The 576,716-nt window shown below is 42.0% G+C and overlaps 4 protein-coding genes, 3 non-coding genes and 2 pseudogenes across 14 annotated transcripts; 2 read left to right on the top strand and 7 right to left on the bottom strand.

Annotated features, from left to right (window-relative positions):
* Positions 1-48,599: 48,599 nt before the first annotated feature.
* On the bottom strand, positions 48,600-174,427 carry FOXO3 (forkhead box O3). Of its 2 annotated transcripts, XM_001093593.5 has the most exons (4): positions 174,174-174,427; positions 172,366-173,102; positions 68,229-69,663; positions 48,600-53,543 (listed from the first exon to the last, which is right to left on the bottom strand). In XM_001093593.5, the coding sequence occupies exons 2-3, from the start codon at positions 172,981-172,983 to the stop codon at positions 68,263-68,265; spliced, it is 2,019 nt and encodes a 672-aa protein (XP_001093593.2). In that variant the 5' UTR covers positions 172,984-173,102; positions 174,174-174,427; the 3' UTR covers positions 48,600-53,543; positions 68,229-68,262. The 2 variants fall into 2 exon arrangements, with proteins under 2 accessions (XP_001093593.2, XP_077855359.1); XM_077999233.1 differs by lacking the exons at positions 172,366-173,102; positions 174,174-174,427 and adding an exon at positions 75,931-161,322.
* Positions 75,679-116,670, top strand: LOC100429335 (uncharacterized; annotated as a pseudogene). Its single transcript, XR_013417093.1, has 5 exons — positions 75,679-75,733; positions 76,631-76,687; positions 86,174-86,308; positions 115,213-115,353; positions 116,083-116,670. The product of XR_013417093.1 is annotated as an uncharacterized LOC100429335 (transcript).
* An 8,578-nt stretch (positions 174,428-183,005) lies between the features above and the next one.
* AFG1L (AFG1 like ATPase) lies at positions 183,006-436,085 on the bottom strand. Of its 6 annotated transcripts, XR_013416155.1 has the most exons (18): positions 435,933-436,085; positions 407,022-407,195; positions 402,454-402,677; positions 381,297-381,348; positions 372,564-372,665; positions 371,501-371,631; positions 355,450-355,549; positions 323,193-323,251; positions 282,145-282,227; positions 252,607-252,677; positions 252,250-252,350; positions 219,300-219,440; positions 215,445-215,558; positions 212,434-212,558; positions 211,281-211,545; positions 202,664-208,983; positions 192,135-192,254; positions 183,006-183,307 (listed from the first exon to the last, which is right to left on the bottom strand). XR_013416155.1 is itself a non-coding variant. In XM_077999234.1 (14 exons), exons 1-14 carry the CDS (start codon positions 436,069-436,071, stop codon positions 212,430-212,432), a joined length of 1,524 nt encoding a protein of 507 aa, XP_077855360.1. In that variant the 5' UTR covers positions 436,072-436,085; the 3' UTR covers positions 211,964-212,429. The 6 variants fall into 6 exon arrangements, 4 of the variants coding, with proteins under 4 accessions (XP_077855360.1, XP_014993106.3, XP_077855362.1 ...); XR_001444556.3 differs by lacking the exon at positions 407,022-407,195; XM_077999234.1 differs by lacking the exons at positions 183,006-183,307; positions 192,135-192,254; positions 202,664-208,983; positions 211,281-211,545; positions 407,022-407,195 and adding an exon at positions 336,930-337,007 and having other exon boundaries at positions 211,964-212,558.
* Positions 272,845-272,968, bottom strand: LOC114677942 (U2 spliceosomal RNA; annotated as a pseudogene).
* On the bottom strand, positions 332,277-332,381 carry LOC114677786 (U6 spliceosomal RNA). Its single transcript, XR_003729232.1, has one exon. It is a non-coding gene; the product is annotated as a U6 spliceosomal RNA (small nuclear RNA).
* Positions 436,086-438,172: 2,087 nt separating the features above from the next.
* On the bottom strand, positions 438,173-438,279 carry LOC114677780 (U6 spliceosomal RNA). The gene has a single exon (XR_003729226.1). It is a non-coding gene; the product is annotated as a U6 spliceosomal RNA (small nuclear RNA).
* Positions 438,280-464,780: 26,501 nt separating this feature from the next.
* On the top strand, positions 464,781-514,056 carry SNX3 (sorting nexin 3). Its single transcript, NM_001257953.1, is given in 4 exon segments — positions 464,781-465,249; positions 502,881-502,976; positions 511,008-511,132; positions 513,315-514,056. Coding segments are annotated over 4 exon segments (489 nt in total). The 5' UTR covers positions 464,781-465,087; the 3' UTR covers positions 513,421-514,056.
* LOC114677900 (small nucleolar RNA U13) lies at positions 482,990-483,093 on the bottom strand. Its single transcript, XR_003729326.1, has one exon. It is a non-coding gene; the product is annotated as a small nucleolar RNA U13 (small nucleolar RNA).
* Positions 514,057-538,868: 24,812 nt separating the features above from the next.
* Positions 538,869-561,052, bottom strand: NR2E1 (nuclear receptor subfamily 2 group E member 1). Its single transcript, NM_001265967.2, has 9 exons — positions 560,964-561,052; positions 556,110-556,255; positions 552,770-552,857; positions 550,966-551,201; positions 549,464-549,610; positions 547,288-547,384; positions 546,751-546,900; positions 546,054-546,159; positions 538,869-540,094 (listed from the first exon to the last, which is right to left on the bottom strand). The coding sequence occupies exons 1-9, from the start codon at positions 560,986-560,988 to the stop codon at positions 539,932-539,934; spliced, it is 1,158 nt and encodes a 385-aa protein (NP_001252896.1). The 5' UTR covers positions 560,989-561,052; the 3' UTR covers positions 538,869-539,931.
* Between the last annotated feature and the right edge of the window lie 15,664 nt (positions 561,053-576,716).

Here is a 576,716-nt window from a genome sequence, read left to right as displayed (position 1 = left end):
GAGTAGAAAATTCCTTTTTGATACAGCACTTGTCACTGGAGAGCCACGTACTCTGCGATGCCCTCTCAGGACACTTTCCACCCTGGGACTCCTCTGCTGAAGCAGGGCTGGGAGTTTCCAGTTGATGAAAGTGTAAGTAGCCAACGGCAGCACACACTCTCACGACAAATGCCAACCCCATCTTAGATAACATTCACCAGAGGGTTGCACTGGTTTAGGAAGGTGATAGCATGGTGGTCCCTCTGTGCTTTCAGGACTCTGGGCTTGTGGGGTACAATCTAGGGTAGCTTTTTTGTTTTCTCCTGAGATGGAGTCTCGCTCTGTCACCAGGCTGGAGTGCAGTGGCGCAATATCAGCTCACTGCAACTTCCACCTCCCGGGTTCAAGCGATTCTCCTGCCTGAGCCTCCCGAGTAGCTGGGACTACAGACGCCCGCCACCACACCCAGATAATTTTTGTATTTTCAGTAGAGACGGGGTTTCACCATGTTGGCCAGGATGGTCTCGATCTCTTGACCTCGTGATTAGGGCGGCTTTTTAAAAAAGTAACTCTGACATACCAGATGCCTTCCAGAAAACAGAACAGCATGGTAAAGCCTCTGGGCGCTGTGTCAGCTGAAAAGAATGGGGATGTGCAGCCCAGGGAAGAGAGGAATTCTCTGGGAGGGGGGCAAGGATGTGGCCCCTGGGGGAAGAGCTATGACCCCGGTGGCATCTCCAATGGGAGATGGTTCAATTCCCAGCTCCTACATAGGGTTTTCCTATGTCCTAGTCAGTAATTTAAACACAATCCCTACTATAAACTCACTGAATGCTCACAACCACCTTATGAGGCTACTGTGGTTATCATCTTCATTTTATAGATGTAGAAACCAGCACAGAGAAGTTAAATACCTTCCCAAAGTCACACTGCTATTAATGAGAGAGTTGGAATTTGGACCCAGCTTTCTTTTTTTTTTTTTTTTTTTTTTTTTTTTTTTTTTTTTTTTTTTTTTTTTTGAGACGGAGTCTCGCTCTGTCGCCCAGGCTGGAGTGCAGTGGCCGCATCTCAGCTCACTGCAAGCTCCGCCTCCCGGGTTCACGCCATTCTCCTGCCTCAGCCTCCCGAGTAGCTGGGACTACAGGTGCCCGCCATCTCACCCGGCTAGTTTTTTGTATTTTTTAGTAGAGACGGGGTTTCACCGTATTAGCCAGGCTGGTCTCGATCTCCTGACCTTGTGATCCGCCCGTCTCGGCCTCCCAAAGTGCTGGGATTACAGGCTTGAGCCACCGCGCCCGGCCCTGGACCCAGCTTTCTTACTAGCCCGGAATTTCTCAGCCTCAGTACTATTGACATTGGAGGCTGGAGAATTCTTTGTTAGGGGGACCCTGTCCTCCCTCTCCTTGCATTATAGGATGTTCAGCAGCATCCCTGGCCTCCACCCACCAGATGCCCGTAGCACTCCCCCGTTGTAACAATCAGATGTCTCCAGACGTTGCCAATGCTCCCCGGAGGGCAGAATTGCCTTTAGTTGAGAAGCACTAAGTGTTCGAGAGCCTCCTGAGATGGGCCAGCCTGTCTCTTGTAGTAGCAGGAACATCTGCTGCTGCCTTCCTAGTGCCGGGGCCACCGAGGCCCTCCCCCGCCACACTCTCAACGCTTTCTGACATGTCTCCTAACTTAATGGGGGAGGGAGGATTTTACTGGACCCTAGAGATTGTTTGATTTTTAACATTTCCGACATTTCCTAATGTTTTTATCATTTGCCTCTGTGCCCCCAAATTAAAGGCCAAAGAATCATTCTGATTTTGTGGGGCAAAACCTGAGGGGAAAGCCTAAAGTTTCCCTAGCACTTTACATATTTATTCAGTTTAATCCTCACAGTCATCTTACTGAGGGAGATATCCCCATTGTAAAGATGAGAAAACTGAGGCTCAGAAAGCGCAGTAACTTGCCAAGGTCATAGCTATAAGTAATGGAGCCAAGGTTTGCAGCCGGATCTGTCCACACCGAAATCGATATGCTTTTATGAGGGGCGAGGTTTGGGGCAGACACTCAGAGATGAGCTCAGAAACAATGCTCGCAGTGACACACCAAGACAAGAAGAGCCTGAGCTGGAGGAGCAGGGATAGGGGACAAGAGGTGCGAGACAGCTTAGGGTCGCAGCGCGTGACAAGGGAGGCCAGGGTTGAGGAGTGCATTTGGGAGTCGTGTACGCAGGCCACTCCCTTGTGCCCCTCAGGCCCTGCCTTCCCTCCCCTGGGCTGCCATCCCCCTCTGCCTCCAAGTCCCCCTCCAGCTCCCAGAGCAATCCAATAAAACCACAAATCCGACCACAACCCCCGCTGCTCTAAATTCTCCATCGCTGCCCTTCTCAGACCAAACGCCCAAATCGCACAAGGCCAGACTCACCCAGCCCTCTGGGCTCCCTGGCCGTGTGCTCTCCTGTCCCTGGACACACTCCTCCTCCTTTCGGTCCTTGGAACCCTACCCTCCTTCTCTAAGCACAGCTCTGTGTGTCAAATCAAGACTTTGAACGGGATATTTGTGAGTACGTAAGTCTTAGAGCCTTTCTTTATTGTTTAAGCTCCAGGTGGCCAAGTCATCTCCTCCCATCATCTATCCCCTGTGGGGCCGACATAGTGCCTGTCACATTGTAGGACTCAATCGATATTTGCTGAATGTGTATTTAACAAGCATGTAATTTATGTTGTCATCTAAGTCACAGTTGAAAATGCCAACCAGAAGTAGGCCAAAGTGGAAGGGTGGTTGCCAGCAGATAACATCTTCTGGGTGATGTCAGGCCCCTCATCTGTACCACCCGGGTCATTTAACCCCCAGCACCATCCTCCTGTATCTTCACGTGGCCCATGCCCCTTGGCACCTCCAAGTCTTGTTCACCAGGGCACCACGTGAGTGCTCCAAATGCCTGCTAACCTCCCTTCAGCATATGTCTACACACCCCTTGGTTCTCCCAAGCCAAGAAGCTTTAGGAGAGAATGCACCTAGTCTTGATGGCCCCTCTTGGCTTTTAGTAGTTTCTCCTCCTTAGGTTCTCAAAAGCCTCTCATGATTTTACTGCTTGATGATTTGGCTCTTAGGAAACCAGGAGCAGGCTCTGAACAAATGGGCCCAGGACAGGTGGAGTTTTTTTCAATGTTATTAAGGCATGATTGACATTCAACAAGCTGCAAAAACTAAAATTGTACAATTTGATGAATTTTAGCAAATCACCATGATCAATATAGTGAACACTTCCATCACCTCCAAAAGTTTCCTTGTGCCCTGTGTAATCTATCCCTGTCTGCACCCCATCCTCATCTGCTTTCTATCACTACACATTAGTGTACATTTTTAAAAATTGTAAATAAATGGAAACATACTGTGTATGTACTTGGGGGGAGTGTCTGACATCTTTGACTCAACGTGATGCTTTTAGGATTGATCCACGCTGCAGCATGCAGCGATAGTTTGGTCCTTTTTATCACTAGTCGCATTCAGTTATAGGTTATATTGATACACAGCTGTCCTCTCTTATCCACGGTCTCACCTTCCCTGGTTTCAGTTACCAGCAGTACGATACTATAAGCTACTTTGAGAGAGAGAGAGAAAGAGGCCACATTCATATAATTTTATTTATTTATTTATTTATTTATTTATTTATTTATTTAAGACAGAGTTTCGCTCCTGTTGCCCAGGCTGGACTGCAATGGTGGGATCTTGGCTCACTGCAACCTCTGCCTCCCTGGTTCAAGCGATTCTCCTGCCTGAGCCTCCCAAGTAGCTGGGATTACAGGTACCCATCACCATGCCTAGCTATTTTTTTTTTTATTTTTTATTTTTTTTTATTTTTAGTAGAGATGGGGTTTCCCCACGCTGGCCAGGCTGGTCTCACATTCCTGACCTCAGGCGATCTGCCTACCTTGGCCTCCCAAAGTGCTGGGATTACAGGCGTGAGCCACTGTGCCCAGTCCATATAACTTTTATTATGGTATATTGTTATCATTGTTCTATTTTATCAGTAGTTATTGTTGTTCATCTCTTACTGTGCCTAATTGATAAATTAAACTTTATCATAGGTGTGCGTGTATAGGAAAAAACACAGTAGTACACAGCGTTCAGTACTATCTGTGGTTTCAGGCATCCACTGGGGGTCTTGGAATGTAGTTCCCAAGAGAGCGACTGTGGCACAGTTTGCATCCATTCACCTACTGATGGGCATTTGGGTTGTTTCCCATTTGGGACTATTTCTTTTTTTTTTTTTTTTTTTTTTGTTTGTTTTTTGTTTTTTTTGTTTGTTTGTTTTTGAGACGGAGTCTCGCTATGTCGCCCAGGGTGGAGTGCAGTGGCCGGATCTCAGCTCACTGCAAGCTCCGCCTCCCGGGTTTTTACGCCATTCTCCTGCCTCAGCCTCCCGAGTAGCCGGGACTACAGGCGCCCGCCACCTCGCCTGGCTAGTTTTTTGTATTTTTTAGTAGAGACGGGGTTTCACCGTGTTAGCCAGGATGGTCTCGAACTCCTGACCTCGTGATCCGCCCGTCTTGTCCTCCCAAAGTGCTGGGATTACAGGCTTGAGCCACCGCGCCCGGCGGGACTATTTCAAATAAGGCTGCTATGAGCATTTATGAACAGTTCTTCCGTGGACATGTTTTCATTTTTCTTGGGTAAATATCCATCTACCAAGTGACCCAGTAGAATGGCCGGTCACTTGGTAGATGGATATTTAACTTTTTAAGAAACTACCAAACTGTTTTTCAAAGTAGTTGCACCATTTGGTTTTCCCAACAAGGTACAATAACTCCATTTGCCTCATGTTCTTACCAATACTTAGCAAGACATGCTTTAATTTTAGCCATTCCAATAGGGGAATAGTGGTTTCTCACTGTGGTTTTTATTTGCATTTCTGTGATGACTAATGATGTTCAACATCTTTTCATGTGTTTATTGGCTATTTTTATGTCTTCATGAAGAGTCTGTTCAAATATTTCGACAAGTTTTCATTGTTTTTTTATTTCGTTGTAAGCATTCTTTATATAGTAGAGAAATTCTTTATCTGACGTATGTGTAATAAATAGTTTTCTTTCCAGTTTGTGGTTTGCTTTTGCATTTTCTTATCAGTGTCTTTTGAAGATAAAAGTTTTAAATGTTAACCTGGGCAACATAGAGAGACCCCATCTCTACAAAAAATACAAAACTTAACTGAGTGTGGTGGCATGCACCTGTGGTCCCAGCTACTCAGGAGACTGGAGAAGAAGAATCACTTGAGTCTAGGAGGTCAAGGCTGCAGTGAGCTGTGACCACACCACTGCACTCCAGCCTGGGTGACAGGGCAAGACCCTGTCTCAAAAAAAATTTTTTTTAATTTTGATGAAGCCACTTTATTTTGTCATTTATGTGACATATATAAAAAATCTTTGGCTACTCCAAGGTTACAAATATTTTCTTCCACATATATTATTCAGCTTTAGGTGTTACTAAAACTAGGAAGGTCTATAGCCCATTTGAAGTTAATTTTTGTATGTGGTGGGAAGTAAGAATTGATGTTTGTTATTCTTCTGTATAGTATTCAGTTATTTTATACCTCCCAAGTTTTGTTGAAAACTTTCTTTCTCTGATGAATTGCTTTGGCACCTTTATCAAACACCTCCTATCACTATATGTGTGGGTAGATCTCCAGACTTCATTTTGTTCCATTGATCTGTATGTTAAACTTTTTGCCGATACTAAAACTGTCTTGATTACTCTAACTTTTCAATAAAAGTACTGAAGTCAGGTAGGAAAAGTTCTCCTACTTCGTTCTCTTTAAAGTTAACTTTGGTTAGCCTGTGTCTTTTCCATGGCCATACATTTTAGAATCAGCTTCTCACTTTCTACAAAAGATCTTCTTGAGATTTTGATTGAGAATATGTTGAACTTACAGGCCAATTTGGGAAGAACTGTCATTTTAACAATATTGAGTCAATGAACACAGTATAGCTTTCCGGTTACGCATGTCTTTTACTTTTTTATCCACAATAATGTATAGTTCTCAGTGTAGAAGCTTTGGACATCTTTTATTAGATCTATTTTTAACTATTTTGTGTTTTGTGGTACTATTATAAATGGAATTGCTTTTTTAAAACTTCATTTTTGACCAGGCACAGTGGCTCACACTTGCAGTCCCAGCAATTTGGGAGACTGAGGCAAGCAGATCACTTGAGGTCAGGAGTTCAAGACCAGCCTGGCCAACATGGTGAAACCCCGACTCTACTAAAAAAAAAAAAAAAAAAAAAAAAAAGGTACAAAAATAAGCCAGGTATGGTGACTGGTGCCTGTAGTCCCAGCTACTCAAGAGGCTGAAGCAGGAGAATTGCTTGAACCTGGGAGGTGGAGATTGCAGTGAGCTGAGATCGTGCCACTGCACTCCAGCCTGGGTGACAGAGTGAGACTCTGTCTCAAAACAAAGCAAAACAAAACACCAAAAGACAACTTTATTTTCTAATCATTGCTGCTAGCATATAAGAATACAATTGATTTTCTTAAAATAACCTTGTATCCTGTAGCAACCTTACTAAATTCATTTATTACTTTTATTATTTATTTTGTAGATTCTCTGGGATTTTATATATAAACAATTATAATATCTGCAGACAGGAACAGTTTTATTTGCTCCTTCTTGATCTTTAAGCCTTTCATTTCTTTTTCTTGCCTATGGCAATGGCCAGGCCCTCCAGTACAATGTTGAATAGAAGTGAAAGCAGGCATCTTTGCTTTGTTCCTGATTTTAGGGAGAAGGCTTTCTTTCACCATTAAGTATGATGTTAGATGTTGGTTTTTTAAAGATGTCTTTAAAGATGTCCTTTATCAACTAAGGAAGTTTTTAGTTGCTGAGAGTTTTCATCATGTGGGTATTGAATTTTGTCAATGCTTTTTCTGCATTGATTGAAATGATCAGATGGTCTTCCTCCTTTACTAAAACAGGTGTAATTTTACAAAGATAAGAGAAGGTGTGGAATATGAGATCCTGCCAGGATTGGAAGCCCCAACATCTTGGGGAATAGGAGTGAAGGTGATGTGAAAATTAGAAAGAGCACCAGCTTTGCAGTCAGTCGACCTTGCCTTGGAGTCCTAGTTCTACATTTTATTGTGAGCAAGTTAACTTAACCACTGTGAGCCTCTATCTTCTCTGTAAGATGAAGGAAATAATAGCTAACATAAAAAGTTGTGGCAAGGATTAAACTAGAAAAATACATACACAGTGCATAGCACATACATACATAGCACATGTAAATAACAGATACCATTGCATCTGGCGCTGAATGTGAAACTCTGGAGGCACTGGTCCTTGAGGATGAAGATAAAGTGTTAGGTACAACTGTGATGGCAAAGACTAACATCCCAACCCACTGTCAGCAGAAAGTGGTGAAAGCTACTTACGGGAATATGTGGATAAAACCTTTTTTCCACTTCTTGCCTTATGTCTTGATGATCCTAAATACCAGACAGATACTAGGTAAAAAGCCTTATACATCCAAAAATAATTTTTTTTTTGTAAAACAAAATGCTCAAATGATGAATCCAGAAGATCTAAAACTCATCTTTTGCAAGAAGAGTTTAGGCCATGAATCTAAAAACTATTCAATCATAGGTTAAAAAAGACTTCCCGATGACTAAATGCAGTCATGGAACACCCCCATTTTGGATTTCTAATTCAATTTTAAAACAATCTTTAAAATTATCACAGCAAGTGGGTCATCCAATCCTTGGAATAGCCTACACTGAGAGTAGGGTAGTTTAGCATAACTCAAAGTGTGTTACATCAAATCAGGGATATTAACAGTGTGACATGAATAAAAGTTTTCCAAGGTCAAACAAATGTGCAAACACTGGTTTAGTTATACTTAAACTTTTTTTAAAGTCACAGGACTTGAAGATACTAATGTGCAATGTGAATCTACAAGGAGAATATATGTATAATTATATATATATTATCATCTTAAAACTCAGGAGGGCTAGGGCTAGTGAAGAATATTCATGTGAACAGCTGATGAAGGATTTCTGCCTATTCCTTCCTAAATACACTAGTCATATGTGAGCAGTAAGGTGAACAAGGGCTGGGTAAAAAGCTTCACAAATATGAAAGCTGTCAGGTTTGTGATCCAAGAATTTCAGTTCTGAGGACTGGGTTAAAAAAAAAAGATATATATAGACACATACATATATATTATATATATATGTGTATATATAATATATACAGAGAGAGAGAGCAGAATTTCCCAAACATCTCTGATTTCAGAATTATTTCATAATTCACTGTCTCTTGGTTCCAAAAGGACACATTCTAGGAAAGCCTGATGTAGTTCTTACTCCTGTTTCGGAGACATCATCTTTCAGAAGTTTTAACCTCCAAATCAGACATTTTTAGAAGAATTCAAGTATATTCAATCCTTGTAGCCTTCCACAGAGCCCTTAGTAGGCTATGGATAAGTAGGATTATATTATTGTCAGGTATTATTATCCCCATTCTACAGATGAGGAAGAAACCTAACATGGAACACTAACCACTTTATGTATTTCATCTAAATTTAATCTGCCCTTTTTTTTTTTTTTTTTTTGAGATGGAGTCTTGCTCTCTCGCCCAGGCTTGAGTGCAGTGGCAGGATCCCGGTTCACTGCAAGCTCCACCTCCTGGGTTCACGCCATTCTTCTGCCTCAGCCTCCTGAGTAGCTGGGTCTACAGGCGCCCACCACCACACCCAGCTAATTTTTTTGTATTTTTAGTAGAGACGGGGTTTCACCGTGTTAGCCAGGATGGTCTCGATCTCCTGACCTCATGATCCACCTGCCTTGGCCTCCCAAAGTGCTGGGACCACAGGCGTGAGCCACCACGCCCAGCCCTAAATTAATCTTCTTACCATGCCTGATATGTAGGCATCATTATCTCCATTTGATGGCAGTAGAAGGAAATTAAGTAACTTGTTCAGAGTCACACAGCTTGTGGAGGAATAAGAAGTGTCCCGTCATCGGGCACCAGGGCAGGAGTTCATCATAGTTGCCTCCATCCACCTGAGGTGAGCTGGTCACTGGGGCAAAAATGGACAGAGATGCAGGTGCAAGTTCCTCCAGGAGGACACCGGCGTGCAGGTGCAGATGGCTCACCCCCACCTAACCTTCCTCGCAGGTGGGGTTTCGGAAGAGGGAATGAATGTGTGGGTGTTTAGAAACTTTGAGCTCCCTGAACAAAAGGGCTTTGTTTTCTGGAGACACCAGATATTTTCCAGAGCTAATCATCACTCAGAACTGAAATTCTGGGCTCACAAACATGACGGCTTTCGTATTTGTGAGGCTTTTTACCCAGCCCTTGTTGACCTTATTGCTCATTTAGGAAGAAGTAGGCAGAAGTCCATCGGATATTCATGTGCATATATTCTTCACTAGCCCTAGCCTTGCAGAGTTTTAAGATGATTGAGAGGGAGGAGGGAGGGAAAGCTCAAGCCTTGAAAATTCAGGAAATCGTGGGTAGAGGAGAGTGAGGTAAAATGTTAACCTGACATTCAAAGTTAAAAGCTGTTCAAAGTGGTTACTTGATTGTATTAATTGGCAAGTAATTGGCAGGGTGTGGAGAGGAAAAGACCTCATCGGAGGAAGCTAGGTGTAATTCCAATCCTACTGAGACATGAAACAGACACTGTCCTCAGATGTTTGGAAATCTGACTTTGAAGGGAGAACTCGGGTTTGCCTTTGTTTTGAAGTCACTGAACCTTGCCACGCTATTCCCAGGTTTAGACTGGAATGTTTTAACATTGGGCAGGGGAGGGGGATGGGGAGGAATGAGCAGTGAGGTGTTAGATTTCCAAATAAATGATGCTGTCTCTTTCTTACTGCAAAAACAGTTTGATAAATCATCCGGCAGTTTTCTTGGGTCCAGTGGTCCATATAGTAATACAAAGACTACCTACAGTAGGAAGGGGATAAAAAGAGAAATCAGCCAGGCTCAGTGCCTCACACCTGTAATCCCAGCACTTTGGGAGGCCAAGATGGGTGGATCACCTGAGGTCAGGAGTTTGAGACCAGCCTGGTCAACATGGTGAAAACCCATCTCTACTAAAAATACAAAAATTAGCCTGGTGGCCTGGCGTGGTGGTGCACACCTGTAATCCCCGTTACTTGGGAGGCTGAGGCACGAAAATCACTTGAACCCAGGAGGCAGAGGTTGCAGTGAGAGATTGCCCCACTGCACTCCAGCCTGGGCAACAGAGTGAAACTCTGTCTCAGAAAAAAAAAAAAAAAAGAGAGAAATCAAACTGAAAATTAACCAGATTGTAGAAATAAACCAGTAAAATAAATGGCACCAATAATCCAAGTCAGTAGTTTTTCTTCTGTAGAGTCGTAGGTTCACCTGGGAATCTTATGAAAATGGATAAAAACGCACATAACTTTATCCACACCTAAGGTGCTCACTGTCCCTCTGTCGCCACACCTTGGACTTTCTGGGTATGCAGAGCCTAAATTAAGAAGCTCTACTCTTGGCAGCAACCAGATTTAAACTGGCAAGTGGTATTGCAATTCTCCTCTTTAGTTCTGAGATAATTAGCTGAGACAACTTTTAGAGCCATCTCTGGGACTGCTCCAAGAAATCATTTCACTTAATCATCTGAGGTAGTCTATTAAATATTGGCTGTTCTGAAAAATTGACCTGCAAGCTGCCAATTCTTGTGACTTATTAGAATTTCTAAAAGACCCTCCCCTCCAGGATGAATCTGGATCCCATTAACTCCCCGCTGGCTGTGGTGCAAATATTGAACAAAATGACCTGGTTTAACGAGATGGGGTTTGGGATGAGATCTTCAAACACCACCAACTATTGATTCCTGGAAAATTGTTTTAGTCCTTGGCAAAACACACAGAGACAGGCTGGGTCTTTGCTATGCTCTATTTGACAAGCCTTCTTCTCCAGCAAACAGTTGGGGATTGGGGAGGGGAGGGAGGAAGCGAGGTCCTGGGGGCTGGAGGACTGAGGACCTCGGGCTCCAGGGGAAATGTTTAGGAAGTGTCCACCCTGAACTGGAGCTGCTGTTCTCCCTGCACTCCCAGGCTGGGAAGGTCAAACTGATGGCTTTAACAATCCACCTGTAGGTCTTGGCTGCCTTTGTTCAAGTTCAAGGAGTGATGGTCACCGAGTCTCTTTCTCCCCCAACCAGAGCAGAGAAGGCACCTTCTAAACCTTCTAGATGCTGCCGGGTCACTCCAGAACAACACCATCTGAGCTGTGTGTAGCTCATCCTAACTACAGGGAGTTCCTCTGACTGAAACAACAGTAACCATGTAACCATGTAACATGTAACCATGTTTTCTCAACCAAAATGAGGCTGGGGCACTTGTGGTCTGGAGTGCCGTTGTGTATGTGGAGGGTAAGAAGAGCTGGGGCTGGGTGAATTCAGGAAGCTGAGGGCTAACATCACCACTCCTAGAACGGATTCTGGGATGGGATCCACACAGCATGCCCAGGAAGGCGTCCTGTCATACAGAGGCGGCAGTTCCCAAGTTTGTTTTCAGGGCAGAGCCACTGGAGTCCTGCCACTCTGTGCCACACCTTCAGTTATTCATAAGAAAACTTACGATAAGTCAGATGCATCTCATACTACAGATGCTAGTCCATGCAAGTGTTTCAGGTGATATTTAAGAAAAACAAAACACAAAAATTTTAAATTAAGGAAAATTATACCATTAACTTAATTTCCTTCCCTCTTCTTCCTCTCTTACTTCCCCCTCAACACCCCTTCCTAGCCCCTACCATGAACTGGGACAAGACCAAGTTCTTTGCCTTGGGAACAACTCACTCCAAACTAGGATGTGATGCAGGGGTATTCACTAGGAGCCACTGGTTTAAGGTTTTAAAAGAGAAATGAAAGAAATATGTGCGCACACACACACACACGCACACACATACACACGAGAGGGAGAGAAAGAGAGAGAGAGAAAAGGGAAGAATTGTTTGCATTGGTATTTACTGGATTAAATCTTAATTTTCTCTAATTATAGCAGGCATTTCCTTTCAGCCTGACTTCTCGTTTCTCAAAAAAATCATAGTATCTTACCCAGCTTTCCATTAAGCCTAACAATTTTAATCTATTTCCAGCAGTCTAAATAACAGTCTACTGTGGACACAGTGAGATTTCTTTCTATTCAGATTTTCTGAAAATACTTAAAATGAGAGTTTAAAAATGATATTTATTCCTGGCTTCCTAGCAATGAGCGTGCTGGGGTGATTTTAGAAGGCCATAGCCATCCTCAGCCCATCAGCTCTCCTTCCTCTGGCTTCTCACACTGCCTCACATATTCCCCAATACAGTTGATCAAGATGTATTCCCAGAGGCAGTAAGGCCTATTGGAAAGAGAATAGGCTAGGAAGTGAAGCAAACTAGATTCAAATCCTGTTTGCTCTATCATTTATTAGCTGGTAACCTTGGAAAATTATTTAGCGTCTCTAAAACCCAATTTCTTCACTATGTAAATAAGTGTAACACTATGTATTGGTTTTGATCTAAATCCTAAAATTGCCCATAAGTGTAACAGAGGATATAAAACTGGAGGAATTTAATGTGGGGAATTGATTACACAGGTGATTAAAAAAACAAAAAACAAGGCCGGGCGCGGTGGCTCAAGCCTGTAATCCCAGCACTTTGGGAGGCCGAGACGGGCGGATCACGAGGTCAGGAGATCGAGACCATCCTGGCTAACACGGTGAAACCCCGTCTCTACTAAAAATACAAAAAATTAGCCGGGCGAGGTGGCGGGCGCCTGTAGTCCCAACTACTAGGGAGGCTGAGGCAGGAGAATGGCGTGAACCCGGGAGGCGGAGCTTGCAGTGAGCTGAGATCCGGCCATTGCACTCCAGCCTGGGCGGCAGAGCGAGACTCCGTCTCAAAAAAAAACAAAAACAAAAACAAACAAACAAACAAAAAAACAAAAAAGGTCAGGAAGTCAACCAGAGGTCAGTAAGGCAACCCCGGGACCAGCAACAGCAGGAAGCCACCACTGCCTGAGGCTGAGGGACAAGGGAGGAGGCCGCTGATCAAGGCCACGCACCAAGGTCACGGCAAGGAAACTGCAGCCACAGTGGGAGCGGGGTCATGAGAGAAACGCAGCTGCTGCTAGAGAAGGCACCCAAGGCGGAGAAGGAGCGGGAAGAAGTGCCTCCTCCTACCCCACCCAGCCTCCAAAGTCTGATCAAAGCCTCTGTCCATGGTCCACACCCAGCCGGCAGCCCGCTGGCCCGGCATCCTGGGAGGCGCATTCTTAAGGGCCTGCTCCCTGCCATGCAGAGCAGAGGGGCGGCTAGGAACGGATCTGAGGCGGGTCCTGCGTCCGCACCGAAGACCCGAAGTCCTGCAGCTGCCCCGGCCTCCGCACACCGAAGCCTCGGGAACCCTCTTCGGGTCAGGGCAGCCTTCTCCCTGCTGCCTGCAGGCCTCAGACACCGCCCCTGTTCTGCTTCTCTTGACCCTGTCACCACCGTCGGTCTCTCCATCAACCGGCCCTGGGGTAAACAGACCTGCCACTCTCTTCCTATGCAGTCTTCCTCGAGGGTGAACACACGGCCCCCACTCCAGGAACATGCGTCAGGCCGGGTGGCCCAGGCCACAGGCAGAGCAGAGGCCTGGAGGCTTTTCGAGGGTTACCAGGAATGGAATTGCCCGTGGGCCCGGGCGGAGGAGCCCCCGCTCTGAGCTCCACCTTTAAGCGGCCAGGATTCCAAGAACCAAGGAGGACTGGCCGCTACCCCTTGCTCTGAGTGTCCCTGCCCAGACTGCCCTGAGCCTGTTCACAGCTCCGGTTGGCCTTTTCCCCGCTTGCGGGTCCCCGCATCCACTCACTCCTACGGAGCGCGCTCCACTCCACACTGAGGACTGGCCTCTGCCGGGAGTGCGGAGGGAAGAGAAGGTTATGGTTGCAAATTTAGCTCACTCAGCACACAGGCTGGGGTGTGCGCGTACCTGCATGTGAACCCCCTCATGGCAAGGGATGTCTCTAGGGGTGTAAAAAAAGAAGAGGGCAGTTCTCCCCGTGCTAGGACATTACGGAGTAACTGTCGACATGTTCTATTTACCGGTTGTTAACTTGATTTGTTTTCCAGCCCCGGCCCCCACAACTCTGCCTGGGTCACAGTGGGCTGGTTCGTTTAAAAGCAGAGGTTGGAAAATATATATTTCAAAATTGCTAAAAGAATAGATTTTAAACATTCTCGCCACACACAGAAGACTAAGTTGGTAAAGCGATGGATACCTTAATTAGCTTGATTTAATCTTTCTACGATGTATACATATATCAAAACATCGCATTGTACTTGTAAATATATACAATTATTATTTGTAAAATTAAAAATAAATAAAAGTTTTATAAAGTAGAGTTGGGCCCTGAGAGGATGAGGCTCAGGCAGAGAGGGAAGACAGATGGCTGAGAACCACAGATGCTCAGGGATCAGGGATGTGTGGGAATCTGGAAAAGCACCGAGAAGCTGAGTCCTGGGTGTCTGCAGCCTCTGAAGGGAACTCCTCTAGGCTTTGAGGTATGACACACTCTCTGATTTTTTTTAAGCTAATATTTATTGAATATGGCCAACTTTGTTCTAAACATATTTCATGTATTATCACATTTGATCTTTTTATGAAGTGGGTAGTGCATGTATCTCAATTTCACAGATAAAGGAACAGTCAAGGAGGTTACAAAACATGCCCAAGGCCACTCAGCTAGTACGCAGCTCAGCCGGAGTCAGATGCATGCCCGAATCTCAAGCCAGGCTCTTACTCACCACTTAATCCTGCCTCCCACTCTGTGACAATCGTGCGTGTGTGTAGTTGTGTGTCCAGGGCTCCATCCTGTTCTTGAAGAAGTCCCTGAGCCTTAGACAGTGAGGGGACACAGGACATTCTCCCAGACGTTTGTAGACAGCTCTCGTATCCTCACCTAAGCCTTCTTTTTTCCTGTTCCTCTTGTGATAGAGCGCCTAAATCCTTTAGCACCCAGCTTGCCCTGGCGTGGGATCACTCTGCCCTGCATCATGTGAAGTATAAGACCCAGAACTAAAACCCACATTCAAGTTGTCTGACCTGCCCCATGCGAGCAGAATTAGGAAATCATTTCTGCCCATTGTTCCAATGTGAACACAGCAAAAGATAGAATCAGCGTTGGGGCAGCAAAACCCATTCCACAGACATGTGTTGAACTTCCATCGTGAATGAGACAGTCCCTGTTCTCAAGCAGCACACAGCCCTGTGGAGGAGGGGGATTGGTCATTTTAACAAAATGTGGTGAGTGCCACAAGGGAGCACAGACGAGTGTTCCCTGGCATCTCCAGAAGCTCAGGGGTGCTGCAGAGCTGGATTGTAAAAAGTGAATAGGAATCCTGAGGCAGGCAGACTGCTTGAGCCCAGGAGTTCAAGACCAGCCTGGACAACATGGCAAAATCCTGTCTCTTCAAAAAATAAAAAAATTAGCTGGGTGTGGCGGCACAAGCCTCTGGTTTCAACTACTCTGGAGGCTGAGGTGGTGAGAGGATCACTTGAGCCTGGAAGTTTGAGGCTACAGTGAACCATGATCACGGCATTGCACCCCAGCCTGGGGGACAGAGACTGACTCAGAAAGAAAGAAAGTGTGAATAGGAATCAGCTGGCGAGCTATAGGACAAAGAGGTGGGGCCATGTGCAGAGGTGTGAAGGTGTTCAAGGACATGGCAAGTCCGCAACCTGACACAGGATTGGTAGCCAGCTTGCATCTGGAGGACCCCTCGCTGGATGCTAAGGAGGGATCTGGCATCCTGAAGGCAGAGGAGAACCATGAGCTGCTTAACGTGGCTTGATTCCTATGAACTCATATTGAGCATTTAGTCAGCTAAAATCCTTAAGCTGTGTCACGGGTTCATTAAACCAAAGTCCAGAACTTTCCATTTATTCCACTTAAATTTCTGGATGCTATTTCTGGCATCAAAGCTATTAATTATCCCCCTCCCCCACCCCCGCAATGCTGTGTCATCTGCGCTTTAAGTTATTGATTAAAAATGTCCAAAACACAGGGCTCAGAACTGAGCTTTGTTACCACTAGAGACTTCCTCTGAGTTACTCCCTATCTGCATGTCTCAGGTTTATGCATTCAATGGGTTGTGAGTTCTACTTAAAAGCACCTCTAGCTCACAATTTTCCAATTTTGTCTATAAGGAAGTCACAAGAGACATTATCAACTGTCTTGCTGAAATCCAGATGTACCACATCCTCGATGTCTCCCTGATCTACCAGCCCTGCCATGCCATTAGAAGAAGAAATGAGGTGACACTGGCATGACTTGTTTCCAGCAGCCCCCTGAAGCTCTTCAAAGATCTGTGCTCCTATTTGTAAGAGGCATAAACCGTTTAATAGCATATACTACAGTTTTGTCGGGGCTCCCCTTCCCACTTACTGGCTTGTAGTTTGCAGTATCTAAAGTGTTCTCCCTTTTAAAAACTGGGACTTTTGCCCACCCCATCCTTGGGGACTGTCTCACATTTGCTATGGTTTGTGAAACATTAACAACAGCTGTTGAGCAATCTCTACATGCCCCAACTGAGGCTGGGCAGTCACTGGTCAGGGTGAGGAGACCTGGACTCCCGTCAAACCCTGTCATGCTTCTTGGGTGCTTTCTCACCAATCTTGGACCCCAATTCCAACTCAGTAGGGTTATTTTTCCCTTCCCAGACTGGACGTCATTCTTGAAAGAGAAAAGGGAAGCATGAGTTTGGCATTTGGTCATAGTCTCTTTAGTGTTTTGTCTTATATGCCAAAGAGTTTGAACTTGATCTAGTGAGTAGAGAATCAATGAAGAGTTTTTGAAAAAGGACGTGATGTGATCGTATTTTAGGTGGAGAGGATTAAGGTTTTGACTGGTTCACATCATTACTACATTGCTGTTTATCAACATCTAACACGCGCAATTACCTATAAGCAGGAGAAGCAGTGCAAGATAGCCTAGCTCAGGTTGATCATTTAATCAACCTGAAAGGGGAAGCAGCTATGTGTAGGATTTGGAGTCTGAGAGACCTAGTTTGAGATGCCAGTTCAATTGCTCAAAGGCAGGGGAGCTTAAACAAGCACCTTACCACCTCTGAGCCTCAGTTTCCACGTCAAAAAAATGGGAATAATAATTGTATAACATGGTGGTTTTGAGACTGGAAACAATGAATATAAAGGGCCTAGTACCACAGACAAAGTGCTCAATAAATGCTCCTTTGTCCAAACCCTTCATCTTTAGGTGTTACGATTACACAGCAATCACCGTGCAGGATTCCCCAGCACCCCTAGACTGGGGACTTATTCCTGAAGCAGCCCGAAGAGAGTGGGGCCCTGATTAGCTAGATGTGAGCTCTCAGCTGTCTGCAGCAGGCCCACCAAAGCCCCACCCCTGAGTGACTGCAGGGGAGGCTGGCACTGAATTCCTAGAGTCCCGATCTCTCATCCCACGCTAATTAGCTCCACCTGGGTGTGTGTTCTCTCAGGAGTTGCAGGGTTAATAGCTGGAAGAACCAGTTTTAAAATGCACCCTCAGGAGTTGGTCTGGAGCCTGGATGGGAGGCACCAGCCCCAGAAATGGAATGTGTCCCAGGGCCCCAGCCCAGGGCACCTGTAACTTCCTGCAGATGTGGCTGGTCACCTCCTACACACCTGAGCGCCTCCTCCCATCCAGCTGGGGGCGTGCAGAGAGGGAAAATGCAGCATGCTTAGGGGAGCGTGGTTAGGGAGGCACTGGCCATCCCACCATCCTACTGTCACCCCACCTGCTCTTAGATTGGCCTTCCATGGCTGAGCAAAATGTCCTCTGGCCAGAGAAAGGCCAGTTCAGGCTGTCAGCTTCTCCTGGCCAGAAGAAGCCATGTTGTCACTGAACACATTGCCACCGAGATGGCCTTTTTTTTTTTTTTTTTTTAATTGAGACAGGGTCTTGCTCTGTTGTCCAGGCTAGAGTGCAGTGGTGCAACCATGGCTGACTACAGCCCCCATCTCCTGAACTCAAGTGATCCTCTCACCTCAGCTCAAGTAGCTAGGACTACAGATGTGCAGCACCACACCCAGCTAATATTTTGATTCTCATTTCTTCTCCTTCTCCTCCTCCTCCTCCTCCTTCTTTTCCCCCTTCCCCTCCCCCTCCCCCTCCTTCTCTTTCTCCTCCTCCTCCTCCTTCTTCTTCCTCCTCCTCCTCCTCCTCCTCTTCCTCCTTTTCCTCTTCTTCTTCTTTTTTTTTTTTTTCAGATGGAGTCTCACTTTGTCGCCCAGGCTGGAGCACAGTGGTGTGATCTTGGCTCACTGCAACCTCCGCCTCCCAGGTTCAAGTGATTCTCCTGCTGCAGCCTCCTGAGTAACTGGGATTACAGGCACGCCCTACCACACCCAGCTACTTTTTATATTTTTAGTAGAGACGGAGTTTCACCATATTGGCCAGGCTGGTCTCAAACTCCTGACCTCAGGTGATCTGCCTGCCTCGGCCTCCCAAAGTGCTGGGATTACAGGTGTGAGCCACCGTGCCTGGCCTGATTCCCACTTCTTAAACTGTGACATGAATTCTCCCACACATACATGCTTCAATCCTATCAAGAATCTCTGAACTCCCTAAACATAAACATAGCATGGGGCAAAATGCTAAGGGCTTTCATAGGATGGCTCTGTGCCTATGATGTGAGTACTATTACTACCCCCATTTTACAGATGAGGAAGCTGAGGCACTTGAGAAATCAGGTACCTCGCCGGAGATCACATAGCTAAGTCAGTGGCACAGACGGGATTTGAACTCTTGGAAGCTTGCTCTGCACTAGGTTCTATTTCCTCTCTTGCAATAGAAAGTCAGGGGCTTGGATTCCTGGCAGAGACAACTACCAACCTCTGAGCCTCAACTGACTTTCTCTAGAGGCCCAGTGGCAGGACTTGTTATTCTCCAAGAAAAAATAACCGCAAACTCTCTAGTGACTGTTTAATCTGGGCTTCTAGGACCTCTGAAATGGAGGGGAGGCAGAGCAGAGCTTCCCCCACCCTCACCCTGCCCCATACACGCACAGACACCCAGACACACACACCTCCCATTCCTCCCTTTGGGTCTGGGCAGCAGCCACAGCCTTAACTATGCATCCTTAACTATGTTTTTTTGTTTTGTTTTGTTTTTTTTCCCCAGTTTTTTTATTGTGGTAAAAAATGTGAGTAGCATAAAATTTATAATCTTAACCATTTTAAAGTGTACAGTTCCATAGGGTTTATTGTGCATCCAATATCTAGAACTTTCTCATCTTGCAAGACTGAAACTCAACACCCACTGAACAACTCCCCATTCTCCCTCCCCACTGCCCTTGGCAAACACTATTTTACTTTCTGTGGCTTAAATTTGATTTGAACCTGGGTTTAAGGGTTTCATTCAGAGAAACGCTTTCTGGGTGAGCCGTGTTTTCAGTGGGTGGTGAGTGGAGACGTTAGTGATGGCAGAATGTAAGCGTCCTGTGGGCAGAGACTTTTAAAGTCTTGGTCACCTTTTCCTCAACATTTGGCACACAGTAAATGCTCAATAAAAATGTGTTGCCTCATCAAATGAAGGATTGAACGGCTTGCTAAGCCCGTGGAAAGCAGCCCCTCATATAAGTGAAATGATGCTGTATTTGTCCTTTTGTGACTGACGTACTTTACCTAGCATAATGTCCTCAAGGTTCATTCATGTTGCAGCATGTGACAGGATTTCCTTCCTTTTTTAAGAGGGGATAATATTCCATTGTTCATCTATTCATCGATCCATAGACATTTGGGTTGCTTCTAGCTCTTGGTTATTTTAAACAATTCTGTTATGAGCATAAATGTGCAAATATCTCTTCAAGACACTGCTTTCAATTCTTTTAGATATATCCTCAGAAGTGCTGGGCCCTATGGTAGGTCTACTTCTAATGTTTTGAGGAACCTCTCTACTGCTTTCCATAGCAGTTGCACCCTTTTACACTCCCACTAAGAGTACACAAGGGTTTCAATTTGGCCACATCCTCACCAACACCTGTTATTTTCTGTTTTTCTTGATGGTGCCCATCCTAATGGACATGCATGGTGGAGCCTTAACCCTTGAGCATGGCACTGACTGACTGGAGCTTCAGGCCTCCCAGTGCCAGCACTGAAGCCCGCACGTGCCAACAAGAGGTCCTGGTAGGTTTCCCACGGCCAGAGAAGCCAAGTGATTCCTACTGATGTGCTGAAAACGCACGGGCATGTTAGAGATGAGTCTTAGAGAATCCCCGAGGAACTTCGATGCATTCAGAGAAACCCTTCCTGGGTGAGCTGTTTTTAGTGTGGTGAGTGGAGACGTTAGTGATGGCAGAATGTAAGCGTCCCGTGGGCAGACACTTTTGTCTTGGTCACCTTTTCCCGAACACTTGGCACACAGGAAGTGCTCAATAAAAATGTGTTGCAATAACAAATAAAGAACTAAACAGCTTGCTAAGCCCGTGGAAAGCAGCGCCTCCAGGTAAACTGATCTGTAACTGTAGCCATTTGCAGACTTCAGGGTCCTAGATTTGGTGGTGAGCAGGCTTTTCCACAAGAGCCCCAGACATCCCTCCCTCCCTGCTAACGCTCTCAGCCGCCCCTCCATTCCTGTCACCCCTCTCTCTTGAGAATGACTCTGGATTTTGTCGTTCTGACTGGGCTGACAGGGAGAGTGCTTTAAAAGTTTGAGAAGTGATGCCTTAGAGGAAGGTTTTGGCAGGTGGTGATAAATTGTCGACCTTGCTTCCAGGAAAAAGATAAAAAAGAAAAAAGAAAAAAAAAAATCTCACGAGGGAGATTTTTAAGAATATCAGCACTTTTTTGTGTGTGCAAACAGTGAGATCCAGCAGTCTGCAAACCACACCTCCAGGTAAAAAGCCCTTCGAGGTAGGAATGAGAATGAGGAGATCTCACACAAATACAGATACAACAAAGCTCATTTCTTCCAGTGTTGAATGAGCAGAAGGAAGCAATTTTGAGGAGAGAGCGTGTTAGCCCAATGCCACACTTAGATGTCCAGTCAATAAAGACTCAGGGAGGCAGCTTAGATGCCGCCCGAGTGCTGTGCTGTGTGCCCAAGCTCTGAGTGTTTTGTACATACTAACTCAGTTCATCCTCCCCTCAGTCTCGAGGGAGGTAGCGTCACACCCATTGTACGGAGGGGAAAACCAAGCTACTGAGAGGTTAAGTCACCCGCTTGTGGTCACATGTCTAACTGGGATTTGAATCCAAGTGTCTGGTTCCAGAGGCTGGGCTCTTAATAGCAAATGATGCTGACTGTCTTTACTCATTTACCAAATCATTTATTAATTGGTAACAACCACACACAGCGAGGCCACCGCGTGGCAGGCCCCACTGCCAGCAGTGAACAAAACACAGTCCTCACCCGCACAGAACTTGCAGTCTCGGATGTTAATTCCACGAGGGGACGCATCTTGTCTGTGAGGGCAGCCCAGGGAAAGGGGGAGCCTAGACCCACAAATTGCCAAGCCTAATTCGACTTCACCTCATGATGAAGATAGTCCTGACAAACCACTTCTCGGAGCCCAGATGTAATCTTCTTATTTGAGAAAAACAGCTCTAAGTGAAGGTGTGTTTTAATGGTGGCTCTGGCCTCGGGAGAAGGTTTGGAACACCAGCCTGCTGTGCGGCTGTTGACTCTGTATACAGTATACAGTGCGCTTCCTGGCACTGGCCCCACCTGCCAGCCCGGGAACCAAGTAAAGCCAAGATTTCCTCATGAAAATGTCAAATGAAACCATCGTAATATCGAATATTAATATCAGCTGGATTCCTGGATTGGAGGAGGATCAAAGGAGCTTTGGGTCTTGCCCCTGGCCTCTGAGGAGCCTAGCCAAGTAGCAGTTTCTCGTCAGCTTAAATACACCGTGGGCTCTGTGCGTGCAAGCTTAAAAATCCGAATGGTAGATGCCCTGCCTGCCACAGACATCCCACTTCCTCAGCTGGGAAAAGAGATGGGCCGCTTCTGTCTCCCCACTGGAGGTGCGGCGGGCAGCTGAGAGCACAGGCCTTCATTTCATCCTGGCTCTGCCCCTCACACGGGTGGATCACTTTCTATCCTTCAGTTTCTACATTTGTGAAATGGGACGATGGACTAATAGTCGTACCTTCTGCATAAGGTAGTTGTAAGGAGGAAAGGAGAGAACCATGTACGGTACTTCGTAGAGGTCACGGCCAGAGGGATGCACGGGGTATGTTAGCTATTGTCATGGGCAGTGGTGTTATACTATTATACAACACATTATTTGCAAATAACTTCATTGGTTTTAAAATTCATCACATTTAAATACATGTGCGAGAAGCACTTTGGGACAGTATTTCTCCTACATTGTCAGAGTTTAAAGCATTATCCTTATCAGACACCTGGGAAGGCAGAGGCCCATTTTTTTGGTTCTCAGTGAGGTAGAAATAGGAGCAGGACCCTGGGTTTCCAGTTCAAGGTCTAGTCAGTAGCTCTGACTTCCTCCCTTCAACCCTGGCCCCTGCCAATGTCTTATGTTCAAAGCTGGAGTGCTTGGCTCGCCCCGTTCCTCATGGCTTCCAGCTCTGTCTTAGGTCGACTTCTCCAGAAAGCAGACTTTGGGTACAAGTAACTGATTAAGGAAGAGATCCCAGGGGCAACCAGTAAGGGAGTGGGGGAAGCAGCACAGGGAAGGGGACAAAACCAAGCAAGGGCAAAGTCACAGCAGAGGCTCCGAGTGTAGCTTTAGGCTGATCCTGCAAAGGACCCCGAGTGGACACATCTGAGTCGCCCCCACAAGAGAGGGAGGAAGCAATGGGATGAAGCCCTGCTCCCCAGCATTCCCAGGGACCTACTTGGAGGAAGTTGTGCTTCCTGCTGCCACAACTTTAGGTTCTGTGGGTCTAGAAGTCCTAATTCCCAGAAGGGAAGGGAGACAGTTCTACCAGGGACAGAGTCCCACGAAACCAAAATCGATGGCAACCACCATGTCATTTGAGGATGGTCCCCTCATCTTGGCAGACCATCAGGCAAAGAAAGGAGTTGCCATACTGGCAGGGACGACTAGCCCCAGTCAGTAAGAGGAGGTTCTGTCCCTGTTTCAGTGGAGCTGGGGGAAGGATGTGTGGAATGCAGGGCACCTCTAGGTCACTCCCCTGCCCAGTGTTAACTGTGACCGGGTCATTAGCGCAACCACAGCCATGGTGGCCAGGAGCTTAGACTCCTCAAGGATGAAGGGCTGAGTCACCCCATTAGGAAACAACCAGCAGAAGTGCCAACCAGCTGAGGATGGGGGGGGGGGTCCAGGAGGGTTGTGATGAGTATCCGTTTTGCCTCCAGACAAGCTATAAAAGGTGAGAATGGTGGATCATCCAACTAACTCTCCTTTTGTAAGTTTCCCCCATAAATTGTGGCCCATCACCAAGATGAAGGCCCCGTGATAGGAAGGTGTGAACTTGAATGTGAGATGTAAGTGGACAGTGTCCGTGCTCTGCCCAGGCGCTCTTGGACCCCTTCTTGTGGTTCTTGTTCGCCCTGGCTTCAGTGTGCTTTCGCTTCCCAGCCCCACTCCTGATGTCTAGTGTCTCAGGCTGGGATCCCGCTAAACAGGCCCCTAGCTGAGGCTTTGTGTGGACGTGATATAAGGACACTAGTAGAGGAGTGGAGGGGGCAGAGCAGAGCAGGACCTCAGGCCAGCATTCTCAGAGCCTAATCCAGGGAACTGGGGGTAAGTCAGGTTCCAGGCGCTTCATCCATGCACACAAAGTGGCTCCAGAGCCCCTGAGGGCTGCCTGCCAAAAAAGCCACAGTGCTGGCTTTGGAAGACAATGCACACCAAATCCCAGGACACACAGAAAATGGTAAACTGGGGGAAATATGGGGTGGGCCACTAACATTTTCTGCTGCAAGCTCTACTGCAAAAATGGCTTTGGCATTGCATTGCTCCAAGTGAGAATGAATTCAGGTAAAAAACATGGAACCAAGAAGGCACAGGGAGTCTGTTTCAGCAGAACCAAAAGACCGCATGTACCCAAGCTTGGGCATCGAAAGCCCAGCCTTCCCTCTGAGGACTGGCGGGGTAAGGGGAGAGGGTGCAGAAAAGGAGGGACACACAACCCTGCCCTCCCTTTCCATCCAGCCTAGCTGGAGAGAGGAGAAGCCACCTGCAGACTTTTTAAACCATAGCCCAGTGAGCCCCAGGCAGCCTATTATTACAGGGCAGAAGGAAATATGTGCCCCAGGAGACTAAGGCCTGGCAAGGTCACTCTGAACCCAAGGGGTGAAAAAACAAATCAAAATACACAGATAATTGGCATTGACAAGTTCAAGACACAAATTATTTCTTCAAATTACACTTCCTTAAGTTTTGCTTGGGCTTGGAGTTGTTTTCAAGCCAGGCAGATTTCCAAGGGTCAAATGGTGTTTCAAGAGCAAGCACATTCATTGGTCCATTCATTGCTTCTTCCTTGCAGTACACATGGACGGAGCGCCTGCTGAGTAAACAGGTGCTGTGCTGCACGCAGGATTGGTGAAAAAACAGACACCAGCCCTACCCTTATATAGTTCATGGTTTAGCAGGGAGATAGTCATTAAGCAAATAAGTACACACATAAATACAGAAATACAAATTGCAGTGGATGTCTAGAAGGACAAGCATGGAATGAGAGACAATAGCAGGGTAACCTAAAGTTGATTTGTCAGAAGATTCCTTTGCAGAAGTGGCACCTAAGCTGAGGCCTGAAGGAGGAGTAGGATTAAACCAAGGAGGGGAAGGAGGTGGGATGTGGAGTAGCCTTCCTGGGCAGAGAGAACAGCCTGTCCTAAGCCCTAGAATTGTGAAAGGTAGGGGCTGACTTGGAACCCAAATGAAACCAGAACAAGCAAAAGCAAACTAAGGCACCCATTTCGTCCCAGGGATCCAAGCAAAAGCATCAGCATGTTTCTGTATGTGGGCAGGGGGCTTGGGGTTTCAGCAGGGGAACAGAGATCTGGAATAGTGGTACGAATTAGCCTCCAAAACTGCTCTGGGTCAGATACTTAAATCAGACAGAAATTGCCCTTTTGATGAAAGATAAGGCAGAGTGGCCTCAGGCTGTAGCTTCGCACAGTGCAGGGGTGCCATGCACACTGTTATGGATGTGGATGGAGCCCTGCAGCAGGCATTGGGCAGCCTGGGTGGCAGCCGGAATGTGAACTTGAAACAGACGAGCAGGAAAGAGGATCTTTGGAGAAGTCAGTAAGATGGCTTAATCTTTGGAGAGAAAAGAGGAGCTTAGCCTAACAGTTGAGTTTTTGTTTTCTGAAAAAGCTGGAGACCAGAGAGGCAAGAGAGCAGAAGTAGAGAGGTGGAATGTGCGGTGAAGAAGAGGAGATTTTTTTTCTACAGCAAAAATTATTTGTGGGGCTTTCTGATAGCAAATATTGAATTAAATAGGCAAGGTCCTCCCCTGATGAGGTGCATTACAATCTAGTCTGGGAGAAAAGACATTAATTCGAATAATACAAAAGCAAATGTGGCCCGTTGCAGTGGCTCAGGCCTGTAATCCCAGCACTTTGGGAGGCCAAGGGAGGCAGATCACATGAGGTCAGGAGTTCGAGACCAGCCTGGCCAACATGGTGAAACCCCGTCTCTACTAAAAACATAAAAGTTTTTTTTTTTTTTTTTTTTTTTTTTTTTTTTTTTTTTTTTTTTTTTTTTGAGACGGAGTCTCGCGCTGTCACCCAGGCTGGAGTGCAGTGGCCGGATCTCAGCTCACTGCAAGCTCCGCCTCCTGGGTTCACGCCATTCTCCTGCCTCCGCCTCCCGAGTAGCTGGGACTACAGGCGTCCGCCACCTCGGCCGGCTAGTTTTTTGTATTTTTTAGTAGAGACGGGGTTTCACCGTGTTAACCAGGATGGTCTCGATCTCCTGACCTCGTGATCCGCCCGTCTCGGCCTCCCAAAGTGCTGGGATTACAGGCTTGAGCCACCGCGCCCGGCCCAAAACATAAAAGTTTATTAATGCCCAGCATGGTGGTGGGCACCTCAGGAGCTCGAGACCAGCCTGGCCACCATGGTAAAACCCTGTCACTACTAAAAACACAAAATTTTACTAATGCCTGGTGTGGTGGTGAACACCTGTAATCCCAGCTACTTGGGAGGCTGAGGCAGGAGAATTGCTTGAACCCGGGAGGCAGAAGTTGCAATGTGCAGAGATTGCACCACTGCACTCCAGCCTAAGTAACAGAGTGAGCATTCTGTCTCAAAAAAAAAAAAGCAAATGCGCAGTTGTAAGTTGAGAGGCAACTTACAGATGAAGCAGAGGCCCATGGTGGGGTGGGGGACGAGGGTCCTGACTAAGTCTGGGGAGCAGCTTCCCTGAGGAAGTTGTATTTGGGTTGACAGCTACAGGAGGGAGCAAGTTAATTAGGAAAGGGACTGGGCTGGGGCACTGAGAGTGTCCTAGCATCAGGAAGGGCATAAGCAAAGGCCCTGTCTTGGAGACATCTGAAGAAATAGAAAAACCCTAGTGATTGGGACGCAGAGAACCTAAGAGCAAGAAGAAACTGTTAGAAGGTTTAAGACGGATTAGACAGGGGTTTTGAAGCCTTATCCTACTCCTCCATGGAAGATAGTTTAGGGGGATGAGATAGTAGGGAGACTACTTGGAAAGCTCTGGTCCTGGTCCTGGGGACAGCTCTGGGTAGACTGGACCACGCTGGTGGCAATGGGTCTGGAGAGAACAGGATAGGTAGGAAACATGTGTAGAACATAAGTTGGGAAGGAAATTGTGATAGAATAGATGTGTGGGATGTGAGGGATGAGGGGAAGCGATGTGGCAAGGTTTTGGGCTTTGTGGAGTTGGAAGGGTGCTGGGGCCATTCATTACGCTGGGGAATCTTGGAAAAGATCCAGGTTTGGGATGGAGGGTACTGATTTTAATTTTAGACATTTTGGATAGATTGAATTTGAGTTGTCCTGAGACAGCCAAGTGGAAGCAATTGGGTGTACTGGCCTGAACTTCACAGCAGCAGTCCAGACTAGAAATATCAGCTGGGCAGATACACTCATGCCGGTGTATGAGTGTGGGTATGGATGAAGCCACAGAGGGAGAGGATGAAAGTATGAATGTATATAGAGATGTAGTGAGATGTTATACAAAGAAGCTTCATTGGTCAAATTATGTTGGAAAACACCGGAGAAAACATACTTCAACTGATTTCTTTGCTGCAGGACTTCTCAGGGCCTTTCAAAGGCTAATGAATGTTCGTATTTCTGGAGGAGAAAAAGGGGTTGTGAGCGCTGGGGATCTCCGAAGGCAGAAAGGCATTTGGGGATTCCTAGGCTTCTTTGACCATGAAATCCTTCTATCACAGGGCATCTTACTGCACTAAACAAATATTTCTGACCATAAAATATGGTAACCAGAGCACTATTTTTTTTTCCTTTGAGGGTAAAATAGCAATACCACACATTCGAACAGTACATCATTATTTAACCAGGTGCTTTCATGCCACTTCTCATTCAACTCCCAAAACAACCTTGCAGAAGTAGACTTTGCATCCCTATTCACGAATGAGACCCAGATACACTGAGTGGCATGCCTAATGCCCAGTGTCTCCCGGCTGATTAGGCACAGACCTTGAGCTAAAGCCAGGGACAATCCGGTCACCAACTCCAAAATCATATTAATTTGTATGATCTTGACTGCTTCCATATGCAAACACACAGTTGTTAATGTTATTATTATTATTATTATTATTATTAGAGACAGGGTCTCTCTCTGTCACCCAGGCTAGAGCACAGTGGCACAACGATGGCTCACTGCAGCCTTGACCTCCTGAGCTCCACTGATCCTCACACCTCAGCTTCCCAAGTAGCTGGGAATACAGGCGTGTGCCACCAAACTTGGCTAATTTTTGTATTTTTTGTAGAGATGGGGTTTTGCCACGTTCCTAGGTTGGTCTCAAAATCCTGGGCTCAAGTGATTCTCCCACCTCAGCCTCCCAAAATGCTGGGATTATAGGCATGAGCCACATTCAATATTAAGAGTTTACTAGTAGTGAGGTCAATGCTTGGATCCTCAGAGTCTTCATCCTGGTAGCTAAAACGCCTATGTTTCTGAACCAAGCTGCTGGCCTGCTTATTCTTCTTTTCTTTTTTTTCTTTTGGAGACAGAGTCTCGCTGTGTCACCCAGGCTGGAGTGCAGTGGCGTGAACTCAGCTCACTGGAACCTCTGGCCCCCCGGGTTCAAGCGATTCTCCTGCCTCAGGCTTCTGAGTAGCTGGGACTACAAGCACGCACCACCACGCCCAGCTAATTTTTTTATTTTAGTAGAGATGGGTTTTCACTGTGTTAGCCAGGATAGTCTTGATCTCCTGACCTTGTGATCCACCCACCTTGGCCTCCCACAGTGCTGGGATTACAGGTGTGAGCCACTGCACCTGGCCCTGGCCTGCTTATTCTTAATAAGATGCCTGCACTGGGTCAAACCCAAAGTCCATCCACAGTAGAAGCACATGGTTTTCCTCAGGGAAGACAACTTTAAAGGTTGGAGCTATACCCAAGCAGCATCCAGTTTCTCTTTCAGAGTCAATTTTGGATCTCACATCCAGGAATTTATCCAAAACTTAAAAAAAAAAGCTCTATTTATTATTTTAATCTTGTATCATTACTTGGGATAATGAGATTATGGGTTAATTCTTTCTGCTACAAAATCTTTCATTAATCTTTCTTTTAACATTGACAATTAGGCTGTTGAAGGAAATAAATTTCTCAGAGGAAGGTAGGCAAATCAAAACTACCTTCTAACATGAGCACAATACTTCTCTTTCTGTGGAATTAATTATATGCTTCTAGACTTAAAGATGACAATATGCATCCTTGACTTATTAAAGTTCAATATAAATTAGTATTTTTTTCAATTCCTGGACTATGTTAAGGACATTGGAATGTGTCAACTCCATTTTCCTTGTTCTTATTTTTTGTGCATGGTTATTTTAATTCTACATATATTCTAACTCTCTCAAGATATTATTTTATACAGTCAGTATTAATTTTTATTTTCCCATATGTTTACTCTTTACAATGCTCTTCATTCCTTTCTGCAACTCCTTGCTTCCATCTGAAATTCTTTTCCTTTTACCTGAAAAACTATTTAGTTTTTCCTTTAGTGTCTGTCAGCCACTTATAAACCATCTCAGTTTTTGTCTGTCTGGAAATCTCTTTATTTCACTTTCATTTTTGAGTGATGCTTTTTCTAGGTATAGAATTTTAGGTTAGCTGTCTTTTTGTTTGGGTTTTTGTTTCCTTTTTGCCCTTTAAAGACATAATGTCATTGTTCTTTGGCTTCCATTGTTTTTGTTGAAAAAACAGCTGCATATTGTGTCTGCGTATAATGTATTTTTTGTTTTATTTTCTTTTACACTAGCTACTTTTGCACATTTTTTCTTTGTTTTTAGGCTGTCTTACTATGATGTGTATTGTAGTTTTGTTTGTTTCTTGGGTTATTTCCCTGCTTGGAGTTTATAGCACTTCTTGAATCTGTGGCTTTATGTTTTTGTCAGTTTTTAAATCCTCGGTCATTTTCTTTTCAAATATTGTTTATGCTACATTGTTTCTGTCCTTCCAAATCTCTAATTACACAAATGTTTACATTGAATCCTGTATATCTCTTAGACTCTTTTCTGTATTTCATAAATTTTTTATCTTGTTATAATTATAGTCATCTGAATAAATATTTTCTTCTGACCTATATTCAAGTTCATGAATATTCTCTTCACTTGTGTCTAATCTGCTTTTAAGCCCTTCTACCAAGTTCTTAATTTCAGTCCTACAGTTTTCCTAGAATGTGGTTCTTCTTAAGGCAGATTCTACATATCTTTTAAAATCATAACTTTTTTTTTCTCTTGATATTCAGTCATTTGGTCCTATCTCCTGGTATGCCTGGTAGTTTTTGAAAAGTTCATGCCAGAAACTATGCATGAAAAACTGTAGTGATAATTTAAGGTTTTAGCTGATATCTTCCTCTAGAGTAAATTTACTTTTGTTTCTAGCAGGCAGTTTGCTAGGAGAATATCTCTTTAATCTGAAATCAAAATGATTCAGATCTGGGTTTCAGTCTTTGTTAGTGCTAGTCTATCACCAGACTAGCTTTATTACCAGTGTATAGCCTTTCAAGGCTCCCACCTGAAAGACTGGGATGTTTATTAGGACCCCTTCCCCTCGACAATTCTTGAATTCTAACTTTTGTCCCCTCAGGCCTGTAAGGCTGGCAAGAGTTCTGCTCAGCTACTCAGCAACTCTTAGTGCTTCAAAATCAGAAAATGCCTCATGGGATAGTAGTTGCAGTTGTCAAACCATTCACCTCTCTGTTTCCCTTTTCTCTAGCTCCTTAGACATTATCTGGGATCTCAGATTACAGGGAATGCAGAGGCAAAAAATCTCCAAGCCTCAAACTACTTCCCCACTAGTCTTTTTCCAGTGACACTACTAGCAAAATTAGTTAGTTGCCAGCATAAGGCTAACAATAAACATGGTTTCCTTCCACTGTGTGCTTCCTAGTGGTGGTGATGAAATGTCTAAAGTAAATAACAGAGAAATAACAGGAGGGTGAAGAGGAGGAGGATTTGAAATCAACACCACCACCAACAACAAAGAGCTTGTGTCAACTGTTCCTGGGGGTCAAGAATCAGCCTTATTTGCATTCAGTAGACATCAAATAATTGCAGGTTTAAGCCACTGAAATGAGCTAAGTGACAGATTTGAGACAAGAATGGAATGGGGGTGATATGGCATGTTTGGCCTAAGACCCTATCCAAGAGAAGTAAAGAGGAGATTTAGGCTATTTGCCCAGAAAAGCAGAAATATATGCCAAACACCAGCCATGGAACATGGAAATCCCACCCCAACTTCAGCTCTCAGCCAAACACTCTCCAAGGCCTGACACTCTTCACACTGACTCCTCTAGCCCAGACAATAAACAGTGTGTTCCTCATTCTTGCTACTGGACAAAATTCTATAGTTCCCTCTATACTCTCCAAAACTTCATTTCTGCCAGTGGAAGCAGTATGAGGTATGTGAAGCATAGTCTCTAGAATAAGTCTACTTTGGTTCAAATCTTGGCCCTGATACCTGGGTGACCTTAGGCAAATCATTTAACCTTTCTGAGCTTCAGTCTCCTCATTGTGAAATGGGGATGATGATAATAATAGTTTTCAAGATGACATGAGATAATGCTAGTAAAGTGCTTAAAAAATATAAAAGCAAAATAAACACAGGCTATGGCTACTATTTAACTTAATTCAGGGTTCAGGAGTATATGTGAAGATCTTACATGGTTCTCACCTATTGGTTCCCACATTTGAGAGGCAGCCTCAGGAGTGTTATTGGAGGGAAAAGGAGGGATAAAAAACAGGAGAGGTTCCTTGGCTTATAGATGCATGGATAGGCATAAGTTTAATCCAACAATAAGGAGGCTCCCCTAAGGCTGGTATCTAGACCTTTCTGGAGAAATGCTATAAATCGATGAATATGAGATGTCATTAGTCAGGTGTCCTGCTTTCACTGTTCCCTGGGAGGGAGCAGGTTCTGTTTCAGGTACATCACAGGTCTCAACCTCCCCCACCTGCCCCCTCCAGAAACCCCGAGGCCAGATGGCCTTAGGTTGATTATGAAGTCAATGATGCCTCACCACCCTTATGGTCAGAAGGGTTCCTCCACGGAGCACAGGGGCCTTCTGCTCATCAAGATCTCTACTCAGTAACAGTGCTAAATATCAGTTATTTAGCTCTTAGTGCGAATTGACTGTATGTCATTTTACTTACATACATCTGCATTTTATATCTTACCTTCATTCTGGAACGAAAAGTTTGTGCCCCCAAGAAAGTCAAAAGACAGCAACAAGAAGGGGAGAGACCTAGTGCAGAGCCATCGTGTCCTAGGTCAAAAATCTCATCCCCACTTCCAGTTCTTATAAGGTATGTGGCTTTGGGTAATTTATTTTCCCTCTCTTGTCCTCAAAACCCTAATTACAGGGTCTCTGAAGTCCCTTCCAGCCCGAAAAACTGTTCCACTGATAGTGGTTTTAGTTGGAAGATCTGAAGGGGGCCCAGAAATAACACGAGGGCAGATACAGTCAGCCCATACCCCACCTGACCCAGACAACTTTGAACACCCACCCAATGTGCCTCACCCCCAGCCTCAGGTGAGGCCCCCCTTCACCCCACCTTCAGGGCAGGGCCTCACCTGAGCCAGGCTGCAAGGATGGTGGTATCCCAGGCCCCAGTCCAGCCTCACTGTACAGCTCCCTCCTCTACCCTCCCAATCCCATTTCCTGTCTAGCAGATTTACGGTGCAGTTCAAAGAAGGAAGGGCGACATAACAGCTTTCCTGCTCCCTCCCTCTCCCAACTGACTTGGTGTAACTGGCTCAGTGCCAAGCATTTTGCTCTCCACAGCCTCCAATGTGTAAAAATACTCCAGGCCCCAGCCCTCCTGCCTGGAACATGGCGTCAGCTTCCAAACCCACTGGTCAGGCCTTCACTGGTGGGCGGAAAGGAGGCTGCCCTGTGAGGCGCTGGAGTCTAATTAAGTGCTGAGGAAGCAAACCATGGGCTTTAATTTTAGCTCTGAAAATAGCAAGGGCCTAGGATTCCTCTCTCTGGTCTGAGCTGTAACGAGAGTTGTCTCCCTCTGCCTGCTCGGTGGGGGGGAGAAGAAGGGATTCAGAGTGACGACAGCGGGAGGCCAAGGAGCCAGGAAGCAAGTGGGAGGAACACGCTTCAGGGAGAAGGGGACACAAGGCCAAGCCTGGGTCGATGGGACATGCCACACCCGCCACGTCTACTTTATCCCTACTTTGCATCCTAGCCCGACTCCAGAGTGCATGGACACTCAGGAGTTCCGAGTTTCGCCAAAAATACCTCCAGAGCCCTGTGTGGCTAAGAATGCTAAGCTCTGGCCAATGCTGAGGTAATTTCCTGGGAAGATAATAGAATACGCATCACAGTTCCATGCACCAGCAACCTCTGGGGCAAGGATGATGAGGAAAAGCATTGACAAATGGACAGGGGATCATCAAAACTGCTGCGAACCCACCGAATGGCTCACTGGCTCAGCTGGATGTCACATGGGCTCCTGGGCATCCTCCTGCCCACCTCCCTGTGCGGAAGGAGAGAAGTCAGCCTGCTGAAGGTGACAGGCAAGGACACAACAAATCAAGTGGCAAGACGGGGAGAGGGTGCGCATGCCCAGGGGGTGGAACGTGGAGGGGGCCATCGGCTTTGCCCGTTGGGTCACTTGTCAGTCACTAACCCTGCCCTAGCTCTTCTCACACTATTGTCATGACCGTCCCCCTCCCACATTAGACCAGGGGGCGTAAGCTGTATCCTTGGGACAGGGGCTCTATGTTTTCCCCTCCCTTCCCCACTCCCCAGCATATCCTGGGCATGCATTTGGCTGAAATGCTTTTGTTTCTTTGCAGCCTCCCCTTTGTAACAGCCGGCACCGAATTTGCTTTATACCTGCAGCATCGAATGGGAGGGCGTGAAGCCGCGATAAAGAACAAGCAAAGTGAGCTCCGTGAACGGGCTTCCCCAGGCTGCCTTCTGCACACATGAGCCTACTCCTCTGTGTCCAGAGGGGACACGGAACAGGGATGAGGCCCCTCGCATCTGTGGGGGCAATGAAGACAAATGTTATGTGTACCTAAAACTAAACCAGCACTCACTGCTTCTGTGAAGAGTTGGAATACAAAGGAAGGAGAAACTCACTGGAAATGCAACTCAAAGGCCAGGAGTGAGGGCGGTTACCGGCCACACCCCTGGAAGAGCCTATCCTTCATGGCAAAGCTGGAGAGTGGGCAGATCCTTTCCGAAAGCCCCTCCAAGTCGTCTTGGAGATACCACCAGACTTCCCTCTTTTCTTCAGATTTCTTCAACCACTCCATTGACATATTTAAAGCACCTGCCACAGCTGTCTGGTAGGCACGATGTGGGCACAGCCAACCACATTGAAGGGGAGACCACCCAGGGCTGAGGGGGACAGGGCTGCCTGAGGGTCACGGAAGGCTCTGCCTCTAGAGGGGGCAGAGGTTACTGGGGCCTGCTCCAGGTGGAGCTGCCTCTCCCTCTCCCTATTCTCAGTCTGGCATCTCTACCCGCTGGGTGCTGTCAGAGAACACCTCTCACTCTCCAGGGCGCCCTTGGCACCCTGGTCTCCTGGCTTTTTGGCTCTCAGGAGCCTGCTCAGGGCCCAGCTGGTCCTAACACAGCCTGTTTCTCTCAGCAGAGTCTGAAGCCAGCATACAGGCGACACGTAAGAATAATGCCAAGGACGGGAGAGGATGGGGCGGCTGAGGAGAAGCACCACGTTACCCTCAAGCCCTACCCTGTGGGCAGCTGTCCCCACCCCGGCTGTGCTTGTGGAGACATCTCCGTGTGGCCAAACCACAAGGCCCCCATTTGGAGGATCCCATTTTCTAACCACCTTGGCCCAACATCAATAACAACACTGCCCCACAAGAAGCCGCGAGGCATTTCCTCAAGGAACCACCAGCGCCAGGGCTCAAAGACCAAGTTCAGACACTAGGAACTCCCCTCAGGAGTGTAAAACTGAGTTCAGAAATAAGAAAAACAAAGTTTCCAGCCCAAGTCTCCTCCACGGGAGACACCCTCAGCACCCCTCCTCACAGCTGCTAGGCCTCCTTCCCCGGGCTGGCCCCTCATTAGGAACTAACAGTCCCAGCCATGCCAGCCTCCAGGCCTCCTTGTTAACTCCTTGGTTTCCCTTACTGCTGCCAAAAAAAATTTGGCCTCAGAAATCCTGAGCAGTGCTGAGAGGCAGAGAGCACCTACCACAGATAGTTAATGGTGTGTATATGCTATGGTTTCTCTTAATAAACCAAATTAATAATAATTGCTGCCATTTATGGAGTGCCTCTTATGCTTTACCCACTTGCATTATGAACTCTTCTGCAGCCTCTCAAGTTTGCAACAACACTAGAAGGTAGGAATTCCTTCGCTCATCCTATAAATGAGAGCATGGAGGCTGTGTCGCCGGCAAGCAGATGTGTGGTTTAAACTCAGCTCTGTTCTCTTTTTCGCCCACCTTATTACTTACTTTGAGCAAAACTGGATTCTAAAATGTGCAGGTTAAAGAGCTGACCACTACCTTGCATCGTCCATCTGCAGCAGTTTTACATCTTTTTCTTTCTTTTTTTTTTTTTTTTGAGGCAGAGTCTTGCTCTGTCTTCCAAGCTAGAGTGCAGAGGCATGATCTCAGCTCACTGCAACCTCCGCCTCCTCGGTTCAAGTGATTCTCCTGCTTCAGCCTCCCGAGTAGCTAGGATTACAGGTGCCTGCCACCATGTCCAGTTGATTTTTGTATTTTTAGTAGAGATGGGGTTTCACCATGTTGGCCAGGTTGGTCTCAAACTCTTGACCTCAGGTGATCCACCCACCTCGGCCTCGCAAAGTGCTGGGATTACAGGCATGAGCCACTGTGCCCGGCCAGAGGTTTTATATCTTTAAAACCAGAAAACACTGGGTTGAGAATGGGAAGAGTCAGGGGGTCTTCCCAGCCAAAGAGGCTTGTTGACTTTGAATAAGTACCAGCTGCCTTGAGCTTTTGAGCTTTGGCAACCTGATTTCAAAATGGTGCAAGTAAAAATAAAAATATCTGCCTTTCTTCCTTCTTGGGCTTGTTGGAAGATCAAATAGATTGAGTCGGGCAAAAACATTGTAAGCTGAAGAGAGCTGTGAAGAAGGATGATGCCACTGGATGACTCCCCTTTGGGGGACGTCACAATGGAAGGCATGGGGGACACCACAATGGAAGACTGAGGTGCTCACTCAGATGGCTTCCCAGTGAGTTTGGGGCCTGATGTTCCAAGAGCCCTTTGTTTTATTTGTAAAAGACAGGCGCTGAAGCATTGTGAAGACCTGGTTGTTTTTATGATTTTTGGAAGACCAGCAAGTTTGTCATAATGACAAATATGGGTCCTCCATGGCTGACCACGGACTGTTAAACAGGTGGCCCATGGCAGGAACCATGTGTGGGCCATTTTCTTTGACACGCCACCTACTCCTTTTATCACAAGGCCAATATATGAGATTCTTCCTCTGCCATAGAAAGGAATCAATTCATTACATTTGGATCATTGAGTTTATCACCGAAACCCAGAAACAACACAAATGTCTCTCGGTTGGGGAATGGATAAACCACCAAGGTACATTTATACAATAGAATATCAACTATAAAAAGGAATTAAATACTCCTACTTGCAGTAACATGGATGAATCTCGAATGCCTCATGCTAAGTGAAAGGAGTCAGATTCAAAAGGCTATGAACTGTGTGATTCCATTTATACGACATTCTGGAAGCCTCAGAACTCCAGGGATGGAGAACAGATCAGTGGTTACCAGCGGTAAGTGTGCAGGAAGGGAGTGACCAGAACAGGGGAGCACAAAGGAATCTGGAAGATGGGATGGAACTGTTCTGTATCTTGGCTGTGGTGGCAGTTACACAACTCTGTGCATTTGTTAAAACTCATGGAACTGGATACCAAAAGGAGTGAAGTTTACTGTATGTAAATTAAAACACTTTATAAAAAATTTTAAAATAAACTACTTTTAGAAAAATTTAAAAAATGAATCAATGAGAAAGTAGATCAGTTGAGCAGGAAGTCCAGTGGCATCGCGTGGTGTGGTAGAGGACTGCGTGACACGTGGAGCGGTGAGTCCAGTGGCATCGCGTGGTGTGATAGAGGACAGCATGACACTGTGGAGCGGTGAGTCCAGTGGCATCGCGTGGTGTGGTAGAGGACAGCATGACACTGTGGAGCGGTGAGTCCAGTGGCAGCGTGTGGTGTGGTAGAGGACTGCGTGACACGTGGAGCGGTGAGTCCAGTGGCATCGCGTGGTGTGGTAGAGGACAGCGTGACACTGTGGAGCGGTGAGTCCAGTGGCATCGCGTGGTGTGGTAGAGGACAGCGTGACACTGTGGAGCGGTGAGTCCAGTGGCATCGCGTGGTGTGGTAGAGGACAGCATGACACTGTGGAGCGGTGAGTCCAGTGGCAGCGCGTGGTGTGGTAGAGGACGGCGTGACACGTGGAGCGGTGAGTCCAGTGGCATTGTGTGGTGTGGTAGAGGACCGCGTGACACTGTGGAGCGGTGAGCCCAGTGGCATCGCGTGGTGTGGTAGAGGACAGCATGACACGTGGAGCGGTGAGTCCAGTGGCAGCACGTGGTGTGGTAGAGGACAGCATGACACGTGGAGCGGTGAGTCCAGTGGCATTGTGTGGTGTGGTAGAGGACCGCGTGACACTGTGGAGCGGTGAGCCCAGTGGCATCGCGTGGTGTGGTAGAGGACAGCATGACACGTGGAGCGGTGAGCCCAGTGGCAGCGTGTGGTGTGGTAGAGGACAGCATGACACTGTGGAGCGGTGAGCCCAGTGGCATCGCGTGGTGTGGTAGAGGACAGCATGACACGTGGAGCGGTGAGTCCAGTGGCAGCGTGTGGTGTGGTAGAGGACAGCATGACACTGTGGAGCGGTGAGTCCAGTGGCAGCGCGTGGTGTGGTAGAGGACAGCATGACACCATGGAGCAGTGAGTTGTGGTGTCATGTACGGTGTTACGTGCAGTGTAGTATATACAGTAATGCAGTGTGTAGTACAGTGCACAGTCGTGTCGTGTTGTGTCATGTGTATTAGTATAGGAATTTGGCTACTAGTCCTCTACCTAGAGTTGGCAACCATTACCTGGGGAAGGTGTTAAGAGTTCAGGGCCCCATGCCCCAGTGATCTGGTTCACTGGATCTGAGGTAAATCCAGGAGTCTGCATTTTAAACAAGTTCTCCAGGTTATTTTGATGCAGGTGGTTAATGGCCCACATTTTGAGGCCCACCATGAGGCCTTTCTTCATCATTTTGGGATTTATGCTTCATGAGCAGGCTTCTTTTATTCCTTGGTGTTTCTCCATGGGCCCCTTAGACTCTCACGCTTCATAGTGATCCCAGGTGGGAGACATTCAGGTACATGCTGGGGGCTCTGAGGGGTTGCCTGCATTCTAGCAGCAATAGGCTTAGCAGCTTTAACCATCTGCTCCTCTGGGCCTGCACCCCGAACATCTTTCTCCACAAACCTGTAATCTTGGAATTTACCCAGCTTCTTGGGAAGTGGTAGCTTTGGCCACAGGGGATATTGCTGAAAGGAAATTTTGTTTCTCTGAAATGCTTTCAGTTTTCTCAAACAACAACAACAACAAAATCCCAAGCTAGAAGCAATGCCACTCTGGGACACCCCTAATTCTGAGCTCTAGGACCCACTTTAGAGAAGGCAGGATACCAAGCTGGGTTCAAATCTCAGTTCCATCACTTACCACTTGTGTGATGCTGGGCGAGTAATGTCATTTCTTAGAATCTCAAATATTTACCCTCAAATTCTTACATTCAAATTTTTTTTTTTTTTTTTTGAGAGAGAGTCTCGCTCTGTCGCCCAGGCTGGAGTGCAGTGGCCAGATCTCAGCTCACTGCAAGCTCTGCCTCCCGGGTTCACGCCATTCTCCTACCTCAGCCTCCCAAGTAGCTGGGACTACAGGCGCCCGCCACCTCGCCCGGCTAGTTTTTTGTATTTTTTTAGTAGAGACGGGGTTTCACCATGTTAGCCAGGATGGTCTCGATCTCCTGACCTCGTGATCCACCCGTCTCGGCCTCCCAAAGTGCTGGGATTACAGGCTTGAGCCACCGTGCCCGGCCACATTCAAATTTTTAACGTGTAAAATTGGACTAATATCTATACTTATTTTGCAGGGATCCCATGGGGCTTGAGAGATGCATGCTGAGGTCTTGGGAGGGGACTTGTTACAATGGCTGAACTTTCTAAAGATTCAGCAAAACAAAAACATATGTACATATACATATATACATCAATCTATAAAGTAAATATGGTAACATGTTAAGAGCTGTTGAATCTGGCCAGGTGCGGTGGCTCATGCCTGTAATCCCAGCACTTTGGGAGGCTGACGCAGGTGGATCACAAGGTCAGGAGTTCAAGATCAGCCTGGCCAAGATGGTGAAACCCCGTCTCTACTAAAAATACAAAAATTAGCCAGGCGCGGTGGCAGGTGCCTGTAATCCCAGCTACTTGGGAGGCTGAGGCAGGAGAATCACTTGAGCCCGGGGGGCAGAGGTTGCAGTGAGCTAAGATCACAACACTGCACTCCAGCCTAAGCACACAGAGGAAGACTCTGTCTCAAAAAAAAAAAAAAAAAAAAAAAAAAGAGTTGTTGAATCTAGGTGATGGGTGTATGACTAGTCATTCTTTCAACTTTCCTATATGTTTGAAATCTTTCATAATAAAATCAGAATAAAGAGATGATGAATATAAGGCCATCAGCCCAGTGCCTGTCACTTGACAGGTCTCAGTTGGCTGGGGACTGGGGGAGGTGAGGATGGCAGGGCAGGGAGTGGAAGGGGGCAGAGAGGAGAGGAGGAGGAGGAAGGGCTGCAGGCTGGCCCAGAGCTGGAGGAGCACTGAGGAGACAAGGAAGGAAGGGGCCCAGGAGCCCCAGCAATGCCCACCCTTGGGAGAGTGTGGGTGTGAGAGCTGCCCTTCCTGTTCCCATCTCAAGGGAATCCAGGGGTGAGGGAGGGAGAGCCCCACTCCGGTTAGGAGGCTTTTGGTATGGTTCTTTCCTTTTCCTCAGGATTCTGGGAAGAGCAATCAGGCCATCTTCAGGTGTTCCAGGCCCTCTTGGTTGAGGTGAGACCATGATAGAGATGACAGAGATCCTTTGGGCCTGAGACTGTTTACAATTTACAGACACTCTGAGCCCCCTGACACATGAGTTTTGCTCAACAGCTGTCTAAGCACCGGAGTGTAAATGAACAAGGAACAAATGGCAGAGGGGGGTCAGCAAAGCTGTGAGGACTACCCATGAGCTGTGCACCTGCCCCAACCCTCCCCCAATTCTGAGAGTGCCCCTCAGCCAAGGCTCCCACCCAAGCCCAGGCCTGGATCTCACGGTGTCTTCCACATCCAGTGCATGAATCCAACCTGGTTTGAAAGGACAGAGTAGGCCGGGCACAGTGGCTCACACCTGTAATCCCAGCACTTTGGGAGGCCAAGGCGGGCAGATCACCTGAGGTCAGGAGTTCGAGACCAGCCTGGCCAACATGGTGAAACCCCGTCTCTCCTAAAAATACAAAAATTAGGCAGGCGTGGTGGCAGGCACCTATAGTCCCAGCTACTCGGGAGACTGAGGCAGGAGAATCGCTTGAAGCTGGGAGGTGGAGGTTGCAGTGAGCCGAGATTGCGCCATTGCACTCCAGCCTGGGGGGCAAGAGCGAGACTCCGTCTCAAACAAAAAAAAAAAAAAAAGAAAAGAAAAGCTGTAACACATCACCACAAGCTTAGAGGCTTAAAACCAGCACACATTTATAATCTTAAAACTCTAGAGGTCAGAAGCCCAGAATGGGTCTTGCTGGGCTAAAATCAGGTATCTGATGTTGGTGGGCTGTGTTCCTTCTGGAGGCTCACCTAGAGGATCACACGGGAGCATGCCCTGGAAGTATCTACTAGTGTCTGTGCCACAGATACTCCCGAGGCATGCTCCGTGTGATCCTCTAGGTGAGCGGCCGTTTCCTTGCACTTTCCCTCTTCTAGAGGCTGCCCTCCTTCCGTGACTTGTGGCACTCCCTCCATCTTCAAGGCTGGCAGTGGCTGTTTGAGCTTCTGTGACCATGCCATCTCTCTGGTTCTGACTCTTCTGCCTCCCTCTTCCCCATTTAAGGACCTTTGTGATTACACTGGACTCACCTAGATAATCTCCTTATTTTTAACAAGCGTCTGTTGATTAGCAATTTTAACTCCTTGCTATGCAACCCAACACATTCACGGGCTCTGGGGTTAGGATATGGCCATCCTTGCAGGGTGAGGGCATTATTCTGCCTACACAGGGGATCTTCTCAAATGGATGGGCATTTTTACCTTTGACTCTCAGGGATTCCAGAACTTGAGTGTACTTCAGAATCATGGGAGACAGTGTTTGAAAAGGCAGAATTTTAGGCCTCATCAGATTCTGATTCAGTACTTCTAGGATGGGCCCAAAGAATCTGAATTTTTTTTTTTTTTTTTAAGAATCTGAATTTTTAACAAGCTCCCTCAGGCTTTCCTGATACACATGATCTAAAGACCACATTTAGAAAAATCTGCTTTCCTTTGGCTTCGGATAGGGCATAGTGGCTACATTTTGGAAACCTAATTACAAAATCTATGGTCTATAATTTATTGAGCAATTTCAGTGTACTAATAAATACAGCTAAGTTTATCAAGCACTTGCTGTGTGCCAGATTCTGCTTCAAGGGCTGTCCATGCATCATCTCACTTAATCCTCAAAATAACACAACAAGGTAGGGTTATTATTATTCCTCTTTTGCAGATAAGAAAACAAAAACTCAAGGGGTTAGGTAACTTACCTGTGGCTGCACAGGCAAAGCCAGAAAGAAGCCTATCCACCTTCCTTGTCTTTTTCTAAAGCTTGAGTTTAACCATTAACTCTAGCACAGTGCTGGCACATAGTAGACCCTCAATAAATACATGTTGAATTACAGGGTGAATAAACAGATAGGGGTTTCGCATGCGTTAACGCTAATCCTCAAGGGAGATATTATCATTATCCTCTATGAAACATCAAGGACCCTGAAACTCAGGGAGCTAAAACCCTGTAACTATGTCTTAGTGTATGTCTAAAGTCCATATGCTTCTTACCAGATCAGGGAGGCTACAAGCCACAATCCACATGCCTTCTCAAAAGATTGTTTTTTCACTGTGCATTTATACTATACAAAAAACTTCAATTGCTTTGAGTTCTGCAGTTAACAACTGGCTTCTATCCAAAAGAACCTCATTGTACTAAATCAGGCCAAGTGGTGGCTCCACCACTCAGCGATGTTTTTACTCCTCCAGAGGTGGAGCAAGCCCTGGGCATGGCCAAGCTGAGGAGGGGTGGCCTGAACCTTTACACTCAGGGAGGCACAAGCATAGCAATTAAAGCTTCAGACCACCCTGGTAGGTTCTTTTTAATTAAACGCTTCTCCAAACACCTGGGAGGGCCACAACAGGGCGCTGGGCAGGAGGGGTTTGCTGTGGAAATGCCATCTGCACTGACGAAGAGATGGCAACATCAGAGGCCTCCTCTTCACACACACACACACACACACACACACACACACACGCACACACACCCCGGGACAGTTTCCCTGCATCACACAGGTGGATTCCGGGCTGTCACCACTTTCTGCCCCCTTCGAACTAGCAGCAAATCACCCTGGCCGCCTGTCTTCATCAGAAAGACCTTCCGGCTGGGCCACCACGGGCCCCTGGATCATTTCACTTCTTTAGGACAGAAACTGGAGAGACTCAGTGTGACACCAGCAGGTTCTAGTGCGAACATCTGTGTAGGGTGCACCACCTCCCCTGAAATGCTGTTCTCTCTCTACTCCCCTGCCACACCCGTCCTCCCTACTCCTCCTCCATCTTCCCCTTCCTCTCTTCCATCCTTTCCCCTTTCTCCATTTCTTTCCCTAGCCTATCAGATGCGTCCTCTACCCTAACTCTCCCACCAGGGTTCCGTGGCCATTTAAGTGTCAGCTTTGGAGGCCTGGGGCAGGCAGAACAGCAGGTTGCAGCAAGTAACAATGAACCTTTGAGTCCACTTTGGATCTGAGTTTCCCTGCTGGAAAATGAGTATATTCACATTTGCCAACTTACTGTCTCAAAACAGTGTCTGTGGTTCTGTTTCTTGCTGTGTAGTTCATAAAGCGTGTGCTCCCTTTCTGGGCTCACGCATCACGACCCCTTAAAAAGTATGGAATCTTTGTGAAGTGAACCAGGGAGAGGGAAACGACTCACTCAAGGACACACAGCTTTCAGTGGCAGAGTCAGGACCAGAAGCAAGTCTTCCCACCCTCTCTTGCCATCTGAGTTCTTGGCGTTCACGACAGTGATTCTACGGGACATAGCATGGAAGAAGCTGACCATGAGCACGGCTGCTCTCAACAGGTCCTGAAGAACATCAAGGAAAATAAGAACAGAAAAACCTTACAAGTTGGTTACCTTTCGTTTTTTAATTACTTTGCAATCTAATTATACTGATGAGGTTCATTAATGTCAGATTAATTTTGCATGTTTTGCAAGATTTTATAAGATTAAAAAAAAACAATAACCCATGGAGTGTGGGCCCATGAGATGTGTTTAAAGAGAAGAGGACGTGGATGAGCGGCTTGCTCCTGACCTGCTTGACGTGTGCTATAGATACTTCCGGGGCATGCTCTCATGGGAGCCACCCAACCCTGCAAGACAGGCAGAGCCCTGTTTCCATTTCATAAACGAGAAGACAGAGGCCCAGAGAAGGTAACTGACTCACATGTCACCATTCGACTAATGCACTGCAGGGCTGGGTTCAAATTGAGGTCTGTCCTATTCCCAAGTTGTTTCCTTTCCCCACTCCATGGCACTGCTCCCCATAGGGACGTAAAGAGTGTCTGCTGTGACTCAGCTTCCTCTTCTGCAGGAGCCTGCCTCCTGGCTTCTGTGTGCACTAATGAGAGCGAGCCCTCCGCCCAGGTGCCAACCTGCACAGTGGGGCAGTGGGCGGGTGGCGTGAGAGCTTCTTCTTTGGAGGAGCAAGTTCTCCCACTTGGGAGGAGGAGCCAATCAGACCCTTGAGTCCCCCTGCTATGGGGACAGCTCTGCTCTGAAACCTGGCATAGGCTCACCCAGGGGCACCCGAGGGCCAGGGCCTGGCACAGGAGTAGGGCTGCTCTCCCATGCCCGGCTGGGCTGTCCTCCAGCAGGTTGTGCAATCTCGCTATGAATAGGTCTGGGTGTGTGGTTTGGGGCCAAGAAGACCAGACTTGTTTCCTTCGGAGTGACAGCTCCCCTCTGGAATTGTGGGAGGTGAGGGAGCGCAGCTGTGAGGTCAGGCTTCTGACCCTGAGAACGGGCGGTCCAAGCTGGTGGTGTGAGGGGTGGAGTCTGTGGCCAGACTGGATGGACAAGTTGTTGGCATGACTCTTCTGTGTGTGGAAATCACCTGAGGCCTTCTGCCTCCCCAAACCTCCTGAGCCTCCCTCCCAACCTTCACGCCTCCTTCTCAGCAGTCCAAGCCCTCCTTACCTTAGGAACAGGCTTAAAACAAAAAAGTTTGGAGGGGGAGGGGAAAAACAGATTTGCAATTTTATTTCATTTTGCAAGGAAAAAGCCTGGGCTATCTGATTCCTAAGCCTGGGCTCTTTATAAAAAAAAAAATTTTTCTTAGACACAGGGTCTTGCTCTGTTGTCCAGGCTGGAGTGCAGTGGCGTGATCATAGCTCACTGTAAGTCCTGGCCTCAAGCTATCCTCCCACCTGAGCCTCCCAAAGAGCTGGGATTACAAAGGGGAGCCACTGCGCCACAACTGCATTTTAAAAATGTCAAAAATATGAGATTCTCCTACATGATTGGTGTAAGTGGTGTGAACTGGCACACTGGAGGACAATTTGGTCAACCTTGATCAAATGTATACACCCTTTGTGACGGATGCACCAAAATCTCAGAAATCACCACTAAAGAACTTCATGTAACCAAAAACCACCTGTTCCCCAAAAATGACTGAAATAAAAGTTTTAAAAATGTATTACCCTTTGACCCAGCAATTCCATGTTTGGGCACTAATTCTACAAAGATTCTTGCACATGTATGAAATAACAGATGTGTAAGGTTACTAGTTGTAGTGTGGCTGGTAATAACAAACATCCACGAATAATCCAATGTCCAGTATCTATCAACAGGGGACTACTGGTTAAATCAATGACGACACATTAATACAATGGAATACTATGTAACTATAAAAAGAATGAGGAAGGTTTCTATGTATTAAAATCTCCTCCATCTTGGGGAAAATAATTTAAAAAGCTAGATGCCCATGTATATACAGCGTGTATGATGTACATTTTGTGTAATAAGGGGAAAGTAAGAATCTGTGTTTTTATTACTTGTAGGTACATAAGACATTCTGGAAGGAAATGTAAGGAATTCTGGGGTGGGAGGAACTAAGCAGACAGAGGACAAAGATGGGAGGAAAACATTCCCAGTGTGTGTCTTTTCATGCTTTCTGGCTTTTGAATCATGTGAATGCACCACCTTTCAAGATATTAATTTTAAAAGAAAGTACAACGAAATGAAGATAATTCTGCGAAGAAATGCCATGACTCAATTGTCCTCCTACAGTGGACATGTGTCATTTTGAGGGCATGTCCCAGCATGAGAACTGCCTTCCTACTTGGAGTTACCCACTAGGTGCGCCTTAGTGGGAGGAAGAGTCCCTCCCCGACCCTTACAGAGGGGGCCATGCCTTCCTGATCCCTACTCCTGCCTGCTGGGGCTCAGGTGCAGCTCACACGCTATCCACCTCTGGTGGCAATACCAAGGGCCTGAGTCCGGGACACAAGAATTATTTTTACATTTTATCTTTTAGCGCTTCTCCCAGCCAATTTTACACTACTAGGTATTATTCGTATTCTGCTTTTTTTCTTGTATCAACATATAAGGTTACAATATAAGAGCAATAATTACCCTTCTAAGCATGTATCCAAAATGAGTGCTTTTTACATAGATGCATAGTTTTCATAATTATTGTTTTGATAGATACATAATACTCCTTTCTTCTGATTAGGTACTTCCTATACTATGATATCCAAGATGTTAATAGGAGGAAGTTAAGAAAACCCAAGGTGATGAAGACACAAATTTGTAACAATACTATTCATTTGTCAGTGAGATTCCTTCAATAGTATAGTCACCTCATCACCTACTTCTACTCCCCAGTATCCTTCCCTCATCTTACTCCTTACTCCCTCCAGTCTCAGTCAAAGCCAGCCTCTCCCAATTGGTTTTTAGAAGCTATATTTATGTAAGTATAATACACTCCACTTTGATAAAATGGTACACCAGGTGAAGAGTTGAAATCCAAACCCCGTTGCCTCCCTCCTCTAGACTTAACCCATTACCAAATTTCTCGTGATTTCTTCCAGATCAGAGCTTCCCAACTTGGTTGCAGGGGTGTGAGCTATGGCTCCCGTAGCCCATAGGGCGATCTCCAGGGCCTGTGGCTGGGAGAGCTGAGTTGGTCACCTGAAACCCGAAGCAGTTTTCTCCGCCTTTCCAGTGGGGCGCATAAACATCACTCTCTGTGGGTGCCAGGTTGTGAGAACAGTTCTAGAATTACCATGCTTTCTCATTTCCTCATCTTCCTTCTAGAATCCATCCCTAGTGTGCCCTGGGGCCCTTCCCAAAGGCCAGCTCTGACTAGGCCACCACCCTGCTGGTTTCCCATGCTCGATCACACACTCCAAGCTCCTTGGTCTCGAGTTTCCTGGCAGCCTTCTTTTCTTGCCTGACTTCTCACCTTCTTTGAACTCTTTAAATCCCAAACAAGCTCACCTCTCAGTTTCCTGAGCATGTTCCAATCCTTCCTGTCTTTGGAATTCTCACTTCAGCCAGAAAGCCTGATTCGTTTCTGCTTTTCAGCTCAAATGTTAACTTCCTCTGTCCCTCCATCCTATCCTTAGCAGCATTCATGGGACTCAGGTGCTCAAGTACACGCCAGCAGTCCTACACACTCCAGCTCAGCCCCTTCAACTCATCTCACCAACACAAGCACAGCGCCTGGCACACGCGGGTGCTGGTGGAGGAAGGATCATAGGATGCCGAGGAGATCCTGTGCCAATATTAGCAGGGCACTGGGATTTCTCCTCCCAAAGTGTGAGTGGAGATGTTTGTCGTGTGTTTCTAGCAAGTCCTCAGAGAAGGTAGGCAAACCCCAACCGTTCTGAGCCATTACTGTGTGATGGTTGGCAGGCAGAACTACACGCACACACGCGCGTGCACACACATAATCTAATTTTCTTCCAGTCTTAAATATTGCTGACGGTCTTCCTCTTTCAGCTTTTAAACGAGGAAAATCCGGGGGAAAGGACTCTTCCTCCTGCTCCGAATGTGTCTGTTCCTCTGGGCCCAGCACCATTGCTTTTCTTCGATGGAGAGGAAAGCAGAGCTGGAGTGGGCCCCTTTTCTGAGTGCTTATCTCTCACTTCCACCCCTCAAATACTCTCCCCTGCTGGCTCCCACCACAGGGCTGCAAGCAGCTCAGGGCACCGCAGACTGCACCCCACCACCAACCCACAGCTGTCCCTCTACTTCCCATGTCTCAGGGTTGGGGATGTGGGTGACTGTGGGTGTGTCGGGGGATGACTGTATGTATGTGTGTGTGTGCCTGTGTCTGGCAGATGGTGGCTATGAATTCTCTGCCTGGGACCCCTGTATCCTAGCTGTTGTGTGGGTGACTTGGCTGATACACATCAAAGTAATGTCTGCTGGCCTAAAGCTTTGCCCTCATTATTGAATAAACTGCAAAATCAAATCCTGAATGTGTCTGAGATTAACTAGTCCAAACTCTTCCTCCTTTAAACAGGAAGCCGAAGCAGGAGAGTAAGCAGCTGGCCCTTTATCCCTCCAGGTGGAGCAGACAGATCCCTCCTAGACCACACACTCTTGCAGGGCAGGCGCAGATCCTCGTTCTCCTGGTGCCCATCACAAAGGCTGGCCCACTGCCACACTGGAGATGGGCTTCGTAACTGTTGGTCGTTAAATTAACTTACTGGTTTTTGGTTGCATTGTTACCTGGTTTTGGAGAACTCTCTACTAAGAATCTTGTCATAACTGGCATTAGAGTTCCATCTTTAATCCTCTGGAAGACAGAATAAAAATTGGAAAGTAATCTCTAGTGAACTACCCATCCCTAGTAGGCTTTGGCATTAGGAGATGGTGAAGTTTTACCTTTGTAAGTAATTAAAACAATGGTGAGGAAAAATTTATGAAAGCATGAGTCTCCACCAATACAGAATTTATCCCAATTCCCAACTTTAAAATCTTTCACCTCCTTGATCTGAAGTAAGAACCTATTATGTGGGACCTTAAAGTAGACCCTGCTTATTCTATATCATCTGAATAACTTTTATATGGCTATTAAAATGAAACACACAATCCAGACTACTAAGAATAGTTTTACAATAGGTGGAGTTCCCTCTCACTTAACTCAAGAGGCCCTAAAGGTACACACAGAGGAAATGTTTACTGTTGCCACCAGAAACCTGAAGTGTCGTGTCTCACTTTCAGTATGCAGGCCGGGCAGGAGGGCACTGTGGCCGACCAACGTTCCTGTGTTGGACTCACGTGAGGAGGACCTCATCCAGGTCAAGCAACTGACAAGTTAAAACCTCAGATGCTCAGTGAGGACCGTCTCTAAGTCCCAACTCCCTACTTATTCCAAGCTTCCTGGGCAACACGACTCAGAGCACGCCAAAAGTGGCTACCAGCCACCATGAACTACACCATAAATCTGCCTTTATTAAGTTGTCTGTGGAGGTCAGAAGTGGGCCCGAGAAAAAGTGTAGTAGGTTCATTTAAAGATTTCGCGATAGTCTCTCAGCTCTGTGCCTCTCCCAGCCTGTGGGGGAATTCCACAGGGAGACCTGGAGATCAACTGCCATTTTATTCCTAGGGTTCAAGAAAGGGGGAGGGAGAACAAAAGACTTCTCGGAGTAAGACAGAGTGTCACTGATGCTTTATTTACATGCGTCACCATCTCTTTTACAAACTAGATTACGGTTTTAAGTGGAATACACAAGGCAATATCTACAAACACCAAGGAAAGTAAGTACTGCATCTCTATTTCATTTGGAAAGGGGAAGATTCCCAAATCAAACTGGTTTTGATCCTTAAGAAAGGCGGCAGAGTTAATTCATGGCAACATATGGTTAGACAAAATCCTCAGTAAGAATGCCATATGATAGTGTTCGCATTGAAAGAAGGATGAGGTGCTTCAAATCAAAGTCTGAACTGCTTGACTCTCAGGTGTTTAAATATGGCCACGCACCATATTTAGTTCTAGATTACATGGGGTATGAGCAAGGAATTGAAACAGGTAAGACAGTTTTTACAGATACTGTATACAGATTTTTTTTCCATTCATGCAACTTTTTTCTTAAAAAAAGTTAAACATGTGAAGCCAAAATGCACAATACATTTTTTTAAATATTAACTAATTTTTCTGGTCCTCCTTCACATTTGTTTACATTTCCCATGTACATAATGTGCTAGGACAAGTATACAAGAGAAGACTGATTGCCAGGCAATGAGATAATTTTAGCGAAATAAGTGACCAGACACATAATTCTTCAAAGCAGCCGCACACGTATTTCTGGAGTGTGGCAAGAGGCCTCATGACCAATCATTCATCAAAGAAAAATATAAACAGATACAACTAAACAAGAGGAAAATATTCCATTCATTTCAATTGCATAAAATGTTACCCACTTAAGATTTAGATAAAATATAATATACTCTCTTATTTGGGCATCTGCTTTAAGATCTCATTTGACAGGCATGATTCCATCAGAACTTCGCCTACCGTAGTAGTCCTCTGCCTCTCCAGTCTCCAAGAGGGGCTGGCTTTTTCGCACCTCTTTACTGGTGATTGCATTTCTACCCAAAAAAAACATTATGCCTAATCATACAATGTTCACCCAAATACAGCAAGAAAAATAAAACTAGAGTTCAGAGCTTTCAGGGTTTCCTTTTTGCTTTGAGAGAGGATGAGTAACATTTTTTTTTTTTTTTTTTTTGACGTGGAGTTTCACTCTTGTTCCCCAGGTTGGAGTGCAGTGGTGTGATCTTGGCTCACTGCAACCTCCGCCTCCTGGGTTCAAGCGATTCTCCTGCCTCAGCCTCCAGAGTAGCTGGGATTACAGGCATGCGCCACTATGCCAGGCTAGTTTTGTATTTTTAATAGAGATAGGGTTTCTCCCATGTTGGTCAGGCTGGGTAACATTTTTATTTCCCCTCGCAAGCACTTCGCACCAACATGGAGGACTTCTTTTTGACTGCTTTATTCTTCATGGTCTTTTCCAAGAGATTCAAATGCTCCTTATTCTTTAAATGGGGTTCACTAGGCAGAGGCAAAATCTGTCTCCACCATCTTTAAACTGTGTACAAGTTTGGAAGTCACCTGAAATCACACCCTGAGCAGGGCATACTTGTCCTGAGTAGTAAGCCATGGTGTCCTCTCCTCAGGGTGGGGAAGCAACACACACAATGCTAAAAATCAACACCAAAAACAAACACAAAGTCTGCCTTGTACTACACATGTGTGAATGATCCTCCCATTAACAGGAGTGACAAACTTCTGAATTTTTAAAATGTGTTTCAGCAATCATTATATCACAGAGGATGCAATCAAGGAAACCAAGCTCAGATTCATTCACAGTTAATGGGGTACACTGAGCCTGGCAGCCAGTTCTCATGCCAGGACAGTGAAGGCTTGTGATAAAGCTCTTTCCTAGCTTTGGTAACAGGTATCAGGTTCTGGAGCCGTGAAGAGAACAGCAGATCCCAAGAGCGCATGTCATGTTTTCAACATTAGGTACTCTTCTAATTTCTCATCAAAAAGTAGGCGGCTCCCTAGAGCAGCTTATTTAGAGGCTGAGGGTGGCCTCCGATAGTTCTCATCATAAATCAAACATTACAGCTGCCAGCCCCTTGAGGCTAAGCGTTCTGCTGATATGCTCCAGATCAGAAAATTCTTGTTAGGGACCTGTGACACTCACTCAGGATGTGACATGGTGGCCAACAGTTGGCCTGTCCTGAAAGCAGGGTCTCAATATAAGGGGCAGAGGGCTCAGGCAGCACCCCTGCCCAGCCTGACCACTTTAGAACCGGGCTAGTCTCTGGGGGCCTGGCCTTTCTGCAGGTGGCTGAGGGTGAGGGTGCCGGGACCCTAGACAGGCTTCACTACCAGATCCTCGGCTGACCCTCTCCAGGGGCTGGCAGGTCTCACGGTACTTATGCTGCACTTGACTGTGCCCTGGTCTCAGCTCTCCACAACACTCTACATGTAGATGCTGTTTCAGTTACTTGAAGAAGAAAAAAAACAAAACAAAAAACCAAAGCATTCCCTCTTCATTTTCCTGATCTGTTTTGTGCTGCCTTGCCCTTGTATCTCCTCTGTCCCTTCCTCAGCTGTTTCAGATTAAATGATAATCTGGTTCTAGGACATTCTGTAAGACATTCTGCCTGAAATCCAACAAACACTAGAAAAGGAGAATAAATGCGATACCACATGTCTGAAAAGAATTCAACATTTTAAAGTTGAAACACATTGGAGGGTTGCCTTTCTCACTCCCAAAGTGGCTCCCAGGGTCTGTAAAACTGCAAAGGCAAGTAGCTATTTTGTTAGTTACCTTGCATGTTTCTCTGAACTCAGGACAGAAGTTCACAGGACCCTCATGCTGGAAGTACTCTGGAATTCTCCTATCCCCCCACCCTTTTCCATCTCACTCCCTACTGCAGCCCCCATGCTACTACTGCCTCTGCAATGCATCCCCACCCAGGGCAGCATCCCTTAGGAAGCTTGGAGAGGCAACCCTCCTTCACTGCTACTGGAAAGTTCCTGCATACAGCATACTACTAAAGAATCCAGGAAGTGGCTAGCATTATTATAAAGGAATATAGTAAGCAAGTCTGGCTCACTGACAAGCAGAACATATGAATAGAATACATACTTTAAAAAATTATACATACTTTAAAAATGAAGATTATAAACGTGTAGCAGTTTAGAAAAGGCAATGTGCTACAGGTCTACTATAACCACAATTGCACAACAATTTACAGATTCAGTAAAAGGCAGGGTGAAATCAACAGGGCCATCGCTCAAACATGGCAACCCAAGCGAGGCAGGAGACGTGTGACAATACCAAATGGAACTCTCATTATGCTAGGAGCTGTGATCACCACCAATATCACCCCCAGAGGAGTTATAAAGCCAAGGCGCACAAGGGGGCCCCTGGTGGCCGGTGGTGTGTGCAGGGGGTTGGGTGGCACGTCTGTGTTGGTGCCCACTGTCACGGTGCAAGCATCAGCAAGAACTCAAGCAGGGAAGTCTGTGCTGAAATACTAGCCTGTATTCCTAAGGCCCATGCATAAGGTTCCATTTTTGTACTGTACATGATAAAATATATTTATACATTTATATGCCTAATGCTTCTTATGCAAAGAAAAGTCTTCATATATCACTTTGGAGAAGTATGCATATGCTGTGCTAATCAGAGCATCATTACACCAATTTCATATGTACCAAAGGTGGTCCCAACTATTCCGTCTACCGAAGAAGGTAACGAATATAATCACACTTTCCAGGTTAAACAGAAAGCACCTATACAGCACCATAACTTTTTGAAAACACAACAAAATGAAATCCATAAAGCAGAAAAAAAAGTTAAAACTGCCCTATTTTGTACTTCCATTGTGTCACTTGTACAATTACAACCTAAGCTTATATTTAAAAAATCAGTTTGTATGCTACTGCCTCTCACTCATACACTTCTAGCAGATCAGATTATACACAGCAAGGCTGAAAATAATTAAGGATGTGTATTAGGAAAACAGTGAAGTTAGAACTGCCTCAGCATTGACTTGGGTTTTTACTCTTCACACATTTCTCACTGCAAGCTTAATGCTCACCTGTAAGTTCATTTGTTCTGCAAAACAAAACAGGACTACTTTTTTTTTTTTCCTTTTCTTTCTCCTTAAAACTAAACCCTTTAGTGGCATTTGGCAATGAGTGGAGAGCTGAGCTGATTTCTTTCCTGAAAATATCAATATCCTAGTTTCTAACCAGCAGACCAACACTGTTCACATTAGCTGAAGACACTGACAGGAGATCACAGGCCCTACTGATCTGGCACCTGTAGACCTGGTGCTGGGGTCCCGTCCACAGATCACCCTGACTCAGAACTGGAAACACACTGGGCCGGATGCTGTGCTCCACTCGTTTTGCCTATGCATGGTTCAGTCCTGGACGGGTGCGCATAGCAAACAATTGTGCCATTGTTCAGTTTTTAGAAAAGGATAATTTTCTACCAAATGAAAGAAGAAAGAAAATCCCCCTTTAGTTTATGTAATTTGTTAGTTTATGGAGTTCCATGGGCTCAAAAGCTTGTGATGCTCGAACCCGGAATGGTAACTGGTACAACATTTTCCTTCTGTTTTTAAATTTGCTAGGGGATGGACGGTTAACATTTTAACAGAAAAATACCGCAAGTTAATGCATGTGAAAAACTCAGAAAGTCAAAGGAAAACAAACACAAGAACAACACTTAAAACATCCCATAAACCATCGCAATATTAAAACACCACAGAATGGCCGACGGGGGCTCACGGTGTGCTCTGAACGAGGGTGGGTGGTGCTGAGGGGTGCTGTCCTCCACTGGCAGGCGGCTCACCACCCCGTACAAGGAAGATTTTGCATACTTTTTAGAGTTCTGTTCCAAGGGTAAGTGCTTCACCCAGGGTAAGGGGCCATTAACAGTCTCTGCTGGGTTAGGAAAATGGCGTGGGATTCACAAAGGTGTTAAGCTGTAAACGGTATCACTGTCCACTTGCTGAGAGCAGATTTGGCAAAGGGTTTTCTCTGTAGGTCTTGTGTCAGTTTGAGGGTCTAAAGGAGGAGAAAAGAAAACCAGAGATTAAGGGCATTGCAACAGCAACAGTGGACACCTGAGGGCCACCTGTCAAGGCCTCCCATCTCCCTCACCCACCTCAGAGCCCAGGGCTGGCACAGCAAAGCTGCTCTGCCACGCCAGTTTCAAAGGTCTGAAATCCTAAGGACACAGCATAAAGACTACTTACCTTATTTCTTATGTTGTTCTTATTACAAAATGCTCTGAAGTTGAAAAGCCCAAAGGGAATGGGATCATTCACTTTGGGAGATTAACAAAGAAAGCCATATTAGGGGTGTTTTGGGGGTTCTTTTTAGACATTCAAGGTGCAGATAAGATTCTGTTCTAGACTTCTGGACTGAGGGATTTCCTAGGACATGGGACTTTCCATGCTAAAATAAGGAGAGCCGGTCACCCTAAGTAGATGAGTTATACGTTTCTGGTTCTTCCCTATTGGCTATGTGGACTAACTGAATTGCTTACCACCCCTTTCCCTGAATACCCCAACACCAGGGGAGATGAAATGGCCACTTTCTATAAAGGCCTTAATAAGCCTGCACTGCTGTGTGTGGGTAATCCTGACTCCCCTACCCCCCACCATAAAAAGAGTAAGTAATTACTAAGTGGGCCATCTTAAGAATTTAAGAAATGGGGTCTTGCTGCGTTGCCCAGGTTGGACTTGAACTCCTGGGCTCAAGAGAGCCTCCCGTCTCAGCCTCCCGAGTAGGTGGGACTACAGGCATGCCAATGCACTGGGTTTAGGAATTTGATTTTTGTATTACAAATCTGCACAGAAAAAAATTATGTAACACATATATGGCCAACAAATCCCCCACAAAACATCCCATTAATAATCAACAACATTATTATTATTCTGCCTCCAATTATTATTTTTGTCTTCAATGGAAAGGCACAAAAGAGGTGCTCGTAGAGCATCTGAATTTATACAAGTCTTATCAGATGTCATGTGACCACTGGGCCCAGAAAAGTTAAAGGATGAAAAAAAAAAAAGTATATTCATAAACATGTCTTAATAGCAAAAGGACATGACATGACAGACCTCCAGACATAAGATTCTTTGTTTACAGAGACAGTGTTGGCAGTTATGGTAGTAAAGAAATGGCTCTAGGCCAAGAAATGGATAGAAAAGTGGTAGTGAAACAACATGAACTCGTGCTTTTCTCACTAGACAAGGTAAATAAGTAATGAAAAAAGCATCAATAAACTCACACACAAAATCACATTATATGCATCTGCTTCTCCCACCTTTACAGGCTGTGCCGCAGGGTCATCAGGAATTCTCATGCATGTACTGTAGCTTCAATCTCTTCTGTGACTCTGCACTTGCTGGCAATCTTACCTTTCACTCTCAGTATTTGCAAACACAGCAGGACTTAGTATTTATGATATTTACCTATCCTTGTTAAAGCTCCAAATTGAAGAATTAAGGTTGTTTTACTGGAGGCAGGGACAATAAGGCAGAAAAAGCAGCCCCTTTCTTCTTCCTGCCTATTCCTAGGATTTAGTTTCCCTGGCTGATGGTGTTTTGGGGGCATTCTTTGCTTTGTAAAGCTACTAGATAATATTATCTTGGACTATAAAATAATGGCTTGTTGGTTCTAGAGGGAGTAAAAGCTAAAGTAAATACTAGATCTCATCATCTGTGAAGACCGTAGCTTGCTGAAGTCAGTGCTATTCTAACTCCTTTACCTCGTCCCGTAAAGTATGAATGATTAGATAGTGTTTCACAGACACAGTCCTCTGGACTCTTCCAGAGGTTTTTCCTGCACAAGAACAATTAATAAACCACCATCCAACATCACTATGCGATCAGTCATCGGGGACTCCCATCCCCAAGTCCCTATCCTGACTTACTGTAAGCGCCGAGGGAGAAGCTGTAAAGTACTATCTAATTCAGACCCCTCTCCAGTTCCCTTGGGTATTAATTATGCAGCCACAGAAGCCAGTGCATAATGGGAAGGTGACACACTTCATTCCCCAAGTACAGACACAGGGGGTGTGGCTTGCTTCAATGTGGGCAGGGCCAACACAGGAAGGAAGAGGACAGAGGACACCCATGAGCCCCTAACAGAGCACAGTTTTGAGCAGAATAGGTCATCACCCCAAAGCCAGGGGTAGGAGGCCCATGTGGGACAGTCTAAAGCACCAACCAACCACAGTCCCCAGGCTTAATATCCATTCCTTCATCAAAAGGCCCCAAATCTTCAGAGAACTCCATTATTAAAAAGGAAATGTGCGAACCACCACTTTTCCTTTCTGTAGAATGGGGTTGGGGTCGCCTGTGAACCTATGTTCTACAGCTTCCTCTGCGGTCTCCCAGGCAATGCCCTCCCAGGGAGGCCTGCTCAGGAAATCGCCTTGGTGCTTACAGGCTGAACTGGTAGAGGATTTGGCCCAGGTATCGAGGCAACTCTTGCAGAGGGCAAATTTAATACAGAAACTCCCACTCCAGAGAACAGAAAGGCCGCTGGTTTCCTCTGTGACAGAAGGAAAACAGATTGTAAAACACTGAAAATATAGAAGATAAATGTTGAACAGAAATACAATTATCCTTCTCAGAGGAACACCAGAATCACCATTCACAATGAAAACTGGGGTAATAAAAATAATCAAAAGGAAAGCAGCAGCTCATCTGTCTTAGATTTTTAATGGCTCTTCTGTGGCTCAATGTTTGTACATGCTTATCTGATTCAGTCAAGGACAGAAGAGTGGAGGGAGCGTATTTTAAGTGATGAAACCCAGCTACTGAGCTGGGAAAGTCAATGATACTTAGCTTGGGTGCAAGTTTCATGGGTTTTAAGAAAGCTCATGTCATTCTTAAATTGTTGAAAGTATGACATTTTAGTTATAAGGTTATTTAGTTAACTGTGAGATTTATGTGTATGTGTTGATGCTCTTCTAGTTTAAAAACACATCGGATTAAGGGGCCGGGCACGGTGGCTAACGCCTGTAAGTCCCAGCACTTTGGGAGGCTGAAGTGAGTTCCCTGAGCCCAGCAGGTGGAGACCACCCTGGGCAACACGGCAAAACCCCGCCCCTACCAAAAATACAAAAATTAGTCTCATAACCTGGTCTCAAAATAAATAAATAAAATTTTAAAATGCTGTAAGAAAACACATCAGATTAAGTAAAACTTTTGAAAAGAACATAAAGCATACAGCTGATGGAATTATAGTTCACTTTGCAACTACTGGGCAATATGCCAATTAACAATAAATACAAAAATGTCCCATCAGTGGCTTTCATTAATAGGGGAAGACGTCCTCCCTCCCCTCCCTGCCCAATAAACAAGTTTGAAATCAATTGTTGATACAAAGAAAATGAAATGCGGAGACCAAATAAATGATGAGGTCCATTCTAAAAATATCTCTGGATGCTGTCATCTGGTCTCTGGTGAGAGCAAGTCCCTCTATAATCTTGGCATCTGTAGGGAAGACAAGTTTCTGCCTAATTATCACCATAAATCACATGATACTCTAAGAAAGGAAAATGCCTCCAAAAACTACACACAGCATAACAACATACATGTTCCTACTGTTGTCCTCCCACAACTTAATCCACTGTGAAAATTTTTTCAGTAGTGTTTTTATCTTCTTGGCAGAGAAGAACAGAACAGGAACCCAATACTAAATAGGACATGGAAGAAAAAAGAGATCATAAGTTGGAACCTTCACATCCACAAATCCATGAAGGTTATCAACTGTTTTCCTAGCTAGACAGAACTAGATGATTTGAGGTAAGTTTGCCCCACAAGTAAAAATAAAGTGAAACACCACTTTCCTCGTTCTTTAAAAAGAAAGATAATTTTAGCCAAACTTTCAACCCCTGGAGCAAGCCGGGGACTAAATATGGAACACTTAGGATAGAAAAGGAATTGATATTCACGCAATCTGACAAGGAAGTCTCACATGGACTCCCGACGACAGGGGTGGGTTTCAGAGTTTGAATATTTCTATTCAAACACTCCAAGAAATGTCTGCCGGATGCCATCTCTGCTTCATTCCCAGAGGAACTTCAGGGACACTCAATCCACTGAGCCACAGTCATCTGCCAGCATCCACTAAGGCTTGGGTAGCTGGTGTCACCCCAGGAAAACAACGCTTTTGCAGGTCTTGGGTTAGGCAGCCACATCTAATTTTGGAGCACCAAAATGGCACAAGTCCCTTGGAGTTCATCTTCCAGGCAAAACTTATGCAGCTCAGGAAAACACGCTAATGCATACCACGCTTTGGCTTAATTTGGTCATTTTTCAATATCTTCTAGATTGAAATGGGTGATGAAAGAGTTAGAGAGGTTCATGGGAACCAGCCTGATGGTCGCTGACGGCAGGGGCCTGGTCGATGAGAATCCAGTCCTCTGCCTGCGACGCACACCAAACAGGGACATCCTCCGTGCCTGCCGGACAGGAACATTTAGGAGGTGTAGCTCTGTTAAAATCCCTTTTGGCAAAGGCTGTCAAGTTGCCATTTCAGGCACTGAACAGTTTATGAGGCAAACAACAGGTACAGAAGTTTAAGCCAGGATGGCGGCCAGGTTTGTATTCCGCTGAGGAGCCTCCCTAAAGGAAAGTCAAATTTCCAGGAAACCTACCTCATTGACTCTGGTAATTTCTAACAGGCAAGTAAAGCACCTGTGGAGAAAGTGAGGATGTTACAGGGAAGCTTAGAATGAGCTTTCCATGGCAAAGAAGACAGGATGATACTAGAAAGGTACACAACTATACACATTATTAACAAAACCCCTTCATTTGTGTAAAACACAAGCTTGACTTGTGTAAAGGCTGCCTTGTACTGCCTCCCAGTAACTCCTGGGCTTGGTCAAGGCAGCAGGTGAACCAGTCTAGGAAGGCTGGTGACAGGGCCCTCCAGAGCCTTCGCCTCCAGGACACCTCAGAGCCTAGACCGGGAGTAGACTGCCCTTCCAGCCAGCCTTTGTGCTGTGCTGATAAAACCCAAGGGAGACACACGGGGAGAGCGGCAGTCATCCTCATACTTCACAGCTGAGGGACAAAGAGCTGGGGGTCACCTGCTGGGAGGCACCAGCTTTTCTGTTGCTTAAATTTAGCGATTATCGATGGCTAGAGTAAGTTTAAGAATACCCTATCTCTGACTTGATGTTGGGGCAGGGATTATGTTAACTAATATTCTTCACATATCCAGAGTCAACTATGAATACTAACATGGCAGAAATATGATAGGTATTGATTTACCGTCAACAGCAAAGTTGCAGAGATTTAGTATTTTCTTAAGATTCTTAGATTGGCAAACCACATATAATAGTATGTAAAGTTTTAGATTATGTTCTTTTTAAAGGCCCAGTTTTTAGGCAAAAAGCCTTTAAAGGGTGTCTCGATCCTCTCTGAATTTATGGTTATTTAACTTTATTATAATATCCAAAACACTTAGCTGGTAAAGGCCTGTGGGATCAAGTTCCACTGTCCTCATCCATGCTTTAAGGCCCACTACTGCTTCTGGGAACAAACCTTCTGCTTGTCTGATGGGTCAGGTTCAAAGACACTTTACCTGGACGGCTCTTCTTACCACGCATGCGAATCACCTACACATTCAGAAGGCTCCTCCAGCCCCACCTTCCCTATGCTATCCTTGACTCAATTCTTATGCCACTCACCTAGTACCTAATCATAATGTGCCGGAAATGGCAACTTTTTCAGGGGCTCCCAACATGTTGAACTTCTTGAAAGCTGAGCAAAGTCTTCAAATTAAATCAAAATTGTGTTTCTTCAAATATTCCAGTGGAAGAAACACAATTTTCTTGATGTCCCAAGTAACCTGGTAAGTTGAAAGTACTAAACGGATGCACAATAAATGTTGGCTGAATCAATGACAGAACCATCCTCCTGGAAGAACCCTCTTCCTCTTTGACAACTCCAACACTCAGCATCCTTTCATTGCAACTGCTTCCATGACCTACTCATATTTGCCAAGAGTTAGTTTGAGTCCAGGCAGAACCTACTGCCTGGTGGGATATGACCTAGGATTTGTGGCACTTTTTGTGAAAAGGATGGTTTCCAATAATTAAATTTCTAAAACTCCTATTTCTTACAGATGAAATCAATACAAGGCACAATTTTAACATTCAACTCATCCTCAAGTATTTAATAAAAAGTTTATCTTCTCCCATCCTTTCTGTATATCCCACTATATATATCCTTATCACCAGCCCCCAAATTAAGAGACTTGCTACTCTAAGTCTCAAGTTGCTGTCAATAAAGTGATTCACCGTTTAAAAATAACAGGGAACTGTAGTACAGGAGGAAATGTTCAGAGTCATCAACCATGACCTGCATATCACGATGTTTATGTTCGCTGGGTGTGACCCTATCCTGTATGACTCTTCACTGCATTTACTGGGGTGTGTGTGTGGGGGGGGCGGGGCCGGGATGAATGACAGGAGTGTGCAGGCTGGGATGCCCTGGATCCCTGGAGGGTGGGCGGAAGTGCAGGTGTAATTGCCAGCCCATCTCAGGGTTGAGCTACCAGACAGTGAAGGGAGCGTCTCTAAAGTCCTCTTTTCCTGCTTTAGATACACAGGATTTTGAGAGACAATGTAATTTTTCCAAGTGATTCTGAAACTGAAAACACAGAACCAGCTAGTTAAGTTCTACAAATAGTCCAAACCACCTGTAAGGTATGACCAGGACAGACAGGTGACACAGATGGTGGTCATGTAACAACCATCACACCAGTGCAACAGAGGAACTGAGAGGGACTCCAGGTGGCTCCAGGACTGAGAGAGACAAAGGAGCACCCTGAGGCCAGCAGTCTGGCCAGGCATACATATTCCAGTAGTGAAGGGAATCTGCATGTGTGGCCCCGGTGCCCCTCTTCTTACAGCTTGGCCTGCACTTGCACCACGGTGTAAGCGCCGGCCGGGGCTGCCTCCCACGGGGCACCCCACCCCAGCCAGCAGGACAGTCTGAGTAGAACGTGACGGGCAGGGCAGGCAGTGCTTTGGTTTGTGTCACTCGGTGGGCAGGCAGCATTTTCAGGTAAACAAACATTAGGGCCACCTTCTAACAGGTCTATCAGACGACACTTTCTGATTACTTATAACTAGGTTGGGCGGTCTTGCTGTCTGATCTTTTTTGAACATACAAATGACCAATGAAAGCTCCAAGTAATTACAGTGGCGAATACAGAAATGAAGGCCTAGTGGAAATTAACTGAAAATTTCGACCTCAGAACTGTTGGACTCCTACCTCTGGTCTTCTCTTCTTAGTCACTGATTTCCCCTAAGGATTCAAGTCAAATACTCCACACAAACATAAACACATTAAAAGAAATAATAAAACAAAACTCCCCACAACCTTATGGCTCAGACTTCTTTCATCAGAGTCAAAGCAGGAAAAGAAGAGGGAAGGGAGACGGAGAGAAAGAAGAAAGAGGATGAGAGAGGAAGAGACAGGGAGAAGGAGAGGGAGGGAGAGAGAGGAGACATACTGACATCCAAACCTTCAATCAAACCAAGACTGTCAATTACAGTTTCAGCCTTCAGAAACACTGGAATTACCCTCTGAGACTTCGTGACTAAGTGATCCTGTTCTTTAATAAATGAATACCATGGATTTTAGCAAAAAATAGGCTATTAAAAACAAAGTCGACCTAAAATTAAAAACTAAGGTGCACATCTATTATTGAGCAGGAAAGACACAAAAGACCTGCATCCCAGTGTCCAGTGGCTCTACAGGGTAGTATATTTTAGTCCCAGGCCTGGCTGCTGCTTATTTAGAAGCGCCTAGAGAAGAACAGCCTATTTTTTTTTCTGGGTTTTCACTCAATTTAGAATTGGAAGAGATGTTAAGGGTGCAGTGACTGTCTTTTCTGAACCCCAAGTTGTATCACAGTTAACAAATAAGAGAAAAACCACCAGCTTTGGGGAGACCCAAGGCCAGACTACTGCCAAAACCATGCTATTATGTGGTTGTCCTTCTGCTCCAAGACAGCCCTAGGAGGGACTGCAATGGCTCTTGGTCTCTCTGAGTGGCTTGGGATGACTGGCATTGGGAAGACAAAGATGGCATTGCCAGATTCCTCCCAACAGCAGGAGAGGTTCAGGCTTGAGGCTCTGAGGCAGCTGAAAAGAGCAGGGTGGGGCGTCTCCTTCAGCGAGGCTTGCTGCTAGCCTCTGTGGACACCGATGAGTACCCATGCTAAGCAGAGCTGAAGCCAGACAGCTGGGACTTCCCAGGCGATCCTTTAAAGATGCTAATGGAGCACTTCGGATACCACATACAGCTCTCCTCACAACATCTGTAGCATTAGTTCTGAACCCCAAGTTGTATCACAGTTAACAAATAAGAGATAAACAAACCACCAGCTTTGGGGAGACCGTTTAACAGCCCCTCTAATGAGTACCCCCAAACTGGTAGGCAGAACTTCTAAGGGACGTCGACTCTGGAAATAAAAGTTTGCACACCAACAGGTAATTGTAGATCCCTTTTTAATGAAAAACCCAGTTGAGTCTAGTTCACTGAGGAAAACAGTCACTCTTTCTGCCCATAGTTTAAGACTGGCGTGGCTGCTTCCTGCTTCCACTATTAACCTCTGGAGCTGTTTTAAATCACAATAAACATTAAATAACGTTTTTAAAAAGGTGCCAAAAGACATTAGCCCATATCAGAGGTAGCCCTTCTAGGAGCTCTGTGAGGCCAGTTTTAATTTTAACCTCGTTTTATAGATAAGCAAACTGAAACTGAGAGATGAGCGACTTGACTCCAGGACACACAGCCATGAAAAAGGCAGCCGTCTGCTGCAAGTCCCACAGCTCCTCTGCCATCCCACAGGATCTCACTCAACTTGGAGTGGGCTGCAGGGGAGGCTTTTTTAATCCACAGCTCCCTCAGAGCAGAGCCCCAGGGACAGTGTGCTGTAGTGGGCGGCTCATGTCCAACCGTGATGAACTCACCAGCTCTGGAAATCAAACATAAAGTGCTCTGCAGAGCTTTGAAAAGAAACCAGCATCTGGACTCAGCCTGAACTCTGACCTGTTAGTATGCAACTCCTCAAGTCTTAGGGTCTGTGTTTTTGTGGGACAGACCGTGTGATCATGGAACAGAAGCCCTGAATGCAGGGCTGTCCCAGAAAACCGGGCACATCAGTCCGCCACACCACATGCGCCTCTGCTCCAACCTTGTAAGGCAGACTTTGGCTCTACGACAAACTGTCATCACCACTGCCACCACTTTGCCCACTAGGCCACGCATTCTTTAAGGGAGGGACCCTTTTTATCCACTTCTGCCCCCTGTGCCCAGCAGGTACTCAACAGATGAACTGTGCTTAACGATTTCAGGCATTTCTTGAGCACTTCTATCAACACGGGTCTACCACTTTGCCGGGCAGCTAGCCCATGCATGGATATGGCTGAGAAACACGAGATATATGACAAGGTCATACAAAAAACTCAGCAAGAAAGGGAGGAAAAGGACAAAGAAGCCCTAGTCTCCAAAGGGGTGCTGACTCCTTTCAGCAAAACTCTAGGACAGGATTTCTTAAGGGGGTTCCTTAGAACACTGGTGCTATGGTTTCTTGAAGAAAAAGGATTTGATTCAAGATATCAAACACTTTAGGAAACACTGCATAACATATCCATCCCTAGAAGGTTCATAATGTGTATTAACCTTTAACGCTCTGAGAAGTTCTCTTGGAAATAATCCAATTTCTCTTTAACATGGTATTTCTTAAACTTATTTGACCACAAAATCCATTTTCTATTTCACACCTATGACTATCTTGAGGATCTAGTATTCCAAGAAACATTTTGAGAAACATTGACTTATAGGACCTCTAAATACTAATTTGCAAAACACATTTTAAATTCAATTTAGTTTCTGAAACTTTAAAATTCAAAACAATTTGGAGGACTGGGGAAAGCAATACTTTGAAATTCAATGAACACATCAGCAAAACCAGGGTGAAGCAGGTGGTGTCTCTTGCAAGGTGGAGAATCTCCATCTTAGGATGCAAGTCCAGTAAATATGTGTCTCCAAGTCAGGGAAGAGAAAGCAGTCTGCAAACATTCTCCCACTGGGCCCAAGGTCAAGGAGGACCTCCAGGAGGCAATCTCTCCAGCAACGGCAAAGAAGCGGGTCCCAGAAAGCCCCCTTCTCCCATCTCCAAATAGCAAGCTAAGCCTGTGAGAAGCACAGGTGGCCCCTGGGGGAAGACTACTGATAGAAAATGTTGTTTACAAGACGCTGCTAAGCATTATGAACACTCTAAGTTGTGAGAGTAATTCTGGTGATTTTCACCCTGTTTATTTATGTTCTACATGAGCTCTCTGGACAGAAGAAATTCCAGAAAGCTGTTTATAAACGCAACTGCTTGAAGGAGGAGCCACTCAGCCTCTGTCTCCATGCTGAGCAGACTGGCCAGAGGTGAAAACAGGTGCATTTTATAAAACCGACAAGCCCAGGAAGAGCAGCCTTCATGCTAAACGTCACTGCTTTCCAGGAAAAAATAGTGTATATAGCGAGTATACCAGCCTCTGCAAAGAAAACCCCTTTTTATGGCCATATCAATTTTCTCTTGCACTCACTGACACTAAAAAGATCCCCAAATTCTCTCCCTGAATGATAGTTCAGACTTTTGGCTTTTTTTAAAAGGTAAGAATAAAGATCCCTGAAGACACAGAATTCTTCATGCTAGCATACTATAACCAGACTACAGTCACAAGTACAAATAACAAGAGTATATTCTCCATGTAATTCATAACAGATTCATATTTATCAGATGTTACATTCCCTAAAACAGAAATATCTACATCAATCAAAAACACGATATAGCTAGTCTATATCACCTGTATTTGGTTAGAATTAGTCCTATCCCCAACATAAATTTTAAAGACATACTAGAATCACAGCATTCAAACATCAGTCAAACAAGCATCAAGTATTTACTCCTTTTGGGCAGTAGCCTACATGTAAATTCTAAACGGCTTCCAATACTGCAGCCTGCTGATGCCACACGAGTACATCACTATTTCTTTCCAGCTCCATATCATAACATAGACCTCACCAGGTCCATTCCACAGACAAAATGTTAGGGTTCAAGTTTAAAATTATACATACCATGCACCTTTAAAACTCGATGAGGCTGTCTTCTTTTGACAAATGAGAAACCTAATGTTCTACGAGATTGAGTGATGTGGCAGAGACAAGAAGAGAACCACCCGTCCCCTCTCCCTCTGGGCTTTTGCTGGTGGATGTTTCCCAGTCTTTATCATAAAGCACTTTAAATATTGGGCTGCTCCCTAATGGTGTCTCCAAATGTCCAAAGATGAAGATGAATGAAAGTCCGTGAATGCAGGCATCTTTGATATCAAATTAAGGTGAGATTGAAGCTGCTTTCCCTCAGAGAGGACACATGTCGAACTCAAGAGGGCTGACCGGAAACTTGAGCTTACAGCACCACACCAGCTCATGACCATCTCTGCCACCAACTGTAAACACGGGCACCAAGCTTTATGAACACCTGAGAGAACACAGTGCCCTTCACGACCCAGCAGCCAGCCCTCCAAAAAAAGCATGGCTATTTTTTCTTTTCCAGATAGACCTAAGGGTCAAAGGATTCTACACGTGGTCTAAAATGAATGACCTGTGTGAAACACCCAGCCCTCCAGAGAAGCATCTTGCCACAGCTCCTCAGCAAGACTGCCTGTCAACTGAGCAGACCGCTCCATCAACACAAGAAGGCTCAGACGCAGCATCACGTGACCTTCTGCGAGCAAGCCAGAAAGTCAGTCTGGAGAAACACTAAGAAAAAGTTCAACCAAGAAAGTTATTAGAGAGCAACTCTTGGGAAGCTGGGACAGTTAATTTGAGAAAAGTGGGGTATCAGAGTCTGACCTCAGCCCCATTCTGTGAATTGAGGAGAGTCTTCAATGAAGTGATAGTCACAGTTAAGTTTTAAAGTAAAAAATACACTTCAGGTTGCATGTGCTCCTGGCTGCTGAAATGAACAATGGATTCCAAGGCAAAAATGGAAATTCTAAACCAGAAACTAGATCCCCTCACAGCCCCCACTGCCCTTTGGACGGTTCTTTAAATGCTCTGTGGTCATGCTGAGCTAGTCTACTTTCAGGAAAATCTGGTGACTTTTCATTTTTAGCTGAAGAAGTATCTTCTCAAAACAACCTCCCCCAAAATATTCTGAGGCAAAGATGACACTAAGGCTCCATTAGGATATAATAATGAAATGCATTATCCTCAATGCAATAATTTATTATTATCATCAAAATCATAGTTCACCAGATAACCTTAAAAAATCTAAGTATTTAAATCTCCCTTAATTTTTTGTACAATCCTTTAGAATTACACACATACGAGAAAGATCTGCTGTTCAACCAACAGGGAAACCAACACTTGAAAAATTAGACAAAAACTGATGCCTTTTCTTCTGAACACATTTTTCCAATGAACTAGAAAGTGGTCTCCTTACAATCACACTCAAATTAAAATGTATTCGTGTCTTTAAAAGCCTATTTTTAAAGGAAGACAAACCATTTATTCTTTTAAAAGCCAAATATCTACATTTCTAAAGACAAATCTTCCATATTCTTCTCCTTAAAGGAAGACAAACTAGTCTTCTAAAGGCCAGATATCTACATTTCTAAAGTCAAATCTCCACCAGCCCAAGTTCTGGTATGGTACTGAACTGGCCGGCATGGAAGTACTGTCACCCTACTTAGCTTCCATTACAGTCTCTTCACCATCTCAAGGGGTATTAAATGACTGAAATCAGATATCTGAGTTCCATTAGGGGTCTCTTATGCCTGAGAAAGTTGAGAGGCTTTAGCATCACAACACTCTTAACATTCCCCATTCTGCAACTACCCATGAGCTGGAGTGAGCTCACCACAGGAGACCCTTGTAAGTCCTTCATCACAGTGGCGGAGGGTTAAACGAGGCTCAAGTTTTTACGGCTTTGAATTCCCTTGCTTTTTACACCACTTAAAGAAGGCTGTAAGTAGCTTGCTGAGACTGAAACAAAACAAAGCAAAAGGGCTGGGGCACAGAACAGAACCCGTTCACATCCGGGTGGCCAGTGGTGCAAACCTGTTGTAGAAGATCCCAGTGTTCATCTTACTTCTTGAAGAGGAGAGTTTTTAGGGAAAGCTTGTCTATTATCTGCTACTTTGACTCCAGTTCAGAGCACTCCCCGTCCCCCATTTTTTTTAACCAGTTGGACAGAATAAGGAAGAACTACTATGGGGGTTCAAGTCATTTAAGAAATGAATCTAGCTCTGTAACCTTGGGCAAACTATTTAACCTCTCTGGGCTACCTGCTTGCCCATTTGTCAGTATACCTAGTTGCATGGTACATATTTCACCCCACTGCAGTTTTCAAAGCACTTTCACATGCTTTAGTGCATTTGATTCTTGTAATAACCCTGTGAAGTAATGGGGGCTATTATCCTCATTTTATAAAACTGGAATTTGAGACTCAAGAGGCCTAAGACACACCCACAGTGGTAGCAAGAAAGTGGTAGAAGTGGGCCTGAACCTCAATTCCTGATTTCAATCAAATGCTTTTCTTACCACATCACACTGCCTGATCTTTGTGGTTCCAAGAACATTAAAATGCCACAATTGAAAAATATCTCCATCGCCATTCACAACCTGTGTCACTCTATGTTTGGAAACTGCTGACATCATTTATAGTTTGGGGAACAAGCAAAAGAACACGAGTAAGTACTCCCTCACACAAACACTTGTGCTTTCAACTTAATTTCTTGGCTTTTTTCCAAGAGATAGGTTCTTGTTCTTACCGCCCAGGATGGAGTGCAGTGGCACGATCATGGCTCACTGCAGCCTCAAACTCCTGGGCTCAAGGGATTCTCCTGAGAAGCAGGGGCTACAAGTGTGTGCCACCATGCCCAGCTAATTTTTTAAGTTTTCTGTAGACATGGAGTCTTGTTATGTTGCCCATGTTGGTCTCTATGACTCCTGGCCTCAAGCAATTCCTGCTTCAGTCTCCCATAGTTTTGGGATTATAGGCATGAGATACTGTGCCTGGCCTCTTACTTTTTTAAAGGCTTAGCTCTTGAGTGCTAGCTAATAAAGATGCTTAGTACTTAGATAAAGATTAACAGATTTTGCTTGTTAGAAATATTCATATATGAAAGAGTCCAGAATACATATTCTGCAGGTAAATTAGAAGCACCTGCCCATCATTACAAGCAACCAAAGATGAAGAACCTGTAACACTGAAGATTGACAAAAGCAGTGATGGACCAGAGAGTCCTTCTAGGAAAGCCCTTTGGCTGGGGTCCTTGACCCTGAAGTATGACCATCCCTCTCCTTCTCTTCTATTCTCATCCGTCCATCAAGTAGGGCAACCTGTGTCACAGGCCAGTGAGGACAACTGGATGCAAAAAAGAATGTGATCTCTGAATGTGTATGTGTTCTCTTCACTAGCAGTAAATTTCTGAACTATCAGCAAACTGTGGGGAAGGGCACCTGACAGCCCTATCTGGTTTGCAGGTAAAACCCTGAGATGGAACTGGCTGGGAGCCATATTATGTGCACCACTGCTCCACGGTTCTCAATGTGGAATGAAGTTCAAAGTAAAGAGAAGACAGGCTCCCCCAGAGATCCCCCCTGATCCCCATATTGTTATTTTTACGCCATAGCATTGGGCACTGACCTGCTTTGCCCACTTCCCCTTCCTCAGTGATCCTTCAGCCTGGCACCCAGCTCTGAGATGAGGCCTGCTTAGCACCAGTGAAGTTCCCCACGTTCAAACCAACAACATTCTGTGTGGAGATGAGGGAATCAAAGTTAAAATCCAACCCATCAGCATCCATGAGTTCGCTACGGATAATGGACTCCATGTCACATTCCAAGCTCCCATTGAACATGTCCAGGTCCAAGTCGCTGGGGAACTTCTCATGGCCCATGACGGGCAGGTTTGCACTAGTTGAGTACAAGGAGGAGCCTGAGAGAGAGTCCGAGAGGGTTTGCATAGACTGGCTGACAGGAGACTGCTGCTGGTGTTTGGCTGACCCAAGGCTGCTGGACTCACTCAAGCCCATGTTGCTGACAGAATTCGACAAGGCACGGCTGCCACCAAGAGCGCCCTGGGTTTGGTGCTGGTGGTGGAGCAAGTTCTGATTGACCAAACTTCCCTGGTTAGGCTGGGCAGCAAAGGACATCATTGGGTCATTGCGAAGCATCACGTTCCGGCGGGAATTCTGGGCAGACACAGCGGTGCTGGCCTGAGACATCAAGGGGTCCGACTGTGTCATCATGACATCGCTGTGGCTAAGTGAGTCCGAAGTGAGCAGGTCCTGGAGTGTCTGGTTACCATAGTGTGACATGGAAGAGAAGGTAGCTGGCTTGTTCTCTTGGATGGTCTGCATGGGAGACTGGCGTAGGGAGTTCAGAGATGAAGGTCCAAACACCGTGCTGTTGAAGGAGCTGGTTGGGGAGCCCAGGCCAGAGCCCTTGGTGGTGTATGGGAAGCTAGAGCTCCGCTGCATAAGTCCCCCAGTGGGTGATGGCTGGGATGGCGGGAGCGTGATGTTATCCAGCAGGTCGTCCATGAGGTTCTCAGTCAGCCCATCATTCAGATTCATGGTGCCTGCCATATCAGTCAGCCGTGGCAGTTCCACCGTGCATGGCTTGTTCACTGAAGGTGACAGGCTGGCTGAGCTGCTGTAGAGCATGGGCGAGAGAGGTGCATCGTCGTCCTGGACTTCATCCAACTCTGTGCTTGCCATGATGGGCGACAGGCGGCCACTGACTGTGCTGGCGTTAGAATTGGTGCGTGAACGGAAGTCCGTCCACGCATCCAGCTCATCACTGCTGCGTGACGTGGGGCTGCCAGGCCACTTGGAGAGCTGGGAGGGACTGTCGTCAGCTGATTCAGGGGCTGTCTGCAGGGCTGCCTTCTTCTTGGCTGCGCGGCCACGGCTCTTGGTATACTTGTTGCTGTTGTCCATGGAGACAGCCCGCCGCCGGGGGGCTTTTCCGCTCTTCCCCCCATCCGGGTTGATGATCCACCAAGAGCTCTTGCCAGTTCCCTCATTCTGGACCCGCATGAATCGACTATGCAGCGACAGGTTGTGCCGGATGGAGTTCTGCAGGGAGAAGAGAAAACAGAGTATGAACCAGAATGGTCCAAAACAGAGCACCCAGATGATATAGTAACCCAACTCCTCGTTTACTTTTTATTTTATTTTTTTGAGACAAGGTCTCACTCTGCTGCCCATGCTGGAATGCAGCGGTGCAGCCTCAACCTCCTGGGCTGAAGCGATCCCGAAGCACCTGTAACGAGGACGATAGGCGCACGCCACCACGCCTGGTTAATTTTTATATTTTTTGTTCAGATGGGGTTTTCCGTGTTACCCAGGCTGGTCTCAAACTCCTGGACGCAAGAGACCCTCCCACTTCGGCCTCCCAAAGTGCTAGGATTATAGGCATGAACCACCGTGCTGGCCAACTCCTCATTTTTTAAAGCTGCCTCAATTTCAAAGGTTAAAAAAAATCCAACCTAATTCAAAAAGACAAGTATCTGCACGACCCTCTTTGGGAATAAAATGACATGTTAAATGGCAGTTTTCACATCTAGGGGGCAGGGAGATGATTTCACGTCCAAGAGATGCTGGGAATAGATAAGCTCACTGATAGTAGTTTTCCCCAAATTCCTAGGTTTACTGGCCTTTCTGTAATTATACTGCCCATACTGAAGTTCACACTTGGAATTTACTACCACACTCCTCTGTCCCCTGCACTTTCCAACAAACTTCCCCTCCTCTCTAAGTGTAATTAATCACTTGGTTGGAGGGCTGCTTTATCTTCTCATGGTCCCCTCCTCCACTAGTATAGAGGCACAACATCTACCTTTTCTTAATTTCTCTGAATTAAGAACTGATGAGAATTTTTACCAGACCTTTCTATGACTCCATCTCATCCTGCCAGATTTCACACCTTAGCATGTAACTCTTGCAGACACAAGAAGTGTAGAGCAGGATTTGCCAGGTTGATTAGAGAAGTAGGCAAGTCTCCCATTCAGAAGAATTCAAATACTATATAGATACTTGCCTGTCAAGTTAGTGTGGGCTGAGCATAGTAACTTCCTTAGAAAGAGTACAGTATGAAAAGGAGGGAAAAGAACAACTTTAGAGTGGAGAAACTGACACACACTATTTCAGTCAGGTGATCAGGGTCAATATCTACAAGGAAAAGATGAGCTGATAATGTGTACCCTTGATATGACATGATGAGAATGGCACCTTCTGTGGTCTGCCTTCCAAAGCCCATAACCTCAGTCTAAGCATGAGAAAGACATCAGACAAATTTCAATTAAGGGACATTTACAAAATACCTATTCAGTACTTCTCAAAATGGTCACAGCCAAGAAGAGCCTAAGGAGCCTAAGGAGATATGATGGCTAAAGGTAATATGGTATGCTGGATGGAATCCTGGAACAAAAAAAAGAACATTAGGTAAAAATGAAAGAAATCTGAAGAAAGTATGAACTTAATAATAATATATCCATATTGATTCATCAGTTGTGACAAATGTCACACACTATAAGATGTTAACCACAGAGGTAACTTGATATTGGGTGTATGGAAACTACTATCTGTGCAACTTTTCTATAAATTTAAAAGTATCCTAAAATAAAATATTTAATTAAAGAGTACTGCAAAATATCCTCAAAACTCTAGTGACTGCACCCATCTTGCAAGAATTCTCCTCCTGGCTTGGCAGATACACCCAGTTGACAGTGATGACCCAGATTCAGTCCTATCTTTGCCACTGACCAACCATGTGACCCTGAACAAATCTAATCTGTCTGCAACATTCAGTTCCCCACCTTCATTATGGCTATAATCATATCCAAACCATCTCTGACAGGAATGACGTAAGGATGATACATGATAATATACTTCAGAAGCCAGTCATGCTGTGAAGTCAGGGTGTTCTTACTGCTATTATAAAACACAGAGTCCATGGTGGAGGGAGTTCATGGCCTGCAGCAGGCTCATTCTAATCTGTAAAATGCCTCATGTGCAGTAAAAGGGAGGAGCTGATGAATCTGTATGTGCCACATCCAGAACAGTATCTGCAGGCCAGATGAGTTTTTATTTGCAAGTTAAAGGTAAAATATATTGCCTGATGCAACTGTCCATATATTAAATATGGACAATCCTAAAAGTTATATATACATATTTGTTTAAATTGGCAATCACCAACTATATTTATGTAGAAGATACAAATACATGGTTCTGCCAGAATGTTCCTCCCTCAACCCACCCGAGACAGAGTCTTGCTCTGTCGCCCGGGCTGGAGTGCAATGGCTTGATCTCGGCCCACTGCAACCTCCGTCTCTGGGGTTCAAGCAATTCTCCCGCCTCAGCCTCCCAAGTAGCTGGGATTACAGGTGCGTGCCACCACACCCGGCTAATATTTGTATTTTTGTATTTTTTTTTTTTTGAGATGGAGTCTCGAGGTTGCCCAGGCAACTTCTTTAAAAAGTAAAACAATTTCTCTGTGCAATAGGTATGAAGCATGCTCTCAACATGCACTCTGCAGGGTTCAGAACGCAGGCAAGTACAGGCGGATCTACAATTCAGGTGACTAGATACATTAAATAAAAACAAACTCAAGCTTCGAAGTGAAAAAAACAGTGAGGTCCCGAGGCTATATGGAAATGTGGACACCTACCCTAAGTACTCCCACTCTGTCCAGCCCCCTCTGCGTTAGATTCTGGAAGGAGATCACACCAAATACACAGTATTAATTAGAATGACCAATCAAGTATTCAGCTATCCCCCCTTTAAAAAGCATTTAGGGAACAACATTTTAAAATGTACTTTAGCTTCACGAATTCCAACCCAACTGAGAAAAAGTATGAAACATTTTACAGAACTGCAAAATGCCCCACATTTATTTTCTGATGGCCACCGATCACTACAATTCTAACCTCCAACAATGTATGCGTATAGTTTTATAAAATTAAAAGCTACACAGGGTTAAAATCTGGACACAGATATTAAGCTTCTATAAGGGCATGTGGTAAAAAGGGACTGGAACACCCACATCCAGGGCCATAACCACAGGGTGTTGGGGTGGGCAAGGACCATGGAGACTGCCCACCCACCCAAGTCCCTAATTGCAAGGATGAAGAAATGAGAGCCTGCCAGATTACAGCACTGTCAGTTACTGAGCCAGAGTGTTTTAGATTCATTGTCTCTAATTCTCATAATAAACCTGCAAGAATTAGTACATCAGCGCCCTAATTTTAAATACGAAGACTCAGGCTGAGAGATATTAAATAACTTAATGCAAGGTCCCACAGCTAGTGTTCACGAGAGGCAAAACTGACACTGGGTTTCCTAAACTCCAATCCACTGCTTTTTCTACAACCCTTCATAGAGGCCTCTTACCAAATTATGCAGAAGTCACCATTTAATCTATTTGGGCTAACAGTTAAAGAGATTATCTAAAGAATCATTTAACATTTAAGAAAGAGGAGGAATATAAAGCACAATCTTATTATTTTGTTTATGAAATAGTTATAGGTATTTATTTGGTGGGTCCTTCCTTAAAAAAAAAATTTTTTTAAAGATTTTTAAAAACAAAGTCTGAGCCAGGCACAGTGCCTGATGCCTGTAATTCCAGCACCTTGGGACACTGAGGCAGACAGCTCGCTTGAGCTCAGGAGTTCAAGATCAGCCTGGGCAACATGGCAAAACCCTGTCTCTACAAAAGATACAAAAATTAGCTAGGTGTGGTGGCATGTACCTGTAGTCACAGCTACTGGTGAGGCTGAGGTGGGAGGATCACTTGTGCCTGGCAGCCTGAGGCTGCAGTGAGCTGTGAATGCACCACTGCACTCCAGCCTGGGCCACAGAGCAAGCCCCTTCAAAAAAAAAAAAAAAAAAAACCCCAAAAAACAAACAAGAAAAGTCTTTCAGAAGAGGAAACCTCAAACTATGAGCTTACTCTATAGGACTTACTTGTCTTTCTTTAGTAAAGTGGCCATGATAGCATTCATTCTAAAGAAGACAGTGGTTACCATAGAAACCAATGTTGGCCAGGCGTGGTGGCTCACACCTGTAATCCTAGCACTTCGAGAGGCCAAGTGGGGGTGGATCACCTGAGGGCAGGAGTTTGAGACCAGACTGGCCAACGTGGCTAAACCCTATCTCTACTAAAAATACAAAAATTAGCCAGGCGTGGTGGTGCGTGGCTGTAATTCCAGCTACCTGGGAGACTGAAGCAGGGGAACTGCTTGAACCTGGGAGGCGGAGGTTGGAGAGAGCTGAGATCGCACCACTGCACTCCAGCCTGGGTGACAGAGTGAGACTCTGTCTCAAAAAACACACACAAAAAAACACAACCCAACCCCCCGCCAATACCAATATTAACTACTCTTAGATTCTGAAACAAAGCCCAACTTATTAAATAGATGATTAGCTTCAATGGCCAATCTTTGCTTGACTCTCAGTTTAGAGGTTTCTTAGTTGCAGAATGCATTCCCTGGAGCCTATTACCTACAGAAAGTTCAGACAGGTTTTTCCAGTTACATTACTAAGTCAACACAAACAAAAACTGTGCCACCATCAGTCTCATAGTCCCCAATCTCAGCAGCCTTCGATTCATACAGGGTGGCCAGTCTTCCATCGACAAAATCCACAATCTGAAAGTACGGCGTTGACAAAGGCCAACAAATATGGCTCATCTGTCCATTTCTAGTTCAAATGCCCAGTCACCCCTCAAAGTCAGATGTCAGAAATGCATTCTACTGTTTTCCTCACAGGTCATGATTCCAATTATAGTTATCCTTTGTTATACACAGGGGACTGGTTCCAGGACCATCTGCATATAACTAAACCTGTGCATACTCTATAGTCAGCCCCGCAGAAGAGACTCACTTATAAGACACAACTCCCCCAGGTCCTCATATGGGTTTCACATGCCGGGAATGCTGTGTTTGGTTGAAAAAGAGCTCTGTGTAAGTGGACCTGTGCAATTCGAACCTGCATTGTTCAAGGCTCAACTGTACTAACTTCTCTATTTAAATGTTGGTAAAGCAGGAAAGGTAAATAGATGCCAGATAAAATACCAGAACTCCAATGTTTCCCCACTTCTTCCCTGAAATCAAAAATTAATGGTGATGCGATTTCTGTAAGATTTCAAATGTCCCTCCTGCCACCTCAATCCCAGGAAAACTATCATTACAAATGTTCTATGGTTTTTCACTAATTCATATTATCACCTTACCAAATACTAAATTTCTACGATTTTACATTACTTTTGGGATTGGGAGCCGAAGATAAAAAAGGAGTGGTCTGACAGAACGAGAATGATTTTTCTAATCACTTCTAAATACACATTTTGCTATACCCTTTGAGGCAGGCCAATGGTAACTTGCTGAAGAACTAGGGATGTGCCTTCCTTAAGGCTAAGATAGTAAGGTACATAATAACCAAGACACCTACTGCTAGAGCTCAGGCCACTGTCACAGTTACTCACTAAAGAGGCTAAGAAGCTACTGTGACCCCAGAACCCAAAATCATGTGATTTAAATCCAGTACTTTGAGATCAAGATTTTGATAAAATTACAAGAAAGAAACATCTCTAGGAAAAGACTTCAGCTTCAGGGACAAAAGTACCAGCTTGCCCCCAACGTGGGCCTAAAGGTTTAAAGAGCCCTTGAAACAACTCTATCACAACATGTCTAAAGAGAGTGCAGTGGTAAGAATACTCTTCATTTCATTTGTATGTCCATCTTCTCTTTTACTAAACGATTTACACTGAGGGAAGCCCTGCACTGGGGCAGAAACCCATTAGGTGTAATCAGTTACAGAACTGGCAGTCAGTGGCATAACCCTTCCAGGAGGCAGGTGCGGTAGGTGTGTGAAGGAGGCAGCATGATGGAATTCACATTTCAGTCCTGCTGCCTAGAGATTCCTTTGTTTGGTCCACCTTGAAGAAATCAGCATAAAGATGACTGCGCCTAGCAGAATCTGGCAATTATTTTTCTTGTTATAATGAAGACCATTTTCTAACGCAAGATACAATTACTGCTAATACTGAAGTATCCATGATCTCTAATACATGCGAACTGGTGGCGAAGACACATGGACCCCGAACAGATTAGATTAGGTGTCAGAGAGAAGCTTCCTGAAATGAAAAGTATTCCACCAATAATTTATAAAGGGGATAATTCCCACAGGCAGGATAAAAACATTCTTTGACTATCTCTTGGATCTTTGGGAAGATTAAATAAAGCTCTGCATGCAAACTACTCAGCGAAGTGCCAAGTACAAAAGCAGCTCCCAACAACTGTTAGATCCCACACGGAAGCAGTGACATCATAAATGTTAACTTACTGTTTTCCGAGCATCATATACTTTAAGCCAAAAGGTTCCAGGGCAGCCCCTTCCAGGAAAGGATTTCGAACTTTTAAAAAGTATTTCAGAGGTGCCGTGCCAGTCAGAAGTAACTGGTAATTTCTTAAATGTTGTACCCTACGTCCGCTTCAGCCCTTCCAAACCATGTTTACCTTGTGGAGACTGTCCCCTCACCCATACACCAGCTGCATGTGCTTCCCCTGGAACACAGGGACGTTTTTGTCTGGAAGCAACATGTGGTATCAATTTATCTTTCTCAGCAATGGCAACAAGAAATCTGCTCACTTTAAAAATAAAAAGTGAGTTGTGTAATTTAACTCTTAAAAGCCCCCCCTTTTTTTTTTTTTTTTTTTTTTAAGACAGCCCCCTCTCCTCTCTCCTTTTTTTGAGGTGAGGTGGGGTGGGAGGAGGACTGTCCAGAGCAGCAAAATGAGTTATGGTCATCTCCAAAGCCAGGCCCACTACTTCCCCCCAGGCCGACTGCAGGCGTCTCCTGGTCCTTACAAGGAATTTCAGGGGAAAGCACTGGAAAGGACTGTCTTTCAATTCAGTGCTCACCCACTTTGTGTACAGGACCAGCATTTCAAATGGGTCTCACTGCTTGACTTGTGGGCACTGACAATTCAGAATGAGGCTGCCAAATGCCTGAATTCTAACACATGCATCTGCTGAACCACAGATGACAAAGGCTTTGTGAACAGCCCAATGGAACGACGAGTCACAGGAAGACCCATAGGTCTGTGTGCCACAGGAGAGCACTACAAACAGAGAGCTTCAAGAGCAGGCCCGGGTGGGCGCCTTCAGTGTATAACGACAGGCTCTTTCAAGGAAGAGACCCTCAACTTCCCTTCAGTAGCACTTCTTCACCCTGCCTATTAGAATCACCTGGGGAGACTTTAAACACATCCCAGTCTCAGAGGTTTTGATTCAATAGATGGGGTAAGGTCTGGATATAGGTACATTTTTAAAGCTCCCTAGATTATTCTAATGTGCAATTAGGGCCAAGAACCATTGGCCTTTCCCCCTTATATTTCCATTGACTGAGGATCTGATTCCAATCTAATGATTCCCAGTCTCCTTAGATCTGGTAACACAGCACAGTAATGTCCGTTAAGTTCAAGTTTCCACCATTGAGAAGATAAGGATGAGAGCTGGGATGAGAGATTAAAGCTGTGATTTTATGTGCAGAATAAGAGCTACAGCAATTTTATTTTATTTTATTTTAGGTAACTGAGGTCCAGATCTGCTTTTCTTTTGAAAATCATGAGGTGAGGGGAAAGGTCCTTGACCTTACCCTGCTTTGGGGACAGCCATCTCATTCTGCTCTGTGATGCTTCTCCACTCAGCATGCATAGGCATGGAGAGAAAGAAGGCATGTGGACTTTCACAAAACTAGGAATTGATGTAGCTGAAGAAGGAAGGAATGGAACACTAACTGATCCTTGTAATTTTCTTAGATATTGCTAGAATCTAGTTTTAAGCTGCCTACTCCCTTCTGCTAGATTTTTATCTACTTTGGGACTAAGATGTTGTTCAAAAGCAGGTACAGAAGGTATGACAGCATAAAAATGTATCTGAAATCAAATAGAGTTATTTATAATACCAGCTATAATGGCCAAAACCAAATCTTTCAGACTGAGAAGAAAACATAAACTTTCATATAAAAGATTCCACAAACAACCTGATATGTATATCTAGCTCCACTCTACTCTTGCCTAAAAGTTAAAAGTTTAAACCATTAAGGAACTTTAAAAAAAAAAAAAAAGATGATGCTCTAAAGTAAACATTGTTGGGAACTTGGCTGAATAATTAAATTTCCAGTTAGAAACAAGATTTCCCGTTAAACTGCTGACGATAGCCCTCTACCCACAGAGATGGCCTTTGGAAACTAACATTTAAGTTTTCAAGTAGCAAGCAAGTGACAGGTTCTGGTCCCTCATAAGAAAGAATAAAATAATCAACTGGTGATCAGAATAATGAATCAATTTTCTATCCAAACAAATGAGACATACGAGGCTTTCCCAGGGGGAGGAAGGGCTGGGTACACAATTTATCCTGCCCCCAACTGAAAAAGAAATCCTAGATAGGAAGAAAGTTCTCTTAAATAGCATGAAAGATGACTACCACTATACCCCGCACACAGTTCTGCTGGGTTTTCTAGGGTGGATTTTATTTTCATATTAATTATTTATTTTTTTTTTCTTTTTAGTAATCTTCTTTTCAAGCTCTTCCACAGCTGTTTCTGCTCTTGGAGGGCAAGAGGGAACATTCCATTCCTCACAGCCAAACCTGCACTTCCGGCACACAGAGAACCCTGGCAGTCTTGCAACCTCTGCCCACACCCACTCCCTGCAGCATCCTGCCCCTCCCCACAAACTCTCCTATTTCCAGCCCCAGGTCCCTCTCCCCATAGACTGAGAAGCAGCACCTAAAGGCGTGCAGTCAGCGAGATGACAGTCCCAGAAAGTAGGTTAAAGCTGCAGCATTTGGATGCCCCTGTTCTCTTTCTCCAAGCTTTTCCTGTGATGTTATTGAATCTGTTTCCCCTTCCCACAAGGTGCTCAGCAAACACATGCTACTGTAATTCTCTTTGAAAACCATGCTCAAATTAGCCACACAAAATGGTTGCCCCAAAGAGTTAACAGCCATGAAGTTACAAAAGCCATGAAGTGGAGCAGAAATACTTTGATTATTAATGTTCACTTAGCTTAAACAAAATAAGGCCGCACCTTTTTCCAGTTTGTAAACTTACTGTGTGTGGACATTGAATAAAAAGGGCATAGGAAACATGCATCCAGAACTCAGGAGCACATCCAGGAGTTTAGCATCACTTTCATGACATATGACAAGCAATCAGGGCAGGAAGCTCTGTAAAAATGCAATACTTGGGGAACATGGAGAGGGCCAGGAAACCCTCCTTCTATGAAACAGGCAGCCCCAACTTCACAGTCGCAGACCCTGAGGACCAAAGAGGCACAGGGCTACACCTGAATCCAATCAGCTCCTAAGTGTCAACAGAGCAGAGACAGACTCACATCACCTGGCCTTGAGGTGTAAACCACCACCCAGAAAGAGAACGTTAGTACCAATGTCTAGATCAGCACACTAACAGCAAAGATAAAATGCAGGGTGCGGTCTGGCTCTTTAAACCAGAGACCATGTCTTATTATAGCTTTAGCACCCAGCAGAGGGCCTGGTACATAGCAGGGGCTCAAAAAATAGTATTTGTTTAACCACTGAATTAATGGGAAGGGGGCAGGAGCCACAAAATAGACCTGAATTCTACTTTAACATGAGATGTGATAAAACATGAGACCAAAGAATGTCCTACACGAGTGAAGATGGAAGTAAGCTTCCATTGTAAATAAAGTGTGAAGTAGCATCTAGGTTGTTCTCAGGTTGAAAAGTCTCATCATAGGTATTAACTTCAATTATACAGCCCAATTTCCAAAAACCTGAAAATATATACCAACAAGTAGGCTTTAAGGTCTCTAGAATAAGAGATGGAAAGAAGGGCAAACTGATAGGGTGTGTGCTGCTCGGTGGAGCAAGGCCTTAGCAGGCATTTCAGGTCCATCCACGGTGAAGAGCCGGCTCTCCACCTGTCATGGGATGCCATGGAGCCCCCATTACTTGGTAATTCAGTTGGCTCAGAGTCCCAGGCCACTCAAAACCACAGATAACACATTCTGGTTCTAAAGTCTCCTCTACACAAGCACCTAGGTAACAAGAGAAACCCCAAATCAAGTCTACTTCACCTACAGTCTGAAGGAAATTCATGTATGTGGTGCCTACTAGGGCCAATGCTCTGTGCTTGACAAATCTGATCTTATTTTCACAACAAGCCTGTCAGGTATAAACTGAGGTGCAGAAAGGTTAAGCAATTTGTCTAGTGGTTGGTGGTGCTAGAAATCAAGCCGGAGGCTAACTTCAAAAGTGAAGCGCTCACCACTGCACTGTGTATTTCCTTCTGAAGTCACCAAACTGACCAAGGAGGGAGGCACCATTAACAAGTGACCAAGGAATAAGAAGTTTTAAAGACTGCAAAATCTGTGTGATTCAATTAAATGTTCAGCATGTGGTCCCTAGGTTTATGAAAGGGATGGAAAATGTGGAAAAATGATAAGACGTGAAGCAAGCCTTGCTGGAGCCAGATCTGCCCATCTGCTAAAACTAATTTTTTAGAAATGACACTTTTTCTCAGACAGACCTCCAAGGAACATTACTATCATGTCCTAACCTAAACTGGGATCACTATTTTGGGGAACGCCCAAATATTACTACAGTCATAAACTGGACTTCTACATATTCAGGCTTTCCTCGGTGGCACATCTGGAAGCTTCTGTGTTCTGGGAGAATTAGCCTGTGACTACGTCAAGCCAGTATTACCTGGCTGTCCCTGGCAGGCCTATTCAGGCCCTAAAACAGCTGGCACCATGTTATGGATCCTCAAGCCAGAAACATCAAGCAAATGTCTGCTAGTGCCCGACCCTTGCTATTATGAGGCTTAATCTGAAACAGGGACTCAGCTCTATACTATTTAAAACATGTAATTAGTTTATTATTGAGCCAGAAAAGATGAGCTTGCTCTAAAACTATGTGAATCTTAAAATATGATGCCTTTTGCCTGCCAACTGACAACATGATTAGGATACTTCTGTTTAACCTCAATCAAAAACTCTGGTAGAAAACTGCTTTAAGGTTACATATGCCTACTATTCTATTATTTGTCTTCTGGCATCAAAACCTGCAGAAACAAATCACTGACAATGCAAGCACATTACAGGGATGGATGTGGAGGTGCTGAGTGGGTGAGTTAAACAGCTTGAGAGTTTGACATCTGAAATCCAGGAAAACTGCTTTTCTGTTCTTCGTTTACAATCCCTTCCTTCACATGAAATTTACTGGCTTTAGCGTCACACATACAAACACAACTGTTTCTAGCTCTTCAGATGTTATGGCTCAGAAAAACCGTTCCTTTTTGTCTTGTTATTTCAAGAGCAACTGATTTCTTTTTGGTAGCTCTGAAATATATGCCAGTGTGTGGGCACAGTCACACAGCTACGCACAGGCCCACACCCTGGAAAGATTGGAAGGAGTGGAGACACATTTTTCAGCTAGGAAAGGAAAAAGTTTCGGCTAGTATTTATAAAACAGACAAGTGTGCATGCATTTGGAAGCAGGCTATCTTCCAAGTGTCAATGTTAATTATCCTAATAGTCACTGTAAATCAAGGTGTTACCAGTGAGAGAAGCAGAGAAAGTAAGTAAATGCTACACAACAATTGTTTTGTTTGGCTACTGCAAACAAAACAATTGATGTATTTTTTCTGTATGGAAATAAAGAGCACAACACAGTCAATTCTATAAAATGACTTGGGCTAATAGTACCTATTAGCCCTCCACACCTCACTGAAGTTCAGCTCTAAGGAGCCTCCTGAGGAACTGCCTTCTCTAACCTATAACCTCATTTGCATATGCAGTATTTCACCGTACTGGTTTTGCAAGATTTTTTTTCTTGTTCAAAACCACAGGATGCAAAAGTGGCTGATGACCAATATAATGATATTGTGAAATGCTGACCAAGTCAACCATTTATTCCACGACACTCCTGGGTGCTAATTACACACACAGATGAGCATCAGAAAGCTCAAAAGTTCAAAAAAAAAAGATCAAAGAAAGAAAGGACATTTCCAGTAACTAAAGAACCAGGCACTGATTGTATTTTTCTGAAAAAGCATCCACTGAGCCACTCAGATACACATGTATTCCAACTTTAAATCTGGGGTGTTTCCAAGTGTGTAAGTTAATTATTAGTACTACCCTCAAACTATGATGAATGAAGCAGATTGAATGCACATGAGATAAAATCGTAGTTTTTCTAAAGGCCGTAACAGAAATGCAGTATTTTATGTACCAGGCTCTAATCTACTTCATGTACATGCGAGGTAAACTTGAAAGCACTTAAGAAACCGGAAATACAAGCATCAGTAGTGTAATATCTATCACCCAAACGGCAGGAGAAATAGTATTAACTGGCAAGGATAGTCATACATGAGACTATAAAAGCTGAACACATAGTAGAAATAGAAAATTCCTATAACTGGGTGGTGCCTCAGGTGCTAAAAGAATGTAGGAAACAGTTCTTTTAGACCCTGCTTGTGGCAGAGGTGGCTGGAGGAGACAGAAGAGCCTAAGAGGGAGGGGTCAGAATATGATGGCGAGTTGGAGGGTGAGCCCACTCCTCAACCAGCACGTGTCCCTGTGCTCCAGGGCTCACTGGTCCTCCCCATACTAGCCGTCAGTGACTCTAATGGCATTCCTGAGGATGCAGGACCCCTGACCTTATAACTACCTCCTTGGTTAAGACTGAGTTGGCAGGGTCAGCCCTTGGATTATCTCCCCGAACATTGTGGAACCCTTTAACTTGGTCCTCCTGAAATTTCCAGCCCTTTCCCTTTAGTAAGGTTTTTCACTTGCTAATGGGAACGGTGTGTGGGCTCATAATAGGAACAGGTACTAGGTCTTTCCCTAAGGATTAACAAATCATTAAATATACAGGGGCCATTGAGAGTAATCCCTTCACATCAAGACAAGGGAGGAAAAATATGAATAAATAGATGTTTCTTGAGTCATTTTCAGGTTCAAAGTAACACACAACGAACGTCAAGTAACACACAACTCTCTGAGGCATTATGTGGAATGACAGTACCCTATATTAGCTGTTTCTCTAGACACAAGTTCATTGGATCCTTTCAAACAGCTACAACCTAAGGAGTTTTCTGAAGAAAGGCAGCTGAGTCCTGGTATTAATTTGTGGATGGAAAGGGAAGTAGGGGCCGAGCACAGTGGCTCACACCTGTAATCCCAGCACTTTAGGAGGCAGAGGCAGGCAAATGACTTGAGCCTGGGAAGTGGAGGTTATCATGAGCCAAGATCACGTCACTGCATTCCAGCTTGGGCAACACAGTGAGACCCCCATCTCAAAAAAAAAAAAAAAAAAAAGCTGAGGGTGATGGTGAAGTAGGGGTATCAGCTACTTGTAAGGTTAACAAATCCGTATTTGGAGAACAAATTGCCAGGGGTTTCTTGTGTTACTGAATGTCTTTGCTTTGTCAAGCAAAGTACTAATGGGTCTTTGTTCCAGACTATCTTTCAAGGTAGGGCTATCTTTCATCTGCACAGTGAGCAGCCTTGAAAGGTAGTCATAGTGTCTCCCTCCAGAGCAAAGGGCAGACATACTTCTTGCCTATTACAAATGATTTAGGATCACTAAACTCAAGGTTCCTGCACAACCCTACACGTGCAGCCATCAACCTGGGCCTATCTATGTCAACCCTGTGGGATTTGGGGGCAAGGAAGAACCAATGCAAAATAATCTATTGCTCACGCTGGCTGCTCTGCCATGAGAGAATAACGATCCCTTTGCCTCTGACCCAAGAGTCTGGCGTCTCATAGGGGCAAATCTGAGACACTTGTAGTCCTTTTTTTTTTTAAGGGATAGACAGGTTCCCACTCTATCACCCAGGCTGGAATGCACTGGAGTGCAGTGGTATAACCATAGTTCATTGCAGCCTTGAGCTTCTGGGCTCAAGTGATCCTCCTACCTCAAGCTTCCTGAGAAGCTGGAACCAGAGGTGTGCACCACCACACTTGACTAATTTTTTATTTTTTTGTAGAGATGGGGTCTCACTATGTTGTCCAAGCTAGTCTCAAACTCCTAGCCTCAAGCAAACCTCCCACCTAAGCCTTGCAAAATGCTGGGACTACAGATGTGAGCCACTGTGCCTGGCCACTTTGCCATTCTTCACAGTCCACTGCTTTAGCTTGTGAACTGATTATTTCCTTAACCACGAAAGATAAAATTGGGCAATGATCATCTCTAGCCATCTTTCTTCTCTTCTCCTATATAAAATAAGAAGGAATATAAGATAATAGGATGAGAAAGGAAAACCAAGAGAGGCAGACACACATGGCTCCAGCACTTTGAATGCTCTGACCTGACTCTGCCAACGACCCTTAGGGCTTTATGACAATAAACCATTAATCAAAGGGAATAGGGGTGAGAAGATCCCCAGAGAGTCACTTTCAGTGTTTCATTTGCATCAGTCACCATCTTTTTCAGCTGTTACTCAACGTTGCGGTTTGCTTCTGGGGAATAGAGCTAAGTGCGCAGCAGGTTTAGGTTTATTTCTTTTCACCTTCCTCTTCCACCAATACAAGAACAGACACCTTATGTCCATTCCTATCCCCATCTCCCTGACAACTGGGCTGCCTCATCTCAAGGCAATTCTAACAGTACTGAGTTTCTGCGGGGTCCTGACAGAGTCTATTATGGAGCCCTGGGCCGGGAAGCATTTCTCCTCAGTTCCTTGTCTATGGACGGCCCTCAATTTAACCTTGGCAGAGGTGCTTCCAGGTCTCCCCCTGGCCACAGTGACTTTGCTGTTGTAAAGTGTCATGCATGTAGATACCTAGGATTCCCTCCTCTTTCCACTTAGCTCTCCCACATAAATTTTCTTCTTTCTTCTGACAGTATTTAGCAGCTTTACATCTCTATGAAGGAAAATGGACTAGGCATTGCCTGTGAACCAACAGCAAACATACACAATAGACATTTATAGACTCTCTCCAAGTTTCCCAAAAAAAGAGTTAATTTTCTAACTTATTAATGATGAGCCAGGAGGCTTTATCATGAAATACAGAAACTTTATGACATTTCATTTGCCATAGTTTTGTACACAAGAAATTGGTATTTTCTTTCCCCTCCCCTTTCCTCTTGGATAACCGATTTCAATTTCGGCAAAAGGAGGGATATATTTACTATGGTGTTCACGTGCATCTACATGTCTAGTACCTCTGAAATGATACTGGATTGTTGCCACATGGCCAAATAATGTGCTCTTTGATAATTATCAATTAGGATGCTATAAAATGGGCCAGTAGTTCCACTCTGCTCACACTGTGTGGTGTTTTGGCCACCAAACACAAGCCTTCTTTGGTTTCTCCCTACATCAATCAGAAAATTCTGTTAATTTGCTGTGATGCTATTTGTGGACATGCATGAAAAAGAATGCAGGCATCCCGGAGTAAATTAGGGTCAACTCACTCCACTCAGGCAGCAGGACACCAGCACAGCCCTCCAGCTACAACAAACATTATACAGGGACCCCAGTTTGTGCTGAGTGGAAAGGCCTGCAGAAATAAGGAACTATTAGCAACAACTTGCAAGTAATCAATTTTTAACGCTTCCAGTCTAGGGTAGCTGCCAAAGAATTTGGCCAAAGCCATCATTTTAAAAACACCAATTTAAGCTACAATGAGGTATTCTTGCTATAGTAAACAGGTTTTAGTTTGTCGAAATCCATATATTTTAGGTTTAAAAATCCATATATTTTAAAAAATCCGTATAGTTGAGGTTTAGAAACAGAAAAGAGTAAGGTTTCAAATTTAGATGCTACTTGGACATTTTATAGCTCCTGCGGTTTTTCTGTCCTTTTACCTGATAGGTCTCTTTTGTGCAGTGCTACGCTTAGTGATGATGATTAAAATTTTTATTGGGGGGAAGGTGCATAAGACATGGAGAAATCACATCAGATCATAAAAAGGAAAGTGGGAAGAGTTAGATAGCAACAGAGATATATCTCTTTCTTTTATGTTGGAGATGCCTGGCATGTGGAAGACTCAACATATTTTCTCAAAAGCATAAATGAATTCTCCCTTTATTTTATCTTTTGAACTAAACCATGCTGAGTAAGGTTAGCATCTGCAATGAAAGGCAGGAGAAAAGAAGCAGACGTTCTTCCACCACTAAAGAAGTACACATTCTCTTTCCCAGGTTTCCCATCTCCAAGAAAACCTACCTTTAGCATTGGAAGTCACACGTAATAAACTATCAGACTTAAATAAATTAGGTTATCTGCCTTAAACTTCAGAAGCATTTATAAGTTTAAAATCTGAATAGAAAATTAAGTTCTATTAGAAGTTATACTCATGTTTCAAGAAGACTACACAACTCAAATACAGCAACAGAAGATATTTTGTTTTTAATTAAGATTTGGGAAAACAACACTTGTATTGGTTGGTGAAAGTGTTAAAGTGGGTGCAAAGTTTTTGAAGGAGTGTTTATCACTATCTATTGATACCGCACACAACCTTGGACTTAGTAGAACAGACTACTCCATTCTTCTCTTATTCATTATTCACACAATGCCAATTTTTAGCTGAGCCCAGACAAAAAGACTACATTCCTCAGTCATCTTCGAAGTTAGATGTGGCCACGTCACTTAGCTTTGAAAATCGAATGGCACGGAAGTGGAAGAGTTCCATGGAAGACTATTTAAAGGCAGCTGACTCAGGTGAGAGATGAGTCTCTTCACTTGTGCTGTTCTTCCTCCTTTTGGCCTCCATTTGGATGGACCATGAGGAGACCCTGAGGATGAAAGCCACTTGCTGAGATGAAAGGGCAGAGAATAAGAGGAGACTGAGTATCAATCACTTCTTACAGTGGCCACACAAGCCCTAGACTTCTTTTACATGAGAATAATTCACTATTAAATTTGTTTTCCATTAGCCAAATCTAATCCTACCTGATACGCCCAACGGTTCTATTTTTAGGAATTAATTTTACTGATATGCCCTCCTGCATGTTATCTCTGTGTGTATATACACACACTCTCAACTTTTGCACATATTAGATTTTTTTAAAATTATAAAATTCCAAGCATTAATAATGGTAATTAGAGGTTTCTGTTCATATTAAGATAAAACACCTAACAAGAAAGACCTTTATGTGCCTATATTCTATACCTAACCTGATGTATGTGTCATCAGGCACTTTCAAAGTGCTTTTCAGTAAATGACTGTGTGTGTGCTGGGTTCTGTCATGGTCTAATGTTGCAGACTGGCAGGGTCAAGTTCTCATGTGGAGGCCATTAAGGATAGGGACTAAATACATTTGTAAGCTAAGAGGCTGTATTATGATGAGGCTATTGACACTTGTTTTGGGTCAACCTGGATTTCAAGAAAAGAAAAAAAAGCAATTTTGGGGATTCAAGATAAAAAAATGAATTATGGGAAAGAAGGCTTGAAGAGACATATGGTCTTACCATTTACTGGGAATTAATTTAATGGTAATAGAATATATAGGGTTATTTCTACCAATCATGGGAATTTTGTCTGGGCCAATGCCTTAGTAACAATTTTCACATAACTATCAGAAAATAACATCAACAGCCAGTGAGCACGGATTATCAACAACATACCAGGATACTGTAATTTGGTTAAGTTTATGCTTTTCTAACTTTGGAGTAACATGAAATGAACAGAAAGTAAGGCAGTCTCCACTCAAGCCCAGAGCATCAAATCTAAAAAATAAAAATGTTAGTTTCATTAACATTTAATATCATATAACATCAGGGCTGGAATGGTGGTAGAAGAACTGGAGGGGCCACAGGTTCAGTCATTCAAATCGGTATTTGCTGAGGTCCCTCCATGCACCAGGCATACAAATGTGAGTGAACAGACAGACATGGTCCCTGGTCTCATTCATAGATTTTATAATTTCGTGGAGTGAGAGGGAGGTAAGGGACAGACATTAATTAAAGCAAACAAATACACACATAATTACAAATTGTGAAAAGTGCTCTGAAGGAAAACAACAGGGTACCATAAGAGAAAATAACAAGGTCAGCTGGGTGTACCTAAGACAGACTGGAAAGTCGGGAAAGACTTAAGACCTGGAGGAGGAGCAACTAAGTAATAAAAGTCACTGGGATGGGTTTACCTAGAGAGGATGGAGCGGATGGGTGTACCTAGAGGGGACGTGGAGAAGAGAAAACCTGAGAGTTTCTCGTGGGAGTCATGCAACATGAGGGCGGGTAGAGAACAGGGATCAGACAAAAGAAAGAACAGAAGCCACCAGACAGGAGGGGAGTGTGGCGATTGTGCCCAGGAGAGCTTAGTCCTTCAAGGAGAAAGGAATCACCACTGAAAGATCCAGAAAGAGAGTGTCCATGAGCTTTGGCAACAAAGAGGTTATCACTAGTTGCCTTGGCAACAGCAGTATCAAAGGAGTGGTAGGGACAGAAGCCAGGAAATATGCCAGCAAGGGGTCAGTACTAATAATAAAAAAGCTAACATTTATTAAGTGCATATGATGTACTAAACACTCTTCTAACTTACAGAGTTTAATACTATCTCTGTAAGTCCTCACAACAATGGGGGCAATAATGGTCCCCATTTTACAGATGAGAAAACTGAAGCTTGCAAAACCTGCCCAAGACCACATGGATGAGAACTCAAAGGTCTGCACCAGGGCCTAAGCATGATGCAGTGAAGGCCTCAGAGAGGGAGAGGGAACAGGATCTAGAGCCTATAGCCGGGAACTGGCATTGTCCTGACCCTCAAGCCACACGATGGCCTTTCCCAGTGAGGGACATAAAATGGGATAAAACAATCCTGCAGGCTCTAGGAGTACACTGGGTAACAACGGCCACAGGAACAGTCCTTCCATCTTGCAAAAAACTTACTATCTTGGGGATGGTACATTCTAGAACATAGATTTGATAAGTTCCCGCTTGTTTCTCCACTATTCATTAATGACCCATGAAAATCATTCCATCCTAAAGATGACCTGAGGGGCAAACACAGCTGAACTCTGCACTGAAGGTCAGATCTTCACTCCTCTTGAACTTTCTGCCATTCAGCTCTGGATGATACCACTGTTAATTAGTGGGCACCACTGCCACAGCTGGGGCGAGGGCAGGGTGAAGCAAAACACACGGAATCATTCTTGCTATCTGTCCTCTCCTCTTAGTCTGGTCAAAAAGGAAAAGCTGACCAAAGAGAAGAAATTGTTGGGTTGCAGCTGAACAGCCCTCTCATTCCATAACCAGGAGTACAAACAAACAAACAAAAATCAAAAACAAAATAGAAGAGCAGTTGTTGATTTCTGAGTTTTGCTCATCTTGTTTTCAAAACCTAGCAATCTCATTAACTTCACATCCACTTTGGAACACTTTTTAGGCACTTGAAGGAGTGAGCACTCCTCTCTGACGTGACCTCAAGGTTGAAAACAAGCAACATAAGTAACCTAAGGTACTTGGACTAGTCCCCTCATCCTCATTCCCCAGGTCCCTTCCTGTCCCTTCTACCTCCAGCCAGTTTTAATTTGCACTGAAGTCTGAAAAGGTCAAGCTGGGCATGGGCAAAGAACTGACTGTTTACACAGTTAAAATACAAGAATGAACTAAAAATGAAGTCACCCTCTGTAGAACAGCACTATTCAAAAACGGGGGTGAAATAAAATTCCTACTACAGTAAAGCCTTCCATATAGATTACCAAAAGGTGGGGAAATGAGACTTTAGAAGTCTATTTACATTTTATGATTTAGTCTCTTTGGATTTGGAAGTAAAGAGTAGCCCATAGAAATTCTTTAGCTAAGAAGCTTAAATGTACTGATCTGATCATGTGAAATACACATTATGTTCTGGATTCTTGCAAATGTGCTCAATCTGTATGCAAACACCAGAAACAAACAAGCTGCAACAACAAAAGCTGAAGTTACATTAAATGACAACGAATTAGCTTTACGGAACCACTCATTGGACTTTATGGAACTACTAACTGGACAGGGATCAGACTGTCCTACCTGTGACTCTCCCAGCAACTGTCCCAAACACTGCAAGTGAAGAGTTAAAATGACCGTCTCAGTGATAGTATTAAAGTAATTTAGAGGGCACCTACTGCCATACACACATCATTCTAATTTTTCGAAACCTCCTGTTGTTTGCTGGCCTTAAATTGGATGAGAGCTGCTGAACTTTTTTTATTTTCAGTCTTTACCTCTTCCTTGAGTATCAAAGTATTACATGCTTATTCTAAAAATCTGGCAAGATAAGTGTGGAGAAGTAGAAAAAAACATTACGTAATTGACCCTCCAATCTACAACCTTTGTAGATTTTGCTACTTATTTTCTGTAGTTTCTTGTTTATGTGGATGAGAACATCCTGCATATTATCCTGATCCACGCCACTCTCCCAAATTAATGTTATACTATCAGCAGTTCCCCTTGCCAAAAACCCTCTTAAGTATATTTCTTATAACTTCAGGACGGGCATGGTGGCTTACACCTGTAACACCAGCACTCTGGGAGGCCGAGGCTGGAGGATCACTTGAGCCCAGGAGTTTGATATCAGCCTTGGCAATATAGTAAGATCTCATCTCTACAAAATATTTTAAAAATTAGCCAAGCATGGTAATGCGTGCCTATACTCCCGGCTATTTGGAGGGCTGAGGTGGGAGGATTGCTTGAGCCTGGGAGCTGGAGGATTGCAATGAGTTGAGATCATGCCACTGTACTCTAGCCTGGGCCACACAGTGAAACCCTGTCTCCAAAAAAAAAAAAATAAATAAAGAAAACAAAAACAAAAACAAAAAACTTCAATGACCTGTACTATTCACTGTTTACCTGGGTACTGCTCTCAAAATCTGAATTAAAGCTTTGTGCTTCAAGTCTCATGCATTCATGCATTCTTCTAAATTCCACGCACAACACAGAATATGCAGAATGCTCTTCCAGTTAACCCATTCATATGGACAGGTCTTAATACAACGAGTGGCATTTGTATTCAAAGTACAAAGTCTATTTTAGCTAAAATGTTCTCCTTTACAAGCAAAATACAAGAGATTTTTACTGTACAATGTACTTTTTCTGTATGTTTTTTGGTGGCAATTCTAGCCCTCCACATACACCACAGGCTTGAGGACGTCTCTCAAAAACTCATATTTTAAGGGGTGTTTACGTATTCTGCAGTCCCCACGTACTATCCTGCTTGCTATGGGGGCAACCAAACCACCAGGGGAACGCAAAGACACATTAAAAATGGAGTAAGGTGAATTATACTCTAAATATGTATCAAGTAGTCATCACGACTCTGTCTGGATAAGTTGCCTTATTATTCCCTAAGTTAAATATGCAAAAGAAAAATGGCACAGAGAAGTTGAGACAAAGCGTTAGAATGGGAAGAGGCTTTAGAGCTTATCTGACTCAGTGGTTTTCAAACTGTTTATGGAGCCCTAGAGGTTCTTTAAGGCTCTGAGAGGGGGAAGCAGACCAACTTGTCAAAATTCAATGTGCCAAATTTACTAAATTGATTTCTTTCAAAAGCACTAGTAAGAATGTTTGGGTTCTGTACTGATGATGAAATATTTTAAATAAAATTAGTAACTTAAGTTTAAAGGCATAGTAAGAAAGAAAATCAAAATTAGTTACAACAATCCCTTAATATTGAAATAACTGAGTTTCCGGCCAAAGTGCCTAATGCTTATAATCCCAGCACCTTGGGAGGCCAAGGTGGGCAGATCACTTGAGGTCAGGAGTTTGAGACCAGCCTGGCCAACATGGTGAAACCCCATCTCTACTAAAAATATAAAAATTAGCCGGGCGTAGTGGTGTGCACCTGTAACCCCAGCTATTCAGGAGGCTGAGGCATGAGACTCAAACCTAGGAGGCACAGGATGCAGTGAGCCAAGACTGCACCATTGCACTCTAGCCTGGGCGACAGAGTGGGACTCTGCCTCAAAAAGACAAAAAAGAAAGAAATACTGAGTTTCCAAATCAGTAACTGGGAGCTCAATTCCTAGAACTGTGCCCAGCACATAGTAGGGCAAAATATGTATTTGTTGAATGAACTATGAATGAATAGGATCCATTAACTTTTTAAGAAAACCCAACATAAAAGGGCAAGATCAAAGCAGTACAAAGTCAAGACACCCAGAAGGCATTACTATAATAAGCTGTATAATTAATGACCCAAATTTTCTATCTACTAATTGTACATAGGAAATTGTGAAGTATCAAAAACCTCAAACTGACTAAATGTCCTAAACAAGCTATATAACAAATGCTAAAATGTTCACACAAATGAAAACGTTTCATTAAAAAACACTTTAAACATCAAGATAATGCACATGTATTTACATGAAATGCTCACATTTTTGTTAATGATGACGTAGATCTTTGTGAATTTATCTAATACTTAGTAAAAGTTTAGTTCATCAACTCTGATCCAAACTGTATACTGCTGTTCAAGCATTCAGGGACCTGACGTTAGTAAACCACATGGGGGATCACATGGCTAACAAGTGGGTGTGGGATCCCCATTTCAATTCAGCCTATATGTACTATTGCCTCAATTATGACAATTGAAAAATTCCACTGTCCAAGACTGTCTCTAAGGCTTACTGTGCCACAGTCCTCTTATTATCACACAATATCATCCCTACATTTCTTCTCCAATGAAAGCAGTTTCTCTGGGAGCACTGCCCCTCCTTCCTCCTCCTCACACCCATCACTTCCTCCAAATTCTGACTTGAAACTCACTACCTGCAGCAAGACTGGCCGCACCCTGTTTGGATGACTGCTGTGGTCCTCTGCATCTGGGAGCAGGTGCTCCATATTTAAAAACAGAGCTGTCTTTTATGCGATGTTTTACTGTCTTGAACTAGTCTCTGTCTCACAGGTGTATGGTTTTCTGTTAGATTCTACCCCTCCAAGGAGACTGTAAAATCAAAGACCAAGGAGTGAGTTCTATGCTCTTTCTGACCCTCGCCGTAATTGATTCAGTTTGATGCACAGAGTATGGTGTTCGATAAATATTTAGAAAGTAAAATCTACAATGTTATGCTATAGGACCAGTCATTTCATTCAAGTTTTGTCTTCTTAATTGATATGTACTTTTAGGGAGAATTAGTCCACAATTTACTGAAATTAAATAGAAAAGGAAGATGAGTAAGTAGTTGCAGTATCTGGATTTTATTTATTTATTTTTGGCAGGGGGAGGTTTGGGCTAAGCTCAACCAGGAGCAAACCAAACCTGTTTGAGGCAGGGTCCACCTCCACTTGCTCCTTTCTGAAGCGCCACTGTCATTGCTGTCACCTTGGGTCACTGTACCCAGGCTTAAGCAGGGTTTTTCATCCCAGGGAATACGTTCTGAGGGCAAAGTACAGAAAGAAGATGGTCTCATTGGCTTTCTCTCATTTCTGTCCAAAGTATTTGTGACCAACAAACTGAGCTTCTGACTTTATTTACAATGCCACACACTTTAGGTACCTGGAAATAAAAGCTTTCCCCAAAAGTCAAAAAAGCTAAATGCTTGGACAGTGTGGCAGCTAGTGGAGCTCTTGTTTCAGCGCCCAAAGAGGTCCAGGAAAGAGATTATGCTTTGCATATGAAAGGAAGCAGGATTTAGCCTCACCCACCCAGTGCCCTTCTCTCACCCAGTGGGAGGCAGGGCCAGAAACGAGAATGCTCTATTTTCAGGTCAGAGAAGCAAACTGGTGCCAGGTCTCCAGGCGTCTCCAGTGAAAAAGGACAGATCCTGAGGTTATCTTTCCTCTGGGTCCATTAACCTGAAAAGTCTCCTGTTATAGGCCTGTTTGTCCAGAGGGAGCCCAGCCTCCCAAGGAAGGCCATCTAGATAGACAGTGCTGACACCTCAGCAGAAAAGGACTCTGGATGGCCTGTGGAATGAACACCCCAAACACCATTAGGCAGGACATGGTGCCACTTTTCTGACTGTAGATTTTATTAACGAAACTTCAGGAATAACTTTAGGATAAGAGAAATCACCATTCACTTTTCCAAAGAATCTGGACCTCTAACCTAAAAACAGTAAATCGTCTTAAAACAGCTCTACACCTTGTTGTGTTAGGTCCTATTGCTCTGTGTCCTATCTACACGATACGAACAGAAAACAAACTGCAAGGTAAAAAAGCAAAACTTCCACAATGCGATGCTTGCCCAAGTCGTCTGTTGTCCTCCAGGTGCCTTGAAAACCACTGGGGCAGTGGGAGAAGGCTGGGAATCACAAACCTCTTTTCCTGGAGTTACTTATTTTTTGACACCACTTGAATGGAATCCTAAAATGTCAAAGCTGTAGGGGACCTTCAGCTTATCCACTAGCTCAAGCCCATAATTTTAGAAATGAAAACACTGGTGTCCAGAGAGCTAAAGTGCCTTGGACATAGAGACACACTGCTAGTTAAAGGCTGGGTCAGGACCCACACCTCCTACCTCTGATCCCAATGTGTTCTCTTTTCTCTGTACGGTTTTCAAACCTTGTATTTAGTAGCAGAATCCTTTTCCCAAAAGAAATCTTGGACAAACCTTATAGGCACAGCAAATGAAAAGTGGAAATGCTCTGGCTAAAGGGTGACTCAAGGTCCAGGGCCCTGAGGCACCCCCTACCAAGAGTCGGTGGGGTTTCTTAGAACTGCATCTGAAAATGACTCCTCCACACGCACTTCTTCTTTATACTCTCCTGTCCCATTCATCTCAAAATGCCATAGGGATATATGCAGTAGAAGCACGCAAGCATATAATGACAATACTGAAAATGAGAAAAACAGGGTAAAAAGTTACTCATATTCTAATTACCCTAACTTAACCATTTTTGACATTTTTATATTTTGTTTTCATTTTTTTTAAGTATATTTATTTCACAAATTTGGAAACACAATTTTCTTTCCTGTTCTACTGAGCTAACATTGAATATTTGTATTTTTAACACATTAAACTTTTTTAATACTCCTGAGGATTTCAAGATGTTCTTTTTGATAAATGGCTACCTTCTAAAATATGTCACAACATTTCAACATTTTATCAACTGAATGGAAAAAATTTTTTAAATGAGGATAGTATTAACTACAGGGAAAGAAAACCAAAAAGCTACTAGAGAGGAGACAGAATGGGGGAAGAGGCAAAGCCAGGTCATGACGAGAGGACGCGCTGCTGACTCAGAGGCAGGGAGAAAACACCAGGGGAAAAGAAAGACACTAAGGAAATCCTTGGTGGAAATAAAGTCTTCCAGAATCATGACTCTAGAAAGTGAACTCTTTCTATCATTATCAGGAGTCTGATGTGTATAATAAACCTGTATAGGCTTAACTCATCTAATATTGCTTTTATATACACACCCATAAAACACACTCAGAGGCTAACCATACCTTTCTATTATTGAATCAGTTTTGCCCCCCGGTATTCCTGGGGAGAACCACAGGCTGAATTTTGACACTTAGCTGTAATAAGGTTAAGCAGGACTCTGGGACAAAGCCCTCTGTCTGGTTTCTAGGCTAGTTTCTGGCTTTGTGTTCTGTATTGTGTCACTGAACCCAGCAGCACCTCGAGAAACTACCGATTCACATGTTCACAAAGAGCTCATCAAACTTAAACGTAATGCAATTTTTTTCAAGTGGTGCTAAACTAGACAATTAAGGAAGACAAAAACAGGTAACAGAAAAATAGCCTCTCCATTTTCTATGTATTCTCTCAATACCTTAATCTATTTTATTTCTTTCACAGCTTTGAGGAAAACGTCATTAAGGGAAGATATAAAGTTGTAAACTAAAATAAAGGACGGGGCAACGTGGCTGCCCAATGCTCAGAAACTCCCTCCCTCTGCAGAAGTCTGCATCTCTCCCAGTCCATTCCTACATGTCAAAAAGAGCTGCAGGTCCATTTCCACAGCCTCCTTATTCAGAACAAGGGGATTTCAACACAGGTGCTTCAGTGGGACCGCCTGGGAGGATGCTGCAGAGCTGCCCAGGTGCCAGGGTCCTGTAACCTCAAATTCTTCCAGGGAATGCAAATCAGGCTGGATGGACACATAACATGAAGTGAGTCCTGCTCCAGAACACAGCTCTTGTGGGTGGCTGCCAGGCTGGGGGGTCTTTGCTTCCTGTGGTTTCTCATCTGGCATATGTCAAAGGAAGATCCCTTATTCTCCAATCCTCATCCTCACAAACTTCCAGACCCCCCCTGGACACCTCCATCCCTATATAAAGGAGGAGGCCACTTCCCAGGATGCACAGTGGTGAAGTGGTGAAGGGCTGGTCTGGTCTAGTCACTGCCTTCCTGAGAATCTAGGATGCTAGCACATGAGTGCTGAAAAAACAGTCTCTGAGATGCTGATCTCTTGCCTCATGCACTCCCCACCCCTACCCGGTTCCACTGGGCTCAGCACAGGGTTTGTTCTATTCCAGAACGTTTAACCTGTAAGGATGCTAGGTTTAACCTTCCCCTCAGCTAAATGAGCTCTCTAGAGCATACAAAACAGTGATCTCCTGTTTAGAGATCTAGTGAATAAATACCAAAGAAGTGGACATCTGACATCTGTATTCTCTGAGAGATCAAACTAACACTTGATGTGTGCATACCGCACAAGCTCACTACCCCCAACATCTATGAACAACATCTATACACTAGGTAACACACAGACTGGGACCTGAGTACAAGGATCACTTCAATCTCCAGGGCTTCCTCCCCAGAAGCCGCGGGAGGCACAGAGGTGCTAGTCACATTTCAGAAGCAGCCCATGAACCCAGCCCTCAGAACAATCTGTCTTCTCACTCCCCAGATGGAGGGCTTGCTTCCCTAGCTGGGGAGTGACAAGCTTAATCCCGCTTTGTGCGGGAAGACTGACAAGATTACCACACAGACAACGAATCCAGAGTAGAAACAGCTTTCTTTTTTTCTGAGAAGTCTTATCAAGGAAACCAGTTCTTATACACAAAAGCTTTGCTTTCTAAAAATCTTCCTCCAGTCATTGTAACCAACTCATCATCCATGACCCAGCCCAATCCCTCTGACAGAGGCAGTAGGTCAGCATGGTCCAGAAAACATGAATTCTGCTGTATCTAACTGCTTGTAATTCACACAGCCTTACTTACCACCATCCACCTCTACTAACCACAAGGGCTTCCCCCATTATGCAACTGTACGAGTGGCCAATAGTTTCGCCACCCCCGTGCAGTGCTATGACAGGATGTGCCTCTCTAGCAGAAAGGCAAGGCACCTCCCAGCACCTCCTGCAGCTCAGCTCCTGACATGTCTAAAGACACTTCTAGTTATAGAATCATGACATGTTATTCTTTTTATTGTGATACATTTTAAACGAACAAAATTACACAGAATATAACAAATACCTGTGTACCCACTGCTCAACTTTAGCAAATCTTAGTATTGTACCATATTTGCTTCAAAAAATTTTTTTGTAAAGAAACAAAATATTCCACATACAGGTGAAATACCTTCATATTCCCCCTCCTCATTCCATCTTTTTTCTACCTTTCTCAGAGGCAACCACTACCACTATCCTAAAGCTAGTACTTATTATTATTATTATTATTATTTTTTGAGATAGAGTCCTGCTCTGTTGCCCAGACCAGAGTACAGTGGCGTGATCTCGGCTCACCGCAACCTCCCGGGTTCAAGAAATTCTCATGCCTCAGCTTCCCAAGTACCTGGGATTACAGGCACCTGCCACCACACCTGTATAATTTTTGTATTTTCAGTAGAGATGAGGTTGTGCCATGTTGGCCAGACTGGTCTTGAACTCCTGGCCTCAAGTGATCTGCCTGCCTCAGCTTCCCAAAGTGCTGGGGCAGTTGTGAGCTACCATGCCTGCCATATTTATTATTTTATAACATTTTAAATTCTTATATGAATATATATACACACACACACACAATGTATATGTCAATACATTATATATAAAATACATACACAATGTATATCAATACATTATATATAAAATACATAATACTGCTTGCATATTTTAAAATTGTATATAAAAGGTATACCATCCGTATTGTTATGTACTTGCATTTTTTGCTTAATTTAAAAAAACACTTATTAAGTTTCAAATATATGCAGAAGTAGAAAGATTGTTATAATAAACCCACCCCCATGTACTCATCATCCAGCCTCATGACCCATCTTATCTGTATTTAGATTCATATCTATCCCCTACCCACTCATCCCCCTCCTGACCCTCCAATCACTCTGAAACAAATCCCATACATGCAAAAAGTTTAAAGGTCTCATGCCTGTTGAGAGTTGGCTTTCTAAAAAGAAGCCAAGGCAGAAGGGGGAAGGAAGGACCCAAGTGCACAACCTCAAGCACCCTAGACATTATGGCTCAAATCATTAACAGATGGACCAAACAGGCAACGAGGAATGCCAGCTGTAGTCTGGCCCAGTAGTCTGAGTGTGAGCTGCTCCTTTCCCAGTGAATCTGCAGCTGGGAAGGAGGTCATCGTCCCTGACCCTTTCCATCGCCCACTACCTTCAACCCCAGGTCAGATTTTTATCTCTGAATCCTTGCACCACCCAAGATAATATCCTCATCACACAGAAACCCCATCTTTACCCTCCTTTATATACTCAATACCTGAACTGCATCTCTTGATAAATTCACACACACAGGTCAGCAGTTGCTAATGTTTACCAAGTGCTTTCTTTATGCCAAGCATTTTTTTTTCATGCCTCCTGTTGCAAATTAACTTATTTTACAGATGAGGAAACTGTGGCACAGTAGAGTTAAATAATTCCTCCAAGGCCAATAGCCAATAAATGAAACCACATATTAGACCCAGATGAACTGGCTCCAAGGCCCATATAATAACTCACAAGGCCTCCTTAACAAAAGGACCAGTTCCATGGAATATAAAGAAGCCACACACTCATTTGAGGTTTGGAGGCAATCAAAATTCTGCCAGCAAGTACGTGATATAAATCTGGGTAACTGAGCCAGACTGAAGGTTGTCTGTGGATTGTTCTGGGCAATTGGTTCTCAGCTTTTTACCTTTTTTTTTTTTTTTTTTTTAATTGACTTCTTTGCAAGAAAAGTAAAAAATAGTACAAAGGTAGACAAAAGCCATTCATTAGTCCAGTTTCTCCCCTCAACTTTACCCTCAACAGCCACTTATAACAGGGAACCAAAAAAGAATAGATCATGCTCTTAATGCCTGAAAACACGTGACCTTCATCTTGAGAATGTGGTAGCGCCATGTCAAAGAGCTTCATTGTACTGCATGTACAAAAGGGAGCAGAATTATAATGACCTAAGTATTTGACCTTCATGTAGCGAATGCATCAAAGCTTGGCTCCCTAACAATTTTTTGTCATTTATAATAGAAACTGTTTTTTATGCAGGAAATGCCATTTTTCTTTCAAGGACAAAACCCAGAATTTTACTCAGCGGTTTTTTAAGTTGCATATATCTTAAGTGCTATGTTCTTGATAATAAACATAAAATCTTTTTTTTTAATCAGCAGATAAGACAAATCCTTCTCTTCTATTTGCCAATGTCACAAACACACAACACACACACACACACACACACACACAGACACACTCATACCCACATTCCCTCTCTCTCTAGTGCACGAGTGAAATTTCTTATCCAAAGCAAGCTGAGGATTTTTCACTGTGATCACACTGTTTACCTGTAATTTATAAATGAGAATAAACACTACTGCCTCAACGCCTCATTTTATTTATCCAATCAGTATTTATGGGGCACTGAGCATCCAGCACTATGCTCAATGCTAAAATATACCAGTCGACAAGATGCTTCTCAGTTTTGTGTATTTTGAATATTGAGAAGAATTTCCTCTTTTGCTTAAATTCCTGGCTTTTGAACCCTCAATTAAGAAGATATCTTCCAGCTGAACTTTTACTTGCTCATGGAAAAAAAAAATTTACAAGTGGTGGCAACTGGGTAGACAAGACACAAGTAAAAACTGTAATATACTAACATACGATTTCGCAAGATTTTAAAAAGTTTTACAGAGCACACATAAACCATTTAAAGGTCCAGCTTCATTCTTGGTAAAGTGGAAATCTCTCCACATACCCTTCCAAAAGAAGGGGAAAAAATACTTAGGTGTCCACCGGGAAGTTGACACTGTACTTGGCCTCTCTCCATTTATAAGGGTCAGGCAGGATGACCTGAAAAAACACCACCGGTTGACACCGGCAGATCACTAGTTCAAACGGAGTGCCAGCCTTCTCTATTACCAGGTGCTTCACTTGTCTTTGGTATGTCTCACTGTCTAAATATGGGAAGGGGGAGGGATTTCCGCAGGTCCCATCCTGACCCAGGTGCACGAAAAGGCATCTGTAGCCATATTATAGTGCCTCAAATAATGCAATGCACAGTGGGTTAGGGGAGAGAGAGAAATTACTCAAGAATTATGTGAGATAAAACTAGTTTTAGAAAAGAGCATAGTTGCTATTATATGGTAAAAGTATTACATTTTTGTATTAATTTTTTCAGACTGCTAAAATGCTACAGGCTTCATGGGCAGTCTCTCAGATATGGAGAAACTGGCTGTTGACCTCTCCTGTTCCCCAGATACACCTTAGTTATCCTCTGTCATGCTGTTGGTCATGGTCTGCTTCCAAAAACAAATTTAAGGCAGCTGGGACTACACTTTGCTAATCTCTGTAGTCCCCATAGCACCTAGCACCGTATCTAAAACAAACTCAGTGCTCACTAATATTTTTTATTTTTACTTATATTAAGGGGGCTTTCCCTGGTGTGATACAATGTGAAGCACACAGCACTACCCAACTAAGAAGGCTGAACCTGAGTCTAATCAAGCCTCTAGAGTTAATTTCCAGTTTCAGGAAATTCAGGCGATAGAGGAACCAGATAATGACACCACAAGAAAAGAGATATATCCAGAATGTGGGACATTCTGCAGGACAACTGACCCAGTTTCTGCAACAAGTCAATGGCATGGGAAAAAGGGGGGGCAGGGATAGAGCAGAGAACGGCCCTTGATTAAGAGACATAATATCCAAATGCCACATGTGAATCCTGATTCTAACAAAACCATAAAGAACATTTATTTTGTACAAGGGAGAAATTTTTAAAATTATACAGTGGGCATTAGGTGATACAACAAAATATGGTACCTACAGTTAGGTGTGATAATGACCCTGGTCAGGTAAGCTCATGTCTGTGTTCTTCTGTACACACTGAAGTATTCAGAGGTGAAATATCTGAAGCCTAGGAATTGCTTTGAAGTCCTCAGAGAGGAAAGGGGGAAAAAATGTCAAGAGAAAAAAAACAAAACAAAACAATGTGTTTTCAAAGATTACAGGATAATTGAGAAAGCAGAAAAAACCCGGACCAACACTAGCTTGTCTTCACGCAAATCCTCACCTCTTTTCCTCCCTCCGTCTCCTAGAAAATAAAACCCAGAATTGCATATGGATTGCGGAGTAGGCAATTGTAGACCAGAGGTGGAAATGACCAAGTGCCTAAGTCAGGGCCCTAAACAGCAATACTCCATTTATCTGGAGATGGCTTGGTAACCTAAATCATCCAGAACACAGACTAGCACCTTCCACACTGTGCTGGCCCAGATCACCACCATTTGGACTTTACAGACTAAATTCCAACATGCAGAGACAGTGTCTGTCTTGCTTGCCCCTATTTCCCCAGGTGCCCATCACATAAAACACACTCAAATGAATGTGAGTAAATGTACCCACAACCCTAACTACCGCAGTCTTCTGAAAACCAGTTGATTTGGAAAATATTGATGGTTCATGATGATAAAGTAAGTTCCAGACTTAGTTTAAGAAAGCAGTATAATTTAATACATTTTAGAAAAACTACTATAAAATGTCTAAAATAAATAGGCTTAGACATTTATACATGTTAAACAAAAAGAAAAAATTCTCTATGGAATGAAAAGCAATAAAGGAACCGAAAGCCCAAGATTATTTTTTGCATTCTAATCAATTAACTAACAACCTTTTGGTAATGACTGGTTGAGAAGGAGTACAATGACCCTTGGTGGCAAAGAGAGAGAAAACAGGAAGAAAGGGCAGCAGAGTTTGAGAAGGTCTAATATAGTTTTTCCTTTTTCCCTTAAAAAGCTTTAAAAAAAAAAATACTTAAAGCGAAACATGTTGCAAAGAGTTAGTAATAGAGAGAAGTGGTAAGACTTATGCATGAGTTGAGACAACTTAGAGAAAGGAGGTAGACTGGTAGAACTAAACGATCCAACAAGGACAGGCCTCCGCACAAGATCACAAGACAATTAACATAAAAGGATAGGCAAAGCTTCCTTCTACTACTTCCTCCCACTCCAAAGCACAAAAGTTCAGGTGATCTCACTACATACAAACACCCAACAGCTCCCTCGAGCAGCCAGGTCTGCAATACTACCCTAGCCACCTCAAATGTTCAAATTCTCTTGAAAGTCTCACAGCCACAAATATATACCTCAGGCACTGCCTCCTCACTCACCAGTCTAATGCAGTCTCTTTACCCACTTATCCCACTCTACTCCGACCCAACACCCTCTCTGTCCTCTCAAGATTGTTCCTTATTCCCCATTTTCACCATTCTGCCTTCTTCCCTTCTTTCGATTCCAGCCTGCTCTTCCCTGTTTCTGCCTTCCTCCTACCCTCCTCTTCACACCTTTCTCACTCTTTTTTCCACAGTTGTCCCCAGTATTACTTGTGTCCTCTAAAACCTTCCTTATCCACCAGACCTTCCCCTTTCCATGCTATACCTAGAAGCCTGTTTCTCTGAAACCACTTGTGGTCCAGACAAAACCAGAGGAAACTATCTTCTCTCAGGAAAGGGCAACATAGAGTTTAGACCAATACAGTAGAAAAGAACTGGTCATGTTTAAAAACATTTTAAGACCTTCGAGGATGACCTGGAAGTAGTAAGAAGGTCCCCAAAGCTTCAAGTGGGTTTTTTCTATTTCAGGGCCAAAAGTATAGAATTTATATAACCAAGCAAATGTAGCTGAATCAATTTCAGAGTCAGTATTTCTAATCTTTTCATCACAGGTTCACCATTACGGACACAGGAATTTATAGAGGAAAAAGATCTTTCACTGGCTTATTATCTAAATTCCTATCAGAGGTACTTAAAGACAAGTAATACTTTATTCATAAAAAACCAGAACAACACATAAAAAGTAGATACCTTTCTTATTTAATATCTCCTGTCAGAAGAAAAAAAAAAGGTGTTAAAAAAAGATTATAAAATAATTCTGCTGGAGAGGTTTTACTATAAAGCAAAAATATTAGCTAACTGAAGTTTTTACCTGCTCCTAATCCTTTCTGAAAAGAGAATATTTGCTTACAATATTATCATCCTTTGACTTCACAATTCCAACAAAGTTCAACATAGTGTCTAAGACAGAAAAAGAAAAAAAAAAAAGGCAAACAAAAAACCTCCCCCTAAACTGACACCCCGAACTACCAGACCTCTCCCTACTGGTAGTGTTCCCTTCCCTTACTTGAATCTACTGTGGCTCAGATCTTAAGAGCCCCAGAGGAAGAAGGCACCTGAAAATTACACAACCCTCATTCTCAATCTTACCTGCCTTTCCTACAGAACTGAACTGGGAGATGGTCTCAGACGGGTCCTCTATAATCCAGAGGGCAATTTCCATCTCTCTTAAGAATGCCGTCTTCTGCTTCCTCCTCAGTCCACCACCCGCTGATTGTTGCAGGTGATCACCACACTACCGCCACCACCAACAGTAAGAGATCATTTAAAATTTACTTTTTGCTAGGAACTATGCTAAGCACTTAATATACATAGCCTCAGTTTAATCCTCGACTAGGATTTACCTGTGAAAAATGGGGACAGAGAGGGTTACAGAACTTGCTCGGTTTCAGCCAGTAAGCTCCTAAGGAGGTTTCACTAGAGCCCAGGTCTGTCAGATTCTAAAGCCCAAACTCTGCTGCTACATGACGCTTTGCAAAAAAAAAAAACAAAAACAAAACTGTCCATGCCTTCATCTTAACTCTGGAAGTTCAAAGGTCCCTAGAGGTCAGGAGACCACCAAGAACCCGATGTGTAAAGCATTTTCACCCACCCAAGGTTCTTCCCATTTTTTGTCTTGGGCTGTCAGTGCCCAACGGGAAAGGATGTCCTCTCCACACTATCCCAGGGTAGAGTACTGTCTAGCGACAGCCTGGCTGCAGAGTGAGTTTGAATTCTTTCAGCACTGCTGAACTTGCTTAGAACTCTGACAGCACCTCCTACCCACTCCCTGTCTCCACTCCACGTCCTGGATTCAGCAACTGGACCCGGAAAAGAGGCATCCACCAAGCAAAAAACTCAATGGTGAGACACCTCTACCTTCCGCAAAACCCCGAGCGACACTTCTTTCAAATAACCACCAAAATGTCCTTTCCCTACCAGTTCTTTTTCTTATGTGGGAGAAAAAGATTTTTTAAATGGGTTACTGTGGATTAGCCATTAGAAAGCCCCTGCTGAGCTCGTGCTTTATCTCAGTTAATACTTAAATATGTGCAGCCAGAGACACGCTCATACAGGGCTTTTGGGTGAGGAGAGAAGAGTACACGGAGGTAATTTTGTCATTTTTCTTGGCGAAGGAGCAGCCTGTTAACAAACACATTTTGTTTTGAAAACCAGATTCTGAAAACAAAAGCAAAAATCGATTATAAAATACATTATATCTTCCTCTATCTCTGTGGAGGGAGAACCAAGTAAACTCACACCAATGGGCAAGTACTGAATGATAAGAATGATAACGACTGCTGGTTATTGAGCACTTGGTTTCTGCCAGGCTTTTTTCCAGATGCTTTTACCAACATTACTTCACTAAACCTGCACAATGCTATGAAGTTCCTATTTCAAAGACAAAACAGGCTTAGGGACTCTATCTCCAAAATAATAATTATATATAATTATCTGGCACTTACTATGTGCCAAACTCTGTTCTAAGTACCTTAAATATGCATATACTGACTCATTTAATCCTCACAACAGCCCTATAAAGTATGTGATGCTCTAACAGACCAGCAAACCAATGGAAGAAGTCACTAAGTCACTTGCCCAGGCTCACACAGCTGTTAAGCAGAGGATTTAAACCAGGCTTGTCCAACCTGCAGCCCAGGATGGCTTTGAATGTGGCCCAACACAAATTTGTAAAGTTTCTTAAAGCATTATGAGATTTTTTTACGATTTCTTTCTTTTCAGTTCATCAGCTATTGTTAGTGTTAGTGTATTTTATGTGTGCCCCGAGACCATTCTTCCAGCGTGGCCCAGGGAAGCCAAAACACTGAACACCTCTGCAAGGGACTCTGCCCTTAGTCACTGAGCTGTACTGCAAAATGACTACCTGGGCTTTTGTTTCTTTCATTTTACCTTTTTTTCTGCGTTATTTCTCCAACAAGACTGGAAAATTTACGACCTGGGCTTTTGTTTCTTTTATTTTACCCTTTTTTGTTTGTTTGTTTTTGCATTATTTCTCCAATAAGACTGGATGCTCTTGAGGACAGAGACCACTTTTCATACCCTCATTCAGCCATCAGTATGATGAGCCAACTAGGCAGTCATCAATAAATAACTGAGTCTCGTGTGATACACAAGATCTTGATCCAAGTGCGGGGGGCTTCTCACTCCCAGTTCCACTACCCTACCCAGGTTTCCAGCCTCTCCCACCTCAGTGCCCCAAGACAGCCCTGACCAGCTTGTACGTGTCCATTCCAGGGATATGTGAGGGCAGACTAGGACAGTCTGAAAATGGTCTCACAGAAGATCAGATTCCTTTACTTCCCATTTCCAAGCCACTGGAGAGCAAACGCACAGCAGCTGGACTGCCAAATCTTGCTCCATTCTCCTACCTGCCTGCCTGCTGTCTGTGACAGGAGGCCTCCCTCCTACTAGACTCAGGAGAGACCTTAAAAGCCACCATCAATCAGTATGTCAGCATGCAAGAAGGCGCCTACAACCACCCCTGCCCTACAGGATAAAAAACAAGCCCTTTAGCTAGCTCATGCATCCTTTTCGTCTAAAAAAACTTGGTGTCACTCTTCAAAGCTCAGCTCACGTACCACTTCCAATGTGAAATCTTAGGAAATAACCCTGGTTTTAAGTATCTGGTTAATGGTAAGTTATATCCAAGTTTACAGTGGATGCAAAAATGACCTAAAACCCTAACCAAAATACTGGCATGGCCAACTAGGGAACATATAATTTCAGATTAGTGATTTAATAAGATTGTCCTGAAAGGACATTTCACTCTGAAATATGCAGAATGGGTATGGGTTTAAACTAAAAAAAAAACTATATAATCAATGATTCTTGGAAACAAAATAATCTGAGAAGGCAGAGCACTCTGTACCACTGTAACTTATAAGCCAATTTTCTCTTTCTCTCCCTGGCCAGATAGTTGTTCTTCATCTCAAAAATCAACAACCTGCCTGCCGATCTCTGATACATGGCTCAAGACATTAGCCTAAGAATAAGGATTAAAATAACGAGGCTTGCCTTAAGGTAGTGACAGATATTCCAGAAAACAGTGGCCACTTGCTAGGACAGGTGCCGTAGGTATCTGGGCTGACAACACAACTTGCATCCTCTGAGATCAGACCCTCAACTCTGAGTCTGGCAGTCAGTCACTGAGGACCAATGAGTCTGGGCCAACTGATATGCCTTACCTGTCTTGTTACCACAGAAAAATAAAAGGATTACTTGTAAGTGAAATTTTCAACTAACACATTTCCCAGTACCAAAACATTAAAATGGTAGCTGTTTGAAAAGTATATACTGGACATAAACTAGCCTTTTCTAGATTACACTGAAGTGTGCTCCTACAGTAAATAGCCTCAGACTATTTCCTCTGCATGAAGCTCCCTTCCCCCACCCTCACCTCTACCTAGGAAGAACTGAGAGGAAAAGCAGATAACCGAACTTACGCAACACACTAGCTGAATTCAGACACAATTCTAAGTCAAAGTGCTCTGGCTTTCCTTGCAAGGAGGCAGCAGGCAGGGAAAGAAACCTCAACGTACAGAGGACCTTTGGTGGGGGGCACCCTACTAACACTATATAATCTCACTTAAATGGCCCAGGACATGGTAATGCTCTTTTATTTTAAAGACAAGGCAAATGACTCCTGGCAGAGTTGTTGTTTCACTCAAGGCCACACAGCTGGCAGGTGGCAGGGAGGGTAGGGCTGGGTCCTGGCCTCCTGACTCCACATCGCAGCATCCTTCTAAGAGAGGCCTTTCCAGAGAACACTGACACAGGCAGCAGAGCTTAGAACTCTTCTCAACACAGCTTCCCAGAGCAAGAATTTCTTGAGTTTTAGAGAAATAATTCCTTCTATCACCTTTTTAACCATAAAATCTTTTAAAAGTTAAAATTTATTGATTATTGCAAATGATTAATACAGTGAAAATAGGTATTTTATATGAGATATGTGAATGCACCTTTAACTGTGGTCCTGTGATCAACCTAGAATTTGCACTAGTTTTCAATCTTAAAGACTGAAATTAAATTTGACTATACAAAAGGGGAGATCACCAATCTAATGACCTAACAAAACTATTATTTCAATCACTCTTTTAAGGTTAAATAAAGCAAACACAAAAAACCATGGAAATGTTAAGTAATTGAACTTTTCATAGAAACTACATAACAATTTTTAAGATAAAAACATAATGGCAAGTATGCGCTAATTCATTTTACACAGTTTTATCAACACTCCTGTTTAAATTGTAACAAACATCAGACACATTTAACCCTGTGCACATAGTACTCATTCAATAAATAAACTTTTTAGTGTGAGTCTATAAAAATGTCAAGCAGCCAGGGGCATTGGCTTGCACCTATAATTCCAGCAGCTTGGGAGGCTGAGACAAGAAGATCATTTGAGCCCACGAGTTCGAGATGAGCCTGGGCAACAAAGCAATATCCCATCTCTTTAAAAAAAGAAAAGAACTGAGAATGGTGCCTTGTATCTCTAATCCCAGCTACTCCAGAGGCTCAGGTGGAAAAGCTACTCCAGAGGCTCAGGTAGAGTTCACAGTTGCAGTGAGCTATGCTTGTGCCACTACACTCCAATCTGGGCAACAGAGCAAGACTCTTTAAAAAAAAAAAAAAAAAAAAAAAGGTAAGTAACTGCAAAATTTATATGTATATATGAAACACCAGCACCCATTTCCACTCAGTTAAGAATGCACTTGTAATTCATTTGACCTCCACTTTTATGCATAGAAAAAAAGCTTATTTTAGGAAATATAAAATACATCTAAAGCGTTACCAAAGTGCAATACTAACTTTAACTTTTTACATTTGGATTATTTCCTGCAAAAGTGAGGTGGCGATTTAATTTCTTATTTCAAAGTCCACATGCAAGGATGTGCCCAACAACTATAAATAATCTTTTCTAAAAATTGCACCCATTCCAGCTGGGCCCATAGCTTTCTTCTTGCCTCTATTTATTAAGCAAAAAACCTACTGGCCTGATAAAACGGATTTCTCCCTTCACATATTAAAATATAATTCTAAAACCTGATCCTCATTTGGACTTCCTTAGATTTATACCAAAAATGCTGTATCTTTCTAGAGTAAACCGAGAGGTTTTTCTTTTTTTAAACCATTATTCTATCTTAAGAAATGTCTCATCTGAAGAAGCAAAGAGATATACCCTAAAATTCCAGCAATTACAGCCTTCAAAAGTCTTTGGCTCAGATGCAGGATAAATCTTTGGAGCCAAGGGTACAATGTGACCCGGGTGTACAAACTTAGACCTTGCTCACTAAGCAGGTCAAAGAATTTTTCTCTCAGGACATCCCAAAAATATCAAACAGATTCATGAGAAGAATGGAATTTCCTTCTCCCTGCAGCCTCAACATGATTTTATATTCCTGACACAGTTTAAATATACAATTCAGATGCCAAAATCTTGGTGACAACAAGGACTGCTCCCTGTCCATTAACTTGATACCTACTTTCACTGAGGAATACAAATTTCTCAATCATTTCAAAGTCCATTTAACAAACAACTAAGAAAACTTGCAGATTGTTATGTATTTCTTAGATGAAAGGGGAAAACTCTTATGTCAACTGTTCATTAAGAAGGAAATATTACGACCAATTAGCATCATATATCATAAGAGGAGGCTCTTCTTAAGTCCAGTTTATGAATCCATAGCTAAAGACCTGAATTCCCTTCCCTTCCCCTTTATTTTACTAGCTGAGATGAATTACTTCTTGACAGACAGCACAAACTGGTATATACTTCATTGGTTACGACTGTCATTTATACAAAGGGGTGTATTCCTTTGCCTTCCCATGTGGCTTTGTATAGTACAGATATCAAAATGTCAAACACAAAAAAGGAGCAAAACGTCTGACAAGGCCTGCCCAAGGAGAAAACAAGCCTTCCGAAAGCTGAAGCCTGGCCTGGGGGCCCTCAGTGGGGCTAAGCTAGTGTCTGTTAGTCCTGAGCCTACCACAATGCTTACAGATGAACCTGGGGGTGGCAAGCTTCTCCACCCAGACTGAGAAGGTGACACATTAAAAAGGACAGATTTACATGTGCAGGTGGGTTTACTAAAACCTATCTGCCACAGTATCCCCTACTCACCCACAAAGGATCCTATAACTCCTATCCACTCACCAATGACCCAGAAATCATGAAAAGAGGCCAACTTATATGCTAATCAGAGTAGGGTCCTGCTGTCTCGGCCCACCCCTTCCCGATGGCTAACCCTAGCGCATCACCACAGTCCTCCCCAAACTCAGATGCTGGAAACCATCACCACGTTCCGGCAGGTTTCTGAGGCATGCTGTAGCCCCATGATATGTCCAAGATGAGATGGAAAATAGTGCCACAGACTGGAGGTGGACACAGAGGGTCCATTCTGGCTTTCCTACTGTCCTGGAGGTGGCCCAACCTCCTGCTGCTTCCACTGAAGCTCAGGAAGGGAAACCCTTCCAACTTTTTTTTTTTTTTCTAAAAGGCAATCTTATGCACAATTCCAGAGGAATCAAGTTTCTGAAGCAATGCCTGAACAAGAGCCACAGCACACGGGAGGCCCGGCTCTCTCACAGACATCATGCAAAATGAGCCACTGCATCTACATCTTCTGCTATTGCTGCTGCCACCCTTGCTCAGAGTAAATGAGGAAGACAACTGATTCACAAGGGATCCGTGGAAACTGATGTGTAAGATCAGCACAGCAACAGGGAAGGGGGCATCCAGTAAGAGTTCCTCACATGGGCCCCTTCCCTAGAGGGGCAGAAAGCCTCCCATCAGGGTTTGTGTGGTAGTCAGAGTGGGAGGATGACAGGAGCAACAATAGAAAGGGGAAAGAAACAGAGATGTTAGAACAAAACAAAACAAAAAACACCAAAAAACAATATTGGTGGGGGAAACAAATTCTCATCTCAACCAGATCCTTGTAGTAATTCTCCAAGGGGCAAGGACTCCTTCCTCTCATTTGACCCCAAAGGGAAACATCTGAACAGATCCCCTGTCCCTCCCTGCCCACCCTGATTCGAGTAGACTCTCAGGGACAAAGCAAGATAGAAAGCTTCGCTCTCCTGACTCTCCAGCTCTCCAAGAGGAAATTAAGTCTCAGATACCCCTGCTTTTTTTTTTTTTTTCTTTTTGAGAGAGTCTTGCTCTGTCGCCCAGGATGGAGTGCAGTGGCATGATCCGGGCTCACTACAAGCTCTGCTTCCTGAGTTCAAGCGGCTCTCCTCCCTCAGCCTCGCGAGTGGCTGGGATGACAGGTGTGCGCCACCACACCCAGCTAATTTTTTTGTATTGTTAGTAGAGACAGGGTTTCATCACGTTGACCATGCTAGGATGGTCTCAAACGCCTGATCCCAAGTGATCCACCCGCCTTGGCCTCCCAAAGTACTGGGATTCCTGGCGTGAGCCACCACGCCGGGCTTCCTCTGCTTCTATCTTCCCAACTCTCCATACGAAACTTGCCAGTTTACTCCTTAGCTGCCTCAGGCCCACAGCCTTCCCTACTGTCACATGAACATGACTGCACAAGACCCAAGGCCAAGCTCAAAAGGAATTCTTTCTAGTACATCCCTGTCACTAGACACTACCTACCTGGCAAAGTACTTATGTGGCCTGACTTCAGGAGAGCCACAGACCTCTCACCTTCAATTTTCTCCCCCACATACTTCTGAAATGGACCATGCCCCTGTGAGGCTTCAGCTAGGTTTCTGAGCCTTGGCACTACTGGCATTTTGAGCTGGACAAATGTGTTGTGGGCCTCTCCTGTGCACTGCAGGATATTTAGCAGCACAAAGGCCTCTAACCACTAGACTCTAGCAGCACCACCCTTCCCCCACCACAACTGTGACAATCAAAGTGTCTAAATATTCCCTAGGGGCAAAACTACATGCTTTCCTCCTCCCCAAACCCCTTGAGAATCATCAGCTTAAGATACCACCTTTGCATATTCTCTTTGTAAATTCCCATATTCTATGAGGGAGAAGTAAGACCTGGAGCCCTTTGGGGCAAGGCTGAGGGGGCAGATGAGAATGGAGAATGCTGCAATAGGAAACAGAATGCAAGATAAGACAGCTGACCTTCATTCACAGCACAGGACCTGAAGCTGCTTCTCCCCCTACTTACAAAGGAACAGAAGCAATCAAGTCTTTGTCTTATCCACAGGATATGGACTTGACATTATAAGAAGCTAACAGAACTTTAGAGAGAATAACCACATCATTCACAACCAAAGGGTCAAACTAGACCTGCCCAATGAAATGAAGCCCAAAATTCCAGCAATTTGACTGAGGAAATTCTCTAGGAGTATCTGGCCAAGTGCCCTGGCGTCCCATGTAGAAAAACTGAAGTAGGTGAGACACAAACCTATGATGTCTCTGAGAGGGTTAATGCAAGTGGAATGATGCTATTGGTGGCCTCAAAGAAACTTGGAACCACATTTAAAGACGAACCAACAACCATTATTCTAGGAGATCTGGATATTACACAAAAAAGGTAAAACATTCCTGCCTTCAAGTTGCTGACAATCAAGTTGGGCAGAGAAAAGATTAAGTACATATCCATTAACATCTTCATCACCACTTAATAGCAGCAGCTAAGGTTTATTGGAAACTTATAATTTGCCAAGCTCTAACCTGTGCACTTTATATCCATTATCTATTTTAATCTGTACAACCCTACAATATAGGGAGGATTAATATCCCCATTCTATAACTGAAAAAAAAAATCGAGGTTCAAAGAGACTAAGTGATCTATCTGAGGACATACAGCTGATAAGTGGGGGTGCTGGGATTCAAATATAGATTCCTTTCATTCCAAACGCATGTTTCTAACCACCGTCCAATACTGCACTGAAGACCACAACACTATAAGAGTGTAGAAGGGCAGGGTGCTGAGGCTGGTCACCACAGGGATTGCAAAGGAAAACCAAAGACCAGGCATGGCAAAGGAGGAAAAAAAGTGCTTCCACGGCAAAAAGTCCTTTAAAAACTAGTTCCATGTCTCATAGCAACTTAACCAGCTATCGGAAATGCTATTGCCCACAAGATAAATCAAAGATTTTCCTTGAAAGGATTGTGGGGTTGGAGTGAATGCGGTGCTGGGGTGCTACAGGCAGGTACAGATGAAGGCCAATAAATGCTCTTTCTTCTTCCAGGGATAAGTGTCTTCCTTTCTGGCGGGCTTAAAACTTCACATTCACAACCATACCCATCTTTTAAGTCAGTGGGTCATCATTCTTTTGGAGTCATGGACCCCTCTGAGGATCTAGTGAATGCTACACACCCAAATCCGAGAAAAAACATTCATACACACAATCTACTGCATACCATCTTCAAAACACTGAAACAGCTTTTACATTTCACAAGGTCAGAAAGATGCAGAACTCTTAATTTGACCCTAGGTTTGAATTTCACTTTTTCAGGCTTTTTTAAATTCTAATGATCCATTTGCTCCTTCTAAACTCTTATATTGGGCTGAAAAATTAACATGGTGAGGCCGGGCGCGGTGGCTCATGCCTGTAGTCCCAGCGCTTTGGGAGGCCGAGGCAGGTGGATCACAAGGTCAGGAGATCGAGACCATTCTGGCTAACAGGGTGAAACTCTGTCTCTACTAAAAATACAAAAAATTAGCCAGGCATGGTGGTGGGCGCCTGTAGTCCTAGCTACTCGGGAGGCTGAAGCAGGAGAATGGCGTGAACCCAGGACGCGGAGCTTGCAGTCAGCGAAGATTGCCACACTGCATTCCAGCCTGGGCGACAGAGCGAGACTCTGTCTTAAAAAAAAAAAAAAAAAAACAGAAAAAAAACCTAACATGGCGAAAGATTCATTCCAATAATTTTTCACTACAGTAGCTGAGGTACGTCATGCACTATACACATACTTGATTCTTTCTTCTGGACGTTGCCTTGTGAATTGCATTTTGAAGAGTGACCAAGAAGTCCCTATGACTTGATGACATCTGATGCCTTTGGGTCTCACACAGCAGGCAGCTGGCAGGGCAGCAGGGCTTACTTACACAGGCAGGGGTTCCACGAGTCACCCCAATGACTACAGCCTGAATGAATTGCTGCTCCTCGTGGGCACTCCTAGCTCTGCAGGCAGAACAAGGACATACAAGCACAGCTTTTAAAGTGCTTAATGGTGATTACGCTGGTTTGGTGATTCACTAAGCAGTACAGAATGTGCCCAATTATACACTCTATTTTTTCCAATCTTATTTCATAAACCCCAATTTCACAGGAACATAGATTTTCCATCCAAACAAAATTATCTAATTTTAACAATTAAAATACTAATTATCCTCAAAATCCTCCTTTGAAATGGGGCTTTAAATAAGACATGACTTTAATAGGCATTTTAATATTTTTGGTTGTATCATTCATTGAAACATCTAAGGAGTGCCTTCATTTTGGATACCGTGGGAGGCTACAGGCAAAGAGAGTATTGAATGTCAGTAATAAAACACTATTCAATAAAAACACCAGTACAGGCTCTGTATCAAATAAAACTTTTATCAAGTAAAAACATTTACAATATTAATTTTGTTCTCCCCTACTCCCACCCCAGGTTAAAAACTACAACTTGAAATCTTTTCATAATAAGCTGCCAACAGCAGCTGCTATTGACTAAGAGAAAGGAAAATAAAAGAAAATTGTTATTACTATAAACAAATTATTCGTGCTTTCCAAGATAAATAATGACTTGATGTTCTCATTCTCACAATCAGAAGCGTGGCTTCATAATAGTAATTATCTCAGCTCCACCAGAAAACCATCAAGCATTCAAACCCATTTGCTGTGTACAGCCCTACCATCTACCATCTATAAAGTACTATAGGAGAAACACAGGGGTCCTATCTGCAAAAAGCAGCTCACTTCAGTTTTTGGGAGAAACTTCTGCAACCCACCTGGAATAAAAAGATGCCACTTACCACCAGATACTTTCCTACTAAGAAAATTTTCTCCCTCCTATTTAAGGAAAAGGATAGACGAAAATAATATGTTAAAGTGTTAAGGAAAAATGTTCCACATGTAAAAACAAATCAAAAGGCACATGAAACCATGTTAAGACCTCAAAGATATGAATTAGTCAATTATACTGTATATTTCTGGGCTCCTGAGTACAAGCATGGTCTGTTTTTCTGATCCAAAAATCTAATAAAAGAATTTATTAATTTAAAGATCTAACAGAGGACACTGTTAGAAATTGGTTTGGGGAAGGCACCATGCTCTCGGCCAAGGAGTTATTTAACTCTTCTGCACTAAGAATAGATCTGTGACGATTCACTATGACTACAGCAAATCAAGCTTGGCCCTATCCTTTGAATTTACCCAGTAAGGACAGACAGGTTTAGGACATGAAACCTCAAGAAGGTGGTGCCACGTCTTAGCTTGCCATGTACAGAAGACTGATTTGCCAGGCTTTGCAACCAAGCTTAAGTGAGATTTAGGAGTAAGACATGCCAAATTAAAACTCTTAAGGATCATTAATCGCATCCTCATGACTTCAGATATACCAATACAACATATGCTTATGTGGGTCTGGTCTTTATTCTTAATCGGGGGTATTAGCTTCCTACTGCAACAGTCTATAGAAGGAATTGTTTCAAAAGTGGGGCAAGCATGGTTCAGCCCATTCATTATTTTTAGTAATTAAAAAATACAGATATGACTATGAAAGTTTTGTTATTCTTAGACGCAAATAAACAGATGGCCAGTGAGGAAATGAGATCAACTTTACATCTGAGAATACACTATATTCCACTTTCAGTTTCTGAATGTCAAAGCTTGGGAGATAAATCCAAGAATCCAACCTGTAACTAGAATAGGAAAACTATTTTTATTTCATTTGTTTGGCATATTCCAACTGTTAAGAAGTAGAATAAAGAGAAGTAATGCCTAGCAGGGCACAAAGCACTTAGTTGGTATTTAATAAATATTATTTGGATGCTAAAGAATGAGAAGAGCCAATTATTCCAACGAAGACTAGCATGTTGAAAATTCAGGTGTCTCTTCTTCAAATCACAAACATCCTAAGTTAGAAAGTAAAGAATGCCATGTTTGTGTTACATAGGCAGAATGCTTCCTGCCTTGCCCCCAAGGTTACAGTGACTTCTTTTTTCCTCTTCCTATACAGGCTCTGCTTTAAAGAGTAATATAGCAGCAGATTTTGGCATTGGCATCATATTTATCATGGATTCCATCTATGACAGAGCAACAACTAGAAAACCAGACAAAACACAGGAGACAACTGTTTTCAGACACTGGACAACAGGCAGTAGAGGACTTAATTTCTGAGAATAGTGAAACAAATGAGGCAAGCCTTGAACTGATTTGCCTGAACTTATTGCCAGGAGGTAGTGTCCAAGCCATAGCAAAGAGAAGGGGGAACACAGAACATGTCAGTCTCACTGAGTAGAGGTAACACAGATTAGTAATCAGGGAAGCCGCATTCAAGGAGGCCAAAATGGCTAGAATCGGAAGGGCAGAACACCCAGGAGAAGAGAGCAGCCCCAAAGGGTCGGTTCCTAGAGTCTTAGACTGATCTGCACATCTGTCAAAGGAAACTACTTAAAGTTAGGGATAGAAGCACCAGAAAGCAGTTGGCCTAAGAACTCCTAGAGTTCACACAAAGCTAGCAATGGTTCATGTTTCCACCAGCAACAAAAACAAGAGTAATTCACAAGACACCCAACGTCAGGTAAAGTCCTCAGAAGAATACTGCCTTACGGTGGATAAGTATTGCGGCTACATCATCCCTAATGGGTGCTCTGGAGCCACCCCAACAAAGTTTACATGCTAGCTTCAAAACGATACGACTGATTCCAAGTAACTTAACTGCATGCCAGAACAAAGTCTAGCGCTTTTGAAAAGAATACAACAAAATCTAGCACTCAATGAAGTAAAATTCCCTCCCCTTCGTCTGCCGCTGCTGCCTCCCTCTTCTGTGGCTCCTGGTGCTGCTCGTGTGCTCATTCAGTGTGGACCTGATACCTCTCTTGTGAAGCGGCAGCTGAGGAGACTCTGGCGCCCATCACGGCTGACAAAAAGCCCCAGGAAGGAGTCAAGACTGAGAACAACGATAGTATTAATTTGAAGGTGGTGGGGCAGGGTGGTTCTGTGGTGTAGTTTAATATTTATAGGCATACACACTTAGTAAACTAATGAAAGCCTATTGTGAACGACGAGGATTGTCAATGAGGCAGATCAGACTCCGATTTGACCGGCAACCAATGAAAAAGACACACCTGCACAGTTGGAAATGGAGGATGAAGATACAATTGGTGTGTTCCAACAGCAGATGGGAAGTGTCTACTAAGAAGGGAACCTGCTTCTTCATTCTAGAACTCTGTTCTTGCAGACCAAGATTACATTCTCAGGTAGAAAACTGCAATTTGGTTCCAACACATCCCTGACTACTATGGTATAGTTTTCTCTGTTTGTTCATTTCCTCCTCCTCCATTCCTTTACTGTATATAAAAGTAACTGGTATACGTGCACAAGTATATTGCATTTTTTTTTTTAACAGCCAACAGTATGTTTTGACTGACAGCAAGTGGAGACAGGATGGAGAAAAATACTGATTCTGTGAAAATACCCCCACTCTCCATTAGTGGCATGCTCATTCTGCTCTTCAAGTTCCAGTAAGTTATTTTGTTCTCACTGTTTTAACAACAACAAACAAACAAAAAAACAAACAAGAAAACCCATAAAAATCCTTGCATACCTTGTTCAACTGGAGAATTTTAATGTTTTTCATTGATCATTGTAAAACCAAGGACAATTTTACAACTTTTTCGTATGTAGATGTGACATGCAGGGCAGTCTGTCTTTAACTAAGGATAAATCACTCTAAAAAAAAAAAAGAATCCTATATAGTTTTCCCTTTAAGTCAAGTGTCTTGCTGTTTAAATAAACTTCTTGTTTAATATGAAAAAAAAATATGTAAAATTCACAATGCCTGGCATCCAAGTAAAAATTACCAGGCATAGCAAAGGAACAGGAAAATATGACCCATGAAAATGAAAATAATCAATCAATTAATAGACCCAGAAATGAGACAAGATGATGGGACTAGCAGACAAGGGCACTGAACTAGCTATTATAACAGTGTAGCTTCTTTAAAAAACAACTTGGCAGTTCCTCAGAAGGTTAAAGAGAGGTACCACATGACCCAGCAATTCCCTCCTAGGCATATACCCAAAGACATGAAAATAGTATGTCCACATAAAAACTGGTAACAAATGTTCACAGCAGCATTATTCATAATAGCTAAAACTGGAAACAATTCAAATGCCCAGCAACTGATGAATAAAATGTAGTATATCCATATAATGGATTATTATTTAGCAATAAAAAGAAACTAAGTACTGATAAATGGATGAACCTGGAAAACATCATACTAAGTGAAAGAAGGCACTCACAAAGTACTACCTATTATACGATTCCATTGACATGAAATGTCCAGAATAGTCCCTATAGACTGACATTTCCTATCAATATAGGCTGAAAAGGAGTGGGGTACATGGTAAATGACTGCTAATAGATACAAGGTTTCTTTGTGGGGTGACAAAAGTATTGTAAAATTAGACTGTGGTTGCACAACAGATAGTTGCACAACTCGGTGAATATACTAAAAACCATTAATTTGCACACTTTAAATTGGTAAATTATATGGCAATGTGAATTAGGTCTCAACAAAGCTGTTAAAAAGTTATAAATATGACCAGGCGCAGTGGCTCACACCTGTAATCCCAGAACTTTGGGAAGCAGAGTCAGGAGGACTGCTTGAGTCAAGGAGGTGAGACCAGCCTGGCCAACTTGGTGAAACCTCATTTCTACTAAAAAATACAAACATTGGCCGGGCGCTGTGGCTCACGCCTGTAATCTCAGCACTTTTGGGAGGCTGAGGCGCGCGGATCACAAGGTTAGGATATTGAGACCATCATGGCTAACACGGGGAAACCTCGTTTCTATCAAAAATACAAAAAAATTAGCCAGGCGTGGTGGCAGGCGCCTGTAGTCCCAGCTACTCGGGAGGCTGAGGCAGGAGAATGGTGTGAACCCGGGAGGTCGAGCTTGCAGTGAGCCAAGATTGTGCCACTGCACTCAAGCCTGGGCGACAGAGCGAGACTCCGTCTCAAAAAAACAAAAAAAAAATTAGCTGGGCATGATGGCACATACCTGTAGTCCCAGGTACTCGAGAGGCTGAGGTGGGAGAATCGCTTGAACCTGGGAGACAGAGGTTGCAGGGAGCCAAGATTGAGCCATTGCACTCCAGCCTGGGTGACAGAGTGAGACTCCTTCTCAAAAAAAAAGTTATAAATATACTCTATGTAGTAAGAAGGTAGAAGGAAAAAAGGGCAGGAAAATGGAAGATACAAAAGAAATAAACCCAGTAGAGAAAAATAAATTTAAAAATAAACTGGATGGGATTAACAGCAAATTAAACATTGCAGAAAGATCAGTAAATTGTAAGACACAACAATAGCAACTAACTAACCCAAATGAAGCACAGGGAAAGACTGAAAATGAAACTGAGAGTATCTAGTGATCTATGGGGACAATATTAAATTGTCTAACATATGTGTAATTGAGATCATAAAAGAAGAGGAAAGAGGGAGAAGAGGAAAGAGGGAGAAGATGGAAAAAAAATCTGAAGAAATAGCTGAATTTAAATTTTTTTTTATAAAAAACTATAAACACTCAGATCCAAGAAAAACTCAACAAACTCCAAAAAGAACAGATGTAATAAATAGGGCACATCATAATAATCAAAACCAGTGATACAAAAAAAAAAAAAAAAACTTAAAAGTGGCAGAAGAAAAAAGACAGAGAAACAAAGATAGAATGAGCAAATCACTTTCCAGAGACTATGTGAGACAATGGAGGAACATCCTTACTAAGAGAAGTAAAAAGCTACCAATCTAGAAAGTTATACCTAATAAAAATGTCTTTCAAAAACAAAGGTAAAATAAAGACTTTTTCAGACAAACAAAAATGAAAATCAATGCCAACAGTGGTACACTCAAAGAGATGTTTTAAAAAGTCGTTTCATCAAGCAGAGAGAAAATGATACCAAATGGGCATCTGAACTTAAAGGAATGAAGAGCGGGAAATGATCAATATGAGTAAATACAGATAATATTTTCTTGTCCTCAATCTTTTTAAAAGATAATGACTATTTAAGGCAAAAATAACAATATATTCTGGGGCTTATAACATACATGTAGAAGTAAAATAGCGTTAAGAATAGTAAGGAAGAAGTGGCCGTATATTGTTTCAAGGATTTTACACTCCATGTAAAGTGGCAGAAGATTGACTATGATCAGCTAAAGATGTGTAAATCCTAGAGCAACCATTAAAAAATAAAGGGATGTACCTAATAAGCCAAGAGTAGAGATAACATGGATTCATTAAAACCAAACAAAACCACCTAACTCAAGAGAAGGCAAGAAAAGGGGGAATAGGACACAAAGAACAAATGGGACAAATAGAAAACTAACAGCAAGATAACAGATTTAAACCCAAATATAATTATATTATACAAAGTGGTCTTTGAAGAAATGAAAAAATAACAACAACAACAACAAAAAACCCAAAACAACAACAAAAAACCCTCCAAATAAAAGCCAGAGATTGTCAGACTGGATTAAAAAACACCCAACAATTTGCTATCTGCACGGAATGCACTTTAAATATGAAGATACAGATAGATTAAAAGTACAAGGAAAAAAGATCGGTCATACAAACAGTAATCAAAAGAAAGCTGGAGTAACTATATTATTAACAGCTATTAATGAACAGATTTCAACAACAAATACTGCCAAGGATGAAGAGAGACAATTCATAATAGAAGAGTCAATGTATCAAGAGAATATAACAACCTTAAATGTTTATCTGCCTAATAACAGATTTTCAAAATACATAAAGCAGTATACAATTATTATTTTTCAATTAAAGTTTGTTAAAAACATGAAGCAAAAACTAATAGAATTGAAGTAAACAAATCCACAATTACAGGTGGATATTTCAACATTCCTTTCACAGTAATTGATAGAACATGTAGTGAGAAAATAAACTTGACTAACTTGACCTAATTGACATTTATAGAACAAATCACCCAAAACAGCAGAAAACACATTATTTTTAAGTACACAGAAAACATTCAATAAAATAGACAATATTCTTGGCCCATAAAACAAGTCTCAATAAATTTAAAAGAACACAAAATAGATTCTCCAACCACAAAAGAATTTAGTTAGAAAACAATAATAGAAAAATATTCAGAAATTTCTCCAAATACTTGGAAATTTAAAAATTCACTTCTAAACAAACCACAGACCAAAGTAATTACAGGTAAAATAGAAACAATTTTTAACTGAATGCAAAAACAAGCAAACTTCATTGGATGCAGTTATAGCAGTTGTAGCAAGCAATGTATAGCTTTTAGCATTTATATTAGGAAGGAAGGTCTCAAGTAAATGATCTAAGGTTTCACCTTAACATGCCAGAAAAAGAGCAAATTAAACCCACAACATGCAGAAGGAAAGAAATAAAAGACTAAAGGAGAAAAAAAAAATTAATGGAAGTAAAAACATAAAAGTAATAAAGGGGGGAAAAATCAGTGGAACCAAATGTTAATTCTTTTAAAAGATCAATAAAATTGCAAGGCACTAAACAGATAAGGAATGAGGGAGAAAGGGAGTTAAGACAAATTATCAACATCAGGAATGAAAATGAAATCACTACAGATGATATATCTATTAAAAGGATAAAAAGAGAACATTATAAAAGACTTTATGCCTATAAATTAGATAACTTAAATAAAATGGGCAAATTCCTTAAAAGACACAAACTACCAAAACTCATTTAAGAAGAAACAGACAAGCCAACAGCATGGTATCTATGAAATAAACTGAATTAGCGGTTAAACATTTTCTCACACAGAAAAAACCTCCAGGCTCTGATGGCATAACTGCTGTTGAATTCTACCAAACATTTAAGGAAGAGACAGTACAGTGCTACAGTGCTACCAAAGAGCAGAACAGAGAATACTTTCCAACTCATGTTATGAGACCACCGTTATCCTGGTACCCAAATCAGGCAAAGATATAAGAAATGTATAGATCAATATTCCTCATGAAGACAGACACAAACATCCTTAACAAAATTTTAGCTATTTGAATGTCATGCTAACATATCATGACCAAGTGGGATTTATCCCAGGAATGTAAGGTTGGTTGAACACTGCAAATCGGTCAATGTATTTCATCATATTAAAAGACTGAAAAAGAAAAACCATCTGATCTTCTCAACAGGTAAGGAAAAAGCATCTGACAAAATTCAATACCCACTCATAATTTAAAAAACAAAAACTACTCAACACATAGGAAGAGAGAAACCTACCTCAGCCTGATAAAGGAAACATGTGACAAACTTACACCTAACATGATACTTAACAGTGAAAGATAGAATGCTTTCCCCTTAAGATGAGAAAAATGGCAAGGACCTCTGCTTTCACCCCTGCTATTCAACAATGTACTGGAGGTCCTGGCCAGTGAAATAAGGCAAGAAAAAGAAATAAAGGGTATACAGTATACATTAGAAAGGAAGAAAACTGACTTTTTTTTTTTTTTTTTTTTTGAGACAGTTTTGCTGTTGTCACCCAGGCTGGAATGCAATGGCACAATCTCGGCTCACTGCAACCTCCACCTCCCGGGTTCAAGCAATACTTCTGCCTCAGCCTCCCGAGTAGCCGGGATTACAGGTGCCCACCACCATGCCTGGCTAATGTTTGTATTTCTAGTAGAGACGGGGTTTCACCATCTTGGCCAGCTGGTCTCGAACTCCTGACCTCAAGTGATCCGCCCACCTTGACCTCCCAAAGTCCTGGGATTACAGGCGTAAGCCACCACGCATGGCCAGAAAACTCCATTTAAAGACATAATCATCAATGCAAAAAAATCCTAAGAAATCTACAAAAAGGATATTACAACTAATACATGAGTTTAGCAAAGTTACAAGATTAAGGTCAATACACAAAACTCAATTAATTATATTTCTACATACTAAACAAACAGAAACTAATTTTTAAAATATCATTTACAATAGCATCAAAAGATGAAGCTCTTGAGGATAAATTTCACAAAAGGTATGTAAGAATTGTATTTTAAAACATATAAAACATTGCTGAGAGAAATTAAAGATGACTAGATCTAGAACAGTCCAAATGATTTTGAAAAATAACTAAATTGGAAGAGTTATACTACCTGATAAAATAAAGCTACAGTAATAAAGACCAATGTGGTATTAGTATAAGAAAAAAACATGCAATCAATAGGACAGAGGGTCTACAAATATATGAAGGTGTCACGGAATTCAATGGATAAATGAATCTAATCTTATACAAAATATTAAAATTATCTCCAAATGGATGAAAGTCTTAAATTTAAGAGCTAAAACTTACCTCTTCAGTTGTTAGGACACTGTTAACAAAATGAATAAGCAACCCACAAACAGGAAAAAATACTTGCAATACTTACTTCTGATAAAAGACATGTATTCAGAATACATAAGGAATTCCTAACTAAATGGTGTGAATACAATCCTATTTTTTTTTAAAACAGGCAAAAGATTTCAATAGACATGTCACCAAAGACGATATACAATTTACAAATAAGCACATGAAAAGATGTATAACATTATTAATCATTAAGCAAATGCAAATTAAAATTAAAATGAGATATCTACCACTACACACTCACTACATTATACAACGGAGAAAAGTAAAAATACTGGCAAGTACATGTGTTGGAGAGGATGTGAAACAACTGGAACCCTCATACATTGCTGGCAGAAATGCAAGACAGTACATCTACTCTGGAAAACAGTTTGGCAGTTTCTTATAAATTTAAACATACTCTGTACTTATCACACGGCAGTCCTACTCCTAGGCATTTACCACAAATAAATGAATAAATATATCCCCCAAAGTCTTGAACATAGATATTAACAGAAGTTTTATTCATAACTGTAAAAAACTGGAAACAACCCAAATGTCTATCCCCTGGTGAACAGATAAAATATTCTGGTATATTTCTATAACAGAATATCCATACAATAATGGCATACTTCTCAGCAATTAAAAGAATGAGCCACTGATAAAAGGCATTGGATGAATCTCAAATGCACTCTACTAAGTGAAAGATGCTAACACAAAGGGCTACATACAGTATGACTCTCCATTTATATGAAATTCTAGAAAAGGCAAAAGCAGCTCAGCAGTTGTGGGTGGGTAGGGGGAGGGAGAGGGACTGATGAAAATAAGCCATGAGGGAATTTTTTGTGGTGATGAAATGTTTGAAATGTTTTATTGTAATTGTGGTGTTAGTTATAAAACTGTACACATTCACTAAAACTTAAATTTTATACTTAAATTGGTAAATTTCAGTGTTTTCAAATTACGACTCAATAACTATGATTGTTTTTCACAGGTAAATTTCAAAATAAATCACCAGAGTTTCAAAACAGGGAGGCAATTTTATGTCACTGTAAAATTATCCAAATGCCACAAAAACAGCAGGATTATAGGAAAAGAGTTTTTATCCTTTCTGGGTTACAAGATGTGCAGGGAGGAACAGGAACAAAAGGTGTGGGTAATAGGAAAACGGGGAGGGATGCTCTCTGCATTGTTTTACGCTGTATTTACACGCCTCAGACTTCACCAAGTCCCTGTCCTATCACTTCTATCTACTTGCAAAGACAACAGAGTGTGAATGCGTTCTCTCTCTTAAAACCAAAACACAGGGTCACACACACAACACAGAAAGCTCCACTGTTTTTTTCTCTTAGAGCACAAAGGTGAAGAGGCTCAGCCCATGAAGCTGAGAGGTTCAGTCCCACGACTTTCACTTGTACTAAGAACACTGAATCCTCTCCTTTTAATTCTATTGAGTTTCTTGTGAGGCAAATTTTCCTGTGGCCAGTTTAGGAGTTCCTGATCAGGAGTCCAGTTATTAACAGAATCTAAGCACTTTATAGGACTCTTAGATTCAGTCCTTTTATTTTAGAATTACAAAAACAGTAATATTAAAGAATATTAAAATAAAGAGGAAAAAAATCAAGGGCTCTCCAATGGGGAAATAATTAAATAAATTATAAATCCATTCAACCCTTGTCCTATGAAAGCAATGATTTTCCATAGCCATTGTAAAGCCTGTATATGGGGAGGGGAAGGGGAAACAAAGCAAAGTGCAAAAAAAATCTTTTAGTGCAGCGAAGCAAACAATGCATGCATATATGGCCAAAACTGCAAGGAATTCACCTAAGAGGAGTGGTGACAGGTTTCCAACTGTTTTCTTTTCAAAAATGCACATATGTGTGCATGTACGTGTACATTTAAACAAAAATTCAACAGGCACGTTTCCTGAGTTTAATGAAAGAACTCTAGGCAAGAAGGAGCCCTGTTGTCAACAGTTAAGTCTTCCAAGCGTGTTAGCAGCATATTCGTATGTGTAATGTAAAGTCCTAACTGCAACTCAGAGACCTGTAATGATACGTCCTGAAGAAATGGGTGAGAACACCAAACTGCTTTCCAGTTAAAGAGAGATCACTTTGTTGGCACAAGTGGCTAACCCAGAAACACAAATACCTCAGCCTTAAAAGCGATCCACAGTGTTATATATAGAGATGCAGTGAGAAACAAACTCACAGGCCTATCTGATGCTCAGTCCTCCTGCTTCCCTTCTTAACAAATACCACCTGCAACCCCAATAGTGTGTTTTCATCACCACCTTGAAAGGTAATAGGCCAAATTGTATTTTGGCCGATTTTAAAGCTAGAGAGATCAAGAGCAGAGCTTTACAACTTTGCTCTAGGTGACTCAGATACTAAGCATCTAAACCTGGCCTAGAACCCAGGCCCATCAGCAACCAGGTGTGTAACATCTTGGTGCCTCTCCCACAATAGCAGACAATGCCCTCAGTCTCCACAACCATGACTGCTCCAGGAACAAAGTGACATCTGTCTAGTCTCTAAACACTCACTGAAATAAAACCTTTTGGAAGTGACGTGACAATTCACCATTTATTTGGGGGGTAAGGTTAAAAATAGTAAGGCTTAGAGATAATCCATTTACTCAGCTTACCAGTTATAAACCATAGCTTTACTGAATGTGAATTACAATAGGCTGATCTTAAAGACCTTTAAGAACTAACCTCCAATAACCTCTTCTACATCATGTCCTCTGGTAACTTTGGTTCATTTGGATTAAGGCAAAACCAACCAAAGACATTCTTAATAGCTTGGGGTCCACTTCACAAACCTCCACAGCTGGCCAAGTACCGTAGCAACCTCAGCGTTAACAAAAGGAAACATGTTCTATACTGCTGAGCATTAACTGCTTAAGCAATTGTCCTGAGGTTGAAACAAATCTGTCCCGGGAATTTAGTGCCCGTTTTCTGGACTTTGGGAGGGGAGGGATAGAGAAAAATTAACAGTTAAGCTTACCCTCACCCCCTCTCTGAGAATAGGATATTTCTTCAGACTTGCTGAAGAGTTTGCTATTAGAAATGTGAAACCCTATAAAAGTACCAAGGCCAAAGAAGAGCTTTTAAATTGTTTTCCACTTGTAACCACAATGGAGTAGTTTTCAAATAAACCCGAAGACAGCTAAACGGGATCCTAAATGGTACACTCTGTTCAGAAACCAGAGTTGGCTAGCAGGTAGGATATTTGGTTTCCTGGTTTCTGTCAGAGTATTTTTGTTTCTGGATTTTGTTTTTGATAGAGAAACTGCAGTAGCACCAGAAAACAGCAGTTGGTTTTTTTAACCCAAAAAGTTCTGCAAAGTTCTCTGAGTATCCCTGTCTTTAGTATCGTGCCGTCAATCTAGTTCATGTTCCATTTCCCTCTGGGGACAAAAGGTACTTCCCAGTTAGAAATTAGCCTCTTTGGCAGAACTACTTGTAAGACCAGAAAATAGGCCAGTGATAGCCAATTCTCAATCATCTTTAAATAAAGTGAGCGTGTCAATTTATCCAAGCGTCAGTTTTCCAAAGGGCTGAACTCGAGATCTCACTCAAGTGTTCTAAAGATGATTCTGAGTATAAAACAGACACTTCAGTTTGAAATAGAGAAACTTAAGGTGATCTTAAGGCCCACTGGAAGTATGCATATGAATTTGTACTTACTTCTGGTGAATAAAATGAGGGAACTGGACTAGAATTTCCACGTATCTTTTAACTCTACCATTATATGATCCTGAGGTCCTTGGAAATGGCAGTAAATAGGGGCAGGAGTGAAGGTTACACCTGCCACCAACTTTCCAAATGCCACTGCTCTGAAGTAAGAAATTGGTAATGATAAAGATTAGTTCTTCCAGGATAATAATCTACTGTTAAAGAACATACATTTCTATTAGGATGGGATCTCCTGTAGGCAGGGGGATTTTATCTTTTGTTCACTGATGTATTTATTCCCCAACCCTTTAACAGGAGCTGGCACATAGTAAGCATCAATAAATATCTATTGAGTAAATGAATAAATTTTGTCCTTAGCATTTGAAGTAAGCCATCCAAAGAATATAATCTGCAAGTCCCTAAAGGCAGACGGAGGTTTAGAGTCTACTACATGTCAGCTGGCAGAAAAATTAGGATCCAGGGACTCCCTCAGACTTTAGAGACTGAAAAGAATGTATCCATAATCATCTAGACATCTAAACAAAGCAAGAAAAACAGGGTTAGAAACAAACACATTTTACAATCCCATTTTCAAAACATGTAACCTTTCCAGGATCAGAAAAGAAAATATCAGTGAAGAATTTCTGAAGGGAGTACAGAAACTTTTTCTCTTCTTCTTTTTTTTTTTTTTTTTTTTTGAGACAGTCTCGCTCTGTTGCCCAGGCTAGAGTGCAGCGGCGGGATCTCGGCTCACTGCAAGCTCCGCTTCCTGGGTTCAAGCAATTCTCCTGCCTCAGCCTCCCAAGCAGCTGGGACCAAGGGTGCACGCCACCACGCCCAGCTAATTTTTGTTTTCGTAGAGATGGGGTTTTGCCATGTTGCCCAGGCTGGTCTTGAACTCCTGGGCTCAAGTGATCTGCCCACCGTGGCCTTCCAAAGTTGCTGGGATTACAGGCTTGAGCCACTGCGCCCAGCTGAAATACTATTCTTCTAAGGCATTTCAATTTGGGATAAAAATTCTTTCATCTCCTAAGTATGACCTTTCAGGTATGAAAGACAAAACATACAAGTTAATAATTAAAAAGTCTATGAGTTCTAAATTCCCCAAGTCTGAGAAACAGTGACAACACCTTGCTCCGAAATATCCTAACATCCCAAGGGTTCATCTGTCTTTTTACACACAACAAAACAAAAACAAAAACAACAGACATCTGGTGGCAGAACAAGCACTGTCTTCTTCAACTTACTCTGCATCTTTATGGGACCCCCATCCTCACTCCCTCCTGTCACATCTGGCAACAAAAATGACAATCACACACAACGGCGGTCAAACAGCTAGATTACATCAGGCTTTAAAAAGAGCTGTGCAAAGTAGCATGTGCTAAAGGTGATCAAAATATACATTTTAACTATTGAAAACAGAGTCCTGTCACTACACTCTTGGTAAAAGCAGAACAGGCTGGCAAAAGGACTAGAAAAGTTTGTCAGTTCTGAACCTGCTTGTTCACAAGGCTGCTTGCTTCCTGGGAAGAGGAGAAGAAAGTTTTTCATGGAGTCTCCTGTAGATAAGCCTTAATCACAGCCTGGCAAGACTGTGCAGACACTTGGAACTCGAGAAGACATTTTCTCTTTTTCTCCTTCTGACTTTTTGTTATACCAGTGGCATTGCCATGTGTGTCGAGAACCCAAAGAGTTTAGGGGGAAGGGGAGGAATATCACAATTGCAGAGGCCTGATTACTATGCAGAAAACACCGCCCTACCAGACAGACTTGCCAGCGAACCGCGCTTGGGAAGGGTCCAGTCTATGGGGTGAACAAAGGGGCTGACATACTGTGGAGCTGGATTCAGAGAGACCTCCTCCTCTCCAGAGCTTCTGGATTTCTAGGCAAGAGCAGCAATTAGGCATTAACTGACACTAACATTATTTACAACAGGAAGAGGCTCTGATGAGTCTCCCCGCATACTGTACAGAACTCCAGTCTTCAAACCTTCAATACCAAATTAGTTGTTTTCTCATCCTGTCCCACCTCTTTTAAATTATAATTGTTCTGTTTTGCACCAAAGTTTCTTTGTGGCACAATTTTAATTTACTTGTAACCCTTACATAAAAACCTCCAAAGCATTTTACCAATGACAATTTGCAAAGCAATTAACTATCCAGGATCACATGCTCACATGACAAAATAAAACTTTTTTTGGTCTTTTGAGTGATCTGAAAGCACCATATTGAACAAAATAATTGGATCTTGTGACTTCTCCCTTCAACCTAATTTTCATCTAATTTGCTGTCCTACATGCGAATTTGCCTCATGCTGCATTTCCATGCCTCCCTCTCAGAACCATTCAGCCCCCTGGCCTGGTCCCTTACTTTTTCTAAGCAGGTAATCAAAACAAGAAACATCCTGATATTCCCTGTGCTAACACAAAACAAAAACAAATCTTTCCCTTCGGATAATTCTAATCATCCCTGAACCATTTATGAAATCAGACCTGTAATCCCACTCTTATTTACCAGAAGCGTCATTTTAGGCAAGCTTCTAATTGATCCAAGCCTGTTTCTTTTTCTGAGAAATGAGCAACTTGCAAGGTATAGATTAGAAATACTATATGTAAAAGACACAGTACAGTGTCAGACACATACTGAATGCTCAAAAATTAATAGTTTTCAAAATCACAAAAATAAAATGAAAAAAAATTAGTAGGACTCGGCATGGTGGCTCACACATGTAATCTCACCACTTTGGGAAGCCAAGGTGGGCAGATCACAAGGTCAGGAGTTCGAGACCAGCCTGACCAACATGGTGAAACCCTGTCTCTACTAAAAATACAAAAATTATCCAGGCATGGTGGTGGGCGCCTGTAGTTCCAGCTACTCGGGAGGCTGAGGCAAGAGAACTGCTTGAACCTGGGAGGCAGAGGTTACAGTGAGCCGAGATCGTGCCACTGCACTCCAGCCTGGGTGACAGAATGAGACCCCATCTCAGGGAAAAAAAAAAAAAAAAAGTTAGTATTAGATATAAGGATACTAAGTATCCTAAGTATACTAAGTATCCTAAGTATACTAAGTATTAGATATAAGGATAAAGAGTGTGACTATGAACTTCATTTATCTCAGCTAAAAAGTTTATTTTGGCCTAAGCAACATCTTAAGGTTAAAAATAAAAATTAACAAAGCCAAGAGGCCGTGTCCTGTGGTGGAACAGTATAAAGTAAATTTGCAAAACAGAAACATTTGACTTCAAAATACCTTTTTCTCTCTTCTTATAGGGCTTTTACACTCCATAAGTGAGCCAAGTCACAAAATGGGAAGGCTTACAATCACCACACTCAGGACATTCAGATGCCCCATGTGAGGGTATCTCCATAAGGATAAACTTGAGCTTAGACAATCCTTCAGATACTTAAAAAAGGGTCCAAACCAAACAAAGTGAAAAGCAAAAAAGCAACAAAGGAAAAAAAAACCCAACCCTCAAAAAGTTGAGGGGGCCTGAAACATCCAAACTGGCTGTTTTCTTTGGCTGCATTCACTGGTTGTTGTTCAAGTTCAGTTCTAGTAGAGACTCTAACACTATAACACTTATTTCTTGTTAAAACATAATAATGAACAAGAAAGCAAACTGATTATTCCTCGCTCATAAATGTCAGTGTCAGAAGTAATATTACATACTAATAAGTCATATGACATTTCTACTCATTTCAGGCAAAGGTACATCGCTGTTAAATGTTACCTTTAAATTCGAAAAGAACAAAAAATATATCAGGAAGTTCTTCCACACAATCATCCATAGGTGTAATAATCCATAAAAACTTAACCTGCCACTGAAGAGGGCAAAGGAACGCAATGACTTTCACCTCATTTACTCACCAAGAAATGTATTAACAGTGGGTACTGTTGTTCTCCAGTTTTTCTTTATTACTTATTTCCTTCACCATAATTCCAAATTTTAATGAGCAAATCTTTCCTAAAATATTTACGTAATAATCTTGATTAAGAGTAAAACGTTGGTTTCTCCTCTAGCGACTTCTGACCTCTTCAATAAATTTTGCCTGATGCTGCCTCCTTTCCTTCCAACCACTCATGTTAGAATCCTTTTAGTCAAAGTAGGCTGAGGCTGCAGTGTTTTGCAGGATGTAATCATCCTCAACACCGTATTATTTCAGAGTAGTTTAAGTCACCATTCCTAGGCAATTTCATAGTAAAAAAAATTATTCTAGGAATTCCTGGACCTATAGATATTTCCATGATCACTACAAAAATACTTCTTTTTAAATAAAAATAAAATTGTCTATAATGTACCATACTGGGAAATTTTTATTTCAAAAATAGAACTAAACTCTGAGCTTCCGTAATGCTGTCAGATAGATTCCCAGGGCCTTCTACTGCCCTCAAGGAATGATGGCATACGCTCAGTTAGTTCAAAGAAGATGTTCTACCCCAAACCTCACCAGTGATTCTCTCCTCTCCCCCATTAGCAGAGTCCCATCCTCTTTGTATCAAGTTCCTCTGGAAATCAGGTTATATTTAATACCTGGAGATCCTCAACTTGTTATTCAATACTGTACTTTCTTTCCTAGGCCAAAATGTGTGTAAATTTTCTAGACACTTGAGATCACCAATACCATAAGAATCATAATAAACTGGAAAAGATGACAAGGAAAAAAAGGAGGGTTCTTTATCATCCCTGAGAAAGTGAAAAGCTTTCATGGCTGAGGCTTTACTTGATCCACTTGTTTAATTACACTCATTAGACTTTAGCTGCAAACATGTAGAAGGTACTTAAATGACTGAATGAATAATTTATTACAAACTTTTAAGAAGAGAAATACCAGATTCTGCTAGTATCCTTTATTCATTTATTTGTAAGAATGGGATCTTTCTTTGTCACAGGACACTAATTTAGCACCAGAGAAGTTACTGAGCACAATGTCATCCTACCTTCTACTGAAGTGATAAATACAACAATTTTTTGCTGAAACTGGCCTGATTCACCTTAAAAATGGTACCACAGGTAAAGAAGAAGAAAAAAAAACTACAGATCAAAACACAAAAAGTGAGGGAAAAAAAAGTCTTACATTGAATGAAGGTCAGTTTGCCATATTCCACCAGAAAGTAATTTTCAATACAAAGATTTTTATCTCAGAAAATACAGTATATTTTCCAAGTTTTGGTAGATATATGTTATTAATCCTATCTTATTCCTTTAAAGTTACTGCCTAGTCAGACAGAAACACGAAAACACTTTAGCATAAAGAGGGAAGAAGAGTATCTCCTACTCTACCTTCTCTTAGCAGTTCCATTAAAAGACCACTTAACATTCAGCTCTAAGAGCTTCAAATAGGTTCCTATAATACACAACAAACAGAAAGACACACATACACAATCATCTATATTGTTTATATTAATCAGCCTTTATAAAAAGTTATTCACATCTATTATCAAAAATAACATTTGTTAATTATAATAAAAGGTTATTATTATTTTTGGTTTGGTTTTAATGCTATTGCTTATAACAGCACACTTGCCTCCTTCTGGATAAATATGAGGGACAAATAGACAGCAGCAACACACAAAAACAGGCAGACTCAGTGATTTCCTGTAATTCTTCACACCATTCTAGACCAAATCCTCTGAGATTCTATGAAACTGTAGAGTCCCAAACTTCACGCAAAAAACAAGATCTTGGTGGTATTTCTGTTATTCTCAAAGATCTTCTTAGGCCAAGCGGGATTGGAAAACTCACAGTGGAGCTTTAGGTTATGCTGCTACAGCGGCATGACAGAAATTTACAAAGAATTTTTAAAGTAGTAATGCTCTGTGTTGGCAAGGGTATGAGAAATGGGCACTTTCATACACCGATGGTAGGAGTTTAGGTAGATTTTAGGAAAGAAAAACAAGAGTGACTAGAAAAAGCAAAGCTTTAAAATTTTGTATGCTCTCAGACATCAATTCCACTTCTAGAAATGAAAGTAGATATACATTAAGATTTACTCAAAATATTTTGATCAGTGATATTTATAACAGCAGAAAAACTAGGGGGAAAAACCCTTAACAACATTTAGAAGTAATCAGCTAAATTAATGAAATATTTATTTCATACAATGAAATATTTTGCCATCATTAAAATGAAGTCATTGGGCATTTATCCCAGAAAAATGAAAATTTACGTTCACACAAAAACCTGTACATGAATATTCATAGCACAAGGCTTTATTCAAAATAGCCCAAAACTGAAAACAACCCAAATGTCCACTGAGTGATGAGTGAATAAATAAAATGTAACCTAGCCATACAGTGGAACACTATCGAGTAACAAACAGGAACACACTACTGATATGTGTAACAACTTGGATAAATCTCCAGGAAATTAGGCTTAAGGGAAAAAGTCAATCTCCAAAGTCCATATACTGTATAACATTATCACTTATGTAACATTCTTGAAATGACAAAATTATAAAAATGAAGAGCAGATTAATGGTTGTCAGGGGTCAAGTTAGGCAGGGGAAAGGAGGCAGCTGTTGCTAGAAGACAGCAATAGAAGGGGGGCTGGGTGCAGTGGCTCACGTCTGTAATCTCAGCCCTTTGGGAGGCCAAGGCAGGTGGATCATCTGAGATCGGGAGTTTAAGACCAGCCTGGCCAACATGGTGAAACCCCGTCTCTACTAAAAATACAAAAATTAGCCGGGCAAGGTGGCGGGTGCCTGTAATCCCAGCTACTCGGGAGGGTGAGGCAGGAGAATCACTTGAAACCAGGAGGCAAAGGCTGCAGTGGGCCGAGATTGTGCCATTGCACTCCAGCCTAGGCAACAGAGCAAGACTCTGTCTCGAAAATAAAATAATAAAAATAACATTTTTAGAAAAGCAATAGGACACTTTGGGAGGCCGAGGTGGGCGGATCATAAGGTCAGGAGATCGAGACCATCCTGGCTAACACGGTGAAATCCCGTCTCTACTAAAAATAAAAAAAAAAAAATTAGCTGGGTGTGGTGGTGGGCGCCTGTAGTAAGACCAGCTACTCGGGCTGAGGCAGGAGAATGGCGTGAACCCAGGAGGCAGAGCTTGCAGTGAGCCAAGATCCCGCCACTGCACTCCAGCCTGGGCAACAGAGCGAGACTCCGTCTCAAAAAAAAGGCAATAGGAAGGATCCTTGCGGTAATAAGAAATGTTCTGTATCTTGACAGTATCAATGTCAGTATATCTTGGTTGTGTGAACTACAGTTTTGCAATATATTACCCACGACGGGAACTAGATAATGGTACGTGGGATATCTCTGCATTATTTCCCACAAGTGCATGTGAATCTACAATTATTTAAAAATGAGATGTTTAATGTCACTGATGATTACTTAATGACATAAAAGTATTCATAATCCTTCTTCCCTTATAAAAATTAGCCAGGACAGTCAACCACAAAGTACCTGAGGCTTAAGTGAAAACCAGATTTTAAAATCTTACCTATCATCCCAATCAACCAACCAGGAAATATGCACAAAAAAATTAACAATAATTGACTGCAGAATTATAGGTTGTTTTCATTTTGCAATCTCTGGCTTCTAAATTTTCTACAATGAACACACATACTTTTTTTTTTTTTTTTTTTTTGAGATAGAGACTTGCTCTGTCACCTAGACTGGAATGCAGTGGCACGATCTTGGCTCACTGCACCCTCGCCTCCCCAGTCCAAGCGCCTCTCCTGCCTCAGTCTCTGGAGCAGCTGGGATTACAGGAGTGCATCACCACGCCGGCTAATTTTTTGTATTTTTAGTAGAGACAGGGTTTCACCATGTTGGCCAGGCTGGTCTCGTAATTCCTGACCTCGGGTGATCTGCCCACTTCGGCCTCCCAAAGTGCTGGGATTACAGGTGTGAGTCACCATACCCAGCCCACACATAGTTTTATAATGGGAGGAAATAAAATTGTAAAGGCTTGTATCTGTGGAACATCAATTTGTGTGAAGTTAGTCCTCACAGGTAATACAAACCAGGTTATGTCAGTAGTCACTAAAGTAGTCTTTTTCCTCGCAGTCAGCCACAGAAGCTTTCCCAAGTTCAGTGTTCAACTTCTAACTGCAGGCCAATGGATCTAGTTTTCTAAAATTCTCCTCCCACCTTCCTTATACATACAAAAAAAAAAAAATCTTAGTCCATAAAACCTGCTTACCCTTCAGATCTTCTCACACAGAGGACCAACACAGATGCAGGTGGGTCTTGAAGAAAAGAACCAGCCACCCAATATTTTGCTGAAATGTGGTTCTATTCTGTAAGGAAATCTGAGATGGGACAATCCACCTTCAAAGTCAAAAGTGAGTGAGACGGGAGGAAGACGACAGAATTTGTCTGAAGAAATGGGATGGCCCTTAACAGAAACAATGATATATGATGGATGTGGGGTGGGCTTGCTTCTCAGATACTTACTCTGAGGCATTTCTAAGTGTGTGAGGCAGATTTTTAACAACTAAGATTTTTTTCTTAAAGGAGAACGGGAGAAAGACTTTAGAAAATGAGACCATGTGCAGTCCGAAGTTGGCACGCTGAACCGGGGAAAGCCTCTGTGGCTGACCATGAGGGAAAAGACCATGAAGAAGCATGTTTGTGGAAACACGACACTCGGACTGAGCCCAGGGCAAGGCACATACTGAGCGAGGCGTCATTACGAGAAGCATTACGAAAAGCCAATCATCTTCAACTATGCTGCTTCCTAAATACAATGTTGAGCACCATTCAAATAAGAAATAAAGTATTCAAAACCTAAATCCACAAACTACACACATATACAACATTCTAGACATTAGCTGAGATGTATAAAAATTAATATTATTTCTTGGTCCTAGATGAGCAACAAAGTTAATACCTAGCAAGATTTTTTAATTTTAATAAATTAGCCCATCTTAAAGAAAATCCCAATAAAAAGGTTATGTTTTTAAAGAGCAGTCCCAACCCTGTTTCAATTCAGAAGGGTCATTTACTTATTAACAGCAATAAAAACCGAGTGAAAGGAAGGTGGAGGACAGGGAATAAAAAAACAGCTTGCTCTCACAAAGTTACTCTGATCTAGGAAAAAAAAAAAACAGCTCTCATCCCATTTTCTAGAACTCTGTATACATCTCAAGTTTCCTATGTAACAACTGTTAGCAATCTTTTTATTAGTTGCATTAAAAAAGAAAAGGGAAAGAGAAAGAATATGCCCAGACAAGAACTAGAGAAACTCCTTGCTGGCCATCATGCTAAGTCAACATGAAGGAGGTAGAGGGGTATATAGAGGTCTCTGCCCTGGGTGGGCAGTCTCCAATAACCACCAGGTCAAGGGGTTATCAACCATCCACATCTTGCCATAAAAAGCAATGCCCTGGGTAGGCATTCCTGGAAGCCATTTGTCTGCCAAGCCAGTGTCATGAAGGAGAGGTTTCCCAGAATACATTCAGAATTCTTCCCTAAATTTCTGTTTCCATGATGGTGAATTTCCAGTAAGTCAATCATCATAAAATGTGTAACACTCCCCACCCCCCAACAAAATCTGTACGGCCCCAAACCTTTAAAAAGTATGTTTCTGACTCATGTTGTGTGTAACTTTGTTCAAGAGAAAGCTCTAGATTTTTTTTCCCCCCATTTCCCACCAGGGCCCAGCACAGACAGCTGGTTCAGAGCAATGGGTCAGTGCGTGCCAGTGGTTCTTTTTTATGTATCCTGCTTGTGGTTGCCTCAGTTCAGTTTATCACTCAGCAACTGCTTGGTAATCCCCTGTCATCCCCACCCTACAAATGTCCCTATCAGCAGAGCTGGGTAGCAACAAGTCAGCGAATTCAGCTAATCCATTCCTCCTCTAGGTCTGAGGTGACTCAAGTTGATGAAGAAACTACCAAGGGACAAATTCTAGAAAGAGCAGAAAGATGCACAGGGATTTTCCCCTCCCCAAATTGAGGGAGATGGAAGAGGGGACAGCAGGGAGGAAGGAGGCAAAGATTAATAAAGCAGAGAGAACCCACAGTGTTGTACATTATTAACTGCATGGGAACTATATCCTTAATGGAAAACACATGCCCCACTAAATCACTGGGAACCTCAAACTCCATGAAAGGAATTTTGTTTTTATTAAGTTTTTTCTTGCTTGCTTTAATCTGAATGTTCGTCAATTCTAGCCCAGAATTTATGGGTTTAAAAGACACTATTTAACAAATATACATAGCTTCAACAGAGGGAGCAGAATCGCTAATTTTAAAACACCACAAGCATGAATTTTAGTACCTTTTAGTACTACAATAGGTGGCATGTGATGAACTCTGTGATACATCTCAAGAGTCAGGCAGACCTAAGTGCTTATTACAAATTAGAGGAAACATGAAATAGCTCTGTTTGTTCCTGAAATAGCTCTCTGGCTACCTCACATGCTGCAGCTGGACACAGCCACATACAGGTCTACAGTATGAGCTACCAAAGCCTGCAGAGGTCGGTATAAAAAAGTTATTGAAACATATTAAAACATGGAGTACCTAACCATAATTTCACAGTTATTATCCATTTGTTAGGTATAAATACCACAAGGCAGCATGGGGATGTTCTGATCCAATTTAAAAAAAGCACAATCATTCTGTTTAATAAGAAAACAATTTCTCTTAAATGAGCATCCTCACAGCTGAAAAGAAAAATGCCTTCCACATTCAGAATCATAAGCAATTTCTTTTTGCTTAAGCCTATTACCCATTCTCAGCCTGGTGTGCTTCTGGATTTAATGGGGACAGAGAAGTTGAAAAGAGTAAATCTCTGGTGACACTGTTTCTGATGGCTCAAGGGGACACTCTTAGGTCTGGCTCTCTTTCTTATCTAGCCATGGAAACAAGTTATACAACCTCTGAGTTGATGTGTCTCTAACATAGCCCAATGGCATCACCCGCATTCTGGCACTTCCCTTTTGGGACAAGTTAAGACACGACTGCATGGCCAAGTTCTGTTATCACTTAGCTGCTGCCATCTCCAGAGTAAATTTTCTCTCCAGTCCTTTGGGATCTTCTCTGCTTATTGTGATTCAGGATATCATCCACACTTCAGACTCTAAAGAGTTAGAAAAGACCCTGTTTTATTTAGTCCAACAGTTTATTTCCCAAAGTATGTTCTGCTGATAACTGTTTTCTGTTAAAAAAACAAAAAAACAAAAAGCATCCCTTTGAGCTGCAACTGTTTGGGATATGCTGCATTAAACAATATAAAACAGGTTTCTTTACTGTAGGATTTCTCATGGGCTTCAATCTGCTAGTACGCATCCTGAAGTTCCTAACGGGTGACAGTGTATATTAAGTATTTTCCAGATTCTTTTCTTAAACCACAGATCACTTTTTAAACAAAGTGTGTAATTAGGCTAGTGTTCTGGATTCTCCCAAATTGCCTGTAACTTTGTCTATGGACAGGTACACATTTATTTACCTTCCGCTTTCCTCTAAAGATTGCTTCTTAGTGACCCATCTCCGATTTCCATTTCCTGCTTAAACTTTCTCATTCTTTTTTTTTTTTTTTTGAGACGGAGTCTCGCTCTGTCGCCCAGGCTGGAGTGCTGTGGCCGGATCTCAGCTCACTGCAAGCTCCGCCTCCTGGGTTTACGCCATTCTCCTGCCTCAGCCTCCCGAGTAGCTGGGACTACAGGCGCCCGCCACCTCGCCCGGCTAGTTTTTTGTATTTTTTAGTAGAGACGGGGTTTCACCGTGTTAGCCAGGATGGTCTCGATCTCCTGACCTTGTGATCCGCCCGTCTCGGCCTCCCAAAGTGCTGGGATTACAGGCTTCAGCCACCGCTCCCGGCTAACTTTCTCATTCTCTTGGCAAACAAGTGTTTTCCTTCCCTACTTAAAAAAACATATTGAGGAAATGTTCATTCACCAACCCATAACTTTTCAAGTAATCTGGACATTTTCCCCTCTATACCTCTAAGTCCACATTCTTACTTCTACTTTGATTTTTTTTTTTTTTTCGTTTAGGGCATTAACCAGGAGTCCATGGATGGCACTTAGTGGGTTCATAAGCCCCTGAAATCATATGCAAATCACATGCAAAATGTCCTAGGTAACCACATTTTTCTAGAAAACAGGTAACACACATTTCCTCAAAGAGGTCCATTATTTCTCAAAAACCACTGGGAAACAATAATAAAAATAGTAGTATAAAAATGTTTTCATTGCTAAGGGGTAATAGGATGGGGAAGAGAAAGGTAGAAAATAAAGCATTTGATCTACATGGTAAAATAATGCACACTGACAGGTTATAAGATTTGGGGGCATTCTTTAAAGTAAAGAAACATTTTAGGAAGAAAAAAGTAAGAATGGAAAGTTTAAACAAAACAGACAAGAGGGAAGCAGTGTTTGGGCAGTCTGACAAAATGAAGGGGACCAGGGCTGCCACCATTAAAATATTTCTTACTGAATCTCAAAATGTCCTATACTTGGCCCATTAATGTAAAAATCCATTTCTGGCAGAATTATCAAACTCATCACTAACAAGGTAAAATGGCAGCTTGGCATTTGAATACCATCGGGCCCCTCATAACCATGTGCCAACAGAGAGGTCACTAATTTCATGTTGTGTGCAAAAAAAAAACAAACCCCTTAGACAGTAGTGACTTAAAATGGGAGAGGAGACTTTATCCTAAAGTCTTAGGAATGGGAAATGTAGGAAGGCAGATTTTATATGGTTTTTGCTTTCTTTGATCCTTTCTTTTCAAGAGTAAAAATCTATCTTTAGGATTTGTATTAACAAATCACCTTCCTTCCAGAAACATACACTTCTATGAGAGAGAACATAAAATAATAAAAGTTACAGAAACTACAAAAACTTATGTAAATGGTCTCAATTAAAGGGCAAAGGGGTCCGTCCCCTGTACCCAGTACCTTTGCTGAGTTATTAAAAAACGAAAACTTTGTTGTATTTCTTACAAAACAATGAGTATGCTTGGGAAATGAATTCAATATAATAAGCCCCAAACTTTTTCTATGTATCATTAAATTTAGCTTAAGCTGAAGAATGCAGAGGTCACAGTTACAATAAAAAGTTTTTTCTTTCTACCTCCCCCTTCAGAAGTACTTCCCAGTATTTCCAAAAATTCAATTTGCATTACACATCACTACCTAAAAACACAATTATGCTCATACCTCTCAAAAGCTCAACAGAAATAAGAACGTTTTAGGCCTCAACAACCTGTGGCTTGATGAGGTTTTGCAAAATCCAGCTGCTTGGTGGAGGGGGAGCAGAAAGAGCAGAAGTCACACCTGGGAGGGAAAAATCTATCCCTGAATACAACATCAATATTAGGAGGATAAACTGAAATCTGAGCCTAGTGTTGTTTGGGGAACCACCATTATAATACTTCGGATTATAAGCATCTCCACCAAAATCACACATTGTCCCTGACACGTAGGTACCAACGTGCTGAAAAGGTTGCATAAGCACCTAAAGGAAGGGAGAGCTGCCTACAAAACTTTGCTTAGATGTAGCCCATTCTTATCTCACAGCATAGGGACTGGCAAGAGTCATGTTTGGAAAGAGCTGGAGCTCTGCCACATTCAACAAGGCCTGATTTGGGGATGAGTGGACATGCCAGTGCCTGGCCATCCTCCCCTACACCTACTGGGTCACTTAAGACACACCAGACCCACAGGGCCATGGGGCACCAGGGGTCCGGAAAGACCAGGGCCACTGCCTGCAAGGCAGACCTTGGATTTGCCACCTATATTTTTAGAGTTCAAAAAGCGGCAAAACAAAACAACATGCCCCAAGCAAGCCCAAAAGAAGCATCAGCAGGAGGCCAAAAGCGGGAGGGAGAGGTGGCTGAGGCAGGAAGGAGGGAAGAAAAGGCTGTACACCTCTGACCTTAGAAAAACCCTGGGGACTCCCCTCCTGCTGCCTTGGTCCATGGGGCTACATCATACCTTTATTTTACTAATAAGAAACCAAAACTACTATGGTAACTTCACAGTTTCGTTTTCTTTATTAGACTTCCAAACCTTAGGAGTATGAAATAAGCCTTTTATTCTATAACTCTCCCTAGAAGAGGAAGGAGAAGAACAGGGGCTCTCCTTTTTTTTCTCTAAAGTTATTCACCCATTTTCCTCTTTTTGCAAACAAACTTCAGTTAAAACTTAAGTCAAATTTAAACATCTCGAGCTGCCCTTTTCCTTCTATTTAAAATTAATTCCACAACTTTTAGGGCAGGGAAAAACAAGAAACAGGGAAAAAGATTATCAGCACACAGCTGTTTGCCATCTTCTCCTCACTGCTTTGGTAGTTTTAAGAAACCTCAAAGTTTACACAAACACAAAGCCAAAAGATGCCCAAAAGAAATACACAGCAAAGGCTGATCATGGTGGCTCACACCTGTAATTCCAGGACTTTGAGAGGCCGAGGCAGGTGGATCACCTGAGGTCAGGCGTTCAAGACCAACCCAGCCAAGATGGTGAAACCCCGTCTCTACCAAAAAAAGTACAAAAATTAGCTGGGTGTGGTGGCACATGCCCGTAATCCCAGCTACTTGAGAGGCTGAGGCAGGAGAATCACTTGAACCCAGGAGATGGAGGTTGCAGTGAGCCAAGATTGCACCACTACACTCCAGACTGGGTGACAGGGTGAGACTCCGTCTCAAAAAAAAAAAAAAAAAAGAACTGAAAAAGAAAAAGAGAAAAGAAAAATACACAGCAAAGGGGCCAGGTGTGGTGGCTTACACCTGTAATCCCAGCACTTTGGGAGGCTGAGGCAGGAGGATCATTTGAGGCCAGGAGTTAGAGACCAGCCTGGCCAACATGGTGAAACCCCATCTCTACTACAAATATAAAAATGAGCTGGGTGTGGTGGCAGGTGCCTGTAATCCCAGCTACTCGGGAGGCTGAAGCAGGAGAATCACTTGACCCAGGAGGCAGAGGTTACAGTGAGCTTAGGTCGTGCCACTCCACTCCAGCCTGGGAGAAAGAGCGAGACTCCATCTCAAAAAAAAAAAAAAAAAAGAAAAAAGAAAAAGAAAAGAAAAAGAAATACACAGCAAAGGAAAAAATTAGTATTTACTTTTCTTTCTCCCACTAATTATTTAGCTTTACTAAAGCCCAATTAACCTGATACAACCTTTCCTCACTCTTTCAAGCTCATCTATTTAAAAAACAGTATGACCTAAAATATCTGCACACCCTATTTCACAATCTTTTGATAAACTAGGAAATAAAAGAACATCTTGTTACTATAACGTGTAATCCTCCCTTCTAAGAAAAAACACTTGTACCAAGTCCAGCTAACATGATCCATTAAGAACAACTAGTTCTTTCTTACAGGCTAACACTGACTAGACGTGGAGGACTTGAACTTTCAAAATAAACACTCAACAATATTCCCAACATCTAGATGTTCAGACTGCTCACTAAATTATGCATTCCTAAGCATGCATCCATCTCTCTGTGGACACACTGGGAAAATGCCTCTCTAAATTATAACGGGATTGAGATAAAGACTGGAGAGCAATGAGTGCACTAAGAATCATCCTCCTCGCCTTAAGCACTCAATGACTACCCGCACCAACCATTCTCAGCGCCCTCCCAACCAATGGCTTCTCCGAGACTCTGAAACCTGCAACCCGAAGCCACAGCTGTGGCCGACAAATGCCAGAAGCAAAATTCATGACACTTTATTTCAGTATTTGCACAGAAGCTTGGACAGGTGTGAGGAAGCATGGTACAATGATCTGAGGAACACCCAGACTCTTCCCACACACATACACTCAAGCTTCCACCATACCTCCATTACAGAAAACCACCGGAACCCCTACTTAGAAAATAATTTCAAGTGAATGTAAAATGCATTCTTGCTTATGACTAACAAGGACTGTGAGGCTCCTGAAAGCCAAGAACTTCTATTGCTCAAACCATGGGGCTACGAGGAAGGCAGACGAGATGGAAAGGCTCCTAAGTGATGACGAATAAAGGAGTAACTGAAGAATTGTGAACACAAAGGGCATAGCTTACAATACTGTAAAAACTGGCGTAAATGGACTATCTGGCCTTAAGTGACACAAAAAATCTCAATCACAGCCTTTTCTAACCCCTTTTTTTCAGTTCAAATCAACTTTATGAGGTGTAACTTACATACCAAAAACTGCACTCATTTTAAGCATATGCTTACATGAATTTGGGCAAATATATTTATACCAGTGTAAGCACCACCACAATTAAGATATAAAACATTTCATATTTCCCCGAAAAGTTCCCTTCTGCCATTTTGCAGTCAACCTCCTCCAATCCCCATCACCCCCGGCAATCGCTGATCTGCTTCCTGTTGCCATAAGTTAGTTTTGCCTTTTCTAGAATTCCACAGAAATGGAATCAAACAATAGGTACTCTTCTGTTCAGGCATTTTTCTCTCAGAATGTTTCTGACATTCATCCATGCTATGTATCTGTGGTGTGTTCCTGCTTACCGTAGAGCAGTATTCCCTTTGTGTTGACATATCACTATTTTTTCACTAAAAAGAGGGTAGTGCTTAGCTTTAAAACACATACATAAAACTTTCTAAGGATACCGTAGTATTTTTCTCTCAAAGTAGTCAGAACTTACAAGTAACTGTGCATAAAGTACAATCCCAAAATCTCCGCTTCAGAAACACCAAGTTTTGTTTTGTGTCACCTCCCTATACAATAACTGGTTCAATCAAACGGAAAGAAAAACGGTAACTTGAGATATTTTGTTTACAGCCAGCTCAAGATGTTATTTCAAGCTGCTGAAGAACTACGAGGAAACTGTATCCAAGCAAATTTTCACATGCTGCTTCCCAAATGCCTGACCGAAAAGTGAACTTGATTTAGGACTTCAGTTTAATTTGGGTACTGACCATTCTGCTTTTTTCTGATTATTTAGAATTTTAGAATTCATGCTGACTCCCAGTTACCCCACCATCAGAAGTATGTGATGGGATTTCCCTTGAGGTGGGGCTGCCCTGAGAAGTTCTGTCTGGAAAAGAAAATACATAGACCATTTAAATTTTGTGTAACCTAGCTGCCCAAATGATGCATGACTACTCGTGTTTCCAAGGGAATACAACTTGGGAAACTCTGTTCTAGCAGATAAGAAGTATAAACCTAGTAGTTTCAGGATGGCTGCCTGTCTACAACAGGCCTGGTTATTCTCATTGTCAATGGACCATGCTTATCCCAATGTGGGTTACAAAAATGAAAACAGTTTCTAAAAGGTCACCCAATGAGTCCCAGCTACACCTGGGATGTGAAATGAGAGGCCGTAACACTCCTGAGCCCCCATCTCCCTACCCATGCTTCAAACAGATCTTTACAAGTCACAAGGGCAGGCAGCAACATCTTCTAAAGGATGAGGCCTACCTACATGAGAAGGATGTTGCCTGTCTACTCTGCCTCATCAACTAGTTTGGCACTCTGAGCCCACCACCAAGTGCTGGGCCTTAGTTTCGTCTGCTGTCAAGGGAGGCAGCTGAGCTAGGATGAGCTCTAAGGTTATCTCCAATCTGAAAGCTGTCATATGAGGCTCAAAAAAGAGCCACAATCCCAATACTAAAATGAGAAAAGTTGCATATTTTTAAAACCATATTTGCAAGCAAGGCATCCAAAATTCCGACAAGAACATCAGTCTCAATTCTTCATTCCTAATTCTTGGCCATTGTAAATTCTAAATAAGTACTTTTCTTTTGTCTATCCATTACTTCTTTTTTTTTTTCCTCTAATTTGAGTACAGGTTGAGTACCCCTCATCCAATTTACTTGGAAGTGTTTCAGATTTCAGACTTCTTCAGATTTTGGAATATTTGCATACACATAATAAAATATCTTACGGATAGGACCCAAGTTTAAACAGGAAATTCACTTATGTTTCATATGCACCTCATACACATAGCCTGAAGATAATTTTATTTAGTATTTTAAATAATTTTGTGCACAGAACAAAGTATTGACTGCAACCCCTCCCGTAAGACTGGATGTGAAATTTCCCACTTGTGGTGTCATGTCAACGCTCAAAAAGTGTCAGATTTTGGAGCATTCTGGATTTCAAATTTTCAAATTAGGGATGCTCGATCTGTATTATTTCCCAAAAAAAGGTGGGTGCTAGGTGTGGTGGCTCACGCTTGTAGTCCCAACTACTCAGGAGGCTGAGGTGGGAGGATCCTTTGAGCCCAGGAGTTCCAGGCTGCAGTGAGCATGCCACTCACTCCAGTCTGCATGACAGAGTAAACCTGTCTCAAAAAAAAAAGATTTAAATTAAATCCTGTTAATCAGTTCCAGTTTTCACATTTAACTTTATACAGCTATATGCCTGTGTTTGTCTGCATACTTATGTTTAAGGTTTTTTATTAAGACATTGCACTGAACATGATATCCTTTAAGAATAACTCTCTTAATACCCATAACATGACAGAGGCTCAAAAAGTTTCTGGAAAAAAATAGTACCTGCTCTTGCAACAGTTCATCCCGGCAGCATGCTTTCGTTTTGATTATTCATGAAATTGCAGATTCACTGTTAAGCTTGACTAACATTCAGTAGGAAACAGTTGTGTGTGTTTTTTTTTTTCTTGAGACGGAGTCTCGCTCTGTCACCCAGGCTGGAGTGCAGTGGCACGATCCAGGCTCACTGCAAGCTCCGCCTCCTGGGTTTACTTACACCATTCTCCTGCCTCAGCCTCCCGAGTAGCTGGGACCACAGCTGCCTGCCACCACAACTAATTTTTTTTGTATTTTTAGTAGAGACAGGGTTTCACCGTGTTAGCGAGGATGGTCCCAATCTCCTGAGTTTGTGATCCACCCACCTCGGCCTCCCAAAGTGGTGGGATTACAGGTGTGAGCCACCGCGCCCGGCAACAGTTGTGTGTTTTTAACGTACTTGCAATTGGAAGGCTCTATCTTAGAATGAGCAAAAGGCAACACGGTATAATCCAAAAGTCCCCTAAATTTCCCATAAGGATCTGAAGAAGGCACTGCTTTCTTCAGAGACATCAGTCACAAACTCACATAAACAGCCAGTCAGCCCTGCCTAACTCCTCCTCCTGCTCTTAACGGCAACTATAGCTAAGGTTCCACCCCTGGGCTAGGCTGCAGGGGAGTGGGCCTGCAAGTCTGCACTGGAAACCTGGAAAAGGCTGCCTGGCGGGGAATAATGCATGCACTCTAAGAACAAAAGCCTGCCTTAAATGAAGAACTTTCCAAGACAGGAATGGCAGGGCTGAGAGAATGCTGGCAGGAGTGTTTGTGCAAGCACACGGTCCTTCTTAGTACTGAATGTCCCCAGCACTTGGAGAGGAAGTAAACAAAGATCTGGGTTGTGCTTGTGTCTGTGTAGCCCACGGCAGCCAAGGCCTGGCCCGGTCAAGACTCCCAGCTCCGGGGCAGGGGGTGCTTATGTCACAGAGCTCCAAAATGTGGGCTGCGTGTGCCCAGGAAAAAGTATAAAGGCCAGTTTAAATACAGCCTATATTTCTCTTTACCACTTAGATTTTTTCTTTATTTTCAAAAACAATAATTTTCTGAAGTTAAGTAAAACTGGAACATGGAAAACAACTACTTGCGAAACAGTCCACAGGACTCCATGGCAGCCTCCATTCTCCTCCTTAAAACGGATTTGGATCAAACTTCTCCATCACACTGGACCAAACACACTCTATTTTGTCTTAGGAAACCCTGAGGTACATGAATTTTTAAATGCTATACTGCAGAACCCATGTGTACCTAATAAATACTGAAGAACTAAGGTAATTACCTTCCATCAAAAAGTGTAAGTATTCCTTCAAGCCTTTCCATATTCCAGTTGCCCCAGAACAAACCACGTGGAGTTTTGTGGGTTTTTGTCTAGTTGCAGAAAATAATCCCAGCACAGCAGAAAGCATGCTACAGCTCTAGCATCCTGCTGAGGCTTGGAGTGAGAGGGCAAGGCCCAGTCAAGCTGTATTTTCTGTTTCTCCAGCCTACTATATTCTAGGAGGCCCAGCCCACTGTTTCCCAGCCAGCAAGCGCTGCAGCTTGACTCATCACAAAAACAATTTAGTGTGTCTTGATATTTTAACTTTCTTCTTAGCCTCTGCCTTTTGGGGAGTGAGAAGGAATCTAGGGGATATAAAGTAGAAGCAGTAGACCAGAGGAAGAAGGGAAGACCATGGTCTGTGTCTCTGCACACGTATCTCACTTTAAATAACAAATGCATTCTTTATAATTTTATAACTATACTTGAATTTCTGAAATAGTATAACATTAAGTTTTAAAATGTAAAAGCTCATTAAACAAATGTAATTGTACAACTGCCTCCATTTACCTTTTTTATAAGTCTTGATTTTTCATATAGTTTAACTTAAAAAAAAACAAAACACAACATCCAGAGTCAATGGTCCATGCAAATCAATCAGAAAACTAGCAAAAGGAACAAGCCCAAATGCAGAGAAAAACACAAATTGAATTTTTCAATATAATGAATAGTTCAAAATAATCTAATTAAAAAACAACACATACTTTACATACCTTTCTTGAACTTATAAAGATGATAAAACACATTCGTAAATGAGATCATAAGCAATGCAACTGTTAGCGGATTATCACAGAACTTAGAGCTTTTAACTTAAAAGTTGCCTTTTAAATTATGTTCATTTTTAGATGGAAGCTTACACTTCGGAAGCATGTTCCTTTTGCCTGACTGCAAACAGTGGGTATTAGGAAGGACAGCTACACAGACAAGAAGCTAGAGGAGGAGGGAGGATGGGGGAGCCCTTCTCTAGTGCATGTCCCAGTTTGGAAACATGGGTCTGAGTCATCTCAAAGCGAAAGAATCCTTAAGCTTTCTATAAAAATATTTATGTGTGTCCTATGGCTGACTTAACACAACACAGGTGGGCAAAGGAAAAGTTCCAGGTTCCAGAACCAAATGTACCATCAGGGAAGTCAACTAAGTACAGATAACCTCTGTGAGAAAAATTAAACATTTCGTCAAGGGTTTCTGATGACAATGCAAAAGCAGGAGAGTACACTGTACTTTAAACAATGCCTTGTCTGTTTGCAGGAACACAGACTGGTCTAAAACGGAGGGGAGAAAAAACAAGGCCAACACTGAGCCAGGGCTCTCACTTCAAAAGCAAGCTGTAGAACAAGTGCGTGTATGGGGGGGAGGGATGTGTGTGTGCACACACACATATATATACTTTTGTATGAATTTGCATATGTGCCACAGGTGGGCACACAAAACTTCCACTGGCTGCCTGACACCTATTCCCATCAATCCCCCTATCTCATTCATGCTTCTCAACAAAACCTTCTTACTCCCTTTAGCAATCTGGGACCAGTTCTTCCCCAGAGAGCAGCAGGATCCCTTCATCTGTCTGTCACCTAGAGGCTTGCCCCAGCCCTGAGCTCTTGTTGTGAGCAACAGAGACCCTGGTAGAGGTGAGAAAACTAGGAAATGGAGTGAGCAGACCTGGTTTATACTCACTCTGCCACTCAGAAGCTGGGTGAGCTTGGTCAACTTGGTCCACCAAATACCTACTGAACCAGCCATGGGCCAGACCCAGCTGTTAGCCCCAGTTTCTTCAGAAATTAAAAACAAATAGGCTGGGCACGGTGGCTCACACCTCTAATCCCAGCACTTTGGGAGGCCAAGGTGAGAGGACTGCTTGAGCCCAGGAGTTCAAGACCAGCCTAGGCAACACAGCAAGACCTGATCTCTACTTAAAAAAAAAAAAAATTTTTCCTTCAGGTTTATTGTGAGAATGGTGCTCAATAAATGTTAATGTAATTTCCTCACCGACTCCCATCCCCTGATGCCCTGCTTCATGAAAACCAGAGTCTTGTCTCATGCCCAGAATCACACTAGAGGGTCGAGTACACCAATGCACTGCTGTTGGGGACCAACTACATACCAGCCCCCTGGTATTCCCTCAACCATTCCCTTCTGCTACGTCCCTGCCACTTCTCAGTATTGACAATTTCTTATGCCAGGATTTTTGTCTTCTGCCTGCCTCTTCTGCTTCCTCAGTTTTCCTACCTGTCCAGGGTTTCCTCCCATGGGCTCCTCCAAGAACCTTCCCAAAGAAACTGATCCATACGGCTTCAACTGTAAGTTCTAGTCACTCCTAAGTCTGAAGCCATTCATACTCAGTTTAGCTCATGTTACGTCAAAAAAATATTCACAAGGTCAGGTAGCTGGGCACAGATACACCACTGAGGAACGAACACTGAAACTAATGGACTGGCTCATTACCTCAGAGAACCAAATTTCAAGCAGGAGAATGTCGTTTATTAGATCAGTGTTCTCTTTATGATGTCCCGAGAGAAAAAGTTTCTGAATAACAGAAAAAGCCACGCTGCTTCTGTTTTTATTTAAAGGCAGTTATAAGTTTGGAAGCTAATCTTATGTCTCTTTTTGCTCCAGCTGCTATGAAACTCAAGAGTGAAATGTGTGACCTAATTCTAGTACCTGTCAAGTACTATATTGTCCTTCACCCTCAGGCTTTCTCTCTTAATACTGCGCATATTTTTGTAAGCTGTCATTCTAAGGAGGAACATAAACAAGTTTGGAATTAACATCTTTGGGGAAAAGTGATCTTTGCTTTTCCAGAGGCTTGAGGCCTTCCAGGAATGGCAGGTCTGTGTCTATTTCAGAGGCAGTGAAAAAGTAGGAAGCCTGCTGAGAAAGTGGGATAGGAATGTGGTGGAAGCTGACCTTAGGCATGTGTCCCTCATCTCTCTTCCATGTACTCTTGAAGGAGACATAAGGGCAGGAGCCAGAGTGACAGCCACTGGGGCAGCACGCCCACCACTCTACAGACGCCTATAAGCACAGAGAGATTTTGGATGCTACTGAGCCCAGTGTGTTTTAAGTGGTTTAGAGTTTCATTTAGCTAAAATCTAGAGGGTTACAGACTAATGGAATAATAATAACGATACCTTTTCCTAAGGCACCCTAAGTAGCCTCTGAAGCACTCTAATGGAAGGTAAAAGGCATCTCTACGTCGAAGGAAAGCATGGGGCACACCTTGCAGACTCCCAACTGTCTCAGGATCAAGAGCCCAGCCTTGTTATGCTGAAGTGCTGAGGAAGAGGGCAGAGAGCCTTCCAGGATAGTGAAGGAGCCATGGCCTCCCTGCCAACTTGGGCTCCAATCTCAAGAGTGCACAGCTGGTCCCCATGCCCTGATCCACTTAGAGATCTTTGAGGCCTGGATTTTGGTGCTTTCAGCAAAATCTAAGCTCCAAGTGGGAAACCTCTGCTCCCCAGGAGCTGGGAAAATAAGATGGCAAAGATTCTTCATGGCTGGAAGATTTTGAAGATAGCAATTCTTGGTGGCAAAGCAAGTGCCAAAGCCATAGATCAGGAACTCAACTTCTCATTTCAAAAGGGGCCAGCTCTACCACCTTGCAGGCTACCATGTTTCAACCGCATCACTATGAAATAAGATAAGATTCTCGTCTTTTACCCTCTCATTACAGTACTCCTGAGGCTGCTCAGAGCTCCTTAGGAAAGGCTATCATTATTGTTATTCTATTAGTCTACAACCACCTAGATTTTAGCCAAAATGAAAAATCTAAACCATTTTAAATACACATTGGACTCAGTATCATCCAAAATTGGCTCTACATCCTAGTAAATGCAAGTTTCCAGATGGCAAGATTCTAGGTGAAATCATCAAAATACTACATAAGTGCCACACATTATTACGTGCCTTCCACTCGTTAATTCACCCAACACTTTGCATGTTAGGGATGAGCCAAAGTTATCTCCTTTACAAAAAGCAGATTCAGTATCCTTTCATGGTTACACAAACAAAAGCAAAGCCAACGCGAAAAGATGGACAACTCCCACCTCCCTGAACCCTGCAATCTATCATGCAGGGTCTGTTTTTTATCACTTTTCCTTGAGGGTTGCAAAACTTCTGCAAGGAATTCTTTGATTACAGTAATACTTTTATCAACAAAAGAAAATGAACTCCAACGATACCCTGTCTTGTCAGAAATTTCATTATCAAAGGTGAAAATAATGAATGATGGCAGAGATACATGCCAGGATGCACAGTTCAGCAATACTTCCCTTCTTTCTAGGCAAGGTGGATTAGTACCATCTCCCAAGAAATAGCGCAACTTTCTGTTTGCATATCCCTACCACCACTATACTGCAGACTCATCAGAAGCAATACTCACTTGTATGTCCATCTTTATTCCATGCATTACTGTGCCGGTGGAATGAAAGTAAACGGATGAATAACCATGGCTGTGACCTATGAAGTACGCCCCCATATGATCAAGTCACACGAGCCCTGGACATGTATACTTTTCCCAGTTTAGGCCTGGACCAGCACAGGCTGCAGAAGCCAGCACCACTGCCACCAACCCACACTGCTGAAGGACCAGAACTTCTAACCATCTGGGTGACCAACAAAACTCTGCCTACAAGAATTATACTCAGAAAACATGCTGTATTTTTATTTACCTTTAAAGCACACACAGATTGCTTCACCACAGCACTGAAACCTTATTTGCCACAAACTTTTCAATAATCGGCACTGAGACTGAAATCTCCGTAATATTAAAAGTGACTAGAAGTGGCATTTTGGCTATCAGTGCCAAAGCCAAACAAATTCCTTATTCCAGAGACTGCCAAACTTCTCCAGTGCCTGAAGAAGAGCTTAGCATTATCCATCGGACTTTAACAGTTACAGAAAGCTGCTCTGGGGGCTTAATTCCCAATAAGAGATATCCAAGTGCACCAAATATTATTTAATGTATGGGTTGCCCAGCATTAAGACTGGTGAAACTGCAAATTTCTCTTGCAGCCAACTGCTGCCCAGTAAAGCCACCGATCCAGCTTATGTGCCCAACTCCTCTGGCACAGAGTAAACTAATTCTTGGAAACATTACATGCAATATACTTCTTTCGCAAAGTCACAACCATCGAAGTAACAACCACTCAGAAAACTCAGGCCCCATCACTCTGGATAATAGGGCTACCACCAGGCAGTCCTTCTTCAAGGTCCAGAGGTTTATCAGGTAGCACTTTGGCTGCCTGAAGTCTCCCATAGCTACCTTTTCACCGAATGCCCCCACACCAGCCACAGTGAAATAAAAAGCCTAGTTCCTCCATAGAAAATAAAGTAGTGAGGTCTGAAGCGAGGACTGTCCAGGCACATCACAGATGCTCATGAGACAGCTGTGGATCTTCCTCAGTAAGAATGGTGGTGACCACAGAGTCAGTTCATAGGTTAGAGTGCCCTCACTGGGTGGTTTCAAGTCACCTCCTTTACATCTTTGACCCTTAATATCCTCATCCAGAAAATAAGGGGTAGGTCAGATGACATCCAAGGCACTGAGTTTCAGGACTCAGGAGTTCCATCATCAATCTGGCATTAATTTGCATCTCAGGTGAGTCCTTCCCCTAGAAAATCCCTCAGGAAGCAGTCCAGGTGCGATGAATGGGGGAACATTAGGGACACAAAGCAGGGCTGCTGAGAAGGGGGTCTAGGTACTGAGAATCACATGGAAGGCAGTTATACCCAACAAGAATCTGAATAACAGACTCGGCAGGTGGACTGGTGTACCATCCTATTTTTCCTGGGTCAGAGTAGGCTTTCCTATCTTAATATACAGCTACATACTCAAAAACAAGAGAAAAAATACTTGAAGTCTGCCCTAAAAACTGTCTCCTTGGGGAAAAAAAAAATAACCCCACTGTTTAACATCCTTCAAAGCTGTCACCTACTATCTCCATGACAAAAACCTAACAAAGGGATTAAGGTAACCAGAATAAATGCATTATCTGACAAATGGTTCACTTATTTTATTTTAGGAATATCTGTTTACCTGCCAGGAAACACAATTTTTTTTTTTTTTTAAAGTCCAGCAACTGTTTAAAATGTTATTGGTCTGGACTGAGAAAAGGGATGTTACCGTGTTCTTACAACTGGATATAAAGATTCCCAGGTGACTCCACAGATGAAAATCTGCCTCTGGGTACAACACAGGGCTGGGAACCTTGGGCTTCTTAGTACACGCTAGACTCTTACTTCTATTCAGCCCTAGCCCGCTGGGCCTGCTTCCCACATCTAGCACACAACATGTTTAGGATGATCCCTAGATGTCACCTAAAAGCAGCTGGCAGGCACTTACTTAGATGGCTAGTAAATAAATGGCCTACACCAAGCCGGTGAAGAAAGAGCCAATGTCCTTTTTTCCTATGAGGGTTAGGAGTGCAGGAAAAATACGTTGTCCCTACATGACAGTTAAAACCTGTTTATATAATATTCCAAAAATAGCTGACATTGTTTGTAGGGCTTTTTTTCTTGGAGAGTATGCAGCCTATATTTTTAAACATTAAGAAAGCTTTATCTTTACCATTTATCTCAGAAAAAAAATGGAGACACTTTTTATTTTTCATGCAGATGAGAAATACCAGACAACCAAGTTTTTTTAAACAAAGTCTTGGCAGCGAGCCACAGATCATTTTTCATGAAAGGGCGATAATGGGGGAAAGATGGCATGGCAGTTTCCTATTTCTTTCTTCTCTTTCCTTTGCCCATCAAACACTGACGACTTCGGGAGATTTAGTTCACAGACAGAATGCCTCTCTCACCTTGACAAAGAAGAAATGATTCATAATGCTGAACTCTTTAGAAGGCACTATCAAAACACAAACTTTTTTTTTTTTTTTAACTATTCCAAAACCACAAAATAACTTTGCTTTCCTCTTTTTCCTTCCAGTATAGGAAGAACTGCAGTGGTTCACTTGCCTCCCTAAAGTGTCTCAGTGGTCCCATGACACTGAAAGCAAATCTGCTTGCATTTTAAATTATAAAGCATGCTCATTAATGATACTGCTTAATCAGCAGTACATATGTGTTGCTTGATAATGTTCTTTGAAGAAATTTCATAATGGCTTAACACTGCTAAACCCAGCCATCACCCGTAATATTTCATCACAATCACACAACTACAACCCTCCAGCCTCTGCCAAGGTATTTTGACTGGGCCACCTTCCATGCTCCTCAATCCCCATTTGCCAATCCAGTTACCACCCCCGTCCTCTACAATTTGGCCTCCTCCTACTGCTTCCATCTTTCAACATCTGCCTGCTGCAGTCACCTTCTTAAACCACCATATACAATGTCCTGGGCCTAATTTAAACTGTGAAGCAGATCCAAAGAAAAGAATGAAAACTAGACCCAAATGACCTACTGGCTTCCATGCATGATGTGGCTGTTCAACAGAAGATGATATACAATTAGTCTGCTTCAACTTCCACAGAAAGGGTAGGGGGAGGGAGAGAAAGCAATGACTACAGGAAAGTTTAAATGCAGTTTAGAGTAAATTCATCTGTGTGTGTCATTTCTGAATCTGCAGAAGATGAGCTGGGTCACCCTTCCTGGAATATCACTTACATCTGCTCTAGAGCCTGGAGAAAAAACACAGTTTGAAGTGTCCCATCCCTAAGGATAATCACACTTCACAAAAGTACAAGTCTGAAAAGCCTTTTGTGTTCAATGTGAATGCTTGTCTACAACCTAACACTCAAGTTTGTTCTTTCTATGGGTTCTGAAACAATGACAGCTAGGTAGAACACATCTGTGTCAATTCTAATGGATCACCTAAACTCCCTTCCTTTCTCTTCTTTTAAACCAAAATGGGAAATATGATAGAAAAGAACAACCCAGTGAGGTCTCAGGCAGTATTATAAAATCAAGATCTCTAAAGCCTTGATAAATGGACTTTGGCGTTTCCTTGGTCAAAGTAGAGACATATTGATACAGGAGACCCGTTTCTATCACTTACCAACTATGTGGCCTCAGCCAAGTCACTTAGCCATTTTGCACCTCAGTTTCCTCATGAGTAAAGAGGAAAAACTAAGGCTGGGCGCGGTGGCTCACGCCTGTAATCCCAGCACTTTGGGAGGCCGAGGCGGGTGGGTCATGAGGTCAGGAGTTTGAAATGTGTAAACAGAAGCCTGGTCAACATACTGAAACCCCGTCTCTACTAATTAGCCAAGCATGGTGGTGGGCGTCTGTAATCCCAACTACTAGGGAGCCTGAGGCAGGTGAATTGCTTGAACCCCGGAGGCAGAGGTTGTGGTAAGCCAAGATTGCCCCACTGCACTCCAGTCTGGGCAACAGAGCAAGACTCCATCTCAGAAAAAAAAAAAAAAAAAAAAAGAAGAGCTAATATGCATAAAGCTCATCAGTGTCTGGCACACTGCTAATAAATGTTCAATTAACAGTAGCTTTTAGTTATAGCCATGAAAATAATAGATAAATCTAAGGTTATGACTGTACACATCATACCCATTCACACCAACACAGAAGGAAGATTTAGTCCTTTTTGCCCCTTTTGGGCAGGGAGGAATTAAAAGTTTTCCAACTTCAACTACCACTCCGCAATTCAGCAGCACATAGAAGTCAGGACACCGACCGTCTCTAAACCAAAGGCCTCCTCTATAGCCTCAAGGAAATGTTCAAAGAGGGGTCAAGCAGGTGATGTCCCTCATTATCGCCATGTCTGAGACACAGAAGCCAAGGACTGGGGATTCCTTTGGGTTGAGAGACAAGCCTTCTGGACTGCTACCGGGCAGGCTTTACTCCTGGACTGCTACCGGATGTTTTACTCCTCTATAGAAGTGATCCTGATGCCAGATCCTTTCAAGATACCCTCTCTCCTTGCCCCCAGAACATGCAAGCAGAGGCCCATGCTTTGGGGAAACCAAAATGGATGAGCAACTGCCGTGTGTTGACACATTTCACTTGTTTGAGTGGTGACGGCTCAGGAAGAGTTCCTACTGTCCCCAGCACTTCCAGCGCCCACCAGCTGTATCTGACTTCCAACGCATACAAGTCCCTGGCACTCTCCTGGAGTCCAATTTGGAATGCTGCTCACAGTTAACAGCACAGTATTTTGGACTTTCCTCCAAACTCTGACCCCAGACAGAAGTCCCTCAATGCAACTTTCCCTTCCAAGTGGACCTTCTGATGTTGTTCCAACACCGAACCTGTCTTCTTGACCCTTCCCAGGAATCTTGGTGAATCTGAGGAAAGTGACTGGCCTGCCCTACCCACTCCCCCAAGAAGAAAACCCAGATGACTGCACGTCGGAGGCTTAGCACTCAAGCCATATCATCTTGGATATGGCTTCATGTAGGAAAAGGAATGCCACTAACAGCAGAATGAATAGTAATCCAAAGTCATCCCAGTGGAGTTTGTTTTGTTTTAGTGTTTACGAATCTCAGGCAACATTCTGAAGCAGCTGGTAAAAGGTCCTGACATGAACATCCAGAACTGGCCAACCCACTGTGTTTTGCACTGTTTACATTCCTAAAGCCACCAGCTAGGTTTGATATAGCTAGCTGATCATGAGGCCCTGCTTAACGCACTACAGAGTCCAGTGACACTGACAAGCAGCAATACTTGTTTGCATCTGTACCTCGCTCCACCTGTGGTGGGAGAGGTCCCGTGCCTTTTAGGATCCTGAGCCAAGGTGAATGTCCCGCCTTACCTCTGACTTTGTCACGAGAGCCGTGTCACTCTCCCCTTCACTGCACTGAGCCTCTCACACTGATAACACCCAGCACATTTTTATCTTATCTTTCTCTCACATGTCCCATGTCTGTCTGGGGATGAGTCAGTACAACTACTCCGCTGTCTGATGGTGGTTTTAAAACTAGGAATGTCCTCAAAAGACCAAAACAAACAAGAGAAAAAGATCACACACACACAAAAAAAACCATGAATCCAACCTAAACACAAGTTCCGTGAACACAATATATGCCCTAAGGTGAACATGTGGTTCCCTGAATGGATCCTTTATTGTTGTGATCCTGAAAGGTGAGTATTCTTGCCTTGTACAAAAGGCTACAGAGCAACACAGATCTGTGGGAAGTCCAGCATACTCAAGGGGCTAGAGCTTTGTTATAGTTCAACAGATACCACCATATTTTCCCCCTTCTTGCCATGATTCTGAAGCCAAGATGCCTTAGATGTTAGATTTTTTATTCCCGTCACTAGAATAATTCCAGAGACTTAGCAAATGACTTAAAAAGAGTGGTTCTGAAACCTCAGCTTGCAGTAGAATCGCCTGGAGGGCTTGTTAAAGAGTTTCTGATTTAGTCTGTGTGGGGTAAGCCTGAGAATCTGCATTCCCAGAAAGTTCCTATGTGATATTGACACTGCTGGGCTAGGGACCACTTGGAGAACCATTACCTTCAAACATCAGGATATGGTGGAACCTTCTGGTATATTAGATTAGGTTGCACAAAAGAGGAATAGTAAGTTGATATGTCTCAGTTTTCAAGTCTTATGCAATGACTTAAAACAGCACCATCTCTTCTTAAAAATTCCTGAAAACTTCAAAATAAGTTAACTAGGGTCCAGTAGAGACTAGAAAAATGAGTAGGAGTTGGAAACGAAAGACATCACATGCACTTATATTAAAGAAGAGGAGACCCCAGTTAAACACAGTTTGTTAAGTGATAATAATGCTCTTGCCCTTAGAAGCCAACCTTACTCTTTAATCGCAACTTTATAGCACTCCTTGTCATGTGGAGCTTCCTATGGAGAAGAGGGCTGAAATGTGTCTAAAAGTCAATACTAAAATAGCTGATAACTTCCACAGCCAAAATCTAATTTCTCTAAGATAGAAGCATTCAATCCTGGCTATACATTATCACCACGTGAGAAGCTTGAAAAACACAGATGCCCAGGTCCTATACCTAGAGATTCAGACCTAACTGCCTTACGATGGTACCTAGGCACTGGTGGTTTTGAAAGCTCTTCAGGTGATTCTAAAATGCAGCCAGGGTGAAAAACCACTGATGTAGGAGTAAGGTGACCGGTGGATGGGAAAAAGAAGGGGAATAAGCCCTCTTTAGACAATGTGTAGTAGATATAAAAGGAAAAGACAAGAATGGGACAGCAGCCAGGAGTGACCCGGATAAGTGAAACCGAGGTTACTCTGTTAGATTCTGCGAGGCTAATCTAGAGATCAACCCAATGTTGGCTGTCTCAGGTTCAAAAATCAGAAATGGCTAGATGATCAAGGAAGTACCTTCGTGTGCCAAAGACTTGATACCAGTCCAAAGAACATGCCAGGAAACCCTCTTAACAAGGTATACTATTATTACTATTTTTTTTTAAGAAGAGATACTAAGAACTTGGGGCAAAGAACTTTTAATTTTTCAGAAATCATTTAAAGGTTCAACTTTGAAATCATATATCAAAAAAACAATAAAATTTCTCCCTCAGCAAAATTAACTGTTCTTTAAACAGGGAAGGAAGAGGGAAGAGATTAAAGAAGTAACTCTCAGAGCACTCAATAGCTGAAATCATCCTCCCAGTAACCACACTGACAAATGGGTTTTCAAAGCTGTAAAATCATGTGATGCAAATGATAAAACTAAGTTATTTTCTTCTCTTCCTCCTTGACCAGCACAGACACATGAGGTAACAGCTGAAAGAAATTTTTTAGAAAGCTTTATGATCCTGTTTAAGGCAGAACAATGAACACAAAAGAAACTAGCTAGAAGAACTCAGTCAATGGAAAGAGCAGGGACTCTCCGGGCAGGCAACAAAGATGTCAGCTGAAAATCATCTCTGCTCACATCAACAGGGCAAACACTGGGCGCCCAGAGATAAAAATCCAGATGTATTTCCACTGCATTAGAAGCTAAACAGACTCATTCTTTTAAATTTTTTTTTTGGCTGATGAGAAAACTTAGATGTGCATAAAGCTGCATCTTAAAAACAAGAATTGTAGTTTCTGATTGAAACATTCATCTGGTACACAATTTATTTTAAAGCTGACTTAGAAGACACAGTTTTCACTAGCAGCGCCAGTTGCCTTTCCTAATTTAACACATGGCACCTTGCTTATTGAGCACCAGTTGCTGATAAATTAACTGAAAGCATTCACTGATTTTATGAGATTATTGGAATAAACTTCTCAATAAGCCTCTTCCCAAGGAACACCTACTAAATGATGTCCACAGTTAAATGCTGAACTTGACCTTAACAAATGACATGAAGGATAAGTATGATAAAACCTAAAATATGGCCCAAATCTCTTAGTGTTTCAGTCTAAAATAAGGATCTTTCTTGGAAGGGGAGAAGACTAAATAGGACTGATTTAGATAATTCAGTTCAGCAGAGGACATGCGTGTATTTAAAAAGAAGGCCGTAAACTTATCCTTATTGGACAGGCTTGGAGAGAGAAGGGCTGATCGAGGCCACTAATTTGAAGAAACGCTATACTAGTTCACCTAGGAAATTATCTATCATGAGCTTAAGACTCCATGTGTTCTGAAGCAAACATGCTCACAACAGTATCAGCTCGAAGATTACTTTAAAATAATCAGGTCTATGACATTTTCATAAGTCAATTCCAGGCTTCTCAGGGTTACATAAATGATGCACCTCATCTAAGTGATATTATTTTAAAGAAATTTGAAAGAATGTTTGGGTTCAGAGCTTCAATTTTTACTTAAAATTATCTTGCCCAAAATGTTATTAGTCTGCAGGCCTCAATCTGCATGACAGGTATATTCATACACGACACATTAATACTGTTAATGGAACTATACTGAAAGTGAATAAAGATTTGTTCCTTTTCATCCTACCAACTGAAGTTTTCTACTGCAAAAACAAAGACAACAAAAACCCGTACCCAATTCGGACTCAGACGCAAAAGTATGAAGGAAGAGATTAACAAGTCCTTGGTTTGGAAATAAACGTCGGCGGGAAGCCCTAGAACAGCTATGTGTAAGGTAAAAACTCTGGAAGACCCATCGCAACGCTTTTAAATTAGTTTTTTGTTTTTTTTCCCAGTGATTTATCAACAGGAAAAGTTCGAATGAAGAGATCTAGGGAAAGTGTTTTACTCTATGAAACCATCACAAAGAAAATTAATCTACATCGAGGTTTTTTTTTTTTTTTTTTTTTAAGGTATTAAGTAAAATAAAATAGGAAGAAAATGGAGGAAGGTGAGCAGGAGGATTTAAACATCACTCAGCCCAAGCTTAATATGAAATATGGAACCAAAGCAATTATGCAGATAATTTATGATGAAAGAAATATCATTTTTAAAAATCAATGATTAGGACACTTCAGGAAAAGAGTAGTTTTGTGGTTGGAATTACCTGAATTAATGACTTAACTATCCACTTGATCTTTTTAACGTAGCAAAAAGAAAGAACCAGTTTTCAAGGAGACAAGCTCAATTGTATATAATTTTATGCCCTCCTTACACTTCAGGCTTGTACCCAGAGTTGCCCCTTTAAAAGTCCACAGTGGCACTGCCACCTTCTATTGCAGCTGCCTCTAGCCGCACACTCCCCTGCATGCTGTTATACTCGGTTATCAGGTAGCACCACCATTCCGCCTGCTCGCGTTTATCACAGAGTTTCAGTCTATCCTCTGGACATTATCCAGACACCACTACTTACCTCTCTTTACTATGAAACTGAGAGTTCTGTAATTTTTTTCCAACATACACAAAATAATATGGGATAATCAGCATTCTGTTAGCTACATTTTATCTTACAGCACTGCCTTCCTGTAGCCAATTAAAACCACCATTTTAGGTCTTCTTCATACATATTCTTACCTTGAAGACAACAGCAGTAGGTTCTTCAGTAGAGATAAACACTAACCTGGCCAGCAACTCGCATTATGCAACATTTTACGTTTCTGTCTTGGCAGCCTGCCTTTAAACCTGTCAGTAACTGCACTGCAAAGAGATGACCACCTCACAAAATATTTTTAATATCTTTCATTATGATTTCTGATTTGGCACCAAAACTGCCAATAACTCCTTGTAAATGTGTTTTTTTCCTGAGATCTGCTTTTCTTGATGTTGCTGCCTGCATTCATCCACCTGTTTGAAGCCTATAAAAGCACAGATATCCTACTGTACCAACACAGAAATTTCTGCGATAAGGTCCCATCCCAAAAGATTTCTACTGACCATGCATCACTCTACTGTTCTAAATAATACACTGTGCATCTGACCCATAGTAAACCATGGTCACACCTGGCAGTGACCAAAGAGAAATGGAGAATCACCAAACCAACAGGTTTCTAACAGAATTCTCAAGCCATTCCTACTCTCCCATTAAAGACTCAGTCAGGTACGTGCTAATTCTTAAAAGTTACTTAGCTCATGCAAAAATCAATGGAAGGAGCCTAAATCACAGAGCTTAGTCCACTTCCCACCAGCACACAGAGAGGTGTTGTTACTCAGAGTGAGTACGACTCTGAAGATGAGCATTCAACACGGACTCAGAAGGATTAAGGTGAGGATTCCTGGGGATAGAGGTAAAGAATGTGGCATAGAGTAGAAACTTTTAAAATGGCACCTCTTTATTTATTTTTTATTTTATTTATTTATGAGATGGAGTCTTGTTCTGTCACCCAGACTAGAGTGCAGTGGCACAATCTCAGCTCACTGCAAGCTCCGCCTCTTGGGTTCACGCCATTCTCCTGCCTCAGCCTCCTGAGTAGCTGGGACTACAGGCACCCACCACCACACCATGCCCGGCTAATTTTTTTTGTATTTTTAGTAGAGATGGGGTTTCACTGTGTTAGCCAGGATGGTCTCGATCTCCTGATCTCATGATCTGCCCGCCTTGGCCTCCCAAAGTGCTGGGATTACAGGCATGAGCCACCACGCGTGGCCAACAGCTCTTTAATTTCTTGCTGGACCCCACCCAAAGTCCCACCCACACTCCAGGAGACAGGAAAGTATACTAGAAAAGGCAAATGCTCCCAAGTCAGAGAGCCCTGGGTTTGGATCCCAAGTAAGTTACTTTCACCTCTCTGAACCATTTCCTTGTCTTTAAACTGGGGTTTACATTTAAATGCCTATCTTATAGGATCAATATTAAATGTAAAAAACTTAGTTGAGTAACGGGCACATAATAAGGGCTCAATAAATCACAGCTACTATTACTGTCATTGTTATTATAAATAGGCCAGAAATGTCTTGTGTAGACTCCTCTTTTTATTGCAAAAACCAAACTGTATCTCTAATATAACCCTGACACCCCTCCCCAAAAATACTATTTTAAAACATGAGAATAATCTGATACAATTCTGATTCTTAAATGTCTGAACATTTCAAGCCAAACCCTACTGGGTACCTACAAGATATCTACTGCTACTGCTGCTGCTTCTATGAGGACAACCACTCAACGTTCTATGCTTTAATAGAAGAGCTGGTTTTTCAGATGTAAATATAAACACAGGGGACACGAGCCTGAAGGACCAAGTGTGTGAGACGTTGCAAGGCTTGAACCAAGCATAGGACACACTGAGGGAACTCCAGAGAGATCTGGATTCGCCTTACCACCATCACTGATAGCAGTGAACGTGGTATGCCTCCAACTTCTCAAGCCCTGACAGGGCCAAAAGGAGGCTGCTTCTTCCACACTTGTCTTCCACTGAGGAGCCCTGGCTTTTCCCTCCCCTCCCCTCAAAGACTGACTCTTCTAGACCAAAGCCCTCAGCCAGACTTCATGGACTTACTGTAAACCTCAAGCCCACAATCAACAAGCACAGCCATACTGTCAGTTCACAAAACAGGCAGAGAAAAAGAAATTCAGTAAGGAAGGGGAATAGGGGGAAGGACACACCTTATTCAAAATTCGAAAGAGGGCCATGTTCTAGTAGCTCTAACTGGGAAATCAAGGAAAATTCATGCCTCCCTCTGTCCTACTGCAGGATAAAAAAAAAAGAAGAAATGTAGATGACAAGAAAGTCGCCTATGAATGATTATTAACACTTTAATTTGAATCTAAATAAAGTCTTTTTATTCTTCTCCATCTGCAACTCTGCCATTCTCACTCTTCTATCCCTAGGCTCCTAGGTTACTTTCTTTTTTTTTTTTTTTTTTTTTGAGGCGGAGTCTTGCTCTGTCGCCCAGGCTGGAGTGCAGTGGCCGGATCTCAGCTCACTGCAAGCTCCGCCTCCCGGGTTCCCGCCATTCTCCTGCCTCAGCCTCCCGTGTAGCTGGGACTACAGGCGCCGCCACCACGCCCGGCTAATTTTTTGTATTTTTAGTAGAGACGGGGTTTCACTGTGTTAGCCAGGATGGTCTCGATCTCCTGACCTCGTGATCCGCCCGTCTCGGCCTCCCAAAGTGCTGGGATTACAGGCTTGAGCCACCGCGCCCGGCCTACTTTCTTAGGACTGCCATAAAAAAAATTACCACGAATTTCAGGGCTTAAAACAACAAAAACTCACTCCCTCTCAGTTCTGGAGGCTAGAAGTCCAAAATCAAGGTGTTGGCAAAGCCATGCTCCCTGGGAAGGCACTAGGGGAGGATCTTTTCGTGCCCCTTCCAGCTTCTGGCGGCTCCTGGCAATCCTTGGTGTTCTTTGGCTTATAATTGCATCACTCTAATATTTGTCTCCAACTTTCCACGGCCTTATTTGGGTTTCTACGTATTTTCTCCTCTTCTTATACACACCAGTCACTGGATTTAGGACCCACCCTAAGCTGATATGACTTTGCTTTAATTTAACTAATTCAGGAAAGATCCTATTTCCCAATAAGGTCACCATTCTGAAGTTCCAGGAAGACATGAATTTTAGAGGAACTCTATTCAACCCACTCCAACTGCCATGTCAAAAATAAACCCCTACCACCAAAATATGGGGCATAGTGGTGGGAGGTGACAAATTATAGCATTATAGAATTACAAAAAGTTCAAAGTTCTAGTAGTCTGTAGCTCCATGACTATTCACTTTTGAACTGGAAATAATGTTGTTCTTACTTTTTACCTTACTTTTCTCTCTTACCTGAGAGAAATGTAAACACATACATTTCTCTCACCCATGAACAACTGTGAAGCCTTGGAAAATGTCAAAAGTCCCAATCAAAATAGCACTAAAACACAGAACATCCCACCGATCCAGACACTTGACTACTCTGTAAAAATCTGGTCTTAGGTATAAACGAATATGTAGTATCAGGAATTGAGTAGCAAAAAGAGGAAAGGCAGGGGAGGATATTTTTTCCAGTTAAAAGTACTCTCATTTAATGATCTAGGAGTGGGAAGTAAATCATAGGTCTTAGAAGACCAAGGTTTCCTTTAAAACACTTGCTTTAAGTTTTTAATCTCCACACTCCGTCTCCTAAATGTTCCTTTTCTAATGATGACAATAAACTTACATGGAATCACTGTATATCAGAGTTCTTTAAAAAATAATCAAGGTATTATTTTAGCTGTGTGGAGAAAAAAATAATTGAGATCAGCTTAAAGACTTGTGTACTCCCTCTGCTGGCTCTGAATTTAAAGTAAATCCTCAATACCTTCAAGGGCTAACTTAATTAACTTCACTAAACATCTAAAATACAAGGAAGGCTGGTTGCAGGGGCTCGCGTTTATAATCCCAGCACTTTGGGAGGCCAACGTAAGAGGACCGCTTGAGCCCAGGAGTTTGAGACCAACCTGGCAACAAAGTGAGACTTCATATCTCTATAAAAAAAGCATAAAATTAGCTGGGTGTCGTGGCAGTCATTAGTAGTCCCAGCTACTAGAGCAGCTGAGGCAGGAGGATCATAGCTCTCCACAGAGAGACAGGAGTTTGAAGCTGTGGAGAGCTATGATTGTGCCACCGCACTCCAGCCTAGGTGACAGAGCAAGGCCTTGTCTCAAATAAAAAATTAAAAATAAAAATACACAAGGGAGCCAGGCGCGGTGGCTCATGCCTGTAATCCCAGCACTTTGGGAGGCCGAGAGGTCGGATCATGAGGTCAGGAGATTGAGACCATCCTGGCTAACATGGTGAAACCCTGTCTCTACTAAAAATACAAAAAATTAGCTGGGTGTGTGGTGGGCACCTGTAGTCCCAGCTACTCGGGAGGCTGAGGCAGGAGAATGGCATGAACCCGGGAGGCGGAGCTTGCAGTGAGCCGAGATGGCACCACTGCACTCCAGCCTGGGCGACAGAGCCAGACTCCATCTCAAAAAAAAAAAAAAAAAAAAACCACACACACACACACACAAACAAGGGAAAATATGATGTGGATTCTTCCACCCCACCCCACCCCACCCCCCAGTGGTTTTCAAATTCTCAAACACGTACTGAAAACTACCAAACACATCTCTGTTGGGTTTACTACAGGTTCACTCCAGAAGGAAGCTGATGTATGCTGTCTGTTTGTTTGTTTGTGGGAGAGTTTACTTTCTGCTGCAGCCTTGCCCCCTACACATGTGCCACATGCTTTCCTTACTCTGTGCTCACCTCTCCACTGCAGTCCTAGGACACATCTGGACACCAAGGTGTGGTGAGCCTCCAGAAGAGAACCTGGCCTCCTCACCCTAGGCAATGACACAGTAGTAGCAGAATTACTAGAAGAACCACAGCCCAGTAGAGAAGTTATCCTCTTCGCTTATGATGTTATTCCATAGTAGTAACTGAGGCACTGCAGAGAAAAAGTTTCAAGATTAAAACCTCAAAAAATCAGGAGTGAAAAGCGGAACAAGCGAACTATAGAAAAGCCTGGCTTGAAACACACTCCAATCATATATTTCCGTTTTACCAAGAGTGATACATGACAGTACTCTATGGATGCCAGCTACGTAGTTCTTTTTCCTTTAGGGGAGACTAAGATACTGGGAAATGAACGTTGTTTGGTCAAGAATAAAATGGTGAAAGATACTGGGTCTGTCCGGGCAATGATGCAGTCAGAACTGGGGTGTTCTATCATCATCACTAGCCTAACCACATATTCAGAACTCTAACTCGGAAGAACTGCAGACTGGTCCTTGAAATAGTTCATCTCAAAGACTGCCTGCTATCTCCTCTCCTTTCATACATGACTTCTATATCCCAATCCATGGATAGAAAACTTGAAGTACATTTGGGACTTCTGCCCCAAAATGCAGAACATTACAAACAACTAAGGTTTTACATAACAGCTTTGTTCCTAAAAGTGGGTAAAATAAACTTGAGGAAAAACAATTCTATGGTGACTTTCTGGACCGTGCATGTTAATAATGCAAATAGCAAGGTTACATACAGAAGGCAAACTTCATTTCCTTTTTCTCTTAATGCAAGGTCATCCCAAGATCACTCTTCCTTCAGTTTCTGTGGTAGGTACCGATGGACAGTTACAGAGTTTTCAGGGACTTAGGCATTGGGTAACAAGGCGCTGCAAGAAACCCCAGATAGCACAGCATCATCTCACATTTACACCACATCACATCAACATCGATGCTAGGAGGTCTAAGGCTGATGCCACCTTCAGAGCTGCAAGTATCCAAAAGACTCCACTCATGACACCAGCTCACTCGTGAGTCAAATCAGCCCCTCTCAAAGTCACAGCCCCAGAACTAAGGCTATTCATATGGGTTGATTATACGATCCAAAAAGCAGCTCCAGATATTAGAAACACTTATTTATCTGGCAGATACATTCCCTAATTTCAAGACCCTTACAACGTGCTTAAAAATATTCAAGAGTCACAGGAAAATGACAAAATAAACAGGTAGCAGCCATGAGGTGGGCAGGGTGAGGTGGCGTTGAGAGAAAAGGCATTTAACATAGTAAGCTGAGAGTGCTGATGGTGAACACAAAAAGAGAAACACAGTGACTCCAGTGCGAGCCAGCCTAGAAGAGGGGAGAAGCAGCAGAAGACAGCAAGTGAAGTATCAGCTTGCAGAACTTGAGGCAAACAGCACTAAGATGAACAGCTGTGAAACCACAATGGTAGGCAGCAGACACTACAGTACAGTGGTACAAACACACACTTTAAAAAAAAAGAGAGAGAGGGTCTCACTCTGTCACCCACGCTGGAGTGGAGTGGTACAGCCATGCTCACCGCAATCTCAAGCTCCTGGGATTAAGGGATCCTCCTGCCTCAGCCTCTCAAGTAGCTGGGACTACAGGCATGCACCACCACAACAGACCTAACTTTTTTTTTTTTTGGAGACGGACGTTCGCTCTTGTTGCCCAGGCTGGAGTACAACAGCACAATCTTGGCTCACTGCAACCTCCACCTCCTGGGTTCAAGCAATTCTCCTGCCTCAGCCTCCCGAGTAGCTGAGATTACAGGCATGCACTACCATGCCCAGCTAATTTTTTGTATTTTTAGTAGAAACAGGGTTTCACCATGTTGGTAAGGCTGCTCTCAAACTCCTGACCTCAGGTGATCCACCCGCCTGGGCCTCCCAAAGTGCTGGGTTTATAGGTGTGAGCCACCGCACCTGGCCTATTTTTTTTTTTTCTTCCCTGGTAGAGACAAGGTCTAACTTTGTTGTCCAGGCTGGTCTCAAACTCCTGGCCTCAGGCAATCCTCCTGCCTTGGCCTCCCAAAGTGTTAAAATTATAGGCATGAACCACTGCACCGACTGGACACACCGTTACTCCACCCCTACTAGCTGTGGAACCCTGAACCCAGTCACTCACATATTCCTAGCATGTTTCTCACCTGCAAAATCAGGTAGTTAGATGATCTTTAAGATCTCTTTTAATTCTGAGTTTTAGGCAACAAGTAATACAGATGAGTCAGTGGCATCAAGGCTCCACATCCACTCCAGAGGAAGGCCAAATCTACATCAGGCCCTGGGAGACAGAACTGAGGATCCCAGATCAGTCCAGGGCCAAAACATGCTCTATCTAATCCAGGTGGAGCTTGGAAAACCAAAGCTTCTCCCAAACAGACCCAATCCACAGGAACCATGGTACGGTGGCTGTGCATCTCCAAAGCAAGCTCAAAATGATCTGCAGAGAGTTAAAGGCCAGCTCCAAGCCATGTTGGACATCAAATTTGCCATTTGCCAGCAACTTCTTAGCAGAGTTGGAGTACTAGAGAAAGCAGAAATACAGATGTAAAAAAAAAAAAAGGCAACAGGAATAGGCAGCAATGACAAGCTCACAAAGCACAGATATGCTATAGCTTATTTTCTGTCTCCTCCATCAGAATATGAACTCCTGTGAGCGAACTGGAACTTTATCTGCCTTGTGCTACCACTACATCCCTAGGTCCTGGCAGAATGCTCTGCAGGCAGCATGCCTTTGATAAACATTTGTTGAATACATGAAATGAGATGTGATGCAAATGAGTAAAAAGGGTTTTCTCTTTCCAATCTTTCATTCACTTACTGTATACCAGCTGTAACATCCACTGATATCAACTCATCTTTGCATTTATGATCCACAGCTCCTTTCATAGCACCAAAAAGGTAAAGTGGCTTTTCAGGACCCCTCAACTTGTGATGCAGGAAAAGAAGAAAAATGAGGAGTTGAGAACAGGGTCAAGTCTGTCCCCACAGGCAAAGTAAGTGGGTATACAAACAAAATAAATTCCATATTTTCTCCAGCCCTGGGAATCTGGAATCTGGAATCTGGAATCTGATGCACCAGCTCTGGGTAAGTGGGGCAACCTGCCAGAACGCACAGGCCTAAACAGTCTTTAAAAAAAAAAAAAAATTAAGACAGGGTTTTGCTATGTGCCCAGGCTGGTCTTGAACTCCTGGGCTCAAGCCTAAACAGCCTTATCTTTGCATTTTCACGAAGATCTCTGAATGGATGGTAAACTTTTGCCAGACCAAATTAAATGACTTATTAGTGAGACAAGGCCTCTTCGTTAATTTTCCAAATAAAAATATCTTGCAGTTTTTAAGTAAGATTCACAAGCAGAGTACTAAAAAGTTTAACTACAAGATGTTCTTGTATGGTGTCATTTTCTTAAAATAGAACCCTCCTAAAATCTCCCAAAAATAAGTCTGCTGTAGTTTCATTTCATTTTCTAAGAAGGAGATAAACACATCAAAACACACACTTAGCTTCTTTTTTAAAGAGTCTCTGTTATATGGGACTCACAGATCAAAGTCTAAAAGGGCCAATTTCTTCACTTCAGAGGTCAATGACACAGCTTTGAAAAAGAGGAAAAACAGTCCCTCTAGTGTACTGGGGCTGTAGAAAGAGGAAGTATATTAGTTGAGAATCACTGACGAAGACACTATTGCCAAAGGAAATTACAAAACAACATATTGGCAACACGGGCCAAGCAGACAGATTCTTCACACACCATCATAACTGGCCTTTTGGTGAGTTACTCCAAAAGGTGACTGAGGTCAAAATTATGAGCCAATGTGGAATTGTTATGACTTAGTCATTTTCAAATTAAAAAAAAATTTTCAACAGAGTTGCAGTTAAAATAACATTTTTCCTAATACAGTGTGTTGAAAAGGAACTGGATGTATTAATCTAAAGAACAGAAACAGTGAGGACATAAATAAGCATTATGTGACAGGACAGCCCTCATCTTTTTATCTTGGCAAGAAGCCTTAACAATACACATTCTTACATGAAAGAAGACTCGGACTCTTGAAGAACTATCCTCTGCAGCAGGAGCAGCAGAAATGTTAACACAGTATTCCCCACATTGGTGAAATTATGGGAACCACTACAGAAACTCAAGTCTGCCTAATTTGATTACATCCTGACCCATGGGAAAAGCAGATGTGTGGTGTGTATAACGAAATAAGTGATAGATGGGCCTTACCAGGTAAGCCCTGGAGTCCTTAGAGATCTCCCCAAGACAAGAGGAACTGAGAGAATTCACTTGTTCAATTATGGGTGCAGTGCAAGCTTAATCTGAATTAAAGGAAATGTAACCTTTTCCCCTCTTAACCACATCTGATTATTCATTTCTACTTTAATGCCCAAGGTAAGGGAACCTGTGAGATAGCCATCATCCTTCTCCCTGACACAGTATCTGACAAATGTAAGTAAACCAAGGGCTTCCTCTTTTTGTTAAAATGCTATCCTTCTCACCTCTTTTATCACTTCATAGTTCCTAAGTACCCCTACTGACAGGCACTGGACAGTTACGCAAACATGATACACTCACTCAGCCTCAATCTACATTTGCGCATCCTTTTGATGCTGAAATAATAAGCAAGATGTTTTTAGATTGAGAGGCAAATATGCCTTTCAGGAAAGCAACCTCTACTTATGTAAGACTATCCATTACCTAGTAAATGACCTTTAAAAAAAGATCAATTTAAAGAAGAAAATGGAGAACAAAAACCTCTAGAACTGTGGCTACTAATTACCTCTCTACTAACTAGCTGTGTGATCTTAAGAAAGTCATTAGCTTTTCCAAAAATCAGGTTCTTCACCAGTAAAATAAGAGGGTTGAACTAGATCAGGAAACTTCATCCTAACTCTACGTTAGAATCACCTAAGAAACTTAAAAAAAAAAAAAACCCACAAAACACAAAACCTTCAATGCTAAGCCACACACAACCCAAATTAAATCAAATTCTCTAGGTATTTGTATTTTTCAGAAAAGTTCCCAGGTAATTCAAACATGCAACCAGGGCTGAGAACCACTGGTTTAGATTCTGATCTCCAAGCCCTCTTTTTCTAATTCTTTCATGTTATGATGTTAGGGTGACAATTTTGGTTACAAGGTCTCATAATGCAATGGCCCAAATAGCCTCAAAAGAAGTAAAGACCTGCGTGCCCTTTATGCACATATGACTAGGAGATATTAATCTGAATTCTACACATTTTTGGAAGTTAAAAATCCTCTTACATTACTCAGAATGAAAATAGTGTGGTTTAAATGCACATGCATGCTTCCAAAATGACTAATCACGACAACAATCAACTCCTAAACTTGGACACATGGAAATGGGTCACAATTAGCTCCTGGCCTCTCTCCCTTTTCCCTCTTCTTCCACTAAACCACAAGTACAAAAGAAAAGGTTGCCTATTAGTCATAATCAGAACATGAAACCAGCCCCAGTTTCAAACGGCCTTCTCCATCATCAAAGATTTGAAAGTTCCTGCATGGCTGCATCTTTTGAAGATCTTATAAAAACTCTAACAAAATTATATCCCTTTAGCCGTCAAGGATCAGTTGCCATGTGACACTCAGAAATGTATTGGTAAAAAATTTTAAGGTAAAAAGAATCATAAAATGTGTGCCCTGTATTAAGCATATTAAGCCTTGAAAATTTCAATTTACAGTATTTTTAAGATTTTAGTTGAAGAAAAATGAGACAGCAGAGAAGGGAAAAAGAAACCATGAGGCAAAAAAATGGTTATGACATAAAATCATAAAGTTTATGACTAGGCCCAAAATCTGTATTGCAAGTCCTACAAACTATATGAAAATGTAACTAGCCCAATCTCAATTCATGCCTACTTTTGGTAATACCATTTTCTCATGTAAATCTTCCCCCCCAAAATAAAATTCATTAAACTTATTATCTTTAACTATAAACACAATAACAAGAAATATTATTTATGAAATTATATTTTTGTAACCTTAAAAATCACAGGAAAGGTGAAAACCTCTTCCTACATTAACTTTTTAACTAAGTTAAAAGTTAACTAACTTTTCACTAACATATTCTCCTCACCAAATTCAAACATGCAAGACTAAATTTCAAGTGAGAGAAATCTGAAAAGTATTTCGAACCCCCAAATCCATGTTCTCAGATCCTGTCTGCTAACCCCTTCCTGATACTATACAGTGAGATTAACCATTCCCATCCACTTGGAAACCCAGTTTTAAAAGATGTCACACTAGTGCTCTTTTCAAATGGAATTGTCTTTCATCCTTTCTGTAAAGAACTCTCATATCATACAACTGGCATTCTTTTATAAAGCAATTAAATTAGACCAAATATAAGACTCATAATGTTAGCATTTGTTAAAAGAAATGAGACAGATTTGTGGATTAATATCAAAGCACATGTGTTTTACTTTTGAAGTATCTAATACAAAGCCTCTCTGATACAAGCCGTATTTAACTTTGGACGAGTTTTCTAGAGGCAAAATAAAACATTCTCTACATTAGGTTCTTTAGCTTTTTCATATACAGGCTCGTCTCCAGTGCTTCCATTGAATTCTCCACTAAGATTAAACTGTTCTTATTTTTATATCTCCTGAAACCCAGGAAAACAAGAAGAAAGGGAATGAGGAAGCAACTACTTTCACATTAAAAAAAAAAAAAAAAATCTAAGCTAAATTGCAAATACGAGCAGCTGATAAGAGATGTGTATCTCCAATTGCACAGGACTCTTTGGCCTGGTACTGACACATTACTGTCTTGGGGAAAGGGGCCAGGGAGGTGCCTAGGAAGAGCAAAGCAACTGGATATCAGCAGCCCAACAGGGGCAGAGGAGTTAATCTCTTTGGATACCCAACAGCAGGAAGTCATTACATCATAGGCCTTTCCACATCTCTCTCCCTACCACGTGTCCCGTGCCCCAAGAGGATGATAAGGAACGGTAGAGAGTCTCTCTTCGGGTTCATTTACAGGTAGAAGCCATTACGGCCCGGCCAAGCCCCCAAACCTCCTCCCAATCGCCAGAGTGAATGAAGCGCAGGTCCCCACACCAGAGCCCTTCCCTCAAACGGTGCCAGAGTCCAGGCCTCGGCGGGAGCAGATGGTGCAGCCAGTCTGGATTGAGGTGGCCAGATCGGCCGGTTCGAGGCCCCAGAACATTTCAGAAGCAGCTAGTAAGAAGCAGATTTACTGGAGCGACATCTCTGAGAAGGAAAGGTATCAATACAGGCAAGGAAAGGAAGCCGTCCAGGAAGAGGTTTGCAACCACTACTTTTTCTAATGGGATTGATGTGCCTGTAGGAGTTAACACCCACAAGCTGAAACTTGGACCCGAAGATTCAGCTAGTGACGACACAACATGCTCCTGCGACAGACTGGAAACCACACATCCAACCCCTCCTCTGGACACTGCGTCCCAAACACCCCCCCACACACACCTCTCACTCCACCTACAGCGCCCGCATCAGACCCCCACTACGGTAAACTCTACTCCAAAGTTGGCTGCAGACCTACCTTCTCGGCGCTGTCCTGAGAATCCAGCAAATGTACTCCAGTCCGTTCGCCCTTCCCTCGCCGGCGTCCCCTGCCCCCTCTCCTCACCTGGCCATGCCCTAGGCCTCTGGGAGCCTCCTTCCCCCCTCCGGGCCGTCCCCAGGTGCCCCTGCTACAGGAGTCAAAGAGAACACCCAAAGCCTCACAGTGAAGGCTCCCCCTGCCAACCCCTTGCCCTGGAGCCCGCAGGCGCGCTCCGACGAATCCGAGGGCGCGTCTCGCGCTGCGCAGGAGGCCCGGCGGGTCCTGCCGCCAGCCCGGGGTGGGTACGCACCTTCCAGCCGGCAGAGCTGTTGCTGTCGCCCTTATCCTTGAAGTAGGGCACGCAACGCACCATCCACTCGTAGATCTGGGACAGAGTGAGCCGTTTGTCCGGGGAGCTTTCGATGGCGCGGGTGATCAGGTCCGCGTAGGACAGGTTTCCCCAGGCGTTCCGCCGCGACGAGCATTTCCTCGGCTGCCCGGAGCCCCCAGCCGCCCCCGGCTGCGGCGGTGGCAGCGGCTGCTGAGGCTGCAGCAGCGCCTGTGTACCCCCGCTCAGAGCGCCCGCCGCGGTGGCTGGCCCAGACCCGGGGTCTTGCCCTCCGGGTGCCAGCACCCGGGCCGAGTCCTCAAGGAGCAGCCCGGAGCCCAGCGTGCCGCTCCCGCCGCCGCCGATCGCCATGGCCGAGCCGGCCCGTCCCCCGCCGTCCTCGTCGTCTTCATCGTCGTCCTCCTCGGGGATCATGGAGTCGGCGGCCGTCTCCCCCGAGGGCTTAGCAGGGCTCGCTTGGAGCTCCGGCCTTTGCAGGGGCCACGTACAGGAGCGCGGACGGCTCTGGGGCTCGAACTCCGGGTCCAGCTCCACTTCCAGCGGAGAGAGCGGGGCCGGGGAGGCCGGTGCCTCTGCCATCTTCGCCGCCCGCCCGCGGCTGGGGCTCTCGCGCTCTCCTCTCGCGCCGGGGCGGGGTGCGGCGGGGGAGGGACGTGGGCGCCGCGAAGGCTCCGGCTCCCGGGCGCCGCCGCCGCCGCCTGGGGAAGCACCAGAGGAGAGAGAAGGAGAGTTGGTTATCCCGGGCCGGAGCGCAGTCCTCGGCGAGTCCTCGCCCGCCGCCACTACCTCCCAGCCTTGCCGCGCCCGCCTCCCAGGAACAGGCGGACCTGGAGACGTGCGGCCAGCGAACCTGGCGCAGCAGACACCGCCCCCTGGCCAGGCCGCGGGGGAGCCGCGAGCGAATCGACGGCCTCGCGCGGGGCAGCCCCCTCCCCCCGCGGCCCGCCGCAGGTCCCTCCCGGGCTAGGCGGCGGGGCGGGGAGAAGGGGGAGGGGCGCCCGGGGGAGGGGCGGCCGCGCCTTTAAAGCGGGCAGCGGCCGGAGCTGGCGCAGCCGAGCGGCGGTCAGAGCCCGAGCTCGGGCGTGCGTGCGTTTGTTTATGTTTCGCTCGGGCCCGCTCTAGTGCCTTCCGCGGCGCCGCCGCTCAAGTCTGTGCTGTCTTCGGCTCTTCTCCCCTTTCCCGGCCCAGCTGCCTCCGCGACCCCCCGTCACCCCTAACCCGGTCGAATGGCCCGAGCCCGGGGACTGCGCGGGCAGCTCCCTCTCCTCTCTTCGTCCGCGGGGCGGAGGGCGAACGGGGGTCTGGGCGCAGATGGGCCCTTGTCACTTCCAAAAAATAAAGGAAACACGGAAAGAAGGGGAAGGAGCAGCCCGGCGGGCGTTCGCAGAGGGTCGAGCCCGGCAGGGACGGCCACTTCGGGATTTTGTGTGGTTTGCATTCTCGCGGACGTCGTCCCCTCCGCCCCCTTCCCAGTCGGGATCCGGGGGAGGGAGCGAGTCGGAACATAAATCTTCCAACAGGTCGGGAAGCGCCAAGTCTCCCGGGCTGCTAGAAAACCCGGACCAGCATGTTCATCACCTCCTTGCTCCCGCTGCTGCCATCTTGACAGTTTCCCCCTTCCCTTGAGTCCTTTAAAAACACTAGCGGGCGAGAAGGGGGGCGCGCACACCGCGGCTCGGGGAGGGGAAAGGGAAGCGCCCGGCCCAGCTCGGAAGCAGATCCGGAGTCACCGGGAAGGCGGCCGCCCGCTGCACGGCTCCGGCGCCTACCTCGCTTCCTTCCCTTCAGGGACGCGGCGGGACGACGCACGATCCCGCGCGGGCCCGGGGCACGGCGAGGAGGGGGCGCGCAACCTCGGCGAAGGAGGAGCGCTCGGGCCGTCGCCGCAGCCCGCCCGAGGAACCGCCTGTCAGCTCGCGCGCCGCCGCCTTCCACATTCCTCCTCCTCCCTTCCACGAGCAGGGCGGCCGCAGCAGCAGCACAAAGTTATAGACACACGCAGGGCGCCTCAACCTAAGCTGACGGCGGGCGGGCGGGCGGGTCCCCGCCCAGGGGGAGGGCTGGGCGGCGGGCTGGGCGCGCGGCGGGCGTGTGTGTGTGAGTGCGCGTGTGTGAGCTCGCGCGCGCCTGCGCGGGCCAGCTCCGCGGGGCTGCGGGCGTGGGTGTCCGGGAGCGCGCCGTGAGCCGGGATTCGGCGGGCTCCCGCTGCTGTCCCCGCTGGGCTCCTCCTCCCTCCCGAGAGCCCCAACGACAACAAAGCGCGGCGTTGGCCCGGGAGAGGAGGGAGAGGAAAGAGAAGCGGGAGCTGCAGGAGCGACAGCCTCCGACGCTCCAAGGAGCGCAGCGGCGTGGCCTCCCCGACTCCGGGCAGGGCGCCTGGTACCAGGGTCCCCGACCTGCGCGTCCGCCCGCCGGGCTCTGGGCCAGCCCAGGTGTCCGGTTCCCTGTTAGAACCCGACACTAGGTAACACCCGAGGTGAGATGCTGGGCGTGGATGGCAAGGTTTACCGCGGCGTGGAAATACTGAATGGCGAAGATGTTGGCGCCTGCACAACTTCGATAAGCTGATGCTCACAGATTCGATCAGGCACCAAAAGGTTTGCACTGAATCTCTCGCCTCGGACGGTGGACCACAGTCGTGTTTCACTTTTCATGTGTTTCATGGCAAACGGGGGAGAGGTGTAACTAACTCCGAAGAAATGCAAATTTACCCCTGTCCTACATTCAAGAGCAGATTCCGAACAATTGAGAAGGAGAAATAATTTTAATCTAATTTGTAAATGACGACAAAACCGCTACGTGTGCATTTTTGACTTTAAAAAAAAATACGTATCCTTTAGGTTAAACAAAAAACATCTGCACAAGTCCTTTTTCTACGATCCGTGCCCCAAATCGTTTATTTGTACTCTACGAATGCACTACACGCGACATGCACACCAAAAGTCTAGACACTAGTTCATAAATATCTTTTTTTAAAAAATCCTTGTAAGTCACCAGAGATAGCTCAGAGTCTAGAAGCGGGCTCCTCAACGACCCCATATACAAAAAGGTCCAGCCCAGCGTACACAGGAGCCAGCCCGCCCCGCCGCCTCCGGGCTCCGGGCTTTGCGCAGCTCCCGTCACTCAAGTGACGCGCGGCCCCGCCCCTGCACCAAGCTAGTTCGACGCGTACAAACAGATGATGTCATCGTCTCCACACGCGCGTGACCCCGGAGCTCTCCGCCGCGTCGCCATTCGCTGCGCGGCTTACTCGTCAAGGCACGCCGCGTGCTTACTGGCCGCGGCTACCAGTCTCCAGGCCCCAGACGCCCCTCTCCGCCCCCCGCCCCCGCCCCCCAGCAAATAATAAACAATCGAGTAAAATTCTAAGGAAGGAGAGAGAGGAGAGGGAAAAAGGGAAAGGGCGCACTAGAAACCAATCCTTCGCCCGCTGGCGGTGGGAGGGCTCAAGGGGGGACGCGAGAAGACAGCGGACGGGAGGAAGGGAGCCGACCTGGGACCCTGCGGCCGCCGGCGACAAGGAGGCGTCGGGGGCGGAAAGTTGCAGCGCACTCGACTGGGTGCGCCTGGCGGGGTAGGGGGCACTAGGGCCTGGAGCGGCTGGGCTGGGGGCTCGTGGGCGGGACGCGACCAGCCGAGGGGGCGGGGACTGAGCGGCGCCGGCCGACACGTGCGGGAGGAGGGCGGGCGCGCGCGCTGCACACGCTGGGCTCGAGCGCGCGGCCTCGGTAGCCGCGCGCGCTTGTTTACCAGCGCACGTGGGTGTTATTTTTAAATGGAATGTGGCGCTGGCTGCGCTGCCGAGTGGCGGGCGCGTGGGGCCGCCCGCGCTGGCTGGGGGACGCGGCGGGGCCCGCGGCGCGGCCTCTCCGGGCGCTGCTCGCGAGACAGCCAGGCTGTCCTCGCTGCGCGCCGCTGGCGTAGCCGGCGGCCCGGGCCGGGGAATCTGAGAGTTTCGCGCGCTGCCCGAGCCGCGGCGGAGACGACGGTTTGCCGCCGCGGAACGCCGCCGTCTTTGCGCCCAGCTCGGCTCTCGCATTCACATTCAGGGAACAAAGCCTCCTGCTTGTGCTTCGCCCAGGAGGCCGCGCCAGTCCGCGGCCACGGTTTCTGGAGCAGATCTCACACGCGCACACACTCACTGGCACACATATTTTGGCCGCGAGAGGGACCCTCAGCACCCTACGTGCTCTGTGTCCTCGCTTCCTTGTACCGAATTCCCCCGGTCAACATGTGCCTGTCTCGTGGGCATGCGGCTGTGCCCACTAGAAATGCGCTTCTGCTATTTCGGGTTGCCCTTGGAAGGGGAAGTCTGGGGAAGGGGTCTCTGACTGCTTACTGGGATTGCTCCTCACGAGGCACCTCTCCTCTCCTTGTAGGCCTGTCCCACTGAGAAGCCCCGCGTTTGCATTTGGTTTACAGCCTGGGAGTGTGGAGTGTGATGTACGACCACAACTCGGCTTCAAGTGCCAGTGCTTGGGGTACAGGTTGGGTATGGTGGTATGGTGGTGGTTAAAAGCTGGTATTGAGCTTTGCACGAAGAACTGGGAGGCTAGATCACCCAGGGCCGCGCATCGTGATGCAGCATAAAATTCCAAGAATTTTCCGTTGCTGGTTTAAATACTTGTAACACTGTAGAAGAAATCCACGCGTTTTCTTCTCTAAATTTAAGCAATCTTTTGTCATTAGAGTGCAGACCTGCAAAAGTAGAAATAATGTGTTTACAGTGGCTGGGCTCTCAGCCATTAGATTTTCAGTATAAACATGTTGAGTGTCCATTTACAGAATGCATATCCCAGGGGCATTCCAAAAGAGTGGAAGAGTCAAAGATTCAGTAGATTAACACAGCATTGTGAGCTTCACAGTGAGGAATGGGGGACGGGGGGCAGGCACATGATAAAGCCATTTCCCTTGAAGAGCTTACTTGAGGGTATAAGACACGTTAAAAAGAAATATTGCAAGTTTAAAAATAGTAGAAGGCGGGGTGCAGTGGCTCACACCTGCAATCCCAGCACTTTGGGAGGCTGAGGCGGGAGGATGCCTTGAGCCCAGGAGTTCGAGACCAGCCTAGACAACGTGACGAAAACCGGGTGTCTACAAAAAATACAAGAAGTCCCAGCTATGGGAGGCCGAGGTGTAAGGATGGATCGCTTGATTCCAGGAGGTCCAGGCTGCAATGAGCCATGATTGTACCACTGCATTGCAGCGTGGGTGACAGAGTGAGGCCTTGTCCTCCCTTCCCCACCACAAAGGAAAACAAAACAGCAACAACAAAAAAACAGTAGAAGACAAATTCAAGAGGTCATATGTAGAGTGTTGAGTAAGTTTCAAGTGAATTGAAGATCCAAAGCTTCATTTGGAAGTGACTGTAAACTTGCAACTTTGTAAATGTGCACCTTATACCCTTGTAATTCGTGCATATGGGCAAACCTTTGAAAACTCAGAGGTTGAATCTCAGAGATTGTTCTCTTTTAGCCACAAATTGCCTTGACCTTTGCCTTCCTCTAGTAGGCCTCCTTGTTCCTTCTCCATTTCTTCCTACCAGAAGTTATGGTTGTTAATTGAGAGGAAATGCCAGCATTCCCTTCAAGGCAGAATTTTTGGTCAAAACTTTTCCCACCTCTTATTGAACAATTTTATGCCCTATTTATTTCTATTAATAATTTAAGGTGGTGCTTGTTCACTCTATTTTGCAAATCCAGTCACTGGAGGGACAAAATTTAAGATGTTTACCTAAGTAAGCTGGGTAAAATCACCATTTCAAACACCTAGTTGTGAGGGGATTCGTGGTAGAGGCCAGGGCTCTCCCTCTGAGGGGGCACCACTCACTCAGCACCTGTATCCTAGCCTAGTTCTCCTTGCACCTAGGCCAGCTGGAGCCTCCATCTGACCCCAGAGCCCACATTCTAGGAACTGAGCCTACTGCTCTTCAGCAAGTGCACATTTTCCTCTTGGGTTGACTTCTGTGTCCATCTCAGTGAAGACAGGAAACCAGTAGGACGAGGTTCCTAACGAATATGTGACCCATCTGGTATAACTGCTCCCCAGTCTATGTCTGACACCCTCATTAGTCCCTTTCTCTGCTTACCCTCTCCTCAGCAAATTACTTTCATGCAGTGTGTCTTTATTCAATACTGTGTACCAAAGAGCTATGAGCTGAGGCTCGCCCCTCGGGGCATCATTCCAGACAGGTTTCATCACCATGCTCTCCACAAGTATCTGCAGCTCCTGTCCCCTCTCTTCCCCTTTCTTCCCTGGACATGACAAACCCTGGCAAAGCGTCCCCTAGGTTGTTACAATGACTGTCTGTGGTGCATTTGGAGGGTAAGTATGTATGCTTTCATCGTTAAAAAAAAGCCGGAGTTCCACAAAAGAGTGAATATTTACCTGAAATGGAATTGGATAGAAGAGAAATTGGGAAGAATTCTCTGTTTTGGTAATAGGAGGTAATGATACTTGTCATTACCCAACCTTGAATTGTCAATAAGTTGCAGGTCCTGAACTAAGCACTTTATTTGCAGTGCTTAGACCTCACAAAGACCATGTGAGGTACATAAAATAGTGCTAAGTGGCATGGGGGGTTAAGAATTTCAGGCTCTGAATTAAGTCTGATTCCTCATTTGCCAGCCATGTGACCTTCAGATGTTACTTAACCATGGAGCCTCAGGTCCTCATCCTTAAAATGAGAATACTTTCTAAGATTGTTGGAAGGATTGGGATAATTGAAATTATGAATCGAAAGCACTTAGTATTAGAGTACTAGGGAGTGCTTTAAAAATAGTCATGCCCAGGCTCCACCTTGGACCAACAGAATTAGAATTTGTGAGGGTAGGGTCGGCATTGATTGATTGATTGATTGTTGTTATTGTTGTTTTTAAATATTTGCCAGGTGAGTCTAAGGCAGTGAAGGTTAAGAACCCTGAGATAGAGGTCTTTCTACTGCACACGCCAGTGTTTGCCTTCAGCTCTGACCCTCTGGTTCCTGCTTAGAATGAGGACAGAGCCATTAACTGCCTACACACAGGGGGCAACTTCCATACACAAAACATCTTGGTTTATTTCTAGAACAACCTACCCCAGCAGGGACCATCCTTCTCTTTTTACCAGGATTTGCCTCAGGTCACACAGTGAGTGGCAGGCCTAGGATTCGAACTGATGATTCTGAATCCATGGCACATTCTCCTGCTCCTCAACACTGCACTGCCTCTCCAAAACGGGCCTGAAGAAAGGGGGCTTTATTTGAGCCTTTTGGCCTAGAGAAAAGGGCCTGGAACCAGATAAGCAAACATAACCTGAGACACTTCCCCGACCTGTCTAAAGCTAGTGGTTATCTCGCCAAATCTGCCCCAATAGGGTTAGTTTTTGGTTCTCTCCAGTATTTTTCAAATTTTTCCTCTCTTGAGGTCAGGAATTCAAGACAAGCCTGAGCAAGATAGCAAGACCCCCATCTCTAAAATCTTTTAAAAGTAGCTAGGTGTGGTGGCATGCACCTGTAGTCCCCCAGGTGCTTGGGAGGCCGAGGTGGGAGGATCACTTGAGCCCAGGAACTCAAGGCTGCAGTGAAATATGATTGTGCCACACTGCACTACAGCTTGGATGACAGAGAAAGACTCCATCTCTTAAAAAAAAAAAAATTTTATTAGTCTGTTGCCAACGTTTAAAAGGAAGAGATTTCACCTAAAATTTGGATTTCTAGTTCTTCTTGAGAAGAAGATATGGTAACACTGGCCCTATACCCACAGGGCAACAGTTAGCTGGTATGTGCTCTAGTTAGTTCACCTTTTCATCATCAGCCTCTGTCCACTGATCTCTGGGTGACTTAGCTACCCTGATTTGTATCTTCTACCTCCACAGTGGCATTGACCCACTCCAGTTCATGAGAGACGACTGTGCACATCCCTTGGTAGTTTGAAATGGACTATTATGGGAGTATTTACACAACAGAAATTGGCAAATACTAACCATCAAGGCTTGCTTGCTTTTTTTTTTCTTTCCTTTTCTTCTTTCGGAGGGCCAGTCTGCCAGCACACCACTGCCCCATCTCCACTCAGCCACTGTCTTGCCTTCTGAGGAAGAAGATTTGTTCTGAATAGAAAGTAAAGGAAACAGAAGCACTGGAGAAACTGTACCTCGATTCTGCTTAGCAACTGATTATACATTATCTAACCTTGTTTTTAAAGTACTTCAATTTAACACAATGGAGCAAATAACCAGAACAAACTTCCTGATGAAAACTAAAGCTGGATAAGATTTACAAATTTTTTTTTAATGTATTTTATTGAGCTGGCAAAAAAGCAAGAAACCCAGAGAGACCAAAAACAAAGTTAAGGTGGGAAGTGAGCACACTCCTAGAAAATCTGACAAACAACATTTGAACTTCTACTTTGACAGGTGTGCAGAGTCTGGGACACAGAAGATAAATCCTCAGTCTTGTCCAAGATCAGGAGAATAAGAAGACTCTACCCTCTAAAACCAGGAGTCCAAAGGGCCAAAGGAACGGTGAATGTGAAATTAACCTGCTGTGCAGAAGAGGATCCCAGGAAAAATCGTCTGTCTTGATCAAAGTCCTGAATAAAGGAGTATAAAAAATTGTCTTCCTTGAGAATTCATAACTATGGTGTGGTCCATATGTAATATTATGTCCCACATTCATGATACCATGGAATTATTTTAAAAACTTCATGAGCCCCAGTTTGTGGTGCTTTTAACAACTGGCAGAAGGAAAGACACGTCCTCTTGGAGGGCTATCTTGAACCTAGGCCCCAAAGAATTTCCATAATCATAATCAGAAAACACAAAACATAATAAGCAAGGCTCCATGTAAGAGCAGACAGAAACAAAATATAAGGTCAGATACACAAAGGCTTGGGTATGAGAATAAGCTGACACAGAAAATAAGTGTATCTAATAGGTTTAAACAAATAAAAAGGAAGTTTGAAAATAGAAGAAAGGAACAAGAGTCTATAAAAAACAACTGAGTAGATTTGAAATCAAAATACTTCTTTGTTTTTTTCCCAACTAGATATTATGTCCTTGAAGACACAGGGATCAGGCTAAACACTTTATATGTTATCATTTGTCAATTGAAGGAAGTTAGAAACAAACTACTCAATTTTTCTTTGAAACCCAGCAGTAAGAATGAGAGTTGTGACTAAATTTTTAAAATGTAAATGTAAAAACTCCTGTTGGAAATTCCAATCAATCTCTTCTAGAGGAAAGGAAGACAAAGTAAGAATTAATGCAATGCTTCTGGCTGACTGGCCTCCAGCAAATGGCATTGAGCTTTGTAAGTGGTCCATCTACTCTGTTTCTCATCTTGCAAAAACTTGTGACGTGAGCATGTGTCCATGTCCACTTGTGAGAAAATCTATTTAAAATGTCAGCTGGGCGCGGTGGCTCACGCCTATAATCCCAGCACTCTGGGAGGCTGGGGCGGGAGGCTCACTTGAGGCCAGGAGTTCGAGACCAGCCTGGCCAACACGGTGAAACTTCATCTCTACTAAAAATCCAAAAAGTAGCAGGACTTGGTAGTGCATGCCTGTAATCCTAGCTACTCGGGAGGCTGAGGCAGGAGAATCACTTGAAACTGGGAGGCAGAGGATGCAGTGAGCTGAGGTCATGCCACTGCACCCCAGCCTGGACGACGGAGCAAGACTCTTAAAAATAAGTACATAAATAAATACAATGCCTAGTAATTGGAACTTTAAATACAAATTGCTTTAAAACATTGATGTGGGACGGGCACAGTGGCTAATGCCTGTCATCCCAGCACTTTCGGAGGCCCACGCGAGCGGATCATGAGGTCAGGAGTTCGAGACCAGCCTGGCCAGCATAGTGAAATGCCGTCTCTACTTAAAATAACAAAAATTAGCCGGACATGGTGGCAGACGCCTGTAGTCCCAGCTTCTTGGGAGGCTGAGGCAGGAGAATTGCTTGAACCCGGGAGGCGGAGAATGCAGTGAGCCAAGATTGCGCCACTGCACTCCAGCTTAGGCAACAGAGCGAGACTCCATCCCTGCCCCCCCCGCCAAAAAAAATTGATGTGATACTTCAAAGAAAGCAAGGCCATGTGGAACCATTCATTACTCTGCAGAATACATTGCATCTCCCTGGTTTGGCTCGGCATGTCCACTTATGTGTAAAGTTTCCTGGAATAACCTGGTACTGAAGCCCCCCAAAGGATGTGATTTGGGGCTCCAGGGACATTAAATCTGATTATTGTTCCTCCCACAGCCATATCTAGAAATGGAGTAAACCTGTGAAACTGGAAGACAGCAGAGGAAAAATAAAATGTTTGGGAAATTTTGCAATTCTGATGTAAACATCAGTCTAAAATTTTCAAGCTAGCAAGATATGAGGCCTGTGCGCACATGACAGCAAATGTTGGCATAAAAAACTGCTAAGTAAAGGAACTACCAGAAAGCTGACCAGAAGGAGGTTCCTTCAGGGTGGTGTACCCAGGAGGGCATGGAACCTCCAAGCCCCTTCCCCTATACCTAGCCCTCTATATCTCTTCTTCTGTATCCTTTGTAATATTCTTTATAATAAACCTATAAACCTCTAGGTGAGGACACACGTAGAGTGCCCGGGGAAGGCAAAGGCTCCAGTGATGTAGAAAATACTGTAGGTCCTGATATTAGGACAGTGTAAATGACCCTGGTTGACAGTGTAAATAACCCAGTAGGGAGTCAACAAGAACATCAACTAATAGCAGGGGCACAGAATGAAGCAAAGAACCAGAAATGGAGCTAACGACAGTCCTCAGCCTTGCAAGGCCGCTCCTGCCCCTGTCAGAAGACAGCGGCGCCCGTGGAAGAGTGTGAGTATGGGAGAAAGGCAAGTCCCGTGGACAGATGGGGAACCCTTTGCTCTCATTTCTCCAGCCGTATTGGGTTCTGTTTACCTGGAGACAAAGAAAGAAAAAGTGAAAGAAAAGTACCAAGTCAAGCTACCACAGCCACTATACAGATAGTGTATTTGAGTCTGAATGCTACCCATTAGCGATGGTTAAACTGTCTCAGAAGAAAATTTTTCCTTTGTTGGAGGAAATTTTCTCTCAGTTCAGGTCCTGGTTGAGCCCTACTTAGTGGTCTCTCAGAGAAGGGGTCCTAATGGTGTTAGTGGGACAAGCTTGTGAGGCTTTGTCTTCCCACTCCAGGAGATGGTGTCCAAGTCATCTGGCCTGAGACCCTTGGAGTTTTCACCAGAGAAATGGTTTTGGCTGGAGGTCAGATTCACTTTCCTCAGAGAGCAGCTCTGCTCCACTCCTTTCCCACTCCCTGGCATAGTTCACATTCCTTTAATATCCCATATCTGTGTCTCCTTAGGGGCTCCTTGTGCTCATTTCTGGAGAGACAGCTGAAGCCACCAAAATAGGTGACAAAATCACTAAGTGAGACATCTGTGAGGAGGAAGTCTCCAGGCCTTCAAACACAAGTTATTTTATGAAAGCATAACATCTGAACCTCACACATTCACACAGTATCAAGAGTCCTTTTGCAACTTCACTTCTCAGATGTATAATCTGAAGGGGTTTTTTTTTTACACTTAAAATGACTTTTATAAAATCTGTATTTTGGAAACAAATAATGAAGCCAAGTGAGTAATTCCATAAACAAACACAATCCCTGCGGTCTTATTTAGGGAACTTGACCAAATCTGGTCCCTTTGGGCCAGGCCTTCCTATTCTCTGTGGAAACTGAAACCCCTCTTGGAGTTTCTGGGGATATTGCCATCTGGTAAAAAGATGAGGTTTGAGCTTGGCCCTTTCTTTTCACTTGTGCCATGAAAATATTAATGTCTTGTTGAAGAGGGAGTGGGTTGTCATGACAACCATGACCAGTAGGGTCCATGTGACCTATGGGGAGCCTGGGAACCAGAGAGGCTGTGGCCTGCACAGGCTCGCCTTTCTTCAGTGGATGGGCAGCAGAATAGGTCTACGGGAAATGTCAGTGGCCTCAGAAACCACTGTCAGCAGTCCCCCAGATCTGATAACTCTGGGTCAAGTAGCAAAATCAGGTTTCTTTACTTGCTAAATAATCAGATCTGAAGAAAACTCCTGGCAGAAGAATTCCATGCGGCCCAGTCCAAAAGAGGCAGCCATCTTGACCCATTTCCCTCTTATAAACTCGATATTATAAAAAAATTATTGTCAAACTAATTGATCCCCAAGTGAACAATGAGAATTGCATTCCTTTCACAAAAGTATAAAAACTAGTTTGTCTATACATGTTTTCAGTTAGTCCCTCTCCACTTTTTCACAATTGTTGTACATTAATATTGGAATTAGACCAGGTCAAAATTCGTATGTCATGTTGCTTAATTTCTGCATTCAAGAAATACTCAGAAGATGAAAATGTTAGATGGCTTGGAAAATTCTGTCTAGAACTCTTTAATATCCTACCTAGTGCTACTTCATTCTCTCATATGTAAAAAATGTTTATTAACCATGCATCTTTCAACTTATCCAAAATGAAACACATATTTTATAAAACACCTGTATTTTTTACTTGTCCCACATCTATGAGGATGGTACTTCTGTCTCCTTCAGTACATACATTTTTTTTTCACTTTTTATCAAGAAATATGCATATAGGCCTGGCTCAGTGGCTCATGCCTATAATCCCAGCACTTTGGGAGGCCGAGGTAGGTGGATCACTTGAGGTCAGGAGTTCAAGACCAACCTGGCCAACATGGTGACCCCTGTCTCTACTAAAAATACAAAAATTAGCTGGGCATGGTGATGGGCACCTGTAATCCCAGCTACCCAGGAGCCTGAGGTGGGAGAATTGCTTGAACCTGGGAGGCAGAGGTTGCGTCACCACACTCCAGCCTGGATGACAGAGCAAGACTCCGTCTCAGAAAAAAAAAAAGAGGAAAAGAAATATAACATACATACAGAAAACTGAAAAACATTTATGTTAACAGTACAGTTTAATGAATTATTATAAAGAGAACAACCAAGTGTAACTATCACCCAGATCAGGAAATAGAACATTACTAGTCCCCTATAAATCCCTGGAGTGCCCTTCCCCATCAAAACCATCCTCTCAACTCGGTGCAGTGGCTCACACCTGTAATCCCAGCACTTTGAGAGGCCAGGTTAGGAGTATCACTTAAGCCCAAGAGTTCAAGGTTGCAGTGAGCCGTGATGGTGCCACTGCACCAGCCTGGGCAACACAGCAAGACCCTGTTTCCAATTAAACAACAAACCCCTCTTCTCTCTCCCTAAAAGTAATGATTTTCCTAACTTTTGTGGTAATCATTTCTTTGCTTTTCTTTATAGCTTGCTGTGTTTGCATCCCTAAACACTGTAATCTCATTTTTTTCCTGTTTTTGATCTTCATATGAATGGGATCACACTGCATATGTTCTTTTGTGTCTTGCTGATGCTTCTCAATATTATGTTGTGAGATTCACCTATGTTGCTGTGTGTTGCTGTAGTTCATTCATTTTCATGGCCATATGATAGTTCATTATAGGAATAGTTTTCTATCTCTAATCTATAATAGTTACTTTGTCGATCTATTCTAATGTTGATGGCTAATTGGGTTATTTCCAGTTTAGGGCAATTGCAAACATTGTTGTTCTAAACATTCCTGGGCACATGTGCATGAGCTTACTATATGCTTTTATTTATTTATTTATTTTTAATTTTGTAGAAATGGAGCCTCAATATGTTGCCCAGGCTGGTCTCGAACTCCTGGCTCCAAGTGATCCTCATGCCTCAGTCTCTCAAAGTGCTGAGATTACAAGTGTGAGCCACCATGCCTGGCCCGAGTTTAGTATATACTTAATAGAACAATGCCTGGGTAATAGCCCTGTGCATCTTCCACATCACTCAAGGCCAGATTGTTCTCCAAAGTGGCTGTAGGGTTTATACTCTCCACAGCACCGTGTGAGTATCTACTTGGCCACATTGGAATTGTTGGACTGTTTAATTTTTGTGTTTTCTTCTTTTAGTGATGATGGATTTAAACAATTAGATTTAACAAAGATTTATTGCATACCTACTAAGAAGTAGTACCTATACTAGAATCTTCTGGATATATATATTTAATCATCATAAAAACCATAATATAAAGGATTATAAAATCACCCCTATAAAGGAGATAATTTTCTCCCCGTTATATAAATAAGGAGATTGAAGCCTGGCCACAGGCCTGAGATTTCCCAGCTGAGGTGCTGGCAGAGCTGAGATGTGAACCCAGGCCTGGCTGACTGTAAAGACCGCACTCTCCCCACGCTGCTACAGTCTCCATCCCTGCACCCCGCTTCCCCTCATTCTCACCTGGAAGACAGCTGGCCAGGTTGGAGGCAAGTTGCTGCTGGCCCACATGAGCCCCTCACTGGGGACCAGGCCCTGGCTCTGGCCTCACAGACGCTCTGCTTTAACTAACGAAGTTTACCATCCAAGGAAACGTTGCAGGAGGGTCATGCTGCACTAGCCCAGTAGAATCACAATTCTTCTGTTAGAAATGATTTTTCTTAGATACTCCTTTAACTGTTTTTTGTTGCTTGTTTGTTTGTTTGTTTTTTGAGATGGAATCTTGCTCTGTAGCCCAGGCTGGAGGGCAGTGGCATGATCTTGGCTCACTGCACCCTCCACCTCCTGAGTTCAAGCGATTTTCCTGCCTCAGCCTCCCAAGTAGCTAGAATTACAGGCGTGCGCCACCACGCTGGCTAATTTTTTGTATTTTTAATAGAGACGGGGTTTTGCCATATTGGCCAGGCTGGTCTCGAACTCCTGACCTCAGGTGACCTGCTTGCCTCAGCCTCCCAAAGTGCTGGGATTACAGGCGTAAGCCACCGCGCCCAGCCACCTTTAACTGTTTATTCTGTTTTGTTGAATGATGAGAAGCCCACTTCCTTCTCTCACAGCCTCAGCCTCATTTACTTCTATAAGTCCTTTTGCAGTGGGATCTTTCCCCTCTTACTCTGAGCTACTAGAGGGTAAAGTCTGTCTCCTAGTCCCTTTTCAGAAAAGCACATGTTGAAGGCCCAGGTTGCCCAGGTTGCCCAGGTCAGGAATCAATGTGGAAGAAAGGGCACAGGAACCAGGAGATGTGGCTGCTTTACCCTGCTTCATCCTTGGCTCACCCAACACATTTGACCTTCCTGAGTTTCAATTTCCTCTTTTATAAATGAAAGTGCTGAACTAGAGAATCTCAGACACACTTTCTAGTGCGCTTCTGTGACTATGTTAATGGATTTCTTCAACAAGCATTTACCCAGCACCTTCTGTATGCGCCAGTTTACAAGCAACACTTCTGGCCCGTATCACTGACAGGTAACATTCCACAAAGCTGTTGTGTTTTCCCTTGTTTACGTGTTTGTGGATGTTCACTGCTTCTTCATGGTTTAGCTATTTCTGACCTTTGAACTTAGCTGATTTTTTAGCAAGGGCTGTTTTCTCACTAGACTGGAAGCTTACTGGGGCCAGGCATTGTGTCTAACTGGTCTTTGTATACTCAGCACATAGCAGGCACTCAATAAATGTAGAATGAAGGGAGGGAGGGAGGGAGGAAGGAAGATTTAATCCTTGGACTCTTCCCATATCTATTATATCACTGGGCACAAGAAACAGTTGGTAGTTAAGCCACAGTCCCTGACCACAGAGGGTGCCATTGGTAGCAGGCTCTGACCTTTTACCAAATCAGCAAATCATCAGAGCTATAGAAAATCAGATTATTTTTATCGAAGCTTTTTGCAGGTACCTAATGTAATCATGGCCCTGATAAAGGATGCCAAGTGCTCCTGAGTGCGAAAGAGGAGAGAAAAATACTATAATTAGGTTATTGGACTCATTTGACTTCTAATCATAGAAAATCTACTGCTCTGGGAGATCTTCATTTCTGCTGAATTGGCATTGCCATAAGGCAACTGGTTCTTGTTAGTTTTTGTCAGAGTGTTTCAGAGATGTTCTTTGGGAAGATCTCATTTTCTTCACCTGCATCCAGCTGTGGGTCCAAACTTCCTGGTGATCTGTGATTTATTATAATCTGCCCCAATTAGCTTTTTCCTTCCTATAGTTACCACTTTACCCCTCACTTGAGCATAAGATGTAAAATTTTTCTTGTGTTCTTCTGTGCTTAGCCAGGGTACCTTCTAGCACTCACATGGCAACCCTTGCCCTCCCAAAAAGAAGCCTTGGACTTCTAGAGCTCTTTCTGGAGGGCAGCGGGTGGGAAACAAACTGCCCTCACCCCCAACCAAAATCTGATCACTGGCTGGGCTTGGAGGATCAGGTCACTGATTAATTTTTTTCTTTACCATTTCCCTCTAAGGTATCCAAGATAAGAGGACTAATTTCTAGGTAGAGAAGCGAAATCTGTTTTTCAAAGTGCTGGAATTACCCTGTAATAGAGCCCAGTCGATGGCTTCAGGCTAAGTTCCTATCTCACAAGGCTTGCATCTCTCTAGCCAGCTGGGCCTTGGAGAGGTTCTGAAGGAAGACCTCAGCCACGGAACCACTCACAGCCACCTGCTCCTCTCCTGTTTGAGGTTCTGGGGTCCTGAGATGGCATCTGACCACAGGTGGTCTGGCCTTTACCCTGATGTGGTGTGGGGGTGCAGAGGGGTGAACTGTCCTCAGCTCTCTACGTAGCAGGCTATGCAAATGTCAGGAGTCCTAAGGTAAAGTAAGAATGGGCCCATCATCTTGCTTTTGTCGGGTCTGGCTCCCCTAGCGTAGGGGGTTGGGGGCTCATTGCAGCAGCTGCTGGCCTATCAGGCTGCCGTTTTTATTATGGTAACTGCCTCCCATTTCTTCCCCTCCCCTCTCCTCAGTAGTCCTCAGTTATTTAGCAGTGAACACTTCCAGAGGGACCCTGAGGGGAAGGCATTCTGTCAAGTGCCAGGTCCCTGTCTGCCCCGCGCAGTGCTAATGTCAAGGCTGTGAAGCTAAGCCCTATATAGGCCCATTCTTTAAAAACTAGATGGTGGTGTTCTTCAGGAAGGGATGTGTCTTAGCCTTTTTGCCTTCTGGGTTTCCTGGAGCTGTTACAACAGCTCTGCCAGTGGCCTCCAAACATTGCCTGAGATTGAGAAACTGTACCTCATGCAACCATGTGCTACTATTTTTGAATGGTATTTGTATGCCTTATAAATATTTATCATTAGAATTTTTCTCAATCAATGGGTAATAGTAATCATGGGAGAGGCCTTGAAGCCATCTGACATTAAAAACGGCTATCTTGTGCACGAAAGTTGGGCAAAACTAGCAATGGCTCTTTTTTTTTCCTGACTGCTGATTAGCCTATGCCCATACCCCTGGCTTCCTTTTCTTTGGGGATGAGGCTAAGGAAAAAATGCCAGCACTTTTGCATCAGCAAGGAAATTCTGCCCTAATAAAGAATGGGCTTAATGTCTTTGTGGTTCTGCTTTCCTTGACCTATAACTGTTGTCACAGGAAAGATTCCTATTGGGGAAAAATATCCCTTTTAAAAAGGAGATGAGCTATATAATAAAGCTTAATATTTATTCTGAGTTTGATAACCACCATCATCACCCTATTCTAATCTTGCATAGTTTAAAAAAATTGAATAGTTACTGAAAAGGGATTCACCTTAGGGATGAGACGCAAGGTTGGAGCATCTTTCTCCTGAAGGGATGATGTTTCAGAACAATCTTGGGAGGTGAAACTGGGTCTTGTCCAGGAAGGCCTCAGTGCTACCATTGTTTTGCCTTAGTGAACCCTGCAATTAACTAGGGTGGATTGGTCCACTCTGCAACCTGAGCCACATGTTATCCCAATACTCCTAATACCCCTGGTTACTGTCGTACTTGCTAGAATCATCTGCAGATGCTGTTTGACATCTCTCCACAGGGGTCCCTGTGGATCATCATTAATCCCCTTGCTGTGGGATCCCCACTCCTGCTGCTGCCAGCTGCCGTTGTCCCCTGGATCCTTGCAAAATGGCCAGTGTCAGGGTACCCCTGTGTGCATTCAGCCACATGGCGGGGGCCAGCAAGTTGTGCGGCGAGCCAGCAGCTGGGCTGTGCGTTGGACTGTAGCCTTCTTCAGGCTTCCAGTATACTTCTAGAAGGTGCCTCCACCAGTGCCTCCCTTGTTGCAAAGTTGTTTTGTACCAATGACATGCCTTCACTTTCATTCTGTTCCTTAGGTTCCTCTCCTTTGAACCACCAAACTTTCTCCAAGTGCCCATTCCAGGAAACATTGCCATTGAAGAAGGGCTTGCTTTCAGGTCAGGCTTTCTGGTTTTCCCAAAAGCCGGTCTGAGGCTATCCCTGACTGCACCTGGAGAACCAGATCCCTTGACTCCCATTTGAGGCCTGAGCACTCCGCCGCCTGCTCCAACGGCTTTCATCATAGTAACTGTAGCATCTCCTACCATTTTTTAATTATTATCATTCTTACCTCCTATCTGCCATGTGTGAGACATTTGGAGGGACAGTATGGGAACAGAAAGACCTTTGGTGAAGTCTTAAGAATTTCCCGATTAAAATGAAAACATACATTGACCCCAGTTACATTGCTCATCTCACAGCTTAGTATGCCAAGAAATAACCATGATATGTGTAAAACAGGATGAAGTAACCCACTGGAAGGAGAAAGAAGCCAAAACTGGTCAACCTGCCGGCCTGACACAGCGCCCACGTGGCATGCCTCTAGTATAGTGAGGCACCTCTCAGCCTGTGGACTCCACCTCTTCTTAGTGGAGACACTCAGACATCCTCAGAAAAGGGTGGAATTCAACATGAAGGATGAGGAGGAAACATCTCTAACTTCCACACATGATATACTTACCAAGTCTATTCAGGCCAGAATGAATGCTTCCACATCATCTCTGCTAAGGCACAGGCATCACTCTCATTTGCAGGTGGGAGAGTGAGGCTGGAGGGTCAGGCTTGGTTAGAGCAAGGCTGAAATCTCACCTACAGCTCCTGGCTCCAAATCTGCCCCTCCCAGAACCATTCTTACCAAGAAAATCTCCTTCTCCATTGCCTCTGGTACCTGTCATGGGGCAACTTTTTCTGGTGAGTGTAACTCAGTGGGTGTCATTGTCTTACTTAGCTAGAGAATGACATCAGGATTGGAAGCATGTTTAGAAATCACCCCAAGGTTCACAGCCCCCACAGTACCAGGGCATTTCGTGTGTTCCTTGTGGGGGGTGGTGGTCAGACACACATGGTGCACTGATGCCATTCTTCCTAGAAAAACATCTGTCATCTGTGGCACCCAGGGCACTTTACTCATTTTCTCTCTCAGCGGCCTGATCACAGTGAGGCAGGTCACAACCAGAGCCCCTATTTTGCAGATGCAGAAAGAAAAGGCAGAGGGAAGGAGAAGCAGAAACACAGTGTCCCTTCCTACGGGTACCTTCACTATCAGACTACACAGCATCTACTTGCTTTGGCCAGCACCTGGTATTGCTTTACAGGGAGTTCTGCAAAAACAAAAAACTGTGTCTGTACATAATCCCTTAACCAGAAAAGCAAGCTGGCCAGGTGCTGGCAGGTTGTGGTTTCTTTAAGGTGGAGCAGAAGGGCTTTGCCTGAATTTCCTGATCTCCTCCTGCCATCTGGTGGCTGTGAGCTGAGCATACATGCACATTTCAATCTTCATTTCCTGTGCTCCTTACTTCAAACTCCCATGCTCCGTGATCTTCTGAGGTGTGATGAGGGAAGGAGGAATGGGAGAAAGGTGAAGATAAAGGGAGAGGAGAAAGAGGAGGAAAAGGAGGAGAGAAAATGTAAAAGGCATGTACCTGTAGCTTTCATTGTATGTTCTTCCTTAGGTCCTCTCACCCTTCATTCGGCTACAGAGAACCTTCAGCGTATGGTGGAGACAAGCCATTCGGTTCCATTGACATTTTGTGGAGTGCCTGCTGGGTGTTGGACACTACGCTAAGGGTTGGTCTGCAAAATGGGTACTTAAAAGATCCACTGCTCTACAGTACTTTATCAACATTCATTTTAGAAGGTATTTTATTATTCTGAGAAGCAAGGTACCGTTTCAACACACAGCAGTCTTTCACAGGGCACTGTTTCATATTGATAAAGTCCAATTAATCAGTTTTTCCTTGTATGGGTTGTGTTTTAAATGTCAAGTCTAAGAACTCTTCGCCTAGTCATGGATCCTGAATATATTCTTCTATTTTTTTCCTGAACAATTACACTTTACATTTAAGTCTGTGATTGATTTTAAGTTAAATTTTGTATGAGATATGAGTTCCAGGTAGAGATTTGTTTGCTTTTTGTTGATAGCTGTGTTTATCCAGTTGTCCCAGCACCACTTGTTGAAAAGCCTATCCTTCTATTGAAGAGCTTTTACACCTTTCTAAAAATCAGTTGGACATATCTGTGTAGGTCTGTTTTTCAGTTGTCTATTCTGTTCCATTAATCTCTGTGACCATCCCTTCACCAAAACCACAGTCTCGATTACTATAGTTATGAGTCTCAAAATTGGGTAGAGTGATTACTTTTACTTTATTTTTATTTTCCAATAGTTTTACCTTTTTCAGTTTTGTTTGCTTTTCTATATAATTTTAATTTTTCTTTTAAGATGGCATCTTGCTCTGTTACTCAGGCTGGAGTACAGCTTCATGATTATAGCTCAGTGCAGCCTCAAACACTCAGGCTCAGTGATTCTCCTCCCTCAGCCTCCTGAGGAGCTGGGACTGCAGGCATGTGCCAACATGGTAGGCTAAGTTTTAAAAAAAAAATTTGTAGAGATGGGGGTCTTACAAAGTTGCCCAAGCTGGTCTCAAACTCCTGGCTTCAAATGATTCTCCCACCTTGGCCTCCCGACTATGTTAATTTTAGAATAATCTTGTCTAGATATATAAACAATCTTGCTGGGATTTTGATAGGAATTGCATTAATCTTATATATCAATTTTGGAATTGTCATCTCTGCTATGTTGAGTCTTCTATTCTATTTTTTACGTTATTTTATTTTATTTTTTGAGGCAAGGACTTGTTCTGTTGCCCAGGCTGGAGTGCAGTGGCACAATCACCGCTCACTGCAGCCTTGACCTCCCAGGCTCAAGGAATCCTCCTACCTCAGCCTCCAGAGCAGCTGGGAATACAGGCACATGCCACCATGCCCAGCTAATTTAAAATATATATATTTTTTGTAGAGATGGAGGTCTCTGTATGTTGTCCAGGCTGGTCTTGAACTCCTGGGCTCGAGTGATCCTCCAGCCTCAGCCTCCCAAAGTACTGAGATTACAGGATTACCGCTGCCCAGCCAAGTCTTCTAATCTATAAATATGGCATGTCTTTCCATTCATTTAGACCTTTCATCATTAGTATTTTGTAGTTTTCAGCATACAAATCATGTACATGTTTTGTTAGATTTGGACCAAAGTACTTTTTCTTTTTCTTTTTTTGGCAATTGTAAATGGTATCATATTTTTAATTTTAGTATCCATGTATTCATTGCCAATATATAGAAACACACTTGACTTTTTTTTTTTTTTTTTTTTTTTTTTTGAGACGGAGTCTCGCTCTGTCGCCCAGGCTGGAGTGCAGTGGCGCGATCTCGGCTCACTGCAAGCTCCGCCTCCCGGGTTCACGCCATTCTCCTGCCTCAGCCTCCCGAGTAGCTGGGACTACAGGCGTCGACAACCGCGCCCGGCTAATTTTTTGTATTTTTAGTAGAGACAGGGTTTCACCGTGGTCTCGATCTCCTGACCTTGTGATCCGCCCGCCTTGGCCTCCCAAAGTGCTGGGATTACAGGCGTGAGCCACCGCGCCCGGCCCACACTTGACTTTTATATGTCTATCTTGTATCCTATGACTTTGCTGAACTTGTTTATTAGTTTTAGAAACTTTTTGTATATTTTTTTTCAATTTCCTACATAGACAATCATAGCACTTGCAAATAGGGATAGGTTTTTTATCTTCCTTCCTTCCTTCCATCCTTCCTTCCTTCCTTCCTTTCTGATCTGTTTGCGTTTTCTTGCCTTATTGTACAAGCTAGAACTTCAACTCTACTATACTGTATAAGACTTAAGAGAATAGACATCCTTGCCTTAGTCTGGGTCTTAGATTGGACCAGCCCTGCATCCTGAAATACACTGTTCTTGATTATAGTGTATAATTCTTTTTATATATTGCTGAATTATATTTGCTAATATTTTGCTGAGGATTTTTGTATCTACACTAATGAGGGATATTGATCTTTGGATTTATTTTTTCATACTGTCTCTGGTTTGTGTATCATAATGAATTGTATCATAAAATGTTTGTGTATCATAAAATGAATTGAGAAGTGTTACCTCTGAAAGAGACTGCGATTTTCTGAAAGACATTGAGTAGAACTTGGTGTTACTTCTTTTTTGAACATTTGATAGAATTCTCTGGGGAGATCACCTGGGATTGGAGACTTCTTTTTTTGGAAGGTTTTTAGTTAGTAATTTAATTTCCTTAATAGTTATAGGGCTATTCAGATTATCTATTTCCTATTTGGTGTGTTTCAGTGGTTTGTGCTTTTCAAGGAATAAATCCATTTCATTTAAGTTGTGAAATTTATGTGTGTACAGTTCAGTCTTTTTTTATTATCCTTTTGTGTGCAGATGTGGGAGCTTTAAAATAAATAATACCTAATATAATTTTTGGCCACAAATCACATCATGATGCAACATTTTGAGATGCCTATATATTCTCTTTCTAGCAGCAGTCACAGATGTTGTAAGGGCACTTCTTTCTCTTGTTAAAAAACATCACCTGACCAGGCATGGTGGCTCATGCCTGTAATCCCAGCACTTTGGGAGGCTGAGGTGGGTGGATCACTTGAGGTCACGAGTTCAAGACCAGCCTGATCAACATGAAGAAACTCCATCTCTACTAAAAATACAAAGTTAGCTGGGCGTTGTGGCGCATGCCTGTAATCTCAGCTACTCGGGAGGCTGAGGCAGAAGAATCACTTGAACCCGGAAGGCAGAGGTTGCAGTGAGCCGAGATCTGCCACTGCACTCCAGCCTGGGCGACAAGAGCACAAGTCTGTCTCAAAAATAAATAAATAAATAAATAAATAAATAAATAAATAAAATCACCCATATCTTGAAAGTACTAATTTTAAAAATACTTATAGTAGCATACTAGTGAACCACTTCCTATAGGAAAGGTCAGCAAATTTAGGACAATCAAGGTTTTTAAAAATTGTTTTTCAAAGAAAGTGCATAATTCATCTTTAAGTCCAACAATTCATTTATACACTGTCATGAGCAATCCAAAAACCTTTATGTGGTACAAAAGATTGTCATGGCCACCCCTACCCCCACCATTTCATTTACAAAATAATGTAAAGATTCTGCTATAAAGATCTTGTGACTTCTGTAAAAGTTAATGGGAAAGAAAAAAGTTTAAAAAAATTTCTTAAAGTCCTGTCTTTATAAAATTAGTCATGTCCATAACATCCTGTAGCACGTAAACTGTAGTGTGAGGTGACTCACTGCAGGTGAGTGCACAAGTAAGGATGCCATCCTCGAGGCCTCAGCATTACGAATGCCACGTCTCCTTGGGGATGAAAGATGTTAGACCATGGCTGGCTCACAATGGACAGAGAGGTGCTAAGGACCATCCAGATGGCAAAAATGGTAAAACAATTTTTATTTCTAATTTTTCAGATCACTAATACAACAAAATAGAATTTCTTATGCTTTCTTCCTGCTGGGTCCCCGTGGCCGTCAAGTGCTCTGTGGTGTGCCCCTCCTGCCTCAGTCTGGCGACCACGGCCCCACACTGGTACTGTAAGCGTGCTAGCCTTGCCTGCCTGCCCGCCCCCACCACCAGAGATTTCTAAGCTTCTTAAGAGCAACAGCTGTGCCTTGTCCTTCTCATCCCTCCCAAGCACCTAACCCAGGGTGAGCAAAGCTCAGCTGCTCCATGACACTGGCTTCAGGAACTGGCTGTGAACAGCCAATAAGCCCTATAATTTGCAGATGTCCACGCGGACCCAGCGTAGGTGGGACACAGTGAAGAATAAAGCCCAGATCCCATTCCTGAGGCTGCCTGAGGTACTGGGATGAGAGGTGTTTGCAAGACATGCCATACAGTCCAGGGTAGAGAGAAGCAAGAGCTGCTGGAGAAATACTCGCAGAGTGCTGTGGGAGACTGCAGCAAAGACGCTTCCTGCTGGTTCATGCTGCCTAGCACTGAGAAAGGCTTCCTGGAGGAGGTGGCATTCTGCTTAGTGGTATAGGCTTTTGTACTATGGCAGCAAGAGGAAAAGGACTAAGAAAAGGTGATGAGGTGAAGCTTTGGAGATGCCATCAAAGAGGAGCACCCATCGGGGAAAAGTACAGAGGGAGGAGGAAGGGCAAAGACCTCACCAGGTCGCTCTCAAGGACAAACAAAAATCCATAGGTGGTGGCCTGGGATGTGACAGTAGCACTCGCTACAGTATTCCAGATACATTGGGTTTTTGATAATACTTTTTACCCAGCTGGGGAAAAAGGCCATTAGTTGCCAACTCACAGATTTTCTTACTCTTCCTCCCATACCCCAAACACAACCCTGCCTTTCGGCCCTTGCGCTAGCTTCCCTCTGACTAAAATGCTCTGCCCCGAGGGTCACCCAGCTGGGCCCCATGCCCTGGAGGGCTCCACACAGAAGCTATCTCCTCAGAGGCCTTCTCTGACCATCTGATCCCAGGGCGCCCCGGGCACTCTCCAGCCCAGCACCCTTCTGCATTTTTGTCTCAGTCCTAAACACACCCTGATGTTGTCTCATTTATTTTTATGGTGATTTGTTTACTATCTGCCTCCCCCACTCCACCCACCACCTCCACACTAGACTATAAGGGTCAGGGCTGCTGTGATCACTGACCTTAAAAACGGAGTGAGTAGCTTCACCCTGGTCCTCTTAAAGTACTTTGTTATAAAGGCTAGTTTGATGAAATGGCCTCACCTGAGAGGACCTCAAAACCACTTAATGGAAAAAGAGAGGGGGAGTGAGACAGAAATATAAAAGAGTGGGATTGCTCCAATGAAACTTGATGTGTGAGGTTACCAGGCAGTTTTAGTTTAATGCCTATTTCAATCTACTTTGCCTCATTTCTTTAGCTTCAGTTAAAAAACAAACAAACAAACAAAAAAACTTACTGTGCTTCATGTACCTCTCAAAGCTGCCTTAAATTGTCAGAGAACAGTGATCAAACTAATAAATATATTTTAAAAACTTTGGGGATATAACATCAATTATTTGATTTCTCAAACAATTTTATTAGGCCAGACTTGGTGGCTCATGCCTGTCATCCCAGCACTTTGGGAGGCCAAGGCTGGAGGACCACTTGAGCCCAGGAGTTTGAGACCAACCTGGGCAACATAGGAAGACCTGTCTCTACAAAATTTAAAAAAAAAAAAAAAAAAAAAAAAGTAGCCAGCCAGGTGCCACCCTGTAATCCCAGCATTTTGGGAGGCTGAGGCGGGTGGATCACCTCAGGTCAGGAGTTTGAAACCAGCCTGCCTAACATGGTGAAACCCCGTCTCTACTAAATACAAAAAATTAGCCAGGTGTGGTGGTGCATGCCTGTAATCTGAGCTAATTGCGAGGCTGAGACAGGAGAATCGTTTGTACCTGGAAGGCGGAGGTTGCAGTGAGCCTAGATGGCACCATTGCACTCCAGCTTGGGCAACAAGAGCAAAACTCCGTCTCAAAAAAAAAAAAAAAAAAAAAAATTAGCCGGACATGGTGGTGTGTGCCTGTAGTCCCAGCTGCTTGAGAGGCTGAGGTGGGAGGATCACTTGAGCCCAGGAGGTTGGACTTGAGCTTGCAACGAGTCATGATCGTGCCACTGTACTCCAGCCTGGGTGACAGAGTAAGACACCCAAAAAAAAAACAAAAAAACAACAACAAAAAAACCTTCTTTAGGAAAGTTAAATGTTACTCAATGTTGAGTCCTTGTTTCCTAATCTTAGCTAATCATTAGGTTCACTGATGACACTTATTTTAAAAATACAGTTTTTTGGGTCTCTCCAAAGAAGATCCAAGTTCAATAAGTTTGGCATGGGGCTGAATAGTCTGTATCAGCTTCCCAGGTGGTTCTGATGGCTCACTAGGTTTGGGGAACAATGTAGTAAGTCATCCTTAATTATCATCCAGCAAACAGTATCAATGGCAAACTCAACTTGCTTGAGAGCTCAGTAGTGTGAGGAAAATAGTCTTAAAGAAGTGAACGCTTTTGCCAAGAATGTGCTGAGTATAATGTTCTGACATGTAATATAATGACATATTTGGTCAGATTCTCCTAATAAATGATCATGTCCAGCATGCCGGCACCTTAGGGCGCCCTCTTCAGGAGCCTCTTGGGTAGCTGAGGACCCTCAGTCCTCCCTACCTGATAGGAGGGTCGTACCGGTCACCCTCACTACTTCCAACCGCAGTGACTCAGCCCTTGGAAAAACCAACACCCTGACTTTGTTAATCTTCCAGAGAGCAGGTGAGCACCAAGCCCCTGCAAGAGGCTGCCACACACACACGAGGAGGGACCAGAGTTCAGGCGTCTGAACTTGTGGTCATGGGCCCCTGGAGAATCTATGCAAAATCTCAGTGGATATTTGTGTAGAACTTGGTTAGAGTGGAGATTTCTGAGCATTCATCCTCAGCTTCTTGGTGGAGCCCATGACAACAAAAGGTTAGGGCCTCAGCTTAGAGAATGAGACTAGCTTAGAGAATGAGACTGGTGGTTCACCTCACCAAGCTGCAGATTACCCTCGGCCCTTTGCAGTCTGTCTCACAGGTGAAGGTTTGCACTGGGAGGAGGACCCAAAGCGCACCCTCCATTCGGCTTCATGTAGGCAGAGGGAGCAGAAGGCACACATGCAAACATGAAGGGCCGTGAGTGCTGCGCAGAGAAGACAGAAGGTGGAGGCCGAGCTACCCCAGGCCAGGGTCCAAGAATGGGAATGGAGGAGTGACATCTGGCCATCATCCGTGCCTCTGAGCCCCTGGGCAGGTTCCTCAGGGCTGCCTCTACTCATCTTCCAGATGGAACTGAAATGCCAGCCCGAAGAATGGGAGCCCTGTGACCCAGCATCTCTCTCAGAACAGGAAGGGAGTTTGAGGACAATCATAGATAACAATTGCTGGCTAATGAATGTCTGCGCGGTGCTGGGCGCTATGAGTAATGATCTCTGATGCCCACAGCACCCGGCAAGGTTGGTATTCTTTCCCCCATTTTACAAATGGGGAGATGAAGGTTGAGCAACTTTGGCTAACACGCCAGGTCACACAGCAGGCATTTAACCCAGGTCTGACTCCAGACGAAGCTGGACGAGTGAGGAAGCCAAGCTCCATACTAACGGCTTTGCCCATCATGGAGCTGAGAACCTAGCCAGCCTCTCTTGATCCCATTCCGGACCCTTCTGCCACACATGGAGCTTGGAAAGAATGAACTAACACAGAAAGGAGGTTTGGCTCTGCAGAGGATGTAAATGGGGGCTGAGGTAAACAGCAGGCTGAGGACACCCTCCCCACCCCCACCCCCTGGGGCATAAATTCTAGCCTTGAGGCAGAGTTGAAGGGGACCAAAACTCAGTGGCACAAACTGGGGACAAACCAGAGCCTTGGAGGAGAAAGCCTTCCCCAAACCAAGAGTCAAGGTGGGTCTAGAGAGCACACATAGGCTGCAGATCCAGGTCAGCCTGAATAAGGACGGTGCCCTGGGTCACAGCAGGAAGAGGGACCTGCCCTTAGCTGTCATCAGGTTGCTCTGGGGCCCTCTGACTTATGCTATGACAAGAGCTCTGAGTGCCAATATTCTGCCCGCTCCTTCTCCATCTCCATGAGGGAGTCCCCTCCCAACCACCACAGCAGGTCCTCTCTTCCTTCTTCTTTCTCTCTTTTTCTTTCTTCTTTCTTTCTTTCTCTCTCTCTTTCTTCTCTTTCTTTCCTTCCTTCCTTCCTTCCTTCCTTCCTTCCTTCCCCTCCCTTCCTCCCTTCCTCCCTTCCTCCCTTCCTTCCTTCCTTTCTCTCTCTCTTCTTTCTTCCTTTTCCTTTCTTTCATTGATAAAGAGTTTCGCTCTGTCACCCAGGCTGGAGTGCAGTGGTGTGATCTCAGCTCACTGCAACTTCTGCCTCCCAGGCTCAAGCGATTCTCCTGCCTCAGCCTCCTGAGTAGCTGGGATTATAGGAGTGCACCACCATGCCCGGCTAATTTTTGTATTTTTTGTAAAGATGGGGTTTTACCATGTTGCCCAGGCTGGACTCTTGAGCTCAGGTGATCCGCCTGCCTTGGCCTCCCCAAGTGCTGGGATTACAGGCTTGAGCTATCACACCTGGCCCCTTCTGTTCCTTATTCCCCACGTGTAACTATGGGCTACAAAGTGGTGATTGTAAGGTGGGAGTTTAGCTCATCCATACATCAGCTGTCTATATTTTGCCCCAAACTTAAAGTTGCTTTGTCATGGTTTGAGCATTATTTTTGTGCTGTTCAGTTTAATTATGTCAGTACCACAAAAGCATAAGCAATTATTTTTAATTCTACAAACTCGATAATCAAGTTGCTCTAATCAATAGAAATCAACTGATACTTCTTTAGCAATTGAATTTAATATTCTGCCTTTTCAGAGTTTGGTTAAAATATGATAGGTTATTAGTGCAAAATGAGGGACACATTTTGATGATAGCAGCAGTTTTTACACTGTGCACCCTGAATTTTGGGTTCTAAAGGGGAATTGTTACGTCTTGAAGGACCAAATTATGTCTAATTTCTCTCTGAACATTCAGAAGAATAACACTCATTATAACTCCCTCTTCTGAATTGCCAGAGCACTTTGTAATTTCTCGTTGTATGGATGACACTCGGCCCTGCACTGGTGCTCTCTCTCAACCCTTTTCATCTCCTGGAGACTAGCGATGGGTTTTGTCATTCTGCATCTCTCCTCCCGAGCACAGTGTTTGTCCCTCGGTCCGTTCTATGCCTTTTACTACATTTCCTGGCTGACTTGAGTGCCCTGGTCTTCCCAGAATACCTGGGCGAGGCTCTTCCTTGACACTTACCACATTATGTCTATGTGTTGTCCCTAAAAGATCACAAGCCTGTCATGGTGAGGGAGTTTGTCTCATTATTCTCAGTGTGCCCAGCTCCTGGCACAGAGTAGACAGCAAGTAAATGATGAATGAATGAATGACTGGTGAATATCTGTACACTTTTTTTTGACAGAGTCTCACTCCATCACCCAGATTGGAGTGCAGTGATGCGATCTCAGCTCACTGCAGCCTTCACCTCCTGGGTTCAAGCAATTCTCGTGCCTCAGCCTCCTGAGTAGCTGAGATTACAGATGGTGTGCCACCATGCCCAGCTAATTTTTGTATTTTGAGACAGGGTTTTACCATGTCGGCGAGGCTGGTCTTGAACTCCTGGCCTTAAGTGATCCACCCGCCTCGGCCTCCCAAATTGCTGGGATTACAGGCATGAGCCACCGCGCCCAGCCCTGTACACTATTTTTAATAGCTTGATTCACATACCATAAAATCCAACCAGGTAAGGCACACAGTTCAGCGATTTTTAGTGTAGTCACAGAGTTTTGCGATCACCACTACAATCTAATTTCAGATGTTTTCATTATCCCTAAAAGAAATCTTGTACCCATTAGCAATTATTCCTCATTCCTGCCCTCACCCCCAGGCCCTACTCTTTATCGCTACAGATTTGCCTAATTGACATATCACACACATGGAGCCATATATATGTGTGCCCATCATGATTGGCTTCTTTCACTTAGAATAATATTTTCAAGGTCCATCCTTGTAGCAGCATGTATCAGGACTTCATTTTCATTGCTGGATACTACTACTTTATATGTAATGCCACATCATGTTTATCCATTCACCAGGTAGTGGACATTTGGGTTTTCACTTTGGGGCTAATATAATAATCTTTTGCAAACATTCATGCACAAGTTTTTGTGCGGATATATATTTTTATTTCTCTTAGGTATCTAGGAATAGAATTGCTAGATGCTTAATATTTTGAGGAGCTGCCAAACTGTTTCCCAAAGCTACACCATTTTACATTTTCATCAGCAGCGTATGAGGGTTCCAATTTCTTCACATCCTTGCCAGCCTTTTTTATTCTCCATCTCTTTGATTCTAACCATCCTAGTAGTGTAAAGTGGTGTCTCACAGTGATTTTGATTTGCATTTCCCTAATGAGTCATGATACTGAGCATCTTTTCGTGTGCTTACGGGCCATCTGTATACACCGTTTGATCAAATTATATATCATCAGAGCTTCACAGAAATAAAGGTCTTAGATGAGGCCCAAAGAGTAACATTAAGTGACTTACCCACAGTTATGTGCATGAGGTTTTATACGGTTAGTAGCAGTACAGGATCTCAGATACACTCCTGACTCCTAGTGGTGCTCTGTTCTTCCTGCCTGCCCCTTCTCTCAGGATGCCTCTGGATCGCCACCTGCTGGAGGAATGAAATGGCTGGATTCCTTTTGGGTCGGGGTAAGCATGTGCCTTGGCACTGCTTGATTTTATACCCTGCCTATTCTTCTTTGGTTAGATTATTTCAGCTCTGAAAATGGTTTTCTCTGGATGCAGACTTCATATGTGAATAAATGTTTTTTATAACTTGCATCTGCTTAGAGTTTTAAACAACTGATGGCTCAAGTCCAAGCCCTGAAGAATTGCAAGCAGCTTTCTTGCCCACTTGAGTATCAAAGTCGGGTTTAAAGTCATCGGATACATTTAAACTTTTCCACCTAATATTTTCACTGTGACCCAAAAAACACAAAACCCAAGTAAAAAAGTATTGGAAGTGAAGGGATGCAGGGGGATTCTTGGGGGCAGTTATAGCACATGTGTGAATGTTGAGGTTTGGGGCAATAGAGAGTTGTGTTGCTATTGCTAAGCCCTCTAGAGACAAGCCACGTGGGTCTGGAGATGAAGCCAAGGAGAGCAGCCATTCTTAGTGTCAGTTCCCAAGGAAGGGTCAGGTTCTCAGACAAGAAACAGACCCTGAAGGGGCTGGCCGGCCAGCCGGCTGGTGTATAGTCAAGACAAGCTGGATTATGCTGCCATAACAAATAACACCAAAGGTCTCCATGGTTTATTAGAATGTAATTTATTTTTATTTTTTACCTTATTTCTCCAAGGAAAAACAGAATGTAATTTTATTTCTTGCTCACACAGCATTTGCCATGGGTGGTTTGGTATTTCCATGTGGAGGCTCAGCCTTCCAGGCTATTTTATCTTGGGTGTCTCTGTCTCAACATGGTATTTCCAGGTTTTCCATGCAAAAGAAAAGAGATCTAGAAGCTCTCAAGCCAGCTAGTAAGTGCTTCACCTTGGAAATGACACATATGTCACATCACTTCCACTCACTGCCAACTAACTGCTCAGAAGTAGTCACATGGCCTTGCCTAACTGCCACGGGGCCAGAAAGTGTGAGCCGCTGTGTGCTTAGAAAGAGAGAACTGGTTATGGGCAAGTTCTAGCGGTGACTGTCATGCTGCAGAAGAGGCTTCTTTTTGGATTCTGCCCTTTCCAGGAAGCACTCAGAGGTATATGTGTGTCTATGAGTATCGTCTTGTGGAGGGGGATAGAAGAGGTGTCTGGAATCTGGAGGGGGAGCTGGAACAAAGTGGAGATTCATGCTGAAGATGATCACATTAAATCTGATTAGCCATATCATCTCGATTCCAGGTATTTTCTGAATTTATTATCTATATCCCCAAAAAAAAAAAAAAATATATATATATATATTTGAGAGTTTCACTCTGTTGCCCAAGCTGGAGTGCAATGGCGCAGTCTCGGCTCACTACAACCTCTGCCTCTTGAGTTTAGGTGATTCTCCTGCCTTAGCCTCCTGAGAAGCTGGGATTATAGGGACGCACCATCATGCCTGGCTAATTTTCTTTTTTTTTTTTTTTTTTTTTTTTTTTTTTGAGACGGAGTCTCGCTCTGTCGCCGGGGCTGGAGCGCAGTGGCCGGATCTCAGCTCACTGCAAGCTCCGCCTCCCGGGTTTACGCCATTCTCCTGCCTCAGCCTCCTGTGTAGCTGGGACTACAGGCGCCCGCCACCTCGCCCGGCTAGTTTTTTGTATTTTTTTAGTAGAGACGGGGTTTCACTGTGTCCGCCAGGATGGTCTCGATCTCCTGACCTCGTGATCCGCCCGTCTCGGCCTCCCAAAGTGCTGGGATTACAGGCTTGAGCCACCGCGCCCAGCCATGCCTGGCTAATTTTCATGTTTTTTGTGGAGATGGGGTTTCACCATGTTGGCCAGGCTGGTCTTGAACCCCTTACCTCAAGCGATCCACCTGCCTCAGCCTCCCAAAGTGCTGGGATTACACGTGTGAGACACTGTACCTGGCCTGTATCCCCCAAATATTAATGAAGTCTTTCTCTTCGCTGAGAGTTGGAAAACTGAACAGGTGTGGCTCATGCTAGCCTGGTAGACTACGGAGAAGGTGATCTTAGGGGCAAGGGGGAGCCACATGTTCCAGATGAGGTTAGCCAGTTTTAGAGATTCAAGCTTTAATTTTGATTTAAATTGCTGACTTTTCTTTAAGGAGCAATATAATCAACATATAAATTCTCCTATTCAAATAATCACTTTTTTTCTTTTTCCTTTTTCTTTCTTTTCACTCCTGGCTTCAAGTGATCCCCCCACCTTGGCCTCCCAAAGTGTTGGGATTACAGGCATGAGCCACTGTGCCTGGACAAAATAATGACTTTTTTTTTTCTTTCTTTTAAAGAAAGCTTTAAACTTCATCATGTCCCACAGAGCATCTAGCAGAGTGCCTTGTCATAAGAAGCACTTGACAGTGTTTATTCAATAAATTAAAGAGTGAATCAGTGAAATGAGAACTGTCTACTGCATTCCCAAAGGCCAGCTTGTCCTAGGACTCTCTGGAGTCTTATCCCCAGCCCCCAGGTGGATAATGAGGACTGGGAGACTCCAGAACTGATCCCATCACTGTAGAAACACTCAGGACAGGCTGAAAGTCCTGGGATCACCTTTGCTTAACCTGCTCTTGTCTTCAGATTGTTGGGTTTGCCATTCATTCCAATAACTAACCATTCTCCAAGTCCTGCCCTGCACTGATACTTATCTTGGACCCTTTCTGCAACATGTAACATGATTCCAATGTTTATCCTTTCTTTTCTGTTCCCAACATCACTGGCTCTTGTTGACTGCCAGTGGCAAAGTATTAGAGTACTGCAGCTGTGTGAGTGCCTGAGACAGTATCATTGCAAAAAGTGTACCATTGCAAGAAGATATTTCAGTGTGGAGGATTGGGTTGAGTACTATTTGAGACACACTGAGTTTAAGCAGCATTCAAGAGGAGAGATCCAGCAGGCAATTGGAAGTACAGAACAGGAGACTGGTGGATTCAGGGATGGGAAGACACACTTGAGAATAACTGGCATCAGCTGGTATTTGTTGCTATGGACATCAAGAAAAGAGTGTGAAAAAGACGTTATGTGTGAAAGGACTTTGTATAATATTGGGTGTTGTTTTTTATAATTAGCATTTTTATGTGGATCCAAGAAAGAACTTAGATGGTGAGAAAAGGAAAAGGAACCAGAAGCTTTCAGAGATGGAAGAGCTGAGACACAGGAGGAGAAGCTAGAGAAGAGAGTTGCAAGGTTGGGGTTGGGCTGGCAAAGTGCTTAGGGCTCAGAGCAGCAGGCAACAATGAGGATGAAGTGAGGCAGTGGCTAGGAGGTCTCAATGGGTAGACTGGCTACCATCTTCTCCTATATTCAAATTCCCATCTAGCTTGGCCCCACCCTTCCCATGCTTAGGACCCTCTCTCCACTCCAGTTGCCAATACCAGCTCTTACCAGTGGGCTCCAGTGGGCACATGGGAATCCTTCATCCCATTAGCAATAAACTCAGCCTTGTCCAAGTGTGGTCCAGGGACCCTTGAGGGACCTGTGACTCTTGGTGAGTCCATGAGGTGAAAGTCATTTTCCATAAAACCACTAAGACATTATTTACCTTTCTCTCTCATTCTCCCACATGCACACAGTTGATTTTTTCAGGAGCTACATGATGTGTGATATTCCAACAGATTGAATGCAAAGGCAGGTATGAGAATCTGGCTGTATTTTACTAACCCAGACATTGGCAACAATTTAAAACAATGCCACTTTTCTCACTAACTTGTTTCTTGTTTTGGAAAATGCTGTTACTTTTCATAATGCTATTTAGGTAATATTTTGTATGCTTATTGTTATTTTTAAATGAATTAAATATCTAACAATTTCTCTGTTTGATTTCTGATACTGGTGATTATACATCCCACCCACATAAAAGCTCTTTGGGGTCTGCAAGCATTTTGAAAGTGGAAAGTAGGGCCAGATGTGGTGGTTCATGCTTATAATTCCAGCACTTTGGGAGGCTGAGGCAGGAGGATCACTTGAGCCCAGGAGTTTGAGACCAGCCCTGGCAACATAGCCAGAGCCCATCTGTGTTTTTTAAAAAAATTTAAAAATTAGCTGAGCATGGTGGTGCACACCTGTAGTCCCAGCTACTTGGGAGGCTGAGGTGGGAGGATCACTTGAGCCAGGGAAGTCAAGGCTGCAGTGAGCCATGATTGTGCCACTGCACTCCACGGTCTCAAAGTAAATAAATAAATGAATAGACAGAGAGAGAGAGAGTCCTGAGATTGAAATGTTTGATAGCCACAATGGAATTCCTTATTTTCTTCAAGCTCTAACCCCTTCTCTAAGAACAATATCTCCTTTCCCAGAATTATTGTGAAGATTAAATATTTCAGTTTGCCAGCCACTGTGATTCCAATTATTTGCTATCACATATGGGGCTGTGCAAAACAACACCCCTGTGCATGCCCCCACACCCACATCTTTCCTGTTCCAGCCTCAAGACCACGATGACTTTAGAATGGGGGCTACTATTACTACTACTACCAGGAGGGCTGCAGAGCACAGGGTTGGGATCCAAAAGACATGTGCTTACTCAATATGCTTGTGAAACCACTTACCCCCCCGAGTGCCCCGGTTTCCTCATGGGTAGTAGGATAATCACATCTCCTCGCAGAATTTGCTGTGGACGACGGATATGGTAGGAGCAAACGATCCTTCCGCCTTGGCCTCCTAAAGTGCTTTGTAAACTAGGAAGTGCTGCATGGTTACCTATTTTGACGTTATTAGTGTGGGTGGAGAAGAAAGGCAGAGGAGCGCAGGTCTCCAGGGAGGAGAGGGGTGGGCTCTGGGAGGTACCTTTGTGTGTGCTAGTGTGCTGATGACCTGGGCTCCAGGAATCACAGCAACAGCCTCTACTCCCTGGAAAGTGCCGTGGTCTCTGCATCAGGTGCCCAGAGTCAGGACCCAGCTGCAGGCAGGGCTGTCTGTGCTTACCGGCTGTGTAGTCATAGGCAAGAGCTCCACGGCCTGCCTGATTGGCGGTGATCAACCCTGCTGCACCTTAGAATCTTACGAGGAACATTAACAAGTGCTGATGCTGGGGCCACACATCTGACTCACCACACCTGACCCTGGAGGTGGACCTAGGCCTAGGAATGTGTAGCATTGAGAACCACTGGACTTTTTTTTCCTGTCAGTTTATCCTACTGACCACAAGATGGTGCCCTATTTCTGGGAAATCTTTGATGTTCACCAAACAACAATTAATTTCTGTATTAATCCTGAAAACATGGATTTGAATTTAACAACCTTCTCCAGCATCTCATTAAGCCAGACCCACGTGCTCTTGGTGTCTAGCCATTTAATGAGTATCTTTTCCCTTCTGTTAGAAACCAGTGGTTGGAATGTGTCTTCTGTTTTGCGTTCCTCAAAAGGCTATAACACAAAGTAGAAAGTAGGATTTATGATCATAATCATTAGTATCAATGACAACTGATGTTCGTTTAATCGTTTAATCCTTTGCCATTTGCAAAGCGCTCTTCACCAACAATCCTCATAGTAACTCTATGAAATGGGCATTATGATTCCCATTTATAAGATGACACAACTGAGGCTCAGAGCACTATCTTGGTTGAGGTCACAAAACAATAATGAGCAGAACTGAATTTTCCAATGCTGGATCTCGAGCCCTTCCCACTGCATCATTAGAGACAAGCAATCAACCACCAGGAACCCAGGAAGTACAGCCCTGAGATAGGAAAATTCTCAGCACAACATCCGGAAAGCCCCTTAGGCAAGCAGGCAAGACAGACTGATGGCTCCATGCAGCACAGATGAAAGGCTGGCGGACCGGCATGTTTGACTGGACCGAGTGACCAGCGCGGGTAACAGATGTGAGGGTCCTAGTGAGCTGCTGGACTGAGTCAGTAGACACTCGACAAGAGGGCAGATTTTAACATTTGTAATTTTCTATTCCAGAAAAATGAACTGCTATATGCCAATAGGGAACATTCATCTTAATTCTGACTGTATAAGAAGTTATAAACTCATTTCCAAAGAAAATCCTTTCCTACCAGCAAGTGACGTCTTTTGAGATTAGTAAATCTAATAAAGGTAACTTACAGACTTGCTGCAAGACAGATTCCCGTAACTGAACAGGAACCCAAATGTCAGGGACCCAGGCGCCCAATCCTTCTGCGTGTTTTTAATCTCAGATAAAGCAGCCATCAAGTGTAGGTTCCAGTTACGTGGACCAGCAATACTGTTTTCAGGACAGAGGCAATGAAATGGAAAATGTAATATGTTAGCACTTCGCTAATTTTATTGACTTCAGCGTATATTTTAGCAATTCAGGATTCTGCTTTAGCTGTGTTCCGTGTCTCAGCTTCCCTGTCTATCAAATGATTATAATGGCACCTATCTCATAAGACTGTTACATGGATCAAAAGAGTTTATAAAGCACATAGAACCATGTCCAGGACACAGAAAACATGATGTGTTTCTTAAATAAATAAATGGATATAAGCACATCCACTTATCTTACAAGTGAAATTTTAATTTTTTTCAATATTCCAACTAATTTTAAAATTATGTTATTTGCACACTTGTAAGTACAGGAAATATATATACATTAAGAAGATAAAAGTATTGCCTTATTATTAAATTTTGAAGTCCCACTGAAAAGGCATAAATTTGATTAAAATAATGCTACAGTCTTTTCGGCCTCAGAAATAGGTTAAAATTACTTAAGTCCATCCTGTTTTCCATCTCAGGATTAGTGATATCAGCAAATAAGCTCATACATGGCGTAAAGAAATATGAGAAGTGATAAGATTTTTCTTCTTCTTCTCTAAGAAAAGCTTTCCTTTTTCTCCGCTTGACCTCTGTTAAGTCTGGGAACCAGTGATCAGTTTGGAGAGCACCCTTGGCACATGGTGTTTTCTCCTGACTCTAAAGACATCCCCCGTCTGTGTTTTGAATTGAATGGGAGCTTTCCACAGCACTACTCGGCTCAAACCTCCAACTCAAAGTATACATTTAAAGCATTTCAAAAAAAGAGCATTTGCTGAGAGACTTCTAGGGAGAAAGACTGGAATGCTGAGAATGTAATAGGGGCAGGGCTTGGAAGAAAGACAAATTGAAATGTTGCTCTCCAATCTAGGGGTTGCGTTTCATGTTGGCATTACTTTTCTTTTAGTAGAGCTACCACACTGTTTCCTAGTGATGGCTATTCTTGAAGACTTGGGTTTTTTTCTTGCGTGCTATTTTATGAAATAAACTTTGTAGATTTCCAGCCACCATGGAACTCCTTCCTCCCCTCCAGAGATCCAGCCAAAGCCTTCTAGCCCCACTTTCTGCATAAACCCCTCTCCCAGCTCAAAGAGCCTCTTCCACTGTAGCCAGTCCCACCAGGCCCCTGGAGCTGGGGAAGAAGATTGCAGAGTGGGGACACAGAAGTGGACACATGCTCCAGTTACTTAGGTGGAGACTGAGCTACTGAGTTTTTCCCTCAGGGTTTAAGTTCTTTTGTACCAAAATGACATTATAGGGAAGCTACACTGAGAATTACATAGGCTCCTACACATTGGGACAGCACCCCAACTAACATTACATGATTGTTTCTATGGAAAAATGAAACTTTATTCCCAATATCTGCCCTCAAATGAACTTTTTAACATAACAGTTATAAAAGTTATAAAAGTATGTAGAAGAGGAGGACTCTTATACATACACTAACACTCAGGGACAGTTCTGTCTATCGGTCATACTGTCCATCTATCTATCTATCCATTCACATTATTTTTTTAAAAATTAAGGTACAGAATAATTACCAAAGGAATGGGAAAAGTAAAAAGCTAACATCTAAAGAATAAAGTTAAACATTTTATATTTACTGAGTTCAAATCAATGGTTCTGTTGTAAATTTATCTTCACCTTCATTCACCGAGTTAAATCAATCAATTTTTAAAACAATCTCTCTTTTTTTTTTAAATAGTAAGAGACAGTGTGATATAAAATATAGTACATGAGTTTTGTAGTTGTAAACTGTAAATCTCAGGTCAAGCTACTTAACTTTCCCAAGCCTCAGTTTTCTTATCTTTAAACAGGGATTATAATATTCACTTTCTAAGACTATTTTTTTTTAACTGAGCTAATGTAAATATGTAGCATTAAATCTGGCACAAAGTGGTTATTTCCCATCTTTCTTCCCTATTACTTAACCTCTTTGAAATTACTGTGTTTCACTTCAATAAAAATATCTTTAAACCACATTTCGTTGACAGAAGGCTTGATTTAAATAAACTCTTCTCTCGGCTTGGGTACTCATCCATCTATCTGCTTGCCTTAATTAGGTTAATGTCTAAAAGAGACTACTGTGATGGCTTATTGACTAACAAATTAAATAGGGCCATGCCATGCCACACTACACCTGCCAGGAGATGGCTGGAGTGGCCAAGATATAAAAATAAAAAATAAATAATAAATAAATAAATAATAAATCAAATAGGTTCAAAGAGCTTACTTATGTTGACCACTGTAATCATTGAACTGACTTACCTCTGCCTTACCTTCCCCTAAATGCTGCATTTTCACTAGATTTTGTGGATTTTATGTTTTTTCTTTTTTTTTCACACTCATCCACAGCCGAAGATCCACTTTGTGACAATAGTTAGTAAAGCCAGGTTTTACTCAAAGATGCAAAAAATGAGCTCAGTGAAGGACAAATCAGATTTCCTTTGAAGCAGGCTTGTCAGGCGTTCTTTCCTATTTCCTATTAGGTCCATCTCATGGCGGAGTCGGCAGCAAGGGCGGGGGCAGCATGCTGCAAGGAGAGCAAGTGTCTATGGACAGTGGGAAGGAGCCTGCTGTCCACTGGGGTCCAGCCAGCCCCATGTGAGTGGAAGTCTCCTCTGCTGACGGAGTGCCTACAACTCTGACACCCACCCCCCCCGCCCACACTCTCTCACTGGTCCCCATTCCTGGTTGCAGAGTTGGTAGTTCTGCCTGCAGATCTGCCTGTTGGCTGGAATTTGACACTTGCTCCTTAATTGATCTCATTATAATTCTCAATTTTTTTTTTTAGAAGACTCTGTGACCACTTGAGATCAAGTCCTGCCTACTAAGCTTGATCTCAGGATTAAAAACATATTTTTTTATTATGTAGAAATCTGAAGGCCTAGGACATTTACTATAATTCATAACCAAAAAAAAAAAAAAAACAAAACACATATAAGCCCATATTCTAAAATATTATCCCTTTTAGTTTATATCAGATTGGAAAACTGTCTTTGTTTTGAATTCAAACATAAGGCATTTCTCCCGTTATAAAAGATGGATTTCTAACGTGCCACCACCATGCAGCCAAAGCTTGAAGGCGTCCAGACATCTTGCATTTACTTGTGCATTCAAGGTTCATTCAGGTGGTTTAATGTGAAGCTAAAATGTCTGGTCTTACATTCATCTTCAGGAATGATGATTTTAATTTCATGGTACAGAAATAAGGCCAAATAAGAAAAAGTAGACCTAAAAATGTTAAGTGTTTAACTTACTAATCCACTAGATCTTTGACAGCAATTTTAGATTAAAATGGTCCAGAGGACAAAGTGCATAATTAATGATGAGAAAATGATTCCTTCAAGTCCCACAATAAGGAGTTCTGCCTGCGTTAACCATTTGTCTAGAGTTTTATTTATGTGAAAGTGACAGTTACTTCTTGGTTCTGTCTCCTTCGTTCCAGTACTGTTCAGTCTGCATTTCTGTGAGTCGAGAAATCGTGCGCTGAAATGCAAAGATTTCCTCTTCTCCAGTAAACATGGAGAGTCCTTCTGCTGAATCCTGGTTATAAAACAAACAAATTAAATTAAAGCTATCACAAATGAAAATCTACAGAACCTAAGCATAGGTTTAAGAAAACTTTTTAGGCTTACCGGTTTAGATTATGCCTTTTTTTAATAACTTTTTTTTTCATATACAATCCCTTAAATGAGACTAGAGAGTCAGCCAATTTAAACTGCTAGGCAGTAAACACATCAAATTATCAGAGAGAAAACTTAAAAGGGAAAACTTTCTCCAGAAGTGTACATCAGAAATAAGTAATGTTAAACAAAACAAAACAAAAAAAACGGTAGTTCCGAGAAGCTAGAAAGAGGCTGGTGTAGGCCTCCAGACAGGGTCCCATTGCCTAATGGGGAGGCCCTAAGGACAAACCTCTGGAGAGCCTTTTCCAATCCAACCAATGACTAAAGGAGAGCAAATGCGAATGAACAGTGGGTCTGGGTTCTGGAGAATGTGCCTGAGATCTAAAAGCCAGGGCTGAAAGCCAGGGCTGTTGTTAGTCTTCAGCTGCTGGGACAATTGATCCCACCATCTAGGACCAAGTTGGGAAGCCCTGTCTCTGTGAGGCTAGTAACCCCATCTCTGTAAGGCTGTGACACCAACACAGACTCGTGGCCACTAAGTGGGCTTGGAATTTTTCTCTTTCCTTAGAGGTTTGCTAGTATGCTTTTTCAGAGAAAAATTCTGGATTCCTAAGTCCATCTTCTCCACTGATTCATTGTGAACCTTCATGGCCCTGAGGTCACATTCCCTGATTTCTTCATATATGATTGGCTCCATCTGCTGAGCTTACTTTGTCTTGATCCTAGGGGAATTTGAGACAGGGTTTCACTCCGTCACCCAGGCTGGAGTGCAGTGGTGCCATCTTGGCTCACTGCAACCTCTGCCTTTTGGGTTCAAGTGATCTTCCTGCCTCAGCCTCCCCAGTAGCTAAGATTACAGGTATGTACCACCACACCTGGCTAATTTTTTATTTTTTATTTTTTGTAGAAATGGTGTTTCGCCATGTTGCCCAGGCTGGTCTTAAACTCCTGAGCTCAAAGCAGTCTGCCCACCTCGGCCTCCCAAAGTACTAGGATTACAGGAATGACTCATTGCACCAGCCTAGGGGAAAAAAATTTTAAGAGCCAATGATGTAAACTTTACCAACCTTTTGGCACCAGGCACCAGTTTCATGTAAGAGAATTTTTCCAGGGACCGGGGGCAGGGGGATGGTTTTGGGATGAAACTGTTCTACCTTAGATCTTAGGCATTAGATTCTCATAAACAGCGTGCAACCTCGATCCCTTGCACATGCAGTTCACAACAGAGTTGGCGGTCCTCTGAGAATCTAATGCTGCCGCTGATGGGACAGGAGGCGGAGCTCAGGTGGTAATGCTTGCTCCTCCACTGCTCACCTCCTGCTGTGAGACCTGGTTCCTAACAGGCCACAAACCAATACCAGTCTGTGGCCCAGGGGCTGGGGGGCCTGATGTAAAGGACTTTAGAAACTGAGCTGATGTAGCTCCTCAAGTGTATTCTTTCAAATTGTCAAAGACAGTATTTGGATGTAAATATTGCTCTTGGAGAACCAACATTTCAAATGATCCCAGTACAGAGATTTATAAGCAGCTATTTATTTCTACACTGCTATGGTCTGAATGTTTGTGTCCATCCAAAATTCATATGTTGAAATCCTAACCCATAAGGTGATAGTATTGGCAGCGGAGCCTTTGGGAGTTGATTAGGTCTTGTGGGTGGAGCCCTAATGAATGAGATTAATGCCTTTATAAAAGATGCCCCAGAGAGATCTCTCACCCCTTCCACCGTGTGAGGTTTATACAGAAAAGACAGAGGCTTATGAACTAGGAAGTGGGCCTTCACCAGATGGCACCCTGATCTTGGACTTCCCAGCCTCCAGAACTGTTAGAAATAAATTTCTGTTGTCTGTAAGCTACCCAGTTCATGGTGTTTTGTTATAGCAGACTAAGACATACACATAGGTTTAAGTCATCATATTGGAAAGTTCACTTTCTAAACAGGCCTCATTCTCCCAAACTCCTGAAAATGCCTCATTTCTACTCAGGTTGATAAGGAATTGTTTCCTTGTTCCAGGCAGTCTTTCGCCTGTGGGGCTGGAAGAATTGGGCTCCCCTCAGGGGGTGAGTGTTGATAGTTGTAAACTTTTGACTAATATTTCAATTGTTGATAGGTGAGAAGAAACACATCCCGTAACATTCTTACAGAAGGAGAAAATGCAAAGTCACTTCTGGTTGGCCTGGGGTGAATCACCAGACTCCAAGTTCCAGGAAAACTGGGCTAGCATCTGTTTGTTCCCTACAGAGTGTCCCCAGAGCCTGGCACCCACAGGTACTCCATAAATGTTTGCAGAATGGAGGTAGGGAGATTAATCAGGGATTTCTTTTCGAGCCCAGGACCTTGCTAGGCACTCCATGGTCCTGGACTAGCCAGCCCACATGCTTGGATACTGTATCATGCACTCTACAAATCCAGCAAGCATTTAGAAAGATATCCAGAAACGGCAGCATGGTATAGCAGAGCAAGCCCAGAACCAGACGCAGGTGGCTTGGCATCCAGCTCTGGCCTACCACTATTCAGCAGTGTGACCGTGGGCACCTTAGTCCACCTCTCTAGGCTTCATTTTTATCACATGCAAAATGGAGCACTGAACTATATGACCACTAAGATTCCCTCCACTGTTAAGTTTATAATTTTCTATATTTAGTGATATTGAGAATGATAAATTTGCTACACGGGCTTACAGGAGAAGCAGCAAATCAATGGTTAACTATACACTGCATTTCTTCTTCAAAATGTAGCCATGCATCAAACCAAAAACAATTAAGCTGTTTTATAATAAAAAGAGATTATGTTAATATCGCCTACCTGGCTCAGCCCCAAATCATCCATCAGTATTCTGCTTTGCTCCAACTCACTGTCATGATGTTGATGTAAAAATAAGCTTGATATAGGAGTCGACGCAGAGCAAATTACACGCACCTGAAATAGAAGAAAATGAGTAAATGTGTTACTCTTTACATTTCACAAGTTGAAGGTAAGAAAAATCTCACAAAATAAAAATCTGTTTTTCACATACAGAAGCTTGGATCTTTGCTTTTAAGACGTCCATATATTTTTTTCCTAATTGTTTATCTCTTTAAAGCAGTGTTTTAAAACTGCATAGTACTTTTCAGAATATTTCCACACAACTCCTACCACCCTGTGAAGTAGGGCACAAAGGTTTATTGGGAGACTTCAGGGCTGGACAGGACTCAGTTCAAGACATCAGCCCAGATCTTCAGTTCTTAGTCCAATGCTTTTTCCATTACTGCTCTGGTTTGAATGTTTTTGTCCCATCCAAAATTCATGCTGAAACTTACTCCACAATGCAATAGGATTAAGAGGTGTGGCCTCTAGGATATGATTGAGTCATGAGGCTCTGCTTTCACCCATGGGATTCAGTGCCCTTATACAAGATTTGATGGAGGGAGTTCACCATTTTTTGCCTTCCATTCCTTCCACCATGCAAGAACACAACATTTGTGCCCTCTGGCGGCAACAAGGCATCATCCTGAAGCAGAGCGTAACCCTCACCAAACACCCAAACCTGCTGGCACCTTGATCTCAGACCTCCTAGAACTGGAAGAAATAAATTCCTATTATTTATAAATTACCCAGTCTATGGTATTTTGTATAGCACCACATACTGACTAAGATGATTACACTGTGATGTTGACATTTATACCTGGCTGTTTGGAGCTGGTCTGTGCACCTAAGATGCTCCCCAGAGACACTGTGAAGAGGTTAGTTACCCTTTTGCTGCACAGCAGACTGCTAAGTTCAGTGCACTGCTATTCTAATTAGGCCAGTGATATTAGCATCCTGCTAGGACCTTCTTCAAAAAGATGAAGATTTACATTAATATCTCTTGATTATGTAAGTATTTGAGTGAGTGTTCATATGTGATCATATATTGGAGACAGCTTTTATATCTTTTATATCCACTAGTTTAAATACAAAACATATTCTTTTTGATGTTTTAAAAGCCCTGAATTTGTCTTCAGGATTCATAACTATCTTTTTAGATCATTATTTAAATAATAATACACCAGTACTTAAAAATCATGTGTTGACATTTGACACTAGATTTTCCATATCCAAATGGCCTTCTACCTCCTCTTATAAGTTATTTTAATCAAAGACACTTTTTCATTATTTACATGGGACTATCCTTCTTTCACAAATCTCCATGAATACATTATAGAATAATGTCTGTTTAATGCTCCCAATTTCTGAAATAAAATGGTTTTGACTACACTTTAATAAAGAGTGTAATCTCTAAATGTGTGGTTTAGTTAAAGGGAATGTTAGGAGGGTAGTTTGAGTATTCCATCATATTGCCAGATAAATTCTTTTTTCCTTCAATTAAGAAGTGAAAAGGTGGGGGTGAGGTAGGGTTGGGGGTAGGACTGAGGGATGGGGGCCATAAGCTTTCTCTAAGGCATTCCTAGCTGAAATATCAAAATAACAAGTCTCTCAATCCTCCACTATGAGCCATCCTAATCATGCCCCTCCGTCGTTTTCTTCTTGAAGCCTAGTCCTGTAAAAACAGCAGCCTCCAGGCCCCTGCCCTTCATTCCACCCCTGCCCTCCCCACCATTAGTGTAGAGTCGAGTCTGTGGAAGGCAAACCACTCACAGCTGATGGGCCTCCATCCCCCAGCTCTGCGTCCTCAGCCTCCTGCCTCTCCAGATTCCCTGGTCACATGTGTGTGGGCTCCACAGGGACACACAGCAGCTTTTGATAGCACTCCCTTAGGTGGCCTTCCCTCAGCTTCTGCGTCAGAGCCACACTTGCTGCCTTTCACACTCGGCCCACCCCGGAGCCGTTGCTGCAAACTCCCCAAGCTGGTTACCCCTTTCGTTCTGTGCATAGAGTTTAGCCCTCGCTCTTCTCAGCGTTTATAGGAAGCACCTGAGAAACATGAGAACATGCAGTTCCTGGCCCCATGCCTGGTACTCATTTGCTGGGGTGGGGATGGGTGAGCTCTGGAATCTGGATTTTTAAGTAGGCCAGATGGTTCTGCCACAGGTGGCCCTCAGAGGATTTCCCACCCCATAGATCAGTGCACTCTCCCCGCTAGACTTTCACAGCACCATATGCCTCCTTCTCTAAGAGGTCATCCCACAGTGGTGATTTTACATTGAGTTCCGTGGACATCTGAATCACCTTTCTCTGGTATTAGGCTATCTAAGCTCTTTGAAGGCAGGCACCATCTAGTTTCACTTGCCACTGAATTTCTAGTGTTTGGCATGATGAAGTTTACAGAATGAATTAGCAAATGAAATATTAAATTATCACCTCTCCCTCCCAGCAGATTCTGTGGCTTATCTCCTTCCCACAAAGTCCCTTCAATTTAGAATCACTGCTCTAATTCTGTGCAAAGAATAGGGAGGAAAAAAGTGTATCTAATGGTAAAATAATATTTAAATTAATTCTAATTTCAAAATGTACTTTTGCTATGAATCTATATTTACAGATACATTCTATTAATAGCTCACCTTTGAGAGCATACCATATGCCAGACAACATTCTTTGTGCTTTACATGCTCATTTAATATTCACAACAACTTCAAAAGTACCATTATTATCTGCTTTTTCTAGAAAAGGCAGTTGAAGCTCAGAGAGATTAAGATGGTCTCTAGGATAGACAGCCTGACCCCAGGGCCCACTCTTGAACCACTAGGCTATGCGCCTTTGATGAATGGGCGATGGCTTGGCAATTCACGCTAAAACATATGGATTAAAAACAAACAAACAACAAGATGGAATAATGCTAGCTACTGGGGTTTCTGGGTCATAGGGAGAGAGAGAGCTTCAGTATTCAGAAGGGTCCTCTAGTCATCCACTCATTTGTTTTCTTCTCCTTCTCCTTCTCCTTCTCCTCCTTCTCCTCCTCCTCCTTCTCTTTCTCCTACTTCTTCATCTTCTTTTTTTTTTTTTTTTTGAGAGATAGGGCCTCACTCTGTCACCCAGGCTGGAAGGCTGGAGTGCAGTGGCATGATATGACTCACTACTGTAACCTTGAACTCCTGGGCTTAAGCAATCCTCCCACCTCAGCCTCCCAAGTAGGCAGGATGACAGGCCCACACTGCCACACCCAGCTAATTTTCTTATTTTTTGTAGAGCTAGGATTTTGCTATGCTGTCCAGGCTGGTCTTGAACTCCTGGCCTCAGGCGATCCTCCCTTGGCCTCCCAAAGTGCTGGGATGATAGGCATGAGCCATCACACCTGGCTTGCTCATGCATTATTCTATCAGTGCAATCATTTATTCATGCAACAAATACTTACTGAGCATTCAGTCTATGCAAGACATTGTGTTTCAGAATGGGATAGATGAAGCATATAAGCTGCTTGGTAGAATGATGCAATCATTCACACAGCAGAGCGTCTTGTGATGGGAGTTTTACTATAGTACTACTGCTGCTTCACTGATAGTGCTTATACAGCATTCAGTTTGTGCCAAATGTTTTAAATGCTTTACATGGATTTGCCTTTTTAGTCATCGCAACAACCCTCAGAAGTAAATAATATTATCATCCCCAATTCACACATGAAGGAATGGAGGCACAAAGAGGTGAAATAAGTGATAGAAATACATTAAGTCAGGATTCCAGCCCAGGCAATGTGGCTCCACAATACAAAGTGTTTAGTTTTAAGAAAATGTACTACATCCTTACCTTGAGATCATAAAAGTTATCGATGAGAGTTATGAATCTTCGACCTTGAGTCCTGTTTGCCAGAGTAAATTGCGGAATGTTTCGTAAAAATATTGTATCAAAATTCTTTGATAGTTCCAAATAGTCACTGGCTCCAAGTGGCTATGATTAAAATGAAATAAAGAAAATTAAAAAATAAATCAATTCTGGTTGCCTTTGGATTAGTTTAGTGTGAAAACACCTTTCTTGTCACGGTGTGATCTAGGTGGTAGCTTTGGGTAACTTGATCAAATGGGGCAGTGTTTTCAGAGTAGGCTAAGGACACAGACAACGTACACTGTGTTGCCTTAATAGTGATGTAAAAAAGGGGTAAGAGAGAAGACAAGAGTGTGGTGGGGAGTTAAAGAATATCTCTAGCCACAGCCTCAGCTGGTACTCTTTAGGTCTCTGTCCATATTTTTATTTCTATGACATGTCCTAGAAATATGTCCTAATAAATCCTTCCCGTGACTCAACTGCAAACTGCCAGTATTGGTCAATGGAGCTATTTGATAACGGCATGCTGAAGATTATACCGCCATTTTGAAATAAAGACTGTGCGTCAGTATGAAAATTATCAGAAATTATTTTTAGTTTAATTTAAGGTACAATTATTCAAGTGCAACATTGCTAACCTCTGTAGGAAATACTGAAGGGCTTAAGTGAGCAGGAGCAGATGAGAGCCCCAGAAAAACTGGAGGCAGGGCACTGCCTCTTGATACGAGGAGAATTTGGGACTCAAGGTCCACAATATTATTCATAAAAGTGCCACCTACAAATGTAAAGCACTTGTTTCTGAACATGAATTTAACTCCTGAACATTAGGAACACGATCTGCAAACACATTATTTGGGGTTAGGGACACTCCCAGGAAATGTTACCTCTGCTCGTTTTAAGCTGCCTGTGGATGACTGTACTCTGTGAGCAGCAAACCATGAGCACATGTTGGGAGAGTGTTTCTGGCCCTGCTGGAGTCAGGAGAAGCAGAGACCGACTGGCCCAGGAGCTGCTCTGAAGTCCCTCTGGAAGCTTCTGGGTCACCCTGACCGACCTCTAGGACACAGGTGGCTGAGCCTCCTCAGTTTCTGGCAGAATCCATCATTACTCCTCCCTGCCCAGAAATGTCTATCTCATTTGGGAAGTCCTTTGCATGAAACTTCTTTCAGAAATGTTGATAAGGCGATATTCCTGGGAGAATTAGGAAACCGTGAGGAGGAGGAGAGTCATTCTCACCTTTGTCCATTCACTTAAGCCTACCACTGTCCTACCAACCAGCTGAAATCAGTTGTGCTCAGGAAAGAAGAATTTGCATAGAGGTGTGGGGAGGTACAAGTGGGAGGTACAAGTAAATCCAGAGAGTTAGGTTCTGGAGAAGTGGTTCCCTACATAGAGAGCAGTTCTAAGAAGGATGCAGCGATTATGCGACCTAGGCAATGGGCACAAAACCAGAGACAAAGAACACCAAGAATGACCCGAGTCCTTTGGAAATGTGCTGACCGTGCCCCTTCCTCCCACCTCTTCTCACCAACCAGGTAACAAATGGTGGCCAGGAGGAGGCAACCTCCGCCCTTCCCATTTTCCTTCTCTGGCTGGAGAGCCTCTACCTCCAGACCCTGTGCCTGGCCTTAGCTGAGACAAGCCGGAGGGTTCCAGTGTGCTGTGGGTTTTTCTGGGAGTGGGGTGGGGTTGGTTTAAACTTGCTTCTCTTCCAAGAGAATCCTGCTATTGAGCCCAATACAGACCAGGAGCACGTGTTAATAGAGAAGCTGGGAGTGAGGGCTCTGGAAGGCCTGGATCTGACTCCTCAGTTGCTACTTATCAACTGGGTGCCACTGGCAAGTTACATCATCTTCCTGTTCCTTAGTTTTCTCATTTGTAAAATGGGGATTTGATTCCTATCTGACAGAATTGTGAGGATTAAATAAAATAATACATGCAAAGCATTTAGCACAGTGCCTGGGGCATACATTAGTATTCAAACCATCTTAGTGACTTTTATTTTTATTATTTTGAGCTCAAATGATTGGGCTCAGTACAAATGAATTGAGTATGTCATTCTCAAGAGGAATCCAAGACCCTAAATCAGCCTTTGTGCACTTGTCTGTCTTGGGAGTCACAGCAGGCACCAGATGAGACTGTAGAATCACCAAATAGTGAAAACAATCCCCGAAAGGGAGAGAGGGGAGGGCAAAATACAGTGTCTTTTTGTAAAAAGGAAAGCTCATACATTAAGACTCTCATGCTCTGAAGGTACACTACTTTTTTTGAGATCAGTTAGGATTTAGTGTCTCATCTTGTGTAAACCAGAAAGTATATGTAAAACAATGTAAAACCTCATATTAGGTATGTAGTTACGTATAATTAAGCTCACTCTTTATGCATGGATGTGATTTCTATCAGAATAACTACATGCCCAAGGAAAATCATTATCAGAAGTGCACTGAAGTGCCTAGGGCAACTGAAAATCAGAATTTTGCCCATTCAGCTATTTTACAAATTATATACCTTTGGCAGTAGGTTCTGCAATTGCCATTATATTAGCAACTATTCTTTCCCCTCATATCCCTAAAACAATTACATGCTCATTCACATAAAGAAAACAAAGCTCAATAGAGTTATCTGTCTCCTTTCAAGACAACCGTCATTGGGCGAATGTGGAATTGTTGTTTAATACATTCAGTTTAGGATGAGGAAAAAGTTCTAGAGGTAGACAGTGTTGATCACTGTACAACGATATGAATGTACTTAATGCCTCTGAACTGTACACTTAGAATTAGTTAAAATGGTCAATTTTATGTTATATACAACAAAAAAAAAGTCATTCAAACAAGGAGAGGTTATTCGTTGCCAAAGAGATCTCTCTCAATTTAAGCCATGAAGAGATAGCAATATTACTTTTTTCTTTAAAAACATGAGAAAGAAGAATGAAATGTATTAATCAAAGAAGGAAGTCTCCCCCCCGCCCTCAAAAAAAAATCAGGTCCAATAAGAATAGGACTAATTTAAAATAATGACATTTTGGTTTTTAATAAATTCATGGGTAAGCATATTTCTAAAAAGAAAAGTTCAAAAAAGTAAAAAATAAAAAAGAGAATAATAAATAGGAAAGATAAACAAGAAAAACAATTCAGTTGGCTCTCCATATCTGTGGGTTCCACATCTGCAGATCCAACCAACTGCCGATCAAAATATTTGAAAAAAATATATAACACAAAAACCAACACAAATATTAACAAGTAATACATTATAACAACTATTTACATAGCATTTACATTGCACTAGGTATTATAAATAATCTGGAGATAATTAAAGTATAGCGGAGGAAGCCAGGCCCAGTGGCTCATGCCTGTAATCCCAGCACTTTGGGAAGCTGAGGTGGGTAGATCACTTGAGCTCAGGAGTTGGAGACCAGTTTGGGCAACATAGTGAAACCCCATCTCTACAAAAGATACACAAAGTTAGCCAGGTGTGGTGGTATGTGCCTGTGGTTGCAGCTACTCAGGAGGCTGAGGTGGGAGGATCGCTTGAGCCTGGGAGTCTGAGTTTGCAGTGAACTGAGATCACCACCATTGCACTCGAGCCTGGTCGTCTGAGACCTTGTCTCAGAAACAAACAAAAAATACGGAAGGATGTGCATGGGTTATATGCAAATACTACTCCATTTTATATCAGGGACTTTAGGATCTGCAGATTTGGTGTCTGTGGAAGGTCCTGGAACCAATTACCCATGGATACAGAGGGGTGACTGTACTTTAAACAAAACCAGTCAAAATCCATGACACAGCCCAGGTCAATGTGCTCCCATTTATAGCATGTCTTAATTTTAGCAATTTTTTCCCATGTAGGGATGATGACTAGCGTGTTGTCAGTATTTTTCTCCATAAATGTCAGACAGTATCAAGTACATCTACGTATGTATATTGCCTCTGCTCCATTCCTTTCTCTTCTCCTTCTGATACTTTAAACGAACTAGGTTAAATGTCATACTCTCCTTTTATCCTTTATTTTGTATATTTCTTTATTACTTCTCCATGATTCATTTTGGATAGTTTTTCTGATCCACTGTGATTCTCCTTAGCTGTGTTTAATCTGCTCTTAAGCTCATCCCTTGAGCCCTTAATTTTGGTTACTACACTTTGTAGCTCTAGAATTTCCACTGATTCTTTTTCAAGGTTGAGATGTCTCTTTTTGTTATCTCTAGATCTCTTCTGAAGCATAGTTCCAAGTCCATTTTTTTTTTAAAAAAAAGCTCTTTGAATATGTAAGTCTAGTTGTTTAAAATATGGGCTCATAATTCAAATATCTGGAGTTCTTAATTTTATTGTCTGTTGTTTTTCTTTGTTCTCATTCACAGTGTCTTGGCTCCTCATATGCCTGGTTATCTTTGTACATCCTGGATTTTACCATTGAAAAAAAAATACATATAGAAAAAAATCTGGCCGGGCACACTGGCTCACGCCTGTAATCCCAGCACTTTGAGAGGCTGAGGCGGGTGGATCACAAGGTCAAGAGTTCAAGACCAGCCTGGCCAAGATGGTGAAACCCCATCTCTACTAAAAATATACAAATTAGCCGAGCGCGGTGGCAGGTGCCTGCAATCCCAGCTACTCAGGAGGCTGAGGCAGGAGAATCGCTTGAACCCAGGGGGTGGAGGTTGCAGGGAGCTGAGATCGTGCCATTGCACTCCAGCCTGGGTGACAAAGTGAGACTCCATCTCAAAAAAAAAAAAAAAAAAAAAAAAAATCCAAGCTCAGGGCTTGAGGTTTTCTAAGTATTCAGCTGAAAACTGGCTGAAGTCCATGAGAGGGCTGGCTTATTTCTGCTTTATGCTAATTCCTAAGTGCAGTCCTTCAGGACTTCAGGATGAAATCTACTCAGGACTTTATCCAAAATTGGGGAGACAGGCAGTTAAATAGGTTCCCATCCATGGATGGCCCTGGTCTCTGACTTTTGTCCCACTAACACAATAAGGCTGCCAAAAGTAAGCTCAGTTCACCTCATTTTGAAAACAAGATTGCTTAGTACATACCAATATCCATGTTTTTCTCTTCTTTCTGGGCACACAGATAGACTACGGGCACCCTTCATTTTATTGTGCTTCATTTTACTGCATAAATTCTGAAGATACTTTTGTTTCGTTTACAAATTGAAGATTTGTGGCAACTCTGCATCAAGCAAGTTTGTTGGTGATATTTTTCCAACAGCATGTGCTCACTTCATGTCTCTGTGTCACATTTTGGTAACTGTCACAATATGTCACACTTTTTCATTATTATTATATCTGGTATGGTGATCTGGGATCAGTGATCTTCCATGTTACTGTTGTAATTGCTTTGGGGTGCCACGAACCACACCCTTATAAGACGGTGGACTTAATTGATGCATTTTGTGTGTTCTGACTGCTCCACCACTGGCTGTTCCCCCATCTTTCTTTCTCTCCTCAGGCTTTCCTATTCCCTGAGATACAACAATATTAAAATTAGGTCAATTAATAACACTACAGTGGCCTCTGTGCTCAAGTGAAAGGAAGAGTTGTACATCTCTCATATAAAAGCTAAAGCTAGAAATGATTATGCTTAGTGGGGAAGGCATGTCAAAAGTCAAGACAGAAGCTAGGCCTCTTGAGCCAGTTAGCCAAGTTGTGAATGAAAAGGAAAATTTCTTGAAGGAAATAAAAAGTGCTACTCCAGTGAACACACAAACGATAAGAAAGTAAAAAAGCATTATTGTTGATTTGGGGAAAGTCTGAGTGGTCTAGATAGAAGATCAGACCAGCCACAATGCTTCCTTAAGCCAAAGCCTAACACAGAGCAAGGCCCTGACTCTCCTCCATTACACGAAGATTGAGAGAGGTGAGGAAGTTGCAGAAGAAAAATCGGAAACTAGCAGAGGTTGGTTCACGAGGTTTAAGGAAAGAAGCCATCTCGATAACGAAAGTTCATGGTGAAACAGCAAGTGCTGATGTAGAAGCTGCAGCAAGATCTAGTTAAGATCATTCACGAAGGTAGCTACACTAAACAACAGATTTTCAATGCAGATGAATCAGAAGAAGATGCCCTCTGTGACTTGCATAGCTAGAGGGAAGTCAATGCTTGGCTTCAAAGCTTCAAAAGGATAGACTGACTCTCTTGCTAGGGGCTAATGCAGCTGGTGACTTTAAGTTGAAGCCAATGCTCATTTACCATTTTGAAAATCCTAGAGCCCTTAAGAATGATGCTAAATCCAAATGATGTTGATGCCCTAAAAATGGAACAACAAAGCCTGGATGACAGCACATCTTTTTATAGCATGGTTTACTATGTATTTTAAGCCCCCTTTAATAGCTACTGCTCAGAAAAAATAGACTTCTTTCAAAAGATTACTGCTCATTGACAATGCACTTGGTCACCCAAGAGCTCTGGTGGAACTATACAAAGAGATGAATGTTGTTTTCATGACTGTTAACACAACATCCATTCTGCAGCTGATGGATTAAGAAGTAATTTTGACTTTCAAGTCTAATTATTTAAGAAATACATTTTGGAAGGCCATAGCTGCCACATATAGTGATTCCTTTGATGGATCTGGGCTAAGTTAATTGAAAACTTTCTGGAAAGGATTCATCATTCTACACACCATGAAGAACATTAGTGCTTCATGGGGAGGAGGTCAAAATATCAACATTAATAGGAGTTTGGAAGAAGAGGATTCCAAGCCTCATGGATGACTTGGAGAGGTTCAAGAGGAAGTAACTGCAGATGTGGTGGAAATAGCGAGAGAACTAGAATTAGAAGTGGAACCTGAAGATATGGCTGAATTGCTGCAATCTCATGATCAAACTTGAACTGATAAAGAGTTGCTTCTTATGGATGACAAAGAAAGTGGTTTCTTGAGATGGAATCTACTCCTGGTGAAGATGGTGTGAACACTGTTGAAATGATAACAAAGGATTTAGACTATTACATAAACTTAGCTGTTAAAGTGGCAGGGGTTGAGAGGAGTGACTCCAATTTCAAAAGAAGTTCTGCTGTGAGTAGATGCTATCAAACAGCATCACTTGCTACAAAGAAATCTTTTGTAAAAGGAAGAGTCCATTGTACAGCAAAGTTCATTGTCTTATTTTAAGAAATTGTCACAGTCATCCTAACCTTCAGTAATCACCACTGTGATCAGTCAACAGTCATCAACATTGAGGCAAGAGGTTGGGCATGGTGGTTCATGCCTATAATCCCAGCACTTTGGGAGGCCAAGGCAGGCGGATCACTTGAGGTTAGGAGTTTGAGACCAGCCTGGCCAACATGGGGAAACCCTATGTCTACTAAATATACAAAACCAGGCCAGACACGGTGGCTCATGCCTATAATCCCAGCACTTTGGGAGGCTGAGGTGAGTGGATCACCTGAGGTAGGGAGTTCGAGACCAGCCTGATAAACAGGGAGAAACCCCATCTCTACTAAAAATACAAAAATAGCCGGGTGTGGTGGCACGTGTCTGTAATCCCAGCTACTCAGGAGGCCGAGGCAGAAGAATCACTTAAACCCAGGAGGCAGAGGTTGTGGTGAGCCAAGATTGCGCCATTGCACTCCAGCCTGGGCAACAAGAGCAAAACTCCATCTCAAAAAACAAACAAACAAAAACAAAACAAAACAAAACCGGGCATGGTGGCTGCACCTGTAATCTCAGCTACTCAGGAGGCTAAGGCAAGAGAATCGCTTGAACCTGGGAGGCAGAGGTTGCAGTGAGCCGAGATCATGCCATTGCACTCCAGCCTGGGCGACAGAGTGAGACTCTGTCTGGGTAAAAAGAAACAAAACAAAACATTGAGGCAAGAAAAGCCTATACCAGTAAAAACATTACAGCTAACTGAAGGCTCAAATGATTGTTAGCATTTTTTAGTAATAAAGCATTTTTAAATTAAGGTATGTATTTTTTTGACATAATGCTATTGCACACTTAATAGACTACAGTATAAACATAGCTTTTATATGTACTGGAAAACCAAAAAATTCCTGCGACTCATCAGTTCCAGTGGTCTGGAACCAAGCAGCAATATCTCCAAAGTATGTCTGTATTAATGCCCAGCCTCCCTTGGATTTAAGTGTGGCTGTGTGATCAAGTTCAGACCAGGGAATGAGAGAGACAGTAATATGATCATTTCAAGGTCTAGCCCATAAAAACATTCTACACAGAATCTTCCTTCTTTTCCTGATCTGTGGCTGAAGAGAGAGGACTCTAAGGACTTAAAGGAGAGATGAAGTTTGGGTCCATGAAGGACTGCATGGAGCTACATTTCCTTGTCAGCCTGCATCGGATGGTAATATGTTCAAGAAATACATGCTTATTTATTAACCCTCTAATTTGGGGGTTATTTGTTGTAGCAGTTAGCCTATCCCACTACTAATTTCATCTAGCTTTCTTCATTGCCCTAACAAAAAAGGTGGTGCAAATTACAGAGAGTCGACCATTACTGAAAATACAAAACTTCTTAATGTTTCCTTGTATGAATGAGGATTCTTGTTCACGCAGATAGTAACTATCAAAAATTTCTCTTCAGCCGGGCGCAGTAGCTCACGTCTGTAATTCCAGCACTTTGGGAGGTCGAGGCAGGCAGATCACTGGGTCAGGAGTTTGAGACCAGCCTGGCCAACATGGTGAAACCCCGTCTATTAAAAATACAAAAAACTAGCCGGGCATGGTGGTGTGTGCCTGTAATTTCAGCTACTTGGGAGGCTGAGGCAGGAGAATCGCTTGAACCCAGGAGGCAGAGGTTGCGGTGAGCAGAGATCACGCCATCACACTCCAGCCTGGGCAACAGAGCAAAACTCTGTCTCAAAAAAAAAAAAAAAAAATTCTCGTCAAAGTAGGCAAAAAACATGAACAGACACCTCTTGAAACAAGAAATACAAGTGGTCAACAAAGATAGGAAAAAATGCCCAACATCATTAATCATCAGAGAAATACAAATTAAAACCACAATGAGCTACCATCTCACAAAAGTCAGAATGACTATTACTAAAAAGCCAAAAAATAGCAGATGTTGGTGAGGAATGTGGAGAAAAGGGAATGCTTATACATTGTTGGTGGGAATGCAAATTAGTTCAACCCCCATGGAAAACAGTATGAAAATTTCTCAAAGAACTAAAAATAGAACTACCATTCAACCCAGCAATCCCACTACTGGGTATCTACCCAAAGGATAGTGCAAAAAAAGACACCTGCACTCATGTTTATCAAAAAGACACCTGCATTCATGTTTATAACAGCACTATTCACAACAACAAAGGCATGGAAGCAATCTAAGTGTCCATCAATGGTGGACTGGATAAAGAAAATGTTTGTGTGTGTACACACACACATATGTACACACACACATACCATGGAATACTACACAGCCATAAAAAGAATGAAATCATGTTCTTTGCAGCAACATGGATGCAGCTGGAGGCCATTATCCTAAGGAAATTAACAAAGAAACAGAAAATCAAATACTGCATGTTCTCACTTGTAAACGAGAGCTAAACAATGGGTACACATGGACATAAAGATGGAAAAAATAGACACTGGGGACCCCAAAAGCAGGAGCAAGAGAAGGGGGCAAGGGTTGGAAAAATTACCTATTGGTCACTATGTTCACTATTCAGATGACAAGCACCCTAGCAGCCCAAATTCCAGCATTATACAATACACTCATGTGACAAACCTGTGCATATACCCCCTGAATCTATTATTTTTTAAAAAAATTCCTCTTCCAATTTTCTTCAGATTTTTTCTGGGGGAGGGGGGAAGACTGGATCTACTCTTTTGCCCAGACTGGAGTGAGTGCAGTGGTGTGATCTCAGCTCACTGCAGCCTTGACCTCCTGGACTCAAGCGATCCTCCTACCTTAGCCTCCGAGTAGCTGGAACTACAGGTGCACTCCACCTACTAATGGAGCCCAGCTAATTTTTTTTTTTTTTTTTTGGTAGAGATGAGGTCTTGCTATGCTGCCAAGGCTGGTCTCAAAATCCTAGGCTCAAGCAATCCCAAACACCTTGGCCTCCCAAAGGACTGGGATTACAGGCATGCACAACCATGCCTGGCCTGGATTATCATTTTAAAAGTCTTAATCAGGAATTGCATTTATCCCATTTCAAGTATCAAAACTGACTTTTAAAAAGTTATGTTTATGGGCTGGGCATGGTGGTTCATACCTGTAATCCCAACACTTTGGGAGGCTGAGGTTGGTGGATTTCTTGAGCTCAGGAGTTTGAGACCAGACCGGGTAAGATAGTAAAATCTCATCTCTACAAATAATACAAAAATTAGCCACATGTGGTGGCACGTGCCTGTAGTCCCAGCTACTTGGGAGGCTGAAGTGAGAGGATGGCTTGAACCCAGGAGGCAGAGGTTACAGTGAACCAAGATGGCGCCACTGTACTCCAGCCTGGGCGACAGAGCAAGAATTTGTCTCAAGAAAAAAAAAAAGGTTATGTTTATGCAGGGAAGTTTCTCATTACAAATTTGAAAACATTTTGATAGTTTTATTCAAATTCAATATTTCTTTTTTTTTTTTTTTTGGAAACAGAGTCTCACTCTGTCACCCGGGCTGGAGTGCAGTGGCACAATCTTGGCTCACTGCAGTCTCCGCCTCCTGGGTTCAAGCGATTCTCCTGCCTCAGCCTTCCAAGTAGCTGGGATTACAGGTGCATGCCACATGCCTGGCTAATTTTTCTATTTTTAGTAGAGACAGGGTTTCACCATGTTGGTCAGGCTGGTCTTGAACTCCTGATCTCAGGTGATCTGCCTGCCTCGGCCTCCCAAAGTGCTGGGATTACAGGCATGAACCACCATGCCCGGCCGATATATTTCAAAATATATTTGTAAGTTTATTTTTCTTCTCATCATCATATAATATACAGAAATATAATGAATGTTTTCACCAAACTACATATCGATGCTGCCAAATCATCTTATACAACCCTGTGTATCCCACAAAGGACATCACTTTTGATGTGTGACATCTTGATCAATGTGACCAATACTGATTTAAATACAAATGTTGCCTTTTGTTCCCAAGCATTCATTATTTTAAAATGTTTGGGTTATTTAAAGATGTTTACTTGGATTAACTAAAAACTTCTCTAGAACTAAATTACAATAATTTAAAATCCATTGGAGAATTGAAGAAGGCCTATGTTGGGCGGGGGTCATCTGATTATAGTAATGGCTGCAATTGTTCTTGCCTCCTTGTCCATATCCTTTGGATTGCAACTTTCTAGCTCTTGCATTGAGACATGGAGTCTATTCTTTACCATGGCTCAACTCTTTACCATGGCCAACAGAATGAAGCAAAAGTCACAGCTTTCAAGTTCTGAACTTAGGTCTCAAGAGGCTTTGCATGCTTCTGTTCACTCTTTTGCAATACCTTGGCTAGCCTGCTGGAGGAGGAGAGAACACAAGAAGATTGCCGAAATTGCCAAATTTTGCCAAAAATTGCCAAAGCCAAGAGAGCATCCTAGGCTAGCATACAGCCAGCTGGCCCCACACAGATGAGAAGAGCCTAGCCCAGAGCAGCAAACTGACTGCAGATGCACACATGAACCCAACAGAGATCCAAAGAACGCCCCCATAGCCTGTAGACTAGAGGGTAATAACAGATGCTTATTGTTACTCAGTTTATGTCACTGAATTTTGGGGTGATTTATTATGCAGCAAGAGCTAATGAAAACACTATACTTGCTATAGAGATTTACTACTGAAAGCTTTTATTTTAAGTCATTAGCAAGTCCAGCCACTCTAGAAAAATATGATCCAGCTTTTATAGTTAAAAATTAGTTTTGCATAATTGGTAAGTATATTTAAACACATATATCACCATTTATTTTGTTTATTTTTATAATCAATTTTGGAATTTTTATGGTATAATATGAAACTTATTTCTAGAAATAAAACTTACGATTTACTGTATACAAGAACTAGAAGGAAAAAGTTGGAAAATTTTGTGGTATCGTTTTAGAATACAAGAAGACATGGACCCAATCAAATACAAGCAGAGAACTGCAGGGAGAGAGCAAACTGATATGAAAAAGGAATTAAGTGAGACAAAGATTGACTACAATAAAACTAAAATTGTAACAGCATTCCAACATAAAAAAATGAATATAGAATTTGAATAGACAATTCATGGAACAAAGAATATAGTAAGTAACAGAGGCTAATAAACAAATGAAAAAAATAGTCAAGCTCAGTAGTAATAAAGAAATTCTTATTTCAAAGAAATAAGAATGTTGTATCATTTTTCAAATAGCAATTTGGCAATGAAAAATAAATTATGCAATTTGATGCCAGCAAACATGTAATGCAGCGTCCATTGCTTCTGGAAGATCAAATTAGTTTAGTTGTTCCTGAAAACAGTTTGTTGGGTTGTAGTAAGAGCCCTAAAAAAAAGTTATAAACTTATACCAGTCATTTCACTTCTAGAAATCAATCAGGAGAAAGTGATCAGAAATTCAACCAAAGGTTATACGTAAGGTTATGTATAACTATGTCACCAAAAAGCGACTTTAATATCTAAAAACAGAAGAATGGTTCAATAAATTAAGGCACATTGATATAATAAAATAATATGTTGTCAACAAATAATGGTGTCCATGAAAAATATTTTATGATACAGAAACATGCCATGATTAAAAAAAAACTAAGTGAAAAACATAATGCAAAATTATGTATTTGTTTTGCCCAAAATACATATGCAGAAAATAGCATAAGTAAATATATTTAAAATGTTAGTTGTTATTTCTAAATGGAGTGAAAGACTTAGAGGTATGTTTAATAATCTTCACTTTTTTTTTGGTTTGTCAGTATTTTCCAAAGGAGAAAGAAGCAAAATGATTATGACAAAAAAGAGCAAAACCAAAATAATGATGTAGAAAAACAACATTAAAGATCTTTATTAATTGCAAAGTATATTCTCTGTGTTTTTATTTTTCAGCTATTTCATCCCCTGCATCTTCCCTAATGTTATAATACATCATGAATATGTAAAATATGCAACACAAAGCATATACTAAAGACCTTGAGGAGCTACAACGCCATTTAAATTTGCTGTTGTCACCCTCATTTATGTCATTGTACAAGACAGGGAGTCCTATTCACCTCAGTGTCCCCAGCACCTAGCACAGACTAGGGAACAGAGTTTTGCATAATACATAATTAATGAATAAATAAAGACACTATCACTAAGTCTTCAAAATCAATTATAATTACCGAATGCTTAATAAATATGAGGCATTGTATTAAATCCTACAAGAACTTTGCAAAACACAGGGAAAAGACATTTCTCTACTTTGACCACACTAACATACAACTAAATTACGTGCACAGTATATCTATGGCAGTTGCAAATATTTATACTTTTGTTTTGCATTAGTTGATCCTCCTATGTAACTAAACCATAGCATAATACACTTTTTGAAACCATAATTAGTATTGTGAATTCATGCATTATGCCGTATGAATAATTAAAGCATACGATTACTTTGAGTAACTAAATGGCACTTCAGTTAGTAGCATCCTTGAGTATGTTATTCTAGCTCAAAATTCAAGTAGGATTATCTAAGGCTGATTTTCTTATGATAGATAATGATGACATTCTCCATCTTTCCACCTGAGCAATTAAAAAGTTTAATAGTCTTTGATGTGGCTGGTTATCTGAATAATTTTCTTAACAGGAACAATTAAAATCCACTTATTTGATGGTTTGTGCAGTCTCCACTATTGTTTCAAACTCTGTTTCTGTGGAAACCTGATGAAAACTTAAAGAACTTTAAATCTATAATGAGTTTGCAAAGTGTTTTCCTTAATTACCAAGAGTATACAGCTGGATTATATGTAGCCCAGTTTCTCTAACAAACTTAAAAATAAAGAGCTTGGGCCGGGCGCGGTGGCTCAAGCCTGTAATCCCAGCACTTTGGGAGGCCGAGACGGGCGGATCACGAGGTCAGATGATCGAGACCATCCTGGCTAACACGGTGAAACCCCGTCTCTACTAAAAAATACAAAAAACTAGCTAGACGAGGTGGCGGGCGCCTGTAGTCCCAGCTACTCGGGGAGGCTGAGGCAGGAGAATGGCGTAAACTCGGGAGGCGGAGCTTGCAGTGAGCTGAGATCAGGCCACTGCACTCCAGCCTGGGCGACAGAGCGAGACTCCATCTCAAACAAACAAACAAAAAATAAATAAATAAAGAGCTTGCCTGCTGTCTCTTTTCTCCTATATGTGAAATGGCCCAGTTGTCTGCTTTGGTATTGACCCTGGTGCCAGAAGTGGGAATTTTCTCAATGCCACACCAATGTGGAATGCACAATCATTACCATGAGACCACCTTCTGCCCTCCAATGATCCACTTCACTTCAGTATACCTAAATGAGCTGTCAGCTTGAGTTTCTTTTTTCTCTGCTTCACTAATGCTTGCTCTGCTACCATTATTTCAGGTGAAGTAGGACGATTACGATTTCGAGCTCTATCTAGATTACACGGTCCTAAGAGTTACTCTTTATCTGTATAGACTACTTCTTATAAACCCTTTGTAGGAATACGCTGATAGCTCTTCATTAAACAAACATGCGTGGCATCCTACTTTAATTACATGGCAATGACAATACTTCATATCTTAAAGAGAAGTACCTTTTAATAGAAAAATGCTTGAATGGAATTAGGGTGAATGTATCCTTTTCAAAACAAATTGAAAATACCATATGAATTCATGTTAAGACTATTTTTATGTGTCAGATTCCAAAATAATAAATATAATAATTAGAAAAACAAGGCTGGGCATGGTGGCTCACGCTTGTAATTCCAACACTTTGGGAGGCCGAGGTGGGCGGATCACTTGAGGTCAGGAGTTGGAGACCAGCCTGGTCAACATGGTGAAACCCCATTTCTACTAAAAATACAAAAAACATTTTGCTGGGCATGGTGGTGCCCACCTATAATCTGAGCTACTCGTGAGGCTAAGGCAGGGGAATCACTGGAACCTGGGAGGTGGAGGTTGCGGTGAGCTGAGGTGGCACCACTGCACTCTAGCCTGGGTGACAGAGCAAGACTCTGCCTAAAAAAATAAAAAAGAAAAGAAAGAAAAAAAGCAGAGCACTGAAATGTGTGTATTTGCAGAGTAAATAGTTTCCCAAGATTCATATGACACCTTAATATAAGAAATCTCATGAATATGAAGTCCAAACACCCAGCTAGGAAATATCTCACCATTCCAGAAAATATCACCGATTCGTAACACATTCTACTTCTCAGGGTGTTCTCTGGAGTACTGGGGGAAAGGTTTTGCCATTTGATTTACACAGTCTCAATGGCAGGAGGCTGGTTCTACCTAAATCTGCCAGATCTTTGTTAAATTCTCTAACCCCTTTTAATGGTTAATACAGTATTTTTTTTTGCGGGGGGCGGGGGAGGGGTTGCATATTTTGCTTGTAGAAACAATGACTTAACAAAAAAATCAATGTGATTTACTTGACCAGCTTTGTGTATGTAATAAAGAGATATTCAAATTCTAGAGATGTCTAATTCTGGGGATCCTGGAACTGACAATTTTCTCAAGACACAAGCCACATCAAGTCAGGTCTATCAAATCAGATCTACCATGTGAAAAGCACCATGTTGGACTCATTGGGGCAGGGGAGCAGGGGGAGCGGGAATCGAAACAATTGGCATAAAAACGGAAAACCAAAATGAAAATGTGAGGCTGGGTATGGTGACTCACACCTGTAATCCCAGCAGTTTGGGAGGCTGAGGCAGGCAGATTGATTGCTTAAGCTCGAGACTGGCCTGGCCAACATGACAAAACCCCATCTCTACCAAAATACAAAAATTGCCAGGCACGGTGGCACAGGCCTGTAGCTACTTGGGAGGCTGACGCACAAGAATCGCCTGAACCTGAAGGGCAGAGGTTGCAGTGAGGTGAGATCATGCCACTGCACTCCAGCCTGGGTGACAGTGAGACTGTGTCTCAAAAACAAAAGAAAAGAAAAGAAAAAGAAGATGAAGTAGGAAATTGTCCTAATTAGCATGATCATCATTATTAATAAGCATCGCTAAATGTAAGCATCAATAAAACTCCAAGACAATACATAACAACTGCAAAAGCATATCCACGACATGGTAAAAATTAGTGGAACGAGTTGTACTAACCACCTGGGATTGAATGAACCAGACTATACCTTGCTAATTGCCTGGCATCTGTTGTTTGGTAGACATTTAACATCTAGGAGAAGTCAAGTTGCTCCTTTTGGAAATGGGATAAACTGGGTTCGACCATACAACAGAATTAACAGCAGCAAATGAGCTAGTGTAGCTCAGAGCCCCCACTCAGAAAGACGCCCCATATTTCTAGAGTTAAGAAGTCTTGCCTAGGTACTTTATTCAGCTTACGTTTGCAGCTTAACCGTAGTGTGAGGGGCGGTCAGAAGGCAGAGGAGCCTGTGAAGAACGAGGCTGCTGCTTCGGTTTGTGAGGCTGGAGAAGACGGGCCTTCACACACCTTGGCTCACCATATAGTGGAAGCTCTCTTCACCACCAGATGATTCAGCCTGGCTCGACTCTCCTCCTAGTTCTCACAGTAGCTAAGGTTTCTGAATTAAAGAAACCAGAGGTTTACGCTTTGGAGTTTATTAGATGCTGTGGGAACACTTCGGACAGCTAGGTTTTGATTCTTATGGTTCCCTTGCTAAAATTTGTTTAGCTTCAGGCCAATCCTAAGCAAACCCGATTCTAGAAAAACAGGAACAGCACAAGTGAGCTGGATAGTACATTACAGTGAGCATTTAGCCTGATAAATGAACCCACACTCTCCAGATCCAGGAACACAGTAGATAATATAACATTTTTTAAAAACATGCCATTACAAATGTCTGTCTGTCTGTCTCTCTCTCTCTCTCTCTCTCTCTCTCTCTCTCTCTCTCTCTGTACGTGTGTGTGTGTGTAATTATTTGATTGGTTAGTTTAATATTTTTAAGAACCTTTTTGTCTTTTTGTTAAAAGGCATTTACTTTAACATGATCCTCTACTGTTAAACATGTACAATTCACCCTTTAAAGTCATAAAGAACAAAGAAAAAATTTATTGTAACTGCACTAACAGCTAGTCCTGTGAAATTATTCTGAATATTAGCAATCCAGTAGATACAAAAAAAAAAAAAAAAAAAAAAAGCCTGGCAAAGGGAAGAAAAATAGCCCAACTGTTGCTAGAATTATTTTACAAGCTCCTTTATTAAAACAACGCTGTAACAACTCCTTCTAATTTCCCACTGGAAAAGGTATTTTCTTAGCTAGTTCAAAACAAAAGGAAATTTAAACATTATCATGAATGCCTCAGACACAGTGCTGTGATACCTGATTGTCCAGACTACAGAACGTAGTAAGTGAATGTGGCCAAGGCTGAAACATGTTTCCACCGCTTTTGTATTCTCTTTCTGAATATAATGATTTTAATAAGAAAGTATATAATAATGATGAAGTAATTAGTACCAGCATTATTCTACCATAATCATTGAAATCAGTACTTAATCATTAACATAATCAAGCCATCCTGATTTTACCCTCGCTAGAGGGCAGTATTTGCTACATCTCCGTAGGAGGAAAGACTTGTACATTTGTCGGGCTTTGAGATCTACCCAGAAGAAATGGGAAAGATGAGCTGCATAGTGCAAGGTCAGGTTCTAGACTCTCTGACACCGGTCTTGCAAGTGCATGTGACATGAAAGGCGAACCAATGTTAACTTTTTCCTTTGGAAATCAGAGCTACGTGGCATGAAAAGAGATATTTAGGATCCCAAAATGAAAAAGGAGAAAAGGCTTTAGAATAGCTAAGAATTTATTTTAAATTTGAGAACTGTAACTTCTGAACACGTTAAAGTCTTGTAAATGCAGAGGTTTTGTTACTTTTGTTTTGCTTTTTGCTGTTGTTTTTGTTTGTTTTGCTTTCTTTGTGAGAGTCCACTGGAAAGAAACGGTACTCTCTCAGGCTTGGATATTTGAAAAGCCGAATCAGAGCTGGAAAAGAAGTGGACATTGAAGAGTTGCTTTCTTCCTCCCACTTTTCTGCTTTCCAAATCATGGAAATACTCAGTTAAAAATGCTAATTCATATTCAAAAGATATTAAAAAGTGAATCAGGGCAAGACTGAATACCTCCCTGTGCTGCTGGAATAAAGGGCCAAGCCCTTCAAACTATGAGTAAGACCAATAGAATTATTTACTTCATCTTCTTGCCGAAAGACAACCTTGAATTATCTGCTGCCCACATTTTATTAAAAGATAAAAACATCCATGAAAGGCCGGAACAACATGCATCTATTCAATCTCTAAACATTTAGAACTATTTTTCTGGATCAAGCCAGATAAATAAAGAGAAAAGCTTAGCTGTAAAGCATGTTTTTTGCCCTTACAGCACAGTTTCATTAAACTTTACTTTGTCATTATGTTCCCAGCTTGAATATAAGAATCTGTCAGATACAAGCATATGTCGGCAGCAGGAATGGTGCTGAGGAAATGTCTCCTGGCATCTTTCAGAAGCCCATTTATGAAAGGTCCAAGTGCCAGCAAAAAATCATCACTTCTTCTGAGTAACTGGTTTGTTTTTATCTCCTAACTTACTGAATATCTTTTCCCCTCTTTGGCTGATAGAAGGCTGAGTGTTGACTTGTTTGATTTTAAGAACTACGTAGAAGTTTATGACATGGATTTATGTATATTAACTTTCTGTCTTTCAGCTTAAGTATTCATTATTTTCCCTTTGCCCTGATTTCAAAAAAATTTAATTCTGTGTGTATATGGTTGTGTGTATCTGTACACACATATAACATACTTTTTGGAATTATAAATCCATGCTAAAATTATTCTATTTCTGTTTAAAGCTTATTTCATCTGCTTTTAGTTAAACAGGAGGCAAAGGAGAATCAGGGAAATAAAATGTCAGTAAGAACTTCAGATAATAAATAGCAGTGCCTCTTTTGATTTTGTTAGTTACCAAGTATGTACTGAGCATCTGTCAGTAGAGAGAGATATTCTTAGAGAAGGTGGGTTTTCAACAGAGGGAAATAGCCCAGTGTAGGGAAGTAGAAATCTATTTCATGAACACGAAATTGAATGGAATTTGGCATAAAGAAGTAACCTGAGAAAGAAAGCATCCTTGGCTTTAGTAAAGCAGTGAACGGGGAGAGTAAGAAGTGCATTGCAAAGGCTGCAGTTGGGATGATGTGACTATGTAACTATTTGGATTTATACAAGACATCATAGGGAGACAATGCAGAAAGTTCAGGAAAGAAATTGACGATACAAACATGTATGCAAGATGACTTTTATATTCCCATGTAAATGTGTATAGCAATTTACAACTTACAGTTTTTCACATGTGCTAAGGCTGAAAAGCAGTAAGATTAGGTTATTAATAAACTTATGACAGTGGTTTATTATATTAAGACTTTCTACAAAGTAACATCCAAACCCTAAGATGTTACTGATCTAGTAAATTACTTCTGTTTTTTGTTTGTTTGTTTGTTTGTTTGTTTTGAGACGGAGTCTCACGCTGTTGCCCAGGCTGGAGCGCAGTGGCGCGATCTCGGCTCACTGCAAGCTCCGCCTCCCGGGTTCCCGCCATTCTCCTGCCTCAGCCTCCTGAGTAGCTGGGACTACAGGCGCCCGCCACCGCGCCCGGCTAATTTTTTGTATTTTTAGTAGAGACGGGGTTTCACTGTGGTCTCGATCTCCTGACCTTGTGATCCGCCCGCCTCGGCCTCCCAAAGTGCTGGGATTACAGGCTTGAGCCACCGCGCCTGGCCTGTTTGTTTGTTTTTGAGACGAAGTCTCGCTCTGTCGCCAGGCTGGAGTGTAGTGGCATGATTTTGGCTCACTGCAACCTCTGCCTCCTGGGTTCAAGTGATTCTCCTGCTTCAGCCTCCCAAGTAGCTGGGACTAGAGGCATGTGCCACCACGCCCACCTAATTTTTGTATTTTTAGTAGAGATGGGGTTTCACCATGTTGGCCAGGATGGTCTCGATCTCTTGACCTTGTGATCCACCCAACTTGGCCTCCCAAAGTGCTGGGATTACAGGCATGAGCCACCGCGCCCAGCCTAGTACATTACTTCTGTGTTTTAAAAGTCTTCAGTAAAATGGTGAGGAATCTGCATAGTTTCTCTTGTGTCTCTGATTAAACTATACTAGTCCTCTGGCTCTGTTTCCTTCCATTGATTCTAGTGAAAACATACTTTTCAATCCCACCCACATCCTCATCTCTTCCTTTTTATATGTCAGTTCAGATGATGTCATTGACTCCTTTAGGCTCCAAACTAACACACCTTTATAAATGACCTCTAGATCTTTATCTTCAGTCCTAAATTTCCAACTGTTTGTAAGTCCCGTTCTCCTACCTCTAGCATTTTGGTTTGTCTGTTAAGGGTCCTGCCATTTCTCTGGTCATCCAAACTGAAACCGTTGGAGCCCTAGGTGGCTTGTCCTCATCCCTGACCTCCTCCATGCCCAATCCTCTAATCTCTCTTCTATTTATCTTGTTTCATGCAATCTCTCAAGAATACCTGGTTCGTGCCCCTCCTCGAGGGGGCAATTAGGAGCTGAAATCCAGTCCATACTCTGTCCAGCCATGTACCCTGATGAGAGGCATGGTAGTTTGGGACTGTATTCTGGATATTGTATATGGTATGTCGTGGAGACTTGTGATTCTTTAATATATTGATTTTTTGTTGTTGTTGCTATGTTAGCAGGTAATTAACTTGGTTAGCCTCAAGCTCCACTCTGTCTCCTCTGTGATGCATTGCAGCGAAAATCTCCATTCAGTTGTTTTAGCATTTGCCGTGTGTGTATATTTCATAGGTCAGTCCAAGATTTGGGCAGAGTTTATAGGAAAAAGTTCAGGCTATTCCTCTGTGGTTTTCTCCTTTCCCAGATTTCTCCTTATACTTTCCAGCTGTTATGGTCACTGATTTGCTCTTCTCTGGTTCTTCGAGCTAAAAACACAGTTTTAGACTTCTGTCTAAAAACTCTAAAAACAGAGTTTTAGACTTTAAAAACTTCTACTGAGTTTTAGACATCTGTATAAGACCAACTGTGATCTGCCCTCAGGAGAAAAACTATAAAAATGAGAAATTCACCAGTATCAATCCTTTCTTCCAAGTGTTGACTGTGCTCTACTTTCTCCCTGCTTTTTATAAGCAGTGCCTTCTGGATAGTTATTTTTCAGATTTTGTCCAGAATTTGCAGAGGTGATCAATAGGAAATTTGATCAAATAGGAGCTACTCTGCCATAAATGGAAGTAGAACCCTCCTGAGTCTGTAGTTCTCTGAATATACTCTGTAATCTCCAGCTCTGGTTTTTTATTTGTTTGTTTGTTTGTTTTTCTGGAGACAGAGTCTCTCTCTGGAGTGCAATGGCGCAATCTTGGCCTCCTGGCTACAAGTGATTCTCATGCCTCAGCCTCCTGAGTAGCTGAGATTATAGATGTGTGCCATATCACACCCAGCTTTTTTTTTTTTTTTTTTTTTGTATTTCAGTAGAGATGGGGTTTCACCATGTTGGCCAGGCTGGTCTCGAACTCCTGAGCTCAGGCAATCTGCCCGCTTTGGCCTCCCAAAGTGCAGGATTACAGGCGTGAGCCACTGCGCCCAGCCCCAACTCTTGTGTTTTTCACAGAAACACACAACTTCAGAGAAGGAAGAGATCATAAAGATGCCCCTCATGATCTCCTTTGCTTAGGAAAAACCAAACAGCTACCACCTCATACTCCCCCCAACCTTTGCACCCAGAATCTCCAACCCTCCAGCCTTCGAGGCCCAGTTCCACTTTGATCATCCATAGCATTCTGGTCATACTGATCCTGTAGTACTAATTATGATCTGCCTCACATTCTAGTGATCTATGTACTGATCTAATTTTCCCTTCTAAATTAAGACTCCATAAAAGTGGAGACTGTTACTCATCTTGGTACCCACTACAGTTCCTAGAAATATGCCAGCCTTCTATTAAGTACTCTGTAAAAAGTTGGTGGATGATTAGGGAGAAGTGTGAGTAAAATATTAAAAGTGTAGGACTGTGTCTGTTACCCTGCATAAGGGAACAAACAAATATCTAGCATGTTAGTTTATTTAACCAAGTTTCCTTCTGGAAAGAAGAACCTTCCCAAGAGGAGATACTATTTGCTGGTCCACTGGATATGTTGGTGAAAGTTACAACCTCTTCCAGCATATACTGCCCCATTAATCTTCCTCTAAAACCTTATTCTAGGTACCACATTCCTGCTCAAAACCTAAAATGACTCTCTCTGGATTACGGTAAGAAGGCTGTTTCTCTGCCTGGTTTTGATGGTAGAATCTGTCTGAGATCTTTTTCATCTTTATTTCCCTTTCCTCTCCAACATGCACTCTGCTCTTATTAGGCATCAGTCCGTCCCCCTGAAACATGTGATGCTTGGCTTCGGATTATGGTTGAAATACTTTTACTCCACTCATCTACATTCTGCTTGCCTTTCCAGGTCAAGGTCAATTTCCTCTTTAAATCTCCTGTCTTGTTGGAGCCTTTCCAACCCTTAGCATCCTTACTTTGAACTCCTGATACACTCATATTATGTAGTTAACTAGTGAGCACAGCTCTTTAACGTAGACTGTTACAGCTACAAGGAATGACAGATTAGTATTCATCAAAACTGATGGTATAAAAATTAAATGAAATGAAATAAAAGGAATGACAGAAACGTGCTGATCACGTCATGCATTTCACAATTAGACCCAGAATGGTTAAGTGGTTAAGTGATCTGCCTAAGGCAACTCAGCTAAATAGTATCTTTTTTTGGTGGGGGCAGTCAGAGTCTTGCTATGTTGCCCAGGCTGGAGTGCCTTGACTATCCTCAGACATGATCATAACACAGGACAGCCAAGAACTCCTGTACTCAGGTGATCATCCTGCACCAGCCTCCCAAGTAGCCTCCCAAGTGTGTGCCACAGCACCCAGTGTCAGCTAAACAGTATTTGAGTTAATGACTGGAATTGGTATCTCCTGACTCAGTTGGGCCTCTTTCTACTCTGCTTCGCTGAGTACTTGGTTCATGTTATTTCCTTCACTAAACTGTAAACTCTTTGAAAGAAACTTCTTATACACTTCTTTTATATTCCTCATGACATAGGCATACAGATATAGAAGTACTTAAGAAATAGTTGCTGACTAGCTGGGCACGGTGGCTAATGCCTGTAATCCCAACACTTTGGGAGGCTAAGGCGGGTGGATCACCTGGGGTCAGGAGTTCAAGACCAGCCTGGCCAACATGGTGAAACCCCATCTCTACTAAAAATACTAAAATTAGCTGGGTGTGGTGAGGTGCATCTGTAATCCCTGCTATTCGGGAGGCTGAGGCACAGGAATCGCTTGAATCCGGGAGGCGGAGGTTGCAGGAAGCCAAGATTGTGCCTGGGTGACAGATCAAGACTCTGTCTCAAAAAAAAAAAAAAAAAGAGAAAAAAAAAAAGAAAAAGAAATAGTTGCTGACCCCTAAGTCAATGTAGTAATCTTGGAGGGTTGGATCTTACATAGCATATATTTCTTGATTAACAATAAAAGAGAAAAGAATGAAGCAATATTTAACCCTAAAATATGTGAAAAATCTTATAATTCTTAAGATATTATGGCTCCTTCGCTTCTTTCTAATTTTTTTTCTCAAAATCTTTTGCCTGACTCAATAATATCTTCACCAAGCCATTTTAAAAAACAAAACTAGCAATTCTAACAATTTCCAAACTTTTTTCCATAAAATATATTTCAAAGTGATAAAATGGAATATACCTTATTAAATATTCTAATTGGCAATGTAATAAGTAATTACTAATTTTGGGTCAACTGATCTAATCTGGGGGAAGGTACTATGGAAAATAGCAAGTCATACTCTATGATAGGAAACAAATACTTAAGGGTTACTTGATTAAAAAAAAATTTCTGTTTAAGAAAAACCAGGCCAGTTGATAGGTAAGCAGTAGAAAAACCATTAGTGTTAAAGCTTTTTAAAAAAAATCAAACAAGTACTTTTAAAGTGTTTTATATTCATATTAATTGGTTGAATTAGACTTGTTTTCTCTCAGCACTTTACCAATCTCTTCATACAGGTCTTCTGTTTAGAGAGCTATTCTTAATTATTATTTTGAGCTCTGATACATTTATTATTAAAAGCCAAATGAGATAATTTATCTTTAAATTAAAAACAAATTCTATTTTTTAAAAATTAGTGATCATGGGCATGGTGGCTCATGCCTGTAATCCCAGCACTTTGGGAGGTTGAGGCAGGGTAGATTGCTTGAGCCCAGGAGTTCGAGATCAGCCTGGGTAACATGGCAAAACCCTGTCTCTACAAAAAAATACTAAAATTAGCTGGACATGGTGGTGCACGCCTGTAGTCACAGCTACTTGGGAGGCTGAGGTGGGAAGGACTGCTTGAGCCTGGGAGGTTGAGGTTGCAGTGAGCAGTGATCACATCACTGAACTCCAGTCTGGGCAAAAGAACAAGACCCTGTCTCAAAAAAAAAAAAAAAAAAAAGAATATATATATATATATATATATATATTTAAATTCATATTTCTTAATCTTTGCACTTCTTAATTATTATCTCAGCAAATGAATGACATATTCCTCTCAAAGACTGAGACAAATGTTAAATATTAGTTTCTCATACTTTGCTAGAGTAGAAGGGACCTTAAAACAAACATGAGGACTTGTGTCTACTATTAGATCTGATCCTCAAAATAATATTACGGAGAACATATTGAAAGTATACAATTTTTGGCACACTTACTCTTCCATTGAGACCCTCTGGGAATCCTTGGGCATTTCCTCCCCATTACAGGAGAGACAATATTTTTGAACCATTTCAGCTAACAACATGACATAAATATATTCACAGAAAATTAAAGCGCATTTTCTCCCTCAGAAGAGCTTCAGGCTGTTGAGTCTGAGAAGCCCATGGCTTGCAGAGCTTAAAATCTGCAGCCCTGAGCAGCATCATCTAAGAAGCTGCTCTTGTCTCAGTTTGGGAACAGAAGCTGGGCAGGACTGTCCAGCCTCACTATGTGTCCTATTACAGAAAATTTGCCAGTAAAGAAAGGAGGAAGGTGTTCTCTTTATTCCTTTAATCCTTCTTTACTCCCTTTTCATCATGGAAATGTTCACAATTATTCTAAGAGGCTACAGTTTTCAAATTTCTAAACCAGACCCTCTTTTTCAGACATTTCTTTTCTCCTTTAAAATAGTAAGATAAAAAAAAAAAAAAAAAAAAAAAAAAAAAAAACTTTTAACCTGATATACAATGATTTCTTTGGAAGATATAATCAATCAACGATTAGTAAAAATGGATCCCTCAGTCCAATCTCCAGTCTTACAGAGAGTTCACTTTTTCTTTTATGTACAAAATATCAGAACAAAATAAATTCATATAAGAAGTTACTTGTGTACATCTTACTTTAAAAAATCAAATTGCAAGTCAATTATGGGATTTTATTCCAAAAACCTCCTTTATCATTCTAAGGACTCGTGAAATAGGCTAGGTCTAGGTGTGTATGGTAAAATTTTGCACCTATCTTAACATGTCTTATATTCCTTCTCACATATTTAACTGCATTCCCCAATTTGGCATTGCAAGGCAAGTGAAGGCCTGGGGTCTTGCAGGATTCAGTGTTGGTTGAATGATTAGATAAGGTGACCCTTGAGGTGCCTTGCAACATCAAGACTATGACTCTTTAGTTTAAGGATTGACTAGGAATGTGGATGGGGAAAGATAGACAAAAGACTTATGGCTCATTTGTGACAATGGATTCATATTCCTCCCTACAAGAATCTGACCCATTCTCTATTAAGATCTTTGCAATCTCACTTCTGTCCTCCCTGTCACTATGCTGTGGCCAGGCTGGTTGGCTGCCTTATTTGGACATGGCAAGGCCAGAAGTCAGGAAATGTGGGAAATGAGCACACACAGATCAGCAATGCTACAAAAATGATTTTGCTGCTGCGAAGATAAAAGCCCAAGGATATTCCTGGGCTGCCTCAGCTCTGGTGATTAATGCCCTTATTCCTTGATGCTAATTACCACTGTTGGCATCTCAACACCATCAGCCTTGACTCTTGGCCAAATAGTAGAGATAAAAGCTATTCATCCTTTAGTATTATATTTACTGAGAGTGAACGAAGCACAGGACACAAACCAGAAGTAGCTCCCAACCAGTGGTTTCACTTGGAATAAAGCTAAATAAAGCATAAAAAGAGCAAGAGAAGGGAAATGTCACTTAACAACTCCCTAAGGGATACTATGTGGTACACTTGTAAGTCTAAGGATATATACACTAATATGATATAATCAAGATTAATAGAAAAATGGAGGCCAATACACTTATCTGATGGACTTTCATTTCTTGAGTACTAAATACCAAAGAAGAAAGGTAATAAACAAGAAGTTGATAGTGAGCAATGCGTACACCCATGCATATGCATCAACTGATACATTTTTCTGCCTAGACTTTTTGCAAACACACCTGGCCACCTGTCATTATTTTTAAGATACAAATAACAAACTGCTCTTGCAAACAGTTACTTGTGAGTACAGTTATTGGTTAAGGAAACAATTTTCTGCAGGTGTAAAAATTACATTTCTCAATAAGGAAAATTTGGGTCTAGTCAGTCTACTCATTAAGGCTTTAGAATTCAGCTTTCCTTGTTTTCTTTCGGTAGGATTCTTTCATTTTTGGTCCATGAAAGTTTAACCCTAAAGCAAGGAGTTCTCAAACTTTTTGGCTTCAGGACTCCTTTATACTTCTAAAAATTATTGAGGAACCCAAGGAACATTTGCTTATATGTGTTATCTCTCCCAGTGTTTATTGTAATAGAAATTAAAACTGAGAAAAATTTAAAATATGTATTAATTCATTTAAAGTAACAATTATAAAGCCACTACATTAAGCCCATCAAATTAACACAAATCACATTTTTATGAAAAATACTTCTATTTTTTGAAATGAAAATAACTAAGAAGAATGGCATTGTCTTACATTTTTGTAAATCTCTTTAATATCTGGATTAATAGAAAATAGCTGGATTCTCATATCTATTTTTACATCCAATCTATTGCAACTCAGTTATTTCGGTTGAAGTATATTAAGAAAATTTAGCCTTACATGGATATGTAGTTGAAAGAGGGAAATGTATTTTAATAGCCTTATCAGATAATTGTGGATATTCTTTGATGCTACATGAAAACTCAACAAGTTACTGCCAAAGAGTACACTGTGGAAAGGGGGAGAAAGAATAACTTTAGGGCAAAAAAAAAAAAAAAAAACCCTGACAAACATTATCTCAGACAAGTGTGATGAAGATTAGCATCAACAGTTATAAGCCATGTTGACAGTATGAATCCTTGACATGATGTGATCAAAGTAGTACTTGATCTCTGTGGTCTGTTCCCCCAAGACCATCATTCCTGTCTAATCATAAGGAAAACGTCAGATAAATCCCAATTGAGAGACATTTTACAAATACCTAACTAGTACTCAAAACTGTCAAGATCATCAATAACAAAAAGTCTGTGAGAAACTGCCATAGCCAAGAGAAGCCTAAGGAGACATAGTTAAAGGTAATGTGGTATTGTGGAAGAGAAAAAGAACATTAGGTAAAAACTAGGGAAATCTGAATAAAATATGGACTTTAGTTAATAATGTATCAATATTGGTTCATTAATTGTAACAGATATACCATATGAATGTAATATGTTAACAGGGGAAACTAGATTAGGAAGTATATGGAAACTCACTGTACTAGAGTCTTGATTTTCTTTAAGCCCAAAACTGTTCTAAAAATAGAATCTATTAAAAAATTTTAACTTGAAAAGAGGTCATTTTTAAACTGTTAGTTGCAATGTAGAAACTGAAACAGTATCAGTATACTTTTTGAATTCTGTTATATTAAAATCCATTAGTCTTCCCTGCACTTTAAGTGGATCTTTTGTCGTGTATTATTTTGTAAGAGCATGCATTGGTTATTGGAAAGTATTGGTTCATTGAGTTATGTAGATCTTCCAAATGTTGACACATTTAATTAAACAATTATCAAAACATTGCATGTGTTAATATCACCATCAATCTCATCTGAAAGACGTTTAAGAATTGGGAAGCTGTCAAGCGCATGATGGCAGAAACAAGTTTTCCAAAATTCTAATTTTCACTTGTTTGCTCAAATTTTATCACTGGCAACAAATATTGTCAGTTGTTTTCCTTGAAATGACAGTCTTATTTCATTCATTTTCAAGAAAATGTCTGTCAAACATTGTGAGAAAATGTCTGCCAAATCTGAATAACCATAGTTTGTCTGTCACTCATTCTTCCAAGTAAAAATGGAATTCTGTGAAAATAGTGGCTAGTTCAGCTTGCAACTCAAACAACTGTACAAGTGCTTTTCCCCAGGACAGCCTTCATATTTTATATAGAGCAGAAGTGTTTTATTACATGTACTTTCACTTCATCACAAAGAATATTCAAAAGACATGTTCTCAAAGTTGAGATTTAACAAAATAATTGTTACTGCTTCTTTAAGGATATTTTCAAATGGAACTGGGTTATTTATTTATTTATTTATCTATTTTTACTGCGAGCATATGATCAGTGAAAAATACAGTATCTTTTGGTGCTACTGCCTTGATTCCTGCTAAGGTGCTAGCAGTTTCACCCATCAGTGCTTTTGGATCATTACTGTAAATACTACCAGAGTAAAAAAGGCAAGAAGTGTTACAGAGAGTTTAGATTCCCAGGACCCCTGAAAGGGTCTCAGGGACCCCTAGAGGTCTATAAACCACATTTTGAGAACCACTGCCTTCAATAACTGTATTTCTGACTCCTCCACTACCCTCGGATTAAACCAAGTAGCTGTATCAGCGTAAGGAAAGGAAACCTGAAAGCTCATGTCATGTCCACAGAGATGGATCTGCTTCATGTTCATTTGCCACAGCTCTGATGTGGAGGGAACGGCAGGGAACAAAGACCGCCCAAACATATTCTCCTCCACCCTCCCACGCTTCTCTAAAGCAGCACTTCCCAACCTTTGTCATGGCAGGAAGAGAAAGTATTTTTATTAATGGGCAAAGGGATAAGGCTGCCTAAGGCTTGGGGACCCTTGCCTGGAGCCACAAACCCTGGAGGTACAGCCTTCAGAAGAGCAGAGGGGCTCGTAGCTGGACTTCCCAGTGGGTATGCCAACACACATGAGTTGGGCAGGTCCGTACTAAGGTTTTCAACACAGAGGGAGGCTCTCAGGACTGGGGGATGTCTGTTCCCCATTCAGCTTCATGCTCCATAAAATTCTTAAAGCTTAGCTCAGATGTGAAAATTCACAAATTATCTGATTACACTTTATTTTTGTTGTTGTTATTTATTTATTTATTGAGACAGAGTCTCTGTCACCCAGGCTGGAATGCAGTGGCATGATCTTGGCTCACCACAACCTCCACCTCCTGTGTTCAAACGATTCTCATGTCTCAGCCTCCTGAGTAGCTGGGATTACAGATGCCCGCCACCATGCCTGGCTAATTTCCATATTTTTAGTAGAGATGGGGTTTTGCCATATTGTCCAGGCTGGTCTTGAACTCCTGACCTCATGTGATCCACCTGCCTCGGCCTCCCAAATGATTACACTTTAAGATAGAGTCCAGAGTATATTAAAGATTGAGGAAGAACTTGTCCAGAACATCTTCAGATACAATGTAGTGATTAAAAGCACAGAATCTGACTCCCAAACTACCAAGAAGTCCGAGCTCTGGCTACACCACTCATTAGCTGTATGACCTTGGGAAGGTAACTTAACATCTTGGTGTTTAAAATTCTCTACCTATAAAATGTGGACAATAATAGTGCTTACCTATTGTAAGTATCAAATGAATTTATATATAAAAGCGCTAAGGATGACACCTGATGGGTGGCTATATTCGTTATGATTATTATGTATGTGTTGCAGGTTCTCCTAACTCAGACTGCTGAACATGACAGTACTGAATTATAAATTTACAAAGAAAGAGAATCCAGGAGATACCAAGAGGCTAGATGTTAACCTGCAGGATTCCAAATCTGAGGAACTGTGCTTGGAACAGTGAGGCAAGAGGTGTGCAAACAGCAGAATGTGCCTGGCTTTTTCATTTTACTTATGGCATATGTCAAGGGCTTCCAATCTAAACGTTCTTTTACCTTATCAAGACACAGGTAAGTTTCTGTATTATTTTTTTCCTTGGAAGGGGCCATGACTCAAAAATAATCATTACGGACTGTTAACCAATCTACTTCTTGCCAAAGACTTTTTCATGATGGTATCACGTGATTGGGCAGGTCTTGGGCTTCAAGAGCCTTCTAGAAAATTAGGACAGATGATCCAAAGCTGGGACTCTCCCAGACACACCAGATGCCTGCTTCTTTACCTTAGGTTGGATGTGTTGTTATCTTTACTTAATGGTTTTTGGCAATTATTTAGCCTGGCTCATAAGATCATTATAATTCATTAAGAGTTTTAGGTTACATCTGAAGTTGAGGGCTTTCAATTGTCCTCTTCATGCAAGAAATCAATATCTGAATTGCAGTTACAAGTTTGCAAAGCAATGCAAGATCATCATAACAAGAAAATAGTGACAACTATTTTATATATTTTATATAACTAGCTACTTAAAAACTTAGCCCTTCCTCAAACATCCCTCATAGCTTAACACTAGGATCTAACCCCACTTACCACGTCAATGCCTTTTGCAGGTCATTCAGTGCTTGCGTAATGTAATAAACACCGCACAATTACAGTCTAGATAAAGGGCAAACCTGTCCATGCAAACTCACTGACAAAAGAAGATCTGGCCAACTTGGAGAAGAAAAAAAAAAACCAGCAAATAATAACATCACAAAAACTTCAAAAGAAAATAATTAACAAGGCTGGTCATGGTAGCTCACATCTGTAATCCCAGCACTTTGGAAGGCTGAGGTGGGTAGATCTCTTGAGGTCAGGAATTTGAGAACAGCCTGGACAACATGGTAAGACCGCCACCTCTACAAAAACTTTTTTTAAAAACTAGCCAGGCATGGCGTTGTGTGCCTGTAGTCCCACCTACCAGGGAGACTGTGGTGGGAGGATTGCCTGAGCCCAGGAGGTCAAGGCTGTAGTGAGCCATGATCATGTCGCTGCACTTGTTCATTGTTTAATCTAAGAGTTTAGTTTGTAGTTGCTATTGTAATCCATATTTTTGTCAAATAAGACAAAACGATTTATTTTTATAAGCGCTATTTCATTTTTCAAGATAAAGTCTCAATCAGTCTTCCTACCCATCACCCCTGGATAGTAAATAAAATGGAGATTTTGGTCCCTGATAAGTGGCCTTTTCCTGTTACTAAGACTCCTAAAACAATGAGCATATTTTTAAAATGCAGATAAAACTCAGTGTCTGTTCCAAAAGAGACCATCTTTGCCTTCCTCCCCCAAGATTCAACACGCCTGTCTTTTCCCGTTCCCCACTGGGTCCTCTTCTGCAGAGAGTGGAGGAGCTTCACCTTTTGGATATACAAGATTCTTCTGAAGTTGATTTTTTCTTGCAAAATAAGTCAAACCTAAGTGGGAGCCTTAATAGAATTTTGTCAGGAGATGTTAGGTTATCAGGACCTTAAAGACTGATCCAGGAGAGATCTGAAAGGTCCATATCACCCAGAATGACTTTCACTAACAGAAATCAACATTACCACCCTATCGGAGGATCCTCATTGACCCTAAACTTTACTGGTTCTGAAGTGCTAAATAATTGCTTTTTTGAGATGGAGTCTCGCTCTGTCGCCCAGGCTGCAGTGCAGTGGCGTGATCTCGGCTCACTGCAAGCTCGGCCGCCCGGGTTCACGCCATTCTCCTGCCTCAGCCTCCCGAGTAGCTGGGACTACAGGCGCCCGCCACCACGCCCGGCTAATTTTTTGTATATTTTGTAGAGACGGGGTTTCACCGTGTTAGCCAGGATCGTCTCAATCTCCTGACCTCGTGATTACCGGCGGGAGCCACCGCGCCCGGCTGTCACTAGCTTTTAAGAAAAGCACTCATAAAATGGCCGCAGGTATACGTATTTTGTCTTTTCCCTTACTGAAAAGCAACTGTTCTTTAGTTACCTAAAAGTCAAGATAAATCAGAGACCAGCTAGAATGATAAATTAAGCATGTCAATCGAGAAATTAAGCTTAAAATTCTATCTAATTTGAATATGTTTTCCTCAAGATTTACAATCAATCAATACATTGAATATCCATTGAGTACTGAGAATTCCAGATTTTTTAAGACAGAATTCATATCTATAATGAATCTGCAGTCAAGATCTTTCTCAGTTATATGAATGTGTGCATATACTGGTAAACATTTTTTCTCTGTTGAACATATTATTTATTATATAATATAAATGTCACAGTTACAGAAATTCACCTTCTTTGACCCTGGCCCTGGTAGGTCCGATGTTATGGCAATAACAGATGGGCAATGAGTACAAGGGGTGGAAATTATTTTATGTGATGCTTCCTTGGATCATGCTAGCATTATTTCATCTTCCTTTTTCCCACACACTCTCACCTCAAATATTTTTCCAAAATCTCTTATGTTTGACTTTTACAAAACAGCTCCAAAATGGATTTTATTTTTGCTTCTAGCAACAGTTGACAGTTCTCTCTGCATTTCTAATTTTGCATTAGAGCCCTTCTAAGTGCAAATTTTGTGCCTATATCTATAAAAAGCACATGGCAAATATAGATGAGTATTTCCCTTAATGAGACTTTTAAATCGGTTCTGACTCTGTGAATGGTATTTTAAAATCTGAAACGGGCAGAGAGGAAATCATGAAGTATTTTAACATGTGAAAAGGCCAGTGAGTCTGGACGTGCCTGGATACTTACTCTCTCACACAGCTCTTCAAATGTGCAGTCGGCAATGGTTCCACAGGCTTTATTCAGGCGCAGCTCTCTGCCTTGCACTTTTAGAATCCTTGGTCTAGTTACTATGGGAACATGAACAAAGACTCAATCTTGTCTGGATAATTACTATAAAATTCATCTCTTACAGATAGGAAATGCATAGCTTGATGAATAATAGCACATGATTCAACACATAAATTAGACAAAATGCTGATACAATGACTGCCACTTGAGCGTGGCATCAACCCATATACAGCAATGGAACTTATTAATTGGTCAGTGGAGATTGGGCATTGTGTTCTAAATGTATTCTCTTTCAAGAGAAATTAACTTACGTACAATCATTTTGTTTCTGAGCCAGCTCATCAAACAACTTATCCATGACAGCCTCCACATCAGCTTCACTTGTGCTACAGTGAAAAGAATAATAGAATATGAAATTAATAACACTTGAAGCCAACATCAAACAGCTGCCTGAGTCTGCTTAGCTTTTTGCCCATAAAAAAAAAAAGAACAGGATGTTATGCTCTAAATACAAACATTAGATTTAGAATACACTTAAAAGCAGAGAATATTAACTCTCAGGTAGATGATTCTGCCTTATTTGCATACACTGAAAGACTTCTGTGCTTCTAGCTGTTTCCAGTAATGAGACGATACAGGCAGAGTAAATCCATTAATACCATGTGTACACAATGAGAAGAAAGCTTCTGGCTCTCTCTTGCATGCAAAACAAGAGCAAATAGACAAGGCAGTCAAGCATCCAGCAAAGTATCCTTTGAAATCTCTACTGAGAGGGTACATGTGAAATTAAATATTGAAGCTGCATTTAAAAAAAATCAAGTCAAGCCACTGACTGAGAGGATCAAACCTCCAGAATTAAATTACTACCTTCGAAATACCAACTTGATCTGCACATCAATAACTTTGTCAGACTTCTAGTATAAGGACAATTATAGACCACACAGTTTCTCTCAAAAGTCTCCTTGTTGGAAACTGAAGAAAACTCTCTCCTTCTGTGATGCCCACTGTTACAGCTATTATGAAGTTAGTCTCATCACAGAATCTTTTGTATTCTAATTAGAAATCACCATATGGTTTAGGGAACTCATATATAAATGTGATGATGCTGTGGCCTTTTTCCTCTCACCTTTTTTTTTTTTAAGAGGGGTGGTAAATTAACAGTCAATAAAATAACTGGCAGAAGAAATAAACTGTTAAAAAGAGCTTCAAGTAAAAATGTAAGTTTACTTCAACTCCACATACAAACTTTTACAGGATGACCTGCCAACATGCTTAATTTTGACACACAAATCACTCTTACGTCGTAGTGGAAGCAATTAAGCTAAATTCTGGACATCCATCTTACTAAAGCCTTATTGAAAATTAGTATGACAGGTTATCTTTTATTTAGATTAAGCTTAAACTAAACAACTTCTCCCTTGAGATAATTATCAGGTGGTATTTAACACACAAGCACCTAATTCTTCAACTGTTCTAGAGCAAATGTCTTTAAAATGCAACAAAGCACATAGCTATTATGAAAGATTGAAATTGTCACATTCCAGGTAATAACCACTCCACCTCAAAGGACGTTAAAAACATCATTCGCAATAGCCAACTTTGCAGGAGAAATGCTATTTGACTTCCATGAGGTCTGGTATCATATTCAAATAGAGTGGTATTAAAATAATGAAATGACACTATAGAAAGTAATTTTAGAAACAGAAGCAATCTTAAAGGTAAAAGAAATCACAAAAACCAATGTAAATGTCAATGCCCATGCCAAGCACCTGTCTGTTTAGATATTATTCTTGAGAATTCATTTGGAACCAACACCACCTTTGGTGTATACAAGCAAAAAAAGAAAAAAAAAAAAAAGCTTAAAAGTGAGCTACTTTTTGAGCCCATATAGCCAAGACAATCTTAACAAAAAGAACAAAGCTGGAGGTATCATGCTAGTGAACTTCAAACTATACTACAAGGCTATGGTAACCAAAACAGCATGGTACTGGTACCAATACAGACACATAGAACAATGGAACAGAATAGAGATCTCACAAATAAGACTACACATCTACAACCATCTGATCTTTGACAAACCTGACAAAAATAAGCAATGGGAAAAGGATTTCCTGTTTAATAAATGTTGCTGGGAAAACTGGCTAGCCATGCGCAGAAAACCAAAACTGGTTTTTCCCCTTCCTTACAGCTTATATAAAAATTAACTCAAGATGGATTAAAGATTTAAATGTAAAACCCAAAACCATAAAAATCCTAGAAGAAAATCTAGGCAATATCATTCAGGACATAGGCATGGGCAAAGATTTTATGATGAAATCACCAAAAGCAATTGCAATGAAAGCAAAAATTGACACATGGGATCTAATTAAACTAAAGAGCTTCTGCACAGCAAAAGAAACTATCATCAGAGTGAAAAAACAACCTACAGAATGGGAGAAAATTTTGTAATCTACCAATCTGACAAAGGGCTAATATCCAGAATCTACAAGGATCTTAAACAAATTTATAAGAAAAAAGAAAACAAACAATCCCATCAACAAGTGAGCAAAGGACATGAACAGACACTTCTCAAAAGAAGACATTCATGTGGCCAACGGACATATGAAAAAAAGCTCAGCACCACTGGTCATTAGAGAAATGCAAATGAAAACCACAATGAGATAACATCTCATGCCAGTTAGAATGGTGATTATTAAAAAGTCAAGAAACAACAGATGCTGGTGAGGCTGTGGAGAAATAAGAACGCTTTTACATTGTTGGTGGGAATGTAAATTAGCTCAACCATTGTGGAAGACAGTATGGTGATTCCTCAAGGATCTAGAACCAGAAATAGCATTTGACCCAGCCATCCCATTACTGGATATATACCCAAAGGAATATAAATCATTCTATTATGGGATAAAGATAAATGCACACGTATATTTATTGCAGCACTATTCACAACAGCAAAGACAGGGAATCAACCCAAATGCCCATCAATGATGGACTGGATAAACAAAATGTGGTACATATACATATGCAGTACTATGCAGCCATGAAAGGAACGAGATTACATCCTTTGCGGGGACATGGATGGAGTTGGAAGCCATTATCCTCAGCAAACTAACACATGAACAGAAAACCAAACACCACATGTTCTCACTCATAAGTGGAAGCTGAACAATGAGAACACATGGACACATGGAGGGGAACAACACGCACCAGGGCCTGTCAGGAGCAGGGGGGAGGAGGGAAGAGCATCAGGATAAATAGCTAATGCATGTGGGGCTTAATATCTAGGTGATGGGTTGATCGGTGCAGCAAACACCATGGCACACACTTACCTATGTAACAAATCTGCACATCCTACACATGCACCCCAGAACTTAAAATAAAATATATATTTTTAAAAAGTGAGCTGGTCGGGCATGATGGCTCATGCCTGTAATCGTGGCACCTTGGAAGGCTGAGGTTGGCGAATCGCCTGAGGTCAGGGGTTTGAGACCAGCCTAGCTAACATGGTGAAACCCCGTCTCTACTAAAAATACAAAAAATTAGCCGGATGTGGTGGCATGCGCCTGCAATCCCAGCTACTCAGGAGGCTGAGGCAGGAGAATCGCTTGAACCCCTGAGGCGGAGGTTGCATGAGCCAAGATCATGCCATTGCATTCCAGCTTGGACAACAAGAGCAAAACTCCATCTCAAAAAAAAAAAAAAGTGAGCTGCTTTTTAAGGAACATAGCAAAAACAGAGCAACACCACCCACTCGGTATGGTCTGCTGTCATTTAGAAAGTTAATCTTTCCTTAGCACAGGCACGTTACACAACATAGGGGGAAAACTGAATTCTGAAAAACAACCAAGAAAGAAGACAGGCCTCCAAAAGCATATTTGGTGAATAAATAATTCCTTACAAACTTCCTCAGTGGTGATTTCTTTTTTACTCTGTGGTCTCGTATATACTATAATATCAAAATGTGACTCACTGAACTTCAGTCAGGTCACCTCTCCTAAGTCACCTGTAAAATTACAATACCTGATTTTCTATATAGTGAAATTACATATGAAATATCACAAAATTATTTTTATTATAACAGTGTCTTATAAGAATTCTATTATAGTTACTCAGAAGTTACAAAATGCAAAATAAAAAATTTTATTGGTATAATCCAGGCATGGTGACTCATGCCTGTAATCCCGGCACTCTGGGAGGTGGAGGTGATCAGATTACTTGAGGCCAGGAGTTGGAGACCAGCCTGGCCAACATGGCAAAACTTTATCTCTACAAAAAATACAAAAAATAGCTGGCATGGCAGCGCATGCCTGTGATCCCAGCTACTCAGGAGGCTGAGGCATGAGAATCCTTGATCCTAGGAGGTGGAGGTTGCAGTGAGCCAAGGTCATGCCACTGCACTCTAGCCTGGGCTACAGAGGGAGACCGTGTCTCCAAAAAAAAAAAGAAAAGAAAAAGAAAAAGAAAAAGAAGAAGAAGGGAGGGAGGGAGGGAGGGAGGGAGATTGCGCCACTGCCCCCCAGCCTGGGCGAGAGAGCAAGATTCCATCTCAAAAAAAAAAAAAAAAAAGATAGCTCAGTGGACAAGAAGCATATGTAAAATCATTCTTTTTTTTTTTACTAGTAATAACAACTGCGAAGTAAAATAATAAGATGCCATTCTTCTATCCAAATTGGCAGAGAGAAGGAAAAAGATAAACTATCCCAAGCAAGGAAAATGGATATTCATTTAAAAAAATATTTTAAACTTTTTTGTTGTATATGTTAAGGTGTACTACATGATGTTTTGATATACACAGTGAAATTATCACTACAGTCAAAGAAATGGACATATCCATCATCTCACAGCTACCTTTTGTGTGTGAGGGGTTGGGGGTGGTAAGAGCACCTAAAATCTTCTTTTAGCAAATTTCCAGTGTACAATACACTATTTTCAACTACAGTCCTCATGCTGTATATTTGATCTTTAGACTTAGTCATCCTTTGTAATTGCAACTTGCTACCAAAAGAGACCTGCCTCTCCTCATCTATTCCCCTTCTCCTCACTCAGCCCCCCATCCCTGGTAACGACTACTCTATTCTATTTCTACATATTTGATTTCTCTGTTTCTAATTATTTGACTTTTTTTTAGAAGATTCCATTTATAAGTGAGATCTTGTAGTATCTGTCTGTATCTAGTTATTTTACTTAATATAATGTCCTCCAGTTTTATCCATGTTGTTGGAAATTGCAGGATCTCCTTTTTTAAGGTTGAATAATATTCCATTGATTTCATTGTGTATATAGACCACAATTTATCCATTCATCCATCAATGGACACTGCATCCTTAGAGACTTTTAAACATAATGCTTTCCCAGTATGCTCTGTTCTGTATAATGACTCCAGAGGAACTTGGGAATATGAAAAGAGAAGAGTAAGCAAGTTTTGGAATGAAGCAAGAAGGCAAGAAGAAAACATGGTACCATAATTATATTTCTTGTCCAAGTATCCTCTGGTGTAAATAGGAGGCAACATGTTTTCAAATTTTTAATAAGAACATGATGGATTTGGGAGGCCGAGGTGGGCAGATCACGAGGTCAGGAGTTCCAGACCAGCCTGGCCAACATAGTGAAACCCCATCTCTACTAAAAATACAAAAACTTAACTGGGCATGGTGGCAGGCACCTGTAATCCCAGCTACTCGGAAGGCTGAGGCAGGAGAATCACTTGAACCTGGGAGGGGGAGGTTGTAGTGAGCCAAGATCATGCCACTGCACTCCAGCCTGGGCAACAGTGTCCAAAAATAAAAAATAAAACTAAAAAAGAAGAACATGATGGAACATCAATTTAATGAAACAGTCTGAATTTCATTTCTATGGCCCTATACTATCTTAGGGTGATGGGAGATCCAAGAGTATTGATCAAAACAGATTTGCATCAGAGGTTTAGTCCAAGAAATATGATCAGGTCCAGTCCTGGGGCCAGCGGTATTTAATTCAGTCTTTTACAGTGTCTCTGCCTTCATTATAGTTCTGAAGGTTGAGAATTTGGTGTTCTCATTAATTATTTCCAGAGGTTTCAAATCTCACCCTCAAGAAAGATTCACTCACATTCACCACATTACACTTAGTCACCTTTTAGGAAGATGATCAACTGAGAAGAGTTGAAATGATTCTGTCAGCACGTCCTCATCATTTCTCCTTCGTTGTGGTTGACCAAGATTCTGGTCGACCAAGATTCCTGTTTAATAGTTTATTACAAAGGATATCTTAAAAGAAATAAATACGCTGGTCATGGTGGCTCACGCCTGTAATCCCAGCACTTTGGGAGGCCGAGGTGGGCGGATCACGAGGTCAGGAGATCGAGACCATCCTGGCTAACACAATGAAACCCCGTCTCTACTAAAAACACACAAAAATTAGCCGGGCATGGTGGCGGGTGCCTGTAGTCCCAGCTGCTGGGGAGGTTGAGGCAGGAGAACGGCATGAACCCGGGAGGCGGAGCTTGCAGTGAGCAGACATCGCGCCACTGCACTCCAGCCTGGGTGACAGAGCGAGACTCCGTCTCAAAAAAAAAAGAAAAAGAAAGAAATACACAGCCAGGTGAAGAGATACATAGAATGAGCTCTGCAAGGGTCCTTAGCACAGGAGTATCTGTCCCCTTGGAGTTGGGCTGTGTCACCCTCCTAACATGTGAATCAGTTCTTGTTCATGTTCCTGTCAATCTCCTCCTGTTAGGTTACCTCAAACAACACTCTCATGTACAGCTGGGAGGAGTATAAAAATAGTACCAGATTTCAGGCAAACAGAAAATATTTAATGAAAGTACTAAAAATGCATATGTTTTTATGAAATATGAAACGCATAGAAATTTTACCTATGGACATAATAATGGTTAACTACTACAAGGATGATCACTGTAATACTGTTCCTAGCATCACAAAAGTGAAAAATAAATGCCCCACAATGGGGAATTTGGTTAAGTACATTTGGATACACTTATGCAATGGAACAGTAAACAGTTCTGTAAGTGCAATATTTCCCTCTTGTCCTAGAATTACAATTAAGCCACAAAGTTGATGGTTAGAGTGCTAAGTATCCCCCAACTTTCTAAAGAGAGCTGCCAGTGAGCCTAGTGCCAACAGCCACTAGGTCTAGACTTCTGCCCTCATGGTTATATAAGCAGTGCCACTTCTATTGCCACCCCCCCTCCACCATCTCCTGTTATACCCCACAACACAGTGTCTTTACAAGGAGGGGGAAATGGAACAACAGTCACTAGCCTTTGGGTATAGTATGTGTGATAAGAGCCTTTCCCTTCCTTCCCCTTGGGAAAGAAGAGGATGACTTATCCTCCCCAAAGGCAAGTGATGGGGGAAGTGTTCTCTAAGAGAATGACTTGGAAAGATTAGGGAGCCTAGAAGAAGGAACGACTGGCATTGCTTTCCTTACTTGGATGAGCAGAACCTTAATTGATGGGAAACCAGAAGGTGAGAGGCGGAGTACAGAGCCAAAATGAAGCAGACCAGTTCTCACCAAAGAACTCTCCAAAGGCTTGGCACTAGCAGATACATTTGAATATATAGGTAAGGAGTTAATTAGGCTGCAAACAGGGGTATCTGTTTGAAAATAAGATAAAGACAGTTCCTTAGATGCCCTCCTTCTACTTGGACAGCCAGATTCCTGCCCCCCTCCACTCCAGCAGAAACTGGCAAGTCTTGAATTATAATTAGGGGAAACAAGTCAGACTGACAGGACCAGGGGAAAGCAAAAAGAGAAAGCAGTTAAGTCTGCCTTTCTTGATAGTCCAGGACACATACTCCTCCTGTGCAAATAACTCACAGTCTTCCTGTGCCCAGCTATGACCAGACACTCAGTAGATAGAAAAATGCAAGTTATTCACTGCGACCTCGGCATTATCACTGCACAAAACCCTCTTCAGCGCACAGTACAAGCACCATCTTATAAAATCCCCAGCAAGCCTCTGTCTCCTTGCAGCCACCTCCTTTCCTGCTGACCTGCCTGTTGCACCCTTACAACGTATTTTCATACTTTCACTAATACATTTGCCTTTCTTTACCCACAACTGTCTTCTTACCACTCACACCACCAGCCAGACAGTCATTACCTATAACAGTAAGTAGCAGCTGGGGCAGATTTAACAACGAAGAAAAAGGGAGAGAGAGCATACTGAAAGCCTACATTAAAATTTTCTTTTCTTTTTTTTTTTTTAAATGTCCCTTGAGTTGTATAAAATTCCACATATTAAATAGTGTAACTAACAACCTGTACCTTTTCAGCATCCAGAATCCTACCAGCAAAACTTCTATCCCAGGAATTAGAAAGATTCACCTTTGGAGGAAACTGAACCGCCAAAAGAAAGACTTACAGATATTCACATTTGGAGTTCTCCAATGAAAAACATGACCAGCCACCTTATCACCCTCCAGTGAAGCCCACCAATCAATAAAACTCTGCTTATGCACTCAGAACTTCTGATCAGCTTTTTAATGCCTCATTCTTACATGTGAATGGACAACCAAGTATTTCTATAGCTAAAAGACAAAGACCAAAATAAAGACATTTTTAAAAGGACCTTGGAGGAAGCAAAGAAAAAAACAAGAGAGCAGAAAGGGAATAACACACTATAATATGCTTGGAGAGAATAAGTAAGATATTGCACCCATAAGACAAAGAAGAACGCTGTAAACCAAAAGAACAACAAAGGCATAAGGAAGAGCTCTAAATAGGACTGCGAGATCCAAAATGCAGGAAAAGGATTGAAAAAAAAAGTTGAGGTCATATCAGAAAATAGAACAAAAAGACCTAAATAAATAAATAAATAAATAAATAAATAAATAAGGAAAATAGAAGAGAAAACAAAAGAACATTAGAAGACCAATTCACAAGGTTCAGTTCAATTCACAAAGTTCAGGAGGAGTTCCGGAGAATATGAGGTGGGGTGGAGGGGTGGGGAGAAGAAAAGAATCAGAATAAAATTGACTTTCCTAGAACTGCAGGACATGACTTTCTAAAGTTGACAGGGTTCAGTGAATACCCAGCACAAAGAATGGAAAAAAGCTCCATTCCAAGGCATATCCTTATGCAATTTCAGGAAACCAGGAACAAAGAGACTATTCTAAAAACTTCAAGAGGAAAAAACAGGTCAAATATAAAAGGTCAAGAAACAGATTCACATCCAACTTTGTAACAGCAATATGGAAGCTCAAAGATAATGGTATAGTGTCTAAAATATTCTAAGAGAATATTATTGTGTGTGACAACCATGATCAGTCAAACTATTAATCAAGTAAAATAAATACATTTTTTGGACATGTGAGTTTTCAAAATATGTATTTCCCATGTACCCTTCTCAGGATGATACTCAAGGGTGTGTTCTATTTAGAACAAGGGAGAAGAGTTCTGTTTCTAATAGGACCAAGTTGGCTCTGCTTCAACCAGCCCTCTCTGTTGATAACAACTATATGTAAACTCTGGAAAAATATAAAAACAGGCATCTGAAGGCATGGGACAGTGGATAGAAGTGAACAGATTCTGGTGGGGTGCTGACACTTGGGAGAAGGGACAAATATGGGGTTAGGTACCCAGTTTTACAGTTTTCAGACTGAAGACAGTGCAGTCAGTACTGCTCAGGTCAACTAAAACTCCAGTAGAAAACCTGCAGCCCTTCTGGTATGAACGACTAGAGAAAAGTTCAAAGTTGGGGAATCCCAGAAAACATATTCCCAAATTCCCAATAGATACTAACCTTAAAAAAGTCCTGAAACCATAAGTTATTTGTATTTATTACATTTTATGTGTTTTTAAACAATAATGCATGCCCATAATAATAGTGAATCATTTCTCTACCATAGGGTACTAAAAGGTTCAGTAGTTTTCTGTAAAATAACAGTATAATAATAAATGCATGGCTTATCACTATTATAAATCAATGTACTGTAACAAGATTATATATTACAATAACATGTAAAAGTGATCTCTACCTGATACAGACATGCAAAGTGGAAAACATAAGGCCATTAACACAAAATAAATGCTAAGTAAAATTTACTTTAAAATGTAAGTACCCAGTGGCTCACACCTGTAATCCCAGCACTTTGGGAGGCTGAGGTGGGCAGATCACCTGAGGTCAGGAGTTTGAGACCAGCCTGGCCAATATGGTGAAACTCCATCTCTACTAAAAATACAAAAAACTAGCTGGGGGTGGTAGTGGGCACCTGTAATCCCAACTACTCGGGAGGCTGAGGCAGGAGAATCATTTGAACCTGGAAAGCAGGAAGTTGCAGTGAGCCAAGATCATGCCATTGCACTCCAGCTTGGGCAACAAGAGCGAAACTTCGCCTCAAAAAAAAAAAAAAAAAAGTAAGTAACTCAAATATTTAATATGTAAAAGTTATTTTTTTTTAATTAAAGACTTCTGAAACATAATGCATGAATTACCCTATCTGACAGTCCTGATCTTTGCTGGTGGACGAATATTCTAGACATAGGAAAATTATTTCATTTTGCACTGACATTGGTCAAATCTCTGCGACTGCATCTTAAATCAATTTCAAGTTGGGTATAAGTACATATTGCTTCATACAAGCTCATTTCCCTTATTCACATGTATCTGACTTCTCTCACTCAACATTATGTTTGTGAGATTCATCTATATTGATGTGTGTAGAAGCAGTTTGTTTATTTTTGTCACTGTATTGTATTGCATAAAAATATCACAATTTATTATCATTTTACCGGTGATGGGTGCATTTGTCTGCTAGGGCTGCCATAACAAAATACCACAGACTGAGTGGCTTAAGCAACATATGTATACATATATATATATATATATATTTTTTTTTTTTTTTTCTTCTCACAGTTCTGGAGGCTAGATAGAGGCCAAGATCAAGGTGCTGCCAGGATCGATTTCTGGTGAGGGCTCTCTTTCTGGCTTGCAGATGGCCACCTTCACTATGTCCTCACATGGCCTTTCTTTCCTCAGTTTGCACATACTCCTGGGGTCTCTGCCTTTTCTTATGAGAACACCAGTCCTATTGGATTAAGGCCCTATCCTTACAACTTCAGTTAATCTTAGGTACTTCCTTAAAGGCCCCTATCTTCAAATATAGTTCCACTGGGGTAAGGGCCTCAACCTGTGAATTTTGGGGGACACAATTCAGTCCATAACAATGAGCATTTGTGTAGTGTACATTTTGCGGATTCTGTGAATAGTGCTACTATGAACATTCTAGTACATTCCTTTTGGTAAACTCATATATACATGTCTGTTGGGCATATGGCTAGAATTGCTGCTTATGGGGTATACCTATTTTCAGTTTAGGAGATGTTGCCAGTTTTCCAATTGGTTGTAGCAATTTATATTCCCACTAGTGATACAAAAAGTTCCACTTTCTCCACTTCCTTGCCAATACTTGGCATTTTCCATCTCTTCCATTTTAGTGGATATGGTGGATAAATTATAAATGACTTCAACATAAGTTGCCTCAAGTTTATATTTTAACAAGGATGGGGCATAAAAACACAAATATAATTTAATTAACAAAAGACTTAATCCATAGTGTAGTGACTCATGCCTATAGTTCAGCTACTAGGGAGGCTGAGGCAAGAGGATCACTTGAGCCCAGGAGTTTGAGGCCAGCCTGGACAATATATGTTTTAAAGTGTTAAACATAATACTTTTAAAAAGTTAAATTAAAAATAAAAGAACTAATTAATTAAAAATAAAATAGTTAATCTAGAAACATTTTCTCAATTGTCATGATACGCATAAAATTTTAAAACCTGTGCTTCAAGATATCTTCACTTTTTAAAGTAGGAAATTTTAAGAACATAACTTTATTGTAAAACCTTTAGCAGCAGCAGCAGCAGTGACTCTATGACTCTAGGGCCCTCTTGTTAGTTCTGTAGTGAAACCATTTAAAAAGATAGCAACATCACCTTACACTAAAAATCTCTATTCAGAAATATATCCATGCTTGTGAGGCTCTAAACAAGGATCAGGATCATCTCATTTTTAAAACTCTGGTATTTGGGACATAAGACCTAAGGTCAGCAACAAGCCTATATGAAAAACAAATGTACAAAAAAAAAAAAAAAAAAAAAATGCAAGGATATAGATTACATAAAAATAAAAATTGATTAAAATTAAACTCAAACTGTAAACATAATTGAAAGATATTCCAGCCTAACCAGTAAAATTTGAGGAAGTAGAGACATCTGGTAGTCAACAGTAGTTGTATGGAAAGACCACAGCATGAAGACGGCACTAAATTTAACTTTTTTTTTTTTTTTTTCAGTGTAAATAAGGAGCTAAATTTAGAGTTTTCTTTTGGGGCTACAAATGTTAATGTTACAATGCTAATGTTACATAACATAGAAGAAAATATCCCGTTTGGCTTTGCATAATTCCGTTTTAACCACAAAGAAGAGTATCTTGAGTAATAGCGACCTGGGTAGCACAAAAATGATCAGGCGGAAATCAATAAATTAAGTTCAGATGCTATAAATCATCTCCCCTTTCTTCTCCTAAGGAGAGACAGACACTGAGTAAAGATAATTTAAGTGACTTCCTTTAATTCCTGTGAAACAGCTCCATTCTGAGTAATTGCCCCATCAGTGGGATGCTACTATAAAGCAGGCCTTTGTGCAGATAATGCAAAATAGAAAGTCTACCCACAGATAATCAAAAGTTGATCACAGTAAAGAAATTGAAGTCATTTCTGGTGAAGAAGCAGAGTCACTCTTTTCAAGTGTTTTTGTTTTTTGTTTTTTGAGGGGAGGGGGTTGGGAGGTAGGGTTGAGGAGCAAAGCTCAACAGAAGATAGGCTCTTTTTTCTTTTGTTGTGCAATGCCCTGATAAAACCCATCCATTTCATTGCTTCTGTCACCTTTTGTTAAACTCAGAAACTGCAGCGGAGGGGCAGGTTCCTATTTTCTATTGAGTAGTACCACTGTGTCTTTAAGTCAGAAAAACCCTGGAATCGACCACTGTTCAGTTGCCAGGAAATTTGGCATCAACTCCTACAGGAATCCTGTGAGTACAGTACCCTGGATGAAAAGCCTGAGTGCTTTGGGAGTATGAGAATCATGATTTATTTTTCCATATTAAATTAGTGAACAGAGAGGAAAGTAACCAAGTCATTTCCATTTTGAGAAAAATTCTACAGCTAAAATCAGGCATTCAACATAAAACTTAGACTCAAAGAAACAGAACATGTCAAAAAAGACCTTATTATTGCTGGATCATTTGAAATTCTCAACGAAAATTCCAAAACACTTGGGGGTTTCTGGAAGAGGGTCACGCATGAATTTAAATGGAAATTAATTTCTTCAAGAACCTCCTACTTCATTAGGATTGACTCAAGGGAACAGAATGCTACCCACACTTTGCTTCTTTATCCCTTTTCAAAAATCAACAGCTTGTTAAGGTATCAACAAGTAGAATAGGGTTGGCTTTCCTTAGTCCCTCTCTCTCCATGTTCTCTATTCCAGAGAGCCAAAGTTGATTCGACGCAGAAATTTCCCCTTCCTCTTAGAGTTCCTTGCCAAACTTCCCTGGCAGTGAGCCTTCTCACTCTACTGATTGCCTGTGCATTCATGCTGTACAGCTCTTTGTCCTCAAACCAAACATAATCTGGGGCTGGAGGCAGGTCTAAAATTAAGTTGGTTTATACTTGCCTTAATATAAAACAGACTTGGTTGCATTTCAAATCCTGTAGGTTTGTTTTACATAACGAAATCAGTTGTTAGAATGGATTTTGTCTGAGTATTTATCTTCTCAATCACTCAAAGGCTTAACTGACTGTTCAGAGATCCATTTCAGTCTCTAAATTTCCCACCCTTCTCAATCACCTGGAGAGTAACTTACCTGGTTCCATTAATCTTGACCTGTACATTATGCAGAAAGTGGTATCTAGCACCTTTAGCTCTCAAATTCCAGACCTTCACCTCCTCTTCTCAGCCACAAACTCCCATATAAAATTTCTATCAAATCCATATATTGTATTTTTCCCCAAATAAATCAGTGCCATAACATCTAGAATTGCAACTTGGTAGACATAAAAATACTTCTTTTTAAAATGGAATTTCAGAAAGGCTATAATGATTGAGAATTAAAAAAAAAAAAAAAAGGAGGGAGAAGAAGTTGGAGAGTAAAAAGCTCTAACTCCTCTTTAGGAGAAAAAGATAGTCAGAGCCACTTGGGAAGGAGAAAGGGAATTTTTTTTTTTTTTTTTTTTTTTGACAGAGTCTCACTCTGTCACCCAGACTGGAGTGCGGTGGCATGATCTCAGTTCACTGTAACCTCTGCCTCGCAGGTTCAGGCGATTCTCCTGCCTCAGTCTCCTGAGTAGCTGAGATTACAGGCGTGCACCACCATACCTGGCTAATTTTTGTATTTTTAGTAGAGACGGGGTTTCACCATGTTGGCCAAGCTATCTTGAACTCCTGACCTCAACTGATCCACCAGCCTCAGCCTCCCAAAGTGCTGGGATTACAGGCGTGAGTCACCACATCCAGCTGAGGCCAGGGAGTTTTAATAGCTAAAAATGAACACAGCAAATAACTAAAGACCTAGGGTTGTTGCCAGATCATCTTTTCTTATGCAGCAGATTGATCTTCAGTTATAACTGTGATCTGTTTGAAGATGAAATAACACAATGAAAATTCTAAAGAAATCTAAAAACCCTCTTCTGTATTTTTATATGTATAAGAATACATATTATCTACTAATATACACATTATATATATACACAATATTATTTACACTCTATTAGATGACTGTGGCCATACAATTGGATATTTTGTCAATGTATTTAGCTGGATATAGTGGGCCAGCTCCATTCTGGTTCTCCTGCTGGAAAACAAACACTATTCAGTAAAGGAACAGGAGATAAAAGGCATACTAAACTGACTGGTAGAACCTGATACTGAAGTTTCTACTAGATGGACTTCTTTTTTTGCTGTACCACTTCATAGGTGCTGTTTCAAATAGTGAAATTAATTTCTAATTCAGTAGTCTTGGAGTTAATGCAAGATTAATTAAGATTTAGATGGACATCTAAATTATATCAAATGTACAATTTTGTGATTTGGGGGTGGTTTGTAGGTTTTTTTGTTTGTTTGTTTGTATTTTGAGACAAGGTCTCACTCTGTAACCCAGGCTGGAATGCAGTGGCACAATCATGGCTTATAGCATCCTCGACCTCCTGGGTTCAAGCGATTCTCCCACCTCAGCCTCTCAAGCAGCTGGGACCACAGGCACACAACACCAAGCCCAGTTAGTTTTTTTAACCTTCGTAGACATGAGGTCTCTACATGTTGCCCAGGTTGGTCTCAAATTCCTGGGCTCAAGCAATCCACCCATCTCAGCCTCTCAAAGTGCTGGAATTATCGGCATGAGCCACTGCACCTAGCCTTTTGTGATTTTTTTTTTTTTTTTTTTTTTTTTGAGACTGAGTCTTGCTCTGTCACCCAGGCTGGAGTGCAGTGGCACAATCTCAGCTCACTGCAAGCTCCACCTGCCAGGGTCACACCATTCTCCTGCCTCAGCCTCCCGAGTAGCTGGGACTACAGGCACCTGCTACCACACCTGGCTAATTTTTCTGTACTTCTAGTAGAGACAGGGTTTCACCATGTTAGCCAGGATGGTCTCGATCTCCTGCCCTCGTGATCCGCCCACCTCGGCCTCCCAAAGTGCTGGGATTACAGGCATGAGCTGCTGCACCCGGCCAGCCTTTTGTGATTTTCAATAGACATAAAAGAATTTTTTTAAACAGTCTACTTGGGCTGGGCACAGTGGCTCATGCCTGTAATCCTAGCACTTTGGGAGGCTGAGGCAGGTGGATTGCTTGAGGGCAAGAATTTGAGACCAGCCTGGGCAACACAGTAAAAACCCATCTCTGCCAAAATAAATACAAAAATTAGCTGGGCGTGGTGGCACGTGTCTGTAGTCCCAGCTACTCAGTAGGCTGAGGTGGGAAAATGGCTTGAGTCTAGGAGAAGGAGGCTGCAGTGAGCTGAGATGGCACCACTGCACTCCAGCCTGGGCTACTACTGAGCCAGACCCTGTCTCAAAAACAAACAAACAACAGCAAGAAACAGCCTACTGGATCATGTCCTATAAAATATAAAACAAAAAGTTGTTGTTTTGTTGTTTATAATATACAGCTATAAGTGTACAACAGGGCTTTACTCACTCATAAAATATCAACAGGAGTTCTTATGACAAACATACTACTGTGCATCTACTTTTGAGAACCAACTATATTTCCCCACCATAGAGCCCTTTCCCCTCCCAGGTGTTCTTTGAGCACAAATTCATTACCATTACTGATCATCTACTTATCAAAAACACATAGCAACACACAATGCTTTGATTTGAATCTGAGACATTTCAATTTGAATACTTTGTACTTCTCATAGCAATAAATAGTTCTTCACTAAGAAAGTAACAAAAATACAGTGAAAAAAGTATTGAAAAAATTAAAATGTTATTTAAAAAAGAGTCAGATTTAGCCCCAGCTACATGAGAGGCTGAAAGGCTGAGACAGGAGGACTTTTTTTGTTGTTGTTGCTATTGTTGTTGTTGTTGTTGTTGAGATGGAGTCTTGCTCTGTCACCCAGGCTGCAGTGCAGTGGCGTGATCTCGGCTCACTGTAAGCTCCGTCTCCCGGGTTCATGCCATTCTAACCTGTCTCATCCTCCCAAGCAGCTGGGACTACAGGCGCCCGCCACCATGCCCGGCTAATTTTTTTTTTTTTTTTTTGTATTTTTAGTAGAGACGGGGTTTCACTGTGTTAGCCAGAATGGTCTCGATCTCCTGACCTTGTGATCCACCCGCCTCGGCCTCCCAAAGTGCTGGGATTACAGGCGTGAGCCACTGCACCTGGCCGGGAGGACTTCTTGAGCCCAGGAGTTTGAGACTATCCTGGGCAACATAGTGAGACCTTGTCTCAAAAAATCAAAAAACAGAAAACACGGCCGGGCGCGGTGGCTCAAGCCTGTAATCCCAGCACTTTGGGAGGCCGAGACGGGCGGATCACGAGGTCAGGAGATCGAGACCATCCTGGCTAACACGGTGAAACCCCGTCTCTACTAAAAAATACAAAAAAAAAAAACAAAAAAAAAACAAAAAACAGAAAACACTTAATGTAAAAGACAGCAGTAAAGGAAGAATAGAGGAGGGGAAATGAAACAGGAAACAAAGAAAACAAAAAGTAAAAAGCAAATGTAAATTTAATTCCATCAGTAATAACATAATTTCCAAATGAATTAAACAATTCAATCAAAAAGCAGAGACTGTCACATTGGATAAAAAAAGACCCAACTATATGCTGTCTACAGGAGACAGCTTTTAGATTCAGAGATACAAATAGACTCCTGATGTTTTTCTATTCTATTTCATTAATTTCTACTAATCTTTATTATCTACATCTCCTTTAAACTAAAGGTTCCCTATCCATCTCTCTTTTTCTTATTTATTTGTTAAAGAAGCAATTGATTTATGTCATTTAAAATTGCATCTTGATAAGCTATAAAATAAATTTTAAAAATAAGTATAATACCCTATCACACCTAACAAAGTTAATAATAATTCCTCAGTGTCAATGAAACATCCTGTAGTATTTGCATTTTTTTTTTATTGTGCTGTAGGTTTTTTTGTTGTTTTGTCTTTGTTTTCATTCTGATAGTTGGTGTGATTCAGGATCCACATAAGGCCCATGCGCTGTGATTGGTTGATATGTTTCTACGTCTCCTTTAAACTAAAGGTTCCCTATCCATCTCTCTCTTTTTTTTTATTTGTTGAAGAAGCAATTGATTTATGTCATTTAAAAAATCTACAGTCTACATTTTGATGGATGTATTCCTGTGATGTTATTGAACATATTCCATTGCCCCTATATTTCCTGTAAATGGATAAAATTCAGGTCTCATTTTGTAGCAATTATTATAGAATTTGTGATCATTAACTAGATCCATTAAACTATGAGTGTTTTACAAAATGGTGATATTCTAATACTATTCTAATTCTCTCAAGATTTTTTCAATTGCTACCCAGAAAACTTTTATAAAGAGAAGCTTGCCCTCATCAACTACTTTGTTATACTATGGATCAGTTATTTTAAAACAGGCAGGAAAAAATACTTGACTCTTTCCTTTTACTACCAATTTTTCAGAATAAAGGTCTAGACATTTTCACTTCTGGCCGTGATGGAATAACAGGGCCCAGAGTTACCTATCTGCCATAAACAACTAGAAACGATCTAAAATATATGAAACAATGGTTTGCAGACACTGGATAACAAAAAGCACAGTACAGCAATCCCCAGCAAAGGGAAACAAATCAGTTTAGCCTCAATTTACTGCCTGGTGAGTTTCCAGACTTCAGGAGTAGGGACACAAACACAGCTCAGCATTTGGGAGGTTGAGAAAACGGAATTCAGCATTTGGGGAGGCTAGTGCAGCTAGAATTTGCAAGGTATAATACTGGAAAAAAAAGATATAGAGACAGAAGTCCAGGGATCTGCAGAGGGCTTCCCTGAGTCTTTAGCTGAGTACTAATCTGTGTATGCCTAAGAAGCAACTACTTGAAATGGTGAGGTGGGAAAGGACTCACTGGAATCACAAAGCATTACCCCTGGAGCTCATAAATGGCCAGGAATAGTTTATGTTCCCTCTAGTCAGAGTAGAAAGTCCTACAAAATATAGTGTATAAGGTGGAACTCTCAGAAGGGTATTGCTTCAGGAATAACTAGGCCTAGAATAAAGGCACTCTGGTTCTACTTTACACAGCCTAGCCTCAAGAGGATAAAATTGTTTCCAAGTAACTTAACTGTGTCCCAGAACACAGTCCTAAAATACTTAAAGGAATACAAAAACTCTAGTACCAAACAATATAAAATTCACAATATCTGAAATGCAATTTAAAAAACAAGCATGAAAAGCAGGAAAATCAACTCATAAAAAGGACAAAAATTGATCAATAGAAACAGACCCAGAAATGACATAGATGATAGTATTAGCAGACAAACACATTAAAACCACAATTATAAATATGCTGCATATGCTCAGTAAGGTAGAGGAAGGCATGAGTATAAGAACAAACAAAGAAGATATGAAAAAAGAAACCTCCCGGCATGGTGGTGTGTGTCTGTAGTCCCAACTACTGGGAGGCTAAAGTGGGAGAATCTCTTCAGTCCATGATCTCAAGACCAGCCTGGGCAACACAGCAAGACCTTGCCTTTTAAAAAAGAAAAGAAAAAAAAAAGGGAAAGAAACCCAAGTTTAGCATTTAACAAGGAAAAAAGCCACCTCTAACATGGACAAATACACTGGATTATAATTAATAGCAGATTAGACACTGCAAAAGAAACTACGCAAAATGAAACACAAACACAGGAAGAGAAAAAGAATGAAAAAAGTGAACAGAGCATCAGAGAGCTGTGGAATAATATAAAGAGGTCTAATGTAAGTGTAACTGGAGCTCCAGAAATTGAAGAGGAGGGGAAGGGATGGGGAGAAATTGTAAAGAAATAAGAGAAAATTCTCCAAATCAAATGAAAACTATAAACCTACACATCCAAGAAGCACAACCAAATTCAGGCAAAAGAAACATGCTGAAAACCATACCAATGCACATCATAATAAAACTGTTTAAAAACAAGATAAAAATAAAATTGTAGAAGCAGACAGTGATAAGACTTATGTCCTTATGTAGAGAAGGACAAAGAATGACAGTAGATTTCTCATGGAAACAATGCAAGCCAGAAGAGAAGAAAGCAATATCACTAAAGTCCTATAAAACAAAAAGTGGAGGAAAGAAGAAAAAGAGAGGACGGAAGGGAGAAAAGGGGGGAGGAAGGAAGGGAGAAAAGGGGGAAGGAAGAAAGGAAAGCCAGCCAGCCTGTCCGCCTAGAATTCTCTAGCCAGCAAGAATCTTTCAAAATAAAAGCAAAACAAAAACATTAATATGAGAAAATTCATCACCAGCAGATAACTACTATAAGAAATGTTAAACAGAGTCCTTTAGGAAAAAGAGAAATTATATCAGGTGGAAATGTCAATCTATATAACAGAATGAAGAGTACAAGAAATAGTAAATATGTAGGTAAATTATAAGACTTTTTTCTTATTTTAAAAATCTCTTTAAAGGATTATTGACTGTTTAAGCAAAAGTAATGACAATATATTACAGAGTTTATAACTTAAAAAGAAAATAGAGTACTGCATATAATAATATTATATAATAAAATATACAATTACATAATAAAATAACAGAAAAGACAATAAAAGCACAGAGCCCAGGATAGTAAAAATGGAAGTATACTGTAGGTTTTTACGTTATACATCAAGTGGTATACTCTTACTTGAAGGCAAGCTATGATAAGTTAAAGGTGCTTATGCTAAGCCCTAAAGTGACTTTTAAAAGAAAAAAATCAAGGAGGTATAGCTAATAAGAGGTAAAAGGGAATCTTAAAAAAATAACTAATATGAAGTCAGAAAAAGAGGGAAACTGGAAAAAACAACAGATGGGACAATAGAAAACAAATAGCAAACAACATGGATTAACTTTGAAAACATTACGCTAAATGAAAGAAGCCAGGCACAAAGACCACTTCTTATAGTATTAAACTGGTAAGAACAGATACTACACTTGATCTTAACCAAAAGGCTGAGAAGTAATATACATCGTATATAGAGTGGCACATTACTTAGCAATGGTGATATGTTTTAAGAGTGTTATTAGGTGATTTTGTCATCATGCAATCATGCAGACATGATAGAGTATACTGACACAAACCTAGATGGCATAGCCTGCTACACGCTTGTGCTACACGCTTTTGCTACACGGTATAGCCTAATGCTCCTAGGCTATAAACCTATACAGCATTTTACTGTACTAAATATTGTAAGCAACTGTAATATAATGGCAAGTATTTGTGTATCTAAACATAGAAAAGATACAATAAAAATACAGTATTGTAATCTTATGGGACCACCATCATATCTGTGATATGGTCCATCATTGGCTAAAATATTACTATGCAGTGTGTGACTATATTACATCTTATGTGATTCCATTTATATGAGATATATAAGATAGGCAAATTCCATAGAGACGGAAGGTAGATTGACAGAGGGTAGAGGGGTGAGAGGTATGACTACTAACAGTTATGAGTTTCTTTCTGGGGTGATAAAAATGTTCTGAAATTAGATAGTGGTGATGGTAGTACAACTCTAAATATACTAACAAACCACTGAGTTATAGACTTTAAAAGGATGAATTGTATCTCAATAATTTTTTTTCTAAAAAGTACCAAAAAAAAACCCCAAACAAGTAGCAAGATAGTATATTTAAACCCAGCCATATCAACAATCGCATCAAGTGTAAATGGTTTAAATATCCCCAATTAAAAGAAAAAGATTGTCAGATTGCATAAAAAATAAATACCCAAATACATGTTGCCAACAAGAAACCCATTTTAATATAAAGACACAGATAGGCTGAAAGTAAAAAGATGAGAAAAGATATATCATGCAAACCCTAATTTTTAAAAAGCTGAAGTGGCTACATTAATATTAAGCATAGAGATTTTAGAGAAAGGAATATCACCAGGAACAATGAGGTTCATTTCATAATGATGAAGAGGTCAATTCATCAAGAGAACATATCATTCCTAAACATTTATGTACCTAATAATAGAGCTTCAAAATACATGAAGCAAAACCAGACAGAACTGTAAGGGGAAATAGAAAAATCCATAATTATACTTGGAAATTTCAGCACCTCTTTCTCAATAATTAATAGAAAAAGTAGACAAAAAAATCAGTAAGAATATAGGAGATTTGAACAACCCTATCAACCAACTTGACCCAATGGCATTTAAAGTACACACTACTAACAATAGCAGAATACATAATCAAGTGCATGAGAAACTTGTTCCAAGATGCATCATATTCTGGGCCATAAAGCAAGCCTCAATAAATTCAAAAGGATTCAAATCATACAACATAGACTCTGTAACCATAATTAGTTAAATTTGGGAATCATTAACAGAAAGATGTATAAAAAAAATCACCAAACGTTTGGAAAATAAATAACACACTTTTAATAACCCATGGATCAAAAAATAAATCACGAGAGAAAACATGACATAATAAAACGTGTGAGATGCATCTAAAGTAGTAAAGAGAAATTTATAGTTTTAAAATGCTTATGTAAGAGCAGAAAGGTTTAAAATCAAGGACTTAACCTTCTACCTTAAAAAATTAGAAAAAGAAGAGCAAATTAAATCCAAACTAAGCAGAATAAACGAAATAATGAAAGTTCAGAAATTAAGGATATAGAAAACAGAAAGTAGTAATAAAGAAAATCAGCACAACAAAAGCAGTTTCGCTGGGAAGATCAGTAGACTTACAACTGCAGTAAGCATGATCAGAAAAAAAAAGAGAAGGATATCTTTTTAAAAATCTTTTGATTATGAAAAATTTTACACATTAAACACATGTGAAGAGAATAGTACTATTAAAATCTCAATGTAATAATCACCCACTCAACGCATGGCATGGTCAATCTTGTTTCCTCTATACCTCCCCTCAATTCCCCTACACTGGATTATTTTGAAGCAAATCCTAGACATTGTATTATTTCATCTGTAAATATTTTCATTTACGATTACTTCTTAAGTAGAAAAACCTAAATGTTCTTCTGTGCCATGATGCTAAGAAGTAAAACATAGTCTGTAAACATCAAAAATATCCCAAATATCTTCATCCCTTCCCCAGACTGAGGAGTTAGCCAGACAACAGTCAGAACCTCAAGAAAGTAGACAGTTTATTTGATTGCCAGAGACAGAAATTCTATGTCTTGCTCTTTGAGAAACAGACTTCAGGGCCAGGCGCGGGGGCTCACTCCTGTAATCCAGCACTTTGGGAGGCTGAGGCGGGCGGACTGCTTGAGGTCAGGAGTTTGAAACCACCTGGCCAACATGGTGAGACCCCAGCTCTACTAAAAATACAAAAATTAGCTGGGCATGGTGGCATGTGCCTGTAATCCCAGCTACTCGGGAGGCTGAGGCACGAGAATCGCTCAAACCTGGGAGGCAGAGGTTCCAGTGAGTCAAGATCACGCCACGGCACTCCAGCCTGGGCAACAGAGTGAGATCCTGTCTCTATAATAACAATAAAAAAAAGAACAGACTTCAGGAAGGCCTAGTGACTGGTGTTGCTGAAGGATGGGAAACTGACCTTTGATTTACACTGACAATAAACATTCAGTTACGGCTTAGGGTTTGCACCTGGTAATTGTACCTGGCAAGCAGGCAGGCACATAGCCAGAGTCTCCACAGCAATCGAGACTTACCAGAAGGGTGTAAACCCACTCACCTAAGAATGACAAAGGTGATAAGGTGATCTAATGGGACCCTTATCTTGATCAGGTGCTCATTGTCACCTAATGGGCCCTCAAAGGCCAGAAAAACTTAAAGTTTCAATTGGGAATATGCTCTATTATCTTCTGTTTTGTGCAAGTGTCTCCATGTGGATACATTTCTGCAACCTTGACTACTAAACAAATTTTATAGTCTTAAACCATGTAGTATTTCTCCATTGATACCATCACTATTCCATTGTGACACGATGCAGACTAGTGTGAGAAGTAGAAATGATATGAATATAATGGAGTCTAAAAGACACATGAGAGAATTTAAGGAGCTGGAGGAGGAGTAGAGCTGGCTCATATTTGGTGTAAGACCATAACATTTTTGTTGTAGAGGATGAGATAAATTATTTCAATGGGGTGTGCATACTGCCTGCTACAGGACTCTGGGCAGTCTAGCACAACATATTGAAACAAATTACAGCCTAAACGGAAGGGGGCCAGACTTAACCATTTTCAAGTTGCTTGCACTGGTAAATGTTTCAGAGGTTCTTCAATGGGAATTGAAATGGGAAATGACTGGGCTAGCTGTCTAACTGGTAAGAAAAACTGAGACTGAAACTGCAGATTCCAATGTCTAGGAGAGAACTGTAATGGTAATGATGGGTGATGAAGAGAAGGTACCAAGCTGTCCTAGTGTTATGCCCAGACAGTTTATTCCCCGAAGAAGACCACCAGAGTCCACAGTCAAAGCTAAGCAGCAAGGATCTTTATTACAGGTTCGAACCTGGAACTCTCCCTCGCTCGTGAAACGAGACGGGCAGGAGAGCTCCCCCACTGAGCTCCGAGCAGTGTTATATAGTCTAAGAAAAGTGGGCATAGAGTTATTATACAAATCAGATATATGATTGGCTAGTGTTTGAACAAGGCGATTTGGCTAACTATGATTGGTTCCCGCCATTTCTGATATTTTGGTTCGAACTTTGAGGCGGGAGAGCAGGTTTATGGCAGCAAGAGTTTATCTTACTTAAACACGTCTTGTGACCTTGCCTCAGAACTTACAAAATATCTGGTATGTGCAAAACAAAATCTCTGGTACGTGCAGAAAACCAGGTACTCACAGAACTTACGAAATCTCTGGTATGTGCAAAGATTAGAGAGCAGAACAAGGGTGTAGCGGGTGGGGGGCGGGTACACATCTATCTTTGTGTCCTTTCACTAGACACTCCACTAAACCAGAAGGTAGCAACCTTAGAGGCAGAAGCTGGGTCTCAGCCAAAGTTTAGGTATGGGAAGATGTGACAAGCTAAGAAATATTTTTAAGTTTCATTAATCTGATTCTCACAGTTGAAAGCAGAGGAGTGTTTGTAAATAATATCACAGGCAAGAAACATGAAGTTTTTAGTTATGGGGAAGTATGTTTTAACACATATAAGCTTCAGCCTTAGTTTTCACAGACCTTTCTTCTGAAACAAAGCTATAACCTTGAAGCCGTGTGTCTTTTTTTTTTTTTTTTTTTTTGAGACGGAGTCTCGCTGTGTCTCCCAGGCTGGAGTGCAGTGGCATGATCTCGGCTCACTGCAAGCTCCGCCTCCCAGGTTCACGCCATTCTCCCGCCTCAGCCTCCCAAGTAGCTGAGACTACAGGCGCCCGCCACCACGCCCGGCTAGTTTTTTGTATTTTTAGTAGAGACGGGGTTTCACCATGTTAACCAGGATAGTCTCGATCTCCTGACCTCGTGATCCACCCGCCTCGGCCTCCCAAAGTGCTGGGATTACAGGCTTGAGCCACCGCGCCCGGCCCCGTGTGTCTTTTTGTCAGCTAATTGTTATTCTTTTTAAAACTGGTGTTCAAAGTTATATTCTCCAAAATGATTTTCTATTTGGAACAGATATTTCCCAAGTGGAAAACTAAGAGTGCTTGAGACATAAAACTTCCACTAGTAAAAGTACGTAAGAAAAAACTTTTTTTTTTTGAAATCTGTTCAAAACATGGGTAAATACATTATATTAGCCAAGTACAAATATGTGAATATTTGAGCTGTGTCTAAAAAGTCATAAATTAGATTTTTCACCATTTTCAGGATGATCCAAAATCCCCATATACATGAAAATGAAATGGTCTTGAGACAATTTAAGTTTTAAACAACTGAACAATGTGCTTCAGATGTAGTTCTGTTGAAGTGGTGGATGACTTCAGTGGACAGGAGCCAACTGAAACAAAGGGAGGAAGCCTGGTTATTTAAGGTCTAATGTCAGGTAAATGCCCCCTGTTGGGAGAGACAAGCCCCTCCATGGGTCTCTCCTTCACATCTCGCTGAGTATGCCAAGAACGCGAGGCCCTAACCATTTCTCAAGGTTGTGTGTGTAGTGAGCAACCTTGAAAGATGAGACAATATCTCCCTTGAGACAAAAAGCAGACTTGCTTATGCTGGCTATAAGATGGCAGATTCCACAAGCTCAGAGTTCTTTTCCTGTAACACAATTTACTGCCTGTTGCAGGAATTATCTAGGCCCTCAGCAAAACACCCTCCCCTCCACTCCATGGGGCTAAGGAGCAAGGAGGGAACTGACACAACATGCTAATGCTCATGCTGCTCTCTGTGCCAGAGCTAATAAGATCCTGTGTCTCTGACCCAGGTCGGTCTCTGTTGTCTTCTGACAGCACTTACGAAATAATAAAAGGCAAACCTATTTTAGGTTTAGGCTCGTAAGTGGGGTAAAATAAAATCCCAGGACCAATGCCTGCCCCCACCCCTTTTGGTTCAGTTTAAAACTTCTCTTCAGGTTATGGCATCTGTGTGAAGGGCAGAGTGTTTGTATGTGAGTATGGAAAGATAGAGTGTTTGAAAAGAACCCCTGCTTCAATAGACTTAGTAGAGAAAAGAACCTATAGGACTCAGCCTTGGAATAAAAAAGAGACAGCAAGGGTGAGTCCAAGGTGATGAGAACTCCTCTCCCCAGGAAACCAGTAACGCTTCACAATAGGGACAGCAAAATGGCCTGGGGCAGCATACCATGGACCCTTCAGCAATGGTGCTTCCTGTTTAAAAAGATACGCATATATAAAACAATAACCTCTAGTATTATCAGCCCCCAAACAGAGAGCTAATCTGAAGCAGTTAAATTCTCTATAAGCATGAGATGGGGTCACCCTTGATCAGTACCAGGCGATTCAAAATAGATTACTGTCCAAGCCTCCATCCAGATGCAAATGGAAGCCCAGTGCTTGATTGATCTGTCTGGACTTCAGCTTGGGGACTTTACTGAGTGTTATTCACCAAGCAACTAGAAAAGAAACAAACTGGCTGGGCGTGGTAGCTCACGCCTGTAATCCCAGCACTTCGGGAGGCTGAGGCGGGTGGATCACCTAAGGTCAGGAGTTCGAGACCAGCTGCGCAAACATGGCAAAACCCCGTCTCTACTAAAAATACAAAAATTAGCTGGGTGTAGTGGCGTGTGCCTGTAATCCCAGCTACTCAGGAGGCTGAGGCAGAAGAATCGCTTAAACCTGGGAGGCAGAGGTTGCCGTGAGCAGAGATCCCACCACTGCACTCCAGCCCTCCAGTGACAGAGCAAGACTCCGTGCCTCCCACAAAAAAAAAAAGGGGGGAAAAAAAAAAAGAAACAAACTATGCTCATCTCTGGAGTGATCATACATTTAGCACAGAATAAAAAATTGGACAAGCATGGGGTGTTTCAGTCTATGCAAAAGTTTGGGTATTTGCACTCAAGGTCTCTGTCAATATTACGAACTATAGAAATTGCTCCATGTCAACTTTTTGGGTAGTTTTAGAAATCTGTGGTAATTCTTGATATTATTTAGATTGTATTTTGGATATCTTTAATTGGCTTTGGGAAATTAGACTAATAAAATACTGAGTTGATGAATATTAATACTTCTGTTTTGTTAAAGATCTTATGTGGGATTCTACTTGTACGAAATTCTGAGATAGCGCTTGGTGTTCCCCTAGAAGGAAGCTAAAATTTTGTTTTTTGTGTTTTTGTTTGTTTGTTTGTTTGTTTGTTTTCAGGCAGTTGGGGCTCCAGTGAAACTGACAAGGGGGTAGTCTGGACTTGCATATTCAGGAATCAATTCCAGATGTCTGGCCAGATGGTAATAAAGAGAAACACATGCTTTAATAGGGCAATATATAGCATAGCATATTAAAGTCTGTTACAGGGTAAAGTTAGTAAGTTTTTCGGCAAGAACAAGATGAAAAGAAACCTAATTAAATCAAATGTTAATATAACCTCAGAAAATCTTCATGAGAGAAGTTCTACCCAAGTCCTCATGTGAAACAATATAATGCACATCTCTAGCATCCTGTCTTAGTAACTCATATTACTTTCCCACTTCTGAGATGATTTTAATTGCTCATTCTCCTCAGGGATACTTACATATCTGCCTTCTCCTCTGACTGAGGGATGCCCCCAGGCTTTCTATTCTTGACTATGGTCAAGCCCTTTGGATGTTAAATTCCAGAACAAATTTATCTTCCTTGAGGATTAAATGAATTTATAGATACATAGATAGATAGATAATAGACATATACCACCTATATATATCTATATAAGTGTGTGTGTGTGTGTGTATATATATATATAATATATATATATATTTTTTGAAACAGGGTCTTGCTCTGTTGCCAGGCTGAAGTACAGTGGTGTGATCATGGCTCACTGCAGCCTCCACCTTCCAGGCTCAAGTGATCCTCCCATCTCAGCCTCCCAAGTAGCTGGGACTACAGGCAGGTGCCACCACACCCGCTATTTTTTAAATTTTTTGTAGAGACAGGGTCTCCCTATGTTGCCCAGGCTGGTTTCAAACTCCTGGGCTCACGTGATCCTCCCACCTCGGCCTCCCAAAGTGCTTGGCTAGGCATGAGCCATTGTGCCTGGCCTTTGAATTTATATACTTTTCAGGAAAGCTGGTCCAGAGTTTCCTGGTAGGTCTGGTCCTTTGTAGGTCTGGTTTCCTGGACTCTGGAAACTCTGTTAGTGTTAGTTTTCCTCTAGCATATTTTTAAAGATCAAAACTGAACTTCACTGGGTTAGAATATTATTACTTTTATCAGGAAAAGGAAGGGGTAACACAGGGTAAGTCAGAGACAAAAAATGGCTATGCTCCAAGCAAAAGTAGCCCTTTCACCTCCAGTAACTTCCAAGACCTCTTCGGCACTATGAAACAAATTTCATAATTTAGACTCAGACTACCACTTTTATTTAAGGAACTTCCCATAAGGAAAATATTTTTATTCTTCCACATGAGGATACACTTTTTGAAAAAAACAGAGAACAACAATTACCTCCTTTAAAAAAAGAATAAAGAGAATAATAATAAATTAATGCATTGGTACCATACATCTGGAATATCAAGACATAGGTAGCAAAAACTCAGGGAAAGGCTGTGAATATCAGAAAAATAAAATATCCAGTAAACACAAACATAAAAGAAACTGGGAAGAAAAAGTCCAAGTTAAAGCAGAAAAATGTGCTATATGAATTTTTTAAAATTATAAAGTACTTTAAAGACAAAGTACTTGAGGATAGATGAAGAACCTCCTATAATAATCATCAGGATCTGAATAATAAACTAAAATAGTCCCCTTGGTACACTGTAAAGTATGCAATTTTAATTATGTGATTTTTCTAGCTAATTTCTGCTTCAAAAACAGTAAAGTACTTCTGCTTACAAGGTGGCAGAGACAAGAACTTTTCTCAACCTCTCAAATGCACGTTGTCATCAAAATTTAAATTACCAGAAACATGCCTTTTAGTTAAATTACAATTAGTCCTTAGACAAATCTATTTACTGAGAATTTGCTATGTGCCCAACACTGTTGGCATATACTAAACAAGTTTGCTTTTGTAAAGCACTTTTTCCTTTTCAGGTTCTCACAAAGGACATTTTAAAACAAACTATATTTGTTTTTCAGTATTAACTGCACATGCTGAATACATCTATTATTATAAATTGCTCCTACTCAGGAGCATCTTAGCTTTTAAAAGACAACAATATATCCAGTTGTATTTGTGTATATATATTTTATATCAGTTATATATGGAAGTCAATCAACAATGATAAATACAAACAGATTGACAAATAAAACAACAATTTTTGGGGGAATGGAAATGGCACATTTGTCAGATGATATCCACAAATAATTAATTACTTCACACATTAAAGATATTCTCATAATAGTAGAGTCTCTTATAAAAGGATACTCATTACATTCTAACCATCTGTCATCATTCCTCCCCAAAAAACTAATTAGGGTTTTATCCAATCACACATTATAAATGATGCAAATATGGATGGTAAAGACATGGGTTGAAGAAGTTAACATGAAAACATTTGCAGTTTAAAAATCGTGGGCTTCAGAACCAGCCTTTCACGTTCCAATAATTAAACTGTTTATTTTTATCATCTTTTTCTGATTAACGATTAGATACTAAACTTCAAAAATTAAAAACACTTACAGGTAGTAGAGTTTTCCTGCAGCAGGAAGTTCCCTTTTCCGGTAATCTATCCCAGAATCTAGCTGGACTGTATTACAATATTCCTATGATCCAAACAAATAAAGTGTCTTTTTAAACAAGTAGTGGCTCAGAATTACAATACTTCCCTTATACTATACATTTTTTAAATTTTTCAAATGTTTGCTCAAAAAATAGTATAATGAGATGACATGAAAACAACAGAACTCATGCAAGATTCATAAAACTAAAGTTGCAATATTAAATATATCAAGCCACTGAAATACCAGTTTAAAAAAATTAAAATTTGCATCATGTTTTCTGAAACATTGCCCAAAAAGTGCTGTCAGCAAATTCCCCAAATAACTTCATTTGGGTTTTTTTTAAAGCCCAATTTCTAATACCCTGGAGTGAGAAACTAGAGGCTACCAGAAAGAATAACTCATGGGTTTTAGGCACCACAGTTGGGGAGAGGCAGCATCAGAGAGCTGGGACTGGACATGGTGGCTCATGCCTGTAATTCCAGCACTTTGGGAGGCTAGATGGGCAGATTGTGTTTGTCCAGGAGTTTGAGACTAGCCTGGGCAACATAGCAAAACCCATCTCTACCAAAAACACAAAAATTAGCTGGGCGTGGTGACATACGGCCTGTAGTCTCAGCTACTTGGCTGGCTGAGATGCAAGGATTGCTTGAGCCTGGGAGGTGGAGGTTGCAATGAGCTATGATCATGCCACTGCACTCCAGCCTGGGCAACAGAGCAAGACCTTGTCGAGAGACAGAGAGAGAGGGAGAAAGAAAGAGAAAGAGAGAGAGAGAGAGTTGGGCCAGAACGTTAGTGTCCACATTTTAAACCAAATGACCAAACTAGAATGATGTTGTAGGTATGCCCATCCTTCGCTTCTAAATGGCTGCCACTGCCCTTGTCTCCCTTTTAGTTTCCTCTCTAGCCATCAACATTTCAGTGCACTTTCCTGCTGTGGATGCCTGCCTCCTTTCAACCCGAGTTACCCTGTGGCACTAATGTCCTTCTCTTCTCCCAAGTGCTCCTTTCTTTCCACTCCCCCAGGGTGCATATGTGTACACCAGCACATATACCACACACACACACCCCCCAAATTCTTACTGTGAGGGCAAATGTACTTTTGCAACACCTATCTTCTTGGTCAGTTGGATTTTGGGGGCCATGAGAGGAATATATGTAGGGGTGTGTGTGTGTGTTTGTGTGTGTGTGTGTGTATCTCCACATAGATAGAGGCATATTCATTTTATTGTGTTTCCCTTTATTGTGCTTCTCGCATTTTTTACAAAGTGAAGGTTTGTGGCAACCCTGCATTGAGAAGTCTATTGGCCTCAATTTTCCAACAGCAGGTGCTCACTTTGTGTCTCTGTGTCACATTTTGGTAATTCTTGCAATAGTTCAAACTTTAAAAAAGTATATCTGTCATTAATTATATGATCAGTGATCACATATTAATTATGTGATCAGTGATCTTTGATGCTATTACTGTAATTGTTTTAGGGCACCACAAACTGCATCCTTAGAAGAGGGTGAACTTAATTTATACATGCTGTTTGCATTCTGACTGCTACACCAACTGGCTGTTTCTCTCTCTCTCTCTCTCTTTCCTTAGGTGTCCCTATTCTCTGGGACACAAGAATATTGAAATTACGTCGATTAATAGCCCTACAATGAATTCTAAGTGTTCGGGTGAAAGGAAGAGTCACACATCTCTCACTCTCAATCAAAAGCTAGAAATGATTAAGCTTAATGAGGAAGGTATGACAAAAGCCACAACAGACAAAAACCTAGGCCTCTTGCACCAACCAGTTAGCCGAGTTGTGATTGCAAAGGAAAAGTTCTTGAAGGAAATGAAAAGTGCTACTCCAGTGAACACATGAACCATAAGAAAGCGAAACAGCCTTATTATTGATATGGATAAAAGTTTGAGTGATCTGGATAGAAGATCAAAACAGCCACAACGTTCCCTTAAGCCAAAGCCTAATCCAGAGAAATGTCCTAACTCCATTCAATTCTATGAAGGTTGAGAGAGGTGAGGAAGCTGCAGAAGAAAAGCCGGAAGCTAGCAGAGGTTGGTTCATGAGGTTTCAATAAATAAGCCATCTCTATAACATAAAAGTGCAAGGTAAAGCAGCAAGTGCTGATGCAGAAGGTGCAGCAAGGTATCCGGAAGGCTTAGTTAAGATCATTGATGAAGGTGACTACACTAAACAACAGATTTTCACTGGAGATGAAACAGCCTTCTACTGGAAGAAGATGCCAACGAGGACTTTCATAGCTAGAAAGGAGAAGTCAATGCATGGCTTCAAAGCTTCAAAGGACATGCAACTGGTGACTTGATGTTGAAGCCAATGTTCATTTACCAATCTGAAAATCCTAGGGCCCTTAAGAATTATGCTACATCTACTCTGCCTGTGCTTTATAAATGAAACAACAAAGCCCTTGGATGGCAGCACCTCTGTTTACAAAATATTTTAAGCCTACTGTTCAGAGCCACTGCTTAGAAGAATGATTATTTTCAAAAGATTACTGCTCATGACAATCCACTTGGTCATCAAAGAGCTCTGATGGATGAGCATGAGATAAATGTTGTTTCCCTGCCTGCTAACATAACATCCATTCTGCAGCCCATGAATCAAGAAGTAATTTCAACTTACAAGTCTTATTATTTAAGAAATACATTTTGTAAGGCTATATCTGCCATAAATATCTTTTGTGAAAGGAAGAGTCAATCTATATAGCAACCTTCAACATTATCTTAAGAAACTGCCACAGCCACTCCAACCTTTGGCAGCCACCCTCCTGATTAGGCAGCAGCCCTCAACATCAAGGCAAGACCAGCAAAAAGATGACCACTCGGCCGGGCGCGGTGGCTCAAGCCTGTAATCCCAGCACTTTGGGAGGCCAAGACGGGCGGATCACGAGGTCAGGAGATCGAGACCATCCTGGCTAACACGGTGAAACCCCGTCTCTACTAAAAAATACAAAAAAAAAAAAAAAAAAAAAACTAGCCGGGCGCGGTGGCGGGCGCCTGTAGTCCCAACTACTCGGGAGGCTGAGGCAGGAGAATGGCGTGAACCCGGGAGGCGGAGCTTGCAGTGAGCTGAGATCCGGCCACTGCACTCCAGCCTGGGCGGCAGAGCGAGACTCCGTCTCAAAAAAAAAAAAAAAAAAAGACCACTCACTGAAGTTTCAGATGATTATTGGCATTTTTAGCAATAAAGTATTTTTTTTATATTAAGGTATGTATTTTTTTAGACATAATACTATTGCACACTTAATAGACTATAGTATAGTATAAATAAAACTTTTATATGCACTGGGAAGCCAAAAGCTTCTTACAACTCATTTTATTGCAATACTGTTGTATTGCAGTAGCCCAGAACCAAACCTTTGATATCTCTAAGGTATGCCTGTGCAGATATAGATGGATGGATGGATAGATAGATAGATAGATAGATAGATAGGGAGATATTCACTTCAGTAGAAGAATGGTGACCAAGGGATTTCAGGACAAGTCAAGAAACAATTATAGGCTGACATTTTGTTTGCATTCAAAATGAAAATTGTCTTAATAACAATTCATGGGAAAAATATATTTTAACAGTATCACTACTTTTACTAACGAAAAAATTCATTTTTTTTTTTTTTAAGGCAGAGTCTTACTCTGTTGCCCAGGCTGGAGTACAGTGGCGTGATCTCAGCTCACTGAAACCTTCTCCTCTTAGGTTCAAACAATTTTCGTGCCTCAGCCTCCCAACTAGCTGGGACTACAGGCATGTGTTACCATGCCCGGGTAAGTTTTGTATTTTTAGTGGAGATGGAGTTTCTCCCTGTTGGCCAAGCTGGTCTCGAACTCCTGGCCTCAAGTGATCTGCTCGCCTCAACCTCCCAAAGTGCTGGGATTACAGGCATGAGCTACCATGTCCAGTCAAAAACTGCATTTTTCAAACCTTTGGAACCAAGGTAATTGTGGTGGGTTTTAAGACTTGTACATTGTAAAATAATCTCTCCATCTCAACATGTTCTTCTTACAATGTGATGCTGATATTCCAGTTATCAAGAAATGAAGTCTATGTCCCACCCCTTGAATGTTGTGACCGTGATGGAAATGGTCTATGCAATAATATCCTAGGTGACACTTGAGGCAGCTTCATATTGGTTGGAATGCTTGCTTTGGAACTCTGAAGTGTCAATTGAGCATTTAATTGCCTGGAGGCTATTATGCTGTGAGAAAGCTTAAACTATCCAATACAGAGAGAGGAGGCCCTGGAGAGGCGCTGAGATGACATGAAGACAGAGGTGTTGACAGTCCGCAGCTTTTCTAGCTGTAGCCACTATCTTACTGAAGGAGCCAGTATTGCCAGCTGAGCCTTCACCAAATCCCTGACCCACAGAAACCAGGAGAGAATAAAGTAATGTTTTTTAAGACTCTTTTATAGTCATTTTACAATAATTTGTTATGCAGCGAGAGACAATCAGAACAGCAATATCTGGGCACACTTGAGAAGTAGCAATGTTCTTACTCCCTGAAAGTGCATCCTGGGTTGTACGGTTACACAAGGGCTGAGAGCTGTTTATCATCTGCATCCAGGGCATAGATTGCATTTCCCCTCCTCTTATGCTGAAGCTGCTAAGGGGCTCAGGAGAGTCAAACAGGTGACCAATAATCCCCTGGAAATGAGGGGTTTCCTGAAGACTAAGGGGGGTTTCTGGATATAGAACTTTCAGTGCTAACACTAGGACAACCCTAGACAATCTGGGATGGTTGGTTAACTTGAGTGAAGACCCAGAAGATTGGGTTGTGGCTAGTGTAGGTACAGCATTTTGATTATGTATCAGCAATTCTGAATTTGATTAACATGAAATAACACCCAAGAAGCTGGTCCTCTAGGGAGGCCTACAAACCTAGGCTTTTGAACTAACATTTGAAGAACAGCCCTGAAAAACTAGCCAAAGTCATGGCTCTCTGCAATGCTGGCATGAGCAACCTGTTGGCATCTCCATACAGATATCCCTAGCTCATCATTCCAATTGTCCAAATCCAACTCCCCAGGCCTCTCCTTCAGGACCTGGGCCCTATAACCAATCCCACCAGAGGAGAATACAGCATTGCCCAAATACATGCATTCCACTCTCTCCTTGCCTCAAGATGTCCTGTTTTATATATATACTATATTACTTCTTGAGAAGAAGAGAGATATATGACTATCCTAGGTGACACTTGAGGCAGCTTCTTATTGGTTGGAATGCTTGCTTTGGAACTCTGATGTCATTTTCTTGATGTCATAAATGTGAACATTTTCTTGATGTCATAAATATGAAAAAATAGATACTTTCTTTCCCTTGTTCCTGCTATAATTGTGAGAGCTCAGTCACCCAGTTAAAAAAAAAAAAAGAAGAAGGAAAAATGTCCTTATGTAGGGAACATGTCTTACTCAATCTCCCTGAGAAAAACCTGCCCTACTATGGTAAGCAGTGGTCAATTTTTCATAAGGTACCTTTACTACAGACATAAAATACAGTGTCACAATACAATCATACAAATATATTTGCCAGGTTCTCTATTTCTTTTAAACTACAGTTTATCTTATATGACTCAGTATTCCTAATTTAGTCAAAAAGTTTTCTTATTTTTGCTATTAAAAAATAAGGCTGATGAAAGTTATACAGCTTCAATTTCTCTTTCTGGGTAACTAACTTCTCGATCATATGAGTGATTAAGACCTACCAAATGATTGCATTTGTACATTCACTAATCACCACTGAGGAATACCTAATCAGCAGCAAAAGAACTATTACCAAAGTCCTTAGATGTTAGCATTTAATTGTCTGAAAAATACTAACACTCAGTTTTTATATATATATATATATTTTTTTTTTTTTTTTAATTAAATAAACCTCAAATTTTCAGATTTCATTCACTTACACTAGATTCTCCAAAGCTCTATGCAGAAGGGTGGAGGAGGGGGAAGTTAAGCTGCAAGTTGACAGTGAATCTAGTCAAAAGAGCATGATCTCTAAGTAATTTCCTAAATTTCCAGTGATATTTACAAGGCCTGTGACCTCTTATCACCATCCAATTCTAATACATAACACTAATCAGCCAGCAAACAAAATTTAGTTTAAAATAGTTTGCATATTTATATATATACAAAGGACAAATACAATTACACAATCTAAAAAAAATGCAATTAGAAAACTTGGGGAGGAAAAGGAGGGAGGTTAACACACCCTTATGAGCATACTCATGTGTCAAAGGCCTTTGAGTTTGGAAAGAAAATTGTCTGACTAAAAGAACTGTATTAAAGTAGTTTATATTGTCCCCAAAATCTATTGTGTATATTTTTGGCAATCCTGAATAATACCATTAGAAAAACAGCCATCTCACAAAATAACTTTATATAGCTTCTACTCCATCCCAGTTGGAACAAAGAATAAAGACATTGTGGAGAAAATCTTTTAAAACTATAACATACTAACCTCTTAAGCAAAGATTGAAATAATAAACACAGATTTGCCCACCTTAGCATTTTTTATCATAAAAGCAATTTCACTTATCATAGAAATTTGGAACATGAGGAAAAAATTCCAACTGCATAAATCAAACTTCTATCCCTTACCTAAGTGACTATATTAAATGGGCATTTAAAGAATCAAAAGTATTAGTGTTTTTCTTGATAACAGTCAACTAATTTATTTTATAAATTTTTAATGAGTAAACAATAAAAAGAAAAAATGATTGAGATTTTTTCTTTTTCTTTCTTTCTTTTTTTTTTTTTTTTGAGATGGAGTCTCGCTCTGTTGTGCAGGCTGGAGTGCAGTGGCATGATCTCAGCTCACTGCAACCTCCACCTCCTGGGTTCAAGCAATTCTCCCTGCCTTAGCCTCCCAAGTAGCTGGGATTATAGGTGTCCACCACCATGCCCGGCTAATTTTTGTATTTTTTAGTAGAGACAGGGTTTCACCATGTTGGCCAGGCTGGTCTTGAATGCCTGCCTCGGCCTCCCAAATTGCTAGGATTACAGGCGTGAGCCACCACACCCAGTCGAGACTTTTTCTTATTCCAGGAAATAAAATTTTAAATAACTAAGATATATCGTTTTACTTGATTATTTAAGAAACGTATCCTTTTTAGGTCGGGTGCGGTGGCTCACGCCCGTAATCCCAGCACTTTGGGAGGCTGAGGCAGGCAGATCACCTGAGGTCAGGAGTTTGAGACCAGCCTGCCCAACATGGTGAAACCCCATCTCTACTAAAAATACAAAAATTAGTTGGGTGTGGTGGCATACACCTGTAATCCCAGCTACTCAGGAGGCTGAGGAAGGAGAATTGCTAGAACCTGGGAGGTGAGGTTGCAATGAACTGAGACTGCACCACTGCACTCCAGCCTGGGCAACAGAATGAGACTTCACCTCAAAAAATAAAAAATAAAATAAAAATGTATCTTTTTTGAACTGAAAAAGTGATCCATGCTTATTATAAAACATTCAAATGATATTAAAAGCATAACAGTATAAATGAATATCCCCTTCTCAGAAAAAAGTTTGTTTATAGCTTGTACGATTCAAGTTTTTCCTATACATATAGAGATTACAGAGGTAGACGTCTATCAGATTATATACATAGTTCTATGCTTAATTCTTTTGATATCTTAAAAGTTCTATGAGAGAAAATAAACACTTAAATACAGAAAAGCTTAATTGTATACTGCACTAACTTTTTTTTGCTAAGAATACAATTAAGGGTGGGAGACTAAGTGGAGGGTGTCTTTTTTTTTATTTTGAGGCAGCTGTACATTCTAAGACAGCTGTTTGAGTCATATTTAAAGTAATCATGTACTACTACTTCTAAGCTTAAACAATGGTAGATAAGAAAATTCAATATATAAGCTGCTCCATATTTTAAGGTTTTCATAATTTAAGTATAACTTAATACAGGAAAGTACACAAATTATAAGTGTCCGGCTCACTCATGAAACAGAATATCACCAGCATCTCTGAAGCCCCCCTAATATCACCTTCTACTCCCCAGAGGTAACTACTATTCTGATTCTAGCACCACAGAATTTTGCCTGTTTCTGGAGCTTTCCATAAGTGAAATCATAAAGTATGTATTCTTTTATGATGGGGTTCTTTTATGTCTGTGAGATTCTTCCATCTACATGGAAGATCAGGATGATACTAAAGGTGCTTCATATATTTCATAAAATATGCCACACTGTTTTATATCACAAAAATGTGCACTTATGGTTTAACAAGTTCCCTCCAAATTTAATACTTATTTTGGATCAACCTAACAAACATAATTGAATACTACGGGCTGGGCACTTCCCTCGTTACTAGAGATATAATGATGAATAAGATACAGCTTTTGCTCTGACAGTCTGGTAGTAATCAGCTATTTGTTCAAGTTATCATTTTCTTCTCTCAATCATAGACATAATTTTTCAAGTTGATAAATTGAGAAGTCCTCTGCCAATTGTCATGCTGTGTGATTTTAGCCTGTTATGTAACCTCTCCAGATGTCAGTTTTCTCCTCTATAAAATAAAGGAATTGATTATGATCCCTTTAAGCTCTAAAATTAACATTATTGCTGAAGTTCTCTCACTTCAGGGCTCTTCAGGGCTGAGTTCTTCCTTGGGCTTACCTCATTTTAGAGCAGACCGCAAGGCCTGAGTCTACCTCAAGCTGTATCAGCCTCCTTTGCTTTCTTGATCATCTCATATCCCAAAGTAAATCAAAAACATCTTTTTCCATATCTCCCCACTCCTCCTTCCCTAGCTACCCTACTTGTCTCACACTTCAAATACCCATACCCAATTAACTTATTAGGTAAGGTCTGTATCCCTTCTTTTTATCAAGCAGTTTCAGAATTTCTTTCTCCTTCCAAAAAGTAGGAAGGGGGATATTTAAGCATCATAAAGTGCTTATCATGTGCTTCAGATGTGCTAGGCAACTGACTTGGCTTTATCTCTTATCTTCCTCATAATATCCATCCCCAGGGCAAGGAAGTACTTTTTTAAATCCCCATTTTACAGTTGAGGAAACACAGGATCAGAAAGGTAACTTTTTAAAAAAAGTACTATTATGGGCTTAACTGCATCTCCCCAAAATTCATGTTGAACCTCTAACCCTCAGTACCTCAGAATGTGCCTGTATTTGGAGACAGAGCCTTTAATTCAGTTAAAATGAAGTCTGACTGGTATCCTCATGAGAAGAGGAAATGTGGACATGTGGATACAGTTATGTGTGTACCCCACAGAAAGGCCGTGTGAAAACACAGCGAGAAGATGGTCACCTGCAAGTCATGGAGAGAGGCCTCAGGAGAGACCAAACCTGCCAACACCTTTGTCCTTCTAGCCACCAGAACCCTGAGAAAGTGAATTTCCGTGGTTTAAGTCATCCAGTCTGTTGAATTTTGTTTTAGCAGTTCTAATAAACCAATACGATCACCAATATGCTACCTTGCTCCAGTAATAAGCATAGAGAAAGGCATTTCGTAAAAGTAAAAAAAGAAAGAATAATTGCAAGATTCAAAAAAAGCAAGCAAGCAAGCCAGGACAGAAGCTGAAAGCACACCTCCATACACTTCCTTGTGAGGTGAGTCACAATCTGACTCTTTCTGCAGCCACAGCCAGAAGCAAGCATCACAGTACATTCACAATTCACAGTGCATCCAGAAAGAGGCCACACAGTTTGTAGGTGGCTGAGCTGTGATTTGACCAGGGCAATCTTTGCCTCCACTAAATCCATAGTCCTCCCACTATGTCACACTGATTTATTCAACAGTAGCCACAGGATCATTTTTCTTTAGTCTTACACAACTTATGTAATTCATATTTGCTCCTCTACCTCTCCCTCCCATTTCAAATTAATTACCTCTGCACAGTGTAAATATGCTAATTACTCTTCTGGGGGGCCATATGATTCTATATGATTTCCTTTAGGTATTTAGTCCAAAACCATGTATGAGATAAATGTACCATATTAAAGTCTATACTATAATGGGTTATATTACAGTAAATTTCCATCACATAGGACATTTTCTATGTTTATCTAAAATGTCTGCTTCACTCATAGTCCACTGTTCCTATGGCTTTCATTTGATCATCTAAACCAAGGACGTCAGTCTTTGAAAGGAAACTCCAAGAGAGCAGGACTGCCTCTTAATCCTGCACAGCACCATATACTCACAGACCCTTCAAAGCAGAAGGGAGTCTAACAAGGATGATGATTTCCTCTCTCTCTCTCAGAGGTGCAAAAATGAAAAGTATAAAGTAATCTCTGACAATCACTCTCTTCCACAAAATACACATGATAATTCCTCTCACATTTTAATAGGTCCCATAATAAGACCTGGCATAAAGTTGCTAAGGGAATTTGAGGTGTAAATAAATGAGTCCATCATTATCATCAGCATCATCTGCTATGGTCTAAATATTTCTGTCCCCCCAGAATTCATATGTTGAAACCTAATCTCCAGTGAGATATTAGGAGATAGGGCCTTTGGGAGGTGATTAAGTCCTGAGGACAGATCCCTCATGAATGGGATTACTGCCTCTATAAAAACAAAAAGGCTGAGTGAGCTTGTTTTTCCCTTCCTTCCATGATGTGAGGACACAGCTAGAAGGTAGCATCTTGGAATCAGAAAGGGAGTCCTCATCCAATGCCAGATCTGCTGGTGCCTTCATGTTAGACTTCTCAGCCTGGACTGAGATGCCATGGTAACAGCAAACACTGGTATAAGGGCTTACCATGTGTCAGGGACTATTCTAAGATCCTTTTAATTCTTTCAACCACTCTATGAGGTAGAAATTATTATTATTATATTTTACAAATGGATAAAGAAACTAAAGCACAGAGAGGCTAAGTAACTTGTCCATTGTCAAACAATTGTCCAAAAGTGACAAAACTAGGATTCAAACACAGGCATTTTGGCTCTGGTGTTTCATCGTAGCCCATGATATGCTCAGGCAACTATGGTTCTTGCTTGGACGCACAAGGCAATGGAAAATTCACATGGGCTTGTTGGGAGGTTTTCACAGTACTCTGTCAGCTTGTCTCGCAAAATCCTACATCTGTTGCCCTCTGCTCCTGTGCTCACTGAGTGAGGCCCAAGCTTGCTTGCTTTCCTGAGAAGTAGCTGTGTTGCTATAAACACATTGGTTTATTTGTTTAAAACCTAATCTCGGCTGGATGCAGTGGCTCACGCCTGTAATCCCAGCACTTTGGGAGGCCAAGGCAGGCAGATCACAAGGTCAAGAGATCGAGATCATCCTGGCCAATACAGTGAAACCCCGTCTCTACTAAAAATACAAAATTAGCTGACCATTGTGGTGCGTGCCTGTAGTCCCAGCTACTCAGTAGGCTGAGGCAGGAGAATCACTTGAACCCAGGAGGTGGAGGTTGCAGTGAACCGAGATTGTGACACTGCACTCCAGCCTGGCAACAAACACAGCAAGACTCTAAAACAAAACAAAACAAAAAACCTAATCTCATACACAAATGATATGGGGCAGCTTTCTACAGACTTTGTGTAGCTGTTATATATTACATTGCAACATAACAAAATGGGTCATTTTTCTATACTGAATGAGATTGCAGAGACAGATTTGGGTTTCAAGCCTGTAGGTTCTATGTGACCAGGATTATGTCTGTTTTGTCATCACTGTCTCTATAGCAGTTCGTATCTAGCACACAGTACATAGTAAATGCTCAGTAAATATTTATCAACTGAACAAAACATTAGCAGACACATATGTGTAAAGCTCTAGTGCAAGTTAGTATGTTAGGAACTACAGGAAGAAGCCAGCCGGTGCAGTCCCTTTCTCAAGGAGCTTTTATGACAAAATGAAGCATTCTTCCAGCTATGCTCTGCCGGTTCTAAGGTACTGAGAAAACGGCAGGATTTTGAAAAGACTGCACCCTGGAGTTCACAGCCCATCTCTACCTACTCATCATCAGGTCTCACTACCCACATCCTGAGCGCTACACACTCGAGTCTGTATCAGGAAACATCTTCTCTCCTGGCCTCAAGCGATTCTTCCACCTCAGCCTCCTGAGTAGCTGGGACAACAGGCATGTGTCATCATTCCCAGCTAATTTTTGTAATTTTTGTTGAGACAGAGTGTGGCTTTGCTGCCCAGGTTGGTCTCAAACTCCTGGCCTCAAGTGATCCTTCCATCTCAGCCTCCCAAAGTAATGGATTATAGGCATGAGCCACTGTGCCCAGCCCTCTTGTAAGTCCTAAACACTCAGGTGCTACCTTGACATTTTTGAGCCTCACAGAGCCATTCCCTGCTCTTGTCAGATACACCCAGTGGTTCCCATGCCTAGAGGTACAGTCTCCCTACCTGGCCGGTATCCTTATCGGCCAGACCAGCTGTATCCCACCTTCATCTTACTACAAAGCCTGCCTCCCATAGCCCCTTCTGGTTTATAATCGTTATGTGTATAGTGTCCCTATCCCTCAGGGTGTGAGTTCATGTGACTAATACACTGCTGCCAATCTCGTCTGTCCAATGCTGGGCATCTTGTGCTTCGCCATCTTAATCACTATTTGGTTGGGGATCCCTCCTTTACTGACAGGGTAAATAGGAGTTGATCAGAACATCTGTCTAGCAAGGAAGACAGATGGTTAAGAATCAGAACAGGGTGTTCTGGAACACTGAACAGTAACAACTAACCCCAAAAAAGTGGCAAGTAGCCTCATTTAGCAGGTGAGGGAGAAGATGTAGGAAAGAATATTTCAAACTCAAGAAATAACACCTATACATATATAGATGCAAATGACAGCTTAGCGAATTGGGGATCTAAAATCAGTTCAGCATACCAAGAATGCAGAGTTCAAGCATTAGGATGCTTTCAGTTGCATGTATTCTAAGAGTGGCACAAAATGGGTCTACAGAAGCTGGCAAGAGCTCAGGTCATAAAGGGCTTTAAAAGATAAATACCCTAACTCCATAAAATGGAAGTAATGTAAAGATTTAGGAAGGGATATGCAAATTAAAACCACAATGAGGTACCACATTACCCCAGCCAGAATGGCCATTACTAAAAAGTCGAAAAACAATAAATGTCAGTATAAATGTGGTAAAAAGGAAACTTTTACACACTGCTGGTGGGAATGTAAATTAGTACAACATCTATGGAAAATAACATAGAGATTTCAGAGAACTAAAAGTAGATCTACCGTTCTATCTAGCAATCCCACTACTGGGTATCTAGCCAAAGGAAAAGAAACCATTACATCAAAAAGACACCTCCATGCATATGTTTATCGCAGCACAATTCACAATTGCAAACATGTAGAACTAACCTAAGTGCCCACTGACCAATGAGTGGATAAAGAAAATGTGGTATATATACACCATGGAATGCTACTCAGTCATTAAAAAGAATTAAATAATGTCTTTTGCAGCAACTTGGATGGAGGTAAAGGCCATTATTCTAAGTAAAGTAATGCAGGAATAGAAAACCAAATACCACATGTTCCCACTTACAAGTGGGAGCTAAGCTATCAGTATGCAAAGCATAGAGAGTAATAAAATGGACATTAGAGACTCAGAAGATGGAGTAGTTACAGAGGGTGAGTATAAAAAACTACATAGTGGATACAATGTATGCTACTCAGATGATGGGTACGCTAAAATCTCAAACTTCACCACTATACAATTCATTCATGTAACCAAAAACCACTTGTACGCCAAAAGCTATTGAAATATAAATACATAACTTTTTACAAATTTAATTTTATAATTTAATTTTTAATGTTAGCTAATACACAAGTAAAGAGCAATATGACAAAATCTAGCAAAGTTTTAAATGCAAGAGCCTTTGACCTAGAAATTCCATTTTGAGGCCGGGGGTGGTGGCTCACGCTTGTAATCCCAGCACTTTGGGAGGCCAAGGTGGGCAGATCACTTTACGTCAAGAGTTCAAGATCAGCCTTGACAACATGGTAAAACCCTGTCTCTAGTAAAAATACAAAAATTAGCCAGGAGTGGTGGCATTCGCCTGTAGTCCCAGCTACTCAGGAGGCTGAGGCAAGGGAATCACTTGAATCCAGGAGGCAGAGTTTGCAGTGAGCCAAGATTATGCCACTGCACTCCAACCTGGGTGACAGAGCAAGACTCCATCTCAAAAAACAAAACAAAAAAAATTCCATTTTGAGAAATCTAACCTACAGAAATATTGGCTCTTATGCACTAAAAATGCATTTGCAAACATATTTTTAAGGCATTATTTGAAAAGTAGAGTAAACTAAACTAGAATAAACCTAAGTATACAAAAATAGCAGATTAGTTTTAAAATAATAATGCAGGCATTTAAAACTGAGAGTGGGAGGTCAGAGAATCATATAAGGCCAGGGGTTTGAGACCAGCCTGGGCAACACAGCAACACACCATCTCTACAGAAAATAAAAAAGTTAGCCAAGTGTGTAGTCCTAGCTACTCAGAAGGCTGAGGCAGAAGGATCACTTGAGCCCGGGAGATCAAGTCTGTAGTGAGCTATGATCACACCACTGTACTCTAGCCTGGGCAATAGGGCAAGACACCATCTCCAAAAAGATAAATAAATAAAAATTTAAAATTTAAAAATTTAAAATGAGATTGAGATATATCTAATATCAGAAGATCTTTAGGATATCTCTGAGGGATAAAAGTATAACTCAGACTAAGGTATATATATATATTACCCTCATTAACTTACCCTCATTATATTTGGACATATAGAGAGATATGTATGCATATGAATGTAAAGAAAAATGCTTGAAAAGATACAAACTACATTTTTAATAGTGGCTACTCCTGGGGAGGGAAGTAGGAATGAGGTGGAGTAGAAGGTGGAGGAGGGATGGGAAGAGGGAAGAGTGGTGAACGGGGAGTTTTAATATTTAGTATATATATTTATATGATGTTGGCATTTGTTAGCCTATCGTGCATTCCTTTATCTCTTATGAAAATTTACAAAAGGAGGCCGGGCACGGTGGCTCAAGCCTGTAATCCCAGCACTTTGGGAGGCCGAGACGGGCGGATCACGAGGTCAGGAGATCGAGACCATCCTGGCTAACACGGTGAAACCCCGTCTCTACTAAAAAAAATACAAAAAACTAGCTGGGCGAGGTGGCCGGCGCCTGTAGTCCCAGCTACTTGGGAGGCTGAGGCAGGAGAATGGCGTAAACCTGGGAGGCAGAGCTTGCAGTGAGCTGAGATCCGGCCACTGCACTCCAGCCTGGGTGACAGAGCGAGACTCCGTCTCAAAAAAAAAAAAAAAAAAAAGAAAAGAAAAAAAAGAAAGTTTACAAAAGGAGGCCGGGCGTGATGGCTCACGCCTGTAATCCCAGTACTTTGGGAGGCCGAGGAGGGCGGATCACGAGGTCAGGAGATCAAGATCATCCTGGCTAACATGGTGAAACCCTGTCTCTACTAAATATACAAAAAATTAGCCGGCCGTGGTGGTGGGCGCCTGTAGTCGCAGCTACTTGGGAGGCTGAGGCAGGAGAATGACGTGAACCTGGGAGGCGGAGCTTGCAGTGAGCCAAGATCGCGCCACTGCACTCCAGCCTGGGTGACAGAGCTAGACTCCGTCTCAAAAAAAAAAAAAATTTTACAAAAGGAAAGATTTTTATGTCTTATGGAAATCACAACCATTATACATTTCCAACTCTGTCATAACAAACAGAATTTTAATTAATATTCCATTCTTCTCCCACTGTTTACCTTATCCAAGAAAATCAGAGTCCTCATTCCTAGAGGGGGAAAAAAAGAAAAATAGAAGAGTGGCATACCACAGGCTGCAAAGAAGTTGAAATGGGCACCTTTTGAGAATCTTTTTTATAACTATGCTACCAAACACACAACTGCAGCTCCTGTAAGCTTTGATTTTCTCCCACAGAAAGGAACTATGCAACACAGCTTCAAGCTAATAAGAAGTTCCCACTATACATGCAGGTTTGCAAAATTAGTTTTTCAACATCCAGTAAATTTACCCACAAGATTTTTTCTTCTTCTGTACAAATAATCATAGGTAAGCAATAACTTTTCTAACTAAAAAAAAAAGTGCCCTATAATTACACAAAGCCCATAAGGCATATGATTCGTTTACACTGTAATTACCACACTGGAATAATGAATAAAAACAATATCTCAATAAAATATTTAGCTCAAAAAATGACCCCTACCCATTTACAGAGGCTTCATTATTTAGAGTTTTAGTATCCAGGATAGCATTTACAAATATCCTAAACTTTGGTTCTGTTCTTTCTTCATTGTATTTGTTCAACTTTTTGTTATTTCACTGCTTATTAGTACCTTTATCTGAAGATGAAAAGAAACAAATTTAGTCACTCTTAACAACAGTCAATTCTTATCCCTGATAAAAGATCTGAAGAGTAAATTTTAAGCTATATTCTAAAACAATATTTGGATATCACTATATTTAACTTACCATTGTGTATGACTAAAGCTAGATTAATAAGATAGATTATACTTTTACATGAAAGAAAGATAAAGAGTTCCTTATCAATAAGAGCAGTTGGGAATATAATTAATTCCACCTAAAGACAACAAGGTATGCAATATGTAAATATAGTGAATATACATGTATATGTGTATGTATGTCTTCATACACACACATACACATATACACACACACATATTGTACAACATGGTTTGGTGGAAAGAGCTCTCAATAAAAACTAGGAAATCTGGATTGTAGACCTGGCTTTGCCGCTATCTGGGCAATCTTAGGTAAGATGATCTCAGGCATGAGCTTCAGTCGCCTCCACTGTATAATAAGTTGGTGGGATAAGTGTTTCCAAAGTGCCTTCAAATTCTGTGAGTATACACATACACAAACACACACTCACATACACACACTTCTATTTATAGGTAAGGCTGGTACTCACCTTCATACACCAGTATGGGGCAACTGATCACAACCCAGCGTGTGCTATGTTTGGTCTGTCAGTGCTATACCAGTTTTTAAAAAGTGTGAACAACCATCCTTATTTACAAGCATTCTTCAAATTATAAAATGTCTACCATGTGTAACCCTCTGTTTGTATTCTGCCTTCTACACACAGTGACATTCCAGGAGTTAAACAGGCTCTCTTAACCTCTGGTTACAACCTAGAGTGCTATCCCTTTCCTACTGCCCCCCACTCAAAAAGAGTTTCTACATATGCCTTGCTCTGCATTTCTCAGCTCTCTCTATGCATAACTTGTTTAGTTCTATGTCAGGTAACTTCTCCTGTATACACTGAAACCATTTTTAGCTTTCTTCCTCTGCTCTTTCTGTCTCCCTTCTAAGCTTTGTCCAGTTTTCTTAGGAAATCTCCATTTCATTCCAGCATCATAAGCATGACTATTAAACCAAGAGTGATGGCAGTGATACATTTATATAAAGAAAATAAAAGGCAAAACAAAGCTCCAGTTTCATCAACCTCTGAAATTTGTAAACACATACAGGAGTCCATTCAGAATTCACAAACATTTCTATCTCATCCATTCCTCCTCCACAATTACCAGCATCACAGAGAAAACGTATTTAAAAGTTGTGCTTTTAATTTAATTTAATATATTGCAATTTACATAATTGCTAGCATTATAACCTCCCACTACACAGCTAACCACTTCCAACTCATTCTCTATTACATATATAGCAATATATCTCTAACATTATCATATTTTTCTATGCTATTTAATAATCATTTTTTGTCTACTTCCCCTACTAGAACATCCTAATTTCCCTGATGGCAGGATTCAACTCAGTAATACATTTATCACTGTATCCCCAGTGACTAAGCCCTTCGTAAATGCATGTTGAAATCTATTGCTTTCTTCTACTTCATTTTACAAGGGTAAAATAATATGAGCTATTTGGGGCAATTAGACTTTTGAAGACTAGGTAGCCTAAGACTTTATTATCATATTTAGAACACTATTTGAGGGAGAAATCTATCATAGTTTAAAAGAAATAATTATAAGTAAACTTCTGAAACTTAATCTTTCTGAAAATCCATAGCTTCATGAGAGCCTTAGCAACCTTCTAGTCCAATCCCATCATTTACAGAAGAAATAAGCTCACACAGGTTTAAAAGGCTTGCCGGTGACTGAGCAAAGTCAGTGACAGAGCCAGGTCCACAAAGATTGCCTTCTCATCTCATTGATTTTTCTGTTACATCATGGAAACCAGAAAAAAAGAAAAGCATGATGTGATTGTGTAGTTTGTATATATACATATACTAACACACACATATATGCATGCATATTACATATATATATTCTACATTCTTCTACTTTCAGTTAATAATTGTAAAGATTTAAGTTATCTTAGACAGTATGTCAGAGTTTATTCAGTTAATCAACTATGTATTTATAATATATGAATCCTATCAATCATAATTAGCTAAGGAATACATGATAAGGATTTCCACATATCTTTAGAGACAAATTACAAAGTTCACATTTAATAAAAAGCAAGCTATCTGTAGTTAGTGTTCAAATTGTATATCCTAATAGAGTATATTCTGATTACACATTAAAAAGTCATTTTATGCATTCTAACTTAAATGTTAGTACTAATTTTATTCTTATTACTAGTATATGCTCATGTATATATTTAGAGGTGACACTGTCCCAATAACCTATAGATACTATTTAACACAACTTAAAAATGGGAGGTGTAGATACAGTCAATAGTAAATAAATATACGATGTATTTTGTACCAAGCACCCCTAATATACTATAATTTTGATAGAGAAAAACTAAATTCACTATGGCAGAAGAAGATTTCTTAGATATCTTGAAGCCCTAAAAACTTAGCCAAACTATTGTTCAATGTGCACACAGTTTGTGTCTTCATGCTCAGATGTTGTTGAAACAGCAGACTTAAAAGAAATAATGTCAATGAATCCTACCAAGCACTATACATGACCTCTGGGGTAATTAGCAATCATTCAAAAGCAACAAGACTAAAATGTTCTATTCTTTATTACTGTCAGCTCTTATCTTGATCAGCATTTTAATAAAGATGGTTCGTTTCTAAGACAGTTTCATGAATCAGTCATAATTACATTCTGACATGCAGTGAATAGTAAAGCAAAACTAAATATCACTTCATCAACCTTTCTAACCTTTATGCAAGTATTAACTGTAAATAATTTTTACACAGTCCTACAACAGAAAATCTGCATATTTCTTAGCTTTGTGCATACTTTACCCCAAATGAATTTCCTGTGACCTATACCTGAAAAACACAATCAGCCATAATTATCCAGTTTTGTGAGCTGTTCAGGTGTTGCCTTTCAGAGTTCAAATCAACTTCAAGTATAAAAGGCTACTTTATTCTACAAATGGCACAATATGCAAAATGGGTTAAGTAGCCAAAAGCATCTCAGAGCATTGTGGCTTGAAAGAAGTCTATCCAGAATCAAAACGTCATAGTAAAACTACTCTAAAGCAGAGCAATGCTTATAAAAATAGCTTCACAGATTACACATTAAGGAATGGATCACAGATGACTACTGCAGAAAGTCCTATAATTAAAATATGTTAAAAGAATAATATTAATTAGAAGGAAATCTGAGCACTGAAGTATTTGAAGGGTAGATTTTTTTAAACGTAGTTTCAAAGTAGCTAATAAAGAGATTGAACATTTATCAGAATTATAAAACTTACTTAGAGATGCTATTCTGATATTGAGGATAATATACACATTATTTCAGCACCTCCTTCCCCCAACAAAATACCTGATTTACTTTAGAGTTCTGAAATAGCCCATTTCTTTTTTTTTTTTTTTTTTTTTTTGCTGAGGACTAATTTTAAAAAATATTTTGGATAGACAAAGTGAACATAATTCAACTGCCAGAAAAAGTTGATAACTGCATTTTAGGTGATTGTTTCAGTGCTTCAGAAAATTTCAAAATAAATGCAACACTTTCTCAAACTCCTGAGCTCAAGTAATCCATCCGCCTCAGAATAAATGCAATGCTTTCTCAAGAATAATTTCTTGACTTCCCCAGTAGTAGATATCAGACAAATCGACTATTCTGGACACAGGTTCTCAAACCTATGTTTCAACTATGCCTCTTGAATAAACAAAGTTTGCAGTAAATCTACTAATATTTTTAACCAAACTGAGTTCCACTTAAAAACTTAAATTCTGTGAAACAGTAATCTACTTATCATTTTACTTTGTGTAATTTCAATTTGAAAACAAGTCCTTTCCAAAAACAATCTAAAATTATTCCCGATATGTTTTCTTATATTTTCTATTATAAAACAACTTTACTAGAATGTTACTGATTTAAAGGCAAAAGGGAATATAGCAAGCATCTTTTTCATGTGGGATTAAAAAATGTATACATCTTTTATGTGATAATTTTTGTTTAACTTTTCTATTTAGCTTTCTTAAGCATGATTCCCATCTCTTATTGGAGGTGCAAGCAAAGAAGAAAAAAGAAGTGTTGATTTAAGAAAACAGATTTCCCAGAAAGAAAAAAAACTGTGATTAAGATTTAAACAAAAGCTAAAGATGGCTTCCTCTGAGCCCTGATGAGGTCCGCTACCTCATTACGAACAACTGAAAACTTGTGATGCATTTTGTTTCAAGAGAATCCAAAAGTCCTTGGTCTAAAGCAGACAGGGGGAGTGCAGGGTCCATTCACTCTGTCTGTATCACAACCATTATGTAAAAAGTATAAAACACTGCCTTTATGCTGCCAAGCCACAATGACTCCTCCTACATCAAAGGATTTTCACCACTAGGGGTTTTTCTTCAAAATTTATTCAAGCTAAGGGCAGAGAGACAACGATTCATACACGCTAATTACGCCTAATTATCTATTCCCTTTTCTGACCAGCTTCGGCCAGTGTTATTTGGTATCTGGATTTCTCACAACCTCCTTTTGCCCTGTCCATCCAGCCCAACAGTGAAGGCTTTGAAGAAAACAGTTGTGGCTTTTTAGAGTTTCCTCAATATAGAGTTCAAGCAAATTAAATAATGATTCCGTTAGTTTTGACACATTTATGCGTTCAATATGAGGACCTCTTGGTTAATTTGGCAAATTCCTCACATCTCTTCATGGTTGGAATCATAGTAACACCCTCTCTTACAGGAGCTTCTCCTCATGCTTTCTTTTCATGATCTAAATGAAATGTTTATTGGATTAAAGTTCTTCTCTGCAGACCTCCATGGTGGCCTATGACAAAGAGCTTAAAAGTTCTATTAATTGGCTTGAGTTTTCAGGGAGGGGAAAGGGAGAATTTTATTTCACATTACATCACTAGCCAAGAAAATTGCCACGTGTAATTAAACTAATTTATCTCATCATTCAAAGAACTAGCTAATCCATATTTAAGACACACTTCCTTTAAGCCGTTTTTGTCATCAAATAATTGATATCTTGTGATTTAACCAAAAATAACTATTATTCTAAGAGAACTCAAGTCCTAAACAGTATATATTTTACATGTAAGCAATAGCTTGTTGTATTCCAGATAACCACAAATATATAATTTACATATTTCATGGAAAATCTTTATTTTTATTTTATATGAGATAATTAGAGAAAATATTTTAAAAGGCTACACCTAAAATTACTTTTCCATAGATAGGCCCTGACTAATTCGAGGTCGACATTCTGTTATGAAGATGGAAAAGGATATTTTAAATCCACATCACAACCATTTACATCTTAGATATTTATTAATTGCAAGGACATAGCACAAAAACACCATAATAAATAAAACTTCAGTGCCTGTTACTATAGCCAATTTTCTTAAATAAATTTTCTCAAACATATATGGAATAGGTTAATTTAAGAAAATATCTTGGGTAGATTTCCTAGACTTAGACTAAAATTTGATAATTTTAAAAATACTTTACAAGTCAAATGGTCATTTTATATTATAAAATGTTGAATACTAGAATTCAAATTTCACACTTAAAACAGTTTGTGGGAGAAAGCAACAACACTTTTCAATTCAGGAGTTGTCTGCTACTTTTGTTCTGTCTTTTGTTTCTTTTAATCTTAAGTATTAAAAAGCCAACTCATAAGTAAAGACATTATCACACTAACAAAGGGTTAATCCCTGCAAGGCTGACTCAGGTGACAACGCAGTGGAGGTCATAGAGGCTGACACTGACCTCAAAGGCTGATTCTGATTATTTAGCACTCTGAAAGCTCTGGTATTGAAAGTTATAATGAACAAACTGACACATCAATTTCACCAATGAAATGAAAACTGTGGCAGGAAAAATAGCAAATATACATTTATTTAGCAAGTCTATAAATCCTAATGCAGGTGGCTGGACAAAGGCTGAACACTGAAGCATTTTATTGAAGGGTTATAATCAAACAAGTTTTCTAAAGTTTGTAACTGGAAATCACACCATGGGAATATTCTAGCTTACTATCAGGAAAAATTTTCTTCTCATTGGAAAAATTTTCTCAGGAAATAAAAACATAAAAACTAATATACCACTTAATTTTTTTAAGTTTTATATAAAGGATACACAACAGTCAAGAAACACTAATAACCAAGTAGAAGATATGATGTCATTACCTGAACATTAAACAAATATTACAAAAGTAGTAATAATAAGAACAAAATTGTTACTACTTTAGGTTATAAAGTATCACTTCTTTATGTTACATATTTAAACCCAACAAATAAATCAGATAGTGATGCTTTCCAAATGGACAACTCTTTATTAGGAAAAGGAAAATTCATATTTATAAGAGTTAATGCTGGAATTATTTTTCTCTAATCTAATCATCTGGAATTCATTAAAGAGAAAATTATATTGTAGAATGCCTTGTTGGTTATTTTTCACCAGTTTAATTATCATTCAGTAATCTAATCATCAAACATTTAATTTTAAGAAGAAATTTGAAAGTTAAGAAAGAAGATAGCATGCTAAGCTGTCATTGTGAATGAGAATCAAAGTGCTAAATTACTGATATTAAAATCTATCATTGTGTGCAAAAACACTACATACAATCTTGTCCAGGAACATTTCCCATGGGGAGATTATTTTAGATTATTTCACACTGTTAAACTGATTAAGAAAATCATAAAAAGAAAGCTAATGAAATTCACATTGAGAATTTTTTTAACCTTAAAACTTATGAATAGCATTTATCTCTTTTAGGGTTCATTATGGAATGAAACAAACTAAATGGTTTATGAAAAGTGATGGAGTAAACAGACAGATTTTTACCCAAATAGAAAACATTCATGTAAAATATCATGAATTGCTGGACCTTGATCAGATGAGAATAGCAATGCTTGCCAGGCAATCTAATCTTCAAGAAGGCTGGTAATAGTAAATTGAAATTAACCTAATAAACTATTCTTCCAATCAAAATATCAACTGGTTCTCTTTTCCTTTTAACCACACTAATTTTAAATAATGTTTACAATGCAGTGAGATTATACTCCATAAATATTATTCAATGAATGTACATTTAAGATATATTATTCCTTTTAAATGTATGAAATTGAAGATATTTCTAAGAAAGTTGATCCTAACAAAGCTGATATTTCTCAAGTTACTAAATTATTTGAAATTGATACTGAACCACTATCTTTGCTTTTGGTTCACTCACCAAGCTTCCTCCCTTTGATCAGCCACTTATCCAGCAAGCTCTTGGAATGCCCCTTTCTCCAAGATCTACCAATAAATCTATGCTGACGCAGGATTTTCATCAATAAAACAAGTCATACTTCATAGAAAAAAAAAATGTGCTGTTGACATATGTCGTTTTAAGCAATTGTTTGCCCTTTGTATATTATATAGATCAGGGCCAGCAAACTTCCTGTAAAGGGTCAGATAGTATATATGTTAGGCTTTCAAAGCCGTAAGTCTCCACTGCAGCTACTCAACTCTGCAACTGTACTTCAAAAAGAGCCATAGGTAATACATAAATAAATGAGCATAAAATTTTTCAATAAAACTTGATTTATAAAAACAGGCAGCAGGTCAGATTTGGCCACTGGCTATAGTTTGTCCACCCTGATATAAACTATCACAGGCTACTTTAAAATACTTTCAGTGTAGAGGGTAAGATGAATCCATTTAACTTTATAAAATGATGCTATATAGATACCAACAAATGCTTTAACAATTATGTTTGCCTTTGGGAGGCCGAGGCGGGTGGATCACGAGGTAAGGAGATCAAGACCATCCTGGCTAACACAGTGAAACCCCATCTCTCCTAAAAATACAAAAAAATTAGCCGGGTGTGGTGGTGGGTGCCTGTAGTCCCAGCTACTCTGGAGGCTGAGGCAGAAGAATGGCGTGAACCCGGGAGGCGGAGCTTGCAGTGAACCAAGATTGTGCCACTGTACTGCAGCCTGGGCAACAGAGCAAGACTCCATCTCAAAAAAAAAAAAATAATAATAATAATAAATTATATTTGTTCTTATACTTTAGGAGAATTACCTGTTTTATTAATATTGATAAAATCAAGATACTATGTTGTATGATCAGAAAGAAATTTCAAGTTAAAGTACAGACTCATTGAAGGAGGGACAATTATTATAATTACAACCAACAGAATAAGAATTACCTAAATTTTTCTACTTAAATACAATACAAAACATATCTTGCTTTTATTTGGACAAAAATCTGAGTTTTAAATAAATCTGCAAGCCTCAAGTAAACAGACTAGTGACAGTTATTTTATGAAAATTACTTTTCTCAATGAACTGATTACTGAAAATAAAATTTTAATTACAGTTCTCATGCTTCTATGTCTTTTCCCTGCATGGTAAACATCCTTTCTCACTTTTCCTGATAACGTACTTGTCTTTTAAGTCTCAGTTTAAGCATCATCGGCTCTTTGGAAATACTCCTGACATGTGCTACCTCCTCCACTCAAACTGCCAGTGAGGGTCAGGGCTCCTTTTCTTTTTTTCCCTGTTTGTGTGTGTGTGTGTGTGTGTGTGTGTGTGTTTTTAACACAATGTCTTGCTCTGTCACCCATGCTAGAATCCAGTGCTGCAATCGTGGCTCACTGCAGCCTGGAACTCCAGGGCTCAAGCAATCCTCCTACCTCAGCTTCCCGAGTAGCTGGGACCACAGGCATACACCACCATGCCTGACTAATTCTTTTATTTTTTTGTAGAGATGAGGTCTTGCAATGTTGCCCAGGCTGATCTCAGACTCCTCAAGCAATTCTCCAACCTCAGTCTTCCAAAGCACTGTGATTACAGGCCTGAGCCACCACACCCAGCCCAGGCCCCTTTATTTTTATTATTTTTTAAAATTATTATTGTACTTTAAGTTCTAGGGTACATGTGCACAATGTTCAGGTTTGTTACATATGTATACATGTGCCAAGTTGGTGTGCTGCACCGTTAACTCGTCATTTACATTAGGTATATCTTCGAATGCTATCCCTCCCCCACCACCCACCCCACGACAGGCCCTGGTGTGTGATGTTCCCCACTCTGTGTCCAAGTGTTCTCATTGTTCAATTCCCACCTATGAGTGACAACATGTGATGTTTGGTTTTCTGTCCTTGTGATAGTTTGCTCAGAATAATGGTTTCCAGCTTCATCCATGTCCCTACAAAGGACATGAACTTACCCTTTTTATGGCTGCATAGTATTCCATGGTGTATATGTGCCACATTTTCTTAATCCAGTCTATCGCTGATGGACATTTGGGTTGGTTCCAAGTCTTTGCTATTGTGAACAGTGCCTCAATAAACCTACATGTACATGTGTCTTTATAGCAGCATGATTTATAATCCTTTGGGTATATGCCCAGTAATGAGATGGCTGGGTCAAATGGTATTTCTAGTTCTAGATCCTTGAGGAAGCGCCACACTGTCTTCCACAATGGTTGAACTAGTTTACAGTCCCACCAACAGTGTAAAAGCATTCCTCTTTCTCCACATCCTCTCCAGCACCTGTTGTTTCCTGACTTTTTAATGATCACCATTCTAACTGATGTGGGAGGGTATCTCATTGTGGTTTTGATTTGCATTTCTCTCATGGCTAGTGGGATGATGAGCATTTTTTCATGTGTCTGTTAGCTGCATAAATGTCTTCTTTTGAGAAGTGTCTGTTCATATCCTTCGCCCACTTTTTGATGGGGTTGTTTGTTTTTTTCTTGTAAATTTGTTTACATTCTTTGAAGCTTCTGGATATTAGCCCTTTGTCAAATGGGTAGATTGTAAAAATCTTCTCCCATTCTGTAGGTTGCCTGTTCACTCTGATGGTAGTTTCTTTTGCTGTGCAGAAGCTCTTTAGTTTAATTAGATCCCATCTGCCAATTTTGGCTTTTGTTGCATTGCTTTTGGCATTTTAGTCATGAAGTCCTTGCCCATGCCTATGTCCAGAATGATATTGCCTAGGTTTGCTTCTAGGGTTTTTATGGTTTTAGATCTAACATTTAAGTCTTTAATGCATCTTAAATTAATTTTTGTATAAGATGTAAGGAAGGGATCCAGTTTCAGCTTTCTACATACGGCTAGCCAATTTTCCCAGCACCATTTATTAAACAGGGAATCCTTCCCTCATTTCTTGTTTTTGTCAGGTTTGTCAAAGATCAGATGGTTGTAGATGTGTGGTATTATTTCCCGGGACTCTATTCTGTTACACTGGTCTATATCTCTGTTTTGGTAACAGTACCATGCTGTTTTGGTTACTGTAGCCTTGTAGTATAGTTTGAAGTCAGATAGCATGATGCCTCCAGCTTTGTTCTTTTGGCTTAGGATTGTCTTGGCAATGCGGGCTCTTTTTTGGTTCCATATGAACTTAAAGTAGTTTTTTCCAATTCTGTGAAGAAAGTCATTGGTAGCTTGATGGGGATGGCATTGAATCTATAAATTACCTTGGGCAGTATGGCCCATTTTCACAATATTGATTCTTCCTATTCATGAGCATGGAATCTTCTTCCATTTGTTTGTGTCCTCTTTTATTTCGTTGAACAGTGGTTTGTAGTTCTCCTTGAAGAGGTCCTTCACATCCCTTGTAAGTTGGATTCCTAGGTATTTTATTCTCTTTGAAGCAATTGTGAATGGGAGTTCACTCATGATTTGGCTCTCTGTTTGTCTGTTACTGGTGTAGAGGAATGCTTGTGATTTTTGCACATTGATTTTGTATCCTGAGACTTTGCTGAAGTTGCTTATCAGCTTAAGGAGATTTTGGGCTGAGACGATGGGGTTTTCTAAATATACAATCATGTCATCTGCAAACAGGGACAATTTGATTTCCTCTTTTCCTAATTGAATACCCTTTAGTTCTTTCTCCTGCCTGATTGCCCTGGCCAGAACTTCCAACACTATGTTGAATAGGAGTGGTGAGAGAGGGCATCCCTGTTTTGTGTCAGTTTTCAAAGGGAATGCTTCCAGTTTTTGCCTATTCAGTATGATATTGGCTGTGGGTTTATCATAAGTAGCTCTTATTATTTTGAGAGATGTCCCATCAATACTAGTTTATTGAGAGTTTTTAGCACAAAGGGCTATTGCATTTTGTTGAAGGCCTTTTCTGCATCTATTGAGATAATCATGTGGTTTTTGTCTTTGGTTCTCTTTATGTGATGGATTACGTTCATTGATTTGCATATGTTGAACCAGCCTTGCATCCCAGGGATGAAGCCAACTTGATCATAGTGGATAAGCTTTTTGATGTGCTACCGGATTCAGTTTGCCAGTATTTTACTGAGGATTTTTGCATTGATGTTCATCAGGGATATTGGTCTAAAATTCTCTTTTTTTGTTGCGTCTCTGCCAGGCTTTGGTATCAGGATGATGTTGGCCTCATAAAATGAATTGGGGAGGATTCCCTCTTTTTCTAATAGTTTCAGAAGGAATGGTACCAGCTCCTCTTTGTACCTCTGGTAGAATTCAGCTGTGAATCCATCTGGTCCTGGACTTTTTTTGGTTAGTAGGCTATTAATTATTGCCTCAATTTCAGAACCTGTTATTGGTCTATTCAGGGATTCATCTTCTTCCTGGTTTAGTTTTGGGAGGGTGTATGTGTCCAGGAATTTATCCATTTTTTCTAGATTTTCTAGCTTATTTGCATAGAGGTGTGCATAAGATTTGCATATAGTATTCTCTGATAGTAGTTTGTATTTCTGTGGGATCGGTGGTGATATCCCCTTTATCATTTTTTATTGTGTCTATTTGATTCTTCTCTCTTTTCTTCTTTATTAGTCTTGCTAGCGGTCTATCAATTTTGTTGATGTTTTCAAAAAAACAGCTTCTGGATTCATTTATTTTTTTGAAGGATTTTTTGTGCCTCTATCTCCTTCAGTTCTGCTCTGATCTTAGTTATTTCTTGCCTTCTGCTAGCTTTTGAATGTGTTTGTTCTTTTCATTGTGATGTTAGGGTGTCAATTTTAGATCTTTCCTGCTTTCTCTTGTGGGCATTTAGTGCTATAAATTTCCTTCTACACACTTCTTTAAATGTGTCCCAGAGATTCTGGTATGTTGTATCTTTGTTCTCATTGGTTTCAAAGAACATCTTTATTTCTGCCTTCATTTCATTATGTACCCAGTAGTCATTCAGGAGCAGATTGTTCAGTTCCCATGTAGTTGTGCGGTTTTGAGTGAGTTTCTTAATCCCGAGTTCTAGTTTGATTGCACTGTGGTCTGAGAGACTGTTTGTTATAATTTCTGTTCTTTTATATTTGTTGAGGAATGCTTTACTTCCAACTATGTGGTCATTTTTGGAATAAGTGCAATGTGGTGCTGAGAAGAATGTATATTCTGTTGATTTGGGGTGGAGAGTTCTGTAGATGTCTATTAGGTCCACTTGGTGCAGAACTGAGTTCAAATCTTGGATATCCTTGTTAACTTTCTGTCTCGTTGATCTGTCTAATGTTGACAGTGGGGTAGTAAAGTCTCCCACTATTATTGTGTGGGAGTCTAAGTCTCTTTGTAAGTCTCTAAGGACTTGCTTTATGAATCTGGGTGCTCCTATATTGGGTGCATATATATTTAGGATAGCTAGCTCTTCTTGTTGAATTGATCCCTTTACCATTATGTAATGGACTTCTTTGTCTCTTTTGATCTTTGTTGGTTTAAAGTCTGTTTTATCAGAGACTAGGATTGCAACCCCTGCCTTTTTTTGCTTTCCATTTGCTCGGTAGATCTTCCTCCTTCCCTTTATTTTGAGCCTATGTGTGTCTCTGCACATGAGATGGGTCTCCTGAATACAGCACACTGATGGGTCTTGACTCTATCCAATTTGCCAGCCTGTGTCTTTTAATTGAAGCATTTAGCCCATTTACATTTAAAGTTAATATTGTTATGTGTGAATTTGATCCTGTCGTTATGATGTTAGCTGGTTATTTTGCTCGTTAGCTGATACAGTTTCTTCCTAGCATCAACGGTCTTTACATTTTGGCATGTTTTTGCAGTGGCTGGTACCGGTTGTTCCTTTCCATGTTTAGTGCTTCCTTAAATCTCTCAGCATTTGTTTGTCTGTAAAAATTTTATTTCTCCTTCACTTATGAAACTTAGTTTGGCTGGATATGAAATTCTGGGTTGAAAATTATTTTCTTTAAGTATGTTGAATATTGACCCCCACTCTCTTCCGGCTTATAGAGTTTCTGCTGAGAGATCCACTGTTAGTCTGATGGGCTTCCCTTTGTGGGTAACCCGACCTTTATCTCTGGCTGCCCTTAACATTTTTTCCTTCATTTCAACTTTGGTGAATCTGACAATTACATGTCTTGGAGTTGCTCTTCTTGAGGAGTATCTTTGTGGCATTCTCTGTATTTCCTGAATTTGAATGTTGGCCTGCCTCGCTATGTTGGGGAAGTTCTCGTGGATAATATCCTGAAGAGTGTCTTCCAACTTGGTTCCATTCTCCCCGTCACTTTCAGGTACATCAATCAGACGTAGATTTGGTCTTTTCACATAGTCCCATATTTCTTGGAGGTTTTGTTTGTTTCTTTTTACTCTTTTTCCTCTAAACTTCTCTTCTCGCTTCCTTTCATTCATTTGATCTTCAATCACTGATACCCTTTCTTCCAGTTGATGGAATCGGTTACTGAAGCTTGTGCATTTGTCATGTAGATCTTGTGCCACAGTTTTCAGCTCTATCAGGTCATTTAAGGACTTCTCTACATTGGTTATTCTAGTTAGCCATTCGTCTAATCTTTTTTCAAGGTTTTTAGCTTCTTTGCGATGGCTTCGACCTTCCTCCTTTAGCTCGGAGAAGTTTGATCATCTGAAACCTTCTTCTCTCAACTCATCAAAGTCATTCTCCATCCAGCTTTGTTCTGTTGCTGGCAAGGAGCTGCGTTTCTTTGGAGGGGGAGAGGCGCTCTGATATTTAGAATTTTCAGCTTTTCTGCTCTGTGTTTTCCCCATCTTTGTGGTTTTACCTACGTTTGGTCTTTGATGATGGTGATGTACAAATGGGGTTTTGGTGTGGATGTCCTTTCTGTTTGTGAGTTTTCCTTCTAACAGTCAGGACCCTCAGCTGCAGGTCTGTTGGAGTTTTTGCTGGAGGTCCACTCCAGACCCTGTTTGCCTGGGTATCAGCAGTGTAGGCTGCAGAAGAGTGAATATTGCTGAACAGCAAATGATGCTGCCTGATCCTTCCTCTGGAAGCATTGTCTCAGAGGGGTACCCGGCCGTGTGAGGTGTCAGTCTGCCCCTACTAGGGGGTGCCTCCCAGTTAGCCTACTCGGGGGTAAGGGACCCACTTGAGGAGGCAGACTGTCCATTCTCAGATCTCAAACTCCATGCTGGGAGAACCACTACTCTCTTCAAAGCTGTCAGACAGGGACATTTAAATCTGCAGAGATTTCTGCTGCCTTTTGTTTGGCTATGCCCTGTCCCCAGAGGTGGAGTCTACAGAGGCAGGCAGGCCTCCTTGAGCTGCCGTGGGCTCCCCCCAGTTCGAGCTTTCCAGCCACTTTGTTTACCTACTCAAGCCTCAGCAATGGTGGACGCCCCTCCCCCAGCCTTGCTGTTGCCTTGCAGCTAGATCTCAGACTGCTGTGCTAGCAATGAGGGAGGTCCCAAGGGTGTGGAACCCTCCAAGTCAGGTGCAGGATATAATCTCCTGGTGTGCCATTTGCTAAGACCCTTGTATTAGGGTGGGAGTGACCTGATTTTCCAGGTGTTGTGTGTTACAGTTTCCCTTGGCTAGGGAAGGGAATTCCCTTACCCCTTGTGCTTCCCAGGTGAGGTGATGCCTTGCCCTGCTTCAGCTCTCGCTCAGTGGGCCGCACCCACTGTCCTGCCCCCACTGTCTGACATGCCCCAGTGAGATGCACAGTATTAGGGTGGGAGTGTCCCGATTTTCCAGGTACCATGTGTCATGACTTCCCTTTGCTAGGAAAGGGAATTCCCTGACTCCTTGCACTTCCCGGGTAAGGCAATGCCCTGCCCTGGTCCGTGGGCTGTACCCACTGTCTGACAAGCCCCAGTGAAATGAACCTAGTACCTCAGTTGGAAATGCAGAAATCACCTGTCTTCTGCGTCACTCACGCTGGGAGCTGCAGACTGGAGGTGTTCCTATTCGGCCATCTTGGAACCTCCTAGGGCCCCTTTATTTTTTAGCATCCTGTAGTTAACTCAATTACAGAAGTTCTCCATAATATGATAAAAAATTTTATTGTCTGACTTATAGATCAGAAGAAGACAATGTTTAGTCAGATTCAATGACCACCAATATTTTCTTATCACAGTATCTCCATTTATACGTTATTAATTTTGACTGATGGTATAAAATCTTAAATTTGTTTATCCAGGAAACTTCATTAAGGACTATAAATCCTAAATTATCATATATCCAAAATACATATCTGTGGGTGTAGATGTGCATGACAGCCTAGCTGACCAGATGTCACATTTTTAAATATGAGGAAATACAATGTCTGCTACCAAACAGAGGCAAGGAGTTATATGTATGGAATTTGCTGGATTAACAGAAGCACATTTTGGTGCTCCTATGATCAGGATTAACAATATGCACTCAGCTGGAAAACTTTGTTCTATGAGCTTTGTTTTGGGGAACATAAACTAAGACATGCAAGCAAAGCTATAAACTCAATGAATATACTTTTGTTTTACCTAATAGCTTTATTTATGTGTCCTTCATATGTGCTTCTGATATCCTATCCTGCCGACTGCCTTCTTTTCAGAATCCAGTGTCTACATAGTGTGTATTAGCTTTCAATTTATATTAAAACTTACTTATTTGATGGGCATCATTCTCATGCTCTTCCCCTACAAATGACCTAATGTTATCTCATTTCTCCTTTTCTACCCTATTGACCCCTTCTATTGCCCTTCAATGAGGAACTTGTTGAACTGAGATCTTTTGCCTTACTTGGCCTCTTTGCTTATAGATGTCAAGAAACGGATTGGTTGTATATCACTTGAGAACACTAATGTTATTAATTTTTGTATTTATTGTGTCTCATACCATGTTAGATGTGTAATACATGTGAAATGAACTAACATATTGTTGAGGTAAGTTATTCTTATTGAAGTTTCAATATTCTTGTTGAAGGCTCTTACTGTAAAAAAGGAAATTTTTGAAAAACCTTCTGAATAAATTTATTACAGCACCTAAAAAAATTGAATTTGGTAAAAACTCTTCTCTTCTCTTCTAGTATCTACTTGTAGTTTACAAGTCTCAGACCAGCTTGACTTATTTTCCCATTGATTTTTTTCTTCTATATGATTGTAAGATTCTTTTTATAATCCTTCAGGTTCAGGTTCAGTTATGCATCAAAAAAACGTATGATTTGATTCTTTTTTTTTTTTGAGACAGAGTCTTGCTCTGTTGCCCAGACTGGAGTGCAGTGGCGTGATCTTGGCTCACTGCAACCTCCGCCTCCTAGGTTCAAGCTATTCTCCTGCCTCAGCCTCCCAAGTAGCTGGGATTACAGGTGCCCACTTCACGGCCGGCTAATGTTTTTGTATTTTTAGTAGAGATGGGGTTTCACCACGTTGGCCAGGCTGGTTTCAAACTGCTGCCCTCAAGTGATCCGCCCATCTCAGCCTCACAAAGTGCTAAGATTACAGGTGTGAGCCACTGCACCCAGTCAAAAATGTACGACTATTAATGGGGGAATCATACAATGGGAAATATACAATGAATACTTTGAATCTAGACTTTCAACCTAACTTTCTTTCATGAAAGTTTTCTTCTGATTTGTCTTTGAGTTCTCTTTTTTAAAAATATGAGTTATGTGAATGTATGATCTCTGCTGTCTGCTTTCCACATCTAGCATTTTTTTTTCTGCAGTAGTTTTCATCTCTGACTATTCGAGCTTCATTTTATATGATCTTTCATAAGTTTGGTCTCTTTATCATTGATTTTATTTTCAGCAGTGTTGATTCTACCATTTGCTTTTTCTAAGATGCTTTTCCTTTACTTAATGGTCTGCTCTCAGTTTATTTGACAGCTGCTCTGCCAGCTCACTTATCATCCAATCTTATAATTATTTCATGTCTAATCTCTTATGTCATCAGTACCATTACTACTTTAATTTCTCTTAGAATATAGAAAATTTTACCTGAAAAATTATCCCATTTCCTGAGGTAGTTCTTCCTCCAAAATATATCTATCATGTGCTTTTACTTGTTAGGTCATCTCTGCCTCTCCCTCTGCTCCTGCTCCTTCCTCCCTGTGCCTGCCATCCCATTTATTTTTATAATAATGGTCTCTACAGATAAGACCCATGTTCAATCCATTTTGCCTTTTGCTGGTTTCTCAACTTTGACTATGAGTTCTCCTAGTCAGGTCTGCTGATTTCCAAAGAGGAGCGAGCAAAACTCACCTGTTTGAAAATGGTTTTCATTATAAAAATAATACAAGATCATTCCAGAAACTTTAGAAAAGTCTAAAAGAGAAAATTTAAATGACTCATAATCTTAATATCCAGAAATAGATTCTATTAACATTTTGGGATATTTCTTTCCAGTATTTTTTCATGCATGTGTATTATTTCCACAGTTGAGACAGGCATAGGTGTACCCTTGCATCATACTTTTCCACTCACATTATCTATAAGCATTATTCTACATTATCGAAAGCTTTTGAAAAACATTCCATATAACTGTTATATCCCCTCATGTGACTGCATTATCTTTTACTTAACTGTTCCTCTAAATGTGTGAGAGAAAGCTGAAACAAAATTCCTGTGCCCACAACTGTCTTTTTATTGTTATCCTATTTATTTTTTTGTTTCTATGATAAAACATGGCTCTAAGTTCCTAAATTACCAAAAAAAAAAAAAAAAAGAAAGAAAGAAAGAAGACAAACCTTGACCTTCTTTTCCTTTATAACTAAAAACTAAGAAAGAGACTTATGCTTTCAGCCAAGGCAGAGTAATTGGAACTGGATTTTGCCCTTCTGCAATAAATCACTAAAACACTGGACAAAACGTGTGAAACAGCTGATACCAGACATTATGTAACAGGTAGCAAAAGACAGCAATCCCTGAGATATGAGGGGAAAAAATCAGGCAAGCAAGCTGGCCATATTCCCTGGCTTTCTATCTAGAGGCAATTTCTAGACTGCAATAGAACAATCTAAATGAGTTTAAGAGACAGTTCTCAGAGTTTTGGGATGCTGAAACAGTTGGAATTTGCACAGTAGAGTTCATCACAGGAAAATGCTATGCAGAAGAAAAGCTCCGGATATCTGCACAGGGAATGTAATCTTTGGCTGAATAACAAATTGCATATGCAGAGTTGGGCAAAGAATAATACACATAATCTGGGAGATATAAGCATTCTGAATAGTCAAAGCTGAAACACCTCAATGAACACCACAGGGATTCAGTAAAGAGCTTAGAAAGGTCCTAAAACCTAACACCTAGAAGGGATAAAACAGACCTGGAATAATGGCTAATCTACATTCACCCTATCAAAACTTAAAAATAAGCCTCACGCCACTGCACTCCAGCCTGGGCAACAGAGTGAGACTCCGGCACGGGGGGAAAAAAAAGAAGCCTCAAAAAGATCAACCTGATCTGCAAGAAACTTAACCACTTGCCAAAATAAAATTTGACACCCTTAAAGGAAGTAACAGAGACTCAATGTAATAATCACTACGTGCAGCATCCAATCATAACTTACTTTACTTGCAAAGAAGCAGGAAAATAGGACTCACAACCAGCGGGAAAAAAAATCAAACCATAGAAACAAAACCAGAAATGATGGAATTGGCAGACAAGGACTTTAAATAAGCTGACTTCTGCTTCTGGGAAGATGGAGATGTACTTTTCCCTATCCCTCCTCATACATACAATTTAAAACCTCTGGAAATTATATATAAAGCAAACATCAGGAGACCCCTGATGTTCAACATGGTGAAACCCCATCTCTACCTGAAAAGTAGAAAGAAGGAAGAACAGCTAGAACTATTCAAGACCTGAAGAACAACAGGATGGTGAGGTTCCCTCCTGTGGGAAATTTTTTTTTTTTTTTTAAGAGACAGGGTATTGCTTTGTTCCCCAGGCTGGAGTACGGTGACACAATCATGGCTCACTGCAGCCTCCACCTCCTGGCCTCGTGTGAGCCTCCTGCCTCAGCGTCCCAAGTTGCTTGGAGGACAGGTACACATCACACTGCCTGGCTAATTTTTTTAAAAAAAAATTTTGTAAAGATGGGTACTCACTACGTTGCTTAGGCTGGTCTCAAACTCTTGGCCTCAAGCAATTCTCCCATGTTGGCCTGCCAAAGCACTGGAATTACAAGTGTGAGCCACCAGGTTTATCTTTGACTCATATATCCCAGACTTAGAGTTGAAGAAGCCAGCAACCCAGAAATGCTGATGGAAACATACAAATGAGGCCCCCATAAAAGTCTGTTCTCTTTAGCCAAAGAAGCAGGAAAAGGGCAACTTAATAAAAGATAAAACTTTTAGACAATAACTGTTCTACTAAAGCAAATACCACGGGGAAAAACTGTGGCTCCACCTCCCCAACCATGCCAGCAAAGGCTAAGGGGAGCCTAGAATTCCACCCTCACAAGGCTGTCACGAGGAATCCTAACACCACTGCCAGGGTGATGTCACAGAATGCCAGGTAGGAACTGGAACTTTCATCCCAGCCAACCAGTATGAGCATGCTCCTCCCACAATGATATCAGTGGAGATCACCGGGAGTCAGAACCCTCTTTCCAGCAGTAACAGGTAACAAGGAGCACACCCCAAACCACAGCTCAGGTGTCAATGGAGGCTGAATAGGGAACCTGGATTTCTAGCTATATCTGGAGGAAGCAGTGCCTCCCCTTCTCTTGAAGAATAATGTCTAAAAAGAGCTAACTAAAACAGAAAGTTCAAATAAGATCCACAAAGAGAAACAGAGTAACAATCTATTTTATAGAATGAGATGTTGCCCAATCTGAAAAAAGAGAAGATAAGGCCAGTCGCAGTGGCTCACACCTGTAATCTTAGCATTTTGGGAGGCTGAGGTGGGCGGATCACCTGAGGTCAGGAGTTCAAGACCAGCCTGGCCAACATGGTGAAACCCCATCTCTACCAAAAATACAAAAAGTAGGTGGGCATGGTGGGTACACATGCCTGTAATCCCAGCTACTCGGGAGGCTGAGGAATGAGAATCACTTGAACCTAGGAGGCAGATGTTGCAGCGAGCCAAGATCATGCCACTGCACTCCAGCCTGAGTGACAGAGCAAGACTCTATTTCAATCAATCAATCAGTCAATCAATAAAATAAGCATATGAAAAGATACTCAATATCATTAATCATTTGGGAAAAGCAAATCAAAACCACAATGAGATACCACTTCACACCCACTGGGATGGCTATTACCAAAAAAAAAAAAAAAAAAAGGAAAAAGAAAATGTTGGGGAAAATGCAGAGAAATTGGAATGCTTGGGTATTGCTGATGGGAACGTAATATGGTACAGCCGCTATGGAAAACAGTATGGCAGTTCCTCAAGAAGTTAAACATATAATTACCACAAGATCTAGCAATTTCAGTTCTGAGTATGTACACAAAAGAATTGAAAGCAGGGACTCAAACAGATATTTGTACACAAATGTTCGAAGCAGCAATATTCATAATAGCTGAAAGGTAGAAACAACCCAAATATCCATTGACAGGTGAATGGATAAACAAAATGTAGCATATCCTTACAATGGAATATTATTATGCCATAAAAAGGATAAGAATTCTGACACATGTTACAACATGCATAAACCTTGGAGACACTGTGCTAAGTGAAATAAGCCAGAAATAAAAAGACAAATATTAGGTAATTCCACTTACATGAAGTATCTAGAAAAGACAAATTCACAGAGGCAGAAAGCAGAACGGTGGTAAGTAGCGTTGGGAAAGGGGGACAACTGGTGGTTATTATTTAGTGAGTATAGAGTTTCAGTTTGATAAGATGAAAAATTCTGGAGATGAATCATGGTGGTGCTTGTAAAACAATGTGAATGTACTTAATGCCACTGAACTGCACACTTAAAAATCATTAAAATAGGCCAGGTGTGGTGACTCTTGCCTTTAATCCCAACACTTTGGGAGGTGGAGGCAGGCAAATCACTTGAGCCCAGGAGTTCGAGACCAGCCTGGGAAACATAGTGAATCCCTGTCTCTACAAAAAATAAAAAAATTAGCTGGGCATGGTGGAATACGCCTGCAGTCCCAGCTACTCAGGAGGCTGGGGCAGGAGGATCACCTGAGGCTGGGGAGGTCGAGGCTGTAGTAAGCTATGATAGTGCCATGGCACTCCAGCCTGGGCAACAAAGTGAGACCCTGTCTCAAAATGTAAATAACTAAATCATTAAAATAGTAATTTTTGTTATGTATATTTTGCCACAGTAAAAAGTTTGGTTAAAACATTAAGATTCAAAGTCTAATGACAAATTATGAAAATGTCAGTTTCCACTGGAAATCACTTATACAAAAAATCAGGAAGATCTCAAACTGAATGTAAAGAAATGGCAACATCAAGATGAAAAAGACGTTAGAATTATCTGATAAAGATTTTAAAGCACTCATGATAACAATGTTTCAAGAGATGGTTATAAATATACCTGAAAAGAAGGGGCAATGCTACTAAATAATATTTAAAAGTTCCATTCACAAGCAGTATTTAACTATTGTAAATCTGGCCAGGTGTGGTGGCTAACACCTGTACTCCCAGCACTTTGGGAGGCCAAGGCAGGCAGATCCCTTGAGGTCAGGAGTTTGAGACCAGCCTGGCAAACATGCTGAAACCCCATCTCTACTAAAAATACAAAAATTAGTCTGGTGTGGTGGCATGCACTTGTAGTCCCAGCTTTTCAGGAGGCTAAGGCAGGAAAATCGCTTGAACCTGGGAGGCAGATGTTGCAGTGAGCCAATATTGTACCACTGCACTCTAGCCTGGGTGACAGAGCAAGATTCTGTCTCAAAATAAATAAGCAAATAAATAAATAAAATAATTATTATAAATCTATATGCAACTTATAACATAGCCTCCAAATATGTAAGGCAAATGACAGAATTACAAGAAAAATAGACAAATTCACAATTATAGTGAGATGTTTCCCATAAGTCTCTCAGTAATTGATAGGAAAAAAATATGAGAATAAAGATTTGAACAGCATAATTAACAAACCTACACAATAACACACAACAACTGAAGAGTACTCACTACTTTGAAGAAATATTTTAAAGAAAATATTTACAAAAATTGTCCACATGTTGGGCCATAAAGCAGGCTTTACTAAGAGCGTAGTTTAGTTTTTGTTATCTTTCAATATCCCAAGCAACAAACCACAAGCTTTTGTGGTGAATTATGAACTTGTAACTATTTGGTTTATAGAGAATAACATTTTAAAAAATGAATTTTACAATGTACTTTTTCCTCAACAAATTTCTATCTTGTTTATAATAATTTCTTTTCATGAAACTAATATTCTCAATTTGTTTAAGATTGACTTCTGCTACACCTTTCTCTCAGCTGGGCCAGAAAGAAGAAGTAACACTAGCAGCTGTGAAGAGGCAAAATGTCACTTAAGTTAATATTAAACTACCCTTCCTTACAAAAGAAACTTTATATGCCCAAACAGAAAAGCTTCAGAGAAACCAGCTCTAGTTTTCATTTCATTGATGTTTTGTTATATATGAAAAGTCTCTTGAACAAATTAGACATTTTAGACCTTTTCTCATCTAATCTGATATTTAGTTTCCTGGGAAGTTCAGTCCATGTTCAACTTTAAATTGTATATTATATATCTCAGTTCATGTTCAATTTCAAATTGTATACTATTCATTTTGCCTATTAATACTGCTATTATATATTGAAGTATGACAAATTACTGGCCAAATAAAACAACAACAAAATATTTGGAGGAAAAAAAAGTACAGCTACAAAGTTGTTCCCTCAGAACCTCTTAACTTGTTTCTTTCTGAGACTTCTCTTTTTGTATTTTGTGAATTTTATGCTATATGAAGACACTATTTTTAGCACCTGTTTTTCCTAGCTTCCTGTTTATATTTTGGTATCTGTGTATACCATATTACTTTGGATTCCTAGCATGGAGAAAACATTGCAAGTTTATGTTCTCCCTAAATGCAAAGCATGAATATAAAGGGAAAAAATTACTAACAGCATAAATCTTCCAAAAGTACTTTTCCTACATCTATAAATATCTCCGAGAAATTAAAATCCTTAGGAACCTAAAATTGGTCAAGGAAACAGATGTCTGAGTTCTCCTAAGTATAGCATAGGGAATAAAGTTTGGCACCAACAATAATTCCAACCAAAGTACACGTCAAAAAGATTGTCTGATTATGCCTTTAGAATGTCTGAAGATAAAATATTTTAACCCTTCTTGGGTAAGAATTTTTAAGTTTTCAATTTTTAAAAAATACTTTATCCTTTCTTCAGATACGTTGATGTGCATGGGGAAAAAGTATTTATCTAAAATTATGGGAATTATATTTTGGCAAATTTTGCTTTTTTGTATATATGTTACGTCATCAACTAGATTATAAATAATGTGCCAGAAAAACAGCTTAGTTCATAATTCTATTATCCATTATGCCTAACGCCACACATGGTACATAGTAGGTTCTCAACAAATATTGGCAGAATGTGAAATCATTAAATAATCATGTAAAATATTACTTAAAATTAATAGTAAAAAAGGAGGCTATTTTATTCTTAATCATATTTTAATGAAGACTATTTTAAACTCTATGCAGTGCTGATACACACAAATATTTAAACTATTTATGTGCCTCAACTTGACATAATTTCATAACTTGATGGCAATCACATTTAAATATATTAGAATATTTTTGTAATAATGCTATTCTAGAATAGCAACTTTAATAGCTGGGAAAACATGTTAATAATGGCCATTAACCTGAAGGAAACAGGGAACATTAAACATTTTTTTCAGAAATAAATGTATAAGTTTAAACATTCCACTATAATATTTATGAGCAAACCTCAAATTAAAATTTATAAAATGCAAACCATTCAATGTTTCAGTTAGAGAATAATTTAGACTATATTTTGTAATTTTTTCAGTGTATGCATGGATGAATACTATATCAAAAGATTCCTTTCTCCTTTAGTGTCTTTGACTATTACTATCTAGAGAAGAGGTTTTGCCGTGTTGTCCTGGCTAGTCTCTTTTTTTTTTTTTTGAGACGGAGTCTTGCCCTGTCACCGAGGCTGAAGCGCAGTGGTATGATCTTGACTCACTGCAACCTCCGCCTCTAGGGTTTAAATGATTCTCCTGCCTCAGCCTCCCCAGTAGCTGGGATTACAGGTGCATGCCACCACACCCAGCTAATTTTTGTATCTTTAGTAGAGATGGGGTTTCACCATGTTGGTCCGGCTGGTCTTGAACTCCTGATCTTGTGATCCGCCCACCTTGGCCTCCCAAAGTGCTGGGATTACAGGCATGAGCCACTGTGCCCGGCCCCTGACTATTACTATCTAAATGCCAAAATAAATTCTCCTTGAATGCCAAGACCAAGGCAATCCTACTAAAGCCCTTGATTATCAATAAGTATGATCTTAGTAAACACAAATAAAAGATTTGTTTTTACCTTCAAGACTGCTATGAATGGTACAAAGTTAGCTCTTTGGAGTCCATTTTTATAGAGATCTGAAAGAAAAAGATGATATTAGTTTTTTACTTAGCCTAAATCATGATGTTAGTTTATTGTTTAGCCTGGCAAATAAAGCTTTCTACTGATTTAAAAAAAAAAAAGGAGCAAAAAGAAAAATAGACCAAAATTGATTTCTCTTCAGGTCCTACACACATTTTATTTTAATTTTAATAAAAGAAAAAAGTTAACAGCTACAGAAAGAAGATCAAAAGGTATTCAATCAAATTAGCTTTAAACTGTTATAAGAGGCAATAAAAGAATTTGGAAGGTATCGCTTCCAAAATTCGAAGCCAATAACCCAACATAAGAAGATTAGATACGTAAAAGCATTTAAAACTTGAATATATAGCATTCCACTAGGAAAAAAAAATCTCTCCTTTTCTCAATGTATAATAAAAATTCTTAGTAAATAACTTGGATGGGCTCAGTGGCTCATACCTGTAATCCTAGCACTTTGGGAGGCCACTTGAGGTCAGGAGTTTGAGATTAGCCTGGCCAACATGGTGAAACCCCAACTCTACTAAAAATACAAAAATACAAAAATTACCCAGGCATGCTAATGGGCACCTGTAAGCCCAACTACTCAGGGGGTGAGGCAGGAGAATCGCTTGAACCAGGGAGGTAGAAGTTACAGTTAGCCAAGATCACACCACTGCACTTCAGCCTGGATGACAGAGCGAGACTATCTCAAAAAAAAAAAAAAAGAAAAAAAGAATTAAACACTGTGTAATAAGATTAGCCTTTTTAGAAAATACATCAATAGACAGACCTGCTCATGTATTTGCATTATATATATAATGCAAACACATATATTTGATATCAAGGTTTTAAAAAGTCACTTTAAATGAAATTGCCTAAAAATTAAAACTCCATTCTTTGAAGGACAAAAACCATATAATAATTTCAATTGATGCCAAAAAATTATCTGATAAAGTTCAATATCCCTTCATAATAAAAACCCTCAAAAAACTAGGTATAGAAATAGCAGACCTCAACATAATAAAAACTATATATGACAGACCCACAACTAGTATCATACAAAATGGAGGAAAACAGAAAGCCTTTCCTCTTAGATCTGGAGCATGACAAACTATGCCCACTTTCACCATTGTTATTCAACATAGTACTAGATGTCTGAGCTAAAGCAATCAGATGAGAAAGAAATAAAGGGCTTCCAAATTGGAAAGGAAAAGGAAACAGTCAAATTATCCTTGTTTGCAGGTGATACGAGCTTATATTTGGAAAAACCTAAAGATTCCACAAGAGGGCTGGGTATAGTGGCTCACACATGTAATCCTAGCACTTTGGGAGGCTGAGCCACGTGGATCCCTTGAGTCCAGGAATTCAGGACCAGCCTCAGCAACATGGCAAAATCCCATCTCTACAAAAAATACAAAAATTAGCCAGGCGTGGTGGCATGTGCCTGTAGCCCCAGCTACTCAGGAAGTTGAGGCAGAAGGATCACTTGAGCCTGGGAGGCAGAGGCTGCAGTGGGCCAAGATCTTGCCACTGCACTCCAGCCTGGGCAACAGAGCGAGACCTTATCTCAAAAAAAAAAAAAAAAAAAGAGAAAGATACTTCCACACCCCACCCCAGCCTCCCCAGTAGCTGGGACTATAGGCAAATGACACCATGCCCAATTTAAAAAAAAAAAAAAAGGAAAACTATTAGAACTGATAAACGAATTCAGCAAAGTTGCAGGACACAAAATCAACATAACAAAAATCAGTAGCATTTCTATATGCCAGCAGTAAACAACATAAAAAACAAATTTTAAAAAGTAATCCCATTTACAACAGCCACAAATAAAATCAAATACCTAGGAATGAACCAAAGAAGTGAAAGATGGCCAGGCATAGTGGCGCATGCCTGTAATCCCAGCACTTTGGGAAGCCAAGGCAGGAGGATGATGAGGTCAAGAAATCGAGACCATCCTGGCCAACATGGTGAAACCCCGTCTCTACAAAAAATACAAAAATTAGTGGGGTGTGGTGGCATGCACCTGTAGTACCAGCTACTCGGGAGGCTGAGGCAGGGAAATCACTTGAACCCGGGAGGCAGAGGTTGCAGTGAGTTGAGATCGTGCCACTGCACTCCAGCCTGGCAACAGAGCAAGACTCCATCTCAGAAAAAAAAAAAAAAATGGAAAGACCTTTACACCAGAAACTACAAAACATTGGTGAAAGAAACACAAAAATGAAAAGCTATTCCATATTCATGGAATGGAAGAATCAATATTGTTAAAATGCTCATACTATCCAAAGCAATCTACAGATTCAATGCAATCCCCACAAAAATCACAATGCCATTCTTCACAGAAATAGAAAAAGCAATCCTAAAACTTACATGGAGTCAGAAAAGATCCAAAATAGCCAAAGCTCTCCTGAGTAAAAATAACAAGACTAGAGAAATCACAATACCTGACTTCACACAAAGCTACAGACAAAAACAGCATGGTACTGGCACAAAAACACATAGACCAATGGAACACAACAGAGAACCCAGAAACAAATCCACATACCTACAGTGAACACATTTTTGACAAAGGTGCCAAGAACATACATTGGGGAAAAGACCATCTCTTCATTAAATGGTGCTGGAAAAACTGGATATCCATATGCAAAAGAATAAGACTAGACCCCTATCTCACCTTATAGAAAAATAAAATAAAAATAAAGACTTAAATCTAAGACCTCAAATTATGAAAGTACTGTAAGAAAACATTGGGGAAACTCTCCAGGACATTGGTCTGAGCAAAAATTTCTTGAGTCATACTTCACAAGCACAGACAACCAAAGCAAAAATGAACAAATGGGATCACATCAAGTTAACAAGCTTCTGTGCAGCAAAGGAAACAGCTGGCAAAGTGAAGAGACAACCCACAGAATGGGAGAAAATATTTGCAAACTACTCATCTAACAAGGGATTAATAATCAGAATATATAAGAAGCTCAAACAACTCCACAGGGAAAAAGTCTAATAAATCCGATTAAAAGATGGGAAAAGATTTGAATAAACATTTCTTAAAAGAAGACAATGGCAAACAGGCATATGAAAAAGTGCTCCACATCATTGATCATCAGAGAAATGCAAATCAAAACTACAATGAAGTATCATCTCACCCCAGTTAAAATGGCTTTTATCCAGAGAGGGAATAACAAATACTGCTGAGGATGCAGAGAAAAGGGAACCCTCAATACTCTATTGGTGGGAATGTAAATTAGCACAACCACTATGGAGATCAGTTTGGAGGTTCCTCAAAACACTAAACAAAGAGCTACTACATGATCCAGCAATCTCACTGCCGGGTATATATCCAAAAGAAAGAAAATCAGTACATCGAAGATACATCAGCACTCTCATGTTTGTTGCAGCACTGTTCGCAATAACCAAGATTTTGAAGCAACCTAAGTGTCCATCAACAGATGAATGGATAAAGAAAATGTGTTATTTATACACAATGGAGTACTATTCTGCCATTAAAAAAAATGGAACTTGAAACAACGTGGATGGAACTGGAGGTCATTGGGTTAAGTGAAATGAGCCAGGCACAGAAAGACAAGCATCACATACTCTCACTTATTTGTAGGATCTGAAAGTCAAAATAATTAAACTCACAGAGAATAGAAGAATGGTTACCAGAGGCTGGGAAGGGTAGTGGGGGATGGGGGAAGGTGGGGATGGTACGAAAAAAAAAAAAATAGAAAGAATAAAAAAGGCAGGGCATCATGGCTCATGCCTGTAATCCCAGCATTTTGAGGCCGAGGTCGGCGGATCACTTGAGGTCAAGAGTTTGAGACCAGCCTGGCCAACATGGTGAAATCCCGTCTCTACTAAAAATACAAAAATCAGCCAGGGCCAGGCATGGTGGCTCACGCCTGTAATCCCAGCACTTTGGGAGGCCAAGGCAGGTGGATCACCTGAGGTCAGGAGTTCGAGACCAGCCTAGCCAACATAGTGAAACCCTGTCTCTACTAAAAATACAAAAATCAGCCAGGTGTGGTGGCACACACCTGTTATCCCAGCTACTTGGGAGACAGAGGCAGAAGAATTGCTTGAACTCAGAAGGCGGAGATTGCAAAAAAAATTAGCCAGGCATGGTGGTGTGCACCTGTAATCCCAGCTACTCGGGAGGCTGAGGCAGGAGAATTGCTTAAACCTGGGAGGCGGAGGTTGCAGTGAGCTGAGACCATGCCACTGCCCTCCAGCCTGGGCAACAGAGCAAGACTTCATCTCAAAAAACAAACAAACAAAAACAAAAACAAAAAAGAATGAATGAAAAAGGCCTAGTATTTGATAGCACAACAGAATTATTATAGTTTAATAATAAAATAATTGTACATTTAAAGTAACTAATAGAGTATAATGGATTGCTTGTAATACAAAGGATACATGCTTGAGAGGATGGTATATCCAATTTTCCATGATGTGACTATTACCAAATAATCTCATACCTGTACCAAAATATCTCACATACCTCATAAAGGCATACACCTACTATGGGCTGGGTGCAGTGGCTCAAGCCTATAATCCCAGCACTTTGGGAGGCTGAGGCAGGTGGATCACTTGAGGTCAGAAGTTCAAGACCAGCCTGGCCAACATGGTGAAACCCCATCTCAACTAAAAATACAAAAATTAGCCGGGTGTGGTGGCGAGTACCCATAATCCCAGTTACTTGGGAGGCTGAGGCAGGAGAACAGCTTGAACCCAGGAAATGGAGGTTGCAGTGAGCCAAGATTACACCACTGCACTCCAGCCTGGGCAAAAGAGTGAGACTCTGCCTCAAGAAAAAAACAAAACAAAACAAAACAAAACAAAAAGATATACACCCACTATGTACCCACAGAAATTTTTAAACTATTTCTTAAAAACTCTTAATAAGCTGTAAATATGCAATTATATCATAAACGGGTAGTATTTATTGCCATAGGAAGATGTTTTTTAATATACATAACTGTCACAGTGTATGTATATTTACACACACATACATGTAAACATATGTATTGTCAAGAACAAATGAAAAAGGACAAGTTTTAAGCTCTGCATATTTTTCTTTAAAAAATGGAGAGTTCTTAGAAAATTTTCTCAAGAGGGTAAAATTTTATTTCATATAAACATTCCTTTTAAAAGTCATTCCACAGGCTGGGCATGGTGGCTCATGCCTGTAATCTCAGCACTTTGAGAGGCCAAGTCGGGAGGATCATTCGAGCCCAGGAGTTCAAGATCAGCCTGGGAAACATAGGGAAACCACATCTCTACAAAAAACAAACAAACAAAAGCAGACACCTAGCCCAGTGTGGTGGCACACACCTGTGGTACCAGCTACTTGGAAGGGTGAGGTAGGAGGACTGCTTGAACCCTGTATGTCAAGGTTGCAGTGAGCTGGACAGCGCCACTGCACCCCAGCCTGGGTGACGGAGCGAGACTCCTCTCTCTCTTTCTCTCTCTCTCTCTCTTTCTCTCCCTCCCTCCCTCCCCATCTACCTCCCTCCCTCCCCCTCTACCTCCCTCCCTCCCTCAAGGTCATTCTATAAAGTTACGAGATTTTTTAAATTTTAGGAAAATAGATACAGTAGTATACCCAGCACACTGGCTCACATTTGTAAATTCCAGCACTTTAGGAGGCCAAGGTGGGTGGATTGAGTCCAGGAGTTTGAGACCAGCCTGGGCAACATGGTGAAACTCTGTCTGTACAAAAAAATAGAAAAATGAGCCTGGAGTGGTGGCACATGCCTGTAGTTTCAGCTACTCGGGACGATGAAGTGGGAGGCTCACCTGAACCCAGGGAGGTTAAGACTATAGTGAGTCACAATAGTGCCACTGCACTCCAGCCTGGGTGCAGAGTGAGACACTGTCTCAAAAAAAAAAAAAGGAATAGTAAAAAATTTTTAAATAATAAAAAACACAAATTAGATTATGTGTCTCAATTTTTTAAAAAAGTATGGCATTATGGGATCTTTTCCATATTTCCTTGTTTAGAGAAAACTTGGTAACTATGATAGACTTCAAATGCCACATATACTTATGGAAATAAAATATGGTCATTAGGAAACATTTATTCTCTTTAGAAAAGATTCATCATAACATCATTATAGTAAGGAAAGTATTTGCATAAGCTCTTTGGGTAATTAAAGACTACAGGTTTCAATTTGGTTATATTTAAAATTTTTATTTAGGAATGTCATAAAAGGTAAAATAATGCTGGCCAGGCTATTTAGATTTCAAGATTCAAAATCAGATTTTTTTCTTCCGTATAATAAATACCTCTAATGAGTAAAAGGATGAAAATGTAGGAAATGGGTTTAATGTTAAATATTTTCAGTCTTTCCTAATTGCCAAGTTGCTGAGGAAGGTGGATAAAAACATTGGTGTATGTTAAGAGTTGATAGCCATGATTGTGGGAAGTGGTAAAAATGGAAAAATCAGATAATTTTTAAAAACATACTCGATGTTTATAGCAGCTTCATTCATAAATAAGCTAAAAACTTCAGCTTTATTTGGGATAGCCAAACACTGGAAGAAATCTAAATATCCATCATCGGGAGAATGGATAAACAAATTGTGCCATATCTGTACAATGAAATACTACTCAGCAATAAAAAGGGTAGTCTATTCATACACATAGCAAAATAGATGAATCTCAAAATAAGTATGCAGAGTAAAGGAAGCCAGACCAAAAAAATGAGTACATACTATGTGATTCCATTTATATAAAACTCTAGAAAACGCAAACGAATCTACAGCAACAGAAAGCTAATCAGTAGCTGCTTGTGAGAGGGACAGCAGGTTTGGTAGTGACAGATGAAAAAAATGGCAAGGCCGGGCATGGTGGCTCATGCCTGTAATTCCATCACTTTGGGAGGCCGAGGCGGGCGGATCACCTGAGGTCAGGAGTTCAAGACCAGCCTGACCAACATGGTGAAACCCTCTCTCTAATAAAAAGACAAAATTAGCCGGGTGTGGTAGCACATGCCTGTAATCCCAGCTACTTGGGAGGCTGAGGCAGGGGAATCACTTGAACTCAGGAGGCAAAGGTTGCACTGAGCCAAGATTGCACCATTGCACTCCAGTCTGAGCAACAGAGTGAAGAGAAGAGAAGAGAAGAGAAGAGAAGAGAAGAGAAGAGAAGAGTGAGGAGAGAGAGGAGAGAGAGGAGAGGGGAGAGAGAAGAGAAAAAGGAAGGGAAGGGAAGGGGAAGGGAAGAAGAGAGAGAGGAAAAAAAGGGCAAGAGGAAACTTTTGGGGGTGATAGAAATGTTCACTCTATTAGTTGTGGCAATGGTCTCATGAAGGTATACATATGTCAGTATTTTAAAAACTATATCCTTTAACTATGTGCAGCCTATAATACATCAACTATATTTCAATAAACCCTTTAAAATTTTGGGAAATAAGCCATACATATCATCAGTGATTATTAAAGAGCACAATGTTATAGAATTAAAACTAACATATTACACGAATGAAAGTTCATCTATGTGAAGGTAACGTTTTGGTCCTTTTTGTAGAATAACATCTTTTTTATGGATGTATAAGGCTCTGAGATGTAGTTTAACAAGTATGCACCTTTTAATATGTTAATCAAAATGAGAAATGTAAAGGCCCACTTGTAATATTCTTCATTAAAAGATTTCCACTCATCAACAAAGTTAAAATAGAATACCAATGCCTTTAAGTCTTAGAGACTTAATTTTTTAAAGGACGAACTTTTTAAAAAATCAGCCTGTACAAGGATATATAATCCAAAACTTTATGCTCTGAGAAGTGTATTCTAAACAGAATTCTAAACAGAAATCATTTGGCTTAAAAACCTTTAGGTTTTTATAGAACACAAGTGAAAAGGGACCATACTCATTAAATTGAAAAGTTTTTTGTAATTCAAATATCATGCTAATTATCAATGCAATAGATCCGTCTCTTGAAATGTTATTTAGCCACCAAAATGTTTAATATTAGCTGTTTAATATTATTTTTCTTAGACATAAAGATTTCATAATACATTTATATCAACATTTGTCATTACTAAATACTATTTTAAAATTCAGGAGTTCTTGACTATGATTTCTTCATCATCTCTCTAAACAGAGTGAAATGAGCACTTGGTCATGTAAAACAGAATACTAGAATTACAGAACATTCATTTTGTAAAAAATGGTGTAAGTACCTCTAAATTCTCAACAGTGAATAGCTATAATACCTACAGATGAAACACAAGCAAAGAGGATTTTTAAAGTAATTACAAGTACCTAAATAAATATTTTGGAAATGTACATGGATATGAAGATCTTTTCCTTAAAAATCCAAGTGTCAAATCAAGAAGCTGAATAATGCTTACTTATACATACACATATCGATTTAGAGTAAGAAAAACTTTTAAAGCATGTCATTAAAGGAGGTTTCCTATAAATTATCACACAATAATTTTATGGTTTCATGGAACCAATTTGATTTATCCTTCTAGGAGATTCTTATTGTATTACAGACTAAAAGAAAAGAGAACCTATAGACTATTTAAGCAGCTGTTGCTGAAATAGCTTCTTTTAAAAGAACTAAAGTTCAAACAACATTTTACTAAATCTGTAGGTAGTACAGCTCATTAAATGTTCCCATGTGATACTATATTATAGATTGATACTCAGTTCAATACACATCGATGAATTCTACTATGTCTTCACTGAAACGAGTGCTGAAGACAACAGATAAAAAGAGGAACCAAGATTTACAGAACACCTACTAGAAGCCACACAATTTGCTAGGCACTGTACACAAATCATAATAAGTAAGACCCAAGTCTAAACACAAAATTCACTTATGTTCCATATATCACTTATATACATCACCTAAAAGTAATTTTATATAACATTTTGAATAATTTTGTGCATGAAACAAAGACTGTGTACATTTAACGATCAGAAAGCGAAGGTATCACTATCTCTGCCACCCGTGAGGACAATCTGTGGTTGTTAAGCATCACCATCATTCCTATCTTTATATGCTACCAATAAGCAATCATTTTCTTTTTAAAAAAATTTTACATCTTTTAAATAAAACTTACCCTTGTGCAGAGGCCATGCTAATCTTCTCTGTATCATTTCAATTTTAATATATGTGCTTCCAAAGCAAGCACAGCAATCATTTTCTTATACTTGTTCACATATAAGTACTCAACAGGAAAAAACATGACATCATTAATATAATGAAAAAATAATGTGTTCATGGTAAGTAAGCAGCATGGTAGCATCATCAGAACACCTATACTGGTTGCAAACAACATTAACAATGGCAGGCTTTCAGTCTCTACCTACAATGTTGAGCCTTGTCCTGTACACTGTATTTTTATTATTATTATTTTTTAGGTGAGAAAAGACATCAGAAGCAGTTGAGGGACCAAGAAGTGCATCCTCTAGAAATGCATTCTGTTGGATGGCTTTTTAAAATGTTTCATCCAAAAAATTCCAGAAGATAACATAAAAAAAAAACCCTTGTAGACATTGGCTTAGACAAAGACTTCATGACCAAGAAACCAAAAGCAAATGCAATAAAAACAAAGATAAATAGGTGGAACTTAACTAAAGAGCTTCTGCACAGCAAAAGGAACAGTCAGCAGAATAAACAGACAACCCACCGAGTGGGAGAAAATCTTCACAATTTACACATCTGACAAAGGACTGATATCCAGAATCTACAAGGAACTCAAACAAGTTGGCAAGAAAAAAATAAATAATCCCATCAAAAAATGGGCTAAGTACATGAATAGACAATTCTCAAAAGGAGATACACAAATGGCCAACAAACATATGAAAAAATGCTCAACGTCACTAATGATCAGGGAAATGCAAATCAAAATCACAATGCAATACCACCTTACTCCCGCAAGAATGGCCATAATCAAAAAATCAAAGAATAATAGATGTTGGTGTGGATACAGTGAAAAAGGAACATTTCTACACAGTTGGTGGGAATGTAAACTAGTACAACCACTATGGAAAACAGTGTGAAGATTCCTTAAAGAATTAACAGTAGAAATTCCACTTGATCCAGCAATCCCACTCTTGGGTATCCAACCAGAGGAAAAGAGATCGTTATACAAAAAAGATACCTGCACACGCATGTTTATAGCAGCACAATTCACAATTGCAAAAATACGGAACCAGCCCAACCCAAATGCCCATCAATCAACAAATGGATTAAAAAAATTGTGGTGTGTGTATACGACGGAATACTACTCAGCCATAAAAAGGAACAAATGACTTTTGCAGCAACCTGGATGGAACTAAAGATTATTATTCCAAGTGAAGTAACTCAGGAATGGAAAACCAAACATTGTATGTTCTCACTCATAAGTAGGAGTTAAGCTATGAGGATGCAAAGGCATAAGAATGATACAATGAACTTTGGGGACCTGGGGGAAAGGGTGGGAGGGGGGTGAGGGAAAAAAGACTGCAAATTGGGTTCAGTGTATACTGCTTGGGTGATGGGTGCACCAAAATCTTACAAATCACCATTACAGAACTTACTCACGTAGCCAAATACCACCTGTTCCACAAAAACCTATGGAAATAAAAAACTTTTTAAAGAAGTTTCCTCCAGAGTCATCTGCCTAATTAACAATAATTTTTGTCTTCGAAGGCTCTCTTTGATTTTATAAAGTGACATGATTTCTTGCTTTGTTAGGAATACACACTGCTCTAGTCCTTCAATAGGCCCATCACAGCGTTTTGACTGCAACCTGTCACATGAGGTCAGGTATGGAATTTTCCACTTGTGGTGTTATGTCAGCCCTTAAAATGTTTCAGATTTTGGAGCATTTCAGATTTCAGATTTTCAGATTAGGGATGCTCAACTTGTAATGCGTTCGTTGACACACAAACTAAAACATCAAAAAGAAAAGTCAGGGTGATCTATTGTTGATGTTAACTGACTGCATGCATCCCTGGTGAATATTTTCAATGGAAACTGCTTTAGAGATGGCAGAAAGATGAAATTCTTTCCATCAGTCCTACAAATACATAGTCCTATAAATTCAATTTTGTATTCAAATAATAATTGTCAACCCTCCACTTTAGATATCCTACTTTTTTTTTTTTTTTTTTTTTGAGACAGGGTGTCACTCTGTCACCCAGGCTGGAGTGCAATGGCTCACTGCAGCCTCGACTTCCTGAGCTCAGATGATTCTCCCACCTCAGCCTCCCTACTAGCTGGTATTACAGGTACACGCCACCACACTGGGCTAGTTGTTTGTAGAGACAGGGTTTTGCCATGTTGCCCAGGCTGGTCTTGAACTCCTGGGCTGAAGTGATCCACCCACCTTGGCCCCTCAAAGTGCTGGAATTACAGGCATGAGGCACTGTTCCTGGCCCCTGGTTTTAAATAGTACAATGCCCTATAACAGGTAATGGGAATCTAAGGAAATGATAGGCTCCAGAAGGTCTTTTTTTTTTTTTTTTTTTTAGAACCATGTAAGTGCTAAAGTGTGTGTGTGTTGAGAGATGTTGCCATGTTGCCCAGGCTAGTCTCAAACTCCTGATCTTAAGCAATCCTCCCGCCTTGGCCTCCCAAGGTGTTGAGATTATAGGCATAAGCCACTGCACCTGACCCTAATTTTCTCTTTATAAAATGCTCCATAAAATTTGAATACAAAAACACTACCATCCATATACTTACATATTTATTTTCAGTAAGGTCAAACACCAATGATGTAGTTTTTCGCACCAGAGATTCTTTATATAATAGAATTCAATGGACTTAAATATCATGACTACAGTCTTCAACAAGAGAACAAAACTTAGACGTTTCTGGGAATCCTTTGTGTGTGAACAAGACCCAAAACCCATGTACAAACTAATGGCAGTGACCAGAATCCTCCTGTCAACTTTTAAAACTATCTATTTCATTATGAAGTGTGAATGACTGAGGCTTAGCCAACAATAGCTTCCACTTTGCCTCTAGATTGTCTTTGGAGTCTAAAGGCCTTACTACCAGATGGGGTGTTAGTGTGAGTGGATGGAATTATTTAACTAATTTCTTTAAAGAGTTCATTTAAGTTCATTGTGGTCTTTTGCTTTTCTTAAACTAAAATTTAAAAAAAAATTTTTAGCTGCTAGACAATGTGAGATATTGTGGTTTTTGAACTACAGAAAAATTGTGGCCAGGGGTGGTGGCTCACGCCTGTAATCCCAGCACTTTGGGAGGCCGAGGCGGGCAGATCACGAGGTCAGGAGATCAAGACCATCCTGTCTAACATGGTGAAACCCTGTCTCTACTAAAAATACAAAAATTTAGCCGGGTGTGGTGGCGGGCGCCTGTAGTCCCAGCTCCTTGGGAGGCTGAGGCAGGAGAATGGCGTGAACCCGGGAGGTGGAGGTTGCAGTGAGCCGAGATCGCGCCACTGCACTCCAGCCTGAGCGAACAGAGTGAGACTCCATCTCAAAAAAAAAAAAAAAGAAAAAGAAAAATTGTATGAATGAATTGGCACAGTCTGTAGCATCTTTCTCTGACTTCTCCTTTGTGATAATAGCACACATTTGTCAACTATAAAATTAGATAGGGCTTGCTGTCAAAAATTTTTTAATCTATGACTTGTCCCTTGATACAAGAAAGAAAAAAAATTAAAAATCATTTAATCAATTCCTTAATGTTGAAAATATTTCTTCTTTTTGATACCAGAAATGATTATAGCTGAAGCTAATGGTTGTTGAAATGATCTTAGAATCAAAATTGTCTTCCACAAGCCACCATACAATACTTGATTTAGCTACAACCTAATCCATAGAAGACAAACTTTAGCACTGTGGCCCAGGAATAAGGGACACAGGCCTAGTGCTGCCAGAAACCAACGAGGGAAAGGCTGAGGCCTGCACAAGCATCTGCTGGTGGGGCCCACAGCCCAGGTGTATGTGCAGGGCAGGCAGAGGGCACAAGTGCCTGCTTTCTCCACTCACCATGGCCTACCCACTGGCAGTCACACAGGCCTGCCTCAGCATCTGAGGCAGACCATGGTGTGGCCACTGCCTCCACCACCTTGGGAAGCCACCCTGGGAAGCTGACCTCCCCGTCTACCTCAGAATCCATCTTTGCTGTGAAACAGAGGCCCAGCTTTTTCTGAGGTTTATTTAATATGGCACTAATACATCCATGTTAGCCTTTGTATCATGACTGTTTGGATGCCTTATCTTTTTGCATACAATTGCTTTCAATCTATCTGTGTATTTTTAAAGTATATCTCTTGGTATTTTTAAAATTTGTTCTGATAATCTCTAACCTTTAATTGGAATGTTTAGTTCATTAACATTTAATATTTAGGTCCATGATTTTATTATTTGTTTTCTTTTTGTCCCTTCTTTTACTTTTTGCCTACCTTTTTTTGGATTATTTGAATACATTTTAAAATTCCTTTTTAATTTAATCTATCAGCCTTTATTTTAGTTGCTGTTCTGTGATTACAATATACATCCTTAGCTTTTCATGCTCTACTTAGAATATAATATCACTTCAAAAAAATGTAGAAATACTGCATTCGTATAGAACCATCTAAACATCCCCCTTTCTGCTACTGGTGTCACGTGTATCATACCTACATACACCATAAACTCTGTAAGACAACACTATAATTTTATGTAAAACAATCAACTATATTTTAAAGAAACTAAGAGAAAAAATTAGTGCTTATATTTACCCCAATATTCACCATTTTCATTTCTGATGTATTTCACTTCTTCATCATTGAAGTACCCATCCATCATTTTCCTTCTACCTGAAAACAAGTTTTGGAATCTCTTGTAGTACAGGTTTGTTGGTGATAAATTCTCTTAGGTACTTTTCTTTTCTTTTCTTTTTCTTTTTTTTTTTTTTTTTTTTTTTTTTTTGAGATAGAGTTTCACTCTTTTTGCCCAGGCTGGAGTGCAATGGCACAATCTTGGCTCACTGCAACCTCCGCCTCCCAGGTTCAAGCGATTCTCCTGCCTCAGCCCCTCAAATAGCTGGGATTACAGGTATGCACCAAGATGTCCATCTAATTTTGTATTTTTGGTAGAGACAGGGTTTCACCATGTTGGCCAGTTTGGTCTCGAACTCCTGACCTCAGGTGATCCACCTGCCTCGGCCTCCCAAAGTGCTGAGATTACAGGCATGAGCCTCTGTGCCCAGGAGAGGCATTTTTCTTTTTAATTTTAGAATGTCTTTATTTTGCCTTCATTCTTTTATTTATTTACTTAGTTATTTGAGAGACAGAGTCTCATTCTATTGCCCAGGCTAGAGTGCTGTGGCACAATTACAGCTCACTGCAGCCTCAAACTTGTGGGCTCAAGTGATCCCCCAACCTCAGCCTCCTGAGAAGCTCCCACTACAGGCATGTGCCACCACACCAGCTAATTTTTTTAAAATGTCTTGTAGAGATGGGGTTTCACGATGTTGCTCTAGATGGGCTAGGCAGGTCTTAAACTCCTAGCCCCAAGCAATCCCCCTGCCTCAGCCTCCCAAAGCACTGGGATTACAGGTGTGAGCTACTGTCTTCATTCTCACAGGAAGTTCTAGAATAAGATTACTAAATTGATGGTTTCTTCCTCTCAACAATTTAAAGATGTTCCACTGTCTCTGACCTCAAAAGTTTCTAACGGAAGTCACCAGTTCCCAATCATCGTTCCTCCATGCCGAGACCAGCTTGGCTGTGGAGACCCTAACCCAGCGGCGCTAGAGAAATTAAACACACACACACAGAAATATAGTGTGTGGAGTGGGAAATCAGGGGTCTCACACCCTTCAGAGCTGAGAGCCTCGAACAGAGATTTACCCACATATTTACTGACAGCAAGACAGTGATAAGCATTGTTTCTATAGATTATAGATTAACTAAAAGTATTCCTTATGGGAAATAAAGGGATGGGCTGAAATAAAGAGATGGGTCTGGCTAGTTACTTGAAGCAGGAACATGTCCTTAAGGCACAGATCGCTCATGCTATCGTTTGTGGTTTAAGAACGCCTTAAGCGGTTTTCCGCCCTGGGTGGGCCAGGTGTTCCTTGCCCTCAGTCCAGTACACCCACGACCTTCAGTGTGGGCGTCATGGCCACCACGAACGTGCCACAGTGCTGCAGAGATTTTGTTTATGGCCAGTTTTGGGCCACTTTACGGCCAGATTTTGGGGGCCTGTTCCCAACACCTCCATATTTAATGTGTCATGTTTTCTCTGGTTGCTTTCTAGATTTGCTCTTTACCTTAGGTTTTTAGCAGTTTTACTACAGGGTACCTAATTTATTCTGCTTTAAGTTCACTAAGTTTCTGGAATCTATAAATTTATGTGTTCCAGATTTGGAAATTTTTCAGTCATTGTTTTTTCAAAAGTGTTTCTGCCTCATTCTCTCCCTCTTTGTCTTCTGGGATTCTAACTGGAAATACGTTATAAGCTTGTACAGTTCCTCACATTCCTAAGGCTCTGTTTATTTTCTTCTAATCATTTTCTTTCTATTCTTTACATTGGATAATTTTAAGTTATTTGAACCTTTCCTCTGTTATCTCCATTCTGCTATTAAGCCCATCAAGTGAATTTTTATATATTATATGTTATAGTTCTAGAATGTACATTTTTTATGATTTCAGTTGTCTGCTGAGATTTCTTATCTTTTCACTCATTCTGAACATATTTTCTTTACCTCACCCTTTCCTAGCAATTGCTTCCCCAGCTGCTTTAAAGTAGTTGTCTCTTAATCCAGTTCACATTGGGGTTAGTCTCTGTTAACTGCTTTTTGTCTTCAGAATGGGACACATTTTCCTCATTTTCAATTTTGGATTGTATCCTGGACCTTGTAAATGTTATACTGTGAATTTCATTTTCTTCACTGAAGACTGTTGACATTTTTGCTTTAGTAGGAAATTACCTTGCTTGGATTCAAACTACAAATTCTTCTCTTGGGCAGCAACTCAAATCTCAGTTCTAGACCTACCCCTAGTTGGGAAGCTGTTAGTCTGCCCTGCACATGCATGGTTCAGAAGTCAGTCAGAGATTTGGGCAGGGGTTACACACAGAACCTCGGGCTATACCATTCTAGTTCTCTCTGGGATCCATTTCTCATTTCCAGCAGCAGTTTCTTACTGCAAACTCTATCATCTGGTTTTTCAGGCCAGAAAGACTAGATTTTCTATGAGAATAGCAGGTATCAATGCAGCACTGATTTCACCCTGCCCTGAGGCTGGTATTAAAAAACAGGAAACTCTCCTGGACATTCTTCCAAGTGTTGTCTTTCCTCAAGAATCTGCCAGCCTCTTTTTTTTTTTTTTTTTTTTTTACTCTCCAGGACCTTCACATAGTTGTGTAGAGTATTTTACTCAGAATTTATCATTGTTACCTGCAGAAAGATCATTTGGCTATGGCCTTACATACACTGAAGAGGTTTTAGTTTTTAATAGGGAACTTAACCCATTTATATTCCCTGTCAGTGAAATACCTGATCTTGTTTCACACTTTTTGTTCATACTTTTTTGCTGTTTTCTAGCTTTTGCTCTAAGAAATATTTTTTCTTTGATCTTTCATCTTTTCTACTTTTGTAGAAAAGATTTTCAAGTAATCTGAAAAGCAGAAGGCATATTTTAAATTCTAAAATACTTGACTGTATCTGTCCCCAATTACCAGTGTTACAACTGATGACACTGCCCTTCAAGACTGTAAACTCTCCCTGCAAAGGGAACAAAATTATCATTTATAACCAAAGGACTTATTTCCTTTCTTCATCATTCTATTATTCTACTTCTGTATTCTGGCGGAGCTTCTTATGTTAGTTTTCCTACATCACTGATTTTATTTTCTTCAGTTTTAAGTCTACAGCTTAGTACTTCTACTGCAAATTTTAATTTATTTAATTTTAATTAATTTAATCTCTTTTATCTCATTTTGCTTTCTTTTATCACAGCTGATCTCAGTAAATCAGTTTTCAGCTCAATCTGTTGTCTTTTCTCAACTTGGATCATCTGTATTGAAGAGTCTATGTTTTCCTGATTTTTGAATAATATAAAACAAAAAATTCCTAAAACATACTTCTCTTTGCTCTAGTAGATCATCTGTAAAAGGATGTTATTCTTTCACCTTTTTTATTTTATTTTATTTATGTATTTATTTATTTACTGAGACAGACTCTCACTCTGTTGCCCAGGCTGGAGTGTAGTGGCCTGATCTCGGTTCACCACAACCTCCGCCTCCTGGGTTCAAACAATTCTCATGCTTCAGTTTCCTGAGTAGCTGGAATTACAGGTGTCCACCACAGTTTTTTTTTTGTATTTTTAGTAGAGACAGGGTTTTATCATGTGGGCCAAGCTGGTCTCCAACTCCTGGCCTCAAGTGATCTGCCCGCCTTGCCTCCCAAAGTGATGGGATTACAGGCATAAACCACGGCACTCAGCTTCTTTCACCTTTTAAGAATTAGATTTATTGCTGCAGTATCTTTTGTCATTCTCATATTAGGGTATTTTCTTAAGCAAGTGTATATAATCTTGAACAAGGTCTAATTTTGGTGCAACTCTGCAATCAAGATACGTGGCTTTTACCTAGTTTCCTTCACTTTCCACCTAGTTGCTGTCATAATCTGTCTGTACTTCAGTTCAATTTTAAAAAGTAATCAGTGTCATCCTGGATGTGTTCATAACTGTGGCAGAAATGCCTCCATAGTTTCCCTGCTAAGCATAATTCAGACTTTTTAACTAAGATACATATATTTGGTATTCATATTAAGAAACTATTCATCTACTTATATTTTACGAAGTTATTCTATGAAGAAAGGATGTTGAATTTTGCCAGATGCTTTGTCAGCCTTTAAGGTGATGACCATTGTATTTTTCCCCCTAGAAGCATTAAAATAATAAATTAAAATTAATATGTGTGTGTATGTGCATACCTATAACTGTTAGCCAACTTTCTAGTGATATTCAGTCTTTTATTTAGTATGAATATGCTGGTCTGAGTAGGAATCACATAATGTGTTGCCTGATAATCTAAGAAAAATAGTATTATTTTTGACATTTGAATGCTATCTAATGCATTTTCATTATAATAAACAGTGAATAGCTGGGCGCGGTGGCTCACACCTGTAATCCCAGCACTTTGGGAAGCCGAGGCGGGTGGATCACCTGAGGTCGGGAGTTCAAGACCAGCCTGACCAACATGGGGAAACCCTGTCTCTACTAAAAATATAAAATTAGTCAGGCATGGTGGCGCATGCCTGTAATCCCAGGTACTCAGGAGGCTGAGGCAGGAGAATTGCTTAAACCCCGGAGGCAGAGGTTGCAGTGAGCCGAGATTGTGCCATTGCACTCCAGCGTAGACAACAAGAACAAAGCTCCATCACAAAAAAAAGAGAATAAAACCCAGAAACTCCAAAGTTCACTGCTCTGATGGTTCTAGGGTCAGTCAGTCTGGGACATTTTTAGCACCTTGTGTCAATCTGCCAAAGAAGCAGAGTCATTTCAATTTATGTAGTCTATTACCCCATAAAAATGTATTTCTATTTTTGATTGAGTAAATGTCTCAAGTTGAACTACTAATTTAATTTCAAATTTTTAACTAATTGAACCTACAAATCTATTATTAATTTGTTTTCAGAGTCTTCATCCACTTAAAACAGTCTTATTATATTTCCCTATTGGAATGTCATGAAATTAACAACACTTTACTGCAGTACCTAAAATGTGAGAGACACGTATGTGAAATTTTAAAACATGGATTTTTGTTTCTAGGTTTCTGATGACTGGACACGATATATATATGGGGGTGTGTGTGTGTGTGTGTGTGTATATATATATGTGTGTGTGTGTGTGTGTGTATATATATATACATACATATTTTTTTTTTTCCCCAGAGACAAGGTCTTCCTATGTTATCCAGGCTACAGTCAGTGGCTATTCACAGGCATGATTGTAGCTCATGTAGCCTTGAACTCCTGGACTCAAGCGATTCTCCTGCCTCAGCCTCACAAGTAGCTAGGATGACAGACATGTGCAAACGCACCCAGCCCCGACACTAGAATCTTTGAAAAGTAAAAATCATAATCCAAGTCTCTTCCGATTAAAAAAAAAAAAAGAAAGAAAAGTAAAAATGTATTTACTTGTATGTAGACATTAAAATATTTACCTAAATGACAAAATTGCTAAATGAATAATTTACTTGAAGCTTTATAAAAATAAGAAATTAAACACAAACTCTCTCTGCGTATATATATATATATATATATATATATATTTTTTTTTTTTTTTTTTTTTTTTTGAGACGGAGTCTCGCTGTGTCTCCCAGGCTGGAGTGCAGTGGCGTGATCTCGGCTCACTGCAAGCTCCGCCTCCCGGGTTCACGCCATTCTCCCACCTCAGCCTCCCAAGTAGCTGAGACTACAGGCGCCCGCCACCACGCCCGGCTAGTTTTTTGTATTTTTAGTAGAGACGGGGTTTCACCATGTTAGCCAGGATAGTCTCGATCTCCTGACCTCGTGATCCACCCGCCTCGGCCTCCCAAAGTGCTGGGATTACAGGCTTGAGCCACCGCGCCCGGCCTCTGCGTATATTTTATCTGAAACTTTTCAAATAATGTCCTATTCCTATGGATCTGATCCAAGATCCTCTTTATTTCAGGTTCAAGAGCCTTAACCAGATTGTCCCATGAAATATAAAATGAGTGTTTTCGGTTGGTTTTTTTCCAAGATGGTGGATTAGCGGCTTTCAGCATGCCTCGGACCCTTGGAAATGGCAAGATAGTACATAAAGATCAACTCTGTGAGTTTTAATTCAAGGAGGAAAATGGAAATCTACTGGAATCATAAAGGACAACCCAGAACCCAGGGAGGAGAATGCCAGAAAACAGCCCCCATGATAGCATCCAGCTGACAAAGGTGAGTGAATCCCCAGTACGTGAGAAAGGATGAAGCCTCCCTCTGTGACTCACCTTGCCACTGGGAATCCAAGCAACCCAGGCCAAGGGAGAGCATTTTGCTTCTCCCAAGCCCTGTAGTTAACTTGAGGAGAGGATTGGAGACACTGTGAAGGAAAGACACTGGGAAAAGCTGCAGGCATTTTCCCAGATCTGAGACTGAGAGCAGGACACCATTTTTAATCTGGGCCATTCTTGGGTGACCTGCAGCATGGCTGTACGGGCATTTTAGTCTCAGGCCAGGGATTGGAACACCTGCTCCAGAGTTGGATAGGCAGCCTCCATATCCAGAACTGTGGAAAGTGCTTCAGCAGTAGGTGCTGGAATTGTGCTCTCCCCTGTCACAAGTCTGGCACGGAAGAGAGCTGCTACAGCTGCAGTTTCTCCTGGGTGGTGAGACTTGAAGCCAGGGCCAGCACAGAAACCTGCAACTGATCTGCGTGTGCCATCACTGGATGCCCCACCCTGCCTCCCTGAGATCATGGTACAGCGGGACCCTCTCTCTTCCAACCCCAGGCAGAAATCCAGGCATTTGGAATATGTACTTGCCTGAACCAGTAGCCTGAGCCACCCCACCGTTCCTGGACATAGACTGTGATGCTGTGAGGCTCTCTCTGCTCCACACCTAGGCAGATCTCCAGGATTTGGAATACCTGTTTGCCGGGTTCAGCAGCCTAAGCTGCCCCAGCCTTCCTGTACAGAGATCCTGGTGCAGGGGGACCCTCTCTGTTACATGCCCAGGAAGATCTCCAGGCATTCAGAGCACTGCATGCTTGGTCCAGCAGCCTAAGTTGCCCCAGCCCTCCTGTGTAGAGCTCTTGGTGCATGGGGGCCCTCTCTGCTCCATGCCCAGGCATATCTCCAGGCATTTGGAGCATTACTCACTTGGATTGGCAGCTTGACCTGCCCCACTCTTCCTTTGCAGAGAGTCTGGTGCAGAGAGTCCCCCTCTGCCTCACAACCAGACAGATATCCAGGCATTCAGAGCACCCTCTCATCTGGTTCAGCAGCCTAAGCTGCCCCATGCTTCCTGGGCATAGATCATAGTGCAGCAAGACCCTCTCTGGTCCATGTCCAGGCAGCTCGCCAGGCAACTGGAGCAACCACTCTCCTGGATTAGGAGCTTAGGCCATCCTCTCATCCTCATGCAGAGAACTTGGAGCTGAGCAGGTTTCCCAGCTCCACACCTAGGAAAACCTTTGGGTACTTCATGGTCACCCACTGGATTCTCCCTTGGCACTAGTGCTTGTGTCTACCATCAGGGGACCTGCAGGCAGATTCGCCAGGTCTGCCTCTGCCCTTCATGTCTCCCAATGCCACCCTCCCAACCCCTGTCACGACCAGGGCTGAACAAGGAGTGCAGACCACTGTGTGTTCTACAAATCAGCTAATCGCCTGGAGCAACAGAGAGCTTCTGCCAGTAAACAAGGATCAAGTATATACCCAAACACACTGGTTGTAGCTGGCTCTCACCTGTAAGTGCCATCTACAGGCTTGTAAGACAAACTTCACAGCCCAATATAAAACATGCTGAAAATATGTAACAAACCTGCACGTTGCGCACATGTACCCTAGAACTTAAAGCATAATAAAAAAGATTAAAAAAAAAAATGCTGAAAGAAGTACATAGGGTAGCTGGTCGCAGTGGCTCATGCCTGTAATTCCAGCAACCTTGGGGGCTTGGGAGGCTAAGGTGGACAGATCACTTGAGGTCAGGAGTTCGAGACCAGTCTGGCAAACAAGGTGAAACCCTGTCTCTACTAAAAATACAAAACTTAGCCAGGCATGGTAGTGGGTGCCTGCAATCCCAGCTACTCAGGAGGCTGAGGCAAGAGAATTGCTTGGACCTGGGAGGAGGAGGTGGTAGTGAGCCAAGATTGGGCCACTGCACTCCGCAATCCAGCCTGGGTGACTAAGTGAGACTCTATCTCCAAAAAAAAAAGAAGAAGAAGGAGGAGAAGGAGAAGAGCAGCAGCAGCAGCATAGGGCTGTTCAAGCAAAGCCAAAAGATCTTACCAAGCATTCTCTACAGTCACATCCCCTAGGCAAGCAGGGAAAAGGGAAAGGAAAGAAAAATTAATAATAATAATAACAATAACAACAACATTATAGGGAAAGAAAGAAAAAGAAAAAAAATCCTACCTGCATGAAAATAATTACAAAAATCAGAAGTGCCAATGTCTCTAGATGAGAAGGAACCAGCACAAGAATTCTGGCACCATGAAAAAGCTGAAGGTAGTGACACCACCAAAAAATTTCTCTAGATCTCCAGCAATGGTCCCTAACCAAAATAGAAACTCAGAAATAACAGATAAGGAACTCAAAGCATAGGCCAGGTGTGGTGTGAACCTGTAGTCCCAGCACTTCAGGAGGCCAAGGTGGCCAGATCACCTGAGGTCAGGAGTTCGAGATCAGCCTGGCCAATATGGTGAAAGCCCATCTCTACTAAAAATACAAAAATTAGCTGGGCGTGGTGGCATGTGCCTGTAATCCCAGCTACTGGGAAGCTGAGGCAGGAGAATCACTTGAACCTGGGAGATGGAGGTTGTAGTAAGCCGAGATTATATGACTGCATTCCAGCCTGGGCATCAGAGTGAGACTCTGTATCAAAAAAAAAAAAAAAAAAAACTTCAAAGCACGCTTGCAAGGAAGCTCACAGAGATCCAAGACAAAGTTAAAAATCGAGAAAAGAAACTTCTAAAGCAATCCAGGAAATGAAGAGATAAACATCTTAAAAAGAAATCAATCAGAGCCTCTAGAATTAAAAAACTCGCTTAAGGAATTTCAAAATAAAATTGAAAGCTTTATAAATGGACTGGACCAAGCAGAAGAAAGAATTTCAGGACTTCAAGACTGGTCTTTTGAATGAACCCAATCTGACCAAAAAAAAAAAAAGAATTTTTAAAAATAAGTAAAATAAGCAAATTATTTCAGAAATGTGGGATTATGTAGAGCAACCAAACCTTCAAATTATTAACATTCCTGAGAGAGAAGGAGAAAAAGCAAACCACTTGGAAAATACACTTGAGGCAATAATTCAAGAAAACTTCCCTAGTCCTTAGAACATGGATAAATAAATTTGTGAAAAATGTCAAAAAAAAAAAAAAAAAGGAAACTTTCCTTATCTTGCCAGGGAGGTAGACATCCAGATACAAGAAATCCAGAGAACACCTGCAAGATACTATATTCAAAATGAACATCACCAAGACATATATAGTCACCATACTGTCCAAGGTCAATGCTAAAGAAAAAATCTTAAAGGCGGCTAGAGAAAAAGGGCAGATCATGTACAAAAGGAACCCCATCAGGCTAACAGCGGACTTGCCAGCCGGAACCTTGCAAACCAGGAGAGACTGGCAGCCGATTATCAGCATTCTTAAAGTAAAGAAACTCCAACCAAGAATTTCATATCCTGCCAAACTAAGTTTCATAGCAAAGAAGAAATAAAATCGTTTCCAGACAAGCAAGTGCCAAAGGAATGTGTTACTACTAGAGTAGCCTTACAACAGATCCTTAAGGGAGTCCTAAATATGGAAACAAAAGAATGATACCTGCTACCACAAAAACACACTTAAGTACATAGTCCACAGACCCTATAAAGAAAAAAAACAATAGAAACTACAAAGCAAACAGCTAACAATTTCACAATAGGATCATAACTTCACATATCAATATTAACCTTGAATGTAAATGGTCTAAATGCCCCACTTACAAGGCAAAGAGTGGCAAGTTGGATAAAGAAACAAGACCCATCCATCTGTTGTCTTCAAAAGACCCATCTCACATGTAATAACACCCATAGGCTCCAAGTAAAGGGGTGGAGAAAGATCTACCATGCAAAAAGAAAACAAAAAAAAAAGGCAGAAAAAAAATCTTATTATCAGATTAAATAGACTTTAAACCAACAATGTTTTACAAAGAAGGGTATTACATAATGATAAAGGGTTATATTCAATAAAACTTAACTATCCTAAATATATATGTATCCAACATTGGAGCATCTAGATTCATAAAACAAGTACTTATACACTTACAAAAAGACTTAGATAACCACACAATAATAGTAAGGGACTTCAATGCCCCACTGACAGGATTAGATCATGAAGGCAGAAAATTAACAAAGAAATTCTGGACTTAACAGTTGACCAACTGGACTAATAGATATGTACAGAACACTCTATATATCAACCACAGAATATACAGTCTTCTCATCTGCACACAGAACATACTCCAAGATTAACCACATGCTCAATCATAACATAAGTCTTTTTTTTTTTTTTTTTTTTTTTTTTTTTTGAGACGGAGTCTGGCTCTGTCGCCCAGGCTGGAGTGCAGTGGCCGGATCTCAGCTCACTGCAAGCTCCGCCCCCCGGGTTTACGCCATTCTCCTGGCTCAGCCTCCCAAGTAGCTGGGACTACAAGCGCCCGCCGCCTCGCCCGGCTAGTTTTTTGTATTTTTTAGTAGAGACGGGGTTTCACCGTGTTCGCCAGGATGGTCTCGATCTCCTGACCTAGTGATCCGCCCGTCTCGGCCTCCCAAAGTGCTGGGATTACAGGCTTGAGCCACCGCGCCCGGCCAAGTCTTGATAAATTTTTTAAAAATCAAAATCATATCAACCGTACTCTTAGACCACAGTAGAATAAAAATAGAAATCAATACCAAGAAGATCTCTCAAAACCACACAATTACATGGAAATTAAACAACTTGCTCCTGAATGACTTTGGGGTAAACAATAAAATCAAGGCTGAAATCAAAAGATTCTTTGAAATAAATAAAAACAAAGACACAATATCCCAAAATCTCTGGGATATAGCAAAAGCAGTGTTAAGAAAAAAGGTTACAGCACTAAATGCCTACCTCAAAAAGAAAGATTTCAAATCAACAATCTAACATCACACCTAGAAGAACTAGACAAAACAAGAACAAACTAACCCCAAGCTAGCAGAAGAAAAGAAATAAAATCAGAGCACAACTGAACAAAATTGAGACTCAAAAATCCACACAAAGAATCAGCGAAACCAAAAGTTGGTTCTTTGAAAGGATAAACAAGATCTATAGACTGCCAGCTAGATTAAAAAAGAAAAAGAGAGAGAAAATCCAAATAAGCACAATCAGAAATGACAAAGGTGACATTCCAACCAATCCCATAGAAAAACAAAAGATCCTCAGAGACTAATACGAACACCTCTACACACACAAACTAGAAAATCTAGAGGAAATGGATTAATTCCTGGAAACATACAGTCTCCCAAGATTGAATCAGAAAGAATTGAAACACCAAACAGACCAATATCGAGTTCCAAAATTGAATCAATAATTTAAAAACTACTAATCCAAAAAAGCCCTAGACCAGATATGGATTCACAGCCAAATTCTACCAGACATACAAAGAAGAGCCGGTACCAATTCTACTGAAACTATTTCAAAAAACTGAGGAGAGACTCCTCCTTAACTCATTCTACAAAGCCAGTATCACCCTAGTACCAAAACCTGGCAAAGACACAATGAAAAGGCTGATATCCGATGGACATAGATCCAAAATCCTCAAAAAAATACTAGAAAACTGAATTCAACAACACACCAAAAAGTTAATTCACCATAGTCAAATAAGCCTCGGTCCTGGGATGCGAGGTTGGTTCAACACACACAAATCAATAAATGTGATTCACCACATAAACAGAATTAAAAACAAAAACCATAGAATAATCTCAATAGATGCAGAAAAAGCTTTCAGTAAAATCCAACATCCTTTCATGATAAAAACCCTCAAGAAACTAGACATTGCAGGAACACACCTAAAAAATAATAAGAGCCATCTACGACAAACCCATAGCCAACATCATACTAAATGGGCAAAAACTGGAAGCATTCCCTTTGAGAAATGGAGTAAGAAAGGATGCCCACTCTCACCACTCCTATTCATATACTGGAAGTGCTAGCCAGAGCAATCAGGCAAGAGGAAGAAATAAAAGCAATCTAAATTGGAAAAGGAGAAATCAAACTAGCTTTCTTCACAGACAGTATGATTCTATACCTTGAAAACTCTAAAGATTCCATCAAAAGTCTCCTGGAACTGATAAACAACTTCAGGAAAGTTTCAGGGTACCAAAATCAATATATAAAAATCAGTAGCATTTCTATACACCAATAACATTCAAACTGAGAGCCAAATTAAGAATGCAATCCCATTTGTAATAGCCATACACACAAAAAATGCCTACGAATACATATAACCAAGGAGGTGAAGAAAATAAAGAAAATAACCAAATGTTAATTTTATAGTTATGTCATCACATATTTGAAATAAATGAAAAAAGTGAATTTATATAAAGTGAAATATATATATATACATACATACACTAGAAATGTTATTTAAAATAAACTAAACAGGCTGGGCATGATGGCTCATGCTTATAATCCCAGCCTTTTGGGAGGCCTAGGAGGGAGAATTGCTTGAGCCCAGGAGTCTGAGACTAGCCTAGGCAACATAACGAGACCCTAACTCTACAAAAAAAAAATTAAAAACTAGTTGGGCACAGTGGTACATGCCTGTAGTCCTGGCAACTCAGGAGGCTGAGGCAGGAGGATGGTTTGAGCCCAGGCATTCAAGGTTACAGTGAGCTATAATCACACCCCTGCACTCCAGCCTGGGTCAGAGCAAGACCCTGTCTCTAAAAATAAAGTAATTAATTGATTAATTAAATTTAATAAACATTTTGAGACTGCCAGAAAGGAAAATCCCTAGAGACCAAAAAACAAAGAGAAAGCTAAAAACTAAAGTAGTAATCATGCCAGGCACACGGACTCAAGCCTATAATCCCAACATTTTGGGAGGCTAAGGCAGGAGAATAGTTTGAGCACAGAAGTCTGAGACCAGCCTGGGCAACAGAGGGAGATCCACAAAAAATTTAAAACTTTGCTGAGCCTGGTAGTCCAAGCTACTCACAAGGCTGAGGCAGAAGGATCACTTGGGCTCAGGAGGTCGAGGATGCAGTGAGCAGTACCACTCGCCACCGTGCCCAACTAATTTTAAATTTTTTGTACAGATAGGCTCTCATTATGTTGCTCAGGCTAGTCTCAAACTCCTGCGCTCAAGCAATTTTCCTGCCTAGGCCTCCCAAAAGGCTGGGATTATAAGCATGAGCCATCACGTCCAGCCTGTTTAGTTTATTTTAAACAACATTTCTAGTGTCTTGTAGCGGTATTGCACCACGGCACTCCAGTCTGGGTGACAGAGCAAGACTGTCACAAAACAAAACAAAAATAAAACAATACAAAACAAAAAATAAAGTAGTAATCACAAGCGGACACTGATTTGGGGTTTTAACAGCTGCATGGTGTACAGAGGGTGAGGCCTTGGACCCAAACAAGGCATGAACTGGAAGTTAGAGCTAGAAAACACAGTGAAGTGCAGGACAGCAGTCTTTGGTCCCTTATTCCCTCCACCCGCCTCAAGTATAACTTCCCCTTCTCTTCTACAAGACCTTCCGAGACACTCCACTCCAGAGTTATTTACTCTCTTAGGTTCCTAAACTTGGTGTTGCTTTACATGACCACCAATTATTTTCTATTAAAATTAATAATGAGTAAATATTCCTCACAATTTTATATTAAAATTAAAGTTAATTTGTCTATAAATTCACAATAAATTAAGTTATTATAAACAATAAATTATTAACTGATTAGGCTATGATTGTAGCCCCCATCACCAACAACCATCCATTCTTGCCCAGGAAATTGAAGCATTACAAGTAGAAATGGAGGGAATGAGATGAATGAAGCAGAAGGAATTAAACAGAGGGGTAAAGGATTAATAGAGAAAAAAAAATATGTGTGTTCTTCTCCATCAGGCATTATTTTCTAGACTCCTAACCGCTAGTTTTTTGTCTCTGTTGAATGGCAGACACACCACTTACCCAGCTGTACAACTCAGAAAGTTAGAAAGTGTCCTTTCCTTTTTCCCCAGTATCTAACCTATATCCAAGTGCTGTCTACTTCACCTCCTAAATCTCTCTCAAATCTATCCTTCTCTCCATATCCATTGCCATCACCTTGTACCTGGGTTTCTTAACTTAGGCACTACTGACATTTTTGGCTACATAATTCTTTGTTGCAGGGGTTACATTATAGGATACTTTGGCTATATTCCTGGCCTTTACCTACTAGATGCCAGTAGCAGCCCTCTCCCACCAGGTGAGAGAGCCAAAAATGTCTCGGGTGTTACCAAATATTCCCTGGTGAGCAAAAGAGGCCCCTCGTTGAGAATCACTGCCTTATACCCTTATACCAAAGTATATTCATTTCTTGTCTAGTGTGCTACAACAGCTTCCTAATATGTCTCCCTGCATGCACCATATTACTATACCCCATCTAGTAACCTATTCTCCAAACTACAGCCAGAAGGGTATTTCCAACTCAGATCACGTCAGTCCCTGCTTAAGATAAGCTTCAATGGCTTAGCGTTTCTCTTAGAATAAAATCCAAAATCCTTATTATTGCTACAAGGTGTAGCTCTTACCTCTACAGATTCAACTTGTACTTTACTGCATCCTTCTCCCCCTCACTCTCCACTCTAGCCCCACTGGCTACCTCAAATGGGTCATTCTATCTCCAGCCACTCGGCTTTGCCTCAACCCTCTGCCAGCTCTTGTAGCAGTCTAAGAAGTTGCTTCTATTTTAAAAGATGGATGGATGGATAGATAGATAGATAGATAGATAGATAGATAGATAGATAGATTGATTGATCTGGGGCTGGGCGCGGTAGCTCACACTGTAATCCCAGCACTTTGGGAGGCCAAGGCAGGTGTATTACCTGAGGTCAGGAGTTCAAGACCAGCCTGGCCAACATGGTGAAACACTGTCTCTACTAAAAATACAAAAAATTAGCTGGACGAGGTGGCAGGTGCCTGTAATCCCAGCTACTTGGGAGACTGAGGCAGGAGAACCGCTTGAACCCAGGAAGCAGAGGTTGCAGTGAACCGAGATCGCACCACTGCACCCCAGTCTGGGCAACAGAGCGAGGCTCTGTCTCAAAAAAAAAAAAAAAAAAAAAAGGTGAATGCATTTTGATGGCTGGAAAAGAGGACACTCTTCTTTTTTTTCTTCTCCCCCTCCCTACCTTTTTCTAATGTAGTACTTTGAGTTGCTGTTTTAATAAAAGGACATTCTTTCTCTGGGACAGGATAGACAGAGATCAGTGATGACCATAAGGCAAAAAGATCGAAAACAATGCGTAAAAAGAGTCACAAAACCTAAGTTCTAGTCTTTGTTCTGTCATTCACTATCCATGTGATTTGTTTTTAATTTACATATAATATGTAACTTTTTTTGGCCTACAGTTCTATGTTTTTAGCACATGTAACCACCACTATAATTAGGATGCAGCAGTTGCATCCTGAAGCTGCCCTTTTGTAGTCAAACACCTCCTCCCCCCGAACCTTGGCAATCCCTGCTCCATTCTTCGTCTTATAGTTCTACCTTTTCCTGATATGCTTAGTCTCTCTGAGTCTTTTTCTCCATAAATAAAATTATATACACACACATGCACACACACACATATACATCATCTTCATTACATTAAAATATTAAGTTATTTATGATGATTGTCTGCTGTGGCTAAAAAACCTGGTCTATGACAAGCATCCCATTCCTTCCACAGTTTATATTTAGAAAAGGCTTTCTCTAAGTTTGTCCAGTTTTTGCAATTCCGCATCTTGAACTTTCAGTCTTCTCCAGAAGGGTGGCTCCAGCTCAGATTTCTGCAGGTTACCCCGATACACCAGTAGCTTTGTTCACTCCTACAAAGCTAGGAGCTGCAAAATATTCCTTTACCCCTCCTGGTGGCTGTCCTTTCTCAGTTAGTTAACCACACTGCCATAGTCTAAGCAGCCTAATTATCCTTTCAGCAGTCTTTGCTACAGGGCTTCCAAAATTGTTCTAGCTCTTTGCTATTTATGAGCATAGCTTGTCACTGAATGTCTAAAGGTAATACTGATGCCACTGTCAAATCAACATGTCAGCTGTCGTAGAGACAAGCTTCACTTCCACCTAGATAGAAGATCTAATATTAAAAAGCTCACTCCCTTGGCTCATAGGGTTGCTAACACTAGTTAATCACAAGAATGCTGTATATAACATTATATGGATTTTAATAAGTACATCTGCAAAATCACTCATAATTCTTTTGTAGTACAATGGATGAGGTATAACTATAATTGTTTGGATAACTGGATCCAAAAAGTGGTGATTAGTTAATTGATGTCTTCCTAAGACAAGGCCTCCAGTGGTATGCAACAAGTAACTTAATTTAGTCCTATCTGATTTACACATTTTAATTAAGGAATGGCTAAAGATATATAAATATGATTATCAAATGTATAAATGTCATAGTAGGGATAGCCAAAAAAAAATTATGTTAGAATCATACTTCAAAAATACTTCAAACATACTCCATTTGCAAAACAAAAATAAATAAAAACAAAAAACAAAAATAAAAAATACTTCAATAAAAATCAATAAAATGGCACAACATAGACTAATAAGTTGAAATGTGATATGAAGAAAAAGAAATTCACTACACAAACATAGAATGAGAGAGACCTAGTTTCACAGCAGGCTACATAGTAAGATCTTGGTCTGTTAGCAATTTTAAATTCAATATATGCCATCAATGTGGCACAGCTTACTTTAAAAAAAAAGTTCCCACTATGACATTACTCTTTTCAGACTCACTAATGAATTCCATGTTACTAATTGCAATGGTTAATTTTCAACCTCATTTCAGCTTGTAGCAGCATTTAACGGAAGTATTCATCAATCCTTTTGTTACTATTTTTCTTTTCCTCGCTTGACACTCTCCTGGTTCTCCTCCTACCTCACCAGCTGCTCTTTCCTGCCTCCTTTAAGACCGATGACTTCCAAATGTACATCTCCAGCCCAGACTTTTCCAATGAAGTCCAAATTCTCATATGCATCCCCCTTGTCACCACAGAAACCCCTACCTCCACCTCCCTACCCAAATCTGCTTTTTCTGTAGTCTTCCCCATCTCAGTAAACAGCAACTTCATCCTTCCAATTGCTCAGGCCAAAACCTTTGAGTTACTCTTGATCCCTCTCTCTTTTGTCATACCCTAGATCCATTCCATCAGTAAATCCTGCTGACTCTGCCTATACAGTATATCAGAACCTACCCTCTTCTCATCACTTTACTCCTGCATTACCTCCCCTTGGGATTGTTGCCGTAGTCTCCTAAATGGTCTCCTTACTTCTAACTCTGAAACCCCATACCCACACTCTATTCTCAATCCTGCAGCCAGAGAGATCTTTTTAAAACATGCAATCATCCAGTGTTCATTCTAAGACTATTTACTGAGAACCATCTATGTGTAAGACACTGTTATAGGTGCTGAGAACACATTTGAGAACAGAAGAGATACAAATCACTGCCCTCATGAAGCTTTTGTATCCTGGAAGGGAACAGATAATAAACTATAAATAAATAAATCAGTAAATTATATGGTAGATCCATAGTGCTATGGGTAAAAAAGAGAGCAGGGTAAAGGGAAGTAGTACCAAGAAGAAAGGGATGTGTTGCAGGTTCAGGGAGACAAGTCTAGGCTTCACTGGCAATGTAACTTCTGAGCAAAGACAAAGGAGGTGAGGGCTTAGCCATGCAGGTATCTGGAGAAACAGCACTCCAGGCAGAAAGATGTTCCCATTAAATCTCTCAGGAAATATTTGTGGTTTCTTAGACCTTTAACTGAGCACATGATGGGCTGAAAGATGCAAGATTTTAAACTTGTTTTTAATCTAAATATTACTTGTATTTTAATTTGTAAGTACTTTCTTAATAAGCCACAAGTGCTTTTTTAGAAATGATAATTTAAGTGAAGTATTAGAAACTATTCATGCAAGGAAGTTTTCGTTCTTTTTCTAAAATTTAATTATGAGTTTTGTCTTTCATTTAGTTGAGTTTCTTTCATGGCCCATAAAAAGCAGTCTAAAAGGCCTGCATTTTTTTTATAAGCACATATGACATATCTAATATTTAGGGGAAAAAAACACAAAAAAACAGCAAGTGCACCAAACCTGGGAATCAACTGGATTTAGCTTGCTAAGAATATATAACTTTTCAAATACAAATACCAACTGATTTTTCAGATTAAGCCAGTTATAAAACTAGTAATAAGCAAAGTCATCAGATTTACTAACACAATAAATTTAGTACAAAATTATGGATTTTTAAAAGCTTGTTAGTTTCCACCTAATTGGATGAGACTAGCACAATGTTTGTTTTTACCTTCCGGTGGCCTGTTGGATGTTGCCACAACGACGACCCCGTTTTTGAACAGATTTTCAAAAAGCTGTTTCAGAATCATGGCATCAGCAATGTCAGTGACCTATTGACAACAACATATTTGTTTTATTTTAATTTTACTTCTGCTCTAACAAATTTGCTAATGGATCATCTTTTTTTTAAGATGGAAGTAAATTCCAAGAGAAAAATTCTAATTATCATCATGAAGAAAAGAGTAGATAATTAAAATCATGAAACACTGTATAGCAGCCTTTTAAACTTGACTCTTCTTTTTGCAAGCCTATCATTTCTACACAAATTACCAAATGGTTCTATGATAACTTCTTTTATAGAACTACAGGTGGAAAGCATAGATAATTGTCCTAAACATTTAGGAAGTCTAATTAATTAGAACTAACATGACCAACACCCTCCTCCACTTTCCACCCGTTTCTCAACCCCCCCCCCAAAAAAGAGAGATGAAAAAAATAATAATAATAAAATACACAGGCTGTTTGAGATTTCTAATACCTTTCTGGCAAAGGTCCCTGGAAAGGTGACTTTAAATGGTCATGGGACTTTAGAAATAAGGACAAGTAGCCAGTGAGACATAATCAGCTGCTGTTGAAAATAGAATGATATGACATAGATACTATTGTGCAATTGTTGCACAAAACAATTCAACAGATGGCCCATCACAAAAATAAGCAATTTCATTGTTCTTTTTAAGTGCCTTCTATTACTGTCCATGAATAATCAAAAGGCACTGCAGTCACTTCCAGCACAGCCAGCCTCTGCTAACCTTCACAAACACAAATATTCCTTCTACCAAAAAAAAAACACAAAAAACAAAACAACCTTTCAAGAATGGCTAATATAGTCCCTTAAAAAAATAACTTGTGACAATCCTAGAAATGCATAATACAGATAAAACTATTCCATCCAAGTTAGGTTACAGAGAAATATAATTATTGGTCTTTTCTAAAATTGTTTTTTAAATTCACAATTATGAAGTAAGCTTAATGATATAACTTTTTCTAAAGGCTTTTAAAATTCACAAAGAAAGACAACAATTAAGGAGAGAAAGAAGTTGACTCCAAAAATAAATTTGTAACGAAGATTGACATCAATCATTGTAAGTACATAATAACATGGGCTTTAGATACTCCCAGTGTAAAAATGTCTTGATCTTTCTTTGATAGCACATTTCAAATAATCTCAGTACAACTTGCTTTACATATATCCACAAGATATAGTACATTGTTATTTTTAAACCCCATTAGAGGACATAAAAATTGGTGAATTCTTTCAATTAAATCAAAATCCTAAAAGTTACAAACTGAATGGTTATAATGCAATTAACAATAACCTGGGTTGCACAAGTCTAAATCACTTTTCTTTTTACAGCTAATATCTTACTCAAAGTTTTAATTATTTCTTTCCCACCTGAAAACAAAACCATGAAATAGGGATGTATTTTTTTATTTTTTATTTTTTATTTATTTATTTTTGCTGTCTCAAGTTATAACTAAAAAACTGCTAAAGATTCCTTACATTAAAAAGACTTCGGGAACTTCAAAATGGTGATTAAATGAAAAGGAAAGTGGTGCTGATATTATTTAATTTAGAGTTTAGGATCACTGTCAAATTTGGCTTCCGCAAAAACACTGACAGAGAAAGTCCTTTTCAAATGCTTGAACACCAGTGGCATTTCTGATGAGAGGACAGAACGAGCTTGCACATTTTAATAGTAACTGCACTTTTAAATTACATTGCCAATACACTGACTTTTTAAAAGAACAATATCAATGAAAGGTTGCCCGATTTTAGAGAATAAAAATGGTCATTTGACTATATCATTAATGTCTTTGAAAAAAATGTAAAATAGCTTTTGTGCCCTAAGGTTTAGAAAACTGAAGGGACATTTAGCTTATGACACAATACAAAGGTTTAAACTGAAAGTTGAAGAAAGCCAACAGTAAAGGCTTGTGGTTGAGTTATAATTTGCTGTTTTTATATTTCAGAATGTTTTTGCCCTATCAGAGCAAATTAGCTTGGAGAAGCTATGACTAATTAATAAAGCAGGAGTCACTTGGTGTAGCTGGGTGCCAGTGTATACTCTTTTGATCTTGTCCCCGCACTTGTTCAGCCTTGCCGGGGAACAGTAATTTTACAGTATAAGTGAACAGAAGACAATTGGCCACACATTCTTGGAGAGCTGGCTTTTTCAGTACCCAGCATTTCATTACCACCACGAACAAAAGAGAAGGCTACAGATTACCAATAAGGGTAGTCTGCTAATACAGAGAGTGGAGACATTTCATTAGCATTAAAGAGAAAAGATTTTTTTATAACCTAGAGTTGCTTTCCATTATGACTCACTTAAGTAGAAAAGGAAAAAAAAAAATCTAATGGTGAATTTACATGTGTGAGTGCTTGAGTCTCAGTCATCCACTGATTGGTACGGTGCCATATAATGAGTGACAAACATAAGCATGCATTATCAGTAATTAGGATTAGCACAAAAATAAGCACCTAGTTTTTATTAGCAGTTTTTAATAGCTTTCTTCCTGCTTCATAAAAATAGTTAAAACTATTTTTTAAATGATATTGATAGCTTATAGAGGAGAATTTTGCATGATCTTCTGCTCATCAGAATTCTTTTTTTTTTTTTTCTGGACCGGTATTAGTAAAACATCTATTCAATGTCCCTCTCAGAAGAGATATGAAGAAATAACATTTTTAAAAATCAGTTTTCCTCACTAATCTGATGTCTTCAGAACATAAACAGTTTAACATGTAACATAAATATTCCAAGAGGACATAATGAAGATCCTAAGGAAAACTCTGAAGATAAGCTATTATTTACTTCACTAACCAAAACACATTAAAAAAAAACAACCTATCCAAACACATTTCTCAACCAAGATAAGAATCGAGTATCTAACATCTCAGGCAAAACTGAAATGCACCTACTTGAGCGTAGAGGGTGGGAGGAGGGGGAAGAGCAGAAAAAAGAACTATTGGCTACTAGGTTTAAACCTGGGTGATGAAATAATCAGTACAGCAAACTCTTGTGACACATGTTTACCTCTATAACAAACCTGCACACATACCCCTGAACCTAAAATAAAAGTTTAAAAAAGCTGAAATGTTACACTTAGTAAGGAAGACCAAGCTAATGAAGAACATTCTGCAAGTGTAATCTGAATGCTTACCAAAACATAATCTTTAAAATTCCTTAAATTCAAGAGCACAAAAAAGGAGTATATCTGTGTTTTTAAGCAGCAATAATTACCATTCATCTCCCTAGTAAAATAAATATTATATTAATTAACACCACCTAAAGGCCAATAATAACTAGCTAAAAATCAAGGCTACTAATACGATTCCATTTTAAAAGTGAAGTGGTGATTGTAGATAGATATACTGTCGCTAAGAATAAAGTGCCTCAAAAATTCTTTCCTAATAAATCAGCAAGTATTGTACTAGGCTTAATAGGCCTAAGGATAATTTTTAGGCTCCACCACTAAAACATCTACCAAAACCCCACCCAGCTCTAGAACTGTATATTTAAACACATAATACAAGACTCTTCATATACCAAGGAAAACGTATAGCATAGCTGTTACTGGTAAACAAGAGCATTAGTGCTGGACTTAACTGCTAGTTACCAGCTGTGTGACCTTGGTCAAGTTACTGAACCTCTCTGACCCTCAATTTCCTCATCAATGCAACAAAAGCAGTAATAATACCTACCTTGCAATATTGTTATGAGACATAAAGTAAACTCTCAAGAAATGAGAGACTATTAACTTTGACTATTACCTATGTATGATATATATTCTAGTATTAATATAATTCTGTATTATTAATGTATAGCTACATAGAATTTTAGCTGTAGCTAAAATTATATTTAGCATTATACAGTTATTAAGAACACAGGCACATAGAAAAACACTCAATAAACAATAACTAATATTATAGAGCATATATAATAGATGGAATATAAGCATTCTAGTAAATACATGGGCAATACCTCAAATAGTTCATAAAAGATGGATTTAACTAGTATGTAAACAAACATGAAAAAAATCAGCCATATTATTCTGTAAATGCTGATTTTGGGTTCTGTTAATGCTGATTTTGCTTCAGAAATGCTATTATATGGAAGGGGAGTGGGACTTAATATGAACTCTTTCAGTCATTCATTTATTCACTACTTATTCATTCATTCTCAGACACTGTTCTTTTTTTTTTTTTTTTTTTTTTAGACGGAGTCTTGCTCTGTCACCCAAGCTGGAGTGCAGTGGCCGGATCTCAGCTCACTGCAAGCTCCGCCTCCCGGGTTCACGCCATTCTCCTGCCTCAGCCTCCCGAGTAGCTGGGACTACAGGTGCCTGCCACCTCACCCAGCTAGTTTTTTGTATTTTTTTAGTAGAGACGGGGTTTCACCATGTTAGCCAGGATGGTCTCGATCTCCTGACCTTGTGATCCGCCCATCTCGGCCTCCCAAAGTGCTGGGATTACAGGCTTGAGCCACCGCGCCCGGCCCAGACACTGTTCTAGAAACCTGAGATGCAACAATTAATAAAGATTCATGCATTCAAGTTTACATTCTGGGAATACAGATAAATAATAAACATAATAAATAAGTAAATTACATATAATATGTTAAAAGGTGATATATGATATGGGAAAAAAGGTGGGTAAGGGGCATCAGAAGCGTGGAGGTCAATGGTAAGCTGCAATTTCAAATAGGGTATTAAAATGGGCCTTGTTAAGGATGTAACTGAGCAAAGATGAAATGAGGGAGTTGCTCTTAGGAATATGTAAGGGTGTGAGGGAAACCCCACAGCACCAGTTGCTGCCTAGGCATTAAAAGTAGAACCCAATGGCTTAAGCCTGTGGCCAGAGATAAGAGCCTAGAGGCATAGCTCTTGCTTACAAGATGGGGCTCCTCACTTTTCCTGTTGCTTCCTTTACTTTAAACGAACCATTCAGGCTTTTGCTCACAAGCATAGTTAGCCACATCCTATTCCTACATATATATAAAATACACATATACACGCATGCTGCTAGTTACCATACTCTCTTTCTGCCTGACTCTTCATTACTGCCTCCTGTGACCAGGGACGAAGGACTGGCCTTCTGACTCATTGCTCCCTCCCTGCCCAGCATCTGTAACAATCAGTCTTTGAACTTATTTTCTATTGTAGTGGTGTATTGACTTGCACCTCCCCTCTGAAGAACCAGGGTCTGCCCCAGGCCAGGATTTTCCTGGGATGCCAGGAAGAACACAACATCAGGCTCCCAGTGCCAAAGCAATGGTCAGACGGCATAAACTGGACATAAGTCAGACAAGAGCCACAAAGGCATATGCCAGTATAAACAAGCTTCCTGTGTGAGGGACTCCTTGGTCATGGGTCAGACAACCAGGCATCAGGCCGTTCTCCAGGTGAAAGAAGTTTCCTGTGAAAGGCAAGCTGTAAACACCTATATCCAGCTCCCTGAATTTCCTGTTAGGGCAAGGTTGCCAGCCGCTCTGGTGCTGGAACCCCAATTTAGCTGGGGGCTCTCAGAACAGAGGGACCACTCTGTGCAGAAAGAATGCCCAGTGCAAAGGCTCTGCTTGTTCGTTATAAATTGTGTGGTTGGTGGGGATCAGAGTGCTGGCGCAGCAACATTTTGGAGTATATTTCACCCTCTTGAGTTTTCGGGAAGGGGGATAAGTAAAGATTTGGACTTGTGATCATCGAATTTTGGTGTATTGGAGAAACTTCTTTAAGACCTGAAGAAGACAGTTCGGGATAGTGAAACCAGCAGAGATCACTTCTTCCCTTAGGGGGCACACTCTTGCCCTTATATTTTCATTTTCTCTGGCTCTTCTAACACTGGGTATATGCAGATATCGGTCTTTTCTTGAATGCAGTAGTAATCTCCAAGATTCAAGTTGGAATTGTAAAGGAAATAAAAGAGCAAGACTATTAACATTTTGCATTCTAGGATATTCAGGTCAAACTTGCTCAGGGGAATAGGGTCTCCCACACTGTCAACTCTTAAAATACAAGAATGCTATATTATGCAATAATTGGGAATGGGGGGAAAAAAAAAAACATGCTACACTAAAATTTGGGATCAAATGAAAGCAATCAATTTGGTATTGTCTTGTTTTGTCATCTCTGTGCATGTTTTCTTCAGAGCCCTGCGGGAAATAAGTAGTTGGCATAATACCCAACTACTAACTGCGGTTCCTTAACCTATGAAGAAAATAGGATTGAATCTATAAAGAAGGTAGGGAGCAATGAGTGAGGCTGAACCTGTAGGAGACAAGGTTAGAGAGGAAGTAGAAGGGTTTGAGCAAGGAAAATGACACTACCTTATATAACAGAGTATTTCCCCATTGGAGTACAAGCCCTTTTAATTTGGGTTTTCTGTTTCCTGTGGCCAAAAGCATTCCTAGCAGATACCTCATCTTTCTCTTCCTGGGCTTTAGCTCATCAGTTAATTCTCTTTCCACTGGAGGTAACAGATTTCATATTAAGGAAAGTGACATTTCCTCACAGTACTTCTTACCAATGTTTATGTTATCTTTTACAGATCACAGGGAAATACATCTTCACAGCAGATAGGAGCAAAATACGACTTGAATAGTTCTATTCTCATCAAGACTATTTGTAAGAAATAGGCACCGGAGATCGAGCTGAAGAAAAAAGATTTACTTGAAACTCCAGGATAGCGACAATACTGATGGCACCTTATGGGGTTTGGCTTGGAATTGGAGGTTGCTATGGAGAGCTCAGCAGCTGTCTAGGGAGTGCTCTAGTGCTCTTTCCCTTAAAGTGATTCAATTACTTTCTATATTTCTTTGTTTCTGTTTCATTAGTAAGAAGAGCTTCCCTCTGTGCCATTTAATTCAAATTCATTAGAGAGGGGCTAAGACTGGCCCATTTGCCAAGCCACACCATACAAGTCCAAGGTTGCTGAGAAGATTGTGGATTAACTACTTATAGATCAGCTGTCCAGGCATGGTCCATTTAGCTGTGGGACAGATAGGGCCCTGTCCTGTGATATGGAATAAAGGCCTTCAAGGCAACTGAGATGCATGAGTCAATGAATGAATAAATATCAAAGCAATTTGGACAGGGCAGGCAATAACAGGGATCTCTATAACATCTGCTTTCTCTCCATCAGCAAGCGGCATTTTATAAGAGCCTGTTTCCCCTGGATCTCTCTTATACTCAATATGTAATCTGAAAAATCCTTTCTGTGGCCTGCATTTCTTTGCAAGACTCAGTTCATTTGGAACGATAGTGTCCTGACAGTTGTTTTTGTTTCCTTCTTTCTAACATATCAACCTTTTGAAATCTGAACCCAATGGAGTATGTCAGCACAACCAGGCAGGTTTCTGGTAGGCCTTCACTATTAAGGTGGCATTATGACTCCTGTAAGCCCTAGGAACTTTTACTTTCATGAGCCCCATCCTCAAATAAAAAAACATTACGACTATGTTGGTATAAGGACAAATATAATACAGAATAGACAGATACAGGCTGGAGTCATTATTGATATATTCATTTAGGTCCTCAAATTTTAAAAGAAATTAAAATGTTTTCTTGATCCCTAAAAGTATCATGAGCCCCAGACACTGTGTCTGCTGCACCAACTGGGCAAGTTGCCCTGCTTGCTGTGTATCTTCTTTAGGATCACATGCTTTGCACAGTCAGATTTTCATAGCATCCTAACCTTCTTAGTCTTGCCTTCCAATAACGCTTATGCCATAAAAACATGCCAATCAGGCCAGGTGTGGTGGCTCACACCTGTAATCCCAGCACTCTGGGAGGCCGAGGCAGGTGGATCACCTGAGGTCAGGAGTTCGTGACCAGCCTGGACAACATGGTGAAACCAGTCTCTACTAAAAATACAAAAAAATTATCCGGGCATGGTGGTGCACACCTGCCATCCCAGCTACTCAGGAGGCTGAGGCAGGAGAATCACTTGACCCAGGAGGCAGAGGTTACAGTGAGCCGAGATCACGCCATTGCACTTCAGTCTAGGCAACAAGAGCAAAACTCCATCTCAAAAAAATAAATAAATAAAAGTAAAAAAGCCAATCGTTTCTCTGAAAGTTTTGAAATCTACATTTTTAAAGTTAAAGGTAATGATTTTTACATGATACCTAGGAAATTCTAATGCCTTTAGATTTCTCATTTCCATGTGGAGATATCAACTATTTTGCAGAATTAAATAAGATAAGGACGTAAAAACACATTGTAAACTACGGATCATTTTACAAAGGCTAGGTATTAATACACCTCTTTAAAAATTTAACTTCAATACCTTAATCAAAATTGTAACTATGCCAGTTCAGTTTTATTTAGAGATATTTTGGTTAAAAGGCGAGTAATGGAAAAATCAAGAGAAATGGCCGCTATTGATTCATCAGTGACTTTTATTCTTGAAAGCAGCATAACTGTTAAGTCAGTGCTTTTTCAAACAGCTCAGTGAGGCTCTTTTCCTGCAAAACATTGATGTGATTAGTATGCCTCTTCAGAACGACAGGAGAGCGTCTGTTCTTCTCCATAAAGCCTTTCCTTGGAAGACCTTTGCAGTTCTAAATACAAAGGTGAGTCCAGTCTGTCTTTTTTTTTTTTTTTTTTTTTTTTTTTAATTTATTTATTATTATTATACTTTAAGTTGTAGGGTACATGTGCATAACGTGCAGGTTTGTTACATATGTATACTTGTGCCTTGTTGGTGTGCTGCACCCATCAACTCGTCATTTACATCAGGTATAACTCCCAATGCAATCCCTCCCCCCTCCCCCCTCCCCCGTCCCCATGATAGGCCCCGGTGTGTGATGTTCCCCTTCCTGAGTCCGAGTGATCTCATTGTTCAGTTCCCACCTATGAGTGAGAACATGCGGTGTTTGGTTTTCTGTTCTTGTGATAGTTTGCTAAGAATGATGGTTTCCAGCTGCATCCATGTCCCTACAAAGGACACAAACTCATCCTTTTTGATGGCTGCATAGTATTCCATGGTGTATATGTGCCACATTTTCTTAATCCAATCTGTCACTGAAGGACATTTGGGTTGATTCCAAGTCTTTGCTATTGTGAATAGTGCCGCAATAAACATACGTGTGCATGTGTCTTTATAGCAGCATAATTTATAATCCTTTGGGTATATACCCAGTAATGGGATGGCTGGGTCATATGGTACATCTAGTTCTAGATCCTTGAGGAATCTCCATACTGTTTTCCATAATGGTTGAACTAGTTTACAATCCCACCAACAGTGTAAAAGTGTTCCTATTTCTCCACATCCTCTCCAGCACCTGTTGTTTCCTGACTTTTTAATGATTGCCATTCTAGCTGGTGTGAGATGGTATCTCATTGTGGTTTTGATTTGCATTTCTCTGATGGCCAGTGATGATGAGCATTTTTTCATGTGTCTGTTGGCTGTATGAATGTCTTCTTTTGAGAAATGTCTGTTCATATCCTTTGCCCACTTTTTGATGGGGTTGTTTGTTTTTTTCTTGTAAATTTGTTTGAGTTCTTTGTAGGTTCTGGATATTAGCCCTTTGTCAGATGAGTAGATTGCAAAAATTTTCTCCCATTCTGTAGGTTGCCTGTTCACTCTGATGGTAGTTTCTTTTGCTGTGCAAAAGCTCTTTAGTTTAATGAGATCCCATTTGTCAATTTTGGCTTTTGCTGCCGTTGCTTTTGGTGTTTTAGACATGAAGTCTTTGCCCATGCCTATGTCCTGAATGGTACTACCTAGGTTTTCCTCTAGGATTTTTATGGTATTAGGTCTAACATTTAAGTCTCTAATCCATCTTGAATTAATTTTCGTATAAGGAGTAAGGAAAGGATCCAGTTTCAGCTTTCTACTTACGGCTAGCCAATTTTCCCAGCACCATTTATTAAATAGGGAATCCTTTCCCCATTTCTTGTTTCTCTCAGGTTTGTCAAAGATCAGATGGCTGTAGATGTGTGGTATTATTTCTGAGGACTCTGTTCTGTTCCATTGGTCTATATCTCTGTTTTGGTACCAGTACCATGCTGTTTTGGTTACTGTAGCTTTGTAGTATAGTTTGAAGTCAGGTAGCGTGATGCCTCCAGCTTTGTTCTTTTGACTTAGGATTGTCTTGGAGATGCGGGCTCTTTTTTGGTTCCATATGAACTTTAAAGCAGTTTTTTCCAATTCTGTGAAGAAACTCGTTGGTAGCTTGATGGGGATGGCATTGAATCTATAAATAACCTTGGGCAGTATGGCCATTTTCACGATATTGATTCTTCCTATCCATGAGCATGGTATGTTCTTCCATTTGTTTGTGTCCTCTTTTATTTCACTGAGCAGTGGTTTGTAGTTCTCCTTGAAGAGGTCCTTTACATCCCTTGTAAGTTGGATTCCTAGGTATTTTATTCTCTTTGAAGCAATTGTGAATGGAAGTTCATTCCTGATTTGGCTCTCTGTTTGTCTGTTACTGGTGTATAAGAATGCTTGTGATTTTTGCACATTAATTTTGTATCCTGAGACTTTGCTGAAGTTGCTTATCAGCTTAAGGAGATTTTGGGCTGAGACAATGGGGTTTTCTAAATATACAATCATGTCATCTGCAAACAGGGACAATTTGACTTCTTCTTTTCCTAACTGAATACCCTTGATTTCTTTCTCTTGCCTAATTGCCCTAGCCAGAACTTCCAACACTATGTTGAATAGGAGTGGTGAGAGAGGGCATCCCTGTCTTGTGCCAGTTTTCAAAGGGAATTTTTCCAGTTTTTGCCCATTCAGTATGATATTGGCTGTGGGTTTGTCATAGATAGCTCTTATTATTTTGAGGTACGTTCCATCAGTACCGAATTTATTCAGCGTTTTTAGCATGAAGGGCTGTTGAATTTTGTCAAAAGCCTTTTCTGCATCTATTGAGATAATCATGTGGTTCTTGTCTTTGGTTCTGTTTATATGCTGGATTATGTTTATTGATTTGCGAATGTTGAACCAGCCTTGCATCCCAGGGATGAAGCCCACTTGATCATGGTGGATAAGCTTTTTGATGTGTTGCTGAACCCGGTTTGCCAGTATTTTATTGAGGATTTTTGCATCGATGTTCATCAGGGATATTGGTCTAAAATTCTCTTTTTTTGTTGTGTCTCTGCCAGGCTTTGGTATCAGGATGATGTTGGCCTCATAAAATGAGTTAGGGAGGATTCCCTCTTTTTCTATTGATTGGAATAGTTTCAGAAGGAATGGTACCAACTCCTCCTTGTACCTCTGGTAGAATTCAGCTGTGAATCCATCTGGTCCTGGACTTTTTTTGGTTGGTAGGCTATTAATTATTGCCTCAATTTCAGAGCCTACTATTGGTCTATTCAGGGATTCAACTTCTTCCTGGTTTAGTCTTGGAAGAGTGTAAGTGTCCAGGAAATTATCCATTTCTTCTAGATTTTCCAGTTTATTTGCGTAGAGGTGTTTATAGTATTCTCTGATGGTAGTTTGTATTTCTGTGGGGTCGGTGGTGATATCCCCTTTATCATTTTTAATTGCGTCGATTTGATTCTTCTCTCTTTTCTTCTTTATTAGTCTGGCTAGTGGTCTGTCAATTTTGTTGATCTTTTCAAAAAACCAACTCCTAGATTCATTGATTTTTTGGAGAGTTTTTTGTGTCTCTATCTCCTTCAGTTCTGCTCTGATCTTAGTTATTTCTTGCCTTCTGCTAGCTTTCGAATGTGTTTGCTCTTGCTTCTCTAACTCTTTTAATTGTGATGTTAGAGTGTCAATTTTAGATCTTTCCTGCTTTCTCTTGTGGGCATTTAGTGCTATAAATTTCCCTCTACACACTGCTTTAAATGTGTCCCAGAGATTCTGGTATGTTGTATCTTTGTTCTCATTGGTTTCAAAGAACATCTTTATTTCTGCCTTCATTTCGTTATGTACCCAGTAGTCATTCAGGAGCAGGTTGTTCAGTTTCCATGTAGTTGAGCGGTTTTGATTGAGTTTCTTAGTCCTGAGTTCTAGTTTGATTGCACTGTGGTCTGAGAGACAGTTTGTTATAATTTCTGTTCTTTTACATTTGCTGAGGAGTGCTTTACTTCCAATTACGTGGTCAATTTTGGAGTAAGTACGATGTGGTGCTGAGAAGAATGTATATTCTGTTGATTTGGGGTGGAGAGTTCTATAGATGTCTATTAGGTCTGCTTGCTGCAGAGATGAGTTCAATTCCTGGATATCCTTGTTAACTTTCTGTCTCGTTGATCTGTCTAATGTTGACAGTGGAGTGTTGAAGTCTCCCATTATTATTGTATGGGAGTCTAAGTCTCTTTGTAAGTCTCTAAGGACTTGCTTTATGAATCTGGGTGCTCCTGTATTGGGTGCATATATATTTAGGATAGTTAGCTCTTCCTGTTGAATTGATCCCTTTACCATTATGTAATGGCCTTCTTTGTCTCTTTTGATCTTTGATGGTTTAAAGTCTGTTTTATCAGAGACTAGTATTGCAACCCCCGCTTTTTTTTGTTCTCCATTTGCTTGGTAAATCTTCCTCCATCCCTTTATTTTGAGCCTATGTATGTCTCTGCATGTGAGATGGGTCTCCTGAATACAGCAGACTGATGGGTCTTGACTCTTTATCCAGTTTGCCAGTCTGTGTCTTTTAATTGGAGCATTTAGTCCATTTACATTTAAGGTTAAGATTGTTATGTGTGAACTTGATCCTGCCATTATGATATTAACTGGTTATTTTGCTCGTTAGTTGATGCAGTTTCTTCCTAGCCTCCATGGTCTTTACATTTTGGCATGTTTTTGCAATGGCTGGTACCGGTTGTTCCTTTCCATGTTTAGTGCTTCCTTCAGGATCTCTTGTAAGGCAGGCCTAGTGGTGACAAAATCTCTAAGCATTTGCTTATCTGTAAAGGATTTTATTTCTCCTTCACTTATGAAACTTAGTTTGGCTGGATATGAAATTCTGGGTTTAAAATTCTTTTCTTTAAGAATGTTGAATATTGGCCCCCACTCTCTTCTGGCTTGTAGAGTTTCTGCCGAGAGATCTGCTGTTAGTCTGATGGGCTTCCCTTTGTGGGTAACCCGACCTTTCTCTCTGGCTGCCCTTAAGATTTTTTCCTTCATTTCAACTTTGGTGAATCTGGCAATTATGTGTCTTGGAGTTGCTCTTCTCGAGGAGTATCTTTGTGGTGTTCTCTGTATTTCCTGGATTTGAATGTTGGCCTGCCCTACTAGGTTGGGGAAGTTCTCCTGGATGATATCCTGAAGAGTGTTTTCCAACTTGGTTCCATTTTCCCCCTCACTTTCAGGCACCCCAATCAGACGTAGATTTGGTCTTTTTACATAATCCCATACTTCTTGCAGGCTTTGTTCATTTCTTTTTCTTCTTTTTTCTTTTGGTTTCTCTTCTCGCTTCATTTCATTCATTTGATCCTCAATCGCTGATACTCTTTCTTCCAGTTGATCGAGTCGGTTACTGAAGCTTGTGCATTTGTCACGTATTTCTCGTGTCATGGTTTTCATCTCTTTCATTTCGTTTAGGACCTTCTCTGCATTAATTACTCTAGCCATCAATTCTTCCACTTTTTTTTCAAGATTTTTAGTTTCTTTGCGCTGGGTACGTAATTCCTCCTTTAGCTCTGAGAAATTTGATGGACTGAAGCCTTCTTCTCTCATCTCGTCAAAGTCATTCTCCGTCCAGCTTTGATCCGTTGCTGGCGATGAGCTGCGCTCCTTTGCCGGGGGAGATGCGCTCTTATTTTTTGAATTTCCAGCTTTTCTGCCCTGCTTTTTCCCCATCTTTGTGGTTTTATCTGCCTCTGGTCTTTGATGATGGTGATGTACTGATGGGGTTTTGGTGTAGGTGTCCTTCCTGTTTGATAGTTTTCCTTCTAACAGTCAGGACCCTCAGCTGTAGGTCTGTTGGAGATTGCTTGAGGTCCACTCCAGACCCTGTTTGCCTGGGTATCAGCAGCAGAGGCTGCAGAAGATAGAATATTTCTGAACAGCGAGTGTACCTGTCTGATTCTTGCTTTGGAAGCTTCCTCTCAGGGGTGTACTCCACCCTGTGAGGTGTGGGGTATCAGACTGCCCCTAGTGGGGGATGTCTCCCAGTTAGGCTGCTCAGGGGTCAGGGACCCACTTGAGCAGGGAGTCTGTCCCTTCTCAGATCTCAACCTCCTTGTTGGGAGATCCACTGCTCTCTTCAAAGCTGTCAGACAGAGTCGTTTGCGTCTGCAGAGTTTTCTGCTGCTTTTGTTGTTGTATAGTTGTGCCCTGTCCCCAGAGGTGGAGTCTACAGAGACAGGCAGGTTTCCTTGAGCTGCTGTGAGCTCCACCCAGTTCGAGCTTCCCAGCGGCTATGTTTACCTACTTAAGCCTCGGCAATGGCGGGCGCCCCTCCCCCAGCCTCGCTGCTGCCTTGCCGGTAGATCACAGACTGCTGTGCTAGCAATGAGGGAGGCTCCGTGGGTGTGGGACCCTCCCGGCCAGGCGTGGGATATGATCTCCTGGTGTGCCTGTTTGCTTAAAGCGCAGTATTGGGGTGGGAGTTACCCGATTTTCCAGGTGTTGTGTGTCTCAGTTCCCCTGGCTAGGAAAAGGGATTCCCTTCCCCCTTGCGCTTCCCAGGTGAGGCAATGCCTCGCCCTGCTTCAGCTCTCGCTGGTCAGGCTGCAGCAGCTGACCAGCACCGATCGTCCGGCACTCCCCAGTGAGATGAACCCAGTACCTCAGTTGAAAATGCAGAAATCACCGGTCTTCTGTGTCGCTCGCGCTGGGAGTTGGAGACTGGAGCTGTTCCTATTCGGCCATCTTGCTCCGCCCCCCTCCAGTCTGTCTTAATATGACTGAAGGAAGAAAGAGGCAAAGATCCCTCTTCCCTAGATGGATTAGTGTAACAGCATTGCTGGTGAAAATTCTTTCCCTTCCATCATAAATCTAGACTATTGGTAGCTATGTGTACCGGTTGCTAAAGGAGACCAATCATGCATGCTTTAGGATAAAAGCATCTTGGCCATATCATCTCCCCACTAATCCAGATTATAAAACACAGAAGAACAGGAAATAACTCACTACCAATTTAAATGCATAATTTCAGACAATCCTAAAACTAAGAGGAACTTTGAAAGTTCAACTAAGGCAATTCCCTCCCTTTATCACAGATACGTATGTTGTGAGGCTTCAACGAGATGAATCACTTGTTCTTTATATAACATTTTTTAAAAATACTAAAACATCTTTAAAGACATTGTTTTATGATAATTAGATTATCTTTGTGGTGTAGGGGAGATGTACAATCATCGACCAAAATTTAGAGGTGGGCAGACTTTTTCTATAAAAGACTGAATAGTAAATATTTTAGGCTTTGCAAGCCATATAGGGTCTCTGTTGTACTTTCTTCTTTTTCTTCTTCTTCTTCTTCTTTCAACTACCTTTAAAATTACAAAAACTTGGCTGGGTGTCATGGCTCATGACTGTAATTTCAGCACTTTGGGAGGCTGAAGCTGGAGGATCACTTGAGGCCAGGATTTGAAACCAGCCTGGGAAACATAGTAAGACCTAATCTCTACAAAATTGTTTTTAAAAATTTGCTAGGTATGGTGTATGAGCCAATAGTTCCAGCTACTCAGGAAGCTGAGGCAGGAGGCTGAACCCAGGAGTTTGAGGTTATGATGAGCTATGATTATGCCACTGCACTCCAGCCTGGGCCTGGGTAACAGAGCAGGACCCTGTCTCTTAAAATATGTGTGTGTGTGTGTGTGTGTGTGTGTGTGTGTGTGTGTGTGTGTGTGTGCGTGCGTGTGTGTATGTATGCATGTATACACTCTTCTTTTCTCACTAACCATAAAAAAACAGGCAGGTCAGATTTGCCCTGTGCGGCTGTGCAGGTTGTGATTTGCTAGCTCCTGAACTAGATAGTAAAACTGAAGCAATAAGAGATAATGTGTCAAATCACCTTATAAAACAATGATAAAATCAAGAGCAAAATTTAAATATTCATACCTCATTCAGTATAGCATTCTATATCTATGAAAAATCTCTACTTTACCTGAAATTCATCGAAACATAGGAGACATGCTTCTTCACTGATTTCTTCAGCTATAGGAGCTATTGGGTCATATGATTTAGCCATGAATCCTGGTTTCCTTTTTGGCAAACTCTGTTTAAGGCGATGTATTCCTTAAATGAATGAAATTAAACACAGATGAAATACATTAGTGTATTTTAGACAATTATAACATTTTAAAAATCTCTAAATGAAACTTTAGTATGGACATAAAATTAAGTTTAAATTTCATGTAAAACCAAATTTGATCATTGAAATTGTTTGCATTTTCTGTACTTCAAAATAAGTTGTTCAAATATTATTGTGTTCTTATAGTTGTAAGGAAACTTCAAGGTCATTCCATTTCTACTCTTCAATCATTTCAGAAATTACAAGGTAATAGACAAGTGACTAGATGCATCAACACATCCATCTTAGTCGTGTATTTCAGGGATGAGAGCAGAGGATATGATCCTGCCCAAGTAGTGTATATTATGTCTAGCATATGCAATCAGAATGTGTCCTTATCTCTAGCCTAATACACTAAGGCCAGTCCACTTCATTCATTATGTGTGTACTAAATGCTGCAAGTATTAGAGGAAAAAATCACATGATTCCTGCTCTGGGGAGGTTACAGTGCAACTGGTAAACAAATCGTGCAAAACTGGAATAACATAAGATCACTAGGAAAGCAATAAAGCTTCTATGCGTACTCAAACTGAATGCCTACATGCTAAGGTAACACAGAGTAAAGGACCTAATCAAGAATCACTTATTTAAACAGGTGCATTTTTAACATTTTTTATTGGCCCTTAGTAGAAACAGAAAACGCCTGAGCTTCATATAGTAATCTCTGTTCTCTGATTTGAAAGTATTAAATTAGTCTTAAGGACCAATTCTGGACACATTACTGACTGTTTCAACATAGCACAAAACAAATGGAACCAAATAAAATCTTACTGAAAGCAAAAATCTAATTTTTAAAAAGAGTATATGTTCATTCAATCAAGAAAACCATTCTGTAGTGTTTCCCCACTGAAAAAACTTCTTTCAGATCATTGCTTACTTTTGTGCACATCTAGCATGAAACCATGAAAATGAACCCGTTTTTTCCTCTTCATTTCCACATAAGCATAAAACATGTCCATCACCATTGTTTTTCCTGTACCTTAAAAACAAAAACAAAAAAAAATAAGAATACTATTAAATAGTATGTACTGATTGCTGTAAAGATTGTTCATTAGCTTTGAGATAATGAAACCATACTCTTCCACTGGGAAGCTGAAGACTATGTCACTTCTTTAGAACGGGGAGCTTACTTTGTATGTTAAACTAGCTAAAAATAAAATGCTGATATTACTCTTTTCTGTTAAAATCCTGTTTATAGGAAACACAACAATTACTTAACATTACAGGGGCTATTTCCCCCTGAAAACTATGTTCATAAACTGGCAAGATTTACAGTCTTCTCTTCCAAAAGACACTAGCATAAATAAAATAATTAATTAAAAATTTATTGGGTCATTACTATGCATGAGGAACTGTTTTAGGCACTACAGGAAAATTCAAAAATGAAAAATAAGAGAAGAGGCTGGGCACGGTGGCTCATGCCTATAATCCCAGCACTTTGGGAGGCCAAGATGGGAGGATTGTCTGAGCCCAAGGATTCAAGACCAGCCTGGGAAGACCAGCCTGGGAAACATAGCAAGACCCCCAACTCAAAAAAAAAAAAAAAAAAAAGAAGAAAGAAAAGAGAAGAAAGATGAAATATAAAGATTAGTATCTAACATAAATATTGAACATGAATCATATATGTAGATTAGAGCTAGAGAATTGCCAATTTTAACACTTCCATTTTTTAAAAGCTGAGAATATAGATCTCTCAAAATAAAACCTACTTGAGGAAATTCTGATACAGTCAATCCTTATAATTATCTAATTTTCAACACTAAAACTTTTAATGACTACAATCGAATCAGTAGAGTAGAATACTCTTATCTGAGAATTCAGTTACTCAAGGCCCACAATCAATCATAGTCTAAAGATATTAAATGGAAAACTCCAAAAACAAACAATCCTCAAGAATTAAATTATGCAGCTCTCCTGAGTAGCATGAAGAGACCTCATGCCATCCCATTCCATTCCACCCAGGACATAAATCATCCCTTTGTCTGGCATATCCACACTGTATTCACTACCCTCCCGTTGGTCACTTAGTGGCCTTCTCTGTTAAAAACATAGTATATATAAGTTGGGCGCGGTGGCTCACGCCTGTAATCCCAGCACTTTGGGAGGCCAAGATGGGCAGATCACATAAGGTCAGGAGTTCGAGACCAGCCTGGCCAACATGGCAAAACCCTGTCTCTACTAACAGTACGAAAATTAGCCGGGCATGGTGGTGGGCACCTGTAATCCCAGCTACTCAGGAAGCTGAGGCAGGAGAATAGCTTGAACCTGGGACGCGGAGGTTGCAGTGAGATGGCGCCACTGCACTCCAGCCTGGGCGACAAGAGAGAGACTCCATCTTAAAAAAAAAACAAAAACAAAAACAAAAACATAGGGTTCAGGACTATGTGAGGTTACAGGCATCCACTGTAACTATCCTCTATGAATAAGGGGAAACTACTGTAATTGAATATCCAACAGCCTGAGAATTTAATGCAGGTAGCATAAAATGTCTTATCCCCTCTCAGGAAGCCTAGGGCATTCGGGTCAGTGGCCCAAGCTCAGTTTGTACCTGGCATTCCTCAGTAAGCCAGACCAGCACGTGCTGGTCCAGTCTCACATCCTCCCTACTTCCTCGTCTCCCACCACCACAAGATTACTTCTTGTCTAGTAATTCCTTTGCAATTAATAGAATCCAAAGGCACTTCAGAAAGTAAGAAGATCTAAATCTTATCTTTTGGGTTTCCTCCATGCCACAAGATGACACTGGGCCCATGCCATTTGAATGTCAGAGTGCTTTTGTATATGAAAAAACAATCCACCAAACATTTTTTTATGAAGAAGTCATTTTGATGGCAAGTCATTCATTGCAAAAATATTCAGTACGGTATCTCTTGATATAGTGATTAGCAGTAGATTTTAAGTATTATATTTACCCAGAAAAGTTAACAAAGTTTCAAATTCTGCTGCATGCAGTGTAGTATACTTATAGATTCAGAATAAAGTCATGAATTATCTAACCAAAAATACATTAATTAATCATTAGGGTAAAGCAAATCAAAACTACAAGATATCACTTTACTTACATTAGAACGACTATTACAAAAAAAAGAAACAGAAAATAACAAGTGTTAGCAAGGATGTATAAAAATTGGAACCTGTGCATTGCTAGTGAGCATAACAATGGTACTGTCACTGTGGAAAACACTATGACAGTTCTTCAAAAAATTAAACACAGGCCAAGTGCAGTGGTTCACGCCTATAATTTCAGCACTTTGGGAAGCCTAGGAGGGAGAATTGCTTGAGACTAGGAGTTCAAGAAGACCAGCCTGGGCAACATAGCAAGATCTCATCTCTACTAAAAATTTAAAATATTAGCCAGGTTTGGTGGTGCATGCCTGTAGTCCCAGCTACTCGGGAGGCTGAAATGGGAGGATTGCTTGAGCCCAGGAGTTCAAGGTTGCAGTGAGCTATGATCGTGCTACTGCACTCCAGCCTGGGCAACAGAGAGAGACTTTGTGTCCAAAAAAATAAATAACTAAACATAGTGTGACCATAGGATCCAGCAATTCCACTTCTGAGTATATGCACAAAACAACTGAAAGCAGGGATTCAAACAAACACTTACACCTCAATATTTACAGCAGAATTATTCACAATAGTCAAAAGATAGAACAACCCAAACATCCATTAATGGATGAATGGACAAACAAAAAGTGGTATATACATAAAATGATACAGTTGGCCCTCTGTATCTAGTTTCCACATCCCCGGATTCAACCAACAGTGGATCAAAATTATTTTTAAAATAAAAAATAAGGAACAGGTGGATTGGCTTACGCCTATAATCCCAGCAATTTGGGAGTCCAAGGCATGCAGATTACTTGAGTCCAGGAGATTGAGACCAGCCTGGGTGACATGGCAAAATCCCATCTCTACAAAAAAATATAAAAATTAGCTGGGCATTGTGGTGCATGCCTGTAGTCCCAGCTATTCAAAAAGCTGAGGCAGGATGATCACTTCAGCCCGGAAGGTGGAAGATGCAGTGTGCTGAGATCATGCCACTACACTTCAGGACCTGGGTGACAGAGCGAGATTCTGCCTCAAAATAGTAATAATCATCCTATCCTCATAATATAAACAAAAAACAATACAGTATAACAACTATTACAGCATTTATGTACCACTTACATTGTTATAAGTAATCTAGAGGATTTAAAGTATACAGGACAACACACAAAGTTTATATGCAAAGGCTACACCATTTTACATAAGGGACTTGAGCATTCTCAAATTTTGGTAGCCAAGGGGATCCTGAAACCAATCCCCCATGAATACCAAGTATATTATTCAGCCTTAAAAAGGAATCCAACTCATATGCAATGTGCAATAATATGGATGAATCTTGAAGATATTTTGCTAAGTAAAATAATCCAGACCCAAAAGGAAAAATATTGTATGATTCCATTTATATAAGGTATTGAAGAATAATCAAATTCATAAAGACAGAAAGTAGAATGGTGGTTGCCAGGCCAGGGTAGTCAGAGGGTGGGATGTGGAAAATGTGGGAGAGAGGTAGAATAGGAAGTTGTTGTTTAATGGACACAGAGTTTCAGTTTGGGAAGATAAAAATGTTCTGAAGATGGATGGTGGTAATAGTTGTACAACAATATGAACAGAATCACACACTGAAAATGTTTAAAAGGGTAAATTGTATGTAATGTGTTTTACCATAATAAAAACAATTGAATACATTTTTTAAAACCTATAGTTAATATGCTTAACGGTAAAAGACTGAACACTTCTCCCCTACAATTTGACAAAGGCAAGGATGTCTACACTCATGTTCTGAAAATGGATGGTGGTAATAGTTGTACAACAATGTGAACAGACTTAATGATACTGAATTATATGCTGGAAATGTTTAAAAGGGAAAATTTTATGTTATGTGTTTTACCATAATAAAAACGATTGAATACATTTTTTAAAACATACAGTTAATATGCTTATTTGTAAAAGACTGAACACTTCTCCCCTCCAATTTGACACAGAAAAGGATGTCTACACTCACTATTTCTATTCAACATTGTACTGGGAGTCCTAGCTGGTGCAAGGAGGCAGCAAAAAGAAATAAAATGCATAAAACTTTAAAGAAGTAAAATTGTGTTTATTGGCAGATAACCTAATTGTATATACACAAAAAAAAAAATCCTAAAGAATCTACCAAATCACCACTAGAGTTAATAATTAAATTTAGCAAGATCATAGGATACAAGGTCATCAAAAAATCAACTGCATTTCTATAAACAGTAACGCATATAATGACATTTTGGTCAACAATCAATGGACAACATATCCAATGGTGGTCCCAAAAGATTATGAAGAAGCTGAAAAATTTCTATCACTTAGTGATGTCATAGCTATCCTAACATGGAAGCACAATTAATTTTTTTTAAATAAATTTCATGTAGCTCAAGTACACAGCACTGATAACATCTTGTATAAAGTAGCATACAGAAATGTCCTCGGCCTTCATATTCATTCACCACTCACTCACTGACTCATTCATAGTCAAACAGGCATCCCATATTTTATCTATTATACTGTATTATTACTGCACCTTCTCTGTTTAGATATGTGTAAATAAACAAATACCATAGTGTTACAACTGCCTACAGTATTCAATACAGTAACACGCTGTACAGGTTTGTAGCACAGGAGCAACAGGTTCTATAATACAGCTGAGGTGTGTAGTAGGCACATGTATCCCTGCATCCAAGCCAGGGAGAACTATGCTTCCTAACTCCTAACCTTAAAACCAGCCTACCTTTCAACTGGTGAAATTAGAATCTGTGTCAATGTGAAACATGTGAGGTGAAACCAGGAGGCAGCAGAAAAGGGGCTGATAAGCAAAATGTACTTTTATTCTCTTCTAGTGTACCAGAGAATTCATTAACCCTGCCATCACCACCGCAGTCGGCTGGTCAAGAGCTGAGGCTCTGTTGTGAGAAAGTCAGCTGTTGGGTATGAATGAAGCCACAAAATACTACTACCACAGCTTTTGGCTTCTATATGAGATGTGATAAACATTTTACAACAAAAATAATTCATTTCAAGATTGAACCATGATAATAATCCCTCCAACTCATACATCAACCCTACTGCAGTTCCCAGGATTTAGGTTCCACCTGGGTCAATCCTCTCAACACATCTGTGAAGAAAGAGGTGAAGTGAGCAGGACAAAGCCCAAATAGAGTGCAAGAATGGAGAGTGGGAAGGGAGTGCTACCAGGTAGGTATTCTCTATCCCATGAAGTCTCCTTAAAAATTATTTATTTAAATTTTTCTTAAAAAACAAAAAACATAAGAGAGGAGGTCTCACTATGTTGCCCAGGCTGGTCTCGAAATCCTAAGCTCAAGCATGTTTATTTATTTTTATTTTATTTTTATTTTATTTTATTTATTCATGTATTTATTTATTTATTTTGAGACAGTCTTGCTCTGTTGCCCAGGCTGGAGTGCAGTGGTGCGATCTCAGCTCACTGTAACCTCTACCTCCCGGGTTCAAGCAATTCTTCTGCCTCAGTCTCCTGAGTAGCTGTGACTACAGGCACCCACCACCATGCCAGGCTAATTTTTGTATTTTTAGTAGAGACAGGGTTTCGCCATTTTGGCCAGGCTGGTCTGAAACTCCTGACCTCAATGATCCGCCCCGCTCAGTCTCCCAAAGTTGCTGGGATTATAGGCGTAGGCCACTGCCCCTAGCCCAATTTATTTATTTATCTATTTTTAAGATAGGGCCTCACTCTGTAGCCCAGGCTGGAGTGTAGTGGTGCAATCTCAACTCACTGCAACCTTGATCCCCCAGGCTCAAGTGATCCTCCCACCACATCCTACTGAGTACCTGGAACTACAGGCACACACCACCATGCTCAGCTAATTTTTTAATTTTTTTGTAGAGACGGGGTCTCACCTTGTTGTCCAGGCTAGTCTCAAACTTCTGGTCTTAAGAAATTATCCTACCTCAGCCTCCCAAAGTGCTGATATTACAGGCATGAGCCACCATGCCCAGCCTTCTTAAAAGTTAGTACCTGTTTCCCAAGTCCAAAAAAGGAAAAGAATAAAGAATAAGAGCTTACGGTGGCATTTTGAGGCTATTCTCCCAGAGAGCCCCCCAGATGAAAACTTCATCTTTTATTACCTATTTTATTTCATTTTTGAGATGGGGGTCTCACTCTGTTGCCCAGACTGGAGTGCAGTGGCATAGTCATGGCTCACTGCAGCCTTGACCTCCCAGGCTCAAGTGATCCTTCCATCTCAGCCTCTGGAGTAGTTGGGACTATAGGCACATGCCACCATGCCAGGCTAATTTTTGTATTTTTTGTGGAGACAGAGTTTTGCCATGTTGCCCAGGCTGGTCTTGAACTCCTGGGCTCAAGCAATCCACCCACCTCGGCCTCCCAAAGTGCTGGGATTACAGGTATGAGCCATCATGCCTGGCAGATTACCTATTTTATAAGTGGTCTGAACTAAACTTACTATAGCCACCAAAATGTTCATCTCACTTCCCATTTCAGAATTCCTTTCTCTTCTCCTCTCTATATTATAAGGATGTTTCCAAACAAAGGTTGCCACACACCCAAACTATATGAACATCCCGTACTATCACATCTTTTCTCTTGCTTTCAAACACTCAGATGAATAACTTGTAATGTGCTTCCCTTCAGTTAGTTACCATATGGCTGTATTTTCTAAACTAAAATCCAACAACGTTCATAGGGTTTAAAAAAAAAAGTCCTTTTACAGAAGTGGAAGCAGTTGTGCTTTATCAACCATCTCCATTTATGGTCAGCTGGTTAAGGTAACAGGAGGAACAAAGTTGTTGATTTTAGCAATGACTTAATATGAAAGTGAAGGTACTGGAAGTAAATGTTCTCAGGAGGCAGAGAATGAGCCCTGACAACAGGATGAGAATCTTTAATGGTGCCCAAAGGTGCAGGAACATAAAATTGATCAAGTGTCTATTATAAATTGCTTTCTAAATAAGAAGTAAGTATACATTGGTCTCAAAAGTACTAATTAGCCAACGAACTAAGAAAAAGAATAGTTTGAGCTTCTTTTCTGTAATTTCAAGAACTTAAGGAATTTTAAGGGGCAATCTCTAATGTTCACTTTTGTGAACTAAATTATTCTTTTATTAGATTAGCTAAATCTGGAAATATAAAATGGATATTCAATGCAAGGCATCAGTAAACAAATTAGAAAAAGAAAGAACAGTTTAGAAAGGAACAGTTTTATCTTTAAGGCATTAAAACTACTTATTCGGCCGGGCGCCATGGCTCACGCCTGTAATCCCAGCACTTTGGAAGGCTGAGGAGGGCGGATCACAAGGTCAGGAGATCGAGACCATCCTGGCTAACACGGTGAAACTCCATCTCTACTAAAAACACAAAAAATTAGCCGGACGTGGTGGCAGGCACCTGTAGTCCCAGCTACTTGGGAGGCTGAGGCAGGAGAATGGCGTGAACCCGGGAGGCAGAGCTTGCAGTGAGCCGAGATCATGCCACCGCACCAGCCTGGGTGACAGAGCAAGACTCCATCTCAAAAACAAACAAACAAAAAAACTACTTATTCAATGCCCTTTTTTTTCTTTTCCTAAAAATGTTACTAATATTCCCTGCCATTACTCCCTCATAATGCAAATGTGTCGTGGCTATAGGGGAGCCTAGAGTGTGAATATTAGTCTAGTACAAAACTGACCTCGTTACATGTGAATGTGAGTTTTGAGTATGCCAGTAGAAGAAATAATTGATTGACAGTAAACTGAGGGATTAGAAAAAGTAAAATTTAAAAATTTAAAAAGACACGAAAGAAATAATTGAAAGCAAGGAGGCAATAAAGCCAAGTAGAAACCCCTTCATGATATCAATGACTGAGGGTGGCCAAGGAGAGGTTTAAGACTAAGAGAAAAGGATTTGTTTGAAGAAAATAGAAACCACAAAACAGAATATTTCAGTAAGAATGAGGTCAGGGAAGACTTCATAAGCAAGACACTACATGATTAGGAAAACCTGGAAAGAAGTGACGACTCAGAAGGTTTCCATCAAAATGTGAGTCTTTCTGCCCAATGTCTACAACTGGGAGACCAAGGAAATGTTACCACTTATGCATTAAGAGTATCTACTATCAACTACATTAAAGATAATAAAGACTAAATTATTCATCTTAGTGCTTAGGTTATGACTAGAAATATTACTGGAAATTAAAAGTAAAAAAGAACAGCTTATTTTTTTAAAAAGTATTAAGCTGAGTTAATGAGTCATGGAATCCTGATTTGTCTAATAACCTATCTGTAGATGATTTCCTTCCCTGAGATTAATTACATTATACATTAAATAATGTTTGCACCCTAACATGGTGACTAATTCTGCCCTAGACTATAGCCGTATCCTAAGAGAAGTAAAGTAAAAGCTGAGATACTGCCCTCTCTCCCCTTTCTTCTCTCCCTGCCTTACCCTGCCTCATCCTATTCCCTTGCTGGTAATAGATTGAGGAATAGAAATAGAAATTATCCCTGAGCAAAAGCTGAGAAACTTTCTGTTTTGCCCACCCAAAACTTATTTTAACACACTTACCAACATCTCCATAAACATACAGGCCCCTGGGAGGTTTGCTCCTTGAAAAAAGCTGCAAATTAAGAACAAATTATAAATCTCTACCATGCAAATAATTAAATATAATCATATACATAGTCTTCCTAACTGTCCTATATACACAACCAAGAGGGACTATTATATACAATAAGAAAAAACTTGATGTAAAAATGTATAAAACTGAAATATTATGCAGCCTTAAAAAGGGAAAAACCTCTAACATATACATGAATGAACATTGAGGACATTATGCTAGGTGACATAAACCAGTCACAAAAAGACAAATACTATCACTCCACTTACATGAGGTACTTAGAAGAGCGAAAAATTAAAGAGACAGAAAGTAGAAGTCAGGCACTGTGGCTCACACCTATAATCTGAGCACTCTGGGAGGCTGAGGTGGGAGGATCACTTGAGCCCAAGAGTTCAAGACCAGCCTGGACAATATAGGGAGACCTCATCTCTGCAAGTAGTTAAAAAGAATTAGCCAGATGTGGTGGCATGTACTTGTGGCCCCAGTTACTCAGGGGACTGAAGTTAGAGGACTGCTTGAACCCAGGAGGTCAAGGCTACAGTGAGCTGTGTTCACACCACTGTACTGCAGCCTGGACAACACAGCAAGACCCCGTCTCAATTAGAAAAAAGTAGAACAAGAGGTTGCCAGGGGCTGGACGGAGGAAGGAATGGGGAATTATTGTTTAATGGGTTCAGAGTTTCAGTTTTACAAGATGAAAGGAGTTCTGGAGATAAATGGCAGTGATAGTTGCATGACATTACGAATGTATTTAATACCACTGAACTGTACTCTTAAAACATGAAAAATGGTAAATCTTATGTGTGTATTTACCACAAAAGAAAATTGGAAAAAAATGCTGTGAAGTCCCTCTTAGGATTCAATACAGGAGGCAATAACCATAGTAGCCCGCCGCGAGGGGTTCACAGTCACACAACTTGAATGTACATCCCCTCTACCATTTACCATCCATGGAGTCTTTCCCTTCTTTCCCAGATGGGCTCCCCAAACAATGGCAGCTAGACTCATTCTCAGCAATTAATGAGTACAGTAGAAGAATTTTTCTGGAGAAACTGAATGATCTCCAGACAAAAAGGCCCAAAGGCACTTATGTTGGTTAAGCTTCTCCCAAAGAAAGACCTAGATCCCTACCAGATTACCTTCTGGTAAAGCACACCAGTCACCAAACCTCTCAAGCTGGAGCTTCAATCAGCTTGTTAATACCAATGGTCAATAGATATTTGGAAGAAACTTCCAAGATAAAAGTCAGAGACCAGAACAAATATACAGAGGGGAAGAAACTCAGAGGAAACAGAGGACTATCCAGACATTAAAAAAAAAAAAAAAAAAGAAAAAGAAACCTCAAAAAAAAATAAAAGTGGGCCGGGCACAGTGGCTCACACCTGTAATCCCAGTACTTTGGGAGGCCAAGGTGGGCACATTGTTTGAGCTCAGGAGTTTGAGACCAGGCTAGGCAACATAGCAAAACCCCATCTCTACAAAAAAATACAGAAATCAGCCGGGCATGGTGGCGTACTCCTATAGTCCCAGCTACCTGGGAGGCTGAGGTGGAAGGACTGCTTGAGCCCAGGAGGTGGAGACTGCAGTGAATCAAGATTACACCACGGCACTCCAGCCTGAGCAACAGAATGAGACACTGTCTCACTCAATCACAATCAATCAATAAAAATAAAAGTGAAGTCAATATAATAATATACTGAGGAAAAATAAGAGAAGCTACTAAAACCATATAAAGCATAGTGGGAGAAAGAAATTGTCTCTTCAGTAAATGATGTTTGGGAGGCTGAGGCATTAGGATTGCTTGAGCCCAGGAGTTTGAGATTAGCCTGGGCAACAAAGCAAGACACCATCTTTACAAAAAAGAAATTGTTTCCATTGCAGAAAAATGATTTCCTACTAATCCATCCAATCTATTCATCAAGTGTGAAAATGGAAAATTGTCCTTTCATACATTCAGGGTATGAAAAAAACTTCCCACTCAGCAAGAAGAAAACATAGGCTCTGGGAAATGTAGAGGGCCCCTGGGAGGGAAAAAAGCTTGTCAGAGGGAGGCCTGCTTCTAGGACCACAGTGGCACTGCAGGTCAGGAAAGCAGTCAGGTCCAGAGCAAAACTGGAAACTGAAGGGCTCTGGAGATGAAGCAAAATGGAACTTCTCTTACCTAATGCTATTATCAAACCAAATAACCATCTTGAATTTTGTTACACTTAGAAGAGTAACCTTCAGACTCTGCAGCAGTTCCTAAACACCTGTGCAAACAACGAGGTATGATAGGGTGGAGTGAGTTCAGAAAGGGAGGGTAAAACAGAAAAAAGTGAAGATTATGCCACTTAGCATCAACCAGAGTGGTCAATAATTTGGCAGAGAACATTCTCAAAACCTAGCTTTCAGGGTTTCATCCATAATGCTTTTGGTTTTGTCTTATTTTATTTATTTTAGAGACAGGGTCTCACTCTGTCACTCAGGCCTCGAACTCCTGGACTCAAGCAATCCTCTTGCCTCAGCCTCCTAAGTAGCTGGGGCAGGCGAACACCACTACATCCAGCTAATTTTTATTTAAAAAAAACTCTCCTGTAGGCTGGGTGCAATAGCTCATGCCTGTAATCCTAGCACTTTGGGAGGCCAAGGCAGGCAGATCACTTGAGGTCAGGAGTTCAAGACCAATCTGGCCAACATGGTCAAACGGTCTCTTCTGAAAATACAAAAATTAGTTGGGCGTTGTGGTGCATGCCTGTAATCTCAGCTACTTGGGAGGCTGAGGTGGGAGAATCGCTTGAACCGGGAGGCAGAGGTTGCAGTGAGCGGAGATCACACCACTGCACCCAGCCTGGGCAACAGAACAAGACTCCATCTCAAAACACAAGCAAACAAACAAACTACCCTGTAGAGATGGGGTCTCACTATGTTGCTCAGTCTGGTCTTAAACTGCTGCCTAGGCCTCCCCAAGTGCTGGGATTGCAAACATGAGCCACCATACATACCTGGCCTGCTTTTGTTTTATAATTTATGGGTTCATTCCAACCTGCCTCAGAAACCTCTCTTGTTTTCTAGTTCCTTTTTGCTTTCTTTCTCTATTAAATGTAGCTTGTGCCTTCTAGACCTCACTCACAGTCTAGGCCAGACAAAAAGATCTTCTTTGCTTTGACTCTGCCATCCGGATGGCTTCCTAGTATCTCTCTGCATGTTAACTCCCCATCTATTCTTAAATCTCCACTCAAAACAGTTTTCTACTCCTGCCAAAACTTCTTAATTTTTCTTGGTTTTTTGTTTCTTATATGAACCATTATCATGCACTGGTTATTCTATTTTCAAGTGCCAGAAAAAGCATTATGCTCTTAATTTTAGAACAGCTTCAAATTGGAAAACTTGCATAAAACCTAATAATCTCTAAGTATATTCTACGTATGTGAAATTTTTTGAAAGCAGCATTTTGTATAGGCAACTGAGAGTGTCATAGCAATTCATAATTCTTCACAATACATTTTGTGGGAATAGTTTTAAGGCCTATTCTGATACTGCTACATGATATAATCAAGATAGGGTGAATAAATGAAGTTCAGGGAAAAGAAATGAAGAAAGATGGCGGGGGGGGGGCAGGGGAAGATTGCATGGAGAGAGCTGAATGCTGCTATAAAAAAAAAAAAAAAGTTGGCCAGGTGTGGTGGCTCACACCTGTAATCCTAGCACTTTGGGAGGCCCAGGTGGACGGATCACTTGAGGTCAGTAGTTCAAAACCAGTGGCCAACATGGTGAAACCCCGTCTCTACTAAAAATACAAAAATTAGCCAGGCATGGTAGCAGGCTACTCAGGAGGCTGAGGCAGGATAATTGCTTGAACCTGGGAGGCAGAGGTTGCAGTGAGCCGAGATCACACCATTGCACTCCAGCCTGGGCGACACAGCAAGACTCCACCTCAAAAAAATAAAAAATAAAAAGAGAGAAAATTTGCGCTCATGGTCCTCTCTTCTATTTTTCCCTCTCAACTCAATATATTTTAGAAAGAGCACTTTAGCAAATACCACATTCTATATTACATATACAATCTGTTATGTTGTATTATATCTTATAGTAATATTTAGAAGATGACAAAGAGATACTGCTGTGCCAAAGAAAAGATCCTCAAACATCTAAGATCACAAATAGCTGGTATCACATGAATACTGTATAAGATGGAGATTTTAATATAAGCAAATTGATCAACAAAATGGATACCCTCCTAACAAGAATCATTAGACATAGATATAGTCTATCTAAACAATATTATATACTCCACTTATTTTTACTTGGGGAAACAAGCTAATTTCCTCCTCATAAAAATTTCAGTTTTCTAATAATTATTGAAATTATTTTAAGGCACTTAAAAATCTATGTCTTAAGGGAAAAATCAGAGAATCAAATGGAGAAAAGTAAGACTAATCAGAAGGCTATAAAATGGGTCCTAAAGAAGTTTTTGAATTCTTTATTAATAGTAGTGATTTCGGGGAGAGGAAGGTTTACACAGTTTTCTTCAAAATGACTGTCCCTTAGGAACCCACATCATTTGCATGCTCCTAGTTTAGATTTCTCACAACTTAACGCTATTTTTCTGTTCTATTAAATTTCCTTCCTTAAATTTAATTCCCTAAAACTTGTCCTTATGTCTCAGAAATCACAGTGAACTCCACACTTACACTATTTCTTGGTGCTGGTTATTCTCCATGTGCTCCCCTCCCCTGATGCCTTCTCCCTCCTGTCTGTGCCCCAAGAGACTGACCTTTCTGGCTGGCTCCTGGCTGGTTGAGCCCATGGGACGCATTCCTTGCAGGAAATAGGAGAGAGGGCATAGAAAGGGATGGGTCGTTCTCTCCCATCCCTCTCTGCTTCAGAGATGTGTCTCAGTACAGCCACATCCCTCCAGACCAAGAAGCAGCCCATCCCTCAGGCCACAGCTCCAGCTCTCACCAGTCTCCTCCTTTGCCCTTCCATCCCTTGTTTGCTACCTTAAGCCTGCCCATGCCTCTCTATGTAGTCTCTAAATTTGGTCTTTATTGAAACATCTACTGTGAATTGTTTTCTGCCAGGACTCTGATACATTCCGGACTCCCAAAATGCACACACGTAACATTAGACTCAGACTTTAAAATCTGAAATGATTAAGTTTCTCTAGTGACCAGTTATAAGATTTGTCACAAGTTACCTGTATCTTAGGGAGTTTGTAAAGTAGGATGATGACACCTTCTCTAATGGGCTTTTGATGAGGATCCAGTGACATCACCTTTTAGATTGCGCAGATAGATCGTAAGCTTAAGGATGACGTTGGAAGATGGTGATAACCTACCACCTACCTCCACCAAGCATAAGAGATATGGCAGAAGAGTATTAGAGTTGAACCCAAAAGATCTAGGTACAAATCCTGGCTGGCTATTGATTAGCTAGGTGACCCTGGGTAAGCCCTCTCAACTCTCCAACCTGCTGTCTCATCCGTTGGGTGCAGGGCCCAGCATAGAGAATTTCCCCGTCACTGCTCACTTCTGCATGTGTAATCACGTCAAAAACTGCAAGCATAAGTGAGCTGAGATCCGGCCACCGCACTCCAGCCTGGGCGACACAGCAAGACTCCATCTCAAAAAAAAAAAAAAAAAAAAAACTGCAAGCATAATGTGCTTACCAATACCTGTTTATACTCAGACCTGTAATTCGTGGAAAAAGAAACACCACACCCTTTGACACATCCCTCTCAAAGATCTGAACAATACAATTAGTAAGTTCAAGCAATTTATATCCATATAAACTCTAAACCCAACAAACCAAGAATACATTCAAGAACAAGCAGCATGATTTCAAATATAGTCCATATGCTAAGCCAGAAAGAAAACTTCAATAAATTCCAACGAATCGAATGTACTCTAACCATAATTTAATAAAATTATATATAAATGATAAAAAAAGCCGGGCGCGGGGGCTCACACCTGTAATCCCAGCACTTTGGGAGGCCAAGGCGGGCGGATCACAAGGTCAGGAGATCGAGACCACGGTGAAACCCACGGTGAAACCCCGTCTCTACTAAAAATACAAAAAATTAGCCGGGCGTGGTGGCGGGCGCCTGTAGTCCCAGCTACTCGGGAGGCTGAGGCAGGAGAATGGCGTGAACCCGGGAAGCGGAGCTTGCAGTGAGCCGAGATCGCGCCACTGCACTCCAGCCTGGGCGACAGAGCGAGACTCCGTCTCAAAAAAATAAAAAAATAAAAAAATTTTAAAAATAAATAAATAAATGATAAAAAGATAGCTAAAAATAGAAAAATCTCATACTAAAATATATACCCTTCCATGAACTTCACCCAGATTGCTGAGGATTGCTGAAAAAAGTCTGACAGTCGTGCAGAGTGGACCCTCTCTCTGGGCCCTCCATACTGTCAACAATTCTGTTTCCCTGGTGAGTTCACTGTGTCTCTGCAAAGAATCTCTGGAACCTTCTTACTTCCCATTAAGTAAAACTACATTTCACTCATCACTTTCAGAAGATGTCTCCTACTTCTTCATAAAGAGAGAACAGAAGGCATTGGGTTGAAAGTCCTTCAACTTCCTATGTGAAACTGCAATCCCACCCACATCTGCACCCATCCATTCCTCCCTCCTGTGACATTCCTCCTGTTACAAAGGAAAACGATTCTTCTTCCTGTCTTTCTTCCAACCTTCTATCAGTATTTAATTTCATACCTCATCTACCTTCTCAGGAACCAGGGCCCATCAAATCAAATTCCTCTTCTCTTGTAATCCTTCTTATCAACAGCTTATAAAGCTGTTGATTCATAAAATGTTTTCCAATTAATTTACTTTTACAATCTTAAAGTGTAATATTTCACAAGACATAGGCCCAGAGACCATAAGGGAAAAAAATAGATACATTTTTAGTAAATAAAAATACAAAAATTAGCTGGCTGTGGTGGCGCACACCCGTAATCCCAGCTACTTGGGAGAGGCTGAGGCAGGAGAATCGCTTGAACTTGGGAGGTGGAGGTTGCAGTAAGCTGAGATCACACCACTGCACTCCAGACTCGACAACAGAGTGAGACTCCATCTCAAAAAACAAAAAACAAACAAAAAAGACCACTGAAATTAAAACTTTCTATTAGAAAAAATCCTAAGGAAGGAAAAACAGCAAATAAACTGCAAAAAAAAAAAAAAAAAAAAAAAAAAATTGCATCAGTTAGGAGTCCTATTCAGCCATAAAAAAGAATGAGATCCTGTTATTTGCAACAACATGAATGAAACTGGAGGTCATTACATTAAGTGAAATAAGCCAGGCACAAAAAGACAAACACCACATATTCTCACTTATTTGTGGGATCTAAAAATCAAAGCAATTGAACTCATGAACATAGAGAGTAGAAAGATGGTTACCAGAGACTGGGAAGGGTAGTGAGAGGCTGGGGTGGCGGCGGAGGTGGGGATGGTTAATGGGTACAAAAAAATAGAAAGAATAAGTTCTACTATTTGATAGCACAACAGAATGACTATAGTCAATAACTTAATTGTAGATTTTAAAATAACTAAAAGAGTATATAATTTGATTATAACACAAAAGATAAATGTTTGAGGGGCCAGATATCCCATTCTCCATGATGTGATTATTTCACATTGCATGCCTGTATCAAAACATCCCATGTACCCCATAAATAGATACACCTACTATGTACCCATAAAAATTAAAAACTAAAAAATAATTTAAAAGAATTTCAGTAGTTCACACCTGTAATCCAGCACTTTGGGAGGCCAAGGCGGGAGGTGAGGAGTTCGAAACCAGCCTGGCCAACATGGTGAAACCCCATTTCTACTAAAAATACAAAACTTAGCCAGGCGTGGTGGCACACACCTGTAATCCCAGCTACACGGGAGACTGAGGTGGGAGAATCACTTGAACCCAGTAGGCAAAGGTTGCAGTATGCAGAGATCATGCCACTGCATTCCAGGCTGGGCAACAGAGCAAGACTGTCTCAAAAAAAAAAAAAAAAAAATTAAAGAATTTATTTTCTGCCTGGGTACAGTGGCTCACACCTGTAATTCCAGCACTTTGGAAGACCAACATGGGCAGATCACTTGAAGCCAAGAGTTTGAGACCACCCTGGCCAACATAGTAGTGAAACCCCATCTCTACTAAAAATACAACAATTAGTCGGGTGTGGTGGCACATGCCTGTAGTCCCAGCTACTCAGGAGGCTGAGGCACAAGAACCATTTGAACCTGGAAGGTTAGATAACATTACTAAATGAGTGTTAAATTTCTGGAATGCGATGATGATAATATAGTTATGCAGGAAAAGGTCCTTGTGAGGCGTTATATGTGATATATTTAGGGGTCAAGTGTTATGATACAACTTACTTGTAGATGGTTCCAGAAAATAAGATATTTAGAGGGAAGGTTAAACAAATGTGGCAAAATGTTAACCATTAGTGGATCTAAGTATATTGCTGAAATTTTTCAAAATGAAAAGTTGGAAAAAAACAGAAAAAAATTTGGTAAGGTGACTAATTACTGTATTACTTTTACTTTTGAACTAAACCTAAAATTATTCAAAAATATCTGCATATTTGCATTGTAGATATTTGCTTTCAAAACTGTTATCAAAACTATTCCTTTAATGCAAACTAAAAGAATGTATGTCATCCATCATTCCAAATATTTTGATTTAATGATTTTAGCATTATCCTTTGTTCCCTATGATATCAAAATTCTAGCATTAAAAAATGATCCAAGGTGATTCTCATCAAAGTTATACATTGAAATAGCACGTCCTCTGCCTTTCTGGGTCACTATCCACCTGCTACTCTGGCATCATTTCCACTAGGACAATTAGATAATAAGGGTGGTGCTGTTAAAATAAAAAGTGTTGTTTTCAATTTGTTTAAAATGCAGGAATACTACTTTTCCTGTTTCTCTCCGTTCCCCCCACCATTGCATTATTATCTCCCAAAATGATAGAATCAGAAACAATGATTCCAGCTGGAATGCTGAGCATAATTACATCTTTTAAAAACTGGCATTATAGCATTCTCAACATGGACCACTTTTTGATAAAAGTAGATCATTTCAGGTTTCTAAGAAGATCTTTAAAAACTAAAAAACGGAACTATATATTAGCACCCATAAATTCTCTTTAAATGAAAATGGTTTTTGAAATGTCTTTAGCTGATTTGCAAAAGAATCTCAGCAACCTAAAGTATAATACATCAACTTGCTCAGTTTACTAGCATAATTAAGCCTATTTAAGTATCTCAATAAGATGGGGGTGTGCTTAAAACTCTAAAACTACTAGTGTAAGAAATGGCTCAATTTCTGATTATAACACAATTTAAAGATGCAAATGACTTTTTGATGTCTCATGCATTCAAGTCACAAACATTTATAAGTTCCTACATGCACCACTGGGAGACAAATGACAGCGGGCTAGTTTTCTGGCAAATCCTTCCATGTTCACTTTGCTCCTACCTGATACTCTGCTTTTGGCCTAGCTTAGGTGAAGCTCTGCTAGGTCTGGTCTACTCCAGTCCACTACTAATTCAGTCCACTACTGAGATACGAGCATTATTCTCAAGCCAATCTGGGCTTCAGCAAAAGAAAGATGTGGAAAACATCCCTTGTTGTAAATGCTGTTGTTGTTCTGAATCTGAGAAAATAAACTGTCCTTCCAGGCATCTTCAGGGTTAGCTAAGAACTGATGTTAAGGAGGGAATGAGAACAGGACACATTCACAGAGACATATGTGGATACAGGCACTCAATGGAGACACCTACCCTCTCACACAGACACACAGATAGGCTCTGTGACTCTTTAGTGATGGCTTTGTTATTCATTCATGTTTCATTCGTTCCACAAACATGAACTGAGTATTGAGCACCTACTTTGTGCTAGGCAGTGGGCTGGGATTCTTCAGGCCCAGAAGACCAAGAAAAGAAAAACCGGCCAGGGGCAGTAATCCCAGCACTTTTGGAGGCCAAGGTAGGAAGATCACTTCAGGTCAGGAGTTCAAGACCAGCCTGGCTCATCTCTACTAAAAATTAGCCAGGCATGGTGGCAAATGCCTGTAATCCAGCTGCTTCAGAGGCTGAGGCATGAAAATCACTTTAACTTGGGAGGCGGAGGTTGCCACGAGCTGAGATTGTGCCACTGCACTCCAGCCTGGGTGACAGAGTAAGACTCCATCTCAAAAAAAAAAAAAAGAAAAGAAAGAAAGAAAGAAATACAATATCTACCAGAGAAGCATGTGGTCACCAGCAGGCAATGTGAGATGAGCCATAACAAAAGGATGGGGATGGGCAGCTTTAGCAGACCCAGAGACAAAATAAGGTCTCAGCCTCATCCAAGGATCTTCAAGCAGGTCATCATAGCTGGGGCTTATATTGCCAGCAGAGAACAATGGCAGAGGAGGTTGGCAAAAGGCAGGGACTAGGCTCTCAAGAACCTTGAAGAACATGCTGAGTTTGTATTTTATCTGGAGGGGGCTGAAAGCCTTAAGCAGGAGAAGAGTGTGATCAGATTTATATATATTCAGTTTATGAAATTTCAGAAAGAGGAAAACATTGCATTGCAAAAACCCTCTTATAAACATATTTCATATGCCTTTCTGAGAACTGTGCTAATAATTCCCCTTCCACAGTCTATTTGGATTTTTAAATTTTTAAATTTTTATTTTTTAGAGATGAAGTCTTGCCATGATGCCCAGGCTCATCTCAAACTCCTGGGCTCAAGTAATCCACCCGCCTCAACCTCCCAAAGTGCTGGGATTACAGGCATGACCCACCACACCCAGCCCCTCAGTCTATTTGTAAGAAGGAAAGACTGAACTAGTAGACTCTAAAATTATATTTTCAAGAAAAGTTGTTATTTTTTCAAAATGAAAAAAAAAAAAAAATCAACTAACCCTGCCAGGCACAGTGGCTCACACCTGTAATCCCAGCATTTTGGGAGGCTGAGGTGGGCAATTACTTGAGGCCAAGAGTTTGAGACCAACCTGGCCAACATGGTGAAACACAGTATCTACTAAAAATACAAAAATTAGCCGGGCGTGGTGGCCTGTAGTCCTACCTACACGGGAGGCTGAGCCATGAGAATTGCTTGAACGCAGGAGGCGGAGGTTGCAGCAAGCCGAGATTGCACCACTGAACTCCCGCCTGTGTGACAGATCAAGACTCTGTCTCAAAAAAAAAAAAAAAAATCTAACGTGTTGAAATATCTCACAATCACATGTAAAATATTTTCACAATGGAATATTACAAAGAGGCAAAATTGAAGACTCTATGGAACAGCACGTTACCCACCCTCCAGCTTTATCAAATCTTTCTATGTTGACATTTATTTCAAAACTTATATAATTAATAAAGCATTAATTATAGTTGAAGCCTTCCTTGTCCCCTTCCTCCTCAGTATTAACTACCTGAATGTATAGTTTATCATCCCCATGCTAAGCAACATTCCACTTCATAAATACATTCTGATTTGTTTACCCAGTCTTGTGGCATCTTCTAGTTATTTCTGAAAAAAAAAAAATACTCTCCTTTGTCTATTTTTCTACTGGGTTGTTTGTTTTTCTGTTACATGGTAGAAGTTGTTTATATATTATTATTATTATTTGCAGAGATGAGGTCTTGCTATGTTGCTCAGGCTGGTTTCAAACTCCCGGCCTGAAGCGATCCTCCCAACCGTCAGGCTCTCATACTGTTGAGATTACAGGCGTGAGCCATTGCACCGGGTTAGGGTTCTTTACATATTCTAGAGAGTGATTCATAATCAATTTTTTTTTGAGATAGAGTCTCGCTGTGTCACCCAGGCTGGAGTGCAGTGGCAGATATCACCTCACTGCAACCTCCGCCTCCCGAGTTCAAGCGATTCTCATGCCTCAGCCTTCCGAGTAACTGGAATTACAGGCACCCACCACCACGCCTGGCTAATTTTTGTAATTTTAGTTGAGATAGGCTTTCACCATGTTGGCCAGGTTGGTCTCAAACTCCTGACCTCAGGTGATCCACCCACCTCGGCCTCCCAAAGTGCTGGGATTACAGGAGTGAGCCACCATGCCCAGCCAGTAGTCAATTATTTTTTATGAAAAATCTTTTCTCCCAGTCTGTTGTCTACCTTTTCACTTTTTCTATGGTACCTTTTGTTAACTAGAAGTTTTAAATTTTAACATAGTCAAATGTATTGGTGTTTACCTTTATAAGCTGGACTTTTTAATTTTTTTTCAATTTACAGGACAACATGAATATATATATTGGATTTTCATATCTTGTATAAGAAATTCTTCTGGCTGGGCAGGATGGCTCAGTCTGTAACACCAGCACTTTGGAAGGCTGAGGCAGGTGAATTGCTTGAGGCCAGGAGTTTAGATCAGCCTGGGCAACATGGTGAGACCACATCTCTACAAAATACAAAAAATTAGCCAGGCGTGGTGGTATGCACATGTAGTCCCAGCTTCTGGGGAGGCTAAGCTAAGAGGATTGGTTGAGCCCGGGAGGTCAAGGCTGCAGTGAGCCATGACTACACCCCTCCACTCCAGCCTGGGCAACAGAGCAAAACTCTATCTCGAAAAAAAGAAAAGAAATTATTCCTTTTCCCAAGTTCATAAAGTTATTCCTCTATATTTTCTTCAAGAAGTTCTGAAGTTTCACTTTAAATTTAGGGCATTTATTTCTAGAGGTAAGTACCTAATTTTATTTTAATCTTCACATAGATAACCAATGATCCCATGCTAATTTAGTGAATAGACGATCATTTTCCTACTGATTCACAATGTCAACTCAATCATATATCAAGTTTCCATGTATATTTTGAACTTTCTATTTTGTTCTATTTGTTTGTCTATTTAATGGAACAGTGAATAGTTCCTGTTGAATAGAGGCAGGGATACAATACAGTAATGGAATATTAAACTGGAAAGTTAGACTAGGTAATCATCTATCAGCCCTCCTATCTAGTCAGGTAGCAGTCATCTAGAGCAAGGGCCAGCAAATTACGGCCATGGGCTAAATCCAGCATGACACTTGTTTTTGTAAATAAAGATTTATTGGAATATAGTTATTTATGTATTGCCTGTGGCTGCTCTGAGTGCAGTGATAGAATTGAGTTCTTTTCCATCTGCCTCATGCATTGTTCTTGGAAGGGTGAGGAGGGGGTATCCAAATAAAAGGCGGTAGGATATAAAAGGGAGTTGGAAATAAGTTCTCATTAGGGAAAAACTGAAAATTATCTGGTAGAGGGCAGGAGAAAAAGGAAAGGAGTTCTGTGGCTCCCAATTCTCAGGTCTCTTGGGCTACAATGTCTCCTCCTAAGAGATGAAAAAACCTGGCTGCCTATAGACCCCTGATTAATGGAAACACAGATTTTCAGAGTAGCTCCATACTCTATTTAATTCTCTCCCTCCCTGACTCTGGAAATGCTTGATTTGGCTGTGTAAAAGTAATTCTAATTATAGTGATTTACATGAACTACTTACCATTTATGCCTAATTACCTCACAGCACAATAACAATTATGCATACATTAAATGTGTCAGATTAACCTGGTTGTAAATTTTACTCAATAACAAAAGTAAAGTGTTTACAAATGCTCATTCTTCATAGTTTGTTGCTCATATGGCATGGTCATCTGCTCATAACATCTTCAAATGTTCATTGATTAGAGAAAACATTATTACATAGGTAGGTGAAAGCAGCCTGGTAGTTTGTCACCAATTTTTTCACCTTGGTTAATAAATCTGGTATCTTATGAAGAAGGTATACTTTATTTTAGTATTATAGCATACGCTTACAGAAAGTTTCTTAGGAGTACAGAGGGAAAAAAAATAACTGCACCATAATGAAATCTATTTGTGTTTTGTTTTGTTTTGTTTTTTGAGACAGTCTCTCTCTGTCGCCCAGTCTGGAGTGCAGTGGCACGATCTCAGCTTACTTCAGCCTCAACCTCCTGGGCTCAAGTGATCCTCCCACCTCAGTCTCCCAATTAGGTGGACCACAGGCATGCACCACCATGCCTAGCTGATTTTTTTTTTTTTTTTTTGTAGAGATGGGGCCTCCCTGTGTTGGCCAGGCTGGCTCAAACTCCTGGCCTCAAGCAATCCTCCCATGTCAGCCTCTCAAAATGCTGGAATTACAGGCAAGAGCCACCATACCCAGCCTATAATGAAGTTTAAACAACTGTATTAAAAACAAAATTCAAAGTTCATAAAATCATAAATCCTACTTAGCACATGTCTTAGTTCATTTTCTGTCACTTATAACAGAAACTGAGTTTCAGATAATCTGAAATTTATTTATTTTTAAACAGGTAGTAATTAGTTGAATTTAATGATAAAATGAAGATATTGAGAAATAGTATTTGTTATTTAAAGTTCAAGAAAATGGGCAGTCAGTACTGCTTAGCTTTCCTCCAAAATGGCTGAATGTGTAGCACAGCAGCACAAATGCTGTAGCTAACAAACAACTTAAGTTCTTGAGTGATCTGTCTTCTCCTTAGCTGTTTGGATGGCCTATCAGAGAGAGAAGACTGTGCTGTGGTGAAACTTGTCCCTTACAGTTTCCACTATTCTTTCAACAATGCCAAGGTTTCATACCCAAGGCAAAGGTTTACAGTCCAAAGTCAGAGTTTTACTCAGAAACTGAGTAATTTATAAAGAAAAGGAATTTATGGGCCAGGCACAGTGGCCCACACTTGTAATCCCAACACTTTGGGAGGCCCAGGCAGGCAGATAACGTGGCACAGGAGTTCGAGACCAGCCTGGCCAAAGTGGTGAAACCCAGTCTCTACTAAAAATACAAAAATTAGCTGGGCGTGGTGGCACACCCAGCTACTCAGAAAACTGAGGCAGGAGAATGGCTTGAACCCGGGAAGGTTGCAGTGAGCTGAGATCGCACCACTGCACTCCAGCCTGGCAACAGAGTGAGACTCAGTCTCGAAAAAAAAAAAGAAAAAAAAAAAAAGAAAGGAATTTATTTCTTACAGTGATAGAGGCTGAGAAGTCCATGTCTGAGGGACCCCATCTAGTGAGGGCCTTCTTGCTGGTAAAGACTCTCTGCAGAGCCCCAGACGACACAGGGGCATCACATGGTGAGGGGGCTGAGTGTGCTAGCTCAAGACTCTCTTCCCCTTATAAAGCCACCAGTCCCACTCCCATGATAATCCATTAATCCATTAACCCATTACTCTACAAATGGACTAATCCATTCATGACAGCAGAGCCCTCATGACTCAGTCACCTCTGAAAGGATTCACCTTTCAATACTGCCACACTGGGGATTAAATGTCAACATGAGTTCTGAAAGAGACAAATATTCAAACCATAGCACCAGAATAAAGAACTCTCCAAATAAAGTTTTTCCATCACTGGAAAACCTAATAGCCCACAGTTTCCTTTTCTGATAATTGGCATATCAGTGTTTGTTTTTAGAAAAAAATAGGTCTGTGTCATCTTTATTCTCTTCAAAAACTAAAGTTCTATATACTTTTCTTCAAATTATGCTAGATGTTTGGATCTCTTTCAGTATTTTAAAGATTTAGTGGGGCCAGGCGCAGTGGCTCACACCTCTAATCCCAGCACTTTGGGAGGCCAAGGCGGGTGGATCACTTGAGGTCAGGAGTTTGAGACCAGTCTGGCCAACATGGTGAAACCCCGTCTCTACTAAAAATGCAAAAATCAGCCAGGCGTGGTGGTGGGCACCTGTAATCTCAGCTACTCGGGGGGCTGAGACAGGAGAATCACTTGAACCCAGGAGGCAGAGGTTGCAGTGAGCCAAGATCGCACCATTGAACTCCAGCCTGGGTGACATAGCGAGACTCAGTCTCAAAAAATAAATAAAAAATAAAATTGTTTATTTAAAAATTTTTTAATTGTTAAATAAAATATTTATTTAAAATAAAGATTTAGTGGGTTTAGGAAACTATAAGGGCCAAGAGCAATGGCTCATGCCTGTAATCCCAGCATTTTGTGAGGCCAAGATGGGAGGACTGCTTGAACTCAGAAGATCAACACCAACACCAGCCTGGGCAACATGGCAAGACCCTGTCTCAGAAAGAAGGGAGGGAGGGAGGGAGGGAGGCAGGCTATAAGACAAATACTATTAGAAAAATATGTTTCTCTACCTACTAAACATTTATTCACATGTACTAGGATTTAACAAATAGGACCTTTCATTAGACACATTTGAAACTCTACCTGCCATATCAAATCTTCCATTTACATTAGATTTTAACTACCCAATAAAACCAGGGTTATTCACTAGCTGGCCCATCATAGCCAACTCAGATATCAAAGGTGGATGTATGGGAAAATACACCTAAGAAGAGCCAATGATTTTTTTAAAAACCACCATTGTTGAATCGGCAACCAAATAAGTTAATAATTACAGTATACTTGTGATTGGATGGGAGTTCACCAACCACTGTAAGATGAGCTCTAGGGATGCTACAGAGTAGGGAGGAGAGATAAAAGGAATATATTTCCAGGAGGCTGGGGCAGACAGATTGCTTCAGCTCAGGTGTTCAAGACCAGCCTGGACAACATGGCAAAACCCCATCTCTATTTAAAAAAAAATACAAAAAAATACAAAAAAATTAGCTGGGTGTAGTGGCACACACCTGTGGTCCCAGTTACTGGGGAGGCTGAGGTGTGAGGCTTGCTGGAGCCCGGGAGGTTGAGGCTGCAGTGAGCCATGATTGCGCCACTGCATTCCAGCTAGGCAACGGAGTGAGACTCTGTCTCAAAAACAAAACAAAACAAAAAGAAATATATTTCCAAAAGGAAGAGGACTAGAAAGGGAGCAAGATACAAAATTCAGGAAAGCAATTCAAACCTCAGATAACCAAAATATCCAGTTGAGTACAACATGTTGTTTCCTGGCTAGGCCACATAACTAAAATGTTAGTTTACCTGGATGCCCACCTGTATCACAAACTATATAATTACATAGTTTTATATGTTATAGTTCATATACTCTATGCAAATATATCCCTATATATCACATATAACTAGATATGCAGTATATAAGCAGTCTATATTTTTCAAACTTTTTGGTTCTTTACTCACCTATAAACTTTGAGAAATATGGGAAAAAGAGGTTGGTCATCAAAACAAATAATTCATCATTATTACCTACAACCATCGTGCTAGACTGATCACTCATGGTGCCCACCACACTCACAGTCCACTTCTGAGAGCAACTGCCATGCTCACAGGAGCAGCCCTACATGGGAACACAGGTAAGTCAATCTTTACACTGGTTAACAGCCTCTAAGAAACCCAGTGTGAAAGCTCTACCCGAACAGGGATGAAGTCATTGGTTGACCTATGAGATCCTTACTCAGGAATTTAAACTACAGACACATAGAGAGAATTAAGAAGTTGGTAGAAGTTGAAGCAGACATGAGAGAAAAAGAACAAAAAAGTAAGTGGGTGCTGTGGCCTCAATGTTTGCACTGCCCCAAAATTCATATGCTGAAGTTCTCACCCCCAAAGTGAGGCTCTTAGGAGGTAGGCCCTTTGGAAGGTGATGAGGTCATGAGAGCAGAACCCTCCTCAGTTGGATTAGTGCCCTTACAAAAGAGGCCTGACGGAGCTCATTTGTCCCTTCAGCCATGTGAGGACACAGTGAAAAGACAGCTGTCCATGAATAGTTAAGCAGGCCCTCACCAGACATTGAATTTGCCAGCACTTTGATCTTGGCCTTCCCAGCACCCAGAACTACGAGAAATCTTGTTCTGTTGTTTATAAGCTACCCAGTTTATAGTATTTTGTTATAGCAGCCCAAGTGAACCAAGACAATGAATGATACGAATGGCAGAGTACCGTAAGGCCTAGCTGTGTCATGGAGGTGCCTTTCATTGCTACGTTCTTATATAATCTCATTCTAAATCTCCATGTGTTTCTGCAATCTAAAATGAATCTCTATTTCTTTCAACTAATAGTGTTAACACAATGGGAAGGCATTTTCTTTACGTAAAAATAAACTAATTACATTCTCAGGAGCTTTATTAAAAAGTAAAATTACTTTCACTCATTTTTGTTTGTTTGTTTTTTATTTGTATTGTAGAGACAGGGTCTCCCTATATTGTCCAGGCTGATCTCAAACTTCTGGCCTCAAGCTATCCTTCCACCTTGGCCTTCCAAAGTGCTAGGATTATAGGTTCAGCCACCACACCTGGCCCTTATTCTTTTTTTTTTTTTTTTTTTTTTTTTGAGATGGAGTCTCTCTCTGTCACCTAGGCTGGAGTGATCTTGGCTCACTGCACCTCCGCCTCCTGGATTCCAGCGATTCTCCTGCCTCAGCCTCCTGAGCAGCTGGGATTACAGGCACCTGCCACCACGCCTGGCTAATTTTTGTATTTTTAGTAGAGACGGGGTTTCATCATGTTGGCCAGGCTGGTCTCAAACTCCTGACTTCAGGTAATATGCCCACCTCGGCCTCCCAAAGTGCTGGGATTACAGGCATGAGCCACTGCATTTGGCCCCTCATTCATTTTTAAGTAAAGTACTACTAATGGTTGTTCTATGGTGCTTTTCTTCTAAAGACTTTACAGTAAAAGCATATTTGGCAGGGGGTGGGGACAGTCAATTAAAGGAAAACTAGTTTCTTAGGTTGGACCATATTTTAACTCTTATTACCATTAACGTTCTCCAGAATTTAAAGATGAGACTATCGGCTTCTATATTAGATAAGGAACAGGAGTTTTCCTGTTGTCATGGAATTTTAACAAAAGCTCAAAGCTGAGGACCAGGGAAAATAAGCTCCCATTCACTCTAAAGAAAGACACAAGATGAATGCGGTGACTCACACCAATTATCCCAGTGCTTCTGAGGCTGAGGCAGGATTGCTTAAGGCCAGAAGTTCAAGACCAACCTGACAACATAGTGAGATCCTGTCTCTACAAAAAATTAAAAAACTAGTGGAGTATGGTGGTGCCATGCCTGTAGCTCTAGCCTACTCAGGGGGCTGAGGCAGGAGAACCATTTGGGCCCAGGACTTCAAGGCTACTAGTGAGCTATGATCGTGCTACTGCACTCCACTTGGGTGACAGAATGAGGCAGTATCTCCAAAAATAAATAGGCCAGGCAGAGTGGTTCATATCTGTAATTCCAGCACTTTGGGAGGCCGAAGCAGGGGGATCACTTGAGATCAGGAGTTTAAGACCAGCCCAGCCAGTATGGCAAAACCCCGTCTCTGCTAAAAATACAAAAATTAGTCAGGCATGGTGGCAGGCGCCTATAATCCCAGCTACTTGGGAGGCAGGAGAATCATTTGAACCTGGGAGGTGGAGGCTACAGTGAGCCAAGATCACACCACTGCACTTCAGCCTGGGCGACAGAGTAACACTCTGTCTCAAATAAATAAATAGGTCAGGCGCGGTGGCTTATGCCTGTAATTCCGCACTTTGGGAGGCCGAGATGGGCGGATCACCTGAAGTCAGGAGTTCGAGACCAGCCCGACGAACATGGTGAAACCCCATCTCTACTAAAAATACAAAAATTAGCTGGGCGTGGTGGTGCGTGCCTGTAATTCCAGCTACTCAGGAGGCTGAAACGGGAGGATTGTTTGAACCTGGGAGGTGGAGGTTGCAGTGACCCAAGATCACACCACTGCACTCTAGCCTGGGCAACAGAGCAAGAATCCATCTATAAATAAATAAATAAATAAATAGACACACTAGTCACATCCATGCAGGAATTAGGTTTAAAACAACAACAACAACAACAACAACAAAAGGCAAAACAGCCCTAAAACCAAAGTGAAACTGAAGAGAGCGATCAAGGTATAAAGTTGTTAGCTGGTTAGGGTGCCGTGGTGTTCCCTTCACATATCTCTTAACAAATACAAGGGGTTCCCAAGAGAAGCATCCAAAGAGATAAGGATTGAATATAAATTGAGATGGACATCGCTCTCCCCAGCTGGATGCTTGCCTAGGTAAGAAAATGTGCAAGCAGCTGCCAGAGCAGGGTGTGGAAGAGTTCTTGGGAGAACTTGATATACATCCCCAGGAGGAAGGGGTATGCATGACAAAGACAGAAATTAGTGCCTGCTTCTTGCTTGCAAAAGTCTGAGGACAGGAGGCTGACTGAGGCTGCCCATGCAGCAAGGAGTAGAGAAAGAAGATGTTATGCTTCCTGTGGCCTGCACAGACACCATATAAGATGACCCAACAAGAAATGTTCCAGGTCAGGCACGGTGGCTCAAACCTATAATCCCAGCACTTTGGGAGGCCGAGACAGGTGGATCACTTGAGGTCAGGAGTTCAAGACCAGCCTGGCCAACATGGTGAAATCCCATCTCTACTAAAAATATAAAAATTAGCCAAGTGTGGCGGTGCATGCCTATAACCCAGTTACTTGGGAGGCTGAGGCGGGAGGATCACCTGAATCCAGGAGGCAAAGGTTGCCATGAGCCAAGATATAACACCACTGTACTCCTGCCTGGGTGACAGAGTGAGACTCTGTCTCAAAAAAAATAAATAAATAAAATGTCCTGAAGGGACCCCACCCAAGAAGCCTAAGGGCAAGGGCAAGGCGGTGTCAGAAGAATGCGGGGTTGTGAGTTGCTTCCCCAGAGTCATAAGAGGTTAGTCAAAGATTGGAGAAGTGTGGAGGTCCCCATGGGAGTCTTGAAGAACCCACCAATAAGACCCTCAACAAAGAGCTGGCATGGCAGCATCTACCATACATAACTGGTCGCTTATGACTGCTGTTTCACTCTAATCTTTCATTCTTCTCATTCTGACCCTAGAGATGTCAGGCAAACAGAGAAAGAAGGAGGAAGAAAAGGGAAAGAACACATCACTCCTCCTTTTCCACGCTGATCCCTGGATGAGACCTGAGCTGGAGAAAAGGGAAAGCTTTGATTTCCATAGAAGTTTTTATCTAGACTGGACTGCATTTTTAAAATACTTAAATATGAAGCTATTCAAATCCCTGAAGGCAAAAGAAAGCTATGGAACATCAAAAGGCTAGGAATGGGGATCCAACAGAATTTGTGTAAAGGAACTGGCAGAAATTTTTCAAGCTGTTTCATGATTGTGCCCTACTGCATTGCATCCATTTTAGAAAATGCTTACACTTTTAACTGTTTAATCTTTCATAGCACACAAGCCTCACCTTTGAAAAAAGGCCTTCTGCCTCTATATTATATCCTTTAAGGTCCTCGTGTAATTTCTGCAAACACTGTATGACTCTTCTTTGATGTTCGTCATCCTTTAGCTCATGAGCTTTGATCAGAAAATCATAGTGGTCCAGAGGTCCATGGCAAACAGCCAAAGCTTTCAAGTAAGTCTCTGAAGTGGCAGTTGGGGCCATGCTCTCAGATGTCTGAACTGTATAGGCTATAAACAAAAACATATAAAATTTTAGACTTTCTTAAATACATTTCACAGTGCTCTACATGTTTTGTAAGGGTCAAATTCAAACTTTTAACTAGTTACATCTATTTAAGCAGTTTTTGTAAATGTCATTTTGATAAAAATAATATAAAATACATTTTCAGCCAGGCATGGGGGCTCACGCCTGTAATCCCAGCACTTTGGGAGACCAGGGCAGGTGGATCACTTGAGGTCAGGAGTTCAAGACCAACCTGACCAAATGTTGAAACCCAATCTCTACTAAAAATACAAAAATTAGCCAGGTGTGGTGGGGCATGCTTGTAATCCCAGCTACTTGGGGTGCTGAGGCACGAGAATTGCCTGAACCTGGGAAGCAGTGGTTGAAGTGAGCAGAGATTGTGCCACTGTACTCCAACCTGGGTGACAGAGTGACACTCGGTCTCAAAAAAAAAAAAAAAAAAATTAAACAATGAATATATTTCTAATTGTTTTATTTTAACAAAAGGGAATAAACCCCAAACCCATAAACTATAATTGTAACCTCTCTTCCAGAAGGCCTATTCCTACTACAGCTTCTGCTTTGCTTCCAGTCCACTAAAAGAGCCACTGGTGCTCCTCATCTCCTTCCCAAAGCAAGAGAGTTGCCTTTCTTTGACTTAGCCCTAATTCTGGTTCTTAAGCACCAAGGCAGAGACATCAAGATTAGTCCCAAGGGTTTTCCACTGCTCCTTAATTCTCTACCCAAAGACAACACAACATTCAGATATTACCACATGATTTCAGCCCTCTGCTTCTAAGATGTTTTTCTGTTTTCCATAACCTTTAGGGAGTTGGACATGGAGTTGAGACACAGCAAGAGTGTCTGCTTCAAAGCAGGGTGGTGTTCTGATCCTATTTTTAGCCTCTCCTGGGAGAGAAATGATTGTGGCGAGGTCCAACCATAATTCCATTCCTTATCTGGGGCAGGTTTAATGAGCAGCTAACTCCTTCTCTACTGTTTAGAAGCAACAATAAACAGCAGCAACCTGGCACATTTTTCAGAACAAGATTTCCCAAAGGTACTCTGCCAGCATTTTATTCATTTCATTGAACATTGTGTTTCCTTTATCACAGTAACATAAAAATTACTTTAGTGAAAAGAATTAACAATCACAATGTTAGGTCCATGTTTTCCCCAAAAGAGAGGGAAAAGTCCTTAAATATACTATGAATGTTGGAGATAGGGACGGCTGTCTTCCATTATTTGTTCCCCCTTTCTAAATAGAAGTTTTAGCTGGATGCATGGCTGCCCAAATACATATTACATCTCCTATCCTCTCTTGCAGTCAGGTATGGCCATGTGAGCAGGTTCTAACAATGGGATATGAGCAGAAACGTGTATAGTTCTGATATACCCCATTAAAGGAAAAGGGCATATCCTCCTGGCTCCCTTTTCCTCTCCTCTCTCTAACTGGAGTGAAAGTGTAATGACTGCAGCTGGAAGAGGCAATGAGATGCACACAGAATGTTGAATAAAGCAGAGCAACAAGATGCACAAAGCCTGGTTCTCCAACAATGCTGAGCTGCCAAACCAGCTCTGGATTGCCTACCTGGATTTTTATGTAAAAGAATAATCAACTTCTGGCCAGGCACAGTGGCTCACACATGTAATCCCAGCACTTTGGGAGGTTTAGACGGGCAGATCACTTGAGCTCAGGAGTTCGAGACCAGCCTGGGCAACATAGTGGGACCTCATCTCTACTAAAAATAAGAAATTTTTTAAAAAAAATTTTTTTTTTAATTAGCCAGGCTTAAAATTAGCATGTGTCTGTAGTCCCAGCTACTTGGGGAGGCTGAGGTGGGAGGACAGCTTAAGCCCAGGAGTTTGAGGCTGCAGTGAGCTATGACCTACACCACTGCACTCCAGCCCGGGCAACAGAGTGAGACTCTCTCTCCAAAAGAAATAAAAAGTGAGTAATAAACTTCTATCTTGCTTTTAAAGTAGTGTATAGCCAGGCGTGGTGGCTCAAGCCTGTAATCCCAGCACTTTGGGAGGCCGAGATGGGCGGATCACGAGGTCAGGAGATCAAGACCATCCTGGCTAACACGGTGAAACCCCGTCTCTACTAAAAAATACAAAAAAAAACTAGCCGGGCGAGGTGGCGGGCGCCTGTAGTCCCAGCTACACGGGAGGCTGAGGCAGGAGAATGGCATGAACCCGGGAGGCAGAGCTTGCAGTGAGCCGAGATCCGGCCACTGCACTCCAGCCCGGGCGACAGAGCGAGACTCCGTCTCAAAAAAAATAAAAATAAAAATAAATAAATAGTGTGTAATTGGGGTCTCTGTTACAGAAGCCTAAGTTGTACCCTAACTGATATAGGTGCTTAAGGCCCGTAAAAGAGAATCTAAGGGCATCCTGGAACACTGGGCCTTACAGCACCAGGATAAGGTTTGGGTTCAATGTTGAAGCTGGAGATGCAGGTTGAAAGTCCCTAAATGTTCCCGGCAATTTGAGATATTTGCCAGTGTGACATAATAAGAAATATATTTGATCTTTGTCCCTGTTCCTTGGCACGGAGTTCCTAAAACCCTTGGAATTTCCTGAGTAATAGGAGTGTTTTCTGTTTTTCATTGCATCACACCTGAGTTTATGTTAAGGAGGTGACTCTAGGGTGAGGCTGGTAGCCGGAAGGACCACGTAGGTAGAAGGTTGGAACTTGCAGCCCCACGCACTGACCCCAGGAAGGTGGGGCTAGAGATTGGCTCTGTAAACACTCAAGGAGACTTGGAGAGCTTCTGGTTGGCGAACACATCTAGGTGCGTTCAACTTCTAGGTATCCCCCTAGGCATTTCTTCTATTGGGCTCCCTGAGTTGTATCCTTTATCACAAACCAGTAAGCATAAGCAAAATTTTTCCCTGAGTTCTGTGAGCTATTCTAGCAAATTATCAAATCTAAAGGGGAGGAAGGTTATGGGAATTCCCGAATTTTTAGTTGCCAGGTAGATATGTTGGTAGCCTGTGCACCCCATTTGCAGCTGGCATGTGAAATGGGGGCATTCTGTGGGACTGAGCCCTTTTACTTGTGGGATCTGATGCTCACTTCAAATAAAGAGTGTCAGAATCAAATTGAACTGTTGAATACCCAGTTAGTGTTACAGGATTTGAGAATCTCACAAGAGAAAAACGCTCTTCTCTACCCCCTCTTTTAGATTTCTGGAGTCAACCAAGGGAGAAACTTCAGAGTGATTACTGATATATTCCTCTCCCTCCCACAATCCTGTTCTCCACTCCTCAACCAGGTTCTCAGCCAATCAATCATCGATGCTACTCAATTTTGTATGTGAAATACTCTCTAATTTATTCCCTTCTCTCCTTCCTCATCCTACCACCCCAGCTTGAGCCCTTGAAAGGAAGCAGGGTCTCTCTTAGGGCCTGCCATGCCCCCTCAATGTGGAAAAGAAAAATCTGGAATTCCTTCAAGGGAAATTCCAGACACCTAGCTAGCCCTGAGAAGTAAATGAGTCACTTGATAAGAAGATAACGGGAACTCAAAATAATGGCCAAGGAAGTTAGAGATGTTCTCCATAGAAACTAAAGATAACATCTTAATATATGTCACTGAGTTGTTTTTCAGAAACTCCAGCCCCTACCAAACAGATCCACTGGCACACAGACCTCAGATAAGGAGGAACTGAGGACTGAATTCTGACCCCTGTTCTTTGTTCTAAATTTCTTCCTGAGAGGCCTGAAGGAGGTTATGCTCATGAGCCAGAGCTAACATTCTTTTCTGTTGACCCCAAATTTTTAGACAAAGCTTTGTTTCCTTAACCCATTGCAAATCAGAAAATCTTTTAATCCAGCTTTGACCTGCGGGCCACTCCCTTCAAGATATCCCAGTATTTTAGGTCAAATCAATGCATAGCCTCCACGTACTGATGTATGACTCTGATCGCCACCGCTGTGCCAAATTTACCACTACCACGATCTGTAAAATATCTTCCACCAACTCTAGGGCTGATCTTACTAAAATCCAAATGTGATTTTATCAATCTTTGGCTTGAAATTCATTTCATTGTTTAAAGGAGCGGCCTTTAAACTTTATTTTAATAGCCATACCTTTCTTACATACAAAATGTTCCATAGAATCCTGTTTATTAAAGAGAAAAGTGGGAAGGTGGGCACAAAGTCCCACCCTCTTCATATCCCCCTCATTCACATACCCACACCACCCTATTTCCCAACAGCCTCACTTTAGAGGATGATATTTAGTACAAATAATGTGCAGAAAAGGGTTAACACAACAGGCCTGAGACTACTATCCACAGAGCATATTTACTTATGTCTCAAAATAAATAAATAAATAATACCTAATTTTTAAAAGTTGAGGCTGGGTGGAGTGGTGCATATCTGTAGTCCCAGCTACTTGGGAGGCTGAGGCAGGAGGATCCCTTTAACCAAAAGTTGGAGGCTGCAGAGCACCATGATCATGCCTGTGAATGGCCACTGCACTTCAGCCTTGGCAGCATAGCAAGACCTCATTTCTAAAAAAAATAAAAATAAGATAAATAAAAATTGTTTTGGCCAGGTACAGTGGCTCACGCCTGTAATCCCAGCATTTTGGAAGGCTGAGGTGAAAAGATCACCCGAGCTCAGGAGCTCGAGACCAGCCTGGAAAACATAGTGAAACCTCTGTCTTTACAAAAAAAAAAAAAATTAATTAGCCAGGCATGATGGTATATGCCTGTAGTCCTATAGGGATTACTACTACTAGGAATTACTGCTACTCGGAGGGTTGAGGTGGGAGGATAACTTGAGCCTGGGAGGTTGAGGCTGCAGTGAGTGGCGATCATGCCACTGCACTCCTGCCTGGGTGACAGAGCAAGACCCTGTCTAAATAAATAAATTAATTAATTAACTAAAAATTGTTTAAAAGTTATTCATAGGAAATATCAGTATTGTGGGCAAAACATACTGATTCTCTTGGCATCTGCCTTTGGAGAGGCTTAAAGTATTTCTTTTATTTTCACTAGCCTAACATCTTGATTTAATAGTGTAGACTTCATTCCCAGTTTTCAGAAAAGAAAACCAAGGTACAGTGAAGATGAGGCATAAATTCAGCTAGTCAGCAGAGATAAAAAGAGAATCAGTCAGGCAAGATACTCAAGGCTGACAGATTGGCCAGCTTAGCCCTGGATAGCAGCTGTATAAATTGAAATACAAAAGACTTCTCAAAAGCTGCACTAAATTAAATCTGTTACTACATCAGTGTACACAAATTATGTGATGCTGCTGCCATATTATTTTGATTTGTATTAATTTGTCTTATTGTACTCCAAATGGACAGTGGGAAAATGCCATTCGGAAGTTCCACACACTAATCTACAAACATAAATGAAAGATTTTAGGAACCCAAAAAGTCTGCGCTATTCTTTCGAATACTTCAATTTTGTACCTTATTTCACTATATTCTCCTAAACTAAGTTTCAGGAAGATCCTACTATATTCCACAGCCCACTTGCCGCAAGATTTAATCAGTATCTTGTGTCCTACATCTGAATAACCTATTAAAACTTCCTTGATACTGTAAAAATTATTCCTATTTAGTTTTACTTTCCCCAGGGAAAAAATGAGTTTCCTCAAGCTTTGTGTATAGTTGTAATTACTTTCATTTTCTCCAATTTTTTTAAGTAACCGTAACCTCAAGATTGTATTATCTGCATAATACAACAAAAGATGATACTTAGAAACTAGACCAACCTTGGCTCTTTCTCTTATCTCTTCCCAGTTCAAAATGCTTTCGTCTCTTATGGCCAGCATTCTCTTAGATCTGCAGTTGGGCTCAACGCATTCAAGTCTCAGCACAGTCTTCTTTGTGTTTTAGCCTTTTTCTGGAAAATCAGCTTAATCTGCCTATGATAATGATAGCCACTCTGCTTCCTGTCATAATGCCACTTTCCTTGGGCACACAGAGAATCCTTGCCCTTCTTATCCTGATCTTGTCGTGAGGTTGGTGCTTGCCACATGCCACACGTGTTACAGAAAGTCTAGAGGGTTTTAGAGACATTCACCATGTTTATGGGAATGCTATCTGCAAGAAAAGAAGTGATTTCTTTCCATTTCTCCATTTTCACCTTAAAATATAAGTTTGGAACAAATAAAATTCTCCTGAAGCTGTGGAGTCCCAAGTTTATGCTAATATGCTCCCCTTGACTAATCTTACTTCATTAAACAAATAATATATAATAAACTGAAACTGTCTTTACAAAATTATGACAGTAAGAGAAATCTGACATAGTCGACTCCACCTTGCTTCTGACCTCCAAGCTCTGCTTGATCATTCCTGGGCACAGGCGAAGCTAACTTTAGGAGGAATTTAGTTTATAGTTTAACTTTAAAATAATGACCACAATATTATTGCTCCCTCCCTTAAGCTAACCCCACCCTTTCTCAAAAACCAAAAGCCACTTTTGTAAGACTAATGAAAGCCCACAAGAATAAAATTATGGGAGGGGCCTGAACTCTGCTAAAATGTAGGCCAAGTTTCTACACTCCCTTACTGCTCAGGGGTCATGTGGCCAGAGGTCACAAGATTTGTGACTTCTCCAACTGCTTCTACAAATAACATCACTGTTATAGAACCTAAGATTGGTTTTGCTGAAATGTCTTTCAGACTGACCCCACCTGGACTCATGACTCAACTGGTCCTGTTGTCCCACGCAGAGTTGGACTCAGCGCATGAGGATCAATTTCCACACCCCTATTATTTCATCCCCAACCAATCAACAGTGCCATTCCCTAGCCCCCTGCCCATGAAACTGTCATAAAAACCCTCAGCTCCAAGCCTGCAGAGAGACTGATTTGAGGAATAACTCCAGTTATCCTGTGTGGGACTGCCTTGCATCAGTTAAACTCTTTTCTCTACTGGAATGCCACGGTCTCAGGGGATTGATTTTTGTCTGTACAGTAAACAGAAAGAACCCGTCAGGTAATTACAAATTCATAATCATGCTCTTCTTAATGGCACAATCCAAAAAGAAGAGGCAATCCAAATTGTCACTGATACCCTTACAAGAATTGTTATATAATAAATATAGGGCTTTTCTTCTTAACAAGGTCTGAGTTAGCATCCACGACAGACTTAAGGGGAGGTAGGTGTCTGGAAGCCTCTTGAAATTAAAAGAAAACTGTATATCGTATATTTCAAAATTAGTAATGGATTTTAAACGGTCTCATCACAAACATGATAAGGAGCTGAGGTGATGAATGTTATTAACTGGATTTAATCTTTCTAGAACATATACATCTGTTAAAACATCACAATGTACCCCATAAATATATACAATTATTTGTCAATTAAATTATGAGTTCTATAAAAGAAAGAAAATTATGTGTGAGTATGCTTAATCTGAGGCAAGTCCTCTAAATATACAACTTTCCGATTTTTAAACAAGATAAGAACCAATGTTTTATAAATTTTTTTTGGCAACAGGGTCTCTCATTCTGTAGCCCATGCTGGAATGCAGTGGCATGATCACGGCTCACTGCAGCCTCAACCTTCCAGGCTCAAGCTATCCTTCCACTCCATCCTCGTGAGTAGCTGGGACTACAGGCACACACCACCATGCCTGGCTCATGTTTCATTTTTTATAGAGAGGGGCTCTCCCTATGTTGCCCAGGCTGGTCTTGAACTCCTGGACTCAAATGATCCTTCCGCCTTGGCCTCCCAAAGATCTGGAATTATAGGCATGAGCTACCACATCCAGCCCAAGAACCACTGTTTAAAAAAGAACTGTTGGGCCGGGCGCGGTGGCTCAAGCCTGTAATCCCAGCACTTTGGGAGGCCGAGACGGGCGGATCACGAGGTCAGGAGATCGAGACCATCCTGGCTAACACGGTGAAACCCCGTCTCTACTAAAAAAAATACAAAAAACTAGCCGGGCGAGGTGGCGAGCGCCTGTAGTCCCAGCTACTCAGGAGGCTGAGACAGGAGAATGGCCCGAACTCGGGAGGCGGAGCTTGCAGTGAGCTGAGATCCGGCCACTGCACTCCAGCCTGGGCGACAGAGCGAGACTCCGTCTCAAAAAAATAAAATAAAATAAAATAATAAAAATAAAAATAAAAATAAAAAAGAACTGTTGGCCGGGCACAGTGGCTCACGCCTGTAATCCCAGCACTTTGGGAGGCAGAGGCAGGTGGATCACGAGGTCAGGAGATCGAGACCATCCTGGCTAACATGGTGAAACCCCATCTCTATTAAAAATACAAAAAATTACCCCGGCGCGGTGGCGGGCGCCTGTAGTCCCAGCTACTCGGGAGGCTGAGGCAGGAGAATGGCGTGAACCAAGAAGGCGGAGCTTGCAGTGAGCTGAGATCGTGCCACTGCACTCTAGCCTGGGTGACAGAGTGAAACTGTCTCGAAATAAATAAATAAATAAATAAAAGAACTGTTGGGTTGGGCACAGTGGCTCATGCCTGTAATCCCAGCACTTTGGGAGGCTGATCACTTGAGACCAGGAGTTTGAGGTTACAGTGAGCTATGATTATAATACTGCACCGAGCCTGGGCAACAGAGGAAGCCCCTATTTCTAAAAAAAGCCACAAAAAAGAAAGAAAAGAAAAGAGAACAAGGAAGGAAGGCAGGCATACAGAATCTGAGGCCCTACCCCAGCCCTCTGAATCAAAATTTGCATTTTCAACAAAATACTTAGGTGTTTTATATGCACATTAAAGGTTGAGAAGCACTGTGCCAGGGAATGACCAGAGACTCCTACAGATTTTCAGGAAAAAGCCTTTCTGTGAAAAACACATTCAGTTGACACCTGAATGCCAAAAGGAGTCACCCATGAGAAATATCAAGGAGAACATCCCAGCCTAAGTTTATAGATGAGGAAAAGTGGAAATGGAAATGAGCTTCATATTTTCGAGGGAAGAGAAAGAAGTTTATATGGTTGATGTAAATAAGCAAGGTAGACTATGTGCTACAAGAAGAGGTTGGAAAGGACAATAAGAGGCCCAGCACAGTGGCTCACACCTGTAATTCCAATACCTTGGGAGGCTAAGACTGGCGGATCACTTGAGGCAAGGAGTTCGAGGCGGGCAGATCGCTTGAGGAGGGTGGATCACTTGAGGCCAGCCTGGCCAACACGGTGAAACCCCATCTCTACTAAAAATACAAAAAGTAGCTGGGCATGCTGGTGCATGCCTGTAATCCCATCTACTCACGTGGCTGCGGCACGAGAATCACTTGAACCCAGGAGGCAAAGTTTGCATGAGCCAAGATCACCCTCACTGCACTCCAGCCTGGGCAACAGAGCAAGACTCTGTCTCAAAAAAATAAGTACAAGCACTAAATGATGTAGGGCCTTAAAAGCCATGGTAAGTAATGCAAGTTTTTTAAGTAGGATTGAGAACAAGGAGAAAGTTTTTCTATTTTGTTGTTTTTTTTCTTTATTTCCTTTTTTTTTAATTAAACTTAACCCCTCTAAGCAGAAGAGGCTGAGCGCAATGGCTCACGCCTGTAATCCGAACACTTTGGGAGGCGGAGACGGGCAGATGGCCTGAGCTAGGAGTTCAACAGCAGCCTGGGCAACACGGTGAAATCCCGTTTCTACTAAAATACAAAAAAAATGAGCCGGGCGTGGCGGCGTGTGCCTGTAGTCCCAGCTACTCGGGAGGCTGAGGCAGGAGAATTGATTGAACCTGGGAGGGGGAGCTTGCAGTGAGCCGAAATCGTGCCACTGCACTCCAGCCTGGGCTACAGAGACTCCGTCTCTAAAAAAAAAAAAAAGAAGCAGAAGAAGGTTTAGATCAGGGTACAAGATATTATTGAAGATAATAAAGATTGATAAAAGATTGCTTTAGAAAATAAGATTAGGAATGCAAAGTGGAAGCAGAATGTGTGAATTATATAGTATGTGAACTATTTTCTTTTGTTTTTTCTTCTTTTGAGATGGAGTTCCACCCTTGTTGCCCAGACGAGAGTACAATGGAGCGATCTCAGCTCACTGCAGCCTCCACCTTCTAGGTTCAAGCAATTTTCCTGCCTCAGCCTCCTAAGTAGCTGGGATTACAGGCACCTGCCACCATGCCTGGCTAATTTTTCATATTTTTAGTAGAGATGGGGTTTCACCATGTTGGCCAGGCTGGTCTCAAACTCCTGACCTCAGGTCATCCACCCGCCTTGGCCTCCCAAAGTGCTGGGATTACAGGCATGAGCCACTGCACCCAGCTGTGAATTTTTTTCAATAAAACTACTATGTATTTTTTTACGTGACAGTAGAAATTAGGAAACTATTCAAATAGTTAAGAGTTATCTATGGTCTGGACACAGTGGATCATGCCTGTAATCATAGCAATTTGGGAGGCTGAAGCAGGCAGATCACTTGAGTCCAGGAGTTCAGGACCAGCCTGGGCAACATGGTGAAACCCCGTCTCTACAAAAAATACGAAACTTAGCCAGGTGTGGTGGTGCACACCTGTCGTCCCAGCTACACAGGAGACTGAGATGGGAGAATCACTTGAGCCCAGGAAGGTTAAGGCTGCAGTGAGCCGTGATTATGTCACTACACTCCAGCCTGGGGAACAGAGTGAGACCCTGTCTTAAAGAAAATAAATAAATAAAAGAAAGAGAGACAGAGAGCAATGTCTATGATTTGGACCAGAGAGTTAGCATTGTAGGTTGATAGACCGAGATCATGTAGCTAATAACAGTAGCAATTGCTAACCTTTACTGAGTATTTGCTAAGTACCAGGTTACTTTTCTAAGGAATTTCTGTACATTAACTGATTTGATCTTCACAACTACCCTTTGAGGTAGGTACTAATATATCCCTACTTTAAAGATGAAGAAACTGAGGCACAGAGAGGCAAAGTAACTTGTCCATGTTCCCAAAGCCAGGAAGTGGCATTTGTGCCCCACAGTACAGCAGGAAAGCAGGATGTTATAGTAGTGGAAGGAACGTGGGCTCTGGGATAATAACCTCCAGGTTCCTCACCTGACTCCACCGTTTCAGCTCTAAATCATGATAATGTTGTTCTCCATGGTGGACTGAGCATGTGATCACCACCCTGGCCAATGATGCCTAATGGGGAAGTTACCTTCTGGCAAAGTCTTCCCCGATGCTCTTCAAAAGGAGAACCAGGACAGGGACTCGCTCCTTCCTGCCTTTGTACTTCTACCTATGAAATCAGGATACCTGGACTGCTGCATCTTAAGAACATGAGAGGAAGGCTGGGTGCAGTGGCTCATACCTGTAATCCCAGTACTTTAGGAAGCCGAGGTGGGAGGATCACTTGAGCACAGGAGTTCAAGGCCACAGTGAACTATGATCTATGATCGACCACTGCACTGTAGCCTGGGCAACAGAGCGAGACTTTATCTCACAACCAAAAAAAGAACATAAGGGGAAACATTGTTGACACAGGCAAGATAATCATAATCTTGACATGTCGTAAAGCTTAATTGTATTGACACTGTTTCCACATAGCTAGGGTGATAATAGCAAAGGGAATACAGGGCCTATGTGTTCTTTGGTGCTTTAGGTTGGACTGGATAAAATATCTTTATTGTATTGATATTCTTTTTTATCATTATTCCTTTATTTTAGAGACAAGGTCTCACTCTGTTGTCCAGGCTAGAGTGCAGTGGCTGAAGCACAGCACTGCAGCCTCAAATTCCTGGGCTCAACTCCTGGGCTCAAGTGATTCTCTCAACTCAGTCTCCCCAGTAGCTGGAACTGCAGGTACGCACTACATGCCTGGGTAATTTTTTATTTTTTTTTACTTTTTTGTAGACACAGGGTCTTACTATATTGCCCAAGCTGGTCTTGAACTTCTAGCCTCAAGTGATCCTCCTGCCTCAGGCTCCCAAAGTGCTGGGATCACAGACATGAGCCACTTGCCTGGCCTCTATATTTGATACTCTTTAGAAACGTAGGGAAAATGAAGGACCAGAATCTTTCAACAGAAAGTAAACATTTTCTTTTTAAAATTATATTTTAGGCCGGGCACGGTGGCTCACACCTGTAATACCAACACTTTGGGAGGCCGGGGCAGGCGGATCGTCTGAGATCAGGAGCTCAAGATCAGCCTGGCCAACATGGTGAAACCCTGTCTCTACTAAAAATACAAAAACTAGTTGGGCATGGTGGCGCATGCCTGTAGTCCCAGCTACTTGGGGGACTGAGGCAGGAGAATCACTTGAACCCCGGAGGTGAAGATTGCAGTGAGCCGAGATTATACCACTGCACTCCAGCCTGGGTAACAGAGCAAGACTTGGTCTCAAGAAAACAAAACAAAACTATATATATATAATATATAGTTATATATAAACTATATATTATATATAAACTACATATTATATATAAACTATATATATAAACAAAACTATATACATTATATATATTATTATATATACATATAATGAAGCTTTGCTTCATTCTTAAGGTTATTTTAATACTTGGGGTCAATATTTTTTGAGAATTCATCTCCAACTGCATACTCAAAATCAATAAAGATGTGGTATAATGTGCAGAAAACTTACAACTTATTAGTAAAGTGGCGTTGAGCTAGAAACATTCCATAAAAAATTTCCAACTCAAAAACACCCATGATTAAAGGAAAGAATTGAAAACATGCAAAATGACATATGTCTATACAAATGTAAGGTGTATCCAAAGTAAAGAAAACTATCCTTTTGGCTAGGTGTGGTAGCTCATGATTGTAGGAGGCCAAGGAGGGAGTATCACTTGAGTACAGGAGTTCAAGACCAGCCTAGGCAACATGACAAGACCCTGTCTCTATAAAAAACTTAAAAATTAGCTGGGCGGGGTGGCATACACCTATAGTCCCAGCTACTCGGGGGGGACTGAAGTGCGAGGATCACTTCAGCTTGGGAGGTCAAGGCCACAGTGAGCCATGATCACATCATTGAGCTCAGCCTGGATGACAGAGTGAAATCCTGTCTTAAAGTAAAATAAATACAAAATTTTAAAAAGAAAAAATAAAATTCATGAGGGACAACATTCTGGAAGGTAAAGAAAAAGAAAACTAACATTAATAAGTACCTACTTGGGCGGATCTCTTGAGCTCAGGAGTTCAAGACCAGCCTGGGCAACACGGCGAAAACCCATCTCTACAAAAAATACAAAAATTAATTGAGCATGGTGGCATGCACCTGTAGTCCCAGCGACTAGGGAGGCTGGGGTGGAAGGATCACCTGAGCTCTGGAGGTTGAGGCTGCAGTGAACTGAGATGGTGTCACTGTACTCCAGTCGGGGCAACAGAGGCCCTGTCTCAAAAAAAAAAAAAAAAAAAAGAAGAAGTGCTTACTGTATAGCCAGTGCACAAATAGCACTTTCTGTATATTATCTTACTTCTCCAGAAAAACCTAAGTTAGGCATTATTATTCCTTATACATGAAGAAACCAAAATACCTTAAAAAGTTAAGTGAATGTCCAAGCCAGGATCTGAAGCTAAGTGACCCAAAACACCAGGATCTCCCTCTCACTCAAACAACCATAGTACTATAAACTAATGAAAGCTGTGCTCCCATTTGTCACAGGCAGGTAACAGAAAATCAAAACACAAACCTCTTTCAGGCTGTCATATCTGAAGTACTCAAGCCTCCTAGAGCAACCAACAACCCACTCCTCCTGGGTCTCCATCCTCTTCAACCTTGCTAGAGCTTGGCCCTGCCTACACACTAAGGTCAACTGCCTCTACTAATAAGTGGCACTCTTCTAAAGCCTATCAGCAGCAGGAGCTTTTTCTATGAAAAGCCCAAAGCCAAAGTGTTGGAGGGAAGAAATTCCTTTTCCTTCTTTTATTTTTTTGAGAAGGAGTTTCACTCTTTCATCCAGGCTGGAGTATGGTGCCATAATCTCCACTCACTGTAACCTCCGCCTTCTGGTTTCAAGCAATTCTCCTGCCTCAGCCACCCGAGTAGCCGGGATTACAGGTGCTCACCACCACGCCAGGCTAATTTTTGTATTTTTAGTAGAGACAGGGTTTCACCATGTTGGCCAGGCTGGTCTCAAACTCCTGACCTCGTGATCCGCCTACCTCAGCCTCCCAAAGTGCTGGGATTACAGATGTGAGCCACAGCGCTGGCCAGGAAATTCCTTTTCATACACATCTAAAAGCCCTTATATTTTACATAACAGGCTCTTAAGAATTTTGATAATAACTAGGTTTATGTACACTTTGTTGAACTCCAAGTATAAAATATTAATATATTTAGCACTAAATGAAGACGTAAATGACCTAGTCTTCAAATCTGAAGATGACACCAAATTAGGAAGCAAATCATGCTGGGTCGCGATCACAATTCAAGAAGATGTTGATGTGCTACAAAAGTTGGATGAAACTACCAACATAAAATTTAACTAAGGTGCATTTAGGCTTAAAAACTTAATTATCCTAGCTGGGCTCAGTGGCTCACATCTGTAATCCCTGCACTTTGGGAAGCCGAAGCAGGCGGATCACCTGAGGTCAGGAGTTTGAGACCAGCCTGGCCAACATGATGAAACCCCATCTCTACTAAAAATACAAACATTATCCAGGCGTGGCGGCACATGCCTGTAATCGCAGCTACTCAGGAGGCTGAAGCAGGAGAATCACTTGAACCCAGGAGGCACAGCTTGCAGTGAGCAGAGATCGTACCACTTTACTCAAGCCCGGGCAACAGAGCAAGACGCTGTCTTAAAAAAAAAAAAAAAAAAAAATTTAAAAAATAAATAAATAAATAAATACCTTAATTATCCTGGAAAGAATCAGTTTTAAAAAGTATAAAATAGAGAGTTTAGTGAAGTAATAAATGGTTCAAAAATAATGATAAAGTGTCTATCATGTACAAAGCTCTGTGCTAGAAACTGCAAATACAATCAGTGGTGAGCTGGATGGATGCTGTTAGCTGCACTCGAAGCAGTGAAGCTGGGTGTGGTGGAGTGCATCTGTAATCCCAGCTACTCAGGAGGCTGAGGTGGGAGGATCGCTTGAGCCCAGGAGTTTAAGACCAGCCTGGGCAACATACCAACAAATCCATCTCGGCCGGGCGCGGTGGCTCAAGCCTGTAATCCCAGCACTTTGGGAGGCTGAGATGGGCGGATCACAAGGTCAGGAGATCGAGACCATCCTGGCTAACATGGTGAAACCCCGTCTCTACTAAAAATACAAAAAAAAAAACTAGCCGGGCAAGGTGGCGGGCGCCTGTAGTCCCAGCTACTCGGGAGGCTGAGGCAGGAGAATGGCGTAAACCCGGGAAGCGGAGCTTGCAGTGAGCTGAGATCCAGCCACTGCACTCCAGCCTGGGCGACAGAGCGAGACTCCGTCTCAAAAAAAAAAAAAAAAAAAAAACAAATCCATCTCAAATTAAAAAATAAATTAATTAATAAAATAAAATAAAAATGAAAACAAAACAAAAAAATAGGTAGACACAAATAAGTGGATAAACAGCTCTAATAAAGTGTGTGGTATGTCATAAGGGGAAGGGGCAGATGCTATAAGATCACAGGGCCAAAGCTAGTAATCTAGGTTAGGGAGTTTAGGAAGGGTACTCAGAGGAAATGATGTTTCAATTGAGATCAGAAGGGCAGACAGAAGTGTGCCATGGGAAGGGAGGGAAGGAAGGAGGGAGATGTACTAGCCTGAAAGAAGGCCCAGAAACACAACAGTGTGGAACACTAAAGAAAACAGAACAAGTTCAGTTTGGCTGAGATGTAAAGTGAAAGGCAGAGAGAGGTAAGAGATGAATTACTGGAGGAATACAAGGGAGCCAGATGAGGCAGGGTCTTGCAATGATAAGCAGTTTGAATTTAACCCTAAAGGCCACAGGAGCCACTTAAAAGTTTTAAAGAATGCAGTGGCTTATGCCTTCTCTTAAGCCAAAAAGAAGGATACTGGAAACAGAGAAACACATTTTACTATCTTTATCTTTCAGCATATCATAGATAGCCAGTTGGAAAATACAATAGAAAAGAAAAGGATCCCACTCACAATAAGAATTCTAGGATAAAAATAATATTAACTTCCAGGCACAATGACACACTTGCCTGTACTTTCAGCTACTCAGAGGTTTAAGTGGGAGGATTACTTCAGAGCTGAGGAGTTTGAGACCAGCCTGGGGCCAACATGATGAAACCCCATCTCCACTAAAAATACAAAAATTAGCCAGATGCGGTGGCACACACCTATACTCCCAGCTACTCTGGAGGCTGAGGCACGAGAATCACTTGAGCCCGGGAGGCGGAGGTTGCAGTGAGCTGAGATCACCCCACTGTACTCCAGCCTGGGCGACACAGCAAGACTCTGTCTCAAAATAAAAAAAAAAAAGAAAGTGAAAATACAACCCATGGGATGGGAGAAAATATTTGCAGATCACATCTCTGATAAGGAATCTATATCCAGAATATATAAGGAAATTTTACAATTCAACAATAAAAAGACAAATGCCATTTTTAAATGGAAAAAGGATTTAAGCAGACATTTCTCCAAAGATATATAAATGGTCAATAAACACATGAAATGATATTCAATATCATTAGTCATCTGGGAAATATAAATCAAAGTTAAATGAGATACCATTTCACATCCACTAGGATCACAATGATAAGAAAGACAGACAATAACTAGTGTTAGAGAAGATGCAGAGAAATTAGAAACCTCATACGCTGCTGACGGAAATGTAAATGGTGCAGGCTTGTTTGCTGTCTAGTATAATAATGTCTCCCCCCAGGTCAAAAGTTGGGAAGGCTTGTTTGCAACCCTTATGAAAGATGAGGTTTCCTAAGCTTGGGGTTCCTCAACCGTGACACAAACCTGCTGAGTATACATCACCCACCTGGACTGATCTCTGAATAGCCCCATGGGACTTGAGGAACAAGGGGAACTGAGGCACACATAAAGCTCACATTGCCTGGTAGTCCATGATAAAGTTCTTTATCTCTGATCCAGGAGTTCCATGTCTTTTGCCAACACCCATGAAACAGTAACAGGCTAAAGTGTTATCTTGCAAGCTGGGGAAAATCTCAGACTCCCGAGAGTTGCTGACATCAAGAATTGTAATTGGCATGTAATCAACATATAATAAAAAATTTTAAATTATTAATGAGATATTTTGTGTTCTTTTTTTCTATTAGGTCTTAAAGATTTAGTATTTGACATCTGCAACACATCTCAATTTGGAAGCTAAATTTTCACTGGAAATATTTAATTTGTATTTAGACTTCATAAAATCTACAGTTGAGAAAAAGTAGATTCACTTTCCCAAGATGTTCCAAGAATATTTAAAACTTTTCCAATAGCTGAGCAGTTTTCCAATAGCAGGATCAAGTATTCTTTTTAAATTTTATATTTAACTAAAATTAAATGAAATTAAAAATTTAGTTCCCCAGTCATATTACACATTTCAAGTGCTCAGTGTCTACACGTGGCTAATGGCGATGGTATCAAAGCTCAGGTCCAGTCAATCTTGAAAAAGAACAAAGTTGGAGGACTTATACAATCAGATATTAAAACTTATTATAAAGCTACAAAGTTAGGACTGTGTGATGCTGGTATAAGAATAGACCAATGGAATAAAACAGAAGCCCACACATACATGGTCACTTGATTTATGTTAAAAGCAGCACTGTGGTAGCCCAGAAAAAAAAGATGCTCTATATAAAAAATGTTGCTGGGTCAACTGGATATCCATGCAAAGAAAAATAAATCTTGACCCTAACCTAACATCATACACAAAAATGAATTCCAGAGGTATCATAGATCTAAACATGAAAGGTAAAACAATAAAGCTTCTAAAAGAACATATAAAAATACCTTCGTGACCTTGAGGTAAGCAAAGATTTCTTAAATAGGACACACACAAAAAGATCGCTAAATTGGACTACACTAAAATTTAGAACTTCTTGGCTGGGTGCAGTGACTCACGACTATAATCCCAGCACTTTGGGAGGCCAAGGCGGGCAGATCACCTGAGGTTAGGAGTTCGAGACCAGCATGGCCAACATGGTGAAACCTCATCTCTACTAAAAACACAAAAAATTAGCTGGGCGTGGTGGCGCACCCCTGTAGTCCCAGCTACTCAGGAGGCTGAGGCAGAAGAATCACTTGAACTGGGGAGGCAGAGTTTGCAGTGAGCCGAGATTGTGCCACTGTACTCCAGCCTGGGTGACAGAGTGAGACTCTGTCTCAAAAAAAATAAATAAATAAATAATAAAATAAAATTTAGAACTTCTTCAGCTAGGCACAACCCTGTAGTCCCAGCTACTTGCTAAGGTGGGAGGATCGCTTGAGCCCAGGAGTTTGAGGCTGCAGTGAGCTATGACTGCATCACTGCACTCCGGCCTGGGCGACGGAGCAAAACCCCATCTCTAAAAAAATTAAAATTAAATAAGTAAAATAAAATTTGGAGCTTCTGTTCATGAAAAGACTTCATTAGCAATGAAAATGCTAAATTGGACACAGTGGCTCGTGCCGGTAATCCCAACATTTTGAGAGGCCAAGGTGGGAGGATAGCTTGAGGCCAGGAGTCTAAGAACAACCTGGGCAACATAGAGAGATGCTGTCTCTATAAAAAATTTTAACAATTAGCTGGGTGTGGTGGCACATGCCTGGCGTCCCAGTTACTTGGGAGGCTGAGATGAGAGGACTGCTTGAGCCCAGGAGGTCCAGGCTGCAGTGAACCATGATTGTACCACTGCACTCCAGCCTGGATGACACAGAGAGATGTAATCTCAAAAAAAAAAATTTTTAATGAAAAAGCTGGCCTTACACCACTTACAAGATAAGAGATAAATGAAAAAATAAAATTAAAAAGCAAGCTACAGACTGGGAGAAAATACTTGCAATCTATGTATCTGACAAAGGACTTACATCAAGATTATATAAAGAACTACAACTCATTAAGAAACAGACAATGTGCATGTCACAAAAGAGCCTATCCAAATGTCCAGTAAATATATAAAAAAGTATTTAACTTTAAAATGTATCAGAGAAAAGCAAAACAAAATCACAATGAGATATCAGTACACACTTATTAGAGTGACTAAAATTAAAAAGAATACCAGCTGTTGGTGAGGATGCATGGTAACTGAAATTTCACACACTGCTAATGGAAAGATACACTGATATAACCATTTCAGAAAACTGGCCTTGTCTACTAAAGCTGAACATATGTATAAAACATGATCCAGCAATTCGATTATTTGGTATCTGCCCAATAGAAAGCATACATATATGCACCAAAGATATGTACAAACACATTCATAGCAGTACTATAGGCCTGGGCAATATGGTGAGACCCCATCTCTACAAAAAATACAAAAATTAGCCAGGCGTTGTGGTGCTCGCCTGTAGTCTCAGTTACTCAGGAGACTGAGGTGGGAGGATCACTTGAACCTGGGAGGTTTAGGTGGCAGTGAGCTGTGATCGCACCACTGTACTCCAGCCTGGGCGACTGGGCAAAACCCTGTTTCCAAAAAAAAAAGAAAAAAGAGGAAAGAAAAAAGAAAAATTAAAGTTAACAGCAGTTGTCTTTTCTGTATTTTCTACTGTAAACATGATGTAGTATTTTTACAATTAAAAGTAATTTACTTTTAGGCCATGTGCAGTGGCTCACGCCTGTAATCCTAGTACTTTGGGAGGCCAAGTTGGGCAGATCATGACGTCAGGAGTTCTAGACCAGCCTGGCCAACATTGTGAAACCCCGTCTCTACTCAAAATGCAAAAGTTAGCCAGGCATAGTAGCATGTGCCTGTAATCCCAGCTACTCAGGAGACTGAGGCAGGAGAATCTCTTGAACCCAGGAAACAGAGGTTGCAGTGAGCTGAGATCACACTATTGCACTCCAGCCTGGGTGACAGAGCAAGACTCCATCTCAAAAAAAAAGAAAGAAAAAAAAAAGTTTTTTAAATAGAAAAAATATTAAATCAAATACAAACAGGAGAGACCTGTTTTAATAACTCTAAGAGTTGCAAGTAAGATATGAATGTGACCTGACCACCAAAAGTTAATGCAACAGGACACAGAAAATGTAACCTACAACAGGGATCTAGGCTGACCATATTTGAAGGAATATATTGTGATATGGGGGTCACATTTTCAGAGTGTCATTCAGAAAGTAGATAGTAATCTCAAGAAGGGGAAGAGTTCAAGGATCTAGAAATTATGTTGTGAGACTTGACGGAGAGCACAAAAGACTGCTGACATTAACAAGACACTTAGCATACAGCATCCCAGCATCCTGCATGTAGCATATGGATGGCAGCAAGAAGTGCTTGGGAAATGAATGAATGAATGGGAGAAATACAATAAGCCTTTAATGTTTTAAAGGTGATTAAATGGAATTGGGACAAGGTAGCACCCAATAATTTGATAAACAATGAGTAAATGAGTAAATAAATGAATGAAATATTATCAGTCTTGATATGTTAAAAGAACGGTCACACATGGAATCAGTATTAGTGTTATATATACTGTACCTGAGGAAAAATTCAAGATGAATGGGGAGAAGTTACATAAGTGCTCAAATTCCATCCTACTTAAGAGTTTTCTCAAAATTAAGGCTATCCAAAAATCAATAGGATGCCTCAAAAAGAAGCAGTTAAGGCAGAAGCTACATGTCTAACACTGTTTGACTATATGGCCCAGAGGCCCTCTGTAGCGCTAATACTCTATGCTTCTTCATGAAATGCCATCTTGAGGATGGGCACAGTGGCTCACATTTGTAATCCTAGCCTTTTGGGAGGATGAGGTGGGTAGATAATCTGAGGTCAGGAGTTCAAGGCTAGCCTGGCCAATATGGCAAAAACCCATCTCTACTAAAAATACAAAAATTAGCCAGGTGTGGCGACAGGCGCCTGTAGTCCCAGCTACTCAAGAGGCTGAGGCAGGAGAATCACTTGAACCTGGGAGGCAGAGGATACAGTAAGCCAAGATCGCACCACTGTACTCCAGCCTGGGCAACAGAGCACAACTCTCAAAAAAAAAAAAAAAAAAAGCCATCTTTAGATCTTGCTGTGCAACAAATAATTCACAATCACCAATCACTCCAGTTCCTTTTGAAACCAGTATCCATTTCTTACTAAATGAAGATAGTTTACCTGCATAGTATAAATCAAATTTCAACAGCTTTCTTTGAAACATAATGGCAAAAGAAGTACTTCGTAGCCTGATGTGGTAGCTCACAACTGTAATCCCAGCAATTTGGGAAGCTGAGGCGGGCACACTACTTGAGCCCAGAAGTTTGAGACCAGCCTGGGCAATATGCTGAAGCCCTGCCTCTACCCCTGCCCAAAAAAATTATAGATTTAGAGGTTCAAGAAAAAAAATACAAAAATTAGCCGGGCATAGTGGTGGTGGCTTGTGCCTGTGGTCCCAGCTACTTGAGAGGCTGTCAGGAGGCTCACATGAGCCCAGAAGGTTGAGGCTGCAGTGAGCTGTGATCATGCTACTGCACTCCAGTCTGGGTAACAGAGCAAGATTCTGTCTCAAAAAAGAGGTAATTCATAATTTCTAAGAACCTCTAGGTGTTCAGAGTATCCAGAGGAAAGGTAGCGAAGCCCAGGAGAACAAAAACCATCCCTGGTTATCTACAGCGGCCCTTTGCACAATCTCAGAAAAATCAAAACTGCGTTTTCTGGAATTCAAAGCACTGAATTCAGACTAGGCCCTTGGCCATTGTTAATATAATGAGCCTCTCCAGAATTAAAATGGCTCTAGAAATTCTGTGTAAAGTTGAGTTCATTCCATTTCTACTCACTGACTAGAATCCACCACCTCTGGCATGTCACGGTTAATATTTCAATTACATACATTTATGTAACATTTCTGATTATTTCAAAAGACTTTCTCACATAATAACCTATTTGAGTCTCATAAATGACCTGCAAGGAAGGTAGGAAAATGAATCTCATTCTACAGATGAGAAATAGAAATACCAAATCAAATGATTGATCCAGTACTGCAGAATGAAACAAAAATCGCAATCTAGTCTTTTCCAGACCAGGTTTTATTAGTCATCTGGTATCCCATATGTTCACCATTCCTAAAACAGAACTGATCAAAATGCTTCAAAGTAACAGTTATGGAATAAAGGAGCTTCACTTCTTCACAAAGAGAAAGAAGACGGTTGCCAAAAAGAACACATGCTTAGTTAAATGAAATCAAAACTATATAAGGAATTCAGATTTCCAGTTTAAAATGTTTATCCAACTGCTCTGAGAAAAATGCACAATCAGGAAAAGCACTTTAATATTTCTAAAGGACTGGATTAAAATTTCAGCTGTAAACTTCATTACTGTAATTAGATTTTTAATGCATATTTATTAAACATCCATTTAAATACTGTGTTCACAATTATTCATGAGTTATTTGTACATTTGTGTTGATTTTAACAAACTGTAAACAGTGGCCACTGACCAGAAATGTTCTCCTGCAATGACAGAAGACCATACTAAGGTCATTGGCAGCCCATTTTATGCTCTATTATGTTCTAATTATACCCAAAAGATAAATATTCAGTTGCTTTTTTGAAAACTGCAGTGGTCATCAATGACCCAAAAAGTCAGACTTACCATTGACATTAAAGACCTATGTTTCATTCTGTGATGAATACACAAAGTACAGGACAGAAGAAAATCAAATCTTAATTAAACTCTTTCTTTAGAAAAATAACATAAGCCATCATCAAGGAATGCATTGCAAGATGATTTACTTTATTTATAAAAGGCTGAGTTAGGGACTTTAAAAGGGTGCTTTTGATTTAAATAGAAAAATTATGAAAATTAAAACTAAATGCTTTCTGGTTATCATTCTTTTCCTTCAGAAGCTAGTTAATCTTAAATGTGCCAATGTGTATAACTTTACAAAAGGAAAAAAATAGTACTTTAAATTTCATGATAACAAATCAGTAAAATAATGACTAAAAATCTGAATAAAGCTATTCTGAAGTAATTATAGGCATGGCCCAGCATACTGAGTAACTCCTTAATATTCACCCTGTTCACATACTATTTAATAAAGACATCTAAAGGATCTAATTTTTTTCAAAAGATTTTTAAACCCATTCATTTGTTATGTTAGTTTAAATTTTATACACACACACATATAAATGAGAATTTCAAAATGGAATCCATAGGAGTTGCATTTAAATTATATTATGAAGAAATGGAGGAACGAATTACATGTTCAGGCTTAAAAACTTGTTGAAAACTGCCACCTAGTCAAGAGTATGGATAGATAACATGTTGATAGAGTAGCTTCTGGGATGGGAACAATGAAGAGAAGAAATAAGCAGGATAAGCAGGATGGTTAAAGGAGATTATGAAAGAGATTCTGGAGATTAAAGTATCAGGTATCTCCAGGCAAGGAGTAGAAATGGTCCTCAATAGAGAACCTTGGGCAACGGAAGCAAAAGACAGCAGGAAGAGGTAGCATCCATAACGCTTTTAGGAGAGAAGATAGAGCTAGGTGGGGTAGAGCACACCTTAAGTCTACTACTGGAGACTGGGGTTGTAGGATCACTTGAGCTCAAATTAGAGACCAGGCTGGGCATGGTGGCTTATGCCTGTAATCCTAACACTTTGGGAGGCCAAGGCAGGAGAAAAGCTTGAGCCCAGGAGTCCAGACCAGTGCAAGCAACATAGTGAGACTGTGTCTCTAATTTTAAAAAGAAAAAAAAAAAAAGGCCAGGCGTGGTGGCTCACACCTGTAATCCCAACACTTTGTAAGGCTGAGACAGACAGATCACTTGAGATCAGGAGCTCGAGACCAGCCTGGCCAACATGGCAAAACCCATCTCTACTAACAGCACAAAAATTAGCCGGGTGTGGCAGCTCACACCTGTAATCCCAGCTACTCAGGAGGCTGAAGCACAAGAATCACGTGAACCTGGGAGACGGAAGTTGTAGTGGGTGACAGAGCGAAACTCCAATTTCCAGAGTCAAGGAAACTTATCTTTTGAGCTATTGACAGCTTTTAAGAATTAAGTAAAGTATACTCCTGTAAACAAAATTTAGAGCATAATTTTTTCTCTCTACCTGATTTCTCCAGAACTGGAAAACAATTAGTGAGTATCTTAACTTATGGCAATAGTTATTTGCTTAAGTGCAATAATAATCTGTTTTCATTCGTAACAGGGCACAACTGGAGAAACTGGTTATTTTACCAAGGTTTTGACTGAAGTGGTGTGCTTTCCTTTAAGGAATCAAACTTGACTTACAGAGCCAATAAAAGCTCCTTTAGAAACTGGCCTCATATCTTGTCTACACAGTCCCTACACAGGGTTAGTACAGGCCCAGGAGCCCCAAGTTATCTTGGAACCTCAAGAGAAGAGGTATTTACTCAACTCATAGGTATTTGAGGGTACAAACCCATGGCTGGGCTCGGCTTTTATAAAAAAAGTCTTACCTGAGATTCCTTCTATGGAACAGAGTTCCATCAAAGCCAATTTTAAAAGCCTATATGAAAAATAATTATTTTTCCTGTACTTCATACAAGTATCAGGCCAAGTATAATAAAGCAAATCGGTCTTACCATGATTTGTCTTTAGTAAAAATGGGAGACTAGAGAGAAAAATGATGTTTCAAGAACTATGGTATACCTGTTATTAAATTCTAGTCTAGGGCTGGGAGTGATGGCTCACGCCTGTAATCCCAGCACTTTGGGAGGCCAAGGTGGGCAGATCACCTGCAAGAGTTTGAGACCAGCCTGGCCAACATGGTGAAACCCTGTCTCTACCAAAAATACAAAAATTAGCAGGGCATGGTGGTGGCACCTGAAATCCCAGCTACTCAGGAGGCTGAGGCAGGAGAGTCACTTGAACCTGGGAGAGGGAGGTTGCAGTGAGCTGGTATCATGCCAATTGCACTCCAGCCTGGGCAACAGAACAAGCACATCAGCTTGGTTCCAATAGTTGCCCAGTTCATGGAAAACCTTCTAAGTTCCTTTACTTGGAATTATTTTATTTATTTTACCTGACTATTATGGAATATATTGCTACTGTACTCTTTGTGAAGGAATGCAGGATAAGCTTACTCAATGTTCTCTTAAATTGAACAGTTATTAATCTTCCAGATATCACCTTTTGTCAGAACTCAAAAGTTATGAGTGGCCCTCGCCATATCGACGCTTTCTGACTGAGCTCCTCTCTACCCTGAATACAAGAGACCCTAATAGTTAGGCAGGAATAGCATTGCCCCTATTCAGCCTCAAGAAGTTGCAGAAGATGGATCTTTGTTTCTCTTCAACCCTTAGGATTAAGGGTTTCCTTGTAAAAGGGGGTGGGGGAAATGTCAGAGGCGTTTGAACACGAGCAACTCCATTTTGAAGAAGGGCTGGGTAAAATAAGTCTGAAACTTGGTGGGCTGCATTCCCAGGAGGCTAAGGCATTATTAGTCACAGGATGAGACAGGAGGTTGGCACAAGATACAGGTCATAAAGACCTTGCTGATAAAACAACTTGCAGTAAAGAAGCCAGGCAAAACCAAGATGGTGATGAGAGTGACCTCTGGTTGGCGTCACTGCTACACTCCCGCCAGCACCACGACAGTTTACAAATGCTTGGCAATGTCAGGAAGTTACCCTATATGGTCTAAAAAAAGGACCATGAATAATCCACCCCTGGTTTAGCATATAATCAAGAAATAACCATAACAATGGACAATCAGCAGCCCTTGGGGCTGCTCTGTCTATGGGGTAGCCATTCTTTCATTCTTTTACTTTCTTAATAAATTTGCTTTCACTTAAAATAAATAAATAAATAAATAAATAAATAAATAAATAAACTCCACAAAATTCAAGACCAGCCCAGGCAACAGAGTGAGGCTTGGTCTTAAAAAAAAAACAAAGAAAGAAAACAAGTGTTGAATATACTCAGCCAGAAGCGGAATGACATTTTTTTTTTTTTTTTTTGAGACTGAGTTTCAATCTTGTCGCCCAGGCTGGAGTGCAATGGAGGTGATCTCAGCTTACTGCAACCTCCACTTCCAAGGTTCAAGCAATTCTCCTGCCTTAGCCTCCCAAGTTACTGTAATTATGGGCATGTGCCACCACACCTGGCTAATTTTGTATTTTTAGTAGAGACAGGGTTTCACCATGTTGGCCAGGCTGGTCTTGAACTCCTGGCCTCAGGTGATCCACCCACCTTGGCCTCCTAAAGTGCTGGAATTACAGGCGTGAGCCACGGCGCCCAGCTCTAAATGACTTTTTTGTCAGAGAACTTCAGAGCATATCACTGCACCAGGTCCTAGGCTGAACTACCAATCTCTGGACCCTGACATCTATTATTTTTGTGGTACTTCTTGTGAAAAGACAAATCTGAAAGTAGTCATATCCTATTTAAATATTCGTCATTTACTTAAAGAGAATAAAGCTCTTGAAGTATAAAGCAGTGCTAATCTACAGTAAATCAATAATCCATTCTAGGCCTCTGAATTTTCTTTTTATCAGTTCTACTTTTGGGCACATCCTACTACACCTCCTCCTCCCTCCACCCCAGAACTACATCCAGGGTACTAGCTATGCCTAAGTAGTAAGCTATGCTATACTTTAAAAAAATAATGATCTATAAAATCCTCCATTATCATAAAGATAATCAGTCTCAGGAATAGACATGACCTTCTTTTCTAATACAATAAATATTAACAAAAATCCAAGAAACATGAAATAAGTTTCACATAAAGATATTCATCTAATTGGATAATAAAAACTTAAGTTCAGGCCAGGCGTGGTGGCTCACACCTATAATCCCAGCACTTTGGGAGACCAAGGTGGGCGGATCACGAGGTCAGGAGATCGAGACCATCCTGGCTAACACGATGAAACCCCATCTCTACTAAAAATACAAAAAATTGGCCGGGCGCAGTGGCTCACGCCTGTAATCCTAGCACTTTGGGAGGCCGAGGCGGGTGGATCACCTGAGGTCGGGAGTTCGGGACCAGCCTGACCAACATGGAGAAACCCCGTCTCTACTAAAAATACAAAATTAGCTGGGCGTGGTGGCGCATGCCTATAATCCCAGCTACTAGGGAGGCTGAGGCAGGAGAATTGCTTGAGCCTGGGAGGCGGAGGTTGTGGTGAGCCAAGATCGTGCCATTGCACTCCAGCCTGGGCAACAAGAGTGAAACTCTGCCTCAAAAAAAAAAAAAAAAAAAAATTAGCTCGGCGTGATGGTGTGCACCTGTAGTCCCAGCTACTCAGGAGGCTGAGGCAGAAGAATCGCTTGAACCTGGGAGGCAGAGGTTGCAGTGAGCCGAGATCACTCCACTGCACTCCAGCCTGGACAACAGTGAGATTGTATCTCAAAAAAACAAACAAACAAACAAACAAAAGCAAGTTCAGATGCTATAACCAGTGAGTGTTAAGGGAAACAGAAAATAAGTCCAAAGACTATTTTCTTAACTAGTAATATGTACTACTAATAAATTGTACCTTGGCAAGTAACATGTAAAAGAGAAACAAAATATGTATAAATGTATAAATAAATAAATAAATAATAAACTATACCAATTCATATGGCTGAGGAGGGTTAGTTCTACTCACATTAATACCTAATCGGGGGGTGGGCCTGGTGGCTCAAACCTGTAATCCCAGCACTTTGGGGGGCCAAGTTGGGCAGATCACCTGAGGTCAGGAGTTCAAGACCAGCTTGGCCAACGTGGCGAAACCCCATCTCTACTAAAAATACAAAAAAATTAGCTGGGCAGTGGTGGTGCATGCCTGTAGTCTCAGCTACTTAGGAGGCTGAGACAGGAGAATCACTTGAACCCAGGAGCCAGAGGTTGCAGTGAGCCGAGATCACACCATCGTACTCCAGCCTGGGTGACAAGAGCGAAACTCCAACTTAAAAGAAAAGAAAAAAAAAACAACCCCTAACAGAGAATAAACTCCTGTGTACATATACTGAAGAGATGATGGAGTTAAATATGAATCATCATTTAATACAAGCACCTAAAAATATAATATTGTGATATTGTCAGCATAATAAAAAGAAATCACAAGATGTGATCCTCATATTACCTTGCTTCTATGAAACACATTTAATTTCTAAGGTTAGCTTAAAGAAAAGGGATTTCAGATATGCTAATTTTTAGGTTTTAGAAAACCTATGAACATTTCCCTGCCTGGCTTCTCTCCTAGTCTCCTAAGACCACTCTATAAGGCCCCCTTCTTCTGCTCACAGAATGGCAAGTTTCCTCAAGCACTAGCCCTTAGCTTTTGCTTTTGCTTTTATTTTCTCTTCTTTTTTTAGAGGCAGGGTCTCATTATGTTGCCCAGGCTTGTCTCAAACTCCTGGCCTCAAGCAATCCTCCTGCTTTGGCCTCATGAGTAGCTGGGATTTCAGGCACAAGCCACAGGCTCATTTCATCCTACACATAGATTCCCAGGCTCATTCTTCTGTTTTCATGGCTCCCAATACCTCATATTTTCTTTCTTAATCTCAGATCCCCAAGTGTCCTACAACTAACTAGACTTATTTACCTGGAACTATAAAAAAATGCCTCAAATTTAACAAGCCCCAAACTGAATCTCCCTCTAAAATCCTTTGGCCCTACCATTTTGTTTCATTTTTGTTTTGTTTCTTTTGATTAAATTGCCCAAACCCAGAAACCTAAATTGCTTTTTTATTGTTTTACTTTTTACTTATTATGTCACCTGCAATAGGAAACCTAAATTTACCTTCACTCCTTCCTTTCCTTGTCTCCTCTAAGTATGTCCAAGTTTTATGTTATTTTATTTTATTTTATTTATTTTATTTTATATTTTGAGACAGAGTCTTGCTCTGTCCCCTAGGCTGGAGCACAGTGGTGTGATATTGGCTCACTGCAACCTCCGCCTCCTGGATTCAAGCGATTCTCCTGCCTCAGCCTCCCAAGTAGCTGGGATTACAGGCATGCACCACCATGCCCAGCTAATTTTTGTATTTTTAGTAGAGACGAGGTTTCACCATGTTGGCCAGACTGGTCTCGAACTCCTGACCTCAGGTGATCCACCAGCCTCAGCCTCCCAAAGTGCTGGGATTACAGGCATAAGCCACTGTGCCTGGCCAAGTATGTTAATTCTATCAAAGAAGTGTCTCTGAATTCCCTCCCTCTGCTGCCCTGCTCTCCTTCACCACAGCAGTAATTCAGCCCCTAAACCACTCCCTAATACTCTATCTACTTCAACTTCCTCCTAAATAATCACCCAGCTTCCAGTATTCTCCCATCCAGGCATTTCTGATCTGTTTTTCAGGTGGCCACAAGAACAATCACGCTAAAACAGATCTGATCACTTCTATTCCTGAGAAACTTCCACTAGTGTCCCACTGAGCTTAGACATCTTAACATACCGTAAGAGACTCTTCTCAACCAGATCAGCACACCTTTACAGCTTCATCTCTAGCTGCTCTCTCAGTGACCATAAACCAATAAGGGCGATGTACAGCTCACATCCATACTTTTGCTAGAAATAAAAAATCTGGCCAGGCGCAGTGGCTCACACCTGTAATCCCAACACTTTGGGAGGCCGAGATGGGCGGACCACCTGAGGTCAGTAGTTTGAGACCAGCCTGACCAACATGTTGAAACCCCCTCTCTACTAAAAATATGAAAATTAGTCAGGTGTGGTGGCGGACGCCTGTAATTCCAGCTACTCAGGAGGCTGAGGCAGGAGAATCACTGGAACCTGGGAGGCAGAGGTTGCAGTGAGCCGAGATCACGCCATTGCACTACAGCCTGGGTGACCGAGCAAGACTCTGTCTCAAAAAAAAAAAAATCTTCCCCTCTCCAAGCAGAGCTGCTTCCTCCTCTGTAGTCTTATAACACTTTAAACAGGCTTAGATCATGGTACAATGTGTTATTAATGTTCATTGTTACATTAAAAAACTATTATAAATAGCAGTTAAGTTTGTGACTCTGAAGCAAAAACACCTGGGTTTAAAATCCAAGTTGGGGGCAACCTGCTCGGGTCCCCTTCCACACTGTGGAAGCTTTATTCTTTTGCTCTTCGCAATAAATCTTGCTGCTGCTCACTTAAAAAAAAAAAAAAGAAAAAAAAAATCCAACTTGGGTGACCATCCCTGTTTATTCATCTATAAAATACAGACAACAATTTTTATAGGGTTTTATGAAGATTAAATTATGAAACAGAAACTGCTAGCAAAATGCCTAGAACACAGAAGGGGCTCATCAAATGCTGGCTACCATAATATCATCTGCCTTTCAAGGCTATGGGCTATTCAAGGGCTGGAACTCAAGGGCTGGAACTCAGTTTCATTCACTTTTCCTTCTTTTTTTTTTTTTTTTTTTTTTTTTTTTTTGAGACAGGGTCTCATTTTGTCACCCAGCCTGGAGTGCAGTGACACCATCTCTCTCAGCTCACTGCAGCCTCGACTTCCTGGGCTCAAGTGATCCTCCCACCTCAGCCTCCCAAATAGCTGGGACTACAGGCGTGCACCACCACACCCAGCTAAGTTTTGTATGTTTTTAGAGAGGGGGTTTTACCATGTTGCCCAGGCTGGTCTCAAACTCCTTAGCTCAAGTGATCCTCCCCCCTCAGAATCCCAAAGTGCCCAGATTACAGGCGAGAGCCACCATGCCCAGCCACATTACACTGTACTAAATAGTAGACTTCAAAAGATGAAAAATGAAGATAAAATAGAAATGTAAACAATAAATTACCCCCCAAAAAAATCAGGAAAGGGCCGGGCGCAGTGGCTCACGCCTATAATCCCAGCACTTTGGGAGGCCGAGGCGGTGGATCACGAAGTCAGGAGATCAAGACCATCCTGGCTAACACAGTGAAACCCCGTCTCTACTAAAAATACAAAAAATTAGCCGGGCATGGTTGCGGGCCCCTGTGATCCCAGCTACTCGGGAGGCTGAGGCAGGAGAATGGCGTGAACGCATGAGGCAGAGCTTGCAGTGAGCCAAGATCGTACCACTGCACTCCAGCCTGGGCGACAGAGCGAGACTCCATCTCAAAAAAAATAATAAAATAAATAAAAAATAAAATCAGGAAAGGGATAGAAAATAGATTTGTAAATCAGACTCCGAATACTGAACAAAATTTCAACTAAAATTTTCCCTTTATTTAAAGATGGGGGCAGGGCGCTGTGGCTCACGCCTATAATCCCAGCACTTTGGGGGACTGAGGCTGGTGGATCACCTGAGGTCAGGAGTTTGAAACCAGCCTGGCCAACATGATGAAACCCCGTCTCTACTAAAAATACAAAAATTTGCCAGTGGTGGTGGACATCTGTGATCTGAGGCGCCCACCCAGGCTGAGGCAGGGAGAATTGCTTGAATCCAGGAGGTGGAGGTTGCAGTGAGCCGAGATCATGCCACTGCACTCCAGTCTAGGAGACAGAGCAAGGCTTCATCTAAAAAAAAATATATATATATATATATACAAAATAAAAATAAAGAGGGGAAGGGAGCATCCTTAGATACAATTAAATGGACCTCTAACCTAACTGCATTTTCATCTAATCGTCACACCCAGAACTGGCTAAATTTTGTATATTCCAGAAAATATGAGTACAGATTAATAGCACAGCCTTTACTTGAATTCAGAAGTTCTGACACTTACTAGCCATATATCTTCAGCAACCTTGGATTCGTGATCTCCAAATAAGGATAATGAGGAATAATAAGATAACGTATGCAGAAAGTACTTAGCATATTGTATGACACAGAATAAGCATTCCGTGAATTTTATATGTTATAATGATGGTCCTTAAATCTTAATGTTCATAAATCATGGTATATACATAGAATGGAATACTATTTTTAAAACTTAAAACACAAGGCAGTTCTATTAATATGAAATTGATATGGTATTGATATGGAATGATCTCCAAGCTACTAAATTTAAAAAGAAATTAACAATTAACAGAATTAACTGCTGTATACAAAAAATAATGTGTACACCATGTTACTACTTCTATTTTTTTAAAACGGTTAGCTCTATATGTATATGCTTGTACATACGCAGAATGTATCTGGAAGAATACATAAGAAACTAGTATCAGAGATTGCCTCTGAGGAGAAAAACTAAGCAGCTAAGGGATAGGGATAGAAGAAAGCCTTACATTTTGCCATATTCCTTCTTGCACCTGTTGAAATTTATACTATTTGCTTTTATTGACTACCAAAAACGAAAAATAAAATTCATATTATAATCCACAGCTTACACTACCAGAATATTCCATTATACATTTATTTATTTATTTATTTATAATGACTACTCCAGCAGATCAGGGCTACCCCCTAGGCAGTGTGTGGAGCCTATTCCATTATACTAAGTGCATTATGCTAATCTTTCGATAAAAACGTAAGGTGATGTAATCAAAGTTCTAGTATTAATTTCAACTGCATTGATGATAAGGGTCAAAGATTGTCATATTTTTAGCTAAATTAATCAATAAGAATCTATTTATTAAGGTATATACTTTATTAAGGTCATCAATCTATTAAGGTATATTACAGGGGTTGCTTGAATTTGAGAAAAAGGAAAACAAGTATGTGGATCAGGGAGACAATGAGAATAATTTCATTCATTCATTCAAAAATCATATTTGCATATCAGGTACCACTCATTGCGCTAAGTGCTTAGGAAACAATGACACAATGTCCTTGCCTTTGAAAAACGTGCAGTTTTGTGCGAGTATAGGAATAGAGCAGTAAAACTGGCACTCTTGACTTGGTTACTCAGAATATACATTCATTCATTCACGAACATATAACTGAATGAAGGAAGCCAGGGAGAAGGAAAGCCCGGTGACAAAATAATTCCACTGAAGCCTCTAGTGACTTTAAAAGAACACCAAGAATCGATCCCTAAATCTGAGAATGCGTGTGGACCTTCTTTCCCAGAATCACGAGAGACAGCAGGGCCTGCAGAGGTCCCGGGCGCGGCTCTTCCTCCAGTGCCCGTAAGTCACCAGCCCCGAGAGCTTGGAAAACGCAGAGGGTAGGGGTCCCCAGGCCCCAACCCCACACCTGCATCACTGCAAGTCAGGCACTCCCACTGGGCTCAGCTCTCTAAATGTCCCGGAGGGAAGACACTCTGAGTCGACCTCTGACCCTCAAAATGAAAGTCACTCAGGGTTATTTCCCTCAGTGCTCAGGGCTCATTCACAGACAGTATAAAAGGTCAAGAGAAATGGAAACACCTCTCGAGGAGCCCTTAGCTTCGTGAAAGCAGGAGACACCTGGGGTAGATCGGACAGGGAGGGTGACCCCAGAGCCTTCTCCAGTCATATGCAGTCGGCTCGGACTACTCATGGCACAGTCACTGACCTTTCCAAAGGGGCTTCCCAGGGGCGGTGGCCAGAGGAGCGAGAGCGGCGGCCCGGGCCCCGCACCCAACACATCTCCCTCTCAGCGGGCTCTGTGTTAAGGGGCGCAAGGTAACCAAGAGCGACCAGGAGGCCGCCATCTTGAACTCCGTACGAGGAGAGGAAGAGGAAAACTTTATTGAAACCCAAGAGAGACGGTGGCAAAGTCAAATCTCGCCGTGCACGCTGAAGGCTCCACCCGACAGAACCAAGGGATCAGTTAGGGAACGTGACCTCCAGTAGCCAGATGGGCGGGCTGCACTCCCGTGCCCTCCCGTCCTTCCGGACGCTGCCAGCCGGGACTACGACTCCCAGCATGCAGTGGGGCGGGGCGGAACGGAACGGAACGGAACGGGCAGCTCCAGTCTGGGCAGCCGCAGGGAGGGTGATTCTCCGCTCGGTGCTGGCAGCCTAGGAACCCGAAGTTTTCAAGGAATTGGGAAGTGATTATGACGGGTGGGCAGGTAACCACTCTTGAACCTTTTAAGTTAGCTCACATGACCGAGATTCCGAAACCTGAATAAAATGGAGGTGACCCAGTGGGCCCTCGGGTTTTAACGCAATAGTGATGTCACTTCGTCACACCTCCCTAAATGGTAGGCCCATTTTTTATTTTACCTCCAGCGTCCAACTCATCTTTGACGAGTACCTGAAATGTGTGCGTACCGTTTTCCCTTTTCGTATTTGAGTAATCTAAATGGTACGCACTCAAATGTTTTGAAAGAATGTGTAAGTGGCATGGGAAAGCCAAGGGCCTAAGAAGGACTGTTGGTGGACTGAGAAGTCATGGGACAGTGTATCCGAAGGGTAACTTGTCATTGATCAGCCCTAATTTGATTAAACAATACATGCTTTGAGATACTATAATAAGCGAATTAGGAGTACAAATTGCTCTCCAGAAGAGGCTGGCAATCCAGTAAGCGAGATGAATTCCAGAAAAGATAATACAGGCCAGGCTAGGTGGCTCATGCCTGGGAAGCCAAGGCAGGAGAACTGCTTGAGCCCGGGAGTTTGACACTAGTCTGGGCAACATAGCGAGATCCTGTCTCTGCAAAAAATACAAAAATTAACTGGGCATGGTGCCTGCGCCCTGTCGTCCTAGTTACCAGGGAGGCCGAGGTGGGGTTGCGTCCCGGAGGTGGAGGCTGCAGTGAGCTGGGATTGTGCCACTGCACTCCTGCCTGGGAGACAGAGTGAGTCCCTTCTCAAAAAAAAAAAAAAAAAAAAAAAAAAAAAGAAAGCCGGGCGCCGTGGCTCACGCCTGTAATCCCAGCACTTTGGGAGGCCGAGGCGGGCGGATCACAAGGTCAGGAAATCGAGACCACGGTGAAACCCCGTCTCTACTAAAAATACAAAAAATTAGCCGGGCGCGGTGGCGGGCGCCTGTAGCCCCAGCTACTCCGGAGGCTGAGGCAGGAAATGGCGGGAACCCGGGAGGCGGAGCTTGCAGTGAGCCGAGATCGCGCCACCGCACTCCAGCCTGGGTGACAGAGCCAGACTCCGTCTCAAAAAAAAAAAAAAAAAAAAAAGAAAAGGCCGGGCGCAGTGGCTCACGCCTGTAATCCTAGCATTTTAGGAGGCTGAGGCAGGCGTATCAACTGAGGTCAGGAGTTCAAGACCAGCCTGGCCAACATGGTGAAACCCCGTCCCTACTAAAATACAAAAATTAGCCGGCATGATGGCGGTGCCTGTAATCCCAGCTACTTGGGAGGCTGAGGCAAGGAGAATCGCTTGAATCCGGGAGAGGGTGGCTGCAATGAGTCGAGATCGCGCCACTGCACTCCAGCCTGGGCGGCTGAGCGAGACTCTGTCTCAAAAAAAGAAAGAAAAAGAAAAGAGAAGAGGAGGGTAGGGAAAGGGGGAGGGGAGTGGGAGGGAGCAAAATAAAAAGGTTTTTAAAATAAATTTTTAAAAAAGATAATTCAGTGTTGTGGAATCAATGAGAGAGCAATTTGGCTAGTAAATCAAAAAGGACTTCTAAAAGCTCAACTTTTTTTTTTTTTTTTTTTTTTAAAGAAAAGTGGCCTCACTATGTTGCCCAGGCCCAAGTGCTGTGGCTATTCACAGACTCCATCATTGTGCATAGCAGCCTTGAACACCTGAACTTACATGATCCTCCTGCTTCAGCCTCCCCAGTAGCTGGGACTACAGGTGCCAACTACCATCCCAAGCTTTAAACGCTTTTTTTTTTTTTTAATTTTTAAAAACATGGAATACTTCACGAATTTGTGTGTCATCCTTGCACAGAGTTCGTGCTCATCTTCTCTGTATGGTTCCAATTTTAGTATATGTGCTGCCAAAGCAAGCACTACAAGCTTAACTTTTAAGAGATAAAGACCTTCCAAGAACAGGGAATAGAGTGAAATAAGGCAGGCAAGAAAGTCTGGAGTATAGGAAGGAGAAAGTTCAGTTGTGTGAAAACAAATGAAAAGACTACACTAAGAAGAATTCCAGGAAGTCAGGCAGTTAATCCACACTAGAAGAGGAATTCCAAAGAAACAAGAAAGAGAAACTGTAGCATGGCCTAATAATTTAGAGACGTTTCTACCAACTTGGTCAAATCATTTATAGAAAAAATTATTTTGATTGTATCTGTCAAAATAAGCCAATTTACACTGACTATTTATCTTCTATCTGTAATTCCACGACCTGGCATGACAAACTGTTCTTCCATACTGTGGTGATTTTTTTTTTATTTTGTTGCTAATTTTTGGTGTGACACTTTATGAAAGACCTTTTGAAAAATCTGATTGTTTCTCCCTTGACTTGAATATGCATTTATCACACTCAAAAGACTTTCAGAGAGTATTTAGATTTCATTATGTTTGCCCGAAAAATCACTTGCCTTGGCCAATGAAATTATCCTTTATTAGAAATTCCAACAGCTTAATTATTATGGAGGTAATATAAGCACTCATGGATAATTTAATGCCAAAGAAGACCTACAGGAAATTTTCACATGGTTGTGCAAGTAGACAGAAACATAGGAAATCAACTTTATTTTATACAAATGTAAGCTAATTTAGAGGGAAATAACTTAGATTAACTTAATAACTTAGATTGTAATTGATGTATTCGATTATATTATAATTGATGTAGTCAAGAGAATGACCAGAAGACTAAGTAGCCATTGTAAACCATTTTATTAAAACATTAATCCTGCTGTTCCTGCAATTCCTAAAACAAATTAAACAAAATAGCCTGAAAAAATTTTTGAACATTGTCAGGAAAACTATTTGAAATAAGTCATAAAATTATGAGGTCTTTTCTTGTCCTTATTTAAAAAATCTTCCTAGAGAAAATGGCAAGTAGCTCTGGCATCTAATATTAAGGATAAAACCAAATTAAAAGAGTCAGAGAAGGACAAATACAATGAAAGAAATGAGAAAATAAGAAAGAAAGTGGTCAATAGAAAACATACTGAGTCAGGAGATATATTTGAGCTCTGATTTTGTCACTAATTCAAGTTCTCTTTGTTTTTCTTTTCTTTTCTTTTCTTTTTTTTTTTTTTTTTTTTTTTTTTTTTTTGAGGCAGGGTCTTGCTCTGCCACCCAGGCTGGAGTGCAGTGGTAGGATCTCGGCTCACTGCAGCCTTCACCTCTCTGCTTTAAAAGGGCAATCCTCTCACCTCAGTGTCCCGAGTAGCTAGGACCACAGGCATGTGCCACCATGCCCGGATAAAATTTTCACATTTTTTTTAAAGACAGTGTCTCCCTATATTTCCCAGGCCCCTCAAATGTTCCTTCCGCCTCAGCCTCCCAGTATGCTGAGGATACAGGCTTGAGCCACCACGCCCAGCCTGTTTTTCTTATCCATAAAATTAGGCTGGTTTCTGTATTAGCTATCTCACAGGCTTTGTGAGAATTAAATGAGATAATATATACAGTATACACCAACTGTTAATCAGAAATGATTGTAAATAGATATTGAGAAGAATAATGTCAAAACCTAAAATAAGGAACAGGCCCAGCACCATGGCTCATGCCTATAATTCCAGCACTTTGGGAGGCCGAGGTGGGAGCATCACTTGAGGCCAGCCAGCCTGAGAAACATAGCGAGACTGCATCTCTATTGATTGATTGATTGAGACAGGGTTTCACTGCAGCTTCTTGTCTTCCAGGCTCAGGTGATCCTCCCACCCCAGCCTCCCTGGTAGCTGGGACTATAGGTACACACCACCATGCCCGGCTAATTGTTTTGGTATTATTAGAGAGAATTTTGCCATGTTGCCAAGGCTGATAAACTCCTGGGCTCAAGTGATCCGCCTGCCTTGGCCTCCCGAGGTCCTGGGATTACAGGTGTGAGCCACCTTGCCTGGCCAAAAATTTTTTTTAATAAAATAAAATAAGGGCATGCCTAGGACAACATAGATTCATGATATCCAAGAATCATAGAAATAAGGAATGCACTCTAACCTTGAAAATGGTGCAAACAAAATTTTTTTTGAGGGAGGGTCTCACTCTTGCCCAGGCTGGAGTGCAGTAGCGTGATCTCAGCTCACTGCAACCTCTGCCTCCTGGGCTCAAAAAATCCTCCCACCTCTGCCTGCTGAGTAGCTGAAACTTCACGCATGCCTCACAAAGTCCTGGGATTACAGGTGTGAGCCACTGTGCCCAGAAGAAATTTTTAAGTAGAAGAAAGTGCTACAGAACATCAAGTAGCAAATTTATAAAACTCATTAAAGGAAAAGAAAAATATTTTTCAAGTAGGATGTAAATAAATGAGATGGTAATCCTAAATAAATGTGGGTGATTGGGATTTTCCATTTCCAGGTTCGTGAGGTTGCCATTTTAGAGGATGCCACTGGGCCATTGACAGAGACAGACTGCAGATGGAATAGGCCATTGGCATGAAGCAGCCAAAATACCATTTCCTCATACTATTGTTGTTCCTCTTCTTATAGCCACCTCCTTAGGGAGGAAAGGACCTAGTAATTGATTCCCACTTCCACCACTTCGTCCATAGCCTTCTTCATCTCAGTAGATGGCAACACTGGCCTTCCAGTAGGTCAAGCCATTTATCACAGGAATCATCCTCTGCTTTCCCCATTCACTCTCACCTTACAGCCAGTCCTTCAGTGAATTTTGTCGGCCTTGTCTTCAAAATTATCCAGAATTCCATCATGTTTCACTGCCAGTACTGCTACCACCAGCCCCGATCCAAGTCACTATCATCTCCCTCCTGGATTATTGCAGTTACCTTGTCACTGGTCTCCTTGCTTTCACTCTCAACCCGTACAGTTTGTTCTCCACACAGTGGAATTGTCTTTGCAAAAATTAAAACTGTGAGAAAATTATGACAGTGAAAGAGATCTGACTGACTTGATCTTGCTTCTAACCTCCAAGCTGTCCTTGTTCATTTCTGGGTGAAGGCTGAACTAACTTTGGGAGGAATTTAGTTTATAGTTTAACTTTGAAAGATGATAGCCCTTTCCCAAAACAAACCCTCTTCTTGCCTGGGGACCAGACTGCCTTTGTAGGACTAACAGATTAGCCACAAGATTAGAAATTATGGTTTAGGAGTCATGCAGTTAGAGGCCACATGATTCTAAACCTCCCCAATTGCTCCTAGGGATAACATCACTATTGTAAAACCTAAGATTGATGCTGGAGATATTTTTCAGACCCTGATGGATTAGCTGGTGCCACCTAGATCGATAAACTGGCTCATCTGGTCTTGTGGTCCCCACCCAGGAACTGACTGAGCACAGGAGGACAGCTTTGACTCCCTTTGATTTCATTTCCAGCCCGATCAATCAGCACTCCTGACTCCCTGGCCCTCTATCCACCAGATTATCCTTAACCCTTGTCTCTGAATTTTCAGGGAGACTGATTTGAGTAATAATAAATCAATCAGCACTCCTGACTCCCTGGCCTCCTATCCACCAAATTATCCTTAACCCTAGTCTCTGAATTTTCAGGGAGACTGATTTGAGTAATAATAAAACTCTGGTCTCCTGTTCAACTGTCTCTGTATGAATTAAACTCTTTCTCTAATGGCAATTCCCCTGTCTTGATAAATAGACTCTACCTGGGCAATGGGCAAAATGAAACCATTGGGCAGTTACAAGAGCCATATATATTTTCTAAAATTCTAAGTTGCATCATTACTTTCCTGTGTTTAACACCTACTAGTGCCTTACCCTGCCACTCGGTTATCAAAACAGCCTATAAGGTCTCATGACGAGGGTCCCAGCTACCTCTTTGATCTCATCTCAGACCATTCTCTGGCCCCAACTCTGTCCATCCACATTGGCTTTCTTGCTGTTCCTGGAAATCACCAAGCCTGCTTCCCATTCCTAAAGCTTCTGCATGTCCTGTTCCTTCTGCCTGGGATGCTCTGCTCCAAAATATCTACTTGGCTCACTTCCCCTTGTCTTTACTTCCTTATGATGCCTTCTCAGTTAAGGCCTTTTCCTAACTACCGTCTATATGAAATTACAGTCTTGCCCAGCACTCCTTTTCTTTCTTCCCAGATTTATTTTCTCCACAATAGTTACTACCATCTAGCATAATATGTACTTTACTAATTTATTAGCTTATTATCTGCTCTTACTACTCATCCTAGAATCTAAGCTCCCTGTGGCAGGGATTTATGTCTGTTTTGTTCACTACCATATCCCCAGGGCCTATAGTAGTACCTAGGTTATAAGGAACTCAAATATTTGTTAAATGACTAAATGAGTAGTCTTAATACAAAATTTATTTTCTGACTGCAAAAAAAGAGACTACTTTACCCTCTTCATGGTATAAGCGATGCTTCTAAGATTTTGAGCCCATTTTAATTTCTTAAGTAAATTTTATTGTATGTTTGAGATTTACAACATGATGTTATAGGATACATAGAGATTGTAAAATAGTTACTATGGTGAAGCAAATTAGCATATCTGTCATCTCACAGTTACTTTTCTGTGACAAGAGCTGCTAAAATCTATTTATTTAGCAAAAAATCTCAAATACCATGTAATTTTATTTACTATAGATGGCCTACAGATCTGCTACTTTGTATCCTTTGAATTACATCACCTCATTTCCTCCAGTGAACCTCCAACCTTACCCCGGTAACACCATTTTATTCTCTATCTCTGTATGTTTGAACTTTTTAAAATTTTAAGCTGAGTGCAGTGGCTTCTGCCTATAATCCCAGCACTTCGGAAGGGTGAGGCAGGAGGATACCTTGAGCCCAGGAGTTCGAGGCTGCAATTAGCTATGATCATACCACTGCACTCTAGCCTGCATGACAGAGCAAGATCCCACCTCAAAACTAAAATAAAACAATTAAGGCCAGGGGGTGGCTCATACCTGTGATCCCAACACTTTGGGAGGTCGAGGTGGCTGGATCACTTAAGCCCAGGAGTTTTAAGACCAACCAAGGCAACATAAGGAGACCCCCACCTCCACAAAAAATACAAAAATACAAAAATTAGCGGAAAAAAAAAAAAAAAAACGAAAATAGATTCCAAACATAAGTGAGACCATTCAATATTTTTATTTCTATGTCTGGCTTATTTCACTTAGCATAACGTCCTCCAGGTCCATCCTACAAATGGCAGGATTTCCTTCTTTTTTAATGCTAAATAATATTCCAGGCCGGGCGCAGTGGCTCACGCCTGTAATCCCAGCAGTTTGGAAGGCCGAAGTGGGCGGATCACCTGAGGTCAGAAGTTCAAGACCACCTGGCTAACACAGTGAAACCCCGTCTCTACCAAAAATACAAAATTAGCGAGGCATGGTGGCACATGCCTGTAATCACAGCTACTTGGGAGGCTGAGGCTCGAGAATCGCTTGAACCCAGGAGGCAGAGGTTGCAGTGAGCTGAGATCGCACCATTGCACTCCAGCCTGGGCAACAAGAGTGAAACTTTGTCTCAAAAAAGTAAAATAATACTCCAGCGCAGGCGCACACACACACATGCTACATTTTCTTTATTCATTCATCTGTCTATGGACACAGGTTGTCTCCATATCTCGGCTATTGTGACTAATGCTGCAAAGAACATGGGTGTACAGATATCTTTACAAGGAGGTGGTTTCCCCAGAAGGGAGATTCACGGTTTATATGATAGTTCTGTGGTTTTGAGGGGGTTTTTTTTTTCTTCTTTTTTTTTTTTTTTTTGAGACAGAGTCTCACTTTGTCGCCCAGGCTGGAGTGCAGTAGCACAATCTTGCCTCACTGCAGCCTTGACTTCCGGGGCTCAAGCAATTCTCCCTCCCACATAAGCCTCCCAAGTGGCTGGAACTACAGGTGCGCAACACATGCCTGGCTAATTTTTGTATTTTTTGTAGAGACAGAGTTTGCCATGTTGTCTAGGCTGCTGTCAAACTCCTGGGCTCAAGCAGTCTTCCCACCTCGGCCTCCCAAAGTGCTGGGATTACAGGCATGAGCCACTGTAGTCCGGGTAGTTCTGTTTCTAATATCTTTAGGAACATCCATACTGTGGATCCATTTTAAAGATTAATTTTTAAAAACACCATTAAATTCAATATTACAGAAGTAATAGAAACACAACCCAAGAGCCCTTTTTTCCATTTGCTTCTTTATTTATTTGCCATTACACATGGTTCTTCATAAGTATAATTTCTTCTAATTTAACAAAGAAACACTTTAGAGCTAAGAAAAACAATGCGGTCCATTTGAAGATACATAAGAAATTATTTCAGGGGGTACAGTGGCTCACGCCAGTAATCTCAGCACTTTGAGAGGCAGCACCGATGGGAGGCTTGCTTGAGGCCAGGAGTTCAAGACCAGCCTGGGCAACATAACAAGACCCCCATCATTACACTAAATAAATAAATAAATAAATAAATAAATAAATAAATAAATAAATTCACATGGAAACCATTACATAATAATTCCTAGTTTCTACAGTCAAGTAGAGTCAAATATCTAGCTTCTAAATTCAAAACATTTGTATTTTAAATATCCTTAACAAGATATAACTTAAGTTACTTAATTTCTTTTCTTTTCCATTTTTTAGAGACAAGATCTCACTCTGTCAACCTAGGGTAAAGTGCAGTGGTGCCATCATAGCTTAGTGCAGCCTCAAACTCCTGGGCTCAAGCAATCCTCCTGCCTCTGCCTCCCAAGTAGCTGGGACTATAGGCACTAGGTTACTTAATTTAAACCAACTATATAAACAAATATACCTAAGTACCTTATTAACTATGAGAAATGTAACTTCTAACCAAGATGTACATACTTCAGTAATATAGATTTATAAATGTATACAAAGTATAGATTTTGCTACAAACAGTTCGTTTCTTATTCTTTTGCTAACCTTTCAACAAAAGTTACCTTTTTTCCCCTTTACTGAAACATTGTTTAACTCATAACTAGAGACTGGCCAGAATATTTGAAGTCAAGTCCAGTGCTCAAATCTTTATTTAGTTTCTTTTTTTTTTTTATTTAGTTTCTTTTTTCTCAGCTCACCGCACCCTCCACCTCCTGGGTTCAAGCAATTATCCCGCCTCAGCTTCCCAAGTAGCTGAGACTACAGGTGCATGCCACCATGCCTGGCTAATTTTTGTATTTTTAGTAGCGACGAGGTTTCACTATGTTGGCCAGGCTGGTCTCAAACTCCTAACCTCGTGATCCGCCTGCCTCGGCCTTCCAAAGTGCTGGGATTACAGGCGTGAGCTGCCGTGCGCAGCCAGTTTCTTTTTAATTTTCTTTTCTTGTTTTTCTTTCTTTCTTTTTTTTTTTTTTGAGATGGAGTCTTGCTCTGTTGCCCAGACTGGAGAGCAGTGGCGCAATCTCGGCTTACTGCAGTCTCCACCTCCTGGGTGCAAGGCGTGAGCCACTGCACCCAGCCACCATCTTCCCTTTAAAAATAGCAACAAACACCAACCAATACTAACGTTCCCTAACTGGACACACAAACTTGTAATCTGGGAATCATCACCTGGTTTCTCTTCTTCATCCCTCCTATCCAGTCCTTCACCAAATATGATTAAATCCATCTGTTACCATTGGGTCTCCCTCTTGTCTTTCAGAGGCTGATGCAGTCATCTCCCAGCTCTGGCTCTGGCTCTTTCCCCTACACACCACACTGCTGTCAAATGCATCTTTCCAAATATGTCACCTCTCTGACTATGATCCTTCACAGTTCCTAAATTTGCAATGCCTCCCTACTGTCTACAGAATGAAGTACAATTTCTTTATCATGGACCTTTAGAAAATAAATATCTGGCTCCTGCCTACCTTACCATCCTCTCAGATCACTCAAATAATTTATACTCAGTAAGCGACATATCATGGGTGATTTACCAAGCATCTTATTTGTTTACATGCACCTTTGTATATATTACTCTAGAAAAACTGGTAACCCCCCCTTTATTTCCTACACATGTTCTGATGGTTTTTACTAATATTTGAAAAATCAGTGCAGTAGCTCACACCTATAATCCCAGTGCTTTGGGAGGCTGAGGTGGGAGAATCACTTGAGGTCAGGTTCAAGATATTTTTTAAATTAGAAAAAAAAAAGTTTTGGCTGGGCACAACGGCTCACGCCTATAATCCCAGCACTTGAAGCCGAGATGGATGGATCACCTGAGGTCAGGAGCTCAAGACCAGCCTGGCCAACATGGTGAAACCCCATCTCTATAAAAATACAAAAAAAAATTAGCCGGGCATGATGGCGGGTGCCTGTAATCCCTGCTACTAGGGAGGCTGAGGTAGGAGAATTGCTTGAACCAGGAGGCAGAGGTTGCAGTGAGCCAAGATCACGCCATTGCACTCTAGCCCGGGTGATAGAGTGAGACTCCACCTCAAAAAAAAAAAAAAAGAAAGAAAATTTTAATGAAAATAATTACCCAAACTATCAATTGACTTCTAATATTTTCAAGGCAATTTTAAGAATATTCCAGGTTTAGGCCAAGTGCAGTGGCTCATGCCTGCAATCCCAGCACTTTGGGAGGCCGAAGCGGGTGGATCATTTGAGGTCAGGAGTTCAAGACCAGTCTGACCAACATAGTGAAACCCCATCTCTACTAAAAATACAAAAAACTTAGCTGGGCGTGGTGGCACGTGCGTGTAATCCCAGCTACTCAGGAGGCTGAGGCAGGAGAATTGCTTGAACCCGGGAGGTGGAGGTTGCAGTTAGCTGAGATTGTGCCATTGCACTCCAGCCTGGGTGACAGAGCAAGACTCTGTCTCAAAAAAAAAAAAAAAAAAAATGTTCCAGGTTAATACTGCAATATATATTTAGTATCCATCATTACACATACATTATATACTTGATACTACTGTTGATATTCAGACTTAATGAATACATTTACTTTAAGATCCTCAAGGGGGCTGGGCACGTTGTGGCTCATGCCTGTAACCCTACCACTTTGGGAGGCTGAGCTGGAGGATTGCTGAGGTCAGGAATTCAAGATCAGCCTAGGCAACATAGCAAGACCCCATCTCTACAAAAAATGCTTTTAAAAACTAGCCAAGTATGATGATGTCCACCTGTAGTCCCAGCTACTCAGGAGGCTGAGGTGGGAGGATTGCTTGAGCCTGGGAGGTCAAGGCTGTAGTGAGCTGTTTTCGAGCCACTCCATTCCAGGTTGAGCAACAGGGCAAGACCCTGTCTCAATTCAAACAAACAAACAAACAAAAAAACTCCATGATTCTGAGAGATACAGTAAGTGATTTGTCCAATATAACACAGCTATTATACCTTCTTGAAGTTAACTGAATGGTAATGGAAATAACCCTTAAACCAGATCAACAGATAGACAAAAAGTAGACCATGCCACATAATACTTGGATTGCTATTCATTGATAGTCATAACCAATCTAGTTTTGTTGATTGGTTAGTTGGATTTAATGAGACGCAACCAGGCAAACAAATTGAGTGTTTTTCAGTTCTATAGACCACTTATTCAGAGAAACTGAAGTTGGCCTAAAATGCAGCCAATCTTCAAAATTCAAAGATGCCATGATAAAACTATATGAATTCATTTGTTTATAAGTATAGTACTTGCTCCAGGTGACTACACTCAAAATTAGCCATGATTTGGCCTAGACTTCAAAGATATCAGCTGGTTTTTGTTTTGTTTTTCAAATGGACATCTTGAGATTACTTGGATAAGATTTAAATCAAGGTAAGTTTTATTTACCCAACTTTACTGATAATGAAGAAATTCTCAAGTAAGACTCTCTAGGTGATAACACCTGAATAATTTTTAGTCTGGACATATCTAATTCAAGGAGTATTCCTTCCAAAGCTGAGTGTCTTCTGCCAAAACCAGAACTGGAGACAACTGAGGGACCAGATGAGGAAAGTGTCCTGAAACCTCTAATGTCTATACACACCAATTGTAAGGGCCCAATTTTCCCAGCATGCCTCTCACTTAGCCCAAGCAATTCTCATCAATTTCAAAGGGAGAGATGTGCATCACAGATACGAGTTTGCAGTATCCAGGGCTTACTCAGCAGGAACAGATACTATAAATTACATTACCAGACTTCATTTTTTCAAGCCAAATCAACCCAGCTGGATTTTCAACCTTTAGTTCTTAGAAATAATCAGCTGTCCCTTAAAATATCAGATCTGCTTGGCTTTATTTCACACATCAATCCTGCTGATTACCTAGGATAAGTCATAGTTTAGGTTGATATTCAAGACATGTAATGTAGCTGTATACTTTACTACTATGTAGCTTTATAGTACCAAATCACCAAAATTTTTTCTGGAGGTAATTTTATGCATAGCAAAGAGAGAAGCAGGAGATACAATTTCACATGTTTGCTGTTTAACAATATTTTAAAATATATAATTCTGTTTACAAGTATGGTTTTTCAGCTTTAATTTGGTACTTTACTACCAGGTAAATTATCTTTTAATGTAATTACTTTTATATAATAATTATGGTCTTTAAAGTCTGCGAAGTGATTAAAGGGTATTTTCTAGGAAACAGATTTCTGTATTTAAATTATGCAGTTTTTCTGCTTATGGTTTTGGTGTTATACCTAATTTATTATTTTCATTATTATTATTACTATTATTAAATTCTTATTAAAAAGCATGTGTAGAGATAGACCTTTACAAATATCTAAGACTTTAGGTCTAAAATGTTTTTAATCATAGATTTTTTAAGTTGACACAAGTATATCCCCACTATATTTTTTTTAGCACTTACTAGTTTTGACTCACTCTAGCATGTTATACACATCAGCACCTGTGCCCATTTAGCAAAGAATTTCAGTACAAATCACTCTGAATTGAACAGACATCTCTAAGAAGCATTACAATTGTTGCAATATTTTTAGAAACTGAAACAAGGAAATAAACAACTTCAGTAAAAGTGATTTAAATAACAAATAACGTGTCTTTATAAACAGCTTATCTCCTTGAGAACAAAGAATAAACAAGGAGACAAGGGTTTTTTTTTTCTTCCACTATTAAAGCAGATCACAATATGAATGGGTGAAATGTCATGAATAATTGGAGAAAATCACAGAGTAATCTTCGACAAAAACATCTGATTTATTTAAATTGTCACTGTTTGTCTTATTAGAACCTTTATTTAACCTTGTTATCCACAATGCAGTATTCAAGCTGGTTTATCAAAAATATACTTTGGAACTAACTATATTTTGAAAATTTTGACTTTCTCAAATGCAAGCTATAGTAATATAAACCTCTCATGGTAACTGTTTTACTTCAGACCTAGTTAATTGACATTGCATTGAACTGAAATGCCTATGAAAACCAACGTTTTGAATCTAAGACAACAGTAAGTCAAACAGTTCAAACATTCTATCAATAGATTTAAGCTCAGGTTTCCGGTCAAGAGAATAATCAATTCCATTATTAGATTCACCTAGATATAACATTCATTCGCTATCCTCAGCTAACAAACCCAGCCAAACACCACCAAACGCCACTCCTTATTGTGGGATTCAAGGTCTCATTTCAACCATGTTCTTTCTTTCTTGATAAACTCATTTCCTTATTGACTTCTACACAGATTACAGGTATTTCAGAGCTTACCAAGTCTCTGGCGCTGTTACAACTGTCTTACAAATATTAACTCTTTCAATCCTCGTAACACCCTGTGAATTAGGGACTATTATTGTCCCCATTTTATCCATGAAGAAATGGAAACCCAGACATGTAAAATAACTTGCCTAAGGTTACACAGCTACTAAGCACATCTCTACCAACCCTTGGTTAAATAGAATTGATTTGCTTATAGTACTGTCTTCAAACCAGACAGATTTATATAAAATATAAAATTCTAGGCTGGGTGTGGTGGCTCACATCTGTAATCTCAGCACTTTGGGAGGCAGAGGCAGGGGATCACCTGAGGTCAGGAGTTCAAGACCAGCCTGGCCAACACAATGAAACCCCATCTCTACTAAAAATAAAAAAAAATAGGCCGGGCGCGGTGGCTCAAGCCTGTAATCCCAGCACTTTGGGAGGCCGAGACGGGCGGATCACGAGGTCAGGAGATCAAGACCATCCTGGCTAACACGGTGAAACCCCGTCTCTACTAAAAAATACAAAAAAAAAAAAACTAGCCGGGCGAGGTGGCGGGCGCCTGTAGTCCCAGCTACTCGGGAGGCTGAGGCAGGAGAATGGCGTAAACCCGGGAGGCGGAGCTTGCAGTGAGCTGAGATCCGGCCACTGCACTCCAGCCTGGGCGGCAGAGCGAGACTCCGTCTCAAAAAAATAAAATAAAATAAAATAAATAAATAAATAAATAAATAAAAATTAGCCAGGTGAGGTGGCGGGTGCCTGTAACCCCAGCTACTTGGGAGACTGAGGCAGGAGAATCGCTTGAACCCGGGAGGAAGAGGTTGCAGTGAGTCGAGATTGCGCCACTGCACTCTAGCCTGGGCAACAAGAGCAAAACTCCCTCTCCAAAAAAAAAAAAAAAAAAAAAAAAAAAATTCTAGCCAAGAAATAATTTATAATATAAAGCAAAGTATACCAGGATAGTGATATGCACATCATGCTATTATTCACAATGGACTGAAGAGATTAGAGAAAGCAAAGCAGTATATGGAGAGCTCTATAGTCTAACATTAAATAAATTAAGTTATGGCAGGGAGGTGGGGTGACGGGTAGATGAGAAAGACAAAAACATGTCTCAGAGGTATAAGCCCAAGTAATTAGATAAGTAATGATAATATTTGCAGCAGAAAGTTTGTAAATATTGGGAAATGCTTAGGGGTAAATGGCATTAGACTGACTTCAGACAAGTTGAGCTTTATTTAGTGAGTAGGATAACAAACAGAAACAGCCTGTGAGTGCCTGTGTGAGTGTTTGGTGTGACAGGTGGCAAAAGTTGTAATGATATTCTCATACTTCGTTGAGGTAATTAAAGGTTTGGGAATATTGGACAGTTTGGTACACCAAGTCTTGTCTGGCAGGCCTGGTCAGGGTCTCTACCAGACCCAACCCATGGCTTCCTGACAAATATACCTCCTGTGAGGATGTGTAAATGAAAAGTTAGAAGAACTTCCTTTGCAAATACAATTGGGAATCAAACCTGTTGTTCCTGGGAGTACATATCCCTGCGGCTAAGGGCTTTCATTAGAACCCTGAAAACAATCCACAGAGATTTGCCAGGCCCTCCACTCCCAGTGGAAGTCATGGTGCTTTTTATATCCTGACATCTTCCTCTGACCTGGCATCTCACAGACTTCTGGTCTGAGCAATCTTCAGTTGTACCTTCTTTGGGTCAAATCAGAGAAACAGGGTAAGTATTTCTCAAGTCCATTAATTTCTCCACATTCCTACTGCTACTGTCTTTGTTCTGTCACAGTTAGCTTTTTGAGCTAAAAATAAGTTACACTCATTCCATGGTTTACTTTGGTTTACTTAGATAGTGTCTAGAACCATAAACATGGACTATGATGCCCTTCATGACCTTGTCTCTCTGGCGTGAGTCCTGATCTTCTTTCCCTTTCATTCCAATAGTCCTTAACTACACTAGTTCCCTAAGTGTCCCGTGCTCTCTCTTTCCTCTGGACCTCTTCAGCTGTTTATCTCTACCTCTGGAATATACTTCAGACACTAAAGCACACCCAAAACATATGCAATTTGCCTGTCAAACACCAACTTCATGTCTCAGTTTCCTTGTTGCTTCCTTCTGGAATCCTTCCTCCATTACTCTTCCCCCCAAGACTGGGCTATGTGGCTATTATGACACTCTCCTGACATGGCTTTGTTCATTTTCATGCCCCTATGACCAGACTGAAAGATCGTGGCCGGGCATGGTGACTCCTGCCTGTAATCACAGCACTTTGGGAGGGTGAGGCAGCAGGATCACTTGAGGCCAGAGGTTGGAGACCAGCCTGGGAAACATAGCAAGACCCTGTCTCTACAAAAAATAAAATTAAAAAATTATCCAGGCATGGTGGTACTCACCTGCAGTCTTAGTAACTCAGGAGGCTGAGATGGGAGGACAGCTTGTGCCCAGGAGGTGGAGGCTTCAGTGAGCCATGATCGTGCCACTGCACTCCAGCCTGGGCAGCAGACCGAGACTCTTTCTCTAAAAAAGCATAAAAGACAAAAGATCGTGGAAGGAAAAACTGTATCTTGTTTACCACTTTGTCTCCTCTCCATATGCCTCACACCCACCCTAGCACCTAGCACAGTCCCTGGTTTCTTATAGGTGCTCAGTACATATTTGTCACATGAATAGCCAGAGGGTCTGAGAATCCTAAGAAATCCATATCTGTTCAGCCAAAGAGATCACATGATGCTAATGGTTCTGGAATGGCACCCTCCACAACATCCCATCAATTAATCAAATACATCTGGCATTCTTGAGATTCTCTACATCCCTGCTACTCAGTGTGGTCTGGGGACCAGCAGCATTGGCATTACCTGGAACTCGTTAGAAATGCAAAATCTCAGGCCTCATCCTAGAACTCCTGAATCAGAATTTGCATTTTTACAAGGTCCAGGTGACCTGTATGCATATTAGTGTTTGAAAAAATATTGCTCTGGATGGCGAGGTGGCTTACTCCTGTAATCCCAGCACTCTGGGAGGCCAAGGTGGGAGGATCACTTGAGCCCAGGAGTTTGAGACCAGCCTGGGCAAAAAAAGTGAGATTTGGTCTCTACAGAATTTTTTTTTTTTTTTTTTTTTTTTTTTTTTGAGATGGAGTCTCGCTCTGTCGCCAGGCTGGAGTGCAATGGCATGATCTCAGCTCACTGCAACCTCCACCTCCTGGGTTCAAGTGATTCTCCTGCCTCAGCCTCCCAAGTAGCTGGGACTACAGGTGCACGCCACCATGCCCAGCTAATTTTTGTATTTTTAGAAGAGATGGGGTTTCACCATGTTGGCCAGGATGGTCTTCATCTCTTGACCTCGTGATCCACCCGCCTCAGCCTCCCAAAGTGCTGGGATTATAGGCACGAGCCACCGCACCCGGCCCCCCAATTTTTTTTTTTTTTTTTTTTTTTTTTGAGACGGAGTCTTGCTCTGTTGCCCAAGCTGGAGTGCAGTGGCGCGATCCTGGCTCACTGCAAGCTCCGCCTCCTGGGTTCACACCATTCTCCTGCCCCAGCCTCCCGAGTAGCTGGGACTACAGGCGCCCGCCACTGCGCCCGGCTCATTTTTTTTGTATTTTTAGTAGAGACGGGGTTTCACCGTGGTCTCGATCTCCTGACCTTGTGATCCGCCCGCCTCGGCCTCCCAAAGTGCTGGGATTACAGGCGTGAGCCACCGCGCCCGGCCCCAATTTTTTTTTTATTAGTCAGGTGTGGTGGTAGCACACACCTCTAGTCCTAGCTACTGGGGAGGCTGAGGGTGTAGGATCACTTGAGTCTGAGTTCAAGGCTGCAGTGAGCTCTGACGGTACCACTGCACTTCAGTATGGGTGACAGAGCAAGACTCTGTCTAAAAAACAACAACAATAATAACAGTTGAAGAAACACTGCTCTAGATAGATACATTGGTGGTTCTTTACTCAGAAAGTGGGTAATTCATCTTCTTGAGAGAAGCAGTGAAAATGCCTGGTTTCCAGGATTCCTGTGGCTGAGAACTTTTTTATTTCTGCCCTGATCCAGGTTTACACTAACATGTAACATGGCCTTACATGGTTGAAATCACACACTCTGCATGATATCAGGCGCTCCCCTATCTCAACAAAAATTCTGTGCCTATGATTTTTCAGAAGCTAACCACCTGACTTGAGACAAGAATTGCACATGTTGCACATGTCATGCTTCCCTTTGACTTTTTCAGACATTGTGTCCAATGTCATCTATAAAGGAATAAGCCTGCCTTTGTATCCCTGATGTGCTTGGCCGTTGGCTGGGAGCAGCCCATGGAAAGTGTAGCCTCTGAGCAAATGCAGTAGTCATGAATTTCAGAGTACAGCAGGTGAGGCCAAAGGTTAATTATGCTTTCTGCAGTTGGAGATCTGAGAGATGCAGTCTCATGGCTGCCACAACGCGTAAGGGAGAAGATAAAAATAGGTAACTGATGGAGAAGAACTTGACAAAGGTGGTTCTGATGTTCATACAACCAACCCAGCACTGCCTGATTTACCAACATACAAGAGGCAAGGCGCAAACAATGTAACAGAACAGAAACTTGTGCCTTGGAAGAGAATTTGTAAAGTCTAGCAGGGAGTGAGACCCCTTAATGAGCATGCCTAAAACAAAACAGATGGTCACTAACCTCCCTAACCTACCAAGAGTGAAAGTCAAGTTACCACGAGGGGCCTGGCACAGTGGCCCACGACTGTCATCTCAGCACTCTGGGAGGTCAAAGGGGGAGGACTACTTGAGGTCAAGAGTTCAAGACCAACCTTGGCAACATAGAGAGACCCCCCATCTCTATAAAAAAAAAAAAAAAAGAAAATTAAAAGTTACCACCAGGCTTATTTTGCTGAGATGGAATGCAAGCAGGGGCTGGCTCTTTCCTGCTCTTCCCCAGCAGTAGTTAGCCTCTTCTCTAAATAAAACCGAACAAATATACAAAGAAATCAGTGTTCAACTAAAGTATTAGCCTCCCAGAGACATCAAACTCAGGCTGTCCAGAGAGCAATCCATGTGCTGATCTCTTCATGACTGTGGAAGTAGTTAGCCTTTGAGAGCAGGGAGACTGATTGATATGCTACTAGAACACACCAAGATGAGAAGGGCTCTTTATGGGGGTTGGCAAGGGGTTCCCAGGAGGACCATCACAAAGGAGCAGGTCACATAGGTCCCGTCACAAAGGACTTCAAACAACATTAACATCATCTCCAAGGTTATGTGTGTAGTCTCTGATTCTCCTGGTACCAACTGGGTATCCAACGATTCAATCCAATTCTGACACTAATTATCCAGAGTTAGTGCAGACCCCACAGGTTAAGGCTCAGTCCCATAAGACTGCCCCCACTTCAGATGCCAGTTGCAAACAGGATGTCCAGACTACCCACACTTCTGCCCAGCCCCTACTAATTTGGTGCTTCTCATAACTGCCACCTCCTCCCCCTGCCACACACACATCCTTTTCATACATTCCAACAAGCACTTCCATACATTACTGAACAGGGTATAAACTGGCAAAACCTATGTCAACCTTCAATAAGGAGATTTGGGAAATATGTTAAATGTAGAGTTTAACTGAGCCCAAAGCTTGAGGATGGCCACCCAGCAATGTTGATTCAAGTCGCCCTGAATATGCACTCCTATTAGCAGCAGTTACAAGTGGGTGGGTCTTTCTTCTCTTCTCCTTCTTCTTCTTCTCTCTCTCTCTCTTTTCTTTTTTGAGACAGATCTTGCTCTGTTGCCCAGGCTGGAGTGCAATGGTGCCTTCACACCTCACTGCAGCCTCGACATCCTGGGTTCAAGTGATCCTCCTTTTTCACTTCACCCTCTGTAGTAGCTGGGACTACAAGGGCACACTACCATGCCTGGCTAATTTTTTTTTTTTTTTTTTTGAGACGGAGTCTCGCTCTGTCGCCCAGACTGGAGTGCAGTGGCGCTATCTCCACTCACTGCAAGCTCCGCCTTCCCGGGTTCCCGCCATTCTCCTGCCTCAGCCTCCCGAGTAGCTGGGACTACAGGCGCCCGCCACCGCGCCCGGCTAATTTTTGTATTTTTTAGTAGAGACGGGGTTTCACCGTGTTAGTCAGGATGGTCTCGATCTCCTGACCTCGTGATCCGCCCGTCTCGGCCTCCCAAAGTGCTGGGATTACAGGCGTGAGCCACCGCGCCCGGCATCCTGGCTAATTTTTAAAAAAAAATTTTGTAGAGGCAGGTCTCACTATGTTGCCCAGTCTGGTCTCAAGCTCTGCACTCAAGCAATCCTCCTGCCCCTCCCTAGGATTATAGGTGTGAGCTACTGTGCCCAGCCACAAGTGGATTTTTTTTTTTTTTTTTTTTTTTAAGATAGCAACGAGGTCTCCCTTTGTTGCCCAGCCAGGCTGGTCTCAAACTCCTGAGCTCAAGTGATCCTCCCACCTTGGCCTCCCAAAGTGCTAGGATTACAGGCATGAGCCACTGCGCCTGGCCATAAGTGGGTTTTTAAAGGAAAAAAGAAGACATAGCTCCTAAGTTGTTTCGCAAGAATTTACATGAAAATAACATAAGAAGCTGGGCCTGGTGGTCTGTGCCTATGGTCCCAGGTACGTGGGAGGCTGAGGCAGGGGAACTGCTTGAGCCCAGGAGTTTGAGGCTTCAGGGAGCTATGATGGCACCACTGCACCCCAGCTTGGGCAATAGAGCTAGATCCTATCTGTAAAAAATGAGAAGTAAACAGAAGCTATTGATTGCTTATATTTTATTCTTTTTTTTATTATTATTATACTTTAAGTTCTAGGGTACATGTGCACAACATGCAGGTTTGTTACATATGTATACATGAGCCATGTTGGTGTGCTGCACCCATTAACTCATCATTTACATTAGGTATATCTCCTAATGCTATCCCTCCCTCAACCCCCTCCCCACAATAGGACCCAGTGTGTGGTGTTCCCCTTCCTGTGTCCAAGTGATCTCATTGTTCAATTCCCACCTATGAGTGAGAACATGCGGTATTTGGTTTTCTGTTCTTGCGATAGTTTGCTGAGAATGATGGTTTCCAGCTGCATCCATGTCCCTACAAAGGACACGAACTCATGCTTTTTTACGGCTGCATAGTATTCCATGGTGTGTATGTGCCACATTTTCTTAATCCAGTCTGTCACTGGACATTTGGGTTGATTCCAAGTCTTTGCTATTGTGATAGTGCCACAATAAACATACGTGTGCGTGCGTCTTTATAGCAGCATGATTTATAATCCTTTGGGTATATCCCCAGTAATGGGATGGCTGAGTCGAATGGTATTTCTAGTTCTAGATCCTTGAGGAATTGCCACACTGTTTCCCACAATGGTTGAACTAGTTTACACTCCCACCAACAGTGTAAAAGTGTTCCTATTTCTCCACATCCTCTCCAGCACCTATTGTTTCCTGATTTTTTAATGATTGCCATTCTAACTGGTGTGAGATGGTATCTCATTGTGGTTTTGATTTGCATTTCTCTGATGGCCAGTGATGAGCATTTTTTCATGTGTCTGTTGGCTGTATGAATGTCTTCTTTTGAGAAGTGTCTGTTCATATCCTTTGCCCACTTTTTGATGGGGTTTTTTTTGTACTTTATTCTTTATATCACAGACTACAGAAACATGAAGATAATGGGTGAGGCAGCAAGTCAGGAACAAAATGCCTTTAAGTATTTGCCCTTAAGAGGTCATGATTCAAGTCCCATACTCATCAGGTTTTTCATTGCTGTTGGTTGTTTTAAGACAGAGTCTCACTCTGTGGCCCACGCTGGAGTGCAGTGGCACAATCTCAACTCACTGCAACCTCCACCTCCTGGGTTCAAGGGATTCTCCTGCCTCAGTCTCGCCAGTAGCTGGGATTACAGGTGTGCACCACCATGCCCCACTAATTTCTTTTTTGTTTTTTTTGAGACGGAGTCTCAAAGTCTCGCTCTGTCACCCAGGCTGGAGTGCAGTGGCGCGATCTCGGCTCACTGCAAGCTCTACCTCCCGGGTTCATGCCATTCTCCTGCCTCAGCCTCCTGAGTAGCTGGGACTACAGGTGCCCGCCACCACACCTGGCTAATTTTTGTTGTATTTTTAGTAGAGACAGGGTTTCACCGTGTTAGCCAGGATGGTCTCGATCTCCTCGTGATCTGCCCACCTCAGCCTCTCAAAGTGCTGGGATTACAGGTGTGAGCCACCACGCCTGGCTAATTGTTTTATATTTTTAGTAGAGATGAGATTTTGCCATGTTGGCCAGGCTGGTCTTGAACTCCTGACCTCAAGTGATCCCAAAGTGCTGGGATGACAGGCATGAGCCACCACGCTCGACCAGGTTTTGAAGAAGCAATGCACTGATCAAGTTTACAAGGAACTGGCTGTTAAAACAGAATTCCAATTTACTAATTTAAAATAAGAAATATAAACTATCTGCTCCCACAAGGCAGTACCTCCTTTTGCCTATTTAAAAAAAAAAAAAAAAAAAAAAGTCTTGTTAGGCATGATGGCTCATGTCTGTGATCTCAGCACTTTGGGAGGCTGAGGCGGGTGGAAAGCTTGAGTTCAGAAGTTTGAGACCAACCTTGGCAATGAGGCGAAATCCCAACTCTACCAAAAATACAAAAAGTATATGGGGGTGGTGGCATGCACCTGTGGTCCAGCTACTCAGGAGGCTGAGGTGGGAGGACTGCAGAAGCCCAGGAAGTCAAAGCTGAAGTTGAGGCTACAGTGAGCCATGATTGCACCACTGCACGCCAAGCTGGGTGACAGAGTGATACCCTGTCTCAAAAAAAAAAAAAAAAAAAAAAAGGTCTTTATTGCTTAAAGTTTCTCTGGGCCTGATAAATTTTGCATACCTCTCCTCAGGCTGCTTTGAACTATTTTTTTCTCATCTATATGAAAGGAAATTTTTACAATACCTCTCAAAATTACAAATGCATATATCCTTTGCCTCAGTAATTCTATTCACAGCAATTTATGCTACAGATATGCTCCCATGTGTATAATGACTGGCATATTCAAGGTTATTCATTATAGCACTGTAATAGTAAAAGATGAGGATCAACATGTATTTGTCAGTAGAAGATAAGTTAAATAATTATGGCATATCATAGAATACTTTGCTCTTGTACAGATATAGATGTGTAACTACCTTGGCATATAACATTTAAGTGAGGTAAGGTGCAAAAGTGTTTGTATCCTATCATACTATTTCTCATATATATATGAGATACATAAGAAACTGCCAACAGTGGCTGTCAATAGAGAAGGGAGGATGGCTGGAGACAGGAATTGGCGACAGATTTTTCAATGAACACCCTTAAATACATTTTGATTTGTAAATAATGTAAATGCTTTATCTACTTAAAAATAACAAACAACTCACAATGCCCTTAAATAATTTCCTCAGTACCAAAGTTGAAAATGTCCAGATCCTCAAAAGCTGAAAGTGGTGTGGGTCTGCTTCATGCTCTCAGAAGTTCTGAAATTGACTCATACTGTAAATAGTCTTTTGGTAGTGAGGAGGGAGACACTGAGCTTCATGGTTTTTACTTTTCTTTGGGCAGGAAGAAGTAAGGTTATCTGCTGAGAGTAAGGAAGAAGAATGCAAAATGTGAGAAGAGAATTAAACAGGGGAGGCCAGGCATGGTGGCTCACATCTGTCATCCCAGAACTTTGGGAGGCTGAGGCAGGTGGATCACCTGAGGTTAGGAGTTTGAGACCAGCCTGGCCAACATGGTGAAATCCCATCTCTACTAAAAAAAAAAAAAAAAAAAAAAAAAACGAAAATTAGCTGGCATGTTGGCAGGCATCTGTAATCCCAGCTACTCAGGAGGCTGAGGCAGGAGAATTGCTTGAACCCAGGAGGTGGAGGTTGCAGTGGGCCAAGATTGCACCATTGTGCTCCAGCCTGGCGACAAGAGCGAAACTGCATCTAAAAAAAAAAAAAAAGAATTAAATGGGATTTCTGAGATGTGTCTAAGGATCAACCGAAGTTGGAAACCATAAATTTGCAAAGGTGCCAGTAGGTCTAGATTTCCTCCAGGAATGCTCAGCAGCCTGGGAGCAGGAGTTTGGAGGGTAGGTCAGGGTGTGAGATTTGAAATGCCCCACATAGGAAAAATGATGTAAAAGAAACCCACCTGGCACTTGAGAAGTTGGCAGATCTCATTAGGTTTGCCACGTAAACCAAAAATAAAATTCTAAGTCCCCTCGACCATCTAAATGGACCCCTCCTCTCAGCCAAAGGCATTCCAAAGTTAACCTGAAAAACTATTTCAGGCAATGATGGGAAGGGACAGTCAGACATGCCTTATCATACCCTCCTCCCTTTTGGAATTACCAATAGAACAGATTCTTTAGATCTGATAAGAAACAGTTACAATCTATTTTCTCTGAAGCCCTCTACCTGGAGGCTTTATCTGCAAAATAAAACCTTTATTTCTTCATAACCCCTTATCACAACCCAGACATTCTTTTTTATTGATAGTAACTCAACCAATTGCCAATCAGAAATCCTTTGAATCTGCCTAATGGCTTGGAAGCCCTGACTTCCAGTTGTCCCGCCTTTCTGGCCCAAACCAATGTATATCTTACATGTATTAATTGACGTCTCGTGTCTCCCTAAAATGTATAAAACCAAGCTGTACCCTGACCATCCTAGGGTCATGTTCTCAGGACCTCCTGAGGCCTGTATCATGGGCCATTGGTCACTCATGTTTGGCTCAGAATAAATCTCTTCAAATATTTCACACAGTTTGACTCTTTTCGTTGACAGCCATAATTCCAGAGTCTGACACTTCAGAGGTTCAGTGACTTGATTTTATTCTTTTCCTTTAGAAGTGATCAGGTTTTGAGGAAGTGACACATTAATCAAGTTCACAAGGGACCGGCTGATAAAACAGAATCCCAATTAATTAATTATTATTATTTTTTGAGGTGGAGTGTCACTCTGTCACCCAAGCTGGAGTACAGTGGCGTGATCTCGGCTCACTGCATCATGCACCTCCCAGGTTCAAGCAATTCTCCTGCCTCAGCCTCCCGAGTAGCTAGGATTACATTTATATTTTCATTTATTTGACCTTTGACCTGGCCTCCCAAAGTGCTGGGATTACAGGTATGAGCCATTGCCCAGCCTAATTCAAGCATTTTTAAAAACTGATACGCCTTGGAGCTGTTTCCAGTTTTTGCCACTACAAACAAAGATGTGATAAACATCCTTGCCCTTACAACCTTGTGTACCATGGACTCTTGCAGCAAGTTAGATTTGCAGGTAAAACTACTCTAATAGTCTTACTTTTGATAAATATCATCAAATTACTTTTCCAAAAGGATGTAGCAATTCATACTCATGTCATCAAAATATGAATGCCTGTTTTCCTACTTTCCTACTGTGTGCTTCTGTTCATTTGGATTTTTGTCATTCTGATAGACAGAAAAAAGTATTCATGTTTAATGTGCATTTATATGATTAGTAAGTTTGAGTATAGTGGCAGTTGAAGTGGAGGTATGAGGAGAAGACATGAATATATTCTAACAATGAGCTAAAATGTTAGAAAACTATCATCAATTTTATGTTTTCCTAAAGTGGCCTAATTCTAGAAAAATAAGTTGTCTGTATACTGGTATCGCTGTGGGTGCCCTGAGAGGTGCGTCCTTTGAGTAGAGTATTAATTATCACAGTTTGAAGGCTCTGGCCATTAAGATTATCCATTCGTGTTTATTCTGAGCTCACTAAACAGTCAGCTGATAGTAATTTCATTTCTTTTTTAAGCTTATTGTCCATTTGAATTCCTGCCTAAGAGGCAGCATAAAATATTGGTAAGTATATAAATTCTGGAGCTAGTTTTGCCATTTCTTTTTTTTTTTTTTTTTTTGAGACGGAGTCTCACTCTTGTCACCCAGGCTGGAGTGTGCAGTGGCGCCATCTCGGCTCACTGCAACCTCCACCTCCCAGGTTCAAGCCATTCTTCTGCCTCAGCCTCTGGAGTAGCTGGGATTACAGGCGCCCAGCTCCATGCCCGGCTATTTTTTTGTATTTTTAGTAGAGACAGGGTTTCACCATGTTGGCCAGGCTGGTCTCGAACTTCTGACCTCAGGTGATCCGCCCATCTCGGCCTCCCAAAGTGCTGGGATTACAGGCGTGAGTCACCGCGCCCAGCCGAGTTTTGCCATTTCTTTTTTTTTTTTTTTTGGAGACGAAGTCTTGCTCTGTCGCCCGGGCTGGAGTGCAGTGGCCGGATCTCAGCTCACTGCAAGCTCCGCCTCCCAGGTTTACGCCATTCTCCTGCCTCAGCCTCCGGAGTAGCTGGGACCACAGGCGCCCGCCACCTCGCCCGGCTAGTTTTTTGTATTTTTTAGTAGAGACGGGGTTTCACCGTGTTAGCCAGGATGGCCTCAATCTCCTGACCTTGTGATCCGCCCGTCTCGGCCTCCCAAAGTGCTGGGATTACAGGCTTGAGCCACCGCGCCCGGCTTGAGCTCACATTTCTAATCATACCAGTCAAATTCCCATTTGGTCTGTTGTATTAGGAGACATGCCCAGCATTAATATCTAATGAGCTTGTCTGTCGCTATCTGTCACATTATTCAGTTTTGTCTCATAGCACCAATCATATTGGCAGGTGTATTATTTACTGATTTGTCTCCCTAAGATAGACTATATACTAGGTTATAAACCTGACTTATCTACCCTTTAATCTCTAGCACCTAGAATGAAAACATCTAATAGGCCTTCAACAAATATTTGTTGAATGAATAAATGAATGTTGTTTTCTGGAAAATAATATACATTGTATTTAAGTAATTTCTTTTTCTTTTCTTTTTTTTTTTTTTTTTTTTTTTGAGACGGAGTTTTGCTCTTGTTGTCCAGGCTGTAGTGCAATGGCACGATCTCGGCTCACCACAATCTCCACCGCCCAGATTCAAGCAATTCTCCTGCCTCAGCTTCCCGAGTAGCTGGGATTACAGGCATGTGCTACCACGCCTGGCTAATTTTGTATTTTTAGTAGAGACAGGGTTTCTCCATGTTGGTCAGGCTGGTCTCGAACTCCCGACCTGAGGTGATCCGCCCGCCTCGGCCTCCGAGAGTGCTGGGATTACAAGAGTAAACCACCGCACCCGGCCAAGTAATTTCTTTTTATTCCAGTGTTTCTTAGTGTTATTAAGAATGGTTGCTGTTGGCCGGGCACGGTGGCTCACGCCTGTACTACCAGCACTTTGGGAGGCTGAGGCAGGCGGATCGGCTGATGTTAGGAGTTCGAGACCAGCCCGGCCAACAAGGCGAAACCCCGTTTCTACTAAAAATACACAAAAGTTAGCTGGGTGTCGTGGCGCACGCCTGTAATCCCAGCTACTCGGGAGGCTGAGGCAGGAGAATCGCTTGAATCCGGAAGGTGGAGATTGCAGTGAGACAAGATGCGCCACTGCACTCCAGCCTGAACGACACAGCGAGACTCCGTCTCAAAAAAAAAAAAAAAGAAAGAAAAGAAAAGGAAAGAAAATTTCAGTTCAAGGGATCAAGGGACAGATCAGGCCGAGCACGGTGGCTTATGCCTGCCATCTCAGTACTTATGGTAGGCTGCGGCGGGAGGATCACTTTGATGCTAGGAGTTGGAGACCAGCCTGGAAATCATAGTGAGATCCCGTCTCCACAAATAATTACTAATAACTTAAAATCTAAAAAAAGGGGGGAGAGGGGAAGATCAGGTTAAAGTAATTATAGGATTAAACTTGACGTATTAAAAAATGCAGAAATAGTTGTGAGACCATACCATTAAGAGGGATAACTCTCCGGACAGAGAGAAAAATGTATCGTATCTCAACATTTAAAATCTGCATTTCCCATTAGACCATGAGAGATGAACTAGGACCTAATTCCTAATTAACTGGGTTTTCTCCCCGTTTCTTTTTTTTTTTTTTTTTTTTTTTTGAGACGAAGTCTCACTCTATTGCCCAGGCTGGAGTGCAACGGCGCGAGCTCGGCTCACTGCAACTTCCGCCTCCTGGGTTCAAGCGATTCTCCTGCCTCAGCCTCCTAAATAGCTGGGATTACAGGCGCACACCACCACGCCCAGCTAATTTTGCATTTTTAAGTAGAGATGGGGTTTCACCATGTGGGCAAGGCTAGTCTCGAATTCCTGACCTCGTGATCCGCCCGCCTCGGCCTCCCAAAGTGCTGGGATTACAGGCATAAGCCACCGTGCCCGGCCTTCCTCCCCGTTTCTGAAAAAGGCTTATGTGAGTTGCATTTCCAGTCCTGTAGAGGTACGTTTAATATTTTCAAAAAAAAAAAAAAAAAAAAACTTACCAGGACTTCGTGAGAAATGAAAGTGGACACCCAAGGCAGCTTGCAGCCGGTCTACTGTTACTTTGTTTTAGCGGGCCGACCTGTCTCCAAATATGGTTTGACCATAATGCTAGAATTTAGCTAGGGCTTTTGTTTTTATTTCACTCCCACACTTTACTGGTTTCAAGTTATCAATCCAGATGGGTGTCTGGTGGAACGCTCAGGTTTATGGCAAAATCATTTCAGGCATTTGTTTAACCCTCTCCAGAAAGGCATTTTCAAGGGTTCACTGTTGGTACAGTTAGTAGGGGCAGTTTTGTTTCGATTTGCTGGCGAATCTCTAAAATCCCCCCGTTTAACTTTCGCCCGCAATTCCTAACGCCGCGAAGGCCGTTTCCGGCGCTCTGCCCCGCCGCAGGCCGAGGCTGGCGCAGAGAGACAGGAAGCACCGCCCCCCGGCGTCTGGGTCCTCGCTTCATCGGCCGCAGCCCCGCGGCGGCGGCGCTCGCGGTGCATTGTGGGCGCTGTAGTCCGGCCGGAACCTGTTTGCAACCGCGAGTCCCATGACACCGCTTCTCCTCACACCCCAACCCGCAGTGCCCCTCCCCAGCCTCGACCGGCCTCCCGGGACCCGAGCGCGGCGTTCCAGCGAGTCAGCTGTTTCTCCCCTGGGCTCGGACGCGGAAGCTTGAGGGGCGCGGGGAGGAGCTTCGCGTGCGGGGTGAACGGCCGCTTTACGTGCTCGTTCGCTTCGCGACCGCTGCGCGCGAGCCCCGTGTCCCCACGGCGGGCAGCAGCGGCGGCGGAGGCTGAACGCGGAGGGGGCGGAGGGAGCCCGTGGCGGCGGCGGCTAGAGCGAAATGGCGGAGACCGTGGCTGACACCCGGCGGCTGATCACCAAGCCGCAGAACCTGAATGATGCCTACGGACCCCCCAGCAACTTCCTCGAGATCGATGTGAGCAACCCGCAGACGGTGGGGGTCGGCCGGGGCCGCTTCACCACTTACGAAATCAGGGTCAAGGTGAGGCCGTCTTTCCCCTCTCCCAAGAAACCCCTCCCGCTGGCTCTGGTCACCCCCCACTCGGCCCAGGAGTGAACCTCCGCGGGCAGCCACAGCCGCCCAGGCCGGGAGCCCCCTTGCAGAGGCTGGCCGGGGTCGTGAGCCAGGGCCCCTCTTCCTGTAGGGCTGGTGTGGGGGGCTGCAGAGCGAGCCCGGCGCCCTAGCACTTGGAGAAGGTGCTCGAAGAGGAGGGCGTGGGTTGAGCGCCGCTTGCCCCTCCAGCAGCTGATCTGGGAATGACATTTGAGTTGGAAAGGGGTAGATCTTTCGAGAACACATCCCTTCACTGGGAAGGGAAGGAGATGTTGACTGAGAGAAGGGGCTTGCGCAAAGTTAAAGCCTTTTCCCAGTTTTCTCTTCCTGGAGACTTCCCAGAGGTAGCAAGCCAAGCCCGCTGCTCCAGGCCCTTCCCGAGCTACTAAAGTAACCTAGGTTGTGTAGTCTTCTAAACGGGACTTAATGAAAGTTCACAGAAGCCTGACAATTTTTGATAGGGCTGAGCCAGACCAGAAGGGTGATTGGACATGGTTGACTTAAGCACTTTGGGCCACCGCCCTGCTAAAGGCTGAAGTGTGGTGTCACTTACCTCATAATCCAAAACTACAGTTGCTTTAAGAAAAGCCTATTTATTTAGAGATCTTGCTGTCTTAATTCGAGATTTGCATTTAACTGAATGAAGAAATCAACAGAAATAAAATATACCTAATTTCACAACTAGTGTTTGTTGGCAATAAATAATTCAGATGATTTGAAAGATATTGAAAATAGTGCTTCACTTTCACTCTATAGTTAAGTATTAAAGAATTTGCCCATGTATGGAAGCATCTTTAAAAATTAATTACATTAACTTAAAGATGACAGCAAATTACTTTATTAAAAATTAAGTATGAGGATTTTGCCTTTAATCAAAATTTATATGACAAGCTACTATTAACATTTAAGTGAAATAATTTCTCATTAACTTACGCACTTTGTGTCGTGAAAAACACAAAACGTGAACTTTGCCATCCTAACCATTTTTAAGTGGACAGCTCAGTAGTATATTCACTTAAGTTGTGAAACTTAAGTATTTTTAAAAAATGATTCTTATGTAGTTAGTATTGATTTTAAAAAGTTAAACTTTAAAATATGAAACGAATAGTTTACTGTTTCAAGCCACTGTTGTCTTCTTATGGATGTGTAAAATGTGAATCATAGGCCGGGCGCGGTGACTCACGCCTGTAATCCCAGCACTTTGGGAGGACCAGGTGGGCGGAACACCGAGGTTGGGAGCCTGATCAGCATGGAGAAACCCTATCTGTACTAGAAATAAAAAATTAGCCGGGTGTGGTGGCGCGTGCCTGTAATCCTAGCTACTCGGGAGGCTGAGGCTGGAGAATCGCTTGATCCAGGGAGGCAGAGGTTGCAGTGAGTCTAGATCGGGCCATTGCATTCCAGCCTGGGCAACAAGAGCGAAACCCTGTCTCTAAATAAATAAATAAAAATTGAATCATAGGCTATGTTGCCATAGGGAAACTGCAAAATCCAGGCTCCAGTACACCTGGGGAACTACATTCCCACATAAACCTAGCGGAAAAGTGAATGTTTTTCTAATTGTAATACCTGACAGATGGTTCACTAAAAAGAACTTCCTCTTTTGCCCTATACACCAGTGTTTTCTTTCTTTTTTTTTTTTTTCTCTTGTGCTAAAACAGAACTTGGTATTCTTGTTTCTAGACTTCCATAGCAGGTACTTCCTGTCACAAAATTGAATTGGAATATCCTGCCTACACTTCCTCCACTTACTAACTTTGAGTTTATCTTGCCGAGTGCATTATATTAAATGGATTCTAGTATAATAACTTAATCCTCTTTTTTTTTTTTTTAAATACAACTAATACCTTAGCAAATAACTGATGTGACGCTTAAAAATGGTTTTTGGGCGTGGTGCAGTGGCTCACGCCTCTCGTCCCAGCACTGTGGGAGGCTGAGGTGCCTTGAGCTCTGAAGTTTGAAACCAGCCTGGGCAACACGTTGAAACCCCTTCTCCACAAAAAAAGAAATTAGCTGGGCATGGTAGTGCGCATGCCTGAGGTCGCAGCTACTCCGGAGGCTGAGGTGGGAGCATCACTTGAGCCCAGAATAGTCATTTGTATGTTAAATAAAATAATATATATATATATTTTTTTGAGATGGAGTCTCGCTCTGTCGCCCAGGTTGGAGTGCAGTGGCGCTATTTTGGCTCACAGCAACCTCCGCCTCCCAGGTTCAAGCAATTCTCCTGCCTCAGCCTCCTGAGTAGCTGGGATTACACGCATACGCCACCATGTCTGGCTAATTTTTGTATTTTTAGTAGAGATGGGGTTTCACCCTGTTGGTCAGGCTGGTCTTGAACTCCTGACCGCGTTATACACCTGCCTTGGCTTCCCGAAGTGCTGGGATTACAGACATGAACCACTGCGCCCGGCCTGAAAATAATCTTTTTTAAGAATGATTAATGAGTCAGAGAACTAACAAATTATACACTTACTTTGGTTTGTATTTTTGTATAAACCAACTCACTGGGTGTTAATAGCTGTTAACAGTCATAAATGCAGGTGCCTATATGAAAACCTAATTGAGTTTTTAATGCATGAAATGCCTTTGGATTTCTTTCTTTCTTTTTTATTTTTTTTGAGACAGAGTCTTGCTCTGTCGCCAGGCTGGAGTGCAGTGGTGCAATCTCGGCCCACTGCAACCTCTGCCTCCCGAGTTAAAGCCATTCTCCTGCCTCAGCCACCCAAGTAGCTGGAACTACAGGCATGCGCCACCATGCCCAGCTAATTTTTGTATTTTTAGTAGACATGGGGTTTCACTGTGTTGACCAGAATGGTCTGGATCCCTTGACCTCATGATTCATCCGCCTTTGCCTCCCAAAGTGCTGGGATTACAGGCGTGAGCCCCCACACCTGGCCTGGATTTCTTTTAGTATGTCATGTGTTAGCTTAAAACTAAGAACACCATATAGTAAGGAAATTAGCCCTTATTTGAGCAGCATATGATTTTTTTAGAGTAATTATAGTCTTGCATTAAGGCAGAGTGGCTATGACATGAATAGTTTAATATTTTGTAATTTTTTTTTTTTTCTTGAGATAAGAGTCCCGCTCTGTAGCCCAGGCTGGAATGCAGTGACGTGATCATGGCTCACTGCAGTCTCAAACTTCAGGGCTCAAGTGTTACCCCCGCCTCAGCCTCCCAGGTAGCTGGGGACTACAGGGTGCTACTACCCCTGGCTAATTTTTTATTTTTTGTCAGTTGAGACTTGCTATGTTGCCCATGATGGTCTTGAACTCCTGGCCTCAAGTGACCCTGTCCCACTCAGCCTCCCAGTGTTGGATTACGGGCATGAGCCACCCCACCCAGCCCTGCAATTTTATTATTCTCTAAACTGTTGCTGCTCTCCCTGACCCCTACTGACTACCTTTTGCTATTGAATTTGCTATATGGAAAACCATTTTATGTTCCAGAATTTGAACTTTTAAACTATCTTACAGTTACTGTCTCATTCTGGTCTTGAGAAAAATTTTCAGTTTTACAGGATCTGATTGAAATTACTCTAATTCACAGGGCAATTTTATCTGGATGGTGGCACTTAGAATGCAAGTTTCCCAATCTCCATTTATCTTTTGGTTTGAGGATAGTGTTTAAGACTATTAGGATCACTTGATTAGTATCTCTGGGCTTTTGAAAATAATTACACAGTGTTATGTTTTTAAAAATTGTTCTAATGGATAGGTACAGCAGAGAGCGCCATAAATGATTAAAGGTTTAGGAAAGTTCAAGGTCTAGAATTATTTAGGCATATTAAAGAGAAGGCTGAAAGTAAAATTCAGTCACTGTTTATAAGTTTGTGCTATAATGTAACTTTAATATTCTGGAGATTTTTAAATTAATCAAGATCTATTTTACCTGGAGATCACTGTTTTGAACAGGAATGGAATTAGAATCTTTCTTGAGCTCTGACATAGTCCTCAGTTCAAAGAATAGATTTAGCATTTCCTAGCTGGGTAGGGTACAAAATCAAAGCTCCACTTCCCGTCTGTGAAATAGGTGTGCTAATAATAGTACCTACCTCTTAGGACTAAATGGGATAAGGCACATGAATCTTTCTAGCACAGTGCCTGGCACATAATAAGCACGCAGAATTTAGCTCTTTCTGAAGATAGACATTTTCTAAATTAAACGTCAGTGATCAACTACATTTTCTGTGTTAACGTGTGGTTGAGTTACTAAAATTGTTAGATTTTCTTACCAAGAAACCTACTTGTCTTGGAAGTATACCTTCATTAAGTAAGCATGGTATGAAAAGAAGCTATCTTATTTGGTACTTAACCAAGTAACCTTTGTGTATGTATTTATTTTTTCAAGGCAGGGTCTCCCTCTGACTCTCAGCCTAGAGTGCAGTGGTGCAGTCACAGCTCACCGAAGCTTGACCTCCAGGCTCAAATGATCCTCCCAACCTCAGCCTCTCTAGTAGTTGGGACCACAGGCACACACCACCACGCCCAGCTAATTTTTAAATTATTTGTAGAGACGAGATCTCACTATGTTGCCCGGGCTGCTCTTGAACTCCTGGGCTCAAGTGATACTCCCACCTCAGCCTCCAAAACTGCTAGGATTATAAGTATGAGCCACCATACCCGGCTCCAAATAATCTTTTAAAGTTGAGCTTTATTAAAGCATAAAGCTGAATAATAACGTTGGCTGGTAAAAATTTTAGCAAGATGCTAAATAAATGTAGCATCTTATCTTGACTGCTTGCCATTCTAAACTTGTATGTTTTTTCCTCTGGGTCAGTCATCTAATCTTAAATTAGGAGTCATTAATATCCAGATTGGAAGCTGAGAAATAAATTTTAAAATCTTAGACTTAATTTTAGGAATTATAAACATGTATTATTGAAGGGCTAAAATATTAATAGTATTTTAAAGATTTGGGGGGTCGGGCATAGCAAATCCTGTATGTAATCCCAGCACTTTGGGAGGCCAAGGTGGGAGGACTACTTGAGCTCAGGTGTTGCCACACAGCCTGGGCAATGCAGTGAGACCCTGTCTCTACAAAAATTTAAAAATTAGCCGGGTGCGGTGGTATGTGCCTGTAGTCCCACCTATGTGGGAGGCTGAAGTGGGAGGATTTCTTGAGCCCAGGAGGAGGTCAAGGCTGCAGTGAGTCATGATCACACCACTGCACTCTAGCCTGGGTGACACAGTGAGACCCTGTCTCTAAAAAAAGAAAAGAAAGGCCAGGCGCGGTGGCTCACGCTTGTAATCCCAGCACTTTGGGAGGCCGAGGCGGGCAGATCACGAGGTCAGAAGATCGAGACCATCCTGGCAAACACGGTGAAACCCCGTCTCTATTAAAAATACAAAAAATTAGCCGGGCGTGGTGGTGGGCGCCTGTAGTCCCAGCTACTCAGGAGGCTGAGGCAGAAGAATGGCGTGAACCCGGGAGGCAGAGCTTGCAGTGAGCCGAGATCGTGCCACTGCACTCTAGCCTGGGCAACAGAGCAAGACTCCATCTCAAAAAAAAAAAAAAATCAGGACATTTTGATGCCAAAGGACATCTGCAGAAATATCAATTGGCCAATGAGATGTTGTCTGTTATACATGTTCCTGCCAGCTATGGCTGACATTTCTAGGATCTCCATCAAGGAGAAGCATGCTATTAGCAGTGAAGATTCTGTTCTTATCTCATCCATCCCTTAAGAGAATGGAGAGTGGGGGAGGAAGACAGTGGCAATTTTAAAGTAGCCCTGTTATATTGAGTTTTTAGGGATTCTGTTCTGTTAAGGGATGTATCATTTGAGTATCTATTATGTGCAAGGCACTGTGCTGTATGTGTAAAATTTAATATTGAGATAACCAAGCAGAGTAGATAATACTCCTGTTTTGCAGATGTAGAAGCCGAAGTCCCAATTGATCCTCATCTCTTGTCCTTTCCTCATTTTGACTCCAGTCCTGAACTGGTATCTCCCAATTAAGCTGAGTTCTTTTGTATCCAGGCCTTTTGCCTACACACTTCCGCCTCTGTTAAGAACAGGCTTCCTTTAACAGCCTCATCTGGTTACTATGACTTATCCTGCAGGACTCAGCCTCAATGTCCCCTTTTTAGAGATTTTGCTGATCTCTTGACTCTGGACCAGATTTCCTTCCTGTGTGTCCTAGTAGCCTTGTTAGGATTAAATTTGTTTGCTTGTCTTTGGCTTCCTGTAAGTTCCTATCACCCATTATAAGCTCTTAGAGGACAGGGAGTCATAATCACCCTTACTCAATATCTAACACTGCCTGGCACATAGTGAACACTTATAAATAAATGAAGTTTAGGAAAGTTAACTTCCCCAAGGTCACAGCTATTAAATGGTAAAACTGGGATTTGAACCTAGATTTTTCTGACCTTCAGAGCCCATTTTTTTTTTGAGACAGGTTCTCACTCTTGCCCAAGCTAGATTGCATGGTGGTGCAATCTCAGCTCATTGCAGCCTCAACCTCCTGGGCTCAGGCAACCCTCCCACCTTCACCTCCTGAGTAATTGGGGCTCCAGGAGCATGCAACTATGCCTGGCTAATTTTTTTGTATTTGTAGAGACAGGGTTTCTCCATGTTGCCCAGGCTTGTCTCAGACAAAGGTTTCACCATGGTTGCCCAGAGACCTCACAGAACATTCATACCACCTGAGGAGCCTTTGAAACCATTCAGGTTCTCTTTTAATTGGGGTGGGGTGGGGTTTGGGCAGTGGTGGGGTTTTTTTCTTTTTTTTGTCTTTGAGACGGAGTCTTGCTCTGTCACCCAGGCTGGAGTGCAGTGGCACGATCTTGGCTCACTGCAAGTTGCGCCTCCCGAGTTCACGCCATTCTCCTGCCTCAGCCTCCTGAGTAGCTGGGACTACAGGTGCCGGCCACCACGCCCAGCTAATTTTTTGTGTTTTTAGTAGAGATGGGGTTTCACCATGTTAGCCAGGATGGTCTCGATCTCCTGACCTCATGATCCACCCACCTCGGCCTCCCAAAGTGCTGGGATTACAGGCGTGAGCCACCGCGCCCGGCTGGCAGTGGTGGTTTAAAAAGCATCCCAGTAAGGGCACTTTGCTGATATGCAGCAAGGATTTCTGCTGCTGTTTATCATGCTCTCTGTCTCACTGAGATAGACAGTAGAGAAGGAGGAGAAATATACATAGAACCACAGTGGTTGGTAGCTTTGATGGGGTTAAAAAAAAAAAACAGATTCTAAAATAGTAAAACATAAAATGAATAGCAGATCTTGGCAACAGAGAGGAAAACCAGCGACATTTGCCAAAGATAGAAAACTTTTTGGAGGGGAGGCATTTAAATATTAACTGAAAGCATACTGATCTCTACAGCTTAAGTTTTTGGGAAGAAGGGGAGACACAGACTACATCCAGTCAAGCCAGATCTTTTTACCTTTGTCTTGCATCATCCATGTCTATATCCCTGTATAATAATCATGAAAGTAAGCCAGAAGTAAAAAACAAAAAAAAGACAAAAATACATATTCATTTAAGAAAGGGATTTTTTGGGGATTTTTTGGAGACAGTGTTATGCTGTGTTGTCGAGTGGTCTTGAACTCCTGGGCTGAAGTGAGCCTCCCACCTCAGCCAAGTAGCTGGGATTACTGTTGCATGCCATCAAGCATGCCTCAAAAAAGGAATCTTTATAAATATTGTCACTTTATACTTTTAAAGGGGAAAATCTAAAAAAATGCTTTGAACTATCCTGGTGATCACATGTAATAGAAATTTTCCTCTCCTGCTCACCTTCATCATCATGCTTATCTCACCCCTTCCAAAAAGTACTAGACTGTTATTATTAGATACTTTGATGTTTGTTCCATGTTATGCTGCTTTCATGTAAACAGAGCCAGCAATTGAATATCAGATAAGAAAGATGGTGTCCAAGAAAATCTTGGAAGTGCTATTTTCTTTTTTCCAGAAGTTTATTCCTAGGGCCGGGTGCGGTAGGTAGCTCATGCCTGTAATCCCAGCACTTTGGGAGGCTGAGGTGGGTGGATCACTCGAGATCAGGAGTTCGAGACCAGCCTTATCAACATGGCAAAAACCCATATCTACTAAAATACAAAAATTAGCCAGTGTGGTGGTGCATGCCTATTAATCCCAGCTACTCAGGAGGCTGAGGCACAAAGATTGCTTGAACCCTGGAGGCAGAGGATGCAGTCAGTCGAGATTGCACTACCACATTCCATCCTGGGTGGCAGTGAGACTCTGTGCTTAAAAAAAAAAAAGAGAGAGGGAGAGAGAGAAAGCTTATTCTTAAATGTGCAACAGGCTCCAAGACATTTCATCCTTTGCTTCCTAGGGTGGAAGCAGAAGATTTTATGGTAGGAAATACAGATATTTAAATAGGAATGGGATCAAGGGTCATCATTGCCTCGGGCACAGTGGTTCGTTTTTTGTTTTCCAGATTTCTCCCTTCTAAGTACTAACCAGGCCCAACCCTACTTAGCTTCTGAGATCAGATGAGCAACTGGGTGCATTCAGGATAGAATGGCCATAGACTTTTGCCAGATTTGTTAATTCCACCTGTCCAGGGAACCCTTCCCTGTCGCCTTTGCTTTTATCCTCAAGTTTTTTCTGCTGCTCTTTTTGTTTCTGCTTGAAATCCTTGTCTTCCTCATACATCTCCTTGGCCTGTTTCTTGTCAGGGGCTTCTTGCCATAGGTGCCTGTCAGGAACGCTGGCCGTGGTACCTGGCATTCCTTCCCCAGACCCTGCATAGGAAACTGGAACTGCAGTTTACTGTTTTGATTCCTTAGTTAAAAGACATAAAGCTTTCAACCAAAGTTGTACTTCGTTTTTTGTTTTTTTATTTTATTTATTTTTTTAGACAGAGTCTCACTCTGTTGCCCAGACTGGAGTGCAATGGTGCAATCTCAGCTCACTGCAGCCTCCGCCTCTGTGGTTCGAGCAATTCTCGTGCTTCAGCCTCCACAGTAGCTGGGAGTGTACAGGTCGTGCACCGCCATGCCTGGCTAATTTTTGTATTTTTAGTAGAGATGGGGTTTCACCATTTTGCCAAGGCTGGTCTCAAACTCCTGGCCTCAAGTGATCTGCCCACTTCAGCCTCCCAAAATACAGGCGTGAGCCACCACGCCTGGCCACTACTTCTTTGAAGAAATATTTAACTGACAACCTAGGAATTTGGAATGTGTTGGTAAAATGTGATGTTTGCTATAGCTTGCCAGAAAGGTTGTATCAAATAGTATAGAGTTTGGGCTGTTCTCAGATAAAGAAGATAATTTTGTTGTTCTTTTGGTTTTTTCTCCACATGGAGAGGTTTCAGGCACAGTCCAGGATTAGTATCGTGGCTTGACTATCAGCTTCTAATATATTCACATTCTAGTCAGGGGGAAGGTTTATTTCTGCCCTTGAAGGACACAACCAGGAAGTTGTATTATTTCTGTTTCTGCCCCATTGCCGTACTTAGCTATAAAAGAAGCTGGGAAATTTAACCAGGCAGCCATGTGAAGAAGGGAAGAGTAGATACTGTTCTTTGCTTTGCCACATTAACAAATGGTTGTGGTTGGCCCTTCTAGGATATGGCTTTAAGCTACACTGTGATCATCTCTTACTCCTTTTTTTTTGCTGATGCCTGGAATTTCGGTTTAGAGTAAGTTCATTTGATTTGCAAGAAGTAAAATTGTACTTTCATTAGTTTGGAAGTCTTAAGTGAGTAAGTTTTGATTCTTTCATGATAATTTTGTTAAGTTGAGAAAAAAGGCAAGCATGAAGACATGGCATATCTGATAGGGGTATACCTTGAGATTGGGCTAGAGATTCTAAAAATAGTTGATTAACCTTTTTTTTCCCCTTCCAAGGCTGCTTAAAACTAGATTGGTTTTACTTAGGCCCACCATTGTAGTTGCTGACATTGAATGATGGGAGTATATAATTTGAGCCACCAAAATAAATGAGGCCAGAGTCTCTTAGCAGAGAATCACTTAATGTCCTAGCAGAGAAGTAGATAATTACTTAAAATAATTTCGTAAAGTTACTTTGTGTCCAGCAGTATCGGAATGGTCATTCCATAATTATTTGTTCTGTAAACTTAGATTTTATCACTGATGGAGCATTTCTTTTGGCTTTTGTAAAGTTATTTTAGCACCTGTCACCTATAGCTTGTTTGCTTTCTGTTTTTTCTAGTCCTGCCCTTGTGGAATGACCTTCTCTGTTGTACAATAAGTCTCATCCATACTGAGAAACAGGAGTCTCAAAGCCCCTCCTTGTGTCTGGTCTTGCTATCTCACCCCTCTCTTGTGTTGACTTTACTGGTTATCTTCAAGTGGAAACAAGTAGAGAAAAATCTTGTCAGCTAGGCATGTATGTGTATATCACCAGGTCTTGTCTTAAATTTACACCCAAAAATTCCACCGTGGTATATAACTGAGGACATTCGTAGGACACTAAGGAGTATAGATAGAGCAGGGGTTGGCAAACTGTGGGCTTACCTTTTTTTATTTTTTTTATTTTTTATTTTATTTTTTTGAGACGGAGTCTCACTCTGTCGCCCAGGCTGGAGTGCAGTGGCCGGATCTCAGCTCACTGCAAGCTCCACCTCCCGGGTTTACGCCATTCTCCTGCCTCAGCCTCCTGAGTAGCTGGGACTACAGGCGCCCACCACCTCGCCCGGCTAGTTTTTTGTATTTTTTAGTAGAGACGGGGTTTCACCGTGTTAGCCAGGATGGTCTCGATCTCCTGACCTCGTGATCCACCCGTCTCAGCCTCCCAAAGTGCTGGGATTGCAGGCTTGAGCCACCGCGCCCGGCCCCACCTTTTTTAATAAATAAAGTTTTATTGGAACACAGCATATCCATTTCTTTCCATATTATGTAAGACCACTTTTATACTATAAGGGCAGAATTGAGTAGTTGAAACAGTATGTTTACTATCCTGCCCTTTAAGAAAAGGTTTGCCAATTTTGTGTCTAGAATTTGCTCATGTGACATTGAAATAATGGAAATCAAAAGGTACTTGGAGAATCTTTTATCAAAACATGAGGCCAGGCATGGTGCCTTACTCCTGTAATTCCAGCACTTGTGGAGTCTGAGGTGGGTGGATCACTTGAGGTCAGGAGTTCAAGACCAGCCTGACCAATGTGGCAAAACCCTGTCTCTACTAAAAATATAAAAATTAGCCAGATGTGGTGGTGTGCCCCTGTAGTCCCAGCTACTCAAGAGCCTGAGGTGGGAGGATCACTTGAACCCTGGAGGCGGATGTTGCAGTGAGCCAAGATCACACCACTGCACTCCAGCCTATGTGACAGAGTAGAACCCTGTCTCAAACCCTAAAAAGTATCATGAGGCTATGGAAAGAACATTCATTTAGGAAGCCAGTAGTAAATGACTGAGGAAATAGTCATTAAATATAACACTGCACATTCATCAAATAATAGGATCTTAATGCATAGCCCTATTGTTGGGTGATGAATGAAATATTAGATACCATTCTTTCCTCCTAGAGGTCCAGTTTTACATAGAAATTGTAACTTTGTGTTGTCATCCCACTGGTAATACTAAGGCCAGGCACAAGGATTTTCAACTTTTGAAGTTTATTTTCTCACTCGAAGCCATTTATGTAAACTCCTTTGAATACCCACATAAAGCAAAGAAAGTTGGTGCTGATAAACTAGTGGGCAGCAGGTTCATGGTGGTTCAGGGTCGGTCAGCAAACCAGTGCCAACACTGAAGATGATGCCAAACAAAATTGACTGCAATCAGTTCTAGCCAGGATCATGGTTTAGATATTTTCTAGCCAGAATTAATTAATTTTTTCTTTTTTTGAGACGGAGTCTCACTCTGTTGCCAGGCTGGAGTGCAGTGGCGCGATCTTGGCTCACTGCAACCTCCACTTCCCGGGTTCAAGCGATTCTCCTGCCTCAGCCTCATGAGTAGCTGGGATTACAGGCGCGTGCCACCACGCCCAGCTAATTTTTGTATAATTAATTAATTTCTTATACAGTATCATCATTTAATGATTTGTGGGGTTTTATATGTGTGTGTGTGTGTTTTAAGAGACAGAATATCACTATGTAGCCCAGGTTGGTCTTGAACTCCTGAGCTCAAGCAATCCTCTTATCTGCCTCAGTCTTCTGAGTAGCTGGTACTACAGATGTGAGCCATTACACCTGTCTTAATGTTTCATGTTCTTACATGTTAAACCCCTATGTAATAGGGCAGTGTGCCATTGTATAAATAATAGTTAATAAAATTTAAATTAGTCTTGGTTGAACTATAACTTAGGTAAGTCCTTTCTACAAACTTTGCCTGTCTGTCTAAAAGCTGGGTGTGGTGGTGCACACCTGTAGTCCCAGCTACTCAGGAGGTTGAGGCGGGAGACTCATTTGAGCCCAGGAGGTTGAGGCTGCAGTGAGCTATAATGGTACCACTGCACTCCAGCCTGGGTGACAGAGTGAGACCCTGTCTCAAAAAAAGAAAGGAAGGAGTTAAGTGGAAAATTGAGAAACTGTGATACCGACTCTAAATGGGACAACGTAGTAAACTGATAGAATTTTTGTCTTAGTTTATAAGGCCAGATTATGTTGATATACTTAGGTTGGGATAAATTGCCGTTTTAGAGCGTTTTTCTTTAGACATCAGGATATGATTCTTATCTATAATTGATATTTGCTCAGTTTTCTTCCCTCAAGACATCTGATCAATTGTTTTTTTCTAACTAAATTTCTTTTTTAGAGTTGTTGATTTTAACTTGAGTAGCTCCTGTGGGTCAGTTGCTTTATTGAGTACTTGGAATGCTAAGTTTAATAACATATGTGACTGCATTTAGTAAGTTCCCAACAGCCTGAAGCAGGGCTAGATTTCTCTGAGAAGTTTTCCCCAGAACTGTCCAATAAATGAACATTTATGAACTGTCTGCTATATTCCAGACATTGCTAGATGCTTGTTTAAGAGATGAATAAGACATGCCTAGCCTTTAGAAGCTTCCAAACTGGTGGTAAGGAGAGTAGGGAGAGGTAAATTCATAAAATATGCATAAGGTGTAGTGGAAACCCAGGTCTGCCCTGAGGGGCCAGAAGTGTGTGAGGGCAAAAAGAGAGCCAGTAGTGTTTTAGGTAGGGGGAGCACCTGTCTCTTCTGTCCTTCACTGCCAACATGTGACGTCAATGACCTGCCAGAATCACACAGTAATAATACTGGAGTGGTTCCTTGTTACTCTCTGACTCAAACATTTTTCTCGATTTTTATTTATAATTTTATATATAATGTATAATTTGGTTTTAAAATCGTTATTTTAATTTTAATTTTTTAATAAATAGAGACAGGGTCTCGCTGTGTTGCCCAGGCTGGTTTTGAACTCCTGAGCTCAAGCAATCCTCCTGCCTCTGCCTCCCAAAGTGCTGAGATTACAGGCATGAGTCACTACACCCGGCTATAATTTGTTTTAAGCATCTGTGTTCAGGCGGTATGGTAGGCACTTTCACTCTGTGTTTTCTCTGATATAGTTTATTCTACTGCATTTTCTTACAAACTGTAATCACTCTTATTTCCAGTTAAAACAGATGATAGACTGGACATGGTGGCTCATGCCTATAATTTTAGCACTTTTGGAGGCAGAGGTGGGAAGATCACTTGAGCCCAGGCATTCAAGACCAGCCTGGGCAACACAGGGAGACTTAAACTTTTTTTTTTTAATTAGCTGGGCATAGTGGCATGGACTAGTAGTCCCAACTACTTAGGAGGCTGAGGTAGAAGGATCACTTGAGCCCAAGAGGTCGAGGCTACATTAAGCCGTGGTCATGCTACTGCACTCCAGCCTAGGTGACAGAGTGAGACCTGGTCACACACTCAAAAAATAGATCATAGATATTGACCACTTCATCGTTCTTACTTAGCAATAATCGTTTCCTGTTTCCTCCTGTCTTACTCCATTTTCACACTATAAATTTACTACCTGAGACTGGGTAATTTATAAAGGAAAGAGGTTTAATTGACTCACAGTACTGCATAGCTGGGGAGGCCTCAGGAAACTTACAAGCATGGAAGGCAAAGAAGAAGCAAGTACCTGCTTCACAAGGCGCCAGGAAAGAGAAAGTGAGCAGAAAGAGCCCCTTATAAAACCGTCAGCTTTCGTGATAACTCACTCATTATCACGAGAAGAGCATGGCGGAACCGCCCCCATGATCCAGTCACCTGGGGGGTTACACGTGGGGGTTACAATTCAAGATGAGATTTGGGTAGGGACATACAACCAAACCATATCACTTCCTGATCATGCTTTATGGTATAGCTAAGAAAGTTTACCTGCTCTTTTCCCATGCTAAACTCTAATGATCTTTCCTGATTCCTCTTGCCAAAAGGTAATCCAGTGTGGACTTGAGCCTGTAGTCTTAGCTATTTGGGAGGCTGAGGTAGGAGGATCGTTTGAGGCCAGGAATTAGAATCTGCACTGAGTTATGATCTTGCCACTGCACTCTAGCCTGGGCAACACAGCAAACCCTATCTCTTAAAAAAAAATAAAATAAAATGCTGAGAACACATTCTGTTCTATAATGAGTTTGTGTTCCCAGGCAAAAAAAATAAAAAGAATCAACACAATTTTAAGAAAAAAAAAAAGGGCAGGTGCAGTGTCTCATGCCTATAATCCCAGCATTTTGGGAGGCCAAGGTGGGTGGATCACCAGAGATCAGGAGTTTGAGACCAGCCTGTCCAACATGGTGAAACCCTGTCTCTACTAAAAAGACCAAAAAAAAAAAAAAAAAATTAGGCAGACGTGGTGGTGTGCGCCTGTAATCCCAGCTAGTCGGGAGGCTGAGGCAGGAGAATCACTTGAACCTGGGAGGCAGAGGTTGCAGTGAGCCGAGATTGCACCTCTGTAGTCTAGCCAGGGCAACAGGGCATGACCCTATCTCAAAAAAAAAAAAAAAAAAAAAAAAAAAAAAGGAATGCTCAAAGCTCTTTTAAGAATTTCTTACTTAGAGGCCTCAGAAATAACACCACACATCTACAACCATCTGATCCTCGAGAAACCTGACAAAAACAAGCAATGGGGAAAGGATTCCCTATTTAATAAATAGTGCTGGGAAAACTGGTTAGCCACATACAGAAAACAAACTGGACCCCTTCCTTACACCTCATACAAAAATTAACTCTGATGGATTAAAGACTTAAATGTAAAACCTAAAACCATAAGAACCCTAGAATAAAACCTAGGCAGTACCATTCAGAACATAGACATGAGCAAAGACTTCATTACTAAAACACCAAAAGCAATGGCAGCAAAAGCCAAAATTGACAAATGGAATCTAATTAAAAAGGTTCAGCACAGCAAAAGAAACTATTATTAGGGTGAGCAGGCAACCTACAGAATGGGAGAAAATTTTTGCAATCTATCCATCTGACAAAGGTCTAATATCCAGAATCTACAAGGAACTTAAATTTACAAGAAAAAAACAACCCCTTCAAAAAGTGGGTGAAGGATATGAACAGACGCTTCTCAAAAGAAGACATTTACGCGGCCAACAAACATATTTAAAAAATCTCATCATCATTGGTCATTAGAGAAATGCAAATCAAAACTACAGTGAGATACCATCTCACGCTAGTTAGAATGGTGGTCATTAAAAAGTCAGGAAACAACAGATGCGACGATGTGGAGAAGTAGGAACGCTTTTACACTGTTGGTGGGAGTGTAAATTAGTTCAACCATTGTGGAAGACAATATGGCATTTCCTCAAGGATCTAGAACCAGAAATATACCATTTGATCCAGCAATCCCATTACTGGATATATACCCAAAGGATTGTAAATCATTCTCCTATAAAGACACATGCACACGTATGTTTATTGCAGCACTATTTATAATAGTGAAGACTTGGAACCAACCCAAATGCCCATCAGTGATAGACTGGATAAAGAAAATGTGGCACATATACACTATGGAATACTATGCAGTCATAAAAAAGAATGAGTTCATGTCCTTTGCAGGGACATGGATGAAACTGGAAACCACCATCCTCAGCAAACTAACACAGGAACAGAAAACCAAACACCGCATGTTTTCACTCATTAGTGGGAGGTGAACAATGAGATCACATGGACACAGGGAGGGGAACATCACACACCAGGACCTGCCAGGGACTGGGGGACAAGGGGAGGGAGAGCATTAGAACAAATACCTAATGCATGTGGGGCTTAAAACCTAGATGACAGGTTGATAGGTGCAGCAAACCACCGTGGCACATGTATACCTATGTAACAAACCTGCACGTTTTGCACAAGTATCCCAGAACTTAAAAAAAAAAAAAAAGTTATTTTCTTGGCCGGGCACAGTGGCTCATGCCTGTAACCCCAGCACTTTAGGAGGCCGAGGTGGGTGGATTACTTGAGGTCAGGAGTTCAAGACCAGACTGGCAACATGGCGAAACCCCATCTTTACTAAAAATACGAAAAATTAGGCGGGCATGGTGACGAATGCCTGTAGTCCCAGCTACTGGGAAGGCTGAGACATAATTTCTTGAACCCAAGAGGTAGAGGTTGCAGGTTGCAGTGAGCTGAGATTGTGCCACCGCACTCCCACCTGGCAACAGAGCCAAAAAAAAAAAAAATGCCTTATATTCTTACAGACTATATTATTTTAAATGTGGATATTCTAGAGATTGATGGTGGTGATGTTTGCATAACAATATGGATTTACTTAATGCCACAGAACTCTGTACACTTAAACATGCTGAAAATGATAATTTTATATTATGCATATTTTACCGCAGTAATAAATATGGAAACAAATAGTATGGAGGGGCCAGGTACAGTGGCTGTCTCCTGTAATCCCAGAACTTTGGAAGGCCAAAGCAGGAGGATCACTTGAGGTCAAGAGTTAAAAACCAGTTTGGGTAACATAATGAGACCCTCCTCTCTACAAAAAATACAGAAATTAGCTAGGTATGGTGGCGTGCACCTGTAGTCCCAGCTACTCGGGAGACTGAGGTGGGAGGATTGTTTGAGCCCAGGAGGTCAAGGCTGCAGTGGGCCAGGATTGCACTACTGCACTCCACCCTGGGTGACAGGGTGAGACCCACCATCTCATAAAGAAGGAAAAAAAAAAGGCGGGGGAACTGGAGAGGGCAGTTTCTTTCCCTTCAAACTATCAAAGCAAGGAAAAAAGTAGTTCTTTATGACTTTTTGCCAAGAACCCTCAGTTCTTACTCATCTGTTGTGTTTTACAGTCTACTTTATCTAACACTAATATAGCCAGTCCAGTTTTTTTATGAGTATTTGCAGGGTATGTAATTTTCTGTCCTTTCACTTTTAACCTGTTTTGATTTTTGAGGCAGAGTCTCACTTTCTCACCCAGGCTGGGATGCAGTGGCACAATCTCGGCTCACTGCAACCTTCACCTCCCAGGTTCATGCGATTCTTGTGCCTCAGCCTTCCAAGTAGCTGGGATTACAGGCGCATACCACCACGCCTGGCTAATTTTTGTATTTTCAGTGGAGATGGAGTTTCACCATGGTGGCCAGGCTGGTCTCGAACTCTCAACCTCAGGTGATCCACCCCGCCCTTGGCCTCCTAAAATACTGGGATTACAGGTGTGAGCCACCACACCTGGCTCTTCATGTGGATTTCATTTACCATCTGGTATCATTTTTTTCAGCCTGAAGGGCTTTCTTTAGTATTTCTTTTTTCTTCTTCTAAGGTTCCCATCAGATGGGTAATGTGCTGAAGTCATAACAAGGTTTGAAGGAGGCATGTCACACACATGAGCATGAAAACCCAATCATCATGCTTACACACTACGGAAGGATTTCTTTAGTATTTCTTCTAAGTCAGGTCTGCTGAGTATGAAGGCTTGTAGTCTTTTTTTTTTTTTTTTTTGTCTGGGACTGTCTTAATGTTTTTATTTTTGAAGGATAGTCTTGTTAGATGTATTAGTTTTTTATTGCTGAATTAAAAATTACCACAATTGTAGCTCTCAAAACACCCCCAGCCAGGTGCAGTGGTTTGTGCCTATAGTCCCATCTACACAGGAGGCTAAGACACGAGAATCACTTTAGCCCAGGAGTTTGAGGCGGCTGCATTGTGCTGTGATCATGCCTGTAAATAGCCTGTACTCCAGCCTGGGAAATAAGCAAGACACTGTCTCTTTAAAAAAGTAAAAATTTAAATAAATAAATTGAGTTTTTAATTATTTAAAAAACACCACCAAATATCTCACAAGTTTCTGTAAGTGAGAAGTCTGAATATGGCTTATCTGGACATTTTGCTTGGGGTCTCACAGTGCCTATCATCAAGGAAGGTTGGTCAGGGTTGTGGTTTCATCTGAGGCTCCGGAATTCTCTTCCAGGCTTACACAGTTGTGGGCAGTATTATTTTCCTGGAGCTGTAGAGTTTAGAGTAGCCTTCCTCTTAAAGGCCAGTGGAAAAAAACCTCTTTGATCTCAGTGAAGACTAAAGCCCCTTTTTAAGGGGCTCACCTGATTAAGTCAAGACTACTCACAAAAAAACTCGGTGAAGTCAAAGTCAAACTGATTAGGGAGTTTAATATCTGTAAAATCCCTTCACCTTTGCCATGTGATGTAACCTAATTATGGAAGTGACATCCATCTCATTCATAGGCCTTTCTCACATTCTCAGGGAGGTGTGTATGCCAAGTGGTGGCAATTTTAGGCACCATCTTGGAATTCAGCCTACCACACTGGATAGGGAATTCTTTGTTGATTTTCTTTTTTTCTTTGAGCACTCTGAATATGCTACTGCTTCCTTGTCTCCATTGTTTCTGGTGAGAAGTCAGCTGTTAATCTTACTATGGATCCCCTGTATTGATGAGTAGATTTCTCTTGCCACTAAATTCAAGATTTTGCTTTTCTTTGGCTTTTAACAGTTTTACTGTGATTGTTGGGTGGGGATCTCTTTGTGTTTATCCTACTTAGAGTTCATTGAGCTTCTTGGATGTATAGATTAAGGGTTTAGTCAAATTTTTAAAGTTTTCAGCCATTATTTATTGTTTCTGTCATCATGGGACTCCCATTACATGTGTGTTGATAGGCTTGTTGGTATCCTACAGGTCCCTGAGACTCTGTTCATTCTTATTTTTTTCTTTCTTTCTGCTTTTCAGATTGGACAATTTCTTGATGTGTCTTCAAGTTTGCTGATGCTTTTGTCTGCCAGTTTGAATCCACTGTTGATCCCCTTCAGTTAATTTTTCGTTTCAGCTATTATACTTTTCAGCTGTAGAGGTCCAATTCAGTGTTTTGTTTTTTTTTTTTTATAATCTTTTTGTTGAGATTCTCTATTCCTTGAATCATTGTCATCATGCTTTTCTTTCAGTTCTTTAAGCATGGTTTCCTTTAATTTGAACATATTGATAGCTGCTTGGAAATCCTGGACAGCTGAACAGCTGAACCTCCCCAGAGACAGTTTCTGACTTTTTATCCTATCTATGGCTCACACTTTCCAGTTTCTTTGCATGTCTCATAATTTTTTGTTAAACTGAACGTTTTAGATAATACATTGTGGAGACTCTGAGTTAGATTGCCTCCTGCCCCTTCCCAAAGGGAGGTGGTTGTTGCTATTTTTTTTTAGGGAGTTGCCTGCATTAAGTCTGTAGTATGAGGTGGTGATAGCAGAGATCGATTTTTTTTTTGCCAGGTTTTCTAAGGGTCACCCTGAGTCAGTTTGTCAGTTTCTCTTAGTGGTCAGAAATGACTGGTCAAAGGTTATGCGTAGCTACTGGAGCCAGTGAGGCTTCATTCAGCCTTTTTCTTTTTTTAAGAGACAGGGTCTTGCTCTGTTGGCCAGGTTGGTCTTGAACTCCTAGCCTTAAGCAGTCCTCCCACCTTCGCCTTCCAAAGTGTTAGGATTACAGGCGTGAGCCACTGCACCTGACTAGCTTCTGCTTTTTGCCAATGCAAGTTGGAAAACAAAGTCAAAGTTCAGGCAGTTTACAACTTTGCCCCAGCTTTTACTTCGTGCCGTCTTCTCATGTCCATGGCTGTCCTGTGTCTGTTAAAGGTGTCATTGAGCCATGGATGTTTCTATGACTAGGGTCCTTTCCAGCTGAGCATGCATACAGCTTTGTGTAAGCACACATACTTTTTTTTTTGAGACGGAGTCTTGCTCTGTCGCTCAAGCTCGAGTGCAGTGGCGTGATCTTGGCTCACTGCAGCTTCCACCTCCTAGGTTCAAGAGATTCTTCTGCCTCAGCCTCCCAAGTAGCTGGGATTATAGGCATGTGCCACCATACCCAGCTAGTTTTTTGTATTTTTAGTAGAGACAGGGTTTCACCATGTTGGCCAGGCTGGTCTCATACTCCTGACCTCGTGATCCACCCGCCTCAGACTTCCAAAGTGCTAGGATTACAGGCGTGAGCCACCGCACCTGACATCACACAGACCCTCAGACCTCCACAGATACCTGGGAGCTAATCAAGGCCCACCATGGCTATGTAATTCTTCTGGTAAGTCTGCTGGTTTGTTGCTTGCCTCCAATATTGCAACCTTGGGTTGCTGCAATATTAGCCTTCCCAACTGTTTGCTGCCAATATTGCTGTTGGTTTCAACAATAGTCCCGCATTTGGGACTTTTCTATATTCTACTCCTAACCAGTGGCCCCCCTCCAGCAGTGATGGTGTTGGTTTTCACACCTTGCCCCATCCTGGTAGAACTACCATTGATAGAGCTGGTGGAACTGGTAACAATAGCCCTAGGTTAAAACACACAGACTTCTGGCCGGGCACGGTGGCTCATGCCTGTAATCCCAACACTCTGGGAGGCCGAGGCGGGTGGATCACCTGAGATCAGGATTTTGAGACCAGCCTGGCTAACATGGTGAAACTCCGTATCTACTGAAAATACAAAAATTAGCCAGGCGTGGTGGCGGGTGCCCGTAATCCCAGCTACTCGGGAGGCTGAGGCAGAAGAATCGCTTGAACCCACAAGGCAGAGGTTGCCATGAGCTGAAATCGCACCACTGCACTCCAGCCTGGGCAACGAGAGCGAGACTCCTCTTGTCTCACAGACTTCTGCTCTTCTTAACTGAGTTGAGTAGTTATTCTTGAATGATCACTTTTCAATTTGTTATACGCCTGTGCCCACTTTCCAGAGTTCTGATATGGTGGTTTGACGTGTTTGTCTAGTTTTTTTCATTGAATTTTGGAGAGAGGCTCCGTTGAACTTCTCACTCTACTATTCCAGCAATTCCCCCTTTACCTTTTTATTTTATACCTTTCTTTTAGGTTCTCATATTTTTAAGAGAAATGGTCTTATTCATGTTATGTTTTTCTTTACGTTATTATGCTTTTACTCTTAATTTATGGGTGCTCAGAAACACTTTTTATGCAGTGTTTAAATGTTTTTAGAAGCCTCTTAATCAAATATTCCCAGGCCCCTTGAACATAGTAGTTGTCGAGGTAGTCATTAAATGCTCATTTAGTAGAGTTTTAAAGCTTTATTTAATATCTGCTTTGGGTCAGGTACTATAACCATAGTATGACTTTAGAGCATGGACTTTAAAGGTGAACCTGTGCAAGAATCCTCTCTCTTGTTAATGGAAATGTGACCTTGAACAAGTTGCTTAATTCTTCTCTTTTGAATGTCTTCAACCATAAAATAAAACTTCAGGGGAGTAAATGTGACTTAAGGCATAATATTTGCCCTACATTAAGTATTCAGTAAGTGATAACCTGTGACAATGTGTGAGAAGAATGTATAATAATAGTTTCTACTTAATTATTAAGGTAATTGACAGTATTTTCTTTCTTTTCTTTTCCTTTTCCTTTCCTTTCTTTTCCTTTCTTTTGCTTTCTTTTCTTTTCTTTTCTTTCTTGAGACAGGGTCTTGCTATGTTGCCCAGGCTGGTCTTGAACTCTTGGCCTCAAGCAGTCCTCCGGAGTAGCTGGGATCACAAACATGAGCCACTGCACCTGGCTCATTTCAAAGATGGTAAAACTCAGATTAGAGAAGGAAAGTAATTTGGCGTGATCATACTGTTAATGAGTTCCAGAAAGAGGAGTTGATCCCGGGTCTGCTTGACTAATCCATTTTTCCCTGCTACTTCTAGGAATCAGAAAAGGCATCAAGGGCTGGGCACAGTGGCTCACGCCTGTAATCCCAGCGCTTTGGGAGGCTGAGGCGAGTGGATCACTTGAGGTCAGGAGTTCAAGAACAGCCTGGCCAATGTGATGAAACCCCGTCTCTACTGAAAAATACAAAAAACTAGCCGGGCGCGGTGGCGGGCGCCTGTAGTCCCAGCTACTCTGGAGGCTGAGGCAGGAGAATGGTGTAAACCCGGGAGGTGGAGCTTGCAGTGAGCTGAGATCCGGCCACTGTACTCCAGCCTGGGCGACAGAGCGAGACTCCGTCTCAAAAAATAATAATAATAATAATGATAATTAGCAGGATTTGGGGGCACATGCATGTAATTCTAGCTACTCAGGAGGCTGACGTAGGAAAACCGCTTGAACCCAGGAGATGGAAGTTTCAGTGAACCGAGATTGCACATGGCAGTCCAGCCTGGGTGACCTGTGAGACTCTGTCTCCAAAAAAAAAGAAAGAAAAGGTGTCACGGGTTTGTGGTTAGCTCTTATCATTGGTACAAAGCAAATATTTATTTGTTTGCATTTTCCCCCCACCTCATGCAACATGTCAAGAACTTCCACTACAAAAGTGATACACCAATTATTTGAACCTTGTGTGTTTCTCTAAGATACAGCCTTAGTGAATAAAACCTGGAATTTCTTAGGTGAGCGGAAAAATAAGAGACTTTAAACTGTTCATCCACAAATATGAGCATCAAAACTGGGACACTTTTTTTTAAAAAAAAATTTCTTTTTTAGGGGGGTTTGAGGTGGAGGTTTCACTGAGTTGCCTAGGCTGGTCTCAAATTCCTGGGCTCAAAGGATCCGCCTACCTCAGGCTCTCTAGTAGCTGGGACTACAGGCACATGCCACTGTACCTGGCTCTCACAAACGCTTTTGATACATAATGGTGTAAGTAGCTATAAAAAGTATACTTAGAACAATTTTGTTAGCTTTAAAGCCTCTGAGACTGAAACATTGTACATACATGTTTTTATCATAATGTCCTCCAAAAATTGTGTACTCTCTTACAGAAACCTCCCTAGTGGTATTCCTTCTCTTTAATTCTCTTTCCTGACCTATTTTTGTCTGTACTGTGACACCTACTCTGCTTGGGTATCCTCTTATAATTCTTAACTGTGTCATAAAATCAGCTAATGCAGGGACACAATGTTCATGTACTTAGTTCATGGTAGATTCTTTTTGGGGAAGAGGGGTATCCATTATAGTTGATTCTTTTTTTTTTTTGGAGGCAGAGTCTTGCTTTGTTGCCCAGGCTGGAGTGCAGTGATGCCATCTCAGCTCACTTCAGCCTTGACCTCCTGGGCTCAGGTGATCTCCCACTTCAGCCTCACGAGTAGCTGAGACGACAGGCGTGTGCCACCATGCCTGGCTAATTTTGTATTTTTAGTAAAGATAGGGTTTTGCTTTGTTGCCAAGGCTGGTCTCAAACTCCTGAGTTCAAGCAGTCAGCCTACCTCAGCCTTCCAAGGTGCTAGGATTACAGACACGAGCCACTGCACCCAGCCTATCATGGTAGATTCTTTTTTTTTGAAACGGAGTCTCACTCTTGTCCCCCAGGCTAGAGTGCAGTGGCGCAATTTCAGCTCACTGCAACCTCCGCCTCCCTGGTTCACGTGATTCTCCTGCCTCAGACTCCTGAGTAGCTGGATTACAGGCACTCACCGCCATGCCTGGCTAATTTTTGTATTTTTAGTAGAGATGGGGCTTCACCATGTTAGCCAGGCTGGTCTCGAGCTCTTGACCTCAGGTGATTGATCTGCCTGCCTCGGCCTCCCAAAGTGCTGGGATTACAGGCGTGAGCCACCACACCTGGCCTCATGGTAGTTTCTTCATGCCTTTTATGCTGTGTACTTATTAACATTCTAAGTAACATCATGTTAATGGCTAATGAGCTGTCATAATCAATATTGATAGATGTCATGGTTTAAAATCTTACCATGCTTCCAAGTAAGATTTGAGGGCTAGAGATAAAGGATCTGGAATGATTTCCTTTTCTTACGAACTCTGCAACTCAGAGTAGAGGGGAAGGTATTGGAAGGTAGAGAGAAAGGTGGCCGAAGTACTTAGAAATCAACTTTAAATTATAAGGAAAAGAACCAGAATATTCTGCTCTCCAGCTCCACCTCAAACGCTTATTATACCTAACAGTTAAAGAAGCCAGAAAATATTTTAAATTGTGCTGACCTGATTATGTATTGAAACTTTTGATGGCAAGTCGCAGCTCCTCTTAACCATGGTTTATTTAGGGGATTCTTAGACAGTTACTTTCCATTTCTAATAAAAAGATTTTTATGTTAGTGATTTGAGTACTCTCAGGCTGTTAGAACAATAAACATTCTTTGTGGAGCTTTATGAAAGGAGTAAAGTGTTGTAATGGCACTACTGTCAATCTGCAAATTTAAAGCATGCATGTGTATAGTGTTTAATGTCATTGTCTAGTTGCTGTAATAGCTAATCACTCTGACTGGAAGAGTTTATATGTATCACTCATGTGTTAGAGAATTTAGACTTATTAAACATTCATTTTCATGTTTTTTATAGTTTTCCAGGTAATACTTCAAGCTTTGAAGAAACAGCTTAGTTTTGTTCTTTTATAATATAGGTGGCAAACTATTTTATATATATATATATATATAGAGAGAGAGAGAGAGAGAGAGAGAGAGAGGTAGAGAGAGAGACAGGGTATTGCTGTGTTGGCCAGCTTGGTATTGAACTCCTGACTTCAAGCAATCATTCTGCTTCAGCCTCCCAAAGTGCTGGGATTACAGGCACGAGCCATCATGCCCGGCCAAAACTGTTTCATACAACTATTCTTAGAGGTTTATTAAGTTATTTATTGTAGAGGAGCAACTCAGTCTTAAATTACAGTTTTTATTTAGAATCTTACCTTTCTTTAGCATAGAAAAACTTTAGCTCATTTTATCAGATTTCTAAATTATGAAGGAATTCTTTCCTTGCTGAATAATCCAGAATTAATTGACTTTTCTGTATTACTGAGGAACCTCAACTACTCAGAATATAATCAGAAGCTAATTAAGGAATTAGAAAAGAAGTAAAGAGCAAAGAGTTAAATAACAAGTCTTATATACTTTTTTTTTTTTAAGGTAGAGTCTCACTCTGTCGCCCAGGCTGGAGTGCAGTGCGTGATATCAGCTCACTGCAACCTCTGCTTCCCAGGTTCAAGCGATTCTTGTGCCTCAGCCTCCCGAGTAGCTGGGACTACAGGCATGTGCCACCATGCCTGGCTAATTTTGTATTTTTAGTAGAGACGGGGTTTCACCATATTGGGCAGGCTAGTCGTGATCTCCTGACCTCAAGTGGCATCCCAACATGCTGGGATTATAGGTGTGAGCCACTGCGCCTGGCCCAAGTCTACATACTTTTGAGTTACCAAGTTTTTAGAGATGAAATACTGTCCTCTCATAATCTGCATCTTGTTTAGCATAACTCTACCAAAGTCAGGTTATTGCTTCAGTTGATTATTGCTATGTAGAAACCCTAAAAGTTGGTGACCGAAAACAGTTACAATTAAACATTCACTTCATTACAGTTCTACAGTTTGGTCAGGTCTTAGAAGTCATGACTTGTCTCTATTCTACTTGATATCTGTAGAGACACTTGACTGGGACTGGAGGATTTATTTTCGAAATAACTCAGTCATATGGCTGGCTGCCAGCTGGGAGCTCAGATGGGAATGTAGATCAGGTCCTCAGTTCTTCATGGGGAGAGCTAGACTTCTCACAGAATAACGGTGACAGGACCCCAAGAGAGAATGTCTTTATGAACAGATGTTCCAAGAGGACAGGCCCCAATTCACAAATGTTTGATCAAAGGCAGTCACATGGCCAAGCCAGTGTGAGAGAGGATACAGAACAATATTTAAATATTGAGTGTTATGGTTTATTGTAGGCTACTAAAGTAAAGTAGCTACTACTACTGCAGTGTTCTCATTTTACAGCAAAGTAGCCTTTCGGGAGGACAACTTGAAGACTTCATATTTATAGTCTTTGGCCTAGGAATTTCACCTTTAGGGTTTATCCTAAGGAAAATATTTAAACTCCCTGGATCTGTATCAAGGCTTCTTCTAGTTTTCATCCATAGCATTTTGCCCAGAGTTAGATAGCTGGTTAATGCAGGAATTCCGATTAAAACCAGATTTTCTAGTTCCAGAACTGTGTGCTTAATCATTGTACTATACAGCCTCTCACCCAGGGCTGTCTATATATAATCATGTCAATGATATGAGAAGCTGATAATGTATTTAATAAAAATAAGATTTGTATATATAAAAATCTAAAAGGCTGTATACTGAAATGGAATATCTACAAGCCAGTATGTATGTTTTTTAATTGTAAGGATATCTTTTATAAGTCCACCATGCAAATTCAGTATATTCACATGTATATGTTTTGTTTTGTCTTTTGTGACAGAGTCTCACTCTGTCGCCCAGGCTAGAGTGCAGTGGTGCAATTTTGGCTCACCACAACTTTCGCCTCCTGGGTTCAAGCGATTCTCCTGCCTCAGCCTCCGAGTAGCTGGAACTACAGGCATATGCCCCCATGCCTGGTTAATTTTTATACTTTTGGTAGAGACAGGTTTTGCCATTTTGGCCAGGCTGGTTTTGAACTCCTGACCTCAGGTGATCCACCCGCCTCGGCCTCCCAAAGTGCTGGGATTACAAGCCTGAGCCACCGCACCCAGCTGTCACATGTATATGTTTTATATATATTTTAATTTTACCCTGATACTCAAATACTGGTCTCCACCCTTTCATTCAAACATCAAAGAGCTATGTGATTGTGGTTGTAAATGCTACATGTAATGAATCTTGGAAGAGTATTCCATTCTCCCGTCCCCATCCCCCCTTCACACTGTAAATATAATGTAAATATAACCCTTGAGGAGGATGTCTTGAGATCCCTGTGGTCCATAGCTGCCTGATGCTCCATATGTAGAAGCTTAGAAAATACGAGTACTTACTGAATAGAGCTTCTTAACCAATATTCTTTAACTGGCTTCCACATCATAGTTTTACTTATAATGACTTTACACTCCATTCTCACAGTATTATTCCAAATCACTACCCTTAAAGAGGTAAAATATTATCACCCATATCTGTCCCAACTAAACCAGAATTACTTGGTGGTTGTACAAATTCTCAAGTTCCTACCCTCTTTCACATTTGTTAAGTCTAGGGCAGCAGTTATTCCCTCTGTCAGCCAGGCTTGAGTGCAGTGGAACAACCTTGGCTCACTGCAACCTCTGCCTCCCGGTCTCAAGCGATACTCCTGCCTCAGCCTCCCGAGTTGCTGGAATTACAGGTGTGTGCCACCATGCCCGGCTAATTTTTGTATTTTTAGTAGAGACAGGGTTTCGCCATGTTGGCCAGGCTGGTCTCGAACTCCTAGGGCAGCAGTTCTTGACCCTGGATGCACTTGAGAATCATTTGAAAATGCTGATGTCCAGATTCCACCCTAGATCAGTTGCATGAGATTCTCTAGTTGGTGTCACTTGAGTGTGTTTCTTAGCATTGGACAAGTTGGGAAGATACAGAAAATAGTTTTGCATTTTAAAGATTGTCCAAAAAAGGTGTTAGACTATTAATAGACAGTTTTATTTCAGCATAAGCCTGTAGGATTATGTAAATCTTCTTGAATTGTTATGAATGAATTTTCCTTTAAAATAGAATTATTATTGCACAGTTTCATTAGAGATTACTCATTGAAAACCTTGTGTGAGCTCTCCAGTGAGTCTTGTTGCTAATTCACAAATGAAGAATATGGGCAATGTAGGAAAATATCTGGAATTCCTTGGTTTATGCATTTAAGCTAGTCTAGATAATTCTCTACTGTTTTGGAAATTATACCATAAAGGATACTTCTTTTAAAATAACGAGGAATTGTATCACTGGAAGGCCATGTCCTTATTTTTTAAAGAAAGAAACTAAATACTTTGGCTTAGTGACAATCTACATTTCAAAGGTTCTCGGGACTAAAAGCTTATTCTTCATTTAAATGACTTCTTCTCAGCCTTATTAAGAGTTCATCTAGGTTATAAACCATATCTCCAGTTATTCATGCTGTTCCAGATTGGGTAAAACAGGTATCAAAAGTACTGAAGGGAGAAGTAATAGCTTAAGCACTTCTCAGTTTATCTTTTATCTCTAGATGTAGATATTTGGAGAAATGCGGCTGTTTAATGAGAACTGTAGTGGGGCATCCATTTACATCTCTTAGGATTGGTTGAATAGAGTATGGCCTATTGAGTATACTTTTGATGTTGTTGCCAGTCTCTTTTCAAATGTACACGTGACACTATCTGAAGAAATACTAGAAACACCTAGTAAACATTTTTCTAATATCTATTGTTAAGCTATATTCAGGTGATCACATTTTGAGGCTTGGTTTTCTGCTTGGCTATCAGTGATAATCAGGTAACATATAGGGTATCTGTGAGCTGCTGACTTTAATAGGTCAGCCTGTGTAAGTGTATAAGACCTACCTTTTTGGAGACCAATAATGTGGTAGTTTCTTATGCTTAGACTTGAAGGGAGCACTTGTTTTAGACCTCTATACCATGGTTTCAAAAATCTTTTCCTTAGTATGTAATGTCCATTTGCATTCCTGATGATCTTACCCTGTGTGATTAGTAATACTTTTTGTAGAAAATGGCTGGTTTAGTATCTGGCATACACATGTGTCTCTTAACATTTTATCACTTTGCAGTTTTGTTCCTGGTATATACAAATAGCAACAAAATAACATTGAACAATTCTCTTCAGGTTTTTAGTCTTGTTCTTTTCTAGTTCTTTGAATGTCCCAGGATCTTGTAATTATTTCATCACTTTTTCATGAGCCAAGCAAAATATATTCTCATCTTGCAAATGAAAAGCAAGATACCTACTAGCTTGAGCATTACCCTGAATTTCTCCAGAAGAGTACAAATATCCAAGTAGACTATAAACCCTTCTTTAATTCTGTTTATTAAATCAACAAATTGAGAACATACTGTATTTAATACATCTGTATATTAATACTGTATTTGGCAGGGAGTGGGGCTTTCCTTCAGTAAAGCAATCTCTCTCCTAATGGTTAAAGTTAGATAAATAACTTCACCTAAAGATGTGAATTCTCCAAGAAGCAGAGTTTATTCTGTGGTCTGATAGTTTTGTAAGTTCAAATTCGCTGGGCAAATTCTAAATGGCACTAAATTTTATTATGAAGGGCTGGTTCAAGAAAAAGGTATTAAAAGGTGGGGGAAAGATAACTGTTGGAGGAATCTGACCTCTCCTTACCAAGTGACCCAGTCATGGGACAAACTGACATTATATGCCTTCTGATGTGATGCCTCAGAAAGCATCAACATTCCTGCGGTTTAGGAACGTTACTGCCAACAATGCATAACAAAACTGGTCATGAGGAAACAGACAAACCCAAATGTAGAATGTAGCTCAGATAGCTGGCCTGAACTCTTTATTGTCAATGTCTTCAATGACAACAAGGCAGGGGCGACTCTTCTAAGTTAAAGATGACTAAAGAAACAACGTGCAGTATATAATTCTTGAATATTCTAAAGCATAGGGAATGGTGGGAAATAAAACCGAAAAGTTTAAACTGCACTCTAAATATGGGGCTAAGGTGTCTACCTGTGACCTTGAGATATGGTTTATAACCTAGATGAACTCTTAATAAGGCTGAGAAGAAGTCATTTAAATGAAGAATAAGCTTTTAGTCCAGAGAACATTTGAAATGTGCAGTGACTCACGCCGATAATCTCAGCACTTTGGGAGGTCGAGGTGGGGGGATCACAAGGTCAGGAGTTCAAGACCAGCCTGGCCAACAGGGTGAAATCCCATCTCTACTAAAGATACAAAAAAATTAGCCAGGCATGGTGATGCGCGCCTGTAATCCCAGCTACGCGGAAGGCTGAGGCAGGAGGCAGAGGTTGCAGTGAGCTGAGATTGCACCATTGCACTCCAGACTGAGCGACAAGGCAAGACTCGGTCTCAAAAAATAAATAAATAAATAACCACCAGAGGTGGGAGGATCCCTCCAGCCCAAGTGTCTGTCGTATGCTAGGATCTTGCCACTGTACTCCACCCTTGGCAACACAGCGAGACCCTCTGTTTTTTCCTGTCTTCTTTGATAATATTGGTAATCTATTTTATAGTTTTCCAAAGAAATGTTACTAAGTAGTGGTAACAGATTAGCATTTGGCAAATAACAATTAACAAAGGCATATTTTGAGTGTGGAATAAGATAGTTTTATAGACTCAGTGGATTCCAGGCAACGAACTTAACTTTTTTGAGATGCAGATAATTATAATTATCTGCTCTTTAAATGTTAGTTTGGGCCCTGACATAGCTTTAAGTGACTGTTGATATTGGGTTTCTTACATAGAACCCTTGAGAGCTGTCCAGATTATTTGAGCCTCTGTCTTTGCTTCAGATATATGATGAAACGTGATTTGCAGAACTTTTGAACTCCATGAACAAAACTGAAGTCTAAAGTAGTCCAGGGTTACTCAAACTCACTGTCTTCAGCATTTACTAATATATACCTATACAAATAGATGAAGGCTGTGGCTTACTTTTTGGTTCTTGCCCCATGCTATACTTTTGCTTGTCTCCCATCTTACCTGTCTGTGATCACTGTGCCCACATTGGCTGATCTATTGTTATTTCCCACAAATAACATATTTCTTGTATTTCCTACAAATACTATTTCATACAGATGGTTGTATTTGACACTTTTACCTGTTAGGAAATAAAATGAACAGTAGCTAGGAAGAAAAGTATGGCTTCCACTTCATACTCAGCCTGATACTAAGAAACTTCTCTTAAAATTGGGGGAAAATATGAATATTAGGGTGAGAGAATACTAAATCTTGCTGTTTAAATTTCAAAAGTTTTAGTCATCCTAAAGTAAGTTAACAATATTTAAGCCTGATTTACGTTTAATTTCAGAATTCATTCTTTCTGGATAAATCTAGAGCATTTAAAGTGACATCCAAGATAAAACCTTTAAGGGATTTTTGCTGTAATTTGCCTCAGTAGTCTGACTCTTGTCCATACACTTCAAAGCAGATAAACCTAAGAATCAACTAGAGCCATCTGTTCTTAATTCTACACCTTAAACCTACATGCAGCTCATCTGTGGTTTCTACTTCTGTGGTAACTTCTCTGTTCTATTTTTTCTGTTCATAGCTATCATTTTTCTATTAAAACATATTAACTCCCGGTGCTCACAGGTAGGTACCTTAGCCCTATATTTAGAGTCTAGTTTAAACTTTTCAGTTTTATTTCCCACCACTGCCTATGCTTTAGAATATTCAAGAAATATATACTAAATATACCCTGTACTTACTTCTTCTCTGCATTTAGCTCACACCATTATCACCGTTTTCAACTGTCTGATAGTATGGCTAGCTCTGTCTTAAGAGAGTCCTGGCTGAGGCCATTGCACTCTAGCATGGACAACAAGAGCGAAACTCTGTCTCAAAAACAAAACAAAAAAGAGTCCCGGCTGGCTGTATGCAGTGGCTCACACCTCAAATCCCAGCACTTTGGGAGGCTGAGGTGGAAGGATCCCTTGGGCCCAGGAGTTCAAGACCAGCCTGAGCAATTTAGGGAGACCCTGTCTCTAAAAGAAGGAAGGTAGGGAGGGAGGGGAAGCAGAGAGACTGAGGAAAGGAAAAAAAAGGAAGGGAAAGAATGAATGAATCCGGGCCAAATCAATTGTCAATTCCTTCGTGCTTTTTGTATTACACAAGTGGTATTATGCTATGGAATATACTGTTCTGAAACTTTTTTTTTTTTCTTGAGGTGGAGTCTCGCTCTGTTGCCCAAGCTGTAGTGCAGTGGCATGATCTCACCTCACTGCAACCTCCGCCTCCCAGGTTCAAGCGATTATCCTGCCACAGCCTCCCAAGTAGCAGAAATTATAGGCTCGTGCCACCTCGCCCAGCTAATGTTTGTATTTTTAGTAGAGATGGGGTTTCACTGTGTTGGCCAGGCTGGTCTTGAACTCCTGACCTCAAGTGAGCCACCCGCCTCGGCCTCTCAAAGTGCTGGGATTTGAGGCATGAGCCACAGCGCCCGGCCTGAAACTTTTTATGTGTCATACATTCTAGACAGCTTTTCTGATTAACCTGTGGCTGAGTTATATTTTGTAAAAGGCTGTGTAATGTAAGTTTGTAATGTAAGATTTATTGTTTCTGGTCTTTTTTTTTTTTCTATTACAAACAATGCTGAAATATTTTTGTATGTGTGGAAATATTTGTAGGATTAATTCCCATTGAAATTGTTCATTCAAAAGTTATGTGCATTTAATACAGTAATGGATAATGTATTCACCAAAATGCCCCCCCTCCTTTTTTTTTTTTTTTTGAGACAGTCTCCCTCTGTCACCCAGGCTGAAGTGCAGTGAGTGATGTGATCACAGCTCATGCAGCCTCAGTCTTGAAGGCTGAAGCCATCCTGACACCTTATCCTCCCACTACAGGCATGTGCCACCATGCCCAGCAATTTTTTTTTTTTTTTTTTTTTAGCAGAGTTTCGCTCTTGTTGCCCGGGCTGGAGTGCAATGGCGCGATCTTGGTTCACTGTAGTCTCCACATCCCGGGTTCAAGCAGTTCTGCCTCAGCATCCCAAGTAGCTGGGCTTACAGGCACCCGCCACCACGCCTGGCTGATTTTTGTATTTTTAGTATAGACAGGGTTTCACCACGTTGGCCAGGCTGTTTGCGAACTCCTGACCTCAGATGATCCGCCCACCTTGGCCTCCCAAAGTACAGGGATTACAGGCTTGAGCCATCATGCCCAGCCAGTTTGTAGTATTTTTAACTATGGAAATTCAACTTTTTATATGCTTATTTTCTAACCTCCTTGGTTGGTATATGTTTCATAAGGGCCAGGTCTGCATCTTATTCATCATTATAAATAATGATTCTACCTTATCTAGCATGGTGCCTTTTATAGATGATCAGTAAATAATAGTTTAGTCCTCCTGAAGCTGTAGGTAAAAAACCTCTCCTCCCTTCAGTCATTTTATAAAAGTTGAATAAGTTGAAAGTGACCAATCACAGGAGTTTCAGCAGTGAACAAACAACAACAAAAAACCCCCACATTTTCCACTTACTTATTTTAATCGGTGACGTTGAATTACAAGTCCTTGTAATGATCAGGAAGATGTTTAACAAGCTAAGTTAACCACTGCATATGTAATGGGCAAGTGATGTTCGAATTTCTTGATGTGACTTTAAACTCTAAAGAAGTCCTCATGCAAAAAGAAATCATAACCAGTTAAGAAAACTAAAAGAACTTTCTTAAGCTAATCATGATCCTCTTTAAGTATATAAACTATCAAACTATTAGCTAATCTAGAAGGGAAAGGACTTTTCCCCCATCACCCCTCCCCTTTCTATTAGAGTGAATCAGATATAATCATGATTGTGTCAAAAGTTCAAAAGGGAAAATGGAAGGTAAAATGAGCTGAATTGGCACTCTTCTCTCAACATTGTACCTGTAAGCTTGATATGTTGTTTCAGAGATTAACTTTATAGACTTCCGTACCCAGAAGTATGAAAATTCTTAGGGGACTCTTTTCACAAGCTTGATCTTAACGTATTTGAATAAAGAGAGCAGTTAATCCCCTTTGTAAAGTAATTTGAGAGGAGGGAATTCAGAATGTAAAATCTCACCTGCAGAAAACACTCAGCTCTGTAAAGGCCTTTTTATCTTTAAGACACTTACAAAGACTTAATATTTTAATGCGGAAGGGTGAACTTGGTTAAAAAGCCAATAGGTGAAATTAGAGAGAAATAATCCAGTGCTTTCTTTCTGGGAATTATTCTACTCTCCAGGGGACCTAATTTTATTCCCTGTGGGGAATGAGAATACCCTCTGTACAACAAGCCAGCATCTTTAAATATAAGCTTGACTTTTAGTATAATAAGAGTCTTGTTAGGTGCAATTATTTCCTTAGTCATTAATACAATGAACAAATGTTGTGGTTACCTGGGAAAGAAAATTCAAGTGCTTTTAAATCTCTTGTGAGATTTGGTTTCATGCTTGAAACCTATACACTGTTATGCCCAATAGCATCTGTTGAGAATTCTAAGCTATAAGGTATACAACATAGAGAAGTTAATACACTTAGGAAAAAATTGAGACCACTACAAAATGGATGTAAGGTCCTTAATAAAAAGCTTTTATTGTGTTGAGTGACAGCTCTTTACCAGTGGCATTAAGCTTAACAAACAGGTAGAACTTTCTTAGGAGTTAATATTACAAGATGATGGCCCTGTATACACAGTAGGAAGCCAGTCTTTCCTTCAGGTGGCACTTAACGTTTTTCTTCCCGCTGTAAAACACTTTGCAGTTCTGTGCAAATTCTCTGCTAATTAATTCAAGGTCTGAATTAACAGACAGAATGTAATCTAAGAGAATATATAGTGTTGAGTAGTATTTTTGGTAGAGTGTGGCATTAGTTATTGTGTTAAGTCATTTCTGTCACCTACAAACTCTGTGATATTTTGCACATTTTGAAATCTTTTTGGCTGGGCACGGTGGCTCATGCCTGTAATCCCAGCTCTTTGGGAGTCCAATACAGGTGGATTCCTTGTACTCGGGAGTTCAAGACCAGCCTGAGCAACATGGTGAAACCCTGTCTCTACCAAAAGTACAAAAATTAGCCAGGTGTGATGGCATGAGCTACATAGGGGGTTGAGGTGGGAGAAATTACTTGACCCTGCTGTGATCATGCCGCTGCTCTCCAGCCTGGGTTAGAGTGAGATCCTGTCTCAAATAAAATAAAATCTATCTTCTTCTTTTTTTTTTTTTTTTTTTTTTTTTTTGAGAGAGGGTCTCGTTCATTGCCCATGCTGGAGTGCAGTGGTGCAATCACAGTTCACTACAGTCTTGAACTCCTGGGTTCAAGAGATCCTCCTACCTCAGCCTCCCAAGTAGTTAGGACCACAGGCACATGCCACCATGCCCAGTAAATTTATTTTATTTTTTGTATAGATGGAATCTTTTTATGTTTCCCAGGCTGGTAACTCTTGGCGTCAAGCAGTCCTCCCACCTCAGCCTCCCAGACCACTAGGATTACAGGCATGAGCCACCATGCCAGGCCTGAAATCTCTTCTTAATTATAAAATACTGGTCTCATACCACTCCTAATAGTCTTTAGTGTCTTTAGTCATAAACCATTTTTTATTGGATTTGGTAACATCTTTTTTTTTTTTTTTAGTCAGAGTCTTGCTGTCGCTCGGGCTGGAGTGCAGTGGAGCGATCTTTGGCTCACTGCCACCTCCACCTCCTGGGTTCAAGCAGTTCTCCTGCCTCAGCCTCCCAAGTAGCTAGGATTACAGGCGCCCACCACCATGCCCAGCTAAGTTTTATATTTTTAGTGGAGACGGGGTTTCACCGTATTGGTCAGGCTATTGGTCAGGCTGATCTCTTGCTGGTCTCGAACTCCTGACCTCATGATCCTCCTACCTCGGCCTCCCAAAGAGCTGGGATTACAGACGTGAGCCACCCCGCCAGGCCTAGCATATTTTTTCTTTAAAAGGAATCCAGTAAAAGATAATAGAAATCTTTCTTGTTACTTTTTTTTAAATTTAGAAGTTGACTGAAGTGGCAACAAGTAGCCTTTGCAATCTTATAAAGAACAAAGTCTCCAGAAATTTTCTTACATTCTGGTGTAACTTCCAAGTACTGGGTGTTATGTTTTCGGTTCTTGCCCTCGCTTTTAAAGCTCTGGGTTTATGAGCTTGGTCTACTGAGTATGATTTAATTTCCTACTAGTGGTAAGACCACAGACACTGTATGCAGCACTTTCCCTGCTGTTTTTGGCATTTTTTTAGGTGGCCGTTAAGAATAATGTTTTATTTAGGTCTTTTTTTATGCAAGATCTAATCTAGTCCTCTTAACAAAATATTTTGTTTTCATTTAAAAGTAGCTAAGTGGGCGGGTTACGGTGGCTCACGCCTGTAATCCCAGCACTTTGGGAGGCTGAGGTGGGTGGATCATGAGGCCAGGAGATGGAGACCATCCTGGCTAACACGGTGAAACCCATCTCCACTAAAAATACAAAAAATTAGCCGGGTGTGGCGGCTGGGCCTGTAGTCCCAGCTACCTGGGAGGCTGAGGCAGGAGAATGGCATGACCCTAGGCTGCGGAGCTTGCAGTGAGCCGAGATCGTGCCACTGCACTCCAGCCTGGGCAACAGAGCAGACTCCGTCTCAAAAAATAAAATAAAGTAAAGTGAGCCAGCACAGTGGTATGACCCTGCAGTCCCAGCTACCCGGGAGGCCAAGGCGAGAGGATTGCTTGAGCCTAGGAGTTTAAATCCAGCCTGGGCAATGCAGTGAGACCCTCCCTCTGGGAGAAGAAAAAGAATTTCTACATCAATGGGCAGTGATAGGCATTGAGACATAAGTTGGGGTTTTGCTATAATGAATGAGCACCAAGAAAATTAAATTTTAAAAATGAAAAGGTTAGTTGTATTTCCCCTATGAGGACTGTTTGCTGAGGTACTAGCTAGAAGAATAGTCAAGAGCTAACCTTTTTTCACCCCTGCTTAGTTGACATTTTTAAAGCTCACCAAAATAATAAGAAAATGACCTACATTTATGTAGATAGCCCCAGGCAGAATGACATCCAAAAGCATGCAACAAAGGTACCTTTAAAAGTTGTATTCTTGTGTAAATACTTTTAAAGAACTAGTGGGCCAGGCAGTGGCTCAGGCCTGTAAGCCTAGCACTTTGGGAGACTGAGGCGGCAGATCACATGAGATCACGAGTTTGTGATCAGCCTGGCCAACATGGTGAAACCCCGCCTGTACTAAAAATACAAGAAAATTAGCCAGGCCTGGTGGCAGGTGCCTATAATCCCAGCTACGGCAGGAGAATCACTTGAACCCAGGAGGCATAGGTTGCAGTGAGCCAAGATCGCATCTCTGCCTGGACGACAGAGCGAGACTCTGTCTCAGAAAAAAAAAAGAACTAGCAAAGTTTTTTTTTTGTTGTGGGTAAAAGGTCATCTTAAAAACCTCATGATTTCGGCCGGGTGCGGTGGCTCATGCCTGTAATCCCAGCACTTTGGGAGGCCGAGGTGGGCAGATCACCTGAGGTCAGGAGTTCAAGACCAGCCTGGACAACATGGTAAAACCCCATCTCTACAAAAGTACAAAAATTAGCTGGGCATGATGGTGGGTGCCTGTAATCCCAGCTACTCGGGAGGCTGAGGTGGAGAAATCACTTGAACCTGGGAGGTGGAGGTTGCAGTGAGCCGAGATCGTGCCATTGCACTCCAGCCTAGGCAACAAAGCGAGATTCTGTCTCAAAAAAAAGAAAAAGAAAGTCATGATTTCTTTTGGTAAGGTAATCAGATTTGCCATATTATCAATTGGCAAGCCTAGATTCCCCCATTCCTCCATTTTTTTGACGTTTCCTTAATGTACTTCAATTTAGGAGTAACTTTTTTTGTTTCAGACAAATCTTCCTATTTTCAAGCTGAAAGAATCTACTGTTAGAAGAAGATACAGTGACTTTGAATGGCTGCGAAGTGAATTAGAAAGAGAGAGCAAGGTAAGAATGATTCGAAATGCGGTTTTAAAGCAAAACATTCCAAGTTTTAATGTTTAATATTTCTCAGGAAAATGATCTTGAATAAAATGGGTAAAAGCAAATGTGATTTCTGTTTTTCAAATAGTTCGATGTCATTTTATAGAGGTAGAGTCTTTGTAAATTTTCCTTAGAACTCTTTCTCTTGTCTACTTTGGCTCAGTTGAGGTCTTTGCTGACTCACACTTGAATAACACTTCTTAGAATCTTCTTGCTATTACTTCCTACCTTTCCCTCGTCGTCCTATTCCATCTTCCCCTCTCCACACACTTAAGCCAGGTTTCTCTTTCTCAGTACATTTTATAAATGTCAGTGTATTTCCAATTTTGTTTTACTGACACATAAGTTTTTTTCATCACACATGTGTTCATGTAACAGAAGTTTCATAAAGCAGTAATGACCTCACTCTGTGTGGTATATGTTGATACTCTTCAGATTAGCGTTTTTAAATGATGGCCGTGATCCACTAATTGGTTGCTGCCTGCAATTTAAAAACACTGTTACATGCCTGATCTTCTTAGAATAGAATTTGGTAGCTTTGGCTTCAAAATAAGTTAAAGCAAGGTCTCACTTTGATGTCTCTCATTTCAGCCCTGCCTCAGAATGACATCAGAGGCAAGGAGTCATGGAAGGACATGGTATGCTCAGAATGATGAAAAGTTATTTTGTGACTAGAAAGTAGGTGAAAAGAAGTGGGTATGGTAGGAGTCCTGAACTAGATGAAGGCTAGTTTGTACTCATTTCTCAAGTTTAATAAGGGTTTTGGTTTGTTTTTTTTTTTCTGTTTCTAGCTTAAAAATGGCTGCATAAGAGCACAAAATATGCAGATAATAGCATTCCAACAAAAATATAAAGAAGGCCAAGCATGGTGGCTCATGCCTGTAATCCCAGTACTTTGGTAGGCTGAGTCAGGAGGATCTCCTGAGCCCAGGAGTTCAAGACCAGCCTGGGCAACATTGTGAGTCACGCCCCATCTCTTCCAAAATGTTTAAATAGGAATAAAACTAGAAATACAAAATCCATGTTAAGAAAGCTCTAAAACTTTACCAAAAAAAATAAGACCTAAATAAAGAGGGACCAGGTGCAGTGGCTTACGCCTGTAATCCCAGCACTTTGGGAGGCCAACGCCAATGGATCACTTACGCTTAGGAGCTCGAGACCAGCCTGGGCAACATGCGAAACCCCATCGCTACCAAAAATACAAAAATTAGCCAGGCATGGTGACATGCACCTGTAGTCCCAGCACTCAGGAGGCTGAGGCAAGAGGATCACTTGAGCCCAGGAGGCAGAGATTGAAGTGAGCTGTAGTCTCGCAACTGCACTCCAGCACGGGCACCAGAGCCAGACCCTGTCTCAAAAAAAAAAAAAAAAAAAAGTGTGATACTGTATTCATTGTAATACTGTGTTCCTCGTTTGGAATATTTACTTTTGAAGATTTGTTTATTTTATGAACATTTTAGAGAGCTCGTTCTTTATGTTCTAGGAGTTATGGGTAGAGCTATGAACAAATTAAGGTCCCCTCTTTTATGGTGCTTATATCTTATTAGGTAAATTGCGGCGGGGAGGGGGTTGTTGAAGAGAAGGCAGGAAAAATGTAGTAAAATATATAGATGTCATATGATGAGAAGCTCTAAAAAAAAATAAGACAAAGCTAAACTAAGGGAAGTAGGAAGTGCCAGGGGAGCCACTCTCATATAGAGCGCAGGGAAGGCCTCGCTCTAGGTGACATTAGCAGAGACCTGCATAAAGTAGAGCAGTATCTTCTAACTTATTTATAAATTCATAAGATTCTAGTAGAAATTTCAGTAGGGGTGTTTATAAACTTGCAGATTTATATATGAGCTTTAGAATCAGTAAAAACTCAAGAATAACCAAAAAATATTTTCAGTATATAGTGGGCAGCAGGTGTTTGTTCTACCAGACGTCAAAACATATCTTAAAGCTATAGTAATTCAAACAATGTGGTGTAGTCATATGGCACTTAATGATGAGAATACATTTTAAGAAATGCATCCTTAGGTGATTTCATTGTTTGTGCAAACATCATATGAGTATACTCACACAAACGCAGGTGGTGTAGCCTGCTACACACCTGGGCTATATGGTACAGCTTATTGCTCCTAGACTACAAACCTATCCAACATGTTACTGTACTGAATAGTACAGGCAGTTGTAACACAGTGGGAAGCATTTATGCATCTAAACATAGAAAAGATATGGTAAAAAATACAGCGTGGAAGAATTTTTTTTTTTTTTTTAAGCACTGACAATTTTTTAAATGGTACACCTGTATAGGGCACTTACCGTAAATGGAGCTTGCAGGATTGAAAGTTGTTCTGGGTGAGTCAGCGAGTACGTGGCAAGTGAATGTGAAGACCTAGGACATTCCTGTTTATTACTGCAGGCTTTATAAACACTGTACATTGAAATTTATAAAATATTTTTCTTCATTAATAAATCTTAGCTTAGTTTTTAAACTTTTTACTTTAACTCTTTGACTCTTGTAATTTAACACTTAGCTTAAAACACAAACATATTGAACAACTGTACAAAAATATGTTCTTTATATTCTTATTTTATAAGCTGTTCTCTATTTAAAATTTTTTTAACTTTTTCTTAAAAGTTAAGTCACAAATATACATAGGAGCCTAGGCCTGCACACAATCAGGATCACCAAGACATTTCTAGGCAATAGGAATTTTTTACCTCCATTATAATCTTATGGCACAACCATTATTATCTTATGTGGTCCATCTCTGATGGAAACACTGTTATGCAGTGTATATTGCTTTAGGTTGGGCAGATAGATGAGTGGAATGTAATAGAGTTTAGACTTTGACCCATGTATTTATAGGGAATTTAGTTCATAACAAAAATAACATTGTCATTCAGTGGGAAAGGAATTCAGCAAATGTAGTTGAAATATTTGTCTATTAGAAAATAAAGATTTGTGTCTCACTATATACAAATTACAGATGGTTAGGAGATTGATAGATTAATTGATTGACAGAGTCTTGCTCTGTTGCCCAAGCTGGAATGCAGTGGTGTGATCATAGCATACTATAACATCCTCCAACTCCTGGTCTCAAGTGATTGTCCTGCCTCAGCCTCCCAAGTAGCTGGGACTACAGGCATGAGCCACCATGTCCAGCTAATTTTTAGAATTTTTTTGTAAGAACGGGGTTTCACTATGTTGCCCAGGCTGGTCTCGAACTCCTGGCCTCAAGTAATCCTTCTGCCTTGGCCTCCCAAAGTGCTAGAATTACAGGCATGAGCCAGCACACCTAGCTGAGAAGTGTCTTGATACATAGGCTTTGGGCTTTGCTTCACATACCATGTGGCACACTGGAAATGTTTAATAAACTTTTGCTGAATAGTATATTTTGCTTTTTAAAATTATTATTATTTTTATTTTTAGTAGAGATGGGGTTTCACCATGTTAGGAAGACGGTCTCGATCTCCTGGCCTCGTGATCTGCCCACCTTGGCCTCCCGAATTCCTGCTGGAATTACAGGCGTGAGCTACCCAGCCCGGCCGCTTTTGTTTTTAGTAACAGCTTTATTGAGATATAATTCACATACCATGCTCTTCACCCATTTGAAGTGTATAATTCACTGGTTGTTAATATGTTTGCAGAGTTATGCAACCATCACTATTTTAGAGCACTAGTCAATTTCAGAGCATTTTTATCACCCATTAAAAGAAACCCTGTCCCCATTAGTAGTCACTACTGATTTTTCCCGAACCCTTCCTCACTCAGCCTGAGACAACCACCTGCTAGTCTCCTTTCTCTGTGGATTTGCCCATTCTGGACATACATAAATGGAAGCCCAGAATATGTGATCTTTTGTGTCTGGCTTCTTTCACTTAACATGTTTTCACAGTTCATGCTTTTCTAACATGCATCAGTACTTCATTTTGTTTTATTCCTAAATAATGTCCTATTGTATGCTTATACCACATTTTATTTATCCACTTATTTGGTGGACATTTGGTTCTACTTTTTGGCTGTTTTTAGTAGTGCTGCTGTGAACATTTATGCATAGGTTTGTGTCTACATGTTTTCATTTCTTTTCAGTATATACCTACCAGTACATTGCTGGGTCATATCATAACTCTTTTTAACCTTTCGAGGAATTGGCAGACTGTTTTTCCAAAGCAGCTGCATGATTTTAACATTCTTACAAGCAATGTGAAGTTCTACGTTTCTCCACATCCCTACTAATTAATTGCCTGTCTTCTTTATTATAGCTATCCTACCGTTTGTGAAGGGGTATTGCATTGTGGTTTTGATTTTTATTTCTCTGATGGCCACTAATGTTGATTTTTTTTCATGTACTTACTGGCCGTTTATGTATCTTCTTTGGAGAAATCTTTATTGAGATCTTTTGCCTTTTTAAATGGGTTCATCTTTTTTATTATAGAGTTATGTCGAGAATATATAAGACTCTTAGAGTTCCCTATCAGATACGTATTTTGCATGTATCTCCCAGTCTGTGGGTTGTTTTTCACTTCCTTGATGTTGTCTTTTGAAGCACAATACTTCACATTTAACATTAGACCAGTTAAATATATTGAGAGTTAAATCCATGTGAAAGTTGTACTCGTATTACAGTATTGGAAAGAACAGTGTAATCAAGTTATTTTGTGGTATATTAGTACTTTTAACTAAGATCTATTAAACTAAGCTAGAAATTAGCCGACATGTATTGTAGTCAGATCTTTAGCTTTTATTCTAGTTTACTTTAGCTTTCAATATATTATGCTCACCAGATACTCTGTTTCTCACCCCACATGCATGCACATATCTTTGCATTCGTGACCTTTTAATTAGTATTAGATTTTTTCTTTTCTTTTTTTTTTTTTTTGAGACGGAGTCTGGCTCTTGCCCAGGCTGGAGTACTGTGGTGCAATCCCGGCTTACTGCAGTCTCTGCCTCCCAGGCTCAAGCAATTCTGCCTCAGCCTCCTGAGTAAAGGAGTTACAAGCATGCACCACCATGCCCAGCTAATTTTTTGTATATTTAGTAGACACAGGGTTTCACCATGTTGGCCAGGCTGATCTCGAACTTCTGACCTCAGGTGATCTGCCCACCTTGGTCTCCTGAAGTACTGGGATTACAGGTGTGAGCTACCGCACCCAACCTGGTGTTAGAATTCCAATTAGGTGTTTTCAGACTGCTTTAGCAAAAATAATATGATGTAGAAGAGAATCTTAGCTGGATAAGCCATTTATGATTTTTATAGGTCATTAATCCTGTTGCCTACCACCTCACCATCCATTTGAATGACTAGTTTGAATATGTTAGGAAGAATGTATCTCTACAGAGGATAATATAGCAATCCTTTTCTTAAATTTCCCTTATATATGAAATTTATATATATTTAATTTTATATATATATTCTTAAATTTTTTTATCATTTTCCTTCTTTCTTTAACCGACATCCTCGAGCCATACTTTTCTTAAGTTTCATGCTAAATTCTACCCTGAATTAATGGTGGTCGTTTATTTAACACACTGGTTCTAGATTCTTTTTTTAAATAATAATTGTGTAGATACAGATATTTTTCCCTGCTCACCAGATAGCCATTCTACTGGAACTTAATGGTTAGCATTCCTTTGTTTCTCAGTTATAAAAGGTCCCTGCAGATTTTAACTCTTAGCTAAACAGATGCTAACATGGGAGTGAGATCTAAGAATGCTAGCATAAATTTACAGAGATAAATCCTTAGATATCTTCATCATTGGTCATCTGGGGAGAGTAAATCTAGGAAGGGATTATAAAGTTTATTTGGATGTTTCTTTTTTTGTTTTTATTTTGTTTTTTGTTAATCTACATGAAGTCGAGTTGTTCTTTCCCTTTTTTACCCTATTGAATTTTGTTTGAGGATAAACTCCTTGGTGTAGAAACTGTATCAAGGGTTTAAAGTTTTAATTTTTTTGAATATGTGTAATTTTTATTATTAGTGAAAAGAAATATATATATGTATCAGTTTACTATCTATATTTCTCCTTGTTCTAATTGTTTGCTTACACATTTTTCTGTTTGGTTTTAAAGTAAGGATCCAGCTAAGTGGTTGGTCATTTAACAGATATTTGAGCTTCTGTTGTATGCCCAGTTTTTCTTAAAATAACCACAAAAAGCCTAAGACAGGGGTCTTGATTTGAAGACATTAGTATGATAGATTGGTGGTTTTCCACCAAAGACAGTTTTATCCCCCGGGAGGGGAGACATTTGACACTGTCTAGAGACAGTTTTTATTGTCTCAGCGGGGGGTGCTATGATGTCTAGTGGGTAGAGGCCAGGGATACAGCTAAAGAAAAGAATGCCAGTCTGGACAACATGGTGAAACACCATCTCCACAAAAAATAGAAAAATTAGCCAGGCATGGTGGCATGCTGTGTGCCTGTAGTGTCCCAGCTATTCAGGAGGCTGACACAGGAGGATCACCTGAGTCTGGGGGAGGCTGCAGTGAGCCATGATTGCACCATGGAACTCCAGCCTGGGTGACAGAGCAAGACCCCATCTCAAGAAAGAAAATAATGCACAAGAAAGCCCCCCTGTACAAAAATTACCTGATTCTCAATAATGCTAGGATAGAGAAACCAAAGAAACCTGTGAAATAGCTAGGTGCTATTTAATCAAAACAAGTATTTTGAGCTCCAGAATAACATTTTAAAAAATTTATTTATTTATTTTTAAGACGGGGTCTCGCTGTCACCTAGGCTGGAGTGCAGCAATGTGATTTTAGCTCACTACAGTCCTGAACTCCTGGATTCAAGTGATCCTCCCACCTCTGCCTCCTAAGTAGCTGGGACTACAGGCTCACACCACCACACCCCGCTAAGTTTTTTTTTATTTTTGTAGACATGTGTCCAGGCTTGTGTCAAACTCCTGGTCTCAAGCAATCCTCCCGCCTTCCTTGGCCTCCCAAGTGCGGGGATTGCAGACGTGAGCCACTGCACCTGGCCTATAATAATATTTGAGCTCCGGATAATTCCCAGAAGGGAGAGATCGCAGGAGTTGACCCTTGGTTAGGCTTTGAAGGGGAAAATTTGGGATCTTCCTATAGTGCGGGAAGGGAGAAATGACAGGTCTTTGGGAAAATACAGCAGGATAGGGCATTTGGGAGAAAGTTGACTTGTTTCTTAATTTAGGAAACAGAATAGTGACAACTAGAGTTACTGATATTTTGTCATCACCTCAAACACAAACAGGAAAGACTATAATGCAGATGGTAAGAGGTTGAAGAAACCAGAATTCTTTTTTTTTTTTGAGATGGAGTCTCGCTCTGTCGCCCAGGCTGGAGCGCACTAGCGTGATCTCTGCTCACTGCAAGCTCCGCCTCCCGGGTTCACACCATTCTCCTGCTTCAGCCTCCAGAGTAGCTGGGACTACAGGCGCCCGCCACCACGCCCGGCTAATTTTTTGTGTTTTTTAGTAGAGATGGGGTTTCACCGTGTTAGCCAGGATGATCCTGACCTCATGATCCGCCCACCTTGGCCTCCCAAAGTTCTGGGATTACAGGTGTGAGCCACCGCGCCTGGCTGAAACCAGAATTCTTATCTAACCATGTTGCAGAGAGAACATTAACATTTCTTCATTTAATTGAGAGTTGATTTTGATCTCTGCAGTTTCTATTGCAAGAAGGCATTGACTTCTCCAAGTGGCATCACAAGTGTCTGAGGGGCATGGTAACCTTTATTTCAGTATTGTGAGTGTTCTCTTTGTATACCTGTGCTTCGATAAGGCCAAGAAAATTAATATAAGCTCTGGGCCCTGCCTTTGAGTTAGGAGCTTTTGTCTGATGGGCTATTCTGCATTTGTCTAAACATTTGGTCTTTTTTCAGTGTATTTTTTGCTCTTTTATATTTAAACTAGTTTGACCAGGTGATGGCTGCCATAGTGAGGACATGCTTTGTGTTCATGCTGTGCTCTATACATTTTCACAACCAGTCATCATGATCAAGAACTTTCTGTCTTCATGTTTTAGGTCGTAGTTCCCCCACTCCCTGGGAAAGCGTTTTTGCGTCAGCTTCCTTTTAGAGGAGATGATGGAATATTTGATGACAATTTTATTGAGGAAAGAAAACAAGGGCTGGAGCAGTTTATAAACAAGTAAGTGCTTCCTATTCCTCAAAGTGTAGCAGTGAGGTATGTTTTGAGACTACTTTAAGTGACTACTTATAGTTTAGATGTTAAGCTAAACTGCACTGTTGCCTTTTAGCCATTTCCTAACTTTTCATATCATTTAAACAAAGTAAAAGTATCCGACAAGTTGAATATCATGTGATAAATATTAACACACTTGAGTGATTGAAATGAGCATCTTTGTGTTGACCTAAGTTTTGTATTTGTTTTTCTTGGTTAATTTATGCAAATTACATTTAAAATTACGGCATTTAAAAAATACAGTTTTACTTATGATTCTTTCTGATTTAAGGTATGTTCTAGCATGAACAATAAAACTTACAATATACTTGCAATCATCTTGTCTGATTGCAGATGGAGGTATTAGCATGTCTTGTATAAAGGTGCACATTTTTAATTTTCATGGTAAAATGTATTTTAAAAATGTAAGAGGACTTAGGATTGTTTCTCTCTTACTTTAGAAACTCTTGATAAGCTCAAACCAATATTTTTAGCTTTTAATTTTATTCCCGTTTGAAATACAGCTATTTTGTAAAGTAATAGAAAGCCAAAATGATAGAAAGATTTATGCCAAGAAAGACCTCACTGTAATTGTGCATTGGCCTTAAACTAGGAAAAGTAAATCAAATCCTACAGAATATGGTAATATGAGCTTACACTTTAAATTTTATCTAGTGATTTGAAGATGCATGAGTGGTAAACAGAAGAGAAAGGGTTACATAAAGCCCTTGGTTATCTACTGTAGCACTCAATCTTCATTGTCTATAAACCTTTTTTTTTTTTTTTTTTTTTTGACAAAGTCTTGCTCTGTCACCCAGGCTTTGGAGTGTAGTGGTGCAATCTCGGCTCACTGAAACCTCCACCTCCCAGGTTCAAGTGATTCTCATGCCTCAGCCACCTGAGTAGTTGGGATTATAGGTGCACACCATAGTGTCTGGCTTATTTTTGTGTTTTTAGTAGAGACAGGGGTTTGCCATATTGGCCAGGCTGGTCTCGAACTCCTGACCTCAAGTGATCTGCCTGCCTCAGTCTCCCACAGTGCTGGGATTACAAGCATGAGCCAGGGCCTGGCCTATATTAGATGTTTTTAAGTTGTAAGATAAGAGTCTGGTTGCCCAGTCTGGTTTTAAGCAGGCAAAAACAAAATGCCTGGATATTTGTGGCTGTTTTTTTTAGTATTTGGGGCTTTTATTGAACTTCATTCTATTTCAAACTTCAATCCTGTATCTTCTCCTCTTTAAAATAGATTCTGGCCTGGTGCAGTGGATCACACCTATAATCCCAGTACTTTGGGAGGCCGAGGTGCGCAAATCACTTGAGGTCAGGAGTTCCAAGGCCACATGGCAAAACCCTGTCTCTACTAAAAATACAAAAATTAGTGGGGCGTGGTGGTGCACGCCGGTAGTCTCAGCTACTCAGGAGGCTGTGGCAGGAAAATCGCTTGAACCTGGCAGGTGGAGGTTGCAGTGAGCTGAGATCACGCTACTGCACCCCAGCCTGAGTGACAGAACAACACTTTATCTCAAAAAAGAAGTTCTTACGATCAATTGACATGTTTCACTTTTAACATTAAAATTAAAGTTTCTTATGAATACACCAGCTATATGTAAAGCTAATTGGATACATGTACCACAAGCAGTGAAAAATTTGTGATTAAATGTTTTCTAAATTAAGAGTTGTGAACCAAACAAAAGAACATATGCCATTAGTTGATAGTGCATAGCTTTATGGACAGTCCAGAATAATACTTATTAGTAAACTGTACATGCTTCTGGGCCAAGCACGGTGGCTCATGCCTGTAATCCCAGCACTTTGGGAGGCTGAGGTGGACAGATCACTTGAGGTCAGGGATTTGAGACCAGCCTGGCCAACATGGTGAAACCCCATCTCAAGTAAAAATTAGCTGGGCATAGTGGCGCACGCCTGTAGTCCTAGCTACTCAGAGGGCTGAGGCACAAAATCACTTGAACCCAGGAGATGGAGGTTGCCATGAGTCAAGATCAGGCACTGCACTCCAGCCTGGGCAACAGAGCAAGACTCCATCTCAAAAAAAAAAAAATTATATATACTTCTTAACCTTAAAAGATGTGTTTTGAACTCCCCCACCTTGTGTAAAATGTTGGACTAAATTTATATTTTTTATTCTTAGGGTCGCTGGTCATCCTCTGGCACAGAATGAACGTTGTCTTCACATGTTTTTACAAGATGAAATAATAGATAAAAGCTATACTCCATCTAAAATAAGACATGCCTGAAATTTGGCAAGAAGGGGCAAAAATGTGACTATTAATGATTGATAAGCACCAGTGAAGAAGTTCTAACTTTTAGCATGCTGCACAGAAACTGGTATAACATGCCTTCAGTATACTAACACTCATATGCTCAGTTTTGTTTTGTTTTGGCAGTTGACAAGAAGTTAATTTGCTTTAGTGAAAATCCCTCATTCCAGCCTTTCTATATAAATAGCTCTTCCTTGCTGTTTTAATGTGGTGCACACTGTAGCCTCACAAACCTGTTATTCCAATGTAATCTGCAGTGTCCTAACTAAAGTTACTGGCTTGGTCTTATTTGCACAGTTTTTGTGTCTTATTTGCTTCTTGCATCTGATTAACTAGAATATTTCTCTTTCCCCCTTTTAATGTGTGATGTCACTTGACCCAATTTATGTGTAGGAGCACTACACCATTGGTTTCCAGTACTGCACACATCAGATACATACTTGTGTGCAGAAAGTATCTTCCTTCAGGCTTGTAATACCCTTCACATGGAAGATTAATGAGGGAAATCTTTATATTCTGTATAAAAACAAAATCAAATTTATATACTAAAATCATTTGTCTAAAAATTTAAGTTGTTTTCAAATAAAAATTAAAATGCGTTTCTGATATGCACTGATTGTGTTGCCTCCAGCTTTTCTTTGCTCTCCATGAGTGACTGCTTAAGTCACTTGTTGAGAGGGATTATTTACTAATTATATACTTCTCATTCCTGTCATTCCATTCCCTTTAAACAGTGGTGACATCAAATATACTTCCACCCATTGAATGGGGTGTTTTCAACAACAACAAAAGTGATATACTAAAAAATTTATTCCTTAAGACTTACTGAATCATTTTGAAGCACTTTTGTGTATTTCAAAACTGTTTTATAATCTCAAGTCATTTATTAAAAGGACTTTTAAAGATAAGTCAATACCATTTCTTCTATTTTTCAGAAGTTTTTTCCTAGTTCAACTGAGTGACTTGTTTAAATACATTTAGCAGGGGTGTAATAACTCTTCTTAGTCAGCAGGTTTGTGCTTTCTCTTTAATTTGGTTTGGGATAGTAGCACACTTTATCCTCTTTAAGAGAAGGGCACAATCTTGTAGACTGACCTGCAAAAATGATAAGATACCAGAAAATACATGACTTCTTGCTGCCTAGCTTGTGTTGTGGTCAGACCTTTCAGCCAGAATGTGGTCTCTAGTTTGAGTCTGTACAGCTTCTGGTGGTTTGGGGACCCGTTGTGACTTGGAGTTAAATCCCAAGGTAAAGAAATTTTGTCCTCCTACAACAGAGGCGTCTCCTCTGAAGATGGATCAGTCCATTTAAAAGGAAACAAGCTTAGGTCTTGGCCAAACTAGGATGTCCACCAAGCAGATGGAAGTCATAGGAAGAAGTCATAGTTGCCCCATCAGGCCTTTCGTTGCTCAAACAGTATTTCACAGTTCCCTAATACTGGACATTTCAATTACCGTAAAGTAAGAAGGTACAAAGCTAAGCAACACGTAAGTTTTATTTCAGTGAACTGAGAAGTAAAGTCAAAGGCTGTCAGTTTTGGGTATGCAGAACAGAATAATGGTAGCTCTGCAAAACCAAATAATTCTTTAAAGCAGTGGTTCTCAGCAAGGCACAGTGACTTGCACCTATAGTGCCAGCATTTTGGGAGGCCAAGGCAGGAGGATTGCTTGAGGCCAGGCGTTCTGAGACCAACCTGGGTAACATAGTGAGACTGTGTCTCTACAAAAAGTTTAAAAATTAGCTGGGCATGGTAGTGTGTGCCTGTAGTCCCAGCTACTTGGGTGGCTAGCCAGAAGTGTATCTTGAGCCCAGGAAGTTGAGGTTGCAATGAGGCAAGATCATGCCACTTCATTCTAGCCTGGGTGAGAGTGAGACCCTGTCTCAAAAGAATTTTTTTTTTTTCTGTTAAACATTAAAATAAAGCAGTGGTTCTCAACCAGGGATGATTTTGTCCCCCAGGGGATGTTTGGCAATGTCTGAAGATATTTTTGGTTGTCTCAACTAGGGAATGTTACTGGAATCTAACAGGTGGATGTCAGAGATGCTGCTAAACCTCTTACAATGAACAAGCCAGCCTCCCACAACAGAAAAATGTCAGTAATGTCAAGGTTTCCACTCACCATGGAGTCTTGATTTTGATCACTCACAGACAAGGAATAGTGTGGTTTAGGATGGTTTGTACCAGCCTGCCCACTTTTAACCTCTACCACAATTTCCTAAGGGCAGGCATGCTCTTGAAAAGTCAATGGTTTTAAAGTAGGCGAAAAGTTTATTCCAGGTAACATGTTTTTGCCTGATGGAGGAGGGTACTTTTCAGTGATGTCTCGTAGGAAATTGAGACCATGGTTTATAGTAAAACTATGCCTTTAACCCACTGAAGTAAAAATACAGGTGCTCATAATTCTAACTACATAGGAGGGGATTCCAGAATCCCTTAAGAATCTTCCTAAAAAAACTAATTTGGCAGTGAATTACAAAGCAATGGATGGGTAATTCTAAGGAATCTCAGGCTCTGTGTCCATTATTTAAGTATTTAATTGCCTTGTCTCAACTCCTGCCAGTTATAAAGGGTCAATATTGGTGGTAACTTTAGTAACTTACATTGAGGATTACATGTAAAATTCACAGAACAGTGTCGGAACATATAAAAGCATAATAATAGTTATTAGTTGACAGTGGTAGTCATGGATACAACAGTAGTAGTAGCAAATGGTACCACTCTTACTCACTTACCATGGCAGTTCCAGAATAGGTTTATCTGGTGTTTGGTTTGCTACCCAGAGGTTCTGCCATCATGACCCCTGGTAGTGATTATGACTTGGGGGAAGGGGTGTTAGGGGAGGAGGAGCATCTCCTTTTTATTACATCCCATGGTTTTTCCACTCAGCCCTCTTTGCTAGGAGGCCACCCTAGATTGAAAGTCTGTCTTGTTGCGTCCACTTGCTTTGCCTTTTTTGGTTACATGAGTGGGGTGAATATGGCCAATGAAGGAATAAGGCTGTGGCCCCCAGGCCTTTACAGATAAAATGTGTTTGAGCTATGGATGGACAGAGTTTAGCCCACTCCCTGGCATACAGATTAATATTCAGTGGGTGCCAGCTGCTATTATTAACAAAACGCCAGTGTTTAGGCTAGGAAAGGAGTTAAAACTGTTTTAGGATAGAGATAAGAAGTTTGTAATAATTCCACTGTGATCTCTGTCACAGAACTTCCCTATGAGGTAGATAATGTTATTTTTACAAATGAGAAGACTGAGGTTTTGAAAGCTTGAGCAGAATTTTCAAGGTTAACCGGGAGAGGATGGTACTGGATATAAACTGTGAAGGTGTTTGATTCTTTTTTTTTTTTTTTGAGACGGAGTCTGGCTCTGTCGCCCAGGCTGGAGTGCAGTGGCCGGATCTCAGCTCACTGCAAGCTCCGCCCCCCGGGTTTACGCCATTCTCCTGCCTCAGCCTCCCGAGTAGCTGGGACTACAGGCGCCCGCCGCCTCGCCCGGCTAGTTTTTTGTATTTTTTTTAGTAGAGACGGGGTTTCACCGTGTTCGCCAGGATGGTCTCGATCTCCTGACCTTGTGATCCGCCCGTCTCGGCCTCTCAAAGTGCTGGGATTACAGGCTTGAGCCACCGCGCCTGGCCTTGATTCTAAAGGCCATGGCTTGGTGTACTTCCTTGTGGACAGGGCCTGTGAATTTTTTTTTTTTTTTTTTTTTTTTTTTTTTTTTTTTTTGAGATGGAGTCTCACTCTTCCTCAGGCTGAAGTGCAGTGGCATGATCTTGGCTCACTGCAGCCTCCGCCTCCTGGGTTCAAGCAATTCTCCTGCCTCAGCCTTCCGATATAGCTGGGATTACGGGCGTGCGCCACCATGCCCAGCTAATTTTGTATTTTTTTTAGTGGAGATGGGGTTTCACCATGTTGGTCAGGCTGGTCTCAAACTCCTGACCTCAAGTGATCCACCCGCCTCAGTCTCCCAAAGTGCTAGGATTACAGGCGTGAGCCACCGCACCCAGCCGTGCCTATGACTTTCAATACAGTTACTGAATGAGTGAAAGGGTGAATGTTAAGAAACAATTCCTATATCGTTTGTTATGAATGAATAGGTTTGGTTTGGTTTTTCTATAGTATTTTTCACTTTGTCTCCCTAGTATGTTTTTTAGTTTTGATTTTAAGTTTAGGTGTAAGTAGCTCTTTTGGACATGCACAGCTTACTAGAAGTATCGTATTTTCCTAAACATAGCTACCCACCACAATTACTCTCTTAGGACTGAGTTTAGGATTTTCTTTTTTAAAGCTTCCGAAGTAATTCCGAAACTGTCAGGTTTGGTCATTTAGCTCAGAGGCCCTGTGATTTCCTTGAACTTGGTCAAATCTGATCTTACCTGGCTACTTAAGTCATTACAGAAAGAAATCAAGAAATTGAGAAAAAAGGATTTATCAGAACTTGAGAAATTACTTTTGTAAATCCTAATTTACAGGAAGTGAAGTTTGCTTTATTCCAACCTTGCTAAGAAAATAAGACTGACTTGGAGGCCAGGGAAATGAATTTAAAAGCACAAAGGAAGCTTAGAGGGTGCTGGGCAATAACACCTCATCCCAGATGCTCTTTACTGTAGAGTGAGTGCCAGAAATGAAAGCGACCCAGTGGGCTCAACTAGCAACACCAAGCACTTGATTGTGCAAAGTGCTGACAGAGAGGAGAGATCAAACACCAGCCCCTTCCTCAAACCTAGTCATGAAAAGGACAAAGAGGTACAGTAGTCACGGCAAATTTGAGGACAAGAAGGGACACAGTAGTTCAGGTGGATGGAAGGGAATGACCAAAATGATATAAATAATTCTGGTTTAAGCTTCTACAGATAAAAAGCTTGAAAGTTGGCACCAAGCCTGGCACAGTGGTATGCACCCGTAATCAATAGTACTTTGGGAGGCTGAGGCAGGCAGATTACTTGAGCCCAGGAGTTCAAGACCAGCCTGGACAACATGGCAAAACCCAGTCTCTATAAAAATTAAAAAATTAGCCAGGGATGGTGGCACGCACCTGTAGTCCCAGCTACTTGGGAGACTGAGGCGGGAGATCACCTGAGCCTGGGAGAGTGGGGCTGCAGGTGAGCCGTGATTGCGCTGCTGCACTCCAGCCTGGGTGACAGAGTGAGACCCTTTCTCAAGAGAAAAAGTTATCATCTTGTCCTTACAACAAGAAAAATCTGGACAAATGGAAAATCAGTGACTTTTCTTGGACCCGTCAGAGAATTGAGGTTGAAGGGCAAACCATCATCCTAAAGTCTGGAGAAACAGGGCTATCTAGAGAGAGACAGCCAAAATCTGCTTATCTGGAGCAAAAGCTACTGGAGCCATAAGCTAGTTGGAAACACTTAGATGGTAATGAATTGCTAGCAGCTGAGTGTGGGCGAGTATGAGAGTGAGAAGTCCCTGGGGATCATAGTCTTAAGAGGGGTCTCCACAGGTTCGTGAGCTTTACCTCCAAGAATCCCACCACATTCTCAGTGAAGATCTAGTAAGATCTGTGGCTCTGATGTGGAAAAGGGATCAGTGTCCAAAACCTTTATTACAAAGGCTTACTCTCCAGGGTGAAAGACTGCCAGAGCCTTATCCCAATTGGCGGAAGGGCGTTCTTCCCACTCTAGCCCCTCCCCTCTAGGCTTCCTGTCTTTCTTAATTGGGGCGGGGATGGGGACTTAGTCAAGAGGGGTCAGGATTTCAAGGAAATAGACTGGAAATGCTGCAGCCAGAGAAGGGAGTAGGAGGCCAGAAAGGAAAAGCTGTACCACTGGAAAAACACTTGTGAAGCTCAAAGGCCCACTAAGACATAGATTTAATCTGAAGATTATAGAATATCCCACTTCCCACAGTTTACCACCGCACCAACGGGATTCCAGTGTAACCGTAGTGGATTACAGCTGGAAGTCCCCCTCTGTGGAGGAGTAACTAGGGAAACCCAAAGTTAAGAGACAGGCAAAAGCAAAGACACTAGAGGAAGGTGAAACCTCTGGCACCTGTAACTGCAGCAAACATTTAACATAGTCCATCCTCTAGCCAGATTACCATGAACTGTCACACTTAAGGCCTGTCTACCTCAGTTTCTATTACCCAGTGCAACATACCTGGCTTTCAACAAAAAATTTCAAGGCATGCCAAAAAGAAAGAAAAAACAGTCTGAAGAGAGAAAGCAATCAGAACCAGAGTTGGATATGACACAGATTCCCTGTTTCATAATTACAACCTAACATATTAAAATTTGTAATGGAAAAAGTAGACATGTGCAAGAATAGATGGGTAATCAGAGAGATGGAAATTCAAAAGGAAATGCTAAAAATCAAAATCACTATAATAAAAACGAAGAATGTTTTTGATGGACTCATAAGTAGACTTGACAAATTTAGGAAACAATTAGTGAATTTGAAGGTAGGTCAGTAGGAACTTCCCAAACTGAAATGGGAAGAGAAAAAGTAGGAAAAAAAACCCAGACCATCCGAAAACTGGGATCATTTCAAAAGGTATAGCATATGTGTAATTGGAATACGTGAAAAAGAGAGAGTAGAGCAAAAAAATATATACAGTTGAACAATGCAGGGGTTAGGGGTGCCAACCCCTCATATAGTTGAAAATTTGCATATAACTTTTGACTCCCCCAAAATTTAATAGCCTACTGTTTTCCAGAAGCCTTGCTGATAACATAGTTAACAAGTATTTTGTATGTTACGTGTATACTGTATTTTTAAAGTAAGCTAAAGAAAATGTTACTAAGAAAATCCTAAGGAAGAGAAAACATTCACTATTCATTAAGTGGAAGTGGATCACCATAAAGGTCTTCATCCTCATCTTCACGTTAAGTAGGCTGAGGAGGAGGAAGAAGAGGAAGAGGAAGGGTTGGTCTTGCTGTCCAGGGGTGGGGAGGCGGAGAGGTGGAGGAGGCGGAAGGGGAGGCAGAAGGGACAGGCACATTCTATTACTTCTATTGGAAAAGTCTGTGTATGAGTGGGCCTGCGCAGTTCAAACCCGTGTCGTTCAAACTGTCTATATGTTTGAAGTAATAATGGCTGAGACCTTTCCAAAGTTAGTGAACCAAACCGCGGATCCAGGATGCTGAGAGAACACCAAGCAGAATAAATTTAAAAATAATAACCCTGTTGGTAAAAAAATAAAAATAACAAAAACACCTAGGGATGTCATGTTCAAACTGCAAAAAAACCACAGACCAAGATAAAATCTTGAAAGAAGTCAGAGAAAAAAGTAAAATAAGGGAGTGCTGGCATGACAGTCTTGAGAACAGAGGTGGTAATATTTTATAATACCTGGAGTCTAATTTGAATGGGAAAATGGTGTATCTTTAATATTCTTTTTTTTCTTCTGCTCTAAGGGAGAGAGAGAGGGGGTCACCTTTAATATTCTGTAACTAAAATTTATTATTTCTTCCATTATGAATGTAGAAGTAAACCAGAGTATTAGTAGAGGCAGGACTTTTGACTGTCACCAATTAAAAAATGTAAGTATATGTTAATTATATCACATTTGTTGTTGCAGATCTTGAAATACATTGATCACTGCTTGAAAATTATTGTAGTTATCAGACTCACCCCCAGATCTTGTTTAATTTTTTTTTTCTTTTTTTTTTTTTTTTTTTTTTTTTTGAGACAGGGTCTCAATCTGTTGCCCAGGCTAGAGTGCAGTGGTGCGATCTCAGCTCACTGCAGCCTCCACCTCCCGGGTTCGAGCGATTCTCCAGACTCAGCCTCCCAAGTAGCTGGAACTATAGGCGCACACATGCCTAATTTTTTTTTTTTCCCCCAGTAGAGTCAGGGTTTCACCGTGTTGGTCAGGCTGTTCTAAAACTCCTGGCCTCAAGTGATCCGCCCTCCTTGGCCACCCAAAGTGCTGGGATTACAGGTGTGAGCCACCACACCCAGCTTGTTTAACATTTTCCAAAGAAGCACATATTTTATCACAAGTTTTAAAATATTTTAATAAACATACTTCAATAAGTTGGTTTCTTTTATAATCCTATGTATTTTATTTTATACTTTTACAAACAGATATGTGAGTAGGGGTCTTTACAAAAATGTTTAAGAAGCCCTAATGTAAAAACTCGGAATGCTCCTGTCCCAGAGTAAGATCTGAAGTGCCTGGAGTTAGCCTGATGTGGAACAGGTTCACTTGGTGCTCCGGTGTGTGTACAAGGGGAAATAGGAGCAGGAGAGGCAGAAAGACAGATTGGTGATCCGACCACCTATTGAGTGTTTAGGTTTCGGTGTAGGCTTTTACATGTATTACCTCATTTAATTATCGAAACAGCCCTATTGGATGGGTATTATCTTCGTTTTACCAAGAGAGGAAATGGGACAGAGTTTAATTTGTCCAAGGTCACACAGCCAGTAAAAAGTACAATTGGGATTCAAACCCAAGTCTTTGTGATTCTAAAACCTGCACCTGTGTGATGGATGCTGCCTCCAATCTGGACTGTGTGCAGCTTGGCCAAGGCCCATGCCGAACCCTCGCCCTGACAGCTGGTGCCTGCAGACTCCTGGACTCTACACCCCTCGTGCTCGCACAGTTGCCTTGGTGCCAGTGTTATCAAAGAGGCCAACATGAGCAGAGGCTCATGTTGAGCTAAAGAAAAATTAAACATTTAAGAGGATTCAGTTATAAACCTGGAATGGTCGTTCCTGCTTGACAGATGTAAACACCGCAGCTTTGTCATTGCTTAGCGCTCTCAGCACATTTCCTTTCCTTTCTAGCTAGATTATACTTTAATCCAGTTGTTTTCATGTTCACTAAATCCAAACCATGTTTAACCGGTTTATTCATTGGAGTGTCTCTGAGGTGAAGAAAGTTTTGTCCTTTCAACTTCACTGGGGATTTGCTGTCTTCTTTCTGCAAAGGGATTTTCCTGGATCTGTAATCTGAACACTTTGACCTGTGAGGGTTTTTCCCCCCAACTAGGAGCAAATTTGTGAGGCTTGACCCTTTGTGTGCTGTGAAGCAGAGACAATGCCCTCCAGTGAATGTCTTCTCCTCTTGAGGACAGTAGTAATTGGCGACAGGAATGTTAATCATTTGGCGAGCGCTTCTTCATGGCCTTGCTGCCCTTTGCCACTGCAGCCGACTCGCAGCTTGCCTCTACTCCCTCCTTGAGAATGGAGCCGCCATTTTGTGGCAGCTTTCTAGAGAGGTTTTGTTCAAGAGCACTTTGAGAGTTGACAGTCTGACTTAAACTGAAGTAAGTGAATACCAGTTCACTCTCAGATCAGTCTGAGCTGATGAGACAACAGGTCCTCACACACATTGTCTGGTGGAAGGATAGATTGTTACAACTTTTATGGAAGGCAATTTGGCAATAACTATGAAAACTATATGCCCAGGAATCCCACTTCTAGGAATTTATCTCAGAGCACACTTTCTATTTGGAGATACATTTGTAGAATATAGATTTTCTTTTTTTTTTTTTTTTTTTTTTTTTTTTAATTTTTTTTTTTTTGAGACGGAGTCTCGCTCTGTCGCCCAGGCTGGAGTGCAGTGGCCGGATCTCAGCTCACTGCAAGCTCCGCCTCCCGGGTTCACGCCATTCTCCTGCCTCAGCCTCCCGAGTAGCTGGGACTACAGGCGCCCGCCACCTCGCCCGGCTAGTTTTTTTTTGTATTTTAGTAGAGACGGGGTTTCACTGTGTTAGCCAGGATGGTCTCGATCTCCTGACCTCATGATCCGCCCGTCTCGGCCTCCCAAAGTGCTGGGATTACAGGCTTGAGCCACCGCGCCCGGCCTAGATTTTCTTTTAATATTAATTGGATATATCTTAAAGATTATGTAAGAAAGAGATAACATTGAACATTGGTTGTCTGGCTTGGGGGGACTGGGTGGCTCAAGGACAGGGACAAAGGGAAAACGTTACTTTAAAAACAAAAAACACAAAAATGCTTTTTATTTTTGAATAATTTTTTTTTTTCTTTGAGACAGAGTCTTGCTCTTGTCACTCAGGCTGGAGTGCAGTGGCACAATCTCAGCTCACTGCAACCTCCACCTCCCAGGTTCGAGTGATTCTCATGCCTCAGCCTCCCAAGTAGCTGGGATTACAGGCACCTGCCACCACGCCTGGTTAATTTTTGTATTTTTAGTAGAGATGGAGTTTCACCATCTTGACCAGGCTGGTCTCAAACTCATGACCTCAGGTGATCTACCCACCTTGGCCTCCCAAAGTGCTGGGATTATAGGCGTAAGCCACTGCGCCTGGCCTGTTTTGGAATAATTTTAGATTTACAGAAAAGTTGTAAGAGTACAAAGAGTTATATACCCCTTCATGCTGACATCTTACAGGACCATGGCATATTTGTCAAAACTAAGAACCAAGCACTGGGACCAGGAGTGGTGGCTCACTCCTGTAATCTCAACACTTTGGGAGGCCAAGGCAGGTGATGACTCGAGACCAGGAGTTCGAGACCAGTTTGGTCAACATAGTGAAACCCCCTCTCTACCAAAAACACAAAAATTAGCCGAGTGTGGTGGTACGCACCTGTAATCCCAGCTACTAGGGAGGCTGAGGCCAGAGAATCGCTTAAACCCAGGAGGCAGAGGTTGTAGTGAACTGAAATTTTGCCACCGGACTCCAGCCTGGGCAACAGAGTGAGACTCTGTCTCAAAAAAAAAAAGAAAGAAAGAAACTGGTATTGGTACATTGTTACTAACCAAATTCCAAACTTTGACTTTCACTAGTTTGGTTTTTTTTTTAATTATTTTTAAAATTTTTTTAGAGATGGGGGTGCGTGGCTCACTGTGTTGCCCATGCTGGTCTCCAACTCCTGGACTCAAGTGATCCATTCACCTTGGCCTCCCAAAGTGCTGGGATTACAGGTGTGAGCCACAGTGCTGGACCACTTTCACTAGTTTTAAAGAATATCCTTTTTCTGTTCCAGGAGCCAATCCAGGAAACCATATTTCACTTAGTCCTCCTATCTCTTTAGTTTCCTGGTCTGTGACATGTATATCCTTTTGAAGTTTGTATCATGTGACTATTAACTATTCAAAAACAAGTAAATTAATTTATTAATTAATTTTTTTTTTTGAGGTAGAGTCTCACTCTGTCACCTAGGCTGGAGTGCAGTGGTGCCATCTCGGCTCACTACAACCTCTGCCTCCCAGGTTCAAGTGATTCTCCTGCCTCAGCCTGAGTAGCTGGGATTACGGGCACGTGCCACCATGCCCAGCTATATTTTTGTATTTCTAGTAGAGACGGGATTTCACCATGTTGGTCAGGCTGGTCTTGAACTCCTGACCTCGTGATCCGCCTGCCTTGTTCTTCCAAAGTGCTGGGATGACAGGTGTGAGCCATCGCACCCGGGCAAAAACAAGTAAGCTTTTTAAAAGAAATAGACTTGGAAAGTGCTAGGATGTTAGAACTGTAACAAATCTTAGAAGCAATCTCATCTAAGCCTCTCATACTGGGAAGGGACTTGTCCAAGGGCCTCCCCTAACAGCAGACCTGGGGCTCAGACTAGAAACCAAGGGGAGGGGCCTGGGATTCAGGGAGCTGAGGGGCCCTTGGAGAGTGGTTGAAAGAACACAGGCTTTGAAGTCACCCAGACTTGGGCCAGTCACTACACTTCTATTTGGACTGGCTTCTTTCGCTCCACATAATGTTTTAAGAGTCATCCATGTTGCACACATATCAATAATTTCCTTAAAAGACCAAAAAAATTAAAAACAATTCCTTGAAGAAGTATTCCTGATTTCTAAGAATCTTCTGAGAAGAAGAAGTATGTTTCTCTCTCCTGGATCTGTACTTGTGCAGAAATGCGACACCACTGACCACTCTCTAACCTTCCCATAGACATTCCCGCACATTTCAGCACCAAACAGAAGCTTGCTTGCTGCACTTTGTCCTCAGCCCAGGCACTGTTGCTGGGGAGGGCCTGCAGGGAACCATGGTTGAGAGCACCGTGAGACAAAGCCCTCAGGCAGGGGGAATCAGAAGAAAGCCTCAAATGTAAACACTGAGTCAGTACCTCCATATTAAGAAAGAAGCAGGGGAAATTAGCTAGGCGTGGTGGCGTGCACCCATGGTCCCAGCTACTCAAGAGGCTGAGGTGGGAGGGTGGCTTGAGCCCAGGAGGTGAAGGCTGCAGTGAACTGTGCACCACTGCACTCCATCCAGCCTGGGTGATAGAGCGAAACCATGTCTCTAAATAAACATATAAAATAATGCAAATTAAAAACCACATGATAGCCGGGCGCGGTGGCTCAAGCCTGTAATCCCAGCACTTTGGGAGGCCGAGACGGGTGGATCACGAGGTCAGGAGATCGAGACCATCCTGGCTAACACGGTGAAACCCCGTCTCTACTAAAAAATACAAAAAACTAGCCGGGCGAGATGGCGGGCGCCTGTAGTCCCAGTTACTTGGGAGGCTGAGGCAGGAGAATGGCGTAAACCCGGGAGGCGGAGCTTGCAGTGAGCTGATATCCGGACACTGCACTCCAGCCCGGGCGACAGAGCGAGACTCCGCCTCAAAAAAAAAAAAAAAAAAAAAACCACATGATAGATATTTTGGAAAATGTAGATGAAAAGAACTTAAAGGCCCACATGGGAAGATCCCTTGAGGCCAAGAGTTTGAGACCAGTCTGGGATTCTACCCTGTCTCCAGGCAGGAGGATCGCTTGAACCTGGGAGGCGGAGGTTGCGGTGAGCCAAGATCATACCACCGCATTCCCACCTGGGTGACCAGAGCGGGACTCCGCCACACCCCCGCCAACCGCCAAAAAACTTCAAACTGTCCAGACCTTGTCTTGCAGGCCTGCTGACCTCCATGACTGCACCTCTCTGGAGGATGAAGGCACTGACTGTGTGAGATTCAGCCTCCCGGGCCCCGGGGGTCAGGTCATAAAGCTTCCTCTTCTCTCTGATTCTCTCTCCAGAGATGGATAGCGCCTCCTAGAGTGAATGTGTGCACCGCATAAAAATTCAAAGCAAATGGAAATTTTAGTAAACTTGCCAATTCCACTAAAACATGCATTTGAGAATCCTTTTTGAAATAAAGGACTACCGTCCTAGAGAATAATTTGTTGATTTTTCAGAGCTGATGTATCTAGTTTCACTTTTTTGGGTAGGTTTTACCGTTGCGCCCTTCCTTTCATGCCGTGAATCTGCATTAATAAGGCAATTAAAGCCAGTCTCGGTGGCCCGTGCCTGTAATCCCAGCACTCTGAGAGGCTGAGGTGGGTGAATTGCTTGGGCCCAGGAGTTCGAGACCAGCCTGGGCAACATAGGAAGACCCTGTCTCTACAAAAAATACAAAAATTAGCTGGGCGTGGTGGTGCCCACCTGTAGGCCTAGCTACTCAGGAGGCCGAGGTGGGAGGATCACTTGAGCCCGAGATGCAGGCTATAGTGAGATGAGATCATGCCACTTCACTCCATCCTGGGCAACGAAGCAAGCCGGGTCTCAAAAAACAGTAAAATAAAATAAAATAAAATAAGGTAATTAAGAAAGAAAACTAAAATTAAGACAATATGAGGGATATGAAGATGATGAGAAAATGTAAGTCGGTTTTTATCCCCTCAGAAACCAGGCAATATATATATTTAAAGTATCATCCCAGTTATTTTATTACTCATTTATAATGATTCTTTTTTTTTATTTATTTTATTTTTTTTTTTTTATTTTATTTTTTATTTTTTATTTATTATTATTTTTTTTTTTTGAGACGGAGTCTGGCTCTGTCGCCCGGGCTAGAGTGCAGTGGCCAGATCTCAGCTCACTGCAAGCTCCGCCCCCCGGGTTTACGCCATTCTCCTGCCTCAGCCTCCCGAGTAGCTGGGACTACAGGCGCCCGCCGCCTCGCCCGGCTAGTTTTTTGTATTTTTTAGTAGAGACGGGGTTTCACCGTGTTCGCCAGGATGGTCTCGATCTCCTGACCTAGTGATCCGCCCGTCTCGGCCTCCCAAAGTGCTGGGATTACAGGCTTGAGCCACCGCGCCCGGCCATTTATAATGATTCTTATGGCCTGTACTTAAATGAAGGCAAAGTTGATGGCTGTGGCTGCCGCCATCACGCCGGCTGCAGCAGGGAGGCGCGGCTGGGACTGCACGCTCCATGGAGCCAGTGGGAGCCCCACCGGGAGCTCTGCTCTTTCTTAGTTGGGATGGGAACTCCTGGAGCTGCCACAGCCTCCCAAACCACAGCTGCAGACCCAGGCCTCCTGCTCCATGGAGCAGGCAGGAGTCCCCCGACTCCTGGGCAGGGCTATAGCCACCCAAACTGCAGCTGTGGATTCGAACCTCCTTATGCTCTTGGAGGAGGGCTGGGTGCAGGCAGGATCTGCTGAGACTGCAGCCACCCTCCTAGGCACAGGACCCGTCGTCTCTGCAGCCTGTACCCTCGAAGGCCCCAGGAGGGAAACTCCCCACCCCAATCCCTGCAGGCTCGGTGGTGTCTGCTCCCACTGCCTGGCCCTCCTAGGTGCAGGACCTCTGCGTGGCTGCAGCCTGCACCTTCGGGGGCCCCAGGAAGGACACTCCCCACGCTCTCCGCATCCCTACAGGCTCGAGGGTGTCTGTTCCACCGCCTGGCCTCTCTCCACTTTGGTGCCTGCTCTGATCTTGGAGTGGGGTTGGGGCTGAGCCCCCAGGCCTCGAATGGCAGCGGGAGACAGAGTCCTGGCCTGAAAGGGGCAGGTCCTCAGCAAGGCACCACCTTCAGGCCAGAGAGGACTTGAAGGCCGGGCTGCCAGTCCCACAGACTGAAGTGGGGACTGGTGGTGCTTCTTCCCGGCACCCATGGCCGCCCATGGACCAATTGGCACCCACTTCCTCCCCTCTGAGGTCCATGAAAACTGGGCTCAGCCAGACCAGGGCAGAGGATGGCCATAAGAGAAGAGGGTAGAGAGACAATGGGAAGACAAGACGCCCCTCTCTGCTGAGAGCTTCAGAGACCTGCAGAGACATCCAAATGACCTGCCTGCAGAGAGGAGCCAGCCTCTCCAGGGCCGCATCTCTGCTGAGAGCTCAGCACTCCACAGGATGATCTGCCTGGAAAGAGGAGCTACCCACTGTGGGTCTCCTCTGAGCTGTTTTAACACTAAATAAAACTCTTCATCTTCCTCACCCTTCACTTGTCTGTGTGCCTCATTCTTCCTGGACACAGAGCAGGAACTCAGGCCACAGAGGTTTCTAGCCAGAAAAATCGACACCCCAGAGATCCCATAACAAAGCGAAGAATAAGCTCACAACCGTGGCCCTGAAACGAAACTCAGGCTAGGACATGGCAAGTGGCTGGGCTGGTCGCTGACTTGATTTTTCAGAGGTGGCAGCTCCCTCTCCCTTTCTGAAAGAAGTTGAGCCGCAGCCAGATTTGGGGTGGAATCACATGGCAGTTACTCCAAGTGCTCACCACAGTCTACTCGTGGTCATCCGGTGGTTTCTGGAGCCGTTTTCTGGGCCCAGTCTCACTCCCGGGGCCTGCTTGCTCAGCCTCTGCTTATAGCTGGGCTAGACCCAGATTTGGGAGGTTTAAGGCAAATAAAGGAAGGTAAGGCAGGCATTTTCCTTTTTGCAGATAATTCTGACCACCAAGACACCAAAGAGGAGGAAAGAGAGCAGGTTGAAGAGACTGCCAGACGGTTTCGGCTTGGGAGAGAAGAGATGCTGGCAAGTGCAGCCTGTGTGTGCAGAGACAGAGGCCCGGGCTGCGGGAAGTAAGGCGAGCCCAGCATGAGCCAAGCAATCCCTCACTGTCCCCTTCCTTGTGCTGACTGCCCAGATCTCCACCAGCTGGAAAATGTGGGTCCCCCCCACTCCCCCATCATCTGAGTATTGAGTTACTGGAACAAAGGCACCTGGAGCAGATGTGACCTAGGGCCACAAGGTGCTGACATGTCCTGTGGCACCACCTTCCAGGAGAGCGAGTGCCCAGGTGAGGAAGAACAGCCCCATGGAGAAGAAGCTCCAGTGTAACCCACAGTTGTTTTTCTTTTCTTTTCTTTCTTTTTTTTTTTTTTTCCCAGGGTCAGGATCTCACTCTTTTGCCTAGGCTGCAGTGCAATGGCACAAACAAAACTTACTGCAGCCTTGAATTCCTGGGCTCTAGTCATCCTTCTGCCTCAGCCTCCCAAGCAGCTAGGATTACAGGAATAAGCCACTGCACCTGGTCCACCCACATGTGAGACACACACACACACACACGCATATATATGTGTGCGTGTATATGTATTTCATATATATATATATATATATTTTTTTTTTTTTTTTTTTTTTTTTTGAGACACAGTCTCATTCTGTCACACAGGCTGGAGTGCAGTGGCATGATCTCCGCTCTCTGCAATCTCCTCCTCCGGAGTTCAACTGATTCTCCTGCCTCAGCCTCCCTAGTAGCTGGGATTACAGGTTTGCACCAACATGCCCAGCTATTTATATTTTCTGTATTTTTAGTAGAAACGGGGTTTCACCATGTTGTCCAGGCTGGTCTTGAACTCCTGGCTTCAAGTGATCCAGCTGCCTTGGCCTCCCAAAGTGCTGGGTTACAGGCATGAGCCACTGCGCCCAGCCCCTACACATGATGTTTGAAGAGATGTTAACTCCAATCTTCTGCCCAACCTTGGTGTTAAGTGGAAGGGAAGATGAAAGCAATTGCTCTTGGTGTTTCTGTGGTGGCTATAACCAAGCCCCTATCATTGGTGGTCCCTGAAGAAACTCAGCAAGCCTCAGGGCAGTGTTTCAGGAAGTATGGAGTGAGGACCAATGGCATCAGGGTTGTGAAATGCAGGTGCCAGGGCTCCACCTCGCACTTGCTGAGTCCCAGTCTCAGGAGGTAAGAACTGGGAATCTAATCTCCACGGGTAAGTCATATTCATGCTGTTTCATATATTGCGAACTGATTTTCTTAAACATTTTTGTTGGGCCTAATTAGCCAAAACAGTGAGTGGCAGGTAAAATGATGGCACATACCAACTAACAGAATTATTATGCAAACACCAAAAGGAATTCTAGACTTCATAACCACTAGTAACAATGTCAGAGATCGAATGTTAAGAGGGCTATCAGAATGCAAAACATGTTTACTCTGATTACAATTATGTTAAAATACATAGGTACACGTGTAGGAAATAGAAAAAAAAAAGGTGAAAATAAAATAGTTGTATTAGAGAAGTAGAATTATAGGTGATTTTATCCATCTCCAGATTTTCCTATAGTGTTATCAAAAAAAAAAAAAAAAAAAAAAGGCCAGGTACAGTGGCTCATGCCTGTAATCCCAGCACTTTGGGAGGCTGAGGCAGGCGGATCACCTGAGGTCAGGAGTTCGAGACCAGCCTGGCCAAACATCGTGAAACTAAACTACAAAATTAAAACACAAAAATTAGCTGGGTGCGGTGGTGGACACCTGTAATCCCAGCTACTCAGGAGGCTGAGGCAGGAGAATTGCTGGAACCAAGGAGATGGAGGTTGCAGTAAGCTGTGATTGCACCACTGCACTCCAGCCTGGGCGACAGATGGAGTGATACTCCATCTTAAATAAATAAATAAATAAATAAAATAAAGATAAAAATAAATCACTTTCATGTGGTTACAATATTGTAATTGAAATAAAATAGGGCTGGACATGGTGGCTCATGACTGTAATCCCAGCCCTTTGGGAGACTGAGGTGGGCAGATCACTTGAGGCCAGGAGTTCGAGACCAGCCTGGCCAATGTGGTGAAACCCCATCTCTACTAAAAAATACAAAAATTGGCCGAGCGCGGTGGCTCAAGCCTGTAATCCCAGCACTTTGGGAGGCCGAGACGGGCGGATCACGAGGTCAGGAGATCGAGACCATCCTGGCTAACACAATGAAACCCCGTCTCCACTAAAAATACAAAAAAAATTAGCCGGGCGTGGTGGCGGCGCCTGTAGTCCCAGCTACTCGGGAGGCTGAGGCAGGAGAATGGCGGGAACCCGGGAGGCGGAGCTTGCAGTGAGCCGAGATCGCGCCACTGCACTCCAGCCTGGGCGACAGAGCGAGACTCCGCCTCAAAAAAAAAAAAAAAAAAAAAAAAAAAAAAAAAAAGCAAAAATTACCCGGGCATGGTGGTGCGTGCCTGTAATTCCAGTTATTTGGGAGGCTGGGGCAGGAGAATCGCTTGAACCCAGGAGGCGGAGCTTGCAGTGAGTGGAGATTGGGCCACTGCACTCCAGCCTAGGTGACAGAGTGAGACACTTTCTCAAAAAAAGAAAGAAAAAAGAGAGAGAGAGAAAGAGAGAATAACTACCCTATCACCTCTGGCACACATGCCACTTACCATGTAGCTGTAAAATATACCACAAGGCACTGCATGGGCCAGAGATGTCTTCAGACAGCCCAGTCCTCCCAGAAGGGAAGGTCAGCCCTTGTCCCAGGGCACTGCGATTCTGCAGCTCGCTGCATGTGGAAGGAGCATGGAGTTGCCTGGGCTGTGGGGAGCGGCGGAGGGTGCATTGCATCAGGCTCAGCTGTTGTTTTTGTTGCCCTAAACAAGGTTCCAAGGGGACTAGGGAAGGATGGATCACCTTCTTGGGTTTGACAGTCTCAATCCCACTTCTGAACTACAGATAATCTGGGCCCACTGCCCCTCCCCAGCCAGACCTGGGTTGCCTAGTGTATACAAAATTCCCTGATCTTCCTTATCCCAGGGATGCCTTGAGAGACCTTCCTTCCTATGGCAGAGCTTGGGGTGACCCTGGAGTCCCGTTGGCAAGAACTGGCTTCCTTATTTTGATATTCAGGGAAGAGGAAGACTGAAACTCGCTAGCCCCTGGGGGAAGCTTTAGGAGTCAGCTCAAGGGGGGCAGAGCCCCTCCCTGCACCCCAGGCCCTCCCCACCTCCAGCCTCCCACAGACCCTGGATGCTCTGCTCCAAATCACAGGCTGCTGCCAATTACAAAAGGACTCTTAACTCCTTTTTGCAGCCCCTTGATTGATAGCACTGGTGAGTAAAATTATAAGCCTTAATGATCATGTTAATTTCTGGGGAAAGGGAAGCGGTCAGAAGAGGTTCTCAATCATAAGCGCAATAATCAGCTGGGTGAGTTCAATGACAAGCCAGAGCAAAAAAGAGGGGAAAGAATTAACTTTTTAAAAGGTCACCAGAAAGTAGGGGGAGACCAACCAGGCATGACGGATGAGGGCACAGACGACTCTGGAGCCTGAAGATGAGCCCCTTTTCCAGGGTTCTTGACCAAAGGCCAGCATCAGGGCTTCTCATCTTTAGTTGTACACTGGAATTGCCTTAAAAACACTGATGCCAGCTGGGCGCGGTGGCTCAAGCCTGTAATCCCAGCACTTTGGGAGTCCGAGGTGCATGGATCATGAGGCCAGGAGATCGAGACTATCCTGGTTAACATGGTGAAATCCTGTCTTTACTAAAACTACAAAAAAAAAAAAAAAAAAAAAAATTAGCCAGATGTGGTAGCAGGCGTCTGTAGTCCCAGCTACTCGGGGAGGCTGAGGCAGGAGAATGGCGTGAACCCGGAAGGCGGAGCTTGCAGTGAGCTGAGATTGTTTCCACTGCACTCCAGCCTGGGCGACAGAATGAGACTCCGTCTCAAAAAACAAACAAACAAGCAAACAAAACAACACTGATGCCTGGCCCTGGCCCAGAAATGCTAGTGTAATCTATCTGGGGTACAACTTGGACACTGAGCATTTTTAACACTCCCCAGGTGATTCCATGTGCAACAAAGATTGAGAAGGACCAGTCTAAAAGAAGTAAGTGGCCAAGGTTGAACACATTTGCAAATGTGCTTAATCTGATTGGTTCTTTTATTCTTTCCTTTCCCTTTCCCTTTCCCTTTCCTTTCCTTCCTTTCCTTTCTTTTTCTTTCCTTTCCTTTCCTTCTTCTCTCTTTTCTTTCTTCCTTTCTTTTCCTTTCCTTTCTTTCCCTTTCCCTTACCTTCTTTTTTCTTTCTTTTTCTCAGCATGTTGTCCAAGCTGGTCTCAAACTCCTGGCCTCAAGCAATCCTCCCGCTTTGGCCTCCCAGAGTGCTGGGATTACAGGTGTGAGCCACTGCACCTGGGCACTCTGATTAATTCTTCCACAAAAGAGAATTTCTTCTGGGGTCTCCTAGCACCACACCAGTTAAAGATGATGATGAGATTTTAGAACAGAAGGAGGAAAATTAGGCATCACTGAGCCTAATACTCCTTTCACAGACGAAAAACCCAGTGGTGCAAACAGGTTAGCTGACCTGCCAGAGATCACACTGGTCACAACTGGAACCTCAGTCTCTTCCCCCTGGCCAATGCTCCTTCTACTAGGCCCATTGTTGTGTCAAACAGGATGCTCTGTTCTGACCGTCGGGGGTCGGGAGCTGTGAGCTGTTTTCTAGCCTGCATGGTAGAAGAGTCCAGGACTCTCCTGACTCTTGCTCAGTTTCCTGGGACATAGGGATTGACAGATAATAGAGATATCAGTTCCATGGACAGAATAAGGCCACCTGGTTCACCTGAAAATGCAAACCATGACCTTAGTCTCCTCAATACATTGCCTCCACCCATGGTTTCCCAGCAGAGCATTGCAACATCTTCGCACATCATGAAGATGCCCAGGATATGTGGCAACATCCTGGTTTCTTCATCTGAGAGTCTGCCGTCTGCCACATTGCTGACAAGCCTGCCTCACAGTGTACAGTAAAAGATCTGATGAGGCTCCCTGATGGTCTTTATTGAGGTCAGCAATATTCAATATTCAGCAATGTTACAAAATGAGTTTCAAAAATCTAAAAACATTATTAAAAATGAAGACTACATTGAAAAGAAACCATTTGTGATTTGTGGTAAAGGTACTGGAGTTATTCAGTTAAAGAGAGTTGTTGTTCTTCAATTTCTAGAACTGATTGTTTTCAAAAAGGTATTGTAAAATGCATAGTACAAGATCCTTAGAGCAGCATCTTAGTAGTAGAAAGCATAAGCCAGCCAAGTGCAGTGACTCACACCTGTAATTCCAGTGCTTTGGGAGGCTGAGGTAGGAGGATCACTCAAGGCCAGGATCTGAGACCAGCCTTGCCAACATAGCTTAGACCCTGTCTCTGCAAAGAAAAAGAATTTAGTAAAAAATTTAGCTGAGCATGATGGCATGCACATTTACTCCTAGCCTACTCAGTAGGCTGAGGTGGGAGGATCCCTTGAGCCCAGGAGTTGGAGGCTGCAGTGAACTGTGATTGTATCACTGCACTCCAGCCTGGGTGACAAAGCAAGACTCTGTCTCAAAAAAAAAAAAAAAAAAAAAATTATCACGCCTATAATCACGGAACTTTGGGAGGCTGAGATGGGCAGATCACTTGAGTCCAGGAGTTCGAGACCATCATGGGCAACATGGCAAGACCCCCATCTCTACAAAAAAATTAGCCGAGCATGGTAGTATCAGTTACTTGGGAGCTGAGGTGGGAAGATCACTTAAGTCCAGGAGGCGGAGGTTGCAGTAAGCCTAGATGGTGCCATCGCACTCCAGCCTGGGTGATAGAGTGAGATACTATCTCAAAAAAATTTTTTAATTAAATTTTTAAAATAAAATAAAAAGCATCAGCCAACCTGGTTCTACATTTTCACATTTTCATTTACCCTTTCTCTCAAACTTCACTGTAGCATGGGCACTCCCAAAAGTTCTTAGAAGTGGCCTGCACTAAAAATTTGGTGCAACCAAACTGACTATCAGTACAGGGTGAGACCTACTTAATGAGTCCAGTAAGCATTGTAGCAGAGGCATATTCACAATAGAAACATACGCATTCTCTGTATTTTTCTAACAGCTTCTGAAGTGTTCATCAAGCCCGTGTCTGATTAAGCACTTTTAAATTCTGAGCAATGAAATGGGCCCTCTCATACCCTCTTGGCAGGAGTGCAAATTGATACAACTCTTTGGAGAGCCATTTGGCTGTATCTGTCAAAATTAAAAATGCATATAATCTTTGACCCAGAAATGCCACTTCTAAGAATTTATCCTGCAGAAACACCCCCCAAACCCACAAAACTGAACGTGGAAGGTGAGTTCTTTGCAGTTTAATTTATTATAGTGAAACACTGCAAGCAAACCAAGTTCCTGAACAAGGAATTAGTTGGGTACACGGTGGTCCATCCTTAAAATGAAATACTAGATAGATGTTAAATTGAATGAGGTAGAGCCATATGTATTCATCAGGAGAGATAGCCTTAGGCAAAAAAAGAAACTTACAGAAAAGTAGTGTTACCATTTTTATAAAAATGTGTAAAGAAGGCAGCCATGAGCAATCTCTGGCCATTGGATTCAGTGCTTGGGCTCCCACATTGGAATGAAGACCTAATCTATATGTAAAATAACAGGAGTCTCAATTCAGTGCCTGAACTCACCCCCTGTTCTCTCTCTTCTCTTGTATCAAAGGATAACTAAAAGTAAGTTAAACGCAAATGTAAGACATCATTCCTAATTGCCACGATATGTAAATAACACTTTTGAAAAGTGATCCTCCCAGATTTAGAAAAAACATTTATCAAAGGAGAAGCTCTAGGCTGGGCGCACTGGCTCACACCTGTAATCTCAGCACTTTGGGAGGCTGAGGCGGGTGGATCACCTGAGGTCAGGAGTTTGAGACCAGCCTGGCCAACATGGTGAAACCCCGTCTCCACTAAAAACACAGAATTAGCCGGGCGTGGGCCTGTGCCTGTAATCCCAGCTACTCCAGAGGCTGAGGGAAGAGAATCACTTAGAACCCGGGAGGCAGAGGTTGCAGTGAGCCGAGATCGGGCCATTGCACTCCAGCCGGGGAGACAGAGTGAGACTCTGTCAAAAAAAAAAAAAAAAAAAAAAGGAGAAGCACTGAAGACTTTTTTTTTTTTTTTTAACTGCAATAATCACTTGGCTGAATGCATCTCTTATTTGGATTGTATATGGTGAACTTGTGTATTCACAGACCACTGTTGAGCCTCCCCCACATCACCGACCACAGAGACCATGGAGAATACCTGCCTTAAGTCCATGCACGTAGTAATGTTCTTCAAGAACCCAAAGGAGCCCATCGTCAGGCTACATCTAGCAGAAACCCCAAAATCCCATAGGAGACTGTTACTGAGTTTTAAATGCTTTAAATTCTGGGCTTTTTCAAATGTTGGAGGCCAGCTTGCTTTTTTTTTTTTTTTTTTTTAAATAATGGCAGAGATGCCTGAAACAAAAGTCATCCCAGTAGGAATCAGTATTCTGTGGCTTGTTCCAAGAATCTTACTCTCTTTTAATTTTCCTGAGAATATTTATAATAGACTAAAGTAGATTGTGATTGTACTAGGTTTTGTTATAGTTCAGTGAATCTTCTCCCCTCACTCCACCTCCATGGGAGGAGTACACTTCTCTGCCCACTTAAGGTTGGGAAGGTTGGCCATCGATCTAGCTGTGGCCAGGGGAAAGTAAGCAATGTGAAGTCAGTAGCAGGTGTAAATGTCTTTGCATCAGCCTCTTGCACTTCTGCATGTTGCCATGAAAAGAAGTTATCCTAGGAAAGTTGCTAGTCTAGGATGAGGAAACCCTGAAGCTTATTTATTTATTTATTTATTATTGAGACAGGGTCTCACTCTGTCACCAGGCTGGAGTGCAGTAGCATGATCACAGCTCACTGCAGCCTCGACTTTCTGGGCTCAAGTGATCCTCCCACCTTAGCCTCCCAAGTAACTAGGACCACAGGTGCACATGACCACACCTGGCTAATTTTTTGTATTTTTAGTAGAGACTGGGTTCCACCTTGTTGCACAGGCTGGTCTCGAACTCCTGGGCTTGTGATCTGCCTTCTCAGTCTCCCAAAGTGCTGGGATTACAGGTGTGAGTCACCTCCCCCAGACTCCCTGGAGCATATTTAAACCCAAACTATAGCCTGGAGTCAGCTCCAGCTGATCCCAGCCAAGCCCTGCACACGCACACGAGACTGGCAGTCCTGTGAGCAAGTTATAAGAGTTTGTTGGTGTAAGCTTTGAGGGATGTTTGTTTTTCAGTATTATTGAAGGAAAACTTGACTGATACAGATGAACAGCCTTGGACCCATCACTCAGCTTTACTAAATCTTGTCATTGATCTCATATTTGTTTGAGTTTTTTTTTTTCTTATGAAATTAACCATTACAGAAACATTTGAGGGTCCTCTAAGTACCCTTCACCCATCCCATCTCTTGGAAGTAGCCACTATCAAGCAGTTAGTATTTATAATACTCATGCCTATTTTAAATGTTTCCTATACATTTATATACTCATATACATTGTCTAGTATTGTTCTGTAGGTTGTAAAACTTTATATAAATGATACTAAGCTGTATGTGTCCTCTGCAATTTACTTTCCCCATAACACACACAAACACACTGTATTTCAGATTTACACATGTTGATACATTAGCTCTAGCCATTCACTTTGCCTATGGCGACATTGTCTGTATTCACTACAATGTACCTATTCTCTGTCAATGGATATTAAAGTTGTTAAATACAAACAGTGTTGCAAGGGACATTTTGCACAATCTTTGGGTACTGTGCTTTTCTTTAAGACCAATTCTCATTCTTTGTAGAATAAGTAGACAAGAAGTGCACGGCTGAAATTTCACATATGCAGTCTGTAAGGCCATTTTAGCAAGAGCAGAGGCACGAGCATCTCTTGCTGGAGTTGCCACCCAAAAGGAGTCCACAGTGCCTGTGGCCTTGGGCACCTCTGATTTCTATCTCTGGCCTTTGCTTGTGGGACCAGTGCCTTAAGGCTTGCTGGGAACATCTGGATGACCTTTCTACTGCTCCTTCCACATCTTACTCACCATATGAACTTTATCATACTTCATATTTTTGATCATTAAATGGTTTCAAGTGTCTGGTCAGGATTGAAATGTTGGCAAGAGAGTTAGAAACAGAGGAAGGAATGAAGACTCGGTTAATCGGCCTCTTTCTTCCTCACACAGCAATTTTTCTAACAGATGCAATTACATTTGAGAGCTGTAGAGAACAGAATCTTATGTTTTCTTTCTTTATTCATCATTTTCCAAATGGTATTCACTGTAAGAAGGAAATTGCCTTTGTAGTTCGGTTCTGCAGGCTCTGTGCTGGAGTGCTCCGAGCTTCAGTTTTAACACCAGCTGTTGCCCCTACCTTGTTTCTGGTGGGTGAGAACCAGCCAGAGAGGGAGGGTAAGAAATCAGGCAGAGTTCATTTAAATTCAATATATTTTTATTCTTTGTAAATACAATGAGTACAACCTTTTAACTTCACAAATCAGTTAATTCACTTTGTACAAGGAAAGTTTTACTCCTCCTATGATAGTCCAAGTGCTGAATGTTTTCCCTCAGTGCTAGTACCTAATAAATCAAAATGTGAAAAGTACAGCAGCTATTTAAAAATGTTTGTTTCTACATTTCCATAAGTATAGAGTCATACCAAAGGAGCAGCTTAAAGTGTAGGATGGTGTGTGTGTGTGTGTGTGTGTGTGTGTGTGTGTGTGTGTGTGTGTGTTCATTCAAGGCTTTACTAGAAACCAGTTTTCGGAAAGGCATTGAAGAGTCTCAGGCTGTTAGCAATGGATCAATCAAGAACCCTCTTAGCATTCATCTCCTTGAAGTTCCTTCTGCAATTACGTCCATACTCGTTTCCTGTCTGGTGTGACTTGCTGCACCACGAGTTTGGACCCCCACTGCCTTTGGTTTCAGCACTATGTTAACGGGACAGCAATCTACCTCACTCAATCACTCATCTCCACTTTATTTGGTTTTGCTGTTTTGATTCATCCTCCCTTGACTTATGTTCTTTTAGTAAAGCTCTTCTCTTTTTGAGATGTTATCCAACCTGAAGTCCTGGTGAGAATCTCGTTTTGTCCACCAATTCCTTTGACAAGGTTGCCTGGCCTATGGTATTAAAAAAGAAGAAGAAGAAAGAACAAAAGAAAGAGAAAGAAAAGAAAAAAGAAGATAGCGAAAAAGCAAATCACATAGCATAAGCTACTTTTCACTTATTAACTCAGTTCTGAAGGCCATTTAATAATGTATTACAATAGAGGGGAAACTTTTGATAACACTTTTAATTTAAAACCTACCATTATTTTTAAAATAAATGCTCCAACATAACGTAGTTCTGAAGGCCGCAGTACGATGTTATACACAGAGCTATATTTGGTTACCAAACTTTATATGCTAAAAAGGAAAAGAAAGCACTACTTATGTTTCAGCTTTTGATCGTTCAGCCTGATCTTCCAGGTAAGAGGCAGAATGGCATGGCCTGTGGCAACCCCCAGTTTGCCCCCTCCCAGGACATGGCAGCAGTGAGTTTTCAGCGCAGGCGGTCCTGTTGTACCCCTCTCCTTCCCAGCCTCCCCACCCTGGTCAGGGCGGCAGGTCATAGCTACTGGAATGTTTCGTGGCAATTGGCATTTTTTCCTGAAGGCTACACATTCCCCGGTGTATGCTTCCTGAAGGGTTTGTTAGTTGAGGCTTGTTCTCCACGGGTCGAAGTTCATCTGATACTGTCCCATCCTGAAAAGTGGGTACCTTGTGAGCTTAGATATCACTGGATTTGTACATATCTGAAAGCAGTCTTGTAATTGGCACATTGCCAATGGTTTTTTTGAAAAACACTTCTTCTATAGTTGATGGGCTAATAGAACGTAAAGCTGGCAAAAGCAACAGGAGTTTTCCAAAGCGACAGGGTTGAGTGGGATATCTGGAATATGAGAAGCCATGAAAACAAGGTCAGAGTCCATTACTCATGGAAACTAACGTATTATACTTGAACATACATCATCTCCTGCATTCCTGATCTAGGTGTCCTGAATAACGCAGTCTCCCTGCGGCAAAGTTCTGGACAGGCACTGTTGTCCCTGTTTTGCAGGTAGACTGCTTGAGGCAGGGAGACCATAAATGATGCTGCCAAAATCACACAGACACTCTCTGTACATTAACAAAAGGATTGCATTTTGTTTGGGGAAAAAAAGAATTTTAAGAAACATAGTACTAATTTTAAGCCAAATAATAAATTTAAGATTTCCATTATAGAAAATGACCAGGACGTTGAGGATAAAGCTAGCAACAGAATACACATTTTCTAATTCTCAGGACTCCTTCACAAGGCTATTTCCCTCACATAAAATGGCTTCTTTTTCTAAGCAATTCTCCAAATTATTATTCAGGCATTATACTTAGTCTCTCTCAGGAATAATTCCATCCTTATTACACTGCAAATTAAAGACTAAGTTCTGTTGGGGCAGTGCCACCCAACTCTCATGTCAATGAAATTGGCATGTAATTAAAGATGTGAGAAATTGCTTAACAATTTCCTCTCTTGATGTCCAACATATATCTTGTGCTCAGATGTGCAAGTTCAATCTTCTGCTGCCTTTAGATGCCTGCACCCACCTCCTCACTGCAGCCCTGATACTTCTTCAGCCAATAGTTAGAATTAGATATCAATATACATAAGGAAGGCTCCCTCCACTGAAATGAAACACCCAAAAAACTGACCTTCCGGGATACACATCTGTGACTAAGCTGGGTTCAACCCAGGCCACAAGGTGCTAGAAGCTAAGGGATATCAAAATTCTTTCGAAGGAGTCAGGTGGCTGTGTTTAACTACCGAATAACTCCACCCTGCAAATAAAGTTCAGGGGAGCAACTTTCATGCTTGTCTATTTAGCTTTGGGCACATAAGAGTCCTTCTCTTCCACAGAATACAAGGCTTATAGTTCATTCTGGGCCTCTCAGGACCTCAGCTGACTCTTTCACTGCCCAGCTTCATGACCACCTGGGGACAGGGGCCACCAGACCACATCTAGTAGTGTGGTGTGGAAATGGCGAAGCTTATCTACATTAAAAAAAAAAAAAAAAAAAAAAAAACTTAAATCCTACCACTTGTTCTCCTTGTTGAATGTATTTCTAATGTTTCTTGGAAAGTAATCCCCAAATCCATGTCTCCCTTTCACCTTGGCCAGTTTTTTCTTCAACAGCTCTATTTCCCTTCCCAGGACCAGGCATAGTAGAGATAATTCTGCAGCAAGTTGGAGGCAGTGGCTGCCTGGACGACCTCTGCCATCTGCGCATCCACCCAACATGCTGAACGTTTCCCATGGTGATAAACCACTGCGAGAAATCATCACCTTCGGAAAGGATGAATTTGGGGGAATCCATAGACAACCAACTCCTGATTTTCTGCAAACAGATTACCCACTCATCTACTCTCCCACTTATTTTATTCTCTAGTTGGGAAAGGGTTGGTTAGTCAGTCAACAAAAATTAATTGTCTATTATATGTAGCATACGGTACCACCAGAAATAGCAATGTATGAGGTCATGTGTGGTGGGCTCATACCTGTAATCCCAGCACTTTGGGAGGCTGAGGCAAGAGCATCGCTTGAGCCCAGGAGTTCAAGATGAGCGTGGGCAACAAAGCAAGGCTCATCTCTACAAAAATTCGCTGGGCACCCGTAGTCCCAGATACTCAGAAGGCAGAGGTGGGAGAATTGCTTAAGCCTAGGAGGCAGAGGTTGCAGTGAGCCACGACTGCACCACTGCAACACAGCCTGGGCATTCAAAACAAAAATGTGTGTGTGTGTGTGTGTGTGTGTGTGTGTGTGTGTGTGTGAGAGAGAGAGAGAGAGAGAGAGAGAGAGAGACAGACAGACAGAGAGAGAGAGGGAGTCTGACTAATCAAAATTATCTTTTAGAATATCTATGCCCTTGTCTTCATCCATTAGCATCAATAATTGGATTTTCTTTCAGGTTTAAGTGTTTTAGGTCTATTACAGATTTGCACATTTGATCTTCAGTATAGCATATAGTTTGTGTGGAATGTCAATTCCTAGGCTCCTTCTTACATCCTGGATAATTAGAGAAATAGCTTACAGAGCTGTAATATACAATTAGGCTCAGTTTCAGTTTGCATGTTAACTTTTCATTTCAATTTCAGATTTTATTTTTCTAGACAGGAAAGTGCTGGAGGCAAAAGTGTTCACTGATTTGAAGGGCTAAGAAATAAGGCATAGTCATTTTTGTCACATGTATGACCCTAGATATAAATATTAAATTACAGCTATAGCTGATATCAGAATGAAATAATAATTCCATAAAATACGAAATTCCATAATTCCATTATTTAATAAGAAATAAGATATTTAATATTTACTATTCTAATATTTAATAGAAATAATACGAATTCCATGGCAAAGCAGATGTGTTTTTTCCACACATGATTTTCTTCTTTTGGGATGTTGGGGGGATGTAGTTTCCTTGCCATTTCTCTAAAATAGGCTGTTGTTAACCCATGGTTGAATTCTCTTGGGCCACCCTATCAGCAGCTCCCGGCACACCAGGCTCCCCTCCTCACTCACCTCCCTGGCACTTCCCACAGGACACCTACCAGCTCCTCCACCGCTCTCAAGACACAACTTCTCTCCTGCTGAAATCCTCCTCCTATTGAAGGACCAACTCTCATGTTCCTTCCTCCACCAATCAGACTTTCAGCCTTTCCAATTGTCCCTCACTCCCTCTGTCTAGGATTCATCTCTCACACTCTCCACATTGCTTTCCTCTCTTCTCTATTTGGATTGGAGTGACACTGCTGCCCACTGCTTGAGATGATAAGGGGCAGTGTCTTGCTCCTTCTGGTATCCCATAGTGCCCACCTGCAGCCCCGCATGTGGCCAATACTCGGCAAAGGCTTGACTGAATCAATAACTGGATACCATGTTCTTCTCATTTTTAAGTTCTTTTTTTTTTTTTTTTTGAGACGGAGTCTTGCTCTGTCGCCCAGGCTGGAGTGCAGTGGCCGGATCTCAGCTCACTGCAAGCTCCGCCTCCCGGGTTCACGCCATTCTCCTGCCTCAGCCTCCCAGGTAGCTGGGACTACAGGCGCCCACCACCACGCCCGGCTAATTTTTTATATTTTTAGTAGAGACGGGATTTCACCATGTTAGCCAGGATGGTCTTGATCTCCTGACCTCGTGATCCGCCCACCTCGGCCTCCCAAAGTGCTGGGATTACAGGCATGAGCCACCACACCCGGCCTCATTTTTAAGTTCTTAATACCATAATGGTTCTAAATGTCAAAGGTCAGTTAGGACATACAAGTTAGTTTTTGGTTTTTTGTTTTTTTATTTTTTGTTTGTTTGTTTTTTAGACAGAGTCTCACTCACTCTGTTACCTGGGGCTGGAGTAGAGTGGCACAATCTCGGCTCACTGCAACCTCCACTTCCCAGCTTCAAGCGATTCTCCTGCCTCAGCCTCCCGAGTAGCTGGGACTACAGGTGCATGCCATGACACCCAGATAACTTTTATATTTTTAGTAGAGACCGGTTTCACCATGTTGGCCAGGCTGGTGTTGAACTCCTGACCTCAGGTGATCCGCCCTCCTTGAACTCTCAAAGTGCTTGGGATTACAGGCGTGAGCCACTCTGCCTGGCCTACAAGTTAGTGGAAGTACCCAGATTATGTACTGCTCCATTTAATAATTTTGAACAAATATTAACTGCCTACTATATATATTCTGTAATTCCATATGCATTAAAAATTTCAAATCCTGGCATTTTAATTTGGAAAAACATATACGGGTGCACTATCAACATAGTTTCAGTGATATTCCATGGACAGGGAACAGTTTTATTCATTTAGTATTCAAAAGAGGGTTTATGATAGAAATAGGGAGACCTTAGCAGAAGTGGTATCACCCCAAATGGACAGAGTTGACTTGGGATTTCTCTGACCCATTAGTTGAGGGAGGCATTAACAGCCTCTACCCGTTTGATGTATTTATTCCTACCACAGTATCTATAGCTGATGTTGAGATTATGGAGATGGGCTTTCGCAGGTTCCTTTCAAATCAGCCTAGAGAATAGCAACTCTATTCCAACCTCAAATCTACCACAGTCCTAACTCAGGAAACTAGAAAGGTTCCATTTATCTTTAAAAGCCAGGTTTTTTGTTTTTTTTTCCTTAATGGCATAATACAATTTATACTTCTTTTTTTTTTTAATTTTTGGTGGAGACAGAGTCATGCCATGTTGTGCCCAGGCTGGTCTCGAACTCCTGAGCTCAAGTGAACTGCCTGCCTTGGCCTCCCAAAGTGCTGGGATTACAGGTGTGAGCCACCTCAGCCCCCAGTCTATACTTCTTGATGGGCCTGCCCAGTGCTGGGCCAGGAGGAGCTTTGTTGGAGCCCCAGTCTCTGAGAATTCCTACAAACAGTCAAGAACAGCCTCTGCATGTGGGCCCTGCATGGCCAGAAGTAACCTGGTAGATGTTATGACTCAAAACAACAGATACCAGTCACCAAGGCCAAACAACAGTTATGATAGGTGAAAAGATGACTTCTCTAGGCTGGGCATAGTAGCCCAGGCCTGTAATCCCAGCACTTTGGGAGACTTAGGTGGGAGGATCACTTGAGGCCAGGAGTTTGAGACCAGCCTGGGCAACATAGCAAGACCTTGTCTCTACAAAAACTTTAAAAATTAGCTAGTTGTGTCAGGCGTGGTGGCTCACACCTGTAATCCCAGCACTTTGGGAGGCCGAGGCAAGCAGATCACAGGGTCAGGAGTTCAAGACCTGCCTGGCCAACATGGTGAAACCCCACCTCTACTGAAAATACAAAAATTAGCCAGGTGTGGTGGCAGGCACCTGTAATCCCAGCTACTTGGGAGGCTGAGGCAGGAGAATCGCTTGCAGGCGGAGGTTGCAGTGAGCAGAGATTGCACCACTGCACTCCAGCCTGGGTAAAAGAGTGAAACTCCATCTCAAAAATAAATAAATAAATAAATAAATAAATAAATAAGCTGGGTGTGGTGGCATGCACCTGTAGTCTCAGCTACTCAGTAGGCTGAGGTGGGAGGATTGTATAAGCCCATGAGTTCATGGCTGCAGTGAGCCATGCTCACATGCCACTGCACTTCAGCCTTCCAGCCTGGGCAACAGAGCAAGACCCTGTCTCAAAAAAAAACCTCTCTGGAAAGTTCTCTCATCCTTTCATTTGAGATTGGCATCTGAAGGAAGGCACCTGTGTTTTCTCAAGGATGATGTGGCCAGTCTCTCACATACCAACCATGACACTCTGGGCTTCATTTTTTTTTTTTTTCTTTTGAGATGGAGTCTCACTCTGTCACCCAGGCTGGAGTGCAGTGGCACAATATTGGCTCACTACAAGCTCCGCCTCCCAGGTTCACGACATTCTCCTGCCTCAGCCTCCCGAGTAGCCTGGCTAATTGTTTTGTATTTTTCAGTAGAGACGAGGTTTCACCATGTTAGCCAGGATGGTCTCGATCTCCTGACCTCGTGATCCACCTGTCTTAGCCTCCCAAAGTGCTGGGATTACAGGCGTGAGCCACCGTGCCTGGCCTGGGCTTCATTTTTGACCCCTCCATACCCATTCACACAAATGTTGTTCCATTATTTTGACGGATTAGTTTGTTCCACCAGGACAACTGTAATATGTCTGACAGTGCTTTCAGTTTGATCATCTAATTAGATTTGCTCCTCTCACCCACCCTGAGAGATAGGTAACGACATGGATTCTCCCTAAATTAACTGGCTGGCAACAAGATAATTAGTCACAATGTTTGAACTGGCTTATTACCGCCTGCTCAGACATTCACAATGGAGGCAATTTTCTTAAGTACATGTTCAAGGCAAACAAGGGTCACCTGGTATGGATGTAGCTGTTGAGCGTTAGCTGAGCCTCATCTTGAAGGGCCGCAATGGCAGCAGCATTCCGGAAGCTTCTCAGTTCAGAACCACTATGTGTAGGAACTAGAAATGAAGACCAGGAAACTGTGATAGACAGCATAGAAATTGCATCTGGGAGCCAGGCACGGTGGCTCATGCCTGTAATCCCAGCACTTTGGGAGGCCGAGGCAGGCGGATCACTTGAGGTCAGCAGTTTGAGACCAACCTGGCCAACATGGTGAAACCCTGTCTCTACTAAAAATACAAAAATTAGCTGGACATGGTGGCACGTGTCTGTAATCCCAGCTACTCGAGAGGCTGAGGCAGGAGAATTGCTTAAACCCAGGAGGCAGAGGTTCTAGTGAGCCGAGATGGTGCCATTGGACTCCAGCCTGGGTGACAAGAGCAAGACACCATCTCAAAAAAAAATTTAAAAAATTAAAAATAGACAGAAAAAGAAGAAATTGGGTCTGGGAATGCACCTCTGTGGAAGTGGATGCCCAGCAGAACATGCAGGTTCCCATAGCAATCAAAAATGGGGCCAGATTAAGATTATCAGCTCCCTTGAAAACCATCACCTCTTTTTGCAAAGGTCAGTTCAAACTTCGAGATGGCTGAATTAGTGAGGTGGCAAAACTGGGGAAGGAGAAGAAACAGGGGTCTGTGTCTGCTTACCGGCTTTGAAAGTGACGATGCATTTTAGACAGGCAAATTCAGTAGCATCTAACCGGAGTTGTCTAAATCGAGCCACCACCTCTTGTAAAGCCTGTATTTCAGATATGATCTTGTTCAGCTTCTGGGAATCTGTGTTGTCACCGTTCATGCCTAGAATAAAAATATGGGATAAATACTCTAATATGAAGGCATTTTCATGATTTAATATTGATTTTTGACAAAATCCTGCATATCAATATCTATTCAATTGTCACTCTAAGATATCTGATTCCATGTAAACTGGCTATATTGTATGAAAGTTAATATAAAATCTTCTCTTGGATGATAACAAACACAGTAATTTGCATTTAAATAACAATGCAAGCAGTCATGAATACAACAAAACAACATTATTTGCATTTAAATATAGATTTATAAATGACAGGTATACTCTATTGTTCAGCAGGAATTTGTTATTCTTTACATGTTGTTCTTTTTTCAGTAATGTATTTTTATGGTAATTTCTACAACAAAGTCATTAAATTGTGCAATTCTTACCAGATACAGCCAGTAGAGTGTTAGCATCAACCGGAATGGCCCATTGTGCTATTCCTAGAACAAACAGTTCTCTCCAAGCATCTTCCAAAAGCATCAGCTGTCATACAATAGATGTATAATATAATATAGTGTGTAATTTATAAATTTATAAACAATTTCACTATGTAAATTTCCATTATTTTAAAAAGTGTTTTAAATGCCTGTCTTGGTAATTTTTTCTGAATATTCTAGCTTTCCCTTATTTTCCCATATTTTCCTTTTGAAAAGGTGCCTATAGATATGCACATGGATTTGAGAGTCAGCCATTCCAATTCTCCAAAGTTTCCTTCTCTCAGAAAAGGATTTGCCCTTCTTGTCCTTGTATCCACCCATTCCTGACCACCTAGAAGCTCCTCTAGAGACCGAGGCTTTATGAAATGCCAGCAGCCCAGCAGGTGGATTCCCCTCACAGAGAATGCTGCTATTAGCAGGGTTGAGGATTCCTCAGACACTTGCAGAGCTGGGTCCCCATCTTCCTGGAGGGTTGAGGGGGCTGGGCTGGGAGAGAGACAGAGATCACTAATTCCCAAGAGGCATTGGGGGAAATCAGGGTGTAATTATGTTAATCGGGTTTTGCTGAGTTTTCCTCGTCTCACTGCTTGATTTTTCTGAGACCCATAAATGGACAGCATCAAGGTGCTTGTCATTTTTATTCTAACAAAATGTGCTACTGAATATTTAAAATGAAAATCTGTCTCTTTTTCCAAATTAATATACCAGATTCCATTTCACTGCAGTTTGCTCTTTGTCGAAGGATTTCTACCAAAGGGCTAAGTGGCAGACAGTAAGTACATTTTGTTTGGGTGAGAGTATACAAATACTTGTTTTGGAAAAAAAAAAAAAAAAAAAGCCAATCTATACACACACACACACACACACACAGCAAATGGTTAGAGTTAAGCAGTAAACCTGTTCAAAGATAGGACCTAACTACCTTAAAAAATCTCAAAACTAAAAACCAGCCAATTCTAAATGATTTATGTAAAAGGATTTCTTTTGGGAGCTAAGAGCTGAATCATGAAGGCTTGTAACCAAAATCACAATTAGACCAAAGGTTTTAATTTTTATATGTTTTATTTTTAGTTTTATTGCATTAAGTACAGGAAATAATTGTAAAATGCAAGGTAAACAATATCTAATTCTGGCCATATTTGAAAGGGCAGGCCATGAAAAAAAGAACATCTCATGCTAGAAGATGAAATGCTTTTAGCACATTGCCTGATCTTTCCGTGGGAAACATACTTCATATAAAGGGCCACTATTATGTTTTAATTAGGTATGAAATGAATTGAAGAAATAAATCCTTTGCTTTTAGAACTACATATTAGCCTTTTGGAAAATTTGTCATTAATTCCTGTGAATGCACTGGTAACAGCCAACGGTTGGGAACACTTTGTTTTCTTTCTTTCCTTTAAGGTTAGAAAAATGTTAGCATTTCTAATATTCCTAACAACAAAATTTCTGGTTCTCAGTACAATACAATGTTTCACTGCACACACTTTTTCTTCCTCTGAATGTCATTTACAGCCACAGAATTATGCAAAATGCCTATTTGTTTACAAAATGTCTAAAAGCACATGAAGAACATGAAGAATCAAGGAAGATCCTAGCCTGCAGGAGGTGTGCACTGTGCCTCTTGGTCTTACAAGCTGATCAATTAATGACCAAAACTGGGAGCATCACAATGGAGAACATAAAGCTGAGAATATAAATAATAACATCAGTTCCGAAAATCTACTACTCTTACCACCTTCTACTTCTCTCAATTCCAATGCTCTTAGTAAAACATTGTTTCATCGACAGTTTTAGAAAATCATTACAATTTTAAAATTGGTATTATATTTGCTCTTTCAATCAAACAAAAAGAGGTAATATTCTTGTATGTGTGTTTTTCATAGACTGGACCCAGCTTTTCTGAAATAATGTAATTATGTTTCTTACTAAGGATCATATAGGTAGATATTTTGAGCCCATGGGAAGAAGCAAGTAAAAACAAGTAGTTTCCACATTGCTGTTAAGAATGGATGCCTGCCTTGGGTGGTTTACCCGGGGATGGAGTGAGTTTTATAAGACTGAGTGCTACTGCTTCTTTCCCAGCTCTCTTTTTCCCAAGGCTTCAGTGCTCTGCTGGTCATACCTGGTCCTGCAAAGACAGCGTGGAGAAGGCTGGCACACTCTTAGCCCACTTGATGCTCATGAAGAGAAGTCTGGCAGCTGATTCACACACTGACTCTGTGGCCACTTCATAGAGATACATTGGGGTCCCATTCACTTCATGGGGGTACTGGGTGGGGAAGAAAGAAAGACACCTAGAAGTGAGGAAACCACAGCTTTGCAAGAAGAGACAAACTTTTACTTTCTGATTAAAGCAAGGAAGGGCATAAAAAGGAATTTGGATGTTTTGCTTAAACATGCAGTTGCCATCCGTAGGCAAAAAAATCAAACATCTCTATCTATAGAGTCTGAAAAGTAATACTGGTTGGGGGAGGTCCATTTCCATTCTTTGGGAGCCTCTCCATTCCGGAGGGTCCTCTGGCTTTTCTATCCCCTGCAGCAAATTTTCTTTGGGCTGAGCCAAGTGCCAAGCCTGGCTCCCAATTTAGACAAGAGCTGCTTGCATTTGTGTAAATAAAAATAGATGTGAAAAAGTATAAATTAATAGGCATCCCAAACACAAATATGCATATGAGTATTTTTAGAAAGGATTAGTATATTATGGAAATATTTCAATTAGACATCTTAATCATTCACAGAGCATTCCCATTCATAACTGACAACATATTCATAACACTACTTCCCCGAGCTTATTATACACATCAAGGGTAAGAAAGCAATATTAAATATTGTGCGTGTGCATGTGCCCAGGTGTCTGGCTTCCCTGCAGTGTGCGGCTGCAGCTGTCCCTCCTCTGGGGGACATCTTAGGCCCTCATCGACCTGGAGTGGGGGTCTTAGTAGGTATCAGCTGGAGGCCTGGAGGGTAGGCCTTAGGTGGCAGCCTTTCCAGGTGGTTCAGGCTGGGTCCTGCTCCTATGGAATGAACCCTGCTGTAAATCCACCTGCCTCAGAAGTAGGTGAGGAAGCATGGGAAATGAACTCAGATTCCTCAGACTGTTCTAACAGTGTGATCTCCACATTTCTCTCTTGTGTTAGAAACTCATGGCTTTACCCAAGAGCATACAGGCCAAGATCTGGAATTGTGGGGCACTTCCTCCAGCTGTAGCCAACTCCTCTCCTCTAAAAATGAACGTTGGTTCTTCTGGCCTTTAGGAACACCTGAGGCTGCCCTCTGGGTTTAGACGAGGGCTCCACCTACCACCGATCATCAGTGGGTGTTTCCTAAAGGTGCAGGTTCCTGGACTCCACCCCAAACTTGCAGAAACGAAATTTCTGGGGGGATAAGATCGGGACTGCACACTTGTAGCTACTCGGAGGTTGACTCTACTGTGCACTCAAGTTTGAGCACCCCTGGCTGAACAAGGCAGAGCAGGGGGGCTGGAGCTCCATGCAGAGACCAGCCAAGCACCCTGGAGTTCTCTCCCCAGTATGCCTGAGCCGCATCACAGCTCAGAAGAACTGGGTTCGTCCCTCTCCTCCATTCGCTGGCACGAGTCTCTTTGGGCCCAGCAAGGCCGCTGACCTTGGGCGTGGGCTGAGCCAGGCTCACGAGGGTCTGCCGCTCAGGGGTGGTGGACACCGCGGCCAGCTCCAGGCCGTGCGGCTCCAGCTGCGTGACCGCAGTGAAGAAGGCCGGCGCAGGGAGCGCCGCGGAGGGAAAGTGCGCGGCCGCCCCGTTCTCCTCCTTGTGTCCACGGAAGTAGAGGGCCACTTGCTTGCGGATGGTGGACGTCCGAGGCCCCCGCTCGTGCTGCACGGCTGCAGAGGCAAACAGAAACGTATGCAGGCCATCAGAGACGTCGCGACACAGCTGCTGCGGCGCTCCCCCCAGCCCCGCCCCAATGTCAAGTCTGGGCAGGCAAAACCGCCCAAGAGGTGAAAAGAAGAAGAGAGAAGGAATCTGAGGGAGGAAGGGATTCTGAGATCGTCTAACCACTACTCTGAATAGATTCGGAGGCTGAGACTTAGAAGAGGGGCCCGTGCTCAAAGTGCCATGATAATGGCAGAGCCTCAAGCAAGAGTAAGTGTGTTCTCGGTCGGTCCAGGGCTCCTCCCGACCAGGGAAGGGGATTCGCAGGGAAACCAGAGACCCTCCGGGCCGGAGTAGACAGGTATACTCGCCCCCATCCAAAAGAGAGGGAGCGTCGTGCACGCCAGACACCTCGTCTCTGCAGAGACTTTTCCAACTTCGCCCAAGAACAACCCTCCCTACCCCCAGGCCCCGCCCCCAGCGAAATGGCTTTTGGCCTCTGAGGGCCGCAGGAGAAAAGGAACCGAGTCCCGGGATTGCTAGGGGATGGAAAGAGGGAGAACCCGTCTCCTAGTATGCTGGAGAAAGGCAGGGGAGATGTGACAATTACCACCAACAGTTTAAATAAACAAATTAATTCAGGGCAATCTTCCGCCCGCCGAGCTTGACAACTTGTCAATACACAAGTTCAACAGGTTGGACGCTCCCTCCGGCTTCCTGCGCCGCGGAGGAAGGGGCTCTCTCCTCCTGGAGCTGCCACCCGGCCCGAGCCGCCTCACAGCAAAACCCACTCGCACCCTGTTCCCAGGCCCCACGGTGTCCTCCAGCCCATTACCCTCGCCCCCTGCCTGAGCCTGGGGCGCCCTCGACAGGCTGCAGCGGGGGACGCAGCTCGGACCGTACTCCAGGCCCAGGAAGCACTCTGACGTCCTGGTTCTTGCTGCTCTGCGTTTAAGAGCCTTGGGAGAGCTGGGTGTCCGAGGCACCCACGGGCGTCACCCTGCCTCTCCAGCCCCCTTTCCCTCTTTTCTGTAGAACAGAGAGAAGGCCCTGGAAAAGCTCACATCGGCCCAATGGCCGTGCTGATCTTGAATTTGCAAATGGGCTGGAAATTGCGCGTTTTCGCGTATCTGCCCTCCCTTTTCCAACACACCGCGATCTTCCAGTCCGTATGATCTCCTCTCCGTGAGACTATCCAGACTTTAAGATCCTGGGGGAGGCTAGCAGGCTTAAGGGTGGTCACGAAGGGCTGCGAAGAGGGATTAGGACCGGAGGTAGAAAATGCGCCGCGATCCCCTAGAGAGTGGGGTCCCCCTAAGGGCTGCCTTTGTGGAGATGACTGTGTGGCGCAAGTTCCTGATGTGGGCATGGGTCTTGCCCTGGGGAATTCTAGGGGTCGCCAGCGGCTCCTGCTGACAGACGGGAAGGATACGACTGAAAGCCCGAGGCCAATTCCCAGCATCTGGAAAGAAGTGCTCCGAAGTTGATTTACATGCATAGGAGTGCCGAGTATTTTCTGTACATATAATTTCCTTACTACTCAATCAACAGTGGAATAAAGGGATGCACTGATTACCGTCTTTGTTCATGTTGACTTCCAAACACTTCTTCAGCCGACACGCCCTGCACTGGTTTCTGTGCGTCTTGTCCACCGGGCAGCCTCCCTGGAACAGAGCGCAGGGAGTCAGCGGTCCCCCTGGCCTTTAGGCTGGAGACCCGGAGCCGGCACCCGGGCGGGGAAACGGCGTGGAGGCGCGACCTTGCCCGACCGCAGGCCCTGGAGCCCCGAGCCTGGGCCTGCAAAACGCGAGAGCCTTGGGCATGAGCAGGGCCAGATCAAGAAGGGGCTGGGACGTCCCAGGCTACTTCAAGAGGGCCAGTCCCGGACCCCAAGAAAGCGGACAAGGGGAAAACGTCCTTCTCCAAGCAGGTGAAGGATAGAGAGCCGGGTTAGCAGACCCCGCAGCCCTGCGGGGCCCTCGGTAGGGGAATTTCCGCCGGTCGCGGAGTGGTGGAACAGGAAGGAGACTTCAGGACCGAAGACAGCGACTTGGCCCCAGAGAAGGAGGCCTCTGAGTTCCGTTAAGAGCTGGCTTTTGGGTCAGGATTCACGCCATACCGCCCTCCCGCCAACGATCCTTTCTGCTTTCAGTACTTGAGTCTACCCTTCTCTGCCACTTTCCGGGCAAGCCCGTTTATCTATCAGATAAATCTCTCCCATCTATTCTTCACTTTCCTGTTACCTCACTTCTGCTTTTGTATGAAGCCAACCTTATTATCAGCCAGTTGAGAGTTGCCTTAAAGACTAGCCTTGGCCCAGGTGCATAGAAACACGGCCCTTCCTGGAAGGTGAGGGGTTAGGAGGGCAAGGCCCAGAGAAGATGAGGGTGAAAAAGGAAGAGCTCAAGGCTTGAGCAAAATATAGAAATGCCCACCATGTAAACAGGACCAGGAAGGTAATGTGACGGACTGTCAGTCTAAATGATAATATGGACTAAGAACGTTAGCATGGTAACTGAAAAAATAAAGGTAGTCACTTCTTTAGAAATATTTATCTGAGATGCATGAGAAAATAGATGTTTTACCTAATGCAATTTTCTGAAAAAAACATTAGCCATTGAAAGAGGAAATCTACAGATAAAGTTTCCTTTGGAATTTATTCAGTGTTAGGTGTCATTACTGAGGGGACATGTGCATGGATACATAAAGAGTCATGTTCATGAGTTTTATACACAGAAAATGTTTAAGACATTGTGTGCTCTCCTATATTTATAGAAGCTGCTACTGTTACATTTGTAGCGAAATTGTTACATTTGTAGGAAAGATAATAAATGTATTTTTATTTTGCTTCATAATCTCAAAAATTCATATACTCTGAAGTTGGAGTATGTTTTTTCCCCCGAAGCCCTTTAGGGGAAAATTACACATCAGAATGCAGTTTTATGAGTTCATGCTTCTCCAATTTAAAATATGATGATTTATTTAAAATAAAGGTAGGACAGATGTTCACATCCATTTCTAAATGTCCCCATTACTGTTAATCATACATTGGAATATAATTTAATCTTAGAATAAGAGAGAAAGGAAATAATTTTGGGATCCAAAGTGAATCATTTAGGGCATCTTTGCTGGCCAATGTAATAGTTCATGGTAAATAAGTTTTTTAAACTTATTATTAAATGTAATCATATATCTATCCTCAGATGGTATCTTTCCAGTATTCTTATAAACATGCAAATGCAAAATGGAAACCTTCATTAGTTCTTAAGTGGGTCTTCAAATCAGATCAAACGTATATAAATATCTAGTGCCAGAGGGAAGGATGAATGCCTCAGCTATGATCATTTACTCTCCTTGCAAGAAGAACACCAGGCCTGATGAGTCTATTATCAGTCCTTTACAAGCACTTGGACTGATATCAATATGCTTGAATTGATAGCCATCCCCTTTTAAAAGATCAAGCACAACATCAGAGATCTTGATTTTCCAATTCTGTTCACTGCATAAAAGCAAAAGACAATCTAAGTAGAAGTTCGTTCAAATCTGACAACCCCCAGTAATCGCACAATCCTGTGGAGTTATTGGGATACAGTCCTATGCATGTAAAATGTGATGTGTCCATATGGTGAAGCTAGAAACTGATACAGTATCCAATTAAACAGGTAACAGGGCTAGAGAGCTCAAAATTTCTCTCAATGTAAACATCTTCTGTTTTTGTGGTTAATCCAAAACTGTTAGAAAATGATATGAGCAGACATGACTTCAGAAAAAGACATCAGAACCATTCGCTAGCAGCAGGCAATGTATGCATGTGTATACATGTACCCTATATTTACTAATTAGTGAAAAGTGTTTTACTATTTTGTTACCAAAGGATGACTCCTGACTAATGCACCCTCAGGGATCTTTCCAGGAGTGAAATGGAGGCCTCTGTGCTGAGGGTCTGAGTGGCTGGTAAGGAGAAGGCAAAGTGTGGGACCAGAAGGTTGATCTCCTTAGTTAAAATCAGCCTATTACTGAGCTGGAAACTGAGTCAAGGGGCTCTGCTCACTCTTTCTAGAAGCTTTGGCTCATACTGAGCCCATGCCAGATTCCTCTGTCTCTTTGAGACAGTTTTGCCTACTCAAGACCAAAACAACCAACTGGGTCCATATTCTAAGCAGAGAAGGAGAACAGGGATATGGAAGCTTGAGGAGGATCCCAGTTGCACCTTCCTTTTGAATCTTCTCTTCTTCCTCACCCTGCCCTTTTCTGACAAGGCACAGCTAAGGTCACATGGGTGCTGAATTCCCACTGCCCACTTCCAGAGCAGCCCTGATTCTCTGGAGTCGGAAAGGCACAACTCCTCAGAAAGCACTGCCTCTCTTCCAAGTGGCCAGCACTCACTTGGTGGTCTCAGCTAAAGGTGGTGGTGACCTTGACTCAGATGTCTGTGTGCCACTTACTTCTGCATCCCAGGCAAGTGATAAGGGGACTGAGCTTGATGCTGCTAGGAGTGAGGGTGGGGTGGGCAGGCACAATAACAAAGCTCTTTCTCCTGCTGGCTACTTGTGGTTTAGATGCTACATTCTTTAGGTCCCTTGGACCAGCTTTAGAGCCACTGGGTGTGGGCCTTAACCAGTGTCAAAATCTGTCAGAATTAAAAAAAAAAAAAAAAAAAAAAAAAAAAAAAAAAGTGTAGGGAGGCTCTAGGACTTCAGACTTCCTTCTATAAACTCATATCTTCCTTACCTCTTCCCGCCTTTCCCCAGCCAAAGGGCCTCCAAGAGTTGAGGCAAGAAGGAGGGGAGAGGAAGGGAGAGGTCAGGGCTGGGTCTCTCCTCAACAGCGTGGAAACTCAGAGGAGGCCTTGGCACAAACAAAAGAGTGAGGAGGCAGCAGAGGGGAGCCGAGCAGTGCAGCCCTGGCTAAGGTACCTGGTTTCCAGATTTGCAGACATACGTCCTATTCCTTCGGATGCTCCGTTTGAAAAAACCCGAGCAGCCGTCGCAGGCGTAGACCCCGTAGTGTTTCCCCGAGCTGCGGTCGCCACACACTTTGCAGGGGATATCTAAAATGCGGCCTGAAATCGCAGGAAAGACGGGGAAGGGGGGAAGGGGCGAGAGGGAAAGGAGGGCGGAGAAGAGGGAGAAAAGGGGAGAGGGAGAGAGAGATGCTAAGCAATCTGACCTCTGAAGGGATTAGCACCGAAGCTGCGGTAAAAGCAAATAATGAAGTGATTTTATAGCCAAACTTTTTTTCCTTGAGCAAGTGTCAGTTTCCTACAATGAGCATTATTCATGCACCGCTACATGTATTTGGGTCTCCTCTAATCGCCGAGACCCATTTTGGAATAAAAGATGACAGCAGGCCCGGGCGGCAGCGCGGCCCTCCACTGCCTTTCTGCTCCGCGGAAAGTTTGGCCGCCTCCCTCCTCCGCTTTTGCATTTAACAGAGAAAGTTGTTAGTGAGCGCGCGAGGAGACAAACTTGAAATGTAAAAGGGAAAAGAAGAAAAACAAACACGGCTGGAACCAGTGGTGGCAGCTGGAAGGCAATCGAGTTTTCTCTGAGCTCCGCCGGGCGGTGTTATTATTAGGATTATTATTGTAATGCTAATACTTGGATTATTAATGATAATAAGGGTAGTGGTAATTGGCCAACTTTCGCTTTACCTATTTAAAAAATGCTTGGTGAGTCGCTTTGGAGAAATTATTTCTTTTAGGAAAAAATTATTTTCTCCGCAAAGTGGTTCGGGGCTAGGCAAGGGAGAGGGGAGCGACGCAAGTTGTTGGTTCCCTGCCGGGTTAGCTTGGGACAGGCGTTCTTCTCCCTCCATTTCCTAAGCCCTTTCTCCCTAGACGACTGGCCTCCACACACTTGGTCCTGTATGGGTCTCTTCCTCCCGGTTTTTCCAGTGCTGTGTGAGCCTGATTTTTTTTAAATTAAGAATCTGACCGATTTTTCTAGGCTGAATCCCCCCACCCCCCATGGACCCCACCTCAAGAGCACTTTCCCTGGAATCCCCTCAAGCCTGGGGTGGCCACAGACCCTGGAGGAGTGTCAGGGAGAGGGTAATATTTGGCCTCTTTAGAATATTTGGTAATATTTGGCCTCCCTTTAGAAAGGGAGGAATTCCTTTCCTCTAAGGTTCAAGAGTCCAACAAGTGCCTGAAGCGGTTTATAGGGACTTAGAAATGCTTCCTCCCGGAAAACAAAGGGAGTATTAAACTGTTAACTTAATTAACACTTTAATTTTAAAAATAACAATAGTTGATAACAATTGACTTATTAACACTTGCTTTTCTCTTCTTCTACCCATCCGAAGACCTCCAGTTTGGGCCCCAGCGGCCTCAGGCCTCCCTGAAATTCGACAGCTTCTGCGGAAAGCGCTTGGGTTGGGTACTACGATTAGATTGGGGTGGGGAGGGGCGGCAGTGAAACGTCTGGGCAAGGGGAGCAGGGGAGGTGAGGGCGTGGCGTGGGGAGGGCCTCGAGGCACCGGAGGTGTAAACTCGCTCCTGGAACCCGAGGCGTCCGGGCGAGCTTGCACCCTGGGTCCCAGCCTAGTCTCAGGTGGAGGGGGTGGGAGGAGAGAGCGCGCGGGGGACCGTGCTTGGGGGTGGGGGGTGTTCGGTAACGACCAGGCTCGGCCGGGTAATTACAACCCCGCGGCAGCACCTGCCTATAGAGCCACCAGTGACCCGTCAAAAAGAGTAGCATGGGAATTCGGACGGCGACAAAGGCGGGCAGGGGAGGCGCGCGGCGCGGCGGCCACCAGCTCGGCGCCCCTTCTCCCACAAGGCGGGAGGGGAGATTGTGCTGTGGGAGGGAGGGGCTGGAGAGAGCCAGGCGAGGGCACAGCAGGTCTTGTCCTCCACTCCTTTGGGCCTGTCACTGCGCCCAAGGGAGTTCCTGGTCGCTCAGGAACCGGGTCTGGAGCTCCGCTGCACGGGCACTCACTCTGCAAGCAGTAAACTTGGTTTCCATATTTTACAACCATCCTCTGCATAACACGCGCCCTCTGACCGCTCCAGGGTCCACGTTTGGGGCCCAGCAGTACTGTCACCCCAGCTGTCCTCTTCCCCGTGGCACCGTTGAAGATGCCAAGATGAGTGAGTGGGAGGAGCAGTGATGGGGTCTCTTTTTCCCCACTTCCCATCCGGACAGGAAGCCCAGGACAGCATCGCTGGAGAACCCGACAAGGGTGGAGGGAAGACCAGTGCAGGGTGGGGGCCCCTCCTCGGACTCCCCCGCCCGAGCTTCCGGACTGTTGCCCCCTAGGCCACCACCAGTGCAAGTCCTGCCTCTGCGCAGACCTCCGAGCCGCGGCTCCTGGGGTAGATTAGAGACAGGCAACCGGGCTGGGGCGGGGCCCAGGAGGGAGGGACGCGAAAATTCCGGGGCATAGCGGGTCTGTGCCTCAGACTCCGCCACCCAGCCACGTTAAGGTGACTTGGGGTCACGAGACAAGCTGGTTGACCCCGTTGCAAAGCTCCTCTCATTTAGCAAGCCGAGTGAGCTCCGACGTGAGGCGAGCCGGAGTTTCCTGAAGCTGGAAAACCGTTCTTAACTTCCCTCGCCAGGGGGTCCCCTCGGGGCTTTTTGTGTGTCATAATTGCCTAAAGATATATGGCAGCTTCGATTACTGTAATTACCATCAGAGGCTGTTGAAAGAAGTTAGTCTGGGCTGCAGGGGTGACTGGCCAGGGTCTCGTTACCACCCAGGCGGGGCTCCGGGTGACATCGCTCTGCTCTCCAGCCGCGAGAAGCTGGGCAAGGCGGGGGCTGCAGCTCTGGCTGCTCGACCCAGTCCTGACCCGGCCCGCTGCGCGCCGACCTCCTCGCCGCCCCGGGCCCGAGGGACGCAGGTCTCGGGTTGGCTGCCGCCACCGGTTTGGAAAGGGCCTAGATGCAGCGGCGCCACGGGCGGGGGCCTCTGTCCTGCGGGCCTGAGAAAGCTCAGCAGCCGCGTCCCGACCTGAGCCGGGGCTGGAGGCTTCCAAGGCCTCCCTCAGGCTCTTGGGAAGTTGGAACGGCCAAAGTTTCCGCAATGAGCCCACTGTGGTTTTTCCCCCAAAGTCTGGAGGGTTGGCCTGCCTCCTAGTCCACAGCAGGGGCGCAGCCGCAGGCGGGCAGAGCTCCCCGCTCACCCCTCCCTCGCCTCTGAGGCCTCACCTTTCAAGGGCCCCAGCGGCTCCGCACCCTGAAATGGACGAAAGAGCCCGGTGCTCCTTACTTCCAGGGGTGTAGGCGAGGGCCTGTCCCGGGGCGAGCGAGCTAGGAGGCCTGCCGAGACCCGCGGGCTTCAGTTTTTGCAATGGAGGCTCAGAATGCAACAGAAACGGCCTCCTGTACCTCCTGGGAAGGACACTCACGCCCGGGAATGCGGGCAACAAAAATCGAGGTCGCTTTGCCTCCTGGAAATTCCAACAGCGAGGGTCAGAGTAGGCCCGAGCCTAACGGGAAACTCAGTCCTGCGCCAGGGTCCGCTCTGCATTCAGGCCGCGGTTAGGGCTCCTTCTCTGCTCCCTCTGCCCCAGCTCGAAACATTTCTCCTTCTCTTTTTGTTCACGTTCATTTTACTCTAATTTTTAAAAGATCAGCACCCAAAGCAAAACCAACGGACAAAGTGAAAACACAACCTCCTTCTTGGAAGGGGGTAGGAGGGCGGGAATTGCATCCCACTTAAGTGAGACTTCATTACCAGTCCTCAGAAGTATCTCCGATTCTCCCAACTTTCAAAGACTCAGGACAATGAGGGCGAGTGAAAGGGGGAGGGGGCGGGAAGGAACGCATAGAGCGCCAAAAATGCTATCCGCGAAAACAACACCGGCAGCAGGGCAACTTCGGGATATGGGGACTGCGGCGGCAACGGTCGTCCCCAGCCTCAGACCCTGGAGCCCTCAGCCGTGGGCCACGGGATGGCGGGAACTGAAATGCCCCCGGGAGATCTGAGCACCGTGGTTGCGCCTGCTCAGCGCTGGCTCGGGCCTGCACATTCTTGGGTTCCGCAGGCACGGTGCAAGCAAATGCCCTCGCACACACACTTAGCCCGGCGCTCCTGAGTCTCGGGGTGGTGAGAGGTCAGCTGCGGCCTGGGGTTCGGAGAGCCGGCAACTAAGGAAGTTCGAGGAAGGAGAGAAGCGCACGGAGTGAGCAGGCCGAGCACTCCTGCCTCTGCTGGGCTCCGGCTCGAAAAGTCCTTGGGATTAGGGATTTGGTCCTCTCTTTGCTAGAGTGGTTCGCCATACTTTAAATTCCCCAGTTATGACCTACGCGGATTTAGGATTAAGGAAAATGTGACTTTTAAATTGTTTCTGCTTCCCAGTTTGCAGGATTATTTGAAATAGCTAGAAACGGGGTGCAAAGCATTCCATTCAAAATCCGCTTTGCACAGAGTTGCTTTTGCGCGCTGGAGCTCGGAGTTTTGAGCGAGTGTGTTATTGTGCTATTGCCTGAAACTGCGGCCCAGTTCCCGCCCCCATGGCTCCCCCCACCCAGCACCTGGCGGCTAAATGTAGGCAACTCATCCGACTGGTGGGCTGCGCGGGTCGTAACCTTCTCACCGCACCAGACAGGGGGGATCAAGCAATCCAGAGGCAACGAAACAGCTCTCCCCTCACCACGAAATGCTCCAACTCACGGTCTACAGGGCTGGGCCGAACGCACACGCCCGTTGGAGTCCCGGGGCTCGGAGTCGCAGCGCTCCAGGCAGGACCTCCCCAGCCTCCCTGCTCGCCCGCCCCAGGCTGCGCGTCTAGGCCCCACGGCGGCCGGAGAGGTACCCACTTGTTGATCCGGCCGGCTTGCTCATGCTGGCTGTCCCGGGGCGGAGCGGTTGGTGGGCGCTGCCCGAGTCCCGGCCGGCAGCGCCCGCCTCGCCGCTCGGCGCCGCCGCTCTCCAGCCGCCCTCCAGCCTGCAAGGCTCCTGGGCAGGACAGGTGGGTGTCAGTCGCGCGCTGCGCTGCTCCCTGGGCGCTCAGAATTCGTTCCACAGTAGAAATTTAAGCATCCTTAAGTTTCTTCCCGGCTCTTGCAAAACCGCAGCTGCTGGGAATGCTGCTTGATATGGACACACACATGGACCGACAGATGAAAAGATGGACAGGAAGACTGAGGAAGAAGGGAGAACAGCAAGAGAGGGATGTTGAAGGACAGAGATGGAGACAGGAAAATGGCCTTCCTACGGAGCGAAATCCCTCTTTTTCCCCATTCCTGTCACTCAGTCTTCAATCTCTCCCTCTACATAGGTATGCAGAGTGTGGGCAATCTCTGCCGACCGCTGGTCTCCCAAGGAAAGAAGGAAAACACAACCGCAGTCTCAGAGGCAGACGGGCTCCGCGCTGCCGGAACCCGAGCGCAGAGTGGGGTAACTAGATTGCTGGGAAATCTTCCGAGGGAAGAGGCGGCCAGGTCCGGGTTTCCGGGGAGAGCCGCGCACGCAGCGGCGAAGGGTCCCCGAAGTTCATTACCCCGTGACTTTGTGCCTGTCGCTGCGGGCTGGGTCCCCTGTAATATCTCCAGAAGCGCTCTGACAGGCAGCCGCGGGGAGGGGAATAGGGCGTCCCTGGCCCACTTAGCTTTTCCCCCAACTCCTGGCGGGGTCTGACGTCAGCCATGTGCGGGGAGGGGATGGGAAGAGGGAGGGGGTTAAATGCTAATGATATTAATGAACCTCCAAGCGGCTCCCAAAGAAAATGCAGGCGCTCTCGGAGCTTACGAGTTAGAAAGTGTGAATACGGGAGTGTGGCTCTGTGCGTGCGTGATGGTGAGGACGGTGCGGCTCGTAATAAAAATGAATTCGTATATTTCACGGCAAGAAGGAAGGGGAGGGGTGACGGGGCTTTCTCAAAACGCTTTTCCCCCTCTCTCCAGAGTGCCAGATAGATTCGCGGAAGAAATTGGGTGGCTCTGTGCTGGCGTGTGATTGTGCGCGCCGGTCACGGCCATGTGAGTTGGTTCATTCTTGGTCCCGTGCCCCTTCTGTTGGGTAAAACTTGGATCTGGCCCGAGGTGAGTAATTTACTCATTTTGCACATATCTACGGAAAGTCAGGGCTGAGGATGGGGTCTTCCGGAGGTTGCGCGTTCCTTCGGCCTTCGCGAGGTGGGTTTGGTCTCCAGCTGAGGGGAGGGTACCGCCAGCTTCCCCAAGCGGAGCTGGCCCATCCGACGCTGAACGAATCTCTTGTCGGCTCCATTATCTGCACCGGGGCGGCAGGAGGGCAGAGCGTTCCCTCCCGCGGCTTGTCCTCTGCGGGCATCGCGGGTTCCGGCTCTCCGGGCGGAGGGATCATGAAGAGCGGGTCTCATCCCTTACCCTGGCCCCATTCCGTTTGCTTTCCCGCGGTTCCTGAGCTCTCTCGCGCCTTGCTCTGTGCGCAGTGCTGGGAGAGCGCATGCCGAGGGAGCGATGATCCCCGATCTCTAAGAGATTAATTCTATTTAAGCTCTCTCGGCAGCTTGAACTTGTCGAACAAGAGCTTCCCAGTCTCTGCTCAGGGCGTGGGCCCGGCCAGAGGTCAGAGGTTACACCTCCCGCCCTCCGCTCGACGTTAGCTGGGAGGGGAGCTGTGGCCCCCGCTCTGCAATTCCGCCAGCCCACCCCCGGTCCCTCTTTCTCCAGACTCAGTGTCATCCCCGGCTTTCAATCAGAGTTTGCCTGTGCGTGCAAGTGAATGCTGGAGTCCCCCGAGCCCTGGGAGGGCGCAGCAGGTCCTCCGCCCGGGCGTCCCAGGGGGAGAGGGCTGTGCGCTCCCGTGGGCTGCGATAGCACGTGATTGCAACTTTCTGCCCAGCCTTGGCTTGGCCTCGAGCTCGGGGTCGCTCACACCACACACACCAGAGCCTGTGTCCTCCCGAGTGGAGCGCCGCCACGAAGGCTGGGGTCCGCTGGAAAGAGCAAGATGGGGGACCTTTATCTCTCAAGTTATTCCCTCCTCCTCCGTTTTCCGAATTGGGACGAGATTGGGGAATTGTGGGACGAGGCCATAGGCGCGTAGGGTTTTATTAGGTGACAGGATGAAAAATCAGCGTTTTTTACAGCCAACTTGTACAGCTGCTTGTGGAGCTAGCCCGACCGGCGGCGTGGCACTTTCTCGAACTCGGCGCACAGAGAGGGGAGGAATTTCGGGCAGGATTTGAGAAACACAATAAGATACCAGGCTTCGTTTGGAATCCTCAGGTTCTGGTTCACGCCAGAAATCCACTTACTTCAGCCACCACCACCACCACCCCCATAACGCGGACGCGAAAGACGGTGCTTGGTTAAGGACAAAGAACTTCAAGGGTGGAACTAATTTATCTCAGGCGAAGATGAGGGCAGTTTGGGGGGTGGTGACTAGACCCAGGCCTGTCTCCAGGGGAAGCATTTAGGGGTCTGTTTCGAGAAGGAGAACTACGAATTGCTTTGCCTGTGCGGGGACTGGACGATGGCTTTCCTGGGCTCCAAACCACCTCTTCCCCTACTCTCGAACACTCCCGCCAGGCTGGCTCATTTGTAGGCACCAAAACTTCTGGAAAATACTCCCAAGGCTCATCAAATTATCTCAAAATCAAAATGGGTATCTTCCCTCTTTTTCCTGTCACCAGTCCTTAATCAAGCAGGGTGTCAAGGAGATGCCTAGGGAATACACATACATCCCATTCAGCCCTGGCAAAAGGCACAACACTGCGCGCACACACCCGCAGCATATGCATCCTGTGTTCTGTGCGCCCAGCTGTAATTATCGGCGCGCTTTGCATAAATCACAATACAGTTCTGAAATCATCGTGATGACTTTCTGGCATGATTGGTTCAGTGGTAACGGCGGCAACAAGCTCCAGGGTAGGCGGGAGGGGCTGAGGCCCCGTCGCCCACCAGGTCCCAAAGAAGCTTGGAGCCTTAGTGCCGGCTGCCTTCTACTCAGGCAAAGCTCCTGCAGGCCACGGGGGACCTCGAATTTAAGGCGTAGAAACTTGGGGCTACCATGGGTACAGCTCAGAGAAGAAAGCCTCTGCAGGACAAAGACTGTGGTTCCTCATCTTTCTATCCACAGGCCCCAGCATGCTGCCTGATTCATAGTAGGTGCTGCATAAATGTTGGGCAAATGAATAAGGGAAGCCACCTGCAGATGCCCTGAGGGGCCACGGGAGGCACAGCCAGGCTAAATGCTGGAAACCACAAGATAGGGATTCAGGGCTGTGCCAACAAGCTGTGTGACCTTAGGCAAGTGACTAGACCTCTCTGGGTTCCAGATTGTTATTTGTAAAAGGATTCTCACCCTGTTCAGTCTTAACTTTCAAAGATTTTCCCTGTGTTCCATTAAAGGAAATGATTGATAAGGGGCAAATGCCATCTGTCTTCAGAATTATCTTTTAACAGAGACAAGACCTTAAGTTACAAGGATAAGTTTATAGCTTTGGAGGGTGGTGGGGATAGCCACACCCTCAGAGGTTCTGAAACCCTTCTAAACAGGTTCAGACATAGCCCCTAGTTTCCTCTGTAGGCGCTTGTGAGTATGGAGCTCTCAACCAAAACCAAAGCCTAAAACGCAGGGAAGGTATCTTTTATTGAAGGATGTTTACATTTTGGTCCAAGAGATAGGAAAAAAGACCATGAGAAGCATGAGAAGACCATGGATCAAGAGGTATTTCTGCCCATCCATCAATCTACCCGCTCATCAAATACTGTACGCCAGACCCTGGGAATATAGGAGATTAATGACATGACTCCTTTCTCAATGTAGCGGGGAGCAGACACATAAAAGATGATAAATGTTTTAGATTGGGATGAAACACAGGACACTGGAAATATATGGCAAGGAGCCCTAAACCAGTGTGCAGTGGGATAGGCTGTCCAGAATTGCCCTGGAAAGCTGGCCTTGTGTTAGGAGAATCTACTGATTCTACAGTCCTCTCAGGACTGTATTGTATTATAGCTCATTCCTCTGCTAATGCCCTGTTAAAGAGAATCCTACTAACTAGGTTGTATGAGAGAGGCAGGGGTACAGAGCACCCCTCTAAGTTTCAGAATATCTGAGGTTGACTGCTAACTCCGCCATTCACTAGCTTCTCTAAAAATGGTGACTTTTTTTCCATTAACACCCCCTCCAAACACACACATTCTTCTAAATTAAAATACTAAAGGTGAAAGGACAAGTTTTCCCATCAGCAAGCAGAGCTGATGGAATTGGTGTTAAAGAGACCCCTTCCCCAACCAGGGACCAACCCCCTCACAGAGGCCATTCAGCCTCTAGAGAGTCACTCCTTTAAAATACCATTCCCCTTACCGACATGCAGAGTAAAGAGATGCTCAGACCCAGGAAATGGCTGGGAAAACCTACCAGCTGAGCTTGGCTCAGTTTTGATGTTTAGTATCCAAAAGACACTCTGACACAAGTTTTTGTTTTTGTGTTTGTTTATATGAAGGAGGAAGTTGATTTGCATTTGCTTCCACATCATAATTCAACCTATGGCTGTTGTTTGCCCAATGGATGACGAGAGAGGAGGTGGGTCATGGAGCAGTGTCTGGCACATAGTAGGTGCTTGCTAAGTGCCAGAATGAAAGAAACAGTGTTTGCAGGCTTGCTCTTGATTCTGCTGTGGATCTCTCTACAAGTTGTTTGATTCCTATCCAAATTTACCCCTCAAATAAACAAGAACAATCCAGAAAAGGGACCCTTGTTCTCTAGAATCCAGTGGATCCTGAGTTGCAGGGTTTTTTCTTGACACTTTTGAGCACTCTTTGGCCAAAAGTAGTCTGTTACTCCCCACAAGTAGGAAGATGAACACTTGCTAACAGCAACAAGAAGACAGTGCTCTGTGTGACCCCCCCGCGCATACACACACACACACACACACACACATACACACACACACAACCTTAACAAATAACAAATCATGTCTCTCCATTTATTCACACCCTTGGTTGGGTAAAAATTCAGTTCTAAGGTCAGGCTGAGACTCCGAGGCTTCTAGAGTCCTGCTGCATCTTGACATTGGCTCCGAGAATAATCAAGTAGAAACATCTTTCTAGTCCCTTGCACCCTGGCACATAGTGGTGCTTTGTAAATGTGGAATGTATGAGTGAACCTGCCTGATGATACTCGATGAAAGCTGCTGAAGCTTGAGGTGAGGGGCTTATTTTTGCTCAGCCTCAGCAATGGGGTAGGAAGGGAACAGGGACAGGTCCTCTGGATCTCCAAACCTTTGGAAGCAGTGCAGGTCATTTTTGGCTTTCTGAAAACAAAAGAATGACTAAAGAAAGCAGAGCGCAGACTACATCCAGGGAGATACTGGCTGCCAAGCTTTCTTCAGTCTCCTAATTTCCTGTGAATTACACAGTCTGACTTGGCTTCCATTTAGCCTGGAATCACAGAACACATAAGTCACAAGGCACTCCTCTAATGTAGTCATTTTATGGATGAGGAAAGTGAGAACCTTAGAGACAACTTGTCCTTGCTTACTCACTGAGAGACAGAGACCATCCCTAGAACCCAAAGCTCCTGATGCTGAGTCCAGTGCTCTTTGAAATACTCATTCCACTGCATTCCACTGCATCCAGCTACCTCTCATTTCCCAGAAGGGCTTCTAGAAGCTCCAATTAAAGCAATTTCACTTACTTACTAGTGAAGTAATCAGAATTAAGAACAGTGTTTTGTGCATCTTGAAACTATAGCTCAGTATTTGTGCAATGTCAGCCTCCTTTTCTTCACAGGGTTATTTTCTAAATTCCCTTTCTGCCAGTACTCAAAATTTGCTGTGTTCTAAGGTATAGAAAACCTGTGAGGTGTCCTCTCTGTTTTATAGAAGGGATGATGTGACCTACAGGAGCAATACTTAGAGACACAAATCATAGATGCTGAGAAAAAGTCAATGATTACATTGAGCAATTAGTCACTGAATTTGATCTGCCTGGATTGCCCATCTGGGCCTTTCAGATTTGAAAAACATCGCGGTCTTCCCTTCACAGCAGGTTTAGGACCTACTTTATCCAGGTTACTGTTTCAACATTTGTAGAAACAATTGTTATGTAAAATCAGGTACTCCGGTTTGAATGTGGCCAATATATTTGAGAATAAGCTACAATTCTTTATTATGTGGATGAGTATATCAGGACCACATATTTGATCTCTGCCAATGAAGTGAAAAGCATCATACGTTCTCCTATGCTTTGTTTCCAACAGATCTAGTTCGCACAGTACTCTGTTGTCCTATTCTAGTAAGTAATTTCAGAATTCACATCACTTACAAAGATGCCCAGTGGCTATTTAGGGAACTCTGATTCAAAAAAAAAAAAAAAAAAAACCCTCCAAAACAAAACAAACCTCCCTCTCTCTTCTCCCTCCCCCAAACCCCACGTGCTTTGTGCAAGACGGAGTCAACCAGTGGGATTCACAGGAGGTCCCCAAGTCAAATGCTGCAGCTGCGTTTTAAAAAAGGGTTGGATAAACTACAGCCGTTAATAACATCTGTATCTATGCAAGCTAAGATGATGATAGGGGTAATCAGATCTCATGCTTCAGGGCATAAGATGATTGCCTGCTGGGAGGAGGAGGATTTGGCCTTTCAGGTATAGGAGTTCACAACTGAGGAGGTAGGTTGCAGACATTTCTCCTCAGCCTCTAAAATTTCAGGTGTAACTGACATGAATTTGGGGTAGATGAAACAGTGATTTGAAATCTAACATTTCTATCAGATCAGGACATTAAATAATGAGATATTTGAAACACCAACATGCACTACATACAACATATGTGTATCTTTCTAGGATGTAAGTATTTTGATGCCTTTTTGGAAGGCTGACGTTGTTTGATATATTTTGAGCATCTTTTAGTGCCAAGTGGATACTCATTAAGTACTAAATAACAATGAAAACAGTGGAGGCAATTTGACTTTAGTCCATGCATTAATGGTTAGTTGCAATGTGTAATTACCCAAGTATTCATAATTGTACATATCTGTGTCCCTAAATATATGTATTTCCAGTTGCAGTAGCTAAATAATCACCGGAATTGCATATTTGGGGTGTACAGAAATGCATTCATTTTAATCTTTGGATCACCAAGTAATTTTAAAAATGTAATATTTGTCTGGAAGAGTGAGAAAACAATTTTGCAAAATAATCTTACCCTCTCTTTTGATTTCTTTAATATTTTCAAACCCCAAGAAAGGTACACTTTAGTACAGTTGCACAACTTAATCAATTTTGAAAACACTAGTGCACGTGTGAGCAGGGTTAAATAATTCCATTTATTTAGACATGTAAACCATACTGAAGGTCATACGGGAGCAGACAACTGTCTACATTTCAGAGAGTAAAATCTTTTAAAGTAGCCCATTTCTAGCAGAGTGGTTAGAGTTCTTTTGGCATGAAAGACCTTCTTACTACTTCCTGGCTTCATCGCTATTGCTAAACCATTCACTTCAGTTCCACACAGAGGGACTGCTCTGGAGAATATGGCTGTTAAATGCAATTTTTAAAATGATGCACAAACAGTTTTTAAAGGGGGAAAAATCCTGCAGCTGTTTGGCTGCAGACAGACATGGGAAATTAGTCAGAAGCCCAAAGCATCATAGTTAATAACCATTATTCTGTTGTCTGGGATGTTTGTTTAAATACTATTGACACTGTGTATGTATTGTCATCTTTTCTAAATTGTAGCTCTTAACCACTGAAATCTTGCTAAAGACCACCTAGGGTTTCCTCTGTATGATGCCGAAGTGTGTATTCACCTGATGGATAAACAAAAAACAGATTTTTTTTTTTTTTGCTTCAATTTTTCTCTCATGTGCAGCTAGCAGGAAATTTTCTGGACTAAAGGCAGATTGCTTAAGTACAGTAGAATTAGACGCTGTGGAGTCCCAACCTTTGTATTTCTCATCTAGTGATAGAAGATGAACAAACCCATCAACTGATTAATACAATTCAGTTCTGCTTAAAATTCACAGATCTGTTTGGTATGAGACTGTATTTAAAAGACTCCTACGTGCCATTAAGTGTGAAGAAATCAGTAACTATTCTTTTCATCCACAGCGTGTTGAGTTCCCCCCACCCCCATTTAAATTTTGCTTATTAAGTGAGGTCATTTGGGAGAAGAGTGGCTCTGGTGGGTGGGGAAAAAAAAATCTAACAGCTCGACTCCCAAGTTGAGAGCTCCAGATCATGGGCCATTCAGTACAAAGCGTTTTATATCTTGACTTATGAGGGGACAATAGCTGGTCTTACAAAGGCACCACCTGTGATTTCGCACGGTTGACATCTTTGTTAAGGAGGAGTCGGAGGGCAGCGGCGAAACAGCACATGCACGATCCGGAGCGCGTTACCGTGACCCACCTTCAAGACCGTTTCTCGCCTTCGCGGAGGCCTGGCCAGGTTTTCTGGCTCACAGTTTTTGGAAAGGGTGTGGGGAGAGAGAAAGGAAACGAGCGTCGTACACGCTGGTGGAGCCAAAGCTCTTGGACTTACGGCTTGCCAGCGCCCAGCTGTTCCATTTTACAGATGGGTAAAACGGAGGTCAGGTCCCCGGAGTATCTGGCTCAGCAGGTGCGGTGGTCGGGACCCCCGCGGGGCTTCGGGGCCGCAGGGCAGGGGGCGCGGGGAAGGGGGCGCGGCGCGCGGGGCTGGGGGCGGCGCGGCCGCGGGTGGGACGCAGAGTCCCTGTTTCGGGCCCAACCTTTGGGCCGGTGGCTTTTTGCTTCCTTCCCGAAGGTCGCTTCTGACAAATCTATCTATTTGGGGCAAATTGTCAGTGAGAAACTTCCGCTCGAACTGCCCTGGACAAAACCGGCTGTTTGAAAAGGGTAAATCCCGCGGCCCGGCGAGGCCGAACAATGGGCCGCTGGTGCGGCTGCGGCGGGGGCGGCCGGGCGGGCAGCACAAAGGGCGGATTAATTGGGGCCGCGGCTGAGCGGTTCGCGCTAGCTCCACTCAGCCCGCGCCGCGGGGCGCCCCATTGACTGGGCCCCGAGCCCCACTTTTCACAAACTCCAAACAAAAGTCAATTTCTTTTTTATAAGGCGGGGGAGGGGGCCGCGGCCAAGATTCTCCACTTGTTCCTGCGACTCGCTCTTGCCGCACGGGGGGCTTGGGGGCTCAAGGAACTGGAGGCAGAAGGGCCCTCGGGGATGCCCGGGAGGGGAAAGAGACGCGGGTGTGGCTGCCGCGTCCCTGTCCCCGCCTCCGCTGCCCGGCTCCGACGCGTGTCGCACCCGCTGGGCCGCACCTACAGGCAGGAGCTGAGATCCCAGCCCGAAGCCTGGAAGCCGCGGAGAAACGGGATGAGGTGGTGGCCGGACCGAGGTGAAGGCTGGGGACACCTGGCTGCGGGAAGCCCAGGCAGGTGATTTCGGAGGAAAGGACACGCCCCTTTGATATTCTAAACCCCGGGAAGGGTGGCCATTCATCAGATAGTTATTGAGAAACTACTGTGTTCCCGATGGCGAATTTGCCTTCAAAGGGCAGACAAGTGGGTGGGGGCAGATTTACAAGTCAGTCAGTCAGTAGGTGAGGGACCGCGGTCAGTATGGGGGACTAAAGGAAGTCACCATCCCGCTGTAAAATGATGAGATGGACTTGCCGGTGTAACATATGGAAGATATCTAATTGCTTTATAGACACAGACTTTGTACTTGGAGAAATGGCGGTGATTAAAAAATAAATAAACAAATAAATCCAAATTGTAGGACTAACATTGTCACTGGTCTAAACACCCCGTAGGTAGGAACCAGGAGTTGGTCTCCTCTTGTTTCACTTCTCTCAAAATAGGAGAATGACTGCAGAGGGCCCTTCAGCTGACACTGAGAGGAGCAGGAAATTTCTTTAACAATACAAATCGATACACTCCCTAGCCCACAAGCCTCTGCTGGAAACCGGATTGGCGGTAGTTGTACAAGACACTCCAGGCCTTGTCATTTCAAGGACTGTCTTCCAAAGTGAATGAACAGGAAAGAGAGACCATGTGCTGGTGTAAGGGAATTCATGTGTTGGATGGAGCCATGTGGATGATATCCCAAGGCTTTATCCAAGGTGTTTCTTTGGGGAAGGTAGGAGGCTTGGATCTGCGGGCACTTGTGTGCTCTACAGCTGGCAAAGTGACTTTATGAGAGTGTTGAAGTCTTCAATAGCCAGGCTTTATTGTGGAGTCCCTCCAGCGGCATCTGGCTAGTATACTGGCACCCCTCTGGGCAGGCACAGTGAGAGGGGAGCTCTGATGCCAGGTAATGAATCTGTGGCAGGCTCAGTAAATGAGGTGAAGCAAATCCTCAAGGACAGGCTGAAACAGGGCTGGAGGAAGAGACCTAGGCATTGACAGTGGGGAGGTAACAGCGGCCAGCAGACCTGCTGGCAGGATCCAACCTGGGCTCCTTTTCAACCACATTTTAAAGCTGTAGATTTAAAACGATCTTCTCTGGGCCAAGCTGTGAACCCTTCCAGATTTCTGTTGAATCAGAGGCTGTGAAAATCAAGGGCAAATATTTATCTAAAGATGTCACAACTTTGAATTTCAATGATAACTTATCTGCTAATCTCTGATGGAAATCTAGAACAGCTGTTGCTCTATTGTGTATTTTGAATTTCCAAAAGATGAATTTGGGAATCGACATTTTTTTCCTCCACCACATCTCAGTATGCTTTCTTTTAATTTATTGATGCCTTTGCAAGTTCAAATCAAATAAATGACAGGCATGGTAGCTCATTATGAAAGTTATTAAAGCCTGCCAAAAAATAGTATAGGTTTTACCTTTATTAGCAAGTGTGGCAATGCTGAGCATGTCCGTGCCAGAAGAAGTTGAGTGAGGGTGTAAAGGCTGGGCTACTGAATTATTAGAAAGAAAAAAGAAAATATGAGTCAGACTGATGAAACTTCCAAGTTAATGTATAGATTTAGACAGAGTTGACAACAGGCTCTACTGTCTATTAATAGAAAGTTTATGACCACGCCTTCTAAGAACATTCAGCACAGTTGTTTACTATTTCTGTTTTACAGATGAAGGTTTTCAGAGAGGGGGACACTGGGTGATTTTGAAAAGGTCCACCCATGAAAGCCATGAGTGACATACAGGTATCAAGCCTTTCCATCACTCACTCTGGTTGATATTCAAGGCCTTGAATTACTCTCATGTATGTATGTATGTATGTATGTATGTATGTATGTATGTATTTTTGAGACAGAGTCTTGCTCTGTCACCCAGGCTGGAGTGAAGTGAAACGATCTCAGCTCACTGCAACCTCTGCCTCCGGGGTTCAAGTGATTCTCATGCTTCAGCCTCCCAAGTAGCTGGGATTACAGGCACGCACCACCACGTTTGGCTAATTTTTTGTAATTTTAGTGGAGACGGAGTTTCTCCATGTTGCCCAGGCTGGTCTCGAACTCCTGAGCTCAGGCAATCCACCCGCCTTGGCCTCCCAAAGTGCTAGGATTACAGGTGTTAGCCACCATGCCTGGCCAGAATTACTCTCTTTTAGAATGAATAATTATTTTGGAGTCACTTGATGTGGACATCATTAGAGGAAAGCAGTTCCTGGAGAAGTGATTATAATTAAACCTCTTTTTTTTTTTTTTTCCTCTTGTACTTGCAGGCTGAGCAAACGCTATTGGAAAGGCAAGAGGATGATCTTGGTACCCCCTAAGCTTAGGTTGCCAGAAAAGTAGAAAAATCTGACTGCTGATAATGGTGGAGCAGGGACAAGTACAACACTTGATTTGGAATACAGTAGTAATAAGCCAAAGGGAAGGGCTTATCCAGAGGTCGACTAGATTTAAATCAATAAGAGATTGGAGTTTTCATTTTTAAAATTTATTATTTATTTATTTATTTATTATTTTTTGAGATGGAGTCTTGCTCTGTTGCCCAGGCCTGAGTGCAGTGGTGCCATCTCTGCTCACTGCAACCTGTGCCTTCAAGGTTCAAGTGTTTCTCCTGTCTCAGCCTCCCAAGTAGCTGAGATTACAGGCATGCACCACCATGCCCAACTAATTTTTGTATTTTTAGTAGAGACTGGGTTTCACCATGATGGCCAGCCTGGTCTTGAACTCCTGACTTTAGGTGATCCGCTCTCCTCGGCCTCCCAAAGTTCTGGGATTACAGGCGTGAGCCACCGTGCCTGGCCAGAATGGAATTTTCTAACTCATTTTGGAGAGGGAGACAGAGGAGACATAGCCCAGCTTCAATGCGTTTAGTCAAGATCCCAGAAATAACACACAGTGGCCACTTGTTTTTTGTTTGGTTGGTTTTTGAGACAGTCTTGCTTTGTTGTTGCCCAGGCTGGAGTACAGTGGCACAATCTTGGTTCACTGCAACCTCCACCTCCCAGGTTCAAGCAATTCTCCTGTCTCAGCCTTCTGAGTAGCTGGGATTACAGGCACATGCCACCACATCTGGCTAATTTTTGTATTTTTAGTAGAGACGGGGTTTCACCATGATGGCCAGGCTGGTCTCCAACTCCTGACCTCAAGCGATCCACCGGCCTTGGCCTCCCAAAGTGCTGGGATTACAGGTGTGAGCCACCATGCCTGGCCACGTTGACCATTTGATTGTGAAATGTACCATACATATAAAATACAGTATGAATGTTTTTGAACAATTAAAAGAATGAAATAAAATGAATCTTTATATCCTAGCAGCTACATTAAAAAAATAGAATCTTAGTATCCATAGGGGACCTCTTCATGTCCCCTTAGGTGGTGTCTCCCCTACCCACCAACACACACCAGAGATAATCACCACTCTGAGTTGTGTTTTATTCATTTGCTTGTTTTCTTTACAATTTTACAACTTCTATATATACATCCCTAAAATCATGTGAAGTTTTGCTTTTCCTTTTTGAATGTTACATAAACAGAAGCATACATTATATAGCTTCAGTGATCTGAGTTTTCCCCCAACACTCTGTTTAATGTTGGTATTAAGTTAATTGTGTTACATTTGCACAGTGGGGTTTCTTCATTCTCATTGTTGTATAGTATTCCACTGTAGGAATATGCCACAAATGACTACTCCTTGCTACTATGAATGCACATTTGGGTTCTCCCTTTCTCTGTCTCTCTCTTTTTAGTAATTCTGATCAATGCTGCTATGAGAATCTCTAATGCATGCCTCCTGCTGTACATATGCAAAAATTTTTCTAGTATATAAACCCAGGAGCAGAATTGACTTTCCTACTGAATTTTACTATCAATCTGTTTCTCTAAATGGTTGTATTAATTTACACTCCCACCAGAAGGTAGTAAGAGTTATTATTGCTCCCCAGCTACTCAGGAGGCTGAGGCAGCAGAACCTCTTGAACCCAGGAGGCACAGGTTGCAGTGAGCTGAGATCGTGCCACTGCACTCCAGCCTGGGTGACAGACTGAGACCCTATCTCAAAAAATAAAAAATAAATAAAAAATCAAACTTCCTAGTACCATTGATTGCCTTTCTCTTTTTCTTTTTCTTTTTCTTTTTCTTTTTTTTGAGATGAGAGTCTCTCTCTGTCGCCCAGGCTGGAGTGCAGGAGTGCAGTGGCGCGATCTCGGCTCACTGCAACCTCCGCCTCCAGGGTTTAAGCGATTCTCCTGCCTCAGCCTTCCGAGTAACTGGAACTACAGGCGCCTGCCATCACGCCCAGCTAATTTTTGGTATTTTTAGTAGAGATGGGGTTTCACCGTGTTAGCCAGGATGGTCTTGATCTCCTGACCTCGTGATCCACACTCCTCAGCCTCCCAAAGTGCTGGGATTACAGGCGTGAGCCACCCTGCCTGGCCCATTGATTGACTCTTTACTCATCTCTGGAGCCCACTCTATTATAAAATCAAGTCTCCATATATGCATTGGTTTGTTTCCAGGTTCCCTATCATCTTCCATTGGCCCCTTTGTGGGATACCTTTGCTAGTATCACAATGTCTTATTTCCTTAGTAAGTATTGATATCTGGGAGGGCAAGTCTGCTTTCCTTATTCTTTTTCCTAGGGACACTTAGCTATTTTTGACCTTTTGCTGTTCCATTTAAATTTTTGAATTAGCTTGTCAAGTTTGGTGAAAAATATTGTTGATATTTTCACTGGAATTGGATTTAATCAGTTTGGGGAGAATTAACATCTTCACGCTATTGATAAAGCTTTCTACTAACAACTTGCTATTTTTCCATTTATTTAAGTATTTTAAAAATGTCTTTTCAGCCTGGTACGGTGGCTCACGCCTATATTCCCAGGACTTTGGGAGGCCAAGGTGGGAGGATTGCTAGAGCCCGGGAGTTGAAACCAGCCTGGGCTACATAGGGAGACCCCATCTCTACAAAAAACAAGACAGATTAGCTGGGTGTGGTGGTTTGTAGCTGTAGTCCCCTACTTAGGATGCTGAGGTGGGAGGATTACTCGAGCTCAGGAGGCTGAGGATGCAGTGAGCTATGATTCTGCCACTGCGCTCTATCCTAGATGAAAGAGCAAGACTGTCTCAAAAAAAAAAGAGTACCTGATTTTTGATACATATGAGCGTAGAATTAATTGGTCTATGTTCTTTGTGAATTAGGTAGCAATCCTTTTCATTTCTAGTAATGCTTTGGCCATAGTCTCTTTTTTATATTAATGTAGATAGCCCCATCATATTTCTTCTATTAATATTTGTTTTCTTGTCCTTTGAATTTCAACATTTCTATGACTTTATGTTTTAAAAATCTCATGTAAACAGTATATTGCTGATTTTCAGAAACCTAGTCTGACAATCTTCATCATTTAAGTGGAGTCTTTATTACATTTATATTATTGTGAGTACCAATATATTTGATTTGTTACTACCATCTTTTTAGTGCTTTATATTTCTATGTTTTGCTCTTCCTTTTTGCCTTCTTTTGCATTGACTGAGAATTTTTTTCCCCTCTCAGTCCAGTTTTTCCAGTTCTTGTTTGGAAGTTATATTCTTTGTGCATCTATTCTTTTAGTGGTTACCTATTTTAATATTTTCAGTTAACAAAGTTAACATCTTTCTGCCTCTTGAACAATATGAAAACCTTAGAAGTCTTTATATATTATCATCTGTTTCTAGTACTGGGATCCAGTTCTAGCTTAATCTTCCCCCCACAAATTAGCTATTATTATTGTTCATACAATCACATAGCTTTATATAGGATTGCCTACATATTTACCTATATCTTTGCTGATTATTTCTTCTTCTCAAATCTTCCATCTGGAAAAGTTTCTATTTTTTTTTTTGGTTTTAAAAATTTTGGCCGGGCATGGTGGCTCATACCTGTAATCTCAGCCCCGGGATTTTTTTTTTTTTTTTTTTTTTAGACAGGGTTTTGCTCTGTCACCCAGGCTGGAGTGCAGTGGTGTGATCTCAGCTTACTGCAACCTCTGCCAGCGGGGTTCAAGCAATTCTCCTACTTCAGCCTCCTGAGTAGCTGGGATTGCAGGTGCATGCCACCACGCCCAGCTAATTTTTGTATTTTTAGTAGAGAAGAGGTTTCGCTATGTTGGCTAGGCAGGTCTTGAACTCCTGTCCTCAGGTGATCTGCCCACCTTAGCCTTCCAAAGTGCTGGGATTACAGGTGTGGGCCACTGTGCCCAGCCCTTTGCTTCTTTATGA

The sequence above is a fragment of the Macaca mulatta genome, chromosome 4 (assembly GCF_049350105.2).
Source record: "Macaca mulatta isolate MMU2019108-1 chromosome 4, T2T-MMU8v2.0, whole genome shotgun sequence".
NCBI classification, from domain to species: domain Eukaryota; kingdom Metazoa; phylum Chordata; class Mammalia; order Primates; family Cercopithecidae; genus Macaca; species Macaca mulatta.
Note: the sequence above shows the minus strand (reverse complement) of the source record. Positions and strands in the feature narration are given on the sequence as shown.

Excerpts from the sequence above, each read along its gene's own strand:
- FOXO3 (XM_001093593.5), bottom strand. The coding sequence starts at position 172,983 with ATGGCAGAGGCACCGGCCTCCCCGGCCCCGCTCTCTCCGCTGGAAGTG. Across the intron at positions 69,664-172,365 it reads ACAGCTCTGCCGGCTGGAAG|AACTCCATCCGGCACAACCT; the intron begins GTGCGTACCCAC and ends TTCTCCCTGCAG.
- AFG1L (XM_077999234.1), bottom strand. The coding sequence starts at position 436,071 with ATGGCGGCCTCCTGGTCGCTCTTGGTTACCTTGCGCCCCTTAACACAG. Across the intron at positions 282,228-323,192 it reads CATTCATAGCAGTCTTGAAG|GAATATTGTAATACAGTCCA; the intron begins GTAAAAACAAAT and ends TTTGGATCATAG. Across the intron at positions 215,559-219,299 it reads ATAACTTTTATGATCTCAAG|GTGCGTGTAATTTGCTCTGC; the intron begins GTAAGGATGTAG and ends CTTCTATTTCAG.
- NR2E1 (NM_001265967.2), bottom strand. The coding sequence starts at position 560,988 with ATGAGCAAGCCGGCCGGATCAACAA. Across the intron at positions 556,256-560,963 it reads CAAGCCGGCCGGATCAACAA|GCCGCATTTTAGATATCCCC; the intron begins GTGGGTACCTCT and ends CTGCGATTTCAG. Across the intron at positions 547,385-549,463 it reads CGCTGTCTTTGCAGGACCAG|CTGATGCTTTTGGAAGATGC; the intron begins GTATGACCAGCA and ends ATTGTATGACAG.